Genomic DNA, 576,716 nt, shown 5'->3' with positions numbered 1-576,716 from the left:
GAGATATTTGGAGGCTAAAAGATAAATAGAGAAGATATTAATAACAGTAGTAAGGATACTAGAGTCAAAAGAAAATTTTTCTAGGAGAGATGGAATGAAGAGTTTTTAAATTAAGAAGATTGATACAAAAAGATTGAAACAAAAAGAAAAAGAGACAAAAAGAGAAATAGAAGAACAAATGCTAAATAGATTAAAGTACCAGAGAAAGTAAATGTGGATAGATTCAAAAGTGAGAGAAGTTTGAACATAGGAGGAAGGAAGTCAAGGGAAGATAGGTCAAATGGCCATGGTTTGATTGAAAACAAGAAGCAAAATCATCTGCAGAAAGATGCTGATAATTCTGGATCCAAATGGGGACTGGTAAAAAGATTGTATAAGGAATGTTTAATGGATGATATTGAGTTTAAATAAATTTTATTTAGACACTTTTTTAAAGCACAGATGTTGGGACAGTTACATTTTGACGTCCCTTAGTGAAAGGAAAAGATATTAGGGACTCTGGTAGATTAAATAACAATCCCAGAGATTTCTAGGACCTAATCTCTAGAACCTATGAATGTTACTTTATTTGGCAGAAGGAACTTTGCAGATATGACTAAGGATCTTGAGATGGGGAGATTATCCTGTATTTTGGTGGTCTCTAAATGTAATTGCAGGTGTCCTAAGAGGGAGACAGAGAAAGATTAAACCACAGAAGAGGAGAAACCACAGTGATGGTTGTGCAGAGATTGGAGTGATGTAGCCACAAACTGAGAAATGTGGGCAGCCACTAAAAGCTGGATAATTCCAGGCAAAGAATGGATTCTCCCCTGAACAAACTAGGTCTGCTCTCTCTTTTTTTTAAACACTTTTTTATTTATTTGGCCACACCGGGTCTTCTTTGCAGCATGTGAGATCTACTTCCCTGATCAGGGATCAAACCCAGGTCCCCTACATTGGGAACTGGATGTCTTATCCACTGGACCACCAGGGAAGTCCCTAGACCTGCTCTTAATTTTGGTCCTGTAAGAATCCTTTTGGACTCCTGACCTCCAGAACTGTAAGAGAATAAATTTCTGGGGTTTTTGTAGTATTCGTCAGAACAGCAGTGACAATAAAGGAAGTAAGTTAAAGCTGAAAATTCAAGGCAGTAAATACATCTGTTTCTGAAGTAATTATCTGAACACACTGTAAAAGTTGGGTATACTTTAGGTATGATTGCTTTACTGGCTTCATTCTTTGGATAATGTTAATATTGCCATACTTTTACCTAAATACTCGGGCTTCCCTGATAGCTCAGTTGGTAAAAGAATCCACCTGCAATGCAGGAGACCCTGGTTTGATTCCTGGGTCAGGAAGATCCACTGGAGAAGGGATCAGCTACCCACTCCAGTATTCTTGGGCTTCTCTGGTGGCTCAGATGGTAAAGAATCTGCCTGCATTGTGGAGACCTGGGTTCGATCCCTGGGTTGGGAAGATCCCCTGGAGAAGGGAAAGGCTACCCGCTCCAGCTTTCTGGCCTGGAGAATTCCATGGATTGAATAGTCCATGGGGTCACAAAGAGTCGGACACAACTGAGCGACTTTCACAACCTAAATGCTCATTTTAATATCTGGTCCTAGCCTTGAGGGTATTCATTTGTGAAATGCCCATATATTTTAAGATAGTAAATGATGCATTTTTAAACACCTTTTATAAAAATGCTTAATGAAACACTTGATTGAAATTTGTCTTGGCCCTAGTGAAACATCAGCAGTTCCTTACTTGAACAGAGAAGGAACATTTTCACCAAGATGGGGACAACATAGTTGTCCATATGCTTCTTGTCCTCTGTACCCTTTTAGATGTTAGATTAAAGGATGATGTCCGGTTAGTTCATGTGCTTAATTGTGCTTTCCCATAATTGCAGCTTGCACCTCTGGAGGTAACATAAAAATAAGAACTTCCAGCAACTCTGAAAAGAGTTCAGAGAGCAACTCCTACCTATTTCAAGCCTACCGCTTATCTCTCACCAGAGAAGTAGCAAACTAGATGCGGTTCCTTGCCCACAGCCTGCTCTGTCCATCAGCTGCCATCATTCCAGGTTGAAAGGAAATTCCTGGCAGCTCATTGGCCCAAGAGTAAGGAAATTGTTGCTTAGCAACCAAGTCCTGACCCCTACAGGCCTGAAAAGAGGAAGCTTGTGGGCTAGCCACCTAGTTCTGCCTGTGTTACAGTAAGAAGGAGCTACTTAGAAGAAGATGAAGCCCTTGTTCCTGCTCATAGAGATATTGTTAATTCTTGGGGTCACAATTAAAAGTAAGTTTTTCTGTCCTTATGGTTCTCTATGAGGGTCTTAGCACTAAGAGTGGAATCTGATTAGAAAATTGTAAATAACTTCACAATGTTTCTAATTAACATAATTTTTGGACAAGCGCTTTAAAATATTCAATAAGGATAGATAGCAATGATACTCTCATTTAAGACAGTACCTGGGAAGGATATGTGTTTATATCTGTGTGTGTGTGTGTGTGTGTGTGTGTGAAACAGAGAGAGAGAAAAAGATTGAAAGAGAGAGAAGAGAGGCAGACATTGATCCAGTCTATGAGAAAAGCACTATAGTAATTTTTATAGAGTAGGGATATTTGACACAGGTTGTTGAGTTTTGTTAAATCTAGAATATCATGAAGATCTAGTTCTAGAATTTTAAATGAGAATTATAGGACTCAAAGAGTGGTAAAGTGCTTTAATTGATATTCTTATAGTCTCTTACAATCTTTCCACAATAACAATTCTACTTTTAAAGTTTCCATAATTCCTAATTAGTGACTATCTTAAAATGGAAATTATTTTCCAGTCTTCTCTTCCATTTATTGAGTTAATTTTTGCCCAGTCCTTACATAATTTGCTCATCATGAATTCAATTTAAGAAATACGTATTTGCATTTAACCTAGGAGTGCAAGGTTGGTATAACATCTGAAAGTTAATTGCTGTAACACACCACAACAATAGAACAAATGACAAAGACCACATGGTCATCTCAGTTGATGCAAGAAGAACATGTAACAAAAATTAACTTCCCTTTTGTATAAAAACACTCAATAAATAAGAAATCAAAACACCTATCAGCCTAATAAAGGGCATCCTCAAAAACTGGCACCTAATATATTTAATGGTGAAACACTGAATGTTTTCTCCCAGTGGTCCCCTAAGATCAGGAACAAGACATCTTTGTTCTTGTTCATTTGTCCTGTAATTCCTATTCAATATTGTACTGGAGGTTTTAGCCAAGGCAATTAAATAAGAAAAAGGAATAAAGGTTGGGAAAGGAGAAGTAAACCTCTCTGTATTTACCAAAGACATGATCTTATACACAGAAAATCCTAAGATTTTCTATTAAAAAATATTAGAACTGATATATGAGTTTGGCAGGGTTGCAGGATAAGAGATTAATAGACAAAAATTTATTCTATTTCTATACCGTCACAGTAAATATACCAAAAATGAAATTAGTTCCACTTGTAATAGCATCAAAATAGATAAGGTACTTAGAAATAAAAATAGCAAAAGAAGCACAAAGTTCATCCTCTGAAACTGAAAAAGTGGTTGAAAGAAATTAAAGAAAATCTCAATAAATGAAAACACTTCCCATGTTCATGGATTGGAAAACTTAATATTGTTAAGATACTCTTAACTTAATATTATAAGGCAATACTCTCCAATTTGATCTACAGATTCAATGTAATCCCTACCAAAATCCCAGCTTATTTCTTTGTAAAAATTAACAAAATCTGAAAATTAGTATAGGAATGAATGTTCTTCTTTAAAAAAGAAGAGGACACATACTTCTCAATTTCAAAACTTACTGCAAAGTTGCAGTAATCAAGACAGTGTGGTCCTGGTATGAGGATAGATTATATAGATCAATAAAATATTAAAAATTCAGAAATAAATCCTCACATTTATCATCAATCAATTTTTGGCAAGGATGCCAAAATATTGAGTTAATGGGGAAGGGGAAGAATAATTTCTTCAACATATGATGAGGACAGCTGGAGACCCACCTATCTCACTACAGTCAGATACCTACCTCACACTCTATATAAAAAATAATTCAAAATGGATTAAAGACCTGAATATAATAGCTAAAGCTTTAAAATTCCTAGAGGAAAATATAGACATAAATCTTTTGACCCTAGATTAGGCAATGATTTCTTAGATATGCCACCAAAAGCACAAACAAAAAGAAGAAAATCATAAACTGGACATCACCAAAATTAAACACTTTTATGTTTCAAAAGACAGCATCAAGAAACTAAAAAGACAACCTACAGAATAGGAGAAAATGTTGACAATCATATTCTGTAAAGGTTTAGTATTCAGAATATAAGAAAAAAATCTTGACAACTCATCAACAAAATAGCACACAACCCAGTTTTTTAAACCCCATTTTTAAATGGGCTAAGGATTTAGATATTCTTCCAAAAGATATACAAATGACCATCAAGTGCATAAAGAGATATTCAACATCATTGCTCACTAAGAAAATGCAAATCAAAACCACAATGAAATATTACATTATATACAATCATGGGACAGTCCCGGGTAAACCTAGAAGGTTGGTCACCCTCAGGAGAAGGCAATAAAGGAGAGAAAAGGTTGAGTAGGTGGAAGTGAAGATGGAGAGAGACAGAAACCAGTGGCAAGAAGCAGGCAAGCTTGTACGTTGGTGTTTTCCAAAGGGGCCAGAACATGGAGTCATTTTCACCAGCTGATAACGCAACTTTCCACAAGCTCAGCATCCCGTCTTCCCCAGCTGAGCTTCATTTAGGATGGCTATAATTAAAAAAAGGGAAATAACAAGATTTGGAAGTGATGTGGAGTAATAGGAACCCTCACACATAGATAATGGAAATGTAAAATGGTACAGCCACTGTGGAAAACAGTTTGGCAGTTCCTCACAAAGTTAAATTTAGAATTGTCATTTGTTGTTGTTCAGTAGTGACTGAAGTTGTGTCCAACTCTTTGTGACTCCTTAGACTGCAGGATGCCAAATTCCTCTGTCCTTCACTGTCTCCCAGAGTTGGCTCAAATTCATGTCCATTGAGCCTGTGCTGCTGTCTAGCCATCTCATCTTCTGCTGCCCCCTCCTCTTGTTGCCTTCATTCTTTCCCAGCATCAGGGTATTTTCCAATGAGTTGGCTGTTCTCATCAGGTGGCCAAAATATTGGAGCTTCAGCTTCAGCATCAGTCTTTCCAAAGAATGTTAAGAGTTAATTTCCTTTAGAATTGACTGGTATGATCTCCTTGCAGTCCAAGGGACTCTCAAGAGTCTTCTCCAGCACCACATTTGGAAAGAATTACCATATGACTCATCAATTCCAATGACCCATCAATTCTACTACTAGGAATATTCCCAAGAGAAGTGAAAGCATATGTCCACACTGGAAGTTTGTATATAAATGCTTATAAAAGCATTACTTTTTATAGTTAAAAGATGGAAACGAAAAAAAAAAAAAAAAAGATGGAAACGACCTCAATAATGGATGAATAGGTAAACAAATTGTGGTGTATACATACTGTGGAATATCATTCAACCATGAAAAGGATGAAGTACTGGAACATACTACAAGTTGGATGAACCCCAAAAATGTTATGATAAGTGAAAGAAGCCAGATACAAAAGGTCACATGTTATTTGATTTTTATTATATGAAATGCAAGTGAAATATCCAGAATAGGCAAATCCATAGAAATAGAAAGAAGATTAGTGGTTGCCAGTGGTTACGCAGAGAGACAGTGGAGAGTTATTTAATGAGGATAAAGTGTATTTCTGGGCTAATGAAAAAGTTTTGAAAATAAAAATACATGATGGTTGTGAATACACTAAGTATTACTTAATTGTGTACTTTAAAATGGTTACTTGTATGTTATGAATTTCACCTCAATTTTTAAAAATGGTACAGTGCTTTGGAAAACAGACTTGAAGTTCCTCAAAAGATTAAACATAGAATTACCATATGATCCAGAAATTACACTCCTAAGTACATATACCAGGGAACATAAAACTTACTTCCATGCAAAAACTTGTACACAAATGGCAGAATTATTCATAGCAGCCAACAAGTGGGGAAAAACTGATCTTCACCAACGAATGAGTGAAGAAAAAAACTTGGTATATCCATACAATGGAGTATTATTCAGCAAAAAAGAAAGTACAATATGGATAATCATTAAAATATTGTACTAAATGAAAGAAACTAGACAAAAGGCCATGTATTGTGTGATTTCCTGTAAATGAAATGTCCTGATGAGGCACATCCATGGAGACAGAAAATAGTTTACTGACTACCTAGGGCTGGGAGGTGTAGGATACTTGGGAAGATTATAATTAAAGGACACAAGATTACTGTTGGAGTAACGAAAATCTTCTAAAATTATAGCGATCTGTGAATATACTAAAAGCCATTGACTTGCAGGGAGAGAAGTATTTAATAAAAGTTATATGTCAGGGGTATAGGAAGAATATAACAAAAATTATATGCCAGAGATACGTGAAGATTATCTAAGACACAATCCTTATCCTTGAGCAGTTAAGAAGAAAACAGGTTATAAGTGAATAAATTGTAAAATGTTGCAGGTATTTGGCTTCCTCGTGGCTAAGCGGTAAAGAATCTACATACAATGCAGCAGACCTCAGTCAATCCCCGGGCAGGAAGATACCCTGGAGGAGGAAATGGCAACCCGCTCCGGCATTCTTGCCAGGAAAATCCCATGGACAGAGGAGCCTGGTGGGCTACAGTCCATGGGGTCGCAAAGAGTCAGGCATGACCAAGCAACTAAGCATATACGTATTTAAATAATAGCATTTATAAGGTGCTATATATAGGGCACAAATCAGGGAATGGCCAATTCTATCAGTTTGTGGAGCAGAGCGCTTCATAAACGAAATGGCATAAACTGAATCTTGAAAGATTAGTGAGTTTTCACTAAGCAGGCAAAAGAGGAAAACATCTTAGACCATGTAAAGGGAATAAAGACGTAGAGGAATAAAACAGCATGGTCTATAAATAAGCGTGGAACACAAAGTTTTGAGGCTGGAGAAGTAGGCAAAGACTGTGATAGGCTTTGAAGCTTGGGTTTGATCTTGTGAGCAATAGGGAGTCATTTAAGAGTTTACTCATTGAAGAATGTGAGTAGAATTATGCTTTTTAAAAAAAATGACTTTAGTAGTTGAGCGGTAGGTGGGTTGGCTATAACTCTGATGACCATGTAACCAGGAGCAGACTATTAAATGACCCAAACAAGAAATGAGGACTTCAACTATTGAGACAGGAGTGGGGACCAAGGAGTACTGCAGATGGAAAACAAAACTAAAGAGAGTCATAAGAGTCCAGAGCGAAAGCAAGCCCGGTAGATGAGAATAACCAATAGTGCCAAATGCCAGAGAGGGTAGGGAAGGGAAAGAAAGGCCAGTGAGTGAACACTGGATTTAATAGCTGGCGAATATTTATGTTTCCAAGGCACTTTTTTCAGAGAAGCAGAGAAAAAACTTGATTTCAGTTGGTAGGAGTGAACAGGAGGAGAGCAAGTAGAGACAGTCAATGATGAGTACAGAGCTCTTCCTGGATTATCACACTTTGCAGGGTCAGAGGAGTTTTCAACAGATCATTTATCTGTTGCAGGTATATAGAGAGACCCAAAGGAGAAGTTCGTACGGGAGAAGTGAAGTGAAAGTTGCTCAGTCATTTCCAACTCTTTGCAACCCCATGGACTATAGAGTCCCTGGAATTCTCCAGGCCAGAATACTAGAGTGGGGAGCCCTTTGCTTCTCCAGGGGATCTTCCCAACCCAGGGATCGAATCTGGGTCTCTTGCATTGCAGGTGGATTCTGTACCATCTGCACCACCAGAGAAGCCCAAGAATACTAGCGTGGATTGTCTAGCCCTTCTCCAGTGGATCTTCCCAACCCGGGAATCGAACTGGGGTCTCCTGCACTCAGCCATGTTCTTTACCAACTGAGGTATGAGGGAAGCACTCATGGGGGAGAAGACAGTTGCTTTCCAAGCAAGTGCTAAAACACCTGAAGGTCTATATGTAAAAATCAGTCCTTAAACCTACTCTATTTTTTCTTCCTGACTCTCTACCTATTTTTCAAGGCAAAACAGGTCTCACCTTTTACGTTCACATATACCTTGAGAGCTTGCATATTGCCTTCTTGTGCTTTTTTCACTTATGTTCATTTTACTTTGACTTCACTTGTGTGAAATTATTGAGACAGGGATAATGCCATAACTGAAATTTTTCCCTGACTCTGCATTCACCTCAGGAACATTCTGAAATAGTTACTGACCTTAGGTTTCCCTTTTAGTAAATGCTCAAAATGAAGTAGTTGAAGCTCATGGAAAGACTGAGCAGTCTATCCCTAAGTGTGCCTTAGAAAATTGAAATAAAACTAAAAGTGTGTTTTCTATTCACCCTACCCGTTCAGCTGCTGGTTTAAAAGGTAATATAAGGTACATAGGGGCTTCTCCAGTGGCTCAGCGGTTAAGAATTCACCTGCAATGCAGGAACCGCAGTAGGCCTGGGTTTGATGCCTGGGTTGAGAAAATCCCCTAGAGGAAGAGCACATGGCAAGCCACTCCAGTATTCTTGCCTGGAGAATCCTATGGACAGAGAAGCCTGGTGGGCTACAGTCCATAGGGTTGCAAAGGGTCGGGCACTACTGAAGCAGCTTAGCACACATGCACACATAAGGTATATAACTAAGGCAGAGAGAAGACATTGCCAGAAGTTCTGGCTCTAGATCACTCAGGATCCAAGGTTTCTCTATCCTATCTCACTTTCTGGTAGTAATTTCTCACTATCATAAACTTCTACAATTTGAAAAAAATAAAGTAAAAGTAAATTGAAATACACACTAAAATAGAAAGTTCTCAGCAACTCTCTCCCCTGTTACTCTGCCACCCAGCAACTGTCTTTCCCAGTTAAAAAAGGCAAGAAGTTCATCAATCTCACTCTAATCAGAGGTCAGAAAGCAATTGCCTAGCAATCACATCTACATTCCTGGAGGGTCCAGAGAGGAGCCACGTAAAGGCCAAGTCCTGGACATGTTGTAGAGGGTGCTGGGTCTAAGCAGTAGAAGTAGGCAATGTCTTACTGCTTCAGAAACTTACTTTTTGTTACCAGTTCTATTATATTTTGAATAACTCATGAAATCCAGGAGTTTTCAATTACCTTTGTTTCTTTTCAGTCCCTTACATTATGCCGCTAAATAGTGAAAAAATAAATTGCCAGTATCTGGAGCATCTTTCCTTGCAGAGAAGCGGGAAAGAGCAGGAGTGTCATGGGGTGACCATTGACTACTAGACAGAAGTTCGGTTTCTATGTGATGTTAGAGATCAGTAAGGAAGCTCATTCCTCTTGTGAATTGTCCTGAAATATGTAAATGTTTTTCTTGTATTCATAGCCTAGAGTCATCTGAAACGTTTCTATATTAAGTTACTATTCCTCTTTGGAACCATTCAGTAGGACAGCACTCTGTGGGGAGAAGGCAGCCCTCAACCTGAGGATCTAGGGCAGGATGGACCCCTCCCTCAGCTGCTCCATGGATGCCCTGGCATCAGCTTTATTTCTGGTTATTCTGTCTGCTTCGAGGAACTAACTTCTTTTGCCATGTCCTTTTGTCATACTAGAAATCACTCTTTCCAACTCCATTTTCTCCATGCAAAGACTCATATGTCTCTCCTACCCCAAGAATTCTCTCTGCCAGTGATAGCTGTCTGTGTATGCATGTTGAGTCACTTCAGCCGTGTCTGACTCTTCACGACCCCATGGACTGTAGCCTGCCAGGCTCCTCTGTCCATGGGATTCTCCAGGCAAGAATACTGGAGTGGCTTGCCGTTCCCTCCTCCAGGGGATCTTCCCGACCCAGGGACTGAACCCACATCTCTTCTGTCTCCTGCACTGGCACACAGGTTCTTTACCACTGGCACCACCTGGGAAGCCCTATAGCCGTCTACCTGTTCCTAACTGATTCTAAGATCTACTTCCCATCTATTGAAACTGCTTTCTTAAAGAACACCAATAGCCATTGATTACCAACCAGGGGGCTCTTACTGTTCTTACTACTTAAACTCTCTGCAGCATTTGACACTCTTCACTGTATTCTTTTCCCTTCTACCTCTGTACGATCTTATTAGACACTTCCACTGGTTTGTCTTCCTCAACCCTCCCTTTAAATGCTAAGCCCAAAGTTCATTGCATAGCTTTCTTGGTCTTCATATTCTGTGCTTCTGATACTCTCTCCCAGGCCCCAAAGCTTCAATTTTTTTTTAAATAATTGTGACTTTTATATTTATTTTATATATTTAATTTATCTATCTACCTAGCTGTGCTAGTTCTTAGTTGCAGCACATGGGATCTTCATTGTGACATGCAAGATCTTTAGTTGTGGCATGCAGGGACTTTAGCTGCGACATATGAACTCTTACTTGCAGCATTTGGGATCTAGTTCCCTAGCTAGAGATCAAACTAGGGCCCCCTTCATTGGGAGCATGGAGTCTTAGCCACTGGGCCACCAGGGAAGTTCCCCAGGGCTTCATTTACACCCTAGACCTTCCTCCAGATCTCTTGACCTGCATATCAGCTACATGATTGTCATGAAGAGTGTATAATCGGCAAACATCTTAAATTGACCATTTTTTCTCCAAGTTAGTTTCTCTCTTGTGTTTCTTGTCTTCTTAATGGCATCAACATCTCTCCCAGCATCCTGGGTTCTCAGGTGCAAAACCTCAAATTCTTGATCATATGGTTAATAATGCACTGGAGAAAGAAAGTGTAAGGTACTCAGTTGTGTCCTACTCTTTGCAACCCCATGTACTGTAGCCCGCCATGGAATTCTCCAGGCAAGAATACTGGAGTGGGTAGCCATTCCCTTCTTCAAGAGATCTTCCCAATCCACGGATTGAACCCAGGTCTCCTTCATTGCAGGTAGATTCTTTACCATCTCAGCCACCTGGGATGCACTAAGAATCATCTAATTCAATGTTTTTACATGTGATAGGACTATCTGCCAGAGTTGTGAAAATAATTCACCACAGCATAACATCCTACTAATCTTTCAAGGTCCATTTCAAGTTCTACTCCTCCAATAAGAAGCGTTCCCAAGCCCTTCCTCATAGAAAATTGTGCCTTTATTTTCTTATGCATCCCAGTCTCACAATTGAGTTAGTTTTTACCTTTCTCATTAAACTGTCAACTACCTGAATGTAGAGATTGTGTTTTCCCCACCTTTAATATTTCTTATAACTTATTGCAGAACTTGGCACATGCACAATTAGCACTTGTAAAATAGGATCATAACTAATACCCATGTAACACTTTAAAAATTTGTAAAATACATTTCCAAAACCTCTGAAATAAGTCATGTAAATATTTTTATTATTCTAGATTTACACATTTTCAAAACTCTAAAATCTAGAGTTTAGTAAAACTGAAATCCTCCAAAGAGAATCAAGTTTTGCTTTTTAGTTTTTTACTTCCTATCACCTGTTTGTTATTCTATGTATTCTCCAAAGTAGACTGCTCTGAATATTATCATATTTACTTGCCATGAGCTATTTCTACATACTACCAAACAACCAGATGAAAAATATAAATTCAATCAATTATCCAAATATTTTAAAATGTAGTGTATATATGTTTGCTTCTGTATAGAACAAACAGCTAGGTGATTGATTTGCATTACTTGCTTTTCAACCAGTCGTTTTGGCAGAATGACAATTACATAAACTTCAACAGTGGCATTTTATCAGTTTTTTTGTTGATTTTGTAATATTACTACTGTGTTTTTTTAGCTGTAGCCATCTAATTTTATTTATATAGTTTATCACCAAAGAGATATGGTAGGCAAGGAAAACTGGTTTCTTTTAAGACTTCTTTAAGTCTACCCCACAGACTTGGAGCTGAGGTTACCAGGGACTGAGGGGAATATTCCCAGATTGGAAAAAGTAATATATACCCTGCAGCTTCCCTCACAGAGGAGTTTCTGGTTTTTTTTTTTTTTTTTTTTTTTAAGAAAACAGATCATCAGTCCTGAGAAACAAATATCTGTGTTGAAAATTGAATTCAGTTCAGTTCAGTTCCTTCGCTCAGTCGTGTCCGACTCTGCGACCCCATGAATCGCAGCATACCAGGCCTCCCTGTCCATCACCAACTCCTGGAGTTTACTCAAACTCATGCCCATCGAGTCAGTGATGCCATCCAGCCATCTCATCCTCTGTCGTCCCCTTCTCCTCCTGCCGCCAATCCCTCCCAGCATCAGGGTCTTTTCCAATGAGTCACTCTTCACATGAGGTGGCCAAAGTATTGGAGTTTCAGCTTCAGCATCAGTCCTTCCAATGAACACCCAGGACTGATCTCCTTCAGGATGGACTGCTTGTATCTCCTTGCAGTCCAAGGGACTCTCAAGAGTCTTCTCCAACACCACAGTTCAAAAGCATCAACTCTTCAGTTCTCAGCTTTCCTCACAGTCCAGCTCTCACATCCATACATGACTACTGGAAAAACCATAGCCTTGACCAGATGAAACTTTGTTGGCAAAGTAATGTCTCTGCTTTTTAATATGCTATCTAGGTTGGTCATAACTTTCCTTCCAAGGAGTAAGCATCTTTTAGTTTCATGGCTGCAATGGAATTAGGAATACCTAAAGGAGAAGAAATAGAAATGCATTGAAAGAAGAAACTTTTGCCAAAAAATGTAAAAAGAGAATATGGCTAGAAAAAAGAAATGTACACATGGATTTAGGAAAAAGAAGAGAAGCCCCGGGGCAAAAAGAAAAGATTGTTGGTTGAAAACATTAGAAGCAGCCTAGCAATTCTGACCCCTACTCCCCTCATCACTACATAGCACTCCCACCGGATAGAAAGGAAAAGAAAAAGGTTGATTGCCAGTAACAAAAGCCTAGGTGAGGGCTTATTTGGACTAACCCACCCACTGAAAAACATGACACAGGAGTATACAAATGAGTTGAGAAGTTAGTAAAGGACTACCAGATTTTTAAAAAATATATAAGAAATTGCTGGAATGAAAGAAGTAAATAAAGAATACCTGAGAAGGCCCAGGACTTGCCTTACCGTGGTCCCAGCCCTATACCTGAACACCAAAACAGCTTTTGCCCTGAGCCAGATAAACTTGGGCTTTGGTTTTAGTGGCCTCACAACGCAAGGAGGATGGAATCTAGTCCTCAAGAGCTGTCCGAGGTGAGGAGTCTAATAGGAAACCTTGTCAACATTAACCTAAATCCTTAAAGTGCTATACTCTTAGGACAAGGGCAAACCAGAAATAAATATACCCCTTCCAAATTCCAGGGATTTGCAGAGTCTTGACACTTAGAAGAGCAGGGAGAAAAGGAAAAAGAAAAAATACATTTCTAAGAAGTTGTGATCTCTAGCCCTCCTGGAGATTTTCAGACTTGGTGATCCCAGGTACTCTAAGTCTAGTACTAGATCTAAGATGGTCCTGTATTATAGTGCCTCAGGCACTTGGCAAAAGCAAATTCATGTTCTCTTCACAGGAAGGCAATTTCATTGTAAGTCTCAAAGAATTCACTCAGATAAGGTTTTTAGTACTTAATAAAATAATTAAGCACACAAGGAGCAAAGCACCATTAAGTGGGGGCATTTTGGAGTGGGCACTTGGGCCAGAAATACAGGTTACAGCTGCAAATGTCTAGTGATGCTCGGGGAACCTCTATCCCAGAAGACTAGCTTCTGTCACATCCTAATAGCATGTCCTGCAACACTAAGTTACTGGTGGCAAGCTAAGTTCATTGTTACAGCATTCACATACAGCTTAAGAGGGAAAATCGAAGTCCAACAAGAATATAATCAAGACTCACCAAACATTTGAGGAAAACTAACACCATGAGAGAAAAGCATCAGCCTACACACACACACAAACACACACACACACGCGCACACACACATACACACCTGATAACACCTAAGGAAACAGAACAAGTGGGACAGATGGTTGAAGACTTTAAGACATAAAATGATTGTCATAAGATGTATTTAGAGAGGTTATTGTATCCTTGAAACAAGAGCAGGTCTTAATGAAGAAAAGGAAGATGAGCTATTTTGGAAATGAAATAAATAATGGTAAAAGAAGAAGAAGAAGAAAACAAAGTCTCAAAGCTGAATAGCAAAATTGAGGGCTGACGAGAAACTTGGATACTCAAAGATCAACCTGAGAAATTATCTTAGGCCACAATGTGAATGGACAGAGAAGACAGGTATAAAATAAAGGTTAAAGGCCTTGGAGGAACAATCCAAAGTTACAAATCCACAAAATTGGATTTCCAGAAAGAGAAAAAGCACTTAGAGAAAGAAATAAAGAAGTAAAAGTCCTCACATGTGAAAGAAGACTCACATTTTTAGATTAAATTCCACTGAGTGCCAAGTAAGAAGACTGAGAAAAGACCCATCCCAGATCTGCACAGAGGTTCTTGTGCAACCAGATTGTATAATACACAATTAAAAATCTGCAGTAATTAGAGTATTAGCAGAAGAATACACAAATAGATAAAGAAAATAGAACAGAGAGTTTTAAAATGGACCAGTGTACAAATCAGAATTTAGTACCTGAAAAGAGGTTTTTTAATGTAATGGTAAAAGATTGACTGTAATGAATTCTGTTGTCAAAGTGTCCATTCATTTAGGAAACAATGTTAGATTCTGCTTGATACCAATCTCAAAAGTTGATTCCAGAAGGATTTAAAAAGTCTGCCATAAGGGTGGTATATTATAATATTAATATTAATCAAATAATATCCAGAATATATAAAGAATTCCTAAAGGTATGTATTTTTAAAAGCCTTATAGAAAGATGGGCTAAATATCTAACAGTCAGTTCCTTGGAAAGGATATATTTTACAAATGCCCCTAAATGTGAAAACATCATTAACCTTGCCAGGTCATTAATTAATCATTAATTTCTATGCAAAGTTCAATACACTGGAAAAAGCTGAAAATGTTTGTTAGAGTGAGGAAAAATTAATATTCTGGTATACCATGTGTGGAATTATAAGTCAGTGTAGCTTTTTGGGGAATGCCAATATGCAGATGCCACCACCTTTATGAGAAAGCGAAGAAGAACTAAAGAGCCTCTTGATGAAAGTGAAAGAGGAGAGTGAAAAAGTTGGCTTAAAGCTCAACATTCAGAAAACTAAGATCACGGCATCTGGTCCCATCACTTCATGGCAAATAGATGTGGAAACAATGGAAACAGTGACAGACTTTAATTTGGGGGCCTCCAAAATCATTGCAGATGGTGATTGCAGTCATGAAATTAAAAGAGGCTTACTCCTTGGAAGGAAAGCTATGACCAACCTAGATAGCATATTAAAAAGCAGAGACATTACTTTGCCAACAAAGGTCTGTCTAGTCAAGGCTTTGGTTTTTCCAGTAGTCATGTATGGATGGGAGAGTTGGACTGTGAAGAAAGCTGAGCGCCGAAGAATTGATGCTTTTGAACTGTGGTGTTGGAGAAGACTCTTGAGAGTCCCTTGGACTGCAAGGAGATCCAACCAGTCCATCCTAAAGGAAATCAGTCCTGAATATTCATTTGAAGGACTGATGTTGAAACTGAAACTCCGATACTTTGGCCACCTGATGCAAAGAACCGACTCATTTGAAAAGACCCTGATGCTGGGAAAGATTGAAGGTGGGAGGAGAAGGGGATGACAGAGGATGAGATGATTGAATGGCATCACCAACTCTGTGGACATGAGTTTGAGTAAACTCCAGGAGTTGGTGATTGATAGATAAGCCTAGAGTGCTGCAATCCGTGGGGTCGCAAAGAGTTGGACATGACTGAGCGACTGAACTGAACAGAATATACCAATGACTATTAAAATTTAAGTTGGGTATATTACTTCTTAAGTGAGCAAATTTATTTCTTGTTGTTTACTCTAGCAAACCCTTATACATGTTTCACAGAAAACATGTTCAGGATTATCCATTACAGTATTATTGTTTGTAACAGCAAATTCCTTGAGAATATCATGTGTCTATGGGATCGCAGAGTCAGACACAGCTGAGCAGACTGAACAGACTGAACTCATCCATTAACTAATGAAATGTAACATCATTGTAGAGATGACTCTCTTCCAAACCTGAAATTCTGGATTTTACTTTTAGTATGTCAGAAGTCCTCAAGAATGATTAACAAAAAATTTCTACATATAAACAAACTACTTTCTTTTTTTTTTCATTTATTTTTATTAGTTCGAGGCTGATTACTTTACTATATTGTAGTGGTTTTTGTCATACATTGACATGAATTAGCCACAAACTACTTTCTTATCTCCACATTAAGTAGATGTTGAATATTACCTCAAGTGCTTACAGTATCAAGATTACTACACATTTCTAAGGTCACATACATAGTTTTCTACAAATATATCTTTGTATAAAATATATATTTTGTATAAAGTGTATATTTGTATAAAATATACAAAATATACCACAGAAAAGCTTTAGGAATGTTCTACATGATTACTTCCTGTGTTGGTTGATTTAATAGGCCCAGATAAATTATCTTTCTTTCAACTTCTGTCAGTTTTGATCCCTACTGCATTAATTATTTAAGTAATTTTAATCACCCCAAGTTATACATTTAGATCATGGGAGAAGACAAGATGTGATAAACATAAATGCCTCATCCCAAATCAATTAGCACATCTATTTACAAGGGGAACTAAGACTATAGTTAAAGACCTCTGAATCATATTACCTTGCTCTACTGATAATCCACATTTTCTTACTTTTAAAGAAAGACACATTGATAAATAAGGACATATGAACTAAAAGCTCCAATAGTTCTAAACCTGCTCTGAAACTACTTATAATACTCAAAACAAATCCTCCATATCAGGTTGCTAAAAGTAACCAGTCAATTACATCTGTGGTCTCAATCAGTCAATTAATTCTACATATATAAGAACATATGAACTTAAAGGCACCTTCAACTTGGTCAGCCTGTTCCCAGATTTGTAATGTTCTAATGGTAGAGCAAAAAGGATAAAAATTCCATTGGTAGCTAGGGGGAAAAAAGAATGGTAATGTTATATAGTCCTGTGTCATCTTTGTTCTTGAAAAACAGTATATTATATAAAGATTTAAAAATAACACAACTTCATGAATAGAACTACTTAATTCAAAGTTGTTGCAGAAATGAAGCATAGCAACAGTAAAAAAATTTTTTTGAAGAGGAAAGCCACATGTTTGTGTAAAATTTTTCAAAAAATTTGTCTTTGTGGCTATGTAATTTCATTTGACGATTCCAAAACTGAGATTCTTTGATTCTAAGTTTTCAGTAGTAACTTTAAAAGCATTTTGTTTGAACTTTAGATCCAAGAGCAGAATTATATGCTATTATAACAAACCTGTATAGTTTCTTAATTCTATTCTGGTGAGGGAAGTACTTATCTCACAGGTGCTACTACCATTTTCTTTTAAAAGATAAGCCTTTGGAAAAGGAGAAAGAGACACTTATTATTATTATATTTATTATTATACTGACATTTATTATTTAGCTGTCATGTATTAGGTAAAACACTGAACATTACACTTTAATTCTATCCTGTCTTTACATCTGCTCTAAGAGGTACATATAGTATTGCTATTCCCATTTTATACAAAACTGAGACTCAGAGAAGTTAAACTATCTAAGGTCACATGGCTTAAGTAAGAAGACTATATAGAGTGAAGTACGTCAGAAAGAGAAAAACAGATATCGCATGTTAAGACATACATGTGGAACCTAGAAAAATGGTATAGATGAATCATTTGCAGGCAGGAATAGAGCTGCAGACGCAGAGAATGGACATGTAGACGGGATGTGAGGGGGAGAAGGTGACGGGACACATTGGGAATTGACATATATGCACTACCATGTGTAGGAGAGAGACCTAGTGGGAAGTTCCCACAGCACAGGAAGCTCTGCTCGGTACCCTGAATGACGCAGAGGGGTGAAGTGGGGGTGTGCAGGGAAGGGAGCTCCGAAAGGGAGAGGATCTGTGTATACACTTAGCTGATTCACTTCCCTGTGCAGCAGAAACGAGCACAGCATTGTGAGGCAACTACACTCCAGTTGTGAAAAAGAGCGATGAAATGGTCTTACGTCAGCAGAGGCTTTAATGGCAGAGATTTTGTTCCTACTTGTTAATTTGGCAGGATTGTGCATAAGCACAGATTATTAGTCAGGGGTCTCAGGTTTGTCTGTGTCTCCATCACTAATTTATTCCTTAAGGCATACACTCAACTCTCCCCAGCTTCCAACATATATTATCCTTTGTCCTAATAAATGTATAAAATTTTTAAAAAGGAGGTATGAAATGTTATTTCTAAACATCATTCTTGATGATGTCCAAAACTAAGTATCTCACAAAAGACAATCAGTGACCTAACATCATATTTTTTATTAACAGTTTTAATATTTAGTCTCTTCAATAGGAATTGTTAAAATTTAAGGGAAGAACTTAAAAAAAAAAAACCAATAATTAGTAGCTAATGAAGCAGAGATTATTTGGATTTGAAAAATAGTTGTGAATGTGGAGTTAAACCTGATTAGGAAACCAGAACTCAAAATAGGAAGTTAGCCATTGTGCAATAAGACTTAAGGGCTTCTAAGCTTATGCATGCATTGCCGGAAACAGTATTTGGGTGGAATTATTCTGAGGGAAGACGTAAATCAGATGAAAATTAGATTCATTTCAGTTCAGTTCAGTCGCTCAGTCGTGTCCAACTGTTTCTGACCCATGGACAGCAGCACACCAGGCTTCCTTGTCCATCACCAACTCCCAGAGTTGACTCAAATTCATGTCCATTGAGTTGGTGATGCCATCCAACCATTTCATGCTCTGTCGACCCCTTCTCCTCCCACCTTTCAACCTTTCCCAGCAACAGGGTCTTTTCCAGTGAGTCAGTTCTTCACATCAGGTGGCCAAAGGATTGGAGTTTCAGTATCAGTCCTTCCAACTAATATTCAGGACTGATTTCCTTTAGGATGCACTGGCTTGAATGCCTTGCAATCCAAGGGATTCTCAAGAGTCTTCTCCAACACCACAGTTCAAAAGCATCAATTCTTTGGCACTCAGCTTTCTTTATAGTCCAACTCTCACATCCATACATGACTACTGGAAAAATCATAGCTTTGATTAGAAGGACCTTTGTTGGAAAAGTAATGTCTCTGCCTTTTAATATGCTGTCTAGCTAGGTCATAGCTTTTCTTCTAAGGAGTACCTTTTAATTTCATGGCTGCAGTCACCATCTGCAGTGATTTTGGAGTCCAAGAAAATAAAGTCTCTCACTCTTTCTATTGTTTCCCCATCTATTTGCCATGAAGTGATGGGAACGGATGCCATGATCTTAGTTTTCTGAATGTTGAGCTTTACGCCAACTTTTTCACTCTTCTTTCACTTTCATTAAGAGGCTCTTCAGTTCTTCTTTGCTTCTTGCCATAAGGGTGATGTCATCTGCATATTTGAGTTTATTGATATTTCTCCTGGCAATCTTGATTCCAGGTTGTGCTTCATCCAGCCTGGCATTTTGCATGATGTACTCCGCATATAAGTTAAATAAACAGGATGGCAATCTACAGCCTTGGTGTACTCCTTTCTCATTTTGGAATCAGTCTGTTGTTCCATGTCCAGTTCTAAATGTTGCTTTTTGGCCTGCATACATATTTCTCAGAAGGCAGGTAAGATGGTTTGGTATTCTCATCTCTTGAAGAATTTTCCAGAGTTTGTTGTGATCCACACAGTCAAAGGCTTTGGTGTAGTCAATGAAGCAGAAGTAGATGCTTTTCTGGAACTCTCTCGCTTTTTCGATGATCCAACGGATGTTGGCAATTTGATCTCTGGTTCCTCTGCCTTTTCTAAATCCAGCTTGAACATCTGGAAGTTCACAGTTCATGTACTGTTGAAGCCTGGCTTGAAGAATTTTGAGCATTACTTTGCTAGCGTGTGAGATGAGTGCAATTGTTCAGTAGTTTGAACTCTCTTTGACATTGCCTTTCTTTGGGATTGGAATGAAAACTGACCTTTTCCAGTCCTATGGCCACTGCTGAGTTTTTCAAACTTGCTGGCATATTGAGTGCAGCACTTTCACAGCATCATCTTTTAGGATTTGAAATAGCTCATCTGGAATTCCATCAGCTCCACTAGCTTTGTTTGTAGTAATGCTTCCTAAGGCCCACTTGACTTCACATTCCAGGATGTCTGGCTCTGGGTGAGTGATCATGGTGGTTATCTGGGTCATGAAGATCTTTTTTGTCTAGTTCTTCTGTGTATTCTTGCCACCTCTTATTAATATTTTCTGCTTCTGTTAGGTCTATACCATTTCTGTATGGTATTAGATAAATTATTATTCAATCTGTTAGAGGACTGTTATAAGAAAGCAGGCCTGAAGTGATGATGATCTCATTCTTGCTACACTTTCCACAGGAAACCAATACTCACCCCCACAAAAATGCTTTTGCAGAATAATCTCTGGACCCATACAGGTGCCAACCCTCAGTCTTCCTACTCCTACATTTCCACAGTTGTTTACGCATTTCTCGCTCATCTACACACTTCTGTTCCCACCCTGACCTACCCCCATGATTTTAGTCCCAAGTTTTCAAACTGTCCTCGTTGCCTGGTTTTGGCTCATCACTTGTCTCACTTCTGCCCAACCTGATTCTTTCTCTGGATTCTCCTGTAACCTGTGTTTCCATGCTTTCCAGCCATCGCAGTTTGATTCCCACAATTTTACTTCTGACGTGGCTGCTTGTCGCTTGTCCCGGAATCAGCACATTATCCTTTCCCAGCTCATGACCTCCTGCACTCACCATCTGTCCACTTCAAAGCCCTTCCTGATCGCACTCAGCCCTTAGATCACACCAGAGAGAAAAGGTGAGGACCAAGCATTGAGAAATACACAGTCATTAGTGGATATAAAACTGCTGAGAAGCTCTAGCATAGGGGTTTGAAAGAAAAAATGATATCCAGGGTAGTGTAAAGTCACAGAAGCCAGTGTACTATGCAGGGTCAAAAAGGAAGCTTGGAAAGAAACCAATTGCTAATATTTTTTACACCAAATGAATCAGGTGAAGATCATAGTGAGGCAGAAAGCACCATTTTAGAGAACTAGGACAGGAGAATCAATAAAATACTTTGTTTAGTTTCATTTGTCAGTGTTGTATGAATAAAGAAACAGATTTTATTTGACTTTAACTCCCCAGGCAGATCCCGCCTAAAGATAGAAGTGTTTTTTGCAGAACCTAAGTCAGTGAAAGTCACATTAACTGCTATCCTGATGTTCACTTAAAGGAAGATAAACCATGTCCTGGAAAGAAAGGAGGTGAGCCAAACTGGAGGATTTCATGGTAAAGGCAGGAGTTAATTATATCAAGCCTTTCAAGAGAAAGTAGGTCTGAAAAGAACAATGATCAAGGCAATATTTGGGGATGTTATTTTTTCAAATCCTTTTCTCAATGCTATGAATTTTTTATATATATATGATTTATTTTGGCATCATGTATTGGTCTAATGTGGCTTCTGAGAATTGAGAATTCTATCCAAGGAGTCCTAGTAGGCTGAAGAAACAAGCTTATTTTAGTTATCAATTGCTGCATAACAAAAAACCCAAACTCAGAGGTTTGAAACGATGATTTATTATTTGTTGTAATTCACTTCGAGGTTGACTGGGTGGTTTTCCCACTGGTCTCACCTGAGATCACTCATGCAGCTTCACTCAGCTGGTGGTCAGTGGGGACAGCTGGGTCTCTCTCTCCATATGCTCTTTTACTCAGGTATGATATCTCAAGGCATTTTTCCAAGACAGTAAAAGAGACTGAATGGTCCAAGTTCTACCCTTGGAAGTTAATGTCATCTGCCACATTTCTTTTGGCTGAAACAAGTCACAAAAGCAACCCATTCAAAGAATAGGAAACATAATCTCCACCTCTTGATGGGAGGATTGGGCCAAATCACATGGTTAAGGAGCATTTGTTGTTGTTTAGTCACTAAGTTGGGAATCCCAGACCCCCTGACCTGCCTCCTGAGAAACCTGTATGCAGGTCAGGAAGCAACAGTTAGACCTGGACATGGAACAACAGACTGGTTCCAAATAGGGAAAGGAGTACATCAAGGATGTACATTGTCACTCTGCTTATTTAACTTCTATGCAGAGTACATCATGAGAAATGCTGGGCTGGAGGAAGCACAAGCTGTAATCAAGATTGCTGGAAGGAATATCAATACCCTCAGATATGCAGATGACACCACCCTTACGGCAGAAAGTAAAGAAGAACTAAAGAGCCTCTTGATGAAAGTGAAAGAGGAGAGTGAAAAAGTTGGCTTAAAGCTCAACATTCAGAAAGCAAAGATCATGGCATCCGGTCCCATCACTTCATGGCAAATAGATGGAGAAACAGTGGAAACAGTGGCATACTTTACTTTTGGGGGGCTGCAAAATCACTACAGATGCTGACTGCAGATATGAAATAAAAAGACGCTCACTCCTTGGAAGAAAAGTAATGATCAACCTGCTGCTAAGTCGCTTCAGTCATGTCCGACTCTGTGTGACCCCATAGACGGTAGCCCACCAGGCTCCCCCGTCCCTGGGACTCTCCAGGCAAGAACACTGGAGTGGGTTGCCATGAAAGTGAAAAGTGAAAGTGAAGTCGCTCAGTCATGTCCAACTCTTAGTGACCCCATGGACTGAAGCCTGCCAGGCTCCTCTGTCCATGGGATTTTCCAGGCAAAAGAGTACTGGAGTGGGGTGCCATTGCCTTCTCCCATGATCAACCTAGACAGCATATTAAAAAGCAGAATATTACTTTGCCACTAAAGGTCCGTCTAGTCACGGCCATGGTTTTTCCAATGGTCATGTATGGATGTGAGAGTTGGACTATAAAGAAAGCTGAATGCTGAAGAATTGATGCTTTTGAACTGTAGTGTTGGAGAAGACTCTTGAGAATCCCTTGAACTGCAAGGAGATCCAACCTGTCCATCCTAAAGGAAATCAGTCCTGAATATTCACTGGAAGGACTGATGCTGAAGCTGAAACTCCAATACTTTGGCCAACTGATCTGAAGAGCTGACTCATTGGAAAAGACCCTGATGCTGGGAAAGATTGAAGGCGAGAGGAGATGGGGACGACAGAGGATGAGATGGTTGGATGGCATCACCGACTCGATGGACATGAGTTTGAGTAAACTCCGGGAGTTGGTGATGGACAGGGAGGCCTGACGTGCTGCGATTCATGGGGTCGCAAAGAGTAGGACATGACTGAGCAACTGAACTGAACTGAAGTCACTAAGTCATGTTGGACTCTTTTGTGACCCCATGAACAGTAGACCCCAGGGTCCTCTGTCCATGGCATTTCTTAGGCAAGAATACTCGAGTCAGTTGCCATTTCCTTTTCCAAGAGATATTCCTGACCCAGGGATTGAATCCATGGCTCCTGCATTGGCAGACAGATTCTTTACTATGGAGCCACCAAGGAAGCACTAAAGGGGCGTGAACATGGGTTATTGTGATTCACTGGGGCGGTTGATGTGGTAATCTACAACAGTCTACCCTAGGTTTTGATGATTCACCTCTTTCTCACATGATCCTCTCCCTTCCCCTTCCAAAACTGTCTGTGTCTCATCCAGTCATGGCATAAGGCTCAGAATCCACAATCTCATAATCTGCATCAGGTTAAGATGTCAGTGAGGTTCCTTGGTTACAGTTCTTAGACACTTGTGAACTAAAAAGGCAAGTTATCCGCCCATTTCCTCAGGTACCAATGTATACTGGAGAGATAGAAAAACCACACTACCGTAGACACTGATGTTCAAAAAGGAGAAGGGAGAAGTGTACAATTGTTACTGGTCCATGACAATTTGGAAATCCAGCCAGGTGCATGTTGGCAAGTTTCTATACTCCAAGAGTAGGCAGAGTTCCTTGATTAGGGCCCAATTCTACTCTCTTGAAATATATGCCTAATCTTCTGTTCTTCTGGGCTCTGGGCAACACTCTCTCAGCTCTGCCCTCTTGGTTGTTCTTCCTTCTCAGTAAGAAATGACCCATGCTTGTAAGAGAGAAGCTTTCTCATCCTGTTTCCTACTCATTGAAAGATAGATGCCCAGAAGCCTCTCCTATTTCAGTCTCTTTCACTCCAAGTTGTGATGTTTTTTTCAACACGACTCTTTTAAAACTTTGTGGATATTCTATAAAGTTGTTCAGGTTCACTCCATACCCCTAAAAGGCACATCAATAATTCTTTTGGAGGCAGTGAGCTGTAGTGCTAGTTTCTTCCTTACTTTTTCAAAATCCTTCTTTCTCAATGAAAGAAGAAAGTGTTAGTCACTCAGTCATGTCCTAGTCTTGCAACCGCATGGACTGTAGCCCACCAGGCTCCTCTGTCCATGGAGTTCTCCAGGCAAGAATACTGGACTGGGCAACCATTCCCTTCTCCAGGGGATCTTCCCAACCCAATAGGGAAGCTCTTATGTACATAAAAATGTATGTTTCACATTATACAAATAGATATGCCATATAAAATATTGTGCATAAATTGATTTTTTATAAAGACAGTGGAGTTTATCTCATTGTAGAATTTGCAATTTGATCAATCATCAATCCTTTGATAAAGTTTGGAGACTCAGTAGGTAAAAAGAGGGATGGTTCTGGAGTCATACCTGCATTTGAATCCACTCTGCCATGGGACCTTGAACAAGTTTACTCATGCTCATTTGGTGTCAGTTTCCTCACCAGTAAAATAGAAATACAGATATTCTGTGCTTACTATCTTGCTGGGTTGCTAAGGAGAGTGGAGCTAAATTATGCAAACCAACTGACTTATAATAAATTATAGTTAGATTACAGATATAGAAATAAACTTATGGCTACCAGGGAGTGAAAGGGGGAAGGGTTAAATTGGAAGATTGGGATTGACGCGTACACACTGCTATGTATAAAACAGATAACGAATAAGGACCTACTGTATAGCACAAGGAAGTCTACTCAACACTCTGTAATGGCCTATATGGGAAAAGAATCTAAAAAAGAGTGGATACATGTATATGCAGAACTGATTCATGTTGCTGCACACCTGCAACTCAGACAGCATTGTAAACCAACTATACCCCAATAAAAAGTTTTTAAGTAAATAGATAAATAAATTATACCTAGAGCTACGGTTCTAGAGCTGAATAAAACATTAGTCCCCTTCCAGAGCTAACTCCATATCAAAACGTTTTGATGGCATATTCTGCTGTTATACACATTATTTATAAGAGTGATATACTACTGATCTTGTTGTTCTGCTTAGCTGCTCAGTCGTGTCTGACTCTTCACAACCCCGTGGACTGTAGCCCACCAGGCTCCTCTGTCCATGGGGATTCTCTAGGCAAGAATACTGAAGTGGGTTGCCATGGCGTCCTCCAGAGGATCTTCCCAACCCAGGGATCAAACCCAGGTCTCCCACATTGCAGGCGGATTCTTTACCCTCTGAGCTACCAGGGAAGTCCCCTACTACTGATCTAGTCTATTATAAAACACACCCCAGAAGTAGGAATTATAAAAGATATTTTTAAATTCCACATAAGTAGAGAGCCTAATATTTTCTTCCTGCACCCAGTAGACTGTGTTTTTCTCAGGGAGTGCTAAACTCTGTGGCAGTATCAATGTTCATATAGAATGAAAGTGCAAGAGGTCTCCAACAATCACAGATGTCTCTCAATTAATATAAATATCTACTAGAAAACATTGTGCAAGGTACTTTTTGCAGCAGAATGGTTTCCCTGGTAGCCCATCAAAACTTTGTTTTACCTACATGAAAACCTAGAAGCCTAATATTTAGAAAAGAAACACATATTTTGAAATGAATTTCAAAGGAGTTTTTTTTAATTGTGCATCTTTTCTTGTAAATAATGACCAACTACATTTGTCTTCTTTTTGTGTTTTAAGCTATTAGTTTGTTCCTTGAGTTAGACTATTATATCTCCTCCCATTTCACTAATTCTTTTAACTACATTTATTTTACCTTTGATAACTGCTTTTAGCCCTGTAATTTTCATGTTAGTTTTTGACCAACTGACAGTTTGATTTTCTGGTCCAATGTATAATACATACTTTATTCCATTTAATATCCATAATTTTCTTTTCTTACTCTAATACACATGACACTTTGTACTTCTTATTCTGTGTCTGTACATTCTGTACATACTAACTTTAATTTTACTGTCTGTACTTTGAATATAATAATGGGAATATATCAAATCACATTGCTTTTTCTACTTCTTGTTAATGGAATTTTTAAGCTAGTAGACATTGACTGTAGTATCAGTCACTGTCTGATTTCTAAAACACAAATATAATTAGACTAATTTGTTTCAAAGAAAGTGCTTAATTGAGAAAAAGGCAAATAGGCACAGCATTAATAAATTCTAATAGAGTATTAAATCTAATAATTCTTTATTTATCATAGTCCTTTTAAAATACATATTTACAAGTACTATTATCTTGAAGGCATCTTGAGTCCTTTAAAGAAGTAAGCTTCATATAATAATAATAATTGTTATTATTTTTATATATTTTATATATTAGTGTATTAGTCACTCAGTCATATCCATATCCATCTCTTTGTGATCCCATGGACTGTAGCCTGCCAGACTCCTCTGTACATGGAATTCTCCAAGCAAGAATACTGGAGTGGGTTGCCATTATCTATAGCTAACATCTAAACATACTGAACATGTATTAAGTACTATGCCAAATATTTTACCTAGATTATCTCATTTGATTAGCACAACACATTAATGAAATAAATATAAAATTATGACTTGAATGCAGACCTGTTTGACTCAAAGTCTGAATGGTGGGTCATGATGCTGTATGTTGCCTTTGATAATGAGTATTCATGACCCCAAATGATTACTTGGCAAACTTGGGATAAAGAAAGTTTTATTTGTAGTAAACATTTTCATTTTGGGATAATTTATTTTACATTCTGAATCTAAAGAGCAATCCTAATGTGTATAATTTTTTGAAATATACATAATCTTTAAAAGTTTTCATATGCTTTATATTAATGCATTTGGCACCATGTACTTATTGGATTTTCATTTAGAATTTGCCAACTGTTTCTCTAATTTGACAGAGGACTAAATATCAAACAACCCGATCAGTTTCTATAAGATCTGGCTTAGGAAGTAAACAGAATTATGAGACTAAGTGCTAAAGTTCATCAGTGAGAGAAAGGATAAAACATATCAAATTAATTTTTTTAAAAGTCAAAAATAAACTGTGGAAAATTCTGAAAGAGATGGGAATACCAGACCACCTGACCTGCCTCTTGAGAAACCTGTATGCAGGTCAGGAAGCAACAGTTAGAACTGGACATGGAACAACAGACTGGTTCCAAAGAAGAAAAGGCGTATGTCAAGGCTGTATATTGTCACCCTGCTTATTTAACTTATATGCAGAGTACATCATGAGAAACGCTGGGTTGGAAGAAGCATAAGCTGGAACCAATATTACCAGGAGTAATATCAATAACCTCAGATATGCAGATGACACCACTCTTATCGCAGAAAGTGAAGAGGAACTAAAATGCCTCTTGATGAAAGTGAAAGAGGAGAGTGAAAAAGTTGGCTTAAAGCTCAACATTCAGAAAACTAAGATCATGGCATCTGGTCCCATCACCTCATGGGAAATAGATGGGGAGACAGTGGGAACAGTGGCTGACTTTATGTTTTGGGGTTCCAAAATCACTGCAGATGGTGACTGCAGCCATGAAATTAAAAGACGCTTACTCCTTGGAAGGAAAGTTATGACCAACCTAGATAGCATATTAAAAAGCAGAGACATTACTTTGCCACTAAAGATCTATCTAGTCAAGGCTATGGTTTTCCCAGTGGTCATGTATGGATGTGACAGTTGGACTGTGAAGAAAGCTGAGCACCGAAGAATTGATGCTTTTGAACTGTGGTGTTAGAGAAGACTCTTGAGAGTCCCTTGGACTGCAAGGAGATCCAAGCAGTCCATCCTAAAGGAGATCAGTCCTGGGTGTTCATTGGAAGGACTGATGCTGAAGCTGAAACTCCAACAATTTGGCCACCTCATGTGAAGAGTTGACTCATTGGAAAAGACCCTGATGCTGGGAGGGATTGGGGGCAGGAGGAGAAGGGGACAACAGAGGATGAGATGGCTGGATGGCATCATCGACTCAATGGAAATGGGTTTGAGTAAACTCCCGGAGTTGGTGATGGACAGGGAGGCCTGGTGTGCTGCGATTCATGGGGTCGCGAAGAGTCAGACATGACTGAGCGACTGAACTGAACTGAACTGAACATTAGAACATTGACAACCTGCTTTAAAGGACAAACTCATATATTGGAAATGTAAAATTTTGATTTCTCTATATTTGTCTTGAGTCAAGTTCTTCAGTCTGTAAAAGGTGAATGTATCATGTACATACATGTTTTACTTCAGGAAATATGTAGGGTGACATTTTTGCTGTTCATCAAATAATTTTTCAGTAATTGAAGCTGAGTAATACTAATAAAGTAGTTGACATGTCATGATTATCACCCTGTTATTATCAGGTTTTCAAATTCTTATTTTTCTAAATATGTATGTTAATAAAATTCAAGTACTATTCAAAAATGAAATATACCAATGACTACATATATAGTCTATTAATATAGGGTATATATAGTCTTCTATTTATAAAAAGAGTCATTAAAATTTTCTTGTGAAAATTTTCTCAAATTTCAAATCTTGATATAATTATATTACTCTACACTTCTCAGATATTTATATCATCCAACTGTATTAATTTTTAGTCTCTCTGCCACATGGATGAGTCTATAAAAATTTAAAAGATTGTATTCCCTCTCCTATGTTTTAATATTCTCTATTAATAGATAGCATTTATTTACATAGACACACTTTAATTAAATTCTAGCTCAGAAAGTTTTTCACTGTTGTAATTAGCTTTATTATTTGTAGAACTCTTTCAGGTTATATCAGTTTCAGGATACTTGATTAAAGTATTTAGATTATCTCTGGTGTCAAGTTACATCTTTAAAAATTATCAGTGAAGAAATTTCTTTGTATCACATTAATAACTTTTAAGTTTTTAATTATTTTTAGCTATTATTCTTAGAATTCTAAGTTACCCCACAAGTTTTTTTAACAAGAAACTGTACTTAGTGAAATTTTTAAAAAATTTTAGTATTTTATAAAAATGTTTTGTATATTTCAGCTATTGAAGCAGAAAAACATAGTAAAAAGCAGAAAGGAAGAAATGTCACCACACAGGTAAAAATTCTGCTAAATCATTATATTTTTCCAACACAAATTAAGCTATACGCACTATTAACAGTATTTATTTGGTATGCTCAGAATTTCTTAAACTAATTTTTGACTATTGTTTCTGTTATTTTTTTCCATTTTCAATCCACATTTTTTGTTCATCCATTCAACAAATAGTTACTCATTCCACTGTGGGAAGAAAAGAATGTCATCAGGCTTGAGCCTTCCTATTAGTCATGGTCTGTCTGAGGTCCTAAAATACCAAGACAGAGACCAGCCCAGCTTATAGAGCCACGGATGCTTGTTAAACTTGATTAACCTCAGGATGTCTTCTGACATCTTGAAAGAATTCAGCATTTTCAGTCTGTTCTCAGCCCAGCAACCCTTGCTCCTTTCCTTAAAACCCTTTAGTGGCTTCTTACCTCATGCCAAGTAAAACCAATGTCTTGCTTAACAGGCTCTGTGATCTGGTCCTTTTCTCTGGCATTACCTCCCTTACACACCATTCTAGATACACCGGGCTCTCTGCTGTTGCTCAGAAACTCCCAGACACGTGCCCACCTTTCTGTTTTTTCTTTCTGGAATGTCCCTGAGCCCAGATATCCAGGTGGCTCCCTTCCCTTGCTCAAAAATCATATTTTAGGAGGAGGGTCTTTCCCTAGGCATTCTGTGAAGTTGCAATCACTCTATCCAAAACTACTAACCCTATCCAACACTTTATACCTCCCTTCCTTACTGTAACAGAACTGCCATTGTGTAACACTTTGTTATGTTTGCAGTCACTCTCCCTCCTCTAGGATATAAACTCCATGACAGCAGGAGTTTTTGTCTCTGCTATTATCCCAGTAGCTAGAACAGTGCCTGGCACTTAGCAGGCACTCAGCAGGCACTCATTAAATGTCTATTGATTAATGACTAAATCTAAAATCCAGGTTAAACTTTGAAGAAATGTTTGCATAACTTAAAAACTCTCTACATTGCAACACTTTCTAAACCCCTCCAAATTTAGCTTTCCCCCATTACCATAACTACCACATCCCATAATTAGCAGTGGGATTGTTATCTGCATAAATAGAAGTGATCTTGGCAAAAAACTCAGTTTGTCCTTGAGCAGGTAGAGATTGAAGGACATGTGCTTCATCAGGTCATTTTGTTTTCCATGAAGCCTTGTGAAATGCAGTGCCTACCCAATAGCATGTAAGAAGACCCAAGCCTTCTTTGGGTCTGAGGATCACCTTACTACCTGGGACCAAGGATATTGATCAGGCCCATAAGTGTCCTCCCTAATGCCCAGCATCAATAGATGAGGCCTATATAGTATACACAGGAAAGGACCCCAACTTTACCCATGGATAGCCAAGCAAAAAAAGAAAAATATGAACCGTACTAGAGATCTTAGAATATTTGGGGGAAAAAAGTACTATTTTCATGTCCAAGATGGGAAAATATGCGAAGGTAGCCTATTGGATGGAGAAGGCAATGGCAACCCACTCCAGCACTCTTGCCTGAGAAATCCCATGGACAGAGGAGCCTGGTAGGCTGCAATCCATGGGGTCTCAAAAAGTCGGACATGACTGAGCGACTTCGCTTTCACGTTTCACTTTCATGCACTGGAGAAGGAAATGGCAACCCACTCCAGTATTCTTGCCTGGAGAATTCCAGGGATGGCAGCCTGATGGGCTGCCGTCTATGGGGGTGCACAGTCAGACACGACTGACGTGAATTAGCAGCAGCCTGTTTGAAGACTGTCTCACAGTTCCCCTGGAGCTTCTCCTTTTCCTGCCTTCCTTAGTGCCATCCTTATAGAGTACAGACCGCAAAAGTGAAAAGACCAATGACTATAAATGGCTCTAATGCAAAGTTCCCTTATATCCCTGCTTCACTACAGCCAGGATAAAATAGCATTAATTTACTCAACTGGCCGTGTTGTTTCATGACTCCTTTATAATAAATATTATTATTTATAATATTTAGGAGTCAGGATAAAATCTGGCTGAAGATGCCCTTCTCATGTCTCTACCTTCATACAGATGCATCAAATTCTATTTGTCTTTCATAATAATTACTATTTGCACTGTAATTTTTCAGCACTTAAGTATAGCTAGGGCTTCCCTTGTGGCTCAGCTGATAAAGAATCCACCAGCAACGTGGGAGAACTGGGTTTGATCCCTGGGTTGGGAAGATCCCCTGGAGAAGGGAAAGGCTATCCACCCCAGTATTCTTGCCTGGAGAATTCCATGGACTGTAGAGTCCATGGGGTCGCAAAGAGCTGGACATGACTGAGTGACTTTCACTTTCACTTAAGTATGGCTATGTAAGTATAGCTAGCTTCTCTAAGCTTTCTCTTTCTGGCTTTAGAACTCTAAAATCCACAAGCATATCACCTATTCCTCCATTCCCCAACATTTAACTTTCTAAAAACACACCTACTCACTTAAAATAATGTTTAAATACACTTTGTTTTGTGTTGAGGAGCTAATATTTTCAGGAGTTCTGTGTATTCCTTCCTTCAGTATTAAAGAATGATCATGATCATAGAGGGGGTAGATGCTCAGGTGTCTAATGTCCTACTAGGGTGTAACTGGGGCCCTGAAAGGGAGCAGTTCAAGTGTATGGCTGAGAAGCCACTATGACAACCACCGCCACCACGAGTGAAAATGAAAACTCTGAAAACAAGAAAAGGGTAGCCCAGCTCTCAGCATTGCCCACTTTCACCAGAGGTCCCAGAATTCTCAGTTCCTTTCTCTGTTTCACCTACGCAGACACTTTCTGCTTGTTTTTGAGATTAACACCTTCTTCTAAGAGTTAGATTTTTTTTTACACATCTTGGTACTTTGATTTATGTCTTACAGCTATATAATAGTACTGTATACAACCCCTTCACATATACTATTCATTTCTCCTAACATTTCTGTTACAGAAGTTATTTAAATAGTTATTATCCCCGTTTACAGATTAGCATAACCAACCCCATTCAAATATAAAAGCTCTTTATATTACAAATTTCATTCATTCAACACCATGCCTGCCAGTTACTGGAACTTGGAATATCCAAAGGTTCTAATTTTTTTAGCTTTGTGAAACCTCCTTTTGATATTTCTTAAACTTGATTGTGAATTTCTAAAGGGTAAGAAAGTATGAAGTATATTTTCAAACTTTTTTGCATGTGGTAAGAGACAATAAAAGTTTAAAGATTTAATTAAATATGCTGCTACGATTCTCCATCCCCTGACTCTTTTTTTCTAATCACTTATCTTGGTGTCATACTTCTCCAAATACTGTCTTTACTTTCATTTTAACTGAAATCTGATTGCCTCCTGAGAACATTCCCTGCAGCCCTCTCAGGAATTTTCTCCCACTGGAGATATAATATTGGTCCTAGCTGGGGTGCTGAGTGTTGCTGCCTTCTCACTGAGAGAGTAATAGGAAATAGGGACAGAGAAGTGACTCATAGGCTTCTCTCCAGCTCTGCTCCTGTCAATTATTCTTGGCAACTTTAGCACCCATGAAGCCTAGCATCTTAATTCTGTTATTTAGATCTTTCAGCTCCAAGATTTGCATGCTTCTCTCTGCTCCCGTGGTCACAAGCTCAGCTATGTCTTTTTCAAATCAAGTGTTCAAGATTCTAAGTCTGTAATGACAACCTGGTACATTCTAGGTTACTCTTTCAATCCTTCAGTCCCACCAGGACCTCAAATCTATCTGTGCCTTTTACTGCTATCATCCCCCTCACATTCTCACTTCTTTTCCTACTTGGCTTTTGACTTGGTGGTTCATCATTAAAGGACCACGGTTTCTTTTCCAAAACCCTTGAGAGCAAGTGAATTTTAGAACTCAAGTTTGTTTGTTTTTTCAATTGTTGTAAAATATACACAACATAAAATTTACTCTCATAACCATTTCTATGTCTAAAATTCATTAGTGTTAGGTACATTCATTCATATTTTGTATGACCAATTTCTATAACTCTTTTCATCTTTCAGAACTGAAACTTGATAAGCATAAGGTCACAACTCTCCACCCCTCCCAGCCCCTGTCAACCACCATTATAGTTTCTGCCTATGTGAATTTGATTACTCTAGGTGCCTCGTATAAGTGTTTAAAATCATAACAGTATTTGTCTTTTTATGACTAGCTTATTTCACTCAGCATAATTTGCCAAAGGTTCATCCATGCTGTAGCATGTGTCTGAATTTTCTTTCTTTAAAAGGGACAGAACAGAACCTCTAGTGAAAGTTACAAGAAAAAAGCTGCTGATGAAAACCAGATTACAAAAAAAAGAAAGAAAACCAGATTACTAGGGTTACCTTTTGATTGTAATAACCTGTTTATTCCCTGTACCATGAATACCTAATACGGCTATAAGTTTAACTATAATTTTATGCTCCCTGTATGTAAAAATACAGAATATAAATACCTTAATATGTATGGGTTCTTAATGTTCTCTTAAATTCTTGAAGCTACCCTTACAGTGCATCTAACAATTAGTAGAATGTTATATTTGTGCTATATTACTAGTATCACAGAATCCGCCTGCAATGCAGGAGATCTGGGTTCAATCCCTGGGTTGGGAAGATCCCCTGGAGAAGGGAAAGGCCACCCACTCCAGTATTCTGGCCTGGAGAATTCCATGGACTGTGTAGTCCATGGGGTCACAAGGAGTTGGATACGACTGACCAACTTTCACTTTCACTGACGCTATTTTATTTTTCCCTTTTTACTCGCTACTTAACCATTTTCCCACTTTTCTCAACTATCTTTGGATTGCTATCTACTGTTGTTATTCTGTGACTTTTGGAGGTACATGTACAAATACATGATAAAATAACTAGTGAGGTCTTTGCCAAGAGAAAGAGATGTTTTTGCTGATGAATGAGTTATTTCTTCTTTGAAAGGGGTGGCTACTTTAACCCAGAGGTGGCTATTGCCATATTTGCTTTAAGAAAATCTTAGAGATGTTAGAAAAAAATATTTTAAGATTATTTTATATTCTTAACTGAATATAGCCCAGGAAAAATGAAAAATAAAAAGATCATTACCCAAAATATCTTTGCTTCAGTTGAAGCATCTCAAGTAAAATCTTACTTTAAAGGAGAAAAACTACTAAATCGGTGATATTTTCAAATTTAAAACACCAATCCTTGTTTCCCAAATATATGCACACCTTTATTTAATATCTAGAAAGCTTGAGTCATCTAACTTAAATTCTTGGTAAAAACTGTAATTCAGACAACGTCAACTTTATTGTATCTTTGCTATATGTGTAAACATCATCACTGATAAGTGATCAAAATTTTTTACCATTTTATTTGTGTACTTTAATCCCATTTTAATTTGCTGTCTACCTTCTTCACTACTACCTAGGGCAGGGTAGTAGGGTGCTACTACCAAACTTTCACTTGCATCAGAAACACCTAGGGGGCTTGTTAAAACACAGGTTGCTGGGCTTCACCCCCAGAATTTTTGATTCTGTAGACTCTGAGTGGAGACGAGAAAAACTGCTTTTTTTTTCTCTTCTGTGGAAAGAGTCACACCAGCTTCTGTAAGGCAACAAGCTGGACCAAGTTCTCCTACATCAAGACCTTCTGTGGATGCGCTGCCAGAGCTTATTCTGCCCTCTCTGGAGAGCCCTGTAGCCCCTCACTGCTCCCCATGGACAGAGGCCACTAATGAGGAGGTGCTCAGCCAGTCTTGGTTTACCACACTCTTATTGTCCTCTGCTTTCAGTAAGCTCCTACTTTTCATGTGCTCTTTTCCAGAGATGTTTTTGAGCAAAATTTAGGACATTACACAGTGCCCAGGAACAGTGACTCTTTCAGAGTATGTGAGCCAGGAAAAAAAGAAAAGGGACACAGATAGTTAAGGAAAGCAAGATACACCCCTGACTATTGAGCCCTAGGGAAAGGAAGTCTGACAGGCAAGAACTCTTCCCTAACAGTTCTTCTTTCACTTCTCCTATCTGCAAGGAACGAGACTCACTTCCCGTTCCATGGCAAACATGACTCTCACTCCCTCTTAAACAAAAAAAAACAAATCATTTTTCATTTTCCATGTATATAGTCACACAATTTGGAGACATTACCACATGTACAGGTATGTGTGTGGGGGGGGTGAGACCGATCCCCTCCTCCACAGTTCCTCCCCGCTCCCCATTCTCCTTTACCCCTGTAACTGGACTCTCCATTAGCTCAGCTGGTTCAGCCAAAAAACAAGAAGCTACCTTCAACTTTGGCCTGGGGGATAAGCCTATATCCAGCCCCTATGTGCACTCCTTCCAAACTTATCCTAAATCTGCTCATGTAATTTATCTGCATTGCTTCTGCACTCACCTGAGTCCCATCATCCCTCACCTGGTTGACTACGATAGTGTCTGAACTGTGCTTTCTGTTCCCACTCTTTTTTTATAATTTATTTTTTGATTGGGGAAAAATCACTTTGCAATGTTGTGTTGGTTTCTTTCATACAACAAGGTGAATCAGCCATGAGTGTGAGTATATATATATATACCTCCCTCTTGAGCCTCCCTCCCCTCCCCTCTTCCCACCCCTCTAGGTCATCACAGAGCACCAGACTGGGCTCCCAGTGTCCCCACTCTTAATCTGGTAGGTACTATCTGTGCCTCACAAGTCAGCCAGAATGTTCCTTCTTTCTAAAATGTAAACGAGAGCCTGTCACTTAAAACCCTTCGTTGTCTTCCTCTTGTCTTTTGAATAAAATGTCAACTCCTTACCATGTGCCTCCATGATGTGACCCCTATTTCTCTCTGCCTTTCTCTTTTATAATTCTCCCCTTAGCTCACACTCCTTCAGCTCCTGGGGCCTTATTTCCATTACTAGAACATACACATTTTGTCCCCACTTTAGAGCACTGGTACTCACTACTTCCTCTGCCTACTAGGATAGAATAGGCATGATAGAATAGGATAGAATAGAATGCTCTATTCCATATCTATGCAGGACTGCTTTCTTTAAAAGCATTAAACTCGTGTCGTTAAACTCTTGGCTCCAAAATCACCTCTTCAATGAGGCTTCTTGGACATCCAATCTAAATCACCTGTACACCAATCCCTCTTCTCTCTGCATTTCACTCCTTTTTACATCTTCTTGTTTTATTCTCTTCAAAGCATGTATTGATACCTGCTACTAACTTGTTCATTTTTTCCCACTGGTTATTTATTATCTATTTACTCACAGATGAATGAAAGCGCCATGTGATCAGCAAGTTCTGTCTTATTTGCCACTATGTGTTCAAATCCTAGGGAATGCCCAGAATAAATGTGTTGAATGAATGAATCACTGATTTGTATAGAAAGAACAAGATTGGTTCATTACTTATTTTATACCTGTTGCCTACCCAAGACTATTTGATGAGGCTGATAAAGTTCCATTAACATTAGTCATGTTACTGTTGTCAAAATTCTATTAAAGAACTAGCATGGAATTTGGGGCTAACTTACACTCAGTATCAAATATATCCCAGGCAGCAGTTGGGTCCTAGGACATGCTATAATTGCTATTCCCCGTCTTCAAGTGAAATTAGTTCAGAAAATGTACGGCATAAAAGTGTTTTCTACTAGTAAAAAGGTTTCTGGGTATTCTGCTTAAGAGATAAAAGAAATATATTTAAAAAAAACTAACAATGTTTAGTGAGTGTCTAGAATGAAGTCATAGTTCACCAATGAACAGAGCAAATTAAATAATCAGAATACATAGATCCTGGTAGTTTAGAATCTGAAACAGAAAAATAGAAATATTAATTTACATAAAACACAGCCATATAATAATAATAATGATAATAATATTTATTCTAATTTCTTATTATTCCTATGTAAAAGGATCTTCATATGTATTAACTTATTTGATCCTCATGACTATCCAGTGAAGTAGCCCCCAGTGGCTCAGATGGTAAAGAATCCACCTGCAATGAAGGATACTCCAGGGAAGATCCCATGCAGAAGGAAATGGCAACCCACTTCTGTGTTCTTGCCTGGAAAAATCCCACGGACAGAGGAGCCTGGTGGGCTACAGTCCGTGGGGTCGCAAAGAGTCAGACACAGCTGAGAGACTAACACTTTCACTTTCACAGGGCAGCATTATTACCCCCATTTTACATTTACATTTAATAGTTTACATTAACTGAACTGAGTCACAGAGAGGTTAGTTAACTTGCCCACAGTTAGACACATCTAATTAGCGGTGAATAGAAAATACTATGAAGAGAATGGAAATAATAGTCTTAAAAATCTGTAATACATTTCTTTGGGGATGTGAGCAATTTGGATGAACAAGTTACCTGTTTATATGTTAACAAGTAATCAAAGTTTCTTGTGTTTAAAATGTAAAATTGTGTGTTTTTAAAGAATAAAACCAATTAATTAACTTCCAAACAAAATAGAATAAACCCTTAAGTCAAATCACTAGCCTTAGCAGGATACCTTACTCTTTTAAACATGAAGCTATTCAATGTGCATCCCATATCCCAGGACTGTTTTTGCTTGTGCGTTTGTTTGGTTTTGCTTTCAGGCAAAAAAACCATAGGACTGGCCCTTCTTTGGAAATGTCTCTAGGTACAAGAAGCATGAAAGAAAGAGTGTGTAGTTGCTCAGTCATGTCCGACTCTTTGCGACCCCAGGCTCCTCTGTCCATGAAATACTCTAGGCAAGAATATTGGAGTGGACTTCTATACCCTTATCCAGGGGATCTTCCCAACCCAGGGATCGAACCTGGGTCTCCTGGGTCTATGTCATTGCAGAAAGATTCTTTACTGTCTGAGCCACAAGGGAACATGCCAGGCACAAGAAGAATGAGCTAGCCACAAATAAATTAGGATTAAATGTACAGTGAGACAAATTCAACCTTCTTTCCTCCAAGTCCACAAATCATTTAGTTCCTCTTGAGAGAAGATGTTCCTACTCTTCCTGTGCTTTAAGAAAGCAAGGGATTTCCCCAAAATAAGGAAATCCACACATTCATTAGGATTCCCTCTACTCAAGACACTCTATGTGAAATGAGAACTACACTAAAGAGTTTACAGTGCATCCGGAATTAGCTGAGTAGATATAACATGAAATACATGATGTAGAATCATCTCAGCTGTTGCTTATGAAGAAGGGAAGCTATCACAAGGTCCGAGGAGAGGGAGATCACTATGGGTCAGAGAGAAGTGGAGTTTGAGTTGGGTCTGGGACCAGGCATGGTAGTTGGGATAACAGGAAAGAGGGAGCAATGAAGACTGTGTAAGCAAGGGCTTCAGGAGGGAGGAAAGAACCTGTTCTATTTGGGGAACAGGGAATAGAAGAGTTTGGCTGTTGCAGATGTTCAGGCAGGTGTGGGAGTAGTAAGAAATAAGATTACTATGACATTTTTAGGCCATACTCTGAACAGTCTTAGATCTTGTGCAATGGAGTTTGATTCTATCCTGTTGTCACTGAGGACCGAGGGCTTGTGAGCTGGTCAGTGATGTGTTCAAATGGATCCTTAGGAAAAGCTCATCTGGCATGAATTTCAGGAGGCGGGGGAGTGAAGCGGCAGCAGAGCCAAGTAAGACATTATCAAAACACTCTGTCACTCTGATTAAGAGCTATATTCAGTCTCTAATGGGCCTTGGAAGTTTGAAAACATACTTCCAAAGCACATACTTTAAACTTGGAGTTTAAAAACATACTTCCACTGGGTTTGCCGTTTAAAAACTAAAAATACACATGAATCGTCTTTCCACAGAAAATCCTGCCAAGGGTACATCTGAAACATATCAAGAAACCAGCCACTATCACCACTTCCATCTACCATCTTCTGACTTGACTGCCACCATCAACTCTCGCCCAGTTTACTTCAGCAGGCTCCCTTTTTCCCACTCTTTCTCCAACGTTAAATATTCTCCACACAGTATCCAGGGTGGTCCTTTGGAAATTTAAGTCAGTCAGCATTGCTTTTCCACGCAGAACACTCCCCAGGTCTCTGCTTCACACAGAATGTGATGGGCAATCCTGAGGGTGACCTCGGAGCTGCCGCTCTGTCTTCTCATTTACCTGCCACTGTATTCTGCTTCAGCTGGGCTCTCTTACTGCACCCCTGCTTCCTCCTGCTTCAAGTCTTCTCTCTTTGCTATTCCGTCTTCCAGGACTCTCTTTCCCAAGGTGTTTGTATGACTAACTCCCTGCTTCCCCACAAAGGGGTCTACTCAAATGCTATCTGAGAATTTGTCCCTTCCCATCCATGTCAAAAACACCCCAACTTCGATCAATTCCATCCCTTTCACTCTTGCTTTTTTAAACCTCCTTTAATCAGTTGACTCTTCTTCCCCACCAGAACCTCAGCTTCATGAGGACAGAGAATACTTTTGTTCATGGCTATCTCCCCAGATCTTAGAACAGGGTCTGAGATAGACAATAAATACTTGCTATTGAATTATGTAATCTTTTAAGACTTAGAGGAAGGCTCTCTGTCTGCTGGGGCTCCCTGATACTTGCTCCAACTGGCTGTGGTTCTGCCCACTCTTGCTGGGTGAGAAAGGAATGAAAATTGGGAAACAGCCTCTGTAGAAGGAGGAGATAGAAACAGCAGGCAATCAGAGGCATTTGCCAAGCTTCACTGCCTCCTCAACTTAGCTGTTGGCTATTTTTGAGTTGAAAAATTAAATTTCTTATAATAGCAATAACATGATAATCCCATTGTATCACAGATGCTGTAGGCCCATCAAAATCCATTTTCTCTTCCTCATGACACCCAAATATCCCAGCTCCCTGTGCAGTTGGGTGGGGCCATGTGACAGCGTCAGCCAATGGAAAGTGGATGAAAACACTGTCTGCCACTTCTAGGTCTGGCCTATAAAAGAAAATTGAACAAAGCAAATCAAATGTAACAAAGCAAAAACAAAGAAGCAACAACAACAAAAATTTTCTGCATAAGATCTTCTGTGTTCTTTCCCTTTCTGTCTGCTAGATATCAGTCAACACTCAGGGAAATCTTGGAATCCTCATGTTAAAGCTAGCATAGCCTCTGTCTGCCCAGATCCCTGAATGATAGCATAGAGCAGAGGTGACATTGACTTGAAGACCTGGCTATTGATTCTGAGCCATTGTATACTGTGGGTCCATTTGTTAGCATATAATATTTGTCCATTTGTTGTCTATTGGTAAGTTACACCTGACTCTTTGCAACCCCATGGACTCCTCTGTCCATGGGATTTCCCAGGCAAGATACCGGAGTGGGTTGCCATTTCCTTCTCCAGGGGATCTCCCCAACCCAGGGAGGACACCCACACTTTTAAACAATTCATTGCTTACGTAAAATTCAGATTTAACTGGGCATCCTGTATTTTTATTTGCCAGATATGGCAAACTTATGATATCGTAAGAATAAAGTCAAGTATCCATACAGAGACTTGTGCATGAATGTTTATAGCAGCATTATTTATAACAGTGAAAAGGTAAAACTAGCCAAAATGTCCACCTGTGGACAAATGGGTAAACAAAACGTAGTGTATACATACAGAGAATCGTATTTGGCCATGTGGAGGAATGAAGTGACGATACAAGCTACAGCAAGGATTGAACATGAAAACATTATGCTAAGTGAGAGAAGTCAGTTACAAAAATTCACCTACTATGTGATTCCATTCACAGGAAAGTCCAGAAGACGGGATTGTGTAGAGACACAGAAGGCAGATTAGTGGTTGCGGGAGGCTGGGAGCAGAGGGGATAGGAGTAGAGGGAGGGTAACAGTTGAAGAATTCATGGTTTCTGCTTGAAGTGATAAAAAATATTCTAAAGTTGACCATGGTAATGATTGCACATTATCCGTTACTGTTCTAAAGACTGTTGAATCATATTAAATGTATAACTATAGGGACTTCCCTGGAAGTGGTTAAAGGCTCTGGGCTTCCAATGCAGGGGACTCAGCTTTGATCTCTGATCAGGGAACTAAGATCTCACATGCTGCATGGCATGGCCAAAAAGTAAAAATAAATGTTTTAATAAACAAGCAAATGTGCAATTATACATTTATATTATAGTATATGAATTATATCTCAGTAAATCTATTTTTAAAGAGCCTGTTTGTTTCATTTCAAAACACATAAAATGAGCAAAAATGTTTTTCTTTGTAGGTATCAGTGAACAAAGTCAAACAAGATTTATCAAATATATTGGAACAAGGAAAGCCAATTAACGTAATCAGTAAAAAAGAAAATCTCTTAGAAAATAAGAAGAATCAGCATAAACTAAGACGAAAAGGAATTCGAAATAAAGATCTCTGGAAAAGAAATAAAGATCACTGTAAGTAGAATTCCCTCTCACATATAAATTTAAAATGACTTCATGTAATTTAAAATCAAATTTTATAGCTACTTTCCAAGAAATCTTGGGATATAGTCATAAAGATTTATACTCATGAAAGCCTTAAATTTTGTTAGCTTCTATCCCCCGACTTGATTTGGAATTTGTACCAATGGATAACAAGCAAGGTAGGACTCATGGATAAAAAAATCTGTAATTAGGTGAATAAAACATTTATCAAATATTTTGCTAATGGAAACTCTCATACTCTAAAGAAAACTGAAGTTAATACAGAACCCTTTTTTTCTGGTCTAGCAATCTAAAACTCTCTCTAGTAAAGCCATACCTGATTAGTTGATAGATTTCTCTGGTACAAGAAGAGTCTAGAAAAATATAAATAATGTCTCCATAGGTTCTGTGTGCAGGAGCTAACTGGTGCTCAGTTATAAAGCTTAAGACACTTTCAACATTCAAATGTGAAACGTGAAAGCTTTGTCTCTTCTAATAAATATGAATGAGTGTCTGTCATTTAACATCTTATGTAAGAGAGGGAATCTTCTTTGGCAGAGAAAAATTAAGAACACCAGTTTTTAATGGCATTATAAAAATAATATGTATATATCTTAAAGTTACTTTAAATCTAAATCATGAACACTGAAACATACATTTGACCATTTTTTGACATAGAAACATGGCCTGCCTTTTGTTTAGATTGGTATTTCCAGTGTAAACCGCACTCAAACTGTATTATCTATGATTTCCTGTTTCAGATTTTTAATGAAACAAAGTGCTAAAAACATTTATGGAACAACTATGAGCAAAATCCTTCCAGATATTTACTGACTTTCCCCCCAGTCATATATAAATGGTTTACCTACAATTAAATTTGATAACTTTTAGTGGCTCTCCTTATCACATTTTTTCATAATATTTCGATCACTTTACATAGAAACATTTTCTTTTTGCACTTATTTTAGTAAGTTTGCATATTGTTTGGTTAAATTCTGTAATTATAATAACAGTACAATCGATACAAATAGATTTGGCAACAAGCAATCCTGATCTTTGGCAAATATGCAAAGGGTGGGAACAGAAGTAACACCTATACCAAAGAGCATCCCACTAGCCACAAAGCATTCAATATGCTGCGGACATCAGTCCATAAGTTGCATAGAAGATATGAAAGTCATTGATTAATTTGGTGAATAAGGTAGGTAGAGAATGATAAAGTGAGCTTCTGCTTTTTAAAAGAGTAACTAAGGTCATCCTTCAAATGAGATCTTTTTCCCTTATATGGAACTGGTTGTATTATGCCTAATAATAATAAATAATAAACTGAGCATCTCCCATATTGTTTTAATGTTTAGTCAACTTAAGATAAGTTGTATAATTTCCACTTTATAAGGTGTGAAACTTGCAACACAGAGAAATAAAGTAATTTTCTTAGCAGTATAAAACCATTATTTAATAGGGAAACTAGAATTTTAAGTTAGTCTGGTGCCAAAATCCTCTAGCTCTCAGGGGACCATATGCATCTTACAAAGTAAGTGGACAGTGTTTTGCAAGTAAGCATGGGACAAGTGCTTTTAACCCCATGCTTCTCAAAATGGCTTAGGGCAAATATTGAACTAAATGGCAAAGATGCTCAATTTCCTGAGCACAAAATTTACTTGATAATTTTAAGGGAAATAAATAATTGTAAATATAATAATTGAAAACATTTTCATTTTAGAACTAATGGTATAATGTATACAGTATATTTCAAAATTCACAGTTTGAATTATCAAACCTAAGACTTTAAAAAAATGTTTTCCTCTCCTCCACATCTCTAGGGAGTATACATGCATTCATCACTGCCTATCTAAATGTTTCAAGAACATTTGAAAAGCCCTGTCTTGCAATAGTCATAACATCCATTCATAAAAATTTACATAAATTAGAAAGTGTTTCCTTCTGGCATAAGTATTATAAGTATTGGAAAGTGATCACTACTAATAAGAGCAATAATTAGAAATTAAGAACTAAGGGTTTCCAGAAGAGAGAGGTTAGTTTTACAGCTGGAAAGACTCTTACTAACTGTAGTCTCTGCTTGATCTTTATGAGTCTTGCCTTGATAAAGATTTAAAATTTTTAAAATCTTAATATTTTAAGTGCTCGCTTCGGCAGCACATATACTAAAATCTTAATATTTTAAGAGTATTTTCCCATATTTATTCCAAAAGATTGGTTCACTGCTCAGTTGAAGAGTTGGCTCTATATAGGACATAAAAATGTTGACATGCATGTGACTTGAAGCATCAGGTAGGATTTTTACAGGATATAAATGACACATTTAAATTGAGTCATATTAGTTCAGTTCAGTTCAGTCACTCAGTCATGTCTAACTCTTTGTGACCCCATGGACTGCAGCACGCCATGCCTCCCTGTCCATCACCAACTCCCGGAGTTTACTCGAACTCATGTCTATTGAGTCGGTGATGCCATCCAACCGTCTCATCCTCTGTCGTCCCCTTCTCCTGTTGTCAATCTTTCCCAGTATCGGGGTCTTTTCCAATGAGTCGGTTCTTCACATCAGGTGGCCAAAGTCTTGGCGCTTCAGTTTCAACATCAGTCCTTCCAATGAATATTCAGGACTGATTTCCTTTAGGCTGGACTGGTTGGATCTCCTTGCAGTCCAAGGGACTCTCAAGACTCTTCTCCAACACCACAGTTCAAAAGCATCAATTCCTCAGCACTCAGCTTTCTTCATGGTCCAACTTTCACATCCATATGTGACTACTGGAAAAACCATAGCTTTGACTAGACAGACCTTTGTTGGCAAAGTAATGTCTCTGCTTTTTAATAGGCTATCATGGTTTGTCATGGCTTTTCTTCCAAGGAGCAAGCATCTTTTAATTTCATGGCTGCAGTCACCATCTGCAGTGATTTCAGAGTCCAAGAAAGTAAGTAAAGTTTAATCAAGGGCCTATTTCTGAAAGGGCACACAGAGTGTAGAGAATCCACAAAATAACCCTCCCCCCCCCCACCAGAACAGTAACAGCAATCTCATTACCACCCCTAGGTCTGAGGGGTCTTAGGGCAGCAGTGGCTACAGCGATTCCAAGAAAGGAAGCAAGAGCTGTATGGACAGGGCACTCTAACAGAAGTATGACCTTAGGTCAAGGACAAAGCCAGCCCATAACAACCCAGACCCAGGAAACCAGGGCATACTTAGCTCTCTTCCTACCCTTCAGTCTTCCAGGTGGTGCCTCTCAGCCAAATCTAAGCAGAAGCTAGAGGACAAACGAGTCCTTTGAAGAAGCCCGTGTGGGCATAGAGCAGGGTGGAATGGCTCTAGAAAGACAATCAGAAGACAACCAGACTTTTTCAACAAGGGAAATGAAACAGCATTAACTGAAAGGAGGAGGACTTTTAGTGTCATGCATTAGAAGCATAGTTATTAAAAGTAATATTATAGAATCTTAGAATTAGGAAATGTTAGTGGTCATCTCGGCCAGCATCTTTCATTAGATATTCCAGGCAGATAATACCAGCTCCTACTTAAATACATGTGACTAAGCTCACTGCGTCATACGGGGCAGCCTGTGACATTATTGAAGATCTCTCTTTCTTATAAAGTTCTTAACTTACATTAAACCAAAATCCCTTCCCCATAGTGATCTTAGGCAGCTGGAGCAGGACAGAATCATCCTGCTATGGATATGGACTCCGGTCACGGAGCTGTTGTCCCCATCCCCACTGAAGCCTGTGCTGTGTGCGCATTTTTTCTAAGATTCAGGTAACAAAGTTAGAGCAAGCTGAAATCTTTTCTCACCTAAAAGTACTACGCCAATGTATCAATCAGGGTTCAACCAGAAAAAAAGAACCAGTAGGTGATATATATTTGAAGACTTATTGTAAGGTACTGGCTTACATGATTATTATGCGAGCTGTCGAGGCAAGTCCAAAATCCCTGAGGCAGTTTATCAACAAGGCCTGACAGGAATTCTTGGACAGGACCTGAAGCTGCTGTTCACAGCTGGAATTTTTTCTTCTTTAGAGAAACCTCAATTCCATTCCTAAGGCGGTTCAACTGTTTGAATCAGATCGACCCAGATCATCTAGGATAACTTCTCTTACTTAGATGTGCCTGCTAAATTCTGTCACAGCAACAACTAGATTCATGTTGAATTTAATAACTGGGGACTATATCCTCACCAAGAAGAAACACAAAACTGTCCATCACAACCAAGTATCTCCTCATCCTTATGTGTTCATCTAAATTTTGGAATCTAAGTGAAAGATTTTACATTTATATCTATTGTGTTTATTTGGGATTATTTCAACCTATTGATTATATCAATCAAACTCTCCTAGTTTTCTGTCATTCAAGTTTTTGATGAGCATGCCTATCAATCTTTTATCCAAATCCTTGTAGAAGGTAACAAGGCAGGACCAAGTTTAGAGCCTAGAGCCCACAATAATCCACCATAAATCTCTATTATTATATTTACCCACTAATGACAGATAAAAATCTACATGTGATGAGGTTGAAAACATAAAATTTTAGTTATGAGAATGCCTTATACAGAGTGCACTGCCCTTGTTTGGGAAGGTGCCTTAATAAGCATCGGTAGACAGAAAATAGGCAACCCCCTTTTCCTGTTCCCCCATCTCCAACCCCACACAGAAGTCTGGTATCAGGGAACTGTAGAATTAGCAGTTAATAAAGCAGAGAAAGCCATGGAGAAGTAAACCTTCCTTAGAGAGAAGGCTTACAAGTTGTAAAGTGAACCAGGAGCATGGGTTATACACGGTCATTGTGCTCAGTCACTCAGTTGTGTCTGACTCTGGGAGACCCATGGACTGTAGCCCACCAGGCTCCTCTGTCCTTGGGATTTCCCCACCAAGGGTCCTGGAATGGGTTGCCATTTCCTCCTCTAAGGAATCCTCCCAAACCAAGGCTTGAACGAGCGTCTCCTGCACTGGCAGGCAGATCCTTCACCACTGTGCCACTCGGGAAGGCATGCATGTTATAGAACTGGCTAAAAACGTTGTTAAATTTCATTCCCATTCAGTTTCTGTTTCAACATTTTGTGCATAAGATATCATAAAACATGGGATATAGGTGTTTCATATAAATGCTACTCCTCAGACTTCAGAAAAGAAAAACGAGATTTAACCTAACATTCTCCAAACAACTGCCTAATTCATAGTGATCATATCTCCTCAACTCAAGGTCATAAACTGTGCATAAAAATTTGTTCAAAAAATTAGAAATTAAGGAGGTTGACATCAAGCTGTTTCTAGAATATGAATATGTTTTTCCACATATTGAACGTAGAGGAACTATTTACCAATTTTCAGACCTCTACCAGTTTTTCCTTTTCCTAGAGGTTGAAACTATAAACAATAGCATTTGTAGTCCCTTTACCTCAAGGCAAGAAGTAATTTTGTCTGTCATATTTAATATGAATAAATATTTGCTGAATTAAATTGAGTTGAATTCTTCCTGTACCTTTACATTCTAAGATGTAAACTCAGACCTTCTGAATTCAGGTTCAGCACTCTCTATAATATAGGTGCTATATAAAAATAATAAAACTTTAGGAATTCCCTGGTGGCCCAGTGGTTAGGATTTGGTGCTTCCACTGCTGTGGGCCTAGGTTGGATCTCTGGTCATGGAACTAAGATCCCACAAGCTGTGTGACATGACCAAAAAATAAATGAATAATAACAATAAAGCCTTACATTTTTAGAGTACATTTGAATAGTGTTTTAGAGCTGAACACAATACTTTAACATCCCATTACAATTTTTTAATGGCATGCTCATTTTCTCTCAGGGTATCATCACTATAATTTCAACAATTAATACTTCCTTCTGAGTCAGAGTTGAGTCTAATAATTATCTTTGTTAAATTGTTAGCAAGATAAATCAATAATTAATCATGCAGTGGGAACAGTGGAACCTATTCCTGCAGGAAACTGGAACACTAGCTTCTTTGTCCTTCCTGACCAGATCCTTCCTGGCAGTTCTTGGAATTAAGTCATCATTAATTTTGGTGATCAGACCATATCACTCCTTCGTGCTTGGTTGGCAGGGGGCGGTGTCTTGGAATCTTACTTTAAGCCAGTCTCCACATTTTTTTTTCTCACTTCTGGAGTCTGTGACCAGCTAGGGTAAGTTTATCATTTGATAAACTTTATTGACTTTGGAATGTATGTGAGGACCCTGGGAAGTGCCATGCAGATTCTCTCCGCAATGGGGAATTTGTTGCCCAGTTGCTGGGAGTATAGTTCACAGACAGCCTTCAGCAACAGTTCCTTCAGGGATTATCTTAGGTGCAGACAACTGCATAACCCAAGGTTATGCCTCCTTCCAGGGAAAGCCCACTTCCAATGACTTTAGGAAGCCCACTTCCACTTCCAATCAATTTAGGTGCATAAAGCCTTGACCATGTCAGCCTAATTGGGACAAGTTAGAAGAGACATGTTAACTCCAGAGCACCCTGTGTGGTCAGGAAAGGGTTTTACTGGGCTTTTTACCATGTGCAAGCTTGTCCTGTTCACCATGTGACAGGCTGAAAATCAGGAGATGCATTGCTGGGGTGAGGAATAGTGATTTTATTCAGAAAATCAGCAGACCAAAAAGATGGTGGATTAGTGTTCCAAAGAACCATCTTACCTGAGTTAGAATTCAGGCTTCTTTGGTATTAAAACTTGCTGAAAACTTTTTCCTGTAGGAATCCTTTATTCTTGCAGCTGTCCAACCAGATCTTGTCACAATGTTCCTATAAACCTATTATCCTTCAGCAAGACAATTGTTGTTTTCTGTTCTGCAACTTTTTAACCCTATATGAATGGGAAAGTGTTATGCCTTTAAAGATCAGAAACTTGAGAATAGGCATTGATGTATATTTCAGGCTACAGGCAACATTCTTTTACAAAGGATGCAGAGCCAGCTTGAAAAAGCACAGGCAGTAGAGCACAAGGGTTAGAGTTAAAGGAATGGCTGCATTGTGGAGTCAGGCTTATTCTTTGTTACAGGCCTGCATCATAGCTTCTCTCTCTGCCCAATCCAGCTTCTCCCCCAGATACCCAAGGCTACCTCTTAATAACTAACCCCAAAAAAGTCTGGTTATCAGAGAACCCAATCTGTGTACCCTTTAATAGCTTTCCTATTACTTACTGAAAGTTTTCTCTGAATCAACACGTTTTGCAAATGAATTGATTTTTTTTTAAATCACTGAAGCTCTCCTATTCTGCAAAATGGTGATCTAACTCAATATAAAAATCCTACTGCTACAAATAGCTAAAATTTACACCTAAAGTATACCAAAACTCTTTTTAAATGCAGAGCTGAGCTCACAAGAAACTGAAATCCCCAGGTGCTAGAAATAATGGAAAATAAACCTATAAATTGATGTTTTGGCAAGCTGTGATCAGAACTGGTAATGGATGAGCCTTGAGTTTTAATCCTAGGCTGGGGAAATAAAACAGACATAAGGATTTTTGACAAGAGAATTGGAATGAAGAGCTATGAGTAAAGCTAAGAGTCTCATAGAGGTGTGCATACAGTGAAAGGGGAGATTAGGAAATACAAACAAACCACCCACCATTACAGGCAAATATCAAGGAAGCTGTTCCCCCTCTTGGCTCTCACAAGGAAAAGCATCTCCCTGGAGAAAACTTACACCACATCCCTGCACCTTATATAGATTTGAATTTGAATTTATGCCACCCGGTATTTTTGTGAATACTTTTCAAGCCAATATGTTCACATATATGAATTTCCTTCCACCAATAAGTTGATAAATCTGGAAACCTGACAGAAGCAGCACAAAATCACTTTTTGGAGAAACATTTCCACAATTTCTACATTAAAAACCTTATTGGAGATAAGCTTGCATGAAAAAAAAATTTTTAATGCACCAAGTTAAAAAAATTCTATTCAGGGAGAGTCAGTTTGCAAGTACATGCATCCACCCACCCACACACACACCCTTCCCACACACACACAGTATAAGGCATAGACCCCTCAAGTTTATGAAAATAAATCTATGAAATAAACATTTTTAAATGATTAAGAAACCATAAGAAAAAAGAGAAGACATCATGAAAAACAAATGACCATCTGTGCCAAAGAACCAAAGAGAACTAAGGAAAAACAAAAGCATAATAATTTAAATTAAGTGAGCAGATGGGTAAACAGAAAAATTAGACACTGTTGAAGAGAACATTAATGAAATAAGAAAAGATCAGAAGAAATTGCCCTGAATGCAACTCAGAAAGAAAATATGAAGTGAAAAGAAGAGACCTTTAGATTAAAATAAAAATATTGTACTCAGTTGTATACCATTTTCAAGACATGTACTTTAAGCATGACACAAAAAGATTTAAAGTGAAAGGACTGAAATGATATCGCAAGCAATACTAAGTGAAAGACAGCTATTATTAATTTTATACAGGATAGACTTAAAAGATAAAGACACTTAGTAGAGAGAAAGTATCGTCACATAGTGTTCATAAGAACAATTCACCAGAATGATATGATGCTGATCTTGAAAAATTAAGGAAAATCTGTTAAACTATGAGAATTAATAGAGTTTGGAAAAATTGCTAGATTTAAAAATTAATATATAAAACTCAATAGCATTTCTGTATATGATATATGAAAAGCAAAATATGATGAAATTACTTGAGTATTATTTAAAATAACAATAGAAAGTAAAAGGTACTTAAGAATAAATCTAATAAAAGATATACAAGATGTTTGAGAAAGGGAAAAGCATAAAACCTTTTTGAATAATATATAAAAGAAATGAATAAATAGTTATTATGATTGTGAATGGGAAAATTCAAAATTGTAAGATATTATATCTTATTTCAATTACAAATACAATTACAATATTCAATTACAATATCTCACAATTCAAAATTGTAAGATATTCTATCAAATTAGCTTAAAAATTGATCAAGAGGATTTTCATGGTATTTGACAAACTAATTTTAAAAGTATATGTGAAAAATGGGCAGAAGACCTAAACAGACATTTCTCCAAAGAAGACATACAGATGGCACATGAAAAGATACTCAACTTCGCTCATTGTTAAAGAAATGTGAATTAAAACTACAATGAGTTATCAGGTCATACCAATCAGAATGGCCATCATCAAAAACCTACAAACAATAAATATTGGGGAGTATGTGGAGAAAAGGGAACCCTCTTGCACTGTTGGTGGGAATGTAAACTGATACAGCCACTATGGAAAACAGTATGGAGATTCCTTTAAAAACTAGCAATAAAACTACCATATAACCCAGCAATCCCACTACTGGGCTTATCCCCTGAGAAATCACAATTCAAAAAGACACATGTACCCCAATGTTCACTGCAGCACTGTTTACAATAGCTAGGACATGGAAGCATCCTAGAAGTCCATCCAGAGATAAATGGATAAAGAAGTTGTGGTACATATATACAATGGAATATTGTTGTTGTTTAGATGCTAAGTCATATCCAACTCTTTTGCGACCACCTGGACTCCTCCAGGCTCCTCTATCCACGGAATTTCCCAAGCAAGAATTCTGGAGTGGGTTGCCATTTCCTTTCCCAGGAGATCCTCCCAACCTAGGTATTAAACCCACATCTTCTGAATTGACAGGTAGATTCTTCACCACTGAGCCACTAAGGAAGTGACTGTACAGTCCATGGGGTCACAAAGAGTCGGACATGACTGAGAAACTTTCACTTTCATTTCCACTTTCACTTGCATTCATACAAAGAATTTTGACCAGACAATTGGCAATGTTAAAATGAATGAATGAAGCTTGCTTGAATCAAGATGAATAAATCTCAAACCGTGAAAAACTTAGCTGCAAAAGATATACAGTATGATGCTATTTATATATAGGAATAACACTGGGTACACGTATGTAGTAAAAGAGCTACACAGTGTACTTTCCTAGTGGTACAGTACATAAGAATCAGCCTGACAATGCAGGGGACACAGGTTCGATCCCTGGTCCAGGAAGATTCCACATGCCGCAGAGCAACGAAGCCTGTGTGCCACAACTACTGAACCCAAGCTCTAGGGCCTGTGAGCCACAACTACCAAGCCCACCTGTTGCACCTGCTGAAGCCTGCGTACTCTAGGGCCCATCAGGCCACCACTACCGAGCCCGCGTGCCGCAGCTGCTGAAGTCTGCACGCCCAAGAGCCTTGCTCCACAGCAAGGGAAGCCACAGCAGTGTAAAGCCCACACAGCACAACCAAAGAGTAGCCTCCACTCTGCACACCTAGAGAAAAAGTGTGCACAGCAACGGGACACCCAGCGCAACCAAATAAATAACTGGAGAGCCACAGAGCAACTTCCGGAAAACACCCACCTCTGAAGAGGGAGCCAGGGGCAGGTTTGCTGGGAGGAGGCTTGCCTGTGTCTGTACATTGTTTCCTTACAACTGATACATAAAACAAATGAGGCAACATGTTACCATCTGTTAAACTGAGTGTGTCAGGCGGGGAGGGTGATAGTGAGGTATGTTCCATTTTCTGTGATTTCTTTGTATGTTTGGAATGTTTCATGGTTATTTAAAAAAAAGAAATTAGCATCACTTGACATAAAAAGAATCTACAGGTGAATATATATTAGGTATTTTAACTATCAAAGTTTTAAAGTTTGCGTGTGTACTGAAATTTAAATAACTGAAAATTATTTTATGGGGTGAGATAAAATTGGGAGAGTAGGACTGACGTGTATACACTGCCATGTGTAAAATAGATAGCTCGTGGGAAGCTTCTGTGTACCACAGGGAGCTCAACTCAGTGCTCTGTAATGACCTAGAGGGGTGGGGTGGTGGGAGGGGTAGGAGGGACGTTCAAAAGGGAGAGGATATGTGTATACATATGATGCTTTTGAACGGTAGTGTGGGAGAAGACTCTTGAGAGTCCCTTGGACAGCAAGGAGATCCAACCAGTCCATCCTAAAGAAAATCAGTCCTGATTATTCATTGGAAGGACTGATGCTGAAGCTGAAACTCCAATACTTTGGCCACCTGGTGCAAAGAACTGACTCATTGAAAAAGACCCTGATGCTGGGAAAGATTGAGGGCGGGAGGAGAAGGGGATGACAGAGGATAAGATGGCTGGATGGCATCACCGACTCGATGGACATGAGTTTGAGTCAACTCCGGGAGTTGGTGATGGACAGGGAGGCCTGGCGTGCTGCGGTCCGTGGGGTTGCAAACTGAACTGATAGGGGACTCACTTTGTTGTAGAGCAGAAACTAACACAACATTATAAAGCAACTGTACTCCAGTAAAAAAAATATCCTACATTCCCTTTGGGAATCAGTGACCTAAGGTGCTACAAATTATCATGTGCAACTAAGTGTCAACCCAGCCACTTCCAGCAGGCACTCTCTTCCACCCCAGAGGACATGAATACAGCATGCCACTTTCTTTTCTTGCCCCTTCTGTTCCTACTCACTACTGAAGGTCTTTCCATTATTCAAGGCCTCCCATAAGCATTGTCTTCTTACATAATCATGTCCAAACCAACCAGACTGTGAATTATCATGTGTGTATAATGATGCTCTGAATCATCAAGACCTGGTTAAATCACACTCATTATCTTGTGTTGGGGAAGGTGGAGAAATATATTACACCCTTTTTAGACGGATTTACATCAGAAAATAGTCAAAATAAAAAGAGATATGATTCATCTAATGGGGAAAATGATTTATATGAAACATATTTCTCAAGAGTCAGGTAAATGAAGTATTACTATAAAGAAACAACTTTAAGATACTTTAAACAATTACAGTAAATTTATTTTTAAAATGTATTTTGGACCTTTTATTCAAATTTTTCATCATTTGATAATAACTTTGTGTTTAACACATGATTCTGCATGTTGTATAGCTCTGAGAAATAGTATAGGCTCTGTGCGTATGCCAACTCATCTGTAAAATGACAGCCAATGAGAAAATTGCCTACAACTGAAGTGGTTTATGAATATTAGCACCTATTATAACTATATCTGTGTATTATTTGATTCTTCACTTTTTATAATGCATGTCTTTCTGATAAATTAAGGATTTTTAGATCATGAATTATATCTTTCTAAGTCAGGATCTCTCATTTTAAGCTTTGCTTAGTAGATATTTGAAGAGGAAAAAAATTTTTTTTTACTTATAATTTGTCTACTGTTTCCAAGAAATACCAATGGAGGTATTTATGTCTGAGGACAATGATCTGGGGACAGAATGAATAAATTTGACTGCTGTAAATATCTGTGCTCTATTCAAGTGTATTTGAGTTGATGGCATCTTTATCTGACTAAACTCTGCTGAGTCATTCTTTCTTGGGTGGAATGTTATTTTTAGAAATGGATCGTTATTCTCCCACCTTATCTGAGATTGTATCTTTCTAGCAGACGTTAAGGGCAAATTGAAGATCTCTTCTGATGCATTATTCAGAAAATCAGAAACTGAAGTTGGTTTATATTAAATACAATTAAAATTAGATAGATGCAGTGTCTGTGGAGGCAAGCTTTTCTGCAGAGCAAAGATTTTCCCATTTTATCTTTCTGTATCATTTTAATGGTGAAAGCACCTGATTTTTAGTCAGAGTAGAAGATATTCATCTCCTTTAACTCTCAGTGTCAAGACATTCTTTTAACTCTCAGTGGTCCTTTATGTGATTCATGAAGTAATAAAATTTGAGATTCAAACTCAGGAATTTATTATTCTTTTCCCTTTTATTTTTCTATATCATTTAGATAATATTTATATACTTGAATTTAAATGTTAAAGTTTTAGATTTTCTGATGAAACATTGAAGAAAGTGAGTAATACAGATTAAGGCAAGGGAAGGAGCTGAGCAAAGATAGTTTCAGGAGAAGTTTAGGATTTTGAAGAGCAAATTGCACTGGAGGATTGTCCCCATCCTACAGGCAAGGGGGCTGGGGTCTTGTGCTTCCACATCCATCAGTCAGTGGCTAGAGGCCTCCAGCGCCCTGCAGGGTTAAATATCCCTGTTGTAAGACCTTGCCTTTCTTGCTAGACCTCCTGGATTCCAATCAACTCCATCCCTATTTCTCCTCAGCCATTTACCAGCCACATGTAGAGCCATTGCACCGATATAATTTCAAACTCAAAAACAGCTGTCTCTGATCAGGGCCGTCTTCCTGCCACTTCTTTTCCCTCTGTCTTTCTCCTAGCGGTCCTGCCTTCACCTTCACAATGCCCTGAGTTGCCTCCTCCCTTTCGTCCTTCACATCTCTGTCCACTCTCCTCAGTATCATTTGCTGCCAGCTTTGACTGCCTGGCCCGCTATGACCTGCAAGCTCTCCGTCTTCATTTGAAATACACTGCCCACCCCAGTTCTTTTGTACCAACTGTTTCCTCCAAATGGAGTACCAGTTTAATCTTCTTGGTCTGGCAAATTCCTACCTACCTTTGGAGAACTGTCTGAAGTGCATTTCATCTGTGAAGATTTCTTTCTTTCACTAAGCCAGAGTAAGGGACCTGAAGTGGGTGGGCATTTGCTGTTTGTGGGCTTCCCATCATCTGTTTTACCCTTCTCACCATCCCAATTTCCTTTTGTGGAATTAGGTTTCCCCCAGTGGATACATTCTTATAGGAATGTAATGAGATGCCTTGTCTTCCCTACTAGACCCATCAGACTCATCAAGGAGCTGGAACAGAGAGAGGAAGGTCTTAAAAGGATTGGATCCTGGTCCACCCCAGTGGCAGCATTTGCCACTGTTTGCAAGGATGCTTTGATTCCTGATCAACCCCATTGAATCTGTGAACCTCCTAATGAGTTCCTTTAGCTTAAGTCAATCAGATTGGGTTTCTGTGGCTTACAAACAAAGAAGGCTCCTGTATTCCCACAGTGCCTTCTTATGTAGAGCCTACCAGATGACCTTGTAATTTTTGGTAAACATGTTTGTCTCTGCCAGGCTAAGATACAGTGTTTAGCATTGTGTCTAACACATGGTAAGTATCAATTCATACCAATGAAATGAACAAGGGAATGTATGAATGGCAGAGAAGGAGTTGTCTCCAATTTCACTCTTTCTTCTTCTATCTGAAACAAGCAAGTGGGCCATTTTTCTTCTAAAGATTTGCTTCTAGTCCTTATGAATGAGAGGATTCTGCATGAATTCCACAGTGACAAGTGACAGGAGTTAAGAAATAGACTTGATTAGAGAATTTTACAGTTGAAGTGTCAGCAGGAGGAGGCATAGATTCCTGTTTCGCCCATCATCTTAGAAAGGTGATCTGGATCTAGAGATTGATGGTTACTTGGAAGGTCCACCAACTACATGGTACTTTGAGTACAGCAATGAGAACACAGCCTTGTCAGAGGTGGGCTACTTGGGCATCTGGTTGCCTAGGAAATTCAGAGGTCCAGCATCTGGAAACCTTGGATGCCCGTGGGAAATCTCAGTCCTTCTTGCTTTTACAGGGTAGCCACTGATCTGATCAGAAGCTGAGTTTGGGTGCCTCCCTTCTTATGTCGAGAAGAGACAGCTTGTTTTCCATGTGATACCGAGTTAGCATCAGTATTAGTTTGCCAGAGATACCATAACAAAATACCATAGGCAAAGTGGCTTAAGCAGCAGAAATGGATTTTCTCACAGTCCTGGAGGCTGGAAGTCCGCAATCAAGGTGTTAACAGGTTCATTCTAAGGCTTCTTTCCTTGGCTTATAGCGGGTCACCTTTTCACTGTGTCCTTACATCTTCTCTTTTCTATGCCAGCGGGCTGCTGATGTTTCTTCTGCTTAAACAGACACCCAGTCATACTGGATTAGGGCTCCACTCAAAGAGCCTCCTTCAGTCACTTCCTTAAAGACCTTACCTCCAAATAAGGTTACATTCCGAGGTACTGGGGGATGAGACTTCAGCATCCAAATTTTGGCGGTTATAATTCAGCCCATGACAGTCCCCAAATTAGATAGAGAATATTGATAATAAGACAGACAAAGTAATAAAATGTCTAGAACTGTCTACAGATTATACCTCTGACAAAGACTGAAGTACAAATTCGTCTAGTTGGAGCAAGTTCCACAATTGCTGTTGCCTTAAATACTGCTCTGGGACACCCGCTCATCCTTTGTCCCTGAGGCTCATCCCCAGCACTCCTCAGTCACTGAAGAGCTCCTATCAGGACAGAGCAACAGGCATCCAGAGGACCCGAGAGTCATGAAAGTCCTTTACAACAACTTCAGGATTGTCTCCTCAAATCATTTCCTGACTGTACTTTACCCAAATTTGGAAATCATTAACCCACACGAAGAAAAAGTGTTGTCAAGATAACTTTACTGGTAATTAAGCCCTCTTATAGTACATGAAACTTGTATTTTAATAAGTTTTTGGAAATCCCAAAATTATGTCACATGTAAACGCAAAAACCATGACTTGAAATCTATAGTGGTAAATCATTTCTCTCATATATATGGATGTAGAGACAACCTTTCAAAATTTATTCTCCCTCTTTGAAAGCATCTTAATAGGACCGATTGCCGTTCCAAACACAGATTAATATGTTTTTCCCATTATTTTTAGTCGTTAGTATAGATAACCTATAACTCAAAGCAGAAATTAGACACTAAATGTTGGTGTTACTAAACTGATTGGATAACTTTAAGCATTCAAAATAATTGTAAACTGGATTGTAAATTGTAATTTTTTTTAGTTTACAAAAGAAAGTGGGCAGTTCTGATAGCTTGTTAGGAAGAAGAAAAGCAAGAACCGCTTAAAAAGTCTTTTGTGTTCTTGTTAATGAGGCATCAAATCCCAGAATGCCTCTCCTTTAAAATGGCTTCACATGTGGTTCACCTAATCAGAGGTTTCAGTGAGTGTCATAATGGACTTCAAGAGGCACTGTGATGCTATGGAATGATGTGTGTGTGTGTGTGTGTGTGTGTGTGTGTGTGTGTGTGTTGGGGTGGGGGCAGACTTTCCTTCTAAACAGCTTTTCCCATCTGTAAACTGGTGATATGCTTTGAAAATTGTGAAGTGTTATATCAGTGTTTTAGAAGTATTATTCTTATAGCAGGTAAAATTATGTTTCTTATTTTCCTTAAATAATATAAGATTTTACTCTGAGGTATCATCCCACAAGGCAAATTATTATTGATCCCCTCCTTTGTGCCTTCTTCAAGGTCCTAGGTGTGTTCTGGCATACCTACCCTGCCCACTTATTCCTGACGCTCACCCCTAGCAGTTCTCAGTCAGGCTCGAAAGGTCTTAGAAAGACTCTGGGGAGGACGAGGGAGCACCTCTCCCCCAATCCTGAGTACACACTGGCCATGGTATCTTCTGCTTCAGATAAGAGATCTGAGCACTAAAAAGCCCGGTATCTAAGATCCAGATAGCAGGATACACCAAGCCACCCCTTCCCTTGGAGACCTTGCTTCCTGTCTTCTGCTTGCAGGACTTTGCGCCCCTTTTTCAGAATGGGAACATCTCTCTCCCTCCTATCATCAGAAACATCCATGTCTCTCCTCCATCCTCCAAGACCCTTTCACAAAAGAGAGTAAGAGAATACTTTCGTAGACACCTTCTACCATCTAGCCAAAGGTAGGGTGATCTTGAAATGCAGAGGCTAAAAAATACGGAGAGCAAACCCCAAAATAATATGTCAGCACATCATTTTTAAAATGTAAAACACAAAATAATGTCATTTTTCCTTATTTGTCCATTTACAGTAAAACAGCAAGCAAAGAACAATTCCACGGAGGAAGGAGACCAGCTTTTTAAGACGGGCATCAAAATCCTCCAGCAGTCTAAAAACCAGAAACAAAAAGCAGAGTAAGTCCACCCAGCACTCCAGCCAAGTTCAGTTTCCAGGTTGAGAAAAGAGAGCAAGCCAAAATCTGATTTGTCATTAGAAGCTTAATGGTATAACAAATAAGCTTATTTGCCTATAAACTTTTGTTTTTAAAAGGATCAAATGGTGTTTAAAGACTCCTACAAATTATCAGCCTAAACATGTGGATAGACCTTATGTGTGAAACCATAGGCCCTACACATTAAGTGAAACGCAGAATAAAGGCACTGATCTGAGCATTCAAGCAAAAATATTGTTTTGGCTTTCATCGGCTCAAGTGAAACAAAATATGTACTATTTGAAGAAAATATGTATTCTTTGACCTAGAGTCGTTGTTGTTTTAGAACGCCTTGTGCTGCCTGACAGCTTTTGCGCCTCACTTAATGGTTTTTAGGACACTTTCGTGTATGTCATGCCATTTTATCCCCAGAACAGAATTACGAGTTAAGAAGAGTTTCATTTTTACCCCCTTTAAAACACTGGGAACAGAGATTCCAAGATGGTAGTGGGAGGTGATGACAAATGCACAGCTGGGAGGCGACCAGGCCGTGGCCACGTGGTCTCACACCACATCCCCTGTTCCTTGTTTCACTTGTCTGCTCTGTCTAAATGGGAGGCAGAAGTATCTTTCCCCCCTGTCCCCAGGATAGGGGGACAACCTGAAGTCCTATCAAGTCTCTAGTGACAACCTTGGAATTGAACTCTGGCTCTACCATCTACTGGCTGTGGGACAGAGACAGTTACTTAGCCACTTAATGCAGTCTAGCTCTTAGAACCATGTCTGACACGCAGTAATAAGGAGATAAGTGTTTGTTATTTTTATTTCTAGTCCTCTAACTGGTAAGTGGAAGGTGTGGAAGCGAAGAAGTCAAGTGTGTCTTGAACCTTAATAGAAGGAATAAACTCTGAACCTCCAACAAGGATGTTTCTTTTGTTTTCACACAGATTAGGCATACCAGCCCTATGGGATACTCCCCAGAGTTGTGGTAGCCAACCCGAGGCAGGGCAGCTGCAGAGTCCATAATTTCTTTCCTAAAGCTCAAAGCCTTTGAGACAAGCTTAAGAGTGTAGAGGAAAGGGTGGGGGGATTAAGTATGAACCTGGTTATCACAACATCACAACTTCCATTTTTCAAGCTCCTTCTTCATGTGACTTGTTGTGGGATATTATTCTTCATTGTTCACAATGATATTGTAAAACATAAATTATTATCCCCAAATCATGGAGGAGGAAATAGAAGGTCAAAAAGATTTTTATTTTTCCAAAGTGACAAGAAAAAGGAAGTAAGGGATTTGGTCCTCTCTCTAGGGAAAGTTAAATTAGAAGCACTTAATAAGAGCAAAATAAACCATCCTCAGCAAAAACTCAAGCCTCATGCTAAGTGTCCCTGAGGACTGTCATGATGAGGATGGAGTTAAACCAAGCCCCCAAAATACAATCCAGCCTTAGAGGGCAGTCAGCTCATTTGGGTGTCACTGAGAAGATGAGTAAGAAGGACAGGGAATCCTGAGCCCAGCCTAGCAGGATGAGAGAACAGTGGCGTTCTGGGAAGGGCTTGTCCCTGAGATTCAAACTAGCAGGTGAACCCAAGATGAGGGGCCCCATTAAGTCCAAGGAGCTCCTAGATTCAGCCTGATGGGACAAAATCACTCTTAGAAGGTTCTGCCTAACCTTGATAGGTGCCTTCCTTTTTTGACTTAAAGGATGGGGAGAAAACCCAGCCCTTCATTGCAGGGCCGTCCAGCAGTGCAGGAACCTTCCTGCCTACCGGGTGTCACTCAGTCTCAGGTTACTCTTTCCCCACCTATCCTGCTCCAGTCCTTGCCCAGGAATCCCAGAACAGCTTATGTTTGCAGCAGCACAGACACGTAGGAGGGTACATAAACCTGAGTCTGCTGACCCTTCTAGGCTGGCAGTGGTGGAGAACTGAAACCAAATCTCTTCATAACCAGAGACCCCAGCAGTTTCCCCAGATGTGTGAAACTCCTTCAGTGTTCAGGATTGTCTGCGTTCCACGTGAGCCAAATACAGCCAACTTCGCCATCTCTGATTCTGGTCAGGGAAGAGAAAAGGCTACGCCCCCAGACCAGAGGGGAGTCATTTTGCGACTCTTCATCCTCTGCCCTGCCCGCTCCTCGCCTCACCACTTCTCACTGAGGGTAGCATAAGTCACAGGTACTGCTAGTCCTTTTGCCTCATCCACACTCACATCTTGGTCTATTTCATTTGTTCAGTCTCTTCGTATGTATGCGAGGAAAATTGTTGAACAAGCTAGTGCTTCTAGAAGTACAGATGTTAAACAAGCATATGTCAGGGAAACACAAACTTGTCTGAAAGAACCGAGAAGCCTCTATGATATCCAAGGTTAACTGTCATTAAGACTTACTCATCAGTGAGGAAGGTTTGGAGATAAGCTTCTGACATGTCCTAGAGATGCATGTAGCCTCCCCTTCCCCCAGTACCCACCCAAACATCCAACACCAAATCCTCTAGAGACAATCCAGGCACCTAACTGAACTTTCTTTTGCCCAGTTTCTCCTACTTTTTCCCTCTTGGGGATTGCAGTCCTGATCTTAATCCCACCTAATTTGCCATGACTTTTCTCCTATCCTGGGTCCAGCTTCTGGTATTCCATATATCAGCTTGGACTGCCCTGATATGAGACAGATGTACCCCCTCCTCCCTCAGACTCAAAGTCACCTAGAGGGATTGGTTTTGCAAATTTTTGCTGCCTTTTGGGACCAGCAAATACATGGACTCCTGGCCCCTGCAGCCCATCTCAGGTTTCTCTGCTCTGGACCATGTTGGTACCCTTCTAGTCCAGCAGACTATGTTGTTGCGGCAACAAGCCATGTGACAGAAGAGCTCCTGGGAATCTGTACTTGGTACCATACCTGTCCCGTGATGCCAAACTCATGCAGTCACTGACCTTTGAAACCTTCTCTCTTACCATTTGCTTTCTGGCCCCCAGAACTTCCACTTGATTTGACCACAGCTAATTTTTTGCTAGATCTCCTGGCTTCTTTTGGTTCCACTGGGACCTACTCTCTGTTTACCATCCAGGACCCTAATGCTTACCTGGATAGCTCTCACCCTTGGCCCTTCTGGCCTATTCTATTTGGCTCCAGCCTTTGACCATGAGCAATTTATTTTAGCAACAGCATGGGTAAGGGTATATAAAGCTGAGTCTCCTAATCCTTCTGAATTGGTAGCTATGGTAGATTTGTGTGTTTATTCCTGTATTTGAGTCAAGGTCACAGGCAGAGGTTAATGCTTTGTGATCTTACTGCTACCAAAGGGGAAGTGATAAGAATAAAAATAAATCCTCAAAGCACTCTCTGTCTCCAACACAAGTTTTGACCTTGCAAGGCTCTCCATCACTACTTGTTACACAGATCAGGTCTGGGTGACTTCTGACCAGGACTCATAAAATGTACTGCAAGGCAATCCTCTGGTGTCTATATTTGTAATCACTAACTTTATGTGATTTACCCACAAATTATAGGAGAACAATTACCATGCCATAAAACTTTATGCAATAGTCTTAATAATAATTATAGCTGAATTTATTGAGGGCTTACTCTATATCAGGCAGCATGCCAAGAACTTCACATGGATTATCTCATTGAATCTTCCCAGCAGCCCCATGAAGTAGATGCTATTATTATCCAATTTTATAGATGACAGAGGCACAGAGAAGTTAAGTAACTTGCCTGAAGCTCTCAAACTAATTAATGGTAGATTTTAACCCAGTCGGTCAGACTCTAGAGTCCTAAAAATCATTATGGTTTTGTTTGGTTATTGTTTTTCCACAGAGTCTGGTTTTGTTGTGCTAAAGAATATACTCTGCTTCAGAAAATTATTTTGGAATGCAAAGGGACAGTTGTTCTTATGATAGTAACTTCTTAAGTGTGACATTGCAATTTTGATTTCTTAAAACTGATTTTAGTTATATTGTTCAGAGTTCATTTTATAAATCAAATACTCATAAGTAATGGGATTTACTGTGGGAAGGTTTGCTATTTTAGGACAAATGCCCCAGTTTTTCACTCCACTTGGTATACAAGCTTGAAGCATGGATGATATAGCTTAAATATTTTTCCTTTTCAGCAGCTTCATCATTTGTCAGATATATTTGAAATTATAGTCTTAGACTGACTTAGGGCTGAAAAAAATCTTCTGGTCTAGAGATGTAATGGACTATAGTTAAACTGTAGTGTTAGTAGCAATGTCAACCGGGTCCTTCTTGTTAAAAGCAGAATGAAGGAGGAGCAGAAATTTTCATTTTTGATACTCACACTTCTAACTTCATATTCTTGAAACAGAGCCTACATATTCTTTGCCAAAGCAGCTGATATGGGAAACTTGAAAGCTATGGAGAAAATGGCTGATGCTTTGCTATTTGGAAATTTTGGCATGCAAAACATTACAGCAGCTATCCAATTATATGAGTCCTTGGCTAAGGAAGGATCATATAAAGCCCAAAACGTGAGTTTTGAGAGAAAATTATATCTTAAATAGCTACCTCCTGAAATAACTATAGACAAATCACATGTGAGAGGAGTTGAGCCTCTGTTGCACAAGCCCAGGCCTAGGAAAGTTACAGTAATGCCCTAAATGTTCCATCAGGACCCAAGGCAGGGACCTGGGGCAAGTCCTTCTAGCTCCTGAGTGACTTTCAGGAACGGAACAGAGCTGCTCTCTAATCCCCCTTCCCATCTTCCACATCCACGTGTGTGTTTTAAAATAACGTGAGAACTCCAAACCCCTAACATAGTTAAATTTTATAAAAAAAAATACTCTGTATTTACCTATGCAAAGAAATATGGAACTAAATCTATTTCTTTAGGATGATGTTTGCCTGGTTTTTACTTGGTTTAAGTATTTTACAAGCTATATGGATTTGCTTTTCTATTTTAATGTGTGTTTCATTTTATGGGGCTTTCTTGGTAGCTCAGCAATAAGGAAACTGCCTGCAGTGGAGACACAGGTTTGACCCCTGGGTCAGGAAGAGCCTCTGGAGAAGGAAGTGGCAACCCACCCCAATATGCTTGGCCTGGGAAATCCCAGGGACAGAGGAGCTTGGTGGGCTACAGTCCATAGGGTCACAAAAGTAGGACATGCCTTAGTGACTAACCAACCAACCAACATTTCATTTTATTTCCAGAATAACATAAGCATTTCATAGAAAATCTGGAAAACAATGAAAACAAAACCCAAAAAAAGCCTCTCATAAGCCAACCATCCTGACTCCACTACTGTTTTTCTGTTTGGCTTCTTTCTCTTTTTACAGCATCATCATCACAGAGCAAGCGCATACATTGTTTTGTTTCTGGCTACCTGTACTTGGTGCGGTAGCAAAAGTATGTTTTCATGTTCTTGGTCTTCTTAATGAAAACATTTCTTTCTGATTACAGAAGAAATTTATGCTGCTTACAATTAAAAACAAACAAACAAAAAAAAACCTATGAATTCAGAAAGTTTGAGAAAGAGAGTAAAAATTACCTAAAAGCTTTCTTCCCAGAGATCATTTTTTTTCCATCCAGTACATGTAGAAGCTAAGCTTTGGAATCAGACAGATTTAACTTCAAATCCACTCTACCACTTTCTACTTAACAAAATCCTTTCCCCCTCTGTGTGAGGATTTGACCTTTGGTTCACCCTCTACTTCTGTTTCCCTGGTGATATGATAGGAATAAAATGTTCACTATGTTTCCAGGTAGTATTACTTGTCGTTGAAATGACCTCTGCTTGGTAAACTACCTTGAGAGAAACGCTCATGAACTATACATACCAGATGATGTGGTAATTCTCGCAGGGACCCTGGGCAATGTGGACTGACTATGCCTATGGACTTGTTATACAGGGAATGAGGCTTTCACATCAGGGGGGCTGCCACACCACCCAGTGCAGATCTCATCTCCTTGAGCCTGGTCTGTCATCTCAGGGACTAAAGATGAGGGCTGCTTGAGGACTGTGTGACCAGCTTCAAGGACTCCTACACAAAGGAGGCTGATGCTGCTGTCTGGCAGACTCTGCTTCCTATGCTACGTCTGCCTGAGCAGACTGACAAGTGTAGCCTCTTATGAGTCTGTGAGTTCATTTGAACCAGAAGTTGACCAGAGGAACTCTGATGGGTGGGGCAACCTCCCTAATTTCCATCTGTAGAGTTAGGATAATGATAAAACTCTGGGTACTGTGTTTATTTGGTTCACTACTGTATCTCTTGGAAAAGGCATTGGCACCCCACTCCAGTACTCTTGCCTGGAAAATCCCATGGATGGAGGAGCCTGGTAGGCTGTGGTCCATGGGGTCGCTAAGAGTCGGACAAGACTGAGTAACTTCACTTTCACTTTTCACTTTCATGCGTTGGAGAAGGAAATGGCAACCCACTCCAGTGTTCTTGCCTGGAGAATCCCAGGGACGGGGAGCCTGATGGACTGCCATCTATGGGGTCGCACAGAGTCGGACACGACTGAAGAGACTTAGCAGCAGCAGCAACTGTATCTCTAAAAATACAGTGCAGTGCCTGGGGCAAAAAAAATATAGCTGAATAGTGAATTAATTCATGATGAGTGAATTAACAAAGTTGTGAGGATTAGAATAATGTGTGAAGGCACTTAATTCCATACCTAGAACTTTATTATCATTCACCAGAAAAAAATACATAAATATTATTACTCTCACTATTATCCTTCTAGGATTTTTCCTATAACTTTGTAGAATGTTTCTTTACAAAAATGGGACATACTTTAATTACTGTTCCCTAATCAGCTCTTGATTCACTTAATAATATATCATATTGAGTTGGCCAAAAAGTTCATTTCGGTTTTTCCGTAAGCTCTTATGAACAGACTTTTTGGCCAACCCAGATAGATCTCTTTCCCTGTGAATAGATCCCATATTTGATTAATCAAAAATATAAAGTTCAAAAAAAACCCAAATGTTATCATCATGTCCACCACTACAAATAATATTACCTAATCCCTAGGTAATGAACTGGTGGACGTGTGCTTTGTCAGTGGGTGTATTAGTTAAGTCAACAATTGTTTCTTGGACACTTACTATACGCCACACACAATCTTGTTGATTGGAAGAAAAAATTAATAGATCAAAGTCCTTATGGGCCAATCTTAAATATAAACAAATAATTGCAGCACAGTTTAGGTGGGCTAGAGTTAAGGTAAAGTGCTTTAGGCATAGAAAAGTGTCTGACTGGCTTTGCCTGGGGCAGGTAGAAAAGGCTTCAAGGATGAAAGGAACATTTACACTCAGTCTAGAATACTGGATATAGGCAACACGAAGGATTTGTCTATACTTGAATGACATATTTGATGCAAGGTCAAAACACTTCTCCCAGAAAAGAAATCCCAAATTAACATATCAGGTACATTAAACATATGGACTGAGAGCTGACATCAGAGTTTTACTCCACATGCTCTAGGTAGTATGGTTCTGTGGCATGGACCACAGACAAGGAAGGCAAGAAAACAAAATGTGGATGAGGACAAATGCTTCACCTGAAAGGCCAGCATTAACCTGATATACAAAATTCAGCCACACTGTTTGTTGAAGTGCTGCGATACTGATTGGAAAAAGTCTCTGCCCCAAGCTCTTATGCTCTCCCTGACAACCTGAACACCCTTATTCTTCTCTCAGACTCCCCTTCCTTGCTTTAGCTCCCCATGATGTTGAACCAAAGTGTTATCCGGATGGGCAGGGAGCCTAGAGGACCCTGGTCCAGTGCTACAGCTGGATTCTATTCTAATGGATGCCGGATTCTATTCTGAAACTTTAACTATTATCCCAGTCATCGCTACAGAAAAATCTATTTCCCACAGCAAATCCTTGTGCAGTTGATTTATCTCCTTGTACAAAGAACAGTTAAAAATATGCTGTGGTACAAACTTTGCTTTGTTTGATGGCTGGTTTCTGGGACCAGGCTGGCCACATGCCATACTGATCACAGTTCTCTAACAGGACCAGCCGGTTGACCACCTTTCCGCTCAAGCTGTTTGTGCCAGGTTGATATAGAAAATGTTGCTGGGAACTGTGAGGACAACGTAGCAACAGAAATGTGGCTAAAGAAGCTGAATGGTATACTGAGAATGACAATGGAAGCGAGTGAGAGGGATAGATAGAGAAAACGAAGACACCCATCTCTGGGGAAGAGGTCGAGGGCAGTTGGAAATACTGAAGTGTAATAGATGGTAGAAGCCAGAACGCCAGAGGGCTTGTGGAGCCCTAATTTAACAAAGAAAACAAGAAAGATATGAATTCAGATTATAAAGTGGCATTGAGGGGGTAGGGGGAGAAATGCAGGTTCTGGCTATGTATAAAAGGGAAGCTGATGGAGGGAAAGAGGCATAATCATTTCTTTTCAGGCACCTTGAATGGTTCATCTGACAAAAAGTCCAAATAAACTGAAAGGAATCCCAATAAGGGCAATAAAAGCAACTAAGATTGTGAACAGAGTTCATTGAATTGATTTTCAAGAAAACTGTAGCTTCTGAATAAAACTATTCATGAATTAGTCTTCATGAAAATGATGAAAACTGAAGAAAGTGCAAGCAAAAATAAAAATAAAAGATATCTTATAAGATATTACACTATACCAGCTAGAGATAGATAAGTTTTGTATTTTTTGTTTCTCTGATTCTCATTTAGGAAGCAGAAATTCTGAATTAGGAAGGCTCACTCTTTTTTTAATATTGATGAGCTATTTCAATACGAAACTTTGTTTGTTAATTTGCCAAACAAGAAGGTAGGGCCTAAACCTCATTTGCTTTAAGAATCAAGAAATGAATCATTCACATTGTATCACCTTGAAATTAATTGAATCATGGTAATGATTATTAGCACTGTGCTACAATTGGAAAAAAAATCACTTTAGTATCAAATAATCATTTTGATAATTCTAGGATCACCTGTGTAGAGCATTTCTTTTTTATGTAAATCATCTTTTTGTATTAAGAGTACAAAAAGGAACTGAGTTTTTCATCAGGGTTGATCACATTTTTGTTTGGCTTGCAATTTAAGCTAAAAAGAATGACCACAGATGCTTTCAAGACTCATAAAATAATTACAATAATTAAATGCTTGATCTTTTTTCTCTTTTGATTTCTTATAGAAAAAGTAAAAGGAGGAATATTTAATTTTTAAACTGTTATTATGGAACCTGAGTAATTTACTTTGAAATTGATTAAAATATCCTCTACACTTAACTCTTTTAATTTAAATACCAGATACTATAACACAGCGCAGTGGTTGAGTTCGGAGTCTTATAAACACATCTAATTTGCAGAGTTTGACCTTTGAAAACTACCACTGATGTCATCGCTATAGCATAGCTTCTCTTCAACTTACAGCAATTTTTTTTTTCTGGGTTAAGATTTAATCATTCTATAATCCATCTCATTTCACCTCAGCCTTATCTCAGAAAAGACCGAAGACAAAAAACTTATTACTGTAAAGTTGTTAGGTGACCATGCCCAACTGTAAAGAAATAGGACAACCCTGACTATAATTGGCATATTTACTACGTGATAGTCTGTGACATCTTTTGTCTTCCACGAGTGCCTGCCATGTTTTAAAGAGTGAAAAAAAGTGGAGCCCTCCAGAGAAATAATTCAAAATCACTCATTGTTATTTTTCTGCTAAAGAGAGAAGCATGCTCTTTGAGTTGATTATTTGAGGCTGCAAAAGTCATGGTTTTAGTTCCTTACTTTGTAGTCTGAGCATTATACAGAGAAAGCACTCCCCCGCAAGCATAGGATGGAAATTAACTCCCACACAATCCACAACCTCCCGACCTCACAATTTTCTCCAAGAGGATCAGGCCAAAAAGCGTGGTAGGCTCTGCACAAAATGATTCAGTGTTGGTGAAAGTGTCTTAAAATACACGATCAACTAAGTAGAACAGTATCTTCACTTTCTTATACGAAGGTCAGTATATTTGTGTTCTATCAAAGTTTCTACATACACAAGATTCTAAATTGAGCAGAATCAAAAATTGCTAAGAGCTGCAAGAAAAACTAAATTATTTAGCCAATAACATTGGCTAAAGGTATTTTTGCAAGGAGCCAATTTAAACATTTTAAATATAACTATAGAGGTTAGAGGAGTACCAGGATTCCAGATGCCTTTCATTTGTAATAACAGCCTTTATGATCAACTTTCCTAAAAATGGAAACTTTGAGACTAAAGAGAAACTGATGGTATCATAAATTTTTTTTAGTTTATGAATTAAGTAGATTACAAATTTTAAACCACATATTAGAGGTATTATGCTTTTAGGAATTGAACTCTCTGCAGTCAGTTTCTTAGTTTAAAAAGTAACATAGTTCTTTGTCCTTGAAATTATAATAAAATGTTTAAGAAATTAATCATTTTCTGTTTTGATGAAATTATCAGACCTTGTTGTATTTTGATTTTAGGGAGACGTGTAACAAAGTCTTGGATTATATTATCATAAACTAGATGAAAAAGTAGAAATGTGGGCTTTGATAATAGTGAATAAAGAGTATAGACTAATGGATTTATGCCAAGGTGAAAGCTTTTCTGGCAATCCACCACAGGACACTGCCTATAAACATGTGCTCTTCAAATATTCCATCAGCTAGTAAGCTGAGTGCGTGCATGCGTGCTAAGTTGCTTCAGTAGTGTCCTACTCTTTCAGACGCTATGAACTGTAGCCTACCAGGCTCTTCTGTCCATGGGATTCTCCAGGCAAGAACACTGGAGTGGGTTGCCATACCCTCCTATGTCTAATACCAAATTGTTCTTAATATAAAACATGAAAAGAAATCCTAAAAGAAATCCTAAAAGAGGATGATGTGAAAGTGCTACACTCATTATGCCAGCAAATCTGGAAAATTCAGCAGTGGCCACAGGACTGGAAAAGGTCAGTTTTCATTCCAATCCCAGAGAAAGGCAATGCCAAAGAGTGCTCAAACTACCACACAATTGCACTCATCTCACATGCTAGTAAAGTAATGCTCAAAATTCTCCAAGCCAGGCTTCAACAGTATGTGAGCCATGAACTTCCAGATGTTCAACCTGGATTTAAGAAAGGCAGAGGAACCAGAGATCAAATTGCCAATATCTGTTGGATCATTGAAAAATGAGAGAGTTCCAGAAAAACATCTATTTCTGTTTCATTGACTATGTAAAAGCATTTGACTGTGTGGATCACAACAAACTGTGGGAAACTCTTATGGGGATACCAGACCACCTGACCTGTCTCCTGAGAAACCTGTATGCAGGTCAAGAAGCAACAGTTAGAACTGGACATGGAACAACAGACTGGTTCCAAGTCGGGAAAGGAGTATGTCAAGGCTGTATATTGTCACCCTGCTTATTTAACTTATATGCAGACTGTGTCATGCAAAATGCAGGGCTGGATGAAGCACAAGCTGGAATCAAGATTGCCAGGAGAAATATCAATAACCTGAGATATGGAGATGACACCACCCTTTTGGCAGAAAGCAAAGAACTAAAGAGGCTCTTGATGAAAGTGAAAGAGGAGAGTGAAAAAGTTGGCTTAAAACTCAACATTCAGAAAACTAAGATCATGGCATCTGGTCCCATCACTTCATGGGAAATAGATGGGGAAACAGTGGAAACAGTGGCAGACTTTATTTTTTGGACTCCAACATCACTGCAGATGGTGAATGCAGCCATGAAATTAAAAGATGCTTGCTCCTCGGAAGGAAAGTTGTGACCAACCTAGACAGCATGTTAGAAAGCAGAGACATTACTTTGCCAACAAAGGTCTGTCTAGTCAAAGCTATGGTTTTTCCAGTAGTCGTGTATGGATGTGAGAGTTAGACTATAAAGAAAGCTGAGTGCTGACGAATTGATGCTTCTGAACTGTGGTGTTGGAGACGACTCTTGAGAGTCCCTTGGACTGCAAGGAGAGCCAACCAGTCCATCCTAAAGGAGATCAGTCCTGAATATTCATTGGAAGGACTGATGCTGAAGCTGAAACTCCAATACTTGGGCCACCTGATTCAAAGAACTGACTCATTGGAGAAGACCCTGATGCTGGGAAAGATTGAAGGCAGGAGGAGAAGGGGATGACAAAGGATGAGACTGTTGGATGGCATCACCGACTCAATGGACATGAGTTTGAGCAAGCTCTGGGAGTTGGTGATGGACAGGGAGGCCTGATGTGCTGCAGTCCATGGGGTCGCAAGGGGTCAGACACGACTGAGTGACTGAACTGAACTGATGGAAAGAACAGTGTATTACCAATGATATGCATAAGAGTGTGGAATGAACCTCTAAAATGGTGATAGGAATGATAAACTTACAAATGAGCAGAAGCTTGAAAATATTAGGAACATCAAAACAGACTATTACAATTATGTTCTGACAAAAAATAATATTATGACTCTGTCGAGAAGAGGAACAAGAAGAAAAAAGAAGAAAGTCATGTAGATGACCTAAATTTTTATCTATCATGTAGCAAATCTATAGCTAAATGTGTGAAAAATATAAATTAGCAGCAAGTAGTAGCAATTTATCAGGAGTCATAATGGTGGTAATTATCAGAAAAAAACAGCCAAAATAATTAAAAGTAGTTTTCTATGAAGAAAATCGGGAGTTTCCGAGAAAGGAGCAGGGCATTGCTGTTTAAATTTTAAGCCCTCAGAAGTATTAGAATTTTAATTTTTAATACATATACATCTCTTAATTTGATAACCAAGAAATAAAAAGTTAAATTTAGATATTCATTCTTCCCCCACAAAGGAATTATTCTTAAACAATAGACATCCTCTCCCACTGAAAAGAAGCCAACTCCTTTGGAAAATTCAAATTCCAGGTGTGGGGCAAAAAATGTACAAGATGATATTGAAATATCTTATCCTATCTGATAGCAAAGAACTTGTCAGAAAATACTAGGGTTGAGAATTCCCTGGCAGTCCAGTGGTTAAGACTGCTTTCAGGCGGGCTTGTAACTACTTCAAACAAGAGAGTCTGCTGGAAGTAACGCTGCATCACCTTGAAGGCGGAGTCGTAAAAAGGATACCCCTCTGCCTGGCTCTCGCTCTCAGAGTGCTCAGTCCTGGAACAGTCACCATACTTGGAGAAGCTCATGTGATAGAAGAAGTCCCATGTTGTTGTTCTGGCTGTTAGCCTCTGATAAGATCTCAACCAACAGCTAGAATCAACTGCCAAACGTGTGAATGAACCAGAATTCAGACTATGGCAACTCCAGCCTTTGAGTCTTCCAACTAAGGTCCCCATATCATGAATCGGAGAAAAGCCATCCCCACTTTACCTTGGCCGAATTCCTGACCCACTGAATCCTTGGCATAATAAATGGTCATTATGCCACCAAGTTTCTGAGTGATTTGTTACACCAGCCACAGTAACTGGAAAAGAAACATTAATGTTCAGAATTGAAAGAACAGATTGCAGTTTTCTCAGAAGCATCCGATACCTTGGCATCCTTGTTGAAACTCATTTGGCCATATATATGAGGATTTATTTCTGATCTCTTTACACTGTTCCATTGGCCTATATGTCTGTCTTTATGCCAGTACCATCAGATTTTGAATCACTCTAATTTGTAATATATTTTGAAATCAGGAAGTGTGAGGCCTCTAGCTTAGTTTTTTTCCTCAAGATAGATGAGCTATTTTGTGAGTTTACATATGAGATTCTGTATAAATTTTAGGATGGTTGTTTCTATTTCTGCAAAATGGCATTGAGATTTCAACAGGGGTTGCACTAAATCTAATCCCTCCGGATATAAAGTAGCAATGTTATTTCTTCTAATACATAAACATAGGATATTTTCCATTTATTTATGTATTTTCAGATTTTTTTCAGCAATGTTTTATAGTTCTCAGTGTACAAGCCTTTCACCTCCTTGGTTAGTTAATTCTAAAGTATTTATTGTTTTTGATGCTATTGAAAATGAGACTGTTAATTTCCTTTTCTGAATGTTCATTGTTAATGTATAGAAAATCTATTTATTTTTGTGTGTTGATTTTGCATCCTATGCTTTTTCTAAATTTATTAGTTTTAGCAGTTTTTTGTAAATCATTAGGGTTTTCTACATATAAGATTATGTCATCTGTGGACAAAGAAAATTTTATTAATCTCTGTCTGGTTGTTCTATCCAGTTTTGAAAGTGGGGAATTAACATCTCCTACTGTTATTGTATTAGTGTCTATTTCTTCTTTCAACTCTGTCAGTGTTTGCTTCACGTATTTGGGTGCTCTGCTCTCAGATGCATATATATTTAAAATGGTGATATCTTCCTAGTGAATTGATCCTTTTATCATTACACAATATCCTTTATCTCTTGTGACAGTTTTGACTTGAAGTCTATTTTGTCTAAGTGTGATCATCCCTCTCTTTTGGTTACAATTTACATAGAGTATCTTTTTCCATTCTTTCACTTTCAGACTATGTGTGTTTTTGTATCTAAAATAAATCTTCTGTAGACAGCATTAAGTTGGGTCTTGTTTTCTTATCCATTCAGCCTTTTATGTCTATTAATTGAGTTTAATCCATATACATTTAAAGTAACTTCTTAAAGGGAAAGACTCACTACGGCCATTTTGTTCATTATTTTCTGTTTGTCTTATAGTTACTTTGTCCTTCTTTTCCTCTCTTGATGCCTTCTTCTGTCTTTCATTTATTTTTTGTAATGGCATGCTTTGATTCCCTCCTCGTTTTTTTGGTGCATTTTCTACAGGTATTTTCCTTGTAGTTACTCTTTGTGTGTGTGTATTAGTTGCTCAGTTGTGTCCAACTCTCTGTGACCCCATGGACTATAGCCTGCTGGGCTTCTCTGCGCATGGGATTCTCCAGGCAAGAATACTGGAGTGAGTTGCCATTCCCTTCTCCAGGGTGCAGTTACTCTCGGAATTACATAAAACATCTTATTGTCATGACATGCATGCTCAGTTGTCCAGTTGTGTCTGACTCTCTGTGACCTCATGGACTATAGCCCATCAGGCTCCTCTGTCCATGGGATTTTCCTGGCAAAAATACTGGAGTGGGTTGTCATTGCCTCTTCCAGGGGATCTTCCCGACCCAGGGATTGAACCCATGTCTCCTGCATCTCCTGGATTGACAGGCAGATTCTTTACCACTGCACCAATCTATTTTAAATTGATATTGACTTAACTTCAATCACATATACTCTGCTCTCCTCACATTTTATGTTATCAGTGACACAAATCATATCTTTTTATATTTTGTATCCACTAGCATAGTTTTTTAGTTATAGTTATCTTTTATTCTCTACCAGAATTAAAAGTGACTTATCCACCACCATTATTATATGATTCTGTGTTTGTCTATATATTTATTACCAGACAGTTTTATATTTTTGTATGCTTTTGTGTTATGTCTAACATTCTTTCAACTTGAACACCTTTAGCAATTCTTGTAAGGCAGCTCTAGTGTTGATGAATTCCCTCAGTTTTTGTTTACCTGGGAATTTCTATACTTCTTCTTCATTTTTTAAAATTAGTTTGGCCAGATATAGTGTTCTTGGTTGATAGCTTTTTTCTTTCAGCATTTTGAATGTTTCATCCCACTCCCTTCTACCCTGTAATGTTTCTGCTGATATATCTGCTCATAATCATATGGAAATGTCTTTGTATGTGACAAGTCTTTTCTCTTGCTGAATCTAGTGTTCTGCGTCTTTGACTTTTGATAGTTTGATTATGATATATCTTGGCATTGGGCTCTTTGAGTTCATCCTACTTCAGTTCAGTTCAGTTCAGTCACTCAGTCGTGTCCGACTCTTTGCGACTCCATGAACCGCAGCACACCAGGCCTCCCTGTCAATCACCAACTCCGAGTCCACCCAAACCCATGTCCATCAAGTCAGTGATGCCATCCAACCATCTCATCCTCTGTCGTCACCTTCTCCTCCTGCCCTCAATCTTTCCCAGCATCAGGGTCTTTTCCAATGAGTCAAGCTCTTCACACCAGGTGGCCAGAGTATTGGAGTTTCAGCTTCATTGTCAGTCCTTCCAATGAACACCCAGGACTGATCTCCTTTAGGATGGACTGGTTGGATCTCCTTGCAGTCCAAGGGACTCTCAAGAGTCTTCTCCAACACCACAGTTCAAAAGCATCAATTATTTGGTGCTCAGCTTTCTTTATAGTCCAACTCTCACATCCATACATGACCACTGGAAAAACCATAGCCTTGGAGTTCTTTGAATTTGAATTTGGATGCCTATTTCCTTTCTCAGGTTTGGGAAGTTTTCAGCCAAATTTTCTTAAAATAATCTCTCTGCCCCTTTTTCTCTCACTCCTCTGTGACTCCCACAATATGTATTACCATGTTGTTATATGTAATATAATGTTCGGTTTGCTCATGTCCCTTAAGTACTGCAGTCGATGGTAGTGTAGGTTCTCTAGTGTTGCAACAAGTCTCTAAGCTCTCTTTATTGCTTAGAGGTCCCTAGCATCTAAAGCATTCCAGTTCTGCCAGTGCTGTAAATCAGATGAGATGAAAGTCAGATCTTTGATCAGCTACTCCTTGAAAGTCAGAATTCCCATCCCGTTTTTCTCTTTCCTTCCTGCTCACACCAAGCTGTGCTGGCTTGGGGAGGAGTGATTGCAGATTAAATAAAATGGCTTTTCTGACCTATTTCAATGGACCGTTCTTTGCTGTGAGCCTGACTGGGTAACAGTGATTTCTTAACTGGTTTCTTGAGTTCTCATAAAGGCTTTTTGGACTGTATATTTTGGCTCCATTGGAGGAACAAGGCCTCCATATTCTACCATCTTGATCTGTGTTTAGACTTTGACTTTTTATTCAATATAATTTTTCCTGTTCAAGCTTTTTATATCCATCACATTTTATTTTTAAAATATGAAGAAAAATATTCAAATTCAAATTTTAACATATTGGAGAAAAATGTCTTTACAATTCTAAAAAGGCAGATACATGCAGAGCATTGGCTTATATTATTTTATCACTATAGTTATTCTAAAGTTCAGTAAGTATTAGCTTATTTCCACATGTATTATAAAAAGCTTCCATTATTGTTACCTTTTCTAAATTCACGCCGCCTTAGCAAAAGTATAATAATGCAACTTGCTATACTATAAGAAATAAGTTATCAACACAAGTAATTATAGAGCAGACATTTAAAATAGTACTTACTAATGTTGGTAATAACTCTAAAATAAATGGATTTATTGAATTTTTCTTTTTCTTTTGGGCTTTAGGCCTTAGGATTTTTGTCTTCTTATGGAATAGGAATGGAATACAACCAAGCTAAGGTAAAGTCATTCTAGTTTTTCTTTTTGGAACAAAAGATTTCTTTAAAGGACACTGAATAGACAGTCTACTCTGAGTGAAGGGCTCACTCTGGAGTGGTAGGTAACAGCGTAGCTCAATAGTTAGAGAAGGTTAGGGCCCGAATGCCATTAGCTTCCTAATGTTCCATATTATAAAGTTTCAGATAATATCTACTCCATAGGGATTTCGTGATGTTTTAAGGAAATATCATGTACAATCACCTTTTCACAAACTTCAGGACTGCATAAGCCCTCAGTGAATGGCAGCCATCTTTAAAGAGGAAGAGAATGAAATTTGGGATTTATATGGGAGTAGTTGGAGGTTCATTGCTGAGCTAGGAATAAAAAAGCAGTTTTGGGGTTTGAGTTTCAAATTTAGATGTCAAATAATTTTTTTTTAAATTTAGGCACTGATATATTATACCTTTGGAAGTGCTGGAGGAAGCATGATGTCGCAGATGATTTTGGTTTGTAATTAAATATTCTTGAGCCCAAATAAGTGTGTTATAAATATAGCATTGTCAGAATATTAAGAATTTATATGCCTGTGTTTTAGGGGTACAGATATTTGTCAGGAATCAATGTTCTACAGAATTGTGAAGTTGCCCTAAGTCATTACAAGAAAGTGGCAGATTATAGTGAGTAATCCACATAGTTTATTTTAAGATAAAGAGACTTACCAAGAAATTAAAAAAATAAATCAATACTAGTTGAAATATTTATGAAAGTTATTTAAAGACTGTGCTTTAACATCAGTTATAATACAGTTCTTTCCATACAATGTGGAGTTTCTGATTTCTTAAGTTACTTTTCAAAAAGTTCTAAATGATTGTACTCATCTTTTATTTTTGTCAGCTCATGTCTCCAAATAATTCTGTTTTACTTGATCCTGTGATCTTCTTTCCTTAAACTGAGAATTTAAATATAATATCAATAAATATTGAGTAGTTTCAATAATTCAAACATTTCAAATATAGGATGCCTTGTTAAAAAATTCCTGAAGCTATGGATGTACGTACATTGTACAATGTATGTGCAAGATACATACATTGGCAATCTCTATCATTGCATTTGAGAACAATTCAAGTAACCATTATTCTATTACCCTATCCTTTGTCTACAAAAAAAAAAAAAAAAAACCAGAGCATGAGGTTAATTATATATTTCTAGAATTTTCAAAGTTGCATGTAATATTTCCACATGCAACATCACTAAACTGGACTGCAAAATAGAGTATTAAATAAAAGTCTAAGAAGTGAGTAAGCTAAAGTTCATTTGCTTAGTTTCTATAATCATAATAACATCTAAATTTACATCTTTGTCATGATTAGGATCTGAGAAAAAAACTGCTTTTGAATTTAAGATGCTTTATATATCAAGATGTTTTTATGTGCTTAATGAAACTGAAATTTTTTGATATATATATATATATTTCAAACTGCTGTTTTGTTAGGTTTACTCAAGCATATTTACAGTTTACTTTCAGACTATCCAAAGGAAGTAAATAAGAAGCAGTTCTTACTCTTATATTGTAGTTTCAGGATGCCCAGAAAAAGTCAGTGATTGAAAGGTTGGTTGCCTTCTTCCGACATCTATCCCGAGTCTGCCTGGCTAAGGTCTTCAGTAGGGTCTGACATATATTGATACAATGATTATACTGGTTACAAAGAATAGGTAGTGTCTTATACTTTTCTCAGAACCAAATAAACAAAATTAGCAAATTTCTGTCTCCTAAGTATATTTCTTTTCTGTTAGTAGACCTGATCTCGGCATAATTTAAAGAGAATAAGCCTAATAGTGCTTGCTCTAAGATGAATGTTATATATTGCTCTGACTTGTTTCTGTTCACAGTCGCTGATAAATTGGAAAAAAGTGAAGGTATTCCAGTGGAAAAAGTGAGACTAACTGAAAGACCTGAAAATCTGAGTTCTAACAGTGAGATTTTGGATTGGGACATATACCAGTACTATAAATTTTTGGCAGAAAGAGGAGATGTTCAGATACAAGTAATGTATACAGATGAGCTTAAATTTTTGAACATTTTAATCACAAAGGGCTTGGTTCTCTCTGAGTCCTAGAAGGGTTAACAACAATGCCCCATCCTGAATAGGAAAGGGAAGAGAACTCCCTCCTCTTTGTTCTGCTCCTTTTTTGTTCCCTAACTTGTAGTTTCTTATAGCTTATGAAGGAGCCAGTTGCCATAGTAATGGCATTTTTTTTTGGCACTTACTCCTAAAAAACTTATTAAAAAAAAATACCTAGATTGTAATTATAGAAAAAAGGTACCATAAATGTTGGTTTTAAAATGAATGAACTCTTATCAGGAGCCAGAAGCAGCCTGTCTTTGGAAATGAGAATAGAAATGGGACATCATTTATGTGACCTTTGAGAGCCAAAAGTTAAGGTCACCAGTGTGCCTGGGTATTGCTGCACATCATCAGGCCAGCTTCCTGCCCCTGAAGAAGCTGCACACCCAACGTCAACCATTTACCCAATAAAACAGTTTCCTGCCTCTTTTTTAAGACACACTAACTGCAGCAAACTGGATCGATGTACTATAGTAAAATCATCAGGTGATTTTTTTCCCTTTTTCTTTGTTAAAATGAATACTACTGCGAAAATCATTTTCCAAAACTCCTCATTTCTAGGTATCTCTCGGACAGTTGCATCTAATTGGGAGGAAAGGCCTGGATCAAGATTACTATGTAAGTCCATCTCAAGCTTGAGTCATGTGGGTGGGAGGACAGGGGTAAGAAGCTGAGGGTGGGTGGAAGAGCTGCTGGGGAAAGCCCACCGCGGCTTCCCTTGTCAGACTTGCTTCCCAGCTTCGGAAGCAGAACAGAGCTCGGTGGAGAAAGCACTGTTCTACCTGCCTCTATGTACAGAGGGGTAGAGGACTGTCAAAGAGTAGCTGGGGCAGGGAGTTTCCGGGCTCCCACTGAACCCCCCAGCTTCCCACCCAAACTCACAGCTGCCCTGGGGCTGGGTGGGGAGGACACACTCTCTCCCCTAAGGCCAGCTGTGGCAAGTCCACCTGGGAGTTTCCTGCCAAGGAGCCTGAGGACCAGCCTCAACCCCCTTTAGCTAAATCAGAGGAGAGGCTGCTTCCAACATATTTGGGTATATTATTAAGCTTCTTTATAAATTTGTAAAGCTCCTTTCAATCGCTTTGCTTAACCTTACTTTATATCAATGAAGTTAGATGATTAATTAACAATTCAAATATATGGTGGAGAAAAAAGAAAATAAACTTAATCTACACAGGATCCTTTTCAGTGAGATGCCAAAGCCCCTGGACGAGGTCTTGTCTCAACCCTGATTGTAGTTTTAAGGTCCTAGGTCCCCACACATCTGGGGAAGTAACTGAGATTCTTCTTAAAAGATGACTTTGTACCCTTGTCATTTTATAGGAGCCATGTGCCCACCATCTCAAAGGAGTATTTGCTCTACTTCAATCCCAATGGCTAAGCAATAGAAATAACTACTTTTCCAGCAGTTACATAAAAATCTGAACTGCTATTACTTTCTATTTCACTTTATATTGTTATTTTATGAATGTATCTTTGGCACTATAATTTGTTTTCTATGAGGTACTGTATGCATTAGGTAAATGTCAAAGTTAGCTTTATAAAATGTAATAAAATAGGTAGCAATTGAAATAAACATATGCATCCATCCCAGGACAGCTCAACTGAAGGTCTTCAACTAAGGTTTTAGCTTCTTGGGTGAGAACTTCTGGATTCACAATATTATGCCAACATCAGATTTCAGCCTGTAATGAGTTTCTTCTGCTAACTACAAGATGCAAAACTGGGAAGAAGTTCCCATTTTCCATAAAGACAGAATTTGATTGTGACGGCACCAAAACCACGCCTGTACAGAACGCCCCCTAACCTTTGTAGAGTATATAAAACCCCACAAAGCTAAGCACTTCCACTCAACTGCAGCCGCATGAACACCGGATGGGAGCTATAGCTGCCTCCAGGTGAGAAGGAGGTGCAGTCCCGAGACTGGCAGTAGAAGAGTCTGGTGCTCTAGCAGCAACAGCTAGGCAGTCGGGCCTCAGCTGAATGGCCCAGACAAGCTCTGCTGTGGGCTCATTCACACGCATTAGCTCTGTTTTACAGATGAGAAGCTGAGGCTGGATAGATGACGTAAATTGTTTCAAATCTCACAGCTAGGTAGTAGGAGTGTTAAGCAGTAAAAGTCCAACTCAGTATTTCTGTATTCAAAGCCTGTGCTCCTTTCATTACAACTTACTTAAACTCAAGTTAAAACTTACTTACTTACTCTTGACCTGAGCAAAAACAAGAAACAAGTTTAAAAAACATTAGCCATTGATATCTAGTTTCCTTATTCATAAAGCAAGAAAAAGGAATGATGTAATCACTCAGGTTACTTCTAATTTTCTGTTGGTAGGTTGGGCCCCATTCTTCCCATCCAGACATCTCAAAAAGACTGGTTTAATTCCAGAACCATCCCAGCAGTTGGGCAAGCACAAGCTGATCCTTCCTGCTTTCCTTAGCCTAAAGAAACCTGAACTTGGATGAAGGATTCCCGTCAAGGCATCAGACCTCAAGATTCATTGGCTTACCAGTTAGCTTAGGCTGCCATCATAAACCATCCCCAAACTTAGGTAGCCTAACACAACCACCATTTATTTAATTCATGATTTTGGCAGGTCAGTAGTTATGGCTGGGTTCAGCTGAGTAATCCTTCTGATCTTGGCTGGGCTTGTTCCCACATCTATAGTTTGCTAGAGTTTTGACCAGGGCTGGCTGATTTATGATGGCCTGGTCCATGGCAGCTAGGATGACTTGGTCTCTCCACATGCTCTCATCCTTCAGCCAGCAGGCCCACGCTTTTTACATGGCAGTCAAATGTTTTACAAATGCAATAGTGAAAGTCTCCTGAGGCCTAGGGTCAGAACTGACAGAACCAATTCTGCCATATTCTTTTGGTCAAAGTAAGTCACAAGGCCAGCCAGCATTGAAAGAATAGGAAAAAGAACTTCTCTTAATAGGCAGACCTGCAAAGTATTATGGCTATTTTTGCAACTTGCCACAGCTTAGCTGCAACAAAATCAACTTGGAATAGTGTGGAATGTGCAGAGAGGAGTGGGAAGATCTCCCCATGGCTAGCTTCTTATCCTTAAAATCTTACTTCCTCAGAGAGGATTTTCTTGATCAATTCTACCATTTTTTTTTAATCGCTTATCCTATCATGCTGTGTTTATTTTTCTCTAGACCCTCTCATTCCTTGTACTTTACTGATCTTGGCTTGTTAACTGTCCTCCTGCAGTGCAATGTGAATTCTTATCCATCTTATTCACTAATGTGTGTCCTATACTTAGATCAGTACCTGGTACGTATTAGTTACTTACTGTGTACTGAATAAATGAATGACAGCATCCTAAGAATTAGATGTTATTTCTCAGCCTAAGAATCACCACTTGAGCCAGTATGCTGTTTTAGTCCACCAAAGAAAATTATTGTGAGGCTCTTTATAAATATAAGTGATGCCTGCTTGTTGCTGTTCAGTCACTCAGTCATGCCTGACTCTTTGTGACCCCATGGCTTGCAGCATGCCAGGCTTCCCTGTCCTTCACCATCTCCTGGAGCTTGCTCAAACTCATGTCCATCAAGTCGGTGATGACATCCAACCATCTCGTCCTCTGTTGTCCCATTCCCCTCCTGCCTTCAATCTTTCCCAGCATCAGGGTCTTTTCCAATGAGTCGGCTCTTTGCATCAGGTGGCCAAAGTATTGGAGTTTCGTCTTCAGCATCAGTCCTTCCAGTGAATATTCAGGACTGATTGCCTTTAGGATGGACTGGTTGGATCTCCTTGCAGTCTAAGGGACTCCCAAGAGTCTTCTCTAACACCACAGTTCAAAAAGCATCAATTCTATGGCACTCACCCTTCTTTATGGTCCAACTCTCACATCCATATGTGACTACTGGAAAAATCATAGCCTTGACCTTTGTTGGAAAAGTAATGTCTCTGCTTTTTAATGTGCTGTCTGTGTTGGTTATAGCTTTTCTTCGCAGGAGCAAGCGTCTTTTAATTTCATGGCTGCAGTCACCATCTGCAGTGATTTTGGAGCCCCCCAAAATAAAATCTGTCCCTGTTTCCATTGTTTCCCCATCTGTTTACCATGAAGTGATGGGACCAGATGCCATGATCTTAGTTTTTTGAACACTGAGTTTCAAGCCAGCTTTTTCACTCTCCTTTTCACTTTCATCAAGAGGCTCTTTAGTTCCTCTTGGCTTTCTGCGATAAGGGTGGTGTCATCTGCATATCTGAGGTTATTGATATTTCTCCCAGCAATCTTGATTCCAGCTTGTGCTTCATCCAGCCCAGAATTTCACACGATGTACTCTGCATATAAGTTAAGTAAGTGGGGTGACAATATATAGCCTTGAGGCATACTCCTTTTCCCAATTTGGAACCAGTTTGTTGTTCCATGTCCAGTTCTGTTTCTTCTTGTCCTTCATACAAGTTTCTCAGAAGGCAAGTGAGATGGTCCGGTATTCTCATCTCTCTAAGAATTATCCACAGTTTGTTGTCATCTACACAGTCAAAGGCTTTGGCATAGTCAATGAAGCAGAAGTAGATTTTTTTCTGGAATTCTTTTACTTTTTCTATGATCCAACAGATGTTGGCAATCGATCTCTGGTTCCTCTGCCTTTTCTAAATCTAGGTTGAACGTCTGGAAGATTTCGATTTATGTACTGTTGAAGCCTATCTTGAAGAATTTTGAGCATTACTTTGCTAGCATGTGAGATGAATGCAATTGTGCAGTAGTTTGAACATTCTTTGGCACTGCTTTTCTCTGGCATTGAAATGAAAACTGACCTTTCCCAGTCCTGTCCCAGCACTGTCCAGCAAATTAAAAATCAAAATATCTAGAAATGACTAGATTGATGTTTTCACCCTCCTCATTGTTTGACCGAACTAATTTCTCTCATGAGTTGTCACTATAGGCAACACTTTCACCATCTCCTCTGCACAAGATTCTTAATTATTGGGAAGTATTGTATATGCAATTCTTGATTACATTGTCTTGAATTTGTTTACATACATTTTAATGTTATTTGCATTTCTAAATATATACGGGCCCAGGATGAATTGGATTAGGAAAAACTGGGTGTTTTGGTGCATGTTATTAAAGTAGCTAAGGCATAATTAAGTTACACCTAACAGAGGAATAATATCAAATATGTAAAGGCAACTGCTTTGTCCACTCTGCCATCCATTAAAAAGAAGAGAGCTAATGCTATCCCTTTTAAGAGTATTTTACAGAACCGGAGATAAAAGAAGTATTCCCAAATGTTTTTAGAACAAAACATTTTCTTGGCATGTCATTCTAGAGGAAACATTGCAAACTGATTAAACTAGGGATTTTCTTAGAACAATGAAAAATCATTTTCAGTTAAAATAAAAAGACAGATGTGCATTCAAATAATAAAACTTCACTTAGCATAATGCCTAAGACACACTATATTTCATCCTGAGACACCATCAGTTATAAGACACATTATGTTTTACTGAGCAAGAGAAAACACTGCCAATATAAATTATATGATGCCATTGATAGTAAAAAATGTCCTGATTAAAATGAGAGATGAGGGGGTATACATCTTATAATCAGTAAAATATGATGGTAGGTGCTCAGTAAATATTTGAAAGATGGATGGATGAATGGATCGTGTTTTTGTTTGAACCGTTAAAACAAAAATACTGTGTACTCGGTGGCTTATACACAATGGAACTTTATTTTCTCACAGTTTTGGAGACTGGAAGTCTCAGATCAGGGTGCCACCATGTTTGAGTGAGGACCCTCTTACAATTTATAGGCTTTTCCTTATATCCCTACCTGGCAGAAGGGTCAAGCTAGCTCTCTGGGGCCTTTTTCAAGGCCCACTAATCCCATTCATGAGGACTCTGCCAATCACCTCTCAGAAACTTCACTTCCTAATACCATCACGTTGGGTAGTAGGTTTTCAACATATGGATTTGCAGGGGAACCAAAATATGCAGGCCACAGCAGATGGATAGATGAATGGATGGATGAATACTTGACTCTGAGAACAAGAATGCAGGTTGGCCCATGCATGACCATTGAAGTAGCTTGCCAGATACTTTCACAGAGTGTTTAGTAAATGTTTATGCAGTTGAAACAATAGCTTTAAAGACATGTGTGCTCAGTAATGTCTGACTCTTTGCAGCCCTATGGACTGTGGCCTGCCAGGCTCCTCTGTCCATGACATTTTCCAGACAAGAATACTGGAGTGGGTTGCCATTTCCTTCTCCAGATCTTCCCCACCCAGGGATCAAACATGCATCTCCTGCATTGGCAGGCAGATTCTTTACCACTGAGCTACCTGGGAAGCCCAACATTAAAGGCAGGTTAATGTAAAGAGAAATTAAAGAGAACTGAGATGCCAAGTAAGCAAGGAAAGTAGAAGGAGAAATTAGATCCTCAGTTTTTGGTCTTTATGGGCTCATTGTATTGAAGGATGGGGAAAAACTCCAGGATTCTTATTTGCTTCTGGGGAATAGGTTATTCTCTTTTAACAGTTCAAATTTAGTTTCCCACAGAGTAACTCTCTAATGACAAATATTTGAGCCCAAATTCTAAAATTGGACTTTGAAAATAAGTTTATAAAATCATAATTTTAGAGCTGGAAGGGACCATAAAGATTAAAATTCAGTCCCTTTGTTTTAGAGATTAACAAATTTATTCTTTCATCCACTCACTCATTCATTCATCCTAGAAACATTTTATGACTGCCTAATATACAGTAGACACTGTGCTAAGTACAGAGGATTCAACATTGGGGGAAACAGAAAACTAAGCAGATAATTAGATCAATGGATGCATGCTATGATGGGGAAAGACAGAGTGCCCAAGAGCACAGAGGAGGAGAACATGAATGAGGAAACAAGGCCAGCTATACTGTGACTTGCACACATTATGGTTCTCGATGGATATATTTGGGTCTTGGTTCAACAGGGATATTCATAGGAAATATTTTTTTATATTGATGTTCTTTGATAAATGTGATTAGTAAATCATACATTTTATCATACATTTGATTTATTTGCCAATATGTAACTGGTATAGTAAATCATGCATTGCTACAATTTCCTCCTATCCAACTGACACCTATATTATTCCAGACATTTTCAGCAGCATTTGTTTCAACACTCCCATGTGCTCATGAATCTCCACTGGTTTCTATTTTTAAACCAAACAAAATAAAAGTCCTTAGCCTGTTAATAATATTGTCCCATCACATTTTAGCACATCTTAGCTTTTGAATGTTCTACTTCAGCCATACTGAAGTAACGACTATTTCTTGGACACACTTTGGACAGTCCCATCTCCATTCTTTGCTCGTGTTGTTCCCTCAGCCTCTGATGCCCTGTGTGTGGTGAATCCTCTCCATCTTTTGTGTGACCTTTATCATATGAGCCCTTGTTCTTTAAACCATGAAGGCAGAGTGCCAAGTGCATGGGAATTGGATTTAGGCTGCTGGCAGGATGCCAATATTGGCTTCTTGACTCCAACTGTCACTAAATAGCTCAGATATTAGTAATACCTTCTTTACAGTGCCGTTTTGAAGATTAAGGAAGAAAAATCTTATAAATTGCTTAAAAGAACTAGGTACAATTTCTGTTATTCTAAACCCCTCTAATTCTTCTTAGTGTTCCTTTTATTCTACCTTTCACTTATTGTCATTGCTATTTACGTATACTTTTTCACAGCAGTGTTGCTAAGAAGCAAAGTAAGCACAGTGGGTTTTGTTCACCTATAAATCACCTGTGATACCTAGCATATTACCATACGTATGGCAGGTATCAGTCAAGATCTTGAAAGGATAAGTGAAGAGGAGAAGGATGGGTGGATGAATGGATCCATGACGTGATGAGGTCCAGGATGGTGGCTTTTGTGTTTACTTTATGTCCACGGCAGACCGACTTGTGGACATAATGTGTACAGCTCTCAAATAAGTTGCCGATATTTCTAGAGAAAATTTACATATAAAAGAACTACCTAGATTTCTTCCTTAAGCGTTCTCTTCTCTTTGGGAAGGGGCAGATCCTTGCCCATCAATTGCAGATCCTTACAATCAGTCAAGGCTTTTTAAAGAGAGGAAAGTTGTGTCCTACTAAGACACTTTGGAGCGTGTCTTCATTTCTCATTCCTGGGACTTATTTCTTTAATTCTCCATGAAGTCTCTGAAGAGAACTTAGGAGGAGGCCTGAGGAATGAGGCAGCAAGAGACAGGTCCACTCCCGTGCATTTAGACTGAGCATTTCATTTAATGTTATGACCCAGAGAGAGTCAGGTTTTGCTGGCCCCCTCTGATTTTCTTTGGAAAGAATTGGCCTGAGGTCACCTCTGCAGAGAGACCTGGTCCTAGTAGGCAACCAGGCATGTCTGGTCTTATTCCCCCTGCACCGTAAACATTAGGATGCTGTATATCCAATTCTGCCAGTTACACAAACTGTCTTACACATTAAGTACATACTGTCAACATACAAGTGTAGTTTTTTAAAAATAATGGAGTATTTAATTCTACAGCTGGGATTTATCTCTCCTCCACAAAGCAACATGCCCATGATGCCTTTCCAAATGTGAAAAACAAGCCTTCACATTCTAAAACTGTATGTATGAAATATATATTCATCTCCCACTCTTCAGGTTCATGACTGAAATAGCACTTGGAGTAGTGAGTGCCTTAAACCAAGTAGGCATTTCACAGATATTTTTTAATGCATGTCAAATGAAATAAAATTTAATGCAAAAGCTATTTTACAGGATATGTTTATAACTGTCAGTAATGCTGTTCCTTTTCTCTCCAGAAAGCATTATACTACTTCTTAAAGGCAGCAAAAGCTGGGAGCGCAAATGCTATGGCATTTATAGGAAAGGTACAAGCTTCATCTTGATCAATAGTTTTCATTTCTTAAAACCTAGTAGTACAGCTAACTGAACCAGTGTAGGGTAATAGGTCTGCCCACCTTTTTCATGAAAGCAGCTAGGCAGGGCCTTCAGCTATAAACTGACAGAGGTATTCTTGAAGTGACAGTTTGGGAAGAAGTCCCATACAATAGTGGTCTTTATCTGGGGTACCAAAAGCAGTCTTTTTTTAAGTTTTAATTTTATATTGGAGTATAGCTGTTAACAATATTGTGACAGTTTCAAGTGGACAGCAAAGAGACTCAGCCATACACATACATGTATCCATTCTCCTCCAAACCTCCCTCCCATCCAGGCTGCCACATAACATTGAGCAGAGTTCCAAGTGCTATTCATTCTGTCCTTGTCGGTTATCCATTTAAAACATAGCAGTGTGTACACGTCAGTCCCAAACTCCCTAACTATTCCTTACCCCAAAGCAGTCTTTGAAAGTACCGGTGGCCCAGGGCTCCTGGCTGAGCGTAACTCAGAGCCCTCCCCATGAACCCCTGGCGTATAACAGGAGATCTGATCTAGTTGTACATCAAACCCTGGGAGAGACCTCCCCCCAGTGCGGTGCCTCCTCCCACTGTCCCTGGAAGGAGAACCAGCTCCAGACTGACCAAAGGACCAGGTCCTCCCTGGCTGATGGGAGGAGCCTTTGTGGAAGGTTCCTCTGGAGAGGCCCCTTCTCTCCTTTCAAGACCGCTCACTCCCCTGCGCACTGCCCTTGGCTCCCACAGCCAGTCTGTATCAGTAACCATGGGGACAAGTGCCCGGCTTCCAGAAGTACTACATACAGTAAATTTAGATGCAAGGGAACATGAAAAAAACACCAATAGGATTCTTTTCTCACCCTTAGGTGAGGGTACTCTACAGTGTGTGTACTAGATTGTATCCTTAATTTTTCCTTTTATTAAAAATGAGGAGAAATTCAAATAACATAAAATTAACCATTTTAAAGTGTGTGCTTCAGCGACGTTTACTACATTCAACGTGTTGTGCCATCATCACCTCGATGTTGTTCTAAAACATTTTCATCGCCCTCGAAATCTTTAGTTTTTACATCTTTTTATTTGTGTGTGTGTGTGTGTTTCTTTTTTTGTAGATGTATTTAGAAGGAAATGCTGCAGCACCACAAAATAATGCTACTGCTTTCAAATACTTTTCTATGGCCGCTAGTAAGGTATGTACCCAGCCCGTCCTGCAGACACGTGAAAACATTTGCCTGTATTAACATGCAGACTGGGGCTGAAGCGTTAACTCTAAAGCCCCGTGCCAGATTAACGGGCCTGGGAGGAGCGTAGGGTCCTGGTACAGAACGGTGTCACTGACAATAAAATAGGAGGTTGGGGTAGGCACAGACCCATCTCGCCTTCTTGGTAAATGAAAGATAGCATCCTAGCTGGAGGCCAGACAGAAGCTCAGCATCCCCTCCACCATGTAGTACATGAGGCCATCTAGCTCAGGAAACAAAAGAGATGAGGGCAGAGCAAAGTTACTCAGTCAGTAACTACGGTAAGTTGAGTAAAAAGATAACCAAGAAATGCCCAGTTTTCTCTCCTCTGACCTTACTCAAAAGCTCTGGCTCAGGCAGAAGACTGTCCAAGAGCCAGGATGAGATGGCTGAGAGCACAGCTCTGGAGACAGAATCCCTGGTTCGAAGGCCAGTCCTTCAGCTGACTGTGTGACTGTAGACAGGTTACTTAACCTCTCCGCATCTCAATTTCCCTGTCTATAAGATGAGAATATAAGAACACTTGCCTCATATTGTTGTTTTCAGGATTTAATGAGTCAACAGTTTTGTGCCTCATATTAAAAATACTTGAAGCAGTGCCTGGTGCATAGTACGTGCTGTGTGTCAGCTATTACCTTTCTAAGTCTGGGGCCCGTTAGGTAGAGTGAATTTCAAAGCATATCCAAGGCAGAAGGGATTGGATCTGTGAGGAAACAGAGGAATCACGGAGTGTGGCTCCTGCCACTGAGGTGCCTGCCTTGGTTCCTAAGCTCAGTGAGGCTGGGTCTGTCAGGTGAAGTTTAGCAGGCTCCCCTAAAGCCCTTTGGTGCATAAAAGACATCCTCAGAGCAGCACCCACCACCCTAATGTTGGAGAGCAGCCTTGATGAACGTTCTATCCCGGCGGGGTAGGAAGCCTTTTGTTGTCTTACACCATCTTACTGCAACACTGGCAGTAGAGATGTGCTCAAATGGGGAATATTTTCAACTGTTCATGCCTTTTAAAAGCCCACACGCTGCTTTAGGAGCCTATTTATAAATGACTAGCACCTCGGAACTGCTGCTATTATGGTGTAAATTACTGAGAAGGCTGGTAGTCGGCTCCCCTCCCTTGTAATTTATATGAAATTGTTGCTCAGCAAGACAGTCATCCAGAATACCATTAGATTAGGGTGACGAGGAGAGCAGACTGAAAAAGAGGCGGGATAACAGAACAGCAAATAGTGCTGGTCTGTCGACTAGAGGAGCAAAACGCCAGGGAGCTGAGTGTGTCAATGAACCCAGCCCCCAAGCTGTCCAGGGCTGTGTAACCAGTTGTGATCTGTCCTAAGCCTGAGGAAATCTAACACTGTATTTAAGGTCGTTCTTCTGAATGGCACCAGGTAAACACGAGCATGTAACCCTTTATCATCTCCAGGAGAGTTTATTAGACTTCTCCCTTGGACTCACTACCAGAGTGTAGAGCTTCTGTCTGCCACTCCTGCACACGTGTACGCTGCTCTTTTTTAAACCTTTGGGTGACCATCTCTCGGCTGTGCTGGGTCTTCACTGATGCACAGGCTTTTCTCCAGTTGCAGTGAGCAGAGGCTCCTCTGTCGTTGCGGTGCAGGAGGGGCTTCTCATTGCGGTGGCTCCTCTTGCAGTGAAGCACAGGCTCTAGGGCACACGGGCTTCAGTAGTGGCGGCACATTTTCAGCTGCCCAGTGGCATATGGGATCTTCCCAGACCAGGGATTGAACACAGGCAGATTCTTCACCACTGAGCCACCAAGGAAGCCCCATAATCTTCTTTTACTGTTTTTTAAATGGGCCAAAGAACTAAACAGACATTTCTCCAAAGAAGGCATACAGATGTTTTGTTTTAACTGCTGCTTTTTTAATTTGTTTCCAACTCATATCAGTACCAGGATGCAAAGTTATGGATTTTCTGACTTGTATCTTACTCAGAAACATGAACAGTCATCGACTGTGATGCTGGGCCCAAGCTGGACCATATTCTCCTGGTTTTCTCTCTCACGACCGTGGACACGGCAGCCAGCTCCATCCTCACACTTTTGCCATCCCCTCTCCCTTCCCAGAATCATTCTGAACACCCATCCCCTGCGCAGAGCTCAGTCCTCTGTCCCTCCACAAAGCCTTCCCCGCCTCCCCAGCACACTTCATGCTCTCCCCCTTCTGAACGTGCCCTTGTCTACTCTAAGACCTACTAGAACTTCACTGCTTCTACCCTGTGCCTTCCCTCCTCCTGCCTGAAGGCCACGTCTCTCCACCGAGAGTACCGCCGCGGTCTCAGTTCCTCATAGGAGTTCCTTGAGTATTTCCCTAATACGAGCATCTGCTCCCTAGGTTTATGTCAGTTCATCTCAGCAAGAGCACTGAGCCCTAAGTGGAAGTTGTGTATAAGGAGAGGGATTGCCTACGCATATGTTTTTTTTTTTGGCTTGGAAGGAGTTTTAAAAATTAGGAAATTTCATATCAAAATCTGGATGTCCAGCTTTTCTTGGAAAATGAGAAGAGCTGAGCACATGAGGGGGCCGTTCCACGTGAGGACAGTGGGCCACAGCAGAGCGGAGGAGGTGCCGCTGCCTTCAGACCTGCAGGCGCTCTTGGCTCGCCCCGGTCTCCACCTCTCCCCCATAACCTGGCTTACACACGTCTTACATTACCAGCATGGCTCTGGGGGCATCTGAGTCGGCTGCTCTTGATCTGAATGTTCTGAGCAGGTTTTGCTGTTGCTTAGTCGCTAAGTCGTGTCTGACTCTTTGTGACCCGTGACCCCATGGACTGCAGCACGCCAGGCTTCCCTGTCCTTCACCATCTCCTGGAGTTTGCGCAAACTCGTGTCCATTACTCTGGGCCTTAAACCACTGGTGAGTCGTCCAGTGAGCCCCTGGGTCCCCAGGGATTCTCTTAAAGAGAGAAAGGAATTTGTCTCCACTAGTCTAGCCTTTCTCTTTCTGCCTCCTTCCCTTTTCCTTCCTCTCATTTCCCTTCCCTCTCATTTCTCTCAACATCTAAATAAAGATAGGGACTTCCCTGGTGGCCCAGTGGTTAAGACTTCTTGCAATGCAAGGAGTGCGAGTTCAATCCTTGGTTGGAGAGCTAAGATCTCACAAGCCCCAAGCCCAAAATACAAAACATGAAACAAGAGAAGCAATATTGTAACAGTAAAGACTTTGAAAATGGTCTACATAAAAAAATATAAAAAATAAATAAATGAGGGTAGCTAAAAGGAAATAGATTCAACACTTTACCACATGCATCACACTAGGCTTTACCCCCAGAGCAGACTGTCCCCAAACTTCTGGGTCTACAGGTAGACATAGTCAGGGGAGAAGAGAGAAGAGGACGGTAGACATATACCAGCTGTTTGAAATGCACATAGATTGTCCTCAAGAATTCTTACACTAGCTGGCCCTTTGAATATAGATAGGTTCAAAGTTAAGCATCTTGAAATAGTTGTTGAACTATGCCGTCTCTAGTTATGTGCAATTTCTGTCTCACTGAGGAGTACTCTATCTGTATCTGCAATAATTACATTTCAATTGTTAAATTATTAAAAATAATTACAAATGAATATGTTTAGGCAGTAAAAAGAAATTTGGAGAGTTTTCGATCAGAACTTAAGTTTCTAAGGAAATACTATAAACCTAATAAACAGTAAAATTTGAATAAAAAAACATAGGCCAACTGTGCTTTACCATCCACAATGGCTAGATTGAAATCCACAGTCTCTAAAATGTTATTTGGCCACTTACATCAACCTCCTTTGCCCAAAGCAGGTAACAAGTGTTTAGATAGGCTTCTCCCTTCTGAAAAATTCCTACACATCCTTTAAGACCCAGCTCAAATGTCACCACCTCTAACGACTCATTCTGCTCAGTCCTGCAGGCAGTTGAGCGTCCCTTTTCTGGGGTACCCACAACACCGTCCATCTGTTTCCACTATAGGACTCACCGCCTTTGCCATGATTAAGAGGTCTTTCTTAGCGGGTCAGAGCCCACGGACCTGTCAGGCTGTCTTTAGCCATGGCAGGGGCTGTCTGGTTTGCCTCATTATCTTTTGACTTTCACCTCCTACCTCTGCCCGATGCCTGTTGTGGAGTCTCACAAAGCAATCCCTGAAGAAATGCTGAATGAAAGATTGGGACAGAGGTTCAAGAGGGAGGGGTATTTGTATACTTATAACTGATTCATACTGTTGTATGGCAGAAATTGATTTCATGTCATAAGGCAATCATTCTCCAATTTTAAAAAAATGTAAGAAAAAGAAGATTGGAGGAAAGATGTGACTGTCATTTCCCTCTTTTCTGGTCAGAAGGGGGCTATAGAAGTGTGAAAAAAAGTAGAGAGGGTCAGAATAATGCCAACAGCCTAGTTAACCTGCCTTAATTCACTTCCTATTGTGCGTGTTTCAAATTTTGTGAATGATTTTGCAATACTTTTCCTTATCATGAATTCTTCTAAGACTTTACTTCGATTTTTAAACCCATTCTAGGGCAATGCAATTGGTCTTCATGGGCTCGGTCTTCTTTACTTTTATGGCAAAGGAGTTCCTGTGGTAAGTTAAATAGTTTTATCATCTTCCATGTTTCCAGAAAATGACTAGGGTGAAATTGATGACCATTGATTAATTTAAAGGAATTAGTCTCTATTACCTGGTTTGCCAAGGTATCATATCTGATAATACAAAATAAAATAATCCAGTGAAATATTTGCTAGAGACATAGAGTAATCTTGTGACAAGAATAACAACCCCAATTAATATCTTAGAATCATAGATTCTAAGTAACCTTAGAAATCATCTAACCCAAGAGGATTTTTTTTTTGGATAGATAAATTTGTCTTCTTAGTTTAACTTCTGTCTTTTGAGTGACCTTCTCCCAATATCTAACAGAACCTATTGTCAGTGTAGTAAAAGACATAATTTACAATGATAATGAGATAATTATTTCTTAGTAGAATCTAATATAATAATGAAATAAAATGTGTAACACTTCTGACACAATTTTAATTAGCTTAAATCACATAGGGCACTAACCACACTCTTTAAAAAAGTGGAAGGCAATTGTTACCATGGAGTTATGCATGTACCTTTGAGTAACAAAGTGTAATTATCTTGCAGAATTATGCAGAAGCGCTTAAATACTTTCAGAAAGCTGCGGAGAAGGGATGGCCCAACGCACAGTTTCAGTTAGGCTTCATGTACTACTGTAAGTACTATACATGTGGCTGCTTTACTTAGGATGACAAATGCATCATTAGGTCTGCTCCTTTTTTAACACAAATCAAAGGGTTGGTGTGGATGGTTTAGACAGAAGAAGCAGGCAGCAATTTGAGGAGGAATTTGAAGAAGACAAGGAAAAGTACACTATTTGGGGGAGAGAGCAATGAGGTACAACCAGAAAGTTCACCTTAAAAAGCCAAGTTTGAGCAAGTATGAAACTCACAAGAAAGGTCAAACTTGAGAGAAAGATTTGGGTGGCATCAACATATAGGTGTTAGTTAAGAGTAGCCGAGCTTCCAAAGGGAACGGAGAGAGAGTGTGAGAGAAAGAAGTGGTAGGCCACTATAAGAAACCTGGTGATCCCAGCCCAGGCTGGATGCATGAGACAAGTGCTCGGGCCTGGTGCACTGGGAAGACCCAGAGGAATCGGGTGGAGAGGGAGGTGGGACGGGGGATCGGGATGCAGAATACTTGTAAATCCATGGCTGATTCATGTCAATGTATGACAAAAACCACTACAATATTGTAAAGTAATTAGCCTCCAACTAATAAAAAATAAATTAAAAAAAAAGAAAAAGAAACCTGGTGATCCTTGGCACCATATTGAAAATATGGGCAAAGAAAGAGTCATCACAGGAAGACTGAAAATGCACAGTCACAGGGATGGGGTGGGGAGGAGGTTATCTTAAGGAGGACAAGGGGTAGAAATGTCAAGAAAGAGTAAATGAATGATACTCCGCTGAAATTCAGTGAAAAGCCTGGTTCTCATTTTTTGAAAAAAGTGGAACTTATCCGTAAGGAGGATGTTTGTGAGGTCATCGAACTGGTTGAGAGGGAAGCCAGATATAGTGGGCTGAGGAGTACATGCGAGGTGAAGAGGTCAGTCAGTCAGTTCATCTCAGTCGCTCAGTCGTGTCCGACTCTTTGTGACCCCATGAATCGCAGCATGCCAGGCCTCCCTGTCCGTCACCAACTCCCAGAGTTTACCCAAACTCATGTCCATCGAGTCGGTGATGCCATCCAGCCATCTCATCATCTGTCATCCCCTTCTCCTGCCCCCAATCCCTCCCAGCATCAGGGTCTTTTCGAATGAGTCAGCTCTTCGCATCAGGTGGCCAAAGTATTGGAGTTTCAGCTTCAGCATCAGTCCTTCCAATGAACACCCAGGACTGATCTCCTTTAGGATGGACTGGTTGGATCTCCTTGCAGTCCAAGGGACTCTAAGAGTCTTCTCCAACACCATAGTTCAAAAGCATCAATTCTTTGGTGCTCAGCTTTCTTCACAGTCCAACTCTCATGACCACTGAGAAAAAACCATAGCCTTGACTAGAAGGACCTTTGTTGGCAAAGTAATGTCTCTGGTGAAGAGGTAGATGGGTCCAAATATTCTTGGAAGTGTAGTGTGCCTTTAAATGGAGGAGAGAAATGAGATAATAGCATGAGGGAGACCAAGAATCAAGAGAAAGTTGTTTTTAAGATGGTGAGAGACTTGAGTATAATTTTTTGCAGAAAAATGAAAGAGAGTCAGCCAATGGAGGCGGTTAATGTGTCACTGGGGAGATGAGATAATTGATGAAGAGGTTCTGGAAAAATTTAGGTGGCATTTCTGTTCTTACCTGACCAGTGGCGAATCTGCAAGTATCTGATCAGGTCCAGGGAGCTTTACTAGCTTTGATAAAGAGGAGGGATTTCTCGTCCTCAAAAACTGGAGAGATGATGAAACAAATGGTGCAGCTGTAAATCTAGGGAGAGAGGCAAGTGAGGAAAGATAATGAGAGGATTCCTTTAGTGAGCTCAGAGGTACAGTCATTATCTGAGAACAAAGGTGGAGTGATTGAGGTAGGTGATCTCAGAAAGCCTTGAAGATTTGTAATCATTTTTGTAAGGACTGAGGAAGCGATTGGCCAAGACACATACCAAGAAATCCAAATGTATCTTGAGTATTCTGTCTCAGTCCATCCCATCAGAGGTGGAGCAAGGGCAGGAGCAGATGCATCTTCAGGAAGCCAGATCTGGCCTAGAGGTCAGCTGGCATTTTCCACAATAGTCCAGCTGGAGAGTCTGTTCTGTACATCTTGGAAGGTTGCCTGAGATAGCCTGTCCTTCTGGTTTATTCCAAGTCCCAGCCCCAGGATCCATCAGCTTCCTCAAGCTTCTAAAATTAAGGTAACAGTTATGGCTGATATTTAAGTCTTGATATGTTTTTACTCATTTAGTCCTCTCAACACGTCTTGCGGGGTATCCCACAGTTTATGGATGAGCAAACTGAGCCATATTGAGGTCACAAGTCTTACACGACTTGTGTCACATGATCACACAACTCAATGGATCTGGGATTCTAACCCAAATGAACTACCGGCAGAGCTGCTGCTCTCAGCAGCAACCCAGCACTGCTTCCAAAGGCTAAGAAATGTTAGAGCTGGGAGGCAATGTCAGAACCACCTAAAGAAAGCCCTTCCTCTTGGAAAGGATATGCCCCAAGGTGCCCAAGTCACGAAAGGAGTAATGGGAGAACCCCGACAAGAACCCCAGCTTCTGGGAGTAGCTGATTCTCCACACCATCTCCAAACACCTCTCCTTGCCCCAGGCATGAGCTGAGTCTGAGCTGGGCCCCTTGGAGCTGGGAGTCGCCTGCCCCAAACTCCATGGTTACGTCTGGGAGGAGCTATTCTGGCCCCCTGGTATGGAAGGACGACAGTGATGGTAGCACACGTCACGGAGGGGCTTCTGGTCCCCAGAGACTACCACTTGGCCTCCTTTCCATTAACTTCTTTAACAATATGTGCCATATTGAGGAGACATTTTCATGAGACTAGACAGTCCTTCTCCAGTTTGCTGAGTGGGCAGAGAATACTCATTTCCACACTCTTACTTCTAATCTAACTCAACTCCCCCACCCCCACCCCTGCAAATAGTGGATCGAGAGTAGCTTGACTTTTGCCTGACTCTTCTCAACCTATTTAAAATAGCAGGAATCACTATGACCATTACATGCATAGATTATAATGTAAAAAGATAATGTAAATAAGGGGTGGCTCAAAATGATTTTTATTTTTCAGCTGGCTCTGGAGTATGGAAGGATTATAAACTTGCCTTCAAATATTTTTACTTGGCATCTCAGAGTGGGCAGCCCCTAGCCATTTATTACCTGGCTGAGATGTACGCCACAGGAACAGGAGTGTTGCGATCATGCAGAACCGCTGTGGAGGTAAATCAAGAGCTGTTTCTGAAGTACTTTTCATTTGTCACACAGAGGAGGTGATACTGTCCCTAAATTGTGGTGCCTTTGGTTTTATACATATTATCTTGTTTCTTCCAGCTGACAATGTGAATACTGACATTTGCCAGAGAGGAAGAGCAGTGATGTAACTCAGCCTGGGAAAGGGGGGCAGAGAAGCAATCTTCCCTCTCTCTCTTGCATTTGGCTTTTCATCAAGTTCAGAGCTCTCCTCAGAATTCAGTCAGGGAGCTCTGTTCCAGTCTTCAATCAAATCGCCAGGGCAACTTGGCACTTCTAGAGGGATTGGGAGCTGCAACTTGGGAAATGAAAGGCTTGATTTAGCCTAGAAAATGTAGCCCACTTCTTCCCGGAAAGCAAGGTCCTGAGGGTTCTCTGATGATTTGGATGACACCTGAGAAAGTGAATTCTTTTAACCTGGAATAGTGGTACACTTTTCAAAAGAATGCTTTTAGGATCTTAATGTCCTTCATTGATTTATTAAACACTTCCCCCTGTGGTATAAATACCTCCACATTGTAATCTGACCCCTCTGAAATTCGTTTCAAAAGCTGCCAGCTAATAATCTATCTTTAGATTTGCTCCTTTGCCAACCTCCTAATGAATTATGTATGCTAACCTCTTCTGGTTACGTAAGCGCTGTTTGGCTCAGTTGACAGTTGTCCCCATACCTCCCCACACCTCCCGCACCGTTCTGTCACCTGCACCCTCAGGCGCTGTCTTCCCCTCGTCCTCTTTTCCACATCAGCTGCCCGGTAAGGCCCTTAAAAAAAAAACAAAAAACAGAAGTTGATACATTCTTGTCCTGCCAAATAGTCTCCAAGTCAAAAAAGTTTATTACACAAATTTAAAATAAGCCCCAGGAACTTTAAGCTCAAGACAAATAAAATACACACTTTTATAATCTTTGTGCCTGTGAAAGGTATGAACTCCTCACCCTGAATAATTTTCAAAAGCCATGCTTCAGACCAAAAATCCTGGCCTGACCAGCCAGGAGGAACTAAAGACTAATGTCAGTTATCATTTGCATGGAATGACACGTATTAGCTAACTGGTCTGCTTGATTTTTCTTTCCAAACACAGCTTTATAAAGGTGTCTGTGAACTAGGCCAGTGGGCTGAGAACTTCCTGACAGCATACTTTGCTTATAAGAATGGTGATATAGATTCTTCTCTGGTTCAGTACGCACTGCTTGCAGAAATGGGGTATGAAGTAGCTCAGAGCAATTCAGCATTCATTTTGGAAACTAGTAAGATAAGTTAAAATTCTCTGCATTCCCTAATCATACATATGCATATTTGACTTTACTACAGGGGCATCTTAAGCCTTCCTAATGGAATGTCTCCTTTTTTTTTTTTTTTTTTAAGAAAAGGCTAAAATTCTTGAAAAAGAGAAGATGTATCCAATGGCACTTCTCCTATGGAATCGAGCTGCCATTCAAGGTATCCGAACTAAGATAAAAATAAGCACTGTCTGGCCCATGTCCACTATTATTCCTCTGATTTGCTACAGCTGAGCTCTTGGATGCATAGGCAGAAAGGTGCAGAATATCTAGTACATGGTATTTCAAACTGATGATAGGGTCAGTCTTTGGTTGGAGGTCATTTCCAGAAATTTCTTTTGTTATTCTCAAAGTCCCCAGTTTAGCATATGGCAGGAATTTTTCTATGGCGCTGTCTCCAGGGGACCTAAACAGTTGTCTGAAACATGACAGTTTTACTCAAGAAATCAGTTTTCTTGGTCTCGCTTCAGTCACTCATTTGCTGAGGTTTTTTTTTTTTTTTAACTTATCAGAGATATTATCTATCTTTCAATGAGTTTATAGATAAAATTACTTATGGCTGTAAGACTTGCTTGATTCTTCTTTTAAAATATCACTTTGAAGATTACCACAAACTTCAGATCCTTATTATAACAATTAGTATGGTAGCATCAGAAAAAAAAATTAATTAGCAAGATCCACCCCTCCACCCCACTTCCTGGAGTTCCTAGGCCCCACTACAGGGATCACATGTGATGAGGAAGGTAAGATAGGGTGGTGGGGAAGCAGTGGCAGGTGGCATTTGCATCACTGTGTCTCATTCCATTCTTTCCCTAAAATCATATTACCAGAAGCAGAGAGCTTCTGCAAAGCTGTCACTACTGGCATTTGGATATATGAGGAACTGTCTTATAGTAAGAGAGCAATTTTACTTCCAATTAATTTCTTAAAGTCACCTCATGCTATGGTCGAATCATCCCTTTTCTCCAAGAAGTGAATGGGATAAAAAACAATTCTCAGTTGATGAGGCAGAAGAAAAAGTCACCGTTGGTGTCTTCTTGGATCCAGCCAAGCTGCTACCACAGCGGCAAGCCATCCGTGTGATTTTAGTGAGAAATTCCTGAAAAAAGAAAAGCCCGTGTTTTCTAAAATTCAATGAAGACCTTGTTTGGAGTGGGGAAACAACACCAGCAATCTCTCAGCTGTGGCAAATCAGCTCAATTGTAGCAAATACAGGTTTACCCCAAGCCATAAAATGCTGCAGAAGCTGCACCAGGGGAAAGAGATCTTGAAAACAAGAGGACATTAATATTAAACAGAATTCACCAATATAAAAATGTCAGACCACTAAAAATAATTATGTGTCAAAGAGAGGTCAGACATGAGTGTCCCTGAAGATGTAGCCACTGAGTGGCTGCCTGGAGGTGAGGAAGTCTAGTGGTAGAAGTTAGGCTTCCGGTCAGTCACTGGTGGTGCTTAGCTTCGGGAGCTGCTGTATGTGATGAGGCTGCTGAACCATCAGGATGGTGAACTGGAGGGGAAATCCCTCCCCCTGACCCTCTGGGAGCCTGTCAGGATTGCCACCTGCCCCCAGTCAGTCCCCTGAGTAGAGCGGAGCCGAATCCGCTGGAGAATCTGCTTGTTCACAACCTTTCATTCTTAGAGACCTCCGGGGTCCTGCTTACTGCTTGTAAAGCTAAAAAATGCAGAGTCCTGTTCTTTTGTGGTTATAGTGCAGACAGATCTTGGGGTCAAAGGTTAAGGCAGCTTTGGGCAAAATTAGAGATGGAACAGGTTTCTCTTTAGAACTCAAGGCATCTCTTGCCTCTCCAGGCCCCTCCGGGCCCCTCTTCTGGGTATCATTTCTATAAGGTCTTGCCCCCAGCTACCTGTACATTTTGAAGTACCTGGGAAGCAAACCCTAACAACTAATATCTTTGGCAGCTTAAGCATTTTATGACGTTACTTCTACTTATAGAAAGCTAAAGCTGGTTTACATTTTAGTACAGGATTCCAAAAGGTTAAAAGAACTTCAGAACCCAAAGGAATCAATTTCAAAATTTTGTAGGCTTTGTATTAGGTCAAATGGGGAGAAAAACTTAGAAGGAGTCCTATAGCCCTTAATGACATGGACCATATCATACAAGGTTACTTTCCGGTTTTCCAAGTAAGCCTAGACTGTGCATCAGGGTTGGCCACAGTTGAAGTGGATGTCTTGCTTGAGCATCCCCTCATCTTTCCAATCAACATAGTCCTAATGACTGAAAGCATGGGCCCCAGAGACCCCCTTGGAGGTCATCCCTAATTAGCCTTCAAAAGGCTGAAGTCTCACATCTTAAAAAGTCATGTGAATTTTTTCTACTCCGACATGAATATTTTCATGTTTGTTAGAAGTTTAGATTGTAAAATACTTAACATCTGGGCAAAGCATTTTCTAAAAAAGTTCCCTACCATGTCTATCCACTCATTCCATAAATATTCATCAGGTTCCGTTCCAGTTCTGGGACTGTATTAGTGATCAAGAGCTTCAAAGTTTCCTCTCATCAAAGAGAGAGAGAAAATAAACTAGTAAACAAAATAATAGTAATACGTGCCGTGAAGAAATAAAGCATAGAGATGGGACAGATAGTTTCTGGAGGGTAGTCTGACAAGGTGATCAGAGGAGGTGCTAGGCAGGAAGTGGCATTTGCAGTGAGATCAGAAGGATGAGGAACTCCAAAGAAGCCAGGCAGAGGGGCTTAAGGAATCTTAGTGCAGGGATCCTGAGGCAAGGATGAGCTCAGTCTGTTGAAGGAATATGAAGAAGGCCAGAATATACCAAGAAAGTGACAAGCGATAAGGATAGTCAGGGAGGCAGAAGACAGACAAGGCATCGCTTGCAGGTCGGGTCAGGAATCTGGATGTTATTCCAAGTGCAAAGTGAAGGCGCTTGAGGGTTTTCACACAGGGAATAACATGATTCCACTTTACATTTGGAAAAAATCATCTTGGCTGTTGTAATATTCCAGGATGAGACTAGATGGTAGAGGAGAGGGCAGAAAATGGCTGTGTTTTAGAGAAAGAGGACTTGCTGATGGATTTGATAATAAAAGTGAGGGGAAAGAACTGGGGATAATTCTCCTAGATTTACGCCCTGAGAAGTGGGGTGCTGGCACTGAGAGAGGAAAGAAACTGATGATTTTGTTTGTTGGAAGGGGTAATGGCGTGTTAAGAATCTCTACTGGATGTCTCAAGTTTGAGATCCGGGTAGCGAAGTCAAGAAGGCACCTGCAAGAATCTGGAGCTTATGAGAGACAGGACTGGAAATACAAAACCGGGAATAGTGAACGTAGAGAGCTGTGGAACTAGATGAGATGACGTGCACCATCAGAGCAGACTGGTGGAGAGAGGAGGGGAAGGCAAGAGAGGAGAAAAGAAGGGAGAGAAGCTGGAGGAATAGAATCAGTGATAAGCCCTTACCAGTTCGACATTTAGAAGTTAGTAGAGGAAGTCAGGCAAGAGTCTGTAAAGGAGAGGCCTGTGGGGCATGAGGGAAGTCGAGAGAAGCAAGGACTTGGGCAGTTAGGCCCAGGGATTCCAGTGTGGCTTAGCGGCCCAGTGCAATGAAGACAGGGATGTAGCCAGGGGTTTGGCTGCATGGAAGTTATCGACCACCTTGAAAGTTGCAGTTTCATGGAGGGGGAAGCAGAAGCCAGGCTGGGGTGGGTTGAAGAGTATGTGGGAGGAGATGCTTTCGAGACAGTGAGTATAGAACACGCTTTTGGAAAGGCTGAGTGTGAAGTAAACTGAGAAATGGGACGTTGTGACAAGGAGATGCTGTGGGATGAAGAAATGGGATGAAGGGTTTGATGTCATTCACAGAAGATACCAAAGGGTGTTTGTGTGACTGATGGGACTAGAAAGGGGGAGAAGCTGGCGATGCCGGAGAGCAGAGCTTCTGCAGGATTGAAATCTGAGAAAAGAGGGATGGGATCCAGTTGACCTACCTTCAGAAAATGAATCTAAAAGGTAAAATTAATAATGTTATATTCTGGGACTTCCCTGGTGGCACAGTGGATAAGAATCCTCCGGCCAATGCCGGTGACACTTAGTTCGCTCTCTGGTCCAGAAAGATTTCACATGCTCTGGGGCAACTACGTCCATGCACCACAACTATTGAGCCTGTGCTCTAGAGCCTGCGAGCCGCAGCTGCTGAGCCTGTGTGCCACGACCACCGAAGCCCCTGAGACGCCACGGCAGTGGGAAGCCCCCACTCTCCGCCCCCAGAGAATGCCCACGTGCAGCAATGGAGACGCGGCATGGCCAAAAACAAACAAAAATATAGCAGCGTGTACATGTAAAAAAAACTTTTTTATGATGTTTTACTCTTTAAGAAGATTTGTGCCATACCGTGGAAATTATCCCTCAATGAAGACAGCTAGCATTGTGTGTTATATCCATAAATCATATCTAATCCTGATTGTGGGATTCTAAGTGTGTGGTTTTTTTTTCTTTTCTGTATAGATTATCACTAGGTTGAGTTACTAGGGACTACACCTGAATCATTTGAGTTCTTCTTCTTCTCTTTCTGGTATTTCCATCAGGCAATGCATTTGCTAGAGTGAAAATTGGAGATTACCATTACTATGGCTACGGGACCAAGAAAGACTATCACACAGCAGCCACACACTACAGCATCGCAGCCGACAAGTACCACAGCGCACAAGCCATGTTCAACCTGGGCTACATGTACGAACACGGTTTGGGCATCACAAAGGTAATGGTGCTGGTAATCATCCAAACCTAGCGGCAATGGCTGCACCGGCAGGAAAATTTGTAAATGTTTCCCATTTCGTTGATGTCATCAATGGAGAGAAGACGTCGTCACATTTGCTGAGTCCCCCCACAGCCCAACACGTACTATGAGCCCTAACATAGGCTCCATAAAACCGGGTTTATTTTCTCCATGACGCCTTAGGACATAACTAACAAGTGGAAGAAATCTGGACTGCGTGTGGTGTGTGTGAGATAAGTCATGTCCGATTCTCTGTAATCCCATGGACTGTAGCCTGCCAGTCTCCTCTGTTCACGGAATTTTCCAGGCGAGAATCTAGTCTTGACCGATCTGATTCATAGTGAATTCATGCTTTTTCCAGCAACAGTAGTGGGCTCTACCCCCACTCCCTTCCACCTCCAGGCCTCTTTCCATTACTTTCCATTGACTCTGTAATAAGCTAAATGGGAAAAGAATTTGGAAAAGATTAGATACATGTATGAATCCATGATATGAATCACCTGAAACTAATACAACATTGTTAATCAACTGTACTCCAAAAAAATACAAATTTAAAAAAATCTGTACACCAATTCTCCAGCTCTCAGTAGTAAGGAAAAAGTGAGAGTGAGGTCCCAGTTGGATACTGGGAGGTGCTTTGATCCAGAAATGTCTTTTGAAACACCCGCTGCGTAGATGACACAGCGCTGAGAGCTCTAGGAGGCCCCAGAAGATGGATCTACATCCTTTAAAAGCTGCACTTGACTTGAGGAGATGAAACATATTCATTAAGAAGAGGGCTAAAACTATAAGGGAATATTGAGTAAATCCTTTAGTAGGTGTAATTAAGGCAGAAGATGGCATCGGGGTCTGACAGGGTGAGAAAGGTGTATTAAATATCAGTAATGAAAATAATAGCCAGGTGTTGGTGTATTGTGGGTACCACCTCATTTAAGTCACATTACCACTCAATGAGGTGCATCCTATCATTGGCCTCCATTTTTGCATCAGGAAACCACGGAGCAGGTTAAGTCACAGGACCGAGTTTGCAGGGCTCATTGGTGGTGGAACCAGAATTTGAACCCAGACCTATCTGACCCCACGTTTCTGGTGGGAAGAGCCGGCCCTGCATTAATGCATTTTCTATGCTTTCTTCTTCCTTCCAGTTGTGCTAGTAACTGGGGAGTATTGCAGGGAATTTCCTAGCTGACAGCCACTCCCGTGCACACTGCAGCAAGGGCTTCTCGTTCAGGTGCCCACAGGCCAGTGGGAGACATCCTTGCCTTTCTGTGCTCCCCCGCACCTGCCTTTTGCCTGATGACTCTTCATCTTCCCGGCACCCTAAGTCGTGGAAAGAATGTCAAATCCAGATGCAGTCTGTTATCCCTGTCCTTAGCAGGTGCAAGTTTCCGGTGTTTATAAAATGGGGGCAGAGGGGACGGACCGAATAGCTAAGTTGGTTGATTCTTCGGATGTTATCAAACCACATTCCCTCCCTCCCAGCTGTCATCCACATCTGTACAGCAGAACAGTGATACAAGGCCTGCCCCAGGCTTTAAGGATGAAACGAATACGCCTTTGTGAAAGGGCTTTGTCGAGAAATAGTGTGTGGAATGGCTGTTATGTAGATCAGAAGAGAACTTGAAGGATTGCTAAATCAGGCTTCAATAGGATTAAAGCTTTTGTTCCTCATTCCCCATGTAAAACTTAATCACATTGGTGAGAGGAGCATTGTCTGTATAGAGGATAAAGGTGACCCCACCCCGTGGGTTAGATTCAGATGAGCTCTCCTGCCCCCCTCCCTCCCTCCGTGAGTCAAGGAGGACTTGACCTGGCGACCTCACCGCGGAGAGGTCCTCTAGCCCTGATTCCCTGCAGCGGGGAGAGCGGCTCTGTCCGGACACAGGGTGGGCCGGCTGCACAGCCGGCCTGCCCCCTCAGGGGCTTCGGTTTTCCTCTGCGGAGCTACTGCTGGGCTCTCTCCTAGGCAGTTTCTTCACGATGTCAAATAACAGCTGTTGAGACAGACATTTCATCCATCTAGAAAAGACTTTGAAGTTTCTCTCTAGTCACATTTCTGTTCTTTTCAGTCAGGGTTCTTGTTAAATCACGGGTAGTTCATTTTGATCAGTCTCTCAGTCACACATACATTTTTTTCCTACAGAAAGTCTCCACATTTAACCAAAAAAAGGAAAAGCTGCGCTTAACCTCAGACCTGGACACAGAAATTTTAGATTCAGTTAATGAGGAGACATTGCTCTTTTGTCTTTATTAATTTATCTTGTTTAGTAATTAGTAAAATAATAACCAAGTACCCAGAGGCCAAGTTCAATTAATCTTGCTATCTTGCCATCAAATTAATGACGAGATATCACTTCTTCTAATTCTTAAAACAAATATGCGGATAATTAAAAGCCCAAAGCTTGTTCCAGGGATGTTTAATGAAAGCAAAGCAATTAGGAGAACAGGCTTTGATAGCACCCAAGTCATCAAGTTATTATGCCTGTCTTTAACAAGGCTCTTCATCATCCTTTGTGTTGCTTAAACCTCATGCAAACCAGTGGAAAAGATGAGTCTAACATTTTTAACAGGATTTATCAGAGAATCAAACAGGGTTTTGGTAAACTCTGTAGTTAAGCCTTCTGGAAGAAGAAAGGTACAAATCAACGCTTGGTAAATCAATGCAAAAATATGGGTTATTTTTCTCATCCTTCTTTAGGAGCAGATTTGGGGACTAGGGTGATATAGGTTAATCATCCTAATGGCTTCATTGAGAAACATCTCAACATCTCATTCTCCAATATCTGACTTCAAGTTAAGCTCGCTCGACTTAAACTGTCTGTTCTTTTGTCCTTATCCTGGTTCAGGCCAAAGTTTCTGTTTGTTGTAAAGGCTTCTCGGGGGCCTCTCATTCTAGCGTTCTTCCTGGAACTAACTGTATGGCAGAGAAAGCTCTGTCCGCGGGAGATGTGTAATCGCCGATGGAGGAGATACTTGCTGCTGGGATATGGCTCTTAGTCTGAGACTGCACTTCCCAGCTCCCATCACATCCATGTGACTACTCTTCACTGAAGGAATGGATGTGAAAGGGAAGAGTGTCATTTCTGGGCCAAGGCTGCTAAGAAGATGGAGCTTCTCCCAGAGGCTGGAGCACAGAACCACCCCAGGAAAATTTACCACCAGCCAGTAACACCCACAACGGACGGCTGAATGTGTTACACCACTGAAACGAGGGGGTTTGTTTGTTACAGATGTCAGCATCACTTCGGTTAACGTACATACAGCTAGCAAAGCCCCACCAGGTTATTCTTTATGCTTTAACAGTATAACTCCGGTATTGTTACTCTGCCACTTAACTTCCCCCAAAGCATGCGTGCACGCGCACACACACACAAGGATATAAATATGAGCAAATGCAAAAATAAAAAAGAATCTCACTGACTTTCTATTGCCTAATGAAGTCCAGACTTCTTACCCTAGCATTCAAAACCCTCCTTGACCTACCCTGCCTTGGTAATAATGGCTGGATGAGCCACTATTTCCCTATATGTCTTCTAGGCTGCTTTTTCTTTCCCCCATGCCCTTAAACTGCACTCTCCTGACTTTAGGTCATATCACCCCATTTGCTGGAATGATCTCCTCTCACATTTTTGTCCATTGAAGACCAATCCGTTTTTCAAAGAATAGCTCCAATATCATCTCCTCTGTGAATCCTTTGATGAATCCCTAGATTTAAAAGACATCTGATTCTAAACTTCTGTGGTACCATGCCTTGCTTTTCTTTTTTTTTTCTTTTTTCTTTTTTTTACATTTATTTTTATTAGTTGGAGGCTAATTACTTTACAATATTGTAGTGGGTTTTGTCATACACTGACATGAATCAGCCATGGATTTACATGTATTCCCCATCCTGATCCCCCCGCCACCTCCCTCTCTACCCAATCCCTCTGAGTCTTCCCCATGCCTTGCTTTTCTTCATTCATTTACTTACTCGGATATTTATCAAGTTCTTTTTTTGTGTCCAGAAACACTGCGTGTGATTCTGGGGATATAAGAACAAGGCCTCCTTCAAAGGGTTCACAGTGCGCTCTGAAGAGCCATATCCATAATGATGGTGGAAGTGCAAAACAGTGTGTGTGCACACAGGAGAGAGTGAGGGAATGAGAGTCACTCAGTCGTGTCCCACTCTCTGCGACCCCAGGGACTGTAGCCTGCCAGGCTCCTTTGTCCAGGCAAGAATACTGGAGTGAGTAGCCATTTCCTTCTCCAGGGGATCTTCCCAACCCAGGGATCAAACCTGGGTCTCCCTCATTGCAGGCAGACTCTTTCCAGTCTGAGCCACCAGAGAAGCCTACTACTAAGAGACATTTCCAAGTATAAAGACAGGTCAACTTAAAAAGTATCAGCAGATACATGCTTGACTTTATCTTATAATCTATCGACAATACATTAGAATATGTAATGGATCCATACACTTTTTCCAAAGGAATACCTGAGACAGAAGTAGCAATAAAGTTATACATGACAATCATCAATCAGATGAAATAATTTAGGTGAAGCTTATCTCTCTTGAAGAGATGGGGACTGGGCAACTGGTCAGGAAGGAAATATAATGTGCTTTTAACTTTGTATGAAAAATAATGTTCATTTCCATGTTGCTTTTGAACTGTGGTATTGGAGAAGACTCTTGAGAGTCCCTTGGACTGCAGGGAGATCCAACCAGTCCATCCTAAAGGAGATCAGTCCTGGGTATTCATTGGAAGGACTGATGTTGAAGCTGAAGCTCCAATACTTTGGCCACCTCATGCGAAGAGCCGACTCATTTGAAAAGACCCTGATGCTGGGAAAGACTGAAGGCAGGAGAAGGGGTGACAGAGATGGTTGAATGGCATCACCGACTTGATGGACATGAGTTTGGGTGAACTCCGGGAGTTGGTAATGGACAGGGAGGCCTGGTGTGCTGTGGTTCATGGGGTCACAAAGGGTCAGACACGACTGAGCGACTGAACAGAAATGAACTGAATCATGTTGCTGAACATAGTTCTCTTTTTGCAAAATAAATCCTCTACTTCAAATTACTGTCCGAATGTTTTAAGAAAGGTTATGACTCTTTCTAAAAGATGTATATTTTGTCCTGTCATATTTCTGAGAGGGCCATTTTAATATCTAACTTTAACTTGGCTTTTCCAGAAAATAACTCTGTTCTGGTGTTTAAAGCTTCAGCTCTAACACTCCATAGTTGGTCAGACCAGACAAATGAGAAATAAAAATGCCTCATGCCATAAATACTTCTATTTTTGACAGATCTATTTGTGGTTTATTCAGTAGATGTGGTTTTGTTTTACCTGCAGAAACCAAAAAACTGTTATCTTGTATGTCTAACTATAATATATTGAAATTCATTTCCAAAGGCTAATTTCTTCTCACTTTTTGTCTTAATTTGGATAGATTTTCTTGTCAATATCTTAAAACATATATGCTTTCTTCCATTTTAAAGAATATCCATCAAAACAACAACAACAAAAATAGCGAAAAAAAACCCCAAAATAAAAATAGTTTCATGTGTTTCTTACTCTCTCTGTCAAAAAAACATTTTAGAACAGAATCTGACAGTACGAGTCCTCAGCCTGAATCAATAGTGTTTTATTTTACAAACCTGTAAAATCTCAGCTCTGCCACTTATAAGTCATATGAATTTGGATAAGTAACTTAAGCTCTCTGTGTCTCAGTTTTTTCATCTTCAAAATGGGGTTAATATCATCTGCCCTAGAGCATTATCATAGGGTTTAAATGACACCACAATAGAGATGGCTGTTACACAGTAAATATTTATTTAATAAGTATTAGCCATTATTATCAGAGAAGGCAATGGCACCCCACTCCAGTACTCTTGCCTGGAAAATCCCATGGACAGAGGAGCCTGGTAGGCTGCAGTCCATGGGGTCACTAAGAGTCGGACATGACTGAGTGACTTCACTTTCACTTTTCACTTTTCACTTTCATACATTGGAAAAGGAAATGGCAACCCACTCCAGTGTTCTTGCCTGGAGAGTCCCAGGGATGGGGGAGCCTGGTGGCTGCTGTCTGTGGGGTTGCACAGAGTCAGACACGACTGAAGTGACTTAGCAGCAGCAGCAGCAGCCATTATTATGCAATACTGTGCAACCATTAAAAATAAAAATCTTATAGACTAATGAAATATCTTAGAATGTGGTATATTGCTTGAAATATATTGTTAGCTTAAGAAAACAGAAGACAAAGTATACACACTGAAAAATTCCTAAATTAAAAATATGTATATATGAATATAAAAACACTGAAATGCCAGTAGGATGTGTGTGGAATATCAGTAGTTACCTCTGTACAGTGAGATTGTGGGTGTTTTCCCCTCATTTGTTCACCTCTATATTTTCAAAGTTTCCACCAATTTAACATATTTATAATAAGAAAATAAGAATGGATTATTAAAGAAACTATCTCTGTCCCAGTATAAGAAATTTTTGATGACACCCAAAGATTCTGGGCTGGAAAGCCCCTGCATCATGTGATTGAACAATTTTCATAAATCAGATACTTTATTGCTGGAGAATTCTGTATCTTTGACTTGTGAGCAACTTTTGAACATGTGAGCATTGAACAGGATTTCAGCACACCTGACATTATAGTCAGAAACATGTAAGAAGTCTATAGCTCGGTTTACATAATCTCCTAATCGGTGAATTTAAAGCAAAATAAACTCAAATATACCACAGAAAAGTTAAACGTAAGTGGACTAGATGTGTAATGGACGTATTTAATGAACCTTGGGAATCACCAAAGCACTGTTTATCAAGGGGAATTTTTGTGTGGAAATGATTTTGATTTTTTTTTTTTTTAACCAAATAAGATCAAAGAACAAGGAGTCTTTTCCAGGGTCTAGTAATAAAATTTTCTTTCTATGAGTTGCCTTAATTAGCCAGAAATGTTCAGGATTTTCTTTCTCTGGTAATTTTAAAGAAAGACTTTCCTATCCCATCCCACCCACTCTGCTAATGGTGTGGCCGCCTTGGCCAGGAGCCAGCTCATCCCACTTGAATGGTACTTCTCTGCTATTTTTTATTATAAGCCAAGCGATTGAATTGTTATAGTTGTGCCCCAAGAAATGAATTAATAACTCTTGCTGGCTTCAAATAAGAAGGAATGCCTGAGATATTGACACAGGCTGCCTTTTTCTGAACATCGCATATTCAAGTTAATATGCCTGTCACGTGTGGGGGTGACACCACTGTTATCATCTGTAGGGTGTTTTCAAATGAACAGCCATTGAATTTGTTGGAATTAGAGACACAAATTAGAGTTTTTACAACATCCATTTTCTCTGTTGCCAGAAAGATTTGTTCTGAACAGTCTCCTGAATTTTAAGTATTTTAAGCAGGCTTTATTCCTCTTTCTCAAACATGAATTTACCAGTCCACAAAACTTTGGAAAAATTTAAGAAATGGCAAGCAGAACACAGCCGAGAGGACACCACCCAAGAAATGTGTTTAGCCGAGGCTTCAGGATTCACAACTATTAAGGCCTGTGTAACGGAAGTCTGGGAGATGGAGGGGAGAGACATGCAGGATGACTACAGTTTGTGAAAAATTCTTCTCCTTCCCCTTCTTTTGAAAATAATCCACAGGCATCCAAGCAGAGGAGATCTTTAAAAGCAATTCTACTTAGCCTTCTCATTATTCTGTTTGGGGAAACAAAACAACTATAAAGCAAGCGAAAAACAAGCCGTAAGTAGGTGAAAATGAAAGAGAAACACATTTTGATCTGCCATGGCATAATTTAATAGGAAAAAATGTTCCTAAAAATATGTCATTTATGGAATCAAATTCCAGCCTGAGAGCCAAAGTAGTTTATTCACTCATTTCTCATTTATTCACTCATTTGATGTGTTATTAAAGACTTACCATGTACTCGGCACTTCATTAGGCACTGGGAATTCAGGGGCAAACAGGCAGTTCAAACCCTTGTCTTCAAGGATCTGGAGACAATGAATTAACACATCCGATACCTTCAAGTATAATAAGTACATGAAGAAAAGTAGGAACTTTAAATGCTTACCACTATCTGTATTGCCATTTGTTTTGGGAGCTGTATTGTTAACGTCTGTTCTCCTGCCCCTTTAATTGGAATCATAGATCTGGTTCAGTGAAACCAAGAAAGCTCTTTGGAGACTGTGTTGATTTTCTATGGCTGCTGTAACAAATTACCACAAACTCAATGCCTTAAAATCACACACATTTATCTCACTGTTTCTGTAGATGAGAAGTCTAGGTGAGCTTGACTGGGCCCTCTGCATAGGGTCTGCAAACTTGAAATCAAAGCTGTGGTCCTTACGGAGGGAAGAATCTGCTTCCAAACTTGTTCAGATCATTGTCCAAATTCAGTTTCTTGTGTTTATATGACTGGTGGCCCCATATTCCTTGCTGGCTGTCCTCATTCCTTCTCCTGTCCAGGGGTCCCTTCCAGCAACAGGAAGTTGAGTCCTTCCCATGCCTAGAACCTCTGACTTCTCCTCTGCCACATCTCTCTGCCTTTCTCTTCTGCTCTGTGAGAAAACTCAGTGGGTTAAGGGTTCAAATGATTACACTGAGCCCACCAGGTCCTTCAGGACAATCTCCCTACCTTAACGTTTGAAACCTTATTTACATCTGCAAAATTTGCTCTGCCATTGTAACATAACATTTTTTTAACATTCATGTAAAAAAAATTTTAATAGACTTTAGCAATCTTGTTATTATGTTTTATCTTTTTAAAATTATTTGCATCTTAGTTGCAATATGCGAACTCTTAGTTGCAACGTGTGGGATCAAGTTCCCCAGCCAGGGGTTGAACGGAGGCCCCCTGTGTTGGGAGCTCCAAGTTGAGTCTTAGTACTGGACCACCAGGGAAGCCCCTATTAATAGGTTCCAAGGATTAAGGCATGAACATCCTGGGGTAGGGGGTAGTGGGGGAAGCATTCAGACCTACCAAAGATAAATTTCAAACAGTGGCTTTCACTTAATTATGCCTAAAGAATCTGTGCTTAATAAGTATGGGCTGTTCTTCTATTTCCAGGACATTCACTTGGCCAGGAGATTATACGACATGGCTGCTCAAACAAGTCCAGACGCTCACATACCAGTGTTCTTGGCCCTCATGAAATTGCAAACTGTGCATTTGCTCCAAGATATCCTGTTTTTTAATGTAAGTTTGTCTCAAATAGGTCCCAAATCTCTGGAAACTCCAACGAGCAACTCTTGGGCAGAGGGATGAGGGGGAGATGATGTTCTGAATAAAGTGGGAGGCTTGGGTTTATTTTTGACAGAATGTCTCTTGCCTGCAGTTTACAAGGAGATGGAAATGGATGACATTGGACAACACCATTGGACCATACTGGGATTTATTTGTGATTGGCCTAATTGTTGCTGTGCTGATCTTCTTGCTTAAAAATCGCTATGGGTAGGATCTGGACCATAGAAAAACCTGCTCATGGGAACCAGTCCACTTCAAGTTATCTTCACTAAATAAAAAACTTCCCCATCAGACTCAGGAGCCTGCTGCTGACTTCTTATACAGGCCTTGAGGGAAAATGGACAAAGACTGGGACCTGTCCTCTAAGAAACCATTTCAGACCTCCTGCTTAGCTGAGATGACTCCTTGTGGGGAGAGGTTTGTTGGAGACTCATCAGCTAAGATTCCCTTACAGACTTCTCGTCTTGGAGCGCTCCAGTCCCACGTGTTAGTCGCTCAGTCATGCCCGACTCTTTGGGACACCATGGACTGCAGCCCATCAGGCTCCTCGGTCCATGGGATTTTCCAGGCAAGGATATTGGAGTGGCTTGCCATTTCCTTCTCCAGGCTCTAGTCCTGAGTTAGGGATAAAGACCACCCATTTTCATGTGGTTGTGACAACCTGTCCCCTTTTGAGAGGACAAATGGGTTTCTCGGCCCCTACAGACATACTGAACTTGGGAGAAGGGAGAGTTTGGGAAGGGCAAGAACACAGATCCCTCAGAATTTGAGAAAGGGAAAAATTACAAACAGATCTTATCTTGAGGGAATGACCTGGTGAACCACAGTCTATCTCTGATGAGCCAAAGTTCCTCATGGCAGTGCTGTGCCCGGGGACTGACTCAGCCTCCTCACCGGGGTCCTTCTGTCTGAGCTCCCTTCGCAGCCGTGTACTGAACAGCTCCATCTGGGGCCTGTCCAGCATTGCATCCCTCTCTTCCAGTCCTCACTGGAACCCTGGGCACTCCCCTTCGGAGGACTCACAGTGGGTAACGGTACAAGCCTCCAAGAACAGAAGGTAAAGGGCCTGGCTCTTGTCCCCCTGATGGATGAGGCAGGGCTGGGGCCCAGGGCTGGGGCAGTGGGGAGGAGACAGGTGCAGGAGATCCACGACTGAAGTCAAGGGCCAGGTTGAAATCTCACCCTCACTGAGCCTCGGTTTCCTGACCTGCAAAATGAAAAAATCGATCTTTTCATCTTTTTCCCTTGGGATAAAGCTACCCACTCCAGTATTCTGGCCTGGAGAAACCCATGGACTGTCCATGGGGTTGCCAAGAGTCGGACACGACTGAATGACTTTTTCAAGATCTTAGAGAGCTGGTATGAAGATTAATGGGATAATGCATGTAAAGGAATTATCCCAGGGTCTGGCATCTAGAATGAATTTCCATAAATGGCAACTTTTAATATTCTCTAAAAGCTCATGGCAGATTGGTTGAAACATGGGGACAGTTGAGGTGATAACAGTCAGTGTGGTTTCAGTACCCAGAGGTTAGTTCTCCAGCCAAAATGCTGGGTGTTTAGGCAGGAAAAGATTGTACTTGACTACTTGAAAACCCAAACTAGGGACAGGAAGAGAGTTAATTGACAATGTGTATCGTAACCAGAAAGGAGAGTGAAATGGATTTGGAACCAAACACCCTGTGTTTGAGGTCCAGCTTTGTCCCTTAGTAGCTCTGTGACTTTGGGCATAGTTTCTCCAAACCTCAATCTTTCCTCCATCAAATGGGGTTAATTCCTACCTGACTGGAGATTTGTGAGATTTCAATAAGCCTAACTTCACAGATGGGGAAACAGTGGAAACAATGGCTGACTTTATTTTTTTGGGCTCCAAAATCATTGCAGATGGTGACTGCAGCCATGAAATTAAAAGACGCTTACTCCTTGGGAGGAAAGTTATGACCAACCTAGACAGCATATTAAAAGGCAGATACATTACTTTGCCAACAAAGGTCCATCTAGTCAAGGCTATGATTTTTCCAGTAGACGTGTATGGATGTGAGAGTTGGACTGTAAAGAAAGCTGAGCGCCAAAAAATTGATGCTTTTGAACTGTGGTGTTGGAGAAGACTCTTGAGAGTCCCTTGGACTGCAAGGAGATCCAACCAGCCCATCCTAAAGGAGATCAGTCCTGGGTGTTCACTGGAAGGACTGATGCTGAAGCTGAAGCTCCAATACTTTGGCCACCTGATGAGAAGAACTGACTCATTTGAAAAGACCCTGATGCTGGGAAAGATTGAGGGCAGGAAGAGAAGGGGATGACAGAGGATGAGATGATTAGATGGCATCACTGATGCAATGGACGTGGGTTTGGGTGGACTCCAGGAGTTAGTGATGGACAGGGAGGCCTGGTGTGCTGTGGTTCATGGGGTTGCAAAGAGTAGGACACGACTGAGTGACTGAACTGAACTGAACTTCACAGATGCTTTGTAAACACTGTATATCCACATGCCAGCCACAGTCTTTCTTTGGCTATTAACTATCCAGGCCTGTCTGAGGTCCAAGTATTTAGAATTTCCTGCACACAATCCTTGACTTCCTAGAGAGTTCCATTTCCAAAGGACAATAAAAGCCCAATTTACACATGTGAAAGGAAGGAGCAGGCAACATCGAAACCTCAGGTCAGGGCCTAATGCATACGCTGGCCGTGCAGTTCTATCTGACAGGTGTCTGGAATGCAGCACATCACATTGGGATAAATGCAGAGGGGAGTGTAGAGTCGGTGAGCCCTGGCTCCAGGACCAGGTGAAGAGTGAGCTCCTTCGAGGTAAAGCCTGTGAGAACAGCTGCAGGTGGGGCAGAAAGGGAGACGGCGGTGTGCTGTGTCGAGGGGAGCACTGCCTGAAACCTAGGAGCGGGGCCAGGGTGAGCTCATCACTTCCCTGTTTCAGCTCGTTGCTCCAAGTGAACACGAGCCAAAGGCTCTGAGAGCAAGCGTGGTTCAGGGTGTCTGACTCATTCAGACGTCTGTTTCTGGGCTTCTCCTCCCGAGCCGGGGCTGTAGCAGCTCCCTCGCCCACACCTGGGCGGCCTCGTGGTGATTGATCACCACACACTTTCACACAGAGCCTTCCCGCACGTGTCTCAGTCAGAGGACTTCTGGTAGCAGGAAAATAGCGGTGTCAGCTTCCCTGAGGTCCGCGGCCAGTCCAGCTGCACGTGAGCCCTGTGAGGGTGCGGGGTGGGCCTTCTCGTCTCTGAGTACCCAGGGCTCCACCTACGGAAGGTCCTCAGCCAGCACTGGGTGACCAACTGGTCCACACCCGCCTTCCTCACCCCAGCCCGGGCCAGCTCACCCCCTTCTCTCAGCACAAGCCTGTCACGAAGTGCACAGTGACTCACGTTTTTACACCCAGCACAGCAGCTGGTCCTTCAGTTCCCAGCTACAACACAAGGGAGGTTACAGTGGAGTTTATCTGTGATTCACACAGTTTTCTCACCTTAGGAAAGCTGATGCTCTATAACTTTTAAAACTCCCAAGGCTGAATTAAACAAAAATCTCTGCGGGTGGGAGCCAGGCAGCAGAGCCTGGGTCGAGGTCTACTGTAACCCACAACACGGAAGTGTGCTATAAACGATTCCGTGTAAGGCGGTGACTCTGGGTTTCGCTAGACTCGGTGCTTGGATGGAGAGCTGTGCTGGGGACATTCACAAATGCGCCTCCGGCCAGGTGGGGGCGATGGCTGGGCCTTGGCTCTGCTGGGGTTGCGTGAATGACCAGGCCTGCCTCAGGTGGCTGGACAAGACTCTGGAACATCTTCGTTCCAAGCCTGTCTCTCCAGGGCCGGCTAGTGACCTCAGGCAAATGAGTCTCTCTATGGGACTCAGTTTCCTCAACTGCAAACTAAGAAAGATTTCTCTAATGTCTTACAGCTCCAAAGTTTTATAATTCCAATCCAGACTCTCAATATAACATTAAGATCTATATCAGAAAATGTCTTAAAATCTTTCCATGTATGGCAAGAATGATTTTTTAGGTTGTTTTAGCTTTTTTTTTTTTCCTGCCACCTAATTAATTTCATTCAGCATTTGTGCATGTGTTTTGATATGGAAACATTATTTTGTGGTGTGTGCTTGTGTGAAATGATTTATCCTAATTTGTGTTTTATTAATTAGAAAATAATTTCTAGGTGAAGATAAAGTGCCTCTGAAAAAAAGGAATGTTCACTCTTCACCTGATAGAATATTAGGGCAAATCTCTTATATTTCAGGTTTGGATTTTACCATAGATGCAAAACAGCTGTCTGAGGGCCTATGACATTCTTTTTTAAAAAAGGAATAATGACTTTAAGCAGTATCTGTTTATTAATCAGTCTTTTTGTATGAGCAAGAGGAAATTTTATGTAAGACAAATGGTAAGCTAGCATCGTAATAGCAGTCAATAATTTGTTCTTGAAAGCTTCTCTAAAATTCATTCTGTCTGGGATAATAATAGCCAACATATCATGCTTATAATGTGCCAGGCACTGTTCTAACTGAATGTGTTATTAACTCATTAGATCTTTACAACTACCTTTCCTGGAGGATAATGTATCATCTTCCGTCTTTTCCAGAAGAGGAAACTGGGGTCAAGTAACTTGTCGAAGGCCACACAGCCAGAACAACCAGGTCCAGAGTCTGTGCTTTTAATCCCCACACTGGACTGCCTTGAGAAAGTTCATAAACAACTCTTGCAAGTGACTGCATTCTCATAGCTGATCATAAGTTTTCCTGCAACTATTCAAATTATTCAAAAAGCCTTCACAATGCCAGGAGTTGTGCTAGGCTGTATTTCCCCAAACATGTTCACAGTCTTGCAGGGTACCCCTTGATAAAGGGGTTATTGGGTCATTAAGTCTGGAAGATGCCATAAAGTATAGCCTTCTGTGGGGCTTCCCAGGTGGCACTAGCGGTAAAGAACCTACCAGCCAATGCAGGAGACATAAGAGACCTGGGTTTGATCCCTGGGTTAGGCAGATCCCCTGGAGGGGGAAATGGCAACCCACTCCAGTATTCTTGCCTGGAGAATCCCAAGAACAGGGGAGCCTGGTGGGCTACTGTCCATAGGGTCGCAAAGAGTTGGACATGACTGAAGTGACTTACCAGGCATGCATACATAGCCTCTTGTGGGAGATTCACAACAATGTGGGCATAGTAAAGACTCTGAAGCATCTTACAGGAAAAATACCCACTGAATCTTGTGTGACTCAGCTTTTCCAACCATATTACCTCTGGAAACTCTTCCTCTCCCCCCTGTTCCAACCCTTATCTTCTTTTGTAGGACCTAGTAACACTGTAATTTGAGGGCTATTGCACTGCACATGTAAGTCATCTTATTAGCTTGGTTTCCAAGCTTGGCGCTTATTCTCTGCTGGGCATCATACAATCTAAGAATGGTGCATGTCAGCAGGTGAGTAACCAACACAAGATAAGCTGGTTAGTGATGGATTCGACAGGCAGGTCTGATTTCAGAATTCATGCTGATCACTCTCCTAGGCCCCCCGGTATCTAATGACAGCCGGATATCTTGTCTGAACCAGAGACTATCATCCCCAGTCATCCTGATGCGGGCCTTGCTGTGACCTCACATCAGGGTCTTATTTTCCAGCACCAAGCCCTTCCCTGTTCCCAGTTCACCTGGCCCCTGAAATCTGAATCCCCCTGCTCTGCGAGATACTCAGACACCACTGGAACCCCAACCAAGGAGCTGATCCCTGAAGTTTGAAGCTGAACTTGCCTGGTGCCCCCACTGTCTGTATTTCCAGGGTCCCGTTGCCTCTTGTGCTCATGGGGATCCCCCTGTTGTCTGCCTGGCAGCGAGTCCATCTGGACCATCTCCGTGGCTGATGAACCCTGATTATAGCAGCGCCACTGCTTAAAGGGTTGAACACTTAGCTGAAAGGCAGAAGTTGTAGACAAAGAACATCAAATAAAGGGCTAACGGAGATGGAACTCAGAGAAGTTCAGGATGGCCCAGGAGAAGAAGGCAGGATGAAGTTGAACTGGATGAAAGCGAGTTTAGAGTGGAAGGGCCCCGGAAGAGTTTGAAGGGCAGGGGGTCCTACAGGGGCGGATTCCAGTGCAGGACTGGGCATGTGTTGGAGACGGAGGAGGTTCCAAGACGCTGGCTGACACATACTACACTTAAAAGGGGAGAAGAGATGTAGAGAAAAATGACTGGGACATCACACAGAAGGCTCCGACCCCCAAAAGAAGACAGTGTGATAAAATTAAACGCTTCGTCCCATACAAAACCAAAGTCACATTGGCTCTTCCATGCATGTGACCTTGGGGAAGTCATCACAGCCTCTCTGAACCTGTTTCCTCATCTGAAATATGGGGCAATGGTACTAGCATCTACCTGCCAGAGAGCTGAGGAAATGAAAAGAGAATTGAGCATGCTTATCAGAGCCTCAGCACATTGCCTGGCAGAGGCGTAATACACTCTGGTTTAAAAGGAGGGCTCTGCCAACCCATGGCACCTTGGTATGAGTTAAATGAAGCTGTTTTTGTTGAGAAGTTAAGCTGGCTTCAGTTGAAATCCAAGTTAACGTTGAAAAGACAAGTCCCCAACCGTCAACATGAAGACTGAGAAACTGCAAGGGCGAGAGGGCGATCCTGACTCCTCCTGTCTTGGGCCCCAGGTCCTCAACCAAGCTGAACGTTTCTGAGCTCACCCTGCTAGAGAGGGCTCACAGCCATCTTCCCACCATAATGACGATGCCTCCTGCTCCCCTCAGGGACGGGAATCCTTATGGCTTGGACTCTCAACCAATAGGAGGAACGTGGAAAAAAATATTGTTTGAAGAATCCCCTCAGGGACTTGGGAGGCAGGCCTGTGGCCTCCCTTGAGATTCAGAGCCAGACCTTTATTCCACAGGTGAACATCCTGAGGTCAGAGATGCTGCTGGCCCACGTGTCAGGAACCAGAACACCAGGACCAAAGCCAGACCCCCGGCTTCCACTCCCTGCCCTTCCCTCCACTTCCTGTTTCTTGGCAAGGCTATCAAGTCCTCCTCTGGAATTCTCCTCCTCCCCTCCTCCCACTCCCAGTCTCAGCACAGGTTCCTGACCCTGGGGCCTGGAGCCACTCCTGATTCTTGTTCTGCAGGCCTGGCTCTGACACAGCCAGCACTGGGGGTCCTAAGCACCCGCACGAGACTCGACAAGAATTCCAGAGATGGGTCAGACTGCGTTCGGACTACACACAGTTTATCTTTGCCTGGTTTTGGCAAAGGCCAGCCAAGACCAAGACAACTAAGATCATGGCATCCGGTCCCATCACTTCATGGCAAATAGATGGAGAAGCAGTGGAAACAGTGGCTGACTTTATTTTTGGGGGCTCCAAAATCACTGCAGATGGTGACTGCAGCCATGAAATTAAAAGACCCTTACTCCTTGGATGAAAATTTATGACCAACATAGCATATTAAAAAGCAGAGACATTACTTTGCCAACAAAGGTCCATATAGTCAAGGCTATGGTTTTTCCAGTGGTCATGTATGGATGTGAAAGTTGGACTATAATGAAAGCTGAGCACCAAAGAATTGATGCTTTTGAACTGTGGTGTTGGAGAAGACTCTTGAGAGTCACTTGGACTGCAAGGAGGTCCAACCAGCCCATCCTAAAGGAAATCAGTCTTGAATATTCATTGAAAGGACTGATGCTGAAGCTGAAGCTCCAATACTTTGGCTACCTGATGCGAAGAGCTGACTCATTTGAAAAGATCCTGATGCTGGGAAAGATTGAGAGCAGGAGGAGAAGGGGATGACAGAGGATGAGATGGTTGGATGGCATCATGGACTCAATGGACAGGAGTTTGGGTAGACTCCGGGAGTTGGTGATAGACAGGGAGGCCTGGCATGCTGCAGTCCATGGGGTCACAGAGTCGGACATGACCGAGCAACTGAACTGAGCTGAACCATTTCCACAGAATTGTGCTCACCTGAGAGCCTATAACAAACCCACAGCATCAACAGCCCATCCTGATAACAAGCCGTGAGCAACTCAACAGCTGAGGCAGGAGGGACTGAGAAAACCACGGCTGCCGTCGCCTCACTGAACTCCCAAGGCCAGAGCCGCCTCACACTCTCTTGTTCATTATGGACTCACCCCATCAGGTTGCTAGAAAACTGATCCCAGGACAGTATTCCTAGGAAATAAAAGTTGAAGCCTACTAAATTTCCAAGCTAAATTTGAAGCCCAGTCACCTTGGGAGGTTAGTTCTACTTCCAGATACCATGGACTCAAACCTCAAGGTAAGCACAGCTCAGGCCCAGGTTTCCCTGAGGACAAAGGTAATGTAGTTTATGCTGACTTTACACAATTTCAAATAAGCAGGCTATGTTCTATGCTTTAAGGAACATCGTGGCACACCCTGGGCATCTCCAAAGACAGCATATTAGTTACCCGCCACTGCCTTAACGTATAACTCCACACACTGACAGTTATCTGTTTGTGAGGATCAGGAATTTGGGAGTGGCTTAGCTGGCTGGTTCTGAGTCTGTCATGAGGCTGCCATCAAGGTGTCACCTGGGAGTCTGAATGGGGTGGAAGATGTCTTCCGAGTTGGCTCACTTGCTGGCAGATCTGAGTCCTCTCCAAGCGCTGGTCGATGTCCCCATGAATGGCACTGGTCTCCCAGGGAAGGGATCCCAGACATGGCGAGGAGGAAGCAGGGCCTCTGACTGCCTCCTCAGAGGGACACACAGCACTGCCATACTCTATTTGTTGGAAGAGAATCCCTGAATTCAACCCAAACTCACAGGGAGGAGGATGATGCTCCACCTCTCGGAGGAAAGGGTATTGAAGAATCTGCAGGCAGATTTTAAAACCACACAGACACAAAGCACTATTTCCCTATTTGTTAACAGCAGTACCTTCTGTTATTTTCAAATTAATTTTTTTAAAGCAGCAAGATAAACACCTATCAAGTTTCCAGGCAGAGAATTAAAGTACACCAACTTGTGGAAGCTCAGTGGTAAAGAATCCACCTGCCAATGCAGAAGTGGATTTGATCCCTGAATCGGGAAGATCCCCTGGAGAAGGAAATGGCAACTCACTCCAGTATCCTTGCCTGGAAAATCCCATGGACAGAAGAGCCTGGAGGGCTACAGTCCATGGGTCGCAGAGTTAGCTACACAATAACATTTGTGAAAAATAATCTGTTTATTAGCTTTCTAAACTAATAAACTTCATATTACTAACAACCACAATAACAACCAGCCCACCTTGAGACCCCCTCTATTAAAAAAATGCTCAAAACATTTCTTAGGCAAGAGGCTAAAATAATAATTTATGAAGAAATAAAATATAACTACTATGCCAACTATACCTTTCCCCAAATATCTTTTTTTACATGTTCATTTCTTTCTTATGCAGAAGCCAACTGATGGTTAAATAGCTAATTTTATCCTTATTTAAGGGATATATACTGAGTTATAAAAATTATGTCTTCAGTATAATGTGAGTCACTCAGTCATGTCTGGCTCTTTGCAACCCTATGGACTGTAGCCCGCCAGGCTCCTGTCTATGGAATTCTCCAGGCAAGAATACTGGAGTGGGTAGCCATTCCCTTCTCCAGAGGGCCTTCCCACCCAGGGATTGAACTCAGGTCTCCCGCATTGCAGGCAGATTCTTTACCATCCAAGCCACCAGATGTTTGTCTTTCGTAAGGGCTGTACTGTAACTGTTTCCACCTAGTGGATAAACATGGTACTAAAAGGGTATGAAAAACAAAACTGGCTTCATAGCTACTTCATGAGATGCATCTTTCTGTAGTTATAACTTTTTACATTCATATAGACTTGAGGGTCTATGGGTAGCTTCCATCTCAACAAATCCTGCAGAAATCCTTTGTTTTCAAAATATTTTTTTTTCTCATGTATGCTAGCCACTTCTGGAATTCTCTAGGCTAACAACCTGGTATACTGCTAAGAACCAAGAAATAATCCAGAAAGTCTCGCAGGAGCAAACAGGTGTCCCAGGTCCACACCCCGAGAGCCCTGTTGGAGTGACAACTAAGTGCAGAGAAGAGTCGGGAGCCTGGCTCGTGGGCCTCAGCGGGGATTTGTTGAGGGAACCAATAAAGCCCATGCATTTTATTCCAAAGGGGAGTCCTTCTTGTAGAACCCCCTTCCTCTTTCCTACCTTAAACACTGTCCTCAAAACTTCCAATCTAAACTCTAATCTTACACATCAGAAAAGGCAAGAAAAACTGAGCCAGCAAGTTCATTTCTGTCAGGCTACTGAGATTGACAGCAAGCAAGAAAAGTGCAGGGAAAGAGACAAACCACATTTTTCTTAGGGTCAGTTATAAAGACAAAAAGTTACAAAGTTATTAAGAAAAAAGTTATAAAGAAATGCTTATGTTCCTGTACACTGTTTAAGAATGAAACGTATTTTGGAAATACGTCTAATAAGACATTTTTAAAAGTTTTGTGGAAAAAAAAAAAAAAAAAGTTTTGTGACCTAAAAGGATGTCCTTAATCATTTGGAAAACATAGCTATTCAGAAAAATGTATTTTCTGAGTGTTCCAAACAATTAAACCTTAATAGATATTTCAAGCAGACATGAACTAAAAAACAGTTCTACAATGGTCACTCACATTAAACAGCAAGTGTCCTCAATTCGTTGTGTTAATTCCTCTTTATTTTTGTAGCTCATTTCTAAGATAGCTCAAGGTAGATTCCTCCCCAGCCCCACCCCACCATCCACATATTCTCTGTTGGCATGAAATAAATGAAAGTTAATACCCTTGGCAAGAAACCTCAAAATTTACAGAAAGATTAAAAAGTATAACTACAAGCCTCCCTCCTTGCTTCTGCCCACTTCATGCACCTCTGACAGGTGTTCAAACACCAGGACAGGTGCAGACACACCTGGTTCCTCAGTCCCTGTCCTCAGCATGGACAGTTCTGCATGCATTCTTCAAAAACAAGTAATAAACATATAAACATGTGTCATTTAGGGACAGACACTGTGGAATGTATCCTTTCCTCAGGCATCTATTTACACTTTAATATGCAGGGGGGTTTCACTGTTCTCTTCTCCCTTCAAATCTGAAAATTGAACTTAAAAGAAAAAAAACAAGCTCAACAAACAAACAAACCCAAAAAAAAAAAAAAAAAAAAAACTTCCCCAAATTCTGCTTCCTAGGTATTCTTTTCCTCTTATTAAAAAAAAAAGGCTATCAAGAGTATCCCAACTTCTAATATCAATGAATGTCCCAACTAAAGAGAGCAAGAACAGTAATTTCTTTTTCTCCTACAAAATTCTGCTTTTAACTGTAACTCAGTCTATGAAAGGGCACATTATCCACATAGTTGTTTTCCTTAAATTTCTTTACAATATTGTAAAGTAATTAGCCTCCACTTAAATAAATTAATTTAAAAAAAAGGTCTGTTCTTAATCTCTATGTATCTTTTGCTGTGTCATATATAGGGTCATCGTTACCATCTTTCTAAATTCCATACATGTGCGTTAATATACTGTATTGGTGTTTTTCTTTCTGACTTCACATAGCTTAATTTGACTCAAAATGGAGCTGAATAGCTACCGTGTGAGACCCAGCGCGGGCTGAGGGAGGGCTTGGTGCTTACTGGTAGAGTGAGGGCAGGCGGGGGAACAGAGACACAGAGGCAAGCCCACCCTGTAATACCCCCACGGCAGAGGGGCGGTGGGCCGCGCCCCTGCATGAAAAAGCACAGCAAACGACTTGGCGCTGACCGGTGACGACACGCCTGAAGTCCCTCCTGGGTGACTCCCAGCATCGCCCCCCACCCTGCCCCGCGCGCGGCCTTGCAACCCCTTCTTCCACCTGTTCAACGCTGCTTCCAGATCACTTTGATCATGACAACGGGATGGTGGACTTACATTAGAATAGCAGTGCCAGAGGCCGGAAAGGACAAAGTCAGACAGCCCTGTTCATCGCTCTGCAGGTACCTGACATGTGATTTTGCCTTTGTAATCCTTGAAAATCCTCTAAAAAAAGGACTTAGTCAAGTTCCCCTCCTAACTAAGGTAGCGTGTGAAACGATGGGACTCTCACCCAAATGGTGGAGGTGAAAAAGGAACAAGATTAGAATTCTGATGGTTATAAAAAGGCGAGGAAGGATTCAAGAAGATGCTCTTCCAAAGTACAAAACTACTTAATAGCTCTTAAGAGGTTCATCATCCTCTGTTCCTCTTTAAAGAGCAAGGAAGACAGTATCACAAATAATTCTGGCTTAAGTATCGTAGAGTAGTTGTTATAAAAGTCTACAGTTTTATGCCAAAGAACCAGAAAACTAAAGAATCTACCAACTTGTCCTTCCCCTCATCCCCTCATCTCCATTGCTAATGTCTTCTCGAAGAAATAACAAAAGCTCAGATGGAGGGAAAAGTACAAAACGTTAGCATGAGTGGTGTTTTTCTATCAGGTCCAGCATTTACATACGTGAACATCTTTGGATTTTTCAGAGAAATAAATATATTCTTGCTTTTAGGCTGATTCTACAAACAAGTCTCTCAAATTACTAGATAACAATATCCATATTAAAATAGAAAACATGTGCAATTGAAATCACTACTAAATATAGATGGAGTATTAGGCGATTCTAATTATTAGAAAAGTCTGATGGTAAATAGCTTATATATTGCTTCTTGCTTCAGAATGCAGTAATTTTAGATGTGAAAGTTACCAATCACTGATGAAAAGTCTGGACTACATTAACATTGAATAAAATATTTATTGTGACTTCTTCCCCTGTGACATAAGATCATTTATTTTTCCAAGCTCTCCAAATGATACAGTTGCTGAACCTCTTTCAGCTGGTCTCGCCTGAAAATAATAAACATGAAGGACATTATGAATAAATATCTATAGCTCTAATTAAACCCTTTAATGCTATCTTATATAAAAAAAAAAAATCCCCCACCCTAAGTAAATAAATAAAAAGAAAATGGAAACATCAACCCAGGAAGAAAAGTGATCACTATTAATAATAATACCTGTGAATCATGGTATTTCCATCCTATCATGTAATAGATCTGATATGTGGCAGGCACAGAACCATCCTCATTTCTGTACATTTCTATAAAAACAAATCATGGTTAAAGTCTGAAAAAAATGCAAGTAGGGGGAAAAAAAAAATCTGTTCCAAAAAAGTATGTTCTCCAAAAGAGAAATGACCATTAGAATACTCATGGGATTCTGAGAAAGGCTCTTGTGAAAAAGTCCTTAACACTGAGAAGCTGACAGTAAAGAAATAGGGCCTTGGGGGAAAAGGATACACAGCCACAGGATCTGTGTTTGAGAGAAGGACAAGAAGTCTGAAGGTGCCTTACAAAGAGCAGTGCGATTTTAGGGGATAGAGATGACCGGCACGGGCAGGTCAGCGAGGCCCGGCTGGGAGGACGGGCGGCCTCCTTACCTTGGTACACCGCGGCAGCTGCCAGCATCGTGTCTCGGTGCAGGAGGGCCTTTCTGTTCCAAGCACAGTTACTCTCACCCATCCCTAAAAACACACTAGAGGTTTGAGATGATTCAGCAAATACCTGAGCCGCTCAATAGCACAGATTTAATCTTCTCTCATCCAGCGGAATACCTGTCCCTCATCTCTGACAGTCATGTAAGATAAATAACCTCATTTTGCTCTCAGATCATAGTTAGTGACCCTCAGACAAAGCTACTTGAAGCTTCTGGGTAGTGAGACAAGTCAAATTTCAGGAGGCAAGCCCCATAAGCACACTCTATGTGGCAGCAATGGACTATGGTAAGCCAGCTGGGCCAAAGCAAGGCCACAAGCCCCCCGGGTGGGTCATCAGGAGCCGGCAAGGGTCTCTCTAGTGATGCCACGTTTCACGCCCTTTTCAGCGGCTCTTTGAAGGAGGACAGGACATTGGTGCAACACCTCACTCCTTCTAAGCCATAAATGTTAAGTATGAACGTGAAACCTGGAAGAGGGTTTGAAGACTCATTGAACTGGGGTCTCCTGCATTGCAGGTGGATTCTTTACCAACCAGCTGAGCTACCAAGGAAGCCTGAAGACTCAAGTCGTACCAAAACGTGTTTTCAGATTTTACAACATTTTACTGATCCCAGATTAGGAAACAATTATGTGCATTCTCTTCAGGGGCACTTTTCTTAATGTTTTAACACTTATTTTTAGATTTCTTTCCTTCAAATTGATAGCTAAAAGTGAGGATTATGTTCTCTTCTTGTTCACTAAAATTTAATGTTATATATTTAATATTTTTAATGCATACAAATGAAATTACTTTTAAAGCCCACATTTTAAACTAGCTTGCAAAATTAAAAGAATCAAAATTAAAAACCCTTTACATTTATTCTCTATATATTATATGATCAAAAAGCATTTTCTTAGTTTTGTTTTTCTACTTTCAGAAGAGATACCAATAAAATTCCCAATGTCAATGTTCTTTAGTTGTTTAAAAGTAATAGTTTCCCAGGTTTCCAATGGCCTTATGAAAAACAATCAACAGATTAGATGGAATGAGTAAATCTGTTGGCTTTCTCCAATCCCTAGATGTCCTTATTATTCCCTAAAATAATGAAACTCTGATACTAAAAGCCATGTCCCATATCCTGTGAGTAAAACAGTCCCAATTCATTAAGAACAAGAGACATAGTGTACAAACTAGCATTAATAGAGGAATCACTATGAAGAAGAGGGTGGATCTTATTCTTGCGGTCATGAAGTAGCTAGATGACCTTAGACCCATCGCTCTGGGGCCTCAAGGTAGCCAGGCTAGATGATCTCTAAAGGCTCCCAACACTAACATTTTAACCCATGACACAATCCAATATAAAAAAATTCTCCCACATAATGACCATCAACCGCAACAAGAGACCAGAGGCATACTGGGACCGGTGCTGGAAGGATCATTGCTGCTGACAGTCAATGGTGCTGTGGAGCTTTCCCTTCTCCTTAACTTCCCGTCTGCTACGACTGACACAGTAAGAGGCCACACCAGTGAAAAAAAAGGTTTAATTATTTTAACGGAAGTACTTAACGCACCAGAAATTCTAAATGCCTTCTAAATAACTGGTATTGTGCCGTGCTAAGTCGCTTCGTCGTGCCCGACCCCTTTGTGACCCTACGGACTGTAGCCCGCCAGGCTCCTCTGTCCACGGGGATTCTCCAGGCAAGAACACTGGAGTGGGTAGCCATTCCCTCCTCCAGGGGATCTTCCCGACCCAGACAGAGATTGAACCCATGTCTCTTACGTCTCCTGCATTGGCAGGTGGCTTCTTGACCACTAGCGCCACCTGGGAAGTGCAAAGAACTGGTATAAGGACATACTAATTAAGATTATTAGGCACGATGCTTTCTGATACAGAAACTCAAAGACACTAATGTGTTACTGTTGCTGGGGACACCTACCCTTCCCTCACATGAGAATCTTCTCTCTAGAGAAGCAGTGTCATGTGGCACACGAAGTCTAGACTTTGGGATCATAATTCCAGCTGTGGCCCTTAAATAACCTGGGGCAAAGTCATTTTAGCTCTATTAAACTCAAGTTTTAACACCTTTATAACACAGCCTGGTAGACCTTTCCTGGAGACTACCCAGGAAACACATCTGGGGTCTTCTGACTGGCTCTGGGCTTTGGGATAACAGAAGGATTTGGGAAACAGGTAACTGTTTAAGACTCTCAAAGTGTTTTTAAGGTCAAGTTCAATTGCTTATTTAAAAAAAGGTCTAATATATTATGGTTTACTAGGAACAATACTGAGTATTGTCTAAAAAAAATAACAACTGAACTTACCTTAAAACTACTGTGAAAGCCTCCAAAACTTCTCATGTGTTCCTTGGCGGATACGCAACTTGTTTTGCAAAATTAGGTCAATGTTCTGGACTTTCTTCTGTGAATTAATAATAGCAGCTTAAATGAGAAACAGCACCACCGCCAAGAAAAAAGTGTAACGTGATGTAACATGCCGAAAACCCACGGGGCGGTAGCACCGTCTTCCGCTCGGCAGAGCAGCACCCCTGGGAGTTGCCGAGCGCCCCCTCCAGCACTCGCCCCTCGACTGCCCTTCCTCCCACGCCAGCTGCCTCGGGGCTCTCCAGGGGACAGTGGCCGACATCTCAGGATGCGGCTCGAGCACTTAAGCAAGCACCTCACCTTGGGCTAGTCACTTCTCTGTGCCCAGTCTCCTCATGCCACACAGGAGGGGTTAGCCATGCTAGCCGGTCTCCCCTTCCTCACAGATAGGCCTCATAAATGATGCTGGAGGGTGAGCTTGCTCACACATCAATCTGACTGTCCCTCCTCAGCACAAAATTCTCCCAACAGACTGCAGCACTCCCCTAATAAAGTCTAGAAAAGCCTCTGCTGGACTCACCTATGTCACTTCCCATCAGCCTCCCATTCTACATATTTGAGCAATGCTGAATTAAGATGCAGTTTCCCAGTTAGGAAAGTGGAGGCTGAGAGTCCCCTCTGGAGTCTCCATGATTTTACACAGGCCTCTCTCTTGGCCTGGAATGCAAGGCCCGACCCCCAGAGGGGCACCCACCCCTTCCTTCTATCATGAACTCATTTTAGCTTAGGTGCTGCCTCTTCTGCAGAAGCATCCCTGATTCCCTAAGCAGACTTAGGGACTTTTCTCTGTGTTTCTCCCTGCACTTTGTAAAAAGAATTATCCCACTTTACAGTTAATAGCACATGTCTATCTCTGTGTGTCTCTTTCTCTACTAAAGCATACGTTCCCTATGATCAGAAACTGTTATTTCAACACTGGCTCAGTTGGCTGCACATGGTAGATGCTCAATAAACAGTGAGTGAACGAATATAAAATCAACCAGGTAATGTTTCTATCAACTTTGATAAATATTATTTTCACAAGTTATCTTTAGATAATTCCTCTTAATCCTCTTAAGAATAAGAAACATTAAAGACTGAAAGACATGATTTGTGTAAAAGGCTTTACAGTAAAGAGAAACACTGGCAAAGCCGCTTAAAGGTGAATATTATGCAACAGTTCCTCAAAATATATGACTAAAACCATCAGGGGGAGGGAAGGGGAGGGGTTATCAACTGGAAAGGGGCATGAAGCAATCTTCGAGGGGCTGAAAAGGTACTAGTCCGTGGTTTATATAATACTTGACAATACAGGCATCTGTACAGTTACAATTGGTGCATTTTACTGAACACCTCGGCAAATGCCTATGCTCCATGAAGACCCAGACCCTCTCCCATTCCTGCTGTCGGACATCAGGCTCCCAGGCCCTCCTCTGATTCAGCGAAGGGTCTGGCACCTGGCTCAGCTTCCCTCTGTACCCCAGGTGGTGCCACCACCCTGGAGGACTCCAAGGTTAATAACTGGCAAGTACCAGGGCCTCTAAGACTTCTGAGTCTCCTTACCACCAGCGGGATTCTCCATCACGCCACCTCTGCCATCACACCTGTAATGTGTCCTGGACGAGTCAGCACTTGTAACTGCTTCACTTCTAAAATCACCAGTCCAAACATCCCATTTTCTGACCATATCCTCCTTCCTTCAAGCGTCTTCATGTATTTCAACTACGATCATCCTCTGACCTCCTCTACTTTCTCCCAGTCCATCAGCTCCTCCTCCCCCTTCTTTTTTTTAACTACTTCCTTTTTCTTCCAGCTTAGATTTCTGCCCTATGACCTCGGTTACACTCTTGGAATTCTCTTTTGCCTTTGTCTTCTTGTTACTCTCAATTAGTAAAGACCCAAACCAGACTGATATGGCTCCGTTTGTACCAGGTCCCCGGCTGCCAGCTATTGTCAGAGAAAGTCACAGATGCATTCGACCAACTTCAAATGCGCCCTTCAAACTTGATAACTCTCTCTGATCCATTCACCTTCCTATTCTCTACAGTGACTATATCAAATCTCTACTCATTGGCAAACCTCTGACCCTTTGAATCTCAGTATACGACTTTACACTCTGCTTGATGGAAAGCATCGATGCATCAGATGGGGACCTACTGCTATCAAACCAAACACCCATGACCACTGCACTGTCCCTCTTCCCTTCCATGTGGGCCTGTCCCCTTTTATCTCACCCCCTTCCACCTTCTCGGGTACCTGACCTGATTAATTGTCCTCTCTGTCTCTTCTAGAGTCACCTCTTCTATGGAAGCACTTAGGTTCTTCTAATCAACTGTTCAATAAATGCAAGTCTTGAGACGAAACATAAAAAAACTTCACCCCATCTCCCATTCCTCTCCCCAACTCACACCTGAAACTTTGCCCTCTCTCCCCTCTTCTTCGAATAATCAAGTTTCTTGAGAAGACAGATGCATGCTGCCCGAACCACCCCCCTCCACACGTGTCAACCTATCCCCTTCCCTCCGCCTCTCCCACCACGCCCACGTGGACAGCAGAGCGCTCCCCGCGGTCACCGAAGCTTCCTCATCCTCCGTCAGCGGGCTTTCCTTTCAGTCCACACCATGCTTCCAGCAGCGTTTGACACTTTCTTTAACTCTTTAGGGTCTCTTAGTCTAGGTAATACGATCCCTTTCTGCTGTTTCTCCCTAGCACCCTGCTAGCTACACATTCTCAGTGTCTGCAGGCTCATCCTCTTCTGACGCAGTCACTGCACGTTAGGTTCCTAAAGGCTCCGGACCAGGCCACTTTCTCTTCTCGCTTCAAGCAACTGCTTCTAATACCAGCTATTCACAGTGACTTGCAACGTTTACCTGGTCCACTTGCCTCCTCTTAGCTACACATACACATTCAACCACCTGCCTGATGTCTCATCGCAGGGATTTCAGAAGCATTTCCAACCCAACATGCCCAGGCGTGAATTCAACAGTCTTCCACTGTTTCTCTATCAATGAAGGGTACCATCTGTCTGCCTGTCAGAGCTAGAAACTCAGTGCCATGTTTGAAACGCCTCTCTCCTTATCAGCCCACATGTAATGCATCAGCAGGAACTATCACGTTTATCTCCTAAACGTCTCCTGAATCGAATCCATTCACTTCTCAGCATCTCTACCGTCACCACCTGAGTCCAAAGCACCGTCATTTCTCAGGAAGCTTCACAGCAACATCTCCCTACTCATTTATCTGCCAATCCACTTAAAAAATACAAATCTGACATCATGACCCCTCCCCCAATAAAATATCTCACGGGGCATTTTAAGAAAAAGACACACATCTTAACAAAGGCTACAAGGCCCCCGTTATCCTGCCAATTTAATCAGTCCTCTCTTTTTTTTTTTTTTCAGTCCTCTCTTTTTACTCCCTATATTCTGGCCAAAATGCCCCTCTTTCAGTTCTTGCATGTTCTTTCCTGCAACAGGGCCTTTGCACATGTTGCTCTTCCTGCTTTGCCCAGTGGCCTCACTTCATTTTTGAGGGCACAGACATCGGTTCCTCAGACAGGACTTCACTGACTCTGCCAGATCGGGACCTAGCCCACTTAACCCTCTGGTAACCCCCAGTCCTTCAGCAAGCCAACACTTGCTTTCTTGTGCCTGGATCCGAGCTGCCAAGCGCTGCTCAAGAAAGTCACTGAGGTGTCCCGCCATCCTCACACGCTCCTTCAGGGAAGTCCTGCAGCCTTTCGTGGGCAGTCACCAAGTGCCCCTACTGCACAGCACCTACCACAAGTCTAGTTTAACATTTATCTTTGTGGCCGCTGCCTCAGGTCGGCTGCACCCAGCTTGTATTAAAAACTCATCAAGACAGTCCACTTTTTCCTTACCCAGCGTATCTCCAGGGCTTGGCCCCAGTGCCTGCCATAGTCAGCTCGCAAAATATGACTCTCAAAAGGGGCCTAAAAATTCCTTAAAGTGTCTTACCTTGTAAATCTTCCATCAACTCAAACATCCCAGGATAGTTAACTTGAATTTCATCAGTGTCCTATTTAAAAAGAAAGCAGAATCTTCATTTGGCATTCATTACCAGGAATCTAGATTAGAGAAGTTGCAGAAATTCCCCAGACCAATCTCTCACAGTAAGCAGGAATCTTTGCGATCCTCTTCGCAGGTATTATCTCGCTTACACTTGATTTACAAAGATTTCAAATTGCAGGGTAAATGCTTGCCATTATAACAGTAACCATCCTATAATGCCATCGACTGCCTCTCATTCTCTCCTTGGGATTCACACAAATAAAGTCTGTTCTGTACCCTGTAAACTACCCTTTTCTTCCAGTCTTTGAAAAGTCTTCCAGGACACTATAACTTTTTAGGGGAAGGGTTAGGCTTCTAGACAAAATCTGTAGATCCTTACACATGCCAACTTTGTTTTTCTCTACATAGTCTATATTAATCTCTCTCTCTCTAAATGTGACACCCAGAGTCAAATAGGGTCACCTCCCAAGATGCTTCCATCCTACTCCCAGTGCTGCAGCAGCATTGCAAGGACTAGTTCAGGAATGGACTCACAGCTGGACACACAAAGTTTATTTCTTGAGTGACCTGGTGAGCAATGGTGTCCCGCTCTTTCTGAAGTTCGATGCAGGAGTTCACCGTTGGGACAGCGGCAGAGAGCACTGATGCTCCCCAAATACCCAGGTACTCCTGGACATTTCGCAGCCCCACATCTTTCTTCTGGCAAAAGAGAAGTGAGGTGGAGGCAGGTAATAAACAGCTAGGGAGCCTTTTCCAGGGCACGTCTGGGTCAGTGACCTTAGGGGACACAAGGCCCCTATGGCACAACTACAGAATGGACATGAGCTGCCCAAGTAGAATGGCTGGGATTGATAAAAACTGTGTGTTAGCCACTCAGATGTAGGAGTCTGTCAACAATGGAAACTAACCCTGAATATACGACACTTCCTTTTCTCCCCTAACTGTGCTATCAAAATGCTGCACGTATCTCAAACTTTATTTTATTGGCACTACTTTTGAAGCATCCAGATCTTTTTGTGGTCTTAGCTTTATCTAATAATTGTTCAATTTTGGACTTAATGTTGCACAGAATCAAGTACAAAACCCTAAAGAACAGTTATCAAAAATATCCATTTTAATTCCTAAAGAAACGTAAAACAAAATGATCAGCTACCATTTTTTTTTAACATTAGAGACATAAAATTACTTAGAAGCAGGAAATTAACATATTCTGTTGATGAGGCATGTCAATTAATGCTACCTTATAGACAGTAATTTTATGTGTCAAAATCTGAAATGCATATTCTTTGACTCAGCAATTTGACAGACCTGCCGAGATTATGTGTAAAAGAAAATTCATGGCAACATTGTTTGAAAGAATATAAAAAACAAACTGGAAACAATCTAAATGTCCATTAACAGAGAAAAGGTTAAATAAAGTGTACCTATTCAATGAAATACTAGACAAAAAGTGAAAGTGAAAGTTGCTCAGTTGTGTCCGACACTTTGCGACCCCAAGGACTTTACAGTCCATGGAATTCTCCAGGCCAGAATACTGGAGTGGGTAGCCTTTCCCTTCTCCAGGGGATCTTCCTAATCCAGGGATCAAATCCAGGTCTCCCACATTGCAGGCAGATTCTTTACCAGCTGAGCCACAAGGGAAGCCTGAAATACTATATAGCTGTCAAAAAAGAATGTGGTAGGTATATGTTTGTAGTGGAAGATCTCCATGTTATTGACAGGGGGAAAAAGAAGACTGCATATAGAAAAAAGAAAAAGAGTATATGTACTGTTGTATATGTATGTTTAAGCGATATAACTGCACTCCACTCTGTGAGGAAGTATGTCTGAAAGGACAAACAAGACAGTTGACAAAAGGCATCCATGTGGAGAGGGACGGCAGGGGGTGAGGTGTCAGAAGGCAGGAGGAGACCTCCACTCATTTTAGACCCGCTGTGTTACTCTCTCTGAGTGTTTTTCTTTTTCCTTTAAACACATGCATGGATTAACTTGTATATGCACTTTTTAATAAGATCATCTCTGGATAGTCCATTTCTTCTATATATTTTTCTACATTGGGAAACTATTTTTAAAAAGAGATTTTAAGATGAAAAAAAAAGAATTTATTCTAGGCTGATGCCTACCATTAAACAATATCCTGTGAAAACATTTCAATGAAACCAACTAAAAGCACCATCTCCTTATCAATCAAAAGAGTACCAAAATAGCCTTGTCAAAGGTCTTATTCAAATCAAGATGGAGGATAATATTCACAGTTTTCTCCCAATATACTAGTCTGGAAATGATTCTAAAAGGAGATGAGTTTCAGTTAGAATGCCAACTAATTAAAAAAAAAATTCATTAAGAGGGTCATATATGTAAATATAATTATATGATATTAATTTAACTTGATTTCACTTTAAAAATAAAAATCCATTGCAGTATAAAAGTAATATATCTAATGTTATATGCAACATAAACCTGCATAATTGATTATATGAAAGCTTTTTTGTATAGAAGTTTTTGAAAATTAGTCAGGATACAATGTTAAAATAGCACTTTGGAGACAATGTATATGTCTCCAGGAACAAATTTGCATAAATTTATTATTAAATTACCCTCTAACTTTATAAACTATAGAGAAGATCATGCACCAATGGGAATCTTTCCAGAACACATAACCCACTTTACAACTTAGAAAACTGCATGTTGTTAGCATAATTTAGCCTTCTTTTGATGACTCAGGATAGAAGTTTCATTTCTCTCCTCACGGGCGACAACCTTTAAGTCCTCTAATATTCCTACCGAGCCGTCTGACCAGGCACGAGCTCCTCGCATCACGCCACGGGGGCTGTGCCGCCTCCTAGTCTGGTGTCTCTCCCCTCCCCTCACAGCCCCTTCCCAACATCAGGGGCCCTGCTAGCCTGTGCCCCTTGCTTTCTGTCATGGATGGGCATGAAAGCCATTTTGGTGGGCTGATTTTATGACATATACTCACACTACACCTCCTTAAAAAGCTATTTTAATTTTAAGCCTGTCTAACCTGATCTAACCCTGGGCCTCACGAAGGCACATTCCCTCACTTCCGCCTCACACGACACCACTTTCCTTGAGAGCTGGTGGGAGAGGCCGTGCTGTGAACGCTCCTGATACCTCCTTCTGCCCCGTCGGGGAAGCTCTGTCTCTCGTGGTACACCCACTCTGGATGTAAGGGGCTCAAGGACAAGCATGTCTTAGAAAATAGCCTCCCTGCTAACTGAGGTACTTTCTCTTTTTGAGTTACTTATTTAGGTAATAAATACTAAAAATTTTACATTCCTACCTTGTGTCAATCAAGATAAAAAGAGAGAGAGAGTATTTCTGAACCGTGTGCTTAATGGGTTACTCGATTCTCTTGATAGTTACCACAGTCAGAGTATTAAAGCCAGCTCTCCCAAGCAGATGTCCTAAGTCATTGACTGCAGTGAAAGGGGAGACGTGCGGAGAAAAGCCCCCTTCCCTTTCTGTTTCCGCTAACTGTAAGGAACACCGGAGTTCAAAGAGCGTGTCACCTCCAAACATTGCACCAATGAACACTCCATCTGGTTTCAAAACATAATGAATCTGTAATAAATATAAACAACAACATGATTTAAAATTTCAGACACAAAAATGTTAAAAGAATAAATACATGGAATCTAGATCAATATTTCATGATTACCATTCTTATTTTGTCAAGTTAAAAACCAGATAATTTAATCAATAATACTTAAGACAACCAACTATCAGAAAAGCTCTGCAGGATATTATTGTAAAGACAGATAAACATTCACTGATAGTGTTAATATCTATAAAATACATTATATGCGCTCAAATTTTCTAATAATAGATAAAACTTACTTTTTCCATCAGTAAAATACTGAAAGAACAAGATTTTTAAGTGTGGTAGGTTACAGAAATCACTGTCTTCCCTGCATCTGTGCCCTTAGACATGTCACTTTGTAACAGCCCCCATGAGGAGAATCTGGACCAGCCCCACGACTTGCTCTGACCCAAAGAATGCAGAGCAAGTCACAGCATGGCAGTGGGCTCGATGGCCTTGCTGCTTCCGCCTGCTCTCCAGGAGCCCCATGTTCGGGCCCCGCTGTGAACAAGCCTGAGCCGGCCTGCTGAAGGATGACAAGAAGAGATGCAGGGATCAGTCAGGAGTCCAGCTGAAGCCATCTGACAGCTCCGGGACAAGCCACCCCCAGGTCAGACATGCGGGTGAACCAAGCCAGACCCAGAAGAGTCTCCTAAGTCCAGCCCAAATCCCTAACTCACAAAATCGTGACTTACTTTTTTAAAACACGAAGTTGAGGTGGCTTATTAAGCAGAAAAGGCTGATTTATAGGGAAGCCATTATGATTCACAACTAAAATGCCCAGTAACATTTTAGTTAAATATTAACATATCAATTAATTTAGTTACACCCAGAGTTAAGGAGAAGTAACCAACTTATTTTTCAGCTGTAAAACAAAAACAATTTTTAATTGGTAACTTAAACAAAACAGTAGCGACACAATTCCAGAATCACAGATGTTTACTCAATGACTCTTGGAACTACAGTCTGTAACTAGTTTTGACTTTACTTTCATATAGGGCAAGGTGAACTCTGAAGTAAATCCGAACCCACATCATGGTTCAGTTCAGTCGCTCAGTCGTGTCCGACTCTTTGCGACCCCATGAACCGCAGCACACCAGGCCTCCCTGTCCATCACCAACTCCCGGAGTCTACTCAAACCCATGTCCATCGAGTCGGTGATGCCATCCAGCCATCTCATCCTCTGTCTTCCCCTTCTCCTCCTGCCCCCAATCCCTCCCAGCATCACGGTCTTTACAAATGAGTCAACTCTTCGCATGAGGTGGCCAAAGTACTAGAGTTTCAGCTTCAGCATCAGTCCTTCCAATGAACACCCAGGACTGATCTCCTTTAGGATGGACTGGTTGGATCTCCTTGCAGTCCAAGGGACTCTCAAGAGTCTTCTTCAACACCACTGTTCAAAAGCATCAATTTTTCGGCACTCAGCTTTCTTCACAGTCCAATTCTCACATCCATACATGACCACTGGAAAAACCACAGCCTTGACTAGACGGACCTTTGTTGGCAAAGTAATGTCTCTGCTTTTTAGTATGCTATCTAGGTTAGTCATAACTTTCCTTCCAAGGAGTAAGCGTCTTTTAATTTTATGGCTGCAATCACCATCTGCAGTGATTTTGGAGCCCCAAAAAATAAAGTCTGACACTGTTTCCACCGTTTCCCCATCTATTTCCCATGAAGTGATGGGACCAGATACCATGATCTTAGTTTTCTGAATGCTGAGTTTTAAGCCAACTTTTTCACTCTCCTCTTTCACTTTCATCAGGAGGCATTTTAGTTCCTCTTCACATTCTGCCGTAAGGGTGGTGTCATCTGCATATCTGAGGTTATTGATATTTCTCCCAGCAATCTTGATTCCAGCTTGTCCTTCTTCCAGCACATCATGGTAGGCTACTCTATATATCTTGAATGTATATTTAAATTATTATGAAGCAATTTTATATAAAACAGTGTATAAGCAAACTGACTATAAAAATCTTTTTCCTTCAGTCCCTTCAGTGTTACTTCCTTCTCTTGGCACCAAACTCTCATAGAACTAAAGTACCTAAAATGATCAGTTTGTTTCTACCTCAGAGGGCTTATCAGTTCCCGTAGGTTTCACAAGAATGACTTCCCAATCTCTACCTTGAGCCTGGACAGCTTCCCAGGATCCTATATTTATCTCTTGGCTGGCAGTGCCATAGACATTTGTCTCTTGGCAAACGTACCCGCTGCTCTTCCCCACGGCATCCAACATACACAGAACACATATTCTCAAACCAACTCCACTTTCCAGCTGCTATATTTCTGTTAATTACCATCTTCTAGTCCCTTTATCTGATCGTTACCATTCTTTCCCCTGCTGCTGCCAAGTCACTTCATTTGTGTCCGACTCTGTGCGATCCCATAGACAGCAGCCCACCAGGCTCTGCTGTCGCTGGGATTCTCCAGGAAAGAACAGTGGAGTGGGTTGCCATTTCCCTCTCCAATGCATGAAAGTGAAAAGTGAAAGTGAAGTCACTCAGTCGTGTCCGACTCCTAGTGACTCCATGGACTGCAGCCTACCAGGCTCCTCCATCCATAGGATTTTCCAGGCAAGAGTACTGGAGTGGGTTTTCTTTTCCCCTACTCTTACTAATTATCTCCAGTCATCCAGACTCAAAACTTGAAGGCAAGTTTTCACTCCTGACCTCTCTTCGATCTTCAGCTCTAACCAGCCACCAAACTGTTGATTCCTACTTTGCAGAGTCCTGAGGACCCCTCTCTTCCTTTTATCTCCAGTCTGCAGGGTTGCAGAGAGTCAGGCACGACTGAGCGACTGAACAGCTGCCACCTGGGTTCAGTTTATTTCATGCCTGGACCACAGACACAGTCTCTCTCCAGCTTAACCGACTTTCCGCATCATTTTTCTAATCAGCAAGATGAAGCTGCCTTGCAGAGTTATTTCACATATACATGGAACAGAGCAGAGTGACTGGCAAACCGTACCTGCGTAAGATATGGTAGTTATTCTCCTGCCTACCAGCTTTTTAGTCATGTCACTTTCCTCTTCAAAATGCGCTAGTGGTTCTGAACTGCATAAAGAATAAACTCTCAATTGCTTACCCCGTCACTGAGTCCTCTAAAGTTGGTCCCGATATCCCTCCTCTACACCTGGCACTAAACTCTCCTCCCCTAGGCTTCCTCTCTGTCCTTTTGGGCTTCTCAGTCGCTCACATATCGCATCTATCCCAGGATCCTGCCTTCCTGGAATGCATGCCCACTCCAAATATGACCTGTCCTTTGAGGCCTTGTTCAAGAAATGTCTTCCTCTCCAAGCTTTCCTAGGCCACTCCAAGCCACAGTGATCGCCTTCTCTCCTCTGAACAGAATGCTTTTTACCCACCCCTTCTTTACCTGTTTGCTGATAAATATCAACCAACAGACATTTGTCAGCAATGTCTTAGTATAAAGCATGGGCGAAGTACAAGTGGGTTCCTACTCACAAAAAATTTATAGACAATTAAGGCAGAAAAGAAAGCCACACATAAAATTTCTTATGATAGCAATACTATTTTGAATAAGTTTTAAATATTTGTGAAAACTTTAGTAACATCTCCATCGTTACATTTATAGAATTCTCTGGGAGCGGGGAGTCACCCATATACTTCCTAACACGCCAAAGGGTACCAAGTGTATCCAGCCCACAGAAGATAATAAATTTTTGATTTACTTCCATTTCCAATTGTCAAAAATGTGAAACAGAAACCATCTCTAAGTTTCTGTGTAAAAATAGGCACGTCTAAAATTGCTAATAATAAACAAAATAACACAGGCTATTAGAAACAGCACCAAGTGTCTTACCTGTCCAAGTGCTCTAGGAAGGTCATTCACCCAGTGCAAACTAAAATACGAAAACACATATCTGTTTTAACTTAATCTGTATAGTCAATTAGCACAAGAATCACTAATATAGCAAGCCACAGAAAAGGTGTAAATTTGCATGTTTGAAACTGCACGTCAAAATTCACTGACTGTTGGGACTTCCCTGGTAGAGTCCAGTGGTTAAGGCTCTATGCTCCCAATGCAGGGGGCCCGGGTTCAATCTCTGCTCAGGGAACTAAGATCCTGAATTCAGTGGCCAAAAAATAAACTCCTTAAGAAAAAAAATTCACTGGCTGTTTTCATATAAGTTTTAAAATAAAAATATTAGGGGATAACCCTCCTTTTGTTATAGGAGAAACCTTTAATATTACTTTATAACTTTAGAGAATAATATACCTATTTTGAGGGCTTCCCAGGCGGCACTAGTGGTAAAGAACCCAGCTGCCAATGCAGAAGAGATGCAGGTTCGATCCCTGAGTCAGAAGATCCCCTGGAAGAGGGCATGGCAACCCACTCCAGTATTCTTGCCCAGAGAATCCCATGGACAGAGGAGCCTAGCAGGCTACCATCCATGGGGTCGCGAAGAGTCAGACATGACTGAAACGACTTGGCACACACACACATGTGTATCTATTTTTAACATACATATATTTTTAAAAGTACAAATGGATTACCAACCTTAAACTGCTAACCACCAGGTCAAATGTATTTTCTCTGAAGGGAAGAAATTCTTCATCAGCTAAAACACTGACAGTAGGAATTTCTGTTTCTAAGGCATTTTTCTAAAGGTTAAAAATAAAAGTTCAAAAACACATTTATATAACATCTTAATTATTAACACAATCATTGTTTGTTAAACATAAGTTATGTTATATTTACTTGAAAGTTTCTAGTTCTTAAAAATTAAAAAAGCAGCCAAAGAGAAAGCACTAAAAAAATATATCTTAAATGGCACTTAAGATTGGCCAGAAAAAATGGCTAGCTGTTTGGAAAAACAAATGGGATAACCACATCACACCAAACCAAACCTCAGAAAGCTGAAAGTCTCAGTGGAATAATCGAAGCCAAAAAAGTACAAGGAAAATATGGTACGAGTCTAAAGCACACTTTAGACTCTTAGATGAAAATGCCAACGTAAACATGACTCAAAAACCAGAAACTATAAGAGGAAAGAGCGATATGCTTAATGATAAACCAGTAAAAAACTTCTAAAGAGCAATAAACAATGTAAATAACATATTTGGGAAAAAATTTACAAAATACACAAAGAAAAATGAACATCCCAGAAGACAAGTTCTTACAAACCACCTAGCATAAGAACAGCCAGGTAGAGAAAGGAGCAAGGGACAGGCACATCACAAAACTGCTGACAAAATTCACAGATTAAAAAATACCCACAGCCAAAACATATCAACAGCTGTTTGGTTGCTCTCAGCAATCGGAGAAATGCAAATAAAAAGGACGAAACTCTACTTCCCACCTATTAGACTGACAAAGACAAAATAACTGGCCTGGTGTTGCCAACGAGGAGGAGGAAAGGAGGGCCTTCATTTAAAGCTGTTGTTCTGTCTTCAAAGGGCAGTCTAGAGATGGATATCAAAAACTGAAAGGTGAACATCAATGGATCCATATACTCCACTCTTGGGAGTGTATTCCCAGGGAGAGAAATAAATCAAACACAGAAAGTTGCTTGATATAAAGATGCTCACCGCAGTGCTGGTTATTGAGAAGCTAGAAATTTAGTAAATAAAGCATGGAATATTCCCACACTGGAATACTGTGTGTGTGTGCATCTATCACTGATACAAAAGCATGGCGTGTTAGCATAACACTGTCTGCACAGAGCTGTGATGGGGACACAGCTGTCTATCTACAAAGACACAGACGAAAATGTCACCCGCAGTTATCTCTGAGTGGTGGGGTTAATGGTGATTTTTCCTTTCCCTCTAGATTTCCTACACTGTTCAATTCTTCATTTGTAGTATAATCAGAAAAAAAAATAAAAAAAAAAAGAACTCACTTCATTCTGAAGGAAATAAAAATAAAAAGGAAAGAACTAAAAACCAAACCAGGTGATCAGAAATCAATAGTATTGAAAAGCTACCTACCAAAGCATTTTCTGCAATGTCTGTTTGGAAAAACTTTTCAACAGTTTCCTGCAATGCAAGAAAGTTGATTAGATAATACAAAAAGACGGGCAACCAAAAGAACCCAGTAACAAATAAAACAACTGTTGAAACTGCTGAAGGAAAAAGTGATAATTTGATTAATTTTCAGCTCTGTAAGGGTATTTTTCTGCATATAATTAGTATGGTAGACAAACACTTTTAATAACATATATTATGTTACATGGAATTAAATCTATGCAGCCAACCCTATATGTAATATATTTAACAGTATTTAATAAAATAGAGAACATAGGTGTGAATAATCTGGGTTCAGGTTTTACGTGGTAACTTTTCCATAATACGCTAAGAGCTAGTCCTCATTCTTGTGACAGAAGATCTGGAATGGTTTTCCTGCCTTTGGTTGTTAGTCAAAGAGATTGCAAAGAGTAAAGAAAGCCCTAACAAACACAGATGCTTGGGCGGCCTCAGTGGCTACACTCCCCTCTGTTTCACGCGTCCTTTCCTCCCTCCCAAAGCAAAGGGCACCACGATACTTCTCGCTGAGATGGCCACTTTCCACCGTGCTCTCGCTTCCCCAGGAACCTGCTCTTTCCTCCCCTACCTCTCCAGTCTTCAGTCTCTCTCTCCTGCTTCTCCTTCCCTCACCTTACAATGGGAATAAGCTTCCCAATCTTGGAAACTCTCCTCACCTCCACCCCTCTTACGGCTGTCCTGTTTGTAAGCCACAGCACTACTTCTCGCGGAGTGCCCCTAGATTCTCAGTGATCTATTTCCACCCTCACTGCCCTATTCACATGCTTCGTAAAAATCACTCATAACCGACCCACCAGCTACGGCCGCTGTTCCCCCTGTTCCCAGTCCTACTGCACTTGACCTCTGAGAGGCTCAGCACTCCTGACGACCTCCTAGAAACCCCCAGCACTGTCCTGCCCTGCTTTCCCTTCTCTGTGAGAAACGCCAGTCCTCTCTACTTCACCCTACCCAATTCGAGAAGAAGGTGCCTGCCCACAGCGTGGAAAGGCTACCTTACCTCAACACCCCACCACTATCTGGAGGCTGCTGATGAGCAGAGGGAAACTAGTATGCGGTACGTGTTTAACCATGGCCCTCAAAAAAAAAAAAAAAAAAAAAAAGTGCCCAGAGCTGCAGGGTCTGATGATTTCCACAGTGCAACCAGCCCGACAATGGTGGGTTTCATGCTACCAAGACAAGCTGTCAGCGGGGCACTGGGAAGAGAGGTGCACAATGGTCTGTCTCGAAAGCCAGCTCCAGCACATCAGCGCGAGGGGTGAACATTAGGTGGGTCAGATCATCTCTGCTTGCCTCTCACTTGAAAATTTCAACTAAGAGACTGGGAGATGGGGCGGCCGCTCCCAGACTTGGTGGAGCGTGTAGACCTCAGGGGAAGGCTGGCAAATGTGTAACAACTGGTTTTGGGCAGGCCCTGCTTTGTAGCATTTGCCAGCCTCCCTAATGTATAACTCCCACCATGGCTGACTTGAAGCTGTTGAAGCAATGTCCCTAACACAGAGTGGGGAAAAGATGCTAACAGCCAGTGCTCACCAGTCAGGAGGAGGCAGGCACAGCACACTCAGTATCCGGGTCTCACATTCCGATCTCATGCTCTGCCTGAAGGACACCAGGGACAGACCTCGGGGCGGGGGGCGGGCAGAGGGAGAAGCCAGCCGTGCAGTACGTGAACAGGACCTCCACTCTGATGTGTCGAAGTCCCCACCCTTGTGAGGCCTGGCTGTGCTTCCAGATCCTTGAGGGGTGCAAGAGCCTCTACGCAATGAATGTCCTAGTATTCGAACTGGCTTCAGTGGATTTCTGCTTCGTCTTACAAGCCACTGTCTTAAGACACTTGCCATCTTACTGGGCTTCCCAGGTGGCGCGAGTGGTAAAGAACTCAACAGCCAATGCAGGAGATATAAGAGATGTGGGTTCGATCCCTGGGTCGGGAAGATCCCCTGAAGGTGGACATGGCAACCCACTCCAGTATTCCTGCCTGGAGAGTCCCACGGACAGAGAAGTCTGACGGGCTACAGTCCGTAAGGTCATAAAGAGTCAGACACCCTGAGGCAACTTAGCATGCAAGCATATCTTACTTTTCCAGGCATCTTTGCTAGCTCCTCCTCATTCCTCCACCCCTAAACACAAGTGTGGAAGATTCCTTTTTATACACTGGCCCCAGAGAGCTTACCTATTCCACCAAGGTCTGTAGATTCTACCAGGTCTTCTCTACATCCCTTCCTTTATATCCTGCTGTCTCCACATTGGTGGCTGGCCTTTCTCTCTCACGCCTACACTTGCCTTTGACACAGCCCTCTAATTGGTCCATTTCTCTATACTCTGTCTTCTTCAATCCCTCCTGCACACCATCCCCAAACTAACCTTCCTTAAGCATCGCTGATCACAGCCGACAGCTTTCCACTTCCGCCTTCCCTCCAGCCATGCCTTAAATTCCAGTCGCTATGAGCACCAATCCAGATTCTATCAAATCTCGGGTCAGATTCTGTGCCTTTCAGAAGTCTCTGGTCATATGAACTCCACTGATTTTTCCTTTCCCTTGACTCCTGTTGCAGTTTAATCATTGCACCAATTCCATGGCATTTATTATTATCAGTTATAGTATTTTCAGAGATTCATCACATACCCCTCCCCTATCTTGGCTCAAGTGTACACTGTTTCTTAAGTAGATTTGATATAGAAATCCCACTTTGATCTGTGTCCAGCATAGTGTCCTATATAGAGAGGCTAAAACAATTAATGAATGTTTTTTGGTCTGAATTACAAAATGAAAAATAAAATAGTATAGACATTAATAAAGACTATTTATTTTTAATCACACACAAAAATGTCCAACCAAATGATGAAGTAAATACTTTCCATAGATTAAAAAAATAAGCTTAATCACATGTCCCAAATGAATGTCAATGTGATTTTTATTGTGATTTATAAAAAACAATTGAACAAAGTGGGAATAACACACAATGTATCATATATAGACTTAGAGAAACTACCAGTGGGAACACTGTATAAAATGGATTCAAAGAAAAAACTCATTTAAGAAAAAACACAGGAGTAGACATAAAACAACCTTTGATTCTATCACTTAAAAAAGCAATTAAAAAAAAACCAAATGAACAATTCTGATGTCATCAAAATCGAAATATGATACAAACTGAATTAAGAAAGCTTTTCCTCAAAATTGGCCAATTTTATTTCTCCAAGTAAATTAAGTCATTGAATAAATATACCTTATTCAAGTGTTCTGCTATGTAACCTCTTCCACAGCCAACATCCAAAGCGAGACGGAAATCTCTGAAAAACAGACACAGGAGTTATGCTTTGTCTATAATAATACAGCCCATAAAGTAATTACTAAAAACAAATTTTTCTTAAGAAAAAAGATTCTCGTGAACACAACTTTCAAAGTCCTATCATCTGCCTGCTCCCTCACCTCACCAGACGTCTCCATCAGAGAACACACTGGCAATGGCAAGGCTGTCTGGCCAAGCCACTCCCAGGGCCTCACAATGAATGGCTTTCCACAAGGGTGCTCCACGACATGGATCTGAAGAACTGATTTAGTGCAGGTACTTAAACAGATGGGGAAACAATGGAAACAGTGACAGACTTGGGCTCCAAAATCACTGAAGATGGTGACTGCAGCCATGAAATTAAAAGATGCTTCCTCCTTGGAAGAAAAGCTATAACAAACGTAGACAGCGTATTAAAAAGCAGAGACACTACTTTGCTGACAAAGGTCTGTCTAGTCAAAGCTATGGTTTTTTCCAGTGGTCATGTATATAGGAATTGGACCATTAAGAAGGCTGAACGCTGAAGAACTGATGCTTTTGAGCTGTGGTGTTGGAGAAAGACTCTTGAGAGTCCCTTGGACTGCAAGGAGATAAAACCAGTCAATCCTAAAGGAAATCAATCCTGAATATTCATTATAAGGACTGATGCTGAAGCTGAAGTTCCAATACTTTGGCCACCCAATGTGAAGAGCTGACTCATTAGAAAAGACCCTGATGCTGGGAAAGACTGAAGGCAGGGGGAGAAGATGATGATAGAGGATGAGGTGGTTGGGTGGCATCTCTAACTCAGGGGACATGAGTTTGAGCAAGCTCCAGGATGATGAAGAGAGGGAAGCCTGGTGTGCTGCAGTCCATGGGGTGGCAAAGAGTCAGACACGACTCAGCGACTGAACAACAACTTCAACCTGATAATATACTCAGACAGAGAATGAAGAGAGTTAATGCAATTAACATGAAAATATGTGGCATACCTATCAAGAACTTACTACTTATCCCTATTTCTCAAATTTGTTGAGGCAGCAGACAACTTAGAAATTACTATGTAAAATACTATGAAATATAACACGATAAACTAAAACCCAAACAAACCATCAACTAAATAACAGCTAACTTTTACGGAAATCTTATCAGGTTCAAAGCCGTGGGCTAAGTGTACAGTTAAGTATGTCAGTCCAAGGTCATTCAGCTAATAAGCAGCAGTCAGACTTGAATTCAGTCGGAAAGAAGCCTGACCAGAACTCTTATCCACTATGCTATGCTGTCTCCTCCAAACATACCATCTCATACTAAATCACTTTACACATCCAATTGTGGATCATAGGTTTATGAAAAATTTGTGACAATTTTTACAGAAACTTCATGCACTAATAAAACTTTTCCTATTGGAATGGAGAGTCCCTTTGCAATTTCTGTTAAAAACCTATGTCACAAGTATAGAACACCAGTACACAGCTGGAGAACCACTGGCGAGAGAACGTCTAATATACCTAATGCCCTGTGTCTTGACTGAACAGAGGCAGTGTGGCCTTGGAGAGCATACAGCCTTTGCAATCACAAAGACATGAGTTAGAATTCTAGGCTTGCAATTTACTGGCTCTGTGACCACAGACAAGAGATTTAATCTTGCTGGATCTCAGTTTCCCCATCTATAAAATGCAGCTGGTATGAGAATTTTATCCAGCATGTAAAGTATTTAGCACAGTACAAATGTTCAACAACAGTTAGTTAGGAGTTACTAATATTATTATCATGGGTTCTAACAGTATTAAGTGAGCCTCAGAAAGCACAAATAAGACATTTAATAATCTTCTGTGTTAGTTTTAAAATCTGAACATAAGATCAGCATTGACAATAAGCTATTCTTGCTAATAATAGATCAGTGTAAGACATTTTAGATTGATATTTTTAATAATTTAATTCCAAAGAGTTAACTGTTATTTTAAGACATGCTTTTTTAGCTGCAATCACAGTCCTCTCCACAGACTTGTGTTTTGCTGAGTATTATGACAGAGAAAGATTACAAAATTCAATCTGATTTGGAAAGTTTAATGTTTCATTTATTAAATCGCAAATGACCTAAAATCCAGACAAATGAATGCTGCTGCTGCTAAGTCACTTTAGTCGTGTCCGACTCTGTGCAACCCCATAGATGGCAGCCCACCAGGCTCCCCCGTCCCTGGGATTCTCCAGGCAAGAACACTGGAGTGGGTTGCCATTTCCTTCTCCAATGCATGAAAGTGAAAAGTGAAAGTGAAGTCGCTCAGTCGTGTCCGACTCTTCGAGATCCCATGGACTGCAGCCTCCGTCCACGGGATTTTCTAGGCAAGAGTACCAGAGTGGGGTGCCATTGCCTTCTCCAGACAAATGAATGACTACACCATAAAGAATTAGCTACTTTTCAGATTTTTTAAATAATGAAACTAATGAAGCAGATTAAATTAAGGTGGTTTTTGCAACAATGAAGAATTTTCTTTAATTTTATGAAACTGATTCACCCCATGACTCTTTCAAGTAGCCAGGAATATATCTAAAATATGAGAGCAAGAGTTTGCAATTTTACAAAATTTCCCTTTTTATTTTTATTTTTTTTAATAAATCTATATAGTTTTATTAAGACAAAAAACTGACAGTGTTGATATGAAGTTTACATTTAAACAAGTTTCCACAAAAACCTATCACACGCCTAAAAATTACAATGGAGTTCTAGATGCGGGTCAAGACCATGTCAACAACTGATGGATCTCATGACTCAAGACAGCGTTTTGGATTTTAGTTAATTCTTAGGATTAAAAAATTTGTTTTGTTTTAAAGTGAACCACTGCCCCAGTATGAAAATTAAATCTCCTCCTGAGACCAGGGCTTTTGAAATCATTCAACTCTTGAACTTGTGCTGTCAGTGACTGAACCCTGCCACCAATGGTTTCAAAGTTCAAAAAACAGAGGCTCCAAGAGTTTTCCACCCTATGAGCACCAGCTCTTGTCTTTCCCTACTCACTTACCTCCTATACCACTCTCTGCCCTTCCCTAAATACTTCACCAGTGGCTTGGATGGAGAAGCTGATATTGGTAACTTCACAACAGGAAAAGAAAGGGTCTTCTTGTCAGTTTCATAAGTAGCGCCTCTGAGACAGAATGATCTGCCTGTGTATACACTCCAACAAGACTTTTCCTCCTCAACCAGTTTCCATCCCCCAAATGGCAACTTTGGTAGCTTCTTAGTCCTTTGTTGGGAATAGCATTGAGCTCAGGCAGGGAATACCTTGGCTTCTAAGTTTCAGGCATTCACAGCTTTTAAACAGTCTCTCACAGTCCTCATTTAGGTTGCCAATGACATTTTTTGAAAGGATACAATATTCTAGACACAGAACCCAATCATCATTAGTTGTTTGTTCTTTTGTTTCACCATTTCCCCAAATTTTAACAAAAATGATCCCAACCCATCTCCCTTCTTTCCCACCCCACCCCACCCACCCCAAATAATACACCAGTAATAGCCAAAAACTACACACATGCTACGCTGTAAAAATGCAGAGTTAACACTATCGGGAAGAAGGCTGTGTGGGTTGTGGAGATGCTCTTTGAAGATTTACAGTATCTCTTGCTCTCCCACATCCCATTCTGCATTTTGTCCTTCATAGAGGGCCCTTTGCTTTTTTTTTTTTTTTTAAGCAAAGTTCGGAACAGGTTGCCTTGAAACACTGACCCTCCTTCCCCTCCACCGGGATGGGTGTGCAAACTATACAGCATGGAACGGCTTTAAAGCACTTGGGCTGCTGTAGGGCACAGAAACTATACTGGCTCTTCAAAGGACATCTTCTCAAGCCACCTTTATGGTGTCAAGATGAGTAGAACTCCTCCTTTCCCCACTTGAAACCCACAGTCAGCTGTGACAGGGGCTGGTATTCAAGAAAGTTAATTTTCATCATCTTTTTTGTCATCATCCTCTGAGGGGTAAGAATGCCACGTCAGCCTTTCCTCATAGAAGGATATGACAACCTGTGGGGACTTGACATTGGCTTCCTCGGCAGGAAGCAGGTCAGCCTCATCAGAGTTCTTCCATTCCATTAGGAACATGAGTTCTCCACTGGAGTCCGTAGCTCCAATAATCCGCTCTGGTTCCAAACCCCGGGCAAAGCTTCATGGCTTTTCTGACTCTTCTTTCTTCTTTGGTTTGCTCTCCTCCCCCGTATCTTCCGAATCAGAATCAGCTTTGCGCTTGCCTCCCTCTGATTTATCTGTCTCGTGTGCTGTTTTCTGTGACTGCAGAAACTCAGCAATGAGGTCAGGGCAATCCAGGTTCTCTTCTGGTTCCCATGTGTTATCCTCACCTGAGGACCCCTTCCCCTTCAGCAGGTACTCCACTGTGCCCTTCACCACTCGGCGGTCTAGGACGTTCTCCACCACGTACTCTTCCTCCTCTTCTTCTAGCACCTCCTCCACTTTCTTCTTCTTTTGTTTTTTCACCATAGTGTCCGCCAGCTTTCTGGTATAAAGGATGATGCTGCTCAGAGCAGCGCCCACAAGCCCGAGAGGAATCAGTGCCACGCTACTGGTGGGTCTTGTCCAGCCAGCTGGGGAGTGGCGACCAGAAAAGCAACAAGCCAGGTGACCACTGTCAAGCCCCCTCACTGAAGCGGCGTACCGCAGGCCCCTGCCAACGGCCCTCCCCTCAGACGAACAAAAGAGCAAAATTTCCCTTTTTAAAAATAGACAAATGTAATAAATTCATCTCATATTGGTCTAATTTAATGGATATCTTTCATAAAGAAAAGCACAAAAAGTGATTTGCTAATATCACAGAGCAATTCTAGAGCAAAGCCACTATGTAACTGGGGTTTCTGCTACCTGTGAAAGTGAAAGCATTTAACTTTTTAAGTCTCCAAAAGTTGTGTTGAAAGTGAAAGTGTTAGTCGCTTGGTCATGTCGGACTCTTTGTGACCCCATGGACTGCAACCCGCCAGGCTCCTCTGTCCGTGAGATTTTCCAGGCAAGAATACTGGAGAGGGTTGCCATGCCCTCCTCCAGGGGATCTTCCCAACCCAGGGATCCAACCCCGCTCTCCCTCACTGTAGGCAGATTCTTTACCATTTGAGCCACCAGGGAAATTGATTGTATTTTATTATGACAGTCATCACTTACCTGGCTATGTCATACACTCGATCTGCGATCCGACTTCCAACCTGACAGATGACAAGAGGCAATGAATGATGTACAAAAGTAAAGATGAGTATGTCTAACAGAGAAGTTAACACTTTCCCCAGTAATCAACAATCCATAGGCTACTTATATTTCAACATGTTGAGTTCCCTTTATCCCTTTTTTAATTTGACCTCAGCAACTTTTAAAATTCTGAATAGGAACATCATAAATAAAAATAACCAAGGAAACACATTGAGTTAATTACCTCAGAAGTCAACTTAAGGAAAGAAGACTAAATTCTGTATATCTATAACTTTATAGTTTATGTGCTGCAAGAGTGCAAAGACAAAAAGCAACAGGATACCCTAATTAAAAAAAAAAAAGCAACAGAAACATAACAAGCATATCATCCACAGATATTAGTGTGAGATACGTGAAAGTGAAAAATTAGTTAGCTGGGGATTATTACGGGTCAATGTATAAGTGATCATTTAACAAAAACTAATTATTTGGTAACTATTAACAAATTTTGTGGAACTCCTAAATGGATAAATAGGTTTTCTGAGCAACATCTGCAAATTAGAAGTCTGCCACACCTAAAGAAACCTCCTCAATCCCAATCCAGTTTAAAAGAGGTCATAAGGCTTTTGCTGGGCTAGGTTCATGCAGCAGGAATAAAGATGTGGGAAACTAATATTCCCCACATTCCACTCATCCCCTTGTAAACATTGCAGAGTCTCTACTAGGACTTGAAAGTTCAGAACAGAATATATGTGTATTTTCTTTGGGAAGTGAGGCGGGGAGGAAGTGGGAGTGGACTCCCAGAGGAGTCCACTTTGTGCATCACTACTGATATGAAAACCTTTTATTATTTTAACAGACTCTCATATACTTTGTCTCATTTATTCTAGTCCTAAACAATGGTGAGGCCTCCGTCAAGCTGTAATCCAGGTGCCTTTCCTGGAAAAGAGTGTCTGGAAACTCACATCTTCTAAATATTTATATGTGTCACCCTGAGAACAGAGTCAATCATCTGATCTGCCAGGACCTGCACAGGGTTCTGCCCAAAGTAGGAGCTCAGAAAGTGTTGGCTGCAATGGCTTCAAAGAGCTCATCACACTTGATTTCAATTTTGGTCTATCCCTGAAGAAGTGCTTACATAGGCCTGAGCTCTGTGCTGCCTGTCCAGAGAGTAGAAACCGGCTCAAGTCCCTAGTCCACCTGGGTAAAGAGGAGGAGGTCTCTCAAATCAGCACAGACAAATCAGAGATCTTAACTCATCTTAATGAATTTTCCTAAAAGATGAACCAGATCCCATCACTTCACTGCTGAAAACCATTCAACAGCCTCCCATTCCTCTAGACTCTAGAGCCATGTTGGCCAATAGAAAAACAATCAGAGCCACATGAGCAACTTCAGATTTTCTAGCGAAAGTGTTTGAAAGTGTTAGTCGTGTCTGGCTCTTTGTGACCCCATGGACTGTAGCTCACCAGGCTCCTCTGTCCATGGAATTCTCCAGGCAAGTGGATTGCCATGCCCTTCTCCAAAGGTTTTCTAGTAGCCATTTTAAAAAGAGGAAACAAGTTGATCTTCACCCAAAACATCAAAATAGAGTTTCAATGTGTAATTAATATAAAAATATATTAAGGAAATATTTTACATCCTTTTTTCATATTAATTCACTGAAACCCACTGTACTTTACACTTACTGCACATCTTAAAGGGACATATCAAAAGCTGCATGTGGCCAGAAATTACCACATGGAATGTACAGCTGAGAGAGAGAAAATCCAAAGTTCTTACCCATTAAGGCCCTCCTGACCTGGACACTCCCTTACCTCCCACTGAAGCTTTCCTGGAGGCCTTGACAAGGCCCAAAGGCTTCAGGGCCTCTGGGTTCCTCTTTCCCTTTACCTGCAAGGCTTCCCCGACATCCCCCAGACCCCAGTTTGATTAAAGTCTTGTCTCGTCGTCTGCCCCCGATCAGCGCAGTCACTTTACGACTTCACTTCACTACCTGGCCTTACTTCATTAGTTGAAATTACCTTTTCTGTTTACTGTCTCGTCTCTCACAAGAATGAAATCTCTTGAGGGCAGCGGTCTTGCTTTGCCCCAGGTATACCTGTAACTCAAGTATTAATACTATCTGCCAAGGGCATGAATAAATGAATGAATGAATCGCACCTTGCAAACACCGGCGCCCGGCCCCTGCGCGATTACAGCAAAGGCCCAGACAGGCAGGGCGGCCGCTCAAGGTCACACGGCGAGGTGGCGGCGTTCGGGTCCTGGCCGGAGCTCCGGGACCCGAAGTCGAGGCGCTGAACCACCCTCCGCGCCGTCTCGCAGACTCACCTCCTCCTTCAAGTAGTCGAACTTCATCGGCTCCGGCTGCCGGGCCGCCCAGTTCTTTTGCTTCCTCTTCAAATCCCGATCGAAGATGTTGAAGGCTTTGGGCGAGCCACCACCACTCGGGAAAGAGGCGCCAGAGGCCACCGTCCTGAGGCCGAAGTTCTTCACGGGGACCCCGGCCGCCGGCAACTGCCGCCACGAGAACCGAAGCGGGGTGAGCAGAGCCATCTCCACCTCCTACACCCCAAGCCGGCTCCGTTATCGAGCGCATGCGCCGAAACTAAGGCAAAGACGCCAGAGCACTTCGCGGAGGGAAAGCGGAGGAAGTTTGGCCCAGTTCGCGTGCCATCACGGTGGTGTGTCTCGCAGAGGATTGTGGGTGTGGGGGCCCAATGTGACGCCGTGAGAGGATTCGGAGTCAGTGAGTGGAACTGGGCTCCAGAAGAGGGACAGAGCCAGTATCCCAAAGATTCTCCTTCGGGTTTACGAGTGCCGCGCTCTTCCTCCTTGCCTTTCCGACCCCTCTCTTCAAGCTTCTTTGTTCCTCCTCCAGGTCGTGTTGAGGGACTTCAGCCCCAAAGCGGCTCTCTGAGGTTTGGGAGCTGGGAAGGAAGTCCTCGTTCCCTGGTGTTCCCGGCGTTACCGGGTGGGTAGGAGGGGCAGGTGGGCACCGGAGATGAGGGCGCGCGACCGAGGTGAGGTCAGGTCGCCTTCCTGTCTCCGAATATCTGGCGGAGGTCAAGTGCTTTCGTTCTGAACATCTATACGCTTTACCTCTGATAGTTGAATGAAATGTTTACCCAACAAGGCTGTTCTGAGGGACAGATGTTAATGGTGCGTCATAACCAAACCTTGCTTTTGAAAAACAAAGCACTGCTGCTTTGTATTTGTTAACTAGAGAGAGGCTTTACCTGGGTCACGAAGGGTGGTCGTATACAAAGGGGGAACTTTGTGAGCTAAACCTGAATTCATTTTGTTCAGTACAGCCTGGTCGAAGTAAAGGCTGTTCCAAACAAAACGAAGTCAGGATTAATGGAGAGAATGGGACCAAAATGTGAAGAAACAATAAGACCGACTGAGACTTAAGGATATTTTAATCATATTAGCTTTTACTCGTAACACATACAAATATAAAGTAGAAATATGGGATATTTAAGTGAGGGCAGTTGGCTAGTAATCATTTGCCTCCCTCCATAAAGACCTGGAATTCTGCTTGGTTTTGCCTTAAGTTTTATTTCTTCAAATGCTGTTCTCAAAAGAAGATATTATGATAATTTTTCTTTTCTGCATGTGACTCAAGATTCATTTGGGAAATGAAATTAGACCTCTTTTATTTTGCTTAATGTAGCTTAGAATATAGTATTGTGAATTAGTATTTTCTCCAAGTATCTTACTTAATTTTATTACTAACCTTTCATTATGATTTTATTTTTTAGTATTTGATTTCTTCAGGCATTTGTCCAGTTACACATTTAAAAATGGCATCCAAACAAGAAATCATGAGTGACCAACGGTTCAGGCGTGTTGCAAAGGACCCAAGATTTTGGGAAATGCCAGAAAAGGATCGAAAAGTCAAAATTGACAAGAGATTTCGAGCAATGTTTCATGACAAAAAGTTCAAATTGAATTATGCTGTGGATAAAAGAGGACGTCCTATCAACCACAGCACTACAGAGGACTTGAAACGTTTTTACGACCTTTCAGATTCTGATTCGGATCTCTCTGATGAGGATAATAAAACACTGAGTCAAAAGAAAATGAGGAAGAAAAAACCCCAGACTATAAATGAAGTAGAGTCAAGAAATCTTGTTGAAGATAAAAAGAAAAAAAACAAAACAATTTGTCAAAAAGGTTCTAGAAATAAGAATGATTTAGATAACTCTGAGAGAACTCAGAAAATGAAAACTTCATGCAAATCTAAGAAGATAGACTCAGTAAGTCCTGAGAAAGATAGCAAAGAATTTACACAAAAAAGTACAAAAGGGGAAAAAAACACAGTCCAGCATAGCACAGACTCGTTTCCCAAAGGACAACTAAGAACGGTAGACTCAGGCACCTCTGAGATTGTTCAGTCTCCCAAGGTCAAGTATTCTGAGACAAGAAGAAGAAAAATGCAATCAGGTTGGTTGGAAAGAACTAAGGAATCTTTGGTATTATATTATTTATTCTTATACTGGTCTTTTAAAAAGGAAACATGTATAATTATTTTCATATTATAGGAGTGGTCAGATACTTATTTGGAAGTATAAAGCTATGAAAGATAATACACCATAAGATAATTTTTGATTTGATGCCGTAATGGCTAGAAGAGAGACAAATAAAAGTATGAGTCTTGAAAGAGGCTAAACCAGTGATTTGATTTGTAGTGGGCATGAGTGACTGCTGTGTTCTCTAGGTAAAGTGTCACATGATCTCATGACGGGGTGAGACGAGATGTATCTGAAGAAAGAGAAATGAGTTGGGTACTCAGGTATTGCTTCATTTATTCAACTACTTTTAGTAACAAATATGTGGCAGATAGAACATTAAGACATGATTCCTCCCATTTTAGGGCTACTGCTAGTTTAAGTGATGCCTGTGCAAAAATTAGAAAAACATACGCCCTTCTGGACCCACAGAGCTTCCAGAGCTCACAGCTCTGTGAGCTGTGTCCTCTAGTGAGGACAGTACCTTTGAGGGAGGCACAGGTTCTTTTTCCCGAAAAGACAGACACGCTGTTCCTGCAGGGTGTGTGGCTTGGTGATTGGAGTTTGGCTTTGATTGCAGCCCTTCTTGACCCTTTGCAAATCAGCTTTTGCAAATAACTGCTTGCAACATTGTGCAGTAGCCCTGATCTGAAGCAGTACTGTCCAATAGAAGTGTAATTTTGAATTTTCTATCGGACACATTAAAAAGTAAGAAACCGATGATTAATAGATATATGAATACACTCTATTTAACCTAATATGTCAAAAACTATTTCAATACATAATATAAAAATAGGATATTTTACATTCTGTTTTCTTACTATATCTAGTTGGACGAGCTGTTTTTCAGGTGCTCAGTTACCATATGTGGTTGCTGGCTACCATATTGGATAGTGCAGATATAAAGTGGAAGAAATCAGAACCATAATACATAATAGAGTAATTTTAAGTAGCATAGAAGAAAAGGCCTCTGAGAATTTGGAGGAAGAGGTTACTCAAGATACAGTAATCAGTAAAATTTATTGGTGAAGTGCTATTTTGGTTGGAGTTTAGAAGAATTAAGTTTGGAATCCAGAGTATCCTACATGGAAAGAACTTTTTGAGCAGATGTTTGGTTGGGCTTGTTCAGGAGAGATCAGTATTCCTGTTTGATTAGATAATAAGATGTCTGAAGGGGTGAGTGAATAATAAAGCTAGAAATGATTATTTGATACTAAGTAAGAAATGTCTAAATTCTAGTTCATGTTTACAAGTTTTCTAAGCTAATTAGAATTGTCCTGTCTGGCAGCAGGAAATTTTGAATATTGGTGTTGCTGATCATTGGTGTTGTAATTGAAAACTGGTGATGTTCAGATAAGCCAGACAAAGGGTGGTTATGGTTACAGTACCCTAGCAGGGTAGCCATCAAGAAAAAGACAGAAAAAAAAAACAGAAAAAAAAAAAAAAAGAAAAAGAGAAATGTCTTGACAGGCCATGGTCACATTGGGAAGGTAGGAAGTATCAGGCAATGGACAGAATTCTAAATAACAGGGACTAAGGGGTCAGGAGTGAGATCTCATTCCATTTGTAGAGGAACCAGGCAGCAAACTGAGGTATAGGGAGAAGGGATGCAAGTCTGGTTACTGAAAATGGAAAATAAAATCAGATTGGGAACAGTAGCAAGGTTGGCCTGATGCTGTGTTTGTGAGCTAAGTTAGTCTAGCTTCCTTTAAATTTCAGTAGATTTAGAGTACTGGGTTAATATAATATGTCCAGTAATCCTTTGGATTTATTTTATGTTATCTTAAGTTTCTCAATAACCATGAGAAATTACTTAGGAAACAAGGTTAAAGTGATTTATGTAAGGCTACACAGACCTGTAACCCAAGTCTTTGAGTCTTTGTGCCCCACCTTGTTGCTTGCTGTAATTTTCATTGGTTCCTCAATCCAGGAAAAGCATTATCTATAAGTAGAGATTAAGTGACTCCACATATCACAATCTTTTGCTCATTATTATTCATCACTTACCATTCCAGCAACTACTGTGCCCAAGGGGCTTTTTAAGTGCTGTGAGGTAAAGGTGATGTGAGGAGCTACAGTTTGATACTACATGTCATTTTAAAATGTTGCCCAGCACTTGTGTGCTTAAGAATTTAAGTACGTTATTAGATGTGTGCAAAGAACGTGGACTGTAGCCCTGTTTTGAAATTTTAAAAATGGTAACATAAGTCATTAGTGAAAGAAAGGGAAAGTGAGAGTCTCTCAGTCCTGACTCTTTGTGACCTTATGGACTGTATAATTCTCCAGGCCAGAATACTGGAATGGGTAGCCTTTCCTTTCATGGGATCTTCCCAACCCAGGTCTCCCGCACTGCAGGCAGTTTCTTTACCAGCTGAGCCACAAGGGAAGCCCAAGAATACTAGAGTGGGTAGCTTATCCCTTCTCCAGTGGATCTTCCCAAACCAGGAATCAAATTGGGGTCTCCTGCATTGCAGGTGGATTCTTTACCAACTGAGCTGTCAAGGAATCCTTTAAATGAGTTACGATACATCCAAATATGTCTGTGACACATGAAGTTTTAAAAATAGGTTACAAAATTGAGTAGATGGTATGACCAGCTACTTAAAAACAAATTAGTGGGTGTATCATTGGAAACAAATTCAGAGTTACATACCAAAATAACCACCCAGTTACTTCTAAATGAAAAGTTACTAGTCATCTTTATTTTCTTCATCAAACCATATTTTTTTGTTTTTCTTTTGCAATGAGCAGTCATTACTTTTGTAATCAGAGGAAAAATAATAAAGCATTTTTTAAAAATAGGTAAGTAAGTAGTAGTATTTGCAGTCACTACCAGAGCATTGCCATCTAGAAACAGAGGCAGTTATTTTTGTATTCCCTCATTGTTTACTTATTTATTAGGTTATTTTTGTTCTTTGTATTCCCTCATTATTTAAAATAAGGTTTTGTACACAGTGGGCTTTGAACAAATATTTAGTGAATGAATAAATGTTACGAGTATACTTGATGTTGTCAAAAATATTAAAATACTAGATTGTTTAATTTGTTCAGTTTGTTATACAACCCCAAATGTGATATGTGTACCACTGTTAAATGTGAGACGATGTCTTCTTATCAGGTGATATTTAAACTATTTTTATATTAATAGTTATGTGGTTCAACATATTAGGGGAAAAAAGTAACCACCACATCACAGATATATGAAATCTGTGACTTCAGGGATATTGTTTAGAACAAGCTAATATTTTTAATTAAAAAAACATTCAACTTGATGAAAAATGTCAGTGATAGGCAAAAATCATGAAAATTGTATGATAATAACTGATGCTTAAGAAATACTGCAATACTAGATAGGAATGTGTCCCCAAGGTGTTATTTTAAGCAAGTTGTTTAAAAATGAATTCTGATGTTTATCTCATACTAATTTACCTTCATAATTGTGGTAGTTTTCTGATCCCATTTATAGAACTTAGGTTAATGCCCTTTTTAAGCTTTTTTTTAGTTATCTTTTATTACTCCCCACTCTTGTGATACTAAAATAAAGCTTAGTTCCTACTCTTCCTCCTAACAAAACTTCATTTGGTTAGGCATGAATTTTGTTGAATTTATATTTTCCTTTAGTCTGCTTCATGGAAATTATATTTTTACTGGATTTGAGGTCAAAATAACTTGGATTTAATTTAATTCAGTGTTTACATTTTCTTAATTTCTCCTTTGACCTTTTTGCAGTGGTTCCATTCATAATGGCAAGAGACAGTGATGGTCATGAAGACTCAACAGGTGGTAAAATGTTTGACAAAGATGCTCTGGAGGAAGATTCAGAAAGTGCTAGTGAAACAGGAAGTGATGAAGAATCTGAAGATGAAATTACAGGCATTTGTAGGGCTGCTGCTGCTGATCTTCATGATGAAGAAGAAGAAGAAGAAGATGATGATGATGGAATTGAAAATGATGAGGAAGACGAGGATAGTGAGGATAATGATGAAAGTGACAGTGGCCCTGATCTTGCAAGGGGCAAAGGAAATATAGAAACCAGTTCTGAAGATGAAGACGATATGGCAGATTTACTTCCAGAGGAATCTGGTTTTGAGCATGCTTGGAGAGAATTAGATAAAGATGCTCCTCGGGCTGATGAGGTAAACTTTTGAATAAATAAGATTATTTTGTCAAGAGTACAAGTAGCTGTTATGGATGGTAGGATTAATGTCATTAAATTGATAAGGTAAAGCTTTATTGGTAAATAATACTCTTGATGGTGATTCTAGTTAAAACTTCTTGATACAGAATATACCTATATAAAGTTAATATCTGTTCCAGCAGTTAGGGGTAAATTTCTATATAAATAATTAGAAGTTGTGAAATTTTTAGAAAATGGTTGTTTTAACTAGAAGTGTGTATCAGTTCCTACTGTACCTGTTAGAAATGCTATAGATTAATATATATTAAAGTTTCCTACTCACTTATGGGTGGCAAAATAGCTTAACAAACTTGGTAGTTAAAGAATCAACCCATCCTCATGTTCTGATTCAAAAACTAAGAACCAAATAAGAGAAAGTGCTTTTCTGTTTACAGTTTTACTGTTGTGTGGCTCATCAGAAGTTTCCTTTTACATACTGAAATCACTTAGATAATCTTAGTGATTATCTTAGAAAATCACTTAGAGAAGAAATCACTTAGATAAATACTGTATTAATGATTTCAGGATTGGGGGGAGAAGGCATTATATTTACTATATTAATTTTGCAAGCATTGGGAATGATCTAGATTATGTAATAAGTAATTTTTGTCATTTTTTAGATTACGTGTCGATTAGCAGTTTGCAACATGGATTGGGATAGATTGAAGGCAAAAGATTTGCTGGCTTTGTTCAATTCATTTAAACCTAAAGGAGGTGTTATATTTTCTGTAAAGGTGAGAATTTATTTCATTTTGAAGTAAGTATTTCTAAGCATTCTAAGTTAAATCCCTTTTTTTAATAGTCATAGTTTTCCTTTTAAGGAAAATAGTTAATCTGAAAGTTGTTCCAATACAGTTAGACAGAAAACTGATGAAACAAGTGTGAAGGTGAGAAAGGAACAGGTAAAATTATTGATCGGTTATATGATTGCATTTAATTATGAAAACCAAAATAATCAGTTGAAAAGCTTATTATAATAAAGCTCAGTAAAGGGACAGGGTATAAGATAAATATTTTTTAAAAATGCTTCATTACTAACATTAACAAGTAAAAGTCTATTTTTACTACCAGCAGAAATATATAAAAATCTTACAGATTACCTTATAAACACGACCTATATGAAGTAAGCTATAACACTTGATAAATAATTGAAAAATTTTGAGATACCGTATTTCTGGAAAGCCCACATAGTGATTAAGACTCTAGACTTTGCAGTGTGACAGACCTGTATTCAAATCTTGATTCTGACACATGCTATATGATTTTGTGCATTTTATTGATTATTTCTCAAATGTGTTTTCTCCTCTAAGGAGATACAACAGTAGTATTTCTTAAGGTAGTGGTAAGGATTCAATGAAAAGGAGATCATATGAGGTATTTACGACAGTGCCTGAAGCAACTCTAAATTACCGTTGTTCAGTTTAAATATTTAAGATATCAGTTCTATAGTTTTAGTATAGTTTCAGTCAAAATCTCAATGCAAATGAAAGTTAAGAAAAAGGTTGCCATTGGTCATCTAAGAGAATAAACAAGTGAGAATGACTCATAAGTCTTTGAGAAATCATACCAGTGTGAAAGGATGTACCCTACCAGTTATCACATCACAACATTTTATACCATTATAAACTTGCAGAAGTTTACAGGTTTGGGTAGAAGCATGGGGACAACTAAGCCTTCCCTCATAGCTCAGTTGGTAAAGAACCTGCCTGCAATCCAGGAGACCTCAGTTCGATTCCTGGGTCGGGAAGATCCCCTGGAGAAGGGATAGGCTACCCACTCTGGTATTCTTGGGCTTCCCTTGTGGCTTAGCTCGTAAAGAATCCACCTGCAATGTGGGACACCTGGGTTCGATCCCTGGGTTGGGAAAATCCTCTGGAGAAGGGAAAGAGTACCCACTCCAGTGTTCGGGCCTGGAGAAGTATAGTCCATGGGGTTGCAAAGAGTCGGACACAACTGAGCGACTTTCACTTTCACCTTTGCCAAATGATATCCAGATGAAGTAAGGAAAAAACTAAAAATCAACGTATAGGCAGAATTGAAATAGAATGGTGTTTTTGTTAATATGTTTTAGGAGATGGGTAGTAGGAATCACTGGACTTATAAAGAGGAAAAACCACAAAGAATCAACATATGTGACTGCATATATGCTAAAAACTTCTACATTGAAAGCTGTTATGGTTTAAATCTGTTGCTCTGCATCATCCTATCTTACATGCATTGTGGATTAATTATTTTTAAAACTTGGGTTCCCTAGTTGATAAGTTACATATTTCAAACAACTAAAAAAAGCATACATTAGTTAATAAATGAATATTAAACCTGGTGGTGACAAAACACTGAAGGTTAATATGATTATATTTCCTGACTCTCAAAAGTAGCCGGGATTAAAAAAATACCAAAGATTTAATTCAAATTATTTATCCAGTCATTTTTCACACACGGGAGCATGTATGTGGGTGCCATTCTTGCTGTTTGCATTCTGTCCAGTTGTTTAGAGTTCCTGACCTTCAAAGGTCTGTATATTTTGAGAAAAGGGAATTATAAATTACTTTGATCTTATATTTTTGTGTTTAGATATATCCTTCGGAGTTTGGAAAGGAGAGGATGAAGGAAGAGCATGTTCAAGGACCAGTGGAGTTATTAAGCATTCCTGAGGATGCTCCTGAAAAGGACTGGTATTAAACACTCTGGGAAAAAAAACTAAACTTCATATGAGTTTGTATCACTAATTCAGAATTCTGGTCACTTTCATAGTTGGAACTAAAGTTTATATTTGTGCCATTCATGGTTAAAACAGGTTGCAAAGAATGTTAAAGTCTGCCAGAAGTGGCACACTATTCCAAACACATTTTCTGTATATATTTATATTTCTGTATTCATGAAAGTAATTATTGCAGTTTTGAAAAACACTTCATGGTTAAACCTGAATCAGTAAGTTTTGTTTTTTTTCTTAGATGTTGATTTCTATGTAAAGGGCATTGAAACTATTTACCTCCAAGTTATATAGTTTTTCTTAGTTAAATAGAAAAATACAAGAATGCAAGAATAATAGAGAAAGTTCTTAATCATCATAATGTAGAGAAATAAACTTTTAAGTAGTTTTGAGTCCACTAGGTGGAGCTATATGTGCATGTAATAAAAATTGGTGGCAAATTTTTATTTGCCTGATGAAGACCCTCAAAGAATATGCTGTAGTTAAGTAAGTTGAACTTAAATACCATTTAGTCTTGACAACACATGAATAAAGTTTTATAAGATCAGGTATTTGTTTATAATAAAAGCTAGTGTGCTTTTCTAGCATATGTTATACTACAGTGGTCCTCTTCAGTGGATTTACTTGAGAAAGCCATATATGGTAATAAAACAAACAAAAAATAATCTAGCAATTAAAATTAGAGGTAGCCACATGTAATTCTTGCTTCCGTTTTCTAAATACAAAATTCCAGTCAAAATCCCTAGTCTGTACCTTGTCAAAATAATAAATTGCGCTTAAGTATTTAATGTTAGGCAAGAAGGCGATTCATAAAGGAAGATGGATTATAATAAAAGCCAGTTTGTAATATGTTTTTCTTGGAATGGTTACATTTCTTTTTTACAAGGAGAGAGGTATTTGTGTTCCTGTTTAAGTAAGCCTAATGAGTTTTTCCCCCTTTTTAGGGCCTCTAGAGAAAAACTGAGAGATTATCAATTCAAACGACTGAAATACTATTATGCAGTAGTAGACTGTGATTCTCCTGAAACAGCCGCTAAAATTTATGAGGATTGTGATGGCCTGGAATTCGAAAGCAGTTGTTCGTTTGTAGATCTAAGGTAACTAGTGTGTGGTACCAGTGTAACCTTGTAGCACAGTGTGACTGTGAGAACTGAGATGTTAGAATTGGCAGTGCTCGCTGTTGTTCCATTTTCTAAGAGGACTTCTCGCTTTCAGCAGAGTGCTCTCATAGAACATCACTCTTAAGAAAACTGAAATGAGAAAATGCTAAGTATTAGAAGTCACCTCACATTTATGTCCTTTCAGGTATGTCAGATGTGTTTTTAGGATGGCGGGTTTTATGTAATATTTCTTGGCAACTGTCTTTTAGAACTAGGAACCAGAGTGAAATAACTTTATCAAAAGCATTGAGATGGAGGCAAGGGAATTTGCTAATAGACTAGTGTCTCTCGATCTGTGCTGTCTAGTACAGTAGCCAGTAATCCTGTCTGGCTTATTTACATTTAATTAAAAACTTAAAATTTTTAAATTCATTTGCTTAGTCACACTAAACACATTTCAAGTACTTAATGGCCACATGTTGGGCAGAACAGAAACAGAACTTTGATGACATCATCATAGAAAGTTCTGTTGGACAGTGCTGGTGAGTAGATGGTCCTGCTGGCCTTGTCTTCAGACTTGGGCATTATTTCCACCATGTGCTCAGGCTTCACTGACCCAAGCTGAAAACCTTAGGTGGTTGGGAATGTCTGTTCCAAGGAAACCAGGAAGCTAAACTTGTACCATTTTATCATTGGCCTAGTTCCTTGAACCCAGTAAACCATTCTACTGTGACACTGTCAGTAGAAATCATTTTTTTTTTAAGATTTTTAATTTTAAATTAAGTATCAGTATATTAAGGCTTCTCTGGTGGCTCAGACAGTAAAGAGTCTGCTTGCAGTGCAGGAGACCTGGTTCAATCCCTGCGTCAGGAAGGTCCCCTGGAGTAGGAAATGGCAACCCACTCCAGTATTCTTGCCTGGAGAGTTGCATGGACAGAAGATCCTGGCAGCTTACAGCCCGTGGGGTCACAAAGAGTTGGACACAACTAAGCAACTAATACGTAGACACATCAATATATTAAGAGCGTGCTTCACAATCATTGACTTTTTTTTTTTCTTTTTTGTTTTATCCTCTACCTCTTGAACCTCCCTCTTGCTAGAAATCACTTCTTGGTATCCAAGTTTGTTAGAGGCTTTCTTGTCAAGATGAAATATTTTAGGGGGAAAAAAATGCATCAGTTGATACTCACTGACTTTTATACATCAAAAGCATTCTGACTCATAGAAAAATACAAATAAAATTTTTTGAATTGATAGTTTGGGGTAAGATTTTAGCATGCTTAAGTATATAGCAAGAAGGGCCTATCTCATCAAACAAGCTGTTTCCTTCTCTTTTTAATAATTTCAAAAGGAGGTGCTTGTTTTAAATGTATTCATTATACTCACTAAACATTAGAATGTCAAACTGCCTGTCATGAGTTCATGTTTACATGTTCTTCTCAGGATCATTTTCTTTCTTTTCCTTTTTGGGACATTTCCATGCAGTGTTAGAATAACCTCTGGCAGTACCTAGAAAATAAGATCAATGACCATGGAAAAAACTTACATCCCCTGTTTTATTTTGTCATATATAACTTCATAAAAGAAAGTTGAGTTTTCTGCTGCTATCCTATTATCTAGGGAACTCTATTCATCAGCCTCAAAATCATGCCTATTGACAGCGTTTAAAATATTGATCTCAGATGTTTATGTTTCTTCTACTAATTCTGTGCATAAGTATATGTGGTGGAGGATATTCTGTAGACCTAATAAACCTTCATTTTTCATTCCTTCCCTCAAATATCATTTTTGGTGCAATATATAGCTCATGCTTTTTTGGGTGTGTGGAAATAAAATTTATAAAATGACAAAATCTAAATATAATAACCATGGATCATTTCTCTTTGCTTTTTTCCTCCCATTCATTAGCCTGATGGCTAAGAATTGTCACAGTTACAGTAACTAATTTACATTTAACTGCTATTATTTGTGACAAATTATAAGATAATATTAAGATTTTTAGTGTTGAAGAATCAGCCTTAAGCTTTTCATTATTTCAGTGATATCTTGTTCGTATGATACTTTATTTTCAGAGTACTTCCCCATTAATAATTCTGTCTGATCTTCAGAATATCATGAAGCAAGTCAGTGACTATGTTATCAGGAATCTAGGTCTTTTTGAAGCATGAGTCATGTGTGTTTACACCAGACTCATATTAACTGACTCTTAATGCAGGGTTTCTACCTACAGAGTTCACTTAGATTTAGTGGAATTACAGATTTATAGCTTATGAACTTCAGAAGTTTTGTGCCAAGATTATTTCTAACATTGTTTACTTCATCTGCATGTGTGTTCTGTAGAACCTCTATGTGGTATGTATGTATAAACCATATTTAATTAGAAGACAATCTCAACTCTGGTTGTTTATCACTGCAGCATATGTTTAAATGAATTCATTTTTTCCCTTTGTTTCTTAGGTTTATACCAGATGATATTACTTTTGATGATGAGCCCAAGGATGTAGCCTCAGAAGTGGATTTAACAGCATACAAACCAAAATATTTCACATCTGCTGCAATGGGAACATCAACGGTATTTCTTCACTTTAGAAAGTGTATAGCTGGACTCCGTTGCTTTAAGAAAAGACTGTTATTTACTTATAGCATCTTTAGAAATGCAAAGTATTCAAAGTTTTAATGCATAAGTACAAATAGAAATGAAACACAAGTGTATTTGCATTTTTATCTACCCCATCTATTTGAACCTGTTTCCAGATTTTTGTTATGCCTTTAAGCCTGAGTCAATTACCTGCAAATGTTTCTTTTCTCTCTTCTATCTTTCCTATACAGTCTTACTTAACCAGATTCTTTAATAAGTAATATGTCAGTTATTAGTATCCTACAGAGTAGGGGGAACGAGCTAACATTACTTCAAATCGTAGTTAGAAGCAGTGGAGATTTAAAATAGAACACATTTTTTTCTGCAGATATGACCCCAAATTGTAAAAACAATTGAAGTAGAACAATTCTGGACTACTCAATGTCACGTTAATGTTTAGTAACAAACAGCCAGAAGATTTTTTTTTTTTTTTTTGAAGATTTTTATTGAATTAGTTTGTTACTTAGCTGCCTCGCCGGTCTGCTCCCCTGCCCCATGACCTCTTACCCACAGCTGAGCCCTGCAGCAGCCACACGGGCCTCGCGTTGTCTCTCTTGTGCTCCTCTGAGGCCAGCCCGGGGGCAGAGAGCTGCTGTATCTGCCACCCTCAGCCTGCGGGTACCGTGTGGCCTTGATTAGTCACTGAGGATAGGGAGGCCCCACCAGTGTGCAGTAAGTGAGGTCTGAAAGATTTAGTCACATCAAACCTAGGATCGTGTTATTTTCAAGCCTGAAAAATAGGCAGGCCTGTCCAGTCAGCCAGTCTGGAGTTCCTATGGCCTGGCTGTATCATCCACATCTGTCTCAGTTCAGAAGTGATTTTGTGGTTATCAGCTCAGTCTTAATTATCAGAGTGGGAGTAATTCTGAATTGTGGAACTAGCTGTAATTTCTCCAACAATGGCAGTTATTTTAAGGATTGGATGTTTTAGTTAATCAGTACTCCTTTTGTTCTGATCTGGGGAGGTTAGCCTGAAGGGAAAAAAAGTAAGGATGTGGGACCCGCCCTGTGTTGGAAATTAAATCTCTAACAAGACTCTGAGAATGGGGGCTTTGTAGAAGACAGGAGTATGTCACCAGACCGATCATATTATAGATAAATTCCTGTGTCATGAGGGTTTCCTGTACTTTAAACCAGTAAATGCCTTTCTAATCAGTGGCTTTTAATCTCTTTTGGAAAAAGGACCACACTGAGATTGTTCTAAAAGCTTTATCAGGAAATTTCAGTTTTTAGACCTCTTGAAATGCCTAGAACTCCAGGTGAAAAACATGTTTGATTCATTCATAATAATGTTAACTTTTTCACTAGTGCACTTTCTTATTTTCACCACAGTCAGCCCATATACTGATGAATTTTTACTCCCAGTAATGAAGTGCCTTGCATATAGTAGAGAGTTCGGATAACGGCACAGGTTAATTGAAATGGTTCCCTTTCCACAGGTAGAAACTTTTGCCTTAAGCATGTTATGTGTTATTGATTTTAGTGTGTCTTCATTAGTTTACTGTTAAACATCCGCGTTAACAATAAGTGTTCTTTACAAGTTTGGGTTGCTGACATTTCCATTTTTATTTGTTATTTTTTCTTATTCGTTGGTGGAAGGTGGAGATCACTTGGGATGAGACTGATCATGAAAGAATTACAACACTCAACAGGAAATTTAAAAAGGAAGAGCTTTTGGACATGGATTTTCAAGCCTATTTAGCTTCTTCCAGTGAAGATGAAGAGGAAATAGAAGAAGAACCGCAAGGTATTTGTTTGTCTTTTGGTGTTCTACTTTTGTAAATATTTGAATACTTAATCTAGACTTACTAATGACAATATGTCTTTGGCAGTAGCTTGAAAGAGAGTATCTAATCCTTAAATTGTCTGTGAAGTATGCTTACATGTGCAGTATTGTATATACTGGTATATAGTCATTGAAATATTTTTATTTAGAGGTATTTTCTTAGCCTGAATTTCTTCAATCAAAGACACTTTTTTTAAAACCCTAACCTCACAAAAAAAGGGTGTGGTCTTTTAGACTACACATGATTCTTACAGTTATGCAATCACCTAAACTAGTAAAATGCATTATTACCATCCCTTTTTTAAACTAAGACTTTTTGGATTATTTTTTACATACCATTTTTCTGCTCAGTTAGTTTATAAAGTAGACTCTCTCTGTTCATTTAGTGATCATCCTAGAAACCATGACTTGTATCCTTATTAAAGTTGAATACTAATTAACATTTTTACCCTCCTAGAGAATACAAGGAATCTTAAAAGAACTTCCATGCTGTTCTGTGTACTCTACTTTTTAAGTCCCATAGTACATTAATATTACTGTTTTGTTTACATTTACTCACATTTTCCCTACTTCTTTTGCTCCTTGTTCTTTTCTAAATCTCATACTTCTGTTTGGGATCATTTTCTTTCTACCTTAAGTATATCTGTGGTAATTTCCGAAATTGAGTTTTAGTTTAGTCTAAAAATGTCCTTATTTTGCCTTTATTTATGAATATACTTTCATGATTAAAAAAAAAATTCTAGGTGGACAATCCTCTTGTTCCCACATTGATAATAATATTCTGCTGGCTTCTGGTTTTGTTGTTTTTGAGACGTCAGCTGTCACTCTACTTTCTTCAGTCTTTTGAAGGGTGTCTGGATTTTATTCTCTGTTTTTAAAAGTTTTCTCTTTCCTTTTGTCTTTCTGCTGTTTTAATATGAATAGATTTTTTAAATTTATTATGCTTGGGGTTTGTTGGGTTTCTTGAATTTGTGGCATGGTATCTTTTAATCAGTTTTGAAATATTCTCAGCCATTATCTATTCAGGTATTTCTTTTACCTTCTCTGGGACTCCAATTAAATATATATTATATCTTTTCACTGTAACTTCCATGTTATTTCTCTCTTATATTTTTTTATCTACTGTCTTTCTATGCTAGTCTACTGCTGGTTGATCCTTTCCCTGGAGTATATCTTTCGGGGTCCCTCCTAAATATGGGGTACTAGTTGGTTCTTTAACTTTTGTCTTATTGGCCTGAGAGACTGCCAGAACTGTCGGTTAGCCTCAGGGCTATTTGTTTGGTAGGCCAGTACGTGCATTCAGAGCAATGGGGTCCTCTCAATAATGATCATCTTCTCCTTAATTCTGATTTGGTAATTCTTTGCAAATTTGTCAGTTCTTTGAAGTTTTCTTTTTTCTTTTTAAAATAACTTTGAGGCTTGGGTTAGATTTTCTTTGCCCCAGTGCCTTTCTTTTCATAGCTGTGAAATGGGGATCGTGATAATACCTGCTCGTGTTTGAAAAGATTGAGATAACATATATAAAGTCTTAGCATACTACCTCATATCATATATTTTTACTTCTAAAACTTTAAGGATTAATTGGGCTTTTTGTTTGAAATGTACTAATTAAGTTTTTAAAAACATGCATATTTCTTCAGTATTTTAATTGATTGCAAGCTTACCTTAATCTATAATTTAGTACCTCTGATAGATGCATTAGTATATTTGAATGCTTTGAAGTTACTGGATGTTCTGTTGTAGTTTATAAGAGATTATACCAGGGCTTCTTACTGTTAGAATATTTTTTCACTCCTTATATAGAATTAAGTCTTTCACAAAGTATTGTCCTTAAATTGGGAGAAAACAGACTTACATGAGTTAACCCACATTTTAGAGCTTCAGAAAGTAAAATTTTAGTACTGGAAAAAATCAATTTAAAGTAGGTCATCAGAGACTTACCACTAAAATTTCAACCTGGAAGCAGCTTGCTTCTAATTATGTTTTCAGAAGTAAGCTTTTAATAGAAAGAAATACATTGCCATTTTGTTAATGTGTTCCTGATGTTTTATCCATTGAATTACGGGATACATGACAGAATTCCATCCAACATTATTATTGTGGCATAAAGCACAAACAGGAAAAAAATGAATTTCAGCTGTTCAAGTGAAAATGTAAAAGTGTGATAGGATGGAAAGAATGTTGTGGACTATTTTTTATTCATTCAGAGGGAAAAGAACCTATAAAAACATTTATTTAACCAATTTTTTTCACATCACCTTTTGAAGATGTAAGGACATTCTATTAACATTAATGTTTCACAGCTAAATGCTTAATAATATTGGATGTATTTAGTGACCAGTTAGCTATAGCTCATAGAAGAGAGGGTCTTCTGTAAATTTCCCTTTACTGAGGACATTTACTCAATTCAGTTAGTCTGTATGTTTTGCATTAAAACCTAAGTTCTTAATTTATGTTTTTGACATGGAGAATTACAGTGGAAATGCAGAGCAAACAAACTTTTTACGTATTAGTTTTCTTTGGTATTTGTTGCCCATGAATTTTACACTGTTCCTTTGTATTATGATTATTTTTATAAAATTAGGAAATGGAAATGTGAAGCTTTTCCACATGGGAAAATTAATTGCACAAACTTCTAATTTGTTCATTTTTATTCTTTATGTGCTAATGAGACCCTGAGAGTAGGCATGCTTGCTCATTATCACGTGGAAAGGACTCGTTATTCTTTGTTTTAGATAACAGGAAACTTCCTTTATCTGTGTCATCAGTATGAACAGCTAAATCCATGTATCAGATGCATCCCAACACTACTCCAGCTCCTTTTATTGACCATACATGTGTTAGATGGTAGGAGACATAAAGGGGGAAGAAATGCCATTCCTGCTATCTTGCTTATAGGGTGGAGAAATTCAAGGATGTTACATGACTACAGGATTATATTGAGTACGAATTTTAATAAAAACAGATTCCCAAGTATACTTTTATCACTGTACTAACTTACATTGCAGCTGATTTTTATTGTAAATAAGATTTAAGTCATTTAATTCATTTTGTGTTAAGTTTAAGTCTGATTTTGATATTCTGTTGTTATAGTGTATCTGACAGCTTTGAGAAGAGTACTGCAGTGACTAAGATTGAACAGTGAAGTTAGAAGTGAAATTTTTTCTGTATATTAAGTGAAATTGATTTTTTTGTTAGGTGATGATGGAGTCAGTATAGAAGAAGATGGGAAAACAAAAAAAGGTCAGAAGGATGATGAAGAACATATTGCTAAATATAGGCAACTCTTACAAGTTATTCAAGACAAAGAAAAGAAAGGCAAAGAAAATGATATGGAAATGGAAATTAAGTGGGTTCCAGGTAAGAATTAGATACTAACCAAATGTTCACTGTTTTCGTTCATTTGGGGACATCAGATAATAAAAGAAAAGAAGATCAACTCTTTGGAAACATTAACTTAAAAAAAAATCACATTTTCAGGAATGTTTTCATGAGGAAGTTAATATGATATTTGCATACATCATTTAATTCACTTTGGGACTACTGTTTTAGACTCTTGCCGGCTTATTCTTGGTTTCTTTAATTTACTCACTATAAATTACCCATTTATGAAAATAGGCCTTTTCTAGGCTTGATTCCAGTGTTCTCAGAATATAGAAACTTGATTCCAGGCACCATGTATTCTAAAGTCATTAAACTTCTTTTCAAAATATGTAATTCGTAAGTGGATTTTTCTCTACTAACCACTAGTAGACTTTACTTAGTGAGGATTCACTAACACAAAATATGTAATACGTAGTTTTCCATCTCAATTAACTCAGTTTTTAAATATTGTTGGATAGTCCAAGAAGTATAGCATTATGATTTTTATAACTGCCTTGAAGGATTCAGGAACTTTTTAGAGTAGTAAAATACTACTATGATAATAATTAAAACCTTGTCAAAGCTAAACCAAGGTAAGAGGATAAATGAGGGTTGTTTTCTAACATAGGTATTTTTTCTTAACAGTCCTGGGCAAATCAGCATGTATCTTTGTGAATAATACTGTTTTTGCAAATTACTGCTTTTTATATATATCTTAAAGATAAATATGATTTTTAGCAATGATTCGATTATTTTAGCCTCAGTTTGTCTCAGTGAAAGAATACTGTTAATAACACCATTGCTTAAAAGTTAAGTGTTCTGTGTTCATTTATTTCTGTTTCTTACAACTCATTTGTTTTTGCACTGAGAGTAAAATGTCTGTTTTCATAGATTGTTTTTATGGAGCGGGGAGACTAGCATATTTTGATATGCTAGTAAATTTATAGTATAGTAAATTTATCAGGATGGCCATGTCTCCTACATGTTCTGTAAGAATTTGGTGCTGTGTTTTAACCCATGTGTTTTAAATGTTTGGCTTTTGCGAGAAGTGGTGGAAAGAAAAAGTGAAGTTTAGTAGTGTCAGCATATGAACAGTGGCTAAGGGAACACAATTAATTTTGCCTGGAGAGGAAAAATCTAAAGTGACTTAATATTTTCAAGTACTTGTAAATGAAGGTTTAATCTCAGTTCCTACCTCAGAAGTCAGTGTTTGACCAGTGGGTAAAAGTTGAATGAAAGGTTTCAGTGTAGTATAAAGAAGAATTCTCTGTATTGTTAGAATTGTTCAGTAAAAAACACAGAGGCTGCCTTAAGGGGTTGAGTATCCTTTGTCAGTAAGTTTCACAATAAGGCAGTATGAACCTACCACTCAGAGATGTGTGAAGAAATTTTTTAATTGAGGTCCTTGGGTTAATGATTCAAAGAAATGTTGGAGTCTATCTTTTAAATCAAATATGTTGGAATTGTAGCTTAATTCTAACCTTAGGATGAGCTTGTTGAAGGAAGATGTTTTAAATTGAGATATTCAGGTGACAATATAAGAAAAATTTAAAATAAATTTGATTGAAAAGTTTTCTATTAAATATTTTACAGAGATACTGAGTGAACCAGATCTAACTTTTGTGTTTATTAATATAGTTTATATAGTGAAAAATACCAGAAAGTGATGCATAGGAAGATTTAAACAGTACAGTTTTCCTAGGATAAACCTCACTTAGTCATGGTGCATTATCCTTCTTTTTATTCCTAGACTCGGTTTAATAATGTTTTGTTAAAGATTTTTGCACCTGTGTTAATGAGGAATACTTGCCTATTAGTTTCGATTTCTTGCAGTGTCCTTAGCTTTTGGTATCAGGGTAATGCTGACCTCATGTAATAAATTAGCCACTGTTCCCTCTGATATTTAGCAGTACATTTTTATCTTGACTTTGCTATTTGTGGATGTGATATTAATGTCATGTAAAATATTTTGAAATACAAAATGAAAAATTATCATTTGTAATTCCATTTCCCTTATTCAGCCACTGAGTGATTAGGTAGATTGTGGTTTAATTTATCATTTCTCTATTGGTGAATATTAAATCATATTTTAATCATATTTCTAATCTTTCACTTCAGTAGGCCCATGGCATTGACAAGAAATGTTATCTAAGGCTGTTACAAATCCCAAAGCTAAAAATATCAGCACTTTCTTAGATCTCTTCACTTTCATCACCAGCCAGGTAATTGGCTTACTCCTTTAGGGTCTTTTACTTATAAAAACAGTTTTTTAACAAAGATGCTCCTCCTCCCTCCCCAGCCCCCTGTTTTAGAAATGTCAGTGCCTGTGAGAACCCGCAGAGGCCACAAGGAGAATCCTGGCAGGCAGACTCACTCAGCAGTCAGTAACACGGCTTCCTCACTCACATAGCACCTTGACATATGCTGTGGATCAACCTGTGGTTCTCTCACAGGCTGTTGGAACTACCAGTTTCCAAGCCTCAAAATTTAAATCTCAGATGCCAAGCATCTAGAATGTTATAAATAATCTATAGCTTTTTCCATATTTTGAATTATTTTCATAGGATAGCTTCCCAGAAATGGAATTACTAGGAAAGGACACAGACACTTTTTGTGTCTTGAGGTTATTGCCAAATGCTTTCCAAAGGGGTTGTACCAGTTTTTAGAGCCTTCAACAATGATGAAAGCGCCAGTTTCATGGAATTATCATTAACATTCACAATATAATTTTTGCTCTTAGTTGAATGAAGGAAAATTGATATTCTGCTGTATAATGCATTTTTTTAAAGTCTTTACAGTATTTTTTGAAGGCCCCATATGGGGTATTATTAACCTGTAGATTCTTGGTGTGGTTGTGCACACAAGTAAGTGTGTGCATTTTCTGTGTGTGTGTGAATGTAAGGGATCTGTTTGTTACACACTGACATGTTAGATGAGACAAATGAACTTCTCTTTCAGGATCTCAGTTTACTTATTTGGAAAGTGGGACTAATAATACCTTTCTGGCTTAATGAGGTATTATAAATGTACTTTCGTAGTACACACAGTACTATTCATGTCATAGGTGTATTTGTTGATTTTGTCTTAAGGAATGTATGTTCCCAGTAATAATTACCCTGAACCACGGAACTTTTTTGATGTTATACTTCATTAAACCACAGAGGGTCAGTATAAGATTGTACTTTATCACGCATCAGTTTTTCTGTGACTTGAATTTCCCAAATATTAAACTCTTTAGAAAAATAATAAGTACTCTTAATAATCACTAACACTTGTTAGAGTATGGCTTAGCTTGATTTAAAAAAAAAAAAATTTAGACTGTTTAAACTTCCTGTCTTTTTACATTGGATTGCACAATATAATGGGCTTCCCAGGTGGCGCTAGTGGTAAAGAACCTACGTGCCAATGCAGGAGACGTAAGACACGCAGGTTCATTCCCTAGGTCAGGAAGATCCCCTGGAATAGGGCATGGCAACCCACTCCAGTATTCTTGCCTGGAGAATCCCATGGACAGAGGAGCATGGTGGGCTCTGGTGCATAGGGTTGCAAAAGAGTTGGACACAACTGAATTGACTTAGCACGCACATAGTATAGTAACATTAGGAGTTTTAATTCCTTAAGAGTAAGATTAAGAGAGGCAGATAACAGGTACATGGGTGTAATAACTAGAACGAACTATTCTTTCTGTTGATATTTTAGTTCCTCATGGAAACGTGAGAATACAATGTTATTAATGTTATAAATAATTTAAAATGTTAAATTATAAGATTTTTAGGGAAATCTGTAATTCATTGTTTTGATGTGGGGTATTGTTTCCCATCTCAGTGTGTGGCTATTAAAAGAAAAGTATCCTATCGGACTCATTTTGTTGAGTAGAGAAGGTGACATGTAATTAGCATATTGAGGCTTCATTAATGAACTTGCCTCATTGGGGCATATGTGATATACATATAAGTGGAGCATAATGAGTTTTATCTCATATAAATATATAATAACCTCTCCTGTATTAATAGTTCAGTTAATCTGTGTGATAAATTTTTGTTGTAGATAATGCAAGCTGTATATTTTGACCTTTGGCATTTCATCCAGAATATGAACAGACGTGTTCATAATGACCCGTTTCTTTGTCTGTCATCTTAAAGGAGATTGTTATTGTTGTTTAATCGCTGAGTCGTGTTCAACTTTTTTGCAACCCCAGGTGCCTGTAGCCTGCCAGGCACCTCTGTCCATGGGATTTCCCAGGCAAGAATACTGGCGAGTTCCAGGTGCCATTTGCTTCTCCAAGGGATCTTCCCGACCCAGGGATCGAACTTGTGTATGTTGCATTGACAGGCAGCTTCTTTACCACCAAGCCACCTGGGAAGCCAGTACATTAGTGCTCACCTGTTGCTAAGCATTGACTCTTATTTGGCCTAGATTGACAGGGACATAGATGTTTGCAAGACTAGGCATGTGTGTGTGCTCACTCACTCAGTCACATCCGACTCTTTGCAGCCCCATCGACTGTAGCCCGCCAGGCTTCTCCGTCTATAGAATTTTCCAGGCAAGAAATACTGAAGTGGGTTGACATTTCCTCCTTCAGACAGTCTTCCCAAACAAGGGATCAAACCTGTGTTTCTGCGTCTCTTGCATTGACAGGTGGAGTCTTTACCACTGAGCCCCCTGGGAGTCCCTAAAGGAGATTAGATTAAATGTCCTCTGTTTCTTAGTTACCTGGTGATTAATGTGCACTGGTGAAAGGGCATCTAATCTTTTTTCTATTCAGCATCTTTCCATGCCTGAGTTTTCCTTCAAATACTTATTAAGCATATGCCAAGAACCATTCTAGATACCATGTGAGCAAAACACACAAATCCTTGACTTCTTAAAGCCTAGATTCTGGTTAAGGGGAGACAGATAAGTCTTTAGTAGGAAAATATTTAGAAAATAGAAGGCTTCCCAGGGGCTCTGCGGTAAAGAATCTGCTGGCCGATGGAGGAGACACAGGTTTGATCCTTCAGTTGGGAAGATCCTTTGGAGAAGGAAATGGCAACCCACTCCAGTGTTTCTTGCCTGGGAAATCCCATAGACAGAGGAGCCTGGTGGGCTACATACCATGGGGTCACAAAGAGTCAAAAATGACTGAGCAGCTAAACAGCAGCAAAAGGAAGTAGAGGTCGGGGGTGAACCGTGAGAGGAGAGTGTGCATGTGGAGGGGTGACAAGTGCCCGGCTTTGCAGCTGTGGCTTGTCTGTTGTGTTTGAGGAGCACGTGGAGAGCAGTGTGGCCGCAGTGAGGGCGTGCGGAGAGAACAGTGGGCGCGCTCAGAGGTAACAGGGCCAGGTCAGAAGGTCTTGCAGGCCAGTTTTTGCCTTGGACGTCTTCACCGAGTGGGATGAGAAGCAACTGGAGTCTTTCAGCTAAGGAGCAGTAAGATCTGACTTGGGTTTTTTCCCAACGTTATTGAGATATAATAGGCATATGTTACTTTGTGAGTTTAAGGTGTACATCATATATCTTTGTTTCTGATATCTGTTCTTCATCCTTCGTACTTCCTTTTCCCCATCTTTATCCTGTCTCCCTTTCTGTATTCAGTGACTCAATGGGAAGCGTAAACAGACTGTAGCTATGGTGTTATTCATTATTTATTTAGAAATAAAATGTTTTTGAATTGTTGGGCATTCATTTTACTAGGCAGTCCGGCTTCAAACAATTTTATTTTCAGACTTCTCAAAACCTGTTCACTATTTACTTTTGGCTATGTGTCTATTTCCATTTATTGCCAGTATATCCATTATTTGAGATATAGTCACAAAAAAATGTTTTTTTGGTCAGAACTTTTAAAATGACCAGATGTTTAAAATTTTGAGTTCATTGTAGAGGAGAGCATTAAATGGAAAACTGAACTTCAAATAAGCTGAAAAGAGTTTGCATTTTGCTTCATATTTTGGTCATGGGGAGGAAACCAGTTTGCAGTGCACTGTTACTTGGCCACAGCTAGTAGATGGCTTGGATTTTAAAACTGAGGTGTACACTCCTGTAAATCATCAGTTAACAGATTGCCTGTAAGGGCCTTGTAAGGTAATAAGCTGAAACTTTTTACTGTGCAAAAAGGAAAAAAAAACCCAATAAACATTTGAATCATTTGTGGAATGTGTCGTAAAAATGAGAAGCAGCTAGAGTTATCTAAAAAAGCAGTGCTAGCACATTTTCTCCGTAGAGTTGCCAGTAAATTTCTTAGAATTTCCTGGATTATTTTAAAGATAATTTTCTCTGTTAAGATTTAATTTTTTTTTTTTTAAGTTTTTCAGGAAGCTTTAAAAAAAAAATCTAAAGCAAAACTGAAGATATTTTTATAATAACACTATTTTCAGAAAGTGCTCAAGATTCTCATACGTTTAGAAGTTTCAGGTTAACTGTTCTGCTATTTTAGGATCCCAGTTAAGTATGTAAATCAGTAAGGGCCTCTGGTTGCCAGCACCTCGGCCACTGCTCTTCATGTGGTCCTTCCCTCTCTGCATGTGTATCACGTCAGTTGCGCTGTTTGCATCTGCAGCCACAACTTCCAGACAGTAGTACTTTTTTGGACTTTGCCTTAGATTTACAATCTGCCTGAAGAGAGTTCAAGAGCAGAGAGTGTGTTTCATGTATTGTTTTCCCACAGCCCACAGCTATGCCGATTTGTTTGAAGTTGTGAATTCTTTGGTCTTTAAAGCAGAGCTTTTGCTTTTTCTGTTTGAGGTTGTCCCACGTCATCATTCTATATCCTAACTGCCTGGCTAGCAAACTGTCATTTTTCTCACACATGTTCCATATGTTATTTTGACAGAATTCACTCAGACTGCTTTCAGCAGTTTCATTATTGCTCTTCTTTTCTTTTTTCCCCCTATAATTGAAAAGCCATATATCCTTATGCTACTTTAACACATTTGGTTTTTCCCCCAATTTTTTTGTGATAAAATACACATAGCATAAACTTTACCATCTTAGGTGTGTTTAAGGGTATAGTTCAGTGGTATTAAGAACATTCATACTATTGTGCAGCCATCATGACCATCCATTTCCAGAAGCATTTATGAAACTACATCTCTATATCCATTAAACAACTCTTCATTGGCCCTCCTCCAACCCCTGGAAACCACCATTCTACTTTCTGTCTCTCTGATTTTGGCTCCTGTAAATATCTCATATAAATGGAATCATAAAGTATTTATCTTTCTGTCACTGGCTTATTTCAGTTAGCAGAATGTCCTCAAGGTTCATCCGTGCTGTGGTATAAGTCTGAATTTCCTTCCTTCCTTCCTTAAGGCTGAATAATATCCCATGGCATGTATGTATGTGCGTACGCTTTGCTTATCCAATTCATCCATTGATAGACTTGATGCTGTCCAACCATCTCATCCTCTGTCACTCCTTTTTCTTCCTGCCCTCAATCTTTCCCAGCATCAGAGTCTTTTTCCAGTGAATCAGCTCTTCATGTCAGGTGGCCAGAATAATTAAAATGTCAGCATCAGTCCTTCCAATGAATAATTAGGGTTGATTTCCTTTAGGATTGACTGATTTTATCTCATTGCAGTCCAAGGGACTCTCAACAGTGTTCTCCACCACAATTCACCAAGATCTAAGCATCGTCAGCTTAGATTGTCATTAAGTATATTTTGCTGTAGGTCACTGTTACTCCTTCTTTATGTGGAGGCATAGAGAGATTTAAAAGTGTTTTTAAAGTAATTTATTTGGATGCATAATTTTGAGCCAGAAGCACAGGCTTCTCAGCGTGAGGGAACATTTTGGTCCACGACCAGGATCACGTGTGTGACGATGTCTAAGAAGCCTGTCTTCTGAGAAGCCTTCTTCTGTTTAGTAACCTGTTCTGAAGGTTTCAAAAAAAGGGGGCAAGGGAAAACTTTTGCACATTTGCTGTTGAACACTGCAGGTTTCTAGGCATACATGTTGTTAATTAGTGTTCCAAAATTCCGATATCTTTTTGAACCCAAAGAATGCTTGACCTGTCATAAATTAGTAGATTTCTGTCAATAGTGAATCCCTAAGAATTGCAACAGTGCTTGCTTATAAAAGCAGCCATGGATATAAATTTAAGTCCTAAATTTTCTAAATTTTAATGTCACTTTCATTCTCTGTTAACTCTTACTCTGTAATTTTTTCAATGTTGCAGTAGAGGACATTGCCAGTGAAGTAAGATCTGGGGTAATTGCAAATATTAGGAACCTTGAAAGAGTAAACCTTAAATGATACTCTGCTTCAGATATTCCCATCCAACATACCACCTGTGAGTTACTGATTTGCCCAAGTATTGATCCTTTTCTCCTTGAGGCCAGCCAGAGGCCCCAGCTTCATTTCCTTCTCTGGTTGTCTCCTCCGTTTACTCCATTGTACCCTACAGCGTTATTTTTTATATCTATCATCATAGGGAAAAGGTTGGGAATACACTGCTTTCCTAATAGTTATTTGGGAAGTCTTTTTAACAGTAGTCTGGTCAGGATTACAGTTTACTTATATAAACTCATCCCAGTAATGGTAGAAGAAAATTCTTAAGAGTGCAGCAGCAAGAAAAATCTAGCTTGTTAAATGCTAGTGAGGTCAAAGTGCTTTTCATTTCTTTTCATTTTTCTTAAAGACGAGGTTTTTTGGTTTAATTGATTTAGAGATGCTCTTTTGGTTGTACTGCAGTCTCAAAATGCCCTTATGTTAGTAGCTTCTATAGTCTCTCCCAGGGAGGAAAACAGACACCTGAGTTTCAGGCCACTAGCTGATAGGTGGGTTTTTAAAGAAAGTGTATAGATTGGGACCTTCTTATAATGAAGTTTGGGATAACAGTAGTTTACTGTGATCATGGAAAGAGCACAGAGGGCTCACATCAGAAAATCTGAGTTTAAGTACCTATTATTTTGAGGGGAATTAGATGACAAAGGTTAGTGAAAGCCAGTTTATCAGCACATAGTTGTCAAAGAGTGAACATTCACACAAGCACAGCCTTTTTTTACACTTTATTGTAGGGAAGAAGAACACAGACACAGACGGTAAACACAGTGTATGTATACAGTTTAAAGGAAAACAAGTAAATGAATACCTGTGTGCCCAGCTTAAGAAAGAACATCACCAATGTCTGCAGTCCCTGTTACACCCTCCTCCTTCCCCCAGAAGAAAATGTGAAGCTACATTCCATGTTAATCATTCCCCTTTTCTATATAATAGTTTTACCACTCATGCATGTATCCTGAAGTCTTTATTTAGTTTTATTAATTTTGAAGTTGATAAAAGTATCCTCTATGTATTCTTCTGTCATTTCTTTTTGCTCTTAACATTTTATTTTTGAGAGTTATCCATAACCCATATGTGAGTACATGGTCCATTAATTTTCACTGCTACATAAAATTTCTTTATAGATATATCATATCTGTTCTGTTGCTGGCTGTTGTGGTATTTTGCTCTTATAAGCAGTGTCTTTGTGAATATTCTTGGACTTGTCACCAAGGTATATATAGAACTTCTTGGATATGTGTCAGATTTCTTGGTTGTATAGCACACTCACAATTATCTTAACAAGGTCATGCTGGGTTGTTTTCCTGGGTGCTTGTGGCATTTCACTCTAACTGATAGTGTGAGTTCACACAGCTCTTCATCCTCGCTGTTAACTGATAATTGCCGGGTGACTTTTTGCCGGTTGTGTCTGTAAGTGACGGTGTTTCATTATGGTTTTAGTTTGTATGTTAGGCTCAAGCTTAGCTGGGCTCCTGCTGTGTGTGCCGCCCTCCTCTCTAATAGCACTAACAAAACGGACGAAGACCTAGGCCTTTGTGGAGTCCTCCATTCTGGTGCCTGCGTTGAGGGAGAGAGGGGAGCAAGGGAATTAGTAAACTAGTGAATGGGTAAAATAATCAGATGGTGGTTAAGAGCTATGGAAGCAAAAGGATAAGACCTGGGTAGGGCGTAGGAAGTTCAGGGGTGGGAGTGGGCAGCAGTGTAAACAGGACGGTCAGGGAAGGCTTCATTGAGAAAATGACATTTGTACAAAGAGCTCATGGGAAATATGTGGTACCTTCTGTGTTATCCTGGGAAAGGACATTTCAGGCAGGGGAAGCAGTAAATGCAAAAACCCTGAGGGGAAAGCATTTCTAATTTGTTCAGGAATAATGAGGCAGAATGAGCCAGGGAGTGGAGAGTAGTAGAAGGTGAAGGCAGAGAGGTGGCCAGAACACAAAGGGCCTCTGATGGTCTTTAGCTTGTACTGGAAAGGTAATGGGAAATGGAGATGTATGGCCTGACATGTTTTTAAAGGATTGGTCAGACATTTGGCTAATTACTAATGAAAAAAGCATTTTTTTCCTGCTTTCTTATCTGTGAAATATCTATTCATGTCTTTTGATGTCATTTTTAATCTAATGTTCTTTGTGCTTTAGTGATTCTTAGGAGTTCTTCCTGTATTTGGCATTCTTCTATATTTTGGGCTCATCTTTTATCAGCCATATATTTTGCACATAACTTTTTCTAGTTGGTGATTTTCCTTTTTATTCCCTCTATAATGTTCTTTGAAGAACAAAAGTGGTATAGGCAAATATACTAAATGTGTCCTTTTATTCTTATGAACCTCTAGTTCATGTGAGTTCATTAATTACAGTCTTTGGATTAGGACACTCTTACCATTGATCCAGCATGACTCTCTTTTATTTATTTTTAGTAAATAATAAGTGAAAACGCTACAAAAACTAGAATTGTGCAACAACTTAAATCCATCCATTTGATCTCTCCTGCTTCTCATTACCTAAGAGTAACCATCATCCAGATTTCAGCATCCACTCTTTTGCTCTCCATTGTATGTGTTTTCATCTCATTTATTAAGTATTTCTAAAAAGTATGGGTGCATATAAAGAAGGAAGTACTGATGCATGCTATAAAGTGAATGAACCTTGAAAGTATTGTGCTAAGTAAAAGAAGCCAGTCACAAAATGGCACGTATTTTATATTAAATATCCAGCACAAACCATAGAGAAAAGAAATAGATTAGTGGTTGAGGGGTGGGCAGTGTTGAAGTGTCTTGAATGCTTCAACTGAAGAGAGGAACTTGAACACTTCAACCTGATGGAACCGGAAGAGAGAAAGGTTGCTTTTTGAGAAGAATTAAATGTTCTAAAATTGACTGTGGTGATGGTTGCACATATCTGTGAATGCACTAACAACCATCAAATTATATTCTTTAAATGGCTGAATTCTGTGGTAAAGCTCTTAACTTTATTAACATTGGTGTGGAGGGTGGATTTGTATCATTTGGGACTGATTTTTTACTTTTAAGTGCTTGATTCATCAATAGTTGATTTTTTTTTTATGCTATAAGGTAGAAATTCAATTTCAACTTCTTTTGCATGGCAGAGCTTTTTAATTCTTCTTATAGAATAAATCTCTCCTTACCCCCAGAACTCGGATGTACCACCTCTGTCAGATACCAGAGTTTCAAACCTGTAAGGATCTATTGATTGGGTCCCTGATTTATTGGTCAGTAAGTTACTCCTCCTAACCCTGGGCCACTAACACTTTCTAAAACCAGATAGAGAGCTTTACTGATTCATATATCCACCCTTGCTCTCGGCCAGCTGGTGACTGTTCTCTGAAGAAACCGAATTCCCCCACCACCATGAGCAACTTGAAAGTGCTTGAAAGTGCTGCCTTGTGCAGACCCTTCAGGGGAGAGCCAGGTTTCAGTTAGGGCAGGAAGATGAAGAAAAGGTTCAGAGATGCAGTGGTGGGTTTTTGCTGATGATGTACATGGATTCCGGAGAACTTAGTGATGGAGAATTGAAGGGAGAAGGAGATGTGACAGAGGAGTGGGTGTGTGGGTGACCTCTAGATTAGACCGTGGCGAGGCTGTGAGTGTCGAGGGTTAGGGAGGGAAGACTGTCTGCTGTTGCCATGGATGCACCAGCCTTGCTGTTCAGTCGCTCAGTCGTGTCTGACTCTCTGCGGCCCCATGGACTGCGCACGCCAGGCTTCCTGTCCCTCACCATCTCCTGGAGTTTGCTCAAACTCATGTCCATCAAGTCAGTGATGCCATCCAACCATCTCATCCTCTGTTGTCCCCTTCTCCTGCCTTCAGTCTTTCCCAGCATTGGGGCTTTTCCCAATGAGTCAGCTCTTTGCATCAGGTGGCCAAAGTATTGGAGCTTCAGCTCAGCATCAGGCCTTCCAATGAATATTAAGGGTTGATTTCCTTTAAGATTGACTGGTTTGGTGTCTTTGCAGTCCAAGGGACTCTCAAGAGTCCTCCAGCACCACAGTTTGAAGGCATCAATTCTTCGGCGCTTAGCCTTTTTTATTGTCCAGCTCTCACATCCATACATGATTACTGGAAAAGCCATAGCTTTGACTATATGCCAACCTAGTCACCTCTTAAGCCTTTTCTAGGGAGGGGCATAGTTACTTTACATTCAGGGCTTCCCCTTGACTCCTCTTGATGTGAGTTTACAAGTGAGGCCAGTGTAACTAAAGAATATGCTGTTTTAATCCCAGGGCCCAGGGGCCCACTTCTGAACCCTGTCATGGAAAGAGTTGACCTTATTCCACAGTGCTGTCTTTGTCCCTGGCTTTTAAAATACTTTAGTTAGTATTCTAGAGTTTCACTATGGTATATATCTAGGTCGTTTTTTGCTTGGTAGCTTTAATCTTGCTTAGAATTAATTGGATACCCAGAATTCTGAAGATCAGTAACTCCCCATTCATTTAAACATTCCAAAAACGTCTCAGCCCTTTTCTCTTAAAATATTACCTATCCGTCATCTTTATTTTCTCCTTCTGAGAATCCCATTTGATATGTGTGGTACGTTCTCATTCTGAATCTAACTCATAGTTTCCATATCTTTGAGTGTGTTGTGCAGCGTGCTAGGTAATTTCTTTTCTTTCTTTCAGTTCATTAATTTTTTCTTTACCTCTGTCTGCTGTTTATCTTGGTTGACTTTATAATTTCAGTTGCTTTTCATTTCTGGAAGTTTTTTCCTTCCTCTAATCTGTCTTATACCTTTAATAATCTTATCTTTTAATTTCTTTTGTTTCTCTAAAATGTGCTGACTTTATATTCTGTATAATTCCAAAACCTTTAGTCTTTGTAGGTCTGACTTATTTTGTTTCAGTTTACTCTGGTTCATATTGAATTTTGATTATGATCTCATTGTTCTTGGATCTTTCTTTACCTATGGGAATTCTCAGAGGCATGAGTCAAAAAAACATGCTTCTTTTAGAGAGTATTTGCCAGGTACCTAAGGGCACTCCCAATCCTGGACCAATTGAAACCAAATTTTTGGATTAGGGTTTTGGAGCCGCACAAATGGTGTGAATCCTAGCCACAAACCCATGGATGTGTGGGCCTGTGGTTATAAATTCTCTGAGGGAGAAAATATGTTTTTACTTCTTTTGTTCTGCCCGTGGCCAAAGCCAAGAAAGGCATGTATTCCTTCTAAACCATTGGAGGAGGAGCATCATCTCCTAAAGGACCCTGGCCTCGTGGTGGTGGTCTCTGCTGAGCCCTGCAATCAGATCGAGCTCCAAACTCAGTCCCCTGCCTCCTTGGCTAGCAGCCCATTAAAACCCAAGATCCATGCTGAACCAGAGCAGATTAGTATTTGTTCCCAAGGAAAATCCCTACTTCTAAGCTAGTTAAACATTTCTCTTTGAGCTTTCTTATTTTGACTAGATTCCAAAAAATTCCCTTAGCTTCCTTATGTCTTAGCCATTCATTTAAGTTTTCATTTATTTCCTACCTTGTCTGTAAACATTATGTATAAAAAGTGACAATAGAAAAATAGTTCTTCAGTCTTCTTTGCCACAAATTAAAGAGCAGAATGGCTTCATCAGACTTGGCCAGAGTTTTACTCTGTGAGTATTAAGGACAGCTTGCTATTATGTACATTGTGATCACAAGCTACTTGAAAGGCAAAGACAACATACAAATAAAGTACAGACAAATACAGGAAACAATAGCTTCCTAATGAAGCCCAAATGTCTTATATTTGAAGTCAGCTTCGTAAGAACATTTGATTCTAAGAAGCAGGGACAGCTCAGTTCACAGTGACATGAATATACTTGCAAATGGAAGACATCCTTCTATGGGAGAGTAAAAGGGGTTTCAGAAGAGGGTAGAGGATGATAAGCTCAAATTCAAGGCAAATGTAAACCAGTTGCTACCCACTGAAATGGCTTTTAGACAATGAACAACAATAAAAGCCTTAACATTTATTCATTTAGTGCATATTTTGGAATGTCTTCTTTGACTACCTCATTGACTTTTTTAGGAGAAACAGAATTAAGTGTTATATGAGAAGCCTTCCGAGTCGAAATAGCTTACTTATACTACTCTCTTATCTTTATTATAACTGTGTTGTTTCCATGTAGTAGATGTAACAGTATTCTGAGAGTGTTAAGTGCATACAAAGAGCTTTTGTTGGCTCTGTCTGGCTGATTGTTAAATTCTGTTATTTACTATTGTTCCCAGGGCTAGTTGTTATTTTACTTTTTAATTTCATGAATTATTGCTCCCTGTCTGTAAGGTTGGGAACAAATTTGACTTATGTATCCTTTCAATTGCATTTGCATTCATTCAACAGAGCATGTGCTATGTAGTAGGCCCTCCACTAGCATAGGGTTACCTTTGTTGGGGTAAAAATAAAAGCAAGCTGTAGCCTCTACCGTCACGGAGCTTGCAACCTAGTAAGGGAGATAGCCATTAATAATAGTTTTTAAAAAAATCACACAAATAAATGTAAAGTTGCAACTGTGTTAAATAGAGCAGAATAAAAGAATATACTATAAGAGTTTAGGAGAAAAAGAGTTACAGAAGTTCAGATTATGAACCAAATTGTGAACAATGTTCTAAACAAATTCCTGTGATAAGCAAATCTTGAACCAAGTTGAAAACACTTGAAATCTTTATCTTTCTCATTACAAAGGTTTGTAGTTTTGCATATCTGATACACTTGAAGGATAAGTAAATATCTCTCTCCCCCTACCGTTGGAGAAAACTGACCAGTTTGAAGGGATATTTTTGATGTCCGTGTTCCTCAGGTCATGGTTGGTTATTTTCCTCTAAAAGCCCTTACACCCAGAGTGAATTCCTTGTTGGGAGCTCAGTTGGTGATGGTAGTTAGCTACATTTTAGAAGCTACTTTTGGAATTGAGTGTTACCATGGCCTCATTTAAACATACACCATACATAAATAAAGATTGAACCATAAGTGTTCATAAATATTTTCAGTGGATCCTGAGTTCTCACATACATTTTTTAAAAGTGCCAGTTTCAGCCTATATCGGAAATCTTAAAATATTTATTCTATTTCTATAAACAAAACCAACTATAGTACCTAGTTGAGTTATTATAAATTATTATTCATGTCCTGCCCTTTGAAGACTTTTCAAAATTTGAAATGAGCTAGGTCAGAAGAAATGTGTATTCTTATTTTAGTGGCTTTTGAAAGAATATTTGAAAGTATTTTTGTGTGTATGCAAACTGCCAAAATAATTGTGAATAAATTGCACTTAAATAATTATTGTTAAAATGGAGTCATCTGTGTTCATAGTTGGTTTTAAAGAGCTTCTCACCCCTTATTTGTAGGATTATTAATGTTATTTTTAACTAAGTCAACAGCCCTTGACTATATGCTTAAAACTTTAAAAAAAACAAACTTGCATAAAAGTAGACATTTATAATGAAATTGTTTTTCAGTCACATAGTGGCTGCTCTCAAATGAGGCTAAAACTGTCTGAAGAATGTTCTTGTGCTTATGCCAAGAAGCTTCTGGGATGGGCATATTTTTAAGAATTTAGAATATAAACAGCTGTGATCTGTGGCAAGAGATTTAAATGACCTCATGATGACAGCAAGAACAAAGCATTTTTGAGTTATCGTGGCGGTGTATTAGTTCATTGCAACGTGTTTGTCCTTCTACTATTTTGGTGTATTAAGGGAGAGCCAGGCAAAAAATTTCAGACTAGATTTAACTAAAGATGCTATTTTTTTATTGTTACAAACAAACTAAATACCAGGAAAATATTTCCCAAGAATGATATTTCATGAATTATTCTAGAGCTGTAGCTCCTTAAAAAAAAAAAAAAAATGCATGAACCGTTTCGGGGTGAAGGCCATTTATTTAGATCCTAAAGTTTTGATTCATTTTCTGTTGGAGAGACTATGTTCCAAACATTAAAGATCAAACACTTGGCTTGAAATGAGAATTTTTTCTTCAAGACAGATCAATTAAGTGCTTAGTAAGTACTTACTATGTGTCTGGCGCTATGCTTAATATTATGGGATACAAAAGAAGGTACTTTAGCTGCCTTTGTTCTGGTTGAAAGAAAAGGCATACTCAGTTGAAATTGCTAAAGTAGGAAAGACATTATTATAATCAAGTACCAAATAAAATAATTCATAGTTTATGTGACACAAACATTGAAATACAGCCCTTCTTTTCAGAAGTGACTTTAATCATTGTCAATAACAGTAGTTCTCAACTCAGAACCACTGAGTTGAGCTTTTTCTCCCCAAGAGGACAATGGCAGTTCTGGAGAAATTTTTGATTTTCGTGGCTGGGGCTACTGGCTGCTGGTGTAGAGAGACCAGATACATTGCTTAACATCCAGCAGCGCACAGGATGGCCTTCACAACAGAGAATTATCTGGTCCAAAGTGACAGTCACACTGAAATAAGAAACCTTCATGTAGCGCCTACAAGTGTCAGGGCCAGTAAGTCTTGAAGTTGGGAGACAGACTCCCGCCTTCCTCGAGACCTCTGTTGCCCCGTAGTACTGTTTGCCTGAGGCCTTTTGGGTCCTTCCACAGAAATGGGCGTTGAAGATCTATAAACTTCTGAACATTGTAGACAAGTTTTTCTAGCACAGTGTTTCAGAGAGAGATTCCATAGTTCTTACCAAACTATAAGGATATCCATGTCCCCCCAAAAATGCCAGGACCCAGTCGTCACATTGGAGTAGTTCATAGAGATTGAGACCCATTAAACCAGTGATCTAGTCATGTAAAAGAAACACCTTCCTTAACATCGTGCCAAGATAGGAGTAGAGTTTATGTTTCAAGGATTAAAATTAACCAGAGAATACATTTTGGTGGGGTGGGGGTGGGGGGACTCTAAATATATTGCTTAATTTAGTATTTTGGAGTAGTAAAATCTTTCTTCATGTTTGAGGAAACTGTAGTAGAATACCTTAAAGATTATTATTTAAACATATTTAATAACAGTACTGTGCATTTAGAATTTGAGACTGGACTGTGTGCTGACCCACAGGCATAACATATGAATTATTTTATTTTCCTATTTGAAATCAACTTGTTTTGTCAGGATTTGCTGCTTTCTCCCAAGTGAGTACCAGTGTTTACATTTCCTAAGGTGCTATGTATCTGTTGATTCAGTCAGAGATCTGGACATGTTTTCTACAGTTCACATTTCTCCTGAAAACTGCTTAGTAAAGTGAACTGTGTTTTTCTTACAAGAAACATTTTTGAATTGAGAGTTGGGTTTATGATTTGGCATCCCATAAATCAGAGAGAATTGTCATAAATCAGACATACCAGTAGTGTATCATGAAAACTAATCTGAGTAACCTTGAGTATGCTTATACCTTAATGCTTTTCTAAGTTATAGAAATTTAGAAATTAAGTCTTGGTTTATAAGCCAGAGGGGACCTTTGAAAATCATCTGTTCCAGCTGTTTCATGCTCTTCTTTGGGGCTTAGGACCCAAAGTATGACTTTCAGTTCTTTTGTGCATTTGGTCTTTTACCAGATATTTTCTTTAAGAGGAAGAACAGTGTATGTGGGAGGAAGAAGTTGTATGCTTCTGATCCAGCCCAGCCTCACTTTGCAGATAAGGAACCTGAGACCCAAAGCTTTAGATTTTATTTGTGGACTATGCATTTCTTTATTCTCGATCAAACCAGCATTTCAGATGTATCTGGTAATAGTATAGAGGATAATTAAGAGTTAAAAGTCTAACGGTACATAGCTTCCTTATTCTGTGTTCTTAGGCAAGCTGCTGAATATCCTCAGTCTCAGTATACTCATCAGGGAAGAAGGGAATTATATCCTTAGAATGGTTTTGACTTTCTTAGAATTTAGAATGTATCTGGGAAGATGATCTGGATTGACCTCATCTCTCGAATCATTCCATTCATTTTGGAATATTAAAGACCCCTCTTTCCAAACTGAACATGACCTCCCAAAAATACTCCAAAATAAACATTTGTTTTATCAAAGGTGATAACACAGTCCTCACATTTCCTTTACTGTGGCAGTAGTAAGGTCTTCATGAACTGATAGATCAGCCTTGGGGCTTTTTCTTTCTTCTCACCCCTCTCTAGTTATTGCATTAGCCACCGAGAAACATCTCAGGAACCGCAGAATATAAGGAGCAAGAACCCTATGAGAGCGAATAACATCACTGAAAGAACGTAAACCGTGCAAAGTGGGATCTGAACTTGATGGCCCTTTTGATCTTAAAGATGTGCACTCACAGAATGAGTCCTTGAGAAGAAATTACAGGAATTCTTTCCTCCAGGGGTATTTCCACAGAGATGGCCTTACTAATCAATTTTTGTTGGTCACCTATAGTTTCCAGGGAATATAAGCTTTTACTTGGGCAACAGAAGCAAGTAGACATAACTGTGTTAAAAGACCAGTTACCTTTCGAGTCTCAAGTGGTTAAATTACATACCAAGAAATAAAGTTTGAGCCTAAGTAAAGGAGTTTTCTTTAGTAGCTTGACCATATATTTAGCTGCTGAGTTGGTTTGTTTATCTGTTTTGGTTTGGTTAGGTTTATAGTTGTTTGTTTTTAGTAAATAGCTTTGATGTAGGTTGATATTATGTTACTCTGTGACATTGGAGTATTGCATTTTTTGTTTCTCTAGTAAATATATTAAAATAATCTTTTTTCGTTAATTACATTTTTAAGTGAGTGAAGATACAACATTTTAAACTAAACTACTTGTGTTTTCCCTTAGGCCTTAAAGAAAGTGCAGAAGAGATGGTCAAAAACAAATTGGAAGGAAAGGATAAACTGACCCCTTGGGAACAATTTTTAGAGAAGAAGAAAGAGAAAAAAAGACTGAAAAAGAAACAAAAGGTATCAATAATTATGATTGAATAATTATTGAACAGCCACTAAGTATCAGAAGGTGCCAGTGCTTGGCACCCATTGTCTCATACGTATCCACTCACTGGGGTAGGTTAAATGTTTTCTGCAGGGTTACACAATGATGCAGAAAACCTGTGAAAGACCAGAGCCATGGTAACCGCTGCGCACTAGTGTTTTACATTTATTGTGCTACCTCAATAAAAGGCATAGTTCAGTGATTTCTAGGTGTAAGACAGTTTGATTCTCTTCTGTGTTTGTGAGAAAGAGAGCTACAGACAGGCATTTTTACTTGGGGATATATATATAGAGAGAGACATTTTCAGAATGAATGAAATTTTTTCTGTATATTTCTCAAGATGCATTTTTCAGTCTTTGTGAAATTTTTCAATATTTGCATATAGATCTTTTAACATACTGTCATTAGATCCCTTTTTTGAAGATATTTTGTCTGTGCTAATATGTTGTCTGTGAAAAATCTGATTTGACTCCCATGATTCAGAAATAACATCTTTCCAGAGTTAGAATCCTTAGTAATAACAGAGACACTTAGGGTTCCTGCCAATAAAAATATTCTGTCTTGTCAGTGAAATGCAGCATCCTAGCAGTTCATTCATTATCTTAAGATTATATCACTAGTCAGAGAACTTTACAACCTGAGGAATCTTAAATGATTTCTTTTAGTCCAACCCTGATGTTTTATATTGATGGTTGTAGAAAATGAAGTGATCCATCTGAGAATATGCACCTCGTTAACTGCCGGGCTGATGCCGGAATCCAGGTCTCTTGCCCCAGGGCTCCTTCTGCCGCACTGCACTGCTTCTCTCTGTAGATACGAGCACTGCAGTATTGAAAGAGGGCTACGGAATGCAATGATGCAGTGGGCTGATTTTTGTACTCTTCTTAACACTCAGTGTTTCTGGAAATGGATAGAAAAATGAGGAAATGAGGAAATGAAGTCAGAGCCCTGCCTGCATTGATATTCTGCCTCTCCCAGGCAGTAAAATATCTTTAAAAGAGAGTATTTCCACAAGTTATTAAGCCATCAGTTTAATGGAAGACTTAGAAGTGGGTCTTCATGGGGTCAATAAAGTAGTCACTCTTCTGTGAGACATTTAGCAGCTGTTTTTTTTAATTTTCATTTGGTTGGTACTTTGATATTTCCTTGTGCTTTTACCTTTTGCTTTTATTGAGCTTAGAATGGACTAATTTTATCAATGATATTAAAAATAGGTTTGTTGAGTGCTCAGTTCTAGACTGAGTGCTGGACTTGGTGATTCAGCAGATCTCTTCCATCTCATGAAATTCTCCACATACAGGAGAATCTGAAGAATTCAGGTTAAAAATATTTTTCCCCAACTCTTTGTCACTTCAGTTTGATACTGAGAGATTATTACTGAAGAAATTAATACATGTTTATTTGCCATAGTTGATATAGCTGTAATTTAGATCTAAAAGAACAGTTTTATAAAAATATGTAAATAAAGATGTAGTTAGATATATAAGTATTTTAGAATCTTTGCTATAAACTTCATATTGCTGCTAAACCTATTATAATAATTTGGTGAAAAATTCTTAGAAGTCCTTGTTCTTCAAAAGGATAGTAATACCAAAATGAACATTCTTTAGGGTTTGGTGGGTCTTCTTTAGCATGTAGGATAATGTTTAGCAATGTGCATTCTAGATGTTTTCCTTAAAATGACTCATATTGTAGATTCCTGGGGATAAACTCCATCTGGTTAGTCTGATCTTAGTTTGCATATATTCTGTTTACTTTATAGACTTGATTTTTTTTTAACTTAAATATACTAATTTAGTAAACTGTTTGAATTTGATTAGGGAAAATGTAACCGATTGATGTGCTTAAAATTAGTACAGAAGTTTTCGTGAATGGATTATAGATAAAACAAAGTGATTGTTGAAATTGGGTGATGAGAACAGGAGGTTTATTATACCTTCCTTACTCCTTTTGTATTTTTGAAATTTCATAACAAAGAATCATTTTCTTTAACTAACCAGCAGATAAATTGCATTAAATATGATTTGAAAGATAACCCACAGTGTACTTGTTCAGTCGCTAAGTCATGTCTGATTCTTTGTGACCCATGCACTGCAGCCTACCAGGCTTCCACAGTGCACTACTTCATGCTGCTGTTAATCACTGCCGTTTCTCAATTTTCTGAGAGATAAGGCTACCTCTCTTCACTGATCACCCATCTAAAAGCATTCTTTTCCTCAAATGTGTTTTATTTTTGTCTCTTCTGGAACTTCCTATCTTTAATTATTACTACTATATACCTTTGTTGTTTGGGGCTTCCCTCATAGCTCAGTCGGTAAAGAATCTGCCTGCAATGCAGGAGACCCAGGTTCAATCTCTGGGTCGGGAAGATCCCCTGGAGAAGGGAATGGCAACCCACTCCAGTATTCTTGCCTGGAGAATCCCATGGACAGAGGAGCCTGGCAGGCTACCGTCCATGGGATCGCAAAGAGTCGGACACAACTTAGCAACTAAACCACCACCATACCTTTGTTTATGTGGCTAATTTCTTTTAATAGATTGTAAAATTTTTGAAGACAGAAACCATATATCTGATAACTGTTGTCTCTCTCAAAAGCCCTATATAGTTCCTGTATTTAGAAAGTATTCCCTAAGTATTTGTTGAACAAACAAAAGAGTTAATCAGAAGTTATTTTGTAAACTTAGCCATTTTTGAAAACTAGTTTAATTTTAGATTGAATTGTTTGGTTTAAAAGAAATTAGGTTTTTCTTCACATTTATTTGTCTTGGTCCTTACAATAAACTGTATTTATTTTTTATATTCATCTTTAAGGCTCTTGCTGAAGAGGCCAGTGAAGATGATGTTCCCTCTGATGTTGATATGAATGACCCATACTTTGCTGAAGAAGCTAAAAAAATAGGTAAGCCAACCCATATTTGTAATTTTCAGTTGGAATCTAAAGCGAAAAAGGTGACATGGGTAGAAACAATGTAAGCTATGCATTCTTTCGAAACCCCTAGAATTTGTGTCGCCCCCTTGTGGCTTATAAGCAAGTTTGTCCTGTTAGATGTAGCCACTGGTCAGATCGGAGGGTCAGCATGTCCCCTGTACGTACAAGAAGTAATTTCATTATGGGAAGCTTTGGGTGAACATGATTAATTTCACAGTTTACTGAGGATTCCTTTCTGGATTCTAGGTAGATTGATTATAAAAGGATGAGGAAAAAAGGAAGTCATATCTTTGTGTGCTTTCACTGCTTTTATATAACACATCCTTTCCAGGTCTCTCTTTGCAAACTCTGTGAAGAATTGGAAGTATGGAATAAATCCATTTGTGTTCATGTGGATATGTTAAAATTTTTACATGGCTTGCATGTGTGAAACATGTGTACATGGTGGGAAAACATTTTGGCTCCAGTTGACCCAGCATCTATGTTTCATTTTATCCCATTTCATTTATTCTGCTTCATGATTAGCTTTCATGTAGCTGAAAAGCCAGCTTCCTCCCCTTTTTCCTTGAATCCCTAAATAAACTCTCAGGTATCTGATTTCCAATTTCCAAGGAGCCTTGTTTCCATTGCACATGCACCAGTCAGTTCTCTCCTGAATGCATTCATTCTTACCTTTTCGTCCATGTAAAGTGTGTGTGTATAAATATGTATGGTAAGGTTCAGACCATACTTGGACAAGTCAGTACAGGACCACTGTAAGCTTTTCCCATTTGTTCTCATGCATTTTGCCCTTCCCTGCTCTGCATACCACACACATGAACCCCAAAGGCTTGCTCCTGGAGCAACTCCAAGCTGGCATTGTAAGAAGGATTTTATGAAGTTTCCCTGCTTCTCGTCCCTTGTGACTAGTGGGCCAGAATAGTTCTCTACAGGAAAGTCAAAATTGCTCAAAATTATTTCCTGGTTGTTATAGCCTTGTAGTACTGATGTTTTATTGATGAAAAAGGGGATCAAGATGAATAAACTCTATTATAGGATGTGGGATTCTTAGGAATTGGAAAGGGGAATGGAAACTTAGCATCTTCTTCTTCTTATCATACCTGAGCAGTCATTTCTAGAAGATGATGGATTTTAGCCTTATTCTCGCATTTCAGGAAACCAAGTTTATAACGGAGAAATGTGAAGCATTATCATTTCCTTGTTCTCATTCCAAAGTGCTTCATTTGGCTTGTGAAATCTGGTCAAACTGCAGAACTCAGAGTAGAATTCAAAGAGTAAGTTATGTAGCGTGGTGGCTTAGGGTAACTTGTTTCTTGGAATCAGCACATTAAATTGTGAATAGTTTTCTTTAAAGTTAGTATCAAAAGTTCCAAAGGAAAATACAGATAAAGTTTGCTTGTTTTCAATATACTTTTGATTTCAGAATAGTTCCTAGGAATAATAATTTATATCTTGTTTTCTTTTAAGGAAAAAGTGATTTTTTAAAAAATTTACATAAAAATTAAACCAAGACATGGTCTCACCATATATTGTTTATTCATTCTGTCAATAAATATTTTTGAGTGCCTGCCAGGTGCTAAACACTGTGGTATGCTAGAGATGCAGTACTAATAATACAAGCCAAGTTACACCCCTCAGCGTTTATGGTTTTAGGGAAGGGAGGACATGAAGTGGCAGTTTAGTCACCAAGTCATGTCCGACTCCTGTGACCCCATGGACTGTAACCCACCAGGCTCCTCTTTCCATAGGATTTTCCAGGTAAGGCTACTGGGTTGCCATTTCCTTCTCCAGGGGATCTTCCCAACCCAGGGATTGAACCTGGGTCCCTTGCACTGCAGGCAGATTCTTTACAGGTAACAAATAAGAATGTTATGAGAATAGGATCAGTATTCTAAAGGAACTAATAGGATAATACAGAGCATGTACCAGAGAAGGAGGAGAGTGGCTTTCTTATATAGGGTGGGTGAAGCAAGCTTCTTGGAGATGGTAACATTTGAGATGAGACCTGCAGAATGAGGAGGAGTCGGGCACGGAGAGCTGGGGGAAAGAGCACTGCAAATGAGGGGAAGGTGGGTAGAACAGCCGTGAGGTGAGAAAGAATGTGTGGTGGAATTGAAGGACACCACTGTGGCTGGAACGTGGGCAGAGGGCAGTTTAGTGTGAGGCACGGCCTTGTGTCGCAGCGACAAATTTGGGTTTTACTCACTGACAGTGGGAGGCCACTAACGGGTCTTAAAGCAAGGATGTTAACATGGTGTGGTGTGTATGTAAGCCTTCTCCTCTGGGTCCTGTGGAGAACAGACTGAAGAAAGCATGCTGAGAGCTGGGAGACCAGGCTTTTGCAGAGGTCTAGACAAGATGGTTAGTCTACACAGCTTACTAGTAATATTTTCAAAGCATGACTCCTAGATTCTTGTTTTGAATCTCTGCAATTGTTGTTGTTTAGTCACTCAGTCATGTCCGACTTTTTGTGACCCCGCCCCCCCATGGACTGCAGCATGCCAGGTTTCCCTGTCCTTCACCATCTCCCAGAGCTTGCTCAAGGTCATGTTTATTAAGTTGGTGATGCCATCCAACTATCTCGTCCTCTGTTGTCCCCTTCTCCTCCTGCCTTCAATCTTTCCCAGCATCAGGGTCTTTTCCAGTGAATCAGCTCTTCACATCAGGTGGCCAAAGCATTGGAGCTTCAGCTTCAGCATCAGTCCTTCCAGTGAATTTTCAGGGTTGATTTGCTTTAGGGTTGACTGGTTTGATCTTGCAGTCCAAGAGACTCTAGAGTCTTCTCCAGCACCACAGTTCAAAAGCATCAATTCTTTGGCACTCAGCCTTCTTTATAGTCCAACTCTCTCATCCACACATGACTACTGGAAAACCATAGCTTTGACTAAACCTACCTTTGTCAGTAAAGTGATACCTCTGCTTTTTAATATGCTGTCTAAGTTTGTCATAGCTTTTCTTCCAAGGAGCAAGCATCTTTTAATTTCATGGCTTCAGTCACTATCTGCAGTGATTTTGGAGCCTCAGAAAATAGTCTGTCACTGTTTCCATTGTTTCCCCATCTATTTGCCATGAAGTGATGGGACTGATGCTATGATCTTAGTTTTTTGAATGTTGTGTTTTAATACAGCTTTTTCACTCTCCTCTTTTACCTTCATCAAGAGGCTCTTAGGTCCCTCTTTGCTTTCTGCCATAAGGGTGGTGTCATCTGCATATCTGAGGTTATTATATTTCTCCCAGCAATCTTAATTTTAACTTGTGCTTCATCCAGCACTGTATTTCTCGTGATGTACTTTGCATATAAGGTAAATAAGCAGGGTGACAATATACAGCCTTGATGCACTCCTTTCCCAATTTGGAACCAGTTTCGTGTCCCATGTCTGGTTCTAACTGTTGGTTCTTGACCTGCATACCGGTTTCTCAGCAGGCAGGTCAGGTGGTCTGGTATTCCCATCTCTTTAAGAATTTTCCAGAGTTTGTTGTGATCCACACAGTCAAAGGCTTTAATATAGTCAATGAAGCAGAAGTAGGTGTTTTTATGAAATTCTCTTGCTTTTTCCTGTGATCCAACGGATGTTGGCAATTTGATCTCTGGTTCCTCTGCCTTTTCTAAATTCACCTTGAACATCTGGAAGTTCTTGGTTCACGTACTGTTGAAGCCTAACTTGGAGTATTTTGAGCATGATTTTTCTAGCATGTGAAATGAGTGCAGTTGTGCAATAGTTTGAACTTTCTTTGGCATTGCTATTCTTCGGGATTGGAATGAAAACTGACCTTTTCCAGTCCTGTGGCTGCGATAATGTTCTTCTATTTGCTGAGTTAAGGAGAATCTTAGGAAAGGATCAGTAGTATATAATTGGTCTAAGATGTCAATCAGATATCTACATGGAGGGATTAGGTTAACATTTATATATGAGCCTTGGAGATCAGCTGAATTACAAATATATACTTAGGAATTGTTAGCTTATAAATAGTATTTCAAACCACAGAACGAGAGGTAGGAAGTGTTGGTGAGAGAGGAAGATGCATGTTTGGGCCCTGAAATCAAGAGCCTGCATAAAGTACCGTATCCTGGAGTCGGTATACCTGGGAGGTAGGAAAGTTTAAGAAACTGAGAAGGAACAGCTGTGAAATAGGAAAAGCGTTTGTGAAATAGGAAAAGCGTTTGTGCTTGGAAGGGTATATAGTTCAGTTCCCACAGTTGAGCAGGACAGAGATATTCTAAGCCAGATGGACTTCAGTATATTTATAACAGCTTTACCCCAGGCAGTCCCAGAGCTAACTTACTGTTCAAAAAATATGGAGAAATCAAGTTCCCTGACTGATGCCAGACCTGGTATTTGGCTCGGGTTAGGAGCCAATATGAGTACCAGAAATCTTTTTTAATTCTTCCTTCTCTTTCTTCCCTATAGACTCTAAATTTGCTGTATTCTTTCTATTTTTATTCTAAGCTGCAAACTCAATATTAGATGTGAGTTTTGAAAATGTACTTCTAGAATGAGTTAAAACATTTTTTTTTTTTTGTAGAAATGAGATGGTGGGATAATGTGCTTATTGCTATCTAAATGCATAAGCTCTAATAAGATTTTGTTTTTTAAGAAGTAGGAGTGAATTAAAGTATATCACATGTAAATATACCCTATTAGAGTGTATCCTTTGTCTTGACAACTTTAGATATTTGATAAAATACCAAGAAAACCTAATAAGGTGAGACTTCCTGGCAGTCTGTTGGTTAAGACTTCATATTTCCAGTGCAGGGGGCACAGGTTCAATCCCTGGATGGGAACTAAGGGGGAACTAAGGTCTCACAGACAACACAACATGATGGAAAAAAAAAATCTAGTAAAGTATACGTACTTGGTTCATTCAGCCAGTATGCTGAGTACTTACAGTATACTACTCATATGTTACTTTACAGTTTACAAATGGTTTTATAAGCATTTTGTAACTCTTCACGTGCATTGTAAAGACCAGAGCCAGGACCCATATGTGTCAGAGCTGGACACAAGGACTTGCTGGCTTTCCAGGCAAGGCTGAATGCCTTAGTTCAGAGGAAGATACACAGGCGGTATATTTGTATCTGATTATGAGTCAGCGCTCTTGGGTGCAGGAGCTTGCTGCTAAGTGTGAATCATTAGGGGATTTACCACTCCCATCTGGTAGATACAGAGACCAGTCTGCCCTCCAGTGCATTCTCTTAACTGCTGTCCCACAAGAAGTGCTCAACTGAACACTCTGAGAGAACTTTTTTACAGGAACAGTCCTCGACTTTACAAGTAATGGAAAATGAAATCATAAAGGTAACATTTCAGAACAGGGACTTTCATTTCCCCAGTAGTCTTCATCTAAGTTAGGTCTGAAAACTTTCCAAAGGGAAAATGCTTTTTTTTTTTTTCTTAAATAAATGAATAAGTAAAGATGTGCCCGCTTACTGCGGTCTTGTTAACAGTGCAGAAAGGGTCTCTACACGTTATTTATCTTCGGACTAAACAGGTCAGTTTAGCACACAGTAAATTCTTCTTGAGCAAAGAAATTTTCATCACACTAAAATTAGATACCATTTTTATTCCCAACCATCTTGGAGACTTTTTTCCTCCCTACTGAAGTCTTCCTTTCAAGTTTATTTTTATGGCTTTTCACCAGGTTGTTATAAAATCTGAAAGAGTTCATTGTGGGCTCTTTGAAAGGATTTCCCACAGCTGTATGTGAAGATCTTTATCTCCTTCATGTATTAATCATAGACAGCCTGATTTTTCCCCGTGCTAGCGTGATCTTCTGCATATGTCACTTGTCTGTTCACTTCAAAAGGAGTTCTTGCCTTAAGAGTATAGGAGCAGAGGTAAACTGAGGGTGTGGGGGTCAGACTCTAAGAAAGTGGAACCTTGATGATACTTTTATATATGTGTGTGACACGTACGTGCATGTACTTTACAGCAGAGAAAAGGCTATAATCTTAAAACAGATATATCATTCCCTGAGAAACATTTGAGATAAGGAACACTGTCTCACTTAGAGAAAGGACTACATACAATAATGTTTTCTTCTTGAAAGTGCAGACAGATGCCTTGGCAGCAGTGAGGGGTGAACTTGGCCACACTTTATACACCGTCATCTTCTCTCAGCCGAGAAGGGCTGCCCCCATGCAGAGGGCTAATGCCCGCAAGGCAGCTTCTAAAGTGGTTCAAGAGGGAGGGGACATATGTATTCCTATGGCTGATTTATGTTGATGTATGGCAGAAACCAAACAATATTATAAAGCAATTGTCCTCCAATTAAAAATAAATAAATTTTTTAAAAAGAAAGCTTATCTTGACTTCCTGTTATCTGTCACTAGATATGGTTATTCAGCCATCATGATATGTTCTCTGAAATTTATTATTTCACAACAAAGTGCTTTGTAAATGGAAAGAACTACTCCAGGGAGACTGACACTTGATAGCGCAGGGTAGAGTGTGGGGGTTACCAGAGCCTGAACTGGAGTGCTAGGGTTTGCATCATGGTTCCTTTGCTTACTCAGCTTGAGACAAGTTACTCAGTCTCTCTCTGTTTCAGTTTTGTCAACAACAGAATGAAAATTGTAATAAATAACAGAATCTACCTCATAGTGTTATTGTGAGGATTAAAGTAGTTCATATGTAAAAGGAAGTAAATAGCACTGTTTCCTGATGCATAGTAAGTGCTGTAGCAGTATTAAATTGTTACTGTTTTCTAAAGTAGTAACCACTGGTTTCTTTGCATTGGAAGGACAACTCTGAGCTCATCCAAATACAAATAAGAGTGTCCAGAAGCTCAGAGAAGGTTGACATGGTGTAATAACATTCTGGAAGGTGGCTTTGTGGATTCTGAAGCTTCTTACTCTTTCTTCAGACTGGTTCTTCATACTTTGACACCAATTATCTTTGAACTCTTCCTAACAGACACACAAAAAGAAGAATAAAACAGAGCATCTGTGTGATCACAAGGAACCCAGAACATCATATATATGTAGCCAGAATGTTATAACAATAATAGCAAATAATAGCAGGTAGTTTATAGCACCATGTGCCTGATGTTAACTAAGCTCTTCACATCTATTTAGTCCTCACAGTAACCCTAGATGGTAGGTGCCCCACTTTACAAAGGAGGACACAAACATGAATGCTATAGCTTGAGTGGAGTTGAGCCAGAGTTTAAACCCAAGGTAATCACTCCAGACTCAAGTGCTCTTAACCGCCATTGGTTACTACCTCTCCTTCAGGAACATCTCATCTGACATCTTGTGGTCTCCAGAAGTCCCTGCATCCTTGGAAGTTTTTCTAATCAAGAGCCACCTTTGCCATAAGTAATTTTGTCTAATAATAGTAGACAACAGGAAGTTAAACAAAGATCAGCTTTGTCTTTGTAGAAGGAGAAAGGGTTTTGTTAAACTTTTACTTCCAGGTAGTTATTGTCAAATTGTCACTAAACAGATGAATTTTTCAATTTGCTGATGAGTTTTAAGAGTTTATATATTTAAATTACTTTTTTTTTCTTTGATCTCTTCTATTGTTCTTATTCTAAGAAAACGTTTCTTCTACTTTAAGATCAGGTAGCTGTTCCCCTGTATTTTTTCATAGGTTTTTTTGTTTGTTTATTTTTTAGTTTTAACTCTTTAATACATCTGCATTTTGTTTTTCTGTACATTATGCCGTATGGCTCCTAGGTTGGGAAGATCCCCTGGAATAGGAAATGGCAACCCACTGCAGTGTTCTTGCCTGGGAAATCCCATGGACAGAGGAGCCTGGTGGGCTGCAGTCAGTGGGGTTGCGCAGACTTGGACATGAACGAGTGACTGAGCACAACATGCACACAGCCATCGCTCAGGATTACTTTGCAGAATAGAGCAAGTTGCCTAGCACCAGTTATTGAATAATCCCTTCTTTTTCCAGTGACGTATGGTGCTACATTTTATTATATGCTAAGCCATACTGTTCTGTTTTTCTCATTGTATAGTTACAACATTTTTGGTTTTTTCCACTTTGTAGTACACTTTAGCATACTGTATCACTAGTAAATCAGATCTATCTCATTCCTTGCAAAGATTTCCTTGAATAAAATTTTATTTAGAATTTTATTAAATGTATATATGAGAGAATACTGAATTCTATCTAGTGTTTATTCCATTTCTGCCAAAATGATCTTACAAGTTTTCTTTTTAATTGATGTAGAATTATACATTACTTTAAGAAGAAATTCCTTTTTTATAATATTCACTCATCATGTCCAGACCATTATTATTCTATTCATACCCATAGTCATCTCAGTAATACTTTTTTTTGTTTGTTTCTTTAGTTTCTATATATTTATTGGTAAGATTATTTCTTAGATACCTTGCATTTTTGTTATAAACAAAATTTTTTAAATAAATAGTATAAGCAAATTGTTGTTTGTGACAGTCATAATTTTTAACCCTTCTATGTTGGTTTGTTGTGCCAGGTATAAAAGAAAAGAAAAAATCAACAAAATCTGCAAAAGATGACATATCTCCAGAGGAAGAAGCTGAAATAGAAAGACAAAAGGTAATGGTCATGGTTACATGTTTAATGGACAAGTGATATGTACACTTCAAGTGAAAGTGTCCATATGAGTTTCCAGTATGTCTAATTAAAAAATAACTGATTTTAACAGTGAAGTTTATAAATATTTTAGCAGCATTATTTTAAAATATCTCCTTTTCACCAAACATTTCTCCAAGTACAGAGTTAAAATTTAGCTCACACCCAAGGCATGTCCCTTTGTGATTAAGAGGAAAATATCTTATCTTTTAAAACCCTTATTATAACTGACAATAAAGGACAAAACCGACAATAAGAGACAAAAATACTAATATTAAAACCTCAAAATAATATTGACATGGTTTTAATTCAGTCTAAATCTGTCCTGTAATAGAGTTTGCTTTATGGTTTGTTAAATGCTCCTTTCTCTCTTTTTATTATTGAAAATTAATGTGCAGAATTAAAGCCTTTCTTGGAAGTGTAGTGAATATTATCCTTAAGCAGTTCATCATAACCCACAGCACAAAGTAGTACGTGTTTTTGCTGAGACAGGCATTGGAGTCAGCAGCATTCCTGAGTCTGATGTTCACAGCACTGTCTAGGAGGGAGCCAGGCTGGTCACCTAAACTCTGCATCTTAATGCATCTTTTATTGCATATGCAATAGTGTTCATAGAGTTAAGGAACACAAAGAAAATCCTTGTTTGTAGGAAATTATTCTAAAAGGAAAGCCAGCTGTAGGTACCAGTCATGGAAAGGAGAGGAAATTAAAGCAGTCCAAGTGGGTAGTGGAGGAAGATTGTTTTCTCTGTAGCATGCATGGTTGTTTACTTGATTCTTGAAGATTTACATTTAATCTTGTGGTCAGTAGAAAATACCTGTTGAGTGGAAACAGGCATTATATTAGATTTCAGAAGCAAATACTAAGATCTTGCCTTCATAGAAATATATCAATATTGAAGAAGTAGAGGCAAAAACAGCAAAAGAAAAAAGGAGTTCATTGTTCCTAAAGCACATGTGTGGAAAGTCTAGTCTGTATCACAAACTACTACATGTTTACGAGATTTAGTGTCTGCTTAAAAAGACCAAAGTGAAAATGAGGAATTTTTATTTGGGGAACTTGAGGACTTTTGTTTCTACCACCTACTGATTAGTTACATAATGTGAAATATGGTCTGGTTTTTAAATAAAGCGTTCACTCCTCTCCTGTTGTCAGTGATGTTGCTCCAAAAAATTATACCTGTGCTGTCAGCAGTCTGTGGATTTCTTTATGGGTCAGTGATCCACAGCCAGTGGTGGATGACGGGTGTCACCCCAGAGCACTGATGACGGGCTTCTCCTTTTCTGAGGGGATTTCTGTGCTCCATACCCCTGTTTGAGGAGAGAAAAGCACTGTCGTTTATCTGAACTCTCTTTTTCTCTCCACAGGCTGAAATGGCTTTGCTTGTGATGGATGAGGAGGAAGAGAGCAAGAAACACTTCAATTATAACAAGATTGTGGAGCACCAGAATCTGAGCAAAAAGAAGAAAAAACAGCTCATGAAGAAGAAGGAATTACTGGAGGATGACTTTGAGGTAACCAGGGACAGAAGTCATTATGCTGTTAAAAGCTGGCATTGAATCTAAAGTCAGCTCTTTAGATAAAAATTGAGCTTGGCCCCTTGAGCTCAGGAAGGACCCATTGTAGAGCCAAAACTACCATCTTTTTAGTCCAGTATAACCAGTTCATCCCCAGGGTGGTTCTCTGAGCGTCAGGTGAAGTAGTAGGCTTCTCTTTTGGTAGCTATGTTGCACCAAAATATGTAGCTTTTAGCGTTAGAATCACATGCAGTGTGATGCTCACACTGGGAAAGTTCTGCATCATTAAGCCTGTCAACGAAATAGCAGATTCACATCACACTCTGTGAAAGGGCCAGAGCCGTGGGTGCGATGTTTTTGTTTTTGGCTGCGCTGGTCTGCGTTTCGCTGCGTGGGCTCTCTGTTGCACTGCACAGGCTTTCTCTAGCTCTGGTGAGCAGGGCTGCCCTGTAGCTGTGGCACTCAGGCTTCTCGTTGTGATGGCTTCTCAGAGGAACATGAGCTCTAGGGTGCATGGGCTCGGCGGTTGAGGCATGTAGGATTAGTTGTCCAGTTTGTGAAGTCTTCCTCTACCAGGGGTCAGACCCACATCTCCTGCGTCGGCAGTCAGTTCCTTAACCACTGGACCACCGGGAAAGTCCCAGGCCACACTGTTTTAATTGCTCTCTTGTTTCCACTGTTCCCTCTTTTCCCTCTTTTTTGCTAAGTACATATTTCTAGTGGCTACACAGTCCCCATGCTTGAGTTTGAGCACTGTACAGAAAACTTACAGACTGCTCTCAGGAACTATTTGATGACTTCCATCCATTGGCATGGAAGAATAGACTCCGAAGAAGATGGGAGAGATTTTGAATTTGTTTAGAGAATTGAGATAAGCACACAAATAACTTCTAAGCAGCATTGAGAGGGACTTTGAGACCACTGTGTAACTCTGGTTTCTGTAAGTCAGCTCCAAGTATGGTGCTGTTCCACTGAATCAATTTTTGGTAAATTAGTTTTCTTAGAAAAAGTTAAAAGCAGAGAATTATTTATAGTCAAATATTCTATTATGATAACTAATCATCATGCAGAAAATGGTGTCTTATGCATGATGACCATCACATATAAAAACATTTCTCGTGAGTGTGGTAGTAGTATCACGCCTGTGGTCCTTACTACAGATAACTCTACAGTCCATCTCTGGGTGGGCTCTTTTTCACAGGGGAATGATGAGTGGCAGTGAGGGAGTCATGCTCACTTGCTGTCTGGTCACTCCTGTACCCAGCAATACTTGAAGGCCTGGCTGGAGTTAAGAGTATGCTCTTAAAATGTGGGAATGCAGTGTTTTTGTAGAAAGATAAAGGATAAATTTGAAGCTTGTATCTGTCAGATCTTAGTCTTGGGGGTACCATCTTTCCCATTATGATCTTTAAATCTGCTGTTTTGATTCACTCTTCAGTAGCTGCTCATTTTGGCACCAAGGTTGAAAAAAAAAATTTATTGTACTAAGAAGGCAGTGACTTCGCCTAAAATTCCAATGGGAGATACCATCACTGGCTTAATTATCTCAGCCAGAAAGAGATTTCACACCGTAAGCATAGGTGAGCCTGTGGCTCCTTTGCTCACTCCTGCAGACAGTCTAAGAGGCTGCAGTAGTAACAGACCACTGTGTCTATATAGACTGTGATAATTCCCTTCCAAGGATATTGTCATTGTGTGATAAGAACAGTGTGCCCTGCACATGTGATTCAAGAATAAACTTAAAAACTCCATTGAAGATCTGTGGAGGAATGGCTTTCTAATGAGTCAATGCAAAATACATTTGTATTTTTTATCATCAGTTCACTGACTTTTTGAACTCTGGTCTTATTAGGTTTACTAATTTTATGTATTTATACTTTCCTTTTGGGTTTGCAGGTCAATGTTAAGGATGCAAGGTTTCAGGCAATGTATACTTCCCACTTGTTCAATTTGGATCCTTCAGATCCTAATTTCAAGAAAACAAAAGCTATGGAAAAAATCCTTGAGGAGAAAGCCCGTCAAAGAGAACAAAAAGAGCAAGAACTTACTCAGGCAGTAAAGAAAAAGGAGAGTGAAATTCAAAAGGAATCACACAAGAGATCCATTGATCCTGCCTTGTCAATGTTGATTAAATCTGTAAAAAACAAAACAGAGCAGTTTCAAGCAAGAAAAAAGCAAAAAGTCAAATAATTGTTTGTTGTTTCTTTTTGAATTGAGAATGTAGAAAGTATACAGAAGTGGTGGAAGGATTACTTATTGGGAACAGTCTACCTTTCAAGAATATTAGTAAAATCTGACAGTCATAAAATTTATTTTCCATGTATAACAGACCTAATTGTGGGTGGTTGAAAGATTTGTACTGTATATTTCCACAAATTAATCATAATCAATCCAGACTATAAGGTTTATAAAATTTTAATATTTTTTACTCTGTTAGCTTTTTTAAAGACTGTTTACAATTCCTATGTAAAAAATAGAGTACTACCCAAGTCTTGAGTTGGAGTAAGAGTTGGGAACAATTTGAAAATATGTATATGCAATACATTAATTTCTCTGGAAGCAGGAGGCAGATTTAGATATTTGTTTAAGTAATTTATTTTTCTAGCCATAATGAATAGAAGCTAGTAACTTTCTTTGTTGTTTGGTCATGTTTATTATAGTTCATTAATTTATAAATAAAAGTTTTTATTATTTTGTGTACACTGATTTATTTCATCTTATTCACCTCGAATAAACCACTCTCTGGAAAACTATCTAAAAACCGAACTAACTCTTTAAGAGTACATCTCCATGAAAAGGCAGTTCCAGGTTTGCATTACTCATAATTGTATTTGAAATGTTTGTGAACTCTGTGATGATTTTTCTAATTATAGTAACAGGAAATCCTTCTGTCTGCCCTTCAGATTTTTGAAATGCCTGGAATGGTAGATATGCTGCTGTGGAGTTTAAGAAATCTTAATTTTTTAATTAAATTAAAACACACCTTTGAGGCCTTAATACTCCTCCATCTCATCTGGTCTAGATTTTATAAACTGTTAACTGACCACTTAGAAGAAGTAGTTGTGCTATATAGGTAAATGAAAATTAAAAAACCCAAAATGATCACTTGGGGGAAAAAAAGGCAGTAGGAATTTGGCCAAGTTTTTGATTAACAGTAAACTTACATTATCGGTACAAAAACTCAAGCCCGCCAATGTACTATATGTTTTCAAGAATAAAAGGATATGAGACACGGAATGATGTCAAGATAATAAGGGCAAATAAACAGTCTCTGAAAGGGGAAGGAAAAAAGAAGCTATCTAAAATTGCTTATAATAACAGAAAAATGCAGAGTATGTGCAGGGCATGGTGTTCTTACCATGAAGTGCTGACATTGTTAGGTAGTTCAGCCAAATAAAGCAGTATTTACATACTCATCACAAAAGATCATGAATCTTAATGTATTTTTGAATATTGTCTATAAACAGTTGTATATATTTCATTTATGCAAGGAAAAAGGCTTTTTTCTTTTAAACTTTAATCATAGTGTTGGGATTACTCAGTTTGATTTTTCAATTACTGTGAAATTTAGCCCTTTGGTTTTTGGGGGTTTTTTTAGCCCTTTGGTTTTTTAATTGGTTTGGTTTGGATTTTTGTTTTTGAGCCCTTTGTTGTTAAGTCACTATATTTAATTGTAAGTCTCATTTTACTAGTCAGGCACACACTTGATTATAACAAATAAATGGAACAGATGCACAGCCCTGGCTCCTTTTCTCAGAAAGTTGATATTTTAAGTAGAAAAAAAGAATGGCATTATCAGGTACTTTGTTAAATAAACATTCTACACCAAGAATATTAGGTTCTCAATAAATAATTCCTGGTAGTAAAACTCAGGATAAAAAAATGGCCACTGTCACACTACCCACAATGTGAGGGTAGTTTGGGTGACTCTTAAGGTCACATTTATTTTGATTGGATTGTTGTTCATGGTATCTGTAATACAAAGACCAAAAACAGTACAAATAATACCTGCACACTGGTGTTTATTGTTAATATGTAGAGATGAGATTGCTTCTGGAGAATCCATCTGTCTCTAAAACTTAAGCATAAAAATACTCAACAAAATGTTAGCATATTAAATCTAACAATGTATAAAAAGAATTATGCACCAAGAGGGTTTAATTATATGGCCTAGGAGGTTTAATTCCAGGTATGTAAAACTGGTTCTTTCACAACCAACCAAAGTAATCCACTGTATTAACAGGTTTAAGAAGAGAGAAAGTATTTGACAAAATTTAATACTCATTAAAAAAAAAAAAAAGTTTGGAATAGAGGGAAAGAGATTCTTCAGAGTCCCTTGGACCTCAAGGTGATCAAACCAGTCCATCCTAAAGGAAATCAATGCTGAATATTCATTGGAAGGACTGATGCTGAAGCTGAAACTCCCAATACTTTGGTCACCTGATGCAACAAACTGACTCATTGGAAAAGACCCTGATGCTGGGGGAGATTGAAGGCTGGAGAAGGGGATGACAGAGGATGAGATGGTTGGATAGAACCACTGACTTGATGGACATGAGTTTGAGCAAGCTCCAGGAGTTGGTGATGAACAGGGTAGCCCGGCATATTGAAGTTCATGGGGTCACAAAGAATCAGACACTACTGAGCAACTGAACTGAAGTCACTGTCAAGCAGGAGCCAAGTGTTCAATCCCTAGGATGGGAAGATCCCCTGGAGAAGGAAATGGCAAGCCACTCCAGTATTCTTGCCTGGGAAATCCTATGGACAGAGGAGCCTGGCGGCCACAGTCCACAGGGTTGCAAGAGTCAAACATGACTTAGCAACTAAACAACAATGACTAGTTCCTCTAATACCCTGTTACAGTGATTATTTAAACTTGCCTTGTTCAAATTCTTTCTTTCTTTCTCCTGATTGGATGCTGACACTCAAGGATACAAAGAGAATCTCACCTGAACAATATTGGGTCCTGAATGATCCCTCTATTCCTTTTTTTTTTTTTTTTTTTAGCCACAACTTGTAGGAACTCAGTTCCATGACCATTGGTTGAAGCCTCACCCTTGGCAGTGAAAGCAAAGGCATGGAGTCCTAATCATTGGACCACCAGGGAATTTCCAGTCCTCCCATTCCTAAATCTACATTCCCATGCTCATGAGGCCTAACTTTCACTCTCCAAGATCATGCAAATTTTCTTGATTCCTGACCACGGTGGTGGTGGTTTAGTCACTAAGTCGTGTCCAACTCTTGTGACCCCATAGACTATAGCCTGCCAGGGTCCTCTGTCCATGGGATTCTCCAGGCAAGAATACTGGAGTGAGTTGCCATTTCCTTCTCCAGGGGATCTTCCTGACCCAGGAGTTGAACCCGGGTCTCCTGCATTGCAGGCAGATTCTTTACCGACTGAGCTATAAGGGAAGATCCTGACCATTCTGGTGACCTATTGCTTTATAACAAATCGCCCTCAAACTTTGCAATTTAAAACAACCATAATCATTTATTTTCTTAAAAATACTCAGTGTCCAGAGGGCTCAATGGAGAAGGCTCGTGTATTCTCCACATCCCCTTAGCTGAGAACTAGTGGATTTGCTTCCAAAATGCCTCCTTCAGTGACTTGCAAGTTAGGGCCAGCTGTTGATTAGGAGCATGGGAGCTGGGTTCCAAAGGTGATCAAGATGGAGGCTCTCACTTTTTCTGATCTAGACTCTGATGTCACAGAGTGTCATGCCTGCCATCCATACTTAACTCACCGAGGTGGTTGAACAGGTCTTCCCACGTGAGGGGTTATAAACTCCACCTCTTAAAGAAGAGAGTGGCAAAGTCTTCGAAGAGTATGCATGTCCAAAAATGTGGTCGCAGCCATTTTTGGAAAATGAGGCTTGCCTCACCAGCCACTTCATGAAAACCTTCCCCTGCACATTAATATAATTGTAATATACAATTGTATTAGTTGTAATATATATATTGCAATTATAGTAAGTGCTCCATTATTTGAGATCACCTGAGTCTGTAGCCTTTGCAAGCATGAGTATAAGCAACAGCCCAAATCAGTGAAGAAAACTCTATACCAGCAGTTAGACCATAGTCGATAGGATCATTAAGAAGATGAGACCAATAAAAAAGGTTATACATGCTCCTCAAGGGACTTTCAGTGACTGTGGGTAAAACTAATGGTTGTTTCTAAATATGCGTTCTTTCCATCTTCCATGTTAACCATAGGGCTTTCCAGAATAAAACAATTTTACCCAACCTTCTTTGCAGCCTTTTGGAAGCAGATGACAGCTTCTAGGGACCTTCCTTTGATGTTAGCAGACTAGTTTTGCCCCTTCCCTTCTCTCCTTCTACCTGACTGCCTGGAATGAAGATGTAATGCTTTAAGTTACAGCAGCCATATTGGATCCTGAGTACAAAACTCCATTTTTTAGAAATAATATTAAATTCATTATGTAGAAATAATTTAATCATAATAATAAATTAAAATTATGTACTACTAATAATTTCATTATGTAGACTGATAACTAGTGGATAGTTAGCTGGAAGGACCCAGGATCCCTGAGGACTTTGTGGTGCACAGCCACCATATCACCCATGGACTGTCTTTTTTGAGATAACTATGTAACAATGGATATGAGAGTTGGACCATAAAGAAGGCTGAGTGATGAAGAATTGACACTTTCGAACTGTGGTGCTGGAGAAGCCTCTTGAGAATCCTTGGGACAGCAAGGAGATCATACCAGTGAATCCTAAAGGAAATCAGTCCTGAATATTCATTGAAAGGACTGATGCTGAAGCTGAAGCTCCAACATTTTGGCCACCTGATGCGAAGAGCCAACTCACTGGAGAAGACCCTGATGCTGGGAAATATTGAAGGCAGGAGAAGAGGACAGCAGAGGATAAGATGGCATCATCTACTCAATGGACATGAGTTTGAGCAAACTCCAGGAGATAGTTAAGGACAGGGAAGCTGGTATGTTGCAGTCCATGGGCTCACAGAGTCAGACATGACTGATTGACTAAACAATAATGTAACAGAAAAAGAAAATACTGTCTAGTTTAAGCCACTATTTTCTCAAGTCTGTTACTTGCTGTTCTACCTATATCTTAACAGAACAACAAGCAGTCCTGGGCCATAGTCTTTATGACTATTTTGCCCTGCTTTGCAGATCATTTCTCCATATTCTTAAGGAAACTTGATATTTAATTATAGTCAGAGTACTCGCAGCTTGAGAGGGCCAAAACAGGATGCTCAATCATGTAAGTTTCCAAGATTTCTGGATATGGACATGAGTCAAGAGAAGTTAGACAAAACTCTTGGACGGCAACTGAGACCCTTTGTTCCACAAACCCCACTGACATTAGAGTTACAAACTCTATATTCAGCATCTATGGGTTCACATTATTACTTCCTTGAAAAGTTTATGAAAAAGGAGTTGCCAAGAGTAACCAGAATCAGGCACACGGGAAAATGAGAGTGTGAATGAGAGTCTGTGCTCAGCCTAAAGTATGGATTATGCATTACCCAAAATTTGTGAAAATGTAGAGATGAGAACTTCATGCTGTATGACAATGCCAAAGCAAATAGACTAAGATTATATTGTGTTGAGGAAAGTTGTGAGAAATGCCAGCTTTGGGGTTATGAGCTGTTTCCATGAATTTTTTAAAATTAAAATTGAGTCATTATCCTTCATACTACTCGTGATCTTGTCTTTAGCTGGTCATGAGTTTTTTAACCCTTTTTACTAAAATCTGAACTTAATCAGAAGTATCTTTTCTCTCAGACTAGTAAAAAATAATGTACTCTATCATGTTTCAAGAAGCTCATCTGATGAATAAGGCAAGAAATGGCCAATAAAGTACATTAAATATTTTAAATCCTTTTGGAAAAATCATTGAACCAAGAATCAGTTAGGAAAGACATTTAAGTTAGAGTGGAATGACTCTAAAAGAAAAAGCTTAATCTGACAGCAGTTCATCATTTGATGAAAGAAAAACTCTGAAAACAACAACTGGATTTATGTATGTTCTTCCATTTGGATCTGTTATAAAGCTTTGTTCTAGGACAATTTTACGGTTCTTCTGGAGGGCCCCAGCAGTATCAGAAACCACCCAGGTGTTGTGATCCTTCAGATTTCTTTGGATTCAAATGAACCTCAATCCCCTGACCATTGCCTTAGGAATGTTGCAAGAAACATAAAACAATTCAAACTACCTCAAGCAAAAACTTTAAAAGATGTGAGGGTGGATTTTTATGATAAAGGTCCTGTGGGATCTCACAGAACTGAATCCAAAGCAAAAGGCAGTTAGTTCTCAGGAAAAGGCTGCAAATAGGAACTATGCAATGTTCTCAGAAACCCTGTTTTACTCCTGTTTTCTTCTATTAGCCTTGTTTTACTCACATTGACACCAATAGGCCAATCTCCTTAGCCCACTGAACAAGAGGAATAAGATGACACCATCATAGTTTCCACGTTTTAAGTTATAGGTCCAATTTTTATGTGGAAGAAGAAGAGAATTTTGCCTTATATTTAAGATTCAGGGATGAATTTGGAACTTTTTGTCGTGATACTATTAAAACGAAGATAACTCATCTGTTGAATTAAGTGAAAAGTGAAAGTGTTAGTCGCTCAGTTGTGTCCGACTCTTTGTGATGCTATGTGTTGTACCCCACCAAGCTCCTCTGTCCATGGAATTTTCCAGGCAAGAATACTGGAGCTGGTTACCATGCCGTCCTCCAGAAGATCTTCCCAATCCAGAGATCAAACTGGGGTTGCAGGCAGATTCTGAGCCACCAGGGAAGCCCTGGTTACATACATTTTATATAATTATAATTAAAAAATATATTTATATACAGTTATGTAAGGTAAAAAATTAAACACAGCTTAGTAAATCTCCTTGTGAATATTATATACCAACCAAGACAATTAAAGAAAACTAATCACAATCACAGAAAACTAATCATACTGATCACATGGACCACAGCTTTGTCTAACTCAATGAAAATATGAGCCATGCCATGTGGGGCCACCCAAGATGGATGGGTCATGGTGGAGAGTTCTGACAAAACGTGGTCCACTGGAGAACGGAATGGCAAACCACTTCAGTATTCTTGCCTTGAGAACCCCAGGAACAGTATGAAATGGCAAAAAGTTATGACACTGAAAGATGAACTCCCCAGGTCCATAGGTGCCCAATATGCTACTGGAAAAGAGTGGAGAAATAACTCCAGAAAGAAGGAAGAGATGGAGCCAAAGCAAAAGCAACACCCAGTTGTGGATGTGACTGGTGAGGAAAGTAAAGTCCAATGCTATAAAGAGCGATATTGCATAGGAACCTGGAATGTTAGGTCCATGAATCAAGGCAAAGTGAAAGTGCTCAAACAGGAGATGGCAAGAGTGAACATTGACATTTTAGGGATCAGCGAACTAAAATGGACTGGAATGGGTGAATTTAATTCAGATGACCATTATATCTTCTACAGTGGCATGAATCCCTTAGAAGAAATGGAGTAGCCATCATCGTCAAGAAAAGATCCAAAATGCAGTACTTGTATGCAACCTCAAAAATGACAGAATGATCTCTGTTCATTTCTAAGGCAAACCATTCAATATCACAGTAATACAAGTCTATGCCCCAGCCAGTAATGCTGAAGAAGCTAAAATTGGATGGTTCTGTGAAGACCTACAAGACCTTATAGAACTAACACCCAAATAAGATATAATTTTCATTATAGGGAACTAGAATACAAAAGTAGAAATTCAAGAAATAACTGGAGTAACAGGCAAATTTGGCCTTGGAGTACAGAATGAAGCAGGGCTAAGACTGATAGAGTTTTGCCAAGGGAACACACTGGTCATAGCAAAGACCCTCTTCCAACAACACAAGAAAAGACTCTATGCATGGACATCACCAGATGGTCAATACTGAAATCAGATTGGTTATATTCTTTGCAGCCAAAGATGGAGAAGCTCTATACAGTCAGCAAAAACAAGACTGGAAGCTGACTGTGGCTCAGATCATGAACTCCTCATTGCAAAATTCAGACTTAAATTGAAGAAAGGAGGGAAAACCACTAGACCATTCAGGTATGACCTAAATCAAATCCCTTATGATTATACGGTGGAAGTGACAGAGTCATGGGATGAGATCTGATAGACAGAGTGCCTGAAGAACTATGGACAGAAGTCCGTGACATTGTACAGGAGACAGTGATCAAGACCATCCCCAAGATAAAGAAATTCAAAAAGGCAAAATGGGTGTCGGAGGAAGCCTTATAAATAGCTGTGAAAAGAAGAGAAGCTAAAGGGGAAAAGGAGAAAAGGAAAGATACACCCATTTGAATGCAGAGTTCCAAAGAATAGCAAGGAGAGATTAAAAAGCCTTCCTCAGTGATCAATGCAAAGAACTAGAGGAAAGCAAAAGAATGGAAAAGACTAGAGATCTCTTCAAGGAAATTAGAGATACCAAGGGAACATTTCATGCAAAGATGGGCTCAATAAAGGACAGAAATGGTATGGACCTAACAGAAGCAGAAGATATTAAGAAGAGGTGGCAAGAATACACAGAAGAACTGTACCAAAAAGATCTTCATGACCCAGATAACCATGATGGTGTGATCACTCACCTAGAGCCAGACATCCTAGAAGGTGAAGTCAAGTGGGCCTTAGAAAGCATCACTACGAACAAAGCTAGTGGAGGTGATGGAATTCCAGTTGAGCTATTTCAAACCCTGAAAGATGATGCTGTGAAAGTGCTGCACTCAATATACCAGCAAATCTGGAAAACTCAGCAGTGGCCACAGGACTGGAAACGGTCAGTTTTCATCCCAATCCCAAAGAAAGGCAATGCCAAAGAATGTTCAAACAACCGTACAATTGCACTCATCTCACACACTAGTAAAATAATGCTCAAATTTCTCCAAACCAGGCTTCAACAGTACATGAACCATGAACTTCTAGATGCTCAAGCTGGATTTAGAAAAGGCAGAGGAACCAGAGATCAAATTACCAACATCTGATGGATCATCATAAAAGCAAGAGAATTCCAGAAAAACATCTACTTCTGCTTTATTGACCATGCCAAAGCCTTTGACTGTGTAGATCACAGGAAACTGTGGAAAATTCTTCAAGAGATGGGAATACCAGACCACCTGACCTGGTTCTTGAGAAATCTGTATTCAGGTCAAGAAGCAACAGTTAGAAACAGACATGGGACACCAGACTGTTTCCAAATTGGGAAAGGAGTATGTCAAGGCTGTACATTATCACCCTGCTTATTTAACTTATATGCAGAGTACATCATGTGAAATGCTGGATGAAGCACAAGCTGGAATCAAGATTGCTGGGAGAAATATCAATAACCTCAGATACACAGATGACACCACCCTATTTGCAGAAAGTGAAGAGGAACTAAGGAGCCTCTTGATGAAAGTGAAAGAGGAGAGTGAAAAAGCTGGCTTAAAGCTCAACATTCAGAAAACTAAGATCATGGCATCTGGTCCCATCACTTCATGGCAAATAGATGGGGAAACAGTGGAAACAGTGTCAGACTTAATTTTTTGATGGTGACTGCAGCTACGAAATTAAAAGACAGTTGCTCCTTCAAAGAAAAGTATGACCAACCTAGATAGCATATTAAAAAGCAGAGACAGTACTTTGCCAACAAAGTACTTTGTCTGCTTAAAGCTTTGGTTTTTCCAGTAGTCATGTATGCATGTGAGAGTTGGACTATAAAGAAAGCTGTGTACCGAAGGATTGATGTTTTTGAATTGTGGTGTTGGAGAAGACTCTTGAGAGTTCCTTGGACAGCAAGGAGATCCAACCAGTGCATCCTAAAGGAAATCAGTCCTGAATATTCATTGGAAGGACTGATGCTGAAGCTGAAACTCCAATACTCTGGCCACCTGATGCAAAGGACTGACTCACTGGAAGACTCTAATGCTGGGGAAGTCTGAAGTCAGTAGGAGAAGGGACGACAGGGAATGAAATGGTTGGATGGCATCACCTACTTGATGAACATGAGTTTAAGCATGCTCTGGGAGTTGGTGATGGACAGGGAGGCTTGGCGTGCTGCAGTCCATGGTGTTGCAGAGAGTCGGACAAGACTGTGCAAGTAAACTGAACTAAACTGAAGACAGAAGCAATTTTACACAGTTATGACTTATATGATAGTCTAAAAATGTTCTAAGTTCCAAGCACTTGAAAGCACTAAACAATAAGGATCCTCAATGCCTATAAAGAGGGAAGGAAAACTGAAATCTTCTTTTCTTTAACCTTTGTCTTGATGGAAAGTTCTAACAGGTATTCAACATTCTTAAAGGGCTGGAATTCCCTGGCGGTCTGGTGGTTAGGGTTCTGCCCTTACTCTGCGGGGAACCCAGGTTCAGTCCCTGGTTAGGAGAGTAAGATCCCACAAGCCATGAGGCAAGGCCAAAAGCAAACAAATAACATTCTTAACAGAGGAACTTCAACACCTGATCTTAGTTTTTCAGGCGCTAAGAGGAACTTAATAGACTAAAAGAAGTATGCACAAGATGCTGAATAACAGGAAGTACCTCTGGGGAAGACTTTCCTCTGGAAACCTTTGTCTATGGCTTTGTTTTACTATATGTCACTTTTGTTGTTCTTTAGTCATTCAGTCTGTCCAACTCTTTTGCATCCCCATGAACTGTAGCCCACCAAGCTCCTCTCTCCATGGTATTTCCGAGGCAAGAATACTGGAGTGGGTAGCCATTTCCTTCTCCAGGGAATTTTCCCAACCCAAGGATTCTCCTGCATTGCAGGCAGATTCTTTACCACTGAGCCACCCGGGAAGGCCATATATCACTTTTAAAATTCCAAACTCTAATAAAGGGAAATGTCATAATTCTTAACTGGACCCTATAACTATAAAGGAAATGGAATGTTGGAAGAACTTGAGTGGCCTGAGGATGAACTGGTAGCAGTTATCAGTGTTAATTTCCTGCTTTCGATGACTGAAATTCAGTGAAGAGCATGACTTTAGGTGATGAGGCATCATGTCAGGAGCCTGCTGTCACACAATTTAGGGATCAACAAATATCTTTGTACTGTCTTGCAAAATTTTCTGTAAGTTTGAGATTGTTTCAAATAAAGAATTTTTTCAAAATTATTTTTTAAATAGTCTAAGTTCTAAATTTCCAGAGAGACAATGTGATTGGCCCAGCTTGTGTTCCCTCCTCACCCATCAACCATGGTCAATGAGAGCCAGTTTCCAAAAAAAGAATTAAGGAATTGCTCCAGTGGATGTCCACTGTACCAATGACATCATGGGTCACTGACTTTGAACTGTTGGATTTTTTTAGTAACCCATCAGTATTTCTTAATTAATCCTTTTAGTTATTTGTCTCTTTTCCTCTTTGGGGAAGTGGGGAGGGCCAGGGACTACATATGTGAAATACAATAAGAATCCAAGACTTCAAAGAGGTATCCAACATGGAACCCTAGGCTGCAGACAGTGTAATGACTGCTGCACTCCAGAAAAATCCCATTCCAATGATCATAGACAGTATTTCCCCATGATGTTTTTTGTTGTTGTTAATTTTTATTGAAATATACTTTATTTGCAATGTAGTGTTGATTTCAGGTATACATCAAAGTGATTCAGTTATACATACATATATATTTATATTTACTCTTTTTTTTGCATTCTCTTCCATTATAGGTTATTACAAGATATTAGGTATGGTTGTCTGCACAATACAGTAGGTTCATGTTGGTTATCTATTCTCTGTTTATGTAGTAGAGTGTATATGTTAATCCCATACTCCTAATTTATTCCTCCCCCTTCCCCTTTGGTAAGCATATGTTTGTTCTCTATGTTTATGAGTCTGTTTCTATTTTGTAGATAGGTTCATCTGTACCATATTTTAGACTCCACATGTAAGTGATAGCATATAGCATTTGTCTTTCTCTTTCTGAGTTACTTCATGATAATCTCTAGCTGCATTCACGTTGCTGCAAATGGTATTATTTGGTGATTTTTTAGGGCTGAGTAATATCCCATTGCTTATATGTGCCACATCTTTATCCATTCATCTCTCAGTGGACAGTTAGGTTGTATCCATGTCTTGGCTACTGTAAATAGTACAGCTTTGAACATTGGACACCACGATGTTTTATCCGATTCCCTGTCCTGGACAAAAAAGAACTAACCTTGACAGATTGTTTAATTTTATTTTTCCTGTACAATATATATTTTTAAATTTATTTGGGTTGTTTTTCAGTACTACTAGATTTGTGCAAAAGTAATCATTCAAGGTTTTGGACCTTGAGTTTTAAATCATTAGAACTAGTCTCAAACACATCTTTATTGATCAAAACAGGAACCAGTATAATCAATACATTTTTGCCAATGAGAAATAAATGTGCTTATTTCCACAGCCTAAAAATCCATGCTTCAGAATTTGATGAACTCTTGGAAAGCATTTTCTGCCTCCTACCGGAAGCATTTTCCCTGCAACAAATTGTTGCAATGCTTGAAGGAGTGGTTGGCAAGAGTTCAGGTGAGTATGGTGGATGAAGCAAAACTTTGTAGCACAATTCACTCAGCTTTTGAAGTGTTGGTTGTGTGACCTGTGGCCAGGCATTGCTGCAGAGAAGAACGGGGCCCTTTCTGTGGACCAGTTCTGGCTGCAGGCATTGCAGGTTTCGGTGCACCTCATTGACTTGCTGAGCATGCTTCTCAGATGTCGTGGCTTCACCGGTGTTCAGAAAGCTGTCGTGGACCAGACCAGCAGTAGATCACCAGAGACCAGGAAGCTTTTGGCTTTGGTAAGTGCTTCGGAGCTGCTTCTTGGTCCAACCACTGAGCTTGTTGTCACTGGTTGTCATATAAAATCCACTTTGTCACTCATCACAATCCCGTTGACAAATGGTTCTTTGTTGCTTCATAGGATAAGATAAGACTACACTTCAAAACCATGATTGTTTTGATTTGTGGTCACCTCATGAGGCACCCGCTTATCGAGGTTTTCCACCTTTCCAGTTTGCTTCAAACGCCAAATGAACATAGAATGATCAGCATTGAGTTCTTGGGCAACTGCTTCAAACGCCAAATGAACATAGAATGATCAGCATTGAGTTCTTGGGCAACTTCTCAAGTAGCTGTAAGAGGATCAGCTTTGATGATCCTCTCAGTTGGTTGTTGTCAACTTCCAATGGCCAGTCACTGCGCGCCTCATCTTCCAGTCTCTAGTCTCCTTTGCAAAACTTCTTGAACCACCACCACACTGTATGTTCACTAGCAGTTCCTGGGCCAAATGCATTGCCGAGGTTGCAAGTTGTTTCTGCTGCTTTATGACCCATTTTAAACTCCAATAAGAAAATTGCTCAAATTTGCCTTTTGTCTAACATCATTTCAATAGTCTAAAATACATAAAAAATAAACAGCAAGTAACAATTCATTGACAAAAACATAAAGCAAGAAATGTGCATAAAAAAAGAAATGTGCATTAAAATGAAGTGTAAACATACCACATTTATTTAAGAATGTGTTCCAATATCAAATGGCGAAGTTCAACAGTTGCAAAACCGAAATTACTTTTGCATCAACCTAATATAAAATGAGAAAGTCACCAATGTTTCTTCATTGATTCATAGCACTTAGATGTTCAGGGTTCATGTGAAAAAGAAACCTTATTTTAAGCCACTAGCTGGGAGTTAATTGTTTGGCAGCGTGACCTAGCCCGTCCAGTTGGACTGAGATGCTTCATTGCCCCAACCTCCACCCTTTGTGACTCAGTACACTTTCTCATCCTGGTCTTTTTGTATGTATCTGCAAGGAAACTCTCTTCCTCCCCTGAGAACTTAATTAAATTTTTTGGCATTGCCTATTTAATTTAAAAAAATTTTTATTGGAGTATAGTTGATTTATAATGCTGTGTTCATTTCTTCCGTACAGCAAAATGAATCAGTTATATATATATACATAAATCCAGTCTTTTTAAGATTCTATTCCCATATAGGCCATTACAGAGCATTGAGCAGAGTTCCCTGTGCTATACAGTAGGTCTTTATTAGTTATATATTTTGTTTATAGTAATGTGTATATGCCAACCTCAATCTCCCAATTCATCCCTCCTCCCGAACTTGATGTTAAAAGTTATGCACATTTTATTATTATTGTTTACATTAATTATTTTCTTTTGATGGCCTACTTGTAGGATGTCTACTGCTATCACATCAGACGGTATCCTTCCTATTGTGGCAATCTTGAATGAGGGGCTGTGTTACACTACGGTGGGCTCCCACCGCTACATCATTGCCGTGCAGTGCACAAAGGCTGGGAAAAACAGGACTCTGACCAGGCCAGCAGTTAGGTTTAGGACCCAAGACAAATAATGAGGGTGTCCACAGCAATGGATATGTAGGAACTAACGTCCTGGTTAAGAGTATAGGATTTATCTTTTTAACTGATTTTTTTATCGGCATATAGTCGCTTACAAGGTTGTGTCGGTTTCTGCCATTCAGCAAAGTGAACCAGCTACACATACCCACATATCCCCTCCTCTTCGGGTTTCCTTCCCACTTAGGTCCTCACACAGCACCGAGCAGAGTTCCCTGAGCTACACAGTAGGCTCTCGTTAGTTATCCATTTTTACGTGTGCATGTGTGCATGCTGAGTGGCTTCATTTGTGTGGACCTCTGTCCATGGGGTTCTCCAGGCAAGAATACTGCAGTGGGTTGCTCTGCCCTCCTCCAGAGGATCTTCCCCACCCAGGGATCAAACCTCTTATGTCTCCCGAATTGACAAGCAGGTTTTTAACCACTAGCACCACCTGGGAAGCCCATCTATTTTATACATAGCATTAATAGTGTATATATAGAGTCGGGAAATCTGGTTTTCAATCTCAGCTCTGCCACTTACTACTAACAGGTGATTTAGAGCTAGCAATTTAACCTCTTCAGTCTTGATTTTTCAGCTTCAATATAGTGTTACTCACAATACTGTGCTTTTAAGGATTAAATAAAATGATGCTTGAAATAGCCTCTTGAACATTGCCTGACACACACTGATTGTTTAGGAAGTCTTAGCTCTTATTCATTTTATTATTATTATTACATTCCAGAAAATAATCCATCCATCCCCCCACCAACCCCCCTCACCTCTCCAAATCAATCCATTTTGACATAAGTTTGGTAAATCTTTTCTTGGAGTTTCCCTGGATTGGGAGCATGGTTTTGCCATTGATTTAAACCAATGCCTGTGGATTTGCCTGGTCAGCCAGTGATTAAGACTTCACCTTTCAATTCAGGGGCCACCAGTTTGATCCCTGGTTGGGGAGATAAGATCCCACATGCCTCACAGCCAAAAAACCAAAACACAAACAGAAGCAGTATTGTAAACATTCAATAAAGACTTTAAAAATGGTCCACATCAAGAAACAAAACAAAAACACACCAATGCCTCTGGAAATGATTTTATGTGAATCCAAATGTGAAACTGCTGGTCAGACTTATTTAAGATCTTTGTATTGTTAGATGGTACAAGATAAGGGGAAAAAAGAAGCAGCAGCAGCTTTATGGGGATTTCCTCGAGGTTCAGTGCTTAGGACTTGGCACTTTCACTCCTTCGGACTGGGTTCCATTCCTGGTAGGGGAACTAAGATCCTGCAAACTGTGTGGGGTGGACAAACTTAAAAAAAAAAAGAAAAAGCTTTACATTTTAAATCTAAAACCTACTAAAATGGACTAAATAATGGCCAAGGCCTCTACCACAGTTAAACTTAATACTTTGAAAGTATGTCAAAAGTAGCTTTCCCAGGCTCCTTGGTATTCTCAATTTGGCTGCTGCGACTTGGGGGCTTGGAAGACAGATGGCTGGGGCTGGAAGGCCTCTCCAAAGATTCGCTGTGATTGACTGTCCTGAGATCCTGTCTTTCCACTTTGACACCCTGGAGAGACGCTCCCCTGGTCTTCTCCCTCTTCAGATTATGCTGATTTCCTCCACATTAGTGTTCAGCAAAGCCAGAAGTCATTTCTGGGTCAGTGTTCCTGGGTTACAAGCAAAGGAAGAGGTTTATTGACAGAATAATGCTTAGCTCGTGGATTCAAAGGAAGAGCTAAACTTTCCAAATGATGGACCCAGGTGCTTCTAGCAATCTCCGTCAGCAGTGGCTTGGAAATTTATCCCAAGAATGCTGCTCCTAGTTGTCTTAGAAGCAACTGTTCTACATCTTGACAACCCGACTCAATGGGCAATTTTCTGGAATAGAATATATGATTGGTTCAGCTTGGGTCAGGTGGGTCCATCTATTCCACTCTCTTGGACTCTGTCCCTCACTCACTGGGGCTGAGGGCAGGTGGGTGAAGTTTGGGTCTATTTCCAGCAGGAGAAGGAAGAAGGGCTGAGCAAACCAACCAATAACCCCTGGTTTACTTTCTTTCCTTCTTTCTTTCTTTCTGCTTCCCCCCTTTCCTTCCTTCCAAGAGAAAAAGAATAGGTCATTAAAAAAAAAAATGAAAAAGAAGACAGCAGAGTTATTCTATGTTGTTTTTGATTAAAGCTCACCAACACTGTGTTGTGTGTAGAGTCACTGATGCAGACTTAGGGAAACAGTGTGACCAGAGGGGCTGGAAGCGCAGAGGCAACCTGAAAACCTTCCCAAACTCCAGAGCTATTGTGGTGATGTTTTTTGTACTTGTGTGTGTCTGTGTGTTAGTCGCTCAGTCGTGTCTGACTCTTTGCAACCCCATGGACTGTAGCCTGCCTGGCTCCTCTATCCCTAGAACTCTCCAAGGAGGAATACTGGAGTGGGTTGCCATTCCCTTCTCTAGGGGATCTTCCCGACCTAAGGATCAAACCTGGGTTTCCTGCATTGCAAGCATATTCTTTACCATCTGAGTTACCAGGGAAGCCCCCGCCCCAAACTTTTTTTTTACTTAAATATATTTTAAAGTGATTTTATTATATTTAAAACCATTCTTCTGGGAAAGGTCCATAAGCTTCAGGAGGCCATAATAGGAAAAAAGTTCAAGAACAGGGACGTCCCTGGTCATCTAATGGTTAAGACTCCACGCTTCCAATGCAGGGGGTGTGAGTTTAATCCCTGTTTAGGGAACAAAGATATCACATGCCACGTGGTCTGGTCAAAATATCATAAAAACTATATATATATTTTTAAAAGGTCAAGAACATCTTGATCTGGTATGTTCCAGACAGAGGCCTCTCCACCAGTTCCATGGTCCAGGTAGGGCGCAGGGTCTATAGGCCCACTCCCCACCCACAGCCCCTGGCTCTTGCCCTAAGCCCAGACCTATTACTGAATGTGTATGTCAGACATGCAGAAATGTGAGATGAGTCAAAACCACAAGAGGTTTTGATTCTTAAAACAATTCAAAGAGATGAGCCAGAGATGAACAGCTCCATGTGATTTCTATCACTCTCGCCTTCTGAAATTAAACACATTGTTTCCAATTAATTTTGACAGTTGGCTTTTGTCTTCCTTTTATACAGTTGGGGATTTCAAAATTAACCTCACTGAGCAACACTGACACACATTTTTAATAACCAAGGTGACTGAGGGACAAAACACCTAGCTGTGAAATGTCCCTTGACATGTGACTTGGAGACTGATTCTGGGATTTCACCCTATTTCCTATGTCTTTTGGAAGGAGTAGAGAATGGACAAGGTATAAAGGAGAGAAGATAAGAAATGTAACAGGTTATCAGCTGTTGGTGCAAACGATGGAAACTGAAAATGGCGGGAGAGATGGCATTGAATCTTAGGGTGAGCATGGAGCCAGAGTTGCCGGCCCCCTTTTGTGCCACCGAGGTCCCAGAAGGAAATGATTTGTCTCAGACGGTTCAGCGGAGGAGTCTGCAGGGCAGGGCCTCCTCACCACGGGACAGTCAGGAGTGGGAATGCACTCAGAGCAGGGCAGCCGTGGGGAGCTGTGACCTGCCATTTTCTGGAGGGTTGTGGGAAGGAAGCGGAGTTATAGGAACTCAGGACAGAGGAAGCCATGCAGCAGGGACTTTCCGTTTTTGGTGAACTGCTAGTGTAGAGGCAAGCCTGCTCCTAACACTTGCGGAACCCAGCCCCTTACAGACAGGTTCATGATTAACAACCATTTACACAACCAGCCTGGATGTGTAGTGTTTGCTGACTCCTCTACTGGAAATACCCTCATCATGATGATTTCAAGCGACCAAACTGATACCAGAGAACATGGAATTTAAAAGAGATACCTACAGTTAGTTACAGATCTTAGTGAGCTGCTCAAGAGCGCCATCGGACAGGAGACCATGCCATCAGGCTGTAGACTTAAAAAATATTCATGACCTAGAAGTTGAGAGTTATGTTTTATTTGGCAGGAATTTTTAGGACTTTAAGCTTGGGAGGCAGCATCTCAAGTAATCCTGAGGTAGCTGCTCTGAGAAGCCCAGGGGATAACCAGGTTATACAGAAGTTTTGCAAAAACGGGCAGGTAATCTGAATGTCAAAAGATTATTGTTAATTAAAGGAAAACCTGATATACCAAGTTAAGGAATTTAGCACTTTTTTATGTATGGGAAGATACAAGAGTCTGGGCTCACTGAAATCATTCCTTTGACATGTACCTAATCCATCTGGGACCAGTATCTTGTGTTTTCACATCCTGAGTCCCCTTGGGGCTCACCGCGGAGAATAGCTGCCATCTGAGGGCCGCTGGATGGCGGGTATTCTTTCCTTCCTGAGTCCTCTCAGGGCTCACCACTTCACTCACCCTCCACGGCGGTTGCAGTCACTGATGACTGTGACATCCCTTCTTTACTGATATGGCAGGAAATACTCCATTTCTCAGAGCCCACGTGCCACATACTTGAATATTTAAAAGTTGCAAAGCAAGATTACACACTACGTGTGTTCTGTCCTCCTGTTTTGACAGTCACAGTAAACATCCTGGTGCATCATCGAGATCTCTTCTTTTAGCCAGGGTTCTCCAGAACCAATAGGATGTATGTATATAATAGAGAAATGTATGTTAGGGAATTAGTCATTTGACTGTGGAGGTTGAGAAGTTCACAGTCTGCAGGGCGGGCCATCAGGCAGCAGACCCGAGGAACAGGGAAGCTATGACTTAAATCTGAAGGCTGTCTGCTGGCAGGTTTCCCCCTTGCTCAGGTGAGTCAGCCTTTTCTTCTGTTCAAGCCTTCACCTGATTGCATAGGCCCACCTATGTTATGAGGGTGGGGGGGTCATGTGCTTCACTCAAAGTCCAGCGATTTAAGTGTTAGCCTCATCCACACACATTTTCACAGAAACATCCAGAACAAAGGTTGACTTAGTATCTGGACACCAATGGCCCAGTGGTTAAGACTCCACCTGCCAGGGCAGGGGGTGTGGGTTTGATCCCTGGTTGGGGACTTGAGGTCTCACGTGCCATGTACTGGGACCAACAACACAAAATAAAACATTCCACAAGAAAGTGTCTGGGCACTGTGACTCAACAAATAGCACAGAAAATTAACCATCACATCTCTCCTTAAGATGGAGGCACTGATTCTGGGAGGATGAGGTACTGACAGTCAACAGTGGGGTCCCCCTCTGGGCACTGCCCTCTGTTGAAGGGAGATGCCCTGTCTAGGGTCACACTTCGCAGTGGAGGTCCACACCACCCAGGGCATGTGGAGGTATAAAGGCCAGGCCGCTTTGCCCTGAGCTGGGGCAAGACTACAGGGCCAACCCTGAGGGCTGGCTTCCCGATGGGTCAGCTGAGGAGTCTACTGTGACTACACCCAGTTCAAGTTCTCTTCCTGCCGAGTCCTACCCCACTGCAGTAAACTTTCTGCACACAAACTTCCATTTTAGAGTCTCACACAGTCTGCTTCCTCTAACACAGTTCAGTTCAGTTCCCTGTCCATCACCAACTCCCAGAGCATGCTCAAACTCATGTCCATTGAGGTGGTGATGCCATCCAACCATCTCATTCTCTGTCATCCCCTTCTCCTCCCACCTTCAATCTTTCTGAGCATCAGGTTCTTTTCCAATGAGTCAGTTCTTCGCATCAGGTGGTCAAATATTGGAGTTTCAGCTTCAGCATCAGTCCTTCCAATGAATGTTCAGGACTGATTTCCTTTAGGATGGACTGGTTGGATCTCCTTGCTGCAAGGGACTCTCAAGAGTCTTCTCCAACACCACAGTTCAAAAGCATCAATTCTTTGGCACTCAGTTTTCTTTATGGTCCAACTCTCACATCCATACATGACTACTGGGAAAACACAGCGATCTGCAAATCACAGCCGGCAGACCCAACCCAGCAGCCTGCCTGCCTTGGTGTTTTTGGAACACACCTCTGCCCACTCTTTCACATGTTATCTGTGGCTACTTAACACTCCACTCAGTAAGAGTTGTAACAGAAACTGTCTGGCCCACAACACCAAAGTTTACAACTTGCTCTAAAACAACAAATATACCTTTATAACCACATAATTGAAAACATACGCAAACCTGTGTTTTTTATGTAATTGAAAGTCAACAAAATATTAAAGAAAACTACATTTAATTATGATGACATATGATTGGCTTTTTATGGCCAGCAAAGTTTGGATGAATAATAAAGACACAATCAATTTATAAAGTATTCCCTATATATAGTCCATAAAATTAAATTCTATCTTGATTCAGCAAAATCACTATGTTCTATTATCTAGATATCACATAATTCCTGTTTTGTTGATAATAAAGGTGAAAAGATTAAAGCTAAAATACAATTGTGTTGTACTTAACATTTCAGCAAAGTTTCATAAGACTTGCAAAGTAATTGTAAAAACTTTTAAATTATTTTTCATATTTTCCTTCAAAAACTTTTTGTTCTAGAACCTTCCAAAATTATTACATTTCAAAATCTAAGCATTTTTAAGTTTAATAGAACCTTTAAAAATAGTTTTATAACACAAATCTATTTACCATCTTAGCATTTGATGTTCATCCAGTTGCCAAATGTAGAGAATCAGTTTCATAGCTCACTCAGGTGACATCTGGACTGCATACACACAGCCTTCCTTGGCCAACAGGTGACAGTGTTGTAAATACTAAATACACAGAGCCTGAATTAAAACAACCAAAAAAGAAACAAGGAAATGGACACCTAGCACCACCAGAAAACAATACTTCATTATTCTAAAACCCATTGCACTTCTGAAAGGGGAAGAATTTAGCATGCTAATGTCTTTTTTCTCACCTAAGGTCTCAACCATTAAGTTCTCCTGCCCACTGAGCATTGTCTGCTCTGATGGTAGTGTTCTCTCCCGAGAAACAAAAGTGCACACACACAAAAGTGTGTCTTTTTTAAAAAATAGTAATTATTTATGTATTTATTAGGCTACATCTGGTCTTAGTTGCAGTATACAGGATCTTTTGTTGCATCTTGTGGACTGCAAGCCTAGTTGCTCCGAGGCATGAGGCAGTTCCCTGACCAAGGCTCAAACCCAGGTCCCCTGCAGTGGGAGGACAGAGTCTTAGCCACTAGACCACCAGTTAAGTCCCCCATGTGTCTTTTAATCTTTATATATATATATTTACTTTATTTATTTACTTTATATATATATTTACTTATTTATTTATTGCATTTGTCTGTGGCCTATGTTGCTATATAAAACATCGGGCCCAGGGCTGGCCCCTGTTGCCTGGGTCTAAGGGCCACACTGCCAGGGGCTCCCTCTGTCAAAACCCAACCAGAAATGTCACTTACAAAGAACTCTGGTCAGCAGGGGCCAGGTTGCCAGGCACAGAACAGGGGAGAGAAGAGTGGAGAATGGATGGGATGGGAGTGGGTGTGGTGCGGACAAACACAGACGATTCTACAGGCATTTACCCTATAGAGCTAGTCTGTGGGCCAGCGGAAATTGTCATATATGTCACTTCTGGAATGTATGCTAAAGGTCACCGATCTGATCCTATTTCAAGCTTCATCACAAGGGAGTTGAGCATTTAGGTTATGTGTCACTTCAGCTCCCAATCAAGATTTAGACTTCTTTATAGCAGAGGTAACAGAAAAGTCATCCATTGCCCTCATCCACAGCCAGGTGGAGGCTGAATGGGTTTTATTATTCTTTCTTTTACTATATAATAAAATCATAATTTGCAACTTTGGGGATATGAAAATAAACACCTTCTCATGGCCACAGAGTATGTTGATTTAAGAAACAATAGTTACCTGGTTCAATCTTGTAGATTTGCCAAATCGGTCAGAATTTCTGAGGTCTTTCCAGAAGGGTACTTTACCCAACTGGAAGTATTTTCTCTACCTTACATATGTGGAGGGCAGGGAAAAGAATATTGCTTCATGAACTCACTATCAAACAAACATTCTTTTCTACTCCAATGGTGTTCATTCTCTGAAGGGGAAAAGAAAATTAATATTTATTAAGTGTCTACCAAGTGATTCATGGGTATTTACTTTTATTGAGTGTCTACCAAGTCAGTTAATATTTATTGAGTGTCTAAAAAAGCATCTCCAGGGAGAGAGAAATAAAGTTAATTAGCCAGACTGGAAGGTCACATAGGCTCAGCCCAAAGCCATCGTGAGGGTTGACTGGCTACCTAACAAGCAATTGGAGAGAACTGAGCATCGGAGAGAAATGAGACAGAACAGAACAGACAGAAAGTGACAATGATGAGACACCATGAACCTCTGGAGACAAGAAGAACGTGGCTGCCAATTGTCTTTCCTCTAGTTGAGCCCCTCAAGTTTCCCTGGGATCCTTACATAACTCCACCTTTCCTTGAGTTAGCTTGGGGAGATTTCTGTTCCCTTCTACGCCCTGTGTCATGAGACAGCTGAGTGGTGTCACTTCTTTTTAAAAAATATAATTTTATTTTTGTCCTGCCATAATTTTTTGAAGGTGCACCTCAAAGCATGTGGGATCTTAGTTCCTGGACCAGGGATCAAACCCACACCCCCTGCAGTGGAAGTGCAGAGTCTTAACCACTGGGCAATCTGGGAAGTTCTTGTGTCATTTCTTAACAACTTTGCTGGCAATTCACCCGTCACATGTGGGTTTACTGAAAATACCCCCTTTTCACACACACACACGGATTGTTAGTCATTCTAGGAATGGTTAAAACTTTCCCTTTGACAGAATTCTCAGTCTCCTTGGATCTGTACAACCAATCTAATTTCCTATAGTTTTCAGATGCTGAAATAATAATGAAGAAAGTTGGAAAGTTAATTTAAATACCTACCTGTTTCCACGTTAGGGCTATTACAAACAGTCCAGCTCTAAGCACTTTTTGTTTGTCTGTGGTGGACATGCATGACAGTATCTTTCTTTTTTAGTATTTTCTCAGCCATGTCCCATGGCATGTGGGATCCTAGTTCCCCAACCAGGGATTGAGCCTGCTCTCCTTGCATTCAAAGCTCAGAGTCTCAGCCACTGGACTGCCAGGGAAGTCTTTCTGCTAGGTAGGTACCAAGAGGGGATATGCTAGGTTCCTGGAGATACCTTTTTTTTTTTTTTTTTTAGCTACATCCTTCAGAGGAATGGACAGTGATAAAGCAACCGCTGTAATGAACAGAAGACAAGTCTGTAGCTTCACAAGCCTTGCCAGATCCTTGAGAGAAGCAACCTGAGGACAGGATTTAGGCTGATGCAGAAAAGATACTTCCTAATGTTTAAATTGTGAAACAACTTTACCAGGAGAAGGGATTCAATAACCGCAGACCTCAGCTCTGCTTGGAACAACCTAAGCCTCATTCCACGTCACTATATATCACAATGTCCAAACTTACCATAAGTAGGTCCCATTATATTTACTTTTTCTGCTTGGAAAATCTGGAGCTGGGTGTTTGGCTCTCAAAGTCTCTTTCATTGTTTGATTTAGCATTAGGCTTTGCTCTGGAGAGCAGAGACTATTTTTCTTAATTTATACCTTTCCTGAGCTTTTTGGGTCAAAGATCATAAGTTGGGGGTTGGCAATACAGAAGTAGAAATACCATCTTCATTAGGATTTCTGTGGAGTTCTGGAGACTTTGTGCTTACCGGTGGGTTGTACTTTTGTACTGGGTTCTATTTCAACATCCAAGGGTGCATTAGGCAGGATAAACTGTTCACTGAATGTCTCCGGAGGCACCAACAATTTTTTTCCATCTGAATAGTTTTCCTTCTGTATAGCATCCATTCTTCCCTAAAAGACATCACGCTGCTGCCCAAGAGAGCACAGGCCACTGATTTTTAATAACTCTGAAAAACAAGTAGAGTAAGCATTTTTCTTCCCATTTCACCATGGGGGAAACCTGAGACTCGGAGAACTTATGTAATTTCCCCCAGATCACACAAATAGTTCATGGCAGAAGTGGTATTAGAAGTTAGGACACCTCTCTCTGTGCACTAAACCACCATGAAATGCCCCCAAACAGCATTCAAGCATGCCGGGTCTAGACTACCTCACCAAGATACATTACCAGGCATGATTGTTTTGTCTAAATTGGCCATACCATGTCACAATATTCATTAAGGTCTAACCGTGCGCAAAGTACTGAGACCCATTTTAATAACTGCTCAATATGAGCCAAACCAGCAAACTGTCATGTTTGTAGACACAGTGATATTCTATCCCTCCCACTAGTCAGCTTCATTAGCTTCTCGTGGGTGATAGTTATCTGCCTGGGTATGATGGAGTCCAGTTTAATAAACCAGCGAAACGTCTTTTGAAAAACTGTTTTTTACAGAAACGTTCCTTGAAAGTCCTTTAGCAAAGTTGCCTTTGAAAACCCTCCAGAAACAAGCCACACTGGAGACTGACCTACACAATACGCGCTGCTGTGCCGGTTCTTTCTCCAGCCATTCTGTTCCTTTTGTTGAGTACAGGTTATAGCAGGGGCTGGTGCGGGGCCATCTTAATGAGATGTACACTAGAATCATATAATGCCTGGTGATATAGTCATACCTTGGGAGGAAAGACAGAACAAAGATGGGCTGGGGGAAGAGCTGCTCACTTTGGCATCTCCAGTGGGGAGTGAACTGGTGGGCAGAGCCACCCCAACTCTATTACTGTCTTCTTGTGTAAGCTAAGTGTCCAACCTCTCTCTGAAGGTTAGGCCACTGTTTTTCTCTCTTCACTATTCCAAGAGGATGCCTTTAGTTAACATTCTTTGGCTATAAGTAGCAGAAGCCAATGGAGATTAAGAAGGAGAAATTATCACGATGTGAAGTTGTCTGCCCAAACAGAAAGAGGAATATGGTGTACATTATTTGATTCCATTCCCACTTCCCTCTTGCCCACTTGCCCATTTGCCTGTAGTCCCAAGTTTCTACCAGGGACCTACATGGATCTGGGGGTGCCGATCTCTGCTGTTTCTATGGGCGGGACACATGACCTAGACTCATCCAATGAACGTAGTCTATCCCGCTCATCTCCCTGCTTGCTGCAGTAACTGATGCAGGGGTGAACATGTGGCCTATGTCCATCCAATCAGCAAGACTCGGGGGGCTTTCAAACAGAAATTCTGGATCTCGTCCCTTTTGGGTGAAAGAAAAAAAGCATACAGCTCTGAGCCTTTGTGGTGATCATCTTGATCTTGTCATAGATAGAGAAGAGATGCAGAAAAATCTTGTCCTTGGGGAGGTCATTGATCCACTTGATCAAGCCTTACCTGAAGATAGATTCCTCTGTCTTTTCAGTCATATAAACCAAGAAAATCTCTCTCTTCCTTCCCTCCCTTTCTTTCTCTTTGTCTCTTTAACTCCCTATCCCTCTTGCCCTGCTCCTCCCCATCCTTTCTGTCTTCTCCTCTCCTTTTACTCACGTTCACTGACCGTATCCAATGACTGATGATTCCTCAATTCACCTCAGTTCAAGTGAACAAGTCAGACTGAATTAGAACGTCTTCTACCATGATCACATTTCTGGGAATTGGGTATTTGATTGGCTCAATCCAGAGTAGCCTTGAGGGAAGAACAGGAGAGGAAACAGATTCAAGGGGCAGAAGGAGATACAAACTCCACTGCTGATCCACCATGTTATGGAGGGAACCTGACAGAACTCACACCATATTTGCATCCTCATAAACCTGGTGAGTCAAGAACCCCAAGATCAAAATGAACTGAAGGTGATGAGACCTCCTTTTAAGGTTGTCAGCAGATAAATTCTCCAATTGCTCAATTTTTCTTCAACAGAAATCAGATGAAACCATGTTCTTCTGAAGAAGTGTATGCGGTGAGGATTTCATCAAGTAAGTCAAAGGCAATTCCTAGAAGACTTCTGAAAAGAAAATCTGAAGTTCCTATGACCGCAAGAGCTGAAAGATGGATGGCAGGAAGCAAATGTTGAGAGAAGAAATAAAGAACAGCATTTGTGTTTGAGGACTTCTGTTCACATGAGTTGCTAAAAATGATTATCCAGTGATTTAGGAGAGAGATGGTTTTTAAAGTTCTAATTCTTTCACGAACACAGTGCTATGAATTTCTTTAAATCTGGCACATGCAAAAAGCTTCTGATTCAAAAGCTCTGTGTTATGATTATCCTGTTGCGGTGGCAGATACAGTTCAGGAATGTTTTGTGCTAAACTGAGATCATTCTTCTAGTTCAGAAATATTTCAGATTCTTATTCATTTCAAGCTTCTTGGGTACAGAAGAGTGCTGAACTTCAGAAAATTTTACTTGGCCATGTTTCAAAAAGGTATTCTTAATGAACAGATTTCCCCCTAACCCCATAGATCCAAAAAACAACATTTTGAGAGATATTTTAAAGTTTGTAGCAGTCAGGATTCTTCCAAGTTGACGGAAACCAAACCCAATCTAACTCACACACAAAAGAGAAATGACTTGTATATCCAAAAAGTCTAAGCTTAGATGTACTTCAGGCATGAACTTATAATGTCTATCAATAAACATTAAAAACATGAAGAATTTAGGTTTTCTATTATTAACACATACACATCCATGTTCATAACAGCACTATTCAACTGCCAAAAGGTGGAAAGAGCACAAAGATTTCTCAACAGATGAATGGATAAACAAATTGTGATATAACTATACAATGGAATATTATTTAGCCATAAAAATGACCTATTGATACATGCCACAACACGGATGAACCTCAAAACCATTATGCTAAATGAAGTAAGCCAGACATAAGAGGACACACATTGAATGACTTCGTTTATATGAAATATCCAGAATAGGCAAATTTATAGAGGCATTCAGAGGCCAAGAGAAGGATGAGATGGAGAGTTACCGCTTAATAGTCACTGGGTTTCCTTTTGGGATGATGAAGCACTCTGAACTGGACAGAGGTGGTGCTGGTACAACAGTGTCAAAGTACAAAATGCCACTGAGTTATTCACTTTGCAATGGTTATTTTCATGTCATGTGAATTTCACCTCAGTAAAAATGAAAAAAAAAAAAGTGGGGGGAGGAGAGAAGAAAGCCTTTTAAGGGACTTCCCTGGTGGTGCAGTGGATAAGAATCTATCTGCCAATGCAGGGGACACAGTTTGGATTCTGGTCCAGAAAGATCCCACATGCCTAGGAGCAACTAAGTCTGTGCACCACAACTACCTGTGCCTAAAGCCCATGCTCTGCAAGAAGAAAAACCACTGCGATGAGAAGCCCGTACACTGCAACAGAGTACCCCTGCTCGTTGCATCTAGAGAAAGCCCTTCATAGCCACAAAGAGCAGCACAGCCAAAAGCAAATAAGTAAATTATTTTTTTTTAAAGAAAGCCTTTTAAAATAGCTTTTGGGTGTTCTACCTTAAAAATTAGGTTTTTAATAATAAAAGTTACTGCTTACTGGAATCATAATTATAGTAGTGTGCTTATTGTTGGTTTGCCTTGTTTTAGAAAAATTTTTTAGCCTTGAAATAATGTCAGAGTAAGGTTGCAAGAATAATATAAATAACTTTCACATACCAACATTCCCCAATGGTTCAAATGTTACTGCAATTGTGAACTCAGAGAGTAGGGTGGTAATTACCAGGGGCTGGGAAAATGGGGAAATGTTGGTCAAAGGGTATAGACTTCCAGTCATAAGGTGAATAAGTCCTAGGGATCTAAACTGCAGCATGGTGCCTATAGTTAGTAATTCTGTATTGTGTAATGGAGAGTTACTACAGATCTTAAATGTCCTCACCACTTTACACAAAAAAGGTAAGTATGTGATGTGATGGATATGTTGGCTAAAGCTTTGGTGGTAATCATCTTGCAGCATATAAGTGTATCAAAGCAATTCATTGTAACACCTGAACTTATGAAAGCTATATGTCTATCATATCTCAATAACACTGGACAAAAGTAAAATAAAACACTTTAAAGTTCTTACCACATTTGCTTATTTTCTGCCTATCGACCATCATCTACTTCTATCTGTTATCCGTGCACCTACCTGGTAAATGTGTGTGTGTTTGCTTACTTTTGGCTGTTCTGTGTCTCCATTGCTGCATGTGGGCTTTCTGTAGTTGAGGCCAGCGGGGACTACTCCTTGCTGTGGGGCATGGGCTTCTCATTGCAGTGGCTTCTCTTGCTGCAGAGGATGGGCTCCAGAGCAGGGTCTCAGTAGTTGTGGCACGTGGGCTTAGCTGCTCCAAGGCATGTGGGATCATCCCACACCAGGGATCGAACCTGTGTGCTGTAAATTGGCAGGCGGATTCTTAATCACTGGACCACCCGGGAAGTCCTGTGTGTGTATTTATATACGTACACACATATGCATTCACAGTACTATTTTGTTTTTAAGGAGGCCTACAACTATGATATTCTCTGATTCTCTGAATAATAGTGGAAACTGGGGTAGAAGCAAAAGTAGGTCTGAAACAATTCATAAATTGTAACGCAGAGGTTAAGTGGACCCTCGATGATGTGGTTTGGGGTATGATTAATGGAATGGGGGAAGGGTGAGAAGGTTGTGGGAAGACAGGAAAATTCCCAGACATCTGAAAGAGCTCTGCAAGTGATGGGTCACTGCCAAGATGAGCGCTGGGGGCCACCAGCACAGGAAACAGGACGTGATGGCCCTGCTCCAGTCCCTAAGTGGAGGAACCTGCTAGTCAAACCACCAGCCCCGTCTGCCCGCATTTCTGGTTCTTCTTTGGACTGTGTTCCCTGTCCTCTGCTTTTGAGGATGACAGCACCAGTAACGCTCCCCAGCCGGGGGACCGGGGGGCCGGCAGTCTTCCCGCACTGGGAGCACCTCTCGAGTCCTCTGAGGGCTGCAGCTGCTACTCACCGTCTCACGTTAGGTGCGGTTAGTTTTTAAACTTGCGGACTGGCTCATTAAGAGACGTTTCATTTCTCATCCTCCCAAGATGAGAACCTTGTGCAAGAGCCTCTCTAAGCCACAGTAAATACTTTTTCACCCAGCACAGTTCTGTGGGATTCTTGCTTGTCATGTGGGAATAGATTCCAGCTTCAGTCACATTAATGTGGTGCATGTAATTGATTCTATAAATGTACACATACTTTCAGCTGTTTTTAAAGTAAGACAGCATGTGTAGAATTCCCTTATCCTTTTATCTTAAGAATCCATTGAAGAGGACACTTTTGGAGAGTTATCTTTAGGATACAGACATATTTTTTTTGGCCACGCCACACAGCATGTGGGATCTTAGTTCTCCCACCAGGGATTGAACCCAGGTCCCCTTCATTGGAAGCATGAATTCTTAACTCCTGGACCTTGAGGGAAGTTCCCTGGGAGTGTTATCTTTAAAAGACACATAATTGTGTATAGAATAAAATGAAGAGCTTACGTGGCTTCAGGGTGAGAGTGTTTATCACAGCTTTTATGTTTGCAAATGTGCTTCATTGTTTACTTAAACTACTTCCCTGGTGGCTCAGATGGTAAAGAATCTGCCTGCAATTCAGGAGAGCCAGGTTCAATCCCTGGGTCAGAAAGATCCCCTGGAGAAGGGAATGGCAACCCACTCCAGTACTCCTGCCTGTAGAATCCCATGGACAGAGGAGCCTGGTGGGCTACAGTGCATGGGATCTCAAAGAGTCGGACATGACTGAGTGACTAATACTTTCAAACCACTTCAGCCAATCAAAAGTCACTAGAGTCCTAGTCACAGACAAATCACCCTGAGAGATACGAGTTTGCCAGTGTTGGAAAGGTAACTGTCTTCATGTAGACGCTCTCTGGGAAAGGAGGAGCTTCCCTAGTGGTTCAGACAGTAAAGAATCTGCCTGTAATTCAGGAGACCCTGATTCAATCCCTGGCTGGGGAAGATCCCCTGGAGAAGGGAATGGTTACCCACTCCAGTATTCTTGCCTGGAGAAATCCGTGGACAGAGGAGCCTGGCGGGCTACAGTTCTTGGGGTCACAAAGAGTTGGACACGACTGAGGAGTAACATTGGGACAGGAATCTGAGTGTTAGCAGTCTATCTGGGATGAGATCACAGGAAATGCTGATGGGCGTGCAGGGAAGGGAGACAGGGAAGAAAAGGAAGGGTGAGTCCGTGGCTAGGCAGGTTACCTCTGTGTCCAGCGGAAGCTTAACCTCTCTGGGGAACTTCTGAGGACAGCACAGGAAACTACGTCACAGGGATTCCCCACGCCCCGCCCCGGCCCCGCCCCGGCCCCGCCCCACGCCAGGACTGAGGGAGCTGGGGAAATTGTATACTTGCTGCTCCGGCGAGTAGATGCGGCAGAAACTGGTCTTGTTAAGAAGACTTCTGGCAAAGATACTGAAATGCTAGCAGTTGGAATTCAGGTGAACCTGTAGCTTGAGGGAACCTGTAATGCTCGAGGGAATATGACAGCATCTACTTCCGTTGAGGTAGACAGGGTTTTACCCTTTTGCTACTTGGGAAACAAGTTCAAGGACATTTAACGACTTTCCCCAAAGTCACGTGGTGTGCCAGAGTTCTAACTACAAGTTCTTTTATTGAAAACACACCTCCAACTGGCACGAGCCAAACAGGGAACATGTGATGACTGTCACTAAAAACCTCGGGGGGGAGGTCTTCAGGTTCAGCTGGATTCAGAAACTCAAACCATGCTATTGGCATGATGATCTGGCCATTCTCTAAGCACGTTAAATATTTATTTCCAGAAACGAATCCACAGAAGTGGTAGACAAGACATTGTAACTCAGCTGAGAAAGTAAATTACCTGCGGACAAATTTTAAATTAATTTAAAATAATTAAATATTAAAGATAAATAAATGATAGTACAGCACAATGAGTATATATGTATATCTACAAGTTGAGGAATGGTGATAAGCTCAGAAATTCAAACGAATTTAGGCAAAAAGCAGACACCTGGGGATAAATATAAAATTTTATTTTCTATCAAATTTCATCTGAGACCTCACAGTTTTAGGGCTTCCTCTGGTATTTCAGCCGTGGCTTCATGGTTCAGAGTCTAATCACAGGATTTCAAGCCGTGCCTGTGTACTTGCATGTTGTCACATCTTCTGTCTTGGATTGTGGTTATTTTTATCCCACTTCAGTGGACCCAATGGCTCTTTTAGGATGCTAGCACTGTACATTCTCTGCTCATCCATCCCAAACAGGGGATATGGTCTTCACCCTGTCCCAAGGAATGAACATCTGGGTCCCCACAAACAAAGCCTCAGCTAGTAGGATTTAACAAGTGACTGGAAGGTGTTTCCTAGTGCTGAGACCAACAGAGAACAGCTGAACTGGCAGGTTCTGGAAAACCTGGAACAGAAGAACACATGGTCAAGCTAATTGTTGAAAAATTGGTAAGAGGTTCCATCAGCAAGTCAAGAAATAGGGAACCCAGAAGCACAGATGAAGCAAGAATGGGGCAAGGGAGTGTTCTGCAAGTTGGGTTCCCTGTAGAGTGGACTCTGAGATGTAGTTTGATGGGCAGGATGTTGACTGGGGAGTGTCCTGTGTATCAACCCCTGAGGAAAGGGAGGTAAAGAAGCATATGTGGACAGAGGGAGAAGTTGAGCGGTGTGGGGCTAATGACAGACTCAGCCAGTCCAGAGGCAGGGCAGAAGTTAGAGCGGGTCTTCAGAGTTGTCCTGAGTCAAGCTGAGATGGCCTGGCCATCGTGCTCTGGCAGCCATTAGTCACTGGATGGGAGCTGCCCCTAGAAGAAGCTGGGGTGACCTAGCTTCCTCTACTGGGAAAATCTGTAAGGCTTGAGTGACCCCCAAGTATATCTCTGAGCTTCAGATCTCTGCATGCCACTGCCAACAAGACATTTCTAAATTTTATTATTTTAGAAATTTATTTATTTTTGGCTGTGCTGGGTCTTTGTTGCTATGCTAGGGCTTTCTCTAGTTGCAGTGAGCAGGGGCTACTCGTCATTGCAGTGTGCAGGTTCTCACTGAGGTGGTTTTCCTCTCTCTCTCTTTCTCTATCTCTCTCTCTCTTTTTTTTTTTTTTGCAATGGCTTCTCTTGTTGCAGAGCACCAGGCTCTAGGGCATGAGAGCTTCAGTAGTCACAGCAAGTGGGCTCAGTAGTTACAGCAAGGGGGCTCAGTAGTTGTGGCCTACAGGCTTAGTTGACCTGTGGCATGTGGGATCCTCCCAGAGCAGGGATCGAACCTGTGCCCCATTTATTGGCAGGCAAATTCCTAACTGCTGGACCATAAGGGAAGTCCCAACTTGACATTTCTTTCCCATCTCAAGATGTGTGATGAGATTGAGAGCCAGGAGTAGGAATAGAGAGAGCAAGACCATGATGGTGGCTGCAGAAAGGTCACAGGAGACAGAGGCCAGGTGCCAATGCTTGTGTCAACACTTTCACCATTATATTGAGGGCTGATCGTGATCCTAGAAGTGGCTCCATAAAGAGTGGACCCCGTCTTCAAACATCCCACTTCCGTGTGTGCACTCCTCACATTTCATAGAGTTGTGTGGATGTTTTCTCCTTTCCTTTTGAAAGTTGATCTTCTTTTATTACCTAGTTCAATGTTTGTGAAAAGACCTTCAGGAATTAATAAAAGACCAGTGTAATTTAAAGCTCTCAGAGCCAAGAGACTTTGGAAGAAAGAGTCTCAGGCCTTTGAACAGAGGTGGCAGCCAACGGCCTCAGCTATTGAGATTTTCTTGGGCAGGAATGCTCTGGAATACTGGAAGAAGAATTTTCTCCTCTCTCTCTCCTTCTTCTGTCTGAAAATTCTTCCATTGGTCAAATATTAAAATGGAGAAGACTTCAAGTTTGATCCCCAAAACTATGCTTTATCTCCAAAAATTTAGAAGAAGGAAAAACACAGAGAAAAACTTCAGAAGAAGAAAATTGTGAATTTGTGGTATTGGAAAGACTATGGGATTGGAAGCCAAGAGGCTTAGGTTTCTGGTCTTGATCCTGCCACTGAAGTAGCTATGTAACCTTGAACAAAACATTGATGTTTTCTTGGCCTCATCTATAAAAAGAAGGGGTCTGGGCATGGTTATCTGCAAGCCCCTTAGCCCCCACCATTTGCTCCTTTTCTTTTCCTTTTTAACTTGTCGAACAGTTTTATTCTTGGTTCTCCTTTATCCCTGTAAGTTTATTCAGTGGAGCTGGGTAGAATCCTGTCCCTAGATGAGAACTTTGAACTGCCAGAACAGCTTTTCTGATAACTTGTAAGTAATATAGTTTCCCAGTCTAACTTTTCTTTTAATACTAGGATTCTATTATTTACCTAGTAGTGGATCACATGGAGAAGGAACTGGCAACCCACTCTGGTATTCTTGCCTGGAGACTCCCAGGACAGGAGAGCTTGGTGGGCTGCTGTCTATGGGGTCACACAGAGTTGGACACACCTGAAGCAACTTAGCAACTGTGGATCACAATATCACACATGGCAGAAGTATGTTGAAGTCAGCCAGGTGCTTCCATGTGTAGTAATTCAACTGAGGTACACAAATGTTAACAGGTCTGTAAGGTAGGCTGGGCAGATAGTAATAGGTTTCCCATTTTGCTACAAGGGGATAAAATTTAGAGACATTTCGTTCCATAGTATATTGGGATTCTTTCAGTTGCCAGTTCCTCCTAAAAACCCAATTCCTAGCCCGATCAAAAATGAAAGTTATTTATAATGAAAGCATGCAACTGCAAAGTCCAGGGATACCACAAGTGGTTCATCTATCTCTGGTCCATAATCTGATCACTCTCTTCTTTGCATAGTTTTGATTAAATTAACAAATATTTATTGAGCACTGCCATGTGTTAATCACTGTTGTAGGTACAGGGGGTGCAGTGAATGAAACATTTAATTACAACAGTGACTAACACACAGCTACACTCAAATAAATATTCACAGAATTCACATTCTTACATACATGGAATACTTTACATACAGAAATGGTAGAGACCTAACAGAAGCAGAAGATATTAAGAAGAGGTGGCAAGAATACACAGAAGAACTATACAAAAAAAGATTTTCACGACCCAGATAATCACGATGATGTGATCACTCACCTAGAGCCAGACATCATGGAATGTGAAGTCAAATGGGCCTTAGAAAGCATCACTATGAACAAAGCTAGTGGAGGTGATGGAATTCCAGTTGAGCTATTTCAAATCCTGAAAGATGATGCTGTGAAAGTGCTGCACTCAATATGCCAGCACATTTGGAAAACTCAGCAGTGGCCACAGGACTGGAAAAGGCCAGTTTTCATTCCAATCCCAAAGAAAGGCAATACGAAAGAATGCTCAAACTACCACACAATTGCACTCACCTCACACGCTAGTAAAGTAATGCCCAAAATTCTCCAAGCCAGGCTTCAGCAATACGTGAACCGAGAACTTCCAGATGTTCAAGCTGGTTTTAGAAAAGGCAGAGGAACCAGAGATCAAATTGCCAACATCCTCTGGATCATTGAAAAAGCAAGAGAGTTCCAGAAAAACATCTATTTCTGCTTTATTGACTACGCCAAAGCCTTCTACTGTGTGGATCACAAGAAACTGAAAAAATTCTGAAAGAGATGGGAATACCAGACCACCTGACCTTTCTCTTGAGAAACCTGTATGCAGGTCAGGAAGCAACAGTTAGAACTGGACGTGGGACAACAGACTGGTTCCAAATAGGAAAAGGAGTACGTCAAGGCTGTATATTGTCACCCTGCTTATTTAACTTATATGCAGAGTACATCATGAGAAACGCTGGGCTGGAGGAAGCACAAGCTAGAATCAAGATTGCTGGGAGAAATGTCAATAACCTCAGATATGCAGATGACACAACCCTTATGGCAGAGAGTGAAGAGGAACTAAAAAGTCTCTTGATGAAAGTGAAAGAGGAGAGTGAAAAAGTTGACTTAAAGCTCAACATTCAGAAAACTAAGATCATGGCATCCGGTCCCATCACTTCATGGCAGATAGATGGGGAAACAGTGGAAACAGAGGCAGACTTTATTTTGGGGGGGGCTCCAAAATCAATGCAGATGGTATTGCAGCCATGAAATTAAAAGACGTTTACTCCTTGAAAGGAAAGTTATGACCAACCTAGATAGCATATTAAAAAGCAGAGACATTACTTTGCCAACAAATGTCCATCTAGTCAAGGCTCTGGTTTTTCCAGTGGTCATGTATGGATGTGAGAGTTGGACTATAAGGAAAGCTGAGCGCCGAAGAATTGATGCTTTTGAACTGTGGTGTTGGAGAAGACTCTTGAGAGTCCCTTGGACTGCAAGGAGATCCAACCAGTCCATCCTAAAGGAGATCAGCTCTGGGTGTTCATTGGAAGGACTGATGTTGAAGCTGAACCTCCAATGCTTTGGCCACCTCATGTGAAGAGTTGACTCACTGGAAAAGACCCTGATGCTGGGAAGGATTGGGGACAGGAGGAGAAGGGGATGACAGAGGATGAGATGGTTGGATGGCATCGTTGATTCGATGGACATGGGTTTGGATGGACTCCAGGAGTTGGTGATGGACAGGGAGGCCTGGTGTGCTGTGGTTCATGGGGTTGCAAAGAGTTGGACATGACTGAGCGACTGAACTGACTGACTGACACACATGGAAATAATCATAGGACTTACCTTCTACTGAAAGGAGAGAGCATAAACCAGTAAATAAATAACATGTGTCATGTCAGGTGGTGAAAAGAACTATGAAGCAGAAAACACACGATGTGACTGAAGTGAGTTACATGCCCACAGTGGAGTTGCCATGGCAATGGCTGGAATAAAATAGTGGGCCAAGAAGATGTGAGAGGATACATAGGTATGTTTGATACAGAAAACAGCTCTCAAACCTACCTGTCCAAGGATCCCATTTTTCACTTGGTGACCACCATTATCCCGTATGCCATGTGCAGAACACACCTGAGCTTGCATGGGTTGAAATAGCTACTAAAGAGTGTTATATGTGTGTGTGCATGTGTGCTTAGCTACTCAGTCATGTCTGACTCTTTGTGACCCCATGAACTGAAGCCTGACAGTCTCTTCTGCCCAAGGGGATTCTCCAGTTAAGCACACTGGAGTGGGTTGCCATGCCCTCCTCTACGGGATCTTTCCAACCCAGGGATTGAACCCAAGTCTCCCACATTGCAGGTGGATGCTTTACCGAATGAGCCAATAGGACCATATGCAAGCAGCAATGAAAACCAGTATCACTCAGTTACCATGCCTGCTTTCTTCCAGAATGTTCTTTCTGACATTCTCACTGAGACTATCTTAGCACTGATTGAGCATCTATTGGAACACACCTGTGCAGAGTCTCCCTTCCCCATAAAGACACTAAACTGCGCTTCTGCTTCTAAGGATTCCAGCTTGGGGTGGACACAGTTACCTGCATATGCCCTGCCCATTTCTCCATCTCCCCAACAGCACCCCACATGTGAAATGGTGACCGCAGTTTAACTCTCAGCTCCAGAGGTGAGCTACGATTGGCTTAAGGCAATCAGTGCATTCCATATTCTAGCCTGAGTGACTGAGCTAGAGACAATGTTCAGTAGTTTTCTGGATGTAGATAAAAGAGCATGTCACACCAGTTGCTATTGGTAACCACTCTTTGACCAAAGAGAGAATCAGCCTTGGGATGAACCCAAACAGAGGGAGATAGAGTTTAGGAAAAAGACCTTAGAAGTCCTGGGCCAGGAAGCTCTTGCCTGAAGTTCAGCCTAGCTCCAGCTTTCTCGGTTACATGGGCCAATACATCTTCTCTATGGCCTTAAAAACTTGAGTTTGCTTCTTCTGTTGTTTGCAATTAATTAAATTCTACTTGATGGCTTCCTTGAAAATGATGACCAAATTTCAGACTGAATCATATAAGCTTTATGAAATCAGTAGCATGAGACTCTGTATTTCAGGATGTCCCTAATGAGTAGAAGAAATAAATATTTATTTGGCATAGTTTCACCGAGTTTCCCTTAGCACATGTTTGCTCACAAGAGCAGAACCCTAATACCCTTCCAGAATCTGGGTTGGAGAAGTATGAAAGGGAGAGGCAGTACTTTAAGATTAGATTTAACGACTTCCCTGATGGTCCAATGAGTAAGAATCCACTTGCCCATGCAGGGGACGTGGGTTCGATCGCTGGTCTGGGAAGATCCCACTTGCCCCAGGGCAACTAAGCCTATGCCCCACAACTACTGCGCCTACATGCTGCAACTACTGAAGCCCCAGCACCCTGAAACCTGTGCTCCACAGCAACAGAAGCCGCCAGTGAGACGCCCTCACACCACAGCTAGAGAAAGCCTGGGTGCAGCAGCGAAGACCCAGCACAGGCAAAAAAGCAAAAAACACACAAAAATAGATTTTCCAGGCTTCCCTGGTGGCTCAGCGGTAAAGAATCATCCTGCCAATACAGGAGGCATGGGTTCAGTCCCTGATCCAGAAAGATCGCACATGCCTCGGAGCAACTAAGCCTGTGCTCCGAAGCCTGTGCTCTGCAACGAGAGAAGCGACTGAAATGACAAGCTCGTGAACCACAGGCTAGAGAGTAGCCCCCACTCGCCACAGCTAGAGAGAAGCCCAAGCAGCAACGAAGACCCCACACAACCACAAATAAATAAAATAATAATAACAATAAATAAATAAAAAACTTCACGAATCTCCTGAAAGTCAGGATAGTGTCTGCTGGTTCCCCAGCTAACACTTAATAAACGTCTGCCAGATTAATTAATTAAAAAATAGATTTCCTGATTTGAGGGGTATTCTACAAACTAACTGGCCCCCAAATAACTGACTCTTCAAAATTGCCAAAGTCCTGAAAGATAAACATTCAGTAACTGTCTGAAAGATAAAGAAAGATTCATAACTGTTCTGAACTGAAGCAGACTAAGGAGACATAACAACTGAATGCAAATATGACCCTGGACTGGAACTTGAACCAGAAAAAGGAGATGAGGGGGACAATTAGCAAAACTGAATAAGATATGTTATACGGAGATAAAAACAAAAATAAACAAGTGGGACCTGATTAAACTTAAAAGCTTTTATACAGCAAAGAAAACTATAAGCAATGTGAAAAGACAACCCTCAGAATGGGAGAAAATAATAGCAAATGAAACAGCTGACAAGGATTAATTTCCAAAATATACAAACAGCTCATACAACTCAATGCCAGAAAAACAAACAACCCAATCAAAAAGTGGAGAAAAGACCTAAACAGACATTTCTCCAAAGAAGACATATAGATGGCTAACAAACATATGAAAAGATGCTCAACATCACTCATTATTAGAGAAATGCAAATCAAAACCACAATGAGATATCACCTCACACCAGTCAGAATGGCCATCATCAAAAAGTCTATAAACAATAAATGCTGGAGAGGGTGTGGAGAAAAGGGAATGCTCTTGCCCTGTTGGTGGGAATGTAAATTGATACAGCCACTCCATCTGGTATGGAGATTCCTTTAAAAACTAGGAATAAAACCACCATATGACCCAGCAATCCCACTCCTAGGCATATACCCTGAGGAAACCAAAATTTAAAAAGACACAGGTATCCCATTGTTCACTGAAGCACTATTTACAACAGCTAGAACACAGAAGCAACCTAGATGTCCATCAACAGATGAATGGATAAAGACATTGTGGGACATATACACAATGGAATATTACTCAGCCATAAAAAGGAATGCATTAGAGTCAGTTCTGATGAGGTGGATGAACCTAGAACCTATTATACAGAATGAAGTGAGTCAGAAAGAGAAAGATAAATATCATGTTCTAACGCATATATACAGAATCTAGAAAAATGGTCCTGAAGAATTTATTTACAGGGCAGCACTGGAGAAAGAGACATAGAGAAAGACTTATGGACATGGGAAGAGGGGAGGAGAGGGTGAGATGTATGGAGAGAGTAACATGGAAACTTACATCACCATGTGTAAAATAGATAGCCAACAGGAATTTGCTGTATGTCTCAGGAAACTCAAACAAGGACTCTGTGTCAACCTAGAGGGGTGGGATGAGCAGGGAGATGGGAGTGAGGTTCAAAAGGGAGGGGATATATGTGTACCTATGCCTGATAGCAAGTATCCTTCAATAAAAAATAAATTAAAAAGAAAAAACTGAATAAGATACATTATAGTATTGAAGCAATGCTAATTTTCTGATTTTGATCATTGCTCTGTGGTCACATAAATTGTCAACATTTGAGGAAGCTGGATGAAGGCTAAAAAAGCATTTTTGAAATATTTCTGCAATGTTTTTGAAAGTTAGAAATTATTTCAAAATGAAAAGGGTTAAAATTTATCTAGTTAAAAAATAAATAAGAGGTTTGGTGTGGCACTTTATTAATGCATTGATTAGAATTTACACTGTCATGATATTTCATGAATACAGAGAGGATATAGATCTACAGCACAGCCTTGGAAAGTCATGCATTTGCAAACTTGAAATTCACAATTCTACCCTAGAAGATGCCAAACTGAAGGCAGATCTATTTCTTTTATGATGCCTCATTAAGGGTCTCTGAGCTGGTTTTGGAAGAACTCAAAAAATGTTTTGGTTTGCGAGTAAGACAGATGTCAATCCAGAATATTTTAAAAGCAGGCAGTTGTTCAAATAAGACTTTAAGTCAGCTTGGAGAGCAAAAAGATTTGACCCAGAAATGCAGAGATGGTACATCTGAGTGGGTTGTTTTGGCACCCACGAGGGAGCTGTAAGCCAGCATTTAGAATGGGTGAGCATGGAAAATAGATTTGGTGGAAAAAGACGGTGATTCACTCACCAATAATAATAATGATAAATACTGCTGACAAGGAACTTTTAATTAACAAATGGAAAATCAGCCCAAGACACATATGCTGAGTCCCTTAGAGGTGAGGTCAGAACAAATTCTTTTTAAAAATGGGAACATTTGTAGTAGCTTGTGACCCTGGAATCTATTGATCTTGGTGTGGTTTTTTTCCCCTTTAACACAGAAGATAATGTTCTCCTCTCAGAGAAAATCAGATTACTTTCTCACTGAGTTAACATGAAGATTACTCTGAAATGCATCAGAAAAATCACTGCACTGTTTCTTTCTTTCTCCAAGTAAAAGAAGTATAAGAAGTTTTGTTTCTCAGAACCATTGACTATGATTCTGATTCATACTGTGCAACTGGAAAAGGAGGCCAGGAGCAAATCGGGATGGGGAATACGTGTAAATCTATGGCTGATTCATATCAATGTATGACAAAAAAAAAAAAAGCCTGAATTCAGAAACTCGTTTGGAGGACTTCCTGTCCCAGAACGGGGCATTGACAGGAGTGGAGGGTAAGATACCCTCCGGACATTTACAGGAGAGAGATGCAAGCTTTGTGTGTGAGGCCTCTATTTGAATTTCCACCTCAGCAGTGGGCTATACTACGGATCATCTCTGCTTTTACCTTTTTTCTACCTTCTGATAGTAAATTCCCTTAAATTTCCTCTTCTAGTCCTTGTATTCTCCTCCCTTCTTCCTTTCTCCTCTTCTCTTCTCAGTCCATGACCTCTTGACTCAGGTCCATGACCTCAGTCTTCTTTGCCATCACCTGTAGACTTTGACTTTGCATGATTCTAGGGAATAAGAAAGATGTTGGGAATAGAAAAAAGAAAGAAAGAAAAGACAACTAACTAGCCTTAAAAGTCTTCTTCCCACTGAGGCTTGCTGGATACTCCAACCGCAGGTCGCATCCAGGGTTTGGTGTAACCCGTAATCTAAAAACATTATCATCTGTAACATTCCCTTGAAAGGCAATGATGGTTTCCAACATGGCCCCACCCTTTGCTTAAGTCAAAGCCTCACCAGTCTTGATCCTTCTTTTATAGCCTAGAGGGCCTGAGGTTGGTTATATCATTATTCTTCATTCTTTACTGTTTATAATAAGCTTTTTATATTGATGCATTTGCCAGGCAACTTTCCAATGCCTCCCATCAGAATAGACAAAGTATACCACCCATCCATCAACTTTGAACTTGGCCATGAGACTTTGGCCAATGAAGTGTTAACAGATATACCTGCAGTGTGTGTGTGTGCGCTCAGTTGTGTCCAACTCTTAGATACCTCGTGGACCGTAGCCCACCAGGTTCCTCTGTTCATGGAATTTTCCAGGAAAGAATACTGGAGTAGGTTGGCACAGAGGTATTTAAAATTTTTTCTTTTTATTGAAATATAGTTGACTTAAAATACTGTATTAGTTTCAGATGTACAGCACAGTGATTCAGTTTCTTACGGTTATATTCCGTTATAGCTCATTATGAAATACTGAATATAATTCCTTGTGCTATACAATAAGTTCTTATTGCTTATTTATTTTATTAATAGTAGTTAGTATTGATTAATTCTATACTCCTAATTCTTCCTTCCTCCCCACCCCACCTCTGGCAAACATAAGTTTGTTTTCCGTGACTCTGAGTTTCTGTTTTGTGTATAGATTCACTTGTATTATTTTTAAAATTCCACATATAAGTGACATATATGATGCTGAAGCTGAAGCTCCAATACTTTGGCCACCTGATGTGAAAAGCTCACTCATTAGAAAAGACCCTGATGCTGGAAAAGATTGAAGGCAGGAGGAGGGACAAAGGATTGAAGGGACAGAGGATGAGAAGATTGGATGGCATCACCAACTCAATGGACTGAGTTTGAGCAAGCTCTAGGAGATGGTGAAGGACAGGGAAGCCTGGCGTGCTGCAGTCCATGGGGTTACAAAGAGTTGGACATGACTGAGCGACTGAACAACAAAAAGTGACATAATTGGATATTTGTCTTTCTTTGTCTGACTTACTGGGCTACCCAGGTGGTGCTAACAGTAAAGAACCTGCCTGCTAATGAAGCAGATGTAAGAGATGTGAGTTTGATTCCTGGGTCGGGAAAATCCCCTGGAGGAGGGCGTGGCAACCCACTCCAGTATTCTTGTCTGGAGAATCCCAAGGACAGAGGAGCCTGATGGACTACAGTCCATAGGGTTGCAAAACAGTCAGATGTCACTGAAGCGATTTAGCACATCTGACTTACTTCACTAATTATAATATTCTTTAGGCCCATCAATGTCATTGCACATGGCAACGGTTCATTCTTTTTTATGGCTGAGCAATATTCCGTTGTATATGTAAATACCACATCTTCTGAAGCCAATCATCTGTTGATGGACATGGGTTGTTTCCACGTCTTGGCAATTGTAAATAGAGCTGCTATTTACATTGTGGTGCATGTGTGTTTTCATGTTGGAGCTTCCCTGGTGGCTCAGTGGTAAAGAATCTGCCTGCAATGCAGGAGCCCCAGGAAACGTGGGTTAAATCCCTGGGTCGGGGAGATCCCCTGGAGGACAACATGGCAATCCACTCCAGTATCCTTACCTGGAGAATCCCATGGAGAGAGAAGACTGGTGGGCTATAGTCCATACATTTGCAAAGAGTTGGACACAACTGAAGTGAGTTAGTATGCACCCACATATGTTTTCCAATTAAAATTTTCTTGAGTAGGATTGCTGAATCATATGGTAGCCCCATTTTTAGTTTTTTAAGGAACCTCTATACTGATTTCCAAGTTGGCCAATTTATATTCACATCAAGGGTGTACAAAGTTTCCCGTTTTTGCACATCCTCTCCAACATCTATTATTTGCAGATTTTTTGAAATAGCCATTCTGACCAGGGTGACATGCTACCTCATTGTGATTTTGATTTAAATTCTCTTATAATCAGTAATGTTGATCATCTTTCCTTATTTTTAATTGGAATATAATTGCTTACAAAGTCATTTTAGTTTTTCTGCATTGACCACCTTTTTATGTGCCTGTTGACCATCTGTATGTTTTCCTTAGAGAAATGTCTATTTAGGTTTTCTGACCATTTTTTGATTGGGTTGTTTGCTTTTTCAGTGTTGAGTTGTATGAGCTGTTTGTGTGTTTTGGATTTTAAGCCCTAGCCGGTAGCATCATATGCAAATACTTTCTCCCATTCAATAGATTGCCTTTTTGTTTTGCCAATGGTTTCCTTTGCTGTACAAAAGCTTTTAACTTTGATTAGGTCCCATTTGCTTATTTTTGCTTTTATTTCTTTTGCCTTGGGAGACTGATCTAAGAAAATATTGCTACAATTCATGTCTGAGAATGTTTTGCCTTTGTTTTCTTCCAGGAGTGTTATGGTGTCATGTCTTATATTTAGGTCTTTAATCCATTTTGAGTTTATTTTTGTATATAGTGTGAGAGAATGTTCCAGTTTCATTGATTTACTGGTAGCTGTCCAACTCTCCCAGCACAATTTTTTGAAGACACTGCTTTTTCTCCATTGTATATTTTTGCCTCCTTTGTCATAGATTAGTCATAAGTGTGTGGGTTTACTTCCGGGCTTTTTATTGTGTTCACTGATCTATGTTTGTTTTTGTACAAGCAGAGGCTTTAAATGTGCTTGCATGATTTGACTTGGTCTCCTGTGCTTTTGCCATCTCCATGGGGTACATCCCAGGTAGCTATTGTTTCTAGAATGAGAAACATGTGAAGTCCTGAACATGACCTGCAACCTGGGGCCACAATAAGCAAATTCACAACCTGGATCAGAATTTCCCCAGCCCAATTAGCAGACCAAGATTGTGAAAAATAAGTATTCATTATATATTTTTTGGTTGTTGAATTTTTGTTGTTGCTATGTTGTTCAGTGGCTGAGTCGTGTCTGACGCTTTGTAACCCCATGAACTGCAGCACGCCAGGCTTCCCTGTCCTTCACTATCTCCCAGAGTTTGTTCAAATTCATGTCCATTGAGTCAGTGACACCATCCAACCATCTCATCCTCTGTTGTCCCCTTCTCCTCCTGCCCTCAGTCTTTCCCAGCATCAGGGTCTTTTCTAATGAGCTCTTTATATCAGGTGGCCAAAATTTTGGAGCTTCAGCTTTAGCATCAGTCCTTCCAATGAATATTTAGAGTTGATTCCTTTAGGACTGACTGGTTTGTTATTGTTACACGGCATTATTTCAACAATAGCTGATTGACGCAGGGGCCTCTTTTCTTCCTAGAAATGAATACATTCTTAAATTTTACCTCTAAAATTTGTCATTGTGTGGATTTTGGTGGGAGGTAGAAAGTGAAGATGAACTAAAAAGCCTCTTGACGAAAGTGAAAGAGGAGAGTGAAAAAGTTGGCTTAAAGCTTAACATTCAGAAAACTAAGATCATGGCATCTGGTCCCATCACTTCTTGGGAAATAGATGGGGAGGCAGTGGAAACAGTGGCAGACTTATTTTTTGGGGCTCCCAAATCACTGCAGATGGTGATTGCAGCCATGAAATAAAAAGACGCTTACTCCTTGGAAGGAAAGTTATGACCAACCTTGACAGCATATTAAAAAGCAGAGACATTACTTTGCCAACAAAGGTCTGTCTGGTCAAGGCTATGGTTTTTCCAGTGGTCATGTATGTATGTGAGAGTTGGACTGTGAAGAAAGCTGAGCACCAAAAAATTGATGCTTTTGAACTGTGGTGTTGGTGAAGACTCTTGAGAGTCCCTTGGACTGCAAGGAGATCCAACCAGTCCATCCTAAAGGAGATCAGTCCTGGGTGTTCATTGGAAGGACTGATGTTGAAGCTGAAACTCCAATACTTTGGCCACCTGATGGGAAGAGTTGACTCATTTGAAAAGACCCTGATGCTGGGAAGGATTGGGGGCAGGAGGAGCAGGGGATGACAGAGGATGAGATGGCTGGATGGCATCACTGACTAGGTGGATATGGGTTTGAGTAGACTCCGGGAGTTTATGATGGACAGGGAGGCCTTGCGTGCTGTAGTTCATGGGGTTGCAAAGAGTTGGACACAACTGAGCGACTGAACAGAACTTAACTGACTGAATTCCTCTCTCTGGACACGACTGAGCGACTTCACTTTCACTTTTCACTTTCATGCATTGAAGAAGGAAATGGCAACCCACTCCAGTGTTCTTGCCTGGAGAATCCCAGGGACGGGGGAGCCTGGTGGGCTGCCGTCTACGGGGTCGCACAGAGTCAGACAGGACTGAAGTGACTTAGCAGCAGCAGCAGCAGCAATTCCTCTCTGACCGCCCCCCTTCCCAATAGCAATAACAGAGCCACGTGATCTGACTCAGCCAGTCAGGTGCTATCCTTCTCTCACACTTTTGAATCTGGAGCCAGTGATACAGAGAAGAAGGGGAACTTTAAATTTAACGTCTTTGGTTGTAGCAAGGAGTGACCAGTGAGAGAGACATCATAACCACAGACTCTTCCTGCAGTAAGATTTTGGTTGCAATTTTGCAAGCCGAGCCTCCATTGACTGTTGCTCATTTTCCAAATTTCTTGTCAATTCTATGAGCAATCAACTAATTTCTAATGAATTTCTTTTCTGCTTTCAATCTTTCTCTTGTTTGCAAGCAAAATATCTGACTGGTACAAACAACTCATTTGAAATACAGTCACTTTCAAACACAGCAAACTTTTAAATTTATTTCTAAGGCTTTATAACCTGTTAAGGTGTGGGAGCATTTTTGCCTCTGAAAATGATATAATTCATTAAATGAAATCAAGCTATATTAACAAACAGTGTTAATAAGATTCATAATTTTGGGGGAAAAATCTTTTTTCCTGTAGACCTATATTAGCACTATCTCTCTGGAAGGGACCAAATTTTTCAATACAAGTTTAGTGTACCTTCTTCATAAGGGGCTCTTTGGCTTAAGTAAGGGGTAGGACAATATGAAAATCAGCACTGGTGCTCAGGGGAATGATTCAAATGATAAGATTTTTGTGTTTTTAACTTTCAAAAAATTAATGATTCAGATTATAAGATTTTGTATTTTTAAATAGAACTATCATAACATCCAGACTTCCACTTTTGTATATTTATCTGAAGGAATGAAATCACTGTCGAAGAGCTATCTGCACCCCATGTTCATTGCAGCATTATATACAATAGCCAAGACATAAGAACAACCTGTGTTCATCTAGGGGTGAATGGATAAAGAAAATGTTCTTATTCAGCCATCAAAAAAGAAGGAAATCCTGCCACTTGCAAAATCATGGAGGGCATTATGCTAAGTGAAATAAATCAAAGATAAATACTTGTGGAATCTATAAAACACACACACACACAAACTCCCAAAAACTAAATCATAGGAAAAGAGATCAGATTTTTGGTTACCAGAGATATAAGGAGATGGGTGGGGGAATTGGTACAGATATCTAATTATAAGAGAAATAAGTGCTATGGATATAATGTACAAGATGACAACTACAGTTAACACTCTTGTATGGCTAACAGAGTAAATCCTAAAAGTTCTCATCACAAGGAAAACAACTTTTCCCCCTTCTCCTTTCTCTCTTTTTTCCCTTTGTATTTATGAGATGATGGATATTAACTAAGTTTATTGTGATAATAATTTTGCAATATAAGTAAGTCAAATCATTGTTGTGCATCTTAATCTTATAAAGGGCTGTATATTTTTTTAAAAATTAGAATTCAAAGACCTGGAGTCCTGGCTTACTCTCTGTGAGCCTCAATTTCCTTGTGTTTATAGTGGGTGTAATAAATTGGATACAAAAGGGTTTTAAACCCCAGAGAGGGACACAGAAGGAAGTTGCCATTGTCACATTCTAAACATATATTGCTATACTCATCTCCTCAGTGAGAAAAAAAAGAAAAAACGCTGTGGAAATATCAGTTGCTAGTGGCTGTTTCTGGCAGTTGATGAACAACACTGCAGGACAAAAAGAAAAAAAAAAATTCAAGACTCTGGCATCTTGAGATTTTTTGGCTTGGCCCCCAGCTAATCGCAATTCCAAATGCTGGCCGGCAAAACAACGCAATCAAACTGAGTTAAACTGCTTTGCGATGTTATGGAACACGCATCGGAAAGAGCTGGTGGGGGGCATGAGGCACCTGGGGCTCCCAGGAATGCTGCAGAAACTCAGCCAGAAGAGGCCGCCTAGTCGTTCCAATTGTGTCAAGGCAGTGATCTTGTGAACCAAACGTTTCTACTTGGCGGGACATCAGAAAAGCGGTGGTGAATGTAGTGTGCCTGCAAAGGTAGACTTGGGCTGAGTGACTTCTTCTCTTGGTAGGCCACACAGCCTAAGACAGAGGTTGGCTGTGTTAGCTGTTTTTGTCTTCTTGACTGCATCTTTCCAATATAGACCCTCATGTAGAAATACTTTAATGAATGAATCTGTTACTGCAGCCTAATCGAGGGACTCCTGTTTAGAGTCAACAACCCCCTTCTTGATAACCCTAGTTCCAAAAGCATGGCCCGTAAAACTGCGGCATCAGTGTGACCTGGGAACTTAGAAATGCAAACTCTCAGATTGCATCTCAGAATCAGACACTGTGAGGGTGGGGAGTGAATCAGCAATGTGTATTGTCACAGGCCCTCTAGGGGATCTTGACACACACCCAAACTTGGAAAATGCTGGTCTATAGCATCTCCTGTTCAAGAACAGAGCTCCGTCAGTTCTGCCCTCTGCTCCGACACCAGCAATTTCTCCCTGTCCAGTGGAGCTCTCCCATCAGTACACTTCCTCATGCTGGTATTTTTCCTACTGTAAAACCCATCTTTGTGACCTCACTTCTCTTGCTATAGCTTCTTTCTTTGTTCACTTGAGTTTGGATAAACAAAACTCTTTCTAAAGAACTGGCCATGTTTTCCTCCCAGTTCAGTCACTCAGTCGTGTCTGACTCTTTGTGACCCCATGAATTGCAGCACACCAGGCCTCCCTGTCCATCATAAACTCCCGGAGTTTACTCAAACTCATGCCCATCGAGTTGGTGATGCCATCCAGCCATCTCATCCTCTGTCATCCCCTGCTCCTCCTGCCCCCAATCCTTCCCAGCATCAGGGTCTTTTCAAATGAGTCAACTCTTCCCATCAGGTGGCCAAAGTATTGGAGTTTCAGCTTCAACATCAGTCCTTCCAATGAACACCCAGGACTGATCTCCTTTAGGATGGACTGGTTGGATCTCCTTGCAGTCCAAGGGACTCTCAAGAGTCGTCTCCAACACTACAGTTCAAAAGCATCAATTCTTCTGCGCTCAGCTTTCTTCACAGTCCAACTCTCACATCCATACATGACCACTGGAAAAACCATAGCCTTAACTAGATGGACATTTTTTGGCAAAGTAATGTCTCTGCTCTTTAATATGCTATCTAGGTTGGTCATAACTTTCCTTCCAAGAAGTAAGCGTCTTTTAATTTCATGTCTGCAATCAGCATCTGCAGTGATTTTGGAGCCCCCCAAAATAAGTCTGACACTATTTCCACTGTCTCACCATCTGTTTCCCATGAGGTGATGGGACCAGATGCCATGATCTTAGTTTTCTGAATGTTAAGCTTTAAGCCAACTTCTTCACTCTCCTCTTTCACTTTCATCAAGAGGCTTTTTAGTTTCTCTTCACTTTCTGCCATAAGGGTTGTGTCATCTGCATATCTGAGGTTATTGATATTTCTCCCAGCAATCTTGATTCTAGCTTGTGCTTCTTCCAGCCCAGCGTTTCTCATGATGTACTCTATACATAAGTTAAATAAGCAGGGTGACAATATACAGCCTTGACGTACTCCTTTTCCTATTTGGAACAAGTCTGTTGTTCCATGTCCAGTTCTAACTGTTGCTTCCTGACCTGCATACAGGTTTCTCAAGAGGCAGGTCAGGTGGTCTGGTATTCCCATCTCTTTCAGAATTTTTCCACAGTTTCTTGTGATCCATACAGTAGAAGGCTTTGGCGTAGTCAATAAAGCAGAAATAGATGTTTTTCTGGAACTCTGTTGCTTTTTCAATGATCCAGCAGATGTTGGCAATTTCATCTCTGGTTCCTCTGCCTTTTCTAAAACCAGCTTGAACATCTGGAAGTTCTCGGTTCACGTATTGCTGAAGCCTGGTTTGGAGAATTTTGAGCATTACCTTACTAGCGTGTGAGATGAGTGCAATTGTGTGGTAGTTTGAGCATTCATTGGGATTGCCTTTCTTAGGGATTGGAATGAAAACTGACCTTTTCCAGTCCTGTGGCCATTGCTGAATTTTCCAAATTTGCTGGCATATTGAGTGCATCTCTTTCACAGCATCATCTTTCAGGATTTGAAATAGCTCAGCTGGAATTCCATCACATCCGGTAGCTTTGTTCATAGTGATGCTTTCTAAGGCCCACTTGACTTCACATACCAGCATGTCTGGCTCTAGGTGAGTGATCACACCATCGTGATTATCTGGGTCGTGAAGATCCTTTTTGTACAGTTCTTCTGTGTATTCTTGCCACCTCTTCTTAATATCTTCTGCTTCTGTTAGGTCCATACCATTTCTGTCCTTTATTGAGCCCATCTTTGCGTGAAATGTTCCCTTGGTATCTCTAATTTTCTTGAAGAGATCTCTAGTCTTTCCCATTCTGTTGTTTTCCTCTATTTCTTTGCATTGATCACTGAGGAAGGCTTTCTTATCTCTCCTGGCTATTCTTTGGAACTCTGCATTCAAATGGGAATATCTTTCCTTTTTTCCTTTGCTTTTCACTTCTCTTCATTTCACAGCTACTTGTAAGGCCTCCTCAGACAACCAGTTTGCCTTTTTGCATTTCTTTTCCATGGGGATGGTCTTCATCCCTGTCTCCTGTACAATGTCATGAACCTCTGTCCATAGTTCATCAGGCTGTCTATTTAGCAGATCTAGTCCCTTCAATCTATTTCTCAATTCTACTGTATAGTCATAAGGGATTTGATTTAGGTCTTACTTGAACAGTCTAGTGGTTATCCCTACTTTCTTCAGTTTAAGTCTGAATTTGGCAATAAGGAGTTCATGATCTGAGCCACAGTCAGCTCCCAGTCTTATTTTTGCTGACTGAATAGAGCTTCTCCATCTTTGGCTGCAAAGAATGTAACCAATCTGATTTTGGTGTCGACCATCTGGTGATGTCCATGTATACAGTCTCTTCTTGTGTTGTTGGAAGAGGGTGTTTGCTATGACCAGTGCATTCTCTTGGCAAAACTCTATTAGCCTTTGCCCTGCTTCATTCCGTACTCCAAGGCCAAATTTGCCTGTTACTCCAGGTGTTTCTTGACTTCCTACTTTTGCATTCCAGTCCCCTATAATGAAAATGACATCTTTTTTGGGTGTTAGTTCTAAAAGGTCTTGTAGGTCTTCATAGAATCATTCAACTTCAGCTTCTTCAGCATTACTGGTTGGGGCATAGGCTTGGATTACCGTGATATTGAATGGTTTGCCTTGGAAACGAACAGAGATCATTCTGTCGTTTTTTAGATTGCATCCAAGTAGTGCATTTTGGAGTCTTTTGTTGACTATGATGGCTACTCCATTTCTTCTAAGGGATTCCTGCCCACAGTAGTAGATATAATGGTCATCTGAGTTAAATTCACCCATTCCAGTCCATTTTAGTTCACTGATTCCTAGACTGTCGACATTCACTCTTGTCATCTCCTGTTTGACCACTTCCAATTTGCCTTGATTCATGGACCTAATATTCCAGGTTCCTATGCAATATTGCTCTTTCTGCATCAGACCTTGCTTCTATCACCCGTCCCATCCACAACTGGGTATTGTTTTTGCTTTGGCTCCATCCCTTCATTCTTTCTGGACCAACTCACATTAGGCTTTGCCTCGAGCATTCCAAGAAATTGCTCCAGCCAAGGTGAACCAAGGACCTCCGGGGCTGCTAAATCTATCCTGGGAACATTTCCTCACTTGGCTTTTAGGTCTCCACACTCTACTGCTTTTCCTCCTAGCCCATCAACTCCTTCTCAGTCTTCTTCATGGGTTCTTCCTCATCTCCTTGCCTTCTTTAATGCTGAATGCCATCAAGCTCAGGTTTTGACAGCTTCCTTTATCTTCACCCTCTCTCATAGGTGGTCTCATCTTTATTCCCATGACTTTAAGTAGGAACTATGTTTTTGACTCTCCGTGATGTATTTCCAGCTCAGAAGTGTCTCCTGAACTCTAGACTTGTAAACCCTACTGCCGAGATGGTAACGTCTCTTGGATATCTACTGTGCTGTGCTCAGTCGCCTCAGTCACACCTACTATTTGTGACCCCAGGGACTGCACCCCACCAGGCTCTCTGTCCACGGGATTCTTTAGGTAAGAATGGCAGGAGTGGGTTGCCATTTCCTCCTTCAGCGGATCTTCCCAACTCAGGGAGCGAACTTGGGTCTCTTATGCCTCCTGCAATGGCAGGTGGGTTCTTTACCACTAGCACCACCTGGTAAGCCAGGATATCTACTGGACAGACCAAAGCGAATCCCTCCCAACTTGACCTTCTGATCTTCCCCTCCCCTATAGAGTCTTCCTTCCACAGTCAATGACTGAAAATGCCATCCTTCCTAGGAAGTTTGGCATCCTCTTTTACCCTTCTTTTCCTCATAGGACACACATGTGTTCTAAGATGAAGCTGTGTTGGCCCCACCTTCAAAATAAAACTGGAATCTGACCACCTTTTACCTTGTCCACTGCCACCGCCCCGGCACCCGTGGCCGCCAGTGCTCATCGCAATTTGTAAAATCGCCTCATCAATAGGGTCCCTGCTCCTCCAACACTGCTTGGTAGCGGAGCCTCAGCAACTAGACCAGTCCATTTAAAACATTGTAAGGTCCTGTCACTCTTGGTCTTAAAGCCATGTAACGGCTCTTGTCATATGGTGAGTTTTAATAAGTAGTATATACTTGGTCTTTGTCCTCTCTCTGAACAGAGCTCCTAAAACACTTGGAATTTCCTGAGTGATAAAAACAGTCCTTTGGCTTCCCTGGTGCTTCTGTGGTAAAGAATTCACGGGTTAATGCAGGACAGGTGGGTTTCATTCTGGGGTTGGGAAGATCCTCTGGATAAGAAAATGGCAACCCCCTCCAGTATTCTTGCCTGGAAAATCCATGGACAGAGGAGCTTGGTGGGCCACAGTCCACAGGGTCACAAGAGAGTCAGACACGACTGAGCACACACTATCCCAAATATCCTGCTCTTTTTTTTTTTTTTCTCATTGATTATTCCATCTTCATCACATCATATTATTTACTTGTTTAGTTTACTGCTTGCCTTCCTGGACCAGAATGTAAGTTTCACAAGGGCTGAGACCTTTATCACAGATGAAGCCCCAGCTCCTAGAGCAGTTCTTGGCACATGGTCAGCAGTCAATATTTGTTAATATACAGTTAAATGAATAAATGAGTATGTGAGTAAATGCATGTGAAGTTATTTGGGGCCTTGGTGATACTGACGTCATCACTCTGTGCCTTTGATCTTAATGTATCTTGTCCAGAGAAGTTGGAAATTTTCTTCCAATCGTCATAAAGCCATCTGGATTTCATTTTTTATTGCTATCATCACGGAACATTGTGTCTGCAAAATCTCAAATTAAACAGAATATAAAAATGGAAGGGGAAGCCAAAAAGGAAGCTGGACATAGCAAACTGTAAAATGCAAGGGAAATGAACACTTCTAAGCTTGAAAATATTCTCTGTGGTTGGTGTGAGTTTTGTATTGAGTCCAGAAGAATGTGATGGCACTTGAGATCTGACTGCAGTTGATCTGAGTAAAAAGAGGGTCAGGGAAAACACAGAGGACCCTGGTGACAGCCAGAAAGAATGGCAGGACATTTCAAAGACAGGGCAGGGGAGTCAAAACTGAGTGAATCAGAAAAGAATTATGGCTGTGGCCCCCGAGGAGGTTCTGCAGTTTTTTTGGAAGCCATCTTTAACCTGGAAGGCAGATGGTCTATCAGTTTCCTGTTATTGCTGTGACACATTCCTACAACTTAGTGGCTTTAAACAGCACACACTGATAATGTTACAATTCTGTTGTATGAAATGGGTCTCATTGGGCTAAAATCAAGGTGTCAGCAGGGCAGTGTTCCGTTTTGGGGCTCTAAGGGAGAATCAGTTTTCCTGCCTTTTCCTACTTCTGGAGGTGACTCACACTCTTTGGTTCATGCCCCAGCCCCATTCCCTTTCCCATCTTCAAAGCCAGCAATAATCATTCCAGTCTTTCTCACATAGTGTTATTCTAATGCTTTTGATTCCCTTTTCCATATTCAAAAACTCTTCTGATAACATTTGGGAAGATCCCCTGAAGGAGAGCCTGGCAACCCATTCCAGTATTCTTGCCTGGAGAATCCCATGGACAGAGGAGCCTGGAAGGCCATGGTCCAGAGTGTTGAAAAGAGTTGGACAAGCCTGAAGTGACTTAGCACCCATATACTGATGACATTGATCCCATCAGAGCAACCTTCGATTGTTGTTCACTGTTCAGTCGCTAAGTCATGTCTGACGACTGCAAAGGTAGACTTAGGCTGAGTGACTTCTCCTCGGGAGAAGTGACTTCTCCTCTTGGTAGACCACACAGCCTAAGACAGAGGTTGGCTGTGTTAGCTGTTTTTGTCTTCTTGACTGCATCTTTCCAATATAAACCCTCCTGTAGAAATACTTTAATGAATGAATCTGTTACTGCAGACCGCAACGGAGGGACTCCTGTTTAGAGTCAACAACCCCCTTCTTGATAACCCTAGTTCCGAAAGCATGGCCCGTAAAACTGTGGCATCTGTGTGACCTGGGAACTTGCAACCCCGTGGACTGCAGCAAGCCAGGCTTCCCTGTCCTTCACTGTCTCCCGGAATTTGCTCAAAGTCATGCCCATTAAGTTGATAATGCCATCCAACCATCTCATCCCCTGTCCCCCCTTCTCCTCCTGTCCTCAGTCTTTCCCAGCATCAGGGTCTTTTCCAGTGAGTCAGCTCATCGCATCAGGTGGCCAAAGTATTGGAGCTTCGGCTTCAACATCAGTCCATCCAGTGAATATTCAGGGTTGATATCCTTTAGGATTGACTGCTTTGGTCTCCTTTCAGTCTAAGGAACTCCCAAGAGTACCTTCTTCAGCACCATAGTTCAAAAGCATCAGTTTTTTGGCACTCAGCCTTCTTTATGGTCCAACTTTCACATCCATATATGACTACTGGAAAAACCATAGCTTTGACGCTGCAGACCTTTGTCAGCAGAATGCTGTCTCTGCCAGCTGTGTACTAGATGGTTGGGACTGTCGGTCCATGCTGTCTAGGTTTAACATGCTATCATAGCTCTTCTTCCAAGGAGTAAGTGTTTTTTAATTTCATGCCTGCAGGCACTGTCCATGGTGATTTTGGAGCCCAAGAAAATAAAATCTATTACTATTTCCACTTTTTCCCCACCTATTTGCCATGAAGTGTTAGAACCAGATTCCATGATTTTAGTTTTTTGAATGTTGAATTTTAAGCCTGCTTTTTTTCGCCCTTCTCTTTCACCCTCATCAAGAGGCTCTTTAGTTCCTCTTCACTTTCAGCCTTTAGATAGTTTAAAATTGGTTGATTGGCAATCTTAGTTCTATCTCTAATCTTATTTCCCCTTTGCCTTGTGTGATATTATGATTTTTAGTAAGAAACATTCATTTGATCTTGGATACTATTCCTGGCACAGAACCCCCAAACCCTTGGAATTTCCTAAAGGATGAGAGCTCCAAAGGTGTCTTTTGTTATGTTAATGAAGGAACTTTTGGAAAACTACCAAGGATGGGACTGGTGACCAGAAGAGCCAGCTGTGTGCTAGACAGTGAGCACTATCAGTCCCAGCCCTCTCCTGCCCCCCCCCCCCCCCCCCCCCCCCCCCCGGTCTCTGGAAGGCCAGTGGCTACTGATTCAGTCAAGCATGACTATGGGGTGAAGCCTCCACAAAGATTCAAAAGGGACGTGTTCGGAGAGCTTCCGGGTTGGTGAACACATGGAGGTTTGGGGCCTGCTGTCTATCTGAGAGGGCATGGATGCTCTGGGCTCTTTCCCCACGCCTCGCCCTGGGCCTCTCTTCCTTCTGGCTGCTCCTGAGTTACAGTCATCTAGTAAGTAAAGTGTTTCCTGGGTTCTGTGAGCTACTCTAGCAAGTTAGTGGAACTTGAGGAGGGGTCGTAGGAGCCTCCCGTCAATAGCAGGTTGGTCAGAAGCACTGGTGACAAGCTGGCCTTGGGTCGGGCATCTAATGCAGGGGGCCATCTTGGACTGAGCCCTTGACCTGTGAGATTCTATGCAGTCTCCAGGTAGATTGTGTTTCCAGAATTGAGGTCAATGATAGGATCCAGCTGGTATCTGGAGCTCTGGTTGTTGGTGTGGGGGAAATACCACACCTCCATACACTTACATGTTGGAACTGGGGGTGTAGACCACTTTATCTTACAAAAGAACATCTTCAAAGCTTCTTGGGAATAGTACATTAGGCATTCTGCCTACCACAGATGGTATCTGAATCACAACAGGTTTTATTTGTTTGTTTGTTTGATTAGAAATGACTAATCAATTTCTAGGCCTTTGTTTTGACTAGGAAGAAAACAAAGGCCAGCCTGGACAGATGCTCAGATCCCAGTTTCTCAGTAATATTTATTGGATGAATGAGTAGGAAGGAGAGTGAGATTGGAAGTACTTTTATAGGCAGTTTCTCACAGGAGTGTTTAGGATCTTTTGGGCAAAATAAGACCACTTCCTAGAATTTCCTATTTGTCATTATGTTTCATATTTGCAAACCTTAAAGACAAGTAATAGAGACCAGAAGAAAATGATTCAATGGTCAGATCACAGTGTTTTAGTTTCCCAGTGAATGTTGCTGGACTAGGGGAGATTTATAGTTTAGTTTTCTACAGGGCTGCTTTCCATGGGTATGACTGATTTGCATAACTTTCCAATCCACTGTCATTAGGTTTCTCTTTCCCAGCTTCCATGTACATTTTTTAATAACTTAATAAGCACTGAAATGCAGGAGAGAATTCATGCATGAGTCCTTGGTGACACCCTCTGCTGGACTCACACCAGACCTGACAGAAGATAATGTGGGCCCTGGTCAGATGACTTAGTGATTTACACTCAGCCAGAGGGCCCCTTCTCCGTGCCGCCCATGGGTCTGGCACATGGTGGGCCTTGCGCAGATGTCTGTGGGCTGATGGGTGGGGTTACCCATCTGTGAACTGAGTGGATTGGAGCTGATGAACTTCCCATCAAGTATGTGTGGCTCTTAGGAAGGAGACCCTGAGTTGAGGATTTGCGTGCAAGTAATATGTGAAGGGGGCTTCTGTGGTGGCAGAGTGGAACAGAATTCACCCACAATGCAGGAGATGCAAGAGAGTTGGGTTCAATCCCTGGGTCGGGAAGATCTGCCAGAGAAGGGCACACAAACCTTTCCAGTATTCTTGCCTGGAGAATCCCATGGACAGAGGAGCCTGATGGGCTACAGTCCAGAGGGTCACAAAGAGTTGGACACGACTGAGTGACTTAGCTCTCAGGCCCGCAGTATATGAAGGAAGGATTTTCCAAAGAAACAGGTGGAGGAGTGGGTGAGACAGGCTGCGGAAGGGGGAGAACTAAGGGAAGGAGTGATTTTCAGCAGAGCCCCAGCTTCTGCTTGATCGGACAAGGACGCTCTAGAGTTGAAACCACACCTCGGAGTTTGTGCTTTCTCAGGGGAAGAAGCTGGGCTTTTGCGTTTCTGTACCAGCCCTCATTGGCCAAAGGCCACCCAGGGGCTGTGGCCCCCGGCACTTGGCACTCTCAGCAGTGGCTCCAGCTGCCAGGCCCTGAAGAGAGAGGGGTACACGGACTGGTAAAAGCCAGAACACAGAAACCAAGGGAGAAGCCCAGAAATGGTCACAGACATCCGAGGGCACCAACAGCACCCAGCATCTTCCGGCTCCATAGCTGTAGAACTGTGACCATGTGTCCACATTTCCACATGCAAAAATTCACATTTTCAGAATCCTGAGGGGCACCCTTGTCATATGCTTGTCTTTAGTAAATATGGCTTTGCTCCCAGGAAATAAACTTTTCCAGTGGTAAATCTGGTGACCATGGTATATATAATTTCTGCACTTAAGAAATTCCATGCAGTTGTTTCTAGGGATATTTGGACTTTTCTATTCCAATTCTACTATGCTATACTTGTAGAATTGGACTAGAAAAATGCAGCTGACTACACGCTCGATCCAAATGTACTCCCGATTGGTTATGGTATTAATTTGGTTTAATATTGATGTTTTGGACATTATTCATGGCATGGTTAAAAAGCCATAAAAATAAAACTTGAAGCATATGTTCTGAACAAATATCTCCACAATTAAAGAAAAACAATTACTGAAAATAAAAGAAACGAAAGAGGCCTATCTCCTCATGACCTAGAACCACTGAGGGCAGACCAGTCCCGCAGCAGATTGACATTTCACCTACAAAGGTTTAAGTTAATCTGGTTTCCACTGAGGGCAGGTCAAGAAGGCACTTGAAAGCAATGCGAAGTGTTGGTTTTGGACCATTTTAATGCTAACACACATATTTAAGCCATTTACACTAGATAAACTAACAATTTTTTTGGCCAAGGGCCTGCCCGTTATGATGTTAAAAGAGCAAGCCCAAGAAACCTTGAGCTGTTTGGGATGTAATCTGAAACAGTTCTCTGGACCAGCGAAATTGTGAAAGACCAGCATGTTCGGTTTTAGGACCAGCTTGTTTCTCTAGGCTTATGGGGCTTCCGTGTGTCAAAACTAGGCTTGGAGCTGTTTATTTTTGTCTTGAAAGTGACAGGCAGGGTTACAGAGATACCATTTGGCTAACAGAGTTACAATGACATGTAATAATTCAATTCACCTAGAAAGGGCAGTGATTGATTATTAAACAAATATATCATCAGTACTGCCAGACCTATTGAAGATGCTGCTGATGATAAGGGCAGGGGGTCACTGTAATCCTCTTTCCCTTTCAACCCAGCTTTGGGAACTCAAAGAAAACCTAGTCCACCCTCTGTCCCTTCCGCTCCCTCAAGCATCCTGCTCATGCCCTGCACTCCAGGCTCAGTGGTCACGAGTATCCACCGGGAAGCAACATTCATGGTTTCCTGTGAATGATCCCATTAACTACGTGGTGATGCTCTGTTCCCGCTACCTCCCTGCCACAGCATTGCACTGGGTTTAGGGCAGCCAAGAGCGGAGAAGAGACTTGGATGATACTGTATGATATCTCTAATGTGCAATTTAAAAACAATACAAATGAATACACAAGGAAAACAGAAACAAATTCAGGTTTAGGGGCTTCACTGGTGGCTCACTGATAAATAACCTGCCTGCCAATGCAGGAGATGTGAGTTTGATCCTGGTCAGGATGATCCCCTGGAGAAGGAAATGGCAACCCACTCCAGTATTCTTGGCTGGAGAATCCCATGGACAGGGGAGCCTGGCAGGCTACAGTCCATGGGGTTGCAAAGAGTCGGACATGACTTAGCAACTACACAGATCATCAGTACTGCCAGTCCTATTGAAGACACTGCTGATGATAAGGATAATGAAGAGGAGGAGATGGGGAGTAGTTTTGCCTAGCTTCTTTCTGATGCTGGAGTACCCCACGGCCTTTGTACTGGCTCTGGCTTCTGCCTGAATCTTGTTCCTCCAATCTTATGTCATGGTTAGTTCCTTTCTTCCTTGAGGTATAAGCTAAGTCACTTCCTCTGTGAGGCTTTCCTAGGATTGATCTGGTATTGTGTTCCCTGACACACAGACATGCACTATGACAATCTCTGCTTTATTTCCTTCACAGCACTTTTTGTTAATGATGTTATATTGTCCACTTGTGTTTTTACTTATTGTGGGTCTCCTCCAGGCTTACCACTTTCATTTAGGGAGGCTTCTGGCTCACACAACAGCTACATCCTTTCCCATCCTTGGCTCCATCCTGCACCACGAGGGACCATTGTGCAAGCAAGTGGACAAACCAGCTTGCTCATCCAATCCCCACCCAAGACACCACCATGCCTGTAAAGGCTGAGGTAAGGCACAAAAAAAAGAGAATTCATTGCAACATACTTGGAAATCTATTTATTTATTAATTTTTGGGAGCACGGAGTCTGAGCCACTGGAGCGCTGGGCAAGGCCCTGAAATGTATTTTATTTTGAAAAAAATAGACAGGTTTATGACTTCCCTGGTGGCTCAGATGGTAAAGCGTCTGCCAACAATGCGGGAGACCCAGGTTCAATCCCTGGGTTGGGACGATCTCCTGAAGAAGGAAATGGCAACCCACTCCAGTATTCTTGCCTGGAAAATCCCATAGATGGAGGAGCCTGGTGGGCTATAGTCCATGGGGTCACAAAGAATCAGACATGACTGAGAGACTTCACTTTCACATGCCCAGATAGAGAAATGGCTATATATGTGATAAAGCAAGTTCTGTGAAGTGTAAATGGCAGGATCTAGGTGGTATTATACAGGTGCTTGCTTTTTTTATTGTTCAAGTTTTTTTTGTGTTTGGAAATTTTCATCATACAAAGTTGGAAGAAACACAAAGAATAAAAGAACTGGTTTGGAAATCAGAAGTCAGAAGGTGATCGGGCCCCAGTGCCTTGGACACATCCCAAATACAATGAGAATTATATTAAAAAAAAAATTTGACTATGTATTTGTCAGGACTCTTTTGATTGGAAATGACAGTAAGCTATCTCAAACTGGGGGTGGGGGGTGGGCGGGGGAGACTGGCACATATAACTGGGAGGGAGGGGCTTCACACCAGACCTTTTGAAGTTTCTCCCCATCTCTTCACTCTTCTTCTCTCCATGTGCTGCTCTCAGCTTTTCCAACTTCAGATGGATTTTCTCCATGCAACAGTAAAAGGGAATGACCACAGATTTTACCTCTCTCAATTGAATAACCCAACGTGTAAAATAGGATTCTCTCTTCAAAAAATCTCTCTTCAATACTGCACAATTCTAGGGAAGAATTTGGATTGGCCTGAAATGAATCATGAGCCCAGACTTACAGCCCCAGGGATGGTGTGCAATCAGCTAGACCTGGGTCACATGTTCATACCTGGGCCAGGATGCCAGGAGACTGATTGGGACACCCAGCAAAGCTCCCTAAAGTGAGGCTGGGGGGTCACTTTCCATAGTCCAAGGGATGTTGTTACTGAGAGAAAAAGGAAGGGATGCTACAGAGAGAAAAGAAATGCCTACTATAGCTTGGGTTCTCTAAGGAATCTTCTAGTGCTAATATTTTGTAAGTGCTGACTGGACTGCTCAGAAAACATTTGTTAAGTGGAAGAATTTATGGCTGATTCATGGTAATATTTGGCAGAAAACAAAAAAATTCTGTAAAGCAATTATCCTTCAATTAAGAAATAAAATCAGAAGAAAAAAACAGGAAAATGACAAATTATTTAAAATGTTAGTAATGGGAAAGCTCAGCTAGCTTAATGCATTCATTTCACAGATAAAAGGAAATGAGACACTTTAATATCACTTAAAGGTTAAGTGCTATTCCCAGGGACATATGGTTACAGCTAATACTCAAGCATTCTGGGCCCCGACCCTGCCTCTCCACCTCTCTTTAAAGAATTCTTATTTCAAACAGATTCCTTCTGCCTTCAACTCTTAATAGATTAAGCATCAACAAATACCACCCAGGCATCCTGAAAGCAAAGAAAATAGGGGCTAAATATTACAAAGAAAAGAAAAAAAAATCCACCTTTGTTTAATTGCTATTCTGATGAGTTAAGCCTTGGATTCAGCACAGTCAGACTCCCGTAATAGAAAAGAGGACAGAGTCATTGACGGCCCCCACGGTCAGCTTGTGGATAAAAGTATGTTTGTACAGCTGGATCCGTCCAGAAGGAGCCAGGGCTGAAAACGGTCAGTGAGCAGGCTGACGGCAGGCGACAGCTGGAAGCATCTGTTTCCCATCAGAGACCCTCGGCTACGATAGTTCTGTCCCCTGACCCCTGGGCCTTGCTTCCTTGGAGGCCTGGGTGTGTTCCCAGGTCTCAAGGTGCTGACAGCCAATTCACTTGCTAACACATCCGAAGGGCACTCATGGGCTACAAGGTTCTAGTCTGGATTTGGAAGGAAAGCTCAGAATTCAGGTTGGATGGGTCAAATTATTTATATTCAGCTATAAAGCACATTTTAATTCTGTAGTAAGAACTGTCAGAAAGAACAGGTTATCTATTTCTTTCCCTTCTGTTCCCGTACCTTCTCTTCCTTCCTTCCACTTTTTAGCTAAGCAGGAATATTGAAAGAGACTATCCTTAATTTTTTTGTAGAAAAGCAGAATTATGTTGCTGCTAATTTTTCTCCAGCAATTAGCCACCTTGGCCAGTGTCCTGAAAAATATCTTGAGTCCTGTCTGCAAAATGAGCTTTGTAGGAATGTCCATTAGGCTTTGATGGTAACCAAAAGATATAACTGAATGAAGGCAGCCAATCTTCACTTGCATTCCCCTGTTAACAGACCCTGAGAAAGGATCAGGTGCAGGAAGTTTTGGCAGGTGCTTTAAGGAAGTGGAAGTAAGGGACTATGAGGAGTGAGGCAGGGTAGAAGAAAAGGCCAGTGAAAGGATGCTTCATCATCTGCTGCGGTGGGCGACCCTGAGAACTCTGAGAAGCTTACAGAATGCCTTTCAGACTGGCCTGAAGGACCGAGGCTGGAGCACCCGAGGGGGTGTTACTGCCCAAGCACTTCTGGGCAAGGCGTGGGTGTTAAGGCAGAGCAAGCGACTGTAGTGTCAGAAGCGACGCTGGGCCAGAACGCTGATAGTGCAAGTGGGAGCTGCCTACTAGAGATGGAATCCGAAGCGGCCAAGGAGATGAGGTACAGACACCAGAAACAGGTATGAGCTAGCAAAGTGTGGGCAGGCAGAACGAAGCCAGAGAAACTACAGATTAATTAGTGGTTGGAATATGGGATGCCATTGTATGATCCTCTCTACTTTTTAAAATGATCTTTGAAAATTTCTATAATAAGTTTAAAAAGTTATAGCTTAATATACAAATTCCCTTCAACGTCATCCTCACTCTTAAAAGAAACATTGACATAGACGCTAAATAAATTCATTCCACATCCCACCCTTCCCCGCCTACCATCAGGTGCATCCTTCTTTGTCAAGATTATAAAGAAGGAGACGTATTCTTGGTTCTAAACTATATGAAATTATAAGGGTTAACAGTTCCAAACAAATGATATGCTTTAAGTTTGCTAAAATAGCATTGAATTCACAGAAATAGGCAATATTGCATAGGTAGATAGTAAGAAGGGAAAACCATAGGGGGGAAGATCCTAAAATAAGATCCTCTTATTTTAGGCAGGGATCTTCCTGACCCAGGGATCAAACCCAGGTCTCCTGCACTGCAAGCAGATTCTTAACCATATGAGCCACCAGGGAAACCTCTATTTTAGGCAAAGTTACACTCAAAGCTTCCTGGACAGTGAACATCTGTTGTTTTCGTAGCCTAATGTTCATATCTCCTCCTCTCGGAAAGCTTCCTCAATTTCCTTTCCCCATTTCATTCAGTTTTTGTGGAATTATGAGTTTGCAGCTCTTGCCTTCTCATGGACAAGGTGTGAACATGATCCAATTCATGCTATTATATATATATTATTATTATTTTTAATCCTGGAGTTTAAATATTGAACAAAGAGATACAAGTAGCAGAAACAGATGAAATCGATTCATCCCATGATTGCATCTGGAAAATCTTGTCCATCAGCACTTGCAAGGTCGTTAGAACTTCTCTGGTTCTTCTCTTTTCTGAGAGTTTTCCCTTTGTTTCTGTGAGTTACCCCAATCATTCAGTACATTCATATTTTGGCTTTACTTAGCAAAGGAGATCTTGGTCATATGCAGCCACTGAGCCATTACTGAGCATGGCAGCTTGTCTCCAAGAATAGCTGCCCTCAGTCCCCTAGCCCTCTCTACGGGCATGGGCCACTGTCCCCATCAACACGTGGAGGGGATGATACACTCCTTTATTTTTTTTAACTTTTTATTTTGCATCGGTGTATAGCTGATTAACAGTACTGTGATAGTTTCGGGTGGACAGCAAAGAGACTCAGCCATAGGTATACGTGTATCCATTCTCCCCTAAACTCCCCTCCCATCCAGGCTGCCACATATCATTGAGCAGAGTTCCCTGTGCTATGCAGTAAAGGTCCTTGCTGGGTATCCATTTTAAATATAGCAGAGTGTACATGTCCATCCCAAACTCCCTAATTATCGCTTTCCCCCATCCTTCCCCTCAGCAACCATAAGTTCATTCTCTAAGTCTGTGAGTTTGTTTTATAAGTAAGTTCATTTGTATCTTTTTAGATTCCACATAGGAGGGATGTCATGTGCTATTTCTCTTCCTCTGGACACACTCCTTCCTTCAAATTGGATCTGCCCTTTGACTGGCATTCTGTATGGTGTTAAATGGCACTCTGCTAGTTCTGGGTCTAGTTTAAGAGGACTGGTGATGTTCACTTATGCTTAGAATGCTTATGCAAGGGCTCAGTCAGCTGCAGTGTATGAGGTCCAACTGCACTGTGATCTCCATGTTGCAAGAGAGCCCGCGTGCCATGGAGAGGCTGCAGATGGAGAGTGGCCCCACTCATGCCCAGCTGTCTGGGTTACACCAGCCCAGGCATCAGAGGCAAGTGAAGAAGCCTTCAGATGACTCTAGCTTTAGATGCCCTGTAACTGCAATAGCGGGAGAGACCCCAAGTGAAAACCGCTCACTGACCCCAGTCAACCTCTAGTCCTGTGAGCATAAGAATGTGGGTGGAAATGTTGTGGAATCTGGAGTCGCAAAACACACCTCGGAGGACACTCGGTACAGTGGAGCACAGTTTATTTCGCCAGCGGGTCCAAGGGGAATCAGTTCCCAACAAGGCCCCTAAGGTTTCTGAGAGGCCCAGTTTTATACCGCACTCCCCCCTCCCCCCACCCTTAACCAGTGGTACGGTTACATGCTAGCAACCTCTTTGTTGTATATAATTGAGTTTTACAAGTAGGTGCTAGGAGAACCAACAATTAAGGTTGGGAGGAGGGGGGGGGACAATGATTATACATCAAGGGGGATGTCTCCATGGTTAACCTAAGGAGGGGCAGCCTGACCTCAACTACAATCTCTGTTTGTCATCTGTAGGGAGGGAAGTTTCCAGGAGACCTGGTTTTCCCTAGCAACGGTTCCTCACTCTTGGGCAGGGTTCAGGCCCAGTTTACATCCTGTCTTTAAGACGGAAGACGGACTTCAAGATGGAGTCTCTCATGCTTTCTTCACACTGGCCCCAACATAACTCAACAAAAGACACATATTAGAGAGTCCCCTGGTGATCCAGTGTTTAAGAATCCACCTTGCAATGCAGAGGAATCAGGTTCAGTCCCTGGCTGGGGAACTAATATCCCACATGTCACGGAGCAGCTAAGCCTGTGTGAGTCAACTCGAGAGTCCATCCATGTGCCACAAGGAGAATCCCATATGACACAACTAAGACCTGACAAGTCAAATAAAGAATTCAATATTTTTAAACAGGCACACACTAGAAGGATCTTAGCAACACTGTTTGCATTAGTTCCCTAGGACTGCTGTAACAAAGTTCCATGAATTACATGGTTTGAAACAAGAGAAATCTGTTTTCTCATAGTTCTAGGGGATAGAAATTCAAAATTAAGGTGTCAGCAGAGCCAAATTCATTTTAAGACCTTGGGTCGTGTGGAACCCTAGGCGGAGGTCATAGGGCAATAAATCCAGAATTAGCCAAGCTCCATGGCAACCATTGTCATGGCCCATCCTGTTCGTCATGACCCATCCGGTCCCCCTACCCAGCCAGTTCTTGTCTCCATACTAGGCAAAGTGGGCACCAGAAGACCTCCAATCAATGACTTAATCCCACCCCTCCCCGTAGGAATTTTCTTTGTCCTGAGACTATAAAAATTGGCTGCAAGCTCACGAAAGGGGTTGGCTTTCCCTGGCCTATCAGGATGGCCACCTGCTGTCTTTGCAGTGCCCCTCACCACTTCAGTCCTTTGTTCTTAATACATTCTCTCTCTTCTAAAATACTCTGTGCCTGGAAATTATTTCCCAACCTTCACTTGCCTGCCACAACAGGTAGAACCCATCCTTGCTAGCTTCTGGGGTTGATTTTTGATTTCTGGCATTCCTTGGCTTGCAGCTCCATCATCACTCCACTTGTTATGTGGTGTTTGCTCTTCCTGTCTGTGAAGCCTGGGCCAATTTTCTGACACTATGTGAGAGAGCCTTTCCTCTGTCTTCCAACAATATTCTCCTTAGCCTTTTTTGAGCCCCACTGCAGCATCCTCAAGGCCTTTTGAAGAGTGCAAGATTCCCTTCTCCAGGGGATCAGGGCCTTACACGCTTCTGCTAACATTCTCTGGTAGGATCCTCTCCCACCTTTGGTCTTGGTGCAGTCTCAAAGCCTAGGCTATGTGCTTTAGTTTTGTTATGCTATTATGTTATTAGGACAGATTCCATTTGTTTTGTTATTATGTTATTTTGTTAGGACAGATTTCACTTCCAAGTAACAAAATCTGTTACAATTAACTACTGCAATGTAATAACTGTTACTATGTAATAAACTTTCCCTCCTTTTCCTAGAAGTCAGTGGTAGAAAAGTAACTAAGAAAAAAAGCTATTTAGGAGCTGTAAACTCTGGCACTGTTGTTTGAGCCTGTGATCAAGTACTCCTGGAAGTATAAAAACCCAGAGATGTAAAATAAAAACCATTTGATTATACTCCTGGGTTCCATGGGTCAGGATTTGGAAAGGACATGTGAAGATGGCTTTTCTCTGATGTCTGCAATCTACACTGGGAAACACACAAACCACCTTCGGTAAAAACAGAAGGCTGGAACATAATCTGGGGTTAGGCTCTGGAATCCTCCAAAGGCCCATTTCCTTGCTGGACTGGTAGTCGGTGCCAGCTGCTGGCTGGGCTAGGGCTAGGGTTAGGGACTGCTGGTTACATCCCTGGGGCTGTTGGTCACATCTTATATGTAGTCTCCTCGTGTGGCGGCTTGGGCTTCCTCAGAGCATGGCAGCTGGGATTCAAGAGTAAAGCATTCCAAGAGAGAAGCACGAAGAAGCTGCATTGCTTTTGTGACCTCTCTTAGAGTCACTTTTCCTACAAGTCAGAAGTCAGCTTGGATTCAAAATGAGGAACACGGACATACCTTTAGGGGAGGGATATCAATAGGCAAATATGGTCATCGTCACTACTGAGTTAAAAAATGATACCGTAGCTGCCCACAGACTACAGGCTAAAAGTCAGACTCTGCAGAATGGTGTAAGGCTTCCATAATTTATTCCTCACATAATAGCCAGCACTTCCTCCTACTTTATGATCCCAGGAATGAGCTGTTTAGAGTTCCCAGGATTCAGTCTTTTACAGGGTTCCGTGGTTTTACATATGCTGTTCTCTCAGCTTGAAATATGCGCCTCTTCTTTCCAGGCTCTCCTTCTCTATTCTTGTGCTTTCTCAAATACTCTCATATGTTACATTTTTTATAGTCAAGTACTAAGTGCTTGGTCATTGCAGTTACTACAATGCCAATATGCTAAATATTTTACATGCATTACATTAATTATTCTTGAACAATTCCATGAATTAGGTATTGTTATTCCCATTGTCACCCTGCTTATTTAACTTATACGCAGAGTACATCATGAGAAACGCTGGGTGGGAGGAAGCACAAGATGGAATCAAGATTGCTGGGAGAAATATCAATAACCTCAGATATGCAGATGACACCACCCTTATGGCAGAAAGTGAAGAAGAACTAAAGAGCCTCTTGATGAAAGTGAAAGAGGAGAGTGAAAAAGTTGGCTTAAAGCTTAACATTCAGAAAACTAAGATCATGGCATCAGGTCTCATCACTTCATGGCAAATAGATGGGGAAACAGTGGAAACATTGGCTGACTTTATTTTTCTGGGCTCCAAAATCACTGCAGATGGTGATTGCAGTCATGAAATTAAAAGAGGCTTACTCCTTGGAAGGAAAGTTATGACCAACCTAGAGAGCATATTAAAAAGCAGAGACATTACTTTGTCAACAAAGGTCTGTCTAATCAAGGCTCTGGTTTTTCCAGTGGTCATGTATGGATGTGAGAGTTAGACTATAAAGAAAGCTGAGCACCAAAGAATTGATGCTTTTGAACTGTGGTGTTGGAGAAGACTCTTGAGAGTCCCTTGGACTTCAAGGAGTTCCAACCAGTCCATCCTAAAGGATATCAGTCCTGGGTGTTCATTGGAAGGACTGATGTTGAAGCTGAACCTCCAATACTTTGGCCACCTGATGTGAAGAGCTGAATCATTTGAAAAGACCCTGATGCTGGGAAAGATTGGAGGTGGAGAAGGGGATGACAGAGGATGAGATGGTTGGATGGCATCATCGACTCAATGGACATGGGTTTGGGTGGACTCTGGGAGTTGGTGATGGACAGGGAGGCCTGGTGTGCTACAGTTCATGGGGTCACAAAGAGTCAGACATGACTGATTGACTGAACTGAACTGATTCCCATTTTTCTGGATAAGTAAAACAAAGTTAGGAAAGATTATGTAACTTGTTCAATATTAGACATCTAGTAAGTGGCACACCTAAGAGATAGACCCAGGTTTATTTGAGTTCAAAGTCCCTCTAAATACTACTATCCTATACAGACTAAATTTATAATAATTATATCAGTGGTTATTCAGTTTTTTGGCCTCAGGGCACTTTTGTGCTCCTAAAAATAATTGAGAATACTCCAGATATTTGTTAATGTGAGTTATATTTATTAATATTTACTATACTAAAGATACACCCAAAATGTAAAGTAATATTTTTATTTAAAAATAAAATAAATCCATTGACTGTTATATAAATGACATATTTTTAGTAAATAACTGTATTTTCTGAAAACAAAAAATGGTAGAAAAGTGTTATTTTTGCATTACTGCAATTTTTTATGTCTGGCTAAAAGAAGCTGGCTCTATTCTCCTTACTGCCTCTGCATTCAATTTGATGCTGTATGTTGTACTGGCTGAAGTATATAAAGAATATTCAGCTTCCCACAGACTATAGCTGGAAAAGGAAAGGGTATTTTAATAGCCTTGTCAGGTAATTGTGTATATTCTGTGAATACACCAGAACTGGACAACTGGTGGGCATTTAAAATTCAATGGCAGTATTACATGTGAAATCCTATCTATAGACTTTTTGTACATTTTATGCTCGTAAGAGAATGAGACTAGAAAGATAAATAAGCACTTTAGTATTATTATAAAACAACAGTTTGATGCTAACGATCCCCTGACACGGTGTGTGGACCCAACACATATGTATCCACACATGTATATGCATACATAAGATCTACAGTGAACATTATTTGAGGATAGTCGGGTTCTTTTGTCTTTCTTCTCGTACACCTGGAGCTGGTACAGCTGTTTCTCAGCGTGCCCTTCAGGGCTGGGTGTGCTTAGCTCATGTTACTGACCTCTCTGGTCCTGCAATCCTCCGTTCAAGCCTTCACACCCTCAGTGCCTCTCCTGTATAATGCATAGGATCTAATTATCTGTTTAATACATGAATGCCTATGTTATACAGGATTTACCTTCTAGTTATACAGCATGGATTTTCTAAATTTTAATAACAGTTACTCCAAGAGCAAACTGGATATCTTTGGTTTATTTCATACCATGTGTCATTTATTTGAGAAAGACGTTTGAGTCTTGGCATATGTTCAGGTAACAAGCTGAATGTAATTTTTTTTCCCAAGTAACATTTATGGATTACTTACTATTACTTATTACTTTCCTAAGTACTTCATATAGCTTAATTTATTCCACAGAACAACTCTATGAGAGATTTTATTATTATCCTCATTTTACAGCTGTGGAAACTGAGTCACAGAAAGATAAATCGTTCAAGGTGACTCAGTTGGTAGGTGGTAGGGCTGAGATACCAACCCAGATTCTCTTGGTTCTAGAATCCTTGTTCTTAAGCACTGCACTACCACTGTCTATTCTGCATTAAACACTGCTTCTTTTTCTTCTTATTTAAACCATTTAATAAAGGGCCCTACATTTCCTTTTAAGTCTAAAATTCTGTTTTCATAGATAGCTTTCACAAGAGGTCTTTTTAATACCATTTCATGTTTGTTTGTAAAGAAGAATATTAGCAGAAAAATATGTTGGAGAATACAAAAGTTAATAAAATGGATTTGGAATTACTGGAAGTTGAGAAGTCTTTCCTGTACATTTAACACAGACTTTTATCTTGGAATCCCAGGGGAATCAGTTCTGCTGTCTCACTCCCATACTAGCCCCAAACTGCTTTCCCTACTTCCATTCTTGATTGCTGGCAGCACGTCTTGACGGCTCCCCTCTCCTGAGGCACACCTTCATCACCCTCCCCAATCCACCTCTGCAGTTAGGCTAAAGAGAAAGTCCTTCTGGTTCAGTGGGTCTCAAATTTTAGGTGCATCTGAATCACTTGGATGGCTTGTTAAAACAGATCTTTGGGTCCCAAACTATTGCCAAAATCTTGGCTCTCTGTGCATCAATGCCAAACAGAAATATAGAAACAGAGTCATAGAGGGGAAGGAAAGAGTGGTTTTATTACATCATCAGGCAAAGGGGAAACACGGTAGGTCTCAAGAATTGTGTCCACCTCCCTGGTGAGCAGGGAGAGATAATAAAGTCAGGGAGGAGTATGTGATAAGGATCAAGATATTAGCAGTCTTCTTTGCTTCTTCTGCAGTTTCAAAAGGGTGGGGTTGCCGACAAGATTAGGGTGTGTGAAGGGTCACAGGTGGTCCTCTCCTAATCTTGAAGACCCACTCTGGTCCCTTTAATCTTGCCTCAGGTGGTTTCCTTACTGTTTCTCCTTTGATCAGCAACTATCCTGCCTTTTGGAACTCAGAAAAGGTCGTGGAGGCCAGAGTCTGAGCTATAGAATGGGGAACAAAAAGACCTCCATGCCCAGGAGCCCCACAGGGCCCTATTAGGCCTGTAGAAAACCCAAAGTTTCTGACTGAGGAAGTCTGAGGTGCGGCCCAAGAATTCATATTTCTGGTAAGATTCCAGATGATGCTGAAGCTGCTCATGTGAGCACTTCGAAAACTATTAAGTACAGAATAGGTTTAATGGTGGTTACATGGTAGACGATTCATGTTAATAGCTACAAGGAAACATGAAAGAGATTACGTGTTACTATCAATTGGTCTTGGTCTTAGACGCTAGATGGTAAAAGAAAGGCCACTCCCACTTTAATCCTCCCCAGAGCAAGGCTAGCCCCAGTCACCCACGTGTAATTCAGGCAGAACTCTAGTTATCCCTACGGTGTAGTGGGGAGGGGAGGGCTGCAAGGATTGGATGAAATTAGGCTTGTCAGTGACACCTCAGTAAGTGGTGACTAGCTTAATTTCACATCACGTTGCTAGGATACCGACCACTCAGATCACAAGATCACAGCCTTTCGGGTCATTAAGGGGCTGGAGGAAAGAGGCGAGGGCGCTTGCGCAACTCAAAAGGCGGCTTCAGGTGGGGCCTTCCCGGCACCTCTGCGCCCAGGTGAGGGGCGCCAGAGTAGGGGGCGGGGATAGAGCCGCCTGTGGGCGGCTGCTTCCGGACACGTGGCTGCGCTCGAGCCCAATGGGGGAGCTTGACGTCACCCCCGCTTCCTCACCCTGGCAACGGGCGGGCGGCTACTTCCGGTGCTCTGAGGGCTCTGGGCTGATGCGGGTGAGTGTCCCTCCTTCTCACGCTGTCCGCGCGGCTGCGGCCGCCGCGCGCTCGCTCTGCCCCGGCGCCGCGCGCTCTCCAGGACGTGCTCTCTGGGCCGGGGAAGGGCGGCGCGCAGGATGCTCCTCGCCGAGGGCGGTGCCGGAGGACGGGACCCGAGGCGTCCCTCGTCCCCGAGCCCTGGTCGCGCGTGGGGCCCGTCCCGGCGCCCGCTCCCGGCTGCTGCGGCCCGGCGGTCTCCTCCCCTCTGCAGGGAAGGGGCCGTTTGTGTCTGGGGAGGGGGTTCTGGCAGTCCCTCACGCTCGATGCGGTCTCGGGCTGCGGTTTCTCCGAGTTCCAGGTTCCCGGAGAGCCGGGAGTGTGCGCCCGGTCCTGCGTGGCCGGTCGGGGCAGAGCAGCCTCGTAGTGTGTTAGAGCCCCGCGGGAAGTTGGCGTTTACTGCTCAGCTGGAGAAGGGAGAGGAAAGGACCGAGAGGATGGAGCAGGAGTAACCTGAGAGGAGGGTGGGGAACAGGAATTCGAGGTGCCTTGGAAATAGAGGGCATCGTGTTTCCGGGAGGAGGGAGTTCAGCCTCATTCGCCTCTGGAGGGGAGGGGAGGGGAATGCAAAGTATTTTGGGGGACCTTGGGACTGGGATCACTGTACACGAAACGAAGGAATTTTTATACACTTGGGAGTTTAATAATTTGCTTTTGTGTTTGAATAAAGCTTTCCCCCCGCACTTATAAAAAAAGCAATGCATGCTTATTAACGAATATTTGGAAAATGCAGAAATGTTTAAGAAGAGATCATCAGTGATTCCACCAGCCCAGCATTTTGATCTTTCTACGTTTCAAAAAATTGCAGATTCTTAACCTACATAGGATTATGAAAGTGAAAGTCGCTCGGTCCTGTTCGACTCTTTGCAACCCCACGGACTCTACAGTCCATGAAATTCTCTAGGCCAGAATACTGGAGCGGGTAGCCTTTCCCTTCTCCAGGGGATCTTCCCAACCCAGAGATCGAACCCAGGTCTCCCACATTGCAGGTGGATTCTTTACCAACTGAGCCACAAGGGAAGCTCACTAAGGAGTATAGTGTGTATAAAATATGATTTTAACTAAGAAGCATGTTTTGTACATTGCATCTATTGCATGAATTTTTTGAGATATTCATAAAATTCCACCCTTTTAAATTTCAGTGGCTTTTAGTATATTCACAAAGTTCTGCACCTGTCATCAGTATCTAATTCCTTGACGTTTTCATCACCTCCAAAAAATCTCTGTACCCATCACAGTCGCTCCTCATTAGATCTCCTTTCCGCTTGTTCCTCCAGCTTTTGGCAGCCACTAGTCTACTTCGTGTCTATGGATTTTCCTTTTCTGGACATTTCATGTAAATGGAATCATACAGCATGGGGCTTTCTGTTGTTTTGCCTTCTTTCACTCAGCATAGTGTTTTCAAGGTACACCCTTAATCTCTTTATGGCCGAATAACATTCCATTATATAAATATGCCGCATTTTGTTTATCCATCGTCAGCTGATGAACATGTGGATTGTTTCCAGTTCCTGACTGTTACGAATAATTCTGCTATAAACATCCGTGTACAAGTTTTTGTGTGAACGTGTGTCTTCAGTTCTCTTAGATAAATCCCTAGGGGTGAAATTGCTGGGTCACGTGGGAACTGTTTACCTTTTTGAGAACTGACAGGTATCTTCCAGAGTGGCCTGCACAAGCGGGATATAAGGGTTCTGATTTCTGTTTATCCTTGCTGGCATTTATTCTTTTTGATTATAGCCTTCCGTTGCTTGTGAAATGGCATCTTGTAGTTTTGATTTGCATTTCCTTGATGTCTCATAATGACGAGGATCTTTTCTTTGTGCTTATTGGCCCTTTGTATGTCTTTGGAGAAATGTCCATTCAATTCCTTCACCCATTTTTAAATTGAATTAAATTTTTTTTTTAAAGAAAATTTTAAGTTGTATGAGTTCTTTATATAGTCTGGACACAAGTCCCCTTTCAGGTTTGCAATATTTCTTCCATTCCCCACCCCTCACCGCACCCGCCCCCCCCCCCCCCCCCCAACCCCTGCCATTTTGTGGAGTATCTTTTCACTTTCTTGAATGGTGTTCCTTGAAGTGCAAAAGTTAAAAATTTTGGTGAAGTCCCATTTATCTGTGGGTTTTGCTGTTGTTTGTGCTTTTGGTGTTATGTGTAAAATCATTGCCAAGTCCAAGTTCGTGAAGGTTTACTCTTATTTTTTTTTTTTCCCATAAGAGTTTTATGTAGTTTTAACTCTTACATTTAGGCCTTGATCTATGTAGAGTTAATTTTTGTATATGGTGTGAGGTAGGAGTCCAGCTTTCTTCTTGTGCATGTGGCTCTCCAGTTTTCCCAGCACCATTTGTTGAAAAGACTGTCTTTTCCCCATTGAATGACCTTTGGCACCTTTTTAAAATAAAAAACAGGTGACCATAAATACATAGATTCTCTATGTTAGGTATTTAAGACACTCAGATTTTTGTTTTTCTAAATTATCCTATGTTAAACACAGCCTAAAAGGCATAAAACTTTCTATATTTAAAATTATTTTGGTAGAAAGTGTTTTCAGAAGTGGAATTCCTGGGTCAAAGATGAAATAAGTATGTTTTGGAGTTTATTTAATGAGACATTAAAACTTCAGTCTCATGATAAGAGCAACAAAACGCTTCATCAGCTGCTGTAGCTTAAGGGCTGGATTTCTCTAAAAGCCTTTGCTGTAAGATGAATGGATTCCATGACTTCCTTCCTCCTTCAACTGCTTCTAAAAGGCTAAGTAAACCTAGAGTGAAAAACTTCAACACCAGAGGCAAACAGGACATATGGCAGTCTTCTAAATAGCTTAAAGAAAAAAGAAATAGTGTCATTACATGCTGTAGGAATATGAAACAATATTTGAGAGAAATGGAGTCAAGATTTGGACCTTTAGGCACTGATTTGTGCCATGAAAGTCCCTGAAGCAAAAGCAGTGTTTTATTCTGAGTTTCTTTTCTGGCCTTGATAATCAAGTTAATTTGTATTCATCATGGTCACAGAGACAGCGAACTTAAATCTTCTCTTTTTAGTAAATAGTACCCAGTTTTTTTAAAAAAAATAGAATACGAAAGGTTATTAGATAGAGAAAAATCAAGTTTCCCTTTCATCCTTGCCCCTCCCTCTTCTCTAGTCTCCCAGTACTCTTAAGAGGAATTTGTGGGACTATTATTTGTGTCTGTGTAGGCTGGTTCATATGTGAAGTATCTCTGGAGAGGGTATATACAACATTATACATTTTAAGGCTCATGATACTTTCTGACACATTCCTTTTCAAAACGGTTACATCAGTTTATGATGGCAGTACAGTGCTAGTTAGTTTTTTTTTTTTTTTTTTTTAATTTCTTTGGGTATTCTTTCTTTAATATTGGCTATCCAGTTTATATTTCCTCTTTTATGTATTGCCTGCTCATGTCTTTTGGCATGCTATTTGTCCTGATTGGCATTGTCCTTTATGAGATTTACTTTGGCAGCCTTTTGTAGATGATTGTTTTATGACAGCATGGGTTTGGGGAGAAAAGTTAATATGCTTTCTGTAACACTTAAGCTAAGAGGTATGTGAGCTGAGCAAAGGTCAAGGCAGTAGGAAAAAGGAAGTTAAATGCTTTAGAAGAAATCTATAGGATTTGGAAACTAGGCACAGTCCAAGATGACTATAAGGTGAGTTAGAAAGGATTGGGCTATTAAAAGTAAGGAGTAATGTAGAAAGAATTAGATTTCTGGGGAAAGGTGAATTTGTTTTGGGTAGGCTAAGAGTTTGGAGGATCCAGGTTGAGCTCTCCAGGAGACTTATGGCTACAGCTTAAGAGGCAGAGTTAGGAATCATCTGGTTTACTGAGGGGATCATTTTGAAAACTCCATACTCAGTGAAGTTGCTGAAGGAGGCATATGAGACTTAAGCCTTTGGACATTCTGTTTGAAAGTCAGGCAAGAGAACAAAGCTGGGAGGGGTCAGAGGGGCCTCAAAGAGCTAGGATAGTAGATTGGCATGCTTGCCAAGGAGAACAGGATATCTAGAGAATCAAAGGTTGCAAGCTAAAGACTGTTCAAAGATGCCATTAAGTTTGGTAACTTGGAGAAGATACATCTTACAGGTAAAGATACAATTTATTGGGAGGAAAAAATACACCCTCCCCACACAACAGTTTTATTAAGATAAAATTCATTTATCATATTATTACTCATGTAAAGTGTACAATTCATTGGTAGTTATTCAGACTAAATACCATGCAGCTGTGACCACAACCAATTTTAGAACATTTTTATTGCCTCTCCCCCAAAGAAATCCTGCCCCCATTAGCAGTCACTCCTCAATTCCCCTCTGTCCTTCTAGCCCAAGGCAACCACTAATCTACTTCTATCCTTTTAGATATGCCTACTCTGGACATTTGATATAAATTGAAACATATGTGGCCTTTTGTGTCTTACTTCTTTCATTGTGAAACATATGTGACCAATTGTGTCTGACTTCTTTCATTGTTTTCATGGTTCATTCATGCCATAGTGTGTATCAACCCTTCATTCCTTTTTATGGCTCTATAATGTTCCATTGTCTAAATATACTACAGTTTGGTTTTTTTTTTTTTGGGGGGGGGGGCTTTAACAATACAAATCTTAGGGTTCTGGATATCAGGAGTAAGAGATGGGTTTCACTGGGCTAAAACTAAGGTGTTTGTAGGATCTTGTTTCTTCTAGCAGCTCTGGGGTAGAATCTGTTCCCTTGCCTTTTCCAGCTTCTGAAGACTGCTCACATTCCTTACCTTCTGGCTCTTTCCTCTATCTTTTCAAAGTCAGCAACACTAGGCTCAGTCCTTCTCACATGGACAACTCTCTGCTTATCCCTTTCAGGCCTCCCTCTTCCACTTTTATTTTATTTTATTTTTAAATTTAAATTATTTATTTATTTTACTTTACAACATTGTATTGGTTTTGCCATACATTGACTTGAATCTGCCATGGGTGTACATGTGCTCCCATCCTGAGCCCCCGCTCCCAACTCCCTCCCCATCCCATCCCTCTGGGTCATTCCAGTGCACCAGCCCCGAGCATCCTGTATCATGCATCGAACCTGGACTGGTGATTCATTTCACATATGATAATTTACATGTTTCAATGCCATTCTCCCATATCATCCCGACCTCACCCTCTCCCACAGAGTCCAAAAGACTGTTCAATACATCTGTGTCTCTCTTGCTGTCTGGCATACAGGGTTATCATTACTGTCTTTCTAAATTCCATATATATGCATTAGTATACTGTATTGGTGTTTTTCTTTCTGGCTTACTTCACTCTGTATAATGGGCTCCAGTTTCATCCACCTCATTAGAACTGATTCAAATGTATTCTTTTTAATGGCTGAATAATATTCCATTGTGTATATGTACCACAGCTTTCTTATCCATTTGTCTGCTGATGGACATCTAGGTTGCTTCCATGTCCTGGCTATTATAAACAGTGCTGTGATGAACATTGGGGTACACGTGTCTCTTTCAGTTCTGGTTTCCTCAGTGTGTATGCCCAGAAGTGGGATTGCTGAGTCGTATGGCAGTTCTATTTCCAGTTTTTTAAGGAATCTCCACACTCTTCTCCATAGTGGCTGTACTAGTTTGCATTCCCACCAACAGTGTAAGAGGGTTCCCTTTTCTCCACACCCTCTCCAGCATTTATTGCTTGTAGACTTTTGGATAGCAGACATTCTGATTGGCATGTTAGGGTACCTCATTGTGGTTTTGATTTGCATTTCTCTGATAATGAGTAATGTTGAGCATCTTTTCATGTGTTTGTTAGCCATCTGTATGTCTTCTTTGGAGAAATGTCTGTTTAGTTCTTTGGCCCACTTTTTGACTGGGTCTTTTATTTTTCTGGAATTGAGCTGTAGGAGTTGCTTGTATATTTCTGAGATTAATCCTTTGTCTGTTGCTTCATTTGCTGTTATTTTCACCCATTCTGAAGGCTGTCTTTTCACTTTGCTTATAGTTTCCTTTGTTGTGCAAAAGCTTTTAATTTTAATTAGGTCCCATTTGTTTATTTTTGCTTTTATTTCCAATATTCTTGGAGGTGGGTCATAGAGGATCCTGCTGTGATTTATGTCGGAGAGTGTTTTGCCTATGTTTTCCTCTAGGAGTTTTATGTTTTCTGGTCTTACATTTAGATCTTTAATCCATTTTGAGTTTATTTTTGTGTATGGTGTTAGAGAGTGTTCATTCACTCTTTTACAAGTGGTTGACCAGTTCTCCCAGCACCACTTGTTAAAGAGATTGTCTTTTCTCCATTGTATATTCTTGCCTCCTTTGTCAAAGATAAGGTGTCCATAAGTGCGTGGATTTATCTCTGGGCTTTCTATTTTGTTCCATTGATCTATATTTCTGTCTTTGTGCCGGTACCACACTGTCTTGATGACTGTGGCTTTGTAGTAGAGCCTGAAGTTGGGCAGGTTGATTCCTCCAGTTCTTCTTTCTCAAGATGGCTTTGGCTATTTGAGGTTTTTTGTATTTCCATGCAAATTGTGAAATTATTTGTTCTAGTTCTCTGAAAAATACCATTGGTAGCTTGATAGAGATTGCATTGAATCTGTAGATTGCTTTGGGTAGTATACTCATTTTCACTATATTGATTCTCCCAAACCATGAGCACGATATTAAATATACCACACTTTGTTTAACCAAGGTCTGCTCATGGATATTTGAGTTGTTCCCACTTTTTGACTGTTATGAATAGTTCTGCTATAAACATCCATGTGCAAGTTTTTATATGGATGTATTTTCAGTTCTAATAAATATACATTATTAGGAGTGGGATTGCTGGGTCATATGGTAACTTTGGGCTTCCCAGGTGGTGCTAGTGGTAAAGAACTTGCCTGCCAATGCAGAAGACATAAGAGATAGAGGTTCAATCCCTGGGTTGGGAAGATTCCCTGGAGGAGGTCATGGCAACCCACTCCAGTATTCTTGCCTGGAGAATCCCCTGGACAGAGTATCCTGGTGGGCTACAGTCCATAGGGTAAGGAGTCAGACACCACTGAAGTGACTTCACACACACACACACACACACACACACACACACACACACACACACACTCACACACAGAGTAACTTTATGTTTACCTTTTCAATCTTGGACTTCCCTGTGGCTCAGATGGTAAAGCGTCTGCCTATAATGTGGGAAACCCAGGTTCGATCCCTGGGTAGGGAAGATCCCCTGGAGAAGGAAATGGCAACCCACTCCTGTATGCTTGCCTGGAAAATCCCATGGATGGAGGAGCCTGGTGGGATATAGTCCACAGGGTTGCAAAGAGTTAGACATAACTGAGCGACTTCACTTTCACTTTCAGTTTCACTTTTCAAGCTACTGTTGCAGAGGATGGAAAAATTGCCAGTGTTTTTTAGATATAATAAAGTGAATTTTAGTACCATCACCAATAGAAAGTTGCAAAATGTCCATATTCAAACTTATCATTCAGGAACACAGGCATTATAAAAATGATGTATAAAGTTGTTTTCTGTTGTGTAAAGCTATAACATGCATATGCATCTTTGATTGGAAAACTTTTGTGATGACTGTTATCTCAAAGACTTAGCTGAAGTGTTAAACATTTTCCATATGGATCTATGTATTGATGTGAATGTGATTCATCCATTTCAAATAATTATTTGTAATAATGACTACAAATGTGATAAAAATATCACAGGGATATCTGATGTCAATCTACATGATTTACTTTTTACTCCTTAGTTTCAATTGTAGAGATCAAATAATGATTTTATTTTTTTTTAATTTAGGATTATCTGTGGTTTGTGTGGCCCTAGAAATTCAAGATCCAGAAAAACAAAACCAAAACAGACCTCTCAGCCAGTATTGTTGACTGGCCGTGTTTTTTTGTCTGTTCCTTCTCTAGGTGGGTTGAGTGTTGAGAACCTTCAGAATATGGCATTTCTCCTCTTATTGAAGTGGGATCTCACCAGCTTGCCCTATTTTGAGACCTGGACTTGGCTAGTTATCTTGTGTTCTCATAAAGAAATAAATGAATAAAAAAGTTTTTTTTGTTTTTAAGTAATACATTCAGATTGTCCAAAATCAAAAGGTGCACAATGGTGAATAGTGGGATTTCCATTTCACCTTTGTCCACCAGTCACCCAAATCTTTTGGTAACTACTATTGTGCTATTTTTTGATATATTCTTCCAGATTTCACTTTGCATATATATTTGGTTGTATTATTTTTTCTTGTCTCCCTCAAAATATGGTACTGCATATGTTTCTGTACCATGCCTTTTTTTACTTAACCAAAATATCTTCAACATTGGTTGTTTCATATTTGTGTATCAATAAAGTTCTCATTTTTTCCAAAAGCTGCTTTAATTTTCAACTACTTTTTTTTTATCAAGACATACTATTGGTCTATATCTTTACCATTACAGACTACCCTTCAGTGTATGTTTGTAATTTTGGTTGATTTTACCAAATTGACCTTGTTGCCTTGTATTCATCTGTGCTGCTCCTTGCAACATGTGAGAATGACTCTTTAACTTGGCCAGTCCAGCTGATATGTGAGTGTGGTTTTATTTTGCCTTTTTCTTTTGAGTGAGGTTTAGCATCTTTTGATCTGTTTAAGTTGTTATGTAGTTCTTCTACAAACTGGGATTTGCTCACTTGCCCCCTTCCGCCTTTTGTGTCTTTTTTGGGACATTTGTTGGAGTTCTGTTACAAATGTAAGACTTTTAATGGGTTCTGAGTTAAACAAAAACTGATGTTGGAGTAGACATTGCTTCATTTCTAATTGAATTAAAAATATTCCAGTAACCATTGGAAGTTGGAGGCCAGAGTTGTACATTGGCTAGCCTGTCTACTTGAGTTCCTTTCCCAGTGCTGCAGAACTTTGGGGCCAGCATTTTTGGAGGAGTTTAGTGAGATGACATGGTTTGCTACATAAATAAATTTCTATCATCTCTGAGAGATGATAGATTGCTCAAGAAACAGCATATTTATTCATCTTCCACACTTAATTTTTTCAGACAAGCTTGAGAAGCAAGCAAATCTCTCATATACATTAAAAATGCCTATTACATCAAAACTTATTCATTATAATTTGTAGATGTTCTAATTTGTTATTCATGAAAAAATTGCATCTGATGACAGTGAGTCAGAGAAAGTTTTATAACTCATACTGCTTGGATGTGTTTTCATTTGAACTGAAGCTTTGAATTTTCTGAAGCCTGAGTTTTCACACAGCTGTTTGTGGGTCTAGTGGGCCCAAGCTCATTTCATGACTTGGTCAGACATCAGGCCTATATAGACTGGGAGATAAACTGCTAATCATTTAAACTGACTTTGTCAACTGACACAGAAATAAATAGTAACCTATCTCAGAGAAATAACCAAAGTCAAATAAAGGTAATTGAGGCAGACCCTTGTGAAGCAGTTGGAAGAAAATCCATCCTCAGAGAGATACTTATCACTACAAAACAAACGCAGGCATTTTAACTTACTGTTATTTAATAAACCTCAGCGCTCTTTTATAGTCAAAATTTATGATTATATGTAAACATTTTAATACAACAGCAAATGTGTATATGTATATGATTTTAAATTATTTGTCCTTTAAATTAGGTGATACATAATAATAATTAAATGGATTCTTTTAAACCAGGAATTAAAGGAAGTTAAAATACAATATTGGGCTTCTCAGGTGGCGTTAGTGGTATGGAACCTGCCTGCAAATACAGGAGACATAAGAGACGTGGGTTCAGTCCCTGGGTTGGGAAGATCCCCTGGAGGAGGGCATGGCAACCCATTCCAGTATGCTTGCCTGGAGAATCCCATGGACAGAGGAGCCTGGCGGGCTCCAGTCCATGGAGTTGCAAAGAGTCACACATGACTGAAACGACTTATCATGCATGCATGCACACACAGAGTACCATATTGCACTGCTTCCACGCCATTTCTTGTGTGAAGAATCAAGTTAAAATTTTTTCAATCCATTGTTGACCATTTCTTTTATAAAATGCAAAAATAAAACAGAATACCACAAAAACCTTAAAACAGAACTGTGAAAGAAAGATAAAAGCTCATATTTTTATCTGATGTAGCAGATAAAATTATTTCAAAAATATAATTATACTCTGGAAGATGTAAGTTTTAGAGTGAATTAATGTGCCTTTTGTACTTTGAGTCTTTTCCTTGTGAATCTCCAGTTTTTATAGATGGTTTTAATTCTGTTCTATTAAATAGATTGTAAAAAGATATTATAAACAAAACTTAAGGAAATAGAAAAGAATTAGAAAAACTGTCATTGTTTATTGAAAACATGGATGTAAGACAGTTCGTATATGAATAAAAAATAATCTCTTGCAGACTGATAACCAGCACTAGTCTGTAGACCACACTTTGCGTGACACTGTTCTTTTGAACTAGTTGGCTGTCACTCTTTAAAGCCCTGTGTCCCTCCCCATTTCTCAATTTAGGATAAGGTACAGATTTTTACCTTATAGTGTGACTCTAGGTGTTTGAGTAGTTTCAATCACGTGACTTTGGGATATTTTTTTTTCCCCTCAAATCTCTGTTGATTTTTTAAATGATCCATTTTTCCCCAGTCTGAAGTGTGTTTTACCATCATTATTAAGTCAAGATTGCCAGTAGCTTGTGAGCTTGTGAGAAAAATTAGAAGCTTTGTGGTATATGTTGCTTGTAATTCATTTTATTATCTTTTGAGAACCTCAGAAATAATGCTTTTGTGAAAATGAACAAATATTTGCACAAGTATTATTTTAATTTCATGCTTTAGTCTTATAAATTTGTTAGCATTTGTTTTACATTGAGCTCTGAAGCATTAAACTGTTTTTCATAAAAAGTTCTCCATAGGCAGAGTAAATCTGTGTGTTGGTTCATTTTTTTTTTTTTTTTCAGTTGGATGCATGAGAGAGACAAGTGCTCAGGGCTGGTGCACTGGGAAGACCCAGAGGGATGGGATGGGGAGGGAGGTGGGAGGTTGGTTCATTTTTTTAAGCAAACAGCACTCTTGAGCTCTTATATGTTTTCACCACACACAAAAGATTGTACTTATGTGAGGTGATGGATGTGTTAACTAACCTTGTGGCAATCATTTTGCAGTATATATGTGTGTCACATCCTCAGGTTGTACTGCTTGAACTTATCCACTGGTGTATGTCAGTTATATCTCAATAAAGCTGGAGGAAAAAATAAGCAGCAATCTAGGCTTTAAATCAAGGCTCAGTGATGTTGCCAGTGCTGCCTGTGGTTCTCGAATGTCCCAGAGGTTATTAGCGTTTGGTTTGGAGGGAGTAGAAAGTGATATTTAAGATGAGGTTTTCTTCAATGTAGATAAAATGAGAGATAAAATATCTTTTGGACTCAACATGAAGTTTTTTTATAACAGTTCTTTGTTTATACGACTTCAAGACCTGTCAGTGTATAAAGGGATTTAAATTCTAACCTTTTAATATTCTTTGTGTTACCCAGTTAAATAACTTTAAAATTAGGGGTTTTTCTTGAAAGTTACCTGAGCACAAATTTGTATACATGTGTGTTAGTGGAAAGAAATGCACACTATCTTTGCCTGTTTTCCTTTAGGGTAATTCCTCTTCTGCAGTTACTTTTGGATGGAAGTATGCACTTTTCCCAATAGAAGATGGTAATCTTGGAGAATGACCATGGAGAAGGGGATGAGTTCTGGAGAAGGGCTGCCTTCCAGATCATCTCAAGTTTCGGCTGTTAAAACAACAGCGAAAGAGTTGGAAACGAAGCAGTCCCATAAAGAGAAACGAGGGGGCTTTGTGTTGGTACATGCAGGTAAGCTCTGAGTAGCTGAGCTGGAAGATGAAAGTAATGGGCTTCCTTTCCTTTGCCTTGGAGTATACCAGAAGCTGTTTCCTGTCTGGGGGAGGGACACTGCAGGAAGAGTTGGAACCACAGGTTGACTTGCATAGTGTGAAGGCCTCCCCCGAGCTCCCCACGTGGAGGGTCTTGCAGTGATGGCACTTCTTTTGGCTCCTTCACTCACCTCCTCTAGTACTTTTACTCCATCTGCGTGTGCCTGTTAAAAAATCATGTCTGACTCTTCGCGATTCTATGGACTTGTAGCCCGCCAGGCTCCTCTGTCCTTGGGGATTCTCCAGCCAAGCATAACTGGAGTGGGTTGCCGTGACATCAGCCAGGGGATCTTCATGACCCACAGACTGAACCTGCATCTTTTTGTTTACCTGCATTGGTGAATAGATTCTTTTACCACTAGTGCCACCTGGGAAGCCCTTTACTCCATATAGTAGATATATTTAGGTATTGTTAAAACCAGACAAAGTAATTGTTTAAACTCTCGTTTGTGTTTTTAAAAATAAAGTTGTTGAAAAAAACTTTACTCACCCCGTATTTGACTATGTCCATCTTAGAGTGTAATTTATACAATCTTAAAGGTAGTTTTTGCCTTCTTAATATTATAAATGAGGAACCTTAAAACCAGAGCGATTAAGTGGTTCAGGCACACAGCTAATCAGTAGCTCCAGGCCGAGAAACCATTAAGTGGGCCCACAAGTCCCATTCTAGTGATTTTGGCACTCCGTCAGCCTCTGATTTCTGCTTCAGAGGACCTGGAAGACGGACACAGTGAAGTTCAACCCCCGAGTCCCCATCATTGATACATCTACGGTTTCCAAGCAGTGCAGCTCTGCCCCTGTCTTTTCTTTTTTTTTTTTTTTTCTCTCCCTTTTTCTTTGATGTGGGTTGAGTGGCATTGTTTCTTTTTGTCAGACTGGCATTCTGCCTGATCATTAACCTTTGGCTATAGCTAAACTGAACAGACATGTTGGGAAGTCTTACAGAATCAAATCCAGAAAAGTCAAACAGTGAACAAACAAAAGGTTCAATTTTCTTTTCTTTCAAATGACTTTTCAAAGAAATGAGGTAAATTTATATAAACAACTGAAATTCCCAAGCCAGTGTTCCCTTCTACTATACCATGCTGGTGGTGCATCGTTTATAGGACCCAGTGAGTTACTTTATTCATAATGAGTGTTTGAAAAATGTGCAAGGAAGCCCTGAGATATGTAAGCAATAATGCCGTGGAGCATTTGATGAGTTGGGAAGGGTTGCCTCTGTGATGGTCACTGCAGACTCCCTCCTGTCTCAGACACACACCTCGTGGCAGTGAGTCTTATAGCTGGTGCTGGTACCGGCTGTAATAGGAGGAAGTTTGCGTAATGGCAGGAAATTGTGTGGACTAAGGATGACTTTCCCCTTCTAAATTCTTAGAAGGTCAGATAGAATGATTGATTATGCAGCATTACATACCTTGTACATTTAGGGGACAAAATTTCAATTCCAGTGTAGAGATTTTAAAACTTTTGCTTTTTTTTTTTTGGTATTAAAGGAGACTTGCCCAAATTTTAGTCACTTGAATAGTAGATTTTTGCTTTTTCCCTAGATCTGTATATTACCTATACTTTTCATGCTTCTGCTCATCACTCAGTCTTGTCTCTTTGCGACCCTATGGACTGTAGCCCACCAGGCTCCTCTGTCCATGGAATTTTCCAGGCAAGAATACTGGAGTGGGTTGCCATTTCCTCCTCCAGTGGATCTTCCCAACCCAGGGATTGAACCCATGTCTCTTGTGTCTCCTGCATTGGCAGGCAGATTCTTTACCACTGAACCGTCAGGGAAGTTTATTAGTTCAGTTATCCACACAGTAAAGTTAGTCTATTTGGCTGCAGTATCCCATGTGGGAAATACTGCTGCAAGGTTGGGGTCTGAGATCTAAGATGGCATTTATTAGAGAACGTTGAAGAGAGTCCTCGTAAACATTGGCACAGGTTCTGTGAAGTTTGAGTGCTTTTGAGAAATGGGACTAGAATTTGCCTGTATTATGGATTCCTGTTCTTCGGACTTCTTTTCTGCTCCCTCGAGTCCATTAACCATAGCTTCTTGGGCCCATTCTTTGTCTGCGTTGAGGAAAGATGGGTTAAGTTTGTGTTGTAGTCTGCAGCCTCACAGAAGGAGGATTAGAGATGTAGTTCTTTAACCTTTCCTGTGTTGGACCCCTCTGGGGTCCAGCAGAGGACGGGGAGTGGGCTCTGAGGGGGAGGTTCAGAGCAAGTTAAGGAACTTTGATGAAAGGCCTTTTCTTGGTTTCTTTCTAGTTTATTCTGAGATCCCTAACTAAGCAACGATTAATCCTTTTAGGGAAATAAATTTCAGAGCCTTTCTCTTGAAGTTGCTGAGTGTTTGATTAGGATAGGCAGTGGTGGATATACCATCCCTGATGTTTCAGACACCCTGAGCTACATTCCAGGGGTGAAAGAATGGAGAAGTTAGGGTAGGAGAGGTGATATTGGTGTGGTTGTGGATAGGATGGAACACCTGTCTGTTTCAAGTTTGAAATAAAGCTACCTAGTTTTCTGAAGTTACTCTTAAGAATTCTGACAAAGACTTTCCAAAGTTCAACAGGGAGGAAATTAAAGGCACTCTGCCCTTGACACTGCCTAGGTTATCAGCTCCCTCTAAAAAACACTCCTGACTTTGGGGAAGATTTCAAAATGAGGAGAGGTCAGCTTGGCGAAGCCTCTTTGGGAACGTAAGCTATTTCTGGTGCCTCTGGTAGGAAAATAGCTTTTGACAAAGGAGATAAGGCATGGTATTGAAAATGCTTATAGTGCAGAAAGATTTTTAAGATTAGATTTTTAAGAGTCCATACACTTAGGACAGTAGTTTTTTTGTCACTCAGAAAGCATCAGTTTGCATGAACTACTTATATAATGTTAACAAGGTCTCTGATATCTTAATGATAGTTAACCATTGATTTTTTTTTTTCCCATTACAGGTGCAGGTTATCATTCTGAATCCAAAGCCAAGGAATATAAGCATGTATGCAAAAGAGCTTGTCAAAAGGTATGGAGAGAATATATTCTGTCTGAAACATTTTAGTTTTGACCATAAAGCAGCTTTACCTTGAAATTCAAAATTTTAAGGTTTGATTTATAAGACAGACTTTGGCTTGGACCACAAAATAATTTTGTTCATATTTGTGGAGTCTTTTGTTTTGTTTTGTATTTTTTATTCTCCAAATCATGTTTAGATCTTTTCTTTCCTTTCCCAGATCAAAGTCCGTATTTTTGGAATTGTGGGCACATAATCATATACCTTTTAATCTTTGCAGCAATGTTGAGCTCTATAGGAGGAGTTGGGAAAACAGCTCAAAGGCAGCCAATGTGGCTTTCTGTGAAGGGAAGGAAAAAATAATAAAAAAATTAAAAGGAGTGTTTTTCTTGGGGAGATTATCCTGTGCTTTTTCTTCTGCTTCTCATCACGTAGTTTGTATCATAGCAAATTCGTTGTCGTTCTGAAGTTTAGCTTTGCCTTTGTACTCAGTCGTGCTTATTTTTCATCTTTGGTTTTTGAGGTTTTGCTAAATTGTTGAATGCTTAATGTGGAGGCAGGAGTGGACTCGGAAGAAATATTGTTCATTTTTATTTTGATCCTGACTATATACTCTTGTAGGCAAACCTTCCGTTACCTTTTATGCAAATAGAATGTTAATTGGACACTACGTATCAAGTAAATAGGGGTCTTTCTCACTCTTTTCATTTATATTTATTACCGTTTAAAGAAGACTATACTTAATTAGAGATCCAAGATTTTTCTTATGAATGAAATCTCATGAATGAGAATATTTTGTTACAGTGATTGCATTGTCTTTAAAAAAAACTATAATAAAGGTAAATATTGTTTAAGCTATTTTACATTTTTTTTTATGTTAAACTTGATAATTTTTTTATTTTGAAAACTTTAGACATATATAAAAATAGACAACATTTTAAGGAACTCCACGTACCTATTACATAGCATTAGCAATTATTAACTCATTGCCAATCTTTTTCATCAGTATTCCTTAATTATTTTCCTATTTATTTATTTTTTTTTAATTTTTTTATTAGTTGGAGGCTAATTACTTCATTTTTAATCTTATTTTTCAAAGTGTGAAATCTTTTTGTTATCTGAAAAGAAATGGCTTACCTTTATAGGAATATAGTTCTGTATGTAATACATTTAGACTGTGTAACCAGACTCCTCAATGTATAGAATAAATGAACTTCTCAAAAGTTTCCTGAGGAATACAGTTCTTAGTTTTTGATCTTTGTTGACTAAGGTGGAGCTTCAATAATTCATTTAAAAATCAGTCTTCCTTCTCTTTCTTTCCTGTCTTATTTATACCTAAGAAGCAAGGTGATTTTGTGGCCTTTACTTTCTATAGATTATATTATGAAATAATATTATATGTTTAATTTCAATGTAAAATACCTTATAGAATCACAAATGCTGTTGTCAAAAGTATGCTTTCATCTAAGAATTCTGAAATGCCTCTGTGACTGAGTCACTATTTTTTATAGTTGGAGTAGAGAGAGTAGCAGGGACTTCCCTCGTGGCTCAGACAGTGAAGAATCTGTCTGCAGTGTGGAGGTCCTGGTTTGATCCCTGGGTCAGGATGTTCCCCTGGAGAAGGGAATGACTACCCACTCCAGTATTCTTGCCTGGATAATTCCATGGATAGAGGAGCCTGGGGGGCTATAGTTGATGGGGTTGCAAATGGTTGGCCACAACTGAGCACCTAACACACACAGGGAGAGTAGTAATGGTGGAATAAGAAATTATTAGCTTAGTCTATATAAAATATGAATTCAAATTTCAAAATGGAATTCATAGAATTTCTCAGGCTACGTGAATTGCCCTGTGATGAATGAAGCCCTTTCACTTACTAAATTCCTTGCAGTTTGTGTTTAGTGGCTAAATTTTATTCATTGTCTCAAATTGAATAATAATAAATGAGGTATATCATAAGTTATCCTGAATAATTGCTAACTTTAAATCTAAGTAGTTTATTTCTTGTAGTATGGAGTGGAACTCTAGTGATCAATTTTTGTTAACTCTAAATGTCTCCTACACTTCTTTAAGCCTTTGAAAAGTTTCTGGGTGTGTTTGAGAAGCTGTGGTTTTACAGTGAATAATCTTGCCCCTTGGTTTTATAGGCAATTGAAAAGCTACAGGCTGGTGCTCTTGCGACAGATGCAGTGACTGCAGCCCTGGTGGAGCTTGAGGTATTTCTTTTCTCTATTTATTTCATTTAAAGTAGTTGTGAGTTTATGTCCGTTATTCTTAAATGACGAAACTGTTGTTTAGTCAGCCATCAGTGACATGACCAGTGTTTCCCAACAGTACTAACAATGAAGAATGAAGAAGCAGCCTGTGATCTTGTTAGGTTGTCTTATTGGAGACTTCTCTGAGTAATATAAAGAAGTTGGTTAAATATAATTTTTTCCCCTGGTTTTGTGACATTCATGAATACAAGTTATTGGTGGCTTGATGCTTGAATTTCTTTAATATTTTCAGAAGAAAAATTCCTGAAGTTAACACCTTCTCAAAGTAATGTATATTCTGTTGTGTAGAAAACAAAAAATTCCAACTGTCTAGAAGTATCCCAAGTTTAAGAAGTTTCCTCACAAACGTATCAGTTGGATATATATACTGAAGCTGTGTTCTGTTAGGTGCGTCTTGTCCAGTGTGATTGTTAGGTTGGTCTCCAGTTAACTGTGGGTGTTGAGGAATTCAGTGCGGAGGTTCTCAAGTTCGCTTAATCCTTGCTACTTCAGTATGAGGGTCTCTCAATTCTCTTAATCTAGACCCTGAGGATAAGTTTGTCCAGGAGATATTGAGGGCTTCAGAAGCCTGACTTCTGTTTCTGAAATTTTTAGAAGGTAGATTAGTGTAAGTCAGTTTAGAGGGCAGTGAGTGAATAGTTTTTTGCTTGACAAGATTACTAGGGGACTCAAATAAGACTTAAAGATAAGAGTTTGAGGGAGGAGGTGATAGAGAAGACTGCCCCCAGTTGACTGGATTAGGCTCCTACTAGCAGGGCATCTACTCTGTCACGCCAGGCCTTGCTTTTTACCTGTGAAGACTGCCCAGAGTTGACCGGAAGTGCTAGCCTTGTCCCTGAGCCATTGCAGAGTTGAGCTTTGGATCATGCTCTGTGGATTGTACGCTCTCTTGTTAACACTTTGAGCTTGGTAAGGTGCGTGGTCGAGGAAGGTGAATGTAGATGGTGGGCGTGTAGCTTGGTGCCTGAGGATCTGACCGGGGATGTGTGGCCTTTCTCTTGAGGCTGATTGGTCTTACACTAGCTCTGTGCCACTCGGGAGCCACAAAGCCCTGGGCGCCTCTCGGCCTCTCCTTGGCTCAGTTTACACATTTATGACATGAGGATGGTAATTTCTGCTTTACAGAGTTGTGAAGGTTAACTGACAATGTATGATAACCACTTAGAACATTATGAGGCACGTGGGAAGCTACTCATAACTGTTATCAGTTATGACTGTTGTGAGGTGCTTTGGAAATGATATATGTGAAGTGAATGTTTGTGGTAACTCTTTACATTGTCAAAGGAAGGTTAATTATATGTTGTGGATAAAAGGGGAAAAGTGATGCCAGGAAGAAGGTTGATGTGGTTACCACCAAATCTTACCTTTACTCAAAACACATACACAAAGTAAGCTTCGTCTAACTTAATTCAATTATTAATTGCAAATGACTTCTTTGTGTAGAAGACAGTGTCCTGAGGTTACAGGTGCATGGAGCCAGTGTGGGCCTGGGGAGAGATTGATAAATAGCTGGGTGTATACCTTAAGAGCAACTATGAATACACAATTGAGTAAAATTAAGTTTTCCTTTTTCTTTTCATCTTAGAGTAACTTTAATTTTCTCAAGTCCTACTTATATCATTCTGAATATTTTGCTATATTTTTTCCCCATGATGAATCAATCCTACTTTAAAAGAATTTACTTATGTATACTTAAAAATGATTTAAAATAAATTTTGGAAGGAGTTACATGTGAGTGAGCTTTATAGTTTTGGATGATGACCTGTGGTTTTTAAGAGTGTGGATATGAAGGTTTTTAAAAAACAAGTGTGTTCTGTTATTTTTATTGGACTGTGGCCTGAGTGAGTTTATTAAGTTTGGGGAAGAATTTCAATGAGTTATCTTTAAAAATTCGTTTTTATGTGGAATCTTTGAATGAAATATATGTTAGTAGTTTAAAGATTAAGGCTCCACTAACTGGAAGAACTTTCCTCAATCTGAAGAATTACGTTGGAAGTCATGCATGTATGGCACTGCAGTTGCCGTCACCTTGCATAATTGTGATTCGTCATCTTTGAACAGTGTGGTCTTCAAATAAAGAGTTTAACTGAAGACATATTCTAATAGTTTGAATCAATGGAAGGATATATAAAAATTGGATTCTTATATTTTCTGTACTTAGGAAAATAAGAGTAACATTAAGTCCTTTCAGTCAACTGAAAAGTTCCAGAATCTCACTTAGACTGTTACGTTTAACTTGAGAGTAAAACCACTTATCCTTAGTTTTGGTCAATCTATTTAGCAGAGCTGAGTTTTGTCCTAATTATCAAATAAATATGGGCAACCCTTATACCTTTGTCTTTTGACTGTATTTGGGATATACTTTTTGACTTCGAAAAAACCATACTTTTTAAACTTGCTTGTTACATTATTACTTAGGCAGGTGGCTACACTGGGTTTGAGGACTTTGCTAACTGTGGATTGAAATGGTTTAACGGTCCTTATTGGCCAGAAGGGATATCTGGCCTCGTATTTTGAAAAATATGAAAATTTGCACTTACCCAAATAGTGAAAAGTACATTGACCTCAACTTGATGCCACAGAGGAGAAAAAGACAATGTGAAATAAAATTTATAATAAAAAAAGTTGGGTTTTGGTGGCCTCTATAATTTATACAGGCCACCTCAACAAATCAGTTTTGAGCTTTTCTTGGAATCCTGTTCCCTTGTGTGGTTTCATTTTTCTCACCCACCAAGACAGACAACTGCAAAGCACCAGAGGGCTGGGAGGGTGAGTGTGTAAGTTCCTACCTATGAAATGGACTAGCTTCTCCCTTCTGGGTTTTGGGAGGGAAGGTGGCCACTCGTATGAGAGGTGTTCTGTAGTGAGAGGGTGAAAATGAGGTGTGGAGGCCACTGTGCATTTTGCTTGTCTTCACAATGTGGTGAAGGAAAGGAAAAGGTCAGTTTTATAGATCATATTTTAATAGTTTATTGTTAAAGTGATTTGGTCCCATTGTTTCATGACTCATTTTTTAGAGGTTCTTTTTGTAACTGATGGGAAAGTGACTCCTATCCATTGGGTAGAGTACACTTCTGATCTCCCTCCCAGCAGAGAAGATGAATTTGTGCAGCAATGTGATCTTCATGTCTGGGCTGTGCCTTTGGAAGACAGTTGCTTTCATGCCTGCTTTTGAAATAATTTTGGTTTGGATAGCGACAGTGGGTTTTAAATTTTAGACCATAGTTTGCACATAATTTGTACATTTCACATGTACAACTTCTGATACAAATTTTTTTCGGTGAGAAAATTGGATTTAGATCTGGGTGAGTAATGATGCCTCTGCTTAAGTAAAGAGTATTTCATAGATTCTGATAGAAAATGAGCTCATAAAATGCTTACTGAAGTGCTCTTTGCACATCAAAAAATTTCGTTTGAAAGTATTAAGATGAGGTTTAAAAAGTTCTGATAAGGAATAATAGGTGAAATATGACTGACAAACCGATGACAGGTTACTTATAGTCTTGTGAGGAAATTAATGAATCTGGCTGGGTGGGTGTATCCTTTGAGAGATTTTGGTTAATTTGTTTTGAAAACTGATTATTTTGGTAAGCAGAATACTATGCATTAACAATAGTGATAAGTATAGCCTTTGAATTTCATATGGTGAAAGGTAAATTGTACAGGCTTCCCTGTTAAAAATGTTTTGCTGAACTTAGACTATTCTAAGTGAACCTTGCCGTCTTTTGTTGAGTTGATTCATTCTTTATGTCTTCCTATGGTCAGAGGAGATGGTACTTCATGGTTGAAGCTTGTTGATTGTCCAGATGCTTTAGCATTTAAAGAGCAGATTATATTGCTCACAGCTGTCTGCTAAAAATGGACCATTGTATTTGGATCTCTATATAATCCAATGTAGTGCTTGCTTGTAAACCTTGGTAAATCCTTTATAGAAGTAACTTCTTATCCAGATGGCTGATATTTTGGGGTGTGAGGGGAAAAAAGGAGATATTTGCATTATTGTACATTTATATGAGTGTGTATAAGGCTTTTATGCATTTGTCTGGCCTCTACATCCTGAGCCATAGGGCCAGCTCTGCATGCATGTCTAAAAGCAAGGATCTCCAGAACGTCCTCCCTGTGGTTAGTGGACCACAGCCCAGGGCTCTGCGCAGCTGCAGGGTTAGGCCACACGTCCTTCCTTTGGCCTTATTCTTCTAGCTGGAATTGTGTGTGTGCTTCAAAGGGAGAGAGAGCCCCGAAGGCCTGTAAGTCCTTGGGCTGCTTCGTGGTCATGAAGACGGTGTGGCTTGCTGCTGGCACATGGGCATATCTTGGATGGGAGGGAATACTGGGAAGGTCTGATATAACCCCCTTTCTCTCACCAAGCCTGTAGCAAATTCGCTTTTAGGGTTTCTTTGTGATTAGAAGCTTAACCACACCTGCTTCCTACCCCACTTTGGTGTTTAGTCTTTGTTGCAAAAACATAGGGGCAGCTGCTTTACTGTCATTAATGTTTATTTGCGAGGTCAACGATTATTTAAAATAAGTGAGCATCTTTGTTCTTCTGCACATTTTTGTTTTGAAGAAATGATCTTTTCATAAGCAGAAGGGAGCTGAGGATTTCAGTAACTCCTTGCTTCCTGCTCCCCCTCACTCCCCTAAGGGTCCAAACACGCTGGACAGATAGCTCCATGCATCTAGTTCACAGATACAACAAATGCCCTCACTGTGTGACTGAGGAGTCCAATTTTAGACCCACAACTCCCGAAAGTCTCATTTTTCTCTTCCATTGGCCATAGATTTTATTCTCTGTAATGGGGAGTGGGGGAGGTCCTGTTTTTATGTATGTGAAGCAAGGAGTTTTGCCTTTTCTGCTTTGTAGTACTTCAAATGTTTTCATTGCATGAAATTTGGATTTTGACTTCAGATGCTCTTTGTACCTTTATTTTTTTTCTACTTGGTTATCATTGATTATTTCGGGCAAAGACCCTACTTTGCTGTCTGTTTAGCAGTATTTCCAGGGTGCTTCAGTATTTCTGTGTATTCCATCTGCTTATATAGTCTTTATGTTTCTCTGCATTTTTTGTTTTATTTTTTGAGGTGTACACACACAGTTACACTTCATGGAGTTGCATCCAGCCAAGTGTCCATGTTCTTCTTGTGAAGAGGCAGAGAAAATCACCTCTCCCAAGAATTTCCACCTTCTGGCCAAGGCAAATGTGTCCTGAAGAGCTGCACACAGATGGGAGGCAGCTCGGTTGCTTGCTCTGCTGCTAGAGCACTGATTTAATTAGAAGACAGGCGGTGGGTGGCCAAGTGCAGACAAAGAAGCAGCAGACACAGCCCAGTTAGCCTGGGACAGTCAAAGTAAGTTACACTCTTTCTAACACACTTTTTTTGAGTATTGATGCTGATTCTTGCCTTTAGTAATAAGGGGCAACTTGTAACTTACTGTTTGTGTTTACACATTAGGTGCATCTGTTCTTTTTCTAAGACCCTAGACATTAAATGTGCTCTTTAGCACAATGTATCTGCTTAATTAAGGAAAAGCAGTGATTTTTTTTTCTTCTTTTAATTTTTTCAGAATAAAAAGAAAACTGAATCCATGATTACATTCCAGGTTAATTTTTACACAGCATCAAAACTGTGTATTAGTTTTTGAGTCAAAACTTTTAAGTACAGCGCTTGTTGAGTTACAGAGCTTTGTACTGAGGGAACATGGAAACAGTTTCACCTTTTTCTAGCCATTTCTGGATGAGCTGTGTGCACCTTATCACATGAATTCATCTTGGCTGAATGTGGTAGAAAATACGGTCCAAGACCAGACTTAGCAGTTTCTGAGGAGCTTGTAGCTTTATATATGAGTCCTTGTTTTGCTCTGGGAGTTATTACTCTCTAAGAATATACTACATTTTAGAATTCAGTTTTGAACTACTAAAAGCTACATTTGGTAATATGATGGAATTGGTGATAATTTGTGTTTTGGTTATGTGGCAGCTATGTAGACTTTTGGGTTGAGTATAAAATCTCTTCCTTTAATAGAGATATTAGATTCATTGGCCCTTGCATTTATAGTACTGTGATTATTGAATCATTTTGTGTGTGTGTGTGATGTGCATGTGTGGTATGTGTGTGTGTTTGGATCTGTATCATTTGGGGGCATCAATTTTATTTTTTAACATCTATTGTTTTTTGCTTTTGGTAATGAAGGACTAGGCTTAAGAAGGATTTTCTGTGTTCAGCAAAATCACAGGCTGATAATCATGAAGGTCAGTCTGAAAGACTGCCTTTGATTTTAAGTTTTTAATCTGTCTCTCAAAGATGGGACTTTATTCAGAATCTGGAAAGGGATGAGAAAGAAATTTGTTATTTAATTTTTAGGAATCTCAGCAAGATCATGTCCTAAATACCCTGCTACAAAGCAGCACACAGCATTACTTCTGTGTTTTCCTCCCATTCACTCTCGGTACACCTGCCATCTAATTTTTATCTGTATAGCAGACTTTACCTGTTAGAGTAACGAAGGATTGCACCTCGCTGTAGCGGAGCAAACAGCTTAAAATCGAGTCCTAGGCATCCCAGTTGAGAGCAGTGCTTTGGCCATTCTGACTGCCAGGGGGTTTTTACTGGCAGGCATTCCCACTCAGGGTCCAGCACCCTGCATGGTAATCACATTTCCTGATGGTTTATGACATGCATATAACACAGGGTATCAACACCACAGCGCTTACTGGGCTTCTCAGAAAATTCCAAGTGGGGAACTTATTTTTGTTTTCCTCTTTTGTAAGTGTGTGCAGATGTTAACATTTTCTAGTGGGCTGGACATCTTTTAAGTTAAAATCATAGTTAAAAGTCCTACTTACAAGTTAGTGACACTTCCTTGCCCCTCCAATCTGCCATGTCCTCACTTAACATTTGACAGAAGGATGGATTACATTATTATAATTTTGTGGTCTGTTAGGTTCTTTTTGAGTGATATTTTCACATTATCATCAACATGGTTAAAAGGTATTATTGTTTAGGTTGTAGGGAAGTATAAGGAGATGCCAAAGTTGGCTTTACCAGAGAAACAGTTCCATTTGTCTTTTCTATTGTAGCTCATGTGGAAAGGACAATTTCAGGTACCGGGTGTGCTAACCTCTTCCTGGACATCGTAAAGACTCCAACTAAAACAAAGTTTAAAACTATTTCAGATGTGCAGGTCTGTTGAAGCCAATATTTTATTTTAGAGATTTGTGTTATGTTTGACAAGTAACTCTTTGTACCAGAATTCGGTGGCTTGCAATTAAAGAACCCATGAAAATAAACTGCTCTGATGTCATTTTTCTGCTTAACTAGGTTATCTGTTTGTTTGCAGATTAATTAGGCAGATTAATAATGGAAAGAAGGTGAATACAGATGGGCAGTGCTTTTTCATTAAGATACTTTTAATAATAAATTAGAGAAAAAACCTGGTTCTATTTTTGACAGAATATTGTGTGCCAGATCAACAAATGCTCAAATGAACAAAAGAAGTATTTGATGCATTTATTCTGACTTTTCTAGAAGAGCTTAGATGCTTCAAGATCATTTAAAAGTCTTAGTTCCTAATACATACGCAGTTGTGAGTTAGTTTTTTAAAAAATAGAAAGTATGTGTTTTTTTTGTGTGTAATTGAGCAGTTAAAAAAGTGAACTGTCACAGATACTCAAACTGGGTATTCAGCATAGTATATTTGACTCAACTGTTCACAGAGTGTGATGCAAACAAATGTTCTCTTAACTTACATCCAGGATGGCTAAAATATTACTTTAACACATGTTAAAAGTGGAGCACTATAACTCTTTGGCTAGATACAATTCCGGGCTGTCTCAGTTGAGTAATTTCCTCAGGCATTCCAACTTTGATCAACCACAGCACGAACTTTTAGCATGTCTGTAAAGCAGCCAGTGCATCTGTAAATATGTCCTGAGGTAGAGAGAAAAGAGAGAATGCCAAAAAGGAAAGAATACTTTCTGTTGTAAAGGAACAGTTACAGAATGAAAATGGAAAGTTTTTTTGTTTCCCTAGGAACTCTTTTTAGATAATTGAGCCTCTGATGTCTAAGTATGCCCTGTGGTTCTGTATTAATGAATGAAAGATACTTCATTTGGGTCTAGTAAAAATGTTTTCCCGACTAACTCTGCTGAAACATAATGGTTAGAGTTCATTAATTCTTAAACTTTCCAGGCTTTATTAATGTACTTAGTATTAATTGGCCAAAAACCTAAATATAAACAATAACATGTATCTCAGTAATTGTTTATGGCTAGTATTTGGGTGAAAATATTCTTACATGACCCTGTTTTAGAGAGTAACTCTCAGAACAGGCACACCACTACAGGAGTAATTGCTTTATTTTCAACACATGAAGCAAAATAGGTTTTTCTGGGTTTTATTTTCAGTGACCTGAAAATGAATTTGCAAATATGTCTGTTGATTTCTATGGGGCTTCCCTGGTGGCTCAGATGGTAAAGAATCTGCCTGCAATGCAGGAGACCTGGGTTCCATCCCTGGGTTGGGAAGGTCCCCTGAAAAAGGGAATGGCAACTCGATCTAGTATTCTTACTTGGAGAATTCCATGAACCGAGGAACCTGGTGGGCTACAGTTCATGGGGTCACATAGAGTCGAACATGACTGAATGACTAATACTTTCATTATTATTATGGAGTTATTTTGATTTGTTTTGCTCCAAATTACTAATTCCAAAGAGAATACCATGTTTTCTTTCATCATTTTGACAATGACAGTTCACCATTGTGTAAAGTTGTAGATGAAGTTGTCTATGCTGATGGTGATCAAGATAGTCTTGAGAAAAATATTATGATATCTCATTATTCTTGTGGATTCTGGATAGAAAACTTATGTCTCATTTTGGAGATGCTAAAAAGCATTACAGATTCTAATTATCACAATCAGAAGATATATGGCATTTCTGACTTCTAACCTAGCTCTTAGGAAAGTGCTTTGATGCAGGGTAGTTAATCTGCAGCACAGATTTAACAGCCTACTTCTGTATTTCACGGATTCAATGGACATGAGTTTGAGCACAAACTCCAGGAGATGATGAAGGACAGGGAAGCCTGGTGTGCTGCAGTCCATGGGGTCGCAAAGAATTGGATGCGACTAAGCGACTGAATAACAACTTCTGTGTTTATCATTTGTAAGTAGCAAGAAGTACATATATTCCGTATTTTCAATATCCAATGAGGCATGGGAATGAAATCATGATTTATTGTTGGCACTGGCATTTGTGTCAAAGAGCTGCTTTGCCTGAAACCTCTATTGTGGGGAAAACGGAAGACTTTGAATTTGCATCTGGAGAAGCATGAGACCTTATTAACCTTTACAAAGTGAGGTTCCAGAAGAGATGGTTTACAGATGTATGTTGATTGGCCCATAGACTAGTTCTTAAACACTGGAATTTGTTGCAAACATTTAAAATCAGGAGACTCATAAAAATCTGGATTTCTAATTTCTTTTGAAAGAAAAATGAGATCTGGTCACATGGGACATGCATTCTTTCAGGGTTGCAGTCTGCCAAAGCAGAGTGACAACTGCCCCTTTTTGAGTATAGGAAGCTGTCTAACTAAGACTATATTTCAGCTCAAGGTACAGCTGAAAACAAGGCCTGGACAGATATGCCAACTTTTGTCTGGTTGGAAGGCCTGAGAGAATGAACTGATGATTTAATTGGCCTAAGTTTTTTGCTCCAGGTTGCAAATTGTCACAAGAGGGATTTCTACCAACAATAAGACTGGAATGAGCTTTGATTTGATTTTTTAAAATTGGAATTGGACTAAGGTATTAACTTATTACTTTGAAAATGAACTTCAAGCTAAAAACTTTTCAAAAAATTTCCCGTAGAAGCAGTTTGAACCAGAACCAAAGTATTAATACATAACTCCAAAGAGTTTGAGCTGGAGCTAAAGCAGGTCAAAATACTCTGTGACCTGGCTAAATCCTTCATTTATTTCTAGTCCCTGAAGTAAAATATTATTTTCAGTGTTCATAGTGAAGAATGTAGCAGAAGTGACCATAAGTACAAGCATATTGCACCCATTTCTGAACCTTAAGGATAGTTAGCTTCCAATCTTGATTCCACTACTTTTGAATGGAAAGCACACTACGATAAATCATTAGTTTGTGCATAATATTTGTGATTGCATCTGTGATAATTACCCAGAAGCCTTTGTACATCCTTTTTATCAGTGACTCTATCACATTTTATTAATCTTTTTCTGATTCATTTCATTTTTCTCTAGTAGAGGTTGAATCCTGCTTCCCAGAGTGGTTAGCTCTTGTAGCCTCTCATGATTCAGTTTTTCTTTCTTTCTCTCCACGTTCTCTGTTCTGTTGCTCATAGATACTTTTACAAACCTCTTCAAAGTCCTGTTTGAGGAGAAAGTGAAGATAAGCAGTTCATCCCGGTTAGAGTTTCTCAAGGTGAGGGCGATGCTCTGACTGGATTGGATTCACTTGGGGTAGCTTGTTAAAAAAAAAAACAAGTTTCTCCCTTCACCTCACATGACCTAAGTCAGAATCTTTGGGGAAAGGACTCTGGAAATGTTCATTTTTCTGATTTAAACAAAAAAATTAATATTGAAATAATTGTAGATTCACATGCAGTTGTAAGAAATAACATGGAGAGATCCCTTGGATCCCCCACCCTACAGTGATGATTGTTTCTAGAAAAGCTGCTGTTAATCTTTTATTTTAAAACATTACAGTATATTAATAGTTTCAAAACTTTTTATTAAAGTGTAGTATACATATAGAAAAGCATACATATTTATGGTACAGGAGCAGATCCTTGAATTTTCAGAGGGAACCAGCACCCAAATCAAGAAACACATTTGCAACCCTTCAGAAAGCCCCTTCTGCCCCCTTCCAGTTAGTTCAGTTCAGTCACTCAGTCGTGTCCCACTCTGCAACCCCATGGACTGCAGCACGCCCGGCCTCCCTGTCCATCACCAACTCCCGGAGTTTACTCAACTCATGTCCATTGAGTTGGTGATGCCATCCAACCATCTCATCCTCTATCGTCCCCTTCTCCATCTGCCTTCCATCTTTCCCAGCATCAGGGTCTTTTGAAATGAGTCAGTTCTTCACATCAGGTGGCCAGAGTATTGGAGTTTCAGCTTCAGCATCAGTCCTTCCAATGAATATTCGGGACTGATTTCCTTTAGAATGGACTGGTTGGATCTCCTTGCTGTCCAAGGGACTCTCAAGAGTCTTCTCCAACACCACAGTTCAAAAACATCAATTCTTCAGCACTCAGCTTTCTTTATAGTCCAATTCTCTCATCCATACATGATTACTGGAAAAACCAAGCCTTGATTAGACAGACCTTTGTTGGCAAAGTAATGTCTCTGCTTTTTAATATGCTGTCTAGGTTGGTCATAACTTTCCTTCCAAGGAGTAAGCCTCTTTTAATTTCATGGCTGCAGTCACCATCTGCAGTGATTTTGGAGCCCCCCAAAATAAAGTCAGCCACTATTTCCACTGTTTCCCCATCTATTTGCCATGAAGTGGTGGGACGGGATGCCATAATCTTAGTTTTCTGAACGTTGAGCTTTAAGGCAACTTTTTCACTCTTCTCTTTCACTTTCATCAAGAGGCTCTTTAGTTTTTCTTCACTTTCTGCCATAAGGGAGGTGTCACCTGCATATCTGAGGTTATTGATATTTCTCCCAGCAATCTTGATTCCAGCTTGTGCTTCTTCCAGCCCAGCGTTTCTCACGATGTACTCTGCATATAAGTTAAATAAGCCGGGTGACAATATACAGCCTTGATGTACTCCTTTTCCTATTTGGAACCAGTCTGTTGTTTCATGTCCAGTTCTAACTGTTGCTTCCTGACCTGCATACAAATTTCTCAAGAGGCAGGTCAGGTGGTCTGGTACTCCCATCTCTTTCAGAATTTTCCACGGTTTGCTGTGATCCACACAGTCAAAGGCTTTTGCATAGTCAATAAAGCAGAAATAGATGTTTTTCTGGAACTCTCTTGCTTTTTTGATGATCCAGCAGATGTTGGCAATTTGATCTCTGGTTCCTCTGCCTTTTCTAAATCCAGCTTGAACATCTGGAAGTTCACGGTTCACATATTGCCGAAGCCTGGCTTGGAGAATTTTGAGCATTACTTTGCTAGCATGTGAGATGAGTGCAATTGTGCGGTAGTTTCAGCATTCTTTGGCATTGCCTTTCTTTGGAACTGGAATGAAAACTGATTTTTTCCAGTCCTGTGGCCACTGCTGAGTTTTCCAAATTTGCTGACATGTTGAGTGCAGCACTTTCACAGCATCATCTTTCAGGATTTGAAATAGCTCAACTGGAATTCCATCACCTCCACTAGCTTTGTTCATAGTGATGCTTCCTAAGGCCCACTTGACTTCACATTCCAGGATGTCTGGCTCTAGGTGAGTGATCACACCATCGTGATTATCTGGGTCGTGAAGATCTTTTTTGTACAGTTCTTCTGTGTATTCTTGCCACCTCTTCTTAATATCTTCTATTTCTGTTAGGTCCATACCATTTCTGTCCTTTATTGAGCCCATCTTTGCATGATTTCCTTTGGTATCTCTGATTTTCTTAAAGATTTCTCTAGTCTTTGCTTTTCTGTTGTTTTCCTTTATTTCTTTGCATTGATCACTGAGGAAGGCTTTCTTATCTCTCCTTGCTGTTCTTTGGAACTCTGCATTCAAATGGGTTTATCTTTCCCTTTCTCCTATGGTCTTCACTTCTTTTCTTTTCACAGCTATTTTTAAGGCCTTCTCAGACAGCCACTTTGCTTTTTTGCATTTCTTTTTCTTTGGGGTGATCTTGATCCCTGTCTCCTATACAATGTCATGAACCTCCATCCATAGTTCATCAGGCACTCTGTCTTTCAGATCTAATCCTTTAAATCTATTTCTCACTTCTACTTTATAATCGTGAGGGATTTGATTTAGGTCATATTGGAATGGTCTGGTGGTTTTCCCTACTTTCTTCAGTTTAAATCTGAATTTTGCAATAAAGAGTTCATGATCTGAGCCACAGTCAGCTCCTGGTTTTGTTTTTTCTGACTGTATAGATCTTCTCCATCTTTGACTGCAAAGAATATAATCAATCTGATTTCGGTGTCGACCATCTGGTGACGTCCATGTGTAGAGTCTTCTCTTGTGTTGTTGGAAGAGGGTGTTTGCTATGACCGGTGCGTTCTCTTCACAAAAGTCTAGTAGCCTTTGCCCTGCTTCTTTCTGTACTCCAAGGCCAAATTTGCCTGTTACTCCAGGTGTTTCTTAACTTCCTACTTTTGCATTCCAGTCCCCTTAAATGAAAAGGACATCTTGTTTGGGTGTTAGTTCTAGAAGGTCTTGTAGGTCTTCGTAGAACCATTCAGCTTCAGCTTCTTCAGCATTACTGGTTGGGGCATATACTTGGATTACTGTGTTATTGAATGGTTTGCCTTGGAAATGAAGAGAGATCATTCTGTTGTTTTTGAGATTGCATCCAAGTACTGCATTTTGGACTCTTTTGTTGACCATGATGGCTACTCCATTTCTTCTAAGGGATTCTTGCCCACTGCTACTGCTCTGCTAAGTCACTTCAGTCGTGTCCGACTCTGTGCGACCCCATAGATGGCAGCCCACCAGGCTACCCCATCCCTGGGATTCTCCAGGCAAGAACACTGGAGTGGGTTGTCATTTCCTTCTCCAAGGCATGAAAGTGAAAAGTGAAAGTGAAGTTGCTCAGTCGTGTCCGACTCTTCGCGACCCCATGGACTGCAGCCCACCAGGCTCCTCCATCCATGGGATTGTCCAGGCAAGAGTACTGGAGTGGGTGCCGTTTCCTTTTCCTTCTTGCTCACATTAGGAAATAAAATGGTCATCTGCATTAAATTCACCCATTCCAGTCCATTTTAGTTCGCGGATTCCTAAAATGTAAATATTCACTCTTGCCATCTCCTGTTTGACCACTTCTACCTTGCCTTCATTCATGGACCTAACATTCCAGGTTCCTATTCAATATTGCTCTTTGTAGCATTGGACCTTGCTTCCATCAACAGTTACATCCACAGTGGAGTGGTGTTTTTGCTTTGGCTCCATCTCTTCATTCTTTCTGGAGTTATTTCTTTACTGATCTCCAGTAGCATATTGGGCACCTACTGACCTGGAGAGTTCATCTTTCAGTGTCCTATCTTCTTGTCTTTTCATACTGTTCATGGGGTTCTCAAGGCAAGAATACTGGAGTGGTTTGCCATTCCCTTCTCCAGTGGACCACATTTTGTCAGAACAATCCACCATGACCTGTCCGTCTTGGCATGGCTCACAGTTTCATTGAGTTAAAGAAGGCTGTGTGGTCCATGTGATTAGATTGGTTAGTTTTCTGTGATTGTGGTTTTCTATCTGTCTGCTCTCTCATGGAGAACCCTAGGGTAAAACCTTTTCTGAAATGGAATCATGCAGTATGTATCCTTTTGTGTCTGCTCTTTTGTTTAATTGAGGTGAAATTCATAGAACACAAAATCAGTCATTTTAAAGTAAATAATTCAGTGGCATTTAAGCATTCATAATATTGTGCTATCACCACGTCTGTCTTGTTTTGAAATATTTTTCTCTCCCCAAGGGGGATCTTGTACCCATTAAGCACTTACTCTGTATTCCCCTCTCCCCATCCTCTGGCAACCACCAGTCTCCATTGACTCTCTGGATTTACCTGTTCTGGATATTTAATGTAAATGGAATCATACAATATGGTACTTTTTGGATCTCCTTTCACTTAGCATAATGTTTTTAAGGTTCTTCCACTTTATGGCATGTATCTTATCAGTATGTCATTCATCTTTGTGCAATATTATTCGACACTATTCATGTATATACCACTATTTGTTTATCCATCCGTCCACTGATGGACATTTGAGTGGTTTCCACTCTTTTGCTGTAAGAGGTGTTGGCTATGAATAGTGAACAGTGTTACTGTGAACATTCCCATACAACTGTGTATTTGTCAAGTTATCAAGTCATATGGTAATTCTGTATTTAGCTTTTTGTGAAATCACGAAACTGTTTCCATGACAGCAGAACCATTTTACACTGCCCACAGCAATGTACCGTATTTTTTGTTCTTGTGATTATAACGATCCTCATGGGTACAAAGTGGTATCTCATTGTGATTATGATTATTTTTCTCTATGAATAATGATGTTGAACATCTTTTTATGTGCTTGCCGACCATTTGTATATCTTCATATAAATGTCTATTGAAGACTATTTAAGTCCTTTGCACATTTTATAATTTGGTTGTTTTTTGGTTAATGCTATTGAAAATTATAGGAGTTTTTCATATATTCTTGATACTGCACTGCTATTGCCTGTTTGTCAGTCTGAAATTACATCAAAATGAACTCTTGAAAAATAAATTGTAATTGCTCCACCAAGTATTTCCTATCTCCTGTCCTGTTTTGTTTTTCATCATGTTTACTGCTCATATGCCATCTAATTTATTTAGTTTCTTATTGTCTGTCTCAGCTGGAATGAGGCTCCATCTGTACAAGGATATTTTTCTGTTATGCTCACTGCCATATCACCGTGGGTTAGGTCAAGGATTAATAAACCATGACCTGAAAGCCAAATCTGGACTGTTGCCTGTTTTTGAATGGTCTGAAAACTGAGAATGTTTTTTTTTTTTTTTTTTAATGGTTGAAATGAAGTCAGAGGAAGAATAATATTTCCTGACACCAGAAAATTATATGAAATTCAAATTTCAGTGTTTATAATGAAGTTTTACTGGAACACAGCCAAGTTCATTCGTTTGTATGTTTTCTCTGGCTGCTTTTCATGCTCTAGAGGCAGAGTTGAGTAGTCGTAGAATTGTCTGTGTGGCCTGCAAAGCCCGAACTATATAACAGAGCTGACTCTTTACAGCAAGATTTGCCTGGCACATAAAGGAACAATAAATATTTGTTGGATGAATGAATGAATCTTAGCCTATACCACCACAGAGGAATCCAAATGGGAAATCTTTCAACAATCAGTCTTGAAAATTTGAGCTTAATTGGCTGCTTAGTAAAAATATCCCCAAATGATTTTTTTGTAATACATTTTTCATTGGCTTCCATTCATTCTGTAAATAATGAGAATTGATGATGAAATACCAAGGAATTTGTAATTTTTAGGATAGTGTCAGGTAGGGTAGGCTTATTGTACAAATTTAACTAGTGTTAGTTTGAAAAACACTATAACAACACAGTATGCATCCCGCTTTTACTATTCTATTTAAAAAAAATTCAGGAAATAGTTTGTTTTAAAAGCTATTTCATCTTTTTTCCCTTTCTCATCAGCATTAGACTAATAATGCTGCTTCCTGGGTACTAATGAAGGTTGTAATAAAAATAATTTTGGTGTCTTAGCATAACTTAATTTTTAATAAGAAAGTATATTATCACATAGTTTCATTCTGCTGTTGAATTTGCCCTAGGATTACAGGGTATGAATACTAACATATTAGTAATTTCCTGTAAATGTCCAACTTCTCCTTAAAGGAAGATTGGAAATTGGACAAACATAAATCATTTTATATAAAAATTATTTTATAATGTTCCAGTCTAGTTTTTGTACAGCATTTGAACACTAAATTGTTTGCATCTGTGAGAACTGTTAATAGAGGTCTTGTAATAGATCCCCAGAGGTAGAGTGTACCCCATAGTCTTGCAAACAGTTCTTATTTTATGCTTTCAGCAAAGGACATTAAATGGGTAATACAGGTTGTGGTTTATAGTGAAAGAGTAATGCTTTGCAGATCTCTGCCTTGGCTTGGCATTTCCAAATTTCATTACTCAGAAAGGGTTTCCATGTCATGGTGGGGTGTAGCTCCTGACTTGCCTCTTGGCCTTCTCGTCCTCTCTCTGCTGGGTTAAGCAGTCAAAAGGATCTTGCTTTTTATAGCTTTGTCTCCTTTGAAAGTTAGAAGTAAGTTTGAAAAATATTTTGCTTTTAAATGTTATCTTTTAGGAGCTGAAATTCTATTTCCTGAAGTTATTTCACTTCTCTTGTTTCAACTGTGAAAAGGTTGGATTCTTAACACTCTATGACATTTTTTCTGGCATTTCTCTATAGACTAACCTGCAAAAATGAGTAAGTATCAGCTTCCTTAAGGGATTATAGTTCACAGTGATCAGTTATTCTATTTATTTATGTTTGTAATTAACTCCTATTCATTCTGCAAATATTTACTGATTACCCACTGTGTGCCAAGCATTACTTTCGACATTGGGATAAAACACCTAAAAAGACAAACTATTGTATTTATGGGGCTTCCATCCTATGGGGAGAATTAGACAATTATGTATAATGTCAAGAAGTAAAAAGTACCATAAGGAAAAATCAGAGAAAAAATTGTTGGGTCAGGTTAGGGAAATGCTAAGTCAGATTTGTGGGGACTTACCTGCCCAGATTTGCATGGGCTTCCCTGGTGGCTCAGACGGTAAAGCGTCTGCCTGCAATGTGGGAGACCTGGGTTCAATCCCTGGGTCAGGAAGATCCCCTGGAGAAGGAAACGGCAACCCACTCCAGTACTCTCACCTGGAAAATTCCATGGACTGAGGAGCCTGATAGGCTACAGTCCATGGGGTTGCAAAGAGTTGGACATGACTGAGCGACTTCACCTGCCCAGATGTCACATAAACGAAATCGGGGAGAAAGCCATGTAGAGAGGTTGGGGAACGGAGTCTTGGGTTTGAAGGGAAAGTACCCCACCCCATTTTATTCTTCTTTTTAGTACTTACCACATGGGGTATCAGCTATTTGTACATGCGTACAAATGGTACACACGTATGTTTCTATACACACGTGTATGCAGTCTTTATTTGTTGGTTCCTCCCTTGCTATAATCGCTCAGTAAGCTCAGCATTTCAAAATGTAAAAGGCTTCAGCTGCGAGTGTTCCTCCTGTGCTCCGGGAGTTACAACGCGCCCTGTGGTTGTGGGGTACACAGTAAGAGGACAGGGGGAGAGCCTGGGTCATGCAGGTCCCTGTAGATCTTGGAAAGTAAGACTTCAGATTTTATTCTCAAGTGTGACAGGACATTGTAGGGTTTCGAATAGGGGAATAACAGGATTTTAAAAGGATCTCTAGCTACTGATTGATATAATGATTGCTAGTTGTATAAAGTGATTCAGCTCAGAAAATCAACAACAGAAGACCATGTAGAAAGCCTATGTACATTATAAAGGGAAAGTTAGTATATGGGGTGACCAGTTTATACTGAATGATAGGTACACGTTTTTGTCATTTTCACTGTAATTTGCATACCACAAAACTCACCAGTTTTTTAAGTGTACAGTTTGATGAGTTTTGACAAAAGTAGCTATCAACATAACTACCAATACAGTCTTGACATAAAACATCTTTATTGCCTGCGACGTTTTCTCGTGATGTCTACCTGCAGTGGATTCCCCTCCTCTCAGTGGCTGCTGGCAATTACTGTCTCTCCTTTTAATCCCAGTTTGGCCTTTTCTAGGATTTGGTATGAATAGAATCATGCATTAGGTTCCTTTTGCGAGTGGCTTCTTTCATTTAGTGTGACGCTTTTGAGATTCTTCCACATTGTTGGCTGTATTAGGAATTTGTTCCTTTTACTGTTGAACAGAATTTCATTGTATTGATATATCACAGTTTGTTTATCCATTTACCAGTTGATGAGCATTTGTGTTGTTTCCTGTGTTTGGCTGTTCTGATTAAAGCTGATATGAACATTTTCATGTAAGTCTTTTTGTGGACATATGCTTTCATTTTTCTTGGATAAATAGTTAGGAGAAGAATTGCTGGATCTATGGTAAATGTATGCTTAACTTTAAAGAAACTGCCAAACTCTCTGCTATTTTTATTCTTACTAGCAGTGTATGAGGGTTACAGTTGCTGTACATTCTTGCCAAAACTCACTATTGTTGGCCTTTTAAATTTAACCATTTTAGTGGTATTTTGTGGTTTTAGTTTGCATTCCCTAATGACTAATGCTACTATGCATCTTTTCATGTATTATTTGCAATCTGTACGTGAAACTATTTGCCCATTAAAAACTTTGGATTGTCTTACTGTGTTGTATGATTTTTTTATGTACTGGATACAAGTCCTTTACCTTTATGTTTTATAAAATTTTTCTCCCAGACTGTGGCTTGATATTTTTAAAATAAATCTTTAATTTTAGAACAGTTTTAGATTTACAGAAAAACTGAGAAAATAGTTCAGAGAATTTCAGTGTACCCAATACCTGATTAGCGTCTACATTAGTATGATACATTTTTAACAATTAGTGAACCTATATTGACATGTTATGTTTAACTAAAGTCCATACTTTATTCAGATTTCCTTTCTACCTAATGTGAAAATCTTTCTTTGTGTCAAAGTGTTTACCTTTGATTATTATATTTTTCATCTCTAGAAGTTTATCTTTTTATGGCTTCCTTTGTTTTCCTTCTTCATGTTTTCCTATATCTGCTTGAACATACAGTTTAACATTGTTAGTTAGCATTAGAATTGTTTGCTAATTCTGTCAACTGTCATCTCTAGGTCTTTTTTTATTGTTTGGTAATTTCTTCTGGTTATGAGCCATAGTTTTATGCTTATTTGCATACTGGTTATCTTTGTTTTTTTTAAACACTGTGAGTTTTACATCTTTGAAGTTGGATATTGTAGTATTTCTTCAAATATTGTAGGACTTTGTTCTGGGACACTGTTGTTAGTTTAGATTGTTTTGATCCTTCTGTGCCATCGTTAAAACCTTGCTAGTGCAAGTCTAGAGTCGCCTTCTTTCTAGGGCTGATTTGGCCCAACTCTTGACGTTACCTTCTGAGACTTTTCCTGATGTCCTCACTTGGGCTGGTGGGAGCTGACTTACTCTCCCTTCCGTGAGTGCCAGGAACTGTGTGGCTTTCTCTTTTCTGAGGTTCTTTTGTTGGCCTTGGAAGCACTCTTGGGCATCTGTAGGCTAATGCTCCTGTAGGGTCCTGGGCCTCTGGCATTCTTTCTGTGTCTCTCTCCTTTTTGCATCTGGTACTGTGTAGTCAAGCTTTCCCAGCCTCCATGAACCTCTAATTTTGTCTCCTCAACTTTGGAAGAATTTTGGTTCTTTTTTGGGTTCCTCTTCTTTCTGCTGTGGCCTGAAGAGTATGTCTAGGGATTAATTGGAGGTGCCTGATTTGTGTCTCTTTCTCAGGATTACAGTCCTGTGCTGGCTATTGAATGGATCCTGTCTATTTCATATGCTTTGTCTGATTTTCTAGTTAGGAGGACGCATATGATCCCTATTATGGCTTCAGGGTCAGAAGCAGAGGTTTAGTAGACACACTTTTGACATTATAAATGTATTTTGAAGTAGGAGAAATATTTTTGAAAAAAAAATTGCCTATATCCTTTTTCCTTATGTATTTTTTTTTTCCTTATGTATTTTTAAGATATCAAGTTTAAGCCATCAGGCAAGAGTCATTTTTAGAATAATCTGGTTTTGTTCCCTTTGTGATTTCTAACGTTGTATCCTTGCTCAGTCTGTCAGTCATGTCCAACTCTGTATGACCCCATGAACTGTAGCCCGCCAGGCTCTTCTGTCCATGGAATTTTCCAGGCAAGAATTCTGCAGTGGGTTCCCATTTCCTCCTCCAGGGGATCTTCCCAACCCCAGGGTTGAATCCTCTCCTCCTGTGTCTCCTGTGTTATATTTGTATTTATATTTTTATACTATATTCAGTATTATATTCAAATTAATTTTGTAGTGTGCATGTCATCTGTGCTCTGTTATGTCCTACTCTTTGTGACTCCCAGGCTGTAGTCCCTCAGACTTCTCTGTCCATGGAGTTATCTGGGCACGAATACTGGAGTGGGTTGCCATTTCCTACTCCTGGGGATCTTCCCGACCCGGGGATCGAGCCCATGTCTCCTGCTTTGGTAGGTGGGTTCTTTACCACTGAACCACCTGGAAAGCCCTAATTTTATAGAGCTTATTCAGTTTAAAGATTGTTAAGATTGTGTGTATACTGTTATATGTTGTTTTATATATATATGTTATATATATATATATATATTATATATATGTTACATATATTTTGGGAATTACTGAAGCATCCATAAATTTAAATTTAAAGTTTTCTCACATTTCAATTCCTTTCTCACATATTTTGAAAGATATATGTGATTGGCAAGGGAGGTTATGTAGAGTAAAAAAAAAAAACCTTGAAATACGGTGGTAATTCTGGAGAAGGAATGCAACCATGGGGTCGCAAAGAGTCGGACCTGACTGAGCAGCTAACACACACACACACACATACACACACACACACAGTGGTAATTTACTTGTGTTTCTTGTACAGTTTCTCTGTTCAGTGTCAGAGAGGTTTCTGACTTGGGTTTTTATATTTTTTAATATATGGGTTCAGGTTTTTGAGCACCAGCTACCCATTCTCTTTGCTTGAACTGCAGGAAACCCTTTCTCTGCTCAAAAAAAAGAGAAAAAGGAAATAATCTAGGGTAAAAATTCAGTCTTTATCTGTTCTAAACCATAGTCTGTCCTTAGTTGGATCTCTTTCCCAAGTTAAGTTGTGAAATGATTTAGGTAGAATATTTACTTGGAAGGCCTTATTCAAACTCGTTACACTTAATTATCCACTGTCTTCCCTTCATCTTAGAAAATGCTTTTTCTTAATAATGGTTTTGTCTCCTAAGTTTGGAAGTTATGGTCCTTTCCTTCTCTTTCTTCTTCCTTTTCCCTGTTGCTATCATTTCAAACCTACACTGTCAAAAAGCCTTCAGTTTGGTCTCTCTGATTTCAGTTTCCTCCTCTTCCTTTTCAAATAATATGTGAATATCAGTTTATGTTTCCTTGATCAATATACTTGACTTTTGTTTCTTTTTTTTTCCCATTTATTTTTACAAGTTGGAGGCTAATCACTTTACAATACCGCAGTGGGTCTTGTCATACATTGACATGAATCAGCCATGGAGTTACATGTATTCCCCATCCCGATCCCCCCTCCCACCTCCCTCTCTGCCCAGTCCCTCTGGGTCTTCCCAGTGCACCAGGCCTGAGCACTTGTCTCATGCATCCAATCTGGGCTGATGATCTGTTTCACTATAGATAATATACATGTTTTGATGCTGTTCTCTCGAAATATCCCACCCTCGCCTTCTCCCACAGAGAGTCCAAAAGTCTGTTCTGTACATCTGTGTCTCTTTTTCTGTTTTGCATATAGGGTTATCATTACCATCTTTCTAAATTCCATATATATGTGTTAGTATGCTGTAATGTTCTATATCTTTCTGGCTTACTTCACTCTGTATAATGGGCTCCAGTTTCATCCATCTCATTAGAACAGATTCAAATGAATTCTTTTTAACGGCTGAGTAATATTCCATGGTGTATATGTACCACAGCTTCCTCATCCATTCGTCTGCTGATGGGCATCTAGGTTGCTTCCATGTCCTGGCTATTATAAACAGTGCTGCGATGAACATTGGGGTGCACATGTCTCTTTCAGATCTGGTTTCCTCAGTGTGTATGCCCAGAAGTGGTATTGCTGGGTCATATGGCAGTTCTATTTCCAGTTTTTTAAGAAATCTCCACACTGTTCTCCACAGTGGCTGTACTAGTTTGCATTCCCACCAACAGTGTAAGAGGGTTCCCTTTTCTCCACACCCTTTCCAGCATTTATTGCTTGTAGACTTTTGGATAGCAGCCATCCTGACTGGTGTGTAATGGTACCTCATTGTGGTTTTGATTTGCATTTCTCTGATGATGAGTAATGTTGAGCATCTTTTCATGTGTTTGTTAGCCATCTGTATGTCTTCTTTGGAGAAATGTCTGTTTAGTTCTTTGGCCCATTTTTTGATTGGGTCTTTTATTTTTCTGGAATTGAGCTGCAGGAGTTGCTTGTATATTTTTGAGATTAATCCTTTGTCTGTTTCTTCATTTGCTATTATTTTCTCCCAATCTGAGGGCTGTCTTTTCACCTTGCTTGTAGTTTCCTTTGCTCTGCAAAGCTTTTAAGTTTCATTAGGTCCCATTTGTTTATTTTTGCTTTTATTTCCAATATTCTTGGAGGTGGGTCATATAGGATCCTGCTGTGATTTATGTCGGAGAGTGTTTTGCGTGTGTTCTCCTCTGGGAGTTTTATAGTTTCTGGTCTTACATTTAGATCTTTAATCCATTTTGAGTTTATTTTTGTGTATGGTGTTAGAAAGTGTTCTAGTTTCATTCTTTTACAAGTGGTTGACCAGTTTTCCCAGCACCACTTGTTAAAGAGGTTGTCTTCCAAAAAAATATTACATGCAAATGGAGAACAAAAGAAAGCAGGAGTCACAATACTCATACCAGATAAAATAGACTTTCAAATAAAGGCTGTGAAAAGAGACAAAGAAAGACACTACATAATGATCAAAGGATCAATCCAAGAAGAAGATATAACAATTATAAATATATATGCACCCAACATAGGAGCACCGCAATATGTAAGGCAAACGCTAACGAGTATGAAAGAGGAAGTTAATAGTAACACAATAATAGTGGGAGACTTTGATACCCCACTCACAACTATGGATAGATCAACTAAACAGAAAATTAACAAGGAAACACAAACTTTAAATGACACAATGGACCAGCTAGACCTAATTGATATCTATAGGACATTTCACCCCAAAACAATCAACTTCACCTTTTTCTCAAGTGCACGCGGAACCTTCTCTAGAATAGATCACATCCTGGGCCGTAAATCTAGTCTTGGTAAATTCAAAAAATTGAAATCATTCCAGTCATCTTTTCTGACCACAGTGCAGTAAGATTAGATCTCAATTACAGGAAAAAAATTGTTAAAAATTGACTTTTGTTTCTATAGAGAGCTTGAAGAGCTTCTCACCATTTTTCCAGTCAAGTCCAGATTCTGATGAGTGACATGGAACAGCCTATTTGGCTCCCACCAAACATATTTCCTAAATGTGTCTTCTGTGACTCTGATACTTTGTGGCCGCCTACATGTTGCTCCTAGCATATCCACCAAGTGGAATTTTCTGACCAGTCTTTGCATTTGTTATACATTCTTCAGGAAGACTGCTATTAACTTCTTCATCTCGTACTGGCCCGTTTCCTTTGGAGTTCTCAAAATACTTATTGTCTGTATCACTCATCTTCCATTTAATTTTACAATCACTTTGTGGTTGTTTTCCCCTGTGATCTCATTTGTAAAATCCTATGGACAGTTAGGTTTTCTATTTGCATTAGGGCAAAAGCCCTGGTCTCAAATCCCTGACCCCTTTGCTCAAGTTATATGTGTTAACACATATGGTGGAGATCTTCGTGTTGTGGTTAGTTTTCCTTGGGTCTGGCAGAAATTCAAGAAACTGGGGACATTTGTAGATGATTTTGTACATTTGGTGATCTTTAGGTGGATAAAGAATTGCCCTGGTTTCCTGGATAGTATTTGTGTTAGCTTAGAACAGAGTTAATTTTCTGGATTGACTGAGATTTCTGACTCAGATATTCTCTTGCATTGGATGTCCAGTTGATCCGTCACCATTTTTGGAAAAGACTTGCTGTTTAGTCACTAGGTCATGTTCAACTCTTTTGTTACCCCATGGACTGTAGCACACCAGGTTCTTCTGTCCTCCACTATCTCCCAGAGTTTTCTCAAATTCATATCCGTTGAATCAATCACGCCCATCTCATCCTCTGCTGCCCCTTTCTCCTGTTGCTGTCAATCTTTCCCAGCATCAGGATCTTTTCCAATGAGTCACCCTCTTTGCATCAAGTGGCCAAAGTATTGGAGCTTCTGCTTCAGCATCAGTCCTTCCAGTGAATATTTGGGGTTGATTTCCAGGTTTGATCTCCTTGCTGTCCAGAGGTATCTCAAGAATCTTCTCTAGCACCATAGTTTGAAAGTATCAGTTCTTTGCTGCTCAGAATTCTTTATGGTCCAATCTCAAATCCATACATGAGTAGTGGAAAAACCCTAGCTCTGACTATACAGACCTTTGTCATGACAAACGACTCCAGTATTGTCTCCGTGAGAACCGTGATGGGTTGACCATAAGTGTAAGGCTTATTTCTGGACAGTTCTAGTGCATTGATCTACATATCTGTCCTTAGCTATATGTCCATGTCAGACTGTCTGATTACTATAATTTGTAGAAAGTTGTGAAGCCTAGAAGTGTGAGCCCTCCAATTTTGTTTTTTTTATTTGAAAGATTGTTTTGACTATTCTTTTGTTTTTGTGGTTTGTTTTGTTTTAATTTTAAAAAGAAGCCCCAGTTTTTCCTTAAACCCCATTCTTAGTTTTTCAGGGACAGAAACACAGCCTCACGTGGTAACTTCTGACTTTGCACTAAGACATTTCCTAGGAGTTGTCCTGCCAGTCAGCAAGGACCAGACTATGCACATGTGGTCCAGTTCAAAGGCATCTGGGCCCACCCTGGCAAAGGGGCTTGTGTGATACAGCATGAAGCGCTGTATAGATAGCCTAGGACTTCTAGGCCTTGGAACGTTTAATTGGTACCCACCAGGCCTGGGCCATTCCAGGGACCCTAACCAAGCAAACATGCATCTTCCCTGATGTTCTCTGCTATCCACTAGCCCGTCCACACTCCTCTTAGCTTCTACTTCCATGAATCCACAAACATCAGAAGGCACATGGCCTGGGCTAAAGCATAACTTGTGGTTGGGCAGCCTTTGAAAGCTCACCTTTAATCAATATTGAGAAAAGAGAAACAGGGGCCAGGGGTGTGGGGGTCCCCAGAGACAATGAGATGACACCCCCCTTCCCCCCGCCCCAGTCCAACTCCTAGTGTCTGTCTCAGCCAGCGTCCTCTTGTGAGAGGACGCTAAGGAAGCTGAAAGTTTAAAACTGCCATCAACCCAGCCCCTTTCTGGCACGTGAGAAAAGCTTCCTAGAACTTTACAAAACACGAATGTCTTGACTGTTCTTAATTCCTTGTGGTTCTATTTGAATTGTAAAGTTAATTTATCAAATTCTGCAAAAAACAGCAGTGAGGATTTGATACAGGATTGTATTGAATCAGACCAAGTTGGGGAGTATTGCCATCTTAAAGATACTAAGTCTTCTGTTCTATGTACATGGGTCCTTCCTTTGATTCAGGCCTTTAATTTTTTAAAAACATGTTTTACATACATGTACAAATCTTACACTTCTTTTGTTAAATTTTTTTCTAACTATTTTATTCTTTTTGATGTGATTATAAGTTGAATTGTTTTCTTAATTTCATTTTCATTTTTTTCATTGCTAATGTACTGAAATACAATTGGTTTTTGCATATTGAACTTATATCTTACAACCCCATTGAACTTTTTTATTGGTTCGAATAGTTTTTTAATGGAGATTTTAGGATTTTTTGGTATACAAGTTTATGTCATCTTCCAAAAGAAGTAATTTTACTTCTTCCTTTCTAATCTGGATGCTTTTTGTTTCTTTTTCTTGCCTAATTATCCTGTCCAGAATATACACTATAATTTTGAATATAAGTGGTGAGACGAGCATTGCTGTGTTGTTCCTGATGCTAGGGGAAACGATCTTTCACCATTAATTATGATGTTAGCTCTGGACTTACTTTTGTAGATGCTCTCTATCATGTTAAGTACATTTCCCTTCTTTTTCTAGTGTGTTGAGTGTTTTTCTCATGAAAGCGTATTGAATTTTGTCAAATACTTTTTCTTGGTCTATTAATATGATCTTTTTTTTTTGGTTTTGGTTTTGTTCTGTATAAACATGGTATATTACAGTGAGCTTAAGTTATTAAACCAAACTTGTTTTCCTGGAATCCCTCTTGTTCATGGTATATAATGCTTTCATATTTTGCTGCATTTTGTTTCCTTGAGGATTTTGGTATCGATATTCATGAGCATACTGATCTGTAGTTTTTGTTCCTTGTCTTTGCCTTGTTTTGAAATCAGTGTTGTACTGATATCATACAATGAGTTGGGAAGTGTTCTTTACCTTCCTAGTGTTTAGAAGAGTATTTTAAGCATTGGCAATTTTTCTTTAAGACTAATGGTAAATAAAAAAAAAGACTAATGGTATTTTAATTTTTGTTTTTATCTTTTAGGATTCTCCTTTTACAAATGCAGGAATGGGATCTAATCTAAATCTCTTGGGTGAAATTGAATGTGATGCCAGTATAATGGATGGAAAATCCTTGAACTTTGGAGCTGTTGGGGCACTGAGTGGTATGTAGACATTAAAACACATGATCTCTACTCAAAAAAAACTGAATATTACCATTTCATTCCTCCTAAAGACAGCCCAGTTGTTTTCATCATTCTTGCTTATAATAATGTTGAAAACAAACATTTTTTTCTTTTATTGAATTTAAAACATAAAATCTTACCTATAGACAGTTTTAAAGAATACAGTGAAACAGCATATGTCCAAGTCTTTGGTTAGAGTGTGATCACTCTCCTTCATCTCCTCAAGAGATTACAGACATTTAAAATTGGAATTGGCATATTCCATTAATTTTGCAATTATTTGAATATACTAATAAAATATTTTTATTGTTAAAAAATTCAAATGATCTAAATAAAATTTACCTTTGATCTTCCAAATCTTTCCTTCCAAAACTCTCCCTGGAGGGTTTAACCAGTAAAATAAAATTAATTTTTCTGTATTTATATGTAATAGAAATATAGTTTTGCACATATTTTAAAAAAATAAATGTATTTTGAAACTTTAAGACTAATGGTAAATGAAAAATAATGATATCAGTTATTATGAAACTTTCTTGTTTTCTGTAAATAGGATGGCTTAGAGTTTTTTTAAACATCACTACTTATAAAATATATGCAATGTAAATTAGTTCACTTATTGAAGTGAAATATACATGAAGGGCACAGATTTTAAACATAAAGCTTCATGAATTCCTACATGTATATAACCTAGTAAACCACCACCCCAAATCAAGACATAAAAGATTTCCGTGTCAAAATGGAAACCATTTCCAAACTCCCAGACAGGTTCTTTTTGCCTCTTTGTAGTTTATATTGCTGGTATTCCCGTCCTTCCTGCTCCTCCTGCTCCCCTAATTCTGACTTTAGGCACTACAGATTAATTTGCCCTTTGCTCAAATCCATATGAATGGAATCATACCCCTCTGTGTCTGGTTTTTCTTGGTTACTGTTATGCCTGTGAGATTGACGTATGATTTGTATCACAATAGTTTTTAAATTTTGTGGTAGCAACATTTTGTTGCATGAATATATGATAACTTATTTGTTCTCCTCAGTGGATATTTGACTAATTTCTAGTTTTTGACTCATTAATAATAATAATAAAAACTCCAGTGAATATTTTTGTACAAGTTTTTCGGTAGACATATGCACTAACTTCCTTTGAGTATAAACCTAGGATTTAGAATGGTAAGTTTAGATACATATGTGTTTGGCTACAGTTGAAACTGCCCAGTTTTCAAAAGTAGTTTTTACAATTTATACTCCCATGATTTATGAGCATTTCAGTTACTTGACATCTTTGGCAGTGTTTGGTATTGTTACTCTTCTTAAACTTTAGCCATTTGATATATGTATTAGCGGTATTACTGTTTTAATATGAGTTTCCCTGGTGACTAATGATATTGAGAACATTTTCAAATGTCATGGCCATTGAGATATCCTTGTGTACTGTGTTTTTGTTTTTCGTGTACTTTTTATTGGATTTTAAAAATTGATTTGTTGGAGTACTTTTTATATATTTGATGTAAATCCTTTGTCAGATACATGTATTGCGAATATCTACTCCCAGTCTCTGGTTCACCTTTTCAGTCTTCTAATGAGGTTTAAGCTATCAACTGTTTATCTTATGGCTAATTTTTTTTTTTTTTTGTATTTTAAGAAACCTTTGGCTACCCAAAATTTTGAGGATAGCTTTTTGTTGAAGATAACAGTTCTATTGTTTTTAACCCTTCATAGTTAGCTTTCTTATGAAGTTCAGATTCATTTTAGAGTAGGTGAAGTCGGAACCAACTTTAATTTTTTTCCCTCTTATGAATATCCAGATGGCTTATTGCCATTGTCAATAGAAAGGATAATCCTTTCCTCCGAAGAGTGTTGGCAGATCAGATAACTATACGTGTAGGAGTTTGTTTCTGTACCTTCTATTCCATTGTTCCGTCTACTGTGTTATTGCCAGTGCATACTGTCTTGATTACTATAGCTTGACATTGTGTCTCAATAGTCTGGTCATATAAGATTTCCAGCTTCCTCTTTTTGCCTTTATAGTTGTATGGGCGATTTTCAATTTATGGCATTTTCATAAAATTGTTAGGATCAACATGTCAGTGTCCATAATAAAACCCTGCTGAGATTTTGATTGATATTGTGTTGAATATATATATAGAACCATATGTGGACAACTGACATTGTAATAATATTGCATCTTTCTGTTGTAAACATGGAAAATGTACATCTATATAAGTAATGTTTACTTTTCTCAGCAATATGTTATGGTTTTTAATATAGATATCTTATACATCTTCTATTAGATTTATTCCAGATATTTTTTATGGCTACTCTAAGTATATATTTTAAAATATTAGTATCCAGTTATTTTTGCATTTAGAAATACAGTTGAGGTTTGTGTATTGGACTTGTACTCAGTGGCCTTGATAACTTTATTAATTTAAGCAGTTAAAAAAATAAATTTATTTTGTAATTTCTGTATACACAGTCACATCATCTCTGAATCATGACAGTTTTGCTTTTTCTGTTCCAATATTTAAAATTTTTGTTTTTTACCTTGCATTATTGTTCTGGCTCTGGCTCAGTGCAGTATGGAATACACGTGATGATAGTGTACATCCTGGTTTTGTTCCTGATCTTAGAGGGGTACTCTGAGATATTTCACCATACTCTGTGCTGCCAGCTATAGGATTTTCATAAATGCTCTTTATCAGATTGAGGATGTTTCCTTCTAGTCTTAGTTTACTGATAGGTTTTATTTTAAATGGCTATAGAATATTAAGTGTTTTTTTGCATCTTTGACTCTTATTCTTTATTTTGTAGATATTATAAAATTTATGATTTTTTTTTTTGAATGCTAACCCAACTTTTCATTCCTGGCATAAAGTCTACATGATTGAATTTTTTATCTTGTTTTTTACATCCACTGGATTTCATTTCCTAATGTTTAAGATTTTGACATCTATGTTCATGTAACGATCAGCTTTAATTTTACTTACTTAAAATATTCTTTTTAGATGTTGGAATCATGTTTGGCTAGCTTTATAAAATGAGTTGGGTTTTTTTTTTTTTTTCCTCCTATATTGTTTGAAAGGGTATGCATACAGTTGGAATGATTTCTAAAAATTATTTGGAAGAATTCATTGGTTATTTTGAATTACTGGAATTTTCTTTGTGGAAAGTTTTAAATACATGGGTTTCAATTTTCTTATCAGTTATATGACTATCTATATTTTTCTTATGTGTATTTTCCAAGGAATTTGTCTTTTTTAAATGAGTTGTCAGATTTATTTGCCTAAACGTTTTATTGACCCCAGTTGAATGTCACTGTCGTCAGAGAACGTAGCCTGAAAGTTCCAGCCCCTTGAAATGTTTGAGACTTACTTTGTGGCTCTGCTTATGGTGTATTTTAATGAATGTTCCATGAGAGCTTCCAAAGAGTATTACGTCATTGTTGGGTGTGTTTTCTATATATGTCAATTAGGTCAGTTTACTTACACATTTGCTGTAATCTTCTGTATCTTTTCTGATTTTTCTGATAGGTATGAAGAGCATTTCAATTAGTTTTAATTTCTTTTATTATGAGATATTATTAGCATTTAATGAAATTTCATATTTTTCAAGGCCATTAGCATTTCTCCGTTTACACTTCTTGTGTGGCTTGCCGTTTAACCCTGTTTATAATGTGCTTTATCATATTGGAACTTAAAATTTTATTTGTCAAACTTATTTTTCTTCTTTTTGTGGCTTTTGCATTTCTTAAGGTTTTCAGTTCAGTTCAGTTCAGTCGCTCAGTCATGTCTGCTTCTTTGCGGCCCCATGGACCGCAGCACACCAGGCCTTCCTGTCCATCACCAACTCCCAGAGTTTACCTAAACTCATGTCCATTGAGTCGGTGATGCCATCCAACCATCTCATCCTCTGTCGTCCCCTTCTCCTCCCTTCTTCAATCTTTCCCAGCATCAGGGTCTTTTCAAAGAGTCAACTCTTCCCATCAGGTGGCCAAAGTATTGGAGTTTCAGCTTCAGCATCAGTCCTTCCAATGAACACCCAGGACTGATCTCCTTTAGGATGGACTGGTTGGATCTCCTTGCAGTCCAAGGGACTCTCAAAAGTCTTCTCCAACATCACAATTCAAAAGCATCAATTCTTCGGCGCTCAGCTTTCCAACTCTCACATCCATACATGACTACTGGAAAAACCATAGCTTTGACTAGACAGACCTTTGTTGGCAAAGTAATGTCTCTGCCTTTTAATATGCTGTCTAGATTGGTCATAGTTTTTCTTCCAAGGAGCAAGCATCCTTTAATTTCATGGCTGCAATCACCATCTGCAGTGATTTTGGAGCCCCAAAAAATAAAGTCTGCCATTGTTTCCACTCTTTCCCCATCTACTGCCATGAAGTGATGGGACCAGATGCCATGATCTTAGTTTTCTGAATGTTGAGCTTTAAGCCAACTTCTTCACTCTCCTCTTTCACTTTCATCAAGAGACTCTTTAGTTCTTCCTCACTTTCTGCCATAAGGGTGGTGTCATCTGCATATCTGAGGTTATTGATATTTCTCCCGGCAATCTTGATTCCAGCTTGTGCTTCTTCCAGCCCAGCATTTCTCATGATGTACTTTGCATATAAGTTAAATAAGCAGGGTGACCATATACAGCCTTGATGTACTCCTTTCCCAATTTGCAACCAGTCTGTTCCATGTCCAGTTCTAACTGTTGCTTCCTGATCTGCATACAGATTTCTCAGGAGACAGGTCAGGTGGTCTGGTAATCCCATCTCTTTCAGAATTTTCCACAGTTTATTGTGATCCATACAGTCAAAGGCTTTTGCATAGTCAATAAAGCAGAAATAGATGTTTTTCTTGGACTCTCTTACTTTCTCAGTGATCCAACAGATGTTGGCAATTTGATCTCTGGTTCCTTGCCTTTTCTAAATCCAGCTTGAACATCTGGAAGTTCACAATTCAAATACTGTTGAAGCCTGACTTGGAGAATTTTGAGCATTACTTTGCTAATGTGTGAGATGAGTGCAATTGTGCAGTAGTTTGAGCATTCTTTGGGATTGCCTTTCTTTGGGATTGGAATGAAAACTGACCGTTTCCAGTTCTGTGGCCACTGCTGAGTTTTCCAGATTTGCTGACATATTGAGTGCAACACTTTCACACCATCATCTTTTAGGATTTGAAATAGCTCAGCTGGAATTCTATCATCTCCACTAGCTTTGTTCATAGTGATGGTTTCTAAGGCCCACTTGACTTCGCATTCCAGGATGCCTGGCTCTAGGTGAGTGATCACACCATCATGATTATCTGGGTCATGAAGATCTTTTTTGTACAGTTCTTCTGTGTATTCTTGCCACCTCTTCTTAATATCTTCTGCTTCTGTTAGTGCCATGCCATTTCTGTCCTTTATTGTGCCCATCTTTGCATGAAATGTTCCCTTGTTATCTCTGATTTTCTTGAAGAGATTTCTAATCTTTCCCATTTTATTTTTTCCTATATTTCTTTGCACCGATCACTGAGGAAGGCATTTTTATCTCTCCTTGCTATTCTTTGGAACTCTGCATTCAAATGGATATATCTTTCCTTTTTCCCTTTGCGTTTCACTTCTCTTCTTTTTATAGCTTTTTGTAAGGCCTCCTCAGACAACCATTTTGCCTTTTTGCCTTTCTTTTTCTTGGGGATGGTCTTGATCACTGTCTCCTGTACAATGTCACGAACCTCCATCCATAGTTCTTCAGGCACTCTGTCTTTCAGATCTAATCCCTTGAATCTATTTGTCACTTCCACTGTATAATCATAAGGGATTTGATTTAGGTCATACCTGAATGGTCTAGTGATTTTCCCTACTTTCTTCAATTTAAGTCTGAATTTGGCAATAAGGAGTTCATGATCTGAGCCACGGTCAGCTCCCAGTCATAATTGTAAGTGCAGTCACTTACATATTCTTCAAATATACATGTAGTTTATTTTTCATTGGCTTTTTGAATGCACTGTTTGTTGATCAGTTTCTGAAATGATCAACAAATTGTCCCTGTATAGTCTATTGAGTAACAACAACCATTTATTGGGTGACTATTACATACCATGCATTGTCCTCCAGTAGTTCATGTGTGTTAAACCATTTCGTTCTCAGGATAACTTTCTGAGATCAGTACTTTTATCCCCATTTTATAATTGAGGAATCTGAGACACAGGAGAGATTTAGTCATTTGCCGAATTTGTTGTATCAGACTGGGTCCAGCTAGGAGACAGGAACCACACAGCAGTTAAACAGGAGAAGCTTAACGTAAAGGGCAGAGGGGAAATACCCACGTAAGGAAAACGTGGAAGGAAGTTCGGACCTCACTGAACCAGGTGTGGCTGCAGCCTGCTGTCTGGCAGGGAAGTTGCTGCGTCACCCAGGCCGTCGTCCTGTGGGAGCAGAAACCATCCTGTGGGCTCAGACTGGCCGGTGGGCGCGCAGAGCCCAGGGAGCCGTGGGAGGGACACCTCCGTTCCTAGGATGAGCGCTGGGGTTTTGGCTCCCTAGACAGCCAGCCCCACAGGGTACTCTGCTGTGTGTGGGACTGAGGAGAAGGCGTGGGGATCCGTGATGATGGTCCTTTTCTTTCTGGGCTGTCTGGGAAGCATGTGGTGGGCAAATGCTGCAGAAAGCTGCACCCCACAGGCCCTGGGCTCTGGAGAGAGCCGTGTGGGCCACATGGCGTGAATCCTGTGCGCTCGAGGAGCCCGGCCGCCGCGGCTGTCTCCAGGGCCCTCTACTGACCACGCTGACGGTGTGCAAGCTGGCCACAGCCACGGGTTTGATGGCCCATGCCCGCTGTTACCCGTCAGGCAACCAAGGGTGCATTTGTAGCTGCAAAGCAGTCAACTGATAGCTGGTACAGTTATAAAACAGTCTGACCGTCATCGCTGTCTGTTCTGTCTACCTCTCATATACAGTCCATCCTTTCCTACATTTGAAATACTGTCTGTATTATGTATTAAATATCCTCATTCACACATGTCTGTGTCTCAACTTTAGCTTTGTTCTGTTCCATTGATATATTTGTCCATTTTGTACACAAACCACACTCAATTACAATAGCTTTTAATAAGAAAATGGTATTTTGTAAGATGAGTGCCTCTTCATTTTTTTTTTTTTAAATGAAGTTTACCTGGTGAATTTCAGAGTCAGTTTTTCATACATCATAGTTATCCTTTTGAAGCTTTGATGGTGAATTTATAGCTTTGAATTTTTGTTAATTTATCAGTTAATTAATGTCGTTATACCACTGAATCATCAGACACAGAAATAAATTTAAGAGCTTTGTACAGAGATCTGAGTTTTTCTTCTTTTGATAGTTTATCCTTTTCTAGTGGGGGGATAATAGTTTTTGGTGTTAGCTAAATATCTAGTTTTAAGTCAATCTGTTGTTTAATCTGAGGTTTTTCAGTCTCTTTATATCCTGGTTTTTTTTTGTTTTTTTTTTTTTTTTGTATTAATAGTGTCCTGAGACTATAACTTAGTGGTTAAGGGTGTGGTCATTAGCTTCCTCTGTTAAAATATCAGCATGTGATCCTGGGCAGGTAACTTAACCTTTGCAAATGTTTCCTCAGTAATCATATAGAGTTAAGGCTATACTTACGTGATACAGGTGAAGTGTCAATTAAATAGTCTGATACATGTAAAGGTTTGGCACTGGGCCTGGCACATACTGGATCCTAAGTTACTGTCACTGTCTTCTGTCATAATCATTGTCTTATCTGTCATTGTTATTTTCACCCTGGCAATTCTTTTTCATGCTAGTAACCTCCTATCCTATTCTTCCTCTGGAGAAGCATCCTTTTCTCACTCTTCATTTTGTTTTCCCTCCTGGAAGCGATCCTAGCCACATCAGTCTCAATCTTGTATGTCTTTGGCCTCTTCTCCCCACTCTCTCCCCATTTGTAGGACTTTATTCTTTCTTGCAGGTGAGATTTAAAAATTTTGTCTGTCAATTTTTCTCCCTAAGGAGAAATTTGAAGCTGTTTGTAGTCAGGTGTATTCCTTAGAGGAAATTCATGGTTTTCATAATAGATGGCAAATTTCCAGTTAAATTTTTGATTCTATCCTGAAATCTATTAAAAAGGAACCTAATTTAAGTTTGTGTTACTTCAAATTCAGTCTTTGCTGCTATAGCACATGATAAAATGAGAATGTATGTTTTTATGTTTATTCTGTTCTTATGTCTATAGGTATTCATATATTTGATTTGCTCCTTATTGTTCATGATAAATAACAGTTTTCATTATTATATTTATAGAAAGTTTTCCAAGATATTGATACTTAAAAGTTGTCTTACTGAAACAGGCACAAAATTGAGTGGGGAACTTGAAGACTTTCTGATTTCACTTTCTGCTGATTTTATTTTATAGGAATCAAGAACCCAGTCTCAGTTGCAAACAGACTCTTGTGTGAAGGGCAGAAGGGCAAACTCTCAGCCGGCCGAATTCCTCCCTGGTAACTGCTTTGTTCTTCTTCCTCTTTCTCCGGGACTTTGGTCTTTGGTGCATGCAGTGTTTGAAGGCTATTTTTATCCACAGAAGCCTGATGCTGTTGGTTACACATCAGCAGTAGCTTGCCTTTGAGAGGACGACACTCTTTGGTCTGTGATCTCGAAACATTTTGTTTCAAGAGAGAGCTCCGGATGGAAGAGAATATTATGGATTAATGCACAAAAGAGATCAGAGTTAATTTAGGTTTTGTAGTTGATTGTAGAGATGCTTTTGCTGTTAGTAAGTGCTCAACCGGGGTCTTTTTATTATAGGACTTTAAAAATATCTTACATGTTTGAGTCCAGAGTCTAAACTCATTTTATTGAGAAGTTCTCAGAATAAAAGTACTTAATTTTACTCTTCTGGAGAAACACATTGTAAGACTAACGCTAGTAAGATTACATCTTTTCTGCAGGATTAAAATATAATTTTTGTTAAAAAAAACTTTGAACTTGACTATTGTAAAGAGCCTGCACAAACCTATCATCTAGCTCCAATAATTAATATTTTTGCCCTTTATCTGTCTCATGCACCTGTCTCTTTCCTATAGTATTTTAAAGCAAATCCTCACCACTGTATTTCACCCTTATATAGTTTTGTAAATTTCTCTGTTTGCAAAATGTAATCACATCCTGTTAACATGCCTAATGACACATTTTATCGACTTTAAAATATTTTTTATTTTGAACTTTTTATTTTGTGTTGGGCTATAGCTGATTAACAATGTTGTGGTAGTTTTAGGTGCACAGCGAAAGGACTTAGCCGTATATATATATACACATGTGTCAGTTCTTCCCCAAAGTCCCCTCCCATCCAGGCGGCCTGATCAAACTGAGCCGAGTTCCATGTACTATACAGTAGGTCCTTGTTGGTTACCCATTTTAAATATCGCAGCATGCACATGACCATCCCAAACTCCCCAACTATTCCTTCCCCTGGCAACCATAAGTTCAGTTTCTAAGTCTGTGAGTCTCTTCTTGTTTTGTAAGTAAGTTCATTTGTGTCATTTCTTTTTAGATTCCACATATATGGGATGTCGTACAATACTTCTCCTTCTCTGTCTGACTTACTTCACTCAGGATGACACTGTCTAGGTCCATCCATGTTGCCGCAAATGACGTTATTTCATTGTTTTTAACAGCTGAGTAATATTCCATCACACACACACACACACACACACACACACACACACACACACATCTTCTTTATCCATTCCTCTGTCAGTGGACATTTAGGTTCTTTCCATGTCTTAGCCATTGTAAACAGAGTTATGCATATTTTAAAAAATAAATGTACATATTATTTCGAAACTTTCTTTTTTTCTTTAAATAGGATGTCTTAGAGATTTTTTCAACATCAGTACATTTAAAATAACATGTAATGTTTTGTGGTTCACTTATTGAAGTGAAATATGCATGGACGTTTAGGCTGCTCCATGTCCCGGCTGTTGTAAACAGTGCCGCAGTGAACATTGGGGTGCATGTATCCTTTTGGCTCATCTTTTTCTCTGGATATGTACCTAGGAGTGGGATTACACGGTCATATGGTAGCTCGGTAGTTTTTTAAGGCACCTCCGTACTGTTCTTCACGTAACACGCATAATAATATTAACGATTATGCCTCAGTACTGTCTTACACTTACTGTCTTCAGTACCATACATGTTCAGTATGCCTGGCTGTGAAGGCTACGTGAATATCCTGTATTCAAAGTTGTGACAGTGCTTCTATGGGGATCACTGTATTTGACTTTCAAGTAATAGAAAATATTATAGTTTTGAAAAGTCTTGAAATCTTTTTACCCAAATATATTCAAGGTGTCCCTGTTTCCTGCCAGCCAGGTTAAGAAAACAAAACATTACCAAGAGACTCGAAGCTGCGTGGATGTGATCCTTTCTAACGGCATCCTTATCCTTCTGCTGACCCATCCTCATACCCCGGCCCATCTCTGGCCCTGCCCTAGGTTACCGCTGTCCAGAAGTTAAGCTTTTCTCATTCTCATCTATTCCTTTATGGTAGTAAACACATACAACACAACATAGCTCATTTTATTGTGCTTTACAGATACTGTATTTTTTTTTTTTTTTTTTACAAATTGAAGGTTTGTGGTAGTTGTGCTTTGAGCCATTTTTCCAACTGCATTTGGTCACCTGATGTCTCTGTTACATTTTGGTAACTCTCACAAGATTTCAGACGTTTTCATTATTATGGTTGTTATGGTGCCCTGTGATCAGTCATGTTTAGTGTTGTTTGCTACTGTGACTTGCTGCGGGCTCAGATGATGCTTAGCATTTTTTAGTGATATACTGTTTTTAAATTAAGGTGTGTACAGTATTATTTTAAGCATAGTGCTATCGCAGTCTTAATAGAATACAGTATAGTGTAAACATATGAACTGGCAAATCAGAAAATTTGTGTGACTTGCTTTATTGTGATTTTCATTTAATTGTGGTGGTCTGGAACTGAACCTGCAGTATCTCCAAGATGTGCTAGCACTCTGATTTTCTAAGTCTACATAGACATGTACATAGATGTGCAAAAAAGTTCTGGAAAGAAGGTCACGAGGCTCACCATAATTACCTCTAGGAAGGAGGAAGGAAGGAACAAGATGAGGCAGTTGTCACAGGGGATACGTGTAATATTTTTATATTTTACAAAGATGAAATATATGTGAAAAAGCTATGGTCATCTCTGTATTAAAATAATGTCATAAGGTGATCCTATAGTTGTTTGGAATTAGTGATCTAACTTTCTCACATTGTTCTTTGGTTTTATTTTTTGTTTTCAAAATTGCTTTGGCCATTTTAGGCATTTTGCATTTTCATGTGAATTTTAGAATTATCCTGTCAGTTTCTTTGAATAACCTGCTAGAATTTTGATTAGGTTTTTAACTTAAACCATTTTTTAAGGTCTTCTTTAACCTCTCCAAACAGTGTTTTATAATTTTCAGTGTACAGATTTTGCACAGCTTTAAAAAAATTTATACTTAAGTGTTTCTTTTTGATGCTGTGATAACTTGCACATTTTAAAAGTTAAGTACCAATTGTTCCTTACCAATGTAGATATATAATTGATTTCCTTATATTGATATTCTGGCTTGGAAATTTGCTAAATTCATTTGTTCTCATTTTGTTTTTATAGATTCCATAAAGTTTTGTACATAGATAATTCTGTCTTCTGGGAATAAAAATACTTTTATTTCTTCCTTTTTAATGTACATTCCTTTAATTAATTTCTTTTTCCTTATTGCACTGGCTAGCATCTCCTATGCAATGTGAAACAGAAGTGTGAGAGTGAACACCCTTGTTTTATTTGTAATCTTAGGGAGGATGCATTTGTTCTTTACCCTTAGATATGACGGGCTTCCCTCATGGCTCAGATGCTAAGCATCTGCCTGCAATACGCGAGACACTGGTTTGATCCCTGGGTCAGGAAGATCCTCTGGAGTAAGGGGCAACCAACTCCAGTACTCTTGCCTGGAAAATTCCATAGACAGAGGAGCCTGGCAGGCTACACAATCCATGGGGTTGCAAAGAGTCAGACATGACTGAACGACTAACACTTTCATGCACATTATGGCTGCTATAGGTTTATCATAGATACTCTCTATCATGTTGAGAAAGTTCCCTTCTTTTCCTAATGTGCTGAGAATTTTTAATAGGAATGGGTATTGTACTTTTTCAAATACTTCTCTGTATCTATTTGTGATGATCTTTCTTATTTAGTCAGTTGATACAGTGATTGGGTGATTTTTGACTCTTAAAGTAAAAGTTGCATTCCTGGAATAAATTCCACTTGGTTACAATGTATTATCCTTTTATATGTTACTGGATCCAATTTACTAACTTTTGTAAATACTTTTTGCATCTGTGTTTATGAGAGACTTTGGTCTGTAGTTTTCTTGTAATGTCTTTGGTTTGTGTTCATTTTGCTTCCTGGATATGTAGCGATATATTTCATCAAATTTGGAAAGATTTTTGGCTGTTATTTCTTCAGATGTGTCTTTCCTGATCCCTCCTCTTCTGTCTTCTAGGATTCCAATTTACATGTGTATTTGACCTCTCATAGTGGTACTGATAATTTTTTTTATTTTTCCCATTCATATTTCTCTTTGTTTCATTTTGAATAATTTCTACTGCTGTTTTCAAGTTTACTAATTATTTTTTGGCAATACTTAGTCACTTGTTAATCCCATCTGGTTTATTTTTCATTTCTGACATTGTAGTTTTTATCTCCAGAAGTTTGGTTTGTATCTTTAAAAAAAATCTCTTCTGTGTATCTGGTTAACATGTTTAATATTTCCTGTAACTTCTTGAGCATATGAATACAATTATAGTAACTTTTAATATCTTTGTTTACTAATTCTATCATCTTGGTCATTTCTGGGTTTTCAATGGAATGATTTTTCTCATTATAGGTTACATTTTCCTGCTTCTTCACATTTGGTAATTTTTTTTATTAGATTCCACACATTGTGAGATTTGCCTTATTTGGTGTTGGATATTTTTGTACTTTAATTCTAGGATGTGGTTAATTTATTTAGAGACAGCGTCATCCTTTCAGGCCTTGCTTTATACTTTGTTACACGAACTAGAGAAGCATTTAGCCTTGAGCTAATTTTGCTTTGCTGCTAGGCAAAACCCTTCTGAGTACTGTAACAGATGCAACCAGAATGAGGTTTTATTTTTTTAGTGTGACTAGTGGGAACAGGAGCTGTTCCTGGCCCTAGGTGAACTTGGGGATTGTTTCCTCTAAAATGTTCGTGTTATTCTTTCCCAGACTTTGATGATTTCCTTTTACGCTTACACTGATCTGTACTCCGCTGAAGCCTGGAGGGACTCTGCACGTTTTCGGAGTCCTTTCCCTGTGTGGCTCTCTCTTCCCTGGGTTTCTGCCCTGTGAAGCCTGGCCCCCTGGGGTCTCTGGCTGCCCAGCCCTCTGTCTTCAGCTCACAGAGGCCGCAGGGTTCCTGCTCTGAGTTCCTGTGCTGTGGCAGGAAACTCTCCAGGCAGTAAGCGGGGCCGTCACAAGCTTTACCCCGTTTGTTTCCTTGCTCTCACGGATCACTGTCCCATGCTGCCTACTGTCTAATGTGTGAAAACTGTCGTTTTCTGTATTTTGTCTGATTTTTTCCCCCATTGGTTCAGGCAAGAGTGTAAATGTATTCCTTGTTACTCCATCTTGTCCAAAAGCAGAAATCTCTCCAATACCTGCACCGCGTACCTGCAGTAGTTGGAAAAAACCCAGATTCCCTGAGTATTCTGTGTGTGTGTTAGTTGCTCAGTCATGTCTGATTCTTTGCAACCCCATGGACTTTAGCCACGAGGCTCCTCTCTCCACGGAATTCTCCAGGCAAGAACACTGGAGTGGGTTGCCATTTCCTCCTCCAGGGCATCTTCCCTATCCAGGCATTGAGCCTGGGTCTCCTGCATCACACGTAGATTCTTTACCGTCTGAGCCACCAGGGAAGCCTCCTGAGTATCCTAAATAAATGAAATTAAATTTATCATGTTTTTACTTTAAGTTTGTTTACACACACCCCTAATAAGTCTAGTATATAATTTCTGTAATGATAATAGTTGAGACTTACTGCATTAACACACAGTGAGAGACACTGTTTTATGTGATTCGTATACATTATCTCATAATATCATAAAATGATTTATGAGGATAACGTACGTTTTGTAGATGAAGAAACTGACTACCTTACTTGACTTGTTATCCTATTGAAATTTTATGGAGTCCTTCCGTATCACATTAGAAGCAGCAGACTAAAACTCATAACAAGGCAGTAAAACTCTTGTATAATAGCAAGAAATAGCTGTTTACATCCATTTAGTTATTCATTCACTTATCATTCCTTCATTCAGCAAATATTTATTGTTTAATTCCTGTGTGCTAGATATAGAGATAAAAAAACTATCAAAAGCAGATGGAAAACTTAGAAACCATGGTCTTCTGGTGTCATCTATTGAAGAGGCAGGTAACTATGGGGGCAGCAAAGCATTGGGTGTTTTCTAAGAAGTCTTCAAATAAAAAGTTCATCTGTCTGTATACTTAATTGAGGAAGACAGGGGGTATATCTGTTTCAGCTACATCTAAAGTTGTTAGAATTTTGTAAACTCTTATTGCTTTCCTAAAAGGAAAAAAACCCCTCAGCAAAATTTTAGGAGGAATGGTATTTCTATTAGCTGATAATCTTTTATATTTTAACTTTCTGGTTCTTGTCAGCATGACATGATGCATTATTTAAGTATTGGTGTTTGGTCAGAGTAGCTGAATATTTGATACCTTCATATATTTGGTGGAACCGTTGTCATAAACTGTGCCCTATTTTCCCAAGTTGATTTTATTTATAAAAGTATATTTTCACTCTTTTCTCCTCCATGATGATATGGCGTAACTTTGATAGGCCTTACCATCTAGAACAAAGGTTGTCAAACTACGGCCTATGGGACAAATCTAGTCTGCCGCCTGTTTTTGTCAATAACAGTTTTTGGAACACAGCCACACCCACTTGTGTACATATTGTCTGTGGCTGCTTGTGCTCTGCAAAGGAGCTGTTGCATCTGAGACATCTGGGTACAAAGCCTAAATTATTTGCTGTCTGGCCCTCTAGCCGAAAAAAACTGCTGACTCCTAACCTATTATAGAATAAGTTATAATTTTTTATAAGTATAAACTTGAACAGTCTTGTTTGACTTAGCGTTTTCTTTTTTCACTGTATGGTTCACATCACTTAATGTACTTACTTTGACTTCGTCGCGGCGCGTGGGTTTCCTCTAGCTGTGGCAGGCGGGGTCTGCTCTCCAGTTGCCGCCCGTGGGCTCCTCGTGGCGGTGGCCTCTCACTGCGGAGCATGGGCTCTGGGGTCCGGCCTTCAGCAGCTGCGGCCTGTGGGCTCAGGAGTCCTGGTGCGCAGTTGAGCTGCTCCTTGGCATGTGGAATCTTCCTGGATCAAGGGTTAAACCTGTGTCCCCTGCATTGGCGGGCAGATTCTTATCCATTGTACCACTGGGAAAGTCCAAGTTATAATTTTTGGAAATTTTGTTTCTTTTGGTGAAAAAGGGAAAGCTTGGAAAACATTGTTGCTTTACATTTAATACGAATTAACCTAAAGTGCTCATTAGACCCTCAGATTTTTTGAGATGCAAATTTAGTTTTTGGTACATTGTTTATTTGAAAATGCAATTAAACTTATTGTATTTCATAAATTCATTCAGATTTTAGTCCTTTTGTATGAATGTGAAAAGAATATTTAAAAACCTATAGATTAGAAGAAACATAAGAAGACCTATCAACTAATCAGAAAGTATGGATGGATTAGTTGTGTTTCCCCTCAAATAAAATAGTTTACAAGGCAAAATAACAATAATAGCACAACTTTTAGGAAAAAATCAGGGAAATGTGAACATCAATTGAATAAAGTTTTGATTCTAAGGATTTATTGTTAAATTTTTCAAGGTGTCAATTTGTTATGTTGTTATTTTTTTTTAAAGTTGCTTTTTTAGAGACGTTAAAATATTTATATTTGAAGTTATGTGGTGTCTGAGATTTATTTCAAAATAGTCTGGATGGGAGTGAAAATTAAGATTAGCAATGTATTAATCATTGATGAAATAGGGTGATGATCCGTTTGGATTCACATACTATTCATTATAATGTATGTGTTTGAAAATTTTTACAATAAAATTTTTGAGAAGAGTTAAATCCTTGTTATTTAATTTGCTCATTATTTCTTTTTCCACATATAGCAGGTTCTCCTTTATTTGCACTTTCTGTATTTGTAAGCTTTAAATAAGCAGTATCCACCAAATTGATGATCTTTCTTCAATTCTGTGTATTTATGATAAACAAAGAAGTCATAGGTAAAATAGGCAGAAATCTGTTTTGAAGTCCAAAGAAGCAGCTATCGTTTTCTCCTCTCTCTCTTATCTAGCATAATACATTGTAAGCAGTTTTGAGAGCTTTCTAAAATCACTAAATTGCACATTTTTAGACTGACAATAGCGTCATGATTTTTGAAAATAGTTCCCATCCATAAAATCCTGGTTGAGCTCGGTGCACTTCTGAGTGTTTGGTATACTGAGTGTTCAGTGGCTCCGCTTGCGGACGGTCTTAATCACCCCAGTCGGTGCTGGTCTCCGCTTACTGTTGCTTTTGTTTCATAACACTTTAGACTTACGCTGGTGTGAATTAAGGAGAGCGTAACGCAAGGAAAACGCTGTCCTTTGGAGAATTTTGACACCCTCGTTTATTATTTTGTTGAATGTCTTGCAGTTGTTTGTTTAATGATTAGTGTGTTTTAGGCATTGTTCTGAGTGGCTATGTGGATATCAATGAAAAACAAAGGTCCCTGCTCTTAATGAAGCTTACAGTTTACTTGAGGGAGACGTGTAAACAATAGAGATAATATGTAAGCTATACAGTATGTGGGCTTCCCCGTGGCTCAGATGGTAAAGAATTCCCCTGCAATGACGGAGACCTGGGTTCCATCCCTGGGTTGGTCCGTGGAGTCGCAAAGAGCCAGACACAGCTGAGCTACTGAGCGCACACACATACAGTGTATAGTATGTCGTAAGGTGGAAGAAGTAGAAAAGGGCAGAAGGAGAGAGATGAGGAGTACTGGTAGAGAAGGGTAGCATGTTGCGTAGTTTTAAAGTGTTGAGTTTCAGGCCTCATCAAGGAGATATATTTAAACAGATGGAGAAATTTGCCAATTGGAACATAAGGAAGATCCTGACTGGGCAGTCGTGGCGAAGGCTCTGCGGCCAGAGCTGCCTTGACGCGTTTGTGTTTTTACAGGATGCTGGAGTAGAGTAACCAAGAGGAGGAGGAGACACGGGGAGGAGGGGGGACAGAGGACCAGATCATGTGGGTGCCTGGAGACTCTGCTGAAGGCTCCACAAGGGGCTTCTCAGGGTTTTGAGAAGAGGAGTGTCATTACCTGGCTTGCGTTTCCCAAGGATGTCAGTGGCTGGTGTGTTGAGACTGGACCAAGGCAGGGAACAGAGCAAGGCAAGCATGGGAGTGATGAGGCTGTTGCAGCAATCCAGGAGACCGACGGAGGCGGCTCAGGCCGAGGTGGTGCAGGGGAGAGCTGGGAAGTGGCCAGACTCTGGGTGTGTCGACAAGGTGGAGTTGGTGGGTTTCCTAGTGAATTGAGATAAAACTTCTATGAGAGCTTTCTCCTTGGAGAATCATGAATATGTGAGAAATATTTGAGTTGGTGCTGCAGTTAGTGTTCTGGGAAGTGATTTTTTTCTTTTGATAGGATGTGTTCGGTTGCTTTGGTCGTGTCCGACTCTGAAACCCCATGGACTGTAGCCCACCAGTCTCCTCCGTCCATGGGATTTTCCAGGCAAGAATACTGCAGTGGGTCGCCATTTCCTCCTCCATGGGATCTTCCTGACTCAGAGATCAAACCTGCATCTCTTGTATCTCCTGCATTGCTGGTGGCTTCTTTACCACTAGCACCACCTGGGAAGCCCTTTTGATCATATCGTTTTTAACCAAGCTCACATAACTTTATAGCATTTTAAAATGATATCAAAAGCAGTTATATGCCATTTTTTTGTGATGTTGAACTACTGGACATGTAATTTTTGATAGTAAGGAAAGTCGGGTATTCAGAATTCTTATCCATAAGACAAGCATCCAAAATGCTCACTTTCTTGGTGAATATTATAAAATGCCTAACATACTTAAAAACTTGCATGGCAGACAGTGGCAAACTGATTTTATGTAGAATCAAATCTTTGAATGACTGAGAAATGAAAAATAATACTAAGCGTATTTTATAAAATGCTTTTGATCCCAGATACTGGGATCGAACCCCAAATGACCAGTGGGTGTGCTGAGAATATTAGATTCAGCTCCAAACTTCTGTCTTGATCATTTTGTGCACTGCTTTAGCATCTCCTTTACATTTTCACATGAATAGAAGTTATTTCTTATATCAAAGTATTTTTCTGAGCAGGAGAAAGTGCTACAAATGCCATCAGGATAGTTCAACTTGCATCCAAGTTCCTACTTGAATTATTCTTCCGTTTTCCTTTATGTGACAGCTTTTCTTGGCTGTTTCTTTGCAGTGGTCTTCATTTGATACAAGAATAAGAGAACTGTTTTCTATTTTTGGAGTCCTTTAGAATTTTTTTAAAAAATGGAATTTTGAAGAGGTGAAGTTGTTTATTCTTGTGGGCTCTCTCCCTCCTCTTTTTTTTTTTTTTAAAGCTCCCTCAGTTCCCAGCTCTGTATATATTGGAAAAGTTATTGAGCCTAACCATCTAGTTTCTCTTTGGAACTGTTTGAATATATTTCTAAGTATCTACTTTGACTTTCTTCTAATCTGTCACTGATCTTATTAACAATCAAATCTAAAGACTTCAATATGTATTACTTTGAGTTTTTATTGTTGGATGATTAGAGGAACAGAAACAAAAAATAGGGAGCAGGAAACTAATGAGTAGGCTCTAGTTCAAGGAATCCATTACTGGCTGGCTGAGATCTTTAAGAAGTTGGCTGTGGAAGGAGATGAAGTGATTGATTATTGTGGTAACTGCTTGCTATTACTGTGTTAGGGAATGGAGTGGTTAATTATCCTGCATGCTATTTGAAATCTTTGAAAGAAAGTCTTTTACAGTTAGCTAACAGTACCCTTTTATTCAGTTACTGTTATGTTAAAACCTGCCATTGGGGCTTAAAAAAATTACTTCTGGGACACACCACACTACCTTACCTCAGTGAAAATGATTCTGAGTCATATATGTGTGTGTGTGTGTGTTTGTGTGTGTGTATGTATATATATATATATATATATTGCATTGAGGCTTAGAAATGTAAGTGCATATCATTGTGTTTGGGCATCTCTGGATGTACCCCACTCATTTTGGATAGATCCAGCTGTTATGCTAGGCAAGAATACCAAATCTGAAGACATTTGCTTAAGCTTTAACTCTTGACATGATTAAAATAGTTCTTGTACATAAACTGAGAACCACTTTGATCCAAGATAAATCTTTATATTTTCCACTGGGAAATCAACTATTTTTTCTTATTATGTTGCATTTTGCCAATTTTTACTTATTAGTTATTGCAAATGATATCATACCATTTACTGTTTCCAGTTGTAAAATTTCTAACTTGGGGAAAAATTAAATGAAGCCTTTTGGTATATAGCCATTTTGAGGTATTGCAAAATTTTTAGTTGCCTTATTATATTGCTTATATTACTTTATTATATATGTATATCAATAAATGTATATATTTATTACCTATATACATGTAGGAGAGGATGACACTGGATTTTTAAAAGAATAATCTTTCTGTTGTTAGCTTTTTAGTTGGAGAAGGAGCCTACAGATGGGCAGTAGATCATGGAATACCCTCTTGCCCTCCCAGCATCATGACCACAAGTGAGTAAAATCTTTTCAAAATTAAGCTGTATTAGCATCTATACCTGAAAGTGTTACATTGCTTTTGATCCATGTAGCACCAGTATTTAAGGAAGAAAGCTTGTATGTTAAAAGATACATAGAAAGTTAGTTGATTTTCAGTCAACTTTATATTCCTGAGGTCCCCCCACTCCTGCTTTTCATGCTTTTATAGAAGTATTGTTAAAGGATCCCTTGTAGGCTACTTAAAATAGTTACTGACAGTAAAACCATAATACCACCCACTTAAAGAGAGAGAAAACATAGGTCAACATCTACCCATCCGTGAGCTGAAGAAGGCCTATCTAAGTACCAAGGCTAGGAGAAGGAAAAACAAAAAAATAGAAAAAAGGTCAAAAGTCATAAATAGATAATACAGCATAACTAATAGGGACATTTAGATTAAGATGCATACATGTTAAATCTTACTTGTTAAATCCCTCTTACTTGGTGAAGGTAAGTGTGTGGTCAAATGAACATAATACATTGTAGGTACAACTGTAGATTGGCAGAAATTTTGGAGGATGGTGCTGAGTAATATAAATCAAAAGCCTTAAACCCATTCTGCTTCTCTGAACTTGTCATTAGAGATATAGACATATTTATGTAGAAGGGTGCTCAGTGAGCATTTATTAAAAATGTAAAAGAAATTCTATTATGTATAAAATAAACCATAAGGATATATTGTACAACACAGGGGATGTAGCTAATAATTATAAATGGGGTATAAGCTTTAAAAATTGTGAATCACTATACTGTATATCTGCTACTTATATAATATTGTACATCAACTATACTTCAGTTAAGAAAAAGAGAAAGAAAAACATAAAAAAAATTATAAAAAATTTTGAAAAACTCTTATATCCAACTCAGAAGAATGTAAGTAAATAAACCATTACATATTCTTATAATGAAATGTTATAAAGTAACTAGAAATTGTTATAAAGACATAATGATTAAATCTAATAATGACTTTAAAAAGTAAAAAATGGATATAAATATCTATATTTGTGTGTTTCATATGTCTGTCTTGAGAAAGAAGTCATGGCTGCATATTTATGCATAAAACAAAGAAATTGTTTAAAAACATACACAACTTAAAATTTTTAAAAAGATATTTTATTAAGTAATCTATGAGTATAATTTAAATAATCAAATGAAAAAATGAGGACTCATTGGCTCCAAGGAAACCAAGCTGTAGAAAAAAGATATAATTATGTATCACAGCAAGTGTCTAGCAAGGACCAGCAGTTAGTAACATATTCACAAAATGAGTTTGATGTCACTGAAAGTTGGACTAGCGAGAGGCTGGCGGGAGAAGTGTGTGCAGAGGAGGGCAGGGAGGATGAGGCCTCTGTATTCTCACACTCCCGATCACTAGTTCCGCCTTAAGCTCTCCCTGGTGGAACTTAGGGCAGGGCTCCCTGCCAGTTGCGTTTTGTTTTTCCCTGGACACAGGCCCCTTGGCGACCTGGGTCTGCCTGCGTGCCCCTAGGTCTGCCATGCAGCTGCCGTCTGCTCTTCACTGCCCCATCACTCTGGATCTGCCTTTTCCTCTCTCCAGTGTCAAAGTGGCTGCTTCCTCAAGTCACGTGTGGGTTTTTTTTTTTCTTCTTCTTCTTGTTTTCCTCCCACAGTTGGTATATGAAAGATGGGAAGTCACTTTCACTTAGGTTTCTGAAGAAATTGCTGTATCTTCTAACTTCCAATCTTGCTATTATGCAGTCCACTGGCACTTTGGTTCCCAGTTCTTTGTGGTGGTCTTTTCCCCTCTTTCAAAGGAAGTTCTTAATTCCATGTTCTTATTATGACAATGATACTTTGGGATGAGTCTGTTTTTCTCTTTATGATTACTGAGTTCTCTTTTGGACTTTCCATCTGGAAATACGTCTGCTTCTGTTTTGGGGAGATTTTTTAAGAAAATCTTGTGGTAACATTTCTGTCTACCTCTATTATATTTTTCTAATATCTACGAATTAGAGGTTGGATCTTGTGCTTTAATCCTATGTATCCTTTTCAAAAATTACTTTTTTTTCCCCTCCTTATAAAAATCTCTGTCTTTTGCCCTATTGTCTGGGAAGTTTCTTCAATTTTTTCTTCCAAATCTTCTACTTCTAATGAATTTGTAATTTTGATTTTAATATTTTTGGGCTCAGCAGGTAAAGACTCCCAAGATGCAGGAGATGAGGGTTTGATCCTTGAGTTGGGAAGATCCCTTGGAGGAGAGCATAGATACCCACTCCAGTACTCTTGCCTGGGAAATCCCACAGCTTTACAGAGCAGCCTGGTGGGTTCTGATCCATGGATTTGTGATTAATACTTTTAAAACATGATATCCTTGTTCTTGTTTCATGAACTCAGCATTTTTGCCCTCTCTCTTGGGATATTATGGTTTAAAACTTGCTCTTATCTGCTATTTCTGCTTCCTCTGTCTTACTTTGTGTGTTTCAGACACTAATATATGTTTGCTAATTTCCTCAACTATCTAGTGACCCTCTGCAGTTCCATATTCCCGAGTGAGGCACCTACGGGCCTGTTGGCAGCTTTGTGTGAGAGGCAGGTCTGTTTGACCTCAAGAGAGGAGGCCTGGTCATTTCTCTCTGCAGTTTTTCCCTTGGGTTAGGGAGAGACATCTTCCCACCTCTGGCAGGGCGGTAGCCAGTATTTGGGTACAGAACATGGGAAGGGCCGGAGGTGTTCCTTTGCCTTCCTCAGACTTTGACGTCAGAGTCTATTTTTCAGGCAGAGTCCCTGCCTGCTGCCAGCTGCGCTCCATGTCAGCTAAATTAGGGCCCATCTGGTTCAGTCTCTCCATGAGTTAACTTCGTGTTTTCTGCAAGCACAAGGAAAGGATCTGGGCATCTCCATCTCCCTGTTCTCCTGTTTTTAGTCCTGACCTGGCTTTCAGACACACCAGGTGCCTCTATTTCAAGTTCTCTTGATGTTTCTTTGGCAGAAATTAGTTTAGTTTGGCCAAGATTCATTTGCTTTGTGATGTCCTGGCTAGTGGGCATTGGGGTTCATCTTCCTCTGCTCAGTTAGTTACTTGCTTTCTATTTTCTAAAACTATGCTGATACCATTGTTATGTTCACCCCTGGTGTCTGCCAGTCTTTCTCCCCACTTACATTTCTTTCTGGTAAATTTTTAGTAGGGCATGGGGATGAATTCATGCATTCAGTCTGCCAATTTTACTTCAGAACATTTATATAAAAACATGTTATAAAATGGTACTAGATTTTTGCAAGATGGCAACATTATTTTTGACTGTATATTAGTATTTTATACTTGGAATAAGAAAAATATAAGGTGCCATAGTTTTTTTTTTTTTTATGACATATACCCAATCAACAGGAAATCTCTGAATAAATAAGGTGTTTGAAAGTTAAGCGATGTATTCATTTTTTTTGTTTTGGCAAAAAAGAATGATTTTGACTTACGAATTTAAAAGGAGAAGCTATACCTATTATTTAGATTAAAGAAATTTTAAATACCATCTGGTAATCAGCCATTTGTTTAATCCTCAGTAGAAATAAAATGGTATTTTGGTGCTGGTTAATGATAATGCTTTATACTTGATTACCTTTAGGAGGCATAATTTGTAGGTTTTTGTTCTTCAACTTTCAGAATGTCTTTCTAAGGTTTATCCTAAATTTCTTACACAGTTTCACATATAATTACTTATTTCATTCCTGTATGTAGATTTGAATTTCTTTCTGGCATCATTTCCTTCAGCCTGGAATGCTAAAGCTTTTCTGGTAATGTGGTAGATGTGGTAGTGGAAAATTTTCTGTTTTCATTATCTGAAAAAAAAAAATCCTTAGTTTGCTTTTGGTTTGAAAAGACATTTTTTGTTGGATATAGACTTCTAGGTTGGCAGGTTTTTTTTTTCTTTTAGTACTTTCAAAAAATTGTGGCAAAATATTCATAATGTAAAATTTACTATTTTAACAGTTTTTGAGTGTATGATTCAGTGGTACTAAGTACATCCGCAGTGCTGAGGAACTGTCACCCTGTCCATTTCTGTTGTCTCCTTAACTCAGCCAGAAACTCTGTACCTAGTAAACAGTGATTACCCATGCCCCCTCTTTCCTGCCCCTGGTAACCTCTCTTCTACTTTCTTTGTCTACGAATTTGCCTATTCTAGGTCCCTTTTCTAATGGAATCACATAATACTTGTCCTGTTGTGTCTGGATTGTTTCCTTAGTATGTTTCCAAGGTTCACCTATATTGTAGCATGTATCAGGATTTCCTTCTTATAGCTGAATGATATTCCATTGTATCTTTGGACACTTAACGATGTTATTCCATTCTCTTCTGGATTCCATTGTTCCTGTTGGGAAGTCAGACGTGATTGTTACTGCTTTCCTGTGTCTTCTTGTTCTCTGACTGCTTTTAAGAACTGTTCTTTATATTTGTTTTTGCCAAATTTGCTTTTCTTTGTGCTGGTTTTGTTGTGGATCCGGTTTTTAAACAATTGCTCTCCCTCACATTCTTGCTGTCCCTCATCTGTTTCTCGGACTTCCATTTCACCTATAGTAAACATTTGACACTTTCATGTGTTATTCAAGCTTTAATTTTTTCCCCCCAGTGTTTGTTCTCTGCTTTCTGTGATAATCAAGATTCCCATAGAAACAGAACCAATATTTATCTATATATGAGATATTATAAAGAATTGGCTCATGCGGTTGTAGAAGTCAACAAGTCCCAAGATCTGCAGAATCAGACACCATGCTAGAGACCAGGAGAGTCAATGGAGTAATTTCGATCTAAGTTCAAAGGCCTGAAAACCAGGAGGTCACCTGGACTGTGTAGTTTCAGTGTGAAGGCTGGCATGCCCAAGACCAGGAACAGCTAATGTTTCGGTTCAAGTCTGAGGCAGGAAAAAGTTAATATTCTAGTTCAAAGGCAGTTAGGCAAGAAGATTTCTCTCTTACTCAAGGGAGCGTCTCTGCCTTTTTGTTCTGTTAAGACTCTGAGCTGATTAGATGAGGTCCACCAGTTTAGGGAGGGCAATCTGCTTTACTCTATCAACTTCAATGTAAATCTCATCCTCAGCAAGCATACCCTCACAGACACACCTGGAATGGTGTTTGACCAATATCTGGGCACTCTGGCTCAGTCACTCTGACAAATAAAACTAACCATCATGTTTCTTCTATTTGTGTGGTTTCTGTTGAATTGTCTCTGAGCTTGTTTATCTTTCCTCCTGCAGTATCTAATTTGATATTAATTTTTTGTTATGATTTAAAAAAGTAAGTGCAAGATGTTGTGTTTTTCAGTTTTAAAGTTTTCCTTAAAAAAAAACCAACACAGCTTTCATCTCTGTTTTGAAATTTCCCGTATCTTCACTCACTATATCCATTGTTGACATATTTATCAATTGTAATTGATAATATCATTGCTATTAATAACAATATTTTAATTGTTTGAAATCTTTGGTAATTCTGAAATCTGGGTAATCTGTGCATCAGTTTCAATTGATAGATTTTTTTTGTGACCTTGGTCACAAATTTTCCATTTAGTTGCATGTCTCAAACTTTTTTTTTTTTAATTACAACTTGAGCATGTGGATGATGCATTTTAGAAACCATGGTTTATCTTCCTTTGAATGATGTTGAACTTGTTCTAGTATGTAATTAAGTTATTTGCAGATCACCTTGGTATTGTCGCAGCCTGGGTTCAGGCTTTGTTAAAGTAAGTCTGTTTCAGTTTTGTCCTTAATTCTAGACTTGTCCCTTAGTACCAGCTTGTGGTCTTTATTCCTGAGATATGGCTTTTCTGGGGTGTACATTGGAAAGCCTCAAACTTTGTCTCTCGGACAGTGGGTATTTACTAAAACATCTGTCCACTTTTTGGCCATTATTTTCCTCAATGAACTTTTTTTTTTTTTTAATTTGGCTGCCCCAGGTCTTAGTTGTGGCAGGTGGGCTTTTCCATTCGCACTTGCAGGGTCTTTGCTGTGACATGCGAGATCTAGTCCCCTGACCAGGCGGCAAACCTGGGCCCCCTGCATTGGGAGTGCAGTCTTACCAGCTGGACCATCAGGGAAGTCCCTCCTCTGTGAACTTCATGGAATCTTGCATCCCGTGTGAGTGAGAGTTAAGCTCTCATTCAAGATGTGAGGGGACTTTTACATAGATTTGGGGCTTCCGTAGTGGCTCTGTTGCAGTGCAGGAGACCAGGGTTCAATCCCTGGGTCGGGAAGATCCTTAGAGAAGGGAGTGGCTACCCACTCATGTATTCTTGCCTGGAGAATTCCATGGACAGAGGAGCCTGCCGGGCTATGGTCCATGGGCTGCAAAGAGTCAGACATGACTGAGGGACTAACACACACATAGATTTTGGGCTTCCTTTTGTGGATTTCTCCTTAGCAGGATTCCTCCCTCACTTTCCAGTGACTTCAGTAGCCCCACACTCCTGCCTTTCCAACCGGTAAGACCGTAGTTTTCTACCTGAGCTCTATTTTCTGTGCATCTCACAGAGTAGGGAGTGCCTCGTGGGAAAAGCCGTTTGAATTTGGATCTTACCTATTGTGTTTCTTCTTTCAGTGGTTGAATCCTCCCCTATTTTTGTCAGCTTTTGATCACTTGCCTTCAAATAGGTGTGTTTTTTTTTTAATTAAAAAATTCTGTCCAGAGTTTATAATAATTGATCTGTGGGTTAGTCTGATATAAGCTATATGTTTTGTAAATGTGTGAAAGCCATTCAGTCATGTCTGACTCTTTGTGACCCCGTGGACTATACAGTCCATGGAATTCTCCAGGCCAGAATACTGGAGTGGGTAGCCTTTCCCTTCTCCAGGGGATCTTCCTGACCCAGGAATTGAACCCAGGTCTCCCGCATTGCAGGTGGATTCTTTACCAACTGGGCTATTAGGGAAGCCCTATAATAATAAAATAATATAAATAATTGTATCTAAACATTGTATAATTACTTTTTAAGTGCATGGCATAGGAATATATTGTTTTCTTAAATATTGGAGCATTCTCCATAAACCTGGTCTTCCTTTATACTTCCATTACCATTTGCAGTCTCCTGCCCAGTCTGATAAGCACAGTTACCTCTTTGATTTGCTTCTCTCTGTTCCAACAGAAATGTTGAAGTGTGTAGTGAAGTGAAGTTGCCCAGTCGTGTCTGACTCTTTGCGACTCCATGGGCCGTAGCCTACCACGCTCTTCCGTCCAGGGGATTTTCCAGGAAAGAGTACTGGAGTGGGTTGCCATTTCCTTCTCCAGAGGATCTTCCCGACCCTGGGATCGAACCCAGGTCTCCCACATTGTAGCCAGACACTTTACCGTCTCAGCCACCAGGGAAATCCAGAAATGTGTAGTAGTATTCTTTTTATAAGTAGATAAATGGTATCATACTGTTGTATCCTTAGTTTTTAGGCAGGTAGTATTATAATATGATTTTTAAAAATATCGTTTTGTCAGTCAGCAAGGAGTACTTTGAAATCTGTCCATGTTGATATGTATAGAGATGGATTAACTTTAAACTGCTGAGTAGCATTTTACCAATTTATTTAGTCTCTTAATTGATAAGCACTCAGGTTGTTTCTAGTTTTTTCCATTAACATTGATGATTTCATGAATGTTCTTGTACACATCACTTCATATATATATATATATATACACATATATATATGTTTATTGTGCTGAATAGTTGGAAGTAGACTTACTGACTCATACAGGATGTGCATTTACTATTTTGCCGGCGATTGCCAGATTCTTAAGTGGTTTACTGTGTACTTTTGAGGAATCTGGCTGTTTATGGTTGGTGCCTTTGATGACCACTCAGTAGCTCATACTATGACCACATCCTTTGGAGGCCTTTATGATCAGGGGCAAGTTACCTCCTAGAAACTTTTCTCATGGAGATGTTGTGATTCCTTGAAATAATGTATATTGTAAAGAATTTCTACTCCAATTTCTGGTCCATAGAAATACTCAAATGTTGACTCTTAATATCACCCTCACCATATGTTGGATATGAAGATGATCTTGGCTCTGTGGCATTGACTGGTATGATGATCTTAGTGACTGATCCTGCCTGGAGTTAGGTGTAACCATTAGAGCGGTGGTTTTCAGCTCTGACTGCACGTCAGTCACCGGGGAGCTTTGAGACGTCCTGGCTGCACTCAGAATCAATTAAAACAGCAACTTTTAGATGGGCCCCAGGCATCTGACGTTTTTAAAGTTTAAAAGGTAATTTCAGTGCATTCAGTTTCAGAATGTCTGGGATAGAATGTGTACATTCTTTTGAATTCTAGAAAGTTTATTAAGGTTGAAGTTCAAAGGGATGTAATTTTGTTTTCCTTTGGTAAAGGACAACCTTAGTTTGTGCTACAAAGTTGCTACCATCTATTCCTTAATTTTCAGCTATTTTATGCTTTGGTAGGTCCTGTGGTACATCTTTAAATTAAGTAAAGAGTAGATTAAGGACATCCTATTCTATCAGTTTAGGGGCATGATTCTGTCACAAAGAATCCTGTTTTCTTCTTTTCTATGGCTGGGTTGTGTTCTTATATTCAGTAGTTTTTCTGCCTCTGTTTAGGGTACTTTGAAAGATAGCATATTAACATATTAACAATTCATGCTATTAACATATTGCAGAGTTTTAGCATAGATATATCAACACTTAATTTCATATGGCTAGTTAATATGGCCAGTTTCAAATTTTTTATTTTGAAGTACTTATAAATTCACATGCAATCCTAAGAAATAACACAGAGAGATTCCATGTATCTTTTGCCCAGTTTCCTCCCATGGGAACATCTTGCCAAACTAATAGTATAATATCACATTCAAGGTATTGACAGTCAAGATACACAGCCTTTCATCACCACAGGGATCGCGCATGTTGCTCTTTTATAGTCTCACCCACTCACCTCCCACCTTCACCCTTTCCTTGACACCTGGCAATTACTAATCTTTCTCCATTTGTATAATTTTGTCATTTCAAGAATGTTATATAAATGGTGTTCTACAGGATATGAGTTTTTGGGAACTGGCTTTTTTATCACTTAGTATAATTTTCTTGCGATTCATCCAGGTGATTGTGCTTATCAATAGCTTGTACCATCTTAATTGCTAAACAGAGGATATACCACTGTTTGTTTAATCCTTTATCCACTGAAAGGCATCTGGGTATTTCCAGTTCGGGGCTATTATAAATAAAAATTCATGTACATTTTTTCATAAATCTTTTTTTAAATTTTGGTAAAATACACAATGTAAAATTTACCATCTTAAACATTTTTAATGGTACATTTCAGTGGCTTTAATTATATTTACACTGTACAACTGTGACTACCATCTGTCTACAAAATGCTTTTCATCTGAAAAACTGAAACTCTGTTTTCATTAAATGCTAACTCCTCCCTCGTGTCCTTCCCCCTGGCCCTTGGCAACCAACTTTCTGAGTTCTGTCCCTATGAATTTGTCTACTCTAGGTACCTTTTATAAGTGGAATTATACATTTTTCGTTGTGTGACAGGCCTGTTTCACTTACATCATGTCCTCAAGGTTTAGCCATATTGTAGCACATGTCAGAATTTCTTTTTAAGGCTAAATAATATTCTGTTTTATGTATACACTACATTTTGTGTATCCATTTATACATTGAATGGGTTGAATCAACTTGGGTTGCGTCCAGTGTTTGGCCATTATGCATAATTGCTGCTGTGAACATAGGTGTATAAATACCTGCTTTTGATTCTTTTGGTTACCCAGAGTTGAAATTGCCAGATTATATGGTAATTCTGTTTTTAATTTTTCAAAGAACCATTGTAGTCTTTTTCACTGCAGCTCCACCATTTTTAATTCTCAGTAATAGTGTACTAGGGTTCCAATTTCTCCACAGCCTCATCAGTGCTAAGTCACACTCTTTGTGACCCCCTGCAGCCCGCCAGGCTGCTCTGTCCATGGGATTCTCCAGGCCAGAATACTGGAGTGGGGTGCCATGCCTTTCTTCAGGGGATCTTCCCAATTCAGGGGTTGAACCCGTGTCTCTCTTAAATCTCCTGAATTGGCAGGTGGGTTCATTACCACTAGCACCACCTGGGAAGCCCTCAACAGCCTCATCAACCCTTGTTATTTTCTGCATTTGTTTGTTTTGTAACAGTCATCCTAATGCATATGAGGTGGTATCTCATGATTCTTATTTGCATTTGCCTAATGATTATGCTGTTGAATATTTTTTCCTGTGGTTATTGGCCATTTGTATATCTCCTTAAATGTCTGTCTCCGACAAGAGGAAAAAGCAGTAGCCTTTTAAATTCCCTGGAGTTCACTTCAGCTGGAGGGAGAGGCATTGCAACAATGGCTGTCTGTCTCTGAGTCTGTACCTCAGCCCAGAACCAGCAATCAGAGCATAGCTTCCGGTGTTTGGAGGACAGGGTCTCTATCACTCACCTGGCTCTCACAAGCTACATGCACGCTGCTGAAGGAATGGGGGCTGCCTGCCACAGGGCTGGGAGTGGGGAGCTGGTGGGGGCTACTGCACTGTGAGCTGAGATTCACCCAATTAACCACAGTTTATACCCACGGCGTCCCCTGGAAACCTTCCCCTTTAATGGACTCCAGAGTTCCATAATACTTACATTAGACAGACTCTAGCACACCAGTTGTTGTCTCAGTGCAGGGACAGATTCCTGGTGCTTCCTACTCTGCCATCTTGATTCTATCTCCAACTTATTAATTTTATATTAGACCATTCTGATTTAGGGATATTAATCTTATCTCATAACTATTTGCATATACCTTAAAATTTTTAAAAATGTCATTTATAATTTACTTTTGCATATAATATCTTTTGCCTTAAGACATTTAAAATTTTATGTGGTTTTTTATCAATGAACCATCTTTTAAAAATATATATATTTATTGAAGTATAGTTGACTTACAATGTTTCAGGTACATAGCAAGGTGATTCAGTTATACAAATACATATATATTATGTTTAAAATTATTTTCCACCATAAGTTATCACAAGGTATTGACTATAGTTCCCTATGCTATACAGTAAACCTTTGTTGTTTGTTTCATATCTATTTTTTAACTCGGCTTCCCTGATAGCTCAGTTGGTAAAGAATCCGCCTGCAATGCAGGAGACCCCGGTTCAATTCCTGGGTCAGGAAGATCTGCTGGAAAAGGAATAGGGTACCCACTCATGTATTCTTGGGCTTCCCTGTGGCTCAGCTGGTTAAGAATCTGCCTGCAATGCAGGAGACCTGAGTTTGATCCCTGAGTTGGGAAGATCTCCTGGAGAAGGGAAAGGCTACCCACATCCAGTATTTTGGCCTGGAGAATTGGGGTCACAAAGTTTCATATCTATTTTTTAATTAGAAATCTAGCATTCTATTCATACTAAATCAAACAAGTAGAATCAAAATGTCATAATTTTTTAGTTAGGCAAAAATTCATAAGTTTTCAAAAATATATATTATACATATTTATATATATGTATGCAAAAATGTTTTTACTAGATAAAGGCTTGAAAAAGAACATAAAAAAAAGATGGAGAAATTAGGGAATATAAACTAAATAAAATGGGAACACTGAATATAAAATAGAAATGAAACAAACTAGATAAAAGTAAAAGATCATCATATACTCTAGTTGTTTTTAAGCATGACTACTCATTAGAAACATCTGGACCTCTGGAGAAAAAAAGCAATACCTGAGCATTTGTATTTTTCAAAAAATTCAAATAATTCTGATATGCATCTGGATTTTAAAAAGTGATTACAGGTTTTTCTAATAATCCTAGTTCTGGTGATATAGATTTCTATTATTTTTCTGTTGACCAACCATGATTAATACAATGGTATTAAGTGAGTGGTATTAAGTGAGTAATAGTTACATAATTGCAATAGTAGAAGGTGTTTATCAGTTTTCACAATCAATAGCAAGACAAAAAATAAAAGATAGTTGCAATTGCAAGCCGTAGTGGGAACATGATTAACTTAACAATATAAAATAATTACATAAGATTTGGGGGCGTCAAGCAGAGTGATGTGGTAAGTGAAGGTGCACACACGCACATGCTTTCATCCACCCAGTCAGTCTGTCTTTTGGTTGGTGCATTTAGTCTATTGACATCCAAGGTAATGATTGATCTGTGCGGTCCTGTTACCGTCTTCTTAGTTGATCTCGGTTTACTTTCTGTGGGCCTTTTCCTTCTCTTGTGTCTCCTGCCTTCCCTAGGCAGGAGCTTCTCTAGTTCCTTTAGCGTTTGTTGTAAAGCTGGTTTGGTGGTGCTGAATTCTCTTAACTTTTGCTTGTCTGGAAAGCTTTTGAATTCTCCGTCAAATCTGAAGCAGAGTCTTGCTGGGTAGAGTGTTCTTGGTTGCAGGTTCTTCCCTTTCATCATTTTAAATATATCATGCCATTCCCTTCTGGCTTGTAGAGTTTCTGTTGAGAAATCAGCTGATAGCCTGATGGGAATTCCCTTGTATGTTATTTGTTGTTTTTCCTTTGTTGCTTTTAATATTTTATCTCTGTCTTTAATTTTTGTCAGTTTGATTACTGTGTGTCTTGGTGTGTTCCTTCTTGGATTTATCCTTCCTGCGACTCTCAGCTTCTTGGACTTGGTTGACTATTTCCTTTCCCATGTTTGAAAAGTTTCTGGCTGTATGTCTTCAAATATTTTTTTAGGTCCTTTTTCTCTTCTCCCTCTGGGACCCCTATAATGCGAATGTTGGTGTGTTTAATGTTGTCCGAGAGGTCTCTTAGGCTGTCTTCATTTTTTTTCCTTCTTTTTTCTATATTTTGTTCTGCAGCAGTGATTTCCACCATTTTGTCCTCTAGGTCATTTATCCATTCATCTGCCTCAGTTATTCTGCTATTGATTCCTTCTAGTGTATTATTCATCTCTGTTTGTTTTTTAGTTCTTCTAGGTCTTTGGTAAACATTTCTTGCATCTTCTCAATCTTTGCCTCCATTCTATTTTTGAGATCCTGGATCATCTTCAATATCATTATTCTGAATTCTTTTTCTGGAAAGTTGCCTGTCTCCACTTCATTTAGTTGTTTCTCTGGGATTTTATCTTGTTCCTTCATCTGGGACATAACTTTCTGCTTTTTCATTATGGTTAACTTTCTGTAATGTTTTGTGAGGCTGTGCTTCTTCTTGCTTCTTCTCTCTGCCCTCTGATGGCTGAGACTAAGAGGCTTATGTAACCTTCTTGATGGGAGCGGCAGGTGATGGGAAAAACTGGGTCTTGCTCTGGTGGGCAGGGCCTTGCTCAGTAAAGCTTTAATCCAATTATCTGCTGATGAATGGGGTTACTCTCCCTCCCTGGTAGTTGTTTGGCCTGAGGTGACCCAGCCCTGGGGTCTACGGGTTCTATGGTAAAGTCCAAGAGGGTTTACACCAAGGGGGACCTTCTGTCCCTGTGGTGAGCCCCTGCTGACCCACACATCCACGGGAAGCCCTCCAACCCTAGCAGGTAGTTTTGGTTCAGTCTCCTTTGGGGTCACTGCTCTCCTCTGGGTCTTGGTGCATGTAAAATTTTATTTGTGCCCTCCCAAGACTGAAGTCTCTGTTTCCCTCAGTTCTCTGGAAGGCTAATAATCAAAATCCTGCTGGCCCTCAAGGTCAGATTCCCCGGGGATTCTCAGTCCCTTTGTTGGATCCCCAGGCTGGGAAGCCTGACATGGGGTTCAGAACCTTCACCTTAGTGCGACAGCTTCTTTGGTGTTATTGTTCTCCAGTCTGTGGATCACCCATCCAGTGGGTATTGGATTTGATTTTATCGTGATTGCACCCCTCCTACCATCTCGCTATGGCTTCTTCTTTGTCTTTTTTATTTGGGGTATCTTTTTTGGTGGGTTCCAGCATCCTCCTGTTGTTCAATAGCTAGTTGCAATTTTGGTGCTCTTGCAGGAGGAGATATGTGTTTGTCCTTCTACTGCATCATCTTGAACCAGAAGCCCATCAATGAACCACCTTTTTGATGGATTCTGGCTTTGATCACATTCAATGTAAAATACTCCAAAGTTAAAAACAATAAAATTAAAGTCTTTCTCAAAAAGACTGATATAAAAAGACTGATATTTATGTCTTATGTGTGATGGTTTAATCTTTTTGGACTTCTTTGTTTAAATTTTATATGTTTAAATTGTTATTGTATGATTTCAGTTTTGTGTGTAGTGTGAGGTAAGAATTTACTTGTACTTTTTTCCCCAAATAGGTAACATATTGTGCCAAGAAAGTTTACTGAATAACATGTAGGTTTCCAACTGGTATGAAATATCAGTGTTATTCTCTAATTCTCTTAGAATATACATGAGTGTATTTGTAAATTTATTGGTCAGTTCCATTACCCTTTTTTGGGGGGGAGGGGGATCCATTACTACAGTATTGTTCTTAGACTTTGTTCTGAGGGCAGCTCTGGTTCCTTTTCCACCTAATTTTCCTAAGATTTGTTTTTCCTTATTTAACATTTTCTTGTTTAATCTTAAAAGTGATATGTTAGAAGATCTTTGTTATTTTTCCACTGTTATTTTGATTAATTTACATCAATTTGGGGGAAATTAATAAGTACTTAAAAGTACCATGAAACTTTAATCATTGTATTATTAGTCAATTTTCATTTATATTTGCCATATACCCTTTCCTTTGCATGTAATTCCCTACCCGTCTCCTTACCTTTTTGTGTCTTTGAGCTTTCACTTTGTATTATTTTGTCTGTTACTGAAGCCTACCCTTTAGTGTTTTCATTAGCATAGGGTCTGGCCAGTGGTGAATTTGTTCATTCTTGTTCACCTGAAGCTGTTTTTATTTCACTTTAGTTTTTGGAAGTGAATTTTATTGGATATGCGGCTCTGGATGAGCAGGTATTTCAGCGCATTGAGGAGAACCATGTTGCCTAAATGCGCTTGGTCTTGGGTTAGAGGGTAGGGGTAGGTTTGTTTGGTTCTAGCCTAGCCTTCCTGTGGGGAAGCCTTCCTTTGGATTGAACATATGGCTGTCCTTCATGTTGTGGAATCAAATTCAACTGCTCTACTGTTATCCAATGCTCACAGTGCAATAATAATAGCTTTAGCCCTTAGTTTAGCCCCAGAAAAGCTTGATATTTTTAATGTTTTTTTTTTAATGCTTTTAAGGTGGTAATTTTCATGTTTTATCCAGTACTTTTGATAATATTTGGTGGGAGAAATTCTTTTAATATTTAGTCTTCTATTATTAGAAAACTGTATTCTTTCCAGTGTTATATTCCAGTTTGTAATTCTCTCATCAGCTCAATCTAATTGTTTAAATCTGTATTAAATTTTAAAATTCCCATTATTGTATTTTTTTTTTAAGAAGTTCTATTTGATTCTTCTTCAAGTCTGTCTGGACATTTTATCACCTATTGTTCCTTAGTTATACATTCAATATCTTCTTATGTCTATGAGCATAAACATATTTTATATTCTGTGTATTATTGATCATTTCAGTATGTGAAGTTTTTGCAGGTTGGATTACACTTTCTAATGTTTGGCTGATTTTTATTTTTCATTTGGGGTGATTTATTTCTCATTCGTTTTATGAATTTTTTTTTTAAACTATGGGCTCATGTTAATTGGAACATGGAAATTCTTTGAGGAAAAATGCAGGTTTTTCCAGCGAGTATTTGCATTTGTGTTTAATGAGTCTTTGAAGCATTATCTCACCAAGATTATTTGTTTTGTTTTGTTTTTTTATTTGTTTTTTCCAGGGCACATAAGTAATATGGATTCTCCTGATTCTGTCTGAATTCTAAAATATTTTTTATATTTTAATGTTATCTATATCTGTATTTTTTCCTTATAATTCCAGTTGTTCTTCTCTAAGAAGAAGGCCGTGCCCCACCCTGTGTGCATGTGTGCTTGCGCGTGCACACACACACACACACACACACACGCACAATAGATCTCCCTATCCTGAACCGGCCAAGTGTACCATGACTTTCTTCTCATATATTTATAGCCAAGTCAGCTCACAGGTTTCCTAATTCCTTGTGTACTGTTGTGCTTTCCAGTTTTTCCTTCATTAGGTGTATCGCCCTTTGGGCTCCCCCTTCTTATATGGATGATCTGTGATATGTTTTCTCCTCTGCATTGTCCCAGTGTCTTTTATCTCTTATGCACAGAGCCCTTCAAAATCAGAGCTGGCTGTGGCGTGCATTAGCAGACACTGCTGGAGAGCGTCTACCTTCAGAACTCACTTTTCTCTCTGGATTTGACCTTTTTCTTAATCTTAGGTTACTTTTTTTATTCTCCTCTCACCTTAGTGTACCTTGAGAAGACTTACAAAACCCTTTATCCAGCATTCTTAAGGATTTTGTCTGGAGAAGGCTCTTCGGGATACCTTGTCTACCCCACTGCCCTAATATTTTTCAAATGTTATTTTTAATGTTTCTTTTATAGGATTCAGTTTAGCTGCTTTTAAAAGAAACAAGAGGAAACTAGAGCTGGCAGAAAGGGTGGAAACAGATTTCATTCAACTAAAGAAAAGAAGACAATCAAGTGAAAAGGTCAGGAGGTGTTTAAAATATTAATAATTAATGTATCATAGTGATATATTTAGTTTGCATTTAGATATATAAGTTTCAGAATAGTATGACCCGGTAGAAATATAATGCATGCCACATATGTACTTTTCAAGTTTTCCATCGCTACATTTAAAAAAGTAAAAATAAACAGGTAAAATTAATTTTAATATTTATTTTATTTAAACCAGTGAACCCAAAAATCCCTTTAAATATGTAACCAATGAGACAATTATTAGCAAGCTATTCTGTTTTCTTTTTTTGGTATTGTCTTCAAAAGCAGTGTGTATTTCACACTTAACAGCACGTCTCAATTATGACACCAAATTTTCATTGGAAATATTTGATCTGTATTTAATATCATAAAATTAATAGTTGATAAGGTAGGTTTACATAGCAGATTACATTACAATCATACTTAAAACTTTCCAATAATTGACTTGAAAATCTGTTCTAAAATTAAAGTTAATTGAAATGTAATAAAATTAAAAATGTGACTTCTTATTTGTCCTCACCATATCTTTAAGCACTCAGTAGCTCTGTGTGGCTCATGACCCCTGTTTTGGCCATTGCAGCTCTAGGTGAAAATGGCTGTTCAGGGGATGGAGTGTTATAGGGAAATGTATGTATTAGATTCATGCAGGTTTCTTTGCATATTCTAATTGCATGTCTGTTTCTTGTTCTTAAACATTCTTTGTTTGCATTTCACGCATTTGTGTGCCATTATGAGTCCATGTGTGGCATTTATTAGGTGTTGTAGGGAATAGAAACAAGTTAAAAACTATAAGTCTTGTTCAACCTATGGCTTCAAGGTCAGATAGCACCAAGATCATGACGGAATTCTCATGTCACATCATCATTTGATATAACTTGGAATCTCAGTATTCTTTTTTGATTAGCCCTTCTATAATTGCTTAGATACTGACTTACACTTTCTGTCATAGCTATGTGTGGTTTACTCATACTAAATGCATACTAAATCGTCTCTCGTAGTGAGAGATATGTTTTACCGAGTTCTTTCAGGCTGCTATGTGGAGGACGGGGGAGGCCAGAATTGAAGTGCAGAGACTAGTTACACAGTTTTTACAGTTGGGAGATGATGGCAGCTTGGACCATGGATGATGGAGATGGAGAAGGAGAGAAGTGACTACATCCAGGATATATTCTAAGGGTTCCTACAAAGGGCAGCAATTACTGGTGTCTGAAAGGTTGGTGAGATAGAGAGCGGAGTTGTAGGTTTTAGTTTTAGTCATTGGGTGTTGACATTTCTTAAGGTGAGGGGAGTTAGAGAAAGTGTGATTTCATGGTGATAGAGGTGGGAAGTGGAGGAAAAGAACTTGCTTGGTCCATATTCCCTTAACAGACTCAGATTAACCAATACTTTTTATTTTCACCACAAAACATATTATTGGATGCCAAAGTGCCCTAAGCCCTCGAAGCTAATAGACCCCTTGTAGTCTGTACTGTTCCTCTGCCCTTTTCAGCTGAATTTTGTGCCACCAGGAGTCTCATTATGCTCTTGTTTTCTACTGCTGTAATTACATAGTTCTTCATGTCTCCTGTAAACTGATGAATATTGAGCTTAAAAAGAGAGTTGTCTGCTTGAGAATTGAAAGGGTTGTTTGTTTGAAAACTAACTTGAAAAAGCAGAGTGGGTCTGTAAAAATAGAATTATTTTTGCCATAGAATTAAGTTGGGGCAAGTCAGTTATAAAAGATTGAGAAAAATCATAAAAATCTAGATGCTTTCTGTATTCAGAGTGTGTTGTTAATGTCTTTATATTCTTGTTCTATTTTAGATAAAATTTGAAATCATAGGACAATCCAGCATGTTATAGAAAGATGATATGGAACATTTATATGTGGGCTCACATTCAGAGAAAAGGCTTTGGTCTTATATAAAAAGATTGGCTAGTGAATGAATGAATTGGTTTTATGTTTTAATTAAGAAAAGGCATATTTACAATATGTGTCCTTTTTTATGATTCTCTACTTCACCCAGAGGATAATCAATTTTTGAAAAATTTAAACGACCACTCATCAACCTAGTTAAGAGGATTTCCAATGAAAAGCTTGATGTGGCAGCAGGAGACATTGACTGTGGAGTTGGTTATGTGCATCTAAAGCTTAGGGGTAGGTCAGGAGGGCGTTTCTCATTTGGAAATTATTGGCATCAAAAGGAATATAAATCCATGTGGCCAGATGAGCTGACTGAGGAGTGAGTGAAATTAGAGGTCTGAAAACTGGCCCCCATGTCTATGTTGGGAGGAGGAGAAACCAATGAATGAAAAAGATGGAGCAGCCAGCAGGGTAGAGGGGCCCCCAGGAGAGTGGCTAGGAAGCAGACAGCAACTCAGAGCCAGTCGTCACCGGGTCAGAAGCTGCTGAGAAAACAGGAGATGGGCGGAACCGGGCCACTGAACTCAGGACCTGGTGACTGCGGACCCGGGTGAGGACGGTCTCCCTGACGCGGAGGATTATAGACCTGCTGCGGCGGCTCTATGGGGAAAGACCCGGGTGAGGACGGTCTCCCTGACGCAGAGGATTATAGACCTGCTGCGGAGGCTCCATGGGGGAAGACCCGGGTGAGGACGGTCTCCCTGATGCGGAGGACCGTAGACCTGCGGAGGCTCCATGGGGGAGGACCCGGGTGAGGACGGTCTCCCTGACGCAGAGGATTATAGACCTGCTGCGGAGGCTCCATGGGGGAGGACCCGGGTGAGGACGGTCTCCCTGACGCAGAGGATTATAGACCTGCTGCGGAGGCTCCATGGGGGAGGACCCGGGTGAGGACGGTCTCCCTGACGCAGAGGATTATAGACCTGCTGCGGAGGCTCTATGGGGGAAGACCCAGGTGAGGACGGTCTCCCTGACGCGGAGGACGGTCTCCCTGACGCGGAGGACCGTAGACCTGCTGCGGAGGCTCTATGGGGGAAGACCCGGGTGAGGACGGTCTCCCTGACGCGGAGGACGGTCTCCCTGACGCGGAGGACCGTAGACCTGCTGCGGAGGCTCCATGCGGGAAGACTAGGGTGAGGACGGTCTCCCTGATGCGGAGGATTATAGACCTGCTGCGGCGGCTCTATGGGGAAAGATCCGGGTGAGGACGGTCTCCCTGACGCGGAGGACGGTCTCCCTGACACGGAGGACCGTAGACCTGCTGCAGAGGCTCCATCAGGAGGACGTGGTGAAGATAATGCTTTATTTTTTTTTTTTAAGATAATGCTTTAAAGAAGTTTTGCTGTGGGGTTGGAAGCGGGGTCAAGACACCTTACTGGTTTCAGTGACCTTCTGTGAATTCAGTTGAGTAATTTCACCTATGAAGTCTCAGTTGGCTTATTTTTAAAATAGAAAATAGTGATATTCTCCTTTGTGGCTGATAGAAGAGACAGCAGTGTTAAGAGATGATCACGTGCTTGGTGACTGTCACTGACAGAGGCCGCATCATCTTTGCCTTTGCCATTGTTTGCCTTCGTCTCTAATGTCGCTCAGCCTGAAAAGAAAGAAAACTGCTCCGCCAGGTGGAGTCTTGCAGTGGAGAAGGGGAGGGCGGTAAGGGATGCTGGCCGTAGTGGGTACAGAGCTGGAGTTCAGGCATGCTTCAAATGGCGTAGTTTAGACACCTGAAATGACAGGAAAATGTTTTTAGTATTCAGAATGTTTGAACTTTAATGTGTAAAAAGCACTGGGTTTTGACATTGACGTACAAAAATGACTCTGACTGAGTTTCTGTCTTTGGGGAAGGGTGCTGGCCACAGGTTTTGTCTTACAGATGTTTGCTACATAACCTTGGCAGAGGTGATAAAAATGCTCCCAGAAAGAACAGGCTACCAGATAAGGAGCCAGTGGAGCAGAAAATTATAATTTTTGAGAGGAAGTACAGCAACTTTTTAGAGATGTTGTGACGGGCAAGGGCAGATAGCTGTTTTCTGAATCAACCTGTGTTTAGTTTATTACTCCCTGTCCTGTGTGTATAGTTTCCACATAGTTTTGGTTAGCCAGCATTGACTAAGGCCCAGTACTACTGTGTGTTGTGGCTACATAAAAGAAGCTGTGAGTTGGGTATACAAACATAATGAAAAGAATAGAGTTTTTGGTAACTTTCCTAATGTTCACTTTCTTGGTTATTCAGTGTTGGAGGACATAAATAGTGTCTTGAAAGGAGTATACAGTAGAGTAAATATTTTTAAGCCTGATAATAAAGGAAATAAATTTGGAGATTTTTGTTGCATTGATATTTCTCTTTTTTCGTAAAAAGGTAACCGATTGTCCAGACCTTGTCACAGTACTAATTTTGTTGTTGTTGTTCTTCAGTCAGTCGTGTCCGATTCTTTGTGACCCCATGGACAGTACTAATAGAAATCAGAGTTAAAGCAAGAAGAAGATTTCATCAGCTTGCTACCTCAATCAGAATATTTTTATTTTCCTTAGTCTCTGACCATCTACACTTACATTTGACTTAGTTTAAAATAAGAATGGTTAATCGACGGGATGCTTTTAACTGCAAAAAACAGAAAACCTGACGGTGACTTAGGAAATGCATATTTGTCCCCCTGCTCCCTGGTATATAAAAAAATTGGAAGTGGGTGGGTTGCAAACTTTTGTGAGCTCAGGCTTCTAGTGATGCTGGAGCCAACATATCTGGGGTTTCTCTTGGGCCTTTTCTCTCACGCCTTTTGCCTTATAGGTAGAATATGGTTTCTATAATTTGAGGTGTCACGTCTGCATTGAAGGTGAGAAAGTGAGACCATGGAGGGTGGGGAAGGGGAGACTAGTGCCAGATGTGTCTCTCACCTTTTTATCTGGGATGTGAAGGTTTTCCAGGCTTTCTCTCAATGGAGTCCCCTTTAGTTATTTCTTTTGGTCACATGGCTATTCCCAGCTGCAAAAGAGCCTAGAAAATTGAGTGGATTTTCCTAATTACTATCTCTCAACTCATGACTTGTCTTCCCAACAGAATAGTTCTTTCCTTGTTAAGGAAGGGGAGGAGAGTGGTTACTAGGTAGGTGGTTTATAGTGCATAGTGTGAATGGGGAACTTATTTTTGTCATCTTTCTCCCCACAATTAATATGTCCCTTGTTGCTGCAAACCAATACCGGCGTAAGCAGCTAATCCACCCATAAATCAAATAAAACCTATTTCTCTTTCAGAATACATGGGTTTAAGATATTAAAAAATCAGGAATAAATTCTGAGTAATTGTCCATTCTTAATAGTTGGTTTCTCTGTTTCATCCATGTTTTTTTGTGTGTGACTTAGCAGGGAAAACATGCTGGAGAAGGAAAAGGTTATTATTTACCTGTAGTTCTGTGTAATATAAAGGTAGCAGTTGTCTGCTCTCTGTTCCACTCCCTTCTCTGGGTAGACCCAGCTGTTCTGGATTTTCTTTTACCTCCTCCTTTCCCTTGCAGTGTATACAGGCAGTCCACACTTTGCATGGTAGTGCTGGACCATGAAAATGACCATGCAAACCGAAATCGTGCAAAGGAATCTTAATGGCAAAAGTTACACTTATTCCATGACCTTTAAACATTTTTGTTAAAACATTAAAAATTCTTTTATTGTTGGTTATAAATGCATAGAGAAACAAGCAAAAAATTAAAATGAATATTTATTTAGTACAGTAATTTAAAACATCGGGATTAGTGTTTTGTTTTTTCTTTATAAAAAATCCCTTATCAAGAGTAGTTTGAACAGTGCTTGCCTTCCTGTCATATAACTTACAGGGTGGAGTGAGTATCTGATTATGTCATGGTGAATTGTTAAACTCCCTTTGAATTTTGGATCTGCTTTCACCATTTTATCTTTTGCTGTTTCCATGTTATAGTGATCTCTCAGTTCCTTTAATGTCAAATTTTTTGCAAGCGTAACTTCCTCTGCGACATCTTCATCCTTTTTGTCACAACTACATTCCTTATTTATATTGACCGATTTGTCTTCACTGAATTCCTCTGACTGTAGATCTAAAGTCTCTTGAATGGTGACAGTGCCAAAAATTCCCACAGTCAACTATTTCTTCTGTAACTTCCATTTAATTTTTATTGGAATTTCACTTCCAGCATTATCACTGCTTCTTTGCTTCACTTTCATCTTAGTTGCATAGTGTCCTTTTTAGATTGTCAATTTAAAAAAAATGGCATGTGGATTCATCACTGGGAGACAAGGAGGCAGCACAGCTACACACTTGGGTGTCTATCAGTGACAGACTTTGAAAAAAATGACATGATTGGTTACTGATAATGATGGACGTCCATCATTATGATGGACATAGTGATCTTTGAACTGAAGAGCCAGTAGTGAAGTTTATACTGTATGCAATTACTCACAGTTACTGTACCATGTAATTGAAATTTGAATCATGTTGTTGAATGACTGATATTATTTAGCTGAGCTGTGGTAGCACATTTGTCTGTGTTGAAACCAGAACTTTTGGTCCCGTGGGGTTTCCTTCAGTCTGAGTCCTGCTGCTCAGGTACTCATGAAGTAGTTTAGTGTGCTCCTCTGTCCTTTGTGACTTCCACATGCTGGCGTCTGCATTCTCCCCTGGCCAAGTTGCCTTGGACTCATTGTTGTTAGAATGTGTATCCATGATTCTTGTGGTGTATGTGATGAAGTGATGATATGTTTTAAGTTTATCTTTTGTTTTGATAAAAAAAGTAAAAGGTAGTTGTATTAGCATCAATCTTAGCATTTTTGAAAAAGGAAACTTTCTTTTGGAATGAAGTGCTTAACTCATCGGCCAATAGCAGCTCTTAGCTGGAGCTACGGGACTGACTGAATTGTTACATAAGGGAAAGACGTGTTACCAAGAGGAGAGATCCATAGGTTTGGAAGACAAATAGATTCAATGCACAGGATAGTCTAGATTTCATAAATATCAGTTTCAAACAGCTAGCCCTGGATGTTACTAGAAGGGGTTCTTTCATTCTTAGAGTATTAAGAGAGGTTGGGGGTATTGTTTGATCTCAACATTTTTGATGTTTCAAGCCTTTTTTCTCCTTCATTTTTCACAAGCATATTGTCGAAATAGTTTCCATGTCTTTTCCTTTAATAACAGATTTTACAGTTGAATGTACATGGAATTCTTTGCCTCCTCCCTTCACTTTTACAAATAATTTTTCAATTAATTTCATAGATTTTTAGGTAAAGCAGTACTTGTATAGGGTGGGGAAATGAAAGAAAACCAGGCCTTTCCCATTATGTGAGTATCTTTCATTCTTCAGTTTCTAATGAATGAGTTTAGAAAGGCTTGAATGCTTTTGTACAATGTTGTGTGTTCAAAACCACTCTAAAGAGATGCTACAACTTTTAATTTTGTGTTCTTTAGCCACCACATAGGGACATCAAATTGGCCACATGTTTCAGAAAGGAAATGTTGGGCCTTGCTTTGTGTGCTTCATATAAATATATTCTATTCTTTTGAAGTATATTGTGGGTAACATTTCTCCCTTTTATCCACCATCTTGAAATTATTATGTAAACGCTTAACTGTATCATACTAAATCACTGTATTTTTTGGGTGAGAGGTAGGTTAAGATCAAAGAAAATAAGTGCATGAAAAACAACATATTTTCTTCAGATTGTTCTATTTGTACTTGTGTACATGTCTGTGTATTATGTGTGCAGGGAAGGAGTAATTAGTCTTTTACAGATATTTGCTTGATCTGGAGTCCTATGGTGTCTCTCAAGAAGGCAGTTAATGCATAGATATGTGAGTAAACAGAAGCAAGAAACTCCTTTGCCTTCTCTTACATAAAGAAGTAAAATATAGACTTCATGTATTTAATTTTTTCTATAAACCTATAAATTCACCCTGTGGAGTGATTATCTTCCATTTGAAATTATTTCTTTGAATTGTAAGTAACATTTTAAAATTTATATTTTCCTGCCCTAAGATTATCTTGATTACTGATTAAGCCTGTAGGACTTACATGTAAATCAGAAAGTAGGTCAGTAACTTAATTCCTTGTGTTACTAGATTACTCCCACCTCATGCATTGATGTAGGTTATACAGTCTGATGAGCAGTATTCCTTTGCAATGTAAATTGATGGACCTTCTTTAAATGTTTATGGTTTATAGCAGTTTATGCCAGTTCATCAATTATCCACATCCAGAACTTTCAACCCTTGATAGCTGGGCAATATTTCAGAAAAAGTTTCTAAGTTCTCATATAAAGATTCAATACCTAGTAGGTTGGATTTCTTCCCAAGTCTTCCTTAAACCCTCATGAAACTATGCCTTAAATTTACACTGAGTTTTAAAATTATAAGTGAGATTAGTGAGGCAAGAAATCAGTGTTAACAGACCTTAACTGCTGTTTTTATTTTGTAAGGGAATGTGGTTTTCCAGGAGGCTTATTATAGGTTGACATCAGATGTTGTTAGACTTGTAAATCCCCTCTATTTTTAGTATTCATCAGCTCTGTAGAGCCTCTTGTAAGTTTTGATGTTTAACCAGAATCATAGGAGGGGAAAATGAAGGTATTCCTTCATTATCATTGGGGTAATCTTTGCTGATCTTGTATGTAATGTACAGATTGTCATATTATTGCTTTCCTAAATGGAAATTCCTCCAGTGAATGGGATTTCATAGACGTCTTCCTATCTGGGAGTTGGTTCAGACCATGATGTTAACAGCATCAGGTTCTAAGTCAGAATTTTTAAATATGTCCTCATACTGTATCCCCATGTGCTAATGACCTGAGTTGACCTGTCACAGATGTAGTGGTGTTAACATGTGTGTAGCTAATATACACATGTAGTAAGGCCAGCAGAATAAACCAGCACATGAAGAGACAAATGTGTATACACTGGCGTGCACACACACATAGATCAATAACAGGGTGCTTTAAGATCAGAAGATAAGACCCACTGCTTAATCAAGATGAAGGAAAGCTGGAGTTCTCAGAGTCCTGACTGGCCGACATCTTCTGTCATCAGCCTAGAACCTTCTGAATAAGAAGTCGCAGGCCAGAAACTATTCAAGACCCGAGGCTGGGGTTACTCGAGGAGTGGAGGGAGTGGTGCTGGCTGAGGTGGGTACCGAAGACCGGGAGATCTGGTCGTCTGACGTGGGCCGGTCCAGAGGCCCGGGGCAGATGTGGAGCTGCTCTGGACATCAGATTCCTCAGTGGTACAGGCAGCACGCGGTCCCAGGAGACTGCTGTCTTTCTATGTGACACTTCTCTAGTATAGTCTCACTGGCAAAACAGAGCTTCTCCAAACCTCTTGATCCTGTCATTGAGAGCTTCTTTATTCTAGTGTGTGTGCTCGACCTGGCTAACTGTTATCTTCATCCGTGTAGTGTTTGTTTTCGTTTTCTTTCGGCTGTACTGCATAGCATGTGAGCGCTTAGTTCCCTGACCAGGGATCGAACCCTCGCCACCTGCATTGGAAGCGTGCAGTCTTAACCACTGGACCACCAGGGACATCCCCATCTGGGTAGTTTTAAATCTACTGGTAGGAGGTTCTTAGGCTCTACTCTCAATTTACTAAATGAAAATCTGCAGGGATATGTAAGGTGTTGGGGCAGAATTTGAGACTCATTGGTTTGTCTGCTTAGTATGTCACAGTGGGCCTAGAAAAGCACCTGCTCAGTAATCATTTCTTCTGTGAACATAGAATGTTTTAGAGGAGTTGGTAGTTACATGACTGCATTCAGTTAAGTTTGTGTCCACTCGTACTTATTTAGCTCTCTTTCAGGAAGTCTAGAGTTCTTTTCTCCTTTCACCTTATTCCAGAATTTGTTTCCAGGTCATTGTCAATTTTTCAACAGGCACCAGACACAGTGCCATGAAACTGTGTTTGAGTGAATGAATCCAAATTTTTATTTCCATCCCACTTTCATGCCCTGATGTTTCCAGTTGCTTATTACACACCTCATGTCTAGCTCAGCAAGTCTAGAGTCAAGGTTCATCACCTTCTCCTGCATGACTGCGGTAGCATCCCAGCCCTTCTGCTGCTGCCCCTTCCAGTCAGTTCTAAAAACAGCATTCACGGAATCACTTAGAAGTGCAATTTTGTCTTGTCATGACCCTGTTTAAACTCTTCAGTCACTTCCAGCTGCACTTAGAAATAAAGTGCAGCCCCGTAACAGATCCCACAGGACTTGGTAGGAGCAGGTGCCTGTCTTTCTTTCCAGTCTTTTGTTCTTTTACTCTCAGGAGGTCACGCTGTCAAGATGCTGCAGGAGTCAGGGCCTTTGTCCTGTGACTCCAGATCCCAGAAATTTTGCCTTTCCCCTCCCACCTGTCACTCAGGCGGGCAGGCAGCTCCAGCTGCCTCTCTCTGAGGGCGCTTGTTTGACGTCTCTCTTCCACTACAGTGCAGGTTCCAGGAGGACAGGGACTCTGTCTGTTTTGGTTACCATGGTGTCTCAGTTTGGCACATGATGTTTGTTGTTCAGTCGCTGAGTTGTGTCCGACTCTTTGCCACCCCGTGGACTGCAGCGCACCAGGCTTCCCTGTCCTTCACTATTTCTTGGAGCTTGCTCAAACTCATGTCCACTGAGTTGGTGATGCCATCCAACCATCTCGTTCTCTGTCACCCCCTTCACCTCCTGCCCTTAATATTTCCCAGCATCAGGGTCTTTTCCAGTGAGTCAGTTTTTTGCATCAGGTGGCCAAAGTATTGGAGCTTCAGCTTCAGCATCAGTCCTTCCAATACATATTCAGGGTTGATTTCCTTTAGGATTGATTGGTTTGGTCTCCTTTCTGTGCAAGGAACTGTCAAGAGTCTTCTCCAGCACCGCAATTCAAAAGCATCAATTCTTCAGCACTCAGCCTTCTTAAAGGATGGTCCAACTCTCACATCTGTATGCATGTCTACTGGAAAAACCAGAGCTTTGACCATATGAACCTTTGTTGGCAAAATGTTGTCTTTGCTTTTTAATATGCTCTCTAGATTTCTCATAGCTTTCCTTCCAAGGAGCAAGCATCTTTTAACTTCATATTATATAATATATATAATAAGTGTTCATTAAACAGTTGATGATAAATACAAGTATTATTTTTTGTTTTGTTTTATTTTGGTTGCTTCTTCTTGACATGCCTACCACTCAAATCTATACCATTTTTTCCTTGATGACTGGATGGTTGCAGTATCTTTCTAACTGGCCTCCCTGCTTCTAGACTTTCCCCATTCCTCTTTAATTCTGTGTATTATCCCAATATACATTTCCTTAAAAATACCTGCATTGGTCTTGTCCTTCTCTTGGGAGAAACTTTAATAGAATCTTTGCTATCTGTAGATTAAAACCCAGTTTCTTTAGCTTGACTTTATAAACCCTCTTCAAACTTGTACCCAACCTACTTTTCCATTATTTCTCTCCTGGAATAATCTTTTCTTTTTTTTTTTTTTCCCTACTACAACCTACATCTCTGCATTTGATTTTTTATGAATTTCCTGAAAGTTCTCATTTCTAAGTTTTGCTCATGTCTCTCTTTGTGGAATAAATGATAATTAATAATGGAAAACCTGCCACTTTGCCTACTGAAATTGTAATCCAAGCCCTTCTTTAAGGACCAGCTCAGATGCTACCCAGATTAAAACAAATTCCTTTCTTCTATTTAGTACATGTAATGGGCACTCAATAAGTGCTTGTTGAATTATCTTCTGCCTTTGCCATTTTGAGATTGATGTGTGTGGTTATTTTATCTTATTCGTGTAGGCGTGTAGAGGGATGAACATTTGTTTTTAATTCCTATCACAGTGCCTTGAAAAATACCTTTACTCAATTAGCATTGCTAATTTAAACATCTACAATCAATGATTCTACTATAAATTTTGAGAGAGCAATGCATCTGTTATTTTCTTCAATTGTAAGTCTTATAAGTTTGAATCTTCTTTCTAATGCTTCAAGCATACTGTTAGTCCAAAACTACACCTCACTTTTAACAATAAGCTTGTATTTGGGGATGTAATTAAAGAAAAGTTAGGTTGTTTGGAAATAGTACTAATAATATTATTCATTAAGTGAAGGAAATGATTGTAGGGAACTAGTATCTCAGAAGCAACCAACCACTCCAGAGTTGAGTCAGGAAGTGTCCACAAGGGGGCGTGCCCATCTAGCCATCTAGAGAAATGTGACCAATTCCCACTTCTGTTATGCAGGTGAAAATGCCTGTTTTCATGTAAATCCATGGCTGATTCATGTCAATGTATGGTAAAATCCACTACAATATTGTAAAATAATTAGCCTCCAACTAATAAAAATAAATGGAAAAAAAAAAAGAAAACGCCTGTTTTACAAATGTACTCTTAGAACATGTCTTCATGCACCAGCCCCCCCCCCCCCCCGCCTCCCCCCGCCAGGAAAAAGAGTGAACCTTCACTACCACAAAAATTCCTACCCATTTTCCAGCACTTGTTTATTTTGGTTGTGTGATTTTCCAAGGAGTGATAGGGGGTGGAATGGAAATGGGGATTGCCTTGCAAGCTAAGACAGTCTATGAAGCTGTGGTTGTGCCCCCCGCCCCCACACACACACATTGAGAGCATTTTCATTTTACAAGCATTGCCAACTCTTCTGTGGTCATTTTATGTTTTTTTGCTCAAGGGATAGCAGTGCTTCATTTTTGCAGCTTTACCGATTTGTATCATCTGAAACTTTGAGAAACTCACCAGTAAGTGACCTTGAGGGGTACACAGGCTTTGAGTGGCATTTCCGCCAGAGATCATGGCCTCTTGGGATCTTTAGCTTTTCTTTGCAGTACCTGTTTTACCTTGACTTCATCATTATCACCAGCAAACATTTATTACTATTTATACACAGGTTTTCAAGCAGGTTTTACCATTTTAGGTGATCCAGAGGAATTAAGCAATAAAGGAAACTCGTATCACACTCATTTGGTATGTGCCAGAAGAACGGAACCATCTGGGGGAGGTGCAGGGACTCGCAGGATGGAGAGTCACTCTAAGCACATGATAGGCTTTATTAAGAGCTAGACTTTGAGCTGGGCCTTCCCTGGTGGCTCAGACGGTAGAGAATCTGCCTGCAATGTGGGAGACCCGGGTTCAATCCCTGGGCTGGGAAGACCTCCTGGAGAAAGGAATGGCTACCCATTCCAGTATTCTTGCCTGGGAAATCCCATGGACAGAGGAGCCTGGCGGGCTACAGTCCACGGGGTCGCAAAGAGCTGGATATGACTGAGTGACTAATACTTTAGTCTTTGGGTCTAAGGTCTTGGCTAAAGAGTAGGGCTTACATAACTGTAGAGAGAAAGAGAAAGTCCTAAGTTTGGAAGAAGCCTGTGAGTGGATAAGCTGATTGCACTACAGAATTTCTGCAGGACAGTGATTTCAAACCCAGATGCTCACGGGGGCTGGGCAGGTAGTGTGAACGTGGAGACCATCTAGAGAGGTGGCGTGCATGGCAGCACATGATGCAGTTTATGGTATGAGAAAACCAAACTACAATGCGCCAACTTCTGACCAACTTTTCTGGTCAAACCAAACTCTGGTTTTGGCAGTCTGTAATCCCCCATCGGGGCACGGCAGTTGAAAGGATTCAAATGTTCACAGAATTTGGCAAAGTGAAATAGGCCATAGAGGAAGTAAGTCCAAAGCCAAAGTCCCCCCTGAACGTCTATTTGCCCTGACTGTACTTGGAAGCAGATGAGGAGAGTATTTTGAAATATGTGTGAGTGGGGCCTGTCCTGAGGCTATTTACCTTAAACATAGCCTTTGAAGTGTTGGGAGTCTCTGAAAACATCATTGGAGTTAATTTGAATGGCTTCAGAATTTCTGAGATTTAGTACTATCATAATTAGTTCAGATTGTATTTTACATCCTAAACTATACTTAGCTCCTTCTTATTCTTTGTAATTCTTTGGTTTATCTCTAATTTCTAATAAGATTTTAATCTATTGGGGAACAAAAAGAAAATTAGTATATGGGCATTTTTGCCTCCCTTTTGCTTTTTAATATGCTGATCTTTAGTAGTTATGTATTTATAATTTTAAATAACAATGTCTATTTTTGTGAGTATACTCATAATTATATGGTCAAATGAATACTGCTGTACTTAAAAAAAAAATCTCATATCACATGAAGTAACATTACTTAGTTACTAAAGTCAGTGTCAAATATTGTTCTAAAGTCTGAAGAGGGCGGAATTTAAATCCAGGTTAAATGACCCATCCCGATTGTCATGGTGTTTCATTGGCAGGAATAGACTCCAGATTGTCCAAGTTACCTTTGAGTCCTTTATCTGTTATTCCCCACTGCTTTAAGACTCAGTTCAAAGGCCAGTGGCGCTCTGGTATTTAAAAGAAAAAATGTAATTTTATCCAGAGAAGGTACATGTAAGCTCTGAAATGAAAGAAAGACCAGAGGTCCAGACCGCGGCCAGGTGTTCCTGGAAAGAGCCAAATTGGACAACTAAATTGGAAAAGGTTGCCTGCTCTTATTAAAGAGACTTTGTTGCTGTCTATTTAATTAGCAAAGTCTTAGCTCATTTATTTATGTGTTTTTTAATCTGCCCAGGTAATGACATTCATAGCCTATTAGTGCGTGTGCTGGTAGCATGTTGCACCATCTCTGTGGTTGAAGTCCTTTCATATATGTGCCTCTCGGAGGTGAAACTGCCAAATCCTCTCAATTTCCTCCTTCTCCCTGAACTTGTTTCCCAGACAGCAACGATTGAGTTTAAGACAGTGAAGGATGACCAGCTCTCCAGTAGAAAAAGTAAAAGCTAAAATAGTTAGAGATAAAGTATTATATGAATACTAATTATTTAGAGCTTTTAGGAGAGCAATCTGGAATTAAAGAAACCGAACTGGTTAGTCAAACACGAGGAGTGTGATCTGGTGCCAGATGGTTGATCTAGGGGACGGGAAGGCGGTAAAGAAGTGTTACTGGAAGAAAATATCGAATGGTGGGGTGTGTGGCCAGTATAAAGACATATCATCTCTTTGTGGATAAAGTGAGAGGCTTAGTGTTTCATGGGAAAAGCCTTAGAAGTTTGTTTTGAACCGTGGACCAAAGGGCATGCACAGCCTCCTGAAATAAAGATCACTTCCACATTGTAAGAAATGAGTCTGGGCTTCAGTTCGGTTATTATGGGACCGGAGAAAGATTTCTCAGCAGTTGTTTAAGGATATGCTCTTGGGACAGAACTCATTTAGGAGTGATGTGCAGAAGCATTATATTTAGGGAAGATTGAAATACGAAATAATCAGAGAAATATGAGAAGTTAGAGGAAAACTTCTTTGGAGAGGCTGAGCCTGGCTCATGCATAAAAACTGAGCAGAAGGCAGTTTCAAGAGGACAGAAAGTTTGAGTTATCGATGAGGTGCAGTTAGAAAGCGCCATGACACTTGGCTTGTTGCTGCCTACAGGTGGATGAGGGCAAGACAAGCCCGAGGAGCCCAGAAGCAGCCCGTGTATAAACAGGCTTCCAGAGAGGGGGGAGCTGCTGGGTTTACGTTGTGCTCTTAGGGCCAGGGCTCCCGTGTGTTTCAGAGGCGATTCAGGAGACCTCTTCTGGACTTTCCGAGACCTTGGGACTTGGAGAAGGGCGGTATTTCTCTGTGGGGCAGGGATAGGGGATGCAGAGTGAGTCAGGAAGCCACCTCTACCATGACATCTGATAGTGTCTTCTGTTACTGCCAAGAGCCAAGCTTAACCCCCTCCCCCTGGAGGAGAAGGCGGGAGGGTTGGGCCCTGCCTCGCTTTAGTGCCTGGAGAAAATCATTGCCTGTTCAATTTCATTCATTCAGTTTGTCCATTCAACAAGTTGTTCAGTCACAGAACTGATTTTGCCCTTCTTTCTTCTGCTTATTTATTTTATTGCCTTTTTGGATCTTTTCGTTTAGTATTCATTCCTCTTTCATTGATTTTTCATCTTCTGTTTTTTCTCCTTGTGTTTATCTTGTTCCCTTTCTAACTTGTTTAGTTGGACACTTAGCTTACTATTTTATTTCTTTTTTAATATCAATACTTTGGGTATTAATTTCCCTCTCAGTGCCACTTTGATTTCATCTCTCGCAAGTTTTAAAATGCAGTGTTTTATATGTCTATTTCTTTTTGGCCATGTAGCTTGTGAGAGATCTTAGTTCCCTGACCAGGGATTGAACCTGGGCTCTTGGCAGTGAAAGTGCAGAGTCCTAACCCCTGGACTTCCAGGGAATTCTCTGAAATGTAATATTTTTTTTTATTATCACTGGTTATTTAGTATTTTTGTTTCTATTTAGGTTTCTTATTTGATCCGTAAGTTATTTAGCAGTGCTTTTTTCTTTTTTAAAAAATTTTATTTACCTTTATTGATTCCTAACTTGTTTTGTAGTCAGAGAGTGTTTTCTGTTTGATATTGTTTCTTGAAATTTGTTTATGGGTTTAATGTGTGGTCAGTTTTTTTAAATACTTACTTGTGTTTGAAAACAATGCTTTCACTCTAATTGGAACAAAGTTCTGTGAATGCCTAAAGTTAAGCCTTTTAATGTGCTATTCAGACCTTTTCTTTTTTAAAATTTTATCTATTTTTTTATGGCTGTGCCGTGTCTTCGTGATTGCACGTGGGCTTTCTCTAGTTGCCGCGAGCAGGGGCTCTTCTGCCTTGTGCTGCATGGGCTCCTCATTGCCACGGTTCCTGTTGTTGCAGAGCCTGGGCTCTAGAGCGCGAGGTCAGGAGTTTCGGCTTGCTGTCGCTAGAGCGGGGTCTCAGTAGTGTCAGACTGACTTAGTTCTGTGGCATGTGGAGTCTTCCTGGACCAGGTACTGAACCTGTGCATTGGCCAGTGGGTTCCTATCCACTGTACCATCAGGGCAGTCCCTAGATCTTTTATTTCTTACTGAATTTTTGTTTGTTTGTTTTTAGTCATTTTCCTTATTCATGGTTAAGAAAAATGTGTTAAAATATCTCATTATGGAATATCATGGGTTTCTCCATGTTGCTCTGTTTCTGCTTTATGTACATTTGGGGCTATTTTTAATTTTAGGTACATACAGATTTAGAATTATTATATGGCCCTGGCTTATCTAAATTTTCAGTATTTACCACGTGGACATCCTTTAGCCGTGTTAATTTTTTGCCTTAAAACTGATTCTGATGTTAATGTAGTTACACTGTTTGGTTTGGTCCCTACTGGGTGTGTCTCTTCTTCTCCCTTGTCCTTTTGCTTTCAGCTTTTTCATATCCTTATTTTTCAGGTGTGTCTGTGATAACGTATAGCCAGATTTTAAAACCCCATCTTGATCTTCTAATAATACACTTTTTTTGTGTGTGATAATTTTTCTTACTGTGTGGCTGTGCTGGTCTTCACTGCTACTCGAGCTTTTCTCTAGTTGTGGAGAGCGGGGCCACTCTTCAGTCATGGCGCGCAGGCTTCTCATTGCAGTTACTTCTCTTGCTGTGGGCTTCGGTGGTTGCAGCTCCCAGGCTCTAAAATGCAGGCTCAATAGTTGTGGCACATGGACTTAGCTGCTCCTTGGAATGTAAGATCTTCCCAGACCAGGAACTGAACCCATGTCTCCTGCATTGACAGGCAGATTCTTTACCACTGAGCCACCAAGAGAGCCCAATAATATACTATTGTTATTTTTGAAGACAATATTAATTTTGATTTACATGTATGTTTGCCATTGTATTTGCTTGCCTGTTCCTCGTTTCATTCCTGAGTGTCCTTTTCCTTGTTGGATTATTGTCTTAGTCCTTTCAGACTGCTGTAACAAAATACAAGAGACCGGATGGCTTACGAACAACAGGAATGTTTTTATCATAGTTCTGGAGGCTGGGAAGTCCAACATGAAGGCATCGGCAGATTTGGTGTCTGATGAGGACCTCCCTCCTAGATGGCCATTCTTTTGCTGTAACCTTACATGCCAGAAGGGACAGGGAAACTTCTTGTGCTGCTTCTACAATGGCGTATCTCTTTCATGCGGGCTCTGCCTTCATGACCTGATCATTTTTTGATGCCCTACCTCCAAACACCATCACTGTGGGGGTCAGGATTGCAATAGGTGAAATTTTGGAAGGGCACACTTAGAGCACAGCAGTTATTTTCCTTTTTCTTAAAGTATATTATTCATTTGTTTATTTGTTCATCCATTCAACAAATATTTTTTGAGTACTTAAGAGGTGTCAAGTCCGTTTCTGGTGCTTTGCTTATGCTAGTGAGTAAAACATACAAAGATTGCTGCCTTTGTGGAGCTGCTAGTCTTTTGGAGGAGTTTGGCAGTTTAAATATTATGAAAATAAATTGTGTATCTTAGAAGATTCAGGTTATGGAAAAAAGACAAAGTAGAGCTAAGAAAAGAACATTAGGTATGCTCATGAGTATGGAGTATTAGAAGGAGGTCAGTCTTCAGTAGTAACCACAGTGACCCTTTAGGACTTCATTAAGTGCAGGGCTCTTGGTGGTAAACACATTTTATTTATTTATAAATGTATTTGTTTTATTTTTGTTCCTAAAAGTAATTTTGTTAGGTACCCACTTCTAGGTTTATAGTTCTTTTTCTCTGAAAATATACCACTGCCTTCTGGCTCCCATTGGACTGTTGGAAATTCTGCTGTCACTCCACTGTAGTAAGCTTTCCTTTCTCTCTGGCTCCTTGCCTTTTTCTCTGGATTTCTGGAGATCTAGATTCTTATTTTTCATCTCTTGTGGGGAAATTTGAGCCATTTTTTCTTTAAATATTTTCACTTCTCTATTCTTTCCAGCTGGGAGTACATTAGATTTTCATTCATTTTGCCATCTCTTCTGTATTTTCCATCACCACCCCCCTTTTACAATTGCAATCAGATGTGTATTAAATGTTATATAAATATACATGTGTTATGCTATTAGGAAAAAGTTGAAAGATTTGATCATGATCTGGCATTTCAAATCCTGTGTTGTATACTCAAAAATAGATACATCAGCTGTTGACTTGATTAAGGTAAAACAGTGAAACACACATAATCTTAAGTGTATAATTTGATGAATTTTGATATGTGTATACATCCATGTGACAAGATCTGACATTGCTACTGTGCTAGAAGGTTTCTTTATGTCCCTTCAGAGTCTATACCTCCCTCCCAAGACAACTATTTTTCTGATTCTTTTTCACCATAGTTTTGCCTGTTCTAAATAAGACTTCAGATAAATGGGAGCATATTTGATATACTGTGTTGTGGCCAGCATCTTTTACTCAACATACATCTAAAAAATTATCCATATTGTTGCACATATCACTAGTTCTTTTTTATTCTTGTACAGTCTTGCACTGTTGCCTGTATCACATCTTGTGTACCCATTCCCCTCTTGATAGGCATTTGGATTATATCTAGGTTTCGACTGTTGCAGTTTGACTAAGGTGTTATAAACATTTTTGACAAGTCTTTTGTTATATATATTTTGCTTTCTCTTGTGGTAAATAGGCTTCCCTCATAGCTCAGTTGGTAAAGAATCTGCCTGCAATGCAGGAGACCTGGGTTTGGTCCCTGGGTCGGGAAGCTCCCCTGGAGAAGGAAACAGCGGCCCACTCCAGTATTCTTGCCTGGGAAATCCCATGGACAGAGGAGCCTGGCAGGCTACAGCTCATGGGGTAACAAAGAGTCAGGTGTGACTGACAGTTTCAGGTTTTCAGTTTGGGGTGAATACTTAGGGGTATAGCTGAGTCATAGCTAGGTGTGTATATTTAATTTAGAGTTAAATTTTTTTGAGTTAGAATTTTAAAATTGTGATTAATATTTATTCCAGAAACATAAGAAGCCAAATTAGATATGTTCATGATTATATTTTTAAACTGATTTTAAGTCATTGAGATGTAGTCTGTGTTTGATCAAATGAATGCAATTTAATAATCTATAGTTAATATAATTTTAAGGAACTTGTCAGAATTACCATCTTTTTAAATTCCTCAATTTTGATTTCAACTCCAGTATATCTTAGGTTGCTATTCTTTTTTTTTTTTTTTTTAGGTTGCTATTCTTAACCAGTCATTTATTATGAGTTCAAATTAAATACTATTAATTAAACAACATATGAATAAGAATAAAAATGTGTTAAAGCTTTGTAAAGCGTCCATTGTGGCTTCCCAGATGGCTCAGTAGTACTGAACTCACCTGCTGCCAATGCTGGAGATGTGGGTTTGATCCCTGAGTCAGGAAGACCCCCTGGAGAAGGCAATGGCAACCCACTCCAGTATTCCTGCCTGGGAAAGCCCGTGGACAGAAGAGCCTGGCGGGCTACAGTCCACGGGCTCGCAGAGTCGGACACGACTCAGCGACTGATCGGCAGCGACAGCAAAGCTCCCACTGCAGCTCAGTGGCGACATGATCCAAGTCACGAGCGTGGCCATCACTCACACATGCTCATTCGGCATGTGCGCTGAGGCCCCCAAATGGCTCCACTTTGGAGGAAGCAGACACATGGTACATTATTTGTAAGGTTATTAAAAAACAAAACAAAACACTGAGATTAAAAGCATTGCATTTTCCACCTTTAATGTTGCAGCCCCAGAGCACTGTATAGGGGTTCTGCCAGTTGGAAAACATTGTCCTTTGCTACTTTTGAGAGACTGGAATTTTTAGGTAATCCTCTGGAACTTTGTTATGATATGAATTTATAATTAAAGCTATAATTCAGATATATTAAAGCCCCTTAAAAGCATCGTTAACACACTTATTTTGGTTTTGAGCTGAAAATGTTTCTGTTTACTTTTGGTGAATGATTTAGGGAATTAATAGCAAAGATTTTTACAAAATAAACTTTTTTCTCTGCTGTAGATATATTTGGCACTAATATGTATAGTGCTGCAAAGATTTTAATGTACATTTATTAAGCAAAGAATAAAGGATTATTTAAAAATAGACATCTTGACTGTAGCTTTCCAGAAACATCATTTGTAGTATTGGACATCAGAAGGGGGATTTTCTGAAGAGAGAAGAGAAAAGTCATTGGGTATTCTTATATTCAAATCTTCCTTGGTTTCAGCCAAGCCAGACACATGAAAGCAGATAATTGTGGCTGAGCTCTCCTTCGTTTATACACATAACTGATACACGCTCAGCCCACAGAGGCCCCGCCATTGGAGGGACGGGTTTCAGGAGTCGGATGCGGAGCCTGGCCCAGGTTTCTTGTGCCCAGATCTGTCATCGCATCTTTAGGATTCTTGAAGGTGGGAAAGATTTATGCTGCAGTTACTGGGCTGTCATGGAAGGTGTTATGTCAGCTGTGTTTCTCAAGTGGAGGCTCAGGCCGATTATAATGCTACTCACCAGCCTAACAAGGGTGCGTTGGGAAGACTTGGTATCTTAAAAAAAAATGTATTTCCGTCTTTATTATTATATTAGGATGATCTCACCATACATCAGGTTCAGGATGCACTTTTACACTCGAGATATTATTCTTGTATTTTATCTATTTGATACTTGAGTAATTCTGTACAGAAGAAACCCTGGAGGAGGAAATGGCCACCCACTCCAGTATTCATGGGATTCTGTTCGAGAATCCCATGGACAGAGGAGCTTGGTAGGCTGTGGTCCATAGGGTCACACAGAGTCGGATATGACTGAAGCGGCTTAGCATGCATGCACACATGTATATACATGTTAATGAGATAAATAACGGATAGATGGTGTCTCTTGGCAGGTTTCAGAGTTAAAGTGCAGGTTAGAGCCTTAATTTTCATGTGGAAAGTAGCTACATTTTGTTCTAAGGAATTTATTAGTTTATATGTGTTACTTTATTTAATTCTTACAATAACTTTGTAATAGCCAACTCCAATTTGGAGCGAGAAAAATGAAAACTTTTGACATTAAGTTCAATAGAGATTACTAGATCATTGGTTACTTGTAGAAAGTTTTATTTGTCTTTTCCATAACACATGGAATCTCTATGTCCACTTTATACACATGTGTTTATTCTGACAAGAACTATAATTTATGCCATTGCTTTTTAATAACAATTTTATCAAAAAAATTAATGCAACTAGCATATTTCAGTCAAGGACATTAAGTCTGTGTGTATGTATGTGGTGCATATACTTCTAGGTATTTATGGAGTGTAAGAGTATAATAGTAGCTCTACATAATAGCAGTCATTGTATGTTTTTTAAACTTTCTAAGATTTCTTTTCTATACAAACGAGCTCTGTGAAATTATTATAGCCAAAATACCACTGTTTGTCTTTCATTCAATTTACCTGCACTTCATAAAAATGCTTAAATATTACTTCATCATCTTTCAGTTTGCATTTCAGCATGTGAAATCTATAAACTAATTCTTAAATATTTTATGAAGTATTTCTGATTTTTGCAGGTGTTGCAAGCCATTAGGAATATTTAGCTTAATTTGGAACAGAATTCTCTATCTTTTGCTTGATTTTTCGTTTTTGAAAAACAGGTTATAGTAAATCCATCTATGTATAATCCTTCCATGTCTTTGTACAGTAAGGTTCAAAGGGATAAAAGTTAGTCATGATATCCTGATTGAAATGCTGAGAATTGTTTTTACAGATAATGCATATCATTGTGTGTATGTTATGTGTCCCGTCAGTAAAATTGTTTAATAGAACGTTTGAGTAGGATCAACAGTCACAGTTAATAAAAAAGAACTAATAAAGAATAGCCTTTCCTGACTTTGTTGTTGCTGTTTTTGAGGAAGGTTATTCTACAGTGCCTTTTTATTTGTATGAGAGCAGTCTGTTTCTAAAAGAACCAGTAGGATTGATTAGATCATGTTTTAAAATACTTTGTAGTATGTTCATGGTGATATGCTGCCAACTGGTAGTTGAATAAGACCGAGCTTAAATCTTTTATGCCGACATAGTGTTGTTCTTAAGTGGTTTAAGTTTCTCCTTGAGTGGACTTGTGCCTATAAAATTATTTGCCTTAGAATGAGTAGAGCAGACATTTGGCTGATCATGACCTATGGGATGGTATCAGACCTTGTTTCTCAAAGTAGAGTCCACGGACCAGAAGTCTCTTTGAACATGGGGTTGTCCCTGACTCTCTTACAGACTTAGGGGTGTGGGTGAGGATGGGGTTCTCAGGTTCTGGGGCACCAGTGCCCGAGTTTGAAAATATATACCACCATGACCACAGTGAACTTAAAGACCTACAATAGCCCTCCTTTAATATACTAAAAAGGTAATTTTTCATGAAATTTTGTTCCTGCTCCTTTTGCTTCTGATTTTTATCCAGCAGGGTAAAGTTTGTCTGCCTTGTACAGGTGACTCAGAAATCTTCGAGGCAAGAGACAGCTGCTCGTGGTCAATATGTGTGAAATGCCTTAAGCATGTGAGGCCTGGAACAAGACCCAGAAACACAAAGATGGCTCCCGGGAATGTGCACTTTTCTGCCATACGAGTGGCAACCATATTATTAACATAGCAGGGAAGGGAGTTTGCCATCAAGTGTCTCACAAGGAAGAAATTTTAAAGAAAACTCTAGCATGATCTAGTTCAAGACTGAATGGCACTCTCTTTATTTATTGTGGTGAATATATTACTTTTGGAAAATTTTACATAATATTAAAAAAATATAAATAAGGACATTTATTAGTTCACTTATACCATAGATCCTTTCCTCTACAGATTCTCAGTCGTGAACTGAATTCTTGAGATTAAGGCGATACAGTGATATACTACAATTTTTATTGTTGTTTTCTGCCTCCCTTTGAAAGGCACGTTAAGCTTCTTATTAGAGAAAAGCAACTGGACACCCTTGGCTCAGGATCTTTCACTGGAAAATAAGTTTTGACTTGAACCAGGTTTAAGTGTCAACTTGATAATAGATAATTTCAGGAGATTGCCGAATGTTCCAGCTAAGGATAATATCGGATTTTGCTGTGTAGTGATTGTCCTTGAAGTGCTCTGTGGTCGTATCCTTGTTATGCAACATGCTTAGTGAGTGCCCTGGCCCTTTTTGCTCCACAGGAGAACGACTCAGGTGCTTTGGACACAGTGGGCGCTGTGGTTGTGGACCACGAAGGGAATGTGGCTGCCGCTGTCTCTAGTGGAGGCTTGGCCTTGAAACATCCGGGGAGAGTTGGGCAGGTAAGGAACGCTGAGGTTTTTCAACTAGCCTCACAAGTTGAACGTAGAATTTTCCAGCTCACAAGTTTTTGAACCAGTAGAGACATTTTTTGTTTTTTCTTTAGTAAAAACAAATGGTATTGTTCTTAACACTTACATAGTATGAATCATCAACTACCTGTTCAGGATATTTTCTAAAATGAAAACCTACCTCAGAATACTGGGGTTCTTACTGACCATTCTCTGTAGAAGCGAGCACCTGACTGTATGACTTGCTTTTCAGGTGGGAAAATGGTTTCAGAGTTGCATTTTGTATTTCCTCTATTCAAGGAACAGTAGCATTTTGACCCGAATCCTATCTCTGATTAAGCATTTCAGCTGTTTTATAGACTAACTGATATTTCAAGTCACCAACACATGATACTACTCAAGAAATGGAGACATGAGGGAAGCCGAATTTATGTGCAACTGGCTTTTTGCGAACTCACATGTACATCTTCTTCACCCCCATCTCCCCATCTCCAGCCTTTAGTAGTAAATTGAGAATGAAATTTAACAATACATTTGATCTAATAATCTTTCTGAGTATATACCAATTTGGCACATTGCTTACTGGCTTAACAAATATTTGTTGAGTGAACAAACGAATTGGATGCCCTCACAGAGTCTGTTGGCTTCCCAAGCGGCACTAGTGGTAAAGAACCCGCCTGCCAATGCAGGAGATGCAAAAGATGCGGGTTTGATCCCTGGGTCAGGAAGGTCTCCTGGAGGAGGAAATGGCAACCCACTCCTGTATGCTTGCCTGGAGAATGCCATGGACAGAGGACCCTGGCAGGCTACAGACCATGGAGTTGCAAAGCGTGGAACACGACGGAGTACGCCCGCAGCACAGTCTGTTAAAGTGTAACAGTCGCCTGGGGAGTGTGTAAGCTCAGCACTTGGATCTCACGCTGCCTCTGGAGCACTGCTTGGCACACTCGTGTGCTTTCTGTCTTGTGTTTGAAGAAGAGTCCACGTCACAGTTGCTTTGGACACGGTGGGTCACGAGTGCTCGGAGCAGTGGTCTGATTCATGGAGGACGTCTTTGCAAAGCCCCTAGTGATGTTCTGTGACCTGCCCTTTATGGTGGACAAACACTCATCGTGCTGTGGTGGGAAAGGGAAGGGAGGAATAATTAATTTTGTGCTACTCTTTGCCTGCCATGCAAGGGGATTTATGGGACATGATTACTCAACATGTGTAAATGCTTTGAACTCAGTATAAAAAGTCTTTGTCTGGTCATGGTATTTTTCCACATAATAAAGTCTTGTGTATTTGTCAAGTTTGGAATAGGAAAACCAAGCTTGGCATATCAGATCTGGATGCCTTGGTGGAGAAAGAGAGAGAAAAGCCAGCAGAGCTGCCTTCATCTCATTGCCATTCCCATGACTTTTTCACTGGTTTTTGTTTGTTTGGGTTAGCAAAGTAGCAACAAGAGAACCAAGGATAGTTCTGGACTACGTTAGCGGGACATTACACCCAGCAATCTTGAAGCTGTTCTGCCACACTGCACATGGGTTGTCTTGGAAAAAGAAATACTGTAAAGCTTACATGTACACATTTGAAAACTGCTAAGAGAGTAAATCTTAGAAGTTCTCATCACAAGAAAAACCATTCTGTGGCTGTGTATGGTGACAGATGTTAATGGATGTTAACTGATCATTTTGCATTCTGTGCAAATATTGAATTATTAGTCTGTATATCTGAAACTAATAAAATGTGTGTCAGTTGTACCTCAGTTTAAAAAAAACTTACATATTAATTTGCCCCACTTGACTGGTTTATGAATGTACAGTTTGTGAGGGCTGAAGAATCGGGAAAATGGTGTGAAGGAGAGGGTAAAGTTGCTTACAAGGAAGGCAGTTGTTTAATTGGGCTATATGGCACAGATGGAAGAGAGGCGACAAGCCTGGAGACATGGAAGCATCATACGAGAGGTAAAGGGCTGTCCTTCTCAACAAGCCGAATAGAATGAAACAAAATACATAAGCAAACTGTCTTTGAAAAGCAAAGACTCAGTTTTTTAAAAATGTGCTAAAACTAGGTATTCCTATATATATTTTAAATGCACAAAAACTATTAAATTTTAGCATATTACACATTTTACCCTGCTCTAGATATAACAGTTCAGATGCTAAAGTGGCAGTTTGAAAGAAAACTTCATTTGCTTCCTTAGCTTATAATAATTAGAATTTACAAATGCGATACAAAAAAGGAATTATTATGTTCTACTGTCCTCCAAACCCTACCTGACCCACGTGAAAACAGGCGGTTGAGTTTAGGGGTTGAGTGTGGATTTGGGTAAACCTTTATTCTAACCTCACTTCCCCACTTACCAGTCCCCCCACATGGACAGGTTACTCAACGCCTGAAGTTCTATTTTCCACAATTGTACAATGGGGATAAATAGCTACCTCACAAAGTTCTAGAAGATTAAATGACATCATGCATTTCAGTTGCTTATCACAGTCTCTTCTAATAATGTGGCAGTTGCTATTTATTATTTGCTGGCGATGTGAAGCAAGCGTATTAATTCCCGTAATCCTACAACACTGTGAAGTGCCTGTTACTATATCCTTATTTTATAAAAAAGGAAACAAAGACCCAGAGAAGAGTAAATGATAATTGTACTATCACCACTTGCATGACCTACTTTTACTCCATGATAATAGCTTTGATAGCATTTTACTACTAAAAAGAAGGAAGCTTTTTGTTTTTAGAGGTCTGCTTAAGTTTGTTGTGTTTTATCTAACAGAGTGGATAGGAAAGGGACAGTCTCTGATTCTTTTCTCTTACCTGTCACTGTCTCAGCCCAGCCTGTTTCAGAAAATGAAGAAGGAAGACAACTTAGGTCATGAAATTGAGGAGAGGTAGCATAAAGGAAATTTGGTTAGAAAGGAGAGCCAAGAGTAAGAATAAACTTTCTTTTCATGACCTCCACTGGGCTTCCAAGGAGTGTCCTTGCGGTCTTATTTACTATTTTTTTGGTGCAGAACTCCAGGTCAAGATAATTGTGGGAAATGGAAAGGGCAGTGGGCCAATATCCAGGGTTTTCAGTGAAGGAAGGTTGGGCCCTTTCACTGAGGCTACATGTTCTCTGAGGCTCTGGCTGACCCAGCACCCATCCTAGGTAGAACCAGTTGAATGGCTTTAGCCCACAAGTTTGCCATTTTTTCCTGAAATCTATGAGCTGATCACTTCTGAAGGACTTTTAGTTGCCACTCTCACCCAACTATCTTGTTTATTTTAGAAGCATGGTGTTTTCAAAGGCAGTAATAGATTTTCTACTGTCTGCCATATTAAGGGTGTTGCATTCAGTTCTTGTTTCTGCTTTTAAGAGAGGTCCAGCTCCATCATCCTGGACTCAGGGTCATTTCTCAAGGAGTGTCATTAGGGAAGTGGAGTGGGTGTGTGCATCTCAACGTCTTGGGGAACAGTTCACAGATTCCCTGGTGGCTCAACCTGGTAAAGAATGTACCTGCAATGCGGGAGACCTGGGTTCTATCCCTGGTTTGGGAAGATCTCCTGGAGACGGGAACGGCTACTCACTCCAGTGTTCTGGCCTGGAGAATTCCATGGACTGTATAGTCCATGGGGTCACAAAGAGTTCGACATGACTGAGCAACTTTCACTTTCACAGATTCTTTGAGAGAGAAAAGAAGAATCGGGACGTTAGAAAAGCCAAATTTGGAGAACCTTAGGGGGAGGTTGAAGTATTTCCAGAGAGTAGTTCCAGGATTGGTGGGCGGAAGTTATGAGAAAGTATATATTCCTTAAAGCAATCGAAGGTAAAATTGCCCACCAGTTAAAAGTGTCCAAAAGGGGTATATGTTCCCACATGAAGTGGTGAGGGTCACAGTATCAGAAGTGCCTGAACTGTTTCCTGAAAACCCCTGTTCCATGCAGAATATTGGAGCAAATTAATTCTGAAGTCCTTGTAAGGAATAAACCATCATAGAAAGTTAAAATCTGTCTGGTTACCATTCTCTGTCTTAGCTTCTTCCACTACTCACAAATAAGTTCCTAGAATATAGCAGTGCTATTTTTGTGGGAGTACCTTTTTCCTTCATCAGTCACAGAGAATACTGAATATATTGTTGTAGGATTTTTTTTTTTTTAAACACTGAATGTTTCAGAGTTTTTCTGTAATAGTTCTTAAATATCTTAAAAAAATTTTTTTTTCTAATTCTACATGTTGCTGTGCCAATGTTTATTTAGCCATTTCTTTACTGCTTGACATCTATGTTGTTTTCAGTATTTTGTTCTTACCAAACAGGTGATCATAAACATTCTTGACCACACCTCCTTGTATTCCTCTGCAATAACCATCTAAGGGTTTTTTGAATTCTGCTTCTAACTAAGGAATGGAAAAGTTATCAGTTGTGATTCCCCTTGCAAAGGCAGAGAAATCATAGTAGACATTGAAGAGGTGAATCCAGACATTCTGGGTGGCACACTTGGAAACAAAATAGGAATGGTTATCACACACTTTCATAAAACCACAGTGTTCCTGGTGGTTTCAGACACATAAATTTATTCTGCCACCTCACAGAGTGATTAGCTTGGACAGGCCTTTTCGTCACCCTTCTTTCTGTCTGGCAGAATCTAGAGTGGTGGTGAGCATGTACTGGGCCCTTTGGTGCATAAAAGTTGGATTTCCTCTTGTCCTGTCCTGAAGGAGGAGGGAAAAGCCCTAAAACCTGAAGCAGGGTTTGCAGGAGGCTGGCGGGGGGACCGCCTGAATTCCAGGCCCCTAGGATCCTGGTTAACAGTGCTGACTCCCGGGCCAGCCTCCAGACCACCAGGAATATAGCTGGGAACCCACGGTTCCTATTATTATGCTCCCCAAATAACCTGACTGACACACACCTAGATTGAGAAGTGATTTCAAGGATCCAGAAGAGCCACACCCGGCAAGCCTACAGCAGAGGGAAGATTTTTTCTGGGAAGGAAGAAATTACTGTTGATAAGATTAATAATTTTTTTTTCTCATTTCTGAAAAATTTTAGATTAATCCTTAGCTGAAAGTAGTTTTGATAGTGTTAGAACCATTGTCTGGGTAGGTCTTAGCCTCTGGTTATCACGCATGTGCTATATACATCATTATTAGATGAGGCTTTATTAGATGGGTATGATTTCTGGCTTCTGTTGAAAGCTAGTAATTATGTATAATGTTCTTAAAATGCTGTATTTATATTTATCTACCTTCCCCCACCAGGCTGCTCTTTATGGATGTGGCTGCTGGGCTGAAAATACTGGAGCTCATAATCCCTACTCCACAGCTGTGAGTACCTCAGGTATTTGCTGCTTTCATGACCATTTTTCATTACTTCAACCTCGTAGGTCATTTATTGATTGAAAACTGTGTTTTTATGTAAACACAAAGTATGTGCTAAGACACCTCATGGACCAGAACATTGATACTTGAAAGATCTTTGATACTTGGGAATTTTTGAGAATTGTTTCACAACATAAGTATCACAGTATAAATGGTTTGCTAACTTTTTCAATACAACTTTGGGGTTAACTAAAATTTAGTTATATTTTTAATGAATTTTTTCCCCCTAATGACTCATGATAGTGCCAAATTTGGGTCAAAATGATATAAAAGTAGCAAGGCATTTGAAAAACTAAGAGGTCATTTATTAAGTAAAATGTTGATGTAAATCTTACAAGGTGTATTTCAAAATGTGTATCATGGCATATGCTTTTGACAAAATGTAGGTCCTCTTTTTGTATTTGTATTAGAAGAGTCTTTATCATTCAGAAATGTGTGTGTGTGTGTGTGTGTGTGTGTGTGTCGGGAGAGTGGATTTGAGTGGGCAGAATGGTTGTTGTCTAGATTCAGGTTTTCATGTGCTTGTGCCAGATGTACTTGAAGCTCATGATGTGGTTGATATTTGTGGGTAACATCATAACGTTGGTTCCCCCGCTTTGCCGTGTCATCTCTCAAGTCAGAATCCTAGGACTTTGTGCCGGCTGTCCTCAGGCTTTCTCAGGAGGGCGGGTGGATATGGCCGCCTCTCTTTCCTTTCTCTCTCTGGTCTCTTCCTCACTGTTTTCTGCCCCACCACACTGACCAGCCACCCAGTCCAGCCGCCCCCCTCTCTTGCTTGCTCCTGCTTCTCTGGGGTCTCTGCCTCTAGAGTAGACCCTGGACCTGTCCTGGTTTGTCCTGCTCCCTTGACCTGCTCCATCTTCTTCCCACTGCTAGTAGCCCCGGGCGTGGCTTTTCCTCATCTCTCTGTGGGCTTCCTCTTGGTGACTTGGTGCTGTTTCAGTGGTCATCTCTTAGGGTGCTGGCTTCCATGTCTATCCCTACTCTGTTCTTCATGCTTGAAGTCCACCTTAGTCCTTTCTGCCTTCCTGCTGGCCACGTCCCTGTGGGTGCCATGTATGCACATGAAGTTCTGTAGCACAAATAAACACCTTGTTTTCGTATTCCCACACTGTGGCCACCTTTCTCCTGCATCCCATGCCTCTTTTATTGCCATCACTATTTTGAGTTTCCCTGGTGGCTCAGCTGGTAAAGAATCCACTTGCAGTGTGGCGGACCTGGGTTCGATCCCTGGGTTGGGAACATCCCCTAGAGAAGAGAATGGCTACCCACTCCAGTATTCTGGCCTGGAGAATTCCATGAACTGTATAGTTCACAGGGTGGCAAAGAGTCAAACGTGACTAAGTGACTTTCACTTTCACTTTCAGTAATCTATTTAGTCAGACTTGAATTCTTGGTACCATTCTCAAATTTGTAGCTTCTTTCCATTTCTTCTGACCTGACTCTGTTATTTCAGACCCCTAAACTGCCCACCTGTTGTAGCAGCTTCCTGATCTTGATCCTTTTCTTGGATTGGTGGAAATATTTGATTTTGAGCCACTCAGGTGGAGTCCAAACACAAATTAATGTTGAATCTAAATCATGCTAGACCAAATCATATAATAGACCAAAAATTGTTTTCTAATTTGAAGAGATGAGCACAAGGTAATAATGAGTTAATTTTTAATTTAATATTGCTGGCACGTGAAAATCTTTACACATAATACTTAGGAATTAGTATGGCATAATTAACGCATAATTATGTATGCATAATTAAGTATGGCCCATGTCTATGGAAAATTGTGGTATTTGAATAAATCAAAGTCTAAAACAGATGATTCATTGTTTCATTTTCGTTTTCCTAAAGAAGTATCAGTTGGTATCATGTGTTGTGTTGACTTTATTTTTTGTCAGTATGTGGTTCAGCAAGTTGGTTTGTTGCTTTTTAAATGTTACTCTTATGTCTGCACATTTAGTTCAGTTCAGTTGCTCAGTCGTGTCTGACTCTTTGCGACCCCATGAACCACAGCATGCCAGGCCTGCCTGTCCATCACCAACTCCCGAAGTTTACTCAAAGTCATGTCCATCGAGTCGGTGACATGCCCTCCAGCCATCTCATCCTCCGTCATCCCCTTCTCCTCCTGTCCCCAATCCCTCCCAGCATTAGGGTCTTTTCCAATGAGTCAACTCTTCGCATGAGGTGGCCAAAGTATTGGAGTTTCAACCTCAGCATCAGTCCTTCCAATGAACACCCAGGACTGATCTCCCTTAGGATGGACTGGTTGGATCTCCTTGCAGTCCAAGGGACTCTAAAGAGTCTTCTCCAACACCACCGTTCAAAAGCATCAATTTTTTGGCGCTCAGCTTTCTTCACAGTCCAACTCTCACATCCATACATGACCACTGGAAAAACCATAGCCTTGACTAGATGGACCTTTGTGGGTCTGCATGTTAGGAGACCTGAATTCTACTTTAAGCTGGAATTCTGAGAGCCTACTTGACTGTGTCACTTTGGAAAAGAAATTCAGTCTCCTTGGGGTCGTCCGTCTCCCTTCTTTTTTTCTGTATAGATGATTTCTGTTGCTCCCTTCTTTTTTAAATTGGTGATGTGAAAGTTGGAATAGGAGTACACTTTATGGATTTGATTCTATGAAGTAGAATGCAGTGGGGAGAGGGGTAAGCTTAAATTGTGAAAATAAGGTCTTTCACCCTCCCCCCTTGAATATTTCCTTGTTTGCCTATCTCATATCCACTGAAGATAGTTTTATATGATTAAAGATAACTTTAGGTTTCTAGTCTAAGATATCTAGTGTAGCTGTTTAGCTCTGATGCCCAGCCCATCATCTTATAACCTTCTTAAGTTTAAGGACTAAGATCTTAATGACCCAGATTACCATGATGTTGTGGTTATTCATCTAGAGCCAGACATCCAGGATTGTGAAGTCAGGTGGTGGGCCTTAGGATGCATCACTGTGAACAAAGCTAGTGGACATGATAGAATTCCCACTGAGCTATTTCAAATCCTAAAAGATGATGCTGTTAAAGTGCCACACTCAACATGCTAACAAATTTGGAAAACTCAGCAGTGGCACAGGACTGGAAAAGGTCCATTTTCATTTCAATCCCAAAGAAGGGCAATGCCAAAGAATGTCAAACTACCACACAATTGCGCTCATTTCACATGCTATCAAAGTAATGCTCAAAATTCTCCAAGCCAGGCTTCAACAGTATGTGAACTAAGTATTTCCAGATGTTCAAGGTGAATTTACAAAAGGCAGAGGAACCCGAGATCAAATTGCCAACATCTGTTGGATCATCAAAAAAGCAAGAGAGTTCCAGAAAAACATCTACTGCTGCTTCATTGACTACACTACAGCCTTTGACTGTGTGGATCACAAGAAACTGTGGAAAATTCTTCAAGCGATGGGAATACCAGACCACCTTACCCTCTTGAGAACCCTGTGTGCAGGTCAAGAAGCAACAGGTAGAACCAGACATGGAACAATGGAGTGGTTCCAAATTGGGAAAGGAGTAAGTCAGGCTGTATATTGTCACTCTACGTATTTAACTTCTATGCAGAGTACATCATGAGAAATGCTGGGTGATAAACCACACGCTGGAATCAAGATTGCCAGAAGAAATATCAATAACCTCTGATATGCAGATGACACCACCCTTATGGCAGAAAGTGAAGAGGAACTAAAGAGCCTCTTGATGAAAGTGAAAGAGGAGAGTGAAAAAGCTGGCTTAAAACTCAACATTCAAAAGATAAAAATCATGGCATTCAGTCTCATCACTTCTTGGCAAATAGGTGTGGAAACAATGGAAACAGTAACAGACCTTATTTTTTTGGGCTCCAAAATCACTGCAGATTTGGTGACTGCAGCCATGAAATTGAATGACCCTTGCTCCTTGGAAGAAAAGCTATAACAAACCTAGACAGCATATTAAAAAGCAGAGACATTACTTTGCTGACAAAGGTCCGTCTAGTCAAAGCTATGGTTTTTCCAGTAGTCATGTATGGATGTGAGAGTTTGGACCCATGAAGAAAGCTGAGTGCTGAAGAATTGATGCTTTTGAACTGTTGTGTTGGAGAAGACTCTTGAGATTCCCTTGGGCTGCAAGGAGATCAAACCAGTCAGTCCTAATGGAGATCAGTCCTGAATATTCTTTGGAAGGACTGATGCTGAAGTTGAAGCTCCAATACTTTGGCCACTTGTTGCAAAGAACTGACTCATTAGAAAAGACCCTGATTCTGGGAAGGATTGAAGGCAGGAGGAGAAGATGGTTGGATGACATCACTGACTCGATGGACATGAGTTTGAGCAAGCTCCAGGGGGTGGTGAAGTACAGGGAAGCCTGGAGTGCTACAGTCAGTGGGGTCACAAAGAGTCAGACACGACTGAGGGACTGAACAGCAAGTCATCAGCCAACAGAACATGAGGATGATAGAGCAAGTCTCCAGTTCTTTCCATCTGTGATTGCTTCACTCTTGTTTCTCCTGGGGCTGTTGCTAGGAGGTTGACAATGGGAACACATGGCAGAGTTGGGTGAGTAAGTCAGAAGAAAGGTGGAGCACAGAATTTTGCAATTTTTTTGGTTTAAACAAACAAAAAGGACATATGCCTTAGGCTGTTGCAGAAAATCCAGAGACCTGGCCTACATTTTAGTTTTATAGTTCTTGGTAGATGATTATTGAAAGACAGAGGGAAGATACCTAGTTATGGTCAAGGTAGGACTCTCCTAAGGCCAGACAGGGGATGTGGTTATTAGCCTGAGGGATAAACTCCAGCATCTTGTGGGGAAGAAGTTAGAGGGTGGGGAGCTCACCTTGCAAAATCTGACTAATGTTCTGGCATCTTGGAAATTTGCTGAGCTCTAGAGGGAGCAAAGGAAATATGTAGGTTCTTGTTCAGATTCTTGACTCACTGGCTGAGACATCCTAGCAAGTAGCTATTTATACAACATGAATAGTATTATCTTAACATCCATGAGGATTTGATGAGCTGACCTATGATCTCTAGAACTTATTCATCTTGCATAACTTAAACCTTGTGAATTTTGAATGGCAACTCTCCATTTTCCTCTTCCCTAAACTGTGGAGGTTGCTGTTTTACTCTCTGCTTCTATGAGTCTGACTATTTTAGGTACCTTATTTAAGTGGAAACGTGCAGTGTCTGTCCTGTGACTGGCTTATTTCACTGAGCATAATGTCTTCTGGATTCATCAATGTTATCATGTGTGGCAGGATTTCCTTCTTTTTAAAGGCTGAAGAACATTCTTGTATGAATACACCACATTTTCTTTACTTGCTCATTTGTCCAAGGACATTTAAATTGTTTCCACATCTTGGCTGTTGTGAATAATGCAGCTAATGTGGGAGTGCAGATACCTCTTTGAGATCTTGATTTCAATTCTTTTGGATAAATACCCAGAAGTGGAATTGCTGCATCATGTGATAGTCCCATTATTACTTTTTTGGGGAACCTCCATACTGTTTCTATAGGAGCTGAACCATTTTACATTCCTGCCTCCTGTGTATGAGAGTTGACATATCTGCAACCTCACCAACATTGTCTCTTGTCTTTTTGGTAATGTCCATTTTAACAAGTGTGAGGTGATATCTTGTGGTTTTCTGTTGCATTTTCCAGATGGTTAGTGATGTTGAACACCTTTTCGTATACCTATTGATCATTTCTATGTCTTGAGAAATGTCAAAGTCCTTTGCCCATGTTTTAATATTGATCTTGTTTTTCTTCCCCCCCCGCTATTGAGTTGTAGGAGTTCCTTGTCTATTCTGGGTATTAATACCTTATCGGCTATGTGGTTTGTAACTATTTCCTCCCATTCCATAAGTGTCCTCTTCATATTGTTGCTTATTGCCTTAGCTGTGTTGAAGCTTTTTAGGCTGAAGTAGACCTCCCTGTCTGTTTTTGCTTTTGTTGCTTGTACGTTTACCGTAATATCCTAGAATGAAATATACCCATGTAAGACACTCACCCTAGAGGGGGAAAGACTGCCAGTTACATTACGACACACGGTTTTGTTATCACTTAACACATGGCTATTACTTCGCAAGTATCGAATTGGGGGTATTCTCCCAACAAGAAATATTTGCTTCCCTGATAACAAGGTCATGCCTCTTCGCCATTTCCATGCATTCCTATGTATGTAATCACTGTTTGTTTGAATTCTGTATCAGACTGTAATCCTTTTGAAGACATTGAAAATGGCAGTTAAACTCAACACATGGAGTTCCAACATGGAACGCAACTCAGCAGAAGGGTCAGCAAGGGCCAGCAGATGGAAGCGGCTGACCTCCAGGGGCAGAGCTGGCTGTGTCCCAGCTGCTGCCTGCCACAGAGCCGTGGGAAGATGCTGTCAACTGCAGTGTGCCTCCTGATTTCTGAGAATTTAAAACTGAAAAAAGTGTGCCCTTTTTTTATTCTCAGCTTTTTTTTGTGAAAATAAATAGTTTCAAGCTTTCTTTAAGCAGTGGCATAAGCTCTTGAGAACAGGGGCTCTGTGAGTATATTTGTGTTTCCTGAGTGCCTGGCACAGGGCTTTGCACTTAGAAAATGCTTCGTAGACAAAGTAAAATTAAAAAATGTGTGTGTATGGGCAACAATATTATAATCATCAGCCTTGTTAAGAGACTGGAACATAATTATTCTAGCCATTAAAAAGAAAGGATAGTTATGTAATGTGGTAGAGGTGCTAATTATCACATGATGGCAATCATATTATAGTAAATAAATATATGAAATTAACATGTTGTATACCTTAAATTTATACAATATTACATGTCAAGTATATTTAATTGAAAAGGAGAGAAATGTGTATGTGATTCTTCCCTCTCGTAGAAGGATTCTAATATTATCCACCATGAAATTTCCTTAAATAGCATTTTAAAATTTGATTTAATTTGCCAGAATCGGATTCACACATAATTTTTCAGTAACACATCAGATATGTAATATAAGATACATCTGTGGTCTTTCTCTGGCTATGGAAAGGAAGAGCAGATTGAGGATTAGAAGATCAGAAGGAGGGAAAAAGCAAGAGATTAAGTTTATGCTCTGGCTGACCTTAACATTGGTCTTCTGTTACTTGTCTGTGCCGTCTGGTTTTTTTCTTAAAGAGAAATAGCAAGTCCGGGGGTTTTGTGGCAGCTGACTAGCAATCAGGAGACAGCGCTGCAATCTCCTTTTCTGGTGTTCTGTCAGGAAGAACGGTCTGCCACCCAAGAGGAACCCTGGTGATTTCTGACTTTCTGGGTTCTTTGATTTTCCAGGTCTTAGCTGTTTCAGAAATCAGAGGGTGGTGAGGGTGTGGCCCTGGCTTGTTAAGAGTCGGTTCAAAGATGGACGGGATTAAAAAATGCGAAGAATGAGACCAGGCTGCTGCTTTGATATTAGTGTTTCTGAGCCAGTGGTTGGAGTCTCCTCTGCAAGGGCGGGGAAGTCTGTCAGTATGTCACCCCTTCTCGACTCTTTCTCCTAACCAGCAGTCACAGGTCTGCCTCTGCCTGTCTGTGGGAGGTTTCCTGCGCGTCTGTGCTTCCCAGATGCCGTTGTCAGGAGGGCACAGGGCTGGCTTCCCTCTGAGGGTGGCGCCCAGGAGCCAGTGGGGCCTCACTGCTGAGACATCCGCCTGTGCCCTGGCGTTGTGGTTTCTGGGGCCCAGGAGGGACGGGGAGGCAGGCAGGAGTCCCTGCTTCTGTTTCCTTCTCAGGAGTATCTGTTATTCCTCTTTAGTGCTCTGTCACAAGCGCTTTTGGCAGCCCAGTCTCTTGATTATCGTCAATAAAAGCCCTGTTCTACTCTGGACCCTGGGTGCAGATCACCCCGGGGGCCAGCCTCCTTGCCAACTCTTTCCCCTATTTTGTAGCAGCCTTTCAAGGTGAATCTTCATGGAGTCGCCTGTATTTCATGTCTGTTATGTTACTTAGTCTTTTCCACTCATTGAACTTTTTTTTTTTGCATATTTATTTATTTCTTTTCGGCTGTGCTGACTCTTCACTGCTGAGCAGGCTTTTCTTTAGTTACAGTAAACGAGGGCTCCCCTCTAGTTGCGGCTTCTCCTTGCGGTGGCTTCTCCTGCTGCGGAACACAGGCTCCGGGTGCACGGGCTTCCGGAGCTGCAGCCCGTGGACTCGGCAGTTGTGGCTCCCAGACTCTAGAGCACAGTCTCAGTAGTTGTGGCTCTCGGGCTTCGTTGCTGCACGGCTCTCGGATCGGGGATGGAACCTGTGATTCTCCACCACTGAGCTATCAGGGAAGTCTATTCATTGACTCTTGTATCTACTTTAGTCGGGCCTCCTCCTCGCTCCTACCGGTCTGCTCTTGTCAAGATTTTCAGTCACCCCTAAAGTGCAGTGGTCATCCGTTAGTCCTGTAAGCAGTGTGTGACGCAGTTGCTTGAATGACTCGCTTCCAGAAAATCCTATTTTTGATGGGCTTCCGGAGCATCCAACACGAACGGTTTTCCTCCCGCCTCACTGGCTGCCATTCTCTGCCTCCTTTGTTACTGTTTCCCATCTCCTGACCTCTCAGTGCCCTGAGGCCCAGCCCTCTACCTTTTCTGTGTCTTTGGATACTCGCTGCCTCGATGTTCTCATCCAGTCCAGTGACTAAGTACCATATATATGCTGACTCCCACCTTTTTATCTCTACCTTGGGCCTCTTCTCAGAACTCAGTGTTTTAACTGCTTCTCCAAAGCCCCCATAGGCGACTATTATGTCCCATAATAGGCAACTCAGTTCAGTTCAGGTCAGTCACTTAGTCATGTCCAACTCTTTGCGACCCCATGAATTGCAGCGTGCCAGGCCTCCCTGTCCATCACCAACTCCCTTAGCTTGCTCTAACTCACGTCCATCCAGTTGGTGATGCCATCCAACCATCTCATCCTCTGTCGTCCCCTTCTCCTCCCGCCTTCAATCTTTCCCAGCATCAGGGTCTTTTCCAATGAGTCAGTTCTTTGCGTCAGGTGGCCAAAGTATTGGAGCTTCAGCTTCAGCATCAGTCCTCCCAATGAATAGCCCATCCAACTATGAGCTCTTGATGTTGCCCTTCCCTCCCCAACCTGCTTCTCCACACAGCAAAGGGCACCTGCAGCCTCCCATTATCTCAGGCCACAATCTTGGAGTCATGTCTGACCCTCTCTTCTTTTATCTCACCCACGTCCACTCCAGCAACAAATCCTGTCTACTCTCCTCTCTGAGTGTATTTAAAATCCAGCCACTTCATAACACCCTGGCTGCTCTGAGCAGCTTCAGGGTGTGGTCATCTCTGATCTGGGATGTTACAGGAGCGCCCAGCTGGTCCCTTGTTTTCTGCTCCTTTCCCCCTTTATTCAGTTCTCAGCAGCTCCTCAAGCAGGTGATGTTTCAACTCAAATCACGTGTCATTCCTGCTCTTGAACTGTCCAGCATGTCCCGTCTTAGAGAAAGGCCACAGCCTTTACTCAGGGCCGATGAGCTGCTGCCCACCTCCCCCTCAGGCTGCAGCTCTGGCTTTTCCTCTCTGCTCACTCAGCCGCTTCCCTGTGCTCGGACTTGCCAGGGCCTGTCTGCCTGCATCCTTCCTTTCCTTTAACTCTCTACCCTGAGTGTCTTGGGCTTCCCAGGTGGCACTGCTGATAAAGAACCCACCTGCCAATGCAGGAGACGTAAGAGATGTGGGTTTTCTCCTACACCGTTGGTGGGAATGCAAACTAGTGCAGTTACTATGGAGAACAGTGTGGAGATTCCTTAAAAAACTGGAAATAAACTGCCATAGGACCCAGCAATCCCACTGCTGGGCATACACACCAAGGAAACCAGAATTGGAAGAGACACATGTACCCCAATGTTCATCGCAGCACTGTTTACAATAGCCAGGATATGGAAGCAACCTAGATGGCCATCAGCACACGAATGGATAAGAAAGCTGTGGTACATATACACAATGGAATATTACTCAGCCATTAAAAAGAATGCATTTGGATCAGTTCTAATGAGGTGGATGAAACTGGAGCCTATTATACGGAGAAAGAAAAACACCAATACAGTATAGTAATGCATATATATGGAACTTAGAAAAATGGTAAGAACAACACTATATGTGAGACAGCTTTGGACTCTGTGGGAGAAGGTGAGGGTGGGATGATTTGAGAGAATGGCATTGAAACATGTTATTATCATATGTGAAATAGATCGCCAGTCCAGGTTGGATGCATGAGACAGGGTGCTCAGGGCTGGTGCACTGGGATGACCCAGAGGGATGGGATGGGGAGGGAGGTGGGAGCGGGGTTCGGGACGGGGGACACATGTACACCCGTGGCTGACTCATGTTAATGTATGGCAAAAACCACTACAATATTGTAAAATAATTAGCCTCTAACTAAAATAGATAAATTAATTTTTAAAAAAGTGCAAAACACACAAACACACACACACACAAAGAGATGTGGGTTTTGACAGGAGAGCCTGGCAGGCTGATGGTCCATAGGGTCACAAAGAGTCAGACACAACGGAAGCAACTCAGCACGCACACACCTGAGTATCTACACCTCTGCCTCCACCTCATCAGCTCTTGATTCAGACAATTCACCTCATGGAGGTCCTCCTCTACCACCCCATTTTAAACATGTAAATCTTCCCTCAGTCACATCCCCCAGCCCCTCCCATATTTTATTTTTTCTCATAGAATGTATCATGTCTAACATCTTACATCTTTTGTGTCTTTATGTTATCTTTGTAGTCTACTCCTCTCTGCTATATGAAACTCCATGAAGGTAGGGATTTTCCTCAGCTTTGTTCCCTGATGTCTGAATGGTGCTCATCCAACAGAGTCTCTGATGTTTTTTGAATGAATTGATGTATACTGTGGTGTGTCTTAGCTCAGACTGCTCTAACAAAATACCATAGACTGAGTGGCTTAAACATTTATTTCTCCAAGTTCTGGAGACTAGGGAGTCCAAGATCATGGTGCCAGCAGATTCGGTTCCTTCTGGCTTACTGCCGGCCAGCTTTTCACTGTGTCATCACATGGTGGAGAGAGAGAGAGAGAGAGATGGAGGCAATGACAGAGGAACAGAGGGAGGGAGGGAAAGAGAGAGAGGAAGAATGGACATGAGTGAGCTACCATCTCTCTTCCTCCTCTTCAGTTCAGTTCAGTTCAGTCGCTCAGTCGTGTCCGACTCTTTGCAACCCCATGAATTGCAGCACACCAGGCCTTCCTGTCCATCACCAACTCCCGGAGTTTGCTCAAACCCATGTCCATCGAGTCGGTGATGCCATCCAGCCATCTCCTCCTCCGTTGTCCCCTTCTCCTCCTGTCCCCAACCCCTCCCAGCATCAGGGTCTTTTCCATTGAGTCAGCTCTTCGCATGAGGTGGCCAAAGTATTAGAGTTTCAGCTTCAGCATCAGTCCTTTCAGTGAACACCCAGGACTGATCTCCTTTAGGATGGACTGGTTGGATTTCCTTGCAGTCCAAGGGACTCTCAAGAGTCTTCTCCAACACCATAGTTCAAAAGCATCAATTCTTCAGTGCTCAGCTTTCTTCACTGTCCAACTCTCACATTCATACATGACCACTGGAAAAACCATAGCCTTGACTAGACGGGCCTTTGTTGGCAAAGTAATGTCTCTGCTTTTTAATATGCTCTCCGGGTTGGTCATAACTTTCCTTCCAAGGAGTAAGCGTCTTTTAATTTCATGGCTGTAATCACCATTTGCAGTGATTTTGGAGCCCCCAAAAATAAAGTCTGACACTGTTTCCACTGTTTCCCCATCTATTTCCCACAAAGTGATGGGACCGGATGCCATGATCTTAGTTTTCTGAATGTTGAGCTTTAAGCCAACTTTTTCACTCTCCTCTTTCACTTTCATCAAGAGACTCTTTAGTTCTTCTTCACTTTCTGCGATAAGAGTGGTGTCATCTGCATATCTAAGGTTATTGATATTTCTCCTGGCAATCTTGATTCCAGCTTGTGCTTCTTCCAGCCCAGCGTTTCTCATGATGTACTCTGCGTATAAGTTAAATAAGCAGGGTGACAATATACAGCCTTGACGTACTCCTTTTCCTATTTGGAACCAGTCTGTTGTTCCATGTCCAGTTCTAACTGTTGCTTCCTGACCTGCATACAGGTTTTTCAAGAGGCAGGTCAGGTGGTCTGGTATTCCCTTCTCTGTCAGAATTTTCCATAGTTTATTGTGATCCACACAGTCAAAGGCTTTGGCGTAGTCAACAAAGAAGAACTGGGATCCTAATCCTATCATGGGGGACCCACCCTCATGACCTCATAAAACCTAATTACCTCCCTGAAGACACCACCATCATCTTGGGGTTAGGGCTTCAACATCACCTTTCTGGGGGCATAACAGGTGGGGTGGGTTAGGTCATGCCGGCTGAGTCAGGGCTGACAGGAGGTAAGCACAGAGTTGAGAGTGGTGTGTTCTGAGGAGAACAGAAGATCCCTGAAGAAGAGGGGTGAGTCCAAGGTGTATGCGTCTTAACCTGGGTCCTGTTGGGTGCTCTCTGGATGGTCTTGGCTAAGTATTGAAGTTTTCTTTTGTATGAAGAGGGGGACCCTTTGAAGAGGGAGATGCTTCTTCTTTTGGAAAAGAGGTGAAGACAGAACTTTTATCTCTGAGGTTGCTCTGGCATGATGAGTGATGTTTCAGATGGAGGCAAGAGTGGCCAAGGGGCTGCTGCTTCTGGGTGGGGTCCAGGCTCTTCAGCCCACTCTAGCTCCTTTATCTGCCTTGCTAGGCAGTGCTCTTTCTCACTTATGTGGCTGACAGTGTGGCTTCTTGGAAGCTTCTTGTCTGTATGAAACAATAAGCTTTCATAATCTTTTATTATGAAAGCATAAGAAAAATTAAAAAGCAGAGACATCACTTTGCTGACAGAGGTCCATCTAGTCAAAGCTATGGTTTTTCCAGTAGTCATGTATGGATGTAAAAGTTGGACCATTAAGAAAGCTGAGTGCTGAAGAATTGATTTGAGCTGTGGTGTTGGAGGACTCCTGGCAGTCCCTTGGGCTGCAAGGAGATCCAACCAGTCCATCCTAAAGGAAATCAGTCCTAAATATTCTTTGGAAGGACTGATGCTGAAGCTGAATGTCCAATACTTTGGCCACCTGATTTGAAGAACTGACTCCATGATAAAGACCCTGATTCTGGGAAAGATTGAGGGCGGGAGGAGAAGGGGACGACAGAGGACAATATGGTTGGATGGCATCACCAACTCAATGGACATGAGTTTGAGCAAGCTCTGGGAGTTGGTGATGACTGGGAAGCCTGGCTTGCTGCAGTCCATGGGGTCTCAAAGAGTCAGACATGACTGAGAGACTGGATTGAACTGAACTGAATCTTTTGCACTCAAGATTCTTAGAGGGCAGATACTTAAGCTGAAGTAATTTGGGATTTAATATGTAAATGTCTTGAGAAATCTTTTTGTGTAATTTATGACTTCTAGATGTGAGCATAGATAAAACCCTAATATGTTTGTAAACATCATCATCTTAAAACCACTTGACTCTTTGGACTGATTGGTTAGTCAGGGTGGGGAAGAAATAGTGTTCATTTACAGATGACAGAGTCAATAAATTCCCAGCACATTCCCCAAAACTAAAGTAGTTATGTGGGATGGGAATTCTATTCTGGGACCATTGTTTACTCTAATGAGGTCACTTCATATCTGATGAACTATTAATATATTATCTCCTGCTTTTGGTTCTGAATTTTGCTAGGTCATTTCTTAGGAAACCAGCTCCATGTGACAGCTTTGGTTATCATGAATTTTGAATGTTTTACTAATAAATGAGTGGATTTCCCCTGATTGTGAAATAAGACCTGGTCATTGAAAAGAATTTGGAAAATGAAATTTTAACCTTGCTATGCTGTGGTAGTGTGTTAATATTTTTGGTAGATTTTTGATAGATAAAACAAATGAAAGTGCCACTTAGCTTGTTAGTCTTTGTCCATTTAATATTCTACAATGAATATTTTTATGATACTATAGATGTTCTTCAAAACTTAATTTTAGATGTGAAGGGTGTCTTTCCCACATACATGAGCTCAGGCATTTTGCTCTCCTGTAAGAAGGCTTGTAGCTGCCCTCAAGCTATCACACAGCAGCTGTTTCAGAGGCTCTTATTCTGTGCTGTATAGTGTCTGGCTGTGATACAAGAGCGGACAGTCCCCGTCCTCAAAGGGCATGAAGTCTGTGGCCTTACTTGTAGTACAGGGACGTTTCTTGCTAGAAATACATTAAAATAAAGGCTTGCTGCCCTGAACCAGGCTCTGCCGTTCAGCTGACAGCTCCTGACAGCTGAGGGATGCTCCCTGCAGAGCCTCCCAAATGGACCTTGGCACACCTGGCCACCTGGCTCCTTTTGCTGCCATTAGTGCCTCTTCCTTCTTGCCACACACCCTTTCCCCAAAGGCCCACCAAAACCAGTTGCTTTTAAACTCAGCACCACCATGACATTCATATAAGCCCCTAAAAGGTCTCCAGCACCCCAGGAAAGCTCAGGACTTCATGAAGAAAAGTAGGTCTTTCTGAAAGAGACTTAAGTGATGGTAGATCAAGTGATGGTAGATCAAGTGAACTCCAAGATGTTCTTTTAATGTTTGCACTTTCTCAGATTTTTTGGGAGGGGGTGGGTGGGCCAGAGACTTGTTTTGCATCATTTGCTGTTTGCTGAAAGGACAGACCTGTAATTTGAAGACGCAAGGTAAGGCAGTGGTGGGAACAGAAGCGGGAGATCGAGTGAGGGGTTAAGTGCCAGTGCTCTGAGCCTTCGTGTGATCCCCCCTCTGATTGTTCTCACTTGAAAGAATGCCTTTCCTTCCCATTGTCGAGCACTACCTGCTGTCAGTCGGAGAGGGAGGAAGCCGAGCAGCTTGTCAGAGCCTTTCTGAGCCGCCTTCATATGGTTCGCAGAGACAGAACTGGGTTTTCATTTCTTCTTTCATTCAACAGGAGTCCCTTTCATGTTTGCAAATTGGAAACGCGTGTTTTGCAGTGTGGAGCGAGGATGTGTGTGCCCTCTGGCACACCTGTTTCTCATTTCCTGACTTGAAAGCGCAACCCATCAAAAGGAGCAGAAAAACAATTTCTTTCTGACACGCTGCTCCGTGTTCCCTACTGGACCGAAGTCCTTCGCGGCTTTGCCATCTTGGTTCCCTCTGTAGAAGGTTCTCGTTAGAGGCAGAGCTCACTCGATGCTGGCAGCCCCTTTTATCGCACAGGGCCGTTTGGGGTGTGATTTTGTTGTGGTGGTGGCGGTGTTCTTTTGCTGCACAGGAAATTTGCTTGAAGTAAGATTGATTTTAAAAAATACACAGAAAGGTCTTAAACATTTTTAAATATTAAATTTAACTGGGCAGTGTCTTATGTTGGAAGCATCTATGTAAGCCGACCAGTGATCCAATTGGCCAGGAAAAGGGCTTGGTGGAGCATACAAATGTTTAAATTCCAGAGCGCTGTTTAACATAAATCAAATATTTCCAAAGCATTACTTCAGATTTGTGTGTACTTTAAAGTCTTGCCAGCTTAAATGACTGTGAGGCACAATATGTTGACTTTGAGTTTGTAAATTGATAATTTGTTGCTATGAAGGTTGTACATGGTATAACTCATCACTTTCTGAAGGTACATAGTATGTCTGATGTTGCAAGCTGTTATGAAAAAACGATCCTCGGGAATTCAGGCCTTGAGCGCTCAGCTGCCTTAAGTTGGAACTTTGGTTCCTCTTAAGGTTTCCTGGACATTTTCAGTGTGAGGCACATGGTTCTTTAGACCCAAACTTGGTTTAGGCTTTTTATTTCTGAGAGTTATTTGGGATAATAATTTTAATGATGTATCTTCAGAAACAGTTTCTCAGGTTCTTTTTTTTTAAACACCCATTTTTTCCCACAGTTTAGCATGTATGAATCACTTGTTAAAATCCAGAGTATGGGACTTCCTTGGTGGTCCAGTGGTTAAGAACTAGGGAAACTAGGATCCCACATGCCATGCAGCATGACCAAAAAAAAGAAAAAAAAAAATGCAGATTATGATCCAGTGGGCCTGGGAGAGGCCTGGGAGTCTGCATTTTTCATATGCTCCTAGGTGTTACCAGTGCTGCTGGTCCATTCTGATGGGCAAAGTGGTGCTGTTCCCAGCCGTGCCTTGCCTGTAACACTCATCCCATACAATTTATGTCTCATCATGTTTTGGTGGATCTAAAGCTAAGGCAATGTGGTGTATATCCTTGACCTTTGGTATCCTTGAGAGCTTTAACTGATAGTCAACATGTGACCATATGGGCCTGCATGGATAGGCACCACTGAGGAGGGATTATAGTGCTGGCAGAAATGATATTTATGTTTTCTGACTCATCTGGGATACTCCTAACCTTGATACAAATTAACTAAGGTTCTTGTTGCAAACAGAGGTGGATAAAACACCCTGCCAGCTCTAAAAGGTGTGGCTAGAGGGGTTCGAAAGATATAATGCTGAATCAGATGAATTTTAGTTTAACAACCTCTGTCCATGGTGGCCGGTTAATTTGGGTCAAAAGGTTTGTTGGTGAATCATGGAGAAAAAGTGGAGACACTTAAGTATAAAATGCAGGAACCGTTGTTTGTGTTTTTATTAGCTTGATTTTGTATACATGTCTTGGTCCTCATTAGTGAATAACAGCATGATTGAGCCTACAGCATAATACATCATGACAGAAGGGTACCTTACATTTTAATTTTCAGAATATTTTATTCATATCAAGAAAGAGTACATTTGTTCACTGTATTTGTCGTTGGCTTTGATGAAAAAAATTTTTTACAAGCATTGCCTTGTAGAAAACATGGATAATCATTTAAAAAAATCTGAGTTAGGCAGATTTTCTCTAATCTGAATTAGAGGTTTCTTTGAAATTCCTCACTGGCATTTTAGGTCTACATAGACCCACATTGACTGGAAGAGAAAGTGTGCTCTGAAGGTGGCTGAATGTCATGGGCTTGGAAATCAGACTTGGGTTGGAATCATAATGGAGGGAGCAGGTTGGAAGGTTGTGTCTACCTATTCCCACCAGGACTGGAGCGTCTTTCTTTATGGAGGCGAGACAGATAGGTTAATTACCATCGATGTTATCACTTTGTATCATTGCGCCTCCTGTTACTTGGGATTCAGTGTTGTATGTTTTGTAATGCTGAGGAGTTCTGTTTTCTGCATCTATTTCTCTATATTCTAGCCTTAATTGACAGTGCTTTCCTGGTTCTTCATAATTTCCTGGTAAATTATATGTGTTGTAATCTATCATAATAGTCACTGTTTACTAATATTGTTGATAGAACAGTAAGTTCCTTATTGAATTCTGCTAGGATGATGTGATGGTGTGTTCTTGGAAATATGGAATATTTGCCCCATGTAGCTAAAATAGATAGTAAAATTTACGTCAGAGGACAGTAAGGATTTGAGACTTATTGAGATTTCTTTTATCTGAGTTCTTCCTTATCCTTAAAGTTTAGATTTGCCTCTGCTGTACTTGTTAGGCTTTCTTTGTAATGTTAGTGTAGATTTGGTAGGATATAGAGATATAATAGTCCGTTTTTAAATTGGAGGATAATTGCTTTACAGTGCTGTGTTGGTTTATGCTGATAACAGTGTGAATCAGCAATAAGTATACGTATGTCCCCTCCCTCTTGAGAGATGCAGTATTAATGGAAATATTTTTCCATATATTTGTCTTACATGTCTTCATTCACCTGAGTTGTCTTAGTAGTTTTGATTTCATTTCACATCTTAGTAAGAGTTCCTTCTTTGGAGCCTTTCACCTTAGTGTTTAGCCTGTTTATACCTGGAATAAGCATACGCACAACAGACTTGAGTTTCTGTACAGCCCTGGGCTTTCCTCAGAACAACTTTGACAGGTTAAACCCTGCCCCTATCATTAATCCATGGATGTGTTTCAGAACTCACTATGTGCTTTGCAGAGGTAAGTTTTATCTTGATCTTCATGTCTGGGGCAGATCTCCTTAGCAAGTCCTAGATATCATCATTTACTTCATTTCTTTATATCTGTCATTGTAATATAAACAATTTAGCACAGTATCGTGGGAAAAGAGTGCACAGTTCTATTTCTGTTCCTATTTAGAATGCCTTCCCTCCGTCTCACACCTGGTGAAGTCTGGCTCGTTCTTCACGGTTGAGCTCAAATGTCTTTCCTATAGCTTCCCTCCTGCCCTCCCTTCTCCCCTTGCCCAGTCCAAGGGTTTACACCCTTCATGGCCAGTGGGGCCATGTACCCCACTGGTACCACTTACGGTACATGGATCTCCTTGAGGAAGAAGCTGGTGCCCTAAAGATGTGGTTGGTACTCAATAAATAAACATCTACTGAAATGAACTCTGAAACCCACTGCACATTTTAAAGCACTGTCAAATAGATTCTGTTTGGAGAAGTGACTTAATGGTTTCTCATCGAAAAACCAGGACTTAGTGCTTCTGCTTGTTTAAGGGCTTTAGACATTCATGCTGAGGGCACTGCTCTGAAAAGAAGGGTGGTTTAATTTTAGTGTAATTTAGTTTTGATAAAATTCACTGCAGTATTCACACCCTCCATGATTGTGGTAATTTAGAGCACTCTGCGCTATAGGTAAGACAGTCACTTCTCACACTGGCTCCGACAACAAGGAGTGCAGTGATTTCACAGAGGAAGAGGTTCCGAGGTAGATGGACTGCAGGGTTGGTTGCTTCAGGGCTCCATTGCTGACATGCAGTATCCAGTTCTCTCTGTCCCTTATGTGCTCTTCATCAGGCTGATGGCAGAATAACTACTGTACTGCTAGAAAAACTCATGACATAAAAATCGCTAGAAGAAGAAAAAACTATTTCTCTGTGTAGCTCTCTTCTAGATGTGAGGAACATGTTTTAGATGCTTCCCAGCTGACTTTTCACATTTTGTTGGTTGAATAATGTTGAGTCACTTGCCCATTCCTGAGCTAATTGCTGACAAAGGGGATTACCCATGAACCTGTCATAAACACACAACATGCCCTTAGGTTACATTCATGAGCCTGTGCCCCAACCACTAATGCTGAAGAAGCTGCAGTTGAATGGTTCTATGAAGACCTGAAAGCTCTTCTGGAACAAACACCAGAAAAAGATGTTGTTTTCATCGTAGGGGATTGGGATGTTAAAGTAGAAAGTCAGGAGTTAGCGTAACAGGCAAGTTTGGCCTTGGAGTACAAAATGCCATTTCTTCAACTGCTTTTTCCCTTAGTGTAAAAACAAGTCTTTTCCTCTGTTTACCTCACTAGGGTAAAGGCTAGCAATTTTGTCAAGAGACACACTGGTCATAGCAAACACCCCTTTCCAACCGCACAAGAGCTAACTCTACACATGGACTTTACCAAATGGTCAGTACCAAAATTAGATTGATTCTTTGCAGCTGAAGATGGAGAAGCTCTATACAGTCAGCAAAAGTACGACCTGGAGCTACTGTGGCTCAAATCATGAGCTCCTTATTGGAAAATTCACACTGAAATTGAAGAAAGAAGGGAAAACCACTAGGCCATTCATGAATGACCTAAATCATATCCCTTATGATTATACAGTGGAGATTCAAGGGGTTTGATGGAGCTGACAGAGTACCTGAAGAACTGTGGTTGGAGGTTTGTAACACTTTACTGGAGTAAGTAGCCAAAACCATCCCAAGATAAAGAAATGCAAGAAGGCAAAGTAGTTGTCTGAGGAAACTTTACAAATAACTGAGAAAAGAAGAGAAGCAAAAGGCAAGGGAGAAAGGGAAATATATACCCAACTGAACGCAGAGTTCCAGAGACTAACAAGGAGTGATAAGAAGGCCTTCTTAAATAAACAATGCAAAGAAATAGAGAAAAACAATAGAATGGAAAAGACTAGAGATCTCTTCAAGAAAATTAGAGATATCAAGGGAACATTTCATGCAAGGATGGGCATGATAAAGGACAGAAACAATAAGGACCTAACAATAGCAGAAGAAATTAAGAAGAGGTGGCAAGAATAACTTGTTCGTATAGAAGAACTATACAAAAAAGGTCTTAATGACCCAAACAACCATGTTGGTGTGGTCACTCATCTAGAGCCAGACACCCTGGAATGTGAAGTCAAGTGGGCCTTAGGAAGCATCACTAAGAACAAAGCTGGTGGAAGTGATGGAATTCCAGTTGAGCTATTTCAAATCCTAAAAGATGATGCTGTGAAAGTGCTGTGTTCAATATGCCAGCAAATTTGGAAAACTGAGCAGTGGCCACAACACTGGAAAAGGTCAGTTTTCATTCCAATCCCAAAGAAAGGAAATGCCAAAGAATGTTCAGACTATTGCACAATTGCACTCATCTCACACGCTAGCAAAGTAATGCTCAAAATTCTCCAAGTGAGATTTCAACAGTACATGAACTGTGAACTTCCAGATGTTCAAGCTGGATTTAGAAAAGGCAAAGGAACCAGAGATCATGTTGCCAACATCTGTTGGATCATCAAAAAAAGCAAGAGAATACTAGAAAAACGTCTACTTCTTATTTATTGACTGGTTTGAAATTGGGAAAGGAGTGCATCAACGCTGTATATTGTCACCCTGCTTATTTAACTTATATGCAGAGTATATCATATGAAATGCTGGGCTGGATGAATCACAAGCTGGAATCAAGATTGCTGGGAGAAATATCAATAACCTCAAATATGTAGGTCATACCACTCTAGTGGCAGAAAGTGGAGAGGAACAAAGAGCTTCTTGATGAAAGTGAAAGAGGAGAGTGAAAAAGTTGGCTTAAAGCTCAACATTCAGAAAACTAAGATTATGGCATCTGTTTCCATCACTTCATGCCAAATAGATGGGGAAAACATGGAAACGGTGACAGATTTTTTATCTTGGGCTCCAAAATCACTGCAGATGATGACTACAGCCATGAAATTAAGACACTTGCTCCTAGGAAGGAAAGCTATGACAAAACCTAGACAGCTTCTTGAAAAGCAGAGACATCACTTTGTGACAAAAGTCTATCTAGTCAAAGCTATGGTTTTTCCAGTAGCCATATATGGATGTGAGAGTTGGACCATAAAGAAGGTTGAGCACCAAAGATTTGATGTCTTCAAACTGTGGTGCTGGAGAAGACTCTGAGAGTACCTTGGACTGCAAAGAGATAAAACCAGTCAATCCTAAAGGAAATCAATCCTGAATATTCATTGGAAGGGCTGATGCTGAAGCTGAAGCTCCAGTACTTTGGCAATCTGATGTGAAGAGCCAACTCACTGGAAAAGACCCTGATGCTGGGAAGATTGAGGGCAGAAAGAGAAGAGGGTGATAGAGGATGAGATGGTTGAATGGCATCACCGACTCGATGGACATGAGTTGAGCAAACTCCAGATGATTGTGAAGGACAGGGAAGCCTGGACTGCTTCAGTCCATGGGGTTGCAAAGATTTCAACATGACTGAGTGACTGAACAGCAACAGATGACTGGAGCAGCTTGAAGAAAATCAAGATTTTGTTAGGACAGAAGGAAATAACAGTTGTGTGGGTTAATGCCAGGATCCTGCTAAACTGACACTTGCTGTCGTTTGGTGATTATCAATAAGGATGATAACAGCAGCTATCATCTGTTGAGCGTTTGCTGTGATCAGGCACTGTGCTAAGTACTTTGTACATAGTGATTTCAATTTTCAAACGAGAAAACTGAGGTTCAGAAAAGTCAAACAGTGCCTGAGTGCTGAAAGAATCTAAACAATCTTTACTCAGTGACAGTAGAGAAATGTGAAAAAATAGAGGGGCCAAACTGAAATGTAATTATCTACTGTCCTACTAAGAATGGTGAGGTAGGTATTTAGAGAGTTAAAAGTGTATACTTACCACTTAAATCTGTCCTTACCAAAGCCATGCCTCTTGCCATTATTTTTGGCTAACAGAAATTTGGTTGTGGAAATGGATGTTTTTGTTTTGAAAAATCAAGTGCAGTAGATTGAAAAAAAAAAAACCCACACCACCACAGAGTTTGTTTATGTCTTCATTTCACTCAAACTGAATAGATGAAATGGGATCTGGCTGTTTCATATTGTTTATGTTCTGCTTTGCTTCTTGGTTCTGGCGCAGGATTCCTGGTTCTGCTTGAATTTGTTTTCTTCTCAAGTATCATTTACAAGATGATTGTGGAAATTAATAAAGAGGAAGTATTTGTGTGCAGTAAGCATTGTAATTGTCATACTGTGACATAATACAATGCTATTTTATTAACATTATAAAATACCTTTCAGTGTGTGTTCCCTGAACCTCAGTCTGCTTTGTTCTTTTTCAGTCCAGAGGGAAGAAAAATGATTTACATAAGTAACCACTGTAATATTTTAAATGAAGGGTCATGTGAGGGTCTCACTTCTTTTCATTTCATTTAATATAAGGGCAAAGTATATGCTTGATTTATGTTTCATTTTTGTGTAATAAAAGAGCTTATGTGAATAAAGTACATGAAATCAAGGTAAAGTTGGTTGGACTCAGTGAAACTGTTATATAGATGGCATAGATGTGTGTGTGTGGGGGGGGGCGTGTGACTGTGTCTGTGTGTGTGTGCATGTGCATCAACAAGGATTGTTGCACAGAGGACTGGGGAGTGATGTTATGTCCTCTGATGGATTGATGTTCAGTTGCTAAGTCATGTCCAACTCTTTGCAACTGGTGGACTATAGCATGCCAGGCTTCCCTGTCCTTCACTGTCTCCTGGAGTCGGTGATGCTGTCCAACCACCTCATCCTCTGTCATTCTGTTTTCTTCTTGCCCTCAATCTTTCCCAGCATCAGGGTCTTTTCCAGTGAGTACATGACTACTGGAGAAACCATAGCTTTGACTGCACAGACCTTTGTCAGTAAAGTGCCGTCTCTGCTTTTTAATACACTGTCTGAGTTTGTCATAGCTTTTCTTCCAAGGAGCAGCTTTCTTTTAATTTCATGTCTGCAGTCACTGTTGACAGTGATTTTGGAGACCAAGAAAATAAAATCTGTCCATTTCCACTTTTTCCGCATCTATTTGCCATGAAGTGATTAAGCCAGATTTTTCACTCTCCTCTTTTACCTTCATCAAGAGGTTCTTTAGTTCCCTTTTAATTTTCTGCCATTAGGTTAGTATCATCTGCATATCTGAGGTCATTGATATTTTCCTGGAAATCTTGATTCCATCTTGTAATTCATCCAGCCCATCATATCGCATGATGTACTCTGCATAAGTTAAATAAGCAGGGTGATGATAAGCCTTGATGTACTCCTTTCCTGATTCTGAGCCAGTCCGTTATTCCATGTCTTGTTCTAACTGTTGCTTCTCAACCTACACACAGGTTTCTCTGGAGGCAGGTATGTGGTCTGGTATCTCCATCTCTTTAAGAATTTTCCACAGTTTGTTCTGATGGATAGCTTCTGATTTTTGTTTCAGCCATCATATAAAATATTCAGTCCTTAATTAGGTGAGGTTACTCAGTCTGAACTAGCAGTCTGTAGTTGTTTCATTACCTATTTGATGCTTGACAGATCACCCCCAAATTTTGTGACTTAGAAAAATAATCCTCATCTTGTGATTTTATGTGTTAACTAGATCTGAAGTGGATCCTCCTTTGCTGGCTTGCTTGGGGGTCCTCGTGTGGGTGGATTGGGTGGTGGTTTACCTAGGTGTGCATGGGGGCTTCCTCACATGGCTGGTGCCTTGGCGGGCACAGCCAGAACGATGGGCTCAACTGGGATGCCCAGGTGCTTTGGCTCTGCTGTCTGCCCATGTCGCATCAGGACTAATTCTGGTCTAACATGGCCTCTTCCATAGGCAGCTGGATTCTTACATGGTCGCTCAGGACACTCAAAGTGCAAAAGCTATCAAGCCTCTTTACAGTTTAGGCCTGGGACTTGCATTGCATTAGGTAAAGTTAATTACAGGGTCACAATCCAGATTCATTGTGCAAGGGGATTACATATGGGTATGAATCCTGGGCAGCTTTGTTCATTGGTAGCCATCTTTGAAGATTAGCTACCTTAGTAACTCTTTTTTTTTGAGTAACCGTTCTTCTTTTGAGAACATTAAAACTATAGACCTTCTCCCTAGAAGCATGCTTGTGACTACAGTTACCTGCATAAGTGTACATACAATTCTAGAAAAATTGCATGGAACTCCTAGTTGGAGAATCCATAATGTCCATGTAAGTACGCCTAGTTTAACTTATAAAGTTTAGGAATTCACTAACTCCTAAGCTAGTGATTTAAATAGTAACTTAATTATATTAAAATAGCTTCATATAGTAAAATTCTATTCTATGGTTGTTTTAATCTCTTAGAATGACCAATGAGTTGTTATTTTCTGGTTTTTTTTGTTTGTTTGTTTGCTTTTGCTGTTCTAAAAACAGTGATTCTCTTGTATTTAACTGTTGTATACTTGTGTATTTCCTTACCATAAGTTCCTAGAAATACTCCTTAAGACTCAAAAGGAATGATCATTTTTAAGGATATTGGTGGGTATTGACTAATTGTATCTTTTCTTATTAAGAACTAAGTTTTAAAAAATGGCATTATTGTTTACATATAAAATACTATATTACATAAGTAAGTTATGAAACAAAATGAAATTAAATTCATTGAACTTATCATTAGCTTACAAATGAACATTAGTAATAGTATCCACTTCTACTCCTTCCCAACCCCTTGCCCGTCCTCCAGAAGTAAAACTATTTTCCTGAATTCTATGTATCATGTTTTAGCTTAAAAAAATGTTTAATCACATATGTGTATATCTCTAATCAATATGTTATTTAGTTTTATGATTTTTATTGAGCCATAGGAATATGGTATTATGTGGTATACAGTCCTCTGTGACTTGCTTCTTTCACTAAATGTTATGTTTCCATAGTATTTAATAAAAATATATTTTAACTTTTAATGCTTTGTATATTGACAAATTGATACTTCTATTATTACAAAATATTCTTCATCTCTAGATAATCTTTGTTTTGGTGTTTGCTTTGCTTAACATTAATATAGTCACATCAGCTTTCTTATACTTACTGCTTCTCTGGTATATTATTTTCCACCCACTTTACTTTTAGCCTATCTTGTCTTTATAATAATATATGTTTCTTATAAACAAACTGGGTCGATCCCCTTTTAGAGTTAATCCACATTGATAATCTGAGTCTTTTACATAAAGAGTGTTTAGTCCATTTACACTTAATGTAATTATAGATATGCTTGGACTAAATCTACCATCCTGCTTTTTGTTTTCTGTTTGCTCTTTGTTTTCTCTGGTCTTCTTTTCCTGTATCCTTTGGTTTGATTATTTTTTAATATTTCATTTTCTTTTCCTCTATTAACATTTTATTATACTTTGGTGTATTATGTTTTTTGTGGTTGCTCTAGATTACATATGCATCATTAATTTACCATAGTCTTTGTAGAATAATATTATATTGCTTCATAAATGTAAGATTCTTTTAACAGTATAAATCCATTATTTGTTTCCCAGGCTTTGAGATCTGGCATGTATTATAATGTTCAGTTCAGTTGCTCAGTCATGTCTGATTCTTTGCGACCCCATGGACAGCAGCGTGCCAGGCCTCCCTGTCCATCACCAACTCCTGGAGCTTGCTCAAACTCATGTTCATCGAGTTGGTGATGCCATCCAACCATCTCGTCCTCTGTCGTCCCCTTCTCCTCCTGCCTTCAATCTTCCCCAGCATCAGGACCTTATCCAGTGAGTCAGTTCTTCGCATCAGGTGGCCAAAATATTGAAATTTCATCTTCAGCATCAGTCCTTCCAATGAATATTCAGGACTGATTTCCTTTAGGATGAACTGGTTGGATCTCCTTGCAGTCCAAGGGACTCTGAAGAGTCTACTCCAACACCACAGTTCAGAAATATCAGTTCTTCAGTTCTCAGTATTCCTAATAGTCCAACTCTCATATCCCTACATGACCACTGGAAAAACCATAGCTTTGACTAGATGGACCTTTGTTGACAGAGTAATGTCTCTGCTTTTTAATATGCTATCTAGGTTGGTCATAGCTTTTCTTCCAAGGAGCAAGCGCCTTTTAATTTCATGGCTGCAGTCACCACCTACAGTGATTTTGGAGCCCCAAAAAATAAAGTCTGTCACAGTTTCCATCATTACCCCATCTGTTTGCCATGAAGTGATGGAACCCAGATACTATGATCTTAGTTTTCTGAGTGTTGAGCTTTAAGCCAACTTTTTCACTCTCCTCTTTCAATTTCATCAAGAGGCTCTAGTTCTTCTTTGCTTTCTGCCATAAGGGTGGTGTCATCTGCATATCTGAAGTTATTGATATTTCTCCCGGCAATCTTGATTCCAGCTCGTGCTTCATCCAGCCCAGCGTTTCTCATGATGTACTCTGCATAGAAGTTAAATAATCAGGGTGACAGTATACAGCTTGACGTACTCCTTTCCCGCTTTGGAATCAGTCTATTGTTCCATGTCCACTTCTAACTGTTGCTCTTGACCTGCATACAGATTTCTCAAGAGGCAGGTCAGGTATTCCCACCTCTTATAGAATTTTCAACAGTTTGTTGTGATCCACATAGTCAAAGGCTTTGGCATAATCAATAAAGCAGCAGTAGATGTTTTTCTGGAACTCTCTTGCTTTTTCGATGATCCAGTGGATGTTGACAATTTGATCTCTGGTTCCTCGGCCTTTTCTAAGTCCAACTTGAACATCTGGAAGTTCATGGTTCACGTACTGTTGAAGCCTCGCTTGGAGAATTTTGAGCATTACTTTGCTAGTATGTGAGATCAGTGCAATTTTGCGGTAGTTTGAACATTTTCTGGCATTGCCCTTCTTTGGGATTGGAATGAAAACTGACCTTTTCCAGTCCTGTGGCCACTGCTCAGTTTTCCAAATTTGCTGGCATATTGAGTGTAGCACTTTCACAGCATCATCTTTTAGGATTTGGAATAGCTCAACTGGAATTCCATCACCTCCCCTAGCTTTGTTCATAGTGATGCTTCCTAAGGCCCACTTGACTTCACATTCCAGGATGTCTGGCTTTAGGTGAGCAATCATGCCATCATGATTATCTGGATCGTAAAGATGTATAGTTCTTCTGTGTATTCTTGCCACCTCTTCTTAATATCTTCTGTTTCTGTTAGGTCCATACCATTTCTGTCCTTTATCAAACCCATCTTTGAATGAAACGTCCCCTTAGTATCTCTCATTTTCTTGAAGAGGTCTCAAATCTTTCCCATTCTATTGTTTTTCTCTATTTCTTTGCACTGATCACTGAGAAGGCTTTTTTATCTCTCCTTGCTATTCTTTGGAACTCTGCATTCAAATGGATATATCTTTCCTTTTCTCCTTTGCCTTTCACTTCTCTTCTTTTCACAGCTATTTGTAAGGCCTCCTCAGACAACCGTTTTGTTATTTTGCATTTCTTTTTCGCAGGGATGGTCTTGATCCCTGTCTCCTGTACAATGTCACGAACCTCCATCCATAGTTCATCAGGCACTCTGTCTATCAGATCTAATCCTTTGAATCTATTTCTCACTTCCACTGTATAATTGTAAGGGATTTGATTTAGGTCATACCTCCAAGGCCTGGTGGTTTTCCCTACTTCAATTTAAGTCTGAATTTGGCAATAAGGAGTTCATGATCTGAGCCACAGTCAGCTCCTGGTCTTGTTTTTGCTGACGGTATAGAGTGTCTCCATCTTCTCTATATGTGTGCTGAAATTTATTTTACGTTACAGCACATCTACGTTATTGTAGATTGTTTACAACTATGTCTTGGCTTTTATTTTTAACTCATAAAATGCACTCTCTGGTTTTGATGCACAATGAAATGTCCAATTTTAACATTAATTCCCTTGAGATTAATTTAGTGATTGCTTTTAGAATGTCACGGTTAAAATAGGGGGCTATCTCCAGTCCTAAGTATTGGTGGCAGAATTTGTTGTGCTGTTTATCTGCAGGTAATTACTCCTTTGATCCTAATCATGGATTCAGGCTTTTGAGACTCTTGAGCTTTCTTTCTTTTTTCTTTTTTTGACTTTTGAGCTTTCTTTGCTTATATCTCCTTTGTTTGTGGGATGATATTGGCCTTTTTTCTGCAGTGGTGTACTCTCTTGGAACAAGCATTTTACTTGGAGTTACAAAACTTGGATTTTAGAACCTTAGTTCTTCCACTTCATGTTTCTCACTTGTCAGATAGGGATGATGGTACCTTCCTTGCAAGCGAGTTGTCGGGCTTTAAAGTGATGATGTTCTCACAACGCAAGGTGCACAGTAGTTGATCAGTTAACAGGGAATCAGTCACTTTTTCTCTTCCCCCTTAAAAACGCAATTTAGATTGTTAAAAAAAAAAAAATCTAAACACATTGTTTCATGAATTAGCAGCTTTTTAAAAAGGATTTTTTTTAAGTGGTCTGTTCATTTTGAGCCTCATAAGTTAATTTTAACCAGATAGTTTTTGACATTCCAGAAGTATTTCCAGCTATAAAATTTTGTCCCAAGGAATTTGAAACCATTTAAGCCTAAGCCACTTATGTTTTCCAGTGAGGAACCTGAGATACAGAGGTCTTCAGCAACGCGTTTCAGGTTCCATGGGCAGAGGTGGTTCCCCTCATCTCCGCAGAGGAACAGAGTCCAAAGGGGAGATGTACAGAAGCATCAGCCAGACGTGGAGTCAGGGCCTGCTGCTCCTGTGGAGCCACTGCTCCAGTGAAGCTCTTGCATGGAGCGGTCTGCTTTTCACACTCGTAGGATGTTTTCCAGACACACGCAATAGAAGCGATAGAATTTTATGGGCTCCAGCATAAACCGAGGAGCCCCACTTCTGTGCGGTGGTTTTCTCCGAATGTCTCTGCTGCCTGGTACCATTTGTCCCCGGCGCCCTGATGAGCGTGTTGTGTTTAGATAACTAAACTGGGAAAACTTAGAGCAGGAAGCAAGGTCTTGTTTCATCACCTGTGTTGAGGCTAACAGTGAGTGTCGGATACATCCTCACGTTGAGATGGGACGCTGATGACGAGCAGGGCCCTGGGGAGGATGGAGCCCCTCACACTTCGGGGTGGGCGCCTCTGTGTTGCTGGCCACAGACCCCTGGCTCTCTGATGGGGCAGACTGGATAAAGGCTTTTCACACTCATTTGTTTGGAAGCTCTTTTTTTGTGTGCAGATGTTTGCATTCACAAAACTAGAATTCTTTCCATTTATGCAGTTACTTGTGTAGATAGATCTTCTGTGGTTTGGTTATACATTCTTAATAAAATAGACATGAATTTAATAACTAATAAATATCAAGGATTAAGTATACTTAGCATACACACTAAGTATATTTAGCACTGTGCTCTAGATGAGAGATTTTCCTGTTTGTCACTGTTCTCTTATATTTTTCTGTATTTTAAATAATTATGAAATGTTAAGGCATGTATCAACTGCATCCTAGTTTGTAGGAGATGAGATCTTTTAGAGATAATTGTCAAATTGCTCTTTCTGTTGGTTATTTATTGTTTATAAGAAAAAAACCTGAGTTGTTTTTGGTAGATTACTGTAAATATCGGCAGGGTGCTGATGGGTTAGAGGCTAGAGAGAACTGAATACTGGGAAGACATGAAGTGTGTGTTGGTACCCATGCCCTTTGGGCTAGACTGGATTAGACATCTTCACTACTTATTCCATCTCTTTATAAAGCTCCTTATGTTTTCTTCTTGTATTTAATAGGTTCCAGGTTTGATAACTATGGGGACACTGTGAAGGGTGAAATCACGTGTGTTCTATCATTTTTAAGGCAGCCCTCTCTTTAATTTCACAAGACAGGCTTGAAAATCAGAAGTAACCCAACTCCAAAATTGGCCATAAATCCTCCGACAGGGAAAAAAGGTGACGTACTGTGTAATAAATTCCTTTGTTGAAAAAGAGATGTTGCAATAGTGGAAACTGAAGTTCCAAATGTTTCCTTTTAAATTTGGAAAGGCCTTTCCTCATTACTTATCTGTCCCTGTGGACTTCTAACAGGGGATGTGTTGAAAGATTTTTCAGATGCCCGCTTGCCACAGCGAGAGTGAATGGCAGCATTTATAAGATGACATAAATACTTGAAAGTCATCAGCAAGCCTCGGAGATGCGTGATGTGCCAGGCAGGAGTAGTGGCTGTGAGCTTCTGTGGCCGCTGATCCTGCTCTGGGGTGCGGGCAGCCTGGGAATGTGGGTTATCCTTTCCTGGGAATGCAGCTTCACTCTCCCACTTTGGGGACTCTTTCGATCAGTACTGAGGTTAGAGTGGTTTGGAAGGCAAGAAGGTCTGGGAGATTAGGGGTTATACTTAAAAATCCTAATCCCCTGTTGAGGTCCTCTGGAGCAATTATATCCTAATCCTCTACTGTGTGAACCCTACATTACACCCTGCATCTGAACACTGCGTCACACACTTGACATATGAGGGCCTTTCAGCTTTCATTTTGTGATAATCTGACCCCATACCTACCTGCTGCCACCACTAAGTGAGACAAAGATAAAACAACTAAAAATTATCTTGAGATGCAGTCGAGATGTGTCTTGAGTGTCAGCCAAGAGCCAGTAGGTTTTTAAGTGTCTCTGTCCTTAATGCAAATGCTCTTCAGTTTGCTACTTAACCTTTTGGAAGTAAAACATGATTTGACAGTATGACTATGGGGCTATTACATTGCCTGTTTTTAATTATCTTATTAATAATTTGAAGGATACATCTATCATAATGCTAAGGTGAAAATACCAAATGGATAAAATAAAACACCTGGATGGAGGTTGGATAAAATAGAGCACCTGTAGCATTCATTCATGAACTCATGTACGGGACAGTGAAGTGTTTGAGACCAAATCTCATCATGGGAGACCCCGCCTTGCCCTTTACTCTCTTACCTGAAGAGAGAGTATGGTGAGTGCAGGACTGTAACATTGATGTTGGGCATTGAACTTCTTGGGAAAAAGCAATAGGCGTTTATTACAGAAATTGGGAAAAATAAGAGAAAGAATACATATTGAATGAAAAATCATGCATAATCCATAATCCCTGGATAACCACGGTTAAAATGTTTCCTACCAAGCTAAGTGAGATCTTCATCATATTATTTGTTTTGTTCTGATAATGCAAGGTTTACCCACATGATCATTTTGACCCTCGGTGAGGGCTCAGCTTTCTTAGAAACAGCAGACTTCAGAATTGCAAGTTAAAGACTAAACTCCTCTTTAACTGTATTCGAGGCTCTCAGTGATGATGTCAGGCCAGCTGGGAATCACCTTGTTCTAACAGAAACAAAATGCAGAGACTAGGATGAAGAGAGACAGAAAATGACAGCTAATGGTTTCCTTAAGGCAGTTGGGATTCTCACTGCAGCGTGAGATGCTCATTCAGTGCCCAGCCTCACACTAAATGTCTGGTGTGTGTCGTCTCATTTTGTCCTTGTGAAGTAGTTATGACTCCTAGCCCCCATTTTCACAGCTGAGGAAACTGAGGTTTAAATGAAGAGTCCTGGACTCATTCATCTGGATTCAGACATTAGTCTGACTGTAGAATAGAAAAATCCTGACCTCCTACTTTGCAGGAACTTGTGGCCTTACGGCAGGGGTGTGTGTATGGGTGAGAGAGACAGGGAGAGGGAGAGAATGAGTGAGAGGAGGAGAAAATTGAATACACGGAATACAGAGGGTCTCTGAACAAGACCACAGTTCCCAGGTCTTTCCTTTAGTAAAGATACAGAGAAGTTCTTTTGTAACTTGGCCAGTGTTAACTAGAGAAATGATGACATTGATGGAAATGTCAAGATGAGGAAAAAATAAAAATACTTCATTAATTCTTCTAGTTTCCTTGGAGTTGGCAGCTCTTGCCAGGTTCTAAACAAACCCACAAATATGCACTCTAACAGTGGGTTCCTGGAAGTGGTTTCACGTGCCTCAGAGAAGTGGCTATCCTTTACAAAGATAAAAGGGGCTCTTAATTATCTAAGACTCCATTTTCACGCACCTAAGGATTTATTTTAATCAAATTACTCATATTTATTCAAGCAAATTAAAAAAATTGGTTGATGGTAGAAATTAAATGTATCATGAATTTTCCAAAATAACTCAGTTAATAAATAGTCTTTTTTCATGTCTTCTAATGGTGTCTGGTAAATACAACTGCATAATCTTATCAGAAATTGTATTTGACTCAATGCAAAGTTGTATAATTGGGTGAAAGAAGTGGTCTGCTTTTGGTGCAAAGTTTGCCAAGCCATTTTCTTTCACCAGTAAATGGCTCTTGATGTAGATTAGGAGTGCATTTGGTCCCGAATGTCCATTGGCAGATGAACAGATAAGCCAAATCTGGTATGTGCATATGGTGGAATGTTATTCAGCCTTGAAAAGGAAGGGAATTCTGAAACCTGTTTCAATAAGAAATGAGCCTTGGGGATATTATATTAAGCAAATTAAATCAGTCAGAAAAGGACGAAAGTGTATGGTTCTATTTACATGAGATACCTAGAGTAGTCAAATTCATAGAAATGGAAAGTAGAATGGTGGTTGCCAGGGTTGGGGAGAAATGGGGGATGGGGGGTTGTTGAATGGGTGCAGAGTTTCAGTTTGGGAAGATGGGAAAGTGCTGGAGATGGGTGGTTGTGATAGTTGTACAATCCGAATAAGAATGCCACTGAATTCTACACTTAAAAAATGATTAAATGGTAAATTTCATGTTGTGTGTGCGTGTATATATATATATATATAAAACCAAAATAAAGAAAAAAAAGAAGAATGAATTTGGGCTTAAAGAAGAGAACTCAATTATAGAGGTTTAAACAGTTAGCTTTTTTTTTTGGCTTTTGTATTAAATCCCGTGTAACACACAGCCTCAGAGGAGCCGGGACCGGCTGGACTGCTCAGCAGGGCTGTGTGGTTCCTGGGGCTGTCTTTTCTCTCCCACCTTCCTCGGCGGGTGGGCCTTCTTGCTCATGAATGTCACCCCACGGCCACAGGATGAGAACTGTGCCTCGTTTAGCTGTGCAGGTGCAAGCATGGGAAGCTGGGTTTACTGAGATGTCCCAGAGACATTTAACGTAGCGCTTCCTGGATATCCATATGCTCCTCTATTTCACAGCCCTGTTGCAGTTGCTGAGACACTGTGGCTATTTCTGGCTAGTGGACTAGAGTGGAAATGATATGTGTGACCTCCAGGCTAAAGCTGTAAGGTGACCTTTAGTAGCCCTCTCATTCTCCCAGTGGGAATATGATCAAGGAGTTATAGATGATGGAGCCTCCATCAGCTTGGGTTTGTTCCCAGGTGATAATCTGAACCACACTCTCTGGTGACCCAGGAATAACTTACAACACTAATGACAAATATTTTTGTTGTTAAGCTACTAAAATGTGGGGTTTTTTGTTTTTGTAGCCTAGTGTAGTTATTCTGGCTGATACTCCAGTGTGGGCTTTTGCCAGTTAAGTTTGGTGCGTGAGTGAGACTTGAAGACTTTCAGGAGTAAGAGAATGCTGCTGCTGTCGCTAAGTCGCTTCAGTCGTGTCCGACTCTGTGTGACCCCATAGACGGCAGCCCACCAGGATTTTCTAGGCAGAGTACTGGAGCGGGGTGCCGTTGCCTTCTCTGAGTAAGAGAATAGATACATGTTAATGAAGCATGGAATTTTAGTTGCATAAGGTGAGGGTGAGGATCTGAGAGCGGTTATAAAGCAGCGGATTTAATGGAATGGCACTTTTTGGTGAAGTTGGGGGAATGTTGCAATTAGAGTGGTCAAGAGATGAGTTAGAAAAATAGGAGGGGTGGGGTGATTGCAACTGAGACTATGGAGGAGTTAATATTACTGATTATGGCATTGTCATAGGAGTGACCTTATGACACAGTGTGGTTAATCTGAAAATCCAGAAGCTAAGATATTGAGAGATTTATCTAGGTAGATATTAAAATCAGCAAGAATTATGAGAAGGTATGGTATCAGGCAGAGTAGAAGTAAGCTGGGAGCTTAAATCTCAAAGGAATGAGTTTGTAAATTTGAAACTGTGTTGATCCTCAGTCTTGAATGGTAGTCTAACTAATTCTAGGTTGACAAGTTGTTCTGTTTGTTCATTGCCTTAGTATCTTTAACTTGAAGATATTCTTCCGGCCTCTTCTGTTGCTTGGGAATGTGTAATTTACCTGTTAAATTTTTAAATTAAAAATTTTTTTTATAGGTCTTCTTTTTCTTTGATTGAAAGTGAAAGTGAGGGTTGCTCAGTCATGCCCAACTCTTTGTGACCCCATGGACTATATTCTCCAGGCCGGAATACTGGAGTGGGTAGCCAGCCTTTCCCTTCTCCAGAAGATCTTCCCAACTCAGGGATCGAACCCAGGTGTCCCACATTGCAGGCAGATTCTTTACCAGCTGAGCCACAAGGGAAGCCCAAGAATACTGGAGTGGGTAGACTATCCCTTCTCCAGGGGATCTTCCCGACCCAGGAATTGAACCAGGGTCTCCTGCATTGCAGGCGAATTCTTTACCAACTGAACAAATTTTCTTTGATTAGTTTTTCATATTTTCTCTTTGTCTTTGGTCCAGAGTTTCACTATAGTATACTAATGATGGATTTGTTTTTATTCATCTTCTTTGGAACTCTGTATGTATCTTCAACTTAAGGATTTCCTTATAACTTAAATTCTTGAATTTCTTATTTATTATTTCTTCAAATATTAATGCCCTTTCCTCACTTTTTTCTCTTCTGTTTCAAAATGCCTATTAATATGTTGGATAATCTCATTTTACACTTCAGGCTTCTTAACTCATTTTCCTTCTCTTTATCATTCTAGGCTGCTTTTAAGTTTTTTTCCCATGTGTGTATATTCTAATTCTCTCTCTTGCATTGAGTTTTAAACAATTTTTTTTTAATCTGTAAAGTTTTATTTGATTCATTGAAAAATCTGCTCACCTCTCCCACTCCCTGGCTCCCAGATTGCCCTGTTTTGTTTTTTTGATAATAATCACCCTTTCCATCTTTTGTATTACAGATTTTTCCATTATGAGGCTTGTCAAACTAAGATTGGTGGGCCAAATCTGGCCATGTCCTGTATTTGCATGCCCAATGAGCAAAAAATGATATTTAATTTTTTAAAGGGTTGTTACAAAAATAAAATGATATTTAACAGAAATCATACATAGCTTTCAAAGCCTAAAATGTTTACTTTATTTTATATATATATTTAAATACAAAATGTTTGTCAACCACCATTCTGTCATCACCACTTCTTTGTTTGGCAATCCCTCTGTTTTTGCATATACTCATTCTGCCTTATAAGTCTGTGTGTGTGTGATTTGTGATTTTTTATTGTGAATTCATGTCTAGTGTGGGTTGTAGAAGATTGAGGATCCCCACAAGAGAGGAAATGTGTTATAATTCTGAGGTCTTTGGGTGTTGGAGTCTCAGTAATAGAAAACCCACCAGGAGAGAGTGAGCTGGAGCTGGTGTAAAGTTTGGGATTCATGGGAGAGACCTGGCCATGGAGACTGGCTGTCCGCGGGCTGTGGGGATGTCCAGCGGCCTCCTGAGTCCAGGGTTTCCATCTAAATCCCCAGGGTTGGTCTGTAAAGCACACAGTTGAGGCACAGGTATCTGGACTGGCTAGGGTGGCCGTTACTGAGTATTCAGCAGCCGGTCAAGGGTCCAGCACCTCTGGGCAGATCTGAAAACGGTAGCAGCCCCTCTGCCTACTGCCGTGTCCTCTGGCAGCAGCACCGAGTAGGCGCTCAGTAACAATCTGTTGTGTGCGTGGACGGGGGAAGAAGTGGAATCAAGTTCATGTTTTGGGGACTGATTAGTACCAGACAGGAGTCTGCTGCCAACCTTTGCCCTAGACTCCTAGCCAGATAGGAAGAATCTGGAGAGAGAACTAGTGGTGTTTATGTAGGTTCCTTTGGGATTTTCTGTGTAAACAATTATGTCATCTACAGAAGAAGCAGTTTTACCTTTCCTCTCTGATCTTTATGTTTTCTATTTCATTTTGACTTAGCGCAGTGGCTCGAACCTCCAGTGTATTGTTGAATGAAAGTGATAAAAGCAGACATCATTGCCTTTTTCCTGATATTAGGGAGAAACAGTTCAGTGTTTCACAACTAAGTATGAAGTTAGCTGTAGGTTTTGCAGATGTTTTTTATTTCTTGAAATTAATAATTGAATTTAGAGGCTTGATCAGGTTGAGGTGTAGTTTTTTTGGTGTGGGGCAAGACTATAAAGGTGTAATTTTGTCAAGGGACATATATCTGATTATATCTTTTTGTGATTTAGCAGCCATTGATGATTGTTGCTTATATCAATTATTACATTATGGATTACAAATGGTTTTATTCTAATTTTGTTAACTACTTCTTCATTTATTAACCAGGATACTGCTATGGAGAGAATTTTCCTTTATAAACATTCTGGCTACCCTGCTATGCAGTTCCTTTAGGAACACCAGAGGAATGCTTGATTGTTTTCTTTCATTTATTCATTTTCAGAATAGTTAATTGGTTACACAGCATCTTCAAAGGTGTTTTTTTAAAAATATAAGCTGTGAATTCATGGTTTCAGTTCATTTAGTTTTCCTTATTGATGCTAAATAGGTGTGTACCTTTTTAAGCTCTTTTAGAATTCGTTATTTATCACTTTTCCTCTAGGTTTGTTGTTAGGTCTCCATTCTTTGTATGACCCATGTTTTCTGCTAAAATCTGAGGAAATAAATACACTCTTGCTGGCATGATTAAGAACAAAGGAAGATGTATTGAAAGACTTATTTCTAATATTGATGAATAAAGAATGGACCTATTAGCCTCTGAATCACCGTTCAGCTGTGTGAAAGTGAAAGTCACTCAGTCGTGTCTGACTCTGTGTGACCTCATGGACTGAATCCTCCAGGCCAAAATACTGGAGTGGGTAGCCATTCCCTTCTCCAGGGGATCTTCCCAACCCAGGGATTGAACCCAGGTCTCCCACATTGCAGGCAGATTCTTTACCAGCTGAGCCACCAGGGAAGCCCTCAGCTATATGGAAGCATGTTGTAAGAAACCTTAGATATTTGTGGATAAAACCACAGAAGTCAGACTTTCTTTGATCGGAACCTTCAGGAGAACAGACTTTTGGTGTCAAGGCTCTTATGTTAAAGGTGATATATGTCAGAAAAGCAGTCATAATTTTAAGTTTCTTGGAAAACCCTATATATTCCTGTATAACAACAGAGGAAAAAGTCTCTCTGCCACATAGTGTATATTTTTGATGTAATGTTAACTTCATGTGGTTTAGCTGTTTGACTTGAGTCGTGTGTACATAACCTTCTGAACACCCATTTAGCTTATAATACGCCAGTTTCCTAATAATTATTTTTGTCCTAAAGTATAACATTTCACTGTTCAACATCAAATATGTATACAAAGGGAATTAAATTTTATGGACTTTTAATAAGTGTCAAAATGGTTTCTTTTCTATTAGCTTTAATTTTTCCCCAATTATAAAAATAATAGTGCAAAGCTTTAACAAAATAGGGATCACCATAATCCTACCCACAAGTTATATATTAAATTGCATACCTAGATGAAGGTCTTAAATATAGATACTCACAAAGAGATATTGAGATCTTGAAAGAGATTTACATTTACTTTACCAAAAAATACAGGGAAAGTATTTCTGGCAGTCAGACTAAAACTCCAATACTTTGGCCTCCTGATGTGAAGAACCAACTTATTGGAAAAGACCCTGATGCTGGGAAAGATGGAAGGCAAAAGGAGACGGGGGCTACAGAGGATGAGATGGTTAGAGAGCATCACTAGCTCAATGGACATGAATCTGAGGAAACTCTGGGAGATAGTGAAGGACAGAGGAGCCTGGTGTGCTGCAGTCCCTGGGGTCGCAAAGAGTTGGACACAGTGACTGAACAACAACAAAGATTTCTGGCAAAACATAGGTGATTAAAAAAAAAGCATTGACAGGTTTTGAACAGTTTGTATTTTTGACAATGACTGTGTAATGTACATGTACATGTACATATAATATAATGTACATGTACATGTACATATAATATACACATATGTGTATATGCATATGTGCATGTTTATATGGGAGGCAGAGGGAGGAGGGAGAGGAGGAGAAGTCTCCATATGGAAAGAAAACTTCTGAAATGAATGGAACTATTTTAAAAATGGCAGATTATATTTTTACAGTAGATTCATTGCCTAATGTCTGTCCGAGTACATACTAGCCAAACAGAACTGTGTGTTACATCAGTTTGTATCGGTTTAAATTTCATGAACGTAAGGACTTTTGATTAAAATATACATACTGCTAACTCCTAAGTCACTTCAGTCGTGTCCAACTCTGTGCGACCCCATCCCTGGGATTCTCCAGGCAAGAACACTGAAGTGGGTTGCCATTTCCTTTTCCAATGCATAAAAGTGAAAGTGAAGTCGCTCAGTCGTGTCTGACTCTTCGAGACCCCATGGACTGCAGCCTACCAGGCTCCTCCGTCCATGGGATTTTCCAGGCAAGAGTACTGGAGTGGGGTGCCGTTGCCTTCTACTACATATGAAGTAGATAACCAATGAGAACGTCCTGTATGGAAATTATGCAACAGTATTTTGCGATTGTTCAGCAAAGGAAACGAAACAGAGCCCTCAACAGTTCCTAGGTAGAGAATCTAAATTCCTGTCTTATGTGAATTATTTCTGTGAAAAAGGGGAATTATTTTTATTTTCTTCATTTCCTTTCAAGATTAGACGGTCCTGTGTTTCTTTAGTTTCTGCCAAATCTCATTACTAAAGTTACTAAATAGATTACTCATAGAAATCATCTCATCCATCAGTGAATTATTTTCCAACGTAATGACTTCTCCAGTGGCGCACGTGGACGTCTTAGCGCTACTAAGACGAGAAGGATATTTAGTACTGCCCTTGCTCAACCGTTCTTGGTTTCCTTGGATTTCTAGGGTGTGGGGAGCATCTCGTGCGCACCATACTGGCTAGAGAATGTTCACATGCTCTACAAGCTGAAGATGCCCACCAGGCTCTGCTGGAGACTATGCAAAACAAGTTCATCAGTAAGTATAATGTAAAAAAATAGTATTTCCTTCTAAACAGAGATTGTTTTGCTGAGCTGTAAGCTTCATGAGTCAGGTATCATGTTTGTATTGCTAGACTGAAGTCCAGGGCCTAGCATGAACTTAGACACTCACTTCACATTGGTGTGTAAAGAAATTCCATCAAAATAGCTACTACTGTATAAAATTTATCATCTAACCAATAGAACGCCCAAGCTGTGAAACGTTGTCCAAGATTAGAATGCTACACAGTAGAATAAAATTCTACTGAAACAAAATTCAAAGGACAACCTCCTTTAAAATCTTTTCTGTGATGCAACTTGACTCTTTTTACAGTTGTCTAGGGTTGAGTTGAAATCCAGTCTGGCTCCATTTGCTGTTATGAAGCTACATCTGGTTGGAAGAAGCGATGCCTTTGTCTAATCTGTGGAAAGATTTTCTACAGCCTACCAATTTCCCTATAGATAATTGTTACTTTTTATTAAAACCATTTGACTCTGGATTTTCCCATCTTTTTAATGTTGAACTTACCTCTATGAAAAGCTTATGAAATTGTATAAGAAATATAAACCATATTTCTTCTATGCTTTATATAAAATGTTAAAAATAAGTTAGAGTAAGAAGCCATGAGCACATAAACTAGGGAAAGACTTTCACAGGGTTTAATCTGGAGGGTATCTCCAAGGAGAGAATTAAGAGGATAATATGAGGTGCAAATTATATGGTGAGGACAACACAGACAGGTGTCTAGGAAAAAAAATCACCCTGAAAGGACTCAGTGATGGCAGACTCCTAGAACTGGCCCCAGGCAGCCAGAAAAAGAGGGGAAGACAGGAATGTGGGCGCAGAGACAGAGATACGACAGTGGGGTTGGCGCGGCAAGGTCTGGCACCTACATAACCCTCACGTAGAGCAGTGTTCCCGACGGGCAGCAGGGCTGGGTCAGCCAGGGATCAGTGCCTTTCTCCAGTTTCCCACAGTGTCCCGGTGTCCAGTCACACCCCTACCCCAGCCCTACCTTTAGGGTGCTGGTGTGGGTCTGGCTAGCAAGGGTCGCCCCGATGGATCTTGTTAAAATTCAGGCTTTACCTACTCAAAACACTTTTCATCTCAAAGTGATCTCTGCTTAGAATTTATGAAAGTCCATTCAAAGGACCAAATACAAGTTTTATAATATAAGCGTGCAACTGATGGGCTAGGTAGGGCGTTCCAGGGATAGGGATAAAACTGAGTTACTTCCTCAGATTTATAAGCATTGTCGCTCAGGTCTTAGGAAGTATCATGCCCTTTTAGGGAAGATTTTAGGGTAGAGAAAAACAGATTACAGGCAAAAAAGAACTGGATTTTTCTGAAGAAGAGAGTGAATAACTATAGAAAAAAATTTCAATATGAAGAGATTTTGTAACAGGTGCTTTCTTCCAGTCACTTGACCTGAGGTTATGAAAATGTAAATAATGGTATGAACTTCATGCACGCTGGTGAGAATCACCTGATAACAAATTGTGAGCTGAGGAATGCGTTAGAAACGGCCTTTGAGGTCTGCCTTATTTTTCAGAAAAAGGTTGATGACATTCATGTTACTCCATCCTCAAATGTGTCAGCATCAGACTCATCTTATTGTTCTTTTGCTTTAACAATTACCATCATGGAATGCTAGGTTTAAAGAAAACCAAATTCTTTGCCTTAACAATGTATATAATTTATGTAACTTGCTATTAGTTGTCCAGCTATACCAGATGCGTTCTCAGAACAATGGGAGGAGTGCTAAGAGGTGAAAACTCAGCACTTAGGAGAAGTTCACATCCTGGAAACCCTGTGATTATGGCACATGTCAAATGTCTCCCTGTTGCGAGTGAGCTGAAGCCCTTTACTGCATCTGAAACCACAGGTTCACTGGCTAGTTGTGCATCTCCAGGTCTGAGCTCCCCTCCTTTCTCTTCTGATACCTTGTTACCCTCCCCTGTTGTATAACTTTTGAAACTTCTCAGAGAGTTGGGTTGCAGTACTCTGTTTTCCCACTCGATCCCATGACCTAGTGCATATTGAACCCCGTCTTCACAATTCCAGACTCTTGGAAAGGAGTGAGAAACTTCAGAGCTCAGTTTATCAACCGTGCTCACTAAATCATGGAAGCATCCTATCTTACAAGAGTTCGGTGACTTGTCCAAACTCAGCTGCTTAGTCAGTGGGTGTTCATTTTGCAAGATCATGCTGCCCCTTCCTTTTATAAGTAAAATATAATATGGACTACAGAAGACCATTCCTAGAGTTAGGATAGCTGGGTTCTGCTCTTAACTGTGTGTCTGACTCACTGGATCTAGCAAGTTACTTAAGTTCTGTTTTGTTTTCTTTAGGGGGAAAAAAAAAAAGTTAAACAAGAGACAGTTTCTAAATTCCTCCACCATGCTAAATTTTATGAATTCTCTACTGGATTACACTTGTAAATATGAGGTGTAATCATATTTTAGTATGATTTTTAATCAGTTTATTTGGAATTGGAAATGGGATTGGAAAATAAAAAATTTCTGGGACCACTTGGGAATTTTCAAGAAGCATAGATGATATTTACAAAATGTTATAACAAAGTAAGTTGATTTTACCAGAAGCCTGGATGAGAAGCAACGGGGTCAGGTTCTTTCCTGTTTTATGAAATTAGTTGTTAGTTTTAAAATAAGTCTCTTTGTCCTTAGTTTCCTCATGTGTAAGAGAGGGGTCTAGCTCAATAGTCCCCAAAGTCCTTCCTGGGTCCAAAATTCTGTTTGGTTCCTGGTTTGTTCACCAACCAATCTAAACTGTGTGTGTGAAAATCAATTTAGTCTTTAGTTGAAACTGTAAGCTAAAACTATTATAGGTGGATTGCAAGTTTCTATCCAAGGTGAGTTGGTCAAAATCCTTTCTAGTGATGTTTGTGGCAAGCTTGACACCACTTGGTTTTATGGAAAGGCATCATGATATGCTTCCTTTCTTGCTTCCTTTGTTTTTTCTTAAAAAAAAAGAAAAGATTTTCATAAATAATATATCTAGAGATTCTCATTGCGGTGTATACATGGGAATATTTTATATTATGCTCAGGACACATTTACTGTAAGACTCTGGTAGTTCTTCAGTTGCAGTTCTGATTTTCCTACCCAGGCACTGGTTCCCGTGGCCATTTCTGCTCATGGGGCTGCCCGTCTGTGGTTCTTTCTCTATGACTGTTTATCCAATTGTAGAGGCAGTTGTTTATCTTGTGACCTCACTCTTCTGATGGATCTAAGAAGAGTTGTTGATTTTTCAGTTCGTTCAGGTTTTTACTTGTTAGTGTAGAGTGATGACCTCTAAGCTCTGTACATATTTGGACCAGAAACTGGACATCTCCTCCATACTCTTTTGCCAATGGTTATTATCACATTAAAAAATTATTTTTTCTAAAATCATGGATTAAAAAAATGGTTTCCAGTTTTATCTTTTTTTCTGATGAGTAAATTTTCAAATATAACTTGGCCTTTTATATTAATGTATGAATTATCTGCTCACAACTTTAGACCACTTTTGTGTTGTACTGTTTGGATGATGTTCTTTCAGTTGACATTTAACTTTTATTAATGGTGAAATTGCCTTAAATAAAATATTCTAAAATGACACAGTAATAATCATCTGTTCAGAATTTTAAAATAACCCTGTCTTTTTGACTAGTAGTATGTTTGATATCTGTGACCTTCCACCATAATAAGGGATTTTAAAAAGTAATTTTACACTATGATTAAATAGTTTGTTTTTATGTATTTTTTCTAAAGTAGTCAGTAACTTATTAAAGATTCCCCACCCCCCTTTTTTTTGCAATGTGAAACCTCTGGAATTATTTTAAATGTAGGATTGTTTGAAAATTGATTTTTGATAAATAAAACTTTACTGTGATAGATGAGTAGAGTAAAATTGAAAGACATTTTGAAGATTAAAATGTTTTTGTTTCCACTTATATTACCTTTAATGCATAGATCCAGAGCTTTGGTTTGACTTAATATAGGAAGCATAAAAGAGAATAACCAATTTGTGCCCATTTTCAAAAAACCACTGTTTGTATAACATACAAAACCCGTAAAAAAGGGTACTGTAAAAATAGTGCCTTAATAATACTTCATACTAACCAGTTGATTATAGACTGAATGCTTAGTTAAGTAGGGAAAAGAAATAAATAGATTTCCTTTTTAGTTGTGCTTTTTAAATTACACACACACACACACTCACACAGACACACATATACACACACACAGACACACTCATACACACACACACACATACACACTCTCAGACATATACACACTTACACACAGACACACACACACCCATACACACACACTCACAAACATACACACACTCACACACACACATAAACACACACAGACATACACACACATACACACAGACACACACACACACACATACACACACACACAAGTTCTTAAAATGTTTGGATGTGACTTTTCCTATTCATTGTTTTTGAACAAACTTGGTTTTATGAATTGTGCTTTTTTCATGCAAACTCTGGCTGCACATGTGGTATGTGAACTTCAGGGAGGCATTATAACTTCTTGTCCAGTTCTCTACAAGTAATGTCATGAAGTGAAGTGAAAGTCGCTCAGTTGTGTCCAACTCTTTGCAACCCCATGGATTATACAGTTCATGAAATTCTCCAGGCCAGAATACTGGAGTGGGTAGCCTTTCCTTTCTCCAGGGGATATTCCCAACCAAGGGATTAAACCCAGGTCTCCCGCATTGCAGGCAGATTCTTTACCAGCTGAGCCACAAAGGAAGCCCAAGTATATTGGAGTGGGGTAGCCTATCCCATTTCCAGGAGATCTTCCTGACCCAGGAATCAAATGGGGGTCTCCTGCATTGCAGGTGATCTATCAGGGAAGTCCTAGGTAATGTCATAGTACATTTTTTAGTTGGCTTGGCTCTCTACTAAATATGATCATTGATAAAATGTTATCTGTAAGAATCAAATTTCTCTCTGAATTTCTAAGCTAAATTGAAATACATACTAGGTGACTATTACTGAAAGATTCTATGTGGTGTAATGATTTATTTTTTTAAAGAAGGGGTTTTGCTCTGTGTTCCTTTTTTTTATTTCTTTGGGGAATGTGCTTATACTCTTTTTGACATCATAGGTTTGCTGTCACCCTATGATGATGCCAGAATGTCATCAATAATTGGGTTTGAAGGGAATCCCACTTTTGCGATTTTCTGCCAACTCGAGAAATTATAATACTTGATATATATTATCTTTTAATGACCAGCTTCTTAGGTAAAACCCTGACAATTTATAAGCATTAGCTTTCATAGGAGGAGCAAAAGTATATTGTCATTATACATTTTAACTTATCTGAGGTCATATGTGATATTTCATGAGTTTCTTTATAATTTAGAAAACATAAAGTATATACTGGTCTCTTTGCCAGTGCATCTTTGGTTTCTTACAAGACTTCTTCATATTCTTCATACATGTTTCTTCTTTTCAAGCCCTAAAATATTCTTCCTCAGAGAACTTATTTTTTGAAATCTATTAAAAAAGATGTTTCTCCTTCATTGTCATAAACATTGTGATATATAGCCTGTTGTACTGTCATGTCCAAATTGTAAAATAAAGAAAACATTAAATTCAGTTCAGTTCAGTCGCTCAGTCATGTCCGACTCTTTGCGACCCCATGAATCGCAGCACGTCAGGCCTCCCTGTCCAACACCAACTCCTGGAGTTTACTCAAACTCATGTCCATCAAGTCAGTGATGCCATCCAGCCATCTCATCCTCTGTTGTCCCCTTCTCCTCCTGCCCCCAATCCCTCCCATCATCAGGGTCTTTTCCAATGAGTCAACTCTTCGCATGAGGTTGCCGAAGTATTGGAGTTTCAGCTTCAGCATCAGTCCTTCCAATGAACACCCAAGACTGACAGAATGTGGTCCACTGAAGAAGGGAATGGCAAACCACTTCAGTATAATTGCCTTGAGAACCCCATGAACAGTATGAAAAGGGAAAAAGGACACTGAAAGATGAACTCCGCAGATCGGTAGGTGCCCTATATGCTACTGGAGATCAGTGGAGAAATAACTCCAGAAAAAATAAAGGGATGGAGCCAAAGCAAAAACAATACCCAGTTGTGGATGTGACTGGTGATAGAAGCAAGGTCTGATGCTGTAAGAGCAATATTGCATAGGAACCTGGAATGTTAGGTCCATGAGTCAAGGCAAATCGGAAGTGGTCAAAGAGGAGATGGCAAGAGTGAATGTTGACATTCTAGGAATCAGCGAACTAAAATGGACAGGAATGGGTGAGTTTAACTCAGATGACCATTATATCTACTACTGTGGGCAGGAATCCCTTAGAAGAAATGGAGTAGCCATCATGGTCAACAAAAGAGTCCGAAATGCAGTACTTGTATGCAATCTCAAAAATGACAGAATGATCTCTGTTTGTTTCCAAGGCAAACCATTCAGTATCACAGTAATCGAAGTCTATGCCCCAACCAGTAACGCTGAAGAAGCTGAAGTTGAATGGTTCTATGAAGACCTACAAGACCTTTTAGAACTAACATCCAGTAAAGATGTCCTTTTCATTATAGGGAACTGGAATGCAAAAGTAGGAAGTCAAGAAACACCTGGAGTAACAGGCAAATTTGGCCTTGGAGTACGGAATGAAGCAGGGCAAAGGCTAGTAGAGTTTTGCCAAGAAAATGCACTGGTCATAGCAAACACCCTCTTCCAACAACACAAGAGAAGACTACACATGGACATCACCAGATGGTAGACACCAAAATCAGATTGATTATATTCTTTGCAGCCAAAGATGGAAAAGCTCTGTACAGTCAGGAAAAACAAGACCAGGAGCTGACTGTGGCTCAGATCACAAACTCCTTATTGCAAAATTCAGACTTAAATTGAAGAAAGTAGAGAAAACCGCTAGACCATTCAGTTATGACCTAAATCAAATCCCTTATGACTATACAGTGGAAGTGAGAAATAGATTTAAGGGACTAGATCTGATAGACAGAGTGCCTGATGAACTATGGACGGAGGTTCGTGACATTGTACAGGAGACAGGGATGAAGACCATCCCCATGGAAAAGAAATGCAAAAAGGCAAAATGGTTGTCTGAGGAGGCCTTACAAATAGCTGTGAAAAGAAGAGACGTGAAGACCATAGGAGAAAAGGAAAGATAAACCCATTTGAATGCAGAGTTCCAAAGAACAGCAAGGAGAGATAAGAAATCCTTTCTCAGTGATCAGTGCAAAGAAATAGAGGAAAACAATAGAATGGGAAAGACTAGAGATCTCTTCAAGAAAACGAGAGATACCAATGGAACATTCCAGGTAAAGATGGGTTCGATAAAGGACAGAACTGGTATGGACCTAACAGAAGCAGAAGATATTAAGAAGAGGTGGCAAGAATACACAGAAGAACTGTACAAAAAAGATCTTCATGACCCAGATCATCACGATGGTATGATCACTCACCTAGAGCCAGACATGCTGGTATGTGAAGTCAAGTGGGCCTTAGAAAGCATCACTACGTACAAAGCTAGTGGAGGTGATGGAATTCCAGTTGAGCTATTTCAAATCCTGAAAGATGATGCTGTGAAGGTGCTGCACTCAATTTGTCAGCAAATCTGGAAAACTGAGCAGTGGCCACAGGACTGGAAAAGGTCAGTTTTCATTCCAGTCCCAAAGAAAGGCAACCCCAAAGAATGATCAAGCTACCGCACAATTGCACTCATCTCACATGCTAGTAAAGTAATGCTCAAAATTCTCCAAGCCAGGCTTCAGCAATATGTGAACCGTGAACTTCCAGATGTTCAAGCTCATTTTAGAAAAGGCAGAGGAACCAGAGATCAAATTGCCAACATCCGCTGGATCATCAAAAAAGCAAGAGAGTTCCAGAAAAACATCTATTTCTGCCTTATTGACTATGCCAAAGCCTTTGACTGTGTGGATCACAACAAACTGTTGAAAATCCTTCAAGAGATGGGAATACCAGACCACCTGACCTGCCTCTTGAGAAACCTATATGCAGGTCAGGAAGCAACAGTTAGTACTGGACATGGAACAGCAGACTGGTTCCAAATAGGAAAAGGAGTATGTCAAGGCTGTATATTGTCACCCTGCTTATTTAACTTATATGCAGAGTACATCATGAGAAATGCTGGGCTGGAGGAAGCACAAGCTGGAATCAAGATTGCTGGGAGAAATATCAATAACCTCAGATATGCAGATGACACCACCCTTATGGCAGAAAGTGAAGAGGAACTAAAAAGCCTCATGTTGAAAGTGAAAGAGGAGAGGGAAAAAGTTGGCTTAAAGCTCAACATTCAAAAAATTAAAATCATGGCATCTGGTCCCATCACTTCATGGGAAATAGATGGGGAAACAGTGGAAACAGTGTCAGACTTTATTTTGGGGGGCTCCAAAATCACTGCAAATGGTGATTGCAGCCATGAAATTAAGACACTTACTCCTTGGAAGGAAAATTATGACCAACCTAGATAGCATATTAAAAAACAACAACAGCAATAAATTAGCCATCCCCCAAAGCATTTGTTACCACTAATTGTTGGGCCCTAGGTTTTTATACTGTCATAATTTTGGACATATTTTTGTTTAATAAATACTCATTGAAAGCCATGAGTATACTTTGTTGGCTGCTGTGAAAACTGTGAAAGATTCACAGATAAATAGAGCAAATCAGCCTTACTGTCAAGGAACTTGCATTCTAGGAGGAGAAAAAAGTCAAATGTACAGTAAATAAAATGTAAGATGCAATTTAAATGTGAAATGTAAGTTTCATACTAAAGTAGAGGAGATATAGGGACTTCATTCCTGGCAATTTTGTCAAATGGAGATCCAAGATATTCCTAGTTATATGAAGCTTCCAGGGGCTTGACAGAAGTAAATGAAAATCCTTCCTGAAGCAGTGCTGTTTCCACTCAGGTCTCCAAGAAGTGCTCAACTGTGAATTCAAAATAAGGGCTAAAATTGAAATGAAACACACATGATGAAGAGTTACTATGAGAGAAAGTATGTCAACAAAGACTTTAACCAGACCACCAAAGACTTTAGATATTAGAGCCACTAGGTAGAAAATATGAAATAAGTAAAAGTTTTAGACATTGCTATTTTTTAGTAGATACAGTCATTTTGGAAACATATTTATCAGTCCAATGAAAAGTGGAACGCGTGTTTGTCCCACAACCCAGAAATTGTAGTCATGTATTCACACGCCCTGGGTGACACACAGCAGTATGTACAGATTGTCTTTCTTAACAGCAGAAAATGGAAACCACTCCCGTGTCCATCAACAGAAGAATGCTGTGTGGCAGTGAAAGTGAATGGATCTCAGAGACACACATCCTCATGAAAGAACCTTAAAATCATAATACTGAGTTAAAAATGCAGTTTGCCACGGACTGCAGGCAGTGTTGCCACCATTAATATAACTTTGCAAAACCAGACACTATTAAGACATGCATGCATGGTAAAACTATATACAAGAGCAAGAAGTTATGGAAAAATAATTCTGGATGGTGGTTTCCTTTGGGAGAGACGACGTGGGGAGTCTAAACGGTATTGATAATGTTGGATTTTTCTAGTTGTTTGGTAGATCAATGGACATTTGTTCTATTTAATGTGTTCTGCTACTATGCTACATGTATCTTTTTATGTTTTATGAAAAACTTCATAATTAAACCCTTAATACATTAAGTAGGAAAAGCAGAGTTCAAAAGAGGCAGAGGAAGAGGTGTCATATCTAGTAGATCTAGGGGAGTGTCATGAATGAGGTTCCTCCAGGAGGGAGATTCTTGGACTGGGTTTGTGAACAGCAAGTAATCTAACTTAACAAGTGGACAGAGTATATTAGGGTGTAATTATAAATGAAAGAGAACACCTCCAAATTGGGTTTACCGTATTGGAGAGAGCCACATAAGGCTTTGGCAATGGAATGCAATGGTAGGACATGGGATGGATTGGAGGAGGGAGGCCCTGTAGGTGAAACTACTAATGTGAAGGCCATGGCAAGTAGAGAAGCAGAACTCAAGTGGATAGAAAGGAGAGTCAGGAGCCAGAGACTCAGCGAGAGAATCCTTGAGATTCTTGATGGATGACTGAATGGGACAAATGCAGTGAAAGAACCATGGAAGTAACTAGAGTTTTGATTCTCTTGGACTTGGACTTACAAGGGCAACAAGAGATTATAAAAATGTCATGCATAGAACATTGAACACGTAGAGAGAATGGGGTTGATTTTGACCGTTGTATTGGCCTCGAGGTGTTTGTAGACAAGACAGTCAGTTGGATATGTGGGCCTGGAGTTTGAGAGGGAAGTTGAGACTCTGGACTTGTCCTTGGAATTTAGTGAATTTATGGAATTTATGGCATCTTTCACAGAATGGATGATCCAGCTGAGGAGACCAGATCTGCTTGTATGTCCTTTCCTCAAAGAGGTCTTTCCTAACTACCCTGCCTACAATTTTAACTTCTCTTACTGTGGTTTGTGTTTCTTCTTGACACTTACTTTATCCTGTACTTTATTATTATTGTCTCTCTCAAGCATGGCACAAACTCTGAGAGCAGAGATTTTGACTGTTATTCCATCCCCCACCCCTTGCATTGCGGTCTCCCCAGCAGCTAGAAGAGTGTTTAGCAAAGAGAACATCTGTGGAATGAATGAAGAAGGTGAAAACCTTTGAATGTGTCTGCCTTCAGAACGGGTGGAAAGAGTGACCTGTGAGGAGACGGGAAAGAGAGGGAGCAAAGATATGACAAGGAGGACACTCATCTTGAAGCCAGAGACAATGACTTTTTTGAGATAACCAAGGAGTTTCCATGTGTTTAGAGATATAATGAATATCAAGAAAAAGCTGGTAGGCCTAGGCAGTAGGAGGGTATGAGTCAACTTTCAAGCATGTGCAGTGGCAGGGTAAGAAAAGAAGAACATCTCTTAACAGCTGGGAGAGAAAGAGGGCCAGAAATGATGGTCTTCCAGCCAAGGTCTTTGGTGATAAGCTGGATGGTTGAGAGTTCTGTAGATGATTGACATCTACAACTTTGCATTTCAACTGTGCACCAGTAGCACACAAACTTATTGAAGAGTGATACTTTGCCTTTCATCTTTTTTCTCCTTTAACTAGAGTGTATTTCATGGAGGATCAGCAAGCTGCAAAATCAATCAGATTATTTTTCCCATGTGACCTAAGATACATATATAGAATCCCAGGATATTTTTAAGGGTATAGAAATTTTACAAATCAGGATAAATTTAAGTGAGTGGGTGGATAGGGACAAAAGGAAAACAGAAGAAAGATAGCAAGTGACTACAAGGTTGACAGTCACTTTGGAAATGAATGTGGTTTTCTCAGGCCTTCAGGAATGTTCTTTAGGAAGCTGATAGCAGAATTGGAAGAGGCTTAAGAAATAATTGTATATCTCACTTAAAACAAGATGCAGAAAGCTTGTGCTGTAAGGCTGAGAGGAGGGAGAATAGGAAGAGCGATTGGTTAGAATATACTCAGTGGAATTGTTGAAAGTCGTAAGAATTTGACACATTATTTTGTTTCTTTGGCTAAAGCGGGTAGTTAAAATTCCCATTTATGGACCCAGGTAATCATCATTTGAAAATAAATAGTTCATCTGCTTATTAAATTGAAATTAACACCCAGATTTGTTTTTTTAGCGCGTTGAGGGCCAGAAACAATATCATCACAGTTTCCAAGAAGCCCAGAGACTGCTTCCTGTGGTGTGGCTGATGCGCTACTCCTGAAAGGTCTTGGAGAAAGTTGGGTCGTCCTATCCTGGGGAGCTCAGTCATTTTCCTCTTCTTCCTCTCTTGTTACAAATGAGAAAGAAAGAAAAACTTGTGATTGTATTAAATTACTAACAATTGATCAGCAGCAGATTAGCAAAATGAACTTACTGGAGTGAGTAGAAGTGGGTATCCGGCAACAGAGGTGTGACTTTGTTGGGCTTTGTGCATTCACAACCCAAGTTGGTTTTTCCCCTGTGGCCTAGGTTTCCTGTTTACACAAGAGCTCTAGCCTTCTCTTAGAGCCTAGAAATCCCATGTATTTTGGACACTTAATGCTTTTTAAATAGCAGAGGATGATGATGTCAACAACAGCAAATGTGTTCTTACTCAAGCCTTTTGGGAAGCAAAGAAAAGACCATTTAAATTACCTACCAAATTTTGATAACTGGAAATAATTTGGTAATAGTATTTGGTTAGAAAGCAAGTAATAAGCGCAGTACTGAAAAAGGAAAAGAGCAAAACAGCTCCATAAATAGTGTCATGTTACTCTAAAAAAACCTACCAGTTTTGTTGCTGGTATATTTGATTTCAAAGTTGGCCAAATTTAGGCCCCATGGACTTGATTATAAAGGTTGGTGCCATCACAGAACTGGAAGCTGCTGAGCATTCACAACAGGTACTTTATTTTGAATTTTTGTTAAAAGATGTTTATGAAGTATTAGGATTTAATTAAAACCACTCAAAGAATGTGTTTTATCCCATGCTGGGGGAAAAAAAAAGAAAGAAAAATAAAGATCTTTGTTTCCATACTAGAGTTTTCTTTTCCTCCAAACAGTACTGATTAGGTGATCAAAAAAGGGTTTTGTCTGTTCCTTTCATTGTGGGCATGTGGAGAAAAGCCACTAATATTAATAGTTATAGTAAACTTGGAGCACATAATTATAATGTTGCAAAAAGGAAAGGAAAGTTCAGTCATATGAAGCTGAAGGCTGAGTTGTACATGTTCTGACTGATTAGTTTGAATAGGGCTTAAGTTACATTTGGTGGATGTGGGTAAATAAGGAAATCCATAATTATTATAATATTTATAATAGATTTTAGAATTGTTTTTATGGTTGTGAAGTTGCTTCCCTTCATTGTAACCTGATTTTTCTTTAAAAGCCATTAGATATTTGAGAGTAACCATGATTTTTGAGCCTGTGGAAACCACGTATTTGTGACGACCGAAGTACATGTAAACAAGATTATTCTGAACCTCCTGTGAGTGTGGTAAAGCCCAGTCCATACATTAGCATTAATCGTGGGCGGCTCACACTGACAGCTTCTCAAATGGTCCATCTGAGGCTCAATGACACTGATGACTTTCTGGCATTTATCTCACTTCTGGGTTGATTTTTCAGTTTCAGGTGAGGTTAAGCTCAGATTATGGGCTTCCCTGGTGGGTCAGCGGTAAAAAATCCACCTGCCCATGCAGGAGATTTTGATCCCTGAATCAGGAAGATCCCTGGAGAAGGAAATGGCAACCCACTCCAGTATTCTTGCCTGGAAAATCTCATGAACAGAGGAGCCTGGCAGGCTACAGTTTATGGAGTTGCAAAGGAGTAGGATACAACTTAGTGACTGAACACCAACAAAGTCCTTGTTGGTCTCCTCATTTGCAAATATTTCCTCCCAGTCTGTAGGTTGTCTTTTTGTTTTGTCTATGGTTTCCTTTTCTGTGTAAAAGCTGATGAATTTGATCAGGTCCCATTTGTTTACTTTTGGTTTTATTTCTACTGCCTTGGGAGACTGACCTAAGACAACATTGGTACAATTTATGTCAGAAAATGTTTTGCCTATGTTCTCTTCTAGGAGTTTCATCTCTTTACTTATGTTTTTAACCCATTTTGAGTTCATTTCTGTATGATGTGAGGGTGTGTTCTGACTTCATTGATTTACATGTGTCTATCCAGCTTTCCCAACATCACTTCCTAAAGAGACTGTCTTTTCTCCATTGCCTCCTTTGTCCTAGATGAATTGACCGTAGGTGTAGGGGTTTATTTCTGGGCTCTTTGCTCTGTTCTATTGATCCATATGTCTGTTTTTGGGCCAATACCACACTGTTCTGGTTACTATTGCTTTGTAATATCTTCTGAAGGCTGGAGAGTTTATGCCTCCAGCTTTACTTTTCCCCCCTCAGAATCACTTTGGCAATTCTGGGTCTTTTATGGTTCCATATAAATTTAAAATTTTAGGATTATTTGCTCTAGTTCCATTAAAAAAGACACAATAATAATACTGTGGTTAGAGAAGAAGATATCCTTGTTCTTAGGAGTATCTTCTGAGTATTTAAGATGAAGAGTTATAATGTTTGACACATATTCCAATGGTTCAGATAAAAGTATTTGTGAATGTAATGCTTTTGCACTGAAGGCTAAAGGGGAATCTATAGGGTAATTGACTTTCTTTGTAGGAAAGCTTATGATGAAAAGTAGCAAATCTTTGAGACTTAAGTTATAACTGAACTGTTTACCATTTAGGAAAACTGAGGGAACAGAACTGGTTTGTAGATCCTAGAAGTTAATTAAAATTGCAACGTAGTTCACTAAACAATTGAAAAGTTATATTTAAAGAGAAATATACAGGAAATAAATATTTTTAAGTTTTGGATGTGCATTTATTTGACAGGAGGATTAAATTTTAATAGGAAGCATATAAACATAAATATATAACTACTTGGTTAATGCTTCATTTTAGAATTGTGGAAAGCCCTCAGTATTTCTACTTTTCAGCTTATGCTTCAAATCTAAAATCAATTATATTTTCACATTTTAAAATATTCTTAAGGCAGGCAGTAAAAAATATAAACTGTCAGGGTCACATTTTATTCATCACTTCTGCATACTCACTTTCGCACCCTCCACAAGTGCACACGCAGAGTGGCACGCACTGTGAGCTGGATTGTCCTGTAGTCGTTCTCAGCTTCGTTTGCCCTCCCATGCCCCTACCACTTAGACTATAAAACTATTTACCTTTTAAGACTCCCTTGCAGCTGGGAATAGCCAGCCATACAATATGCATCAAACCAACAAGATACAAGCAAGTGTCTGCTTGAAGGTTTCTGGGTGAGCTTTTTGTCTTCTTGATAAAAAGGACTGACATCACCTCTTTTCCTTTCTTCCTGTCCTGAATGTGAATGTGACAGGCGGAGTAAGAGCAACCGTATTGTAGCCATGAGGAAACGGGAGAATCATAGAAATCACGGCCTTGACACTGTAAACCTGTTGTTGCAAATGTAAAAGCCACCTTGCTCTCGGCTGCTTGTTTGGTGGGAAAAGTGAACCCCAAGCTGCTGAGGTCACAGCAGGTCTGGGTTTCCAGCAGTTGTTGCACGTGGTGTCTCTTGTGGTGGGAGGAATTTACTCAGAGGGAGCAGCACAAGACAAAGGCTACTGAAGTGAAAGTCAGGGTCGGTTCAAGCCTCCAGTCTCTTTTAGGATCTTTGATGATTCATTTTCTCTCTTTAAAAGTTACTTACAGTGGCTTAGCCAAAGACTTATCTTCCCTCTCTAAAAGCCACTTACCAGGGCTTATCAGGAGATTAATTTTTCCTCTCCTAATAAGACATCCAGAGAACCTGTGCGCCAGCCCCACAGTTCCTCCACGTTCCTGCCCCGTCTCCTCTGGCTCTGCTGCCCACAGCATGTGGCTCTTACCATTCCCCGAGGTCACAGCAAAAGTAGTATGCCACCTGTGGATCACTTTTTCTTTGTGACAGTTTTTCTTTTCAAGTTGAAGTATAGTTAATTTACAGTGTTGTGTTAGTTCCAAGTGTACAGCAGAGTGACTCAGTTATACATTCTTTTTCAGATCCTTTTGCTTATGGGTTATTGTAAGATACTGAGCACAGTCCCTATCCTATGCAGTAGGTCCTGTTGTCTGCCTATTTTATCTATAGCAGTGTCTATATGTTAGCCCCAAACTCTTAATTTATCTCTCCTTCTTCCCCACTCCCTTGTATCCTCTTTGATAACCACAAACTTGTTTCCTGTGTCTGTGATTCTATTTCTGTTTTGTGAATAAGTTCATTTGTATCATTTTTTCAGAATTTCACATGTAAGTGATGTCATATGATATTTTTCTTTCACTGTCTGACTTACTACACTCAGTATGACAAACTCTAGGTCTCTCTGTCTTGCTGCAAATGGCATTGTTTTGTCCCTTTTTATGGCTGAGTAATACTCCATTGCATGCATGTACCACATCTTTATCCATTCAACTGCCCATGGCCATTTGGGTTGTTTCCATGTCTTGGCTGTTTTGAATAGGGCCAGTGTGAACTTTGAAGTGCATGTATCTTTTCAGATTAGAATTTTCTCCATATGTATGTCCAGGAGTGGGACTGCAGGATCATATGGTAACTGTGAAACCTCTTTAAAGGACTTTTCCTAAAAGGGCCTCCCACTCAACTTCTCTTTGGGTCTTCTTGGTCAGAACTGTGTCCTATGGTCACTTCTAGCTGCAGAGAGACTTAGAAATTTCTGAGCTGTCCCTTCAATAAAATTGGACTTGTTTTAGTTGGAAAGAAAGAATGGATACTAGGTATACATCTACTGTCTGCCACAGGGGTTGGATTCGATGATTCTTGGTCTAGATGGTCCTTTCTAGCTCTTGTAGTTATAAAGTCTGTTTAATAAATTCTGGGAGAATTGGTGATTAAAACTTTAATACTCAGCAGCAGATCTAATAACCTAGATCGGGGTTTGGCAGACTGTGGTCCACAGGTCAAATCTTTCTTACCACACGATTTTGTGAGGAAAATTTTATTGAAACACAGCCCCATTGATTGGTTTACATACTGTCTATGACTGCTTTTACCTTATAGCAGCAAAGCTGAGACTATTTACTGTCTGGCCTTTTATAGGGAAAGTTTGCCAATCCCTGGCCTAGATGATCCAGAAGAGACCTTCCATCTTGGTAGTTACAAAAACATTAATTTATTAGTGAATGAATATTCAATGAATATTTGAGCATACATGACATTTTAGACGTTAGACCAGGCCCTGGGTGTGTGGCATATAGCAATGAATAAAACAAAATCCATACAGTCATGGAACTTCCATTTTATCAAGTCAGGCAGGCAAATAAATAGTTAAAAATATAGTCTAAACTATAGTAATATGAGCTGCAGAGAAAATGAAGCAGGAAAGGTGGATAGTCAGTGCAGGGAAGGAGCTTGTGCTGTCTAAAGAGACGTTTGAACAAAAACCCAAAGGTGAGGAACAGAGCCGAGTGGCAGATGAAGGGGCGAATATTCCAGAACAGCAGGTGGAGAGGAGGCCGCAGTGTTTCTGGAGAGGTTGAGAAGAGCAGGGTGACCTGAGCAGAGAGAGCGAGGGGAAGAAGGGTTGGGGGTGAGCTCAAAGAGGTGGCTTGGGCCAGCTTGTTGGGACTCAAAAGCCACTGTAAGATGGGAGCCATGGGGAGTGTTGAGGAGCAGCACGACCTGACTTACGTTTTAATGCGTCATTCTGGCCACAGTGCTGACAGCAGACTGCGCGGGCAGGAGTGGGGCGTGGGAGACCAGCTGGGTGCTGTGAGGCTAGACTGAGTAATAAGAGACAGTGGTGGCTTAGACTAGAATGGTGCTGGTCAAAGAGAAGCAGAGGGTGAATACTGGTAGCTTTTACAGGCAGAGCTAACATGATTTGCTAATCAGTTGATACAGGGTGAGGGATAATAAGAGCCAAAGATGACCTGGGTTTTGGCCTGGCAACTGAAGGAATGGAATTGTTGTTTGTCGATGTGGGGGAAGCCTCCGGGAGGATGAAGTCTTGGGGGAAAGACCAAGAGTTTCAGGTGGTGCTTATGTTGCAGGAAGGGGGACCCCTTCCAGGACCCAAAAAGGAGTTCTGGTCTAACACTTAGAAGTGAATTGTCCAAGGAGACACACGTGCTAACAAAGCAAGAGACTTTATTCGGGAAAGGTGCCTGGGCAGAGAGTGGGAGGGTAAGGAAACCCAGGAGGACGCTGTGCCCCGTGGCTCACAGCCTCAGGTCTTATGGTGATGCGATTATTTCCCGGTTTCTCTGGCCAGTCACTCTGACTCAGAGTCCTTCGTGGTGGTGCATGCATTGCTCAGCCAAGATGGATTCCAGCGAGGAGGATTCTGGGAGGGTCAGTAGGACACATGGCATCTCCTTTAGACCTTTCCTGAACTCTTCTAGGTTGGTGGCGGCCTTTTAGTTCCCTGTTCCATACTAGGACCTCCTGTTGTAAAATAATTCACACAGATAGTTACTGTGGTGCCTGGCCAGGGTGGGTGATTTCAGACAGTGTGTTTCCTCTAACACTTACTGAATGTGCAAGTGGAAGTGTAGATTAGGCAGTTGCATATTTGAATCTCAATTTCGGGGGTGGGGGAGGCGTGGGCGCAAATAAACGCGAGAATCAAGGGCGTGCTGATGATATTTTAAAGTGATGGACTATACCAGATCATCAGAGGAATGAATATAAATCAAAAAGGTACTGAATGGCTCTCGAATATTCCAAAATTAAAGTCAAGAAGATGAAGAGGAGCCAGCAGGGAAATTGAGGAGGCGCAGCTGATGCTCTTCCTGGAGAAAATCTAGTAGTTTGTGAAATCCAAGAACTAAAAACTTTGAAGCAGCAAAGAGTCATCAGCAGGTTAAATGCTGCTGACGAGTAGTCAGTAACATGAAGCCTGAGGGATTGATCTTTGACTGTAGCCCTCCGTGAAGGTTGTGGGTGACCTTGCAAGGAGGGTTTGGGTGCTCTGATGGGGATAAAAATCCCAATTTGAATGGGTAAGGAAAGAGAATGAGAGGAGAGAGATAGAAGACAGCGAGCACAGACAAGTCTTTCAAGAACTCTTTCGCTTCTTAAAAGGAAGAAGAGAATGCAGTAACAGCTGTAGAGGAAAGTGGACTTTGTTTCATTTTGTCTATGTTTTGTTTTTCTATATAGGAGAAATTAAGAGCAAGAGATCCAAGAGAGTGACCTAATAGAGAGACAAAAGAATGCTATGTGTGTTTGGAGAGGGGTGACGGTGGAGGGGGTGGTGAATCTCTATTGTGTCGTCCGGAGGTGAGTGAGAGGAAGGGACCTTGTGAATGGGCAGAGCTGATGACCTTGAAGGAACAACGAGCAGTTTATCTTTGGTGACCAGGGAGAAGTCCATGTGGCCAAATCAAGGGGCTGTGGGAGCTTGCCAAGGCTCTTTCTGGTTGTTACCATGTATTTTAGGAAATTAGGAAGCCCGGTCAGCTGCAGAGTTAGGATGGAGGAGGAGATATTAGCAATTGGAGGAGAAATGAGAAAGTATAAGTCCGTGCTTGGGAAATGTATGATGATTGCAGGGCAGCTTGGAAGGCCCAAATTGAGGTTAGTGCTCATGAATTTACAGAGAGTGCTTGACATGATTATGTGATTCTTCAGCCAAATTCAGCTTATGGTGCAGGCACAGGGTAGGGTTTAATTATGGTTGGCATTTGGTATTTGACATGAGTAAGCCGCAGTAGCTGGCAGATTCTGCAGGGAATTCATGGTCATGACAGACCACAGATGCTAGCCCACTTAGGAACCAAAGTGAAGATTGAGGGGCCAGGGACAGGTCGAGAGATCACTGGAGTCTGGGAACTAGAGGGTGCGTGCTGGAAAGTCAGGGGAAGTGGTTAGGGACATTCTTGCTTGGCAATCACAAGGACTAGGGTAGAACAGGGAGAGTGGGTGACTGCCATCAAGTGCAGGACAAGATTCTTGGGCAAGAACAGGTCAAGGAATTGAGAGGTCAAGGAGTTGGAGGCATACCCTTCACACCATGAAGTCACTAGGAATCATGGCAGGATGGATGTCAGAGAGACATGGATCCAAGGACATCAGTCTTTGAGCAGTGATGGGGAGTGACCTCTAGGGGCCAGTAGATGAACTGCTGCATGGACGAATCTGACGACAGGAAACTCATCCAATTCAGGGTCTGGGGACAGCCCAAAGGAAGAAGGAAGATGACCCCCAACCCCACCCTGCCCGCCTGTGCACGGCATGATATTTGATTCTTTTCATGAAGCTCATTTACATTCGCATCCATTTCAGACCTTGTATTCCCCTAAGAAGTGTAGAAATACCAGCTGTTTGTCACAGTGAAAAGAAGAAAAATGCACTGTTCTCTGAGTCCACAAGCATGAACACTGTACGTTGGCAAGTCTGTCTGCACGTCCGCAAATCTCGTTTCTCTTTGCTGAGCCGTGGCATCAACTGACAGGGCCGTGAAACAGCCACGGGGCTCAGGAGTCCCGGGCAGAGCCCCGCCAGATGGGTACAGTGCTAAGTTCTCCTCTTTGGCCCAGAACTCGACGCATGAACTTAGGTATGGAATGGACAATCTGAATGACTGGCTTTGCCTCCTTTCCTTCGGGGCAGCACTGTCCAGTCAGCTGTGGGCGCAGATCGTGCTCTGTTGAAGGCGGCTCTGAGATGGGTGTGCCCCTCTGAAGTGTCTTGGGTCGACCGCTGTTTCCCACATTAGCCTCTTGGCTGCGCGGTTAGATGGACGTTCTGTGCCGCCACTGGCTGGGCTGTCTTCAGTTGACTGTCTTGGTGGAGACACCTAACTGAAAATGTACAAATGGAAACATCCCCGGAGCCTCTCTGCAAATATAACATTTTTTGCGAGTCTCATGGTGGTGCTTCACTCGATTTCCATGTTGTTGGACGATTTTTGAGCAGAGGATCTCTTTCCTGTTTGGTAATGCTCTCCTTCTGGGAGACAGGCCCAGAATAGACCTTGCTTCTGTGGAATTCCCCCAATTCTTAGAGTGACATTTCCATGTTTATCTCAACTTATTAACATAACAACTTTATGAAAAGATGAGCGTGTATCTGCACCTCTGGACAAACTTGCTGATCTGTAGATGGAGTTCCCAGTAGCCTTAAGAAAAATATCTCTTTATCTCAGATTATTATTGGCTGTTTATGAAGTTTTGATACTTTTAATATATTCATCTAAGTATATTTATACAGAAAAATTTTATAAAAACCATTTTCTTAATTTTAAACCCTTCAAGTAGACTCACAGTGTGGTTTTTTTTTTCTTACAAAAGTTCTACTAAAAATTCATTTTTCAACACAGTTTTTATTGAATGATCATTTCCTAAACCCATCCTATTATATATACACCATTCTGTTTTTCAAATTTTTCAAATTTATCTAGATCGTGGGGTTTCTTGATAGAAACTTGTAGAACTCCATTTAAAATTTTTACCCCTCTTCTCATATGTTAAGGACAAAAATATAAGTTTTCCTTGTGGGTTCAGTTCAGTTCAATCTCTCAGGCATGTCCGACTCTTCGTGACCCCATGAACCACAGCACGTCAGGCCTCCCTGTCCATCACCAACTCCTGGAGTCCACCCAAACCCACATCCATCGAGTTGGTGATGCCATCCAGCCATCTCATCCTCTGTAGTCCCTTTCTCCTCCTGCCCTCAATCTTTCCCAGCATCAGGGTCTTTACAAATGAGTCAGCTCTTCGCATTAAGTGGCCAAAGTATTGGAGTTTCAGATTCAACATCAGTCCTTCCAAATGAATACCCAGGACTGATCTCCTTTAGAATGGACTGGTTGGATCTCCTCGCAGTCCAAGGAACTCTCAAGAGTCTTCTCCAACACCACAGTTCAAAAGCATCAATTCTTCGGTGCTTGGCTTTCTTCACAGTCCAACTCTCAAATACATACATGACCACTGGAAAAACCAATAGCCTTGACTAGACAGACCTTGGTTGGCAAAGTAATGTCTCTGCTTTTTAATATGCTATCTAGGTTGGTCATAACTTTCCTTCCAAGGAGTAAGCATCTTTTAATTTCACGGCTGCAGTCACCATCTGCAGTGATTTTGGAGCCCAGAAAAATAAAGTCAGCCACTGTTTCCACTGTTTCCCCATCTGTTTGCCATGAAGTGATGGGACCAGATGCCATGATCTTAGTTTTCTGAATGTTGAGCTTTAAGCCAACTTTTTCACTCTCCTCTTTCACTTTCATCAAGAGGCTCTTTAGTTCTTCTTCACTTTCTGCCATAAGGGTGGTGTCATCTGCATATCTGAGGTTATTGATATTTCTCCCAACAATCTTGATTCCAGCTTGTGCTTCCTCTAGCCCAGCGTTTCTCATGTTGTACTATGCATGTAAGTTAAATAATCAGGTAATAAGCAATAAAATATACAGCCTTGACTCCTTTTCCTCTTTGGAACCAGTCTGTTGTTCCATGTCCTGTTCTAACTGTTGCTTCTGACCTGCATACAGATTTCTCAAGAGGCAGGTCAGGTGGTCTGGTATTCCCATCTCTTTCAGAATTTTCCACAGTTTATTGTGATCCACACAGTCAAAGGCTTTGGCATAGTCAATAAGGCAGAAATAGATGTGTTTCTGAAATTCTCTTGCTTTTTCGATGATCCAGCAGATGTTGGCAATTTAATCTCTGGTTCCTCTGCCTTTTCTAAAACCACCTTGAACATCTGGAAGTTCACGGTTCACGTATGGGTTATATTCCTTGTGGGCTATATTGCTCATTTCTTCCTACTAAGTACCTAACTTTTGCTTCTAGCCCTTTTCTCATTACAAAGCTTTAAAATTTTTTAAATCTTATTTTGTTATTTTATTAAATGTTTTCTTTTTTTTTTTTTTAAATGTTTCCTTTTTTTTTTGTAAGAGTTTCTTGGGTTTGATGGTCTCCTGCCATCCTTTTATAAATTAAAACAAAGGTAACTGTCAGATTAATTTGGTCTTTCAATGCCATTGATGTCATATGAACTCCAGTAGATACTTTCACAAATAAACATTAAGGAAAGGAGTTTTTTCATTACCTTTGCTTTCTTTCTAGCTCTTCTATTATGATAAGATCTCACTCTCCAAAAATTTAATTTTAAAAGATTAAAAAATTTACAGCTCTCATTTTTGCCTATCAGTCAGTCTTTGGGTCACTTACGGTTTACTTGTGCAGTTCCTTTTTTCGTTTTATTTATTAACCTCTAGTAAAAGGTAACCCACAGCCCAAGGCTTCTAGGTATGTGTAGACTGTAAAAGTTCACAATTAAATCAAACAGGGCAGCTAAAACTCCACACTAAAGGTGAAAAAAAAAGTTCAGGGCTTTATTTAGTAGAGAAAGACAAGCTGAGAAATAGATCCTGCTGGCCACTAAGGTTAACACACGGGAGCTATGCTGAGTGGCGCCAGGGAGGGCGCTCCGAGATGAACAGGGCCGTGATGGATGAACCAAGGGCAGGACTCAGAGCCTTGGACCAGGTAAGGACTTTCAGAGGAAGCGATGACCGCCCTGCACCCAGGATTCCCCGCCAGCTGTCCTCAGGGCACTGCTGAAGGGACAGGTCAATGACCTGATTGGAACGACAGGTCGGGGACAGGGACCCCTGACAGGTGTGCTGGTGCGGTACCTGGGCCCCTCCTGGGAACAGTGACCTGGATGCTCTCCTTGGCAGACGCCCGCCTTCCATCCCCACTGCCGTTTGCTCCTGTCCCGCTTCTCTGAGCAGCCTGTGCTCGATGTGCCGGGGAGGCGGTGGTCTGTTCAGCTGCCTCTCTGGGCCCGGGGGCAGGGAGGCCGTCCAGGAGCCAGGGAGCCTCTGCACGCACAGGGAGGAGCTCTCACCTGGACCACACGAGTGTCCTCCGCACGTTCCTGCCTCTCCTCCTGACCCCACCCGAAGCCTGTCTGTGCTCCACATGGCAGCCTGTTCTGGTTTCTTCTGTAGCCCTTTGACGGTCCTCTGCTGTAAAGAGGGTAAAATGCAGACATGACCTCGTGGCCTTGCGATGTGACTCCTGCCTGTCCTCTCACTCCGGGCCTGCTCACTCTCCTCCCTTGCTCATTACGCTGCCCTCCTTTGTTTTCTTTTTTTCTGATTTTCCGGACTCTTTCTTACCCCAGAACCTTTGCATACAATATTTCCTCCTCTCGATTATTCCTCTTTTCCTGTCTTTGTGTGCTAAGCCACTTCAATGTGTCCTTCTCTTTGTGACCCTATGGACTGTAGCCCACCAGCTCCTCTGTCCATGGATTCTCCAGGCAAGAACACTGGAGTGGGCTGCCATGCCCTCCTCCAGGGGATCTTCCCGACCCAGGGATGGAACCCATGTCTCTTACATGCATCTCTTATGTCTCCTGCATTGGCAAGCTTTAGCTGGTTCCTTTCTCATCAACTTTTAGTCTGAATTAAAATGCCACCTGCTGAGAAAGGCCTGAGCATCAGTCTCCATTAGTCCTCCTTAGTCTCCGCCTCACCTCCTCCTCTGTATCCTCTGTGGCAGCTGTAATATCAGGTGTATATTTCCTTGTTTGACCACCTCCTGCTACAGCACGTAGCCTTCCTGTGAGCCAGGACCAAGTGAGTCTTCTTTGCCAGTGTACACGCAGCACCAGAACAGGGTCAATTACAGAACTCATGGGTACATGGTAAACCCTTGTCGACAAATGAAGGTAAAGCAACCATGGTGTCCACACACCCTTACAGATGATGGGTCACCTTTTTGTTGTTCCCCCACCCGTTTTTCAGTATGTGTGCATGCTAAGTTGCTTCAGTTGTGTCCAGCTCTTTGTGACCCCATAGACTGTAGCCCACCAGGCTCTGCTGTCCAGGGAATTCTCCAGGCAAGAATACTGGGGTGGGCTGCCATTTCCTACTCCAGGGCATTTTCCCGACCCAGGGATGGAACCCACATCTCTTAAGTCTCCTTCATTGGCAGGAGGGTTCTTTACCACTAGCGTCACCTGGGAAGCCCAATTTTTCAGTACAGCATTTTTAAATTTTCCTAAGTCTATTCCCATGTGCAACACTCCCAGCTCTTGATGTGGGAACTCTGGATGGAGCAGTGCTTGCTTGACTTTTTGAAACAACTAATAAAATAGTATTTTTGCTTCCCTGGTGGCTCAGTGGTCAAGAATCTGCGTGCCAGTGTAGGAGACTTGAGTTCAATTTTTGGATTGGGAAGATCCTCTGGAGAAGGAAATGGCAACCCACTCCAGTATTCTTGCCTGGGAAATCCCAGGGACACAGGAGCCTGGCAGGCTGTGATCCATGGAGTTGCAGAGTCGGATACGACTTAGTTACTGAACAACAACTAAAGTATAATTAGGGCTCTGTTCTTTGAAAGTTCTGGCCCTGGTGACCACTGTCATCAGCTTGAAGCTCTTAGAGATGACACCAGCTTCTGGACATTCAGGGGACCCACTGCTGCCTCTTAGAGCCGTCGTTTCAGCCTTGTCTTTGCTGCCCCACCCCCCAGATCGTTCTCTTCATCTGCTGTTCCCATTTAAGCAAGTTGACCAGTATTGGACGCTGGTTCCTTGACATCCACTCCACTACCCTGCCAGTCGTTTCAGTTTAGCCAGTTCGATCTGTTTCTTCTCTGACATCTCTCCCACCTCCGCCTTCTCTGCACGTTGTCCCTTGGATCACCAGGCCCCGCTCCTGTCCTCCTCTTTGCTCTTCTCCCAAACCCTCAGCTCCTTGGTGTGGCGGGACCGCTCCGTGTACTCGGCGTGCCGGGACCGCTCTCTGCACGTGGCCTGGCGGGACCACTCTGTACTCAGTGTGGCAGGCCGCTCTCTGTACGTGGTGTGGCGGGCCGCTCTCTGTAGGTGGTGTGGCGGGACTGCTCTGCCTACGTGGTGTGGCTGAATCGCTCCGTGTCCTCGGCGTGTCAGGACCGCTCCGTGTACTCGGCGTGGCGGGACCACTCCCTGTACTCGGCGTGTCGGGGCCACTCCGCGTCCTCAGAGTGTCGGGACCGCTCCGTATACTCAGCGTGGCAGGACCGCTCTCTGTACTCGGAGTGGCGGGACCGCTCCGTGTACTCGGCGTGGCGGGACCGCTCTCTGCACGTGGCGTGGCGGGACCACTCTCTGTACTCAGTGTGGCAGGCCGCTCTCTGTACGTGGTGTGGTGGGCCGCTCTCTGTATGTGGTGTGGCGGGACCGCTCTGCCTACGTGGTGTGGCGGGATCGCTCCATGTCCTCAGCGTGTCGGGACCACTCCGTGTACTCGGCGTGGCGGGGCCGCTCCCTGTACTCGGCATGTCGGGGCCTCTCCGCGTCCTCGTCGTGGCGGGGCCGCTCCGCGTCCTCGGCGTGGCGTGGCGCTCCGCGTACTCAGCGTAGCGGGACCGCTCCCTGTATGTGGTGTGACGGGATCACTCTGTGTACTCTGCGTGACGTGACCACTCTGTGTACTCTGCGTGACATGACCGCTCCGTGTACTCTGCGTGGTGGGACCGCTCCATGTCCTCGGCGTGAGGTGACACCGCTCCGCGTCCTCGGCGTGGTGGGACCGCTCCGTGTACTCGGTGTGGTGGGATCGCTCCCTGTACTCGAGGTGGCGGGGCCGATCCATGTACTTGGCGTGGCGGGACACCCTCTGTACTCGACGTGGCGGGACCGCTCCGTGTACGTGGTGTGACGGGATCACTCCGTGTACTCGGCGTGACGTGACTGCTCCGTGTACTCTACGTGGTGGGACCACTCCCTGTACTCGGCGTGGCGGGACTGCTCCGTGTACGTGGTGTGGCGGGACCACTCCATGTCCTCTGCATGGCGGACCGCTCTGTGTCCTTGGCATGACGTGACCGCTCCGTGTATGTGGTGTGGCGGGACCACTCCATGTCCTTTGCGTGGCGGGACCGCTCCGTGTCCTTGGCATGACTTGACCGCTCCGTGTACGTGGTGTGGTGAGACCGCTCCCTGTCCTTGGCATGACGTGACCGCTCTGTGTATGTGGTGTGGCGGGACCACTCCATGTCCTCTGTGTGGCGGGACCGCTCCGTGTCCTCGGCGTGGCGGGACCACTCTGTGTACTCTGTGTGGCGGGACCACTCTCTGCACTCGGCGTGGCGGGACCGCTCCGTGTCCTCGGCTTGATGTGACCACTTCGTGTACTCTGTGTGGTGGGACTGCTCCGTGTACTCAGCGTGGCGGGACCGCTCCATGTCCTCGGCGTGGCGGGACCGCTCCGTGTCCTCGGTGTGGCGGGACCACTCCATGTCTTCGGTGTGGGGGGACCGCTCCGTGTACGTGGTGTGGCGGGACCACTCTGTGTCCTCGGTGTGGCGGGACCGCTCCGTGTATGTGGTGTGGCAGGACCTCTCTCTGTACTCGGTGTGGCGGGACCACTCCGTGTACTCGGCGTGGCGGACCGCTCCGTGTATGTGGTGTGGCGGGACCTCTCTCTGTACTCGGCGTGGCGGGACCGCTCCGTGTCCTCGGCGTGGCGGACCACTCCATGTATGTGGTGTGGCGGGACCTCTCTCTGTACTCGGCATGGCGGGACCGCTCCGTGTATGTGGTGTGGCAGGACCTCTCTCTACTCGGCGTGGCGGGACCGCTCTGTGTACTCGGTGTGGTGGGACCGCTCTCTGTGTCCAGAGTCGGTGGCCTGTCCCGCAGCCTGTGCAGGGCAGCGTCCCGCCACGTACTCAGGCCAGGCAGCGGTCCAGCCTTCCTCTGGGCCTCGAAAATCGAGCAGATATCAAGGGCCTGCCATTTTCTGAATATTTTGTGTTCTTTTGACCTTTCTTAAGGTTCATCTGGTCCAATTAGTGAAGAGCTGTGACCGCTCATTTAGTGCCTGCTTGGTGACGTGATACTGATCCAAGTTCAATCCATTGTCCAAGTTCAATCCAGATTTTCCCCTCTTTCCTTCACCCTGAGGCCCTCCCCTAATACAGTGAGTGTGCCCTTATCAAGTTCTAGACTATTTAACAAGAGGCCCTCTACTGGGCTATTCATTCATCCATCTAACAAGTATTTATTGATCACCTGTTTTATTAAATCATGGGTGGTGAACAAGATGTTCTAGTTGCCATTGCATTCCAGTAGACAGATGTACATATTTATAGTATGTATAGACACTATATATAGTATATAATATGTATTATATATATACTATATATAGTGTATTATATATATATACACATATATTTATAGTATGTATATAGTATACATATAGTATAGTATGTGTATTTGTATATGAGTCTGTGTATAAAATTTAATATATACACTTTGTTCTCTACCTCTTATCTAAATAAATTGTATCTTGCCAACAGGATTGTAAGTTTTTCAGAAACAGCTTTTATTTTTTACTGTTTTGTGTACCACATTGCTTGGGTGAATGCCGAGTACAGAGTTAGTATTTAGTATGTTCATTGACTTCACTAAAAATGTAATACATAGACCAATATTTTCAAGATATAAAGCCTCACAGATGATTACATTGGTACAGTTTCTAATTATGGTCTAGCCCTGTCTGTAAATGCCCTCCTGCATTAACCAGTGTCTCCCTGTTATGGGTTCGGACTATAGTAACTCAGTGTATACAGATACATGACAACTTCATTTAGAGTTCACAGCGTAAACACTGCAGTGCTTCTAGATCTACAGTTGTAAACCCGAGCACTAATAGGTGATATTGATAATATGCATTCATAATTATCTAACTGTATACCCTCTTAATACAGTAACAAATGTAAGAAATACTGGGGCATCCAGAAACTTGATAGGAACTTCAGCATCAGTTGTCACCACAAGGGAAAAACCCTGCTGTGTGTCTACTCTGCTCTCAGGACCTCACTGTTAACACTTCACATCTCCAAATGTATCAGGGGGATTGGTTCCCACGCCAAGCAATTCTCTCATTCTCAGGACACCAGCTGGTGTCCTACAGTTGAACTCTATTTTTGACACTCTCTACCGGGAGATAACCTCACATTCCACAGGTTAAGGGTTCAGTCCCACGAGATCAGCCCCCGTACCCCCACAAGCAAATCCCAAGTCCAGGCTGTCACCTGAGTTTCTGACCCACAGCTGAAAATTCTGAGGTTCTTACCACTGCCTCCTTGGGATCTATTAATTTAATAGAGTGGCTCACGGAACTTAAGAAAACAGTTTACTTACTGAGTTACTAGACATTTCTTCTGATACATAAAAAGATACAACTCATAAACAGCCAGGTGGAAGAGATATACAGAGCAGAGGGTGTAGAGCTTCTGTGTCTTCTCTGGCTTCACTGGCCTCCCAGTCACCCCACATGTCTGCCAGCCTGGAAGTTCTCAAACACCATCCTTTTGTTTTTTATGGAGACCTTGTTACATAAGCAAGATAGATGAAATCATTGCCAATTGGTGATTAATTCAACCTCTAACTCTTCTCCCTGCCCTGAGGTGAAAGGTATGGGTCTGAAAGTTTTAACCCTCTAATCACATGGTTGGTCCCCCTGGCAACCAGCCCCTGTTCTTAGGTTACCTAGGGGTTTTCCAAGAGTCACCACATTAACATAAATTCTGGTGTGGTTGAAAGGGGTTTATTGTAATTAACCAGAGACAGTAATTTCACTTTTATTGCTCTGAAGCTCTTTCAGGAGCATGGAACAAAACTAAATATTAAGATGCACCTATTGGTCTTATACAGGAAATCACAAGGGTTTTAGGAATTGTGTGCCAGGAATCCTGAATAAAGACCAATATATATATTTCTTATTATATCACAATACCAGCATTTTATCAAGCTTTCCAGAAAAAGACTGTATGAAGACATTCTGCCACAGTGAGACAGATTTCTTTCCTTAAAAGTAAAGTTTACTAGAGTACAGCAAGTAGTTGTACATTAAACTGAACTCTAAGGTTGAGTCAGAAGCTTGATCTGAAGTCTCAATGTCATATGCTTCAGCACAGTCAGTGAGCAAGATCTGCCCTTACAAAGTAAAAGTAAACCAAGTTGTACAGGTCTGTGGTCCTTTGGTAAACTTTGTGTGGTAATTGGTGGAGACAGTCCCCTGCACTCCTAGGTGCGTATCTGCATTATTTCATCATGTGTTTGTTTACCGAATCAAGTGGGTATATTTAGAAAACTGTAAGACACTGATGAACGAAATTGAAGATGACACAAATAGATGGAAAGATATACCATATTCATGGATTGAAAGAATTAATATTCTTAAAATGAACAAGCCTACCCAAGGCAATCTATAGATTCAGTGCAGCCCTATAAAAATACCAGTAGTATTTTTCATAGAACAACAACAGATAATTTAAAAATTTGTATGGAAACACAGAAGACCCTGAATAGCCAAAACAATCATGAGGAAGAGGAACAGAGCTGGAAGTATCACATTCCCTGACTTCTGACTATACTACAAAGTTACAGTAATCAAAACAGTATGTTCCTGGCACAAGAAAAGGCACAAAAATCAATGATACAGACTAGAAATCCCAGAAATAAACCAATACAGTTATGGTCTAGGACAGAGGAAGCAAGGATATACAGGGAAGAAAAGACACTCTCTTCTGTAAGTGGTGCTGGGAAAACCGAACAGCTGCATGTAAAGAATAAAGTTAGAATATTTTCTAACACCATATACAAAAATAAGCCCTAAATATAAGACCAGAAACCATAAAACTCATAGAAGAGAACAGAACACCCTCTGACATAAATTGTAGAGTTTTTTTTTTTTTTTTGGCTCTTATCCCTGAAGCAAAGGAAACAAAAGCAAAAATAAGCAAATGGGATCTAATTAAACTTAAAAACTTCTGTGTGGCAAAGGAAACCATCAACGAAACAAAAAGACAGCCTACTGAATGGGAGAAAAAGAATAGTATTTGCAAATGATATGACCAATAAGGGGCTAATATCCAAAATATATGAATAGCTCATACAATTCAACTTCAAAAAAGTACACAACCGAATTAAAAACTGGGCAAAGATTCAAACAGACATTTTTCCAGAAAAGACATGCAGATATCCAACAGACACATGGAAAGATGCTCAACATTGTTAATCATAAGAGAAATGCAAATCAAAACCATGAGATATCACTTCATACCTGCCAGAATGACTATCAAAAAAGATCACAAATAACACATGTTGGTGTGTATGTGAAGAAAAGGGAACACTTGTACACTGTTGGTGGGGGTGTAAATTGGTACAGCCACTGTGGAAGACAGTATGGAGGTTCCTCAAAAAACTAAAAATAGTGTTGCCATATGATCCAACAATTCCTCTCCTGGATATATATCTAAAGAAGACGAGAACACTAATTAAAAAAATATATGCACCCCAATGTTCATAGCAGCATTACTTATACCAGCCAAGATATAGAAGCACCCTAAGTGTCCATCAGTAGATAAATGGATGAAGAGGATATGATAAACCCACACTCAAGTACAAATCAGCCATAAAGAAGAATAAAATTTTGCTATTTGTAATAACATGGATAGACTTGGAAGACATTATGCCTAGTGAAATAAGTAAGACAGAGAAGGACAATATCTTGATATCACTTATATGTGGAATCTAAAAAATAAACTAGTGAGTGTAACAACAACAACATCAAAATCCCAGACTCACAGATATAGAGAATAAACTAGTGGTTACTGAGTGGGAAGGGAGGAGGGACAGTGGAGATTAATAGGTACATTAATATGTAAAAAATAAATAAGCTACAAGGATACATTGTACAGCACAGGGAATATAGCCAATATTTTAAAATAACTAGAAATGGAGTATAACCTTTAAAAATCGTGAATCATTATATTCAGTTCAGTTCAGTTGCTCAGTTGTGTCCAACTCTTTGCAACCCCATGGACTGCAGCACGCAAGTCCTCCTGTCCATCACCAACTCCGGAGTTTACTCAAACTCATGTCCATTGAGTCAGTGATGCCATCCAACCATCTCATCCTCTGTCGTCCCCTTCTCCTTCCACCTTCAATCTTTCCCAGCATCAGGGTCTATTCCAATAAGTCAGTTCTTCGCATTAGGTGGCCAAAGTATTGGAGGTTCAGCTTCAGCATCAGTCCTTCCAATGAATATTCAGGACTGATTAAGTTCACCTGAAATTTATATATTATTGTAAATCAGCTATAGCTCAAAAAACAAAAAGATTAAAAAAATACCGGCATAGTCCTCCTCAAGTAAAAGTCATTGCTCATAAACATTAGTGCCTTGGATTATATTATAAATATTACATGGTGTCTAGCAAAAATGGAATCTAGAATTCCATAAATAATAACTTTATCTACCCAGAAAATTTTTTTTTCATGTTTTAAACAGTTTTGTATATGTATGAGGCTTCCCTGGTGGCCCAGCATAAAGAATCTGCCAGCAATGCAGGAGATCATGTTCAATCCCTGGGTTGGGAAGATCCACTGGAGGGGAAGGTATGGGAACCCACTCCAGTATTCTTGCTTGCAGAATCTGGCGGACAGAGGAGCCTTGGGCTATAGGCATGACTAAAGCGACTTAGCATGCATTGCACTTATGATTGATTAGTGAATCTAAAGCTTTGACAATCAAGAGTATTTTCACTTCACTCAAAAACAACTTGCCATCCAGCCTCATAGAACCGAGGGTTAATTGTTTTGTTTTGATTTTGTCTTATTTTGTATGAGTAGGTTGAGGATTACTGAGAATGATTTTCTTGATTAGGGAGTACTATAGATGGCTACTATAGAGTACTATATGGTACTACAACTATAGCCTGTCATAGATATGATAGGATGGATCTGAAGAATAAGAACTGAACATGGAGAAAAAATAATTTGATTTTTCATATCAAATTTATCTCTCAGAAGACATTCTGTAAATATACTTACTTGATCCTTTTAAACTATAGAGAGGCATGCTTGCAGATTTTATTTAGACATACCATGTCATATTTCCTTGTCTAAAAATCCACAGGGCCTCAGCATTTGGAGGTATCAAGAATGTAACTAACTCCATCTTTAGGCTTTCTTCAGAAAAATTTGTCAGGACACCCAGACTCTAAGCAAAATCACAAATAAATTTATTAAATTATGTTCATATGAAAATTCCAATGAGAGGAGGAGACAGGAATACTAAAGGAGCCTATTTTTAAGATCATATGAAACAATCACATGGAAGTAATGAGAATGTTGTGCAAATAATGACTAATGTGAAACTAATGTGAAGTGAAGGTCGCTCAGTCGTGTCCAACTTTTTGCGACCCCATGTACAATACTATAGTCCATGGGATTCTCCAGGCCAGAATACTAGAGTGGGTAGCTTTTCTCTTCTCCAGGGAATCTTCCCAACCCAGGGATCAAACCCAGGTCTCCCACATTGCAGGTGGATTCTTTACCAACTGAGCTATCAGGGAAGCCTGAATAAGCAGAGGCCCAGTCAGGTAGAATATACTGTAAAATTATAACAAAGCCATTGGTATCTGTATGTTAATAATTTCATCAATGTATCAGAATAATCTAGGTATCAAGTCAGTCACTCAGTCGTGTCCGACTTTTTGTGACCCCATGAACTGCAGCACGCCAGGCCTCCCTGTCCATCTCCAACTCCCAGAATTTACTCAAACTCATGTCCATCAAGTTGGTGATGCCATCCAGCCATCTCATCCTCTGTCGTCCCCTTCTCCTCCTGCCCCCAATCCCTCCCAGCATCAGGGTCTTTTCCAATGAGTCAGCTCTTCACATCAGGTGGCCGAAGTATTGGAATTTCAGCTTCAACATCAGTCCTACCAATGAACACCCAGGACCGATCTCCTTTAGGATGGACTGGTTGGATCTCCTTGCAGTCCAAGGGACTCTCAAGAGTCTTCTCCAATACCACAGTTCAAAAGCATCAATTCGTTGGTGCTCAGCTTTCTTCACAGTCCAACTCTCACATCCATACATGACCACTGGAAAAACCATAGCCTTAACTAGACGGACCTTTGTGGACAAAGTAATGTCTCTGCTTTTTAATATGCTGTCTAGGTTGGTCATCACTTTCCTTCCAAGGAGTAAGCGTCTTTTAATTTCATGGCTGCAATCACCATCTGCAGTGGTTTTGGAGCTCAGAAAAAAGTCAGCCACTGTCCACTGTTTCCCCATCTATTTGCACATATATGTGAGAATGTAACATGTGATCAAGTGCATTTCAAATCAGTGGGTGAGAGATGAATTTTATAAAAAATTTATGTTAGTGAAGCAGGATCTCTACTGCAGTCCTTACATTGAAATTAATTCTAGGTAGACTGAAGTTTTAAATGTAAAAACTGAAATTATAAAAGCACTGTCAGAAAACATGGATAACTTATTTTCATAATTTTGGGTTACATAAATCCGTTCTGCAAAACTCCCAACACAGAAGCCATAAAGGAGAATGATTGATAGATTTGACCCCATAAACATTAAAAACTTGTCTATACAAAAAAGAAAGATATAGACAAAATCAAAAGATACATGACAGACCGGGGGAAAATATTTATACTACATGTGACCAAGGAGTTTAGCAAATTAGTAAGGAAAAAAATCCAAGAACCCAGTAGAGAAATGGATAAAGCAGATTTTCAGTTTGGGATTCTGTTTGTCTCATGTGCCAGAAACCCAGCTACAGGGGCTTAACAAAAGGAGGGCTTGCCTTTTCTCACGTAAGAAGTCTGCCAGCCCAAAGTGATGTCACAGTGCGCTGGGGGGCTCAGCTCTTTCTGTTAGGCTGTCTTTATGGGTGGCTTCATCCTTCATGCCCACAGAATGGCTGCTCCACCTCTAGGCCCCACATGCTAGGCCAATGGCAGCAGTCAGTAAGATACATGCTAATCAGGCCTGCCCTTAACAAGCTCTGCTAGAAACTCCGCCATTTGGCCTGCCAGTTGCAAAGGAGATTGGGAAGCTGGGCAGATTTCTGTTGAAACAGAATTAGAGGTTTGTCTGAAAGGGAGAATGCCTAATGGGGAGGCAAACAAGTTGTGTGTGTCACAGATATGGAGGCAACTCACAGAGAAAGAAATGAAAATGGCTCATAGACATTTAATATTATTCATAATTAAATAAATGCAAAGGTAAATGTCCAGATGTCCACTATAGCATTATTTGTTGGAGCTTCAACTTCATCATCAGTCCTTCCAATGAGTATTCAGTGTTGATTTCCTTTTGTTTTGACTGGTTTGATCTCCTTGCAGTCCAGGGGACTCTCGAGTCTTCTCCAGCACCACAGTTTAAAAGCATCAGTTTTTCAGCGCTCAGCCCTCTATACAGTCCAACTCTCACATCCATACATGACTACTGGAAAAATCATAGCTTTGACTATACAGACCTTTGTTGGTAAAGTGATGTCTTTGCTTTTTAATACACTGCCTAGGTTTGTCATAGCTTTTCTTCCGATGAGCAAGCATCTTTAATTTCATGTCTGTAGTCACTGTCCGCAGTGATTTTGGGACCTAAGAAAATAAAGTCTTTTAGTGTTTCCATTGTTTCCCCATCTATATGCCACAAAGTGATGGGATCAGATGCCATGATCTTAATATTTTGAATGCTGAGTTTTAAGCCAGCTTTTTCACTCTCCTCTTTCACCTTCATCAAGAGACTCCTTAGTTCCTCTTCGCTTTATGCCATAAAGGTGATATCTGTGTATCTGAGGTTATTGGTATTTCTCCTGGCAATCTTGATTTCAGCTTGTGATTCATCCAGTCCAGCATTTGGCACAATGTACTCTGCATGTAAGTTTAAATAAGCAGGGTGACAATATACAGCCTTGACACACTCCTTTCCCGATTCTGAACCAGTCTGTTGTTCCATGTGTGGTTCTAACTGTTGCTACTTGACCGGCACAGCTTTCTCAGGAGGCAGGTCAGGTGGTCTGGTATTCCCATCTCTTTAAGAATTTTCCAGTTTGTTGTGATCCATACAGTCAAATGTTCTAACATAGTCAGTGAAGCAGAAGTAGATGTTTTTCTGGAACTCTCTTGCTCTTTCTATGATCCAGTGGATGTTGGCAATCTGATCTCTCGTTGCTCTGCCTTTTCTAAATCCTGTTTGAACATCTGGAAGTTCTCGGTTCACGTATTGTTGAAGCCTAGCTTGGAGGATTTTGAGTATGACGCTTGCTAGCATGTGAAATGAGTACAATTGTGTGGTAGTTTGAACATTTTCTGGCATTGCCCTTCTTTGGGATTGGAGTGACAACTGACCTTTTCCAGTCCTGTGGCCACTGCTGAGTTTTCCAAATTTGCTGGCATATTGAGTGCAGCACTTTCACAGCATCATCTTTGAAGATTTGTAATAGCTCAACTGGAACTCCACCACCTCCACTAGCTTTGTTCATAGTGATGCTTCCTAAGTCCCACTTGACTTCACCTTCCAGGATGTCTGGCTCTAGGTGAGTGATCACACCATTGTGGTTATCCAGGTCATGAAGATGTTTTTTGTATAGTTCTTCTGTGTATTCTTGCCACCTCTTCTTAATATCTTCTTCTTCTCTTAGATCCATACCGTGTCTGTCCTTTATTGTGCACATCCTTGCATGAAGTGTTCTCTGTTAGGGATTCACATTCTCATCCTGTTGTCGTTGCTTAAGGGTGAGGTTGTGGAATCCTGGATCCCTCCACATGCAGGTAGTGTGTTGGGCTGGTATAGTCAGAATCCCTGTCAATTTTTTTAAAAAAAAGTCTCCTGTCATTTCTAGAATAGTATCAGGTACATACATTCAGTGTTTGGTTAAGGCAAGAAAGAGGCTTTAATGGAAACCTTAATTTGGTTTCTTGCTCTTAATCTTTGTGGCAGAAATCAGTAAATTTATCCAAAGATTGAATGTCTCTCTGATACATTTTTGTTCTGATTATAATTTAGAGTTTTCTGTTGTAAAATAAATTAACTTCCCCTGTATTTCAAATTTTGTTAGATAAAGGATTTCAAAAGAGTCATTCGCCCCACTCAAATCAGCTCTCCCAACTCAGCTCAACTCAACTCAGCCTGACTCATTGCAACTCTCCTCTCTAAGGAGTTCACTTGCAGTCTTTAAAACTATGCTTATCACCAGAAAGCCACACATCAGGATGCCGCTCTGGAGCTGTGGTGGAGGTGGGGTTCTGAGGAGCAGGCGTGTCCTTAGGGTTGGCATGAGAGGCTCTGGACCAGTCATGTGGTGCCTTGCTCACCTGTTTCCCCCTAGTGCTTCCGTGGGTCATTTTTCTTCCTGTGCCTCAGCTTATGCCTTTCTTTCCGTCAGTTTCTCGCCTGCCTAACAAACTTAGTAATGATCCTTCCATTGGGATTTTTGTGGGAGCAGGAAAGGAGAAAAGGCAGTTAATATCTGTCTCATAGCATGATGTTGTCAATCTTGAAGGCATCTCAAAGGCAGAAGAATTGAGTGACTCTTCATTAACGGAGCTGTCATCTCTGAACTCAGTGACTAGATCCTCTCATTATGTTATGTGGTCTTCATGTCATTCTGCAGTACTTCACATCTGTGAAAGTTATGTTGACTAACTTAAATGCATCTTTAGAGGAGAAGTTCTTGGTCTTTCAGGAAGTATGAACTATTAGCCTGTTTTTGTGTCTAAAGAGTGTTTATAATGTCTCTTGTTCTTTTAAGTTAGAGGTGTTTGTTTTCAGTAGGGAACACTTCTTATTTCCAAGTCCATTTTCTTGTTTACTGGACCTCCAAACAAATCATCATCATTCTTCCCTCTCTCTCTCACCCTTTTGCTCACCCCTGCCACCCTGCACCCTTATCAATATATCTTTCCCGATATATGTGTAATTCCTGGAAAAGAAAATGCCATTCAATTGGTTTGTCATCCAGACTTTAAAAAGAGAAAGCAATGCACAGAATTGTATTGAAACCACAAGGTTTCTTTGTTAACTGCGACAGGAAAGCAGAACACTAGGAGCTGCCTTCTGGCTGTAGAATAGACTCTCTTGATGAGTTCTCACATGTTGAAGAGGAAGTGTTGTATCAGGTTTTGCAAAAGGAGGTCTAATGCTTTGGCTTACTGGCCTCAGATAATGTCTGGTTGCTGCTGGTGGGGAGACACGAAGCTTTAAACCCGATAAAGACATTAGACTACTGGTCTAGTCTGTCAGACATTAGACTTACTGGTCTAGTCTGTCAGTTTTTCTGATGAGGGAAGAAAGCAAGATTCAGAGCGATAAAGTGGCTGGTCCAAGTTCAAGTGGACAGCACCAGGCTCCTGGTTGTGTAGCCCGGTCTTCTATCCATGTGTGTTTTCTGGACGTCTGGGGATTTGTCTGTCCATCTGTGCCTCCACTCCTGTAGGCTTACCCCCTAGCCAAAGCCAGGCCTGTCGGATTTCCTGTCTGCCGAGGTCTGATTGGCGGTGTCTGAGAGTGGGGAAGCTGACGAGGACAGGGTCTCTCTGGCGAAGGCCGTGTCAGGCACACTGCTCTGGCGCTGTCTGTGGATGGCCACTACCTCTGCACGGGAGAAGCTGTTTCCCGCTGTCCCTGACACCCCTCACACCCCTATGCTTCCAGGAGTCTGTCTGTTCTTCCTTTTGGATTTCATGAGCCAGTGAATCCATCTTTTTACTTAAAATCATGCTAATCGGGATTCTGGCACTAGCAGTGAAAAGAATATGGATTAGTATTCCCGTTAACTTTTCTGCATTCATATTTACAGGGATTTTCTTCTTAAATTTCTTCAAATTTTTCATCCTTAAAGATATGGCACAAATACAATCAGTAGGTATCTCATTTGTGTACAGTCTGGATTTACAATCTTAATGAATATACAGATTATACACATTTGATCAGAGTGAATATGTTTCTTAGCATCTGTAACTGTAATTTCATTATATAGTAGTTAGAGATTTGGATGTTTAAGAATCAATTTGAGATACTTTAGTAGTGTAAATTAATTTTTATTATTTCTTTGTTTCTTTTAATCTTTATTTTATGCAATCACTTGCATATGGAACTTTGAATTGTCTTAGTTAATTTTTGCCTCCCAATTCCCTATTTGACTATAGAAAGCATATCACAGAGCCGAACATTCACTCTTAAGTGAATTTTTCTTACTGGGAAGAATAAGAATGTTGCTACCTTTTATACAACAGTGTTTAATATTTTAACTTGGAAAATTGATACCCTGTCACCACCACCATCCAGTCACTGAATGTCAGTTGAGACTAGTTGTGGCTGTTGTAGAAGTTTAATCAGGAAGGTATAGAAATAGATCTTGTTCAACATGGTAATCTTCGAGGATGAGCAAAATGTTTAAGTCTTTCTTACCATTAAGATTTTTACCACCAAATGTTTAAGTAGCACCTCTGAGGTTACAAAGTTCATATATATAAATTGAACCCTGACAACAACTCAGAAAGGTGTTTTACAATATCCATGATTTATAGTTGAAGAAACTGAAGCATAGAAATTAAAAAAAAAAAAAAAAATGCCTTGCTTAAGACCACACAGTTACTACCTTGAGAATCAAAACAGGGCCTTCTGTCTGAGTCAGTATTGGTTTGCTTTGCTTTTTAAAACACCACAGTGATTATATGAAATCTGAGTATTTCCATGAAGTTTTTAGAATCTTCAAATATAGCACTTTAATCATTATTTCATTAAATCATTGAATGAATGCACTTTGAGGGTGAGGAGCTCTGATTTGAGCTTCCATGGTGCCCAGGGGACCCAACACCCTTTCCGAGCACCCGTGGTACACGGCGGTGCTGTGGCAGGAGTGTGTGTATGTGTTGCAGGGCGCTAGGGATCAGGGAAGGCGGTGAACAAGTTCATGTACTTTGTTAGTCACTAAGAGGGCCTCAAAGGTGAGTCATATACTCTCACCCTAAAGTGGTGAGAGTATACTCACTTTCTGTATAAACGGCCTTGGAGCTAAAGAATAAACTTAAGGGGCTTCCATGGTGCTCTCACGGTAGGGACTGCATACTTCCTCTGCAAGGGCACATGCTTGATCCCTGGTTGGGGAACTAAGATTCCCACATGCCACATGACCTGGCCAAGAAGTAAAGAAAATTTAAAAAGAAAGAAATAAAGAAAAAATAATAGATTTCAGTTCATGGGGGTAAAGGAACTGGGAAGCACAGTTCACAACAGTGGGCCCAGGGGGAAATCTTAAGGAAATGTAATATAGGAAGTCCAGTTTGACTGGAGTGATGTGTGAAAATAAATAGGGATATAAGTTTGGGAAGAGAGGAAGGCAGGTCTGGGCTAAGGAGTTTAGACATTGTTCCATGAGCACTTGGGAATCATTGAACATTTCTGAATGGTTTAATGGTGCAATCACAGCTGGGGTGCATATTTCTTATTAGAGTAAACTTTGATGTCTGTATTCCACACCAACATCTATTCTACGAACAACCCTATTGGTTCCGCCTGCAGAATGTACCCCGGACCCACCCCCTGCTGACTGTCTCCACTGCCACCAGGCTCACCCAAACCACTGGAAACTCATAACCAGGCTTTTTCAGTGGTTTCCTGCTTCCACACTTGCCTGCTGATCTATTCCAGCAGAGTAATCTTATACAAATGTAAATGAACACTAGCACTGTCCTGGTTAAAGCCCTTTGTCATCTTTGACTACACTTTGAGTAAAATCCAAACTTCTTGCTGGGCTCACAAGCCCCCTGTAACCTTATGTGAGGTGGCCTTGCCTTTCTCTGAACTCAGATTCTGCCCTCCCTCCCCCTCCATCATCTAGTTTGGCCACTCCAGCCTCCTTTTATTTACTGAACATCCATGCTCCTCCCCACCTCAGGGTATCTGCGTTTGCTGGTTCATCCTCCTGGAATGTTCTTTCAACAGATCTTCACATGGTTGGTGCCTTACAAAGATGCCTTCTCTGACACTTGACTTAAAGCGTTAGCCCCAGTCACACCTGTCAGCATTTGCCGGGATATGTTTTCTTCACAGCACTTCCTACCAGCTGGGTGGGTTCCTTGTTGATGTATGAGTTCATTACCTGTCTCCCAACCTGCTCAGCTGGATGTGGGCAGGAGCCTCGTTTGTTCACTGCAGCATCCCCAGTGCCCCATGAGTCCTGGCACATCGTACACGTTCCTTTTAAGGGGTGTGTGATTGGAGCAGGAAGGACCAGGAGAGTGAACAAGGGTCCTGTTGGTGGGAAGGACATGGCAGGAGCAGGTGCAACCACAAGGAACTCATATGACTTGATGTGGTTTGAAGAGTTGAGTCCTTGGAGAAGGAAGAGGTAGAAGGTTTTGTGCTTGGATAAGTGCTGGACCTTCACTGGTGGCTAAGTGGTAAAGAACCTGCCTGCAATAAGGAGATGCAGAAGACACAGGTTCGATCCCTGGGGCAGGTAGATTGCCTGGAGGAAGACATGGAAATTCACTGCAGTATTCTTGCCTGGGAAATCCCATGGATAGAGGAGGCGGGCAGGCTACGGTCCATGGGGTCACAAACAGTTGGACATGACTGAGTGACTAAGCACACAGACGTGTTATGGGGACCCTAGGAGAAGTTCCTGGATGTGGTGGGAAAGGAACATCTGTAGAGGTGTCAAGAGCCTTCATGCAGGTGTGGTGGGATGTAATCGTATCCCTAGTTTCCTGTTCCGAGAGGCTCTGCTGCAAAGCAGGCACGATCGTGGGCTCAGAGAAACATGGGAGGAAGCCTTCCTCCCCAGCTCTGGCATGGCTGTAACACATCATGGAACCACTCTGAACCTCAGGTTCTTTGTCTGTAAAATGATCATAAAAAGCCTTCTCATGGTGGTTCTGGAAATAAAACTACAGAACATGACAGTATGGATCTAGGGCCTTAGGATGGCTTCTTGGTGGCTGTGAATTCCCTGTCTCCTTTCCCTCTTCTCTGAGGGGCTGAGGAGAAAAAACTGTACTCTGGTTCTGCAGTTTAAATATGTGTTGCTTTTTTGTTGCAAAGCTGTGTGTGTGTGCGTGCACGTGTGCATGCACACATGAATTAAAAAAAGACAAGCAGTGCCCCTAGGCTTATCCTGAAAATAGGTAGTTCCTTGTCCCGACCCTCCTAAGCTCCTATTTTTAACTCTCTTAACTATTTTTTTTCTAAAACTTACATCTATAATTCAACATAACATGTCTATACTACTATTTCTTGATCTTTCAATCTTAAATACTATTTGGATATCAAATTTAGATGTTATCATCTTTACATCAGGGAAGGCAAGCGTTTAGTTCCTTTATATTTCCAACTTCCAACCTACACTCACCCACATAGGCTTTTTCTCTTCTTAATGTATTATATTCTTACTTTTTAGTTCATCCATATGGATGAGTTTATATTTTTTACTCTAGCCATTGACATATGAGCTACATAGTGTGCTGTGATTCTAATTTCATTTTCTGTAGAAATTCGTATTTTGTCTGCAGTTAATATCTGCCTCACTTTTTTTTTTTAACCACTCTTTTATTCTCTGTCTTCCCTCAAAATGTGAGACATTTCCTGTCAATAATTTAAAACTCAGCATGTATCTTATAAGTTTAAATTTTTTCCCGTTTGGAAATACCTTTCCAGCTTCCTCTGGCTCTCTGTCATTTTGGTTCATTGGCTGTCCAAGGCTGTCTGTAGCTGTGCGTCACCTAGGAATACGTTTGTCTTCTCTTGTCTTGAAGCCCCGTCCCCAGATCTTCATTTCTTTCTCATTATTTCCCTTATTCCTTAATTTTGCCAAGGTACTTTTGTCCTGCAGCTTTCTGAGAAAGAGTGCACGGGAGGTGAATTCTTTGAGACTTTGTCCAGCTTCAATCTCCTTTCATGTTTGATTGACATTTTGGCCAAGGATAGACTTCTAGGTTGGAAATAATTTTCTGTCTGCATTTTGAAAATGTTACCTCCTAATCTTCTAGATCCCAGTGTTGCTATTGAGAAATCCAATGCCATTATAATCCCCTTGCCTTCCCGGTGATCATTTTTTTCCCATTTGGAAATTTTTTAGACCTTTCTTTTCTAAGTATTTTGATATTTCATAGTGATACAGCTTCATGGAACTTTTTTTTTTGCCCCATGAATTATACTGGGAGGTTTATGAGCCTTTTCAGTCTGAATACTCATCCTTCAATTCTTGGAATTGTTTTTTCTTTTGAAATTTATTCCCTTTCATTTTAAAAAATTTGTTCTCTTTGAAACTCCTTTTAATCAAATATTGGATCTTCTGGCCTGTTGTGATTAAAAATGTTCTTTTCTCTCATGTCTTACCTCTTTCTTTCTTTTCTTGTGCTTCTGGGGGTTGCAACTTACAGGATCTTAGTTCTTCAACCAGGGGTCCAACCTGGGCCCTCCCAGTGAAAGTGCCAAGTCCTAACCACTGGACTGCCAGGGAATCTTTCCCCTTCCCCCGCCTGTAAAATTTTTTTTTTCTTCTGCTCAAAGTATTTGCCTAAGTTTTCCCTCTATTACCTTTTTGCTTTTTTGCTCTCTGTGATCCCCAGAGGCCTAATGGAAAGAGCTGGTGATTCTAGGTTGTCTGTGAGGAAAAAAGAAAAGATATACCCATTTGAATGCAGAGTTCCAAAGAACAGCAAGAAGAGATAAGAAAGCCTTCCTCAGAGATCAGTGCAAAGAAATAGAGGAAAACAATAGAATGGGAAAGACTAGAGATCTCTTCAAGAAAATTAGAGATACCAAGGGAACATTTCATGCAAAGGTGGGCTCAATAAAGGAAAGGAATGATATGGACCAAACAGAAGCAGAAGATATTAAGAACAGGTGGCAAGAATACACAGAACTATACAAAAATGATCTTCATGACCCAGATAATCACGATGGTATGATCACTCACCTAGAGCCAGACATCCTGGAATGTGAAGTCAAGTGGGCGTTAGGAAGCATCACTATGAACAAAGCTAGTGGAGGTGATAGAATTCCAGTTGAGCTCTTTCAAATCCTAAAAGATGATGCTGTGAAAGTGCTGCACTCAATATGCCAGCAAATTTGGAAAACTCAGCAGTGGCCAGAGCACTGGAAAAGATCAATTTTCACTCAATCCAAAAGAAAGGCAATGCCAAAGAAAACTCAAACCACTGCACAGTTGTACTCATCTAACACGCTAGTAAAGTAATGCTCAAAATTCTCCAAGCCAGGATTCAACAGTATGTGAACCGTCAAATTCCAGATGTTCAAGCTGGTTTTAGAAAAGGCAGAGGAACCACTGATCAAATTGCCAACACCCACTGGATCATAGAAAAAGCAAGAGAGTTCCAGAAAAGCATTTATTTCTGCTTTATTGACTATGCCAAAGCCTTTGACTGTGTGGAACACAACAAACTGGAAAATTCTGAAAGAGATGGGAATATCAGACCACCTGACCTGCCTCTTGAGAAATCTGTATGCAGGTCAGGAAGCAACAGTTAGAACTGGACATGGAACAACAGACTGGTTCTAAATAGAAAAAGGAGTGTGTCGAGGCTGTATATTGTCACCCTGCTTATTTAACTTCTGTGCAGAGTACATCATGAGAAGTGCTGGGCTGGATGAAGCACAAACTGGAATCAAGATTGCTGGGAGAAAAATCAATAACCTCAGAATGCAGATGACACCACCCTTATGGCAGAAAGTGAAGAACTAAAGGGCCTCTTGATGAAAGTGAAAGAGGAGAGTGAAAAAGCTGGCTTAAAACTCCATTCAGAAAACTAAGATCATGGCATCTGGTCCCATCACCTCATGGGAAATAGATGGGGAAACAGTGGAAACAATAGCAGACTTCATTTTTGGGGGCTCCAAAATCACTGCAGATGGTGATTGCAGCCATGAAATTAAAAGACGCTTACTCCTTGGAAGAAAAGTTATGACCAACCTAGATAGCATATTGAAAAGCAGAGACATTACTTTGCCAGCAAAGGTCTGTCTAGTCAAGGGTATGGTTTTTCCAGTGGTCATGTATGGATGTCAGAGTTTGACTATAAAGAAAGCTGAGCACAGAAGAATTGATGCTTTTGAACTGTGGTGTTGGAGAAGACTCTTGAAGAGTCCCTTGGACTGCAAGGAGATCCAACCAGTCCATCCTAAAGGAGATCAGTCCTGGGTGTTCATTGGAAGGACTGATGCTGAAACTGAAGCTCCAATACTTTGGCCACCTGATGTGAAGAGCTGACTCATTGGGAAAGACCCTGATGCTGGGAAAGATTGAGGGCAGGAGGAGAAGGGAACGACAGAGGATGAGATGGTTGGATGGCATCACCGACTCGATGGACATGGGTTTGAGTAACCTCCGGGAGTTGGTGATGGACAGAGAGGCCTGGTGTGTGGTGGTCCATGGGGTCACAAAGAGGCGGACACGACTGAGCGATTGAACTGAACTGAACGGAACTGTGCTCTCTAAGCACCAAGAAGCTGAGCTGAAAGCCCTTTGTATGTGAGTCACACTTGTCATCCTGAAGCCATCACCATAAAGCAAGGACGAGTGATGTTTTTAGGTTCTCTCAAGTAGGTTCTTAGTCTTGAATTGGTTGGAATTGAGACTGGAAATACTCTTGAGACTGAAAAGGAATGATCCAGTCTCTTGCTTGGAGGGTATCAGCCTTCTCGCCTGCGTGGAGCCTGTAGGTGAAGAGAGCAGGTTGTTTCACATAAAGGCTCCCCTTCAGCCCCTAACTTCAGTGTGGAGCCTCCCTCCCACCCTGGGCTGAGACCAATGACCCGAGCCTCCAGTCCCTCTGGTTCACCCTCTCTAGAGAGTAAATATCCTGCTTCCTCTAGGGCTGGGGAGGAGTAACTTCCTCTCTAGACAGGAATCTGGGACTTGAGATCAAGTGTCAGCAAACTTTCTATAAAGGGCCAGAGAGTGGATTTTAGACTTTGTGGGCAACACTTTGGTCTCTATCACAGATTTTTCTCTTCCTCTTCCTTCTCCCTCTCTCTATCTTAAAAAAGCAAAGCAAACAAACCAAAAAACCCTTTAAAATATAAAATAAACATTCTTTGCTTGCAGACAGCACAAAAATAGGCTGTGAACTAGACAGGTCATAATTTACCCATCCTGGTCTAGAAGATCCTTTTGGACCCTCTCAACTGACCAGCTTTATTTCAGGTGCACCCTGCATTCCTGCCTCCAGAACTTGAAGCCTCCAATTTCTGGTCTTTAGATTTTATGATAAAACTGGAGTGGCTTCTTATAGGTGTCCCCCAACTCCAAGCAGCCTTTTTTCCTTCCTCCTCACCTCCTCACCCCCCTGCCCCATGGAAGTTTTCCCAGGTCCTCTAGGTAAGCAACTACTTGTCTATCTTCCTTCTCTTTTCTAAAAGGTCTGTTTTTCTGTTTTCCCCTTGTCTCTTTCTCTGTCCTTATTGGGCCATGGCTCTTTTTTTTTTTTTCCCTTCCCTTTCCCCCAGTTTACTGGGATTTGAGAAAGGAGTGGAGATAAATGCATGTATTTAATCTACTAAGTTTAACCAGAAGCTCCCCCCAAATCCAATTTGGCTGGGTTTTATTTTTATGACTTTCTTTGATAGCACTTGGGTTAATTTTGCATTTGTTCTCCACGTGCTCACTTGCTGTGCCAGATGTTTGAAGAAGATGTCCTTGGGGAGGAAAAAGGAGGGGCTTTAAAACGCGGTGCTGCTGAGATGCTCACAATGGTTCAGTGTGTGAGATCTCTCCGAAGCACGGCCGTTTCTAACCACCAGACAGACTCTCAGAAATACAGTTTCACCCTTATTTGTGTAAACCATCAGGAGCATTTTTAAATGTTTGTCATAAACTTTGTGGCTTTTTGTTGAAAATTGAATTTAAGGTAGTAAATGAAAGCTTTTGGTGGCATGCCCCTGACAGCAGGGAGAGCCTGGTAAGTGATCCCGAAGAGGTGATCAAAGGGAGCTGCTGAACATTTTTTGCTGTATTTGTGTTTTGGGCCTTTAATCTGGCAGTGTTTCCAATTCCATTCTGAATATGGTCATGCACGCGCCACCCCTGCTCATGTCTCCTTGGCAGCGTCTGGCACTGTCTCTGCCTGTTAGGGATCAAGCCTGCCTTCACCATCCAGCCTGGATAAGGTATGAATAACAGTGAGTGTCAGAAAATAGGCATCTTTCAAAATCTTACTCATCCCACACCTTTGTTCCCATAATCAAATGAAAACTGGGAATGAAAAGAGTGAAATGAACTGAAAATGACCACCGGTCGTTTGTGCCTAGGCTCACCTTTCCTGGCCAGCGAAGACGGCGTGCTCGGAGGGGTGATTGTCCTCCGGTCCTGCTGGTGTTCTGCAGAGCCTGACTCTTCCCCAGATAAGCAGACGCTTCTGGGTAAGTTAAAGTTACACAGCACGTGGGTGCCTTTCTCTTTCCTTTTTTTCCGAGACATGGACAGATTTATATCCTTACGTTGATCATTTTAACCTGTGGGTGGGCCAGGATATTCTATTGATAGGTGTACATATCTCTATTCCACTGACCTCTCTGCCCAGGTTAACGTCTACAAGGTGAATATTCATTTCAGAGTATATGATTATGGCATGTTTTCCAAATGGACTGAGAACCTAGCACCTTTACTAAAGCCCAGCATTAAGAATATCGGACCATGTATTTATCCCCTCCCTTATTTGACAGAGCATTTGAGATGACCCATAGCAGTGAACACAGTAACACAGAGAGAAGCTTCCTCCTCTTCTCCTCCCCAAAAGGAATCAGAATCATGTGAAGACCCACTGGCCTAGAAGTTCACCCTGGCTTCATGGCTTATTAGCTGTGATGCCTTCATGCATCAGTCTCACTGTTCTGTGCCACTTCCTCCTCCATATTGGAAGGATGTCGGCCCTGCCTGCTCATAATGCTGTGGTGAGGAAGGGTCCCATGAGTATCTTGCAGATTTGCAGATGTCCACCCAGATGTGTGGCTTTGTCTCTAACAACATGCCCCAGTGGGGATGGAGCCCAGCCCACCCTCCGTTCTACAGGGCACAGACTTTTAGGGGAGCCTCCACCCACAGAGGTGCCTTTTCCTAAGTCATTCATCCAGAGCGAGGGGCGTTCAAAAACCCACATGAAGGTGCCACATAAGCTAGCAGGGACCCTATATGTTATTTTTCTTTAACTGACTTTTTAATTGAATTGTATATTCACTCAGAAAAGTGCACAAATCATTATAACTGCAACTGCTTGGAAAACATTACAAACTGAAGCCACCCATGTGACCAGCATGTAGATAGAAAGTAGAACTTTACTATAACCCGAAGCTCCCACATAACCCTTCCCAGTCTCTACTCCATCAAAGTTAGTAACCATTCAAACTTCTGACAACTTGATTAGTTCTATTTGGTTTTGTATTTTGTATAAATAGCACCAGAATATGTTTTCTTGGTGTCTGATGTCTTCAGTGAATGTTAAACCTGTTAAATTCATCTATGTTACTTGTGATAGTTCACTTTCATTGCTATATAGTAGTCCATTATGTACAGTTATACTACTCAATGGTTATCCGTTCTTCTGGTTTTTTTTTTTTTTTTTTTAATAAGCACTACAAGTCATTCTCAGGGCTGTGGTAGTTCAGCTCTTTGTATAAAATTCCTTTTATCAAGTATGGTTGACACCTGATCTGTATTGTGAATTGCTGTAGTACAAGTCCCTTCCTATTTTGAAGTTTTATGAGTCTATAAAATAGAAAAATGAGCATTTCTTATTGAGGATAAAAACTAGTTTTTCTTTAGAAGCCTGAAGAACTTCCGTAAAAATCTTTCCTCTCATTTGCCAAAGGTGGAGGGTGGGAAACACTGCCCTTTTATAGAAAATGATTCTTTCTCCACCTGATCACCAACTTCATAATTTTTCTTGCTATATTTTCTTCCTGTTTCCACCCACTGTACTTAGTACCCAGGTTGTTCCTGGCCAAAAAAAAAAATTTTTTTTAAACCGAGGCAAACAGTTACTTGCTTCTTTGGTATGCTAATCATTGTTGAAACCTTGGAATATCTTCCACAGTTAGGTAGCAGGGACTTTGTCTTTAAAATATGCAGAGAGGGACTTTCCTGGTGGTGCAGTGGCTAAGACTCTGAGCTCACAATGCAGGGTGTCCGGGTTCCAGCCCTGGTTGGGGAACTAGATCCCACATGCTGCAACTAAGAGTTGGCATGTCCCAACTAAAGATCCCACATGCTGAAACAAATATCAAAGATCTGATGTGCCACAGCTAAGACCTCGTGCAGCTCCAAATAAATACATAAATAAAAATAAATATTAAAAAACAACCTTTAAAAAAATCAAATAAAATGTGCAGAGGATGTTCCTGAGCCTTCCATAAAAACTCAGAAAAAGTCTTTAGTCCTGGGAGGCAGGGTAGGGGACAGTTATTGAAACTGTTTCATAGCCTGCTGCTAGAATGGAGTTTCTGTTCTTTACTGAGCCTGGGCTTTCACCCATTCAAGTTAATCCTGGAAATTGTAATTTTTTTGTTGTTGTTGTTAGTCCTTTCATTATTGGAGTTAAAGGTATATTTAAAGATAAGTCATAGAATTTTAGCTCATGTTAGTTTTTATCACCAAAGTAGTCATTCGTACACTGGTTCCTACTCTCCATGTCAAGGAGAAGAATAAAATATAAAGTGTTGCTTTATGAAATAAGTGAAGTCTTGCCATTTGTATGTGAAGTTTATTAAAACCTGGTGAACGCAGGCTCCTATCAGCCTCTACCAGTGATGTGGGTTTTTACATATTTTGCTTTAAGAAACTTACACATGTTCAGTATGTGGTGAGAAAGTAAATGTGTACAGAAGGATAGAAAGAAGATGTGAAGGTCACCTTCGCTACCCAGTTCCCAGAGCTGTCAGCCCCTGATCCTGGTTATTCTCGTGGGATTCACCTCCATTCTGTAGAATGTGCTCCTGTTCTGTTTCTCCATTAATCAGTAACTTGTGACTCCCTTGGGGGAAAAAATTAAGAGAGAGCTCGTACCACACTCCCCATCACCTTTCCTCCTGACTTTTGTGAGAACTCTAACCTGAAGTTGTATATTTAATTTTATTGCAACTTTAATGTGCTATTTCCTGACTCATCAGCTTTTATCATCTCTTCCAACCATCCCTCACCCCTCGGACTATGTAGGCTTCTTTCCTCTTCCTCCACGATTCCCAGCCCTCACCTCAACCTCTAGCAACCACACCACTGTTGTTATGGAAACATTGCATTCTGTTCTACAGCCAACTTGCTTTCTGCACTCTGATTAGAGTTTGATTCCAAACAGTGACAATTAGTAACCAGCATTGGCAGTGTCATGATTATGTAAATATTATTCACTGCAGATCCCAGGAGTAGAAGATTAGACCCATCATCGAGGAAATATCTGCCATAAGCCCCTGCCTGTAAAAGGAGAATGTTTCAAACATCAAACTCCAGTGGGTTCCTCTGTGCTTTACCATGCCAGAGCAGGCCGCAACATAATTTGCTTCATGTTTGGCCCATGACTTCTCATTTATCACTTTATAAAACTCTCTTAAAAATATAACTTCATCAATTCATGGCTCCTTAATGTTTGGTAATATCAAGTAACCAGGAAGGCTCAGAAGTCTTTCTTTCCTATACATCCAAACAAAACAAAACAATTCCCCAAATTTAAAACAAAACAAAACCCACTTAACTGCTGTATCAGTTTTTTGTATAATTATATACAATATACATATACTTTTTTGTATAATATATATACAATATATATTGTTTTGTATACTATATGTACTTTTTAGTATATTTGTATACTAATATATATACTTTTTTGAATATAGTATAATCAAAATAATCTCAAATTTCAGCTTTTTCCATGTTGACTCTCTTTTCTGAAAATCATCAGTAGCATTTCCATTACACCACAAACGCAGTTTCAATCAAACCCCATTGCCACTTGACGGAGTTTCCAGGAAGCCATTACCCAGCTTCCCCTCTTGACAAGAGCCACAGGGGCCGCTTCAAGGGTGGGATGGCTCAAGAACAGACCCTTTCAAGGTTTGCCTTTTGTTACTGGTTCAGGAATACAGTTGGACAATCCCGGGTAAAGAGTAACTTTCAAAGTCCTCTTGCATGACTTTGTTGTGTGTGCTTTGTCCACGAATTGTTTGAGAGAGATGGAGTTTAATTCCCTCCCCAGTGACTCCCTCCACTGCATAAGAATAAGTCAGGGTGACAGTCTGTGACTTCCAAGGTGAGGTCAGAAAACGTGTTGGTTCACTCACTCCAGGAAAGACCAGTGGCCGTGTCACGAGGACACTCAAGCAGCCCACGGAAAGGTCCCTGTGGCAAAAAACCGTGACTGCCTTCCAACCGCCAGCAAGGCACTGGGGCTTCCCGCCCACAGCCTTGGCCCCAGGGGAGCCTGCAGATGCCAGGATCTGGGCAGGTTTCTGGACTGAAATCTCATGTTGTTGTCCAGTCACTCAATTGTGTCCAACACTTTGTGACCCCAAGGGTTGCAGCAAGCCAGTCTTCCCTGTCCTTCACCATCTCCTGGAGTTTGCTCAGACTCATGTCCATTGAATCGGTGATGCCACCCAACCATCTCATCTTCTGTCGTCCCCTTCTCCTCCTGTCCTCAATCCCTCCCAGCATCGGGGTCTTTCCATGAGAGAGGCTGGACAAGAACCACCCAGCACAGGCACTCCTGAACTCCTAGTCTGCAGAAACTTAGATAATGAAATGTTTGTCATTTTAAACCACTACATTTTGGCATAATTTATGCACTGATAGATAAGAAATCAACCTTTGAAATGCTCTCCCTGCCAAATGGTCCTCTGGTTTGTCTAAAGAACTACAGGGATGAATCAGGTGTCCTGTTGCATCTTGAGGCAGCTCAGGCCATCAGGCCTTCCAGTTACATCAGTGGATTCCACTTCTCTGCTCTGGGAATCCTCTCGGATAAAGGCGATCAGTGCCCCCTTACTTTGCAGGCCCGAATCACTCTTTCCCAGGTTTCTTAAGCCTCCGCAACCTCTAGGCTCCCCACCTCTATCCATCTCCTACCTCCATCCTGCCTCCAGACCTCTCCCTCTATGACACAGGGAACCTAACCACGGCTCAGAAACACAGAAGCTGGCTGTCCTGAAGCAGAAAGGGCGAAAATGAGAACTTGACTGAATTGTGGCTTAGAGAGCCACCCCAACCCTGGCGTTAGAGAGATAGTGGTTGAAAAAGAACCACAGAAGTATATGTGACTGGTGTACTGCTTGTTTAAGCTTACCATTGAAATAACTTTCTGTGTTATATAATAACTTTCTATGTATACTAAAATAAAGCAAAACCTGTGTCTCTTACTATTACTCCCATGCTCCTACTTTTAATTCTTCAATGAGGACACACACAGACTCACAGCCACTCCGTCCTCTTCCCCGAGAAGATCAATGGGAAATGGAAAGTAGCTTGACAGGGAAAGCCCAGCCTGATCTGGTGCTGGAGCAGCCTTCAGCATCACCTCCTACTCGCCCTCCTTCTCCTCTGCTCGTCTCCACTGACCCAAGTTCTGGCAGCTCCAGACCGCTCTGTCTTCTTCCAGGGTCGTATCTTTCCACCATTAATTTTCACACGCTGTTGTAACCTGTGCTGGGAAACTTGTTCTTTAAGGCCCAGCCCAGGGGGACCTCCTGGAATCCTTTGGAAGCCCTCTCCCCAGGTGTTTGTCCCTTCTCCATGTGCGTTTTGCAGAGTGTAATCTCCAGTCTTGTAGCCGTCACCGTGACATCCTGGTCACTGTAGGAACGTCTGCTGCTCCTGCTGGGCCAGCGTTTCTTAATCTTTTTTTCTAAATTCAGTTGAGTGAACTCGATCACAGGTCTTTGAGCCCCAGTGGTTCATGTGGAGGGTAGAGGGCTTGGAAATAGCTTAAATAAGATTCCACTGCGTCTGAGACGCCTTCCAGGGCCCGAGAGTGGGCTCTTGTCTAACACCTGAAATGAATCGTCTGAGGAGACATGCGCTGAGGAAGCGAGAGACCTTACTGGGAAAGGACGCCCAGGTGGCACGCAGGAGGGTAAGGGAGCCCAGGAGAACCGCCCGGCCATGTGGCCCGCAGTCTCGGGTTTTGTGATAACTGAGTTAGTTTCCAGCTTGTCTTTGGCCAGTCACTCTGACCCAGGTCCTTCCTGATGGCAGGTGCATCGCTCAGCCAAGATGGACTCCAGCGAGGAGGGTTCTGGGAGATTGGCAGGACAAATGGGCTGGCGTCTCTCTCCATCTTACCTTTCCCGAGTTCTTCCGGTTGGTGGTCGCTTGTTAGTTTCATGTTCCTTACCAGTAAGATAACTCCTGCTTGTGGCCACTATCTTGCCCTGCCAGGATGGGAAGTTTAGGTCCGCCTTTCCCCCAATGTGAGCATCATACCACCAGACTGTGAATCGTTTGAGGGCAAGGACTGTATCACATCCAGCTTTGTACCCACCCTACACTGTAGGCTCTGAGTAACTATTGGAGGAATACATTAAGTGCCACGTGGAATTTCTTTACTGATTCTGTAGCAGAAATTTTTAAAGAAATTGACCACTCTTCCAGAAAGATGAAATCTCACATAAAATATCCTCACATGCTCTTAAAAAACAAACAAGATGGGTCGGAAATGTTGGATAATGACGAGTGTCCAGGAACAAGAAGATTTGGAGACAGTTTAAACGGCTCCCAGAAGGCAGCCTTTGCAAGCAGCCTTGTAAAAGGACAATTTGGACGTGAATGTGTTTGCAACACCCATCCCACCACCTCCCACCCCCCAGATCAGGAGATGCTGGCAAAGCCCAGCCTACAAATCACTGCTTTAACGCAAAGCAAATGCTTGTCCCTGGAATGAAACAGCTGAAAATAATTAATTTTCTCTCTGCTTTTAGAGGAAAAAAACCCCAATATATTTTTACCTGCTAATGTACAATTCCATGTGTTTTCCAGGCCTCTACAGAAGTACTTTATTGAGGCTGCTGTGTATAGTATAATATGGTTAATAATTGTGTAAACAAAGGCACATCAAGCCTTCCAGTGGGAAATACTAGTTCTTTTCCATTTTAAGCTTATGAGTCAATACGGGTAATTAGAATATATGCAGATATATAGCGTGAACAACCAGCCACACTGTTTGGGTGCATTTTTCCCCTTGTGGCCTACACTCTCCCTGCTTTTGGGAACCTGGCAGATCCTGTGGGGTTCAGGGGTCATACCTTAGAGAGGTTAATAGGAAGCAGCAGTGTGAGGAGCAGCGGGAAACACACTCCTTACATCTGAGGAAAACCTTAAGCAATTCAGGATAGGAGGCAGCGGGGCTAGTAGGGGTGAAAAGGCTGCCTATTCAGCCAGCCGTCTTTCCACCAAGCCCGTCTTGTTGGAGTTCTTCTTCCTAAATAGATGGAAGGCCCACAGTTCAGTGTAAGGCAGGTCGTCTGATGAGCACGTGTGATAATTGTTCCTTTCCCATCAGGTCACCTTTGCCTCACCCAGAGAGTAATAACTTCAGGTTCTCTGCTGTCCCAGAGTATGTTCATGGTGCGGATCATTAACTTTTGTACATATGATTTCTGCTTGACCAGCTACTTCTTCCCCTGGCTTTTCATCTTTATTGTGAAATGGTTTATGTATTTTAAAAGAAGAATGTAATAACTTTGTAAGTTATAAAGATTATAATAAAATGAACACCTGTGGACCCACCGCCCAGCTTAAGAAGCTGCCCATTATCCTTATCTTTGAAGCCCCCACACGGGCCTGTCTGAACTTTATATAAATGGTGCAGCAGGTGTTTTCTCCTCTGAGAATTTCTGAAGTTTCTTACCTGATTACTTGAAAGGGTAATGAGTTGCTTTACCATTTTAGACTTTGCTGTCTCAAATCAACTGTTCTTCAGTTGCCAATTAGAACTGAAATGTGGTATTCTCTCCCACTGCTTTCCAAAACAGGCCATGTTCTTTATTGAGTACTCTTCTTGTCACTGTTACGGAAACTTGCCATGACTTAAAAAATGTTAGATTGATGCTTCCTGGAACATTAAAAAGATAAAAGGTCATTTTACTGTAAATTAAAATTCCAACTGCCTTTTGGTTTTACTGGTATTAAATTTTGGTGAGCACATATAAACACATGTACTTCAAAGGACCTTCGTTCTTGGGGCCCGGCAGAATAACTTATTTCCATTTCATGGCACATGCCACCACGAGCACTTGTGACCAGGCAGTCTGCCGGGCTCACATGATCATAAAAATAACCCTCAAAAAGAAGGCAAATTAGTTATTAGACCGGTAGTGGGGAAAGAAGTACTTATGGCTGGTTATCTGATGTTAATACCCTGTCTTAAAAATGTAACTAAAACTTTGTTCTGTAAGCAAGTCCAGTATCATGGTTGGAAACTTATTTGTTTCGCACCTCCACAATGTTTTGGGATTATTTCATCTTCACTGTAGTCTTAAGAGATAGGCTGGCATTTTGGTTCTTATTTAAGGGTCAGATGGAAAGGAGCAAATTAAATAACTTATTCCTAGATGCAAAGTGAATAAGGCAGACATGATATTTAAAAACTTTTCAGCAACTGAGTTGTGTTAACCTATGGAGGTTATGCTCCACAGTTTGTATTTTTCAGAACTGGTTTTCATTTTTTAAAGACAAATATGTTGGCCACCAATAGCTATCAATTGCTTTATCACAGAACTTTTCCACTATTAAATATTGCTAATTTACTTTAAAAAATTGGAAATAGATTTATTTCCATCTGTCATTTTCTCCTCTGTCATGAGTAGTGTGCTTCTAGCTGTAATCTAAACATATAGTGTCTTTCCTTTTGACCACAAAATTTTCCATCTGAAATAAAGAACACAAAGACTTAAAATTTTAGTGAATATATAATTCTTATTTCTTTGGTTCTCCTAAAACTCTCAGAAAAACATTTTGAAAGATTTTTATAGTCAGTTTTTATCCACTCAGAGGGTAATAGAGATCACCTTAGCATGAAATAAAGCCTAAAAAAATATTTGTTGAATGAATGAAATCATGTTTCAGTATAACTTGTTTCACCAAGTGCTTTCCTTTTCAGCAGAGAACTTCCATGCCCCAGCCATTGGCCCCTTAATTCTGGTAGTTTCTAATACAATAAAATGATAAAACAGGAAGAGAATTGAATAATATCCTTCGGGGCTTGTTTTACCCTTTGACCCGCATCCCTCCCTTCCTTTTTCAGTCAACATCTTTCTTTAGTCTTGAACAAATGGAGTGAGCCTTGAAAAGAGAGAGGAATTATTTTCTTGGCTTGGCATAGAGGGAGTTCTATAGAACTCCAGCCCCATAGTTCCCAAGACAGTTCAGTGGTGAAAGGTTTTCAAGGAAGCAAGCCAACTCAAGGCTACTTCATGGTCATCATGAGACATGCATTTTATGAATCTTAAGGATTCTGTGTCAGGACAGGAAAGCATCCTTCAGTGAACTCCCTACTGGGTTATAAATAACCTCACTACCAGGGGGGAAATCTATAGAGATAAGATGAGATTATTCTATTTACAGTTCCTCTTCCTTCCCACTTTAAAAAATGAGTTTATCTTTATTCAATAAGGAGTAACTTAAACACTGTGCAAAATGTCCTAGGGTAAGCCATTTGACCTAAGGCTAAGGAGCAGCAGCTGACTTGGCAACTGCCCAGCCCAAGACGGTTCTGATTTTAGAGTTCTGTTTCCTTTGCAAGAAAGTCTGGGATATGAAGCCAGGCAGAGGGGTTTTAAATGGGTGTGGGAGCCAGTGCAGCTGGGGGTTGTTAACAACAATTGGAGAATAACCAAAAAAAAAAAAAAAAAGGTAGCTGAGGGCTTCTTTCTGGTCAGAAAAGAGAATCTGTTTGAATAGAAAAAACTTGCTCACAACCCTGGGAAGGAAACTTTGTTTTATTTAAACAGGATGACATGTGAATCATTTTGGAAGAGAAGGAGGTATCCTAGGGGGAGCATCACTTAAGGGGTGGTTTATATTCCTTGTATTAACCAGGGAAGGTGCTGACTTAACCATCACTAAAAGGCAAGTCCTGCACTGGGGCTGAAAGCTGTCTCATGCAGTGGAGGGCCCTAAGCTGTAGCCCGGCTGCTCTTGTACCGCAGGTGAATTCGTGTGTTCCGGTGCATTCAGAGCAACTTTTCAGACAGTCTGGCCTCTGAGATTATGTACAAATCCATTCCAACTGTCCCCAGAAGGCCATTAACTGGTCTTCCTTGAGGAGCACACGAACAGGACGTCCCCACCTCATCCATTCTGCAGCACTGCGACAGGATCAGTAGTGTTGACCTTTTTTCACATCGTGCTGGTGTGCTGGGATGTGTTTGAAGTCATTTGGTGGAGAAGAATCCTACCGAATCCCCATGTCCATCTTTCATAGCTTAAACCCATTCAGGAAGGCAGCTTGGCTTTAGGTGTTCTTAGCGTTTTCTGATGAAGGTCTTTTCATCACCTAGGCATTTCCAGGAGTCTTCGGATATGAAGAGCTGACTCACTGGATAAGACCCTGATGCTGGGAAAGATTGGGGGCAGGAGGAGAAGGGGGCGACAGAGGACGAGATGGTTGGATGGCATCACTGACTCAATGGACATGAGTTTGAGAAAACTCCGGGAAATAGTGGAGGACAGGGAAGCCTAGCATGCTGCAGTTCATGGGGTTGCAAAGAGTCAGATGTGGCTGAGTGACTGAATAACACCACCATCCCTTGGGCTTTGGCCTTCTAAAACACAAAAGCTTTTTTCAAATCAGTAGTTGAGGTGTAAAGCCACAGTAGCATGATCCTTACCAAGAGGCCAGAGGCTTCTTTAAATGGAAATTAGCTTGAGCTTGACCACACCAAAAATGCTGTTTCAGATAGCACATTCTCAGGCTCAGACGTGCCACTCCAGGCCACTCATTAACCCTGCACGTTGCTGGAGTTCCTGGTCCCCTACATGTAATAATTACACATGGAAAACACCTGGTACTTGGCTATAGCATATGCCCAATTAACTGTATTATTATTAGAATCATTTTTAATGCTATTACCATAAAATGCAATTTTTTACTATAGAAGACGTTTTAGTCCCTAAAATCCAGAAATAAGTTATAGACTTCTTGGTGTCACCGGTGGTGAGAAATACAGCTCCAGCTCCTTTACTGAGGAGGACTTACATCTTTGTTTTTCTTCTATGTAAATGAGTTTGTTACAGTACTGCTCGGGTCTTAGGTTTTGGTTTTCTGGCTGCAAGGCAAGTAGGATCTTATTTCCCTGGCCAGGGATCGAACCTGTACCCTCTGAACTGGAAGGCAGCATCTTAGCTGCTGGATGTGTGGTGAGAAGTAGGTTGCCCCCCCTCTCAGCTTCCTGAATCACCAGTTGCCTCTCTCGTGATAACCACTGTTGCTGGTTCCTCTGATGTTCTTCCAGAGAGATCTCATGTATTTACAAACGTGAGTCATCCATGGTGCCCTGTCATTTTCTTTCCCAGAAATGAGCAGTATCATCTTTTATCATCTTTCTTCACCTTGTCTTTTCTTTTAGATAAACTGTATATTTTGTAGAGTAGTGTTTTTTTCCAAACTGTAGCATGTCACACTAATGAGGTCTAATTTAGTGAGTCAAGAGGAGCAGAATCTTTTCACTGTAGCACATAGAATATAAAGAGCCCACGGAATAGAAAGAAACCACATACTCAGTGACAATGTAGGGGGCTTTTTTGTTTTGCTTTGGTTTTACTGTGGTTCCTGGCAAAACATTTGAAAAAACAATTAGTGTGGATGGTTCCATATCATCTCCATAGAGCTTTCTCTTTTTTAATTGTTGCATAGTATTCCATTGAATAGGGTACCATAGTTGTACATATATGCTGCCACCAAAAGACAACCGTGCTGTTAATATTTCCAGTTTCTTCCTAATTAAAATTAGTTCAGTGAATATCTGTGTAAAGATGTTATTTTATACATACAAAGGCATATCTGTACACTCAATACCTAAAAGTAGAATTGCTAGGTCAAAGTGTATGTCATTTTGATAAAAGGAGTCTATCCTTATTATTTGCAGATTCGTATTTGTGAATCTTCTTGCTTGATGAAATTTACTTCTAATTGAAAGACCAGTGCTCCCAGCACTTTCCCAGTCATTTGTGGACATGAGCAGAGTGGGGGAAAATTTGAGCCGGAAAAGTAGCAGAACTTACGGAGTCAGGAGATGACAACTGGTGAGAAGAGCACAAGGGACAGCATTGCTGTGAGGCTGAAAGCCAATGAAACTTGGGGGCAGGTCATCCAGGGCCAAGAGAGTATTGAGCTTTTCTTGGCTAGTGTATTACTATAAAGAAATATTGCATAAAATTAATTATCTATAAGAAGTATATGTTACGGGGGCTTTGCTCGTAGCTCAGTCAGTAAAGAATGCGCCTGCAGTGCGGAAATCGGCCTGCAATGCAGGAGAGCCGGGTTTGATTCCTGGGTCTGGAGGATCCCCTGGAGAAGGAAATGGCAACCCACTCCAGGATTCTTACCTGGAGAATCCCATGGACAGAGGAACCTGGCGGGCTACCGTCCTTGGTGTCCCAAGAGTCAGACATAACTTAGCGACTAAACCACATGTAAGGTGTCTCTAAACAGAAAATACACATCAAATAAGGTTACTTCTTGAAAATGTTGTGACCAGAGGCTTGCAGGACCTTAACCTTGTATTTCCCTTGGGAGCAATGGCTCAGTGTTTGCTAATTCAGTGTTCATGGCAAGCTTACAGACCATAACTACCACAAATTATAAGAATGTGTTTCCAAACGGTCATACCCCCACCATTATTCTATGAGAGTGTTACCTCCCTTCTCTGAGCCCCAGTTCACCATCCAGGCTTTGCTGAGCTCCGCCATGAAAAGCAGTGCTTGGCAGATGAAAGACTCACTGTGAGTTCCTCTCCTGCCTCCCTGAAGTCCTCCAGCAAGAAATAATTTGTTAAATTATTATTAATAGTGTATTAAGTTATTGAGTTAAGATATACACTAAAGTAAATAAGATTTACAATTCCTGCTGAGTGTCTGAAGCTATCCTGAACTAGTAACTGATGTGAATTGTTGTTATTAAAAAGAGTGTGTTAGGGACTTCTCTGGTGGCCCAGTGGTTAAGACTCCATGCTTCCACTGCATGGGGCATAGATTCCATCCCTGGTTGGGTAACTAAGATTCCATATGCCACAAGGTCGGGCAAAAAAAGAGAAAGTGTCAGTAAATGCACCTCCTTTTTTTGTTTATTTGTGAAAAGAGTGAAGGAAGACTGAATTTCTAGATATTGAGTTACTTTAAGAACTCCTAAACTCTATATCTAGATGCTTTATTAATAACCTTTCAATAGAAAAATATTAAATGTCGTCAATCATTATACCCAGTTTATCCTGCTTTGTAAGTCTCAATTTTTGCGTTACATTTCCTTAAAGCAGGCTCTATTTTCAGAGAGAATAATGTAGTTTGAAATCATCAAAATTGTGCCTTAAAAAAATAATGTGCTGTGTTTTTATCCTTTACTTTCATGATTAAATTGACTGTATTTCCATGTATTTTTTTCTTGGCTAATTCATGAGCAGTTACCACCGTAACATTTGGGGAATAAAGAGAGGTCACAGTGTTGGAAATACTTGAATTTTGTATTTAAATATAATTGCATTGGCAGTACACTAGGGAAGTTTCGTAAGACTTGAATGCCTTTGCTCTATTAGGCAATTTAGAATACCCCAGACCTTGCTCTGGACGTCAGGCTTTTTGAAGTTCAAAGCAGATGTGTGAGGAAGGAAAAGCATCTGGTGGAGAGAGCTTGCTTCATTGCCTGACGCTGTTTTCTTGCACTTGTAGGCGGAGCGTCTGCAGAACAGGTTGGCAGGTTTGAGAACTAGTTAATGATGAAGGAGTGAGCCGCTATCTGAGGAGCTCAGAGCTGCCTCTCATGCCTCTGCCTTCGGCAAAGCCTTCAGAGTCAGGAGCGCGGAGCCCACAGTTGTGTCTCAGCCCACACACTGTCTTCAGACCTAATTAGCTCAGAGAGAGAAGTGGATGGCTCAGGACCCAGAGGCTTGGTGTTGAGCAAGGCAGTTTTATTACCCAGGACTTGTGAAATTTTTGTAAAGTGCATCAAAGCTTTAAAAATGCCTTTAAAACAGCATAGAATTTTGAAAGTAAGTAGCTGAAGGGGACAGAGTTTTGTGTGTATCTCAGTATCTTTCTTTCTATAACTTTTAGATATAATTTCACATTTATGCAGACGTTTTGAGAATAGAACAGGGGACACCTGTGGTTTTGTAACCCACATTTGCTCTTTGTTTTCATTTCCCCCGTTTGTTTTTCCGTCTTTACTTCTCCCTTCCATCCCTCCCTCTTCCCTTTACACACACACACACATTTAAACTGTACTTTCTTTTCTGAATGACTTGAGAGCAAGGTGAAGAGATTGAGTCTTTACTCTTAATACTTCAGTGTATGTTTCTGAAGAACAACAAGGTTCTTCTAAGTAATCATAGTATGGTTATCAAAATCCCAGAGTTTAATATTGATACCACACTACTCTCTAATCCATAGTCCGTTTTCAAAGTCCATCCATCACTTATCTCAGGAATGTCCCTTCAAACACCCCCACCCCTATCCAGGCTCCATCGCAGAAGGACACATTGCCTTTAGTTGTCATATCGCCTTTGTCTTCTTTCTTTCTTTACTTTTGGACATGCGGCACAGTTCGTGGGATCTTTGTTCCCTGACCAGGATTGAACCTGGGCCCTTAGCAGTGAAAGCAGAGTCTTAACCCCTGGCCCACCAGGGAATTCCCTGGGATGCATTCGTCACCTTTAAATGGGAACAGTTACTCAACTTTGTATTTTTTTTTTTTTTAACTTTGTATTTTTTGACTTGGACATCTTTTGAAGAGTTCAGGCCAGTTTATTTATTAGTGTTCCTATATCAGATTTGTGTGGTGTTTCCCCCTGCAATTCTGAGTCTGTGTTTTTGGCGGGAACACTGAAGAAGTGGTGGTGAGTCTCAGGGTGTCTGATCCGGAGACACGTTGTGTTGATTTGCCCCTTACTGGATGATGTTAGCTTCCATCACTTGATTAAAGTGGGGTCCATTGGGTTTCTCCACAGTGAACTCACTTACCCTTTGCCCCTTTGTATTTCATAAGAATTTTCTGGAGAGGTTCCATTGAGACTGTGTAAAAAGCATACTCCTTTTCAAATTTTCCTAGTTTTTGAAAGTGTGATGCTTTTCTAACTCTGTTATTTCTTCTGTATTTATTAGTTGGCATTCAGCTGCAAGGAAGTGCTTTCTCTTCTCCCCCATTTTACTTATTCCTATTTGTTTGTATTAGTTAGACAGGCTGGGACCTGGGACCTGGGACTAGTATGGGCTCATTGATTTAAATTTTGTTCAGTGACGATAATTCTTTACTGTTAATATTTATTCTGATACTTAGATTGACACAGATATGGTCAGTGGGGGTCTCTTCAGGCTGATCCGTGGATCCTTTGTCAAGCCTTCATCATTCTTTGAGGACTTCCTTATCTTCTGGCACAAAAAGATGTTCCAGATTCGTTTAATATTTTCTCTGCCCAGGCCCTGGAATCAACATTTCTCCAAGAAACCCTGGTTCCTTTTCATAGAGAATGGTATTTAAAAAACCTTGATGTAGGGAGTGTGTGTGTATGTGTGTTTTAAAGGAAACTACGTTATGGAATATTATGTTTACTAAATCATTGTATACTGTATGCATAAGTGTGTGTGCGTGTGTGCATGTGTGTGTGTTTAATGTTACAAGTTTCAAACAGAGGAGCATTTATTTTACATGTAATAATCATAAGTTTTGACAAGAAAGAAATACATTTTTCATTTCACAGTAAATGGCATTACACAGTTTTGAGTACTAAATCATCTTGACATTTATGAAGGAGCGAATGGAAAGTCAGGAGCCGAGCGTGTTGAATATAAAGCTATCTTTAACTGTTCTATTAAAAAGCAGAGATTTATTTTCCATCTGTGATCTGAATGTGCCTATTTGTATTCCCTTCCCTGGCAGTGGAATTTCTGTGGAGCCACACGACCGAGAGCATGTGTGTTGGATACATGTCTGCCCAGGATGGGAAGGCCAAGGTAAGCCGGGAGAGCTGGGTGGGAGAGGGTAGGAGGGGTGGGAGGGGAATGACCAGGAAGTCTTACAGACAGCCCGGGAACCTCTAACTGGCCAGGTGGACACAGGGAATTTTTTTTAGCTTCTCTTGGGTGGTAGCTCTGTGATCTTTATGAGAATCTGATAAAGAACAGTTACCAATCCCAAAGAAAAATAGCAGATCTTTTTTTGCTTTTGATGATGGAGCAGAGGAAATTAGGAAAAACCTTTTTTTTTTTTTTCCACCTTGTTCTTCTTTGTCTGTTGTGAATAAGAAGAAACTGGGACTGGGGAAGAGAAAGTGGGTAATGGGTTGACGGGGCTGGGTGATTTTGCGGGGAGGATGGGAAGACCTAAAGGAAGCCGAGGCAAAGTGAGCCCAGCACCTGGACGCACCCTGCACGTGTGAGGGCAGAGGTGCCCACGTGTGTGCAAGGCTGCCTGCCTCATGTGCCAGGTGGTCTGACACGCATCCCCAGGACAGGGTCAAAGGTCTGTGCCCCGTGCGCTGTGCGCCCCGCCCCACACGCCCCGTTCCCACCCCACCGGCCCCCAGGGGTTACAGCGTCGCAGGAATGCCCATGCCGCTCCTCTTGAGTTGCCTGGCCTCCCCGCCCTCACAGCAGGTGAACCTGGGAGTCAGAAGCATCATTTGTGGATTTATATTATACCGGCCTCCTGTTCTTGTTCATAAAAATTTTTAGAAACAGCTGTGGCCTACGATGTTTGCTTGGTATTAAAGTACCTCAATTACAAAGCTGTGAAGCTGGGCAGCCTCTTTTCCAAAGGACATGATTTATTTTACACATTTCGATATGTAAGTAAGGAAACTTCTGGTGTAAACTGTTTGATATAGGTGGCATCATTAACAAATTAAGGTGACGCGTAAGAAAGAATAGTTTCTTGCTTCTTTGTCATGGAACACCCATCCAGGCGGGCCTCTGAATGTTATCCAGCAAGCTGGTAGCATCACAGAGCTTTGTGAGGACAGCGTGTGTTTGTGAAAATATTACAGAGATCACCTCCACCTTTGTCTCCTCATACAGTATTTGGCTTGTATCCATATATTTATTTCATATGAGTATGCAGGAAGATTGTTTTGTTCCATAGTACAAAGAGAATTGAATTATAATGGCTCATTTAAAAAAGGTGATGAGTTTAGAGCAATGTTAAAATAATTTTCTGTGTTGATGGAAATGCTTTGTATTTATACTGTGCTGTCCAATAGGATAGTCACTAGATACAGATGGCCTTGAGCACTTGAATGTGGCTGGTGTGCTTGAGGAACAGAATTTAAAATTTTATGTAAATAGCCATGTGTGGCTAGTGGCTACCATATTGAACAGAATGGGTATAAAGAATGAGTGGAAACTAGCACAGCATTATAAAGCAATTCTCTTCTAATTAAAAATAAATTAAAGGAAAAAATAATGAGTGGAGAAGTGACTTTAAATATTTTCAAACATTCAAAAAGAAAACATTCTTTTCTTCCCAATGGCAAAAACAGTTATTATTATTATTATTTTATAATAAGCCTGGTAAGCCACACAAATCCTTAACTGGCTTGCAGCCAGTTAAGTTTCTCCTGCCCCTGACATGTAGAATCTGAGCTAAGATTGCTTCTTAACAACATCAAGAACAACAACAAGAATACCTGGAAGAGGTGGACTTCAGGACTGAAGCCTGTCTGGTGGGGACAGTCATGTTATTAAGCCCTGTATGTGGGCTGTTATCCCTGTTATCCTGTTATAAGGTCCCTGTTGTCCCTGCTGGTGGCCCCCTGAAGACACCTTGAAACATGGGAGGAAGGAGCGTGGAGAATTGTGCCTCAAGCCCAGAGATATTTGGCTTCCCGTTGTATTGCGTGACATCTGGTGGATGTGGTTTTCATAATGTTGGTAAATTCTGCAGCTGGTGGTATTGATGGGCCAACAGATAGGGCTGCTGCACTCGCCTCACTTGTAGGTCATGTGTTTGGGCTTCCTTGCTGAGAGTTCATACCTCTACCTTCCTTCCTCCTGTGGCTGCAGATGCTTCCCTGCAACCCCCGAGCAAAAAACAAAGAAAAAACCCCGAAACACTAAAGCTTTGGTTGTTGAATTCTAGTGATCAAAAAAAAAAAAAAAAAAGCAAAAAACAAGCAAAGAAAGAAACCAACAAAACCCAAAAATATCTCTTCTGTCATAAAGCCTGGAATTTTATTGTATTGCAAGTATGACAAAATTATAGATGAGAGATTGAACTCAAAAGAGAAAAGAGGAGCCATAGCAAAGTTTATATTCTTTTTAAGAGAGAAAGCCTTTGGCCTACCCACCCTGATTTCCTTATTTCTATGAAAGAATTATTGAATTAGTGGCATACCCACTCAGCATGATGACAGTTTGTGAAACATGCGTTCTGTATGTTGCAAACTGTGGTGGCAAAATGAGAAAGGAGGTATCTTTAAAAACTAAAACAATAGCCATAATATTTTTTTTAATTTAAAAGCAACTTCTGAAAAAAAAATTTTTTTTTAATTTACTCTGCCTTCCAAAAATTGCCTTCTTTCTGCTTTTTACCAAACTTAGAAACTAAAATCATTTGGCCATTCAAACATTTTTTATAAGCTAACTATATTTAATCCAAGTTAAGACCTTGACTTAAAGTTCACCCAAAACGGTACTGTTTAGAAAAGGCTGGAAAATAACTAATACCATTATAACCCGAGTCCATGTGTAATTTGAACAAATAGGAGTAAGTTCTTTTATAAGTTTCTTTTTTTAATAGAATGTTTTTGCAGTTATATACCTTAATTCAATTTTGAAATCCCTACTGTTGCATAAGTCAAAGAGATTTCTTTTTAACTGAACCAAAATTAGGGCATTGATACCAGTTGAATTTAAAGATCAAATTGCCAGTATCCTACCCAAGATAGCAGACAGTTAATGAATGGTTTTTCATAAACACCCAGTGTACATGGACTACTGTAATAAAAACAGCTGTTAAAATTGGCATGGAACTTATTCGGGAATAATAAGTAAAACCTAGGTTTTTTTACGATGTAGAGGTCTTTTTTTTTAAATAACATAGTGAAAATACTGTTATAAAAATTCATCCTTGAGGAGGAGCAAGCTATTTTATGGTCTTACGGTGTTGCCCCAGGTCCTTATTAGTTTCAGGGGAAAATAATAAGTATATAATGGAAAAACCAGGCAACAACTTGACCACATGATCAAAATTAATGTCACCGCGAGGGACAGATGGACATCATGTGCCTCTGGATGTGAGAACCCGAGAAAGACCCAGCATCTCTTTCACAGTATCCCATCTGGAAGTGTACCACCTGAACCTAATCACAAGGAAACATTAGAGAAATCAAAAATGAAGATCATTTTCCAAAGAAATAAAAGGGGATTATATTCTTCAAAAATGTCAATGTTGTAGAAGACAAAGGCTGAGGAAATGTTCCAGATTAAATAATACTAAAGGGCAGTGACAACTAGCATATGCAGTAACTGATCCTATGCTGGACCCTGTATGGTAGGAGGAAAACGCTAAAAATGTATTGTTAGGTCAGTGAACAAAAGGGGACATAGGTAGTAGAAGATGTTATCATTTTAAAATATGTTTGTACTGTAGTGTGTAGCAAAACCCTTAGGGAATATAAACTCAAGTATTTAGGAGTAAAGGGCCATAATTATACAATGTCTTCTCAGTGGTTCAGAAAATATTGTTATGGGGATGGATGGACAGACAGATGGGTGTGCGTTGCTCCATTGCTCGGTTGTTTCCGACTTTTGAGTGATCCCGTTGACTGCAGCTCACTAGGCTCCTCTGTCCATGGGATTTTTTGCAGGCAGGAATGCAGGTGTGGGTTGCCATTTCCTTCTCCAGGGTATCTTCCCCACCCAGGGGTCAAACCCACGTCTCTTGTAATAGCAGGTGGGTTCTTTACCACTGTGCCACTTGGGAAGCCCTGGATAGACAGCAGATCGCAAAGCAATGGAGTAAAATGTTAGCAATAGGTGAACCTGCGTGAAGGAGGTGTGGGTGTTCCTTGAACTGTTCTGTATATTTTTGAAATTATTTAAAAAAAAAAATTAAAAAAAAAATCACCCTTGGATATTATGGCACATTTGATAAGTATTGCAGTTGAACAAGTATCAGAATGGGTGCCGCGCTGGGCTGCCAGAGCCTGGGTCACCTCCGCTTCTTGCAGGCTGTATGGCTCTGTGGTCACTCTCTCTCCCTGGATTTCAGAGGCCTCGCGAGTAAAATGAGAGTAAGAAAACCTGACTCTGCCTTAAGTCCTTCCTGGGTCAGACTTGATAGGAACAAGGAAACAAAATCTTATCTGTCTGAATACAGATGAGTTAAGTCCTTCGTTTATTATGGATATTGTATATATTATGGCCCTTCATGCCTAGATACTTGTTTGCCATCTGTAAAATTCTAAATTCTACATTCCAGATTAATAAGCATATATGTTGCTATTCAGTTTTTGGTAGAATTTTTGCAACCCCAAAGGTAGTATCTACTATGGTTTGTTTTTATGAAGATAGTTTCTGGGTCTTTAAAATAATCTCAGTAAATGTCTGTGTAGAAGTGATAGCACAGATAGATTTCTGAGAGTTTTTACTAGGCTTAACTTGCCTCTCAAGGAAAGGTATGGAGGAAGACTTAAATATAAACATGAGGTAATCAAGAGGGGGTGCTTCTAGGTGGCTCAGTGGTAAAAAATCCACCTGCCAATGCAGGAGACACAGGTTCGATCCCTGAGTCGGGAAGACCCCCTGGAGAAGGAAATGGCAGACTACTCCAGTATTCTCGCCTGGGAAATCCCATGAACAGAGGGGCCTGGTGGGCTACAGTCCATAGGGTTGCAAAAGTCAGACATGACTTAACGACTAAACAACAACACAAGAGGGAGTTACCAAGAGAAGTGAGAAAAAGACTTCCACTTCCAGTTAGGATGAAGAAAGTCGGAGGACACTGTTGCTCCTACTCTCAATAATGAGAGTGAGCTGGATATACAATAAAGTCATGGATTTTAAAAATTATCCAAAGAGCTGAGTATAGTAGAAAAATTTAAATGAACTAAACTTCAGAAAGAGATAAGACTTTCCTAGGTGAGAGAAAAGCTCTGACTGCTTCATTCCTGGCAGAGCAATAGGAGGAGGGTTTTAAAAGATGTCAGCAAGGCCATGTACAAAGAGGCAGTGTGATATAATAAGAGAACAGGCTTCAGAGTTAGCCAGAGGTGAATTTCACTCCTGAGCCTCCTGCTTTATAACCTGGGACAGATTACAATGCTAACCCTTGGTTTCCTTATCTTTAAAATGGGACTAGATGCTTTCATAGTATTCTGAATATTAATTGAAAATGCAACCACAGGGCATATAATAGAGCTGTTTATACGTGTGTTGTGATGGGTAATGTGGTGCTGCTGGTGGGAGGACCAGGTGATGGCCAAAGTGGTGAGAGTCTCTCAGGGCTGGCGCCCTGCAGCTCCGCAGCCTCATTTACACTAACTGTGCTTCCAAAGGTACCATCCACATCTCCTACCACAAGACTGATACCTCCTAGGTTTTCACGCTGATCCCCTGGTGGAGATGGTCGGGCTTATTCCTTTTTGACAAAATGTAATTCTATTGTAAACCAACTGACAAGTGAATTCAGAGATTCCAGAAGAGAAAAAAGAAAATTGTTTGAAGCTACAAGAATAGACACATACGTACACACACACCCAACCCTGCAATTCAGGCCAGTATGGTGGTAATGGGCCCTTTTACAAAGCTTTCTGACTGGATGTCTACCAACTTGACAGCCTTACAAACTGAGGTTTTGAAATGAAGCCTAAGTTGCCTGAAGCATTCCAGTTAAGCTCACCTAACTGAATAATTTTAACTTTAAAAGTAAGAGAAAAGAATATTCTTTACTGGCTACTGTTGAGTGCATCTTGGGCGAATGCAGGCAACCTTCTCAGATTCCCCTGAGCTCTGGACAGTGGAACATCTTTAGGTAGGTCGACCATGAGTTCTCAAAAGGGACTTCAGTTCCATGGTAGTGCCCAGTGACATTCAGCCACTGGGTGGATTTATTGGACCATATTTTAGATTTATGAAGAACCACTTAGATACAAGTTGGCCTTGGTCTAAGCCAAATATTAACTGCTTTTGATAGTCTAGTCCCCATATTACTCAACAGCTGAAGGAGTCTGATCCCTGGCAGGAAGCCATCTGCCCTGGGATGGTGTTAGGCGCCGCCAGCAAGCTCTGTACTAGGAAACATCCCAGACAGCTACATTTGGCAAGTGCACTTATGGAGCAGAAGGAAAAGTGGCTAATCAGTGATTTTACTTGTACCTTCTAAGCTTGCCCAGAATTTCAAATATAGAAAGTTGTATTTCTTTTCCATGCTCTTAGGACTGCCAGGAGGATCCCATTGGGTCTATTTAGAAAGTCCTTTAAACAAACAGAAGACTGTAGAAGTTTGAATATGTGAAAAACAAACTTTAAGACAGTTTCCTCAGCCTCAAGTTTGCTTCTCAGAGTTGTTGTTAGCTTTATTTTTTTTCCCTAATTAGCCTTATGCCATCAGTTTCTTCCAAATGATTCATTTGACAAAGCTCCAAAGCAATAAATAGAATAAACACAAAGAGGGAATTCACCATGTTGGCAAGAGCATAAATCTACTCAGAGTTATTAACCATATTTATCCAAATAAATCTCATTTTGATCGTGGTGTAGGGTTGGATCTCTGCAAAGATAAATATGTCTATTGCTTGGACTTGTAGACACTCCATGTTAGTTGCAAGTGGTGAGTAAACCTTTTTTGTTTTTTATTATAGCAGCATGGAAAATAATGAAAACATTAATTTCCCTGCCTCTATGCACGTGCACAGTCATCAGTTTACATAGTTCACATCAGGTGTGAACGCGACACTGGATCGTCACCTTGTTACCCTCTAGTACCCAACATTTTGGGTAAATGTGTGCCTTCCCAGAGCAGACATGTGCCTGCTGTTTGCCCACAGGACAACACATAACTAAAACAGGCATCCGCGAGAATTGTTGGCCTTACTACTCACAGCAAGTGAGAAACGATTACAGGATGGTCTCTTCTTTCTCTTGGTTCAAAAGCAGTGGACAAATGATGAAAGAAATCCTTTCCTGTTTTTTTCAATCCTAAAACAAAAAAGGCCATAATCTTGGTCATGCCATTCTTATTTCATGTTACCTTCCTAAATTAAAACGTGGCATTGGTTTCTTTGGTTGTAAATATTCAGTGTCAGCCATTGGTTTTATGTTGTAAGAACTCTTGTTATTAAGAAGTTGGGTCGTGAGAGGAACTGAGTTTACAGGCATGCAGTGTACTCAGAGGTTCTAATGGCCCTGCAGGACCGTGCATACATGGGCATTCATTCCATAGAGATGTCTTCTACGAGTGGCTCCACATTGAAGTTGAGGGTGAAACTTTGAGGCCAGATGGTTGTTTGGATATACTTTTTATCCTCACTGTCCCTCCTTCCCCGTAACCTGCAGATTTGAGCTCAAGGGCTAGCTTCAGCAACACATCGCTTTTTTTAAAAAGTTGAAAATATTACCTAAAATTTTTTTGAACTTATACAAAATAGAAATTTTGTATAAAAATTTTATGCAAGATTTAAATGTTTTAAGTTTTGTGTGAAAGTACAGTTTTCTTCCTCCCGACTCATTTTCTCGTAAGAGTACGTTTAGCCACATTGGGACCCACTACCTACATAGCCATGATTAGCTGGTCCCAAGTGGTGGCCACCCTGTTTGGTGGGGCCTGGACATTCCACTCTGCCAGTCCTATGCCTGGCCTGCTTCACTCACAGACATTGGAAACTGACCTGTGTTGTCGATTTTGAACCCTAAGTGAAGTCTAACTGCTAAAATACATTTTTATTTTAGTACCATTCATTCAAATAATATCGTTTCTGTCTTTTCTAAAGACTTCAACTTGGAGTGTCCATTCTGTCTAATTCTAATGATTAAAATTCTTCTCTGCTGATTACTATGTACAGTTTTTTATGTCTTGTAAGTAAAGCAGTGCTGTAAATTGGTGAAATTTTAACATTTTAGTAATAACTAATTGAGACATTTGGATATGGTTGAGCTACTCTCTCCACATTCCTTTCAAATGCCTCTGTGGCACATCTGGCGATTTACTTTTATGCTCTTGGGCTGTCATCACTGCGCTGTACATGTTTGGACTGTCCTGTCTGCTGCAGTGTTGAAGAGATGAAAAGAAATGTAGAATGAGGGTTGTATTAACACTTTGTTATTAGGAGATGCTCAAAGTACTTGGAAACAGCTTTTTCTTCACTTGAAAATTAATTATATTTTAAATGTGCTTCCTATAAAGGATGAAAAGCCCAATAATCCCCTGACTTCTTCCATTGATAGGTCTAGTATATATTATGGTAAAATTCTGAACAGTTAGAACCTGCCAACAGTTAGAACCTGCTCCGTTAAAGATGGAAGATCTTGGCAAAACAAGCTCTTACTAGGCCGTTAGTAATAAGCCCCAGTAGCCCCTGAATAAAACAGGCTTCCAACCCAAATTCCTATAAACTTGCAAAGCCAGTTCAGACAGGAAGGACCTGGTCTTTAATGTGATAACCTCTTAGGTACAAGTTCCTGAATCTTGCAATTTATGTTTTTGTTCAGTAGGCCATACATAATTGGGGCAGAAAAGAAATAAATACAATCTATAAGGTTTTCACCATCAAAGATGACAAAAATCCATTTCTTCTTAACCTCAGTTAACCAGTAGTAGAGCTAATCTGGGATTTATTACCGTATTTAATAATGATTAACTGGGAAGGAAGCCTTGATTCTTTGGCTTTGAGATTTTAGCTATTAAAAAACTCAGTTTACTTAGGAGTAGAATTTTGATGAAACATAGCAGCTCATTTTTTAAAATGAAATATTTATTGAACAAATATTGTTGAGTGCCCATTATATTCAGGTATTTTCCTGGAAACATAGTAGTAAACAAAAAAAGCCAAGCATCCTTGTACTCCTGGACTTACACACTAGCGGGGAAAATATTAAACAAGATAAATAAGACACAGATTATGTTTGTGGTAAGTGTTAGAAAGACATGTCAAGCTGGGAGGCTTTTAAGAAGTATGAGATCTCCAATGTGATGCGGGTCTCACTGAGAAAGTGACAGTTGAATACAGTTGGGAGGCTTATGGGAGGCAGGCAAGGATCCCAGGTGTGAAGAACAGCAGGAGCAGACACCTCCGGGCAGGAGAGAGCGTCCCTTGTGATGGAGGCGCAGTGGCAAACTCAGTCTCAGTGGGTCGCCGTAAAAAGTGGGGGACTGGACCTTGTGGGTTGTTATCGGTCATAGTTAGGATTTGGGCTCTTCCCCTGAGGTGGGAGCCATTGGAGGCTAGGGAGCAGAGAACGGACGGTGTCTGGCTCACGCTGGAAGAGGTGACTCCCGCTGCTTTCTGAAAGGGGGCCAGCGTGGGAGCCTGTTGCCACTCGTGTGAACAAACTCTATGAAATGGACTAGAACATAAGCCGTGCACAGGCAGTGAGCGCCAGTTGGCTTCTGCGCCCGTTTAAAGATGAAGCCAGCAGGGTCTGCCACTGGACTGAATGGAGGTGTGAGGGAACTGGGGAAGGCAGCACTGAGAATGGGGCTGCTCTTTACCGAGGTGGGCAGGAAGGTGAGGAGTGAGGACCAAACTGGGGATGCCTATCTGAGAATCTCAGCAGATAAATGCTAAAAAACAAACAAAACTGCAGGGACAGACGAGATCACTAAGAGATCTTTGTCTAAAGCCAGGAGAAAAGAGTTCCAAGGGGTTCCTGTGTTCATAAGTCAGAGAAGTGAAGGACCTCGCACAGGAGATTGAGAAATGGCCATACAGGTTGGTGGAGAACTAGGGGAGTGTCACAGAAACCAAGGAGAGAAAGTCTCAATATTTCAAGGTGAAGAGGGCCATCCAGCTTTATCAGATCCTGCAGTCTGGGCCCATGAAGTTAGGTCTGAGGACAGACCGTTGGATTTAGCATTTGGAAGGCATGGCTCACCTTGGGAAAGAGCCATTTCAGTGCAGTGCTCAAGGCAAAAAACCTGAGTGGAGAGGGTTTAGAGAGAATGGAAGGACAGAATCTGAGGAAATAGGGACAGGCAAGTCTTCTAAAGAACTTTGCTGTGAATGAAAAGACGTGAAGTGGCAGCTGGAGGGTGAGTTGGGTCTGGAGAATTATTCTCTGTCCTCTTCCTCCAGTGTAACCAGGGGCTTCACTGTATGTTTGGAACCGTTCACAGGTATTTTTCTACAGAATGAGTTGAGGAGAAGTGGCCCGACTCTTGAGTCCTGGGGTACCCCAACACTGAGTGGCTGGGGAGGTGAGGGAAAACCAGCAGAGGGAGCTGAGGTCTCGGTGTCAGGGCAGAAGAGAAGGGAGGTTCCCGTACAGCTGGAACTGAAGGGTGGCTTCTGTTGACACCTAGGATGAGCTGGCTTATGGCGTCCACAGTTTCCTTTATCAGGGGATGTCTGACCTTCACATGCTCATGTGCCCGCCCAGCTCTAAGAGACATGGACTGGGCTGACGTTCGACAAGGCTCCTTTTTCCAGAGAGCCACTCCTGGGACCAGCAGAGGCCAGGCTGGGAAGCCCTGCCCTCTCTCATTCCAGCATTTTCATAGTTCTTTGGTGTCACATGGGTCAGATCAATAAGTCAGGGAGCAGATGGTTTCGATGAGAAGAATTTTCTTCAAAGAGTTTGTTGGTGGTTTTTATTTTTGCCACTCCCTAATTCCTCACTGACAGATCAACTGAAATTCTCAGGAAATAGTTTCATTAGACAAATAGTAGTTTCACTCTTTATGATAGTTTCAACATTAGCCTTTCATTTCTTTTCAAATACAAGATAGTCTTTTCAAGCTATAGTAAAAAAAAAAAAAATCCATGTTCTCTGTCAGCTTATCAAGCAGAAGACTGTAAGTGACATTCTGGGTTTTCACTTAGTACAAGTCACCCAGATGCTGAGGCTTCCCCAGCAGGTTTTCCAAGAAGAGGCCACCTGGTTGTTTTTACCGAGGAAATGGTGGCCCAGAGATTCCTCTGACAGAAGCAGAGGTAACCCCCCAGCCTTCATGCTGCCCAGGGGCCTGCCAGGCATGGCTGCATCTCCTCTGCTCAGCGCAACACCTCCTGCTCCCATTGGAAAAGTATCTGAAATACGAAGTTACTCTTATGAGGCCACACAGCTACTGGAGGTCGAGCCAAGATTCAGGCCAGGCGGTCTGAACCCCAGAACCAAAGCTTCTCACCAGGTAGTTGTCAGGAGATGCCTAAGCTGGAGATGTATATTTGGGAATCTCAGCATAGGAGCGCTTTCGTGAAACGAAGGACTGGATGAGATCGCTAAGGGAGTGACCGCGGATGGGAGAGAAGGGGCAGAGTCCTGGGGAGCGCCTGTGCCGTTAGGTTGGGGCTGTGGGGGGCCTGCAAAGGGGACTGGGAAGTTGTGGTCACAGAGGCTGAGGAGACACAGGTGAGCTTGGGGTCCTGGAGGCCAAGGAGAGGGTGTATCAGGGAGAAGCTGCTGCCGGTGGGTCCCGTGTGGACAGCACAGTTACGTTGTTTGTTCTTTCTCTGCAATGCTCAGGAGTGGACTGGGGACACGGTCATGCCTCCCACAGGGGGTCTCCAACAGTAAGAAAGGACCCAGACCAATTCCTCAGTAGGTTATGCTGCTGCATTAAACACCGACTAACTCCCTCTGCCACATAATTAAGAAAATACAGAAGAATGACAGGAGAAAAAGAGAGGTGACCCTGGCCCTGAATGAATCCTGGAGGGCTGTGAACTGTCCCACATTAACCGCCGTCAGTGTGCTAATGGACTTCCTTCAGCTGCCACAGTTGTGATCTTGTTTTTTTACACAGTTGTGATCATTTGGACTACATGGAGTGACATGTTCCGATTTCTTCTTTTTTTAAATGAATTTTTAGCAAAAAAGTAGCCATGTTCCCATTTGCACGTTTAGAAAAGAAGAACGAAGACTGTTTTAAAAATCAGGGTGAAGGTCTCTAGAGTCTCAGATTAGCGTGATGGTGTCAGCAGTTTCCATGTCGTCTGTAGGATGTGTCTACTGTCCCTTTTCCCTGACTGCCTCCCTCTTTATCCAAGAGGTAACCTAAGGCAGGCTCTGTTCCTGCAGACTTGGGGGTTCAAATCCTAGGTGTGGAAATCCAGCCTTCTGGCCCCCACCCGCAGATGTTCTGATGTAGATGTTCTAACACCGCTGTCTAAGAGGTCCACTCTTAAGTTAGGCTGGGTATAAAGGAAAGGCAATACAAGTCCTGGGACCAATTGGGCTTTCAGTTACTTCTTAGAAGTGCTGTTTAAAAAAAAATAATCTATAACTGAATTCTAGGAAAATTTAAACATGTGGGTTAAAAAAAAAATTAAACAGCCTTTAGAGGGCTGTTCTAATGCGAAACTGTCTAAAATGTTCAAATCAGAAAGAACCCCCTATATAGTTGAGTAAAAATTTTCATTTTGAGCTACAAAGATACTGAAACCCAGAGATCTAGTGAACCTACCCTCTGCCCCAGTTCATCCTCAGCAGAGTTAAGGCTCAAATCCAGTTCTCTGAATCCCAGAATCAAACTGAAATTTGTTGGTAAAATGTGTGGCAGTAGCTTTTCTGAGCAAGCCCTATTTCACCCTGAAAAACTACTTAGTCATAAATCTCCTGTAGTGAGAGTTGTGTCTCTTCACAGAGCCTAATTTAGAATCTTTCATGGTAAGGCTTTGTGGGAGTAAAGAGAGCCCTAAATTTGGAGTCCAAAGGCTTTCATTCAAGGCTCAGTTTTTCCACTTCCTCTGGGACCATAAGCAAACCACATAACCATTCTGAGCCTGGCTTTCTTTCCACCTGAAAAATAGGTATAGTATACCTCTTTCTACCTGAGAGCATATTTTGAGGTGGTCTCACTGATGCAAAGGCACTATGGAAACTAAAGCATTATGCAAATATAGGGACTTCATATTTTTATTAAGATTTACAAGAAGCTAGTTTCATAAGGAACTAGCTTCCACATCCTACAAAGACCTAATCGCCTTCAGAGTGACATCATGTGTGTTTCATTCTTCTGTCCCCTCCTAACAAGTACAGAATAAATATTTGTGATATAGTGTAGAGCTTTTATCACCTTTAGCAGAATGGAGTATCCATGATAATTCTCCATGTGAGTGGTGATATAACAGGTGCTGTGGGCTTTCCCTGTTTATGTGGATGCCTTCACAGGGCTTTTAAGCTAAAGGTAAGGGGCAGTGTTGTGTGATGTTGCCATTGACGGGTGGTGGTAAAAGAAGTAACAAACTTTGCCAGGAGACTAAAACAACATGCTGTTTTCATAAGACTGCATTTTCATCTTATTTTGAGGTTCCTTGAACATGATATTTCTATGTGAGAACAATAGAACATTTCCCATTATGTAGCCTTGTCTCAGGACTAATGATGAAATTTACTATAATGCTGTCTTTGTGCTTTGTCCACATTTGTCAGTGGTCTTTTATGGCGTCCTTGTTCTAAATGTAGAAGATCAGGTAGGGGGCAACATACACTAAAATGATTAACATATGGCATCAATTCCTCCATCTGTCGATATTTCTGATTTGTTAGGTGGAACTTAAGAATTACATCTTCAAATTGCTCTGGCATTGCTTTTAGTTTAAGACAGTCAGTGATGGGATAGAAGTAAAATGCTTGTTTTTAGGTTCATTCACAGTGCATACAAGACCTAAAGGAAGTCAGTGTCAGAGAATGTGAAAACTTTGCAAGGTTTCTCTAGAGACTGTCCAACCCAGAGTCCTTGTTTTAGAGCCCTGAGATTTTCACTGATTTTCCTGATATCAGACAGGTTAGGGAAGTGAGCACCCAGATCTTTGACCTGTAGTTACATGGGATTTTATTTTATAAAATATACACATTATTCTGGATTATATTAAGCAGTTTCATGTGAAACTGTCAACTAGTTGAGTACATCTGCTTTCAGGATGAAGTCTCAAGACCAAACTCTATTTTTAGAGCCTTAAACTACATTCCAAGCTTTGATGCCTCACACAAAGAATACTCAGACAGAATATTCTTATTCACAAATTGTGGCTCCTTGAAAGACAGCTCTTGAAAGCGATGGGGAGGGAATTTCTGGGAAAAGGACAGGGGTGGGAGTAGTGTCTCCTGACTCTACTCATTAACAGGGGGAATAAAAAAGCCCATAATAGAAACAAAGCAATAAAAAATAAAAATCAACCAAACACACTTCCTCAGCTGTCCTCCCAGGCATCGGTCATTTAAGGTCTGTCACGTCCGTGCCAGTAAAAGAAGCGAGAAGCGACTAGTATCACCTCAGGTAAGAGTTCTCTATGTAAGGGCACACGGTGTGTGCAGCCAGTATGCCGGCTTCTGCCGCAACTCCCCGCATCCTGGGTAGCACGGTGACCGATGATGCAGAAGACAGGCCGGGCCTGCAGTTGAGCCATCGTGTATTCTACACAGTATACACATTGTTCTGGGTTGTATTAAGGAAGTTCATGTGATGCTGTTAATAGATTGAAAAATATATTTTACCTAGGACTCAACAATTTGAAAAATAAGGCAGAATTAATGAGGGGAAAATGGGCGGGAAAGTTATATCTGGCTCTTCAAATTTTCATGATAAACTATAAAATTGAATGTGAGACAGCCTTGTCAGGAGGGAGAATGCCCTGCAAATGAGGTAGCCCTCCACCGTCCTCTGAGTTGCTCAGTGTCATTCAGGCATCAGGACGTGGCAGGCGTGCCAGGACCACAGCCCAGGCCCACTGTGACGCCTCTGCCTCCGCCACCTCTCCTGGAGAGGATGGTGTGCGTGCAGCTGTTGTGTAAGATGAGCACACAGATGGTGTCAGGTCACATGCCTTCTACGTTCTGTGTCCATCTTAGGAAGTACATAGACATTTTTATTTTCAGAGTTTTCGGGTTCACAACTTCAGTGTCATTTTGATCATTTTATTTGCACGTATCTCTTTAAAATGTTTATAACAAACTTACAAGCTATAATCAAAAGCCCTTAGCACATCTCTGCAAAAAAACGTATAACAAACTTACAAGCTATAATCAAAAACTACAAAACATAAAATTAAAAACTTTAAAATGTCTAATTTGCACTTTGCTCTCTTTCATTTCCCAAATCCTCATTAAAAAAAAAAAAAAATCCTCTATTTGCTTAGCAAATATACAGAACCCCCTCCATGGGCCTGGTTGTCTTCTCGGGTCCTGAGGGAAGAGCAGAGAACAGATAAAACTCCTTGCCCTTCTGAGTTTTTGTCCCAAAGGAGGAGACAGGCAATGAACGAGATAGAGGAGCAAAGTAGATGGCTAGGTAGATATGGTAAAATGAAAGTGAGAGTCGCTCTGTCGTGTCCGACTCTTTGTGACCCCATGGACTATACATCCATGGAATTCTCCAGGCCAGAATACTGGAGTGGGTAGCCTTTCCCTTCTCCAAGGGATCTTCCCAACCCAGGAATCCTGCATTGCAGGCGGATTCTTTACCAGCTGAGCCACCAGGGAAGCCCAAGAATACTGGGGAGTAGGTAGCCTCTCCCTTCTCCAGCAGATCTTCCCAACCCAGGAATTGAACTGGGGTCTCCTGAATTGCAGGCGGATTCTTTACCAGCTGAGCTATCAGGAAAGTATAGATATGGTAAGGATACAGGAAACATGAGGTAGAGATGGTGTTGGTTGTGAAATGCTGGTGAGTGGCCGGTGTAACCCTTCTTGAAAAGGCGGCTTTGAGTACAGATCTGGCAGAAGTGAGCAACGAGTCACTTGGGCACTGGTGGGGGAAGAGCTTTCTGGGTAGTGAGAATCGCACATGCAATGACCTCGAGGCAGAAACATGCCATGTGGCTGAGGAACAGCAAGGAGGCAAGTGGAGACAGAGAGGATAAGCTAAGGGAAGGGCAGGAGGATTTCAGCTCAGAGAACAAATGCAGCCCGCAACATATGGGGCACTGTTGCATTTTAGTCTATATCTGTTATGGACTGAATTCTGTCCCCACCAAATTCTTATCTGAAAGCTCTCTCCCCCACTGTGATTTTATATGGAGACAGGGCCTTTAAAGAAGTGATTAAGCTCAAACAGAGTTTTAAGAATGGGGCCCTAATCCAACAGGATGTCTTCGTAAGAAGAACAAATACCAGAGATTTGCACACACAGAGAACAGACTGGGTGACGATGCTGAGAGCAGACAGCAGCTTGTGAGCCACACAGAGGGGCCTCAGAGGAAACCTGCCCTACTGACGCCTTGATCTTGGGCTTCCAGCCTCCAGAACTATAGGAAAATAATTCTGTTACAGAAGCCCTGGCAGACTAATATGCTCTCCTCACCCTCAGTCATCTATATGAAGAGAACATTCTGCTAGACAGTAAAACTGATCTTGAGCAAACTTTACTAGGTTAACTGACAACAATATTCACTTTGTGTCAGCCCCAAAGGAGCTAACTCATTCTGCAGGTACCATCTTTGACCTAAAACAGGTGAACCTAAAAGTTAGTCATCCAAAACTCAACTATCAAGTCAGTCCAACCAGTCTTATTCTTGTTGACAGTTTAAAAGCAGCTCTTACAATTCTCTGATTGTTGTCTTTTTTAACATAGAAGAGTTGACCTTTGGCTGGTGTGAATGAAAAAAATACTGTTCCTTCTATTTCCCTCTCTTTTCCCCCACCCAAAGTCATCCTCCCTCTATAATCTCTTTCTCTATTTCTTTAACAAACCTGCCTTCTTAAATTCACAGAAATGATGAGGAGGAGATATTTGGCTGCTTTGGGTGGTTTATTATTCTGAACCCTGAAAAGGAAGTAAAAGAATCTAGTGTTTATCCTTCCTTTCTTATATGCACTTTGTTTTAGAATACCAAAAGTTGAGAAAGTTCTTTATAGAAGAATTCCAGCTATTTCTGTATCGACAGTAACAGAATCAGGAAACCACCTGTTAGTAACTCTCAAAATAACAGGGCCTAGGCAGTGATTATTAGTGGCTACTCAAACGGGCTAAGCAATGGACTCACTGCTGAAGCACATAGAAGTCAGTGCTATGGCACCAGCTTCTGAGAAAAGAAAAGCTTGTTGCAAGGGCGACTGGCAAGGGGCCAGAAAAAATGGTTTAAACTTGTCCCCCCATCTGGGATTTGGTCAGACTTTTCTTAGGGAGCGGAGGAGGTTGGTGTGTGGAAGCTCTGCTGGGGCAGGTTGTGATCTGAGGGCTCTGGGGCTTGGCCATTCATGGTAGGGTGTGGGAGAGGGGCTTCAGCATTGGAACTTCCTGGACAGCAGACCCTCCGCTTCTCAGAGGGCTCTAGAGTTCACAGAGTTGGGAAGGGGGAACAACTCTGGTTCCAAGTTGTCTGAGATCAAAAATCTCCTGCATGCTTCTTCTGCATGACTTGAGGTTTCATTCTGTTGTCCCTGGAAAATAACTCAGTATCTTGTTAGAAACAGGACAGGGCCAGTTTGGGGCTGGTTCTGTGCTTGCAAAACCATTAGGTAAAGGTTGAAGGGAGAGCCGTATGATGGAAGGATCAGGCTGCCACTGTCTGACCCCAATGGACCAATAGTAGTAACCCGCTGAGAGACAGCCACAGATGTTCAGGCCATCTGAGCACACGCCGTAGGCAGAACACAGCCCCACTAGTGGAAAACTACGACCAGAAGTGCCCTTCCAAAGAAGGTAGCTGTGACTTTACTCTGGTGAGGAAATGCAAGGGTTGCCCAGGTTTTCAAGAGTAGCTAAAAATCAAGATGCTTTGTGTGTACCTTCTCTATTTAAAAATTTTTTCTATCATGTTTTGAAAAGTTGGAAATAACCACGTGGCTCAAACCAGACAAACTTGTCAGGTCTCCTTTCTGTAGGCTCAAGACATCCTTTTTGTGTCCCACTGCTGTCCCGTTCTGTTTGCCTTCCAGTGTGTGGCCTCTGGAAAGTCTGCACCACCTCCTTGATCCACATCCGTCCTCTGTCTCTTGACCTCCTGTGGTATTTGTGGCAGGATATCTGTGATATTGCGATTTATTGTAAAAAGTACATATTTGTTCTTCCTCCATGGTTCCTGACTCACAGCTCCCCACCCTTGGAACTTCTAAGTGAAAAAAGTGATAGGAGTATCTTTTTTTTTTTTTTCATTTATTTTTATTAGTTGGAGGCTAATTACTTTACAATATTGTAGTGGTTTTGCAGTACATTGACATGAATCAGCCATGGATTTACATGTGTTCCCCGTCCCGATCCCCCCTCCCGCCTCCCTCCCCATCCCATCCCTCTGGGTCTTCCCAGTGCACCAGCCCTGAGCACTTGTCTCATGCATCCAGCCTGGGCTGGTGATCTGTTTCACTTTGATAGTATACGTGTTTCAATACTATTCTCTCAGAACATCCCACCCTCGCCTTCTCCCACAGAGTCCAAAAGTCTGTTCTGTACACCTGTCTCTTTTTCTGTTTTGCATATAGGGTTAGCGTTACCATCTTTTAAAATTCCATACATATGTGTTAGTATACTGTATTGGTGTTTATCTTTCTGGCTTACTTCACTCTGATAATGGGCTCCAGTTTCATCCATCTCATTAGAACTGATTCAAATGTATTCTTTTTAATGGCTGAGTAATATTCCATTGTGTATATGTACCACAGCTTCCTTATCCATTCGTCTGCTGATGGGTATCTAGGTTGCTTCCATGTCCTGGCTATTATAAACAGTGCTGCGATGAACATTGGGGTGCACATGTCTCTTTCAGATCTGGTTTCCTTAGTGTGTATGCACAGAAGTGGGATTGCTGGGTCATATGGCAGTTCTATTTCCAGTTTTTCAAGGAATCTCCACACTGTTCTCCATAGTGGCTGTACTAGTTTGCATTCCTACCAACAGTGTAAGAGGGTTCCCTTTTCTCCACACCCTCTCCAGCATTTATTGCTTGTAGACTTTTGGATAGCAGCCATCCTGACTGGCATGTAATGGTACCTCATTGTGGTTTTGATTTGCATTTCTCTGATAATGAGTGATGTTGAGCATCTTTTCATGTGTTTGTTAGCCATCTGTATGTCTTCTTTGGAGAAATGTCTATTTAGTTCTTTGGCCCACTTTTTGACTGGGTCATTTATTTTTCTGGAAATGAGCTGCAGGGGTTGCTTGAATATTTTTGAGATTAATCCTTTGTCTGTTGCTTCATTTGCTATTATTTTCTCCCATTTTGAAGGCTGTCTTTTCACCTTGCTTATAGTTTCCTTTGTTGTGCAAAAGCTTTTAAGTTTGATTAGGTCCCATTTGTTTATTTTTGCTTTTATTTCCAATATTCTGGGAGGCAGATCATAGAGGATCCTGCTGTGATTTATGTTGGAGAGTGTTTTGCGTGTGTTCTCCTCTGGGAGTTTTATAGTTTCTGGTCTTACATTTAGATCTTTAATCCATTTTGAGTTTATTTTTGTGTATGGTGTTAGAAAGTGTTCTAGTTTCATTCTTTTGCAGGTGGTTGACCAGTTTTCCCAGCACCACTTGTTAAAGAGGTTGTCTTTTTTCCATTGTATATTCTTGCCTCCTTTGTCGAAGATAAGGTGTCCATAGGTACGTGGATTTATCTCTGGGCTTTCCATTTTGTTCTATTGATCTATATTTCTGTCTTTGTGCCAGTACCATACTGTCTTGATGACTGTGGCTTTGTAGTAGAGTCTGTAGTCAGGCAGGTTGATTCCTCCAGTTCCATTCTTCTTTCTCAAGATTGCTTTGGCTATTCAAGGTTTTTTGTATTTCCATACAAATTGTGAAATTCTTTGGTCTAGTTCAGTGAAGAATACCATTGGTAGATTGATAGGGATTGCACTGAATCTATAGATTGCTTTGTGTAGTATACTCATTTTGACAATATTGATTCTTCCAATCCATGAACACGGTATACATATCCATCTATTTGTGTCCTCTTTGATTTCTTTCATCAGTGTTTTATAGTTTTCTATGTATAGGTCTTTCATTTCTTTAGGTAGATATACTCCTAAGTATTTTATTCTTTTTGTTGCAATGGTGAATGGTATTGTTTCCTTAATTTCTCTTTCTGTTTTCTCATTGTTAGTGTATAGGAATGCAAGGGATTTCTGTGTGTTAATTTTATATCCTGTAACTTTAGTATGTTCGTTGATTAGCTCTAGTAATTTTCTGGTAGAGTCTTTAGGGTTTTCTATGTAGAGGATCATGTCGTCTGCAAACAGTAAGAGTTTCACTTCTTCTTTTCCTATCTGGATTCTTTTTATTTCTTTTTCTGCTCTGATTGCTGTGGCCAAAACTTCCAACACTATGTTGAATAGTAGTGGTGAGAGTGGGCACCCTTGTCTTGTTCCTGATTTCAGGGGAAATGCTTTCAATTTTTCACCATTGAGGGTGATGCTTGCTGTGGGTTTGTCATATATAGCTTTTATTATGTTGAGGTATGTTCCTTCTATTCCTGCTTTCTGGAGAGTTTTAATCATAAATGAGTGTTGAATTTTGTCAAAGGCCTTCTCTGCATCTATTGAGATAATCATATGGTTTTTATCTTTCAATTTGTTAATGTGGTGTACTACATTGATTGATTTGTGGATATTAAAGAATCCTTGCATTCATATATGATCTTTTTAACATGTTGTTGGATTCTGTTTGCTAGAATTTTGTTAAGGATTTTTGCATCTATGTTCATCAGTGATATTGGCCTGTAGTTTTCTTTTTTGTGGCATCTTTGTCTGGTTTTGGAATTAGGGTAATGGTGGCCTCATAGAATGAGTTTGGAAGTTTACCTTCTTCTGCAATTTTCTGGAAGAGTTTGAGTAGGATAGGTGTTATCTCTTCTCTAAATTTTTGGTAGAATTCAGCTGTGAAGCCATCTGGTCCTGGGCTTTTGTTTGCTGGAAGATTTCTGATTACAGTTTCGATTTCCATGCTTGTGATGGGTCTGTTAAGATTTTCTATTTCTTCCTGGTTCAGTTTTGGAAAGTTATGCTTTTCTAAGAATTTGTCCATTTCATCCAAGTTGTCCATTTTATTGGCATAGAGCTGCTGGTAGTAGTCTCTTATAATCCTTTGTATTTCAGTGTTGTCTGTTGTGATCGCTCCATTTTCATTTCTAATTTTTTGATCTGGTTCTTCTCCCTTTGTTTCTTAATGAGTCTTGCTAACGGTTTGTCAATTTTGTTTATCTTTTCAAAAAACCAGCTTTTAGCTTTGTTGATTTTTGCTATGGTCTCTTTTGTTTCTTTTGCATTTATTTCTGCTCTAATTTTTAAGATTTCTTTCCTTCTACTAACCCTGGGGTTCTTCATTTCTTCCTTCTGTAGTTGCTTTAGGTGTAGAGCTAGGTTATTTATTTGACTTTTTTCTTGTTTCTTGAGGTAAACCTGTATTGCTATGAACCTTCCCCTTAGCACTGCTTTTACAGTGTCCCATAGGTTTTGGGTTGTTGTGTTTTCATTTTCATTCATTTCTATGCATATTTTGATTTCTTTTTTGATTTCTTCTATGATTTGTTGGTTATTCAGAAGTGTGTTATTTAGCCTTAATATGTTTGAATTTTTAATAGTTTTATTTCCTGTAATTGAGATCTAATCTTCCTGCATTGTGGTCACAAAAGATGACTGGAATGATTTCAATTTTTTTGAATTTACCAAGGCTAGATTTATGGCCCAGGATGTGATCTATTCTGGAGAAGGTTCCGTGTGCACTTGAGAAAAAGGTAAAATTGATAGTTTTGGGGTGAAATGTCCTATAGATATCAATTAGGTGTAGCTGGTCCATTGTGTCATTTAAAGTTTGTGTTTCTTGTTAATTTTCTGTTTAGTTGATCTATCCATAGGTGTGAGTGGGGTATTAAAGTCTCCAACTATTATTGTGTTATTGTTAATTTCCCCTTTCATACTCATTAGCATTTGCCTTACATATTGCAGTGCTCCTATGTTGGGTGCATATACATCTATAATTGTTATATCTTCTTCTTGGATTGATCCTTTGATCATTATGTACTGTCCTTCTTTGTCTCTTTTCACAGCCTTTATTTTAAAGTCTATTTTATCTGATATGGGTATTGCAACTCCTGCTTTCTTTTGGTCTCCGTTTGCGTAAAATATTTTTTTCCAGCCCTTCACTTTCAGTCTGTATGTGTCCCTTGTTTTGAGGTGGGTCTCTTGTAGACAGCATATATAGGGGTCTTGTTTTTGAATCCATTCAGCCAGTCTTTGTCTTTTGGTTGGGGCATTCAACCCATTTACATTTAAGGTAATTATTGATAGGTATGGTCCCGTTGCCATTTACTTTGTTGTTTTGGGTTCGCGTTTATACAACCTTTCTGTGTTTCCTGTCTAGAGAAGATCCTTTAGCATTTGTTGAAGAGCTGGTTTGGTGGTGCTGAATTCTCTCAACTTTTGCTTGTTTGTAAAGCTTTTGAAATCTCCTTCATATCTGAATGAGATCCTTGCTGGGTACAGTAATCTAGGTTGTAGGCTATTCTCTTTCATTACTTGAAGTATGTCCTGCCATTCCCTTCTGGCCTGAAGAGTTTCTACTGATAGATGAGCTGTTATCCTATGGGAATCCCTTTGTGTGTTATATGTTGTTTCTCCCTTGCAGCTTTTAATATTTTTTCTTTGTGTTTGATTTTTGTTAATTTGATTAATATGTGTCTTGGGGTGTTTCGCCTTGGGTTTATCCTGTTTGGGACTCTCTGGGTTTCTTGGACTTGTGTAGCTATTTCCTTCCCCATTTTAGGGAAGTTTTCAGCTATTATCTCCTCGAGTATTTTCTCATGGCCTTTTTTTTTGTCTTCTTCTTCTGGGACTCCTATAATTTGAATGTTGGGGTGTTTCACATTGTCCCAGAGGTCCCTGAGGTTGTCCTCATTTCTTTTGATTCTTTTTTCTTTTTTCCTCTCTGCTTCATTTATTTCCACCATTTTATCTGCTACCTCACTTATCCTATCTCTGCCTCTGTTATTCTACTGTTGGTTCCCTCCAGAGTATTTTTGATCTCATTTATTGCATTATTCATTTTTAATTGACTCTTTTTTATTTCTTCTAGGTCTTTGTTAAACATTTCTTGCATCTTCTCAATCCTTGCCTCCAGGCTACTTATCCGTAACTCCATTTTGTTTTCAAGATTTTGGGTCATTTTTATTATCATTATTCTAAATTCTTTTTCAGGTAGATTCCCTATCTCCTCCTCTTTTGTTTGGCTTGGTGGGCATTTTTCATGTTCCTTTACCAGCTGGGTGTTTCTTTGCCTTTTCATCTTGTTTAGATTGCTGTGTTTGTAGTGGCCTTTCTGTATTCTGGTGGTCTGTGGTTCCTTTTTATTGTGGAGGTTTCTCTCAATGGGTGGGGTTGGACGATTGGCTTGTCAAGGTTTCCTGGTTAGGGAAGCTTGCGTCGGTGTTCTAGTGCATGGAACTGGATTTCTTCTCTCTGGAGTGCAATGGAGTGCCCAGTAGTGAGTTTTGAGATGGGTCTATGTGTTTGGTGTGACTTTGGGCAGGCAGACTGTATGTTGATGCTCAGGGTTATGTTCCTGTGTTGCTGGAGAATTTGTGTGGGATGTCTTGCTCTGGAACTTATTGGCTGTTGAGTGGTGGTTGGTTTCAGTGTAGGTATGGAAGCTTTTGGATGATCTCTTATTACTTAATGTTCCCTGTAGTCAGGAGTTCTCTGGTGTTCTCAGGTTTTGGGCTTAAGTCTCCTGCCTCTGGGTTTCAGTCTTATTCTTCCAGTAGCCTCAAGACCTCTCCAACTATACAGCACTGATAATAAAACTTCTAGGTTAATGATGAAAATATTCTCCACAGTGAGGGACACCCAGAGAGGTTCACAGAGTTACATGAAGAAGAGGAGAGGGAGGAAGGAGATAGAGGTGAGCAGGGGGAGAAAAGGGGAGACTCGAGGAGACAGATCTATACAGTACTCTGTTCCCTAGGTATCCTCCGTAGCCCAGAACACCCACAGAGATCTGCAGAATTGGATTGAGAAGAGAAGGGGGAGGGAGGAAATAGAGGTGATCTGGGGGAGAAAAAGGAGAGTCAAAAGGGGGAGAGAGTAATCATCACACTCCTGAGTAAAAATGGGTACTGAATATTGGATTCTTAAATGTCCAAAATTGATATCAAATACTGAAAAACAAAGAATTAAAAATCTAGAGTAGAGGTTAGACTCTTAAAAATACAATATTAAAAACAGAAACACAAAAAATTTAAGAAATTTATATGAAGTTCACTTTAAAAATAGGGTCTTTTTTTTTTGCAAGGTTATAGTGAAATAAAAATGAAAATTAAGGAGTAATAGAGGACTTTAAAAGAAAATAAAAGAAAAAAAAAGAAAAAAATTTTTTAATTAAAAAATAGTAAAAATATATGAAAATGAAAATTAAGGAGTAATAGAGGACTTTAAAAGAAAAAGAAAAAAAGAAAAAAATTTTTTTAATTAAAAAAATAGTAAAAATATATGAAAATGAAAATTAAGGAGTAGTAGAGGAGTAATAGAGGACTTTAAAAGAAAATAACAGAGAATGAAAATTAAGGAGTAATAAAGGAGTAATAGGGAATTTTAAAAGAAAATAAAAAGTATATAATTTTAAAAAAAGAAGAAAAAGAAAAAAAATTTTAATTAAAAAAACAAAAAATAGTAAATATATATCTAGGAATTTCTCTGGAGCTGTTGTGGGCAGTGTGGTTTGGTTCAGTTTCAGATAGCTCCTCGTTCCAGCTTATACTTCTCGATATCTATAGGCCCCTTCTGGTGCAGTCGGTGTTAACTACAGGGATTTTAATCTGTTGCACCTGTCACTTCTGAAGTGGTTCCCTTTGTTTATTTGGCTTCTGTTTGCCCATCTCTTCAGTGTCTAATTTCCGCCCTGACACAAGTGGGCAGAGGTGGTCTCTTGTTTAGGTTCGCTTGTTCAGTCATGCTGTGGGGAGGGAGGGGCGCTGCAGACAGATATCACTGGCGTGTGTGGGGAGCACTCACAGTGTTCCGGCCACACTGGGTTTGACCTCGCTCACGGCGTGTGTGTTTTCCCCGTCTACACTGCTCAGGCTCCAGGTTGCTCTATAGGGAGCAGGCCCTGTGTTGCGGTCCCAGTTTTTGGGTACTCCACAAAAGCACAGACTCAGTTGGGGCTGCGTTTTGTGCCTTCCCCGGCCAAGCAGCTCAGGCCGCCAGGAGCTTGACGGACACACTCTCCCCGGGTGCGGTGCGCCTTCTCCCCTCCGCGATCCCAGCCTCAAGTTTCCGCGCGCAGGTCGGGTATGCCTTGTGTCTGTTCTGGGGAGCTGGCCTCTAGCTGCGACCCTCCCGGCGGATGTCAACCACCCAGAATCTCAGGAAGTCTTTGGTTAGAAACTGGGAACCTGTTTGCAGTTTGGCAGGGGGTGCCCTCTGTGGGGCCACATTTGCCCGCCCCCGCCCCGCATGCGCCTCCTGCCTCTGGCGGGGGATGGGCCGGTCCGCTGCCGGCTAGCTCTTCTCTGGAATTGCTCAGTCCTTCCTTTGTTCCTAAGCACTGCCGCCCACTCCCCGCCATTCAGGCCCCACTTGCTGATGGCGGATGCGAGCATCTGGGGTACTTTTCTGCTGGGAGTTGCTTTTAGGCATGTAATCTGTGGGTTTTATTTATTTTTCCTCCCGGTTAGGTTGCCCTCCGAGATTCGAAAACTTCCCCCAGACCCGCCAGTGAGAGGGTTTCCTGGTGTTTGGAAACTTCCTCTATTATGACTCCCTTCCCGGGACCAGTCTCCATCCCTAACTCTTTTGTCTCTCTTTTTATCTTTTATATTTTGTCCTACCTCCTTTTGAAGAAAATGGGCTGCCTTTCTGGGTGCCTGATGTCCTCTGCTAGCGATCAGAAGTTGCTTTGTGGAGTTTGCTCAGCATTCAAACATTCTTTCGATGAATTTGTAGGGGAGAAAGTGGTCTCCCTGTCCTATTCCTCCACCATCTTAGCTCCTCTAGGAGTATCTTTTGTTATAGTATTTGATCATTAGTCTTCAGTCTCGCTTCAGAGACATAAAGGTGAAATGAGTATCTTGTTATTCACAGCAAGACCCTTTCAACCATACCTGAGTTTATTTTAATGAGGTGGCTTTTGGAAAACCCCAAGATAACCTAAGACTGGGGTCTAGTTACCAGGGGAACCAACCATATGGGTAGAGGGTTGGAAATTTCAGCCCCACCCCCTGACCTATGGGGAGGGGAGAGGGGCTGGAGGTTGACTTCAGTCACCAGTGACCAACAATTCAATTATTCATACCTATATAATGATGCCTCCGTAAAAATCCCAGAATTGCAATGTTCTGAGGGCTTCTGAGAATATGAATGTGGAGATTTGGGGAGACTGGTGCCTTCAGAGAAGGCATGGAAGGCTCCAAGCCTCTGCCTACCTTCCTTACCTATGTATCTATTTTATCTGGCTGTTCCTGAATTATATCCTCTTGCAATAATGTAAACTATTTTCCTGAGTTTTGTCAGTTGCTCTAGCAAATTAATCAAACCCGAGGATAGGGTGGTGGGAATCTCCTACTTACAGCTGATTTATAGCTGGGGCCAGAAGTGCCGTTGACCATCTGGACCAGCGATTGGCATCTGGACTTATGGGGAGGAGGTCTGTGTGACTGAGTTCTTAACCCATGGGGACTGACTATCTCCTGGTAGATAGTGTCAAGATTGAGTTAAAATGTAGGACAATATCCACAGTTTGCCTGTGTGCTAAGTCACTTCAGGTGTGTCCAACTCTTTGCGACCCTATGGACTGTTGCCCATCAGGCTCCAGCAAGAATACTGGAGTGGGCTGCTATGCCCTCCTCCAGGGGATCTTCCCAACCCTGGAATTGAACCTGTGTCTTTTACATCTCCTGCATCGGCAGACAGATTCTTTACCACTCTTGCCACCTGAAAGTGAAAGTCACTCAGTCGTGTTTGACTCTTTGCGACCCCATGGACTATACAGTCCATGGAATTCTCCAGGCCATAATACTGGAGTGGGTAGCCTTTCCCTTCTCCAGGGGATCTTCCCAACCCGGGGATTGAACCGAGGTATCCTGCAATGCAGGTGGATTCTTTACGAGCTGAGCTATAAGGGAAGCCCAAGAATACTGGAATGGATAGCCTATCCCTTCTCCAGCAGATCTTCTCGACCCAGGAATTGAATTGGGGTCTCCTGCATTGCAGGCATATTCTTTACCAACTGAGCTATCAGGGAAGCCCCTTGTCACTTGGGAAGCCCCCATTATCCGCAGACTTGAGTTAACTGCTTGCTTGTGTTGGAAAACGCACATTGGAGTATTGTAAACTCTTGGTGTATGATCATGTGCCTTTGTTAATGGTTTTCTGATCATTTTATATGGCCTTACTTGTCTTCCCAACAACATAACATGTTCTTAAAAGGAAATTTTCCAGTATTCTATCACTTTGGTTTCCTCTGTAGCACCCAAGCATGTTGAGCTGATTGTTTTTGAGCCTTAGAAGATTAGTGATACAGCAGACTGGTATATAACAAAGCCCTTAGTAGTTAGTAAATATGCAGCAATTGTTAATTGTTGTATCAGTGATAGCAGAACAGCAGCATCAGAGTATTGGCCAAACAGTGTCCATTTTCTTCAGTGTTACCTTTTAGCATGCAGCTAATTTTTCATTAAAATATCTCATCCTATTTTTGAAGAATATCAAACATTTCAAATAGAATTTCCTCATTCTGGGATGTCAAATAATCTGTCAGATTGTCCTGTGTGATGTTTTGTGTTTGACAATGCTGTGTGTGTTTGAATAACAAGAATCTGACAGTTACTGGCCTGTGCTCTCATTGCATCAGTGTCTCGTACAGTCCTTGTCAACCTGATGACAAATGTTGCTATCCCCATTTTAGAGATGGGGGCCCGAGAAGTTAAGTAACCAGCAGAAGTTACACAGAACATACGAAGCCTGGGTGAAATCATTGTTGGTTAAGATAGCTCCAGCTGCTATAACAAGAAACCTCAGAATATATATGTATAATTGTTTAAACACAATGAGAAGCGTGTTTCTCATTCACATAAAATACAACTTGGAGTTTCTGATTAGCAGAGGACTCTCTTCCAAACTATAATTCAGGGTCCCAGGTTTCTTACATCACATAGGCCTCAGGTCATCAGAGAAAGCACAAGGAGAGTGGTTTATAAGATGATGAAGCCTGATTGGTTTATAAGCCTGATTGCAATCATGAAGCCACACTGAAGTGACTGCAAAAGGAGGCTGGGAGATGTAGTCCAGTGTTGTGTCCAGGAAGAAGAGTGGCCCAGAATCCAAGGTGCTCTGGATTCTTAGTCAGTGACTGATGAAAAAAACTTGTTTTTGTTTTCTTAAAAAAACAGAAACCAAACTCTCAGAATTATGAAACCAATGAATAAAACATTTCCAAGAGCTTTGTTGTTTTTTTTTTTGAGCTATTAATATGTCTGTCTATATTTTATTTTCCTGACCCCACCAAAGGAGGATAATAACTTGTCTAAGAGAATCTTCCTTCCTTGACTGCTGTGGCAGATCTCAAGCAACTCTCTGGCGAGTGGAAAGATGGATTAAAATATAACCACTAAATAGAGGCTTTGAGACTTTCAAAATTAAATTGTGTGCTTGTAGTATTCCTGGAAACCACAAAAAAGCAGTCACTAAGGTGGTCTTAAAAGATTTAAAGACATGAGTATGAATGATAGGAAGTCTCGGCTACTACTTAGATTGTGATTAGGACATCAAACAATTATATAATTTCTGTATTATATTTTTCTTTTTCTCATTTTGAAGTCTTCAGGCTAAATACATTATTATACAATGCTTTTGGTTTTAATAAAAAAAAATGCAACCCTAATATTATTGGCTTTGAATAGACAGTCTATAAAGTGATAGTTCTTCTAGGAGTGTTAACCCCAAGGATCTGTCTGGCCATTCAGGGAATTATTAAGAAAGCAGAGAATTCTAACTCTAAAGCCGTTGGGTTCCATTAGTGTGGAGCCATTAGCATCTTCAGAATCTAAGGTTCTATCTCCATTCTAACACCATAATCACTCACAAAGTGGGGAAATGGAACCTGTCCATGCTTCTTAAAAATCTATTTAATAACAATCTTCACTGTAACAAATTAGTGTGACTGACTTTTTAACCAAACTGACTGGTCACATGAATGAAAACGCTTGCGATTCTTTGTACATAAACATAGCCCCGAAGGGTATATTCTAGTCACTTTTCCACTCAGTGAACATTTCTAGAATATGCTTGTGTCAGACACTCTGACAAGTTCAGGGAACGCAGAGGAGTGTGTGCAAGACGAACTCTCGCCTTCACTGGGCTTTCAACTGCAGAGACTCAAAAATTCCAAACAAACCAAACCCTGAACAGTTGCATCGAAAACCATGAAATGCTCAGCTGGGAGTTGTAGGAGCTAGAAGAAGAGCTTCTAGATCTAGGGGAGGGTCCTGTAAAGGTCCTCTTTCCTGGAGAAAGAACTGAAGAGGCTACGAGACATGGAATCCTTGTTAGAGCAGTGTGTGAGTGGGAATGGAGGGAGAAGACCCAAAACGCCGCTGCTTTGGCATCTGCTGTTTTCACGTGTCATTTCTCGTAGTTCTGAATTCCAGTACAGTACTTTGCTACTTTGGTTTTAAAGATGCGGTGTTAAGTTCTTACACTTGTAGGACACACTCGAGTCTGCAGTCCTTATACACTCTGTAAAATACTTCGCTGCACTTTAAAATGCTGACATGCAAGTTCATTGTAGACAGTGGTCTATTTTTAGGCTTGAGGAATTCAAGCCCACTTCTCCAGAAGAATTTTTAGAGATAAACACTCATATAAAATATTCTCTTAAACAGCCCCCACTGTTTATAATGTCATTTGATGCTCTGTTGAAATCTCCACAGAAAGCATCAAATACATCTTGGCTCTAACTTTTCCAGGCCAAGGTCATATTTTCTGATGAGTTTGAAGATCATGTTGACGGATGAAACTGGTGAAGTGTTGACATATATTTGGATGATTAATCATTTTATTCCTCTCAACACCAAAATCATGCCCAGTGTGTTTTGTAATTGACTCGGTGATAATTTCAGAAAGAGATAATCCTGAGAAGTTAATCTTAACAGCTTGTTTGTCTGAGTGAGCATTTCTGTGTACAGCTCAATTTACATAAATCTCAATGTATTTTTGAATTATTTTGCCCATGTATCATTAATAAATATCTCAAGACCATTGTCATCTTTTCAAACTCCTTTTTCTCTTCCTTCCTAACTCTCCTTGATACTTTGTGGTTTAGCTCAGTTTATTTACATGTTTTTCTGTCATAAGCTTGGCGGGGCTGGGAGTGTTAGAAGTGAGTTTGGATTGGCCATTTGTGTTTCTGTAGATCTCAAGGGATTGTTATCAAGTCCCCTGGCCTGCTAGTTTCTTCCTTCTAATTCTGGGTCTTTTTCGTACTCAAAAGAAAATCAATTGCTTTAAGACAGACAACCCCCTGGTCAAGTTACAGGCTGTCTGCTTGGACATGTGGTCACTCTTTGATCTTTTAAAAATTAATTTATTCTCTGTTGCCTCTGGTGCCTGGCCTGCCAGGAAGTCTCATTGGGTTCTCTCTGTATCTCCAGGAAACATGAGGATAAATTTTCCTCTGAACTTCTCTTTTAGGGACAGATATCTTAAGTAATATGATTGGAAATTTTCAACCTATTTGTGAACAGAACCTGGTGTTAATGTTTCTCCATTGGGGTCTGCACTGTGGATTCATTCCAGCCACTAATGCCATCTTCTAGAATACAGTTCTAGACCAGGAAGAAAACTGTCATTTCTGCTTTCTTCTTTTGTTAAAATTATGCTAAAACATATATAACATCCATAGGGTCGCAAAGAGTTGGACATTCCTGAAGCAGCTTAGCACTCGCGCACACATGCATACACAACATGAAATTTACCATTGTAACCATTTCAGGTGTACTAGGCAGTGGCACTTACCTAGATAGCATATTAAAAAACAGAGACATTGCTTTGCCAACAAAGGTCCATCTGGTCAAGGCTATGATTTTTCCAGTGGTCATATATGGATGTGAGAGTTGGACTGTGAGGAAAGCTGAGCACCGAAGAATGGATGCTTTTGAACTATGGTGTTGGAGAAGACTCTTGAGAGTCCCTTGGACTGCAAGGAGATCCAACCAGTCCATCCTAAAGGAGATCATTCCTGGGTGTTCATTGGAAGGACTGATGCTGAAGCTGAAACTCCAATACTTTGGCCACCTGATGTGAAGAACTGACTCATTTGAAAAGACCCTGATGCTGGGAAAGATTGAAGGCAGGGGGAGAAGGAGATGTCAGCGGATGAGATGGTTGGATGGCATCACCGACTCAATTGGCATGAGTTTGAGTGAACTGCCGGAGTTGGTGATGGACAGGGAGGCCTGGCATGCTGCAATTCATGGGGTCGCAAAAAGTTGGACACAACTGAGCGACAGAACTGAACTGAACTGATGCAGTGGCACTTAGTACATTTAGCTTGTTGTGCAACCATCACCCCCCTCCATCTCCAGAACTTTTCACCTTCTCAGACTGAAACTGTGCCTGTTAATGAATGACTCCCTAATTCTGCCTCCCTCCAGCCCCTGGCAACCACCATCCTGCTTCCCATCTCTGAATTTTGACTTCTAGGTGCCTCATACAAGTGGAACTGTGCAATATTTGTCCTTTTGTGTCTGGCTTATTTCACTGAGCTTCCCCAGTGGCTCAGAGGGTAAAGCGTCTGCCTGCAATGTGGGAGACCCAGGTTCGATCCCTGGGTCGGGAAGATCCCCTGGAGAAGGAAATGGCAACCCACTCCAGTATTCTCTCCTGGAGAATCCCATGGATGGAGGAGCCTGGTAGGCTACAGTCCATGGGGTCGCAGAGTTGACACGACTGAGTGACTTCACTTCACTTTATTTCACTGAGCTTAGTGTCTTCAGAGCTGACCCATGTTGTGCCGCCATGTGTCAGAATGTCAGTTCTTTTTTTTTTTTTTTCCTTAGGCCCTTGATGGCTATCCATTTTATTTTTTTTTAAATTTTTTTTTCATTTATTTTTATTAGTTGGAAGCTACTTACTTCACAACATTGCAGTGGGTTTTGTCATACATTGACATGAATCAGCCATGGAGTTACATGTATTCCCCATCCCGATCCCCCCTCCCACCTCCCTCTGTCAATTCTTTTTAAAGCTGAATATTCCATTGTATGTCCAGACCATGTTTTGCTTATTGATATCTTGATGGACATTGGGTTGCTTGCTTCTACGTTTTGGCTATTGTGAATAAAGCTGTTATGAACCTTGTGTACAAATATCTGAATCCCTGCTTTTACTTATTTTGGGTATATGCTGTGATGTGGAATTGTTAGATCATATGATAATTCTATGTTTAATTTATTGAGGAACCACTATATAGTTTTCCACCTTCTTGATCCCTATTGTAATCACATGACCATATCCTGGCTGAAGAGGGTGAGATGCGGGATGAAGGGGCCTAAGGGGCTTCTCTCTCTGAGATTGTCTTTGGTTAGAATGTTCCTTTTAATTGATGAATGATGCCTGAGGAAAAAATTCTTTGGCTTCATGCTAATGAATTCCTGAAAGAAGAAAAGGCCCCACAGCACTGAGCTGTGGGAATTGAGATTTGAGCCTTAGGCGGCTGGTTGTGAGGAGTGCTGCTGGGTAGCAGACTCAGATGCCGCGTTGTCTTCAAAACCCTCCCTCTCGGTTAATGAGACACCAACAAGAAACAGCGGTCCATGAGCGTGTCTTACTGTGGACTTCCCAGTATAATGCATCTGTACTTATAAGATACCCCCAGGTACGACCCTCAGATGCAAGCAATAATGAGGCCAGACTCTGGGACATGGTGCCAGAGGTGTGGGTATGGCGGGTGAGCTCAGGGATAACCCCCTCCCAGGAGATGCCACAGTGCCTGCCGTGCGCAGATCTCCACCCCAGAGCTAACAGACCTCCGTCCCACAGGTTACAGGTGGCTTCCTGCCTTGCACACACAAACACTCGGTACCCAGAGAACATTTTCTGTTTTCCAGAACTTTCCAAATTGCTGACTATGTCAGTTGCTATCACAGGACTTGTGCAGTGAGACCTAAGAATTAAAATCAATTAGCCTCCGTGTTGTTCCAGCTAAAGCACGTGCTTGCGTCATCTTTGGTTGCGCAAGAGGATGTCACCCCCACCCCAACCTTGGCCACCTCCCCCGCTGCATCCGGCGACTGCACTCTGGGACTTGAGCTCCCCTCGGTTCAGTCCTTAGGAAAAGCTTGTGTAGAGAAGCAGAATCAGAGAGGATTATCTGAAGGATATACAGTCCCTCTGTTCTTCTTAGAAACTCCAACATTTATCTATCCCTGGATTAAGAGAGATCATCCAAAAAAAAAAAAAGGAATTCCTGGCTGACCCCTCACGGAAGAAATTTGCCTGCTGGCCTCCTTTGCGTGATGCTGTAATACACAGCCTTACAAAGCCCCTTGTTCTCCGACCGCAGTCTTTACCCGTCCGCCCTATGCGGTACCTGCTGCGGGTAAGGCCCTGCAAGAGGGGTAGCTCCCCGGACTCCACGCCAGGAAGTCTCCTCCTCCGAGCCGTTGGTCCGTGTGATCCCATCCTCCCACCTGGACCCCGGTCTGCTCGTTGCCCCCGGAAGCTCCGAGACGAGGCACCCCTCTGCCTCCAGCGCAGGGGCAGAGCTCAGGCTCGATTTTGTGTGAACTCATGCCTGTTTTTAACTTACTTTGTAAGTTCTTCTTTTTCTTTTTTTCATTCCCTCACTTAGGTGAGGTTGTTGAGTGGTCTAATTTTTGTAAGCTGCTTAACTCTGAAGGAGTAAACACGAATCAGGTGTTCTCAGTTTTGAATGTTTAGAGGACAACATGTATATCAGTTGCCAGTTTCGGTAACTGGAATATGCGCGGTATCGTTGGCTTGAAAACCATTCTTGTTCTGAGTATGACTAAGCCCTAAGCTCCATGCTGTCCCGATCTCGGAACCTTCCCCAGCCAGTGCTGTGCTTGGCATGTAGTAGGTGCTCAGTTAACATCCCCTAAGATGTGAACAAACAGGATCTGTCCGCCCCTGAGTTACCCACCAGCACAGCCTGGAGATTCTCGGAGCAAAGAGAAGCCAAGATTCTCTGGTGTGTTCTACCCCTTCGTCGCACGTGGAGGGGAGGGAACACAGCTGGCGCCTCTAACAGTCTTGTCTCCTCCTCCGCAGACTCATATTTCCAGACTCCCTCCCGGCGCGGTGGCCGGACAGTCCGTGGCCATTGAAGGTGGGGTCTGCCGCCTGGAGAGCCCGGTGAGCTGAGCCTTCCAGCGGAACCCGGAGCGTCGAGGGCACCACCGAACCCGAGCTCCACGGGGTTCTAACGAAGTTGGATGTTTTCCCTTCCTCATTTCATAACTTCTGTCGCAGCCTCTTGCGTCCGTCGCGACACTAGTGCTGCTGTAGTGAGCGCTTGGCGACACGCGGGTCTTGGGCGGGCGAGTGGGACGCTGTGTGTGTGAGTGTGTGTGCGTGCGTGTGCTCGCTTCTTCAATGAATTAGAAACTCCTTCTTATTATGTAACCTCAGACCAGGAATGATTAAATCATCTTCCCAAAATGTGTGCTTTAACTGTTTACAGGTAAAACCTAAAGTTGCAGGAAACGGTTGATTTCACAAAGCGGTACGGTCTGTGTTGATGTAACATGTAATGTGTCTGAAACTGCAGAGGAAGTCTGCTTGTTGCAGTGATTGACAGTGGCGTGCTCCTGATCACAATGCTAGGAACCAAGTGTTTTTATTTGTTAGCCAGTTTAAGTGGATCCTGTGGTGACTTAAACTGCTGTTCTCATCCCTCATATGGGGCATTTTTCTTTAACAAAGAATGGTTTCAGTGAAACAATCTAGCAGAGAATTAAGGTCAGAACCTTTTTAAATAATAGTCTTATTGATAAAGTTTGTACTTCCTTCCTCAAGCTTTTCTAAGCTTAAATCCTGCATAGCTTCGAGCTGTGTGTACTGTATTATGAAAGAATATGTAAAGAGAACATACAGTAATGCAGTCCTTAATCTGTGTATAATGGAATGTTATTTACAATGTAACACTGTAAATAAGAAAGCAAAATTTATGGGAAAATTCAATATTATCTTTGTCTCTTGTTTAAATATATTTTTAAGATAAAAGGCACAAAAATAAAAGAAGCATATTACTGGATATAGGTGTGTGATTCTCCTCTGACTAATAAATTATCTTTTGAATCCTAGAGTGGAGAGTTGTTTTTTATTTTGTTTGTAAAAAGTTTAATTTTTCCAGAAATCATATGCCAGATCATATTTCCAGAAGTCATATGCCTCTAGCTGTACTTCTAATTGTTCAAAATCCAGTTTTATCTCTTTGTTATTAGACTGGACACCAGCAAGATGAAAGATGAACTTAGTGCATGATTGTGTGGTCAATGTAGAAGTCCCTAAAATTTCCACTGTAATTTGATTAAAAAAAAAAATAACGAAGGAAAGGAATAGGAACACTTTGCTTTGAGAAATGGTAATGGCAGCTGAAAAGTCAATGGTTTCAGTTGATAAATTGCTTCTAAATGTTATATTTAGTGATTCTGGAGCCACATAAGGAAACCAAGACTTCCCTTTTGATTTTATGTTTAAGAGGTAACTATCAAGAAGATACTAAAGATAGACTTGCTCCTGGGGAGGAAATTCCCACCATATAATCATGGCTCTGGGCGGTAACTGACAAAGCCCCGGATGAAATTATACACTTGACATCGATGTATGGCCAAATTATAAAGGAAAGACAGCCAGAATGGAGTGGGTGTAAATATGAACGATTTGGGAGTTGCTGACTTATATCCCTCATACAAGCAATTACATTTGTCTCATTGTGTTCTTGGAGACAGGTTGGTGCCGTGGTATCTGTTTCTCATTCTTAATGAGACCAAGAACTTCCTAAGAGATCGGCTGGCTGGTAGGGAGCCTTTGGCTTCAAAAGCTTTCAAAGACCTGTTACCTGTTGGCAGGGCTTTTTTCAGGGACTGGATTGGATCACATAAAACTATCAGGTCACTTTGGAATCTGAAAATCCTCTGACCTATTTCACCAGGAATGCCATTTCTTTCATCTTCTTTTGACTTTATCCCATTCACATTTGTAAGTTTGGGCTTGTTAAACACCATTTTTATGAAGAGTTTAAAAACTGGTCAGTATAAAAGGGCACAGCCCCTCCAAAAACAGTTCATTAAGACTGTTTTTCTAGTTGTTGGTTTTTTTTAATATAAGGACTATTGTGAAACCAAGAGGGGGGAAAATGGTACTAAGGATCATGGAGGCAAAAAAGTAATGGGGGTAGTATAAGTGCCTTAATTATAAGATCAGATATTGAAGAAAAGATAGTGGAACCAGAAGACTGACAGATGTAAGATCAACATCGTTTCATTCAAAAGCAGGAAAGGTAGAAATGAACAAGAATGTAACCTCATTCCCAAGCCTGGCCTCTGTCACCAAGACTCTGAAGCTGTGTTTGAAGATGCCCACTTTTAATGTGGATGATCCTGACCACAGACTTGTTTTCTATTTCTTTTAAGGCCTGGGCATTTGGTGTCTGGTTCTCTTGGATATCGCCATCCCTGTGATCCTCTCTGAGTTTAGGAACGGGGATTTCTTCTGCCCTTGGCAAGGAGGCAGAGGCTGTGCCCTGTATCCTGAGGAGTCCTTGTGCAGACCTACCGGCGTGGAAGTCGTGTCTGGACTCTGTCCTCACTTCACCTCTGCCAGCTCTCTCTGCTTCCTCTGTGTCTGCCTGCGGTGGGTACTTTCTCGTCATCTAACTGCCTCTTCTAAATGTGCACTTGAACTCAGATACCAGTGTCTGCTAGAGCTGTGTATGAAGTATACGTAAACAAGTCATCAGTACTAGTCTGAGATGCTTGTCTGTGAGCAAAATGGACGTGTTTTAGTTTATCGATATGGGGACATCTCTCTTGGTTGCTGAGAAGCCTTTTGGCATCTTGCCCCATGTTCGGGGGTGGGGATGTTCATGCCAGGTACCTGAGATGAGCAAGGTTACTCTGCTGTAACAGATGGAGGGTATGAGGGAGGGGAGCAGGGAGTGAAGAAAGGGAGATTTAGAAAAGTGCTAGAATTATTCATTATTGTGGAATTTTAAAAAATCTGATCATTGTTACAAAAGTGATCTATGCTTATTATAATAAAAATAGTAGAAAATAAAGAAAAGAAAAAAAAATTCATAACCCTATTTCCCTAGAGACAACAGTTTATAACACTTTAGTTTGTATCCTTTAGTTTCTATTCTTAAAGACTCTTCTTATGCATAAATTTTCTGTGCTTTTAACACACAAGTCAGATTATATTGAACCCCTAAATGGGGTTATATAGCCTTCAGTTTTCACTTAATAATATTATGGAAAGCTGTCCAAACCTGTAGGGCTTCATATACCTCATTACCCACTTTCCTCATACAAAGCTGATTTGGCTAATTCACAAAGGTATATGAATATATATATTTTATATGAAAACTGTTATAAACCCTTCAGAGTACTGACCTCTATTTTCAGCACCTATTCTTGGAGACCATTATATATAAAGATATAATCTGAAAAAGTATTATAAAGTATTAGCTAAAAAGGTATTATTTTCCCTTATAGATTATTACAAAATATTGAGTATAGTTCTATGCTGTATAGTAGGTCCTTGTTGGTTATCTGCTTTTTATATAGTGTATCAGTTAATCCCAAGCTCCTAATGTAGCCCTCCTCTTCCTTTTCCCTTTAGCATATGGTTAAATTCTTAAACAATGCCTCCTAACATTAAAAAGAAAATATTTCTTGAGTCAAACCCTTCAACTTTCCTCTGACATGAGCCCTGTAGTTGCTCAACTATGAGCCCCTCTGTGCCCTGAAGCCCAGTCTTTTTGCCCTACTTAGGGCTGCAGTGGTGGGTCATGGTGGGGGTTGGGGGGGGGTGGATCTCCAGAGGGACGTAGATGGAAGTCACTCCCCACCCCCCACCCCCCAGGAACTGGTCCAAGAAAAGGCTGAACCCAGAAGATGAGCCTTTGTGTGAACGATGACTTCATTTGCCTTTAGCTGTCTTCTAAAACATTTAGACCTGGACATGGAACAACAGACTGGTTCCAAATAGGAAAAGGAGTACGTCAAGGCTGTATATTGTCACCCTGCTTATTTAACTTATATACAGAGTACATCACAAGAAACGCTGGGCTGGAAGAAGCACAAGCTGGAATCAAGATGGCTGGGAGAAATATCAATAACCTCAGATACGCAGATGACACCACCCTTATGGCAGAAAGTGAAGACGAACTAAAAAGCCTCTTGATGAAAGTGAAAGAGGAGAGTAAAAAAGTTGGCTTAAAGCTCAACATTCAGAAAACTAAGATCATGGCATCTGGTCCCATCACTTTGTGGGAAATAGATGGGGAGACAGTGGAAACAGTGTCAGACTTTATTTTTCTGGGCTCCAAAATCACTGCAGATGGTGATTGCAGCCATGAAATTAAAAGACGCTTACTCCTTGGAAGAAAAGTTATGATCAACCTAGACAGCATATTAAAAAGCAGAGACATTACTTTGCCAACAAAAGTCCATCTAGTCAAGGCTATGGTTTTTCCAGTGGTCATGTATGGATGTGAGAGTTGGACTGTGAAGAAAGCTGAGCGCCGAAGAATTGGTGCTTTTGAACTGTGTTGTTGGAGAAGACTCTTGAAGAGTCCCTTGGACTGCAAGGAGATCCAACCAGTCCATCCTAAAGGAGATCAGTCCTGGATGTTCATTGGAAGGACTGATGCTGAAGCTGAAACTCCAATACTTTGGCCACCTCATGCGAAGAGTTGACTCATTGGAAAAGACCCTGAAGCTGGCAGGGATTGGGGGCAGGAGGAGAAGGGGACGACAGAGGATGAGATGGCTGGATGGCATCGCCGACTCCATGGACATGAGTTTGTGTAAACTCCGGGAGTTGGTGATGGACAGGGAGGCCTGGCGTGCTGCGATTCATGGGGTCGCAAAGAGTCGGACACGACTGAGCGACTGAACTGAACTGAAACTCTCCCCCACAGCCGGTTGAGCCGGGGAAGGTGGTGTGGGTGGGCAGACCTCCTGGGCTGCAGGTGGGAGTGAGTGAGTGGTGGTAGGCAACAGAAAGTAGTCCTTTCGTGTTAATATTCATTCTGGGATGTTAGAATTTTTAAGCAATACACAGCCTCTCCCCAACACTTAGTCTGGGGGAACTGCACAAGGTACCCGCCCAGATGGCTGCCATCAGCGTCCCACAGGTTGACCGAGTTGACCAAGCCGCGTTTCTTTTCCGGCCCACTGCTGGCTCTAAGGTGGACGGCCGCAGGAAGGGTTAACCGGCTAACTGGCAGGGCCGTTGCTCCAAGGCTGCACACCCAGCTTCCAGAAGCACATCCGCCAAGCCTGGGACTATTCTTCCCGACCGGCTGCGGAAGCCAGAGGGAACGCGAGCAAGGTGGGTGCTCCCTTGGGTGCCGGCATCCCCGGAGCCCTGAAACCACGATGGCAACGCCGGAAAGACCGGGCGAGGGTTTCTCTGCCTGAAACTGCCACGGGGGTTTCGCTGATTGTCAACAGAGCTTCAGAAGATGCCAAGAAAAAAAAAAAAAAAACTAAACAATTCCTTTACCGTCTGCTTCGCTATTATGCTGAAGATACAAAGGGCTGTTCCTAAAACAGCCATTCCTGGGCTTGGGAAATCCAGCAATAGTTAAAGAGATAGAAGATCTCATTCTTCTACTATATTAAGGCAAATGAATATTTCTTTTGCATGTACAAGTAGTAAGATTTGCATCTTTCCACCCAAGATTTTCCCCCAAGCCCACTAACTAGCTGCCACTCGGTCTGGTTAATGCTCCCAGCGTTCTTCTGGACGGTCAGACCCAAATCCTTGGGTTTTTTTCTGTTTTTTTTTTTTTTTTTTTTCCCATGTATCACAGCACAGAGAACCGCACCAAGCCCTAGTAGCTTTGGCAATGGCTCTATCTATCTGCTCACAGCTCCGTCAGCGAGACTCGGCCTCTCTCAGGGGTTTTCCGGTGCTTTCACTGGTAGTCACTGGCGTGCTTGGCTGAGCTGGAGGGTGAGCTAGGGGCTGGGCTGACCGAGCATCCTTTCTCCTTGAAGGCTCAGGGCCTCTCCCTCTGTTCGAGGCTTCTCGACATGGTCCTTTCACGCCGTCTGTCCTCCAGGATGTGGTGCCTTCAGGGTCCGAGCAACACAAAAACAGAAGCTGCTGCCCTGTGGAGTGTGGGAATCTTATTTCCCCAGCCAAGGAATGGGCCCTCGTCCCCGGCATTGGAAGGTGGATTCTTAACCTCAGGGCCACCAGGGAATTCCCTTGCCCTGCCTTTTTAGATTAAGTCCAGGGCTGGCCCAACATTTGCTACATTTGTCGCTTACATCAAGTCCCCTGGCTCAGCCCAGATTCAAGAGGAAGGGGCTGCATAAGGGCATGAATCCAGAGTCAAGAGGTACAGGGGCCATTCACCCAACATCCTTGAATCTACTTTCGCTCCTATTTTACAACAAACCCATGAAGAGATTCTATTGGCCCTCTTTTTTTTTTTTTTTTTGAACATGTATTTATTTGACTGCACTCAGCCTTAGTTGCCACACTCAAGATCTTCAATCTTCGTTGCTGCGTTGGGGATCTTTTTTAAGCTGTGGCATGCAAACTCTTAATTGCAGTGCATGGGATCTAGTTCCCTGACCAGGAATTGAACTCAGGCCCCTTGCCTTGGAAGTGCAGAGTCTTAGCCACTGGACCACTAAGAAAGTCCCTCCTATTGCCGCTCCTTTAAAGTGTAGCCAGAAGCCAACCACTTCTCACCAGCCCACTGCAGCCATCCACATCGTCTCTGACCTGACTCATCACAGCAGGGCCCCCGCTGGCCCCCTGTGTCTGCACTTGCCCCTCAGGTACTCTCTACCTGGCAGCCAGATGAAATGCAATCAGGGTGCTCCTCTTCTCAAATCCTTCCAGTACCTCTTGTCCCAGAGCCCTTAGGAGACCCGAGGCTCTGCTCCCTGTCGTTCTCTGGCATGCTGCCTGCCCTTGCTCACTCTGCTCTGACCATCCCGGCCTCCTTGCTGTTCTTGGAGCAGCTTAGACACGCTCCCATCTCAGAACCACTGCACCTGCTTTTACCTCTCCTTGGAAAACACTTTCCAGATAGATCCACATGGCTTATTTCTTCCTTCACTCCTTCAACTCTTTGTTCAAATATTACCTTCTCAGTGAGCACCCTCCTCACCACACTCCGCCCCCCCCCAGCCTGCTCCATCATCTTTGTGCATTATTTATTTGCCTCCGGCACTCACCACTTACTCATCTACCATCTAACGTATTTGTTTGGTTTAGAGGCCTCTCTCTGTGTGAACGTAAGCTCCCTGGAAATAGGGCATCTCTGTGTCACTTGTGTTATCCCTCCAGCACCTGAGACACTGCCTGGCACATAATAGGTCTTCAGTAAATATTGTTAAGTGGGTAAATGAAGGCTCCTCGTGGTGACATGGAAGAGCCAGTGTGCAGCGGTGTAGTACTCCCCTAGGAAGTTAGCACAGACTTACCAGCTTGAAACAACACAAGATTATCAGCCCACAGTCCTGTAAGTCACACGTCCCTGGCTGGTTCCTTTCTCCATCTCCCACGGATCAAACTCAAGACGGCGGCAGGGCCGTATTCCTTGTGAGAGGTGCCACAGGAAAATGTTTTTCTAGCTCTTTCAGGCTGTGGGCAGGATTCTGTTCCATGAGGCTATAAGAATGAGATCCCCATGTCCTTACTGGCTGCTGGCCGGGGGTCGTCTTCAGCTCTCACTGGCCCTCCTTGGTTCCTGGCCCCTTTTGTCTGTCTTCAAAGCCAGTGCCAGCGGGGCTGAGTCCCTCTTGTGCTTTGAGACCCTGACTCATCTCCTTTCCAGCAGATCTCTTCTGGCTACCATGAGGAAATGCTCTCCACTTCTAAGAGCTCTTCTGATTTGATTGGGCCCAGCTGAACCAGCCAGGATAATCTCCCCATCTCAAGGTCCATACAGTAATCACATCTGCAAAGTCCCTTTTGCCACGCAAGCAACATGTCACAGGTTGTGGGGACCTGGGCGTCTCTGAAGGCCATTATTCTGCCTTTCAGAAGCGTTAGTAGCGCAGTGAACTGAGGCAGGATGACACAAGCCAGCCCTGCCATGCTCACCTCCTGTGTGATCTTGAACAAGTGGCTTAGGTTCTTGGAGGTCACAGTTTCCTCCTGTGCTAAACTACGGTTATTGAATTAAGTTAAAGATCCCTAAGAGTTTAGCTTCCTTAAAAATAGTGACTCATTATTACACAGAGTCAGGTAGGTCAGAAAGAGAAATATTGTATACTAACACATGTGTGTGGAATCCAGAGTGATGGTACTGATGAAATTATTTTCAGGGCAGCAATGGAGATATAGACATAGATAAAAGACTTATGGACCATTTGGGGGGAAGGAAGGAGAAGGTGGGATGTGTGGAGAGAGTAACATGGAAACACACGTTACCGTTTGCAGAATAGATAGCCAATGGGAATTAGCTGTGTGACCCAGGGAACTCGAACGGGCTCTGTGCTAGGCTAGAGGGGTGGGGTGGCGTGGGAGGTGGGAGGCAGGTTCACGGGCGAGGGGACGGAGGTGTACCTGTGGGTGATTCCTGTTGAGGTTTGATGGAAACCAACACAATACTGTAAAGCAGTTATCCTTCAACTGAAAAAAAAAAAAAAAAAATAGTGGCTCAGACTCTGCACTCCCAAAGCGCAGGGGGCCTGGGTTTGATCCCTGGTCAGGGAACTAGATCCCACATGCTGCAACTATGAGTTCACACGTCACAACTAAAGATCTCACATGCTGCGACTAAGACCTGGCACGTCAGGTAAATAAATATTTTAGAAAATTATGGGCCTATGATGCCACAGCTCCTCCAGCCTCCTTCCCACCTTTATATGATCTGCTTTGAATACTGTGTTTTTGGGTGCTTGTTTGTTAAGCAAATGTCTAAAACTTTGGCCCACCATATAGAAATAGTCTCAAATATCGATGATAGAAGTACATAATAGAGCACTTCTGAGGACAGTTTGGCAATATCTATCGAAATTGCATGTGCATTTGCCCTCTAAGAGAGCAACATACTTCTGGAAATCTATCTTATAGATACACCTGCACACATACCAAAATGACAAATGTGCAAGGATATTTGTTGTAGCATGTTTATAATAGCAGATTATTGGGGATCCAAAGGGCTTTCCAGGTGGTGTTAGTGGGAAAGAATCCACCTGCCAATGCAGGAGATATGAGACAAGGGTTCAATCCCTGGGTCAGGAAAAATCCCTTGAAGTAGGAAATGGCAAACTGCTCCAGTATGCTTGCCTGGAAAATTCCATGGACAGAGGAGCCTGGTGGGCTACAGTCCATGGAGCTGCAAAAGAGTTGGGCACAACTGAGCACACATGTTAGCGATAACCCATACTTACGACAAAGGTGTCAGATGAACTATAGTTTATCCATACAATAGAATAGTATTAAGCTGTTGAAAAGGAAGATGAGTTTCTCTTTTTGATGACATGGAAAGATCTTCAGGATATATTAGACAAAAAGGGCAAAGTAAAGATCGGTGTGTATAACATTCTGTCTTTGGAATAAGAGTTAGGACAAAGACTATGTACAAATATCTTCTTGTACACATGCATAAATTCTGGGTGGATACATAAGGAAAACAGATTAATAATATCTATAGGGGTAACAACTCTAAGGATAATGAATGGAGTAAATAAGGGACTGGATGGGAGGAAACATGTTAATGTCACTACTCACTTTCTGCTCTCAGAAGGCCTCTTGCTCTTAGATGTGCTCTTCCATCCCTTAGAGCTGGCCACTGTGAGGCACTGAAGTAAGGATTACCATCTGCGATCTGGTCTCATCTAGCTTCCCTGTCCAGTTCTTGAGCAGCTGCCCAAAACGGATGCTGTGATCAAACCAGGCTCCTTACCAGAGACAAAGAGTGGATTCAGTGTCAATTACCAAAATCTCTTCCATCGCTTCAGTGTCTGGTCATATTCTCCATGTTTTGCTTTAATTTCATTTGATTTATATTTGCAACTAAGGGGCTAGCAGCAGATGATTGATTCCCAAGACACGAAACTCTATTATTTAAGGCAATGCTGGCTGCAAGATAGATAACCCCCCAAATCTCAAAGTCTTAATGTGATAAGGCTTTCTCGCACAGATGAAGTCCAAGTGACAGCTGTCCTCCAACAGTTATTCAGGAACTGAGGACCTTCTATCCTTTGGCTACTGTGTTTCATGCATGGATAGAACAACTAGGCAGAAGATCAATATGGAAATAAAAGACTCAAATAGCACTATATATAAGGTGCACCTAAAGACATGTTTAGAATACTTCACCCAACAATAGCAGAATACACACTCTCTTAAATGCCCATGAAACATTCTTTAGGTCAGACTTTATGATTGGCCATATGTAGACGGCTGTCTTCTTTCTTCCTCTGTGAATGTGGTGTCTTAAGCGCCTCCCACATGACTTCATTTTACCTTAATCAATTCTTTAAAGGCCATATCTCCAAATATGGTTGCGTTCTGAGGTACTGGGGGTAAGGGCTTCAACATAGGAATGAATGTTGTGGGGAACAAGTCAACCTATGCGAAGTGAAAAGGTGAAGGTGTTAGTTACTGTCATGTCCAACTCGTTGCAACCCTGTGGACTGTAGCCCACCAAGCTCCTCTGTCCATGGGATTCTCAAGGCAAGAATATTGGAGTGGGTGGCCATTCCCTTCTCCAGGGAACCTTCCTGATCCAGGGATCAAACCCAATCTCCCGCATTGCAGGTGGATTCTTTACCATCTGAACCACCAGAGAAGTCCCTAATTCAACGCGTAAGATTTTACAAATAAACATTTGCTTGTTTGAATGAGGACCCCTTGAAAAGGAAACAAAAATTCATAGTTCCCAAGTGTTAACATAAATTATTTAAAAATAATGCCACTTGTGTAAACATAAAACTAGGTAGAAACTTCTTACGTGTAAAGCTCTTTTATAGTTGTAATCCCAGTAGATTTGCAAGTGAATACAACAAAATCCAAAATTAATAAAGTTTATTTTAACAATGATATAAGATCATGGATTATAACTACAATGTTTTTGTTATTGTTTTATTTAAAATCATCATTTAATTTTGGTCATTATGGTTTTTATTAATTGTTCTAAAATTTCCATGTGTTCTTCTTTATATCTTATGTTCCTTTGCTGAGACTTTCCATTTTTTATTCATTTGTTTCAAGCATGTTCCTAATTGTTTGTTGAAGCATGTTTATAACGACTTCTTTAAAACCTTTGTCAGACAACCCTAACATCTTGATGTTGGCACTTGATTTGTCATTCAAGTTGAGATCTTCCTGATTCTTGGTATGAGTGGTGTTTGAATCCTGGATAGTTAGGATATTATGTTTGAAGTCTCTGGATCTTATTTAAACCTTGTCTTTCAGCAGAACCAGTCTGACACCACTCTGATGGGAGAAGGGGATTGCTCCCTTATTACTTGCCAGATGAAAGTGGAAAACATGCCCCAGTCAGCTGCTCTTGGAGGAATGGCTTCTTATTCCTGCTTGGGGGTGAGTGTGGGATCCCACTGAGTTTTTGCAGACACCAAGCCAGCAGGTGGGGGGCGTGGGGAGGACATGTTGTCTGTACTCCCTAGAAGAGATGGAAGTTTCTAGTGCCCACCTGGCCTTCTCTGACATCACTTGGCAGAGCGGGTGTGGGACACCTCTCACAACCTGATGTGGGGAGAAGTCGAGGCTGTCCCCTTGACCTTCACTAGAAGGGGTGGGAGTGGAGATGCACTTTTAGCCTGTGATGTTTGGCTGGCGTAGAGCACTTGTTATCTGAAAGTTCCTTGTTTTGCTGGGGTGTGCCTCTTCTGGTCCATTGGAGTGGAGAGAGTAGTCTTTTCTTGGGGCTTGCTTTATCTGTGCCCATTGTTGTCTCTGGGTTACTAGCTTCTCCAGCACCTGGTCTGGACACATGAGGCGAAGTGAACACAGCCTGCTCATGCCTTGTTTCAGGGGCCCAACTGCTCTGTTTTTGCTCCACCTTTCCAACTTTTCTTCTTATTTTTTATAGATAACATCCCATGTTTTTTCAGCTGTGCTTAGTGGAAGGCCTAGGGGAAAGCACTACTCCGTCTTTCCAGAGGCAGATTGTTATTACAGAAGCAGTTATGTGGAAACTTCACTCATTGACTTGACTCCTGCTTTTGCACTTGATAGTCATCATCTGACATGATTGGCATTACACTTCCTTTTGGGTAATAAACTTGTCTTTAACTACCTACCCATCATTTTTCTGGCCAATCCACTTTAAAGACACCCTGGGAAATTGTGGTGCAGCTGTCTCATGAAAAATTCCTAACTGAGAGTTGACCTCTGCACTTACTGCTGACAAAGATTGGTACACAGACTGCTTTATGTACTATCTCTGGTCAACCCTGAACAATGAAAATAATACCACTCAGGCTATTGTTTCCGTGCAACTTACCTGGTCATGCCTTTCTTCTCCAGCTACCTGAAATCTTTGGCGTCACCATTATTACAACTTCAAATGCAAATGCAAATAAAATTGCCTTTCATGTATTAGTTACAAAGTGACCCTGAATATGTTTGTTTCAATTTATTTTGGTTTGTCATCAAAATGAAAACATTTCTAATTACAAAATTCTTTGAATTCATGGGTTCTGGAGGCAATATCTATAAACTCACAGGAGCCCACATACTCCAGTTTGAGAAGCTCAGGGCTTCCTATTTCCAAATCTAGTTGGTTAACGAGAGGAGTTTGTAATATAGTGTAAGCTAGCCTGCAGATCTGTTAAACACTGGGACACATGAATGGGGGAATGGGACCGGCAGGCACCATCTGGCCAGTGGAGGAATAATGAAAAGTTTATTCTTTGCACATCATATCCCTGGACACCACCATTTCCAGTGTGATCCAGCTGATTTCCAGTTACCAGTATCTGCATCTCTCTGCCCCAGGGTTCTCTCCAGAATGACCTGTAACAGGCCAGGAGTGCTAAGGAATGATCACTTCCTGGAGCAGTCCTCAACTCACGATCCTCAGGCTGCTGCTGCTGCTAAGTCACTTCAGTCGTGTCCGACTCTGTGCGACCCCATAGACGGCAGCCCACCAGGCTCCGCCGTCCCTGAGATTCTCCAGGCGAGAACACTGGAGGAGCTGAGGTTTGTGTCCTCACTGTGGGATGGGATATCGGTGAGGCCTGTGTTTGCACCGCTGCCCAGGATGTCCATGTGGTATTTCCAGTTTCCCACGGGGGTGACTTCCTCATGAATGCAGCCTTTATTGACTGCGTCCCCTTTCTTGCCACGCGTTTCCACTCTCAGTGTTTCCTGTACCTCCCAAAGAAAATCCTCACACGCAAATTCTCATCTCAGGGTTTACTTTTGGAAGAAAAGTATTTCAGAGTACTTTTACTTATGACACCTCATTTGACCCACACAACAATTCTGGAAGGTAGAAAGTTATATTAATCAAGAACTGGGAAGGAATGTGGGCCCTATATTCTGTTTTGTTTTGTTTTGTTTTGTTTTTTTATGTATCCCAAGAATAGCACCTGGCATACTACAGATGCTCAATAAATAATTGATGAATAAAGGAAGAAACTGATGCTCCTTTAAGTAGTTTGATCCAATTGCCAGTGAGAGAACCAGGACTCCAAACACAGTACTCTCTCCACTCTCCACTCAGGGTCCTGTCCCCAACCCTCTTGTCTCAGATCATGGTTTGTGGAAGAACCTATAGTTAATTTAAACATGACAATATCATTGGCCAGTTCTAAACCACAGTGATGTCAATGGTTTCAGGACTGGTTGAAAATTGCTCTGTTAGTAAAAGTATTAAAGACATTTCTGACTTGAATGGCCAAGTCTGTTTGTTCATGTCACACAGACATTGGGGATCACATTCCCGTAGTGACCATCTGGAGCAGCCTGGCCCCTTAAAATAGAGGCAAGTAGTCTTTTTCAGCTGCAAATTAGTTAAAGCACTCCTAGCCCAGCTTTGTTTTTATGCTTTCCTCATCAGCAATGTGAACATCTTAAAGTCACTTTGCTTGGAGGAACCTCAATCTTTTTTTTTAATTAATTTATTTTTTATTGAAGGATTGTTTTACAGAATTCTGCTGTTCTCTGTCAAACCTCAGCATGAGTCACCATAGGTATGCATATGTTCCCTCCCTTTTGAACCTCCCCCCCCCCCCCCCGTCTCCCTCCCCACCCCACCCCTTAGGTTGTCACTTTGGAGGAACCTCATTCTTTAACACTCTAATTGGGCTTAAAAAAATCATTTTGTACCTACTTTGTGCATTCTGATGAGTTCTGTAATAAAGGGACATTTGCAGGTAAAATCATATTCAGGAGTAGAAACAAAAAAAATCTCCATTGTAGTTAGCTATGAATTAGATACTAACTCATTAATCAAATTTCACTCAATTCATGCATGTTCCCTCAAATGAATGGTTATTCTGTTGAAACCATTTTGATTCCCAGGCACTGCTTTCCCTAAACTCCTTAGAGTCATCAGGCACATTAAAGGATATCCAATTTCATTGGTCTAAGCTGAGTGATCGCAATTCATCAAGGCATGAAAAGTCTGTCCAGTCTTGTAGAATATCATTAAATGGTTCAAGGACATTTCTAATCTTAATGATGGCCAAGGGGGAACAACTATTATGATGATGAATGGGAATGAATATCTGGAGAAAGTTCAAGGCATGTTATACTTACAAAGACTAATACACGTTGTTTATCTAAATCATCCAACTGATTAAAGAAACACACAAAGCCCAAGACAGTTAAAAGCAGAGAACCAAATAGGGTTTGACCTACCCTGGTATATTTATCGCTGACCATGTCATGCGTGTAAAATGTATTGCTCCACCAAGATGCTTGTGTATATAAATCGGGAGGGTCTTTTGAGGCTGATGTTGAGTAATATAGGCTGTCCAGTTTATTGCCTGGCTAAATATTTATATAAAATGAGTTCATTGATGGTGGAGAAGCCTCCATAAAAGGAGTCTTTCAATGTTACCAACTGATTAGCTACAACGCCCAGGGCTCAGTGAGACTGAGGTGGTGGTAACGTTGGTACTTTGGCTCCTAAAACCAATTCCTGAGCTGCTCACTCTTTTTGATCCCTGATCTGAGTTAGCTCATTTTGTGTGTGTGGAGCCAAGTAAGACACTACCTTCTTGGTTCTAAGAGCAGTTCTGAGTCTGCAGGGAAAGGAAAAATGCTTTTTGGTACACACCCAGGAGAAGAATGCTCTTTGGAGCCATCTCTCAAGGGGAGAATGTATCTATTAAAGGCACACTGTTTTTTAGCACAGGGCAGTCAATGGTGGGTTAAATGAAGGAAGACTCATTTCATATCATAAAGGCCAGAGAATAAATCTCTCCTGCAGGGGGACTTTGTTTTGGCTGACCTTTCCCTAGGCAGCAGGAGGAAAGCAATCAACCATATAGGTGGCTGGGAGGATGTTGGGCCATGATCCAAAGACTTAATCATGGTGAATATCTTTTCAGTAGTTCTGGGAGAGGTAGGTTGTAGGGCTAGAATAGTGTAGCCATTCCTTAAAGAATTGTTTAAAGATAAGTTGGAGTAGCAGAAGACAGAATTAAAAGCTTTCTTCACTCAAAGTCAGATGCAGCTCACCCTTAAGGTTTTCTTCAGACCTCCCTCGTTTCTCTTTCCCCATATCTTTTCATGGTTTCTCTCTGCGTCCCCCGCTCTGAACACTGGTGGTCTCGGGGCTTGGTTCCCAGACCTCTTGTCTCCATGGACAATCTTACTGAGTCTGACGGCTTGAACTGCACCTGAACTCCAGACTGTTGACTTGTATCTCCATGGTGACATCTAATAAAGCATTTTCATAACATGTCCAAACCTTAGTTTCTATGTCCCCGTCCCCTGACCTCAGCCTGCTCCTCCCCCAGAATTCACCATTTTAGTTGATGCTGTTCTCATTTACTCTCAGTTGCTATGTTAAAAATCTAGAAGTTGTCTTTTTTTTTCTTTTTTTTTTTTCTTACCTCCACAAAATACGTTCTGAACCACAGCATAAGCTGACTTAGAAAGATGCATTCTAATTTGATCTTGGGAGATGGAGTAGTTAGGGCACCTGACGAACCGCAGACTATGCTAGGTCACTCCACGTTCTTTTTTTTTTTTTGATGAGCAGAGGTATTTCAGCAAATTGGCCCATCTTGGGGCTCACATGTGTAGACTTCAAATCCTGAGTCTTTGTTTTCAAGACTAGGAGTGTCAGTCCAGGTCACATAAGCTCACGGGCAGGAACACAGGGCAGGTTGTTGTATGTTCAAGTGGACTTATGCTATCTGTCCATCTTTGGTTATTGTAGGCACAAAAGATGTAGGGAGAATTACTAAGACCAAATAAGCACTCAGCCTTCCCCAGGGGCCATGGCACTATTCACCTCATTCTCTGGCATCTTTTCCTACCAAAGAATTGTCTCCCTTTATTAACCTCACTTCACTCTTCAGCTCACTGCTATTGAGAAGACATGGCTTGTCCTCCACAGACTCCCAGACCATATTTTCATATTTGTTACTTCATTCTTCATAATCAAACATTTTACAATGAAGGAATGGAATTCCTTGTTTAAATGATAGTGGGAAAGCATCTCTTTCTTATTAAAGGAACTCCAAAAGTAATGCATTGATATACTAGAAAATTTTAAAAATACAAAAAAAAAATAAAATAAAATTTCCTTACAGTCCCATCACTGAGAAACGCTCATAACATTTTTCCCCCCTCCATCATTTTTAGTGCATTTGTATTTAGAATAAAAAATTGTCCCAAATCTTATCTGGAATGGAAATTTTTTTGAGGGTTATCATATACACAACTTCTCATAGGAAGAAATTGGCATTTGTGATAAATTATTTTAAAAATTTATTAATCCTTTTATTCACTTTTGGTTGTGCTGGGTCTTTGTTGCTGTGAGAGGGCTTCCTCTAGCTGTGATAAGTGGGGGCTACTCTTTGATGGGGTTCGAGGTCTTCTCATTGTGGTAGCTTCTCTTGTTGTAGAGCACAGGCTTCAGTATTTGCATTGCTCAGGTTTAGTTGCCCCCGGACGTGTGGGATCTCCCCGGACCAGGGATCCAACCGGTGTCCTCTGAGTTTGCAGGTGGATTCTTTTTTTTTTTTAATTAATTAATTTATTTAGACTGTGCTGAGTCTGTGTTGCTGCCAGGGTGTTTTCTCTATTCACGGCAAGGGGGGCTACTCTCTAGTTGCAACGCTTGGACTTCTCGTTGCGGCTGCTCCTCTTGTTTCAGAGCTGGGGCTCTAGGGCATGCAGGCTTCCATAGTTGCAGTTCCTGGGCTCAGCAGTTGTGGTTCCCCAGCGCTAGAGCACAGGCTCGATGGTCTTGGCACATGAGCTTAGTTGCTCTGTGGCATGTGGGATCTTCCTGGACCAGGGATCAAACCTGTGTCTCCTACATTGGCAAGGGGATTCTTTACCACTGAGCCACAAGAGAAGCCCTGCAGGTGGATTCTTAGCCCCTGGACCACCAGGGAAGCCCAGTTCCTGATAAATTACATAAGCAAATTTCTGATGGATTCTGATGGAATTAAGAAACTTATCCCTCCAGCTTGACCCTCAACTGTTGGGTCAATAAAGATCTTTAGCCAGACCTTTTCTTTTCTTTTTGTGTCAATCATCACAATGATTATCTAACCATTTCTTATAAAATCTCTCCATTAAGCATAAATCCTTGAATTTGGCTGCTATAGTTCCTTTACTGCAGCAAGATTGTCATAAAAGTTTTGTGTGTGCTCTTAATCAAATTATCTAAAATTTTTAAAATTACCATTAATGGGACCTTACTGCTTTTTAGCAAGAGTAAATTATTTTAACACCAATTATATATATTCCCTAGATGCTCTGCCTCAAAAATCTGAATGTCCTTTTCATGGGAGATAACTCTGGTACATCCTGTTTTGAGAAGGTTCAAGGAACGTTTGCTGGAAGTCAAGTAAGTGGTACACACCCCAAGACCCAGCCCCTGCTATGTTATACTTCTACCCCAGGGGAAGAGCCGGATGCCTACTGTGAGGGCAGGAAGGACGGCAGTAATGGCCCATATCACCATCAGAGGCACTGGAACTGTTCTGCGACTTGAATCCACAGTCTTTTAACTGAGATCACACACCTGGTGTCAGGAATTAATAAAGCCCAGGTTCTTGATGTCTAGTCGCAGAAAAAACTCAGTGAGAGACAAAGTGATAGGTAAAAAGTGGATTTATTTAGAGAAAAACACACTCCATAGTGTGACGTGTGGGCCATCTTGGAAGGTGAGAGTGGCTCTGATACACGGTGTGGTTAGTTTTTATGGGCTGGGTAATTTCATAGGCTAGTGAGTGGGAGGATTGTTCCAACTATTTTGGGAAAGGGGTGGGAATTTCCAGGAATTGGATCTCCACCCACTTTTTGCTCTCTGCTGGCTGGACTGTCATGGCACTTGTGGGTGTGGCACTCAGCTTGGACCTAGTTGGTTCTAACCAGTTTGTCGTTTTCTGTGGCCACGTCGCTCTTCTAAAGGCTGTGTCCTGCCGTCTCCCCTCCTGTTTCAGTACCATGACCAAATTGGTAGGATGGTCACGTGAGTGTGTGTTCAGTCGCTCAGTCATGTCTGACACTTGGAGACCCCATGAGCTGTAACCCACCAGGCTCTGCTGTCCATGAAATTTTGCAGACCATGATACTGGAGTGGGTTGCCATTTCCTTTTCCAGGGGATCTTCCAAACGCAGGGATTGCACCCATGTCTCCTGCATTGTAGGCAGATTCTCTACCACTGTGCCACTTGGGAAACCCAGAATGGTCACAGCTAATACTTAATAGAGCTCTTAGTATATGAAAGTGTACTTTACCTCTTAGAATAAAAGCAATTCATACATATTAAGTAGTTTAATCCTCATAACAACCCTTTGAGGCAGGAACTGTCTGTTTCAATGGGGCAAATGAGGTGCAGAGAGGCACTGTGACTTTCTCAAGGTGAAATAGTGGCAGAGCCAGAATCTGAATCCCGCTTGAGCCCCTGTGTCCTCAGCCGATCCTCCGCACTGCAGAGATGAAGACCAAGAGACCCACCTGCCTACTCTGCTTCCACCCTGCTCTGACCAGCTGTGGGCCTTGGGTAGGCCACTTATCTATTAATTCCACAGATGCCTACTGAGCACTTCTGTCAGGGACGGTCTCCAGACAGGGCTGCCATCCTTCCCTCTCCGTCTGTGCCTGTTTGTTTTGTTTCTCTTCCCTCTGAATCGTGACTAACTCAGGCAATGCTTTGAGCAATGGAAAGCAGCGCAGTTAAAGTCCCGGGACTTCTCAGTCCAGGCCCCAAAGGATCAGGAGCCTCTCTTTTCTTCCTCTTGGAACATTCCTTTTGGAGCCCTGCTGTCCTGCTGGGAGGAAGCACAGCAAATCCCCATGGGAGAAGGCCATGGGCGAGAGCTTCAGTGAAGTGACGAGCCAGCGAGCTGCGTCAACTACGTGACTCATAGCTACGTGAATGAGGCCACTTTTAAAAACATTTATTTTTGTTTATTTGGCTGCACTGGGTCTTAGTTGTGGCATGTGGGATCTTTAGTTGTGGCATGTGGGATCTAGTTCCTTGGCCAGGGATTGAACCCAGGCCCCCTGCATTGGGGGTGTGGAGTCTTAGCCACTGGACCGCCAGGGAGCTCCAAACAAGGCCACTTTGGACCTTCCAGTTATCCCATTGTCTCAGTCATTGTCACGTGAAACAGAAGAACTGAAAGGTGAACCCATAGAATCGTGAACAGCAACAGAATGTTTAAACAACTAAGTCTGGAGTGGCTAGTTATGCAGCGATCGATAACAGAAACAACCTACTATGTGCACACAACACCTCATCTTTAAAATGTGGACATTAAGACTGAGCTCACTGATCTTTTCAAGAAGTAGAAATTTCCAAGTACTTTTGTACCAACGAAGTATGGAAACTTCAGCCCGACATTTGAAATATGTACTTTTAATTATATCCAAAGAATACTAGAAAACAGGTGTGTTGTCTCTTTTCTTTGGTTCTCTTTTAATTTGAAACGTTTGCTTTCTTTTTCACTTCTGTGAGAAAGAAGTGGCTGGAAGAAACAAAATAGGTATCTGATCTTGCAGGTAAAGGAACTGAAGAAAACGCTAATGAATCCCTAGCCGGATAGGGGTGAATTTATCCTTCAACCTGCAAGGTTTCCAGTCTCCATTTTCAGCCTCTTACCTTTTACTCATCCCTCCTTATCTCAGCCCCGGGGGCCCAATCTTTCGCAGGTTTCTCGCAGTTGGCCTATTAAACACTGCCTTGGCACCATGCAGCCTTCCTCTACAGAACTTAGCACTTTACAGCACTTAGCACTTTACAGCACTTAGCACTTTACGGCACTTAGCCCAGTGTATAGTCATTTATATTTGTGGCATTAGTGGACGAGTGTCTCTCTTCCTTATTTTATGACATGAGAACCAAACCTCCTTCTATCTCCTGGTACACAGAACTCAAAAAGAAAATTGAATGAAGGAATAAATGAATTGGAAAAGGGGCCAACAGAACAAAACTGCCAAGTCAGCACTTGTGACCCTACAAATACGTTTGAAGCCTGCATGGTTTGCCAACTGCCAAGTCAGCCAGAAGACCACGGCAGTGCTCTGTCGGTCAAGCAAGGCTGTTTAATACTTGCTGCCATAAGGGGGAACACCACCTTGACCATGTCTTAGTGGGAACTTAAAAGAGACCAGTCAAGGGCAGATATGTATAGAGGCTTACATATATATGTTGAGTGGTTTAGGGCAGGCGTTTATTTTTATTTATTTTATTTTGTGTTGGGGTATAGCTGATGGATAATGCTGTGATAATGTCAGGTGACCAGTGAAGGATTTCAGCCATGCATGTACGTGTATCCATTCTCTCCCAAACTCCCCTCCCATCCAGGCTGCCCCCTAACACTGAGCAGAGTTCCGCACGCTATACAGTAGGTCCTTCTTGGTTATCCATTTTAAATACAGCAGTGTGTACGTGTCCTTCCCAAGCTCCCTAACTATCCCTTTCCCCTGTCCTCCTATTTTAAAGATAAGGTGTCATATGCACACAGTAGGTTTTTTCCGTTATCAATTGCTGTATAATAACCACCCCAAACATTTTAGTATGTGCTTTTAGTTACACATCTCTGCCTGACTTCACTCAGTTTGACAATCTCTAGGGTCCATCCATATTTTTCCAAATGGCATTATTCCGTTCTTTTTAACGGCTGAGTAATATTCCATTGTATGTATGTACCACGTCTTCCTTATCCGCTACTCTGTTGATGGACTTTCGGTGGCTTCCATGTCTTGGTTACTGTAAACAGTGCTGCAGTGAACATTAGGCTGCATGTATACGTTCAGATCATGTTTTTCTCTGGATATATACCCAGAAGTGGGGGTTGTAGGGTCATACAGTAGTTTTTTAAGGAACCTCCATACTTTCTCCATAGTGGCTGCACCAATTTACATTCCTACCAACAGTGTAGAAGGGTTCCCTTCCCTCCACACCCTCTCCAACATTTATCGTTTGTGAATTTTTTTATGATAGTCATTCTGTCTTGTGTGAGGTGATGCTTCACTGTACTTCTGATTTGCATTTCTCTGATAATTGTCAATGTTAAACAACTTTTCATGTGCCTCTTGGCCATATCTACATCTTCTTTGGAGAAATGTCTATTTAGGTTTCCTGCCCATTTGTTGATTGGGTTGTTTGTTTTGATGCTGTTTGAATTGTTTGTAAATTTTGGAGACTAATCCCTTGTCAGTCACATTACTTGCAAATATTGTCTCAGAATCTGTGGTTGTCTTTTCAACTTGTTTATTGTTTCCCTTGCTGGGCAAAAGTTGTTGTGTTTAAGTAGATCACATTTGTTTATTTTTGTTTTTAGTTCCATTATTTTGGAAGAAGGATTGAAAAAGATATTGTTGGGATACATGTCAGAGTGTTCTGCCTGTTTTCCTCTGGGAGCTTTATAGTGTCTGGTCTCACATTTCAGCCTCTAATCCATTTTGAGCTTATTTTTGTGTATGGTGTTAAATAATGGTCTAATTTCTTTTTTCTTTTTTTTACACATGGCTGTACAGTTTTCCCAGCACCATTTTTTAAATTTATTTATTTTAATTGGAGGCTAATTATTTTACAATATTGTAGTGGTTTTTGCCATACACTGACATGAATCCTCCATGGGTGTACATGTGTCCCCATCCTGAACCCCCCTCCCACCTCCCCCCATCCCATCCCTCTGGGTCATCCCAGTGCACCAGCCCTGAGCACCCTGTCTCATGCATCGAACCTGGATTGATGATCTGTTTCACATATGATAATATGCATTTTTCAATGCTATTCTCTCAAATCATCCCACCCTCGCCTTCTCCCATAGAGTCCAAAAGTCTCTTCTATACATCTGTGTCTCTTTTGCTGTCTTGCATATGGGGTTATTGTTACCATCTTTCCAAATTCCATATATATGCATTAGTATACTGTATTGGTGTTTTTCTTTCTGACTTACTTCACTGTGTATAATGGGCTCCAGTTTCATCCACCTCATTAGAACGGATTCAAATACATTCTTTTTAAAGGCTGAGTAATATTCCATTGTGTATATGTACCACAGCTTTCTTATCCATTCGTCTGCTGGTGGGCATCCAGGTTGCTTCTGTGTCCTGGCTATTATAAACAGCCCAGCACCATTTGTTGAAGAGACTGTCTTTTCAACATTGTGTAGTCTTGCCTCCTTTGTTACAGGTTAATTGACCATTGGTGCATAGGTTTATTTCTGGGTGTTTAATACTGTTCCATTGATCTCTATTTCTATTTTTGTGTAAGGCAGGCTTTTAAATGTGGGGATTCCAAGTGGGAAAAGTTCATGCTTTAATAGTTTGAGACTGATGGGCACTGAAAGGTAAGGATTCTGGTGCAAGAGATGTCTTGTCTGTCTTAGGGAGCCACTTGTTGACCTGAGAAATGGGTGAGTAGTCCATTGATTAAAAAGAAATAGATTTTCAGGAAGCTCCTGGAGCAAACACTGGGATATATACTGGACAAAAATATTCTGGAATGAATAATAAAGTCATGTTGATGGAGGCTTATTTCTGATGGTTAAGTTATGAGGCTGCTGGCAGCTCCTCAGTCCCCAAACCCAAACTCATGGTCCTTAGTCTGAGCATAGAAGGCAGATAGTTTCTCTGACCTTTATGTGCTGAGTGAAGAGATGGTTCTTTACAATTGCTCGTACTATTGATTGTTAAATCTGGCAAAATCTGAGTATCTTGGAATACTAACTGCTGCTTTCTCATCTCTTGAATTTAACTCATAAAAACTTATTATTATTTTTATTGGAGGATAAAAAGCTTATTTAAAATTTTGACATCTCAGGAATTCACTGGCAGTCCTGATTCAGTCCCTCGTTGGGCACTAAGATCTCACAGGCCTCATGACAAACAAACAAAAACATCTTAACAGCAAGTCCTGGTGTTGAGATTCAGATTTGCGAGGCTTCTCTCTTTTTCTTCTTTCTCTGACTTTACTTTTTTGATTTGTGGTTGCTTTTCAAGACGAAACTGTCAAAAATCTAGTGAGAGGACTTCCCTAGTGGTATGTGGATAGAAATCTGCCTGCCAAAGCAGGGGCCACGGGTTCTACCCCTGGATTTGGAAGATCTCACATGTGGTGGACCAACACCTAAAAGCCATAGCTACTGAAACCTGAGGGCCTAGAGTCCATGCTCCATGCAAAGAGAAGCCGTGGCAATGAAAAGCCCACCCACTGCAACTAGAGAAAGCCCATGCACAGCAATGAAGACCCAGCCCAGCCAAAACAACAGTAATGAAATAAAAATAAAATCCAGTGGGAATGAAGAGTGAGAGGAAGTAGCAACAGCATGTTAGTGTATTAATAATAACAGTGGATGATTTTAAGGAGGTCTTATCATTTAGGGAGGAGGCGCTAGTGGTAAAGAGCTCACCTGCCAAGGCAGGAGACGTAAGAGATGCGGATTCAATCCCTGGTTGGGGAAGATCCCCTGGAGGAGGGCATGGCAACCCACTCCAGTTTCTTACCTGAAGAATCCCTTGGACAGAGGAGCCTGGTGGGCTACAGTCCAGAGGGTTGCTCAACACACACAGCATGAGCAAGTTTGCACATGGTGTCAGCATGGCTACTTTGCTGCCAACGTGAGGAACTGTGAGATCTCCAGAGGGCTCTTTGGGAATGGGAGACCTCCTTGGCCAAGAAAAATAGGACTGGGAGGTTAGGAGGAAGGACAGGGGAAAGAGTTACACAGAGGCAGTTAAGTACAGTGAAGTTAAAGTTGTCATTTCCCTACCAACCAGATCCCTAGTTACATCATGAAACATTCATCTGGTGGAAATGGAAGACAGAGCCAGTCCATAAAGCATTCCGAAGGCACCATCAGCATCATGTTACATAGACTTTGTGGCCAAGGCTTGACACACCAGTGTTGGAGGAAGCAAGCTGAGGCTTGTGCAACTCCTCAGCCACATGTATGGCAGGTAAGGATGTAGGAAAGTTTCTGGCTGTGGAAAGTAAACATCTCACCTCCAAAAGGGTACAGTCTTGCAAACATCATGAAACAAAGACTCAGTGTTGTGAGCTGAGCCAGGAATTTCCCAAAAGGGAGGGTAGAGCTTGGGCATGTCTTTCCTTTTCTTCCCTGGTGTAATATCGTCACATAATTTGGGGGTAGTGTGTGCAGAAAGGAGCCTTTAGAAAGTTGCTTGTGCTACAATTTATGGTTCCCCTCAGCAACTAAATCTTTGCTCTCTGATCTGCAGCCCAGCAATGGTAATTCCCCTCTCCCTTTTAAAAGTTATTCTTTTCCATAAAATATATGGATATAATTTTAAAATTAAGTAAAATACTCTCAAGTAGCAGGGTCCTTACTCCTTTATACCCCCCAAGTCCTGCTGCCCAAGGCCCACTTTAATTTCTTTCAACCATTTCTTCTTCTCTTTATCTCTGTTTGCTTATACTCTTTCTGGATTTATTCAGTTTTGATCCTGTGTGTTGACTCCTGCTGTGTTATAAAGACACAATACCTTTATAGACTCTTTCCCCCTTTCCTTTCTATGTTCATCATTAAACACCATCATTTTTAGCTAAATCAATTATCATTGTTTATATGGTTATGATTGTAAATATGGTTTACTCCAGCAAAATGGCTCAGGATTTTCCATCAGATTTGTTAATATCCATTGATAGTATTTTTTCCCCAAAGCTCAAACATGGCTAGATAATAAACTAGATAATTTCTCTAGTCTTGTTTTTTCCCTCTGAAGATTCCCTAACAGACCCCTCTGTTCTTCAGTTTTTTATTTACAAATTTTATTTATTTACTTTTGGCTGCACTGGGTCTGTGTTGCTGTGTGTTGGCTTTCTTCAGTTGTGGTAAGGGGGCTACTCACTAGTTACGATGTGCAGGCTTCTCATGCCTTGTCCTGTTGCAGAGCCTGAGCTCTAGATCATGAGCTCAGTAGTCGGGGTGCATGGGCTTAGTTGCTCCACAGCATGAGGGATCTTCCTGGACCAGAGGTCGAACGCATGTCCCTTGCATTGGCAGGTGAATTCTTAACCACTGGACCACCAGGGAAGGCCTCTGCTCGCCTGTTTTGATACAGTCTTTGGGGCTGCTGCACAGTGGTCATCCTGGACTTTTTCTCTGCCATCACCCTGTGACCTCCCTTTCTGGATGCCCTATTTCTGGATTCCCACATCTTACTCCTTTCATAGTACTGCCTTCTCTAGCGGTTTCCTAAGACAGGGCACAGAGAGCAATTATTTTTTAGTTCAGGGCCGTGTCTGAAATGTCTTTATTCTCCTCTTACAATTACTTATAATTTGGCTGTATATAGATTCCTGGTTGAAACTCAACTCCTTCGCTGCTTCTAGTGTACATATTGCTGTGATTAGTCGAAAGCAAATTTCACTTCTTCAGTTCAGTTCAGTTCAATCGCTCAGTTGTGTCCGACTCTTTGTGACCCCATGAACCACAGCACGCCAGGCCTCCCTGTCCATCATCGACTCCTAGAGTCCACCCAAACCCATGTCCGTCGAGTTGGTGATGCCATCCAACCATCTCATCCTCTGTTTTCCCCTTCTCCTCCTGCCCTCAATCTTTCCCAGCATCAAGGTCTTTTCAAATGAGTCAACTCTTTGCATCAGGTGGCCAAAGTATTGGGGTTTCAGCTTCAAAATCAGTCCTTCCAATGAACACCCAGGACTTATCTCTTTCAGAATGGACTGGTTGGACCTCATTGCAGTCCAAGTGACTCTCAAGAGTCTTCTCCAACACCACAGTTCAAAAGCATCAATTCTTCTGTGCTCAACTTTCTTTATAGTCCAACTCTCACATCCATACATGACCACTGGAAAAACCAGAGCGTTGACTAGATGGACCTTTGTTGGCAAAGTAATGTCTCTGCTTTTTAATATGCTGTCTGAGTTGGTCATAACTTTCCTTCCAAGGAGTGAGCGTCTTTTAATTTCATGGCTGCAATCACCATCTGCAATGATTTTGGAGCCCCCAAAAATAAAGTCAGCCACTGTTTCCCCATCTATTTGCTATGAAGTGATGGGACCAGATGCCATGATCTTAGTTTTCTGAATGTTGAGATTTAAGCCAGCTTTTTTACTCTCCTCTTTCACTTTCATCAAGAGATTCTTTAGTTCTTCCTCACTTTCTGCCATAAGGCTGGTGTCATCTGCATATCTGAGGTTATTGATATTTCTCCTGGCAATCTTGATTCCAGCTTGTGCCTCTTCCAGCCCAGCGTCTCTCATGATGTACTCTGCATATAAGTTAAATAAGCAGGGTGACAATATACAGCCTTGACATACTGCTTTTCCTATTTAGAACTAGTCTGGTGTTCCATATCCAGTTCTAACTGTTGCTTCCTGACCTGCATACAGATTTCTCAAGAGGCAGATCAGGTGGTCTGATATGCCCATCTCTTGAAGGATTTTCCACAGTTTGTTGTGATGCACACAATCAAAGGCTTTGCTGTGGTCAATAAAGCAGAAATAGATGTTTTTCTGGAACTCTCTTGTTTTTCGATGATCCACTGGATTTGGCAATTTGATCTCTGGTTCTTCTGTCTTTTCTAAAGCCAGCTTGAACATCTGGAAGTTCATGGTTCACATATTGCTGAAGCCTGGCTTGGAGAATTTTAAGCATCACTTTACTAGCGTGTGAGATGAGTGCAATTGTGCAGTAGTTTGAGCATTCTTTGGGATTGCCTTTCTTTGAGATTGGAATGAAAACTGACTTTTCCAGTCCTGTGGCCACTGCCGAGTTTTCCATATTTGCTGGCATATTGAGTGCAGCATTTTCACAGCATCATCTTTCAGGGTTTGAAATAGCTCAACTGGAATACCATCACCTCCACTTGCTTTGTTCTTAGTGATGCTTCCTAAGGCCCATTTGACTTCACATTCCAGGATGTCTGGCTCTAGGTGAGTGATCACACCATCGTGATTATCTGGGTCATGAAGATCTTTTTTGTACAGTTCTTCTGTGTGTTCTTGCCACCTCTTCTTAATGTCTTCTGCTTCTGTTAGGTTTGTAATGGACATTCTCCCTCCCTACCCCGGGATAGATTTTAGGCTCTTCCCTTTATTTCCATGAACCTCAGAGTACTAGTCACTCAGTGTCCTCTTTCAATTTCAAGGCTTGTTCTTCAATGATGGAATTTTTCTTTTAATATTTCTTTGATAATTTCTTTCCCTCTTTTCTCCAAATCTCTGGAATAACCATTTTTGGATCTTGGATCCCCTAGATTGGTTCCCCAGGGCTCTTATCATTATTTAAGAAAAATCTTTATCTGTTCTACTTCTTGAAAGGTTCGATCTACTTTATTTTCTAAATCTTCTACTGATTAAAAAAATTTTGGACCATTTTATTTTAAATGTATGTGTTGTGCCTTATAGTACATTCTCCATGAGTATATGTGAAGTTAATTTTTTATTTTACATCATTCTAGACATTCCTGATTTCTGTGTTTGTGCAAGTTAGATGAGATTTGGAGCACAACATAGCAATTCCAGTTTTCTGCAACTGCGCTGCTCAACACAGTGGCTGCTTAGCCGTATTTGACTATTTAAAGTTAAAATAATTTTTTAAAAATTCAGTGTTCCACACTGGCCACATTTCAAGTGCATCCTGGCCACAGGTAACTAAGGGCTACAGCACTGAATATCACAGAAAACACTCTCATTACCAAACATTCTCTTAGATAGAACTGTTCCATGATTACTCAAGCCTATTCTTTTTTATTGCGATGTAATGAACACATAACATTATATTAGTTTCAGGCATACAACATACTTTGTACAAATCCAAGTCCAAACATGCTATAAAACTGATATTTGTGTAAATGTACAGTGCTGAGCTTTAATACAAGTAGAGACAAAAGTAACCAGTACCACACATACGCACTACTAATAGAACTAGCTAGTATAAGCAAGACATAACTAATAAGGACCTACTGTATAGCAGTGGGAACTCTGCTTAATGCTCTGTCATGGCCTACCTGGGGAGAGAGTCTAAAAAGGAGTGGAGATGTGTGTACACGTGACTGACTCACTTTGCCACACACCTGAGACTAGCTCAACATGGTAGGTTAACTATACGCCAATAAAATTTAAGTTAAAAAAGTAACCATTGCCACAATCATAGTACAGAACAATTCTATACTCTCCAAATTTTCTCACGCTACTCTTTTGGAGGCAAAGCCTCTCACCAACCCCAGCAACCACTAATCTATTGTCTGTCCCTCTTGTTTTATCTTTCCCAGTATGTAGTCTAGTAGGCATCATATAATATATAAACTTTTGAGACTATCTTCTTTTGTACAGCTTGGTGCCTTTAAGGTTCATCTAATTTTCTACATGTACCTTCTTCAATGCCGAATATTGGGTTGGCCGAAAAGTTCGTCTGGGTTTTTCTGTAACATCAACCAACCAATTGTATTTCATTACATGGTTGTACCACGGTTTGTTGGATGGTTCACAGATGTTCATGGAAGAGCATCTTGGTGATTTCCAGATTTTGGAGTTTATGAATAAATCTGTTAAATACTTGTGATCAGGTTTCTGTGTGAATATGTTTTTATTTCTCTAATGTAAATATCCAGGAGTAGGTCTGCTGGGTCATGTGTTAAGCACATGTTTAATTTCATGAGAAACTTCCAAACAATTTCTCAGAGTGGCTATACTATTTTGCATTTCCAACAACACTGTATCCAGGAACCCTGCATCTTTTTCAACCCTTAGGATTGTCTCTCTCTCTCTCTTTTTCTATTCTATAATATAGTAATATCTTACTGCAGTTTTAATTCACAATCTCTTATGGCCAATTATATTTTCCTTCATTTCATGTGCTTACTTACCATCTTTATATCTTTTTTTGAGAGATTCAAATTGTTTACCCATTTTGAAATTAGATTGTTTCTCTTCATGTCAAGTTTTGAGAATTATTTTTGTATTCTGGTTATAAGTTCTTTGTAAGATGTGCAGATATTTCTTCCAATCTGTAGCTTGCTTTTTCTTCTTGTAATAGCATCTTTTGTAGGAAAAAGTTTTAAATGTTGATGGTTCTAATTACTGTTGCTTTATAATAAATATTAAAATTAGATAGTATGATTTCTCCAATTTTATCCTTTTTCAAAACTGCATTGACTGTTCTAATTGCTTTTCCATATAAATTTTAGAACCAGTGTTACTATAACTACAAAAGAAAATCCTAATGGGATTGAGATTGGAATTTAGTCAAATCTTTAGATCATTTTTGGAAGAAATTAACATCTTAACTGTGTTGAGTCTTGCAACCCGTGGATGTGGTATGTCTCTCTATCTACTTAGCTCTTTCTTGATTTCTTTCATTAATGTTTTATGATTTTTATCATACAGATTATGCACTTTTCTTAGATTTCTACATAATTATGGCTCGCTTGGCGGCTCAGCGGTAATGAATCTGCAGTGCAGGAGATGCAGTAGACACGAGTTCAGTCCCTGGGTCAGGAAGATCCCCTAGCGGAAGAAATGGCAACCCACTCCAGTATTCCTGCCTGGATAATCCCATGGACAGAGGGGCCTGGCAGGCTACAGTCCAGGGAATCACAAAAGAGTCAAACATGACTTAGTGACTATGACACAATATGTATCTACATAATTATGTCATTTTGGAGCTATTGTAAATTGTATTTAAATTTTTTTAAAATTTCTATTTCTTTGTTACTAGTATACAGAAATACAATTGATTTTTTAAAAATATGAGCTTGTATCCTGTGACTCTGATAAATTCATCTATTAGTTCTTGGAATGTTTTTTTTTTTTTTGGTAGATTACTTGCAAATAGACTATTATTTTATATGTGAATGGGTAAAGCCTTCTTTCTAGTATCAAGATTTTATTGACAATCTCTGAGATAAGATAAAAATTTCAAGTCATGTAAGACAAAGCTGGGTTTTCCTTCACCTTTTTCATTTCTATCTTTCTAATTTAAGTTCCTCTTGGTTATTTGCATGTTTTCCCTTCCATTCCCCCAATCATAACGAGTTTTGTATAAATATTGCCCAAGTGAAGTGATCTTATGCCAAAGTGGTTTTAGTGACATAGTCTCTGTGAACCATTAACTATTATAAAATTAAAATAAAATAAAATAAAAATAAACTTTCCCAGGTGTTCCTAAGGACTTAAAAACTTCATACCCAGCAGCCCCATCAAGTAAGTTATTCCATGGATTTACTGGGCATTAAGTGTTGCATCTTTAGCACCAGTGATAATGAAATGGAACTAGAATCAAACATCTCAGGGGCCCATCCGAATCTCCTGATAATGGAATGGAGATAATGGAATGGACAATGCTTCTCCTGGGACAGAGACAAGGTGTGGAGCCAAAGAGGAAGGGAACTGCCAGTTCTGACATCTCAAAAAGCTCCTGGAACCAAACCACAGGTGGTGTCTTCCAGACAGAGAGGTTCCATCATTTGTTTATAGGAAAATCATCCTCCCACCACTGGCTGACCCCTTAAGAAAGTTTCAAACAGCTTAGCCCACACAAATGACAGGCTGAAGTTAACTGTACTGCTGTAATTGAGGACTGTCAAAAATACCAACACATGGGCGATGACACTTGATCTGCTCTGGGTCCAGAATTGTCCTAGAGAATAAGAAAGAAGGTGAGAAAAATATTCCTCGTAGGCTGCCTTAGCTTACACAGGTTATGTTGTTCATCTGGTAACAAAACAGGAAATGACAGCAATGCTCAGAGCCAAAAATAAAGCCCAGGTGCCATGTCTGGAAGTCCCAAAGACAAGACAAAGAAAGCCTTTTAATTAGGACTGACCAGCCATAACAAACCTATGGAGACAGAACAGCATGCTCCCTGACTTGCACTGCACGACCCACACCACAGCGCTCAAGGCTAAAAATTTACTTTATTTGAGTGGAAAGAAAAAAAAAAGTCAACATGAAATCCATTAGGCCCTAAGGATGGGTTGACTTGCCAAGTTTTTTCACTACTCCTGCACAGCTATGAGAGGACTCTGTCAGATCCAATCCCTCTGCCCCCCCAGGCAATATTTTGGTTCTAGGAGGCCTTCCAAGGAGTGACCAGAGCTGTCTGCAGGAACCAGGTTTTTGTTTTCTTCAATCAATAGTCACAAACATGTGACCACACCTGAACTTTTGATGTTCCTCAGTCACTTTATCTTTAAAAATTCTTTTTTCTATTTTGAGATATAATTGACATGTAGCATTGTTTAAGATGTACAAGGTGATGATTTGAAACATGTATATGTTACAAGATGATTACCATAAGACATTTGGGTATTCTCAAACCCTTATGGCAGAAAGTGAAGAGGAACTAAAGAGCCTCTTGATGAAGGTGAAAGAGGAGAGTGAAAAAGCTGGCTTAAAACTCAACATTTAAAAAATGAAGATCATGGCATCTGGTCCTATCACTTCATGGTAAATAGATGGGGAAAAAATGGAATGGCAACAGACTTCATTTTCTTGGGCTCCAAAATCACTGCAGATGGTGACTGCAGCCATGAAATTAAAAGATACTTGCTCATTGGAAGGAAAGCTATGACAAACCTAGACAGCATATTAAAAAGCAGAGACATTACTTTGCTGACAAAGGTCCATCTAGTCAAAGCTACAGTTTTTCCAGTAGTCACGTATGGATGTGAGAGTTGGACCATAAAGAAGGCTGAATGCTAAAGAATTGATGCTTTTGAACCATGGTGTTGGAGAAGACTCTTGAGAGTCCCTTGGACTGTAAGAAGATCAAACCAGTCAATCTTGAAGGAAATCAGTCCTGAATATTCATTGGAAGGACTGATGCTGAAGCTGAAGCTCCAACACTTTGGTCACCTGGTGTGAAGAGCTGATTCCTTAGAAAAGACCCTGATGCTGGGAAAGATTGAGGGCAGGAGGAGAAGGGGACAACAGAGGATGAGATGGTTGGATGGCATCAGTGACTCAATGGACATGAGTTTGAGCAAGCTCCGGGTGATGGTGAAGGACAGTGAGGCCTGGCGTGCTGCAGTCCACAGGGTCACAAAGAGTCAGACATGACTGAGCAACTGAACAACAACAAGAACAACAAGGATACTGAGACAGGTCCAATCCATCTACCGATCCACAAAAACCTAGTATCTCTACCAACCTAGGTGTTCAGAAAACAAAGTGGTACAAAATAATAGATGTTCCTGCCCCAAGAAGTTCATAGACTTAGCTATCCTTTTTCAGAAGTCATATCGTTCCTCCCATCATTCATCCATTCCATAAATCCTAACTGTGATACAGGCATTTTATGTAGCTTTTATTTATTATTTATTTTTTATTACTACTGAAGCAACAAAGATATACTGCAGAAAAATGAGGGGACACAGAAAATAGTAGACAACTTGTTGTCAGATTTTATATGTATCCTTTTTTTTGGAGGGGATATTTTTTAATCAATTTTTATTATAGTACAATTGATTTAAATGTTGTATTAGTTTCTGCAGTACAGCAAAGTGAATCAGTTATACATAGACACATATCGACTCTTTTTAGATTCTTTTCTCATGTAGGTTATTACTGAGTATTGAGTAGAGTTCCCTGTGCTATACAATAGGTTCTTCTTAGTTACCTACTTTATATGTAGTAGTATGTATATGCCGATGTCAACCTCCCAATTTATCTGCCCCCCCCCCATATGTATCCTTAAGACCAGGGTTTCCCACCTTTGGCACTACAGACATGTGGGGAGGAGGATTCTTTGCTGTGCAGAGACGCCCTGAGTCTGGAGTGCTGTTTGGCAGCATCTCTGGCCCTCGCCCCCACCTCTGGGATACCAGGAGTGACCCCCTTAATGCCCCACTCCTGATGGAACACAAAATGATTCTAACTGCCGTAGGGCATTCCCAGTTTCAAGGTGGGGACTGTTGACTGAATCCTACCATTCACAGTTTCCCCTCTGAGAGTCTAGTGGACACTAATAAACACAGAGACTTGAGCCAGAATGGAATCAAAGTCATCAGCTTTATTAACTGCTCAAGTTGAGGCATCCGGACCCCACGTGAGCCTGCACTGGTCTCACTCATCCAAATCGACCTGAGATGCTCGGACTGGAACAAGGAGTCTGACTTGGTCTCTCTGAGGCAGGAAGCAAGGCTACCAACCATGTGGTAGCAGGCCTGCCTGAGAGGCTAGGAAAGGGGGAGGTTCTGTTTTAGGGAATTGAGGCAGAATGACCCCATCTACTTCTGTGCCAACTTGGCCAGCTGACATAAGCCAGTCTCTCTAGGGTGCAGGGTTGGTGCCAAGGCTGGGTGCAGCCTCTTCAGAGCTGTTGAGAAAGCCACAGAGTTGGAGGGGCCTCCTGTTTAATGAGTCAAGGCAGAAATGCAGGGGGCAAGCAGAGGAGGGCTCTGATACATAGAATTTTCTTTCTGTGAAGATACAGATACACCTACAGAATGTTTTGAGTCAGTTCACTTTTCACTGTTGACTTTTGTTGTTGTGAACTTCCTCTATTACGAACACACTTGGGCATCTAAGAGGTTCAGTTCAGTTCAGTCGCTCAGTCGTGTCCAACTCCTTGCGACCCCATGAACTGCAGCACGCCAAGCCTCCCTGTCCATCACCAACTCCTGGAGTTTATTCAAACTCATGTGCATCGAGTCAGTGATGCCATCCAACCATCTCATCCTCTGTCATCCCCTTCTCCTCCTACCTTCAGTCTTTCCCAGCATCAGGGTCTTTTCCAATGAGTCAGCTCTTCGCATCAGGTGGCCAAAGTATTGGGGTTTCAGCTTCAAAATCAGTCCTTCCAATGAACACCCAGGACTGATCTCCTTTAGGATGGACTGGTTGGATCTCTGTGCAGTCCAAGGAACTCTCAAGACTCTTCTCCAACACCACAGTTCAAAAGCATCAGTTCTTCGGTACTCAGCTTTCTTCACAGTCCAACTCTCAAATACATACATGACTACTGGAAAAACCATAGCCTTGACGAGATGGACCTTTGTTGGCAAAGTAATGTCTCTGCTTTTTAATATGCTGTCTAAGTTGGTCATAACTTTCCTTCCAAGGAGTAAGCCTCTTTTAATTTCATTGCTGCAGTCACCATCTGCAGTGATTTTGGAGCCCAGAAAAATAAAGTCAGCCACTGTTTCCACTTTTTCCCCATCTAGTCACCATGAAGTGATGGGACCAGATGCCATGATCTTAGTTTCCTGAATGTTGAGCTTTAAGCCAGCTTTTTCACTCTCCTCTTTCACTTTCATCAAGAAGCTCTTTAGTTTTTCTTCACTTTCTGCCATAAGGGTGGTGTCATCTGCGTATCTGAAGTTATTGATATTTCTCCCGGCAATCTTGATTCCAGCTTGTGCTTCCTCCAGTCCGGCATTGCTCATGATATATTCTGCATATGAGTTAAATAAGCAGGGTGACAATATACAGCCTTGATGTACTCCTTTTCCTATTTGGAAACAGTCTGTTGTTCCATGTCCAGTTCTAACTGTTGCTTCCTGACCTGCATACAGGTTTCTCAGGAGGTAGGTCAAGTGGTCTGGTATGCCCATCTCTTTCAGAATTTTCCACAGTTTATTGTGATCCACACAGTCAAAGGCTTTGGCATAGTCAATAAAGCAGAAATAGATGTTTTTCTGGAACTCTCTTGCTTTTTTGATGATCCATTGGATGTTGGCAATTTGATCTCTGGTTCTTCTGCCTTTTCTAAAACCAGCTTGAACATCTGGAAGTTCACTGTTCATGTATTGCTGAAGCCTGGCTTGGAGAATTTTGAGCATTACTTTACTAGCATGTGAGATGAGTGCAATTGTGTGGTAGTTTGAGCATTCTTTGGGACTGGAATGAAAACTGACCTTTTCCAGTCCTGTGGCCACTGCTCAGTTTTCCATATTTGCTGGCATATTGAATGCAGCACTTTCACAGCATCATCTTTCAGGGTTTGAAATAGCTCAGCTGGAATTCTTTCACCTCCACTAGCTTTGTTTGTAGTGATGTTTCCTAAGGCCCACTTGACTTCACATTCCAGGATGTCTGGCTCTAGGTGAGTGATCACACCACCATGATTGTCTGGGTCGTGAAGATCTTTTTTGTACAGTTCTTCTATGTATTCTTGTCACCTCTTCTTAATATCTTAATATTAAGATAATTAATATCTTAATGCTTCTGTGAGGCCCATACCATTTCTGTCCTTTATTGAGCCTACCTTTGCATGAAATGTTCCCTTGGTATCTCTAATTTTCTTGAAAAGATCTCTAGTCTTTCCCATTCTATTATTTTCCTCTATTTCTTTGCACTGATCTCTGAGGAAAGCTTTCTTATCTCTCCTTGCTTTTCTTTGGAACTCTGCATTCAAATGGGTATATCTTTCCTTTTCTCCTTTGCTTTTCGCCACTGAACCACCAATGCTCCAAGAGGTGAAGACTGCACAATAATTATTAGATTAGAAGCACAAGCATTGGTTCAAATGGTTTGCATTGCAATGCCCTCCTGGAAGGGAGCCCCAAATTTTATATCTCTTAAGGAGCTAAGATAGCTGAGGCATAAATGAAGAAAGGGCAGCTTAACAGATGCACTGCATATTTTTCTAGCTTCTCTGAGGTTCATGTGACTGCTGGTCTGGAACCCCCAGTTTCAAAGGTTTGAGCCCCCAAAGTGGGTTTTGCTGCCCACCCCCCATCAGCCATCAGCTCTGGCACCCCGGGAAGACTCTCCCTGCCCATCCCCAAGTGCACTTAACTCCTGACACACCATATGTTGCTGGCATGGTGCCATGCACAGAACTCTGTTGTGTTTGGGGTTTGGCATCTCTGATGAGGTTAGGTGTATTTTCATTGACTGTGATCTCAACTGGAGAAGACTACTGTGTATTATGTGCATGTGTGCATGCTAAATTGCTCAGTTGTATCAACTCTGTGTGACCCCATAGACTGCAGCCTGCCAGGCTCCTCTGTCCAAGGGTTGGTTGCTGTTTCTCCATACTGGAGTGGGTTGCCATTTCTTCCTACAGGGGATCTTTCTGACCCAGGGATTGAACCCATGTCTCCTGCACCACTGACAGATGGATTGTTTACCACTGATCCACCTGGGAAGCCCATTGTGTACTAAAAATATTCATAATTTTCTGTATACTATGATGTTTTCCCATCTTAGACAAATCTTTCGAGTGCCCCTGCCTGGGCCAGCCAATTCTTAGAAGTAGCAAAGGAATGAGCCAGGAATGTGTCCCTGATATGTAAACTAACCAATCCAGAGCTATACCTGGCCCATGCATCCTGGGAGGGTACCTTAATCATTCCAGGGCCAGGGCCAGGTGCCAGGCAGCGAAGGACCACCTTTAAAGTCCAAAGCCCACTGAAAATATTTAGATGAGCCAGTCCTAGACAGTTGACCCTGGCCTGCATTGCCTTTCCAGTGGAATCCCAATAAAGGCCATGACCTGAACATCCCCCTCATTCTGAAGGTCTCCTGCCTCCTGACCACCTTGGTATCTTTCCCACGTGGCCCTGTGTGGACACCATGCTTCCTCCCTCCAGGACGCATGAGTATAATAAACTTTGGCTTTTCCGGAGCCTCCCCTCTATCTCCCCAACCAGTAATGCTGAAGAAGCTGAAGTTGAATGGCTCTATGAAGACTTACAAGGCCTTCTGGAACTAACAACCAAAAATGATGTCCTTTTCATTATAGGGGACTAGAATGCAAAAGAAATGGCAATCCACTCCAGTATTCTTGCCTAGAGAATCCCGTGGACAGAGGAGCCTGGTGGGCTGCTGTTTTTGGGTCGCACATAGTTGGGTACAACTGAAGCAACTTAGCAGCAGCAGCGGAATGCAAAAGTTGGAAGTCAAGAGATACCTGGAGTAACAGGCAAATTTGGCCTTGCAAGACAAAATGAAGCAGGGCAAAGGCTAATAGAGTTCTGCCAAGAGAACACACTGGTCATAGCAAACACCCTCTTCCAACAACACAAGAGAAGACTCTACACATGGACATCACCAGATGGTCAATACTGAAATCAGATTGATTATATTCTTTGCAGCCAAAGATGGAGAAGCTCTATACAGTTAGCAAAAACAAGACTGAGAGCTGACTGTGGCTCAGATCACGAACTCCTTATTGCAAAATTCAGACTGAAATTGAAGAAAGTGGGGAAAACCACCATTCCATTCAGGTATGACCTAAATCAAATCCCTTATGACTATACAGTGGAAGTGAGAAATAGATTCAGGGGATTAGATCTGATAGAGTGCCTGATGAACCATGGATGGAGGTTCATGACATTGTATAGGAGACAGTGATCAAGACCATCCCCAAGAAAAAGAAATGCAAAATGGCAAAATGGTTGTCTGAGGTGGCCTTACAAACAGCTGTGAAAAGAAGAGAAGTGAAAGACAAAGGAGAAAAGGAAAGATATACCCATTTGAATGCAGAGTTCCAAAGAATAGCAAGGAGAGATAAGAAAGCTTTCCTCAGAGATCAGTGCAAAGAAATAGAGGAAGACAATAGAACAGGAAAGACTAGAGATCTCTTCAAGAAAATTAGAGATACCAAGGGAATATTTCATGCAAAGGTAGGCTCAATAAAGGACAGAAATGGTATGGACCTCACAGAAGCAGAAGATATTAAGAAGAGGTGACAAGAATACACAGAAGAACTGTACAAAAAAGATCTTCACGACCCAGATAATCACGATGGTGTGATCACTCACCTAGAGCCAGACATCCTGGAATGTGAAGTCAAGTGGGCCTTAGGAAGCATCACTACAAACAAAGCTAGTGGAGGTGATGGAATTTCATTTGAGCTGTTTCAAATCCTAAAAGATGATGGTGTTAAAATGCTGTACTCTATATGCCAGCAAATTTGGAAAACTGAGCAGTGGCCACCGGACTGGAAAAGGTCAGTTTTCATTCCAATCCCAAAGAAAGGCAATGCCTAACAATCTTCAAACTACCACACAATTGCACTCATCTCACACACTATCAAAGTAATGCTCAAAATTCTCCAAGCCAGATTTCAACAGTACATGTACCATGAACTTCCAGATGTTCAAGCTGGATTTAGAAGACAGAGGAACCAGAAATCAAATTGTCATTATCCACTGGATCATCAAAAAAGCAAGAGAGTTCCAGAAAAATATATACTTCTGCTTTATTCACTTACCAAAGCCTTTGACTGTGTGTATCACAACAAACTGGAAAATTCTTCAAGAGATGAGAATACCAGACTGCCTGACCTGCCTCCTGAGAAATCTGTATGCAGGTCAAGAAGAAACAGTTAGAACTGGACATGTTTCCCTTTTTTCCCTGTCTATTTGCCATGAAGTGATGGGACCAGACGCCATGATCTTAGTTTACTGAATGTTGAGTTTTAAGCCAATTTGAAACTAGACTGGTTCCAAATCGTGAAATGTATGTCAAGTCTGTATATTGTCACCCTGCTTATTTAACTTGTATGCAGAGTACATCACGCTAAATGCTGGGCTGGAGGAAGCACAAGCTGGAATCAATATTGCTGGGAGAAATATCAATAACCTCAGATATGCAGATGTCACCATCCTTATGGCAGAAAGCGAAGAAGAACTAAAGAGCCTCTTGATGAAAGTGAAACAGGAGAGTGAAAAAGCTGGCTTAAAGCTCAACATTCAGAAAACTAAGATCATGGCATCCAGTCCCATCACTTCATGGCAGTAGATGGGGAAACAGCGGAAACAATGGCTGACTTTATTTTTCTGGGCTCCAAAATCACTGCAGGTGGTGACTGCAGCCATGAAATTAAAAGACATTTGCTCCTTGGAAGAAAAGTTATGACCAATCTAGACAGCATATTATAAAGCAGAGACATTACTTTGCCAACAAAGATCCATCTCACCAAGGCTACGGTTTTTCCAGTAGTCATGTATGTATTTGAGAGTTGGACTGTGAAGAAAGCTGAGCACCGATGAATTGATGCTTTTGAGCTTTGGTGTTGGAGAAGACTCTTGAGAGTCACTTGGACTGCAAGGAGATCCAACCAGTCCATCCTGAAGGAAATCATTCCTGAATATTCATTGGAAGGACTGATGCTGAAGCTGAAACTGCAATACTTTGTCATCTGATGCGAGGAACTGACTCACTGGGAAAGACCCTGATGCTGGAAGAGATTGAAGGAGGGAGGAAAAGGGGACGACAGAGGACTAGATGGTTGGATGGCATCACTGACTCAATGGACATGAGTCTGAGTGAGTTCCAGGAGTTGGTGATGGACAGGGAAGCCTGGCGTTCTGTAGTCCATGTGGTCACAAACAGTCAGACATGACTGAGCCACTGAACTGACTGAACTGCCTTGTCTTGGGACTGTACCTCTGGCCATCTCATAAAAGTATATAGGACATAATGTTGTTGTTTATTCACTCAGTCATGACCAGCTCTTTGCAACCCCATGGATGCAGTATGCTAGGCTTCCCTGTCCCTCGCCATCTCCCAGAGCTTGCTCAAACTCATGTCCATTGAATCAATGATGCCATGCAACCATCTCGTCCTCTGTACCACACAGTGGTGCAGGAAAAATCTTCATGAAGCGGACTGCCATGGCTTCTAGTCTTGAGTTGTGGGGATTAGATGTCAAACTTCCAAGAATCCAGGCACTGCCATTTTAATTTTCATGTTTCTGCCCTGAGAGCTCCATCAGGAAGAGCTGGAGGAGAGGGTGCACCCACACAATTCCTTCTGCTCCAAAAACTCCTAGAAATGAAGCCTTTAACCAGGGTGGATTTTAAACAGTAGTACCAGTTCAATACTGTCTAGAAGTCAAAAGCTCATTTTGTTCCAGGAGGCTTAGTGTCTTTTTCCTTCATCTCTCTCTCTTCCCCAACTTCTACATGACCCCCCAGAGCGCCATCTTAAGTTGTGAAGCCGGAGACAACCAGACTGCCAAGTGTAATATTTGTGTTTGGAAGCGCGGCTCCTGTGGAACAGCAGCAGCTCCTGAGCTGCCTCCAAGGTTTCTCTTAGCCAGCGTGTTGGCCAAACAGTCCCGCTCTTCATTCTTTTTTTTTTCAGGCTTGGGACGGAGCTGTTTTCATGGGAAGAGACTGTCTAGGCACTGAGCAGGCTGTGGCAGTGGTGGAGGGGTCCGTGCGCAGGGTCCCGCTCACATCCAGGGCTCCCCCTTCCAGTCTACCTCTGGCAGAGTCAGGGAAACCCGCTGGGTTTATGGAAACAGTGGAACGGATGAGGCTGGCGCCCTAACAAAAGCTCAGTGTTCCACCCACTCTGAAGCTGGCGCCAAGGTCCGTCCTCCAGAGACACTGACGGCTCTGTTCTGGGCAGGGCCAGCCTTGCGTCACCCACTGGGAGAAGGCGCGAGCTCGACCTCCCCCGACAGCCGCGGAGCGGCCAGGGAGCCTGCCGGAGCCCTGACCCCGGATAGACAGGGTGTTCACTTCCGGGAGGCCATTCGGCTTTCTCCTGGCGCCTTGTGGAGGCCGAGGGCGCCTCAGCTTCTCACGGGGAAGGAGGAGGAGGACGCGGTCAGCCCCAGGACGCTGCGTTGTGAGCGGCTCCTGACATTTCCTACATTCTGACTACTGCTATTAAAAAGGAAGACAAACTCAGTAATGAACTTATTTACACAACAAACCCATGGTTACCGAAGGGAAGAGGGGGTGGGGAAGGGATAAACTAGGAGTTTGGGATTAGCAGATACAAATTACTCCAGATAAAATAGACGAACAGCAAGTATAGCACAGGGAACTATGTTTGATAGCCTGCAATAAACAGAATGGAAAAGAATATGAAAAAGAAAAACAAACCTATCTGTGAACAAATAAGGACTAAACAGAAGTAAAAGCAAAATTTTAAATGCAGTGTCTTTGTTTTCTATAATGTGGTTATGTTGTCTTTATAATTTAAAAAAGAGATGGGAAGGATTAAAAAATCTTCATCAGGTTTTCTTTCTTTAAAAACAAATTATTTTGTTGAAATCTAGTTGATTTACAATGTTGTGTTAATTTCACCAGATTTTCAAAGGTAGAATCAGGCCAGTTTCCAGGCGCCCAGCCTGGGGAATGTGTGAGGGTGCCCTGTGGACTGGGAGTGGGTGTGGGTGGTGTGACCGGACACGCTTACCTGTGTGAGGCCTGATCTCCTTACATGGACTGAGTGCGGCAGAATCTTGGAAGACTGAGGGCCTCCGCTGTGAAAGAAAGCCAAAGAAATCTTGGAGGCACTGGGGCTGTTTCCTGGGCCTGTCGTGGCCCATTAATCATGTCAGCTGCTGAGAGAGCCTGGAGGCAGGTGAACACAGATACAGAAGGACACGGGAAAGTGTGGAGAAGACAGGGCCCTGGGGAGACGGCAGAATGAGAGATGCTGGAGTACTTGTCCTCCGTGACATCCTCTCTCACACTTGGTGTTTTCTTCCTGGCAAATTGGATGTTACCAACTGTAGCCACAGGATTGTTGAAAGAATAAAGCGTTCATTCCAGAAAGCCTCCCCTGGACACAGAGATGTGTACAGGTAGATCTTTCTGCTAAATCTTCAGAATCTCTAATTTATCTGAGAATCTCCCCCATCTCTTTGCTCCCAATTTCCCTTCCTATTACATAGATACTCTCCCTTCCCTTGGCCTCCGTGTACTTGGATTAGTTGCACCCTTTTAGCAGAATCCAAAAAGTCTAAGGGTTGTGTTGAAGGAAACTTGGGAGATTCAGTCTGGGCATGTGTGTGTGGATTCCAGACTCTGTAGACTAGAGAGCATCCCCGGCACCTTCCCGCCAAGAGCCTGGAGTTCAAGATCAAGGGTACGTCCTAGCCTTCATAGGTCGTGCTTCTCCCTCTCAGGGTGAGAGTCCTGCTAGTGTCACCCAACCAAAAGGTCCACTGGATACCTGAAAATAAGCTATTCTATTTTTTTAATTAATTTTTATTGGAGTATAGTTGCTATACAGTATTGTGTTATTTTCTGCCGTACGGCAAAGTGAATCAGTTATACATATACATATATCCCCTCTGTTTTAGATTTCCTTCCCTTTTAGGTCACCACAGAACATTGAGTAGGGTTTCCTACTCAATGGGTTCTCATTAGTTAATCTGTTTTATACATATAGTTCAGCCCACCACCTTGCCCCCTTTGTATTCATAAGCTTGTTCTCTTCCTCTGTGTCCCTATTTCTGTTTTGCAAATAAGTTCATTTGCCCCATTTTTCTAGATTTCACATGTAAGCAATATTATATGATATTTGTTTTCCTAAAAAGCCAACAAAGATCTGTCTAGTTAGGGCTATGGTTTTTACAGTGGTCATGTATGGATGTGAAGAGTTGGACTACAAAGAAAGCTGAGTGCCAAAGAATTGATGCTTTTGAACTGTGGTGGTGGAGGAGACTCTTGAGAGTCTCTTGGACTGCAAGGAGATCCAACCAGTCCATCCTAAAGGAGATTGGTCCTGGTTATTCATTGGAAGGACTGATGCTGAAGCTGAAACCCCAATACTTTGGCCACCTGATGCGAGGAGCTGACTCATTTGAAAAGACCTTGATGCTGGGAAAGATTGAGGGCAGGAGGAAAAGGGGACAACAGAGGATGAGATGGTTGGATGTTATCACCGACTCGATGGACGTGGATTTGGGTGGACTCTGGGAGTTGGTGATGGACAGGGAGGCCTGGTGTGTTGCGGTTCATGGGGTGGCAAAGAATCAGACACGACTGAGTGACTGAACTGAACTGAACTGAAAAAGAGTATAGTCTTTAAGAAAAAAAAAAAAAAAGAAAGAAAGATGGACTTGGTGGAGCAGTGGAGAAAACAGAGGAGGAGGGCATCCTCAAGAGGAAGGCCATTCCTAAGTGGCTGATGATGTGGAAATGTGCAAAGCTCATGGGCGAGGTTAGCCCGGCTTTTGGGGTGGATCTTGGAGATGGGGCTGCCCACTTAGGAATCCTCCCAGTTTCTGGATTCTGCAGGAATGGACCCTATTTGTTGGGGTCTGTAGAACTTTTCTTCCTCCCGGCCAGCTACAGCCATCTGCTGGGAGACTTGGGCATGTGCTCAGCAAACGGAGTCCCAGGTGAAGGGCCAGGGTAAGAGTGGGAGGAGGGGGGTTGCAATTCACCAAGGCCTAGAGGGGAGCAAGAAAGCCAGATAGTGGTGCTGGAGGTTACACATCTCAGGAGGGAGCTGAGCCATCCTTGGATCAGAAGGACTTTCTCACAAAGTAGGGCAGGAACCACACTTGCTTGGCCCAGATCTGCTGTCCTCAGGCCAGGGTCCTGGAGCCATCCAGGAGAAATGCACGGAAAGAAAGCGGACGGGCTACTTTTGTTTGTACCCTGATCTGGGTATGATTTGTGGCACCGCCTTCGTTTTCCAATTTGGAAACTTTCCTGTGGGTGAGAACTGAACTTGGCATTGTCTCCAGAGCCAGGAAACAAGAACCTGGGGAATGCAGACGCAGGGCCATTTCCCAAGAGCCAGGCTGGGTTCTCCTGCAGGTGCTGTTGAGCTCTGCCCTCCGGAGAGTGCTGGGTGAGGTGGCCACGGGTGGTGTTGGGGGAGGCTCTGGCTTCCCCAGGCAGCCTCCAGGCAGATGTGATCCTGGCCTCCTGCTGGATCTCATTTAATACCTACGTGTGAGTGGGGCGGAGTGATGGTGAAGTTTCTCATTTGCCCACTCACGCAGGGGTGCCGCCATGCAGGACTCTGCCTGAGGGAACAGAGGCCAGGAAGGGACATTTGCCCCCTCACGTGGCCCGGGACCCTCCCTGACCTCGCATCCTCTCAGCCGTGTTGCAATAGTTTCTCCCAAGAAGGCCCTGTTCTCAGAGGTTCTGCCAGCAAAGTGCATGAGCTCAACTTTCCCTCTTCTTGAGACATTCCTTCCTGCATCTCTGCAGCCACAGCCTTGAGTGTCTCCTTGTCCAGGCCCCAGATGGAGGGAATTGACCCAAGCTGAGTGAGCACCCACGCCCGGTATGCACACTCCATCAGGAGGACCCTGTGCGGAGCATGTGACCCCTCTCATCCGCCTGCAAAGGGCCCCAGGGTGATTTCATCAAAGGGACATTCCAAGGCTCTCTGCCACCTTTTGTGTGTCTTGCGCAATCTCCAAACTTGAAGGCAGAGGAAGCGTGAGCCAGGTATTATCATTGTGGGGCAGCCCAACCGGCTCGAGAGGTGAGCTCTCCCTGGTTCCCCGGCAAGGCCGGGGAGCCCTGGTCAAGATTTTGATGTGGAAAACTCTGGCTGTGGGGGAGCTCCATGTGCCTCAGAAGAAAACACCATCCTCTTCTTATTTGGAAAGGGCAGCCTCTGGTGCCCCAAGAGCCTGTCTCTGTCTCTGCTGGCCCTGCCCCAGATTCTGGGACCTCTGACCACAAAGCAATGCCCTGTCACAGCTCATCTTTTTTTAAAAAAAAATTTTTTTTTAATTGGAGCATAATTATTTTGTAGTGTTGTGTTGGTTTCTGCCATACATCAACATGAACCAGCTGTAGGTTTACACATGTCCTCTCTCTTGAAGGTCCTTCCCACCTCCCAGCCCATCCCAGACCTCTAGGTTGTCACAGAGCACCAGGTCGAGCTCCCTGTATTACAAAGCAACTTCTCACTAGCTTTGCATATGGTAATGTGTATGGTCCACTGCCACTCTGTCAATCCGTCCCACCCTCTCCTGCCCTCTTTGTGTACATGTCTGTTCTCCACGTCTAAGTCTATTCTTGCCCTGCAAATAGGGTCATCATTTTTCTAGATTCCATACATATGCATTCATATATGATATTTGTTTTTCTCTTTCTGACTTAACTTCATTCTGTATAACAGGCTCTAGGCTCATCTACCTCACTAGAACGAACTCAAACATGTTCCTTTTTATGGCTGAGTAATATTGCATTGTGTATAGTATGTACCCCAGCTTCTTTGTCCATTCATTTATTGATGGATATCTAGGTTGCTTCCATGTCCTGGCTATCGTAAATAGTGCTGCAGTGAATATTGGGGTACCTGTGTCTTTTACAATCATGGTTTTCTCAGCATATATGCCTAGTAGTGGGATTGCTGGGTCATATGGTAGTGCTAGTTTTTTTGTTTTTTGTTTTTGAAGAAATCTCCATACCGTTCTCCATAGTGGCCTTATCAATTTACATTCCCACCAGCAGTGGAAGAAGTTCCCCTTTTTGCCACATCCTTTCCAACATTTATTATTTGCAGATTTTCTGATGATGGCCATTCTGATCAGTGTGACGTGACACCTCATTGTAGTTTTGATTTGCATTTCTCTAATAATAAGTGATGTTGAACATCTTTTCATCCGTTTAGTAGCCATCTGTATGTCTTCTTTTGAGATATGTCTGCTTAAGTCTTTGGCCCATTTTTTTATTAGGTTGTTTGTTTTCCTGATATTGAGCTTCATAAGCTGCTTCCATATTTTGGAGATTAGTGCTTTGTCAGTTGCTTCATTTGCAATTACTTTCTCCCATTCTGAGGGTTGTCTTTTCATCTTGTTTATGGTTTCCTTTGCTGTCACAGCTCATGGGGACAGAACTGAGCCATTTTCCTCCCTGAAAGAAACATCCTGGAAATAGCTAAAAGTCAAAACAATCACAAAAACAAACAACCCAACCAGACCTGCAATCTGTGCCCTACTGGAAAAACAAACTGTCTGGTTCTTGGGGCAGAGAAAACTCGAGAAAGCTGAGCACATGTGTGGCTCTACAAGACTGGCTGACAGCAGTCCCTGATGGTTAAAGTGACACATGCCCTTCCTAACTGTGCGCGTGAGTGTGCGCCGCTCATCCAGGTGCTGAATCTGTTTCCTCCCCACTGCATCTGGGCTGGCCTGTGACCTTCTTCAGCGAATAGAATGTGGAGGTGAGCCGATGCCAGCTGTGAACCTGGGCTTTGCCCACTTTCTCCAGTTCTCTGTGATCACCATTTGAACAAGCCCCAGCCAGCCTGCTAGGCTGAGACACGTGGCTCATCACCACATTGCCTAAACGACCGCCATTCAATCCCCAACATATGATTGTGGCCCTTCTAGAATCATTGGCCCCCAGCTGACCCTCCCATTGGATCCCAGACACATGGGACAGTCTATGTAAGAAAACATCCAACCAATCGTAGAAGTCTGAAAAATAATAAAATAACAAATAATAAGTGTTTGTTTTAAGCCACTAAGCTTTGGAGTTGTTTGTAAAGGTAGCAAGAGCAACTGATCTACCAACTAAAGTTCATCACTGCAGGGAGGAGGAGGTGAGAGAAAGGTACTTCAGAAGAAGACTTGGTTGTGGCTGGTTGCTGAACCCGTTCATATGCACATCATCTCCTTTGATTTATCATCAACCTTGACTTTACAAAGTTCAAACAGAACAGATAAGTTGCTTCAAGTCATATAGAAAGTGAAGATTGAAAGCTCAGAAGACTCAGGTCTTCCAACCTGTGCAGTGGCCTCTCTGGTACTGCAGTCATAGTTGGACAGTTGGCTTAGTGGTTTAGCTTCCTGGCATTAGAGTCGGATAGACCCCAGTTCAAAGCCTGGCTCCCCTCTCCTCCAGAACCATGATCTTAGTCGTGAGGTTTAACTTCTCAGAATTCCTATTTCCTCACTTGCAAAATAGGTTAATGGAACTGACCTAATAGAGATGTGATAAGGAATAATATTTATAAAGTATATATTTCTCATGATGTTTGGCACAAGCAATGGTGTTATGATTTCCCTTCTTTAGGCCGCTGCCTCTATCTTTCTCAGAACTCAAATTCCTGGCACATACCAATAGCAGTAGTCAGAGGCTGGCATCTCTGATAATTACATATTTCCTTAGTTTCTCATCACTTTCTCCTGCTACTTGAAGACTGCTATGCTGTGATAGACTGTTACACTGCTGACCCCCCAGGGAGCTGGTATGTACCAGTATAACCCAAACCTCCCGGTTTTTGGTTTTCCAGTGCATGTAACAGGTTTACACTCTACTGTAGTCTCTCAAGTATGTAATGGCGTTATGTCTAAAAAAAAAATGTACATACGTCAAAAAAACACTTTATTGCTAAAAAGACACTAGCCATTATCTGAACCGTCAGTGAGTTGTCTTTTTGCTGGTGGAGGGTTGTGCCACCTTGATGGCCACAAAGCAGACATGCACTAAATCCACATCAACCCATCTGGCACCAGAAAAGCCGGGTTATAAGGGGAGAGGTGTCACTGATAGAAAGTAAAGAGTTGAAAGATACACATTTACTTTTGTACCCACTTCCATTTCTTTTTTCCTGTTACTGAGTTATAAAATTGGAAGAGACAGCAGGAATCATCAGAAATATGCCTAAAACATCATATGTATGAGCTTCACATTCTCAGATTCACAGTATCTCATTTAATCCTCAAAACTCCCTCGAAACATTGTGAATATATTATCCCTGTGTTATACACAGGGGGACTGAATTCCAAGGAAGTTACTAATAAATTGCTCAAAGTCACACCTAGTAAGTAGTGGGGCCACAATGGAATTTGCCTCTGTGTAAACACAGAGGCTAGCTTCTTAATTATGCTATAAAAAAATTGGTTCACGTACTTAAAAACCAAATTTGAGGAATACCTACCTAAATAAATGAAAGGTATCAGAAAAGGAAAGATGAAAGTATCCTATTTCTAGAGCAGAGTTCCCCAGCCTCCAGGATCTAATGCCTGATGGTCTGAGGTGAAGCTGATGTAATAATAATAGAAATAAAGCACACAGTAAATGTGATGTACTTGAATCATCCCCAAACCATTCCCTCTGACCCCAGCCTGTGGGAAAATTGTCTTCCATGAAATCCATCCCTGGTGTCAAAAAGATTGGGGACCACTGTCTAGAGGACTAGGAAAAGTTAGCGTACTTCTCTGACGTTTTGGGAAGAGTCTTAGTCAGCTCAGGCTGCTAAAACAGTATACCTTAAATTGGATGACTTAAACAGGAAGCATTTATTTCTCACAGCTCGGGAGGTTGAAAGTCTGAGGTCGGAGTATCAGCGTGCTTGAGTTCTTGGTGACGGCTCTCTTTCTGGTTTTCAGATGGCCATCTTCTTGTTGTATACTTATATGGCAGAAAAGAAAGCTCACAGCGCCCTAGCTTCTTCTTATAATTAATTCCACCCACCAGGGCTCCACCCTAATTACCCCCAAAGGCCCAGCTTTCAAATATTATATTGGGACTAGGGTTTCGCTGTGTGAATTTTAATGTGACACCAACAGTCCACTCCTGGAACCACGTCCTACCTCATACAATGATGGGCCTTTGGGCCACGAGGCTCTGTCTGGGTGACCTGCTTAAGAAATAAGCCTTGCTCTTGATGTGGTTGACATCACAGCTGGATTTTAGAATTGACCTTGGGCAAGCTCCTGTTGACTCAGTCTCCAAACAGTAGGTTTGAGTCTTTGCTGGAATTCACCGGAGAAGACTTTCACATCATATAACTGAAAGAGAGAAGTGTTTACAACCACAGTCCTTGGACTTAAGTCCCAACTACTTCCTGGACAGCTTCAGTCTCTTCTGCACTCCAGTTTTGTTTTTTTTTTTCCCAGATTCATTGAGATATAGTAGACATAAAACACTGTACAGGTTTAAGGTGAATAACATGATTTATATATTTGCAAAATGATCACCACAGTAAGTTTAGTTAACACCCATCACCTCTCATTGTTCAAAAATTTTCTTCTCGTGATGAGAAACTTTGAGAGCTACTCTCTTAGGAACTTTCAACTATACAGTATAGTATTGTTAACTATAGTCACAGTTTTCTTACTTTAAAATGAGGATCAAAGAGGAATTCCCTGGCAGTCCTATGGTTAGGATTCAGTGCTTTCACTGCTATGGACCTGGGATCAGTCCCTGGTCAGAGAACAAAGGTCCCACAAGCCACGAGGCACAGCCAGGGGAAAAAAAAAAAACGACCAAAGGAAAATGGAGATAATGAGATAATGAAACATAAGTGCCGTAGAACATCAGTTATTATTATTATTGTTATTACTAAAATACAGTTATTACTGAAGTTAATTTAAATGGCAAATATGAAAAGTTTTGGGTTAAACAAAAAGGCAGGTAGTTTATTTCTTTCAAAACAAAAACCCTTAGAACAATATATGTTGATAAAATGAAGCTTTTTCTAGGTGATTAGGTGTATCACTTAGGAATAGTGCATGTAGCAGAAAATGCAATTAGCAGCAGCTTAAATAATTTGGCAGTTATTTTCCCACTTGATAAGGAGTTTGGAGGTAGGAGGTTGCTGGCATTGGTTCAGTTGCTCAGTGATGCTCAGGTGCCCACATTGTCATCCTTAACATATTGGATTTCATTGTTGTGCTGTCTCAGAGTCCTGAGAAATACACTACAGCTCCAATCAAGGGAGGAAGAGGAGAATCCAGAGTTTTCCCAGAAATTCCCTTAGGAGATTGCTTTTTTTCTCTGTGGATCTCATTGGTTAGAAATGTGACCTATGACCAAGTGAGAAAGTATTGGCCTGACTAACCAAGGGTCCCATCACTTCATGGCAAATAGATGGGGAAAAAGTCAAAGCAGTGACATAGCAGTGACATTTATTTTCTTGGGCTCCCAAATCACTGCAAATGGTGACTACAGCCATGAAATTAAGATGCTTGCTCCTTGGAAGGAAAATTTTGACAAACCTAGACAGCATATTAAAAAACAAAGACACCACTTGATCAACAAAGGTCCAATAGCTTTGACTAAGCTATTGTTTTTCCGGAAGTTATGAGTGGATGTTAGAGTTGGGCGATAAGGAAGGCTGAGCGCTGAAGAATTGATGCTTTCAAACTGTGGTGCTGGAGAAGACTGTTGAGAGTCCCTTGGATTGCAAGGAGATCAAACCAGTCAATCCTGGAAATCAATCCTGAATATTTACCAGAAGGACTGTTGCTGAAACTGAAGCTCCAATACTTTGGCCACTTGATTCAAAGAGCTGACTCATTGGGCAAAAACCCAATGCTGGGAAAGATTGAAGGCAAAAGGAGAAGGGGGTGGCAGAGGATGAGATGGTTAGATAGTATCACCGACACAATGGACAGGAATTTGAGCAAACTCCAGGAGATAGGGGAGGACAGAGGAGCCTGGTTGCATGGGGTCGCAAAGAGTTGGACCCAACTTAGTGACCCAACAACAATAACAAACCAACAATGATCCCACAGAGAAATTTGAGTACTTCCTCTCCCTTGTGGCCCAGTTGGTAAAGAATCTGCCTGCAATGCAGGAGACCTGGCTTCAATCCTTGGGTCGGAAGATTCCCTGGAGAAGGGAATGGCAACTCACTCCAGTATTCTTGCCTGGAGAATTCCATGGAGAGAGGAGCCTGCAGGCTACAGTCCATACAACTGCAAAGAGTCGGACATGACAGAGCGACCAACACTTCTACTTTTCTTAAAAAACTTTTGCTCCCTTGTACTTCCTAATATTTAGGTAACAGACACATTTCATGATTTTTTAACAAGAAAGAAACTGATTTAGGCTATTATTTTTAAAGTAGTCATAGAAAAGACTTCAACCTACAGTTTTGTCCTTGTGCGTTGATGTGGCTTGATTTACACACATGATGTCTGACTGTTGTGTTTCCTTTTCTTATCTTTTAAACCAAGCAGAAGATTCATGTTCATTATAAAAGGTTGACACACCACCTCTTGTGATTTTGGGGAGACAAGGACCAGGTCTGGTTGAGTTATTCTCTATGATGTTCTCTGCAGATCACTTTGGGGACTGTTGTTCTCTGCCCAAAGGTCATGGGTAAGAAAAGGAAGTTTGGAGACACATGGAAACAAGTTCACAAGCGGTAATGGCCAAAAGTCAAACTCTGGTTGGGATGAGATATGCAGGGAAAGTTTATAATCAAAATCGATTCCCCAAGTAACTGTTATTGACAAAGTGGCCGGGAAGCCAAATAAGAAGGTGGCAAATAGTGACACCAAGAGATGTTGCAATCTGCAGCGTGTTACAGATTAGCTGGTGTTTTCGCTACCCATGAGACCAGCACTGGGAGAGGGGGAAAATGTGGCTTCATTTAGAGCTGATGATAGCATGTGTCTAGTCACTGGAGATCAAAAGAAAACTTGTCTATAAAACACTGCTCACGAAATTGGAGCAGAGTGTAGGCTCTTCTCTTGGGTGTGTCCAGGGGAAGTTTTGCTCTGCACCAGGCCAGCGGGATGTGAATCAGCGTCCATTCTGGGGATGTGGTCAAGGCCACCTGACCTCATGTTCAACCCCAGAATTATCAGTTGTGTGTAATCAAGCCTTTTAGTACCTGATTATTCGTGAACCAAATGGTTCTTTTCTTTTCCCATGATGTGTGACTGGAGACTGCAGGTATTTTGTTTTGTATTATCTTGGAAAGTGACATGTGTCTCCTGTGTGTGTGTGTGTTGGTGATACTGGTGGGGGTGGGGGCGTGTGGAGAAGCAACTGGCTTTCATATTCTTACTCTGTAAGACCAGATTAAAAGAAAAATGTAACCTTTTCCCTTCATTTATTTTTGGCCATGCTGGGTCTTCCTTGCTGTGTGGGCTTTTCCCTAGTTGTGGTGAGCTGGGGCTTCCCTTTATTGCAGGGCGGTGCTCTTGAGGATCATGGGCTCTAGGGTGCATGGGCTCAGTTGCTCTGCAGCAGGTGGGATCCTCCTGGACCAGGGATCGAACCTGTGTCTCCTGAATTGGCAGGTGGATTCTTTGCTACTCAGTCACCAGGGCCCCTGTAAGACCAGATCTTGAACATCCCACCTGTGATGACTTTTAGTCTCTTTTTCCTGAAACTAAAAACTAAATAGGTGGAGTGTGAATTGACCTACATCTTCAGGAATGCTGAGGGTGCTATAAATTCAGGTGAGTCCAAGAAGTGCCCATCACCATCTTTAGTGTGCGATTAGCATGAAGAAGGACAAAATATCTTTAGCATGAAACCCCGACGAAAGAAAACTCTACTGTGTCCTGCAGCTCAGAAGAACTTTCCCAAGATAGGAATTTTTACCCCGTGTGAGGACACATTCTTTCTTAAATAGAGTGGGAACCATTGGCCCTGCTCAGCAACCTTCCATCAAGGCCCACGTGCCCGAATTTCCACAGAATTCCAGTTTCTAACACTACAGAGGTGCTGAAGAGCTGTCAGAGGCACACTCGGAGTTGAACCGAAGCGTTCCCGTTTCCTTTCTTTCTGGCCTCTGGTTACTGAAAACATTTGCTGAAAATTGCTGTCCCATTCAAGAACTGTCAAAGGCAATTGTGTTGCACAAAAGCTCCTGAGAAGCATGAAGTAATATGGTTACCACCTGGCGGCCAAGTTAATAGAACCTGTCTGGTGCGCCACCAGCCTGCCTCGTGTGGATGTACCGGCTTCTGCCTGAGGACCACGACAGCAGAAATTTGTGAGGAAGACGTGTATCAGAGGCCTCTTAGTGGCAATTTATGGTACAAATCCCTGTGCTGAGGGCAGTTGTCAGGTCACCAAATCAGGTGAGGCCTGAGGCTCCAGGGGTGGCTGCTGAGGGGGATATAGGGGAGAATTCAGCTCTGCCAGAATGTGGATCGTGGTGAAGCAAGTAGCAGGACCCACTTCAGAAACAAGGTTGAGACTTGGCTATTCTCACAGCCGGCGATGGCCTTGGTGTCTTTGGTGTCTGAGAAAATGAAAACCCGGAGACTCAGGAGGTGGGGAGCGGAGGGGTGGGGGCAGGGGGTACGGGGTCAGTCTGAGTTTTTCACTCCCTCCGCCTTTGCCTCTGGCGCCACCTGTGCCCGTCCAGAAAAGCAGGAATCACTCTTCCTCTTCAAACTCCCCAGAGAAGGAATTCATTTTCACTCTTGGTAGTCATTTCCAGAGTCTCATCCTCTTTGAGATGATTTTGCCTTAACTTGAATTTCCAACTTGAATTTTGAAGACCCCAAGAAACTCTCCCAACACAAATGCCTCTGTTCCAATGGCAGAAACTCCATTAAGCCCCCAAATTCACTCATGGATTCCCTTGGGATGATCTAGTTCTGTCTGAAACCATCTTTTCTTGGGGGTCAGATATTGTCCAAATGTGAAGCCAGAGTCTAGCATTAGCACTCTAATTCCATAGCCAGGGCGTGGCTCAGAAAAGACGCATTAGAACCCGGAATTTCCAAACACAGGACGGGTATCCACAGTGGAACCATCCTGACATCATTATAAAATCAACCAGCGTTAGGAGGACCTGCTCTTTTTATCTCTGGTGATATTCACAGTTGAGCTTTTGAGGTACGAAAAAATTCTTGCTTCTCCAGCAGTCTCTAAATTGAAACCAGGACTGGCCACATATTTCATGGGGCCCAGTGAAAATGAAATTGTGAGGACTTTTTTTTTTTTTTCCCTCAAAAAGCAGGAAAAAAGCTTTTTTCTTTCTCTGGTGACCTTTCTCTTTCATCCTCACATGGGTGTTTTTTCTTTGCTGTTTTAATGTCACACACCCTCAGGCATGGGGTACTGGTTGGGTGGGTGAGTGAGTGTAGTCTTCTTCTTCTCCAGGTGGGGGTCAGGGAACAGGTAACCAGGAGCCCAGGCCAGGGAGGTGAGGAGCGGCCAGGAGACAACTCTGTGCATGCACCCCTGTCCTGTCAGACTTCACTCAGAAAACACACGCTCCAGGATAATATTAATATTTTAAAAAATGGTGACCACAGCATTAAGCCCCAGCGTGAGGTCCTCTTCTGAGTTCAAGGGTAACACATTTGCGAAATTCATTCTTTCTCAAGATTGCAAAAGCCGTAGTATAACTCAACATCCATCTGGAGTCTTTCTACCTAATGACTGTTTGATGCCCATTCTTTTCTATATGATCTATTTTTAATTCCTGGAAACTGTTAGGACCTTCTTATTCACCCTGCAGTTCAGACATTTCTCACTTGTGCACTTTGCTGTAAAATTTTCATCCTTTACAGTCTAGAGTCCTCAGAGAACTCTTTCAATGAAAACCAATATCTTTCTATATTGGAAACTTGCTTTGTATTGTTTGTTTGATATTTTTCTCTCCTCTCTCTCCCTTTTTTTTTTGGTTGCTCTTTTTGTAACTCCTAATGGTGGATAGTGTGCTAATCCACTAATTTGCTTTCTTTTCTTAGTTTCTATTTCCTTGACCTCTGCCTCTTCTCTCTGGGAACTTTCCTCACCTTTGTCAACTTTCTATGATAGTTAAAAAATGTCCACAACCATATTTTTCATTTTTAAGAGCTCTGCTTTTTTTTTTTTTTTTTTAAATAGCAACCTGCTCTTTGGGGATGAAATTTTTCATTTCTTTTCTATTTGGGAATTTTTTTTTTCATGGTAAAGGCTGTTTTATTGGTGGCAGTTAGTACAAGTAAATATATATGGATCCTCAAAGAATTCAGTTATTTATCAGATTACTGGTCCACAGAGAGCTAAATGGTATTGAACTGACTGATTCATGGGAGAATAAACTGAAGTCAATCCTGTTTCTTGGGAAATGAAGCCACAGCCAGATGATATATAAACCACAGCTGGCATCTGCTGTTCCACCAACTGTAAGAATCAAGGTGGCTCTGTACCAAGGGCATCAGCTTTCCCACCTTTTACATGCACTGGAATTCCGTTATACTCCTGAAACTACTTTTGTTTCTCTGAAACTTTATTTTCAAACTGCCTGTGTGAATCAATACTTATGGTCCTCTGGGCAATCTGACCAAGAGTCAGCAGATTTTGCAACATCTTGGCTCAGCTTTTGCCCACCAACCATGACAATTTCTATATGAGAATGTTAATATTTTAACATTTTTAATTCATTCCTACATGAATTCTGTTCCATTTCTTTTTCTCTTTCAAGTAGGATAGCCCAGATAGCTTCAAAATGGCAGCTGGTCCCTCCCCAAGAAGATCAAGTCACGATTATAGGGTTGGGACTCTTAGCTTTACCCTCTGAAATTCCAATACTTTGGCCACCTGATGTGAAGAACTGACTCATTGGGAAAGACTCTGATGCTAGGAAAGACTGAGGGTAGGGGGAGAAAGGGGCAACAGAGAGTGAGATGGTTTGATGGCATCACTAACTCAATGGACATGAGTTTGAGCAAACTTCGGGAGATGGTGAAGGACAGTGTAGCCTGGTGTACTGCAGTTCATGGGGTTGCAAAGAGTTAGACATGACTTACTGACTGAACAGCAACAACAACTGACCTCTGGGGGAGGGAGAAGAGCTGAGGATCAAGTTCAATCACCAGTGCTCAATGATTTAATTAATCACATCTATTGGAGAAGGAAATGGCAGCCCACTCCAGTAGTCTTGCCTGGAAAATCCCATGAACAGAGGAGCCTAGTAGGCTAT

At 40.7% G+C, this 576,716-nt stretch overlaps 4 protein-coding genes, 1 long non-coding RNA gene and 2 pseudogenes across 12 annotated transcripts; 4 read left to right on the top strand and 3 right to left on the bottom strand.

The window, feature by feature from the left end:
• The first annotated feature begins 2,143 nt into the window (after nt 1–2,143).
• SEL1L2 (SEL1L2 adaptor subunit of ERAD E3 ligase) lies at nt 2,144–111,930 on the top strand. The gene is made up of 20 exons (XM_043883788.1): nt 2,144–2,277; nt 29,265–29,320; nt 41,420–41,588; nt 58,291–58,393; nt 62,738–62,900; nt 75,627–75,680; nt 76,106–76,165; nt 76,255–76,336; nt 77,550–77,704; nt 78,347–78,403; nt 86,571–86,639; nt 87,776–87,853; nt 92,400–92,462; nt 93,027–93,114; nt 96,188–96,336; nt 97,450–97,615; nt 97,734–97,808; nt 102,211–102,383; nt 111,468–111,596; nt 111,736–111,930. Exons 1-20 carry the CDS (start codon nt 2,220–2,222, stop codon nt 111,853–111,855), a joined length of 2,067 nt encoding a protein of 688 aa, XP_043739723.1. The 5' UTR covers nt 2,144–2,219; the 3' UTR covers nt 111,856–111,930.
• A 12,436-nt stretch (nt 111,931–124,366) lies between these two features.
• NDUFAF5 (NADH:ubiquinone oxidoreductase complex assembly factor 5) lies at nt 124,367–152,170 on the bottom strand. 3 transcript variants are annotated; one of them, XM_043883268.1, is made up of 11 exons: nt 151,888–152,169; nt 149,536–149,576; nt 144,334–144,397; nt 141,053–141,100; nt 139,623–139,726; nt 138,924–138,963; nt 134,888–135,085; nt 131,450–131,510; nt 125,075–125,158; nt 124,653–124,735; nt 124,367–124,482 (listed from the first exon to the last, which is right to left on the bottom strand). In XM_043883268.1, exons 1-11 carry the CDS (start codon nt 152,110–152,112, stop codon nt 124,390–124,392), a joined length of 1,041 nt encoding a protein of 346 aa, XP_043739203.1. In that variant the 5' UTR covers nt 152,113–152,169; the 3' UTR covers nt 124,367–124,389. The 3 variants fall into 3 exon arrangements, with proteins under 3 accessions (XP_043739203.1, XP_043739205.1, XP_043739204.1); XM_043883269.1 differs by lacking the exons at nt 124,367–124,482; nt 124,653–124,735; nt 125,075–125,158 and adding an exon at nt 127,501–127,530 and having other exon boundaries at nt 151,888–152,170; XM_043883270.1 differs by lacking the exons at nt 138,924–138,963; nt 141,053–141,100; nt 144,334–144,397; nt 149,536–149,576; nt 151,888–152,169 and having other exon boundaries at nt 139,623–139,725.
• On the bottom strand, nt 147,837–149,333 carry LOC122681314 (annotated as a pseudogene).
• Nucleotides 152,171–152,281: 111 nt separating the features above from the next.
• On the top strand, nt 152,282–204,698 carry ESF1 (ESF1 nucleolar pre-rRNA processing protein homolog). Its single transcript, XM_043883267.1, has 14 exons — nt 152,282–152,530; nt 153,321–154,005; nt 157,800–158,206; nt 158,868–158,981; nt 160,822–160,922; nt 161,905–162,057; nt 164,518–164,632; nt 166,298–166,445; nt 169,683–169,844; nt 188,832–188,953; nt 191,794–191,881; nt 200,363–200,445; nt 201,849–201,995; nt 203,895–204,698. The coding sequence occupies exons 2-14, from the start codon at nt 153,363–153,365 to the stop codon at nt 204,186–204,188; spliced, it is 2,577 nt and encodes an 858-aa protein (XP_043739202.1). The 5' UTR covers nt 152,282–152,530; nt 153,321–153,362; the 3' UTR covers nt 204,189–204,698.
• Nucleotides 204,699–274,664: 69,966 nt separating this feature from the next.
• TASP1 (taspase 1) lies at nt 274,665–521,918 on the top strand. 6 transcript variants are annotated; one of them, XM_043883311.1, is made up of 14 exons: nt 274,665–274,756; nt 286,396–286,614; nt 289,634–289,701; nt 291,837–291,905; nt 319,040–319,160; nt 327,569–327,653; nt 339,020–339,099; nt 355,512–355,618; nt 379,492–379,611; nt 384,848–384,926; nt 423,870–423,980; nt 470,652–470,762; nt 486,467–486,540; nt 520,885–521,918. In XM_043883311.1, exons 2-14 carry the CDS (start codon nt 286,470–286,472, stop codon nt 520,975–520,977), a joined length of 1,263 nt encoding a protein of 420 aa, XP_043739246.1. In that variant the 5' UTR covers nt 274,665–274,756; nt 286,396–286,469; the 3' UTR covers nt 520,978–521,918. The 6 variants fall into 6 exon arrangements, 5 of the variants coding, with proteins under 5 accessions (XP_043739246.1, XP_043739248.1, XP_043739249.1 ...); XM_043883312.1 differs by lacking the exon at nt 274,665–274,756 and adding an exon at nt 282,571–282,704; XR_006336940.1 differs by lacking the exons at nt 274,665–274,756; nt 520,885–521,918 and adding an exon at nt 282,569–282,704 and having other exon boundaries at nt 384,848–384,913.
• A 12,030-nt stretch (nt 521,919–533,948) lies between these two features.
• On the top strand, nt 533,949–551,000 carry LOC122681336. Its single transcript, XR_006336941.1, has 4 exons — nt 533,949–533,985; nt 538,730–538,825; nt 545,216–545,395; nt 550,809–551,000. It is a non-coding gene; the product is annotated as an uncharacterized LOC122681336 (long non-coding RNA).
• Nucleotides 551,001–575,841: 24,841 nt separating this feature from the next.
• LOC122681052 lies at nt 575,842–576,103 on the bottom strand (annotated as a pseudogene).
• Nucleotides 576,104–576,716: the final 613 nt, after the last annotated feature.

The sequence above is a fragment of the Cervus elaphus genome, chromosome 23 (genome assembly GCF_910594005.1).
Source record: "Cervus elaphus chromosome 23, mCerEla1.1, whole genome shotgun sequence".
In the NCBI taxonomy this organism is placed as follows: Eukaryota; Metazoa; Chordata; class Mammalia; order Artiodactyla; family Cervidae; genus Cervus; species Cervus elaphus.
The sequence above is the reverse complement of the archived record's forward strand: the minus strand, read 5'-3'. Positions and strand labels throughout refer to the sequence as shown.

Coding starts and splice junctions, on each gene's coding strand:
- TASP1 (XM_043883311.1), top strand. CDS start 286,470: ATGACCATGGAGAAGGGGATGAGTTCTGGAGAAGGGCTGCCTTCCAGA. Junction 289,702..291,836: donor GCAAAAGAGCTTGTCAAAAG/GTATGGAGAGAA, acceptor TTGGTTTTATAG/GCAATTGAAAAGCTACAGGC. Junction 470,763..486,466: donor AGATAAGCAGACGCTTCTGG/GTAAGTTAAAGT, acceptor CTTCCCTGGCAG/TGGAATTTCTGTGGAGCCAC.
- SEL1L2 (XM_043883788.1), top strand. CDS start 2,220: ATGAAGCCCTTGTTCCTGCTCATAGAGATATTGTTAATTCTTGGGGTC. Junction 78,404..86,570: donor GCCTGGATCAAGATTACTAT/GTAAGTCCATCT, acceptor TTTTCTCTCCAG/AAAGCATTATACTACTTCTT. Junction 97,809..102,210: donor GAATCGAGCTGCCATTCAAG/GTATCCGAACTA, acceptor TATTTCCATCAG/GCAATGCATTTGCTAGAGTG.
- NDUFAF5 (XM_043883268.1), bottom strand. CDS start 152,112: ATGGCTCTGCTCACCCCGCTTCGGTTCTCGTGGCGGCAGTTGCCGGCG. Junction 135,086..138,923: donor TTCCTAGAGCACTTGGACAG/GTAAGACACTTG, acceptor TATTTATTACAG/ATTCATTATGTTTTGAAACC. Junction 124,736..125,074: donor AGCTGCCGCGGTGTACCAAG/GTAAGGAGGCCG, acceptor TTGTTTTTATAG/AAATGTACAGAAATGAGGAT.
- ESF1 (XM_043883267.1), top strand. CDS start 153,363: ATGGCATCCAAACAAGAAATCATGAGTGACCAACGGTTCAGGCGTGTT. Junction 158,207..158,867: donor ATGCTCCTCGGGCTGATGAG/GTAAACTTTTGA, acceptor GTCATTTTTTAG/ATTACGTGTCGATTAGCAGT. Junction 164,633..166,297: donor CTGCAATGGGAACATCAACG/GTATTTCTTCAC, acceptor CGTTGGTGGAAG/GTGGAGATCACTTGGGATGA.